The sequence below is a fragment of the Balaenoptera physalus genome (assembly GCF_965194825.1).
Source record: "Balaenoptera physalus genome assembly, chromosome: 11".
NCBI classification, from domain to species: domain Eukaryota; kingdom Metazoa; phylum Chordata; class Mammalia; order Artiodactyla; family Balaenopteridae; genus Balaenoptera; species Balaenoptera physalus.
This window is the reverse complement of record NC_138896.1, coordinates 91,967,351-92,517,393: the sequence shown is the minus strand read 5'-3', so window position 1 is coordinate 92,517,393 and position 550,043 is coordinate 91,967,351. Positions and strand designations below refer to the sequence as shown.

General features: G+C 45.9%; 3 protein-coding genes and 2 long non-coding RNA genes across 8 annotated transcripts; 2 read left to right on the top strand and 3 right to left on the bottom strand.

Annotated features, from left to right (window-relative positions):
* The first annotated feature begins 57,191 nt into the window (after positions 1-57,191).
* LOC309637596 lies at positions 57,192-68,596 on the top strand. Its single transcript, XR_014250692.1, has 3 exons — positions 57,192-58,095; positions 59,265-59,327; positions 67,900-68,596. It is a non-coding gene; the product is annotated as an uncharacterized lncRNA (long non-coding RNA).
* A 36,367-nt stretch (positions 68,597-104,963) lies between these two features.
* On the top strand, positions 104,964-515,257 carry PROK2 (prokineticin 2). Of its 4 annotated transcripts, none has more exons than XR_014250579.1 (4): positions 104,964-105,390; positions 105,975-106,134; positions 433,533-433,669; positions 503,880-503,979. XR_014250579.1 is itself a non-coding variant. In XM_082412436.1 (4 exons), exons 1-4 carry the CDS (start codon positions 500,320-500,322, stop codon positions 513,686-513,688), a joined length of 390 nt encoding a protein of 129 aa, XP_082268562.1. In that variant the 5' UTR covers positions 500,294-500,319; the 3' UTR covers positions 513,689-515,257. The 4 variants fall into 4 exon arrangements, 3 of the variants coding, with proteins under 3 accessions (XP_082268562.1, XP_082268563.1, XP_082268561.1); XM_082412436.1 differs by lacking the exons at positions 104,964-105,390; positions 105,975-106,134; positions 433,533-433,669 and adding exons at positions 500,294-500,415; positions 512,011-512,073; positions 513,584-515,257 and having other exon boundaries at positions 503,880-504,005; XM_082412437.1 differs by lacking the exons at positions 104,964-105,390; positions 105,975-106,134; positions 433,533-433,669 and adding exons at positions 500,294-500,415; positions 513,584-515,257 and having other exon boundaries at positions 503,880-504,005.
* LOC309637563 lies at positions 221,056-251,225 on the bottom strand. Its single transcript, XR_014250659.1, has 3 exons — positions 236,861-251,225; positions 232,708-236,306; positions 221,056-231,270 (listed from the first exon to the last, which is right to left on the bottom strand). It is a non-coding gene; the product is annotated as an uncharacterized lncRNA (long non-coding RNA).
* Positions 303,171-309,671, bottom strand: LOC309637517 (uncharacterized protein). Its single transcript, XM_082412407.1, has 2 exons — positions 306,104-309,671; positions 303,171-305,672 (listed from the first exon to the last, which is right to left on the bottom strand). The coding sequence occupies exon 1, from the start codon at positions 309,665-309,667 to the stop codon at positions 309,101-309,103; it is 567 nt and encodes a 188-aa protein (XP_082268533.1). The 5' UTR covers positions 309,668-309,671; the 3' UTR covers positions 303,171-305,672; positions 306,104-309,100.
* An 8,883-nt stretch (positions 515,258-524,140) lies between the features above and the next one.
* On the bottom strand, positions 524,141-526,724 carry GPR27 (G protein-coupled receptor 27). The gene has a single exon (XM_082412357.1). It carries the CDS (start codon positions 526,587-526,589, stop codon positions 525,459-525,461), a length of 1,131 nt encoding a protein of 376 aa, XP_082268483.1. The 5' UTR covers positions 526,590-526,724; the 3' UTR covers positions 524,141-525,458.
* Between the last annotated feature and the right edge of the window lie 23,319 nt (positions 526,725-550,043).

Below are 550,043 nucleotides of genomic sequence, written 5' to 3'. Positions count from 1 at the left end.
GATAGAGCCAGGGCCTTCTCTCACACATCCGCCTGAGTTCCTCTAAAAAGCCTGACACTCAACCACGTGAAAGCCGGCCCGTAACTTCCCTCTGTTCTTAGCCGGTCTCTGCCGCTGTGAAGCCATCCCCCCTCACAAAGCCCAGCACTGACTCTGCTGCTGTCTGGTGGTAAAGGACATAGTTCCAGGACAGCGGCTAGCCGATATCCTCACCCCCTTCCCCACTCCTCCCCACAAGGAAGGTTCTGGCTTCGCCTTACAATTCTCGTGGAGAACAGGCTCTCCCACTCCAGGGCCACCAGTCCTGCCGGGAGCTGGCATCCCAAGAAGCAGCAGGCCCTGGGGGAGGAGCCGGGATGGTGGCCAGCCTCCCACCGTCATGTTGAAAGACTTAACATTTTATTTCCTGAGTTTTGTTTGGATGGCTTGGCTGCTTTTCTCTTTATTTGTCGGATGTCAGCCCACCCTGGAAATGACAGTCTCATCTGGCCTCCCACTAAACCACTGCTGTGGACCATACACAAAGAGAACTGTCCTTACGTCTTGACAACCCTCACTCAGGGTCACAAAGGGCACAGCCAGCCCGAGCCCAGGCCTGTCTGATCAGAAGGGCCATAAGTGAATATAAGAGCAATAACATCTCCCAGTTATGCAGTAAAGACCCTTTATGTCCTTGAATGATGAAAGGGAGGCAAGCATCCTTGTGCTTTGCCTGATTCCTCAAGCTTTCAGCTTGGAACTTGAATGTGATGGCTGCGCCTCGGTCATCTCGGCCTATGAGGTCACCTTAAGGATGGAAGCTACACAGTAAGGATAACAAGAGCTGAAAGATAGCAGCCTGGGTGCCCTGCCCAGCTCCTGACCTCTCACAGGTGAGACATAAACTTCTCTTCTATTTAAGCCATTCTGTATTAGTTAGGGTTCTCCAGAGTAAAAGAACCAAGAGGAGATGTACAGTTGACTCTTGAACAACACGAGAGGGTTAGGGATGCAGACCTCCTCCCCATGCAGTAAAAAATCCAAGTATAACTCACAGTCGGTCCTCTGTATCTGTGGTTCTGCATCTGCAGATTCAACCGACCAGAGATTCAACCCATCGCAGATCGTGTAGTGTTGTCGTATCTATTTATTGAAAAAAATCCGCATATAAGTGCACCTGACTAGTTCAAACCGTGTTGTTCAAGGGTCAACTGTAGATAGATAGATAGATAGATAGATAGATAGATAGATAGATAGATGAGGGATATGTATATCTATATATATCTACCTATCTAGAGAGAGAGATTTTTTATAGAAATTGGCTCACATGGTTATGGAGACCAAGAAGTCCCACAATCTGCCATCTGCCAGCCGGAGAAACAGAAAAACTGGTGACTTGCTTCAGTCTGAGTCTAAAGGCCTGAGAATTCGGGGGCTGATTGTGTAGATCACCTCAGTCCTCCTCTTTCTTGCTTTACTCCCTCATTTTGGCAGAGCTCATCCTCCAGTAGCCTCCTGAGAAAGAGTGTATGTGTAGGAGGCATATTCTTTGAGTCCTTTCCAGACCAATGACATGTTTATTCTTCCTTCACACCTGCCTGGCACAATCGCTGGGTTGGAAGTCATTTTCCTTCCTCACAGCCTGGTGATCTGATGCTCATGAGAAGCCTAATAAAGCCCTCTGGTTCCTGACCTGTGCGTGGGACCGATTTTTTCTCTCCAGACACTTAAAGAACTTTTCTGTGTCCCCAGTGCGCTGATATTTCATGGCTGTGCTCTTTGGTGTGGGTCTCTTTTCACCACTCTGCCGAATGCCCAGTGGACCCTCTCAATCCCCAAATTCAAGTCATTCAGTGTTCAGAAATTTCCTTGAAATATTTTGCTTATGACTTCCGTTCATTTACTCTCCGTTTTCTTGCTGGAACTCCTGTTATTCAGATATTCAGAGAATCACCTCCTGTGATTTTCTTGTGACTTCTCTTTTGTGTTCTATCTTTTTATGTTCTTGTTTTTCTTAGAAAGAAACATCCTCATGCTATGGGTTGAATTATGTCCCCACAAAAGATGTGGATAACCCCGGTGTCTGTGAATGTGGCCTTATCTGGAAATAAGGTCTTTGCAGAGGATTGGGTTAAAATGAGGTCAGTAGGATCGGCCATAATCCAATATGACTGGTGTCTTTATAAAAGGGGAAATTTGGACATAGAGACAGACATGCACATAGGGAGAATGCCACATGGAAATGAAGGCAGAGATTGGAGTGATGCTTCTACAAGCCAAGAAATGCCAAAGGTTGCCAGCAAACCAGCAGGAGCGAGGAGGAAGGCAAGAAACAGACTCTCCCTTGACAGTCCTCAGAAAGACCCAACCCTTGCCAACGTCTTCATTTCGGACTTGCAGCCTCCAGAACTGTGAGACAATACGTTTATGTTGCTTTAAGCCACCCAGTTTGTGGTACTTTATTACAGCAGCTCCCAGAAACTAGTGCATCTCATCTTTGCCTTCCATTTCTTCTATTAAGCTCATTTCTTCTGTCATGTTTCTGATTTCCAAGAGCCTTTTGTTGTTGTTGTTTTTCTCTGTATATTTTCTTTTTGTCACATCCTCTTCTTATATCATGCCTGTAGTATATTCTCTCATCTCTCTGAGAAAATTAGTGACGATTTGAAGTTTTTTTTCCCAGAAGTAGTCTCTATTGTTAAGGTCCTTGTTTTATGCCCGGTTAAAGGCTTTCCTCAGGTGTCTCCTGTTGAAGAGGGGCGGGCTGAAAGGCTGAAACACCAAGCCGAGAGCAGAGCTTGTTATCTGTTGAGGGATGTGCTGGGGCTGCTTTTTGGGAAACGCTGAATGTAAATGTCTTTAGGTCTGCCCACCTCAGGAGTCTCAGACCCTTCCAAATTCCTGTCTGGAAGTAAAGACCGACCGGCAACAGTCTGGGGCCTCAGTCTCCATCAGGTAAAGCCGTGCATCGTCTGCTTCACCTTCTTGGGGGAGTCAACCTTCATTCTAGGGTGGAGTCGGGGAGGAACGGGCACCCTGCCTCCAGGAGTGAGAGGTGGGCCCAGCGAGCCCATCTGGGAAACCACCCACTTCTTTAACAGCTTTAACCAGTTCTCCTTATTCAGTCAGTCCTACCCTTCACCTCGACTTCTAGAGTTACATGAGGAACAAATTCCTGACCTTCTGAAAGATTTGGTTGATTGGTGGTTTTTACAGCTTGGCTTAAGATTTGGCTTTCTTAAGGCAGTGGCCATCTACCCATCTATTTCCCAGCTTAAAATCTTTTCTTACTGTTGTCTCCTCTTCATTCTCCCAGACTTGTGTTTGTTTGTTTTGTTTTTCGGGTTTTGGTTTTTGTTTTTTTGCTGAAACAAAAAACCGGCCAAACAAAAAATACCCCCCGCCCCCAAAACCCTAACCAAAACCTCGACTCTAGTTTAGATGGTACACCAAGAGGGAACAAAATGATATGTGTGTACAATGCTCCATCTTTATGCGAAAGCCTCAATGTCTCTTTTTAAAACTAACTTTTACCTTCTTGATGAAAACACTCAACAAACTAGGAAAGGAAGACAACTTCCTCAACCTGATAAGACTCAATACTGGCCAGGCAGAGAGTCTAGGGCGGTGGGTGGTACTACCCCACCTGCTACAAGGAGATTTCCAGGCATGGCTGGAGAGCAGTGAATTTGGGAAGGCTGCAAAGGGCTCATGGTGAGCAGGGAAGCTCACTGGCACAGCTAATGGTGGGGAAGGGCTGAGCCTTGGTGCTGGGGGCCTGCTCCCTACTGCACCGTTCCAGTTCTCGCTAGGAAAATGAGGCCTCTCCGGCTTCCTCGAGGCTGAGGAATGCCATGTGGTATGCATTACCTGCCAAGTAACAGGCCATTTACCTTCCCCAAGGCCAGGAGCAAACAGACCTAATTGATGTAGCCACTGGGATATTGTATGTCTCTCACTGTGGTCCCAGAACTGGAGACCCTCTTCCTTTTGCAACCAGGATAACATGTTGAAAACATGGTGGTCTTCAGTCTCAATGGAAAAAGCAACAAAACCACATTTTAGACGGTTTGGGGGGGGTTTGAAGTGGTTTCTGGTTAATCCCAGCTGCATCAGGCCATCTGAGAGGTTGGCTACAGCTGGGGGCTGCTAGAATGAGGAAACGATTTCACTAAGCTGGCCTGCGTCTGCATTCCCAAATGTGGAGTTCAAGGATTCATCTTGGAGAAAATGAAACAGAAGCTTCCAACAAAGGGTTCTTGGAAGTCGGTTTGTAATTAACCTTTCTGTGTAACGTGAGATTTCTCAACTAAATGGAGGGGAGAAAAAATAGATTCAATTTTAATAATTAACAGGTACTTGTAAACAGCAGTTCCAATGTGCTTTATAGAGTATTGATTACCGTATGCTGGGGGTACTGGTCGAGAGGCATGTCTCTGATCCAGTCTATCTCTTCCCTTTAATTCGGGTTTTCTCCTGTACTTGACAAACGGGTTGGGCCTGGCCTGGCTCTGTGTGGGAACGGCTGCACACCTTCTGGAGCCCGGGGCCCCGGTTCCAGTGTCTGCCCTCATTTAATCTGTGACCTCGCGGACTTGTCTCCAAGCCATAATTGAACTCCCATTTGATCCGTTTGACCTCAGTTCCCCCCGCCCGGAGCCAATTCCCTGGGGACCCGACAGGCTGTAGGAGTTGCCACCTGTGCCCTCCTGGGCAGAATGTGGCCTCCGGACAAGTCTTATTTGGCCACCAGGAGTTGAAAAGTGTTGTTGCATGTGCATGCCATTTGTGCCGTATTAGCTTGCTAGGGCTGCCGTAATAAAGTACCCCAGACCGGGTGGATTAACAACAGAAATCTCACAGTTCCTCGGGGTTGCAAAACCAATGTCAAGGTATTGACAGCGTTTCCTCCAAGGTCTGTGAGGGAAGGGCCTGTTCCCGGCCTGTCTCCTTGCCTTGTAGGTGGCCGTCTTCTCCCAGTGTCTCTTTGTACCATCTTCCCTCAATGTGTGTCAGTCCCTCTGTGTCCAAATTTCCCATTTTTTCTTAAAGACACCAGTCATACTGGGTTAGGACCACCCTAACAACTTCGTTTTAACTTCATCATCTGCAAGGACTCTGTCTCCTAATAAGGTCACATTCTGAGGTCCTGGGGCTACAATTCAACACATGAATTTTGAGCGGACACAGTTCAACTCCTAAGGATGCCATGGTGCTTCATTTGCCGTGATCCTGTCTATCCACTGGTGCCTCTTACTGGCTGCCACTCACTAAGTACATTCCCTCCTGGCTTCTGTACGCTTTCGGGTATTGTGCCCCTGCCGTCATTTAGAAGTTTGTTCGTTCATTCATTCATTCATTCATTCATGTGTTTAATCGAACATAACACCGCTTACTTTGAAAGATTGCTGAGGGAATTCCCTGGCAGTCCACCGGTTAGGACTTGGCGATTTCACAGCCAGGGCCTGGGTTCGATCCCTGGTCGGGGAGCTAAGATCCCACAAGCCATGTGGCGTGACCAAAAAAAAAAAAAAAAAAAAAGATTCCTGAGAAAATGAAATAACATATTTACATTTTTAGCTTCATGTCTGGCACATAGTAGGTACTCAACCGCATTGATTCATCCATGCATTTACCAATATTTATTAAGCAGCCCTAAGGCCGGAAATGGGGCTGGGCTGAGCCTGGAAAGCCGGGTAAGGTACCTGCCCCGATGAGCTTAGAGGAGGGCAGACTTGATCCAGTGGCCCCAGGAGAAGTGTGTGAACCAACGCTGGTGAGTGCTCTGTTAAGCTGGGGGTCCCAGGGAACCTGGGGCTGGAGCAGAAAGACAGGGGCAGGAAGGCACAGCTGGGCTCCCAGGGCAGGCATGCAGAGCCTGTGGCCCACGGGGAGGCAGCTGAGCTTCCTCCTGGCGTCCCGGCTGATGCTATTGGTAGATTTTCAGCAGAGGTTGACAGAATCAAAGCTGTGCTGAGGGGATCAGGTAGGACTGGGGCAAGCAGAGATTCCGGGAGAGGTCCTGGCAAGCTGCAGCAGGCGCCCCGAGGGGAGAGACGGGAGCCGGGCCTGGAGGGTGGTGGTAGAGACAGGGAGAGGCGGTCGGCTCTGAGAGGTGAGGGGTAGAGTTGGCAGGACGTGGGGATGGGTGGGTGGGCGTGGGAGGGAGGAACCAAGGATGGACTGGCTTGCAGAGCCGGCTGGAGGGGCGGAGGTGGCTTCCCTCTGAGAGAAGCAAGAGGGTCTGGTTGGTGGTGAGATGTTGCATTTGAGGCAGAGGAGTCTAGACTCGATAAAGCATGAAGTGATTGTCGACCGTGTGCTCGCTCATTCCACAGCTATTTATGGAGTGCTTGTCCACGGCAAGAACAGTGCTGGGTGTCAGGGATACCGCAGTAAACAGTGCAGAGCCTTAATCCAGTGGACGTTCTAATGGGGAGATAGACAACAAGCATGGGAGCACATAGATAATAAGGTCCTTCCAGACTGTGAGAAGGAAATGCAGCCAGGCGAGGCGATGGGAGAGGTTAGGGGCTACCTAAGTTGGAGTGGACAGGAAAGACCTCTCTGAAGAGGTGATATTTGAGCTGACGCCTGCGTGGTGAGAATGAGTCAGCTATGGAAGAACCTGGGGAAGTTCTTGGTGGGCACAGCATGTGCAAAGGCCCGGAGGAGGGAGAGGAAGCCTCAAAATGAGGTTGGAGTGAAAACCAGGGGCCAGGTCGCTCAGGGAATTACAGGCTAAAGGAAGGCACTCATAATTTCCCTGGGGCTGTGGAAAGCCAAGAAGCCTTTAAGCCAGAGAGGGCCAAATTGAAGAAAGCCAAAGAGGAATTCTAGGGACCCTGCCCCTACGTTTCTCGTTTTGCTCAACTTAGTTTGAATTGTTTTTGTCACTTGCCAAACTGTCTTGATGAACACATCTGGGAAGAAGAATCCTTCTGGGGGGGCATGTGTCAGGATCTGAGAAACACAGAATGGCAGAGCTGGATGGGGCTGCAGAGCTGGGCTGGGATAGTCGAGTGCAGACAGCTCCCCTGGAGACTGAGGGGCGCCAAGACCCAGGCCGCTATTATCTGCAACAGCTGCCCTGTCATCGGTTTTTCACGTGGGGGTCTGCGTGCTCGTTCACTCGTGCTGTCCTCACCTGAAACAGTTTGGAAACCACTGAGCCAAGTGTGTGATGGGGAAACTTTTACAGATGGGGAAACTGAGGCTCAGGGAGATTAGTGAGCGCCTGAGCGACACAGCTGGGAAGAGGTCGTTCCAAGAGTGGGAAGCAGGTATGCAGCCCCTTATTCCAGGGCTCTTTGCAGTGGAGAAGGCCGACTGCCACAGAAGCCCGGGATGGGGATTTTGCTCTGAGGACACAAGGCTATAGCTTGGAGGATGCCCTTCCTGGATGTGGCCAGCCAGGGGCTTGGAGGAGCTGCAGCTTTGGATACATCCCTCCCCAGAGAGGACCAGGACCATACACCGAGGACCAGGCAGTGCAGCCTAAAATAGGGATTTGGGGCATAAGCTTCGGAATCAGGGCTGAGTGCAAGTCCTGGAACTGCCCCTGGCCTTCTGTGGGATGTGGGCACATGACTTAAAATCTCTGAGTCTCAGTTTCCTCATCTGGGATAAAATGTGCAGCAGCCCAGCAGGATGTGGTGAGAACAAAGTGAGCCTGCACACCGAGCACGTAATATGGCGCCTGGCACCCGGCAAGCCCTGAATTAGCTCCTGCTCAGCTACCACCGCTTCACCACCTTCATCCAAGGCTCACACTGCAGGGCCGGGGACAGGAGGCCCCCAAAGGCAGAGCCTGAAGAGGGCTGGACCAAGGCTGGTCTGTCAATTGGCATGAAAATCCCACCTCACGGGAAATTTCCAATGGAAAGGAAGCGTGGGAGTTCGATGTTTTCCCACTTAAAGGAACTGTGACTTCTCCTCCTGCCGTGGCTCTTTCTCATGGATCAAAGTTGCAGCAAATGCTGTCGCTGTTCTCAAGTATTTGTTTTATTTTTATTTGTGTGATGAACGATCAAAATAAATAGACTGTGTGATTTCAAGGAACTAAAACAAAAAACAAAACAAAAAGAGAAAAACCTGCCTTGTCATGTTCTAGATTCTTCTTCTGCCAGGTTCAGGCACAGGGGCCTTCTTGTTAGGGGCACAGACATGCTTATTGCATGATGTTCCCAAGGCTCAGAGGAGCAGACTCAACCTTCAAACGCATCTTTACTCCTGTTGTAATTTAAAAATAAAGTAAATAGAAAGCTAACATTTATTGAGCTATTTCAATGCACCAGGAACTGTGTTTTATATGTATCCTCTTGATCAGCTCCCCTCCAAAGCTAAGGATTAGTCTTATTCCCTTTTACAGATTAGACAGTTAAGGCTAAGACAGAGCAAATGACTTGTCCAAGGTCATGCAGAGACCCTGGAGGGAGGGTAGGGCAGCTGCAGGGCTCCAAAAAAGATGCTGAAACTCTTTCTGGCCTTTGTGCCAGTTGAAATATGATGTTGTGTTAAAATCTGGTGGCTGTGCCTTTCTGGGTTCCCAGGGCATCTTGGCAGAATACAGACTGGCTACAGCTCAGAGTACTAAGGCCCTGAAACACTGTTTACTTCAAAGAATAGTGGTCTCCCTCAACATAAAGCCTCCTAAACTTTCAAAGTGTGATAGTCAGATTTTGCCATGATAATGCTGCATGACAAACAACTCCCTTCAAATCTCAGGCGCTTACAGCAATACCCACACGTGGGTCTTGCTCTTGGGTCTGTGGCCTTCTGGGGTAGCTCTGCTTTAGGCTTTGGGTCTATGATCAGGTATGTTCCAGGTGTTTCTTTGTTCTGGAATAAGTTGTTACCCAGAGGATGTCTCATGATAAATGGCAGAAGCACAGAAGACCAAGTGAAATGAAGCAAACACATTTAAAACCTCTACTCGCACACACTCACACTGTGCTGACCAAAGGCAGTCAAATGGCCACACGCACCATCAATGTGGGGAGATGTACAATGCACTTCTTCTACCAATCCCATCTGCCATTCAAAGGCGACTGACACCAAGGCCATCTTGCCTTGCTGCAGTGGGCAAAGGCTTTGCCTCTTCTTTCTATGAGGATAAGGCTGGAGATTTCCCAAAGGAAATTTACCAAAGACTGAAGGAGGAAACAGAGAGGCTATAGTGGATGTCTGTTGGTTCTACTTGCCAAGAATCCATTCTGCTAGTAAGTGGTTCTCGATTTCCCTTTGGTGAGTCACTTGCCTCATTCTCAGCCTCTGTGATTTGGGGGTAGGGATCCTGTCCTCACCTGCTAACTTCAGGGGTGGACACCTGATCCATTTCTGGCCAGTGGGAAAACTGCATCCCCTTAACCAAATGATTGGTTCTGGGCTGGTCATGTGACCCAAGCTGGGTCAATGAAACTAATGCTCAGGACTTGTGCCAGAACAATTAGAACAGAGTGTCATGTTTCCAGAGATTCCGTGAAGTAGAATAGAAGACTGAAGCCTTGGGTAGTCATCTTTGTACCTCTGGTACTGTAAGGTGAAGCTAACACCGAGGAAAAGAAGGCCAAAGGATGAGACAGAATTGCGAGAACCTTGTTTGAGCATCTGGATCCAGCTGTGCCTGAAAGCCCTAAACTCCACAATAAATTCTTTTGGGGAATGGAAGTGGGCTTAAGCCACTTTGAATTGGACCATTGTCCCTTGCAACTGAAAACACCTTACTAGTTCAGAACTAGAGCTAAATGTGGTAGAGTGAGATGGCTAAGACCAGCCTTGGGTTCAGATCCTAGCCTTGCCACTGAGAGCTGTGTGGCCTTGTTGAGCCTCAGCCTCCTCATCTGTAAAATGGGAATAGTAATACTCAGTTTGATGATTGTTGTGCTGCTAAACTATATAAAACAGGTTGTCTGGGTTTGGCAAGTTGTAGGTACTCAGTGAATGGTCGATGTTATTAAAACCAGAGGATTCAGAAGTAGGCTTCCTGTCCTCCCTGGGCCAGCGTCCAGCCTCACAGTTTGTTTGTCTGCAGATCCCGCAAGTCACACAACAGCCCTTCCTGTCGCCCATGGGAGGATGGGGTTGGCATGGGCTCTGAGCTCTGGCAGCTGCACCCTCTCTCCGAGAACCTCCCTCTCGCCCGTCCTCCTGGCCTGTCCTCCCAACCCATCCTCCCGACCCATCCTCCCAGTCTGTCCTCCCGGCCCGTCCTCCTGGCCCAGAGGGCTCAGCATCTTGGAAATGCTGCTGTCCCAGCCCCACAGACCCGCCCTGGCTCTGTGCCTGGGGGGAGGCCTCTCCCTCTCCAGAACCACAGGCTCTTAGAGACGGGGAACTAGGGAGCCTGGGAAGTCCTGCTTTGGTGGAGGGAAGATGGAGGCTCTCAAGGCTCTTCTAGAGCCAGGAAGCACACACCCAGAATCTGGACCCTGTTCTCCGTCACCGCCCTGCTCCCCACCCTCAGCTCCTTCCCTGAGAGGGAAGGTGTGGGACTTTGTCAGCACGTCCCCACGCAGGGGTCACTGACAGTTTTAGGGCACATGCCAGTGAAGGTGTTTAATTTTAGCAGCTTTGCATTTAGTTGGGTAATGATCCCCACCTGCCCCTTCCGCAGGAGGAAGCCAGTTCGACAGGAGAGGGGTTCCTGTCTGCTTCATCCCTACCGTGTTTCCAGAGCCTTGAGTACGGCCCAAGACATAGTCAGCGCTTCATAAATGTTTTGTTGACTGAATCAGGGAATAACAGGGTGGAGTGAATACATGGCCAGCGGTGCTGGTTCTCGCCACTCAGAGCTCACGTTCTCTCTGGAAATCCATTTGAGTAGGACAATCTTAGGTCAGTTTGAAGGTAAATATTAAGGGATGTGGAGCAAGCAGCGTGTGTGTGGAGGTGGCAGCAGCGGTCAGGTGGAGACCGGGTGCCTGGATTGAAGCAATGCCGGGTGACTCAGACCCCATGTCCCTTCTAGCAAAATACTCTGTGATTCTCTGTGGGCTGAAGCAAGAAGTGAGCCTGCCTCTCCCAGGTGTATTAGTTTCCTGTGGCTGTCTTAACCAATTAACCACAGCCTGGCTGGCTTACAGCTACCGAAATGTATTTTCTCCCAGTTCTGGGGGCTGGATATCTGAAATCAAGGTATGGGCAGGGCCACACTCCCTTCGAAGGTTCAGGGGAGGACCCTCTCTCACCTCGTTCCGCTTCTGGTGGCTCCAGGTGCTCTGGGGCGCGTGGCCCCGGCGCTCCAACCCCGGCCTCTGTCCTCACAGGGCCTTCTCCTGTGTGTGCGTGTTTTCCCCTCTGCTGTCTCTGAAAAGGTTACTTGCCGTGGGATTTAGGACCTACCCTGGTAATCTGGCGTGATCCCATCTTGAGCTCCTTCACTACGTTTGCAAACACCCTTTCCCCCGAGGTTCCGGGGGTGAGGACTGGGACCTATCGTTTTGGTGGCCACTGTTCAGCCTATGACACCTGGGGTCTGGACCCTGTTGAGCACCAACCGCAGTCCTGCAGTGTCACCTTCTCCAGGGAAGCCCAGCTATGTCCCAGAGCCTCTCGGGTGACAATCTGGGGGACATTTGGTAGGGTCTGAGTGAGGAGTAGCGGACTCCTTCCTGGGGCGGGGCTACCCGAGGGGGGCCACCATGGGGCCCCTCTTCCCTGGCGGGCAGTTCTGAAGGAGGAGGAAGGGAGTTGGGCTGGGAGGATTTAGTCCCCGGGGACTTCACTGAGGGCAGGGATCTGCCCATCCACCTCTCTGGAGTGGCCTAGTCCCTCTGCAGACGTTTGTGAATATGGCTTTCTGAATGCTTGTGGGAAGGAAGAAAGGATGGGCGCATCCTCTGCGTGACGAATGTGGCTCGGGGGTCCCACAGGCCTGGATGTAACACGTCGGTGCTGCTGTCACTCAGCAAACATTCGTAGGTCACCTACTAGGTGCCGGGCAGTGGAGAGAGAACGCTGAACCACACAGAGACAGTGCAGCCCTCGCGGGGCTGGCAGCCGGCAAAAAAGAGAGTAAAAGTGAACCTACAGATAAAACGATGACAAACTTTTATCCCTGCTAGCCAGGAAGCAGACTGAGTGTGGGGATGGAGCATAACTAGAGGGGAGGCCTTTCAGAGGAAATGGAATTTGAACTAAGACTTAAAGCTGGGAAAAAGCATTCCAGACAAGGGGACAGCATGTGCAAACGTCCTGAGATTAGAAAGAGCCTGGCACATTAGATAAACGGAAAACTGTCCGGTAGGTTGCAATGTAACCTATGGGGGCGAGAGGGGAGGAGGTTAGCAGGAGCCAAATCCTGCTGGGCCTGTGGCCTGTGGGAGGAAATTTGGATTTTATTCAAAAGATTTTAAACAGGTTGTGTCGTGACGAGTGAGCTTTCTGAAGGATCCCTCTGGGGAACGGACAGAGAATAGATAACAGGGCAGGGGTTGGTAACCTTTCTCTGTAAAGGTCCAGAGAGTAAATATTTTGGACTTTGGGGGTCATCAAATCTCTGTCGTGACTTATCAGCTCTGCTGTTGTATAGCACAAAAGCAGCGAGAAGCAACTTGTAAGCAACCAGGTGTGGCTCTGTTCCAATAAAACTTGATAGAAACGGGCAGCAGGGCTTCCCTGGTGGCGCAGTGGTTAAGAGTCCGCCTGCCAATGTGGGGGATACGGGTTCGAGCCCTGGTCCGGGAAGATCCCACATGCCGCGGGGCAACTAAGCCCGTGCGCCACAACTACTGAGCCTGCGCTCTAGAGCCCGTGACCCACAACTACTGAAGCCCATGCGCCTAGAGCCCGTGCTCCGCGACAAGAAAAGCCACTGCAATGAGGGGCCTGTGCACCACAACGAAGAGCAGGCCCCACTCACCGCAACTAGAAAAACCCCACGCGCAGCAATGAAGACCCAACACAGCCAAAAATAAATAAATAATAAATTTATTTAAAAAAAAAAAACAGGCAACAGCTGGACTGGCCTGCAGGCAGTGGTTTGCTGATTCCTGTTGCAGGGGGAGCAGCATGGAAATGAGAAGAGCACTGTGGCTCTGAGCAAGTGACTTAACCTCCCCGAGCCTTAGTTGTCTCATCTGTAGAATGGGCACACCTTACCTCAAAGAAACATTTGTGAAATATCTGAGTATTAACGGAGAGAAAGGGCTGAGCGCAGAGCCCGGGCTCGTGGTTGGAGCTGGACACACGGTGGCCACACACCAGCGGCTGCTCTCTTACCGCATGGAACCAGCGTGGTTGAATGTGTAAAGCAAAGGCTTGAAAGCATGGGGTCAGTAGCGTTAACCACCTGCTGGTCCTCGTGGTGCTTCAGTGGCTGATTGGAATGCTTGCGTATGGAATTGCATGAACCTGGCAGTGCCATAGATTAGAGCCTCTTCAGTGGGGACCACATTCCTTTTGCATGTTTTCCTCCCTTTTCCTCAGTGTGGCATCACTCACCTGCCACGGCCAGCTCCTGTCATTCTCTTCCCCCTTTGGGGAGATATCTTTGTAGCCACAGCTGCCACTATGCTGTCCCTCTGGGCTGCAGATGGGGTTTAATTACATACTCCTTGTTTATACCTTCCCTTGCCTTTTTTTTCCCCTCTCTCATCATGGGAGATTTCTAGACTTCTCTTTCTGGCAGCTTGGTTGGAAAGAAACTACGGAGAAAGGTAAGGGTCGGTTTTTCTTGAAAATCCTGGCTGGGGAAGGGGGAGGTAAGACAGAAAAGTGTTTGGGAGAGTCTGGGAGAGCCCCTTTACCTTCTCCTTCTGGCCGATCCGGGGGAACGGTTCAGGAGAGACAGGGAGGCTCATGTGGGGCCTTTTCCACCATGTTTCCCCTTGTTGTTGGGGGGTCATTACCATGGGCACTGACATCGGAGAGCAGGTACTTCAGGGGAGGGCGGGGCTCCTCCTGAGGTACTGCTGGGGGGGACCCTGTCGTGAAAATCAGAGAGGCAGAGGCGAGAAGGATGCACAGAGAGGCAGGGAATGTGGCCAGGACGTCAGGGCAGGAAAATGGGTGGTCCCCAAACCCAGAGAGAGAGAGAGAGACGACAGATGGATGAATAGAGCAATAGACAGATAGATAAGATAGGTAGCTAGATGATAGATAGGTACATCGACACGTAGGTACTTAGATATAGAGCACGTCTTCTCTATGCAATCAAGTGAGAGCCATTCATTCAACAACAAAGACGGCTGGAGCACCAGCAACGTTCCGGGCATTGTCTGGCACTGATCACACTGTGCCGGGTGAAACAGGCATGCTGCCTGCTCTCACAGTACCCTCAGTCTGTTGTGAAATCTAATGCCCTGGGCCAACAGAAACTATTTTTATTCCTCTGGTTATTTCCTAGGGTGAATCACCCAGCAGCCCACAATTACCCCATCATCAACCAGGAGAAGGCAGAGGGCAGGGCCTGATGGCCTGGTATCTACGTAAGTGAATTTTAAGAGGCTGACAGGCATCCTTGAGCCAAACCGTGAAGGTATGGGAGCCAGACCCACCTAGGTTCAGATCCCTAGCTTTGCCCCTTAGTAGCTGTGTGATTTTGGGCAAGTCACTTTACCTCTCTGAACTTCAGGTGCCCCATTTGTTTATTATTATAGGTGTTGAGGATATAGCAGTGAACAAGGCAGACAAAATCCCAGTCTTTGTGCAGTTTACATTCTTGTTGGAGGAGACAATAAACAAATACGTGAATTTCTAATACACCAGTTGGTGATGAGTGGAATGGAGAAAAGCAAGGCAGGGTAGAGGAATGAGGAGTACCAGGATGTGGGTGAGGCGTTTCATTTGAGCACTTGAAGCGGGTGCAGGAATGAGCCAAATGGCTATCTGGGGGAAAAGCATGCCACGCAATGAAAAAAGCAAGGGCAGAGGCCCTGAGGTCAAGAGAGACTTTCAAATGTGATTAACTTAATGACTTTGAGATGGGAGATTCCCCAGGTGAGTCCAATGTAATCACGAGGGTCGTCATTAAGAGGGAGGCAGGAGATTGGAGGGATAGAAGGCAGCGTGAAAAGGCAAGCAAGAGGTTCACGTGATCAAAGGAAGGGCCACAAACTGAGGAAGGTAGCTGGCCTCTAGAAACGCGAAAAGACAAAGAACCAATTTCTCCACTGAAGACTTCAGAAGGAGCTCAGTCCTGCGGACACCTTGATTTTCTTTCGACCTCAGACCTCCAGAACTGTAAGAGAATACATTTGTGTTGTTTTAAGCTATCACGTTTGTGGCAATTTCTAACAGCGTCCAGAGGAAATGAATCTAAGAAGTAGCTCCTTTCTTCTTTGGTCAAATGGAACAGTGATAGCCCCTGCCTGAGGGGCCGTAGAATAGGGGGTGTGGGGAACCCAGCAGCCCCGCCCCAGGCAGGAGAGCTGCTCAGAGGTTGCCTGTTGACCTGGCCACTGCCGAAAAGATCCCTCCCCTGGTGTTCCCGGGGGCCGGGAGTGAGGGCCTTCCTTCTGCCCGTATCCCTCCCCAGCCACAGACCTAGGGCCTCTTTTCTTGCCCCGTCCCCCTGGGACTCCAGCTCCGGCTCCACTGGCTGGTCCGGGTGGCCCCGGATGTTCTGCTCTCTCCAGCCTCCAGGCCTTTCACAGGGCTTCCCCTCTGCCGGAGCCCCCCAGCTGGCATAGCCTGTGCCTTGGGTCAGCCCTACATGTCTGTGACCCTCTAGTCCTTTCTCATTCCCTCCTCCGTTAAATGGAGGCATTTTCACCCTCCTTAACGCTTAGCACGCCCTTGGTATCTAAAGGGTTATTTCCTTCTTTGCTTTCCCCTCTAAGGGGAAGACAAACAGCCTTCATTGCGTGCAGTCAGGGTCGCTGCAAAGAGCTGCAGAGGCCGTGGCTGGTTGAGTAGGCTGTGAATAGCACCTTCTGGAGCTGTGCAAGGTGGGGGCCACTGCGCTAAGCGACCACTTACTCATCGCAGTGACCTGCAGGGTGAGGTTAAGCCCATTGTGCAGACGAGGAAGCTGGTGTGGGGGAGAAGGGACAGACTCCCGGCTCCCTCAGCCTTACATTTATAAAGCATTGATGGAGCATTTTGTCCAGTCCTCTCCATGACTCGGTGAGATGGATGCTATAGTCACCCCCATTTTAAGATGGGAATATTGAGACTCGGGAGAAGTCGCTGGCCCAAGGTCACAGGTCTAGTAACTGGCTGAGCTGCCAGATCCACATGCAGGTCTGCCCAGCTCCCGAGTCTGAGGTCTTAAGCCTCAGGAGGAAATGAATGAGGAAGGAACGAGTCAGGAGGGGACCTTCAGTTCCTTGGCTGTGACCTTGAGGCTGTTTCATCCTGGTGTGTTGGAATTCGCAGCTACAGGTGGCTCTGAAGATCCAGTGGGGCGCGTCTTGGGCAGCACTTTGAGAACAGGGCAGCAGCATGGGGGTGGGAGAGGATCTTTCTGGGTTCACACCCCGTGCTCAGCCTCCTGGCGAAATCCCGCCCCTCGGTCTGCCCTGGCTCCGAGGCGAGCCTGGCCTTTTCTCCTGGCCCTGGAGGGCCTGAGACCCTGGGCCTTTCTGGAAGAAGCCCCTGCCCTACCACGGCTACTCAAAACCCCTGGGCCCTTGGCTCTTCCCAGGGGAACCCCTGAGAATTTCCTCCTGTTTTTACCTCCCTGTCCCTCGGGAGCCAGGCCCAGTGGCTGCGGTGTCAGCAGCAGCTGGTGTCCCCAGAGAGTCTGTTGGATCCTTTGGGGGCCCAGGGGGCATCTCAGGGCCGCCAGCGAGGGCCTGGCTGGGCTCAGTCAAGGGTCTGTCGCCAGGCTGAGGGGCTGCTCCCAGCGCTTTGGGGCTGAGCTTCCCGGCTTCCCTCTAAAGATCTTCACTGATCGCAGTACCTCTCCTGTGATAGGAATGCTCATAATCCTGAAAGCTCACATTTCTCGCTTGTTTACCGCGTGCCAGGCCCTGAGCTGCAGTCTTTATCTGGATTCTTTTTTTTTTTTTCTCTCATGACAAGCTTATGGAGTAAGAGGCATGATTGATATTGTTTGCTTGGTGGGTGAGGAAGCCACATATTCAGTAAGTAGCAGAGGGCTCTGTGAGCCTGATCTCGGTTCTACCAAACGGCCTCCGACTAGAAATACCTGTTTAACAGATGAGGAGGCTGAGGCTCAGGAAGGTAGAGTGCCGAGGCTGAGGCTCAGGAAGGTAGAGTGCCTTGGCCAAGGTCATGAACTTTGCCCCCGAAAACCTGCCGTCCAGTGCCGTGCGGGAGGGTGAGAGGGGCCTGGGGCTCGCCGTTTCCCTGGGCTCCGGTGGCCCCGGGAGGGCTGTGCTCCGGGAAATGCCCCGGGCCCTGTGGGCCTCTGTTTCCTCGGCTGTAAAATGGCAGCAGTAACAGAGGTGCGTCTGGCAGACTCGCGCTCTTTCCTAAGCTTTCCCCAGCCCTGTGCTACGAGGCCTGCGTCTTCTAGGGCCGTGTCTGGCCCCCGGCCAAGCCCTGTAACCGGCAGCCCGGGGGCCCACCTGGCTTTCCTCCTTCCCCTCCCTGCACTGAGCTCCTATAATTGGCATCCTCTGTGTGGGTTATCGGCTCAGCATTTTTACAGGTTCCCCCCAGCTCCCCTGCCCCTAATAAAGGAGCTGTAAGACTCGAGCCAGAAACACAGCTCAGAGCACGTGTGCCTGTGGCCCAGCCCCTGTGAGGAAGGAGGGTAACGTGGAGAACTTTCCACCTGGGCCCAGCCCTGGGCAGGGCCTGTTCTCTTCTCCCTCTGGCGGCTCCTGCCTCCGCCTCCTGCTGTTCCGCAGAAGCCGCTGGGTCCCCTGGGCTGGGCCGGCTCCCTGTAGGGCCCCTGGTGGTTCTGGGACAAGTTGGGACTGTGTGTGCAGGCGGTCTGTCTGTCACTGTCTCCCACACAGCCAGGGCCACACAGGGAGGCAGGGCCCCTCACGACTCCAGGCACAGCTGTGCTCAGCCGCTCGCCTGGCTGGCCTCCCCCCCCCCCCCCCCGGCGGGCAGTGACTCACACACGGGCTTGGCTACACCCAGCCGCCACTGTTCACCCAGCCAATCTCAGTCGGCCAGTCAGTCGCTGCTCGTTGTACAGTCAGGGCTGCCCGGGCAGACACGGCCACTCACACTGGGGGTCACAGCCGCGGTCAGCGGGCCTCCTGCCAACCAGTCAGCCAGTCAAGGCCGGGTCGGTCAGCCCACCTCCGACAGCCCGCCGATCACCTGCGTCACCCCATCCTCTGTCTTCCAACAGCCCATCGAAGCCGGTCAGCCAGCGAGCACGTTCCCCTCAGTCAGCTGGTAGGATGTTGTCTCACGGCCAGACTCAGCTGCACAGTCGGCCAGGCAGGCGGGCATCCGTCTGTCCGGTCCGTCTCGGGCAGCCCACGGCCGCCAAGGTAGCTGGACGGTCAGTTTTCAGTGACTGAGGCAGGTAGTGGGTCCACTCAGCCAGAGCAGTCAGTGGCGCACAGTTTCTATCCATTGAACAGTGGGTCTCCGGCAGCCATCGCCCGTGGCCAGGTCACTTCCAGCCACAGGGAAACACCAGCCAGCCGGTCGGTCAGTCTCAGAGAGTCAGGGGTGCACGCAGGCACGCCAGCCAAGGCCCTGGGGTCGCAGGCAGACACCCAGTTGTCTAGTCAGTCCGAAAGAGGCGACCCCTCCCCCAGCCAGAGTCCTTCAGGCAAGGTCACCAATCAAGGCTGTTGGGCAGGGGGTCATAGTCACCCAGTCACCTAGTGAGTCTGAGTCAGCCAGCAGCCACGCTGAAGTAGTCAGCCACGGGACTCAGGCGGTCAGAAAAGAAGGTCCCGGTGAGTTCCTAGTCGTCAGCTAACCACCAGCAAGCCCACTGTCGGGGACCAGTCAGTCATGAAGCCCGTGAGTCAGCGCGCCGGCCAGCCCGTCCCTCGGCCAGTTGGGCTCCATCCATCAGCCCAGTTTCGGGCCGCCCTGTCAGCTGTAGTTCGTTGCAGGCTCCCACAGTCTGAGGCCAGGTCCATCCCAATCACAGCCAGCCGGCCACCATCGGTCAGTCACTTAACCTCGTCCACACCAAGGTGCAGGCCGGCTTCTTACAGAACCAAATGAATCACTAGCAAATCCCTGACAGAAATCCTAAATCAAACCCCAAACACGGCTTAACCCCCTTCAACAGTGTCTGGAAATAATGGTCCCAAATCAGCCTTTGTTCCTGATTTGTCAGGAAGGGGGCGGGGGTGAGGGGCAAGTAAGCTGACTTTGGACTCCAGTAGAACCCACTTGTCAGCCAGAGATGCTGAAGGCCACCGGGAAAGGGCAGGAGACCCTAGGACACGTTTCTGCCCACACCACCTCTGTGCTCTTGGGGGTTTTCTCAGAGCAGGGACCACCCCAGTGCTCTTCCCAGAGGAAGGAGGCGGGGAACAATGGGAGCAGGAGATGCCCCTGAATCCCCGGCACCCTCCTTTTCCTCGTGCCCCTCCCCACCTCTTATTCGCGCCTCCCTCCTCCATCCTCACCTCCCAGCTGCTCTGCCCAGATCAACGCCCTCCCCTCTCCCATTTTCAGATCCTGTCCTTGACATAGTGCCGCTCACCTCCCCTACACACACACACACACACACACACACACACACACACACACACACACTCCCATTTTCAGATCCTGTCCTTGACATAGTGCCGCTCACCTCCCCTACACACACACACACACACACGCACACGCACACGCACACACACACGCACACCTCTCTCCTTTGCTTGCTCCAAGCAGCCCGGGGTGGAGGACACTCAGGCCCCCTCTGCGCCCCGTCCCTCCCTTTCTGCTCTCATGGATTCTGCTGCCCAGTGATGCCCTTATGGGACCCCCTCCTGGCATGAGCATCGGGGCCAGGATGCAGCTTTTCCTGCTGCAGCGCCTCCTCCTCCCAGCTCTCCTGGAGGAGAGGGGTGACAAGGAAAAGCCCGGGAGCGTGGTGTCCCGCTCCCTGAATTCCTGTGCTGGCCCCAGGCTTTCCCTGGAGCCAGGCAGAGGTGCTCATTACCGGGCAAACGCTGGCTCCAGTCCAGCTGGGGCGTCAGCCAGGATTCCTCAGCCTGAGGGGAGGAGTGTTCACCTCGGAGGCGCTGAGGCTGCTTCCTGTTGTAGAGGAGCCTGCCCCCTGGCAGGGCGGCTCTGGACCCCTTCTCCCACCTGGGCTCGCCCACTTACTGGCTTGTGATAACACGGGGCACAGTAGTTGGTTTTCAGACTCAGATACTACCTCCTAGGGTCTGGGTGGGGATGAAATTAAGAAAACACGGAAAGGGATTAGGTCCCTGCTGACTTGGGACTAATGTTTTCCAAGCAGGCAAACTGACGGCCCAGGCCAAAGGGGCTCCTAGAAGATTCTTCCCATGGTCCTTCTCAACCTGGTTCCACATGTCACACAGTGGGCCCTGTCATCAGTTCCAGTCGCTGAGGGCTTCCTGTGTGCCCAGCGCCGCTGGATGGGCTGGCAACATTTTACTCGCAAAGTAACCCCGTGAAGGCCGTGCTTTTGCTGTGCCCATTTTACAGAAGGAGAAACTGAGTTTCCATGAGCTGGAGTAATTTGCCCAAAGCCACAGTGGTGAGCGGCAGAGCCAGGACTGTCCGACTCCTAAGGCCCAGGGCGGCGCCTTCACCTGTGCTGAAAGCCACATGCGCACCCCATGCCCTGCCCCCCAACATTTCATTCTGGTCTTTCCTCCCCGGGGAAACCTTACTGTCAGCCTCCCTTTCTTCCTGACTCCCCTTTCTGGCTCCCACTCCCCGGGGCTCCGCTCTCCGCTTGATGTTCTTCAATATTTGTTCTTCCTTTTTTAGAAATTGAACCTCCAAATATTAGGTGCGCACATGAGCCCCCGGGATCGAGATGACATTCCCCAGCTGACCTTGCAAGACAGTGTGTACGCCTATGTTAGGGCCGATAGGATGCAAAATCGGCCCGCTCTTTGACTTCAGGATGACTTTTCTGTGACTCAGAAAAAGCCTTTGGTTGTCTCAGCCTGGGCTCCGTGGCCTAGGGCTGGGCCAGTGGCTGGCTCTGTGTGGATTGGAAAGTGCAGCCCCGGGGCGGCCCGAGTGTGGACTGGGGTTTCAGTCTCCACTCCCACCGTGTAAACCAGTCCTGGCACTGGGGGGCAGCAAGGGGATCGGTCCTCAGGCCCAGCCCCCAGCCCTGCCCCAGGCGCAGTGAGGGGACTGTGGAGTGCTTGCCCCGGAGCTCTAGGGCCTGGGACTGTCCTTACTCAGCTTCCCTCCCCTGCCCCTCGGCCTTTCTTCCCCCGCCCTCTCCCCATCTCCCTTCCCTGCCTCTCAGCTCTCCCCACCTTCTCTTCCTCCTCCTCTCTGCCTGTTCCCCTCTCCCCTTCCTCCTCCCTCTCCCCTCTTCCCTCCTCCACACTCAGCCCTCCTCCTTTCTCCCCTGCCCCATCTCTTCCCCTCCTTTCTGGGGTCTCTCTCCCTCTGGAGATCCTCTGTCTCATTCCCAGGAGTCTGTCAGTTAAAGCCTCCTCTCGCCCTCTCCTTCAGTCTGTCTCTTTTTGTCTGCCTGTCGGCTTCTTCTCCCTCCCTTGCTCCCTGCACCCCCCCTTTCCTTCCTTCCTTCCCTCCTCCTCTGGTGAATTCAGGTTTGCAGGAGCCGCCCTCATGCCTGCATGTTCTGTAAGATAACCTAACCCCGACTCCAAGCCCCAGGCTGCGTGCTGGTGGGACGGGAGGATCATCTCGTCTGTCTCAGTCCCCATGGAGCCTTCCCAGCATCTTTGCTGCAGGGTTTGTCTGCACAATAGGGCCGCCTCCAGCCTTTCCCCACCCTGGCCGCCTCATCGCCAAGTCCAGCCCATCCTTTGAAGTCTCCCAGGGCTGTTCCTTCTGAGCCACACTCGGGTCTGGCATTTGTTGGTATCAGATCTGGGGGATCAGTGTCCTTAGGGATCCCACAGAGAGGCCATCATCTGCTCACTCCAGCCCCGCCCACCACCCTGGGGGTGCCCGGAGCACTTTCACATTCCCTCCCTTTCCTAGGCAGTGTTCCCCTCTCTTCCTTCAGGGGAGCCCAGCCTCATCCTCTAGATTTCACCGCAGCCAGAGGCTGTCTCCAAGCCCTGCAGTCACCCCGAAGGGCTGGCTCCCTGCTGGAGCCACCGTGCACCAGCACAAACAGCGCTCCTTCCTCCTGGTCCTGCCCCGGCAGCAGAGACAAAACAAACATACATAAACAGCGGTCTCAGTTAAACATCTCCCCACCCCCTGCCTTCTCTCTGCTCCCAAGTCCCTGTTTTGCACGCCCTTGATTTCTGTTGAGCCTTGCCCCTTGTCCGGGTGTAGGTGTGGGGGGCAGCCCCCGTGTCCCGCAGGGGATGTGCCGCGGGCCCACGTGGGAGCACCGTTCAACCAGGTTCCCGCCGGGACCACCACCCAGCCGTCTGGGCTCTCCTGACAGCCTCCGCTTGGACAGTCTCCCGGTTTAAAGACAACTCAAGCTTTTCTTAGAAAAGAGCGCTAGGGGCCTTTGCAGAGGGGTTGGGTGCTTGTTTTCCTTATCCCAGTGACCCCTCCCTCCCCGCCCCCCGCCCAGTTTCTCCTCCGTCTCGTAGTTACCCAGTAGGCTGTTTGCTGACAAGATTTGCTGACCTGGGGTGGGTGAACAGTTGAGCAGATATCAATGGAGACAGAAGGCCCTCGGGAGACTGGGAAGGGGGACATGGCAGCCCCAGGGACACTTCAGAAACTCTGGTTTGGCTGAGGAATTTGGATATGAAAGGAATGTAGGCAAAGACTGGGAGACCCAGAGAAGCTATCCTCTGGGTGTGCAGGAGGTGGTAGGAGAAAGGCTTCTGGCATCCAAATCTCCACATCATGTGAGCCTTGGTCCAGACAACAGGAATCTTAACAGCAACTCTTTACAGGCCCCAGCTTTGCAGGGGGTGAGGGTTGTGTCTTAATCTATAAACTTTCCCATTAACAATAAGGGCCTAGGATCCCACCCAGTGCCTCCTGAGATGGGGCTGCCCTGTAGGAGAGATTTCTTTAAGGGACCCTCTGATGGCCTCCCAGAAACATTGCTCCCCTTCCCCATCCCCAGCAGCTCTGTGGAGGCCTTTATTTGGATTCACGCTTGGCAGTGATGAGACTTTTTGAAGGGCCTGCTGGGTGGAAGGCAGCATCAGAAGCCCTTAATTCCGAGACGAGGGGGCTTTGTAAAGACAGTTCCTCCCCTGCTAAGTGCAAACCCACCATTCCCCTCACTTCCAGGTTCCAAGTAGGAGGGCCAGGCCACAGCGTGAAATGCTCTTAGAGGAATCCTGCTGCGGTGACAAGGCAGAAGAAAAAGGCAGAGGGCTCCCCACTGCCCTCGGGATGACATCCAAATGGCCTGCCTGCTGGATTCACAAAGGCCATCCTCATCCCGCCCCTGGGCACTGCTCCAACCTGTACCCTTGTTACGTGCAGCCTATTCCAGCCACTAGAACTTCTTCAGTCCTTGGAACAGGTCTCCTTGCGCCCCAAGCTACCCCGTCTATAGAGAACACTCTTCCCTCCCATTAGCTCTTAGCCAACTCCTATGCATCCCTTGGGACTGAGACGTCACTTCCTCCAAGAAGCATTCCCAGAATGCTTCAGGGGAGAGGCAGTAGTTTAGAACTGTTAGGAGTTCAGGCACAGTTGGGTTAGACTCCCACTTACTAGCTGTATTAGATGCCTAGGGCTGCTGTAACAAAGTACCGTAAGCTGGGTGATTCAAACAACTGAAATTTATTGTCACATAATTCTGGATGCTTGAAGTCCAAAATCAAGGCATCAGCAGAGTTGATTCTTCTGAGGGCTGGGAGGGAGAAGCTGTTCCATGCCTCTCCCCTAGCTTGTGGGAGCCTCAGGCATTCCTTGCCTTGTAAATGCCCTTCTCCCGGTGCCTTTGCACTGTCTTCCCTCTGTGTGGTCTCTGTGTGTCCAAATGTCCTGTTTTTATAAGGACAACAGTCATATTGAATTAGAGCTCACCTTAATGACCTCATCTTAGCTTAATCACCTCTGTAAAAAGCCTATTTCTAATTAAGATTGTACGTATTCTGAAGTACTGGGGCTTAGGATTTCAAGGTATCTTTTGGGGGAGACAGTTTAACCCCTAACATTACTCTGTCACCTGGGGTGTGTTACTTAATGTCTCTGAATCCTGTTTTTCCCATGTGTTAAACGAGGGTTGTGAAAGGGAAAAGCATTGCTCCAGGATGCTGGGGACTTTGGTTCAAGGCTTTATTCCACTGACCAGCTTTGTGACCTTGGGCAAGTCCCTTTACATCTCTGAGTCAGTTATCTACTGCAGCAAACAAAGCACTCCCAAGCTTAGGGGCTTACAACAACAACTATCATACGTTTTGCTCACAAATCTGCCATTTGGGCAGGGCTCGGTGGGGAGAGCTTTTCTCAGTTCCATGTGACACATGCTGAAGCGGCTTGACTGACGCTGGAGTTAAGGTGACTCATTCGTGTGCCCAGCAAGTAGATGTTGGCTGGGAGCTCAGCCAGGGCTGTGAGCCAGGGACCTTGGTTTCTCACGTGACTCTCTCCATGGGGCTGCTTGGTCTTCCTCGCAGCATGGTGACTGGCTTCCAAGAGTGTAGCTTGGTGACCAAGTCAAGCTTCCACAGACTCAGGATTCCCACAGACCTCGCTGGTGCCACTTACTTGTGTCCCCTTGGGAAAACACTTCCCCTCCCCGAGGGTTCAATTCCCTGTCTGAAAACGGAGTCTGAGAATGGAGGCTTCACTGTGGGTAGGGAAGGAGACGGTGCACGTGGAGGTCTTTGCTCAGGACCACCCCCGGCACACGTGACACCCTCTGTTAAGGTGTCTATTTTTATCCATATCCATTGCCTCCCAGGCACCTGAAATGGAAGTGGTGTCAGAGGCGGGGCCCACAGAGGGGCTCCTTGAAATCACTGTTTATGGCCATACAAAGGCAGAAATGCAAGGAGGACCTGTGACATACACGAATGAATGCATGAATGTTTTCTGCCTTATGCTGGGTCCTTTCAGAGGCAGACTCTGGCGCAAAGATTGGGGAGGACCCCCGAAAACACAGGCAGGGGTGTGGAGAAACGAGACAGGGAAGGGAAGCAGCCTAGACAGGGTACGTTAGTGAACAGGCCACTGCTGTGGGCAACTGGGACCCAGTGCCATTGGGTCCCCGGAGAATTGTCCCTCTTGAGGTGTGAGAAAGCTGGGTATTCGATCCCCACCTCCCGACTGTTTTGCTTGAGGCTGCTCCTGGGGACGTTAAGGGCATAAACTCTGCACGGCCCGGCTCACTCCGGAGGCCAGGGGCTCCCATGGACAGGGAGCCCAGGTGTTTGCCTGAGAAGCCTTTGGGTGTCAGAGCAGGGATGTAGGTGAAGCACCTACAGGTGCCGTTTGGGCTCTCAGGGCTCCCTGGTTCTGGACGTCCTTCAAAGGCAACACATGATTCTGTACATGGTCACCCTGTGGTCTTCCGCCCTCCCTTACACTCTGAATGTCCCCACAGAACGATGGGTGTCTGTCTGAGCGCGCCTCCCTCCTGCTGGCGTCTTCTCCGGCGTTTCCTCCCCATAGCCTCTGAATCAGGTCATCCCACCGGAGACTCTGCAGATTTGGGGCCGGCTGGGAAATTGGTGGACAGGTCTGGGAGGATCCGGTTTGGGCGAGAGCGTTTAAAACATTTTTGGCTAAAGGAGCAGGGAGGTTTCCTGCACGGGTGTCTGGAGGTTGGGCACGAACCACTGGTCTGTTGTTTGCGCCCCCCAGCCCCTCCCTGCAGCCCCACATGTGGCTCTGGGTCCTTTGGAGGAAGGAGCTACAAGCAGAAACTGAAGTCACCCTTCTCTGTGGGATGAGGGGACAAGCTGTCTGCTTAGCACAGGATGGGGCCTGACCTTGGCACTGCACTTGATGTCAGGCTTGGATTCTAATCCTGGCTCAGCTACCTTCTGGTCGTGACCTTGGACAAGTTACTTTCTTCTCCAGGCTCATCCTCCTGCATCTGTAAAACGGGGCCAGTTCTTCACCTCTACCCCACAGGGCTAACGTGAGCATGGCACTAGATCTGCATGCGTTTGGTAAATGATGCAGTGGGCTGAAGAGTGTCGCCCACTGCAGCCTGGAACCGAGGCTTCTAGGGGTGTGTTCTTGGAGGATCTGAGCCTTTGAGGATCCAGAAAGGCACACACGCTATTGGCCATCTTGGCAATGGGGACATGATCGAGGACCCCCTCCCGAGACTCCAGGCAATGAAGATTGATGGAGGAGGAGCTGCAGAGGAGAGGGTGTCCGTGGCAAATTCTGGAGGCAGCAGGTTCATAAGACTGTGTGAAACTCACCTTGGAAAACTCACCACGCCCAGGGAAAACAGAGCAGGGTAGGAGGGGTCCTGGGGGTGCAGTGGGGATGGAGCTACACAATGCTTGCTGTCTTTTTTTTTTTTTTTTAATTAATAGAGTAGTTTTGTTTTTTAATATCAGATTTTTTTTAAAGAAGGCATTGGGCCTTTTTTTTTTTAATTTGTTTTATTTTTGGCTGCGTTGGGTCTTTGTTGCTGTGCGCGGGCTTTCTCTAGTTGCGGCGAGCGGGGGCTACTCTTCGTTGCGGTGCGCGGGCTTGTCATTGCAGTGGCTTCTCTTGTTGCGGAGCACAGGCTCTAGGCGTGCAGGCTTCAGTAGTTGTGGCACGTGGGCTCCGTAGTTGTGGCTCGCGGGCTCTAGAGCACAGGCTCAGTAGTTGTGACACACCGGCGGCTTAGTTGCTCTGCGGCATGTGGGATCTTCCCGGACCAGGGCTTAAACCTGTGTCCCGTGCATTGGTGGGCGGATTCTAAACCAGTGCGCCACCAGGGAAGCCCTAATAGAATAGTTTTTTAAAAAATTAATTTTATTTATTTTTGGCTACATTGGGTCTTTGTTGCTGCGTGCTGGCTTCCTCTAGTTGTGGTGAGCGGGGGCTACTCTTTGTTGCGGTGCATGGGCTTCTCATTGCGGTGGCTTCTCTTGTTGTGGAGCACTGGCTCTAGATGCGCAGGCTTCAGTAGTTGTGGCACGTGGGCTTCAGTAGTTGTGGCGCACGAGCTCAGTAGTTGTGGTTCGTGGGCTCTAGAGCGCAGGCTCAGTAGTTGTGGCGCACGGGCTTAGTTGCTCCGTGGCACGCATGTGGGATCTTCCCAGACCAGGGATGGAACCCGTGTCCCCTGCCTTGGCAGGCGGATTCTTAACCACTGCGCCACCAGGGAAGTCCCAATGCTTGCTGTTTTACTCACAAAAACTAGCCTTGACTGAGTCTCTACTACGTGCTCGGCACCATGCTGAGTGCTTACCACAAAAAATCATATTTTATCCATGCAGCAGTGAAATGAGGTAGGGACTATTATTGTCTTTGTTTTATAGATGAGGAAACTGAGGCTCAGAAAGGAGAAGCAGTTTCCCGGGGGGACACACAGCTAATAAGTGGCAGAGTTTGGGCTTGAACCCATGTCTGGGGGGTGACTCTACAATATGAATCTTCTCCACAAATGCAATAAAGAGAAAGTCTTTCTATATTCTGAACAGGAGGAAAAACCAGGTGATGAACTAGTCTAGCATGCAGCTCAGAGGAATTTGCAAAGAGGGCAGGAGAATTCTCCAGCGGGACTGCTTACATAATTTGTTGGACTCCATAATTTGCAAACTGAAGATATGGGGCCCCTGGTTACAAAACGATGGAGAATTTCAAGATGGCGACAGCACAGCATTAAACTGAATGCGTGGCCCTTCTAAGTGCAGGACCTGTGTGACCACTTGGGTCACACACCCATAAGGTCGTTGGCTCTGTACCCCTGCTTTGAACAGATGGGCTTCTCTGTGGCAGGATGAGTACAGGGCAAGCTCTAGGGTCAAGTGGCCTGCGTTCAAATCCTGACTTCCCAGTTTCCTAGTTAATGACCCTGAGTAACTTCTTTAACCCCTCTGAACCTCAGTTTCCTCATCTACAAAATGGGATGTTGTTAGCTCTTATTTTCTAGGAGTATTGTGAGGTGGAAATAGTATGATGCAGGTAAAGTGTTGAGCCCGGTGCCTGGTCCACAGTTCATAGCAGCAGTACCAGGTACTAGAGTTAATCGTCCCTCCCCCACCCACCTCCCCAGGGCACAGATGCCAAGGAAATGCCAGCTCCCAGCTGTCATTCCCTCTGTGCTGCTCAGCCTGGACCAGAAGCTTGGAGGTTGCAGTTTCTCTGCTCCGGCAGCCCCTCCTCCCGTCCCCAACCCCCAGGCTTTTAATGAGTTTAGTATTTTCATCAAATCATTCTTCCTACAACACAGGGCTGGGGGAGGCTAAAAATAGCTCCCCGAGTCACATGACAGCTCCAAATGCGGAGGCTCCCAGCAAAGGTACAAGTGCGACTCCCTGTTTCCTAGGAAATGAGAGTCATTGTGATGCCTGACGCCAGGCCTCAGCCAACGCAGCCAGGGTGCTAGCAAAAGCACATTGTTTCCTGTGACATCCCCGCGTGTGACAGGCAGAGGGTGAGGGCACGGGGGAGGCAGAGCCCCTACAGCTGGCAGATCCATAGCCTGGTGCCCTCGGGTCTGAGCCAGAAGCCGCCCCTTGCCTTCAGGAGTAGGGGGACCCCAAGGCAAGAGCTTCCCCACGCGTGGACCCTCTGACCCCATCCTTCCAGCTGGGAGCAGGCAGGGAATTGCTTTGCCAGCAGGAAAGATGTTTTGTTTTTTGTTTTTTTTTCTGTTACCTACACTTTCTACCCCTTGTTCTCCTGTCAGCAACTTGCAACTAAAGGTATTCTGTTGTTTGGTAATGAAAGTGAACCTGTGGACAAACATTCTCCCATGGAAACCTTGCTGGGCTTCCCCCACCTCCGCCCCTCCTCCTCCCGGTATAACTCCCAGTCTGCTAGACCAGTCTCAAGACTCCCAAACTTGAGTGCATCACCGTCACCTGGAGGGTTTGTGAATCACTGGATGCTGGTCCCTGCCCCAGAGTTTGTCATCCAAGCTCTGGTGTGGGGTTGGAATCAAGAATTCGCATTTCTAGTTAATTCCCACAAGATGCGGGCACTGTGCTCCAGGAAGCAAACTTTGAGAACCGCTGCCCTAGATGCTGTGGCCCATATTTTCCCCCAGTCGCTCCTTCCCTTCCTTCTCCGTTCTCATCACCTCTTGTAGCAACCCTACATCACCGTTAGTCCTCAGTGCCCTGGCCCTGCCGTCGATAAGACTTTCTGGCCTGGATCTGGGTCTTGCTGCCTCGCCTCCCTCCCACTTCCACCAGTTAGCAGTGGCTAACTGCTACTCACGTTTTAAGTGTAGGTTGTAAGAATGACTGCTCATTGATCAATAACCATATAGGCCTCCCTCTTCCCAATGCTATGTGGTAAGCACTGTTATTATTTACATTCTATCCACTGTCACTATCTCACTTCTGTGAGAAGAAAACTGACACTCAGATGGCAAGTCATAACCCCAAGTCACAGAGCTAGAGAACAGCTGGGATTTAAGGTGGTCTGAATTTCAAGCCCGTAGGTAAGTCCCAGCTCACCTGACTCCCCTGGAAGCCTCCCCTAAAGGTTCCGCACTGGATTTTGTACACCTTCTTGGAGCCCTCCTACACTCCATGTGTGTCTTTATCAATGTACTGGCAGCCTTGTAGAACAGCTATCTTTTGTTGGGTCTGTCTGCTGGCTTAGAATGTTTATTGCTTAAAGGCATGGACTTTGTCCTAACTCATAGCATCGCAAGTGCCTGGAACAGGGTCTGGCATTAGTAAGTGCTCAACTAATGCTTGCTAGCTGGCTGACTGACTGAGTAATGGTTACTTAAATGTTTGTTGAGTGAATGAATAAATGGTTGTTGCCTGATCACTCTTAAGTGAATGCATAAAGAGTAGGTGCTCATTGCTGGAATAAATGAATGAGATAGTAAGTTCTCTAGACGTGTTGGTTGAATGAATGAATTGATGGTAGCTACTAATAAGTGCTTGCTGGATATATTAATGAATACATGAATGGCCAGTCGGTGCTCATTAAGTGTCTCTTGCCTGGCTGGGTGAATAAATGGCTTGGCTGGTAGATGGCAGGATGGGTTGGGCTGGTAGGTGGATGGATGGGTGATTGGATGGGAGAATGGGTGGTTGGGTAGGTTGGTGGATGGGTGAATAGATGAAGAGACGGGTGGGTGGGTGAGTACCTGGATGGATGGGTGGGCGTATAGGTGGATGAGTGGATGGATGGATGGATAGGTAGGTTGGTGTACAGTTGGATGGATGGGTGAATAGATGGAGAAATGGGTGGGTGGGCTGGTGGGTGTATGATTAGATAAGCAGCTGGGTGGGTGGGAGACAGGTCCATGACTTTGGCCTTGTTAGCATGGGCACTCTGTGTGTGACGCCACTTCTGCCAGGTAGATGACAAAGGGTGAGTTATGTACGGAACCCCAGGGCACATGGAGTCTGCAGCCAGCAGGGCAGCCTGAGGGTTCTCTGGGCCACCAGCTATGACTTGGGAAGCCAGGTGGGTGATAGATCGTGTGTCGAGAGGGGGCTGTGGAACTGTTGTAAATGTCAAGATGTCACCCAGCTGGGAGACTGGGTCTTGACGTTTGTCATGTTCCTGGAGCACTTGTTTTAATGACTAATTATTTTTCCCCTTCTGACATGGCTCCTTGAGGGAGAGCGGGGGAGCTCGGCTGGAAGCCTGGCACCTATGCTCGGCAACTGAATTCACTAACAAGCCGGAAGTGAATTGACCTCGATGTGCCAGGTGTACAGCAGAACCTGGAGGGCCCAACTCCCAGGCCCAGCCAGGTGCCACTCAGCTGCGGGGTCCTTCCAGGGCTGACAGGCACCTGCAAAGAATTCAGAACATCTTAGCCAAAACCTAGGTGGGTGCCTGAAAAATCTAGGAAAAGGCGGGTTGTTGGCTTGAAAGTTACTTGGTTTTGATCTGAATGAAATGATTAACCATGTGTTTTTTTTAAAAAGTACTTGCTATGTATGGGACCTTGTATAAATGCTTCACCTGAAATATCTCATTTCATCCTTGCGATAGCTCTTTGAGGTTGACTGGTATTACCATCATCTTCTCCACTTTACAGATGGGGAAATTGAGGGACAGAAGTTGTTAGAGTGGTTTTATTAACTTTCTTCTTTTTTTTTTTGGCTGCGTTGGGTCTTCGTTGCTGCGTGCGGGCTTTCTCTAGTTGCGGCGAGCGAGGGGTACTCTTCGTTGCGGGGCACGGGCTTCTCATTGCGGTGGCTTCTCCTGTTGCGGAGCAAGGGCTCTAGGCACATGGCCTTCAGTAGTCGTGGCATGCAGGCTCTAGAGCGTAGGCTCAGTAGTTGTGGTGCACGGGCTTAGTTGCTCCGCAGCATGTGGGATCTTCCCGGACCAGGGTTCGAACCTGTGTCCCCTGCCTTGGCAGGCGGATTCTTAACCACAGCACCACTAGGAAAGTCCTAGACTGGTTTTAAAAAATGCCTGAAAATTCTCTTGAAGTCTGATTCTCTTTCCCTTAAATATGAGCTGGGATTAGCAACTCGATTCTGAAGTGTAGAATGAGATAGAGATGGCCGATGTGACCTCTGAGACTAGATCAGGATGGTGGTACAGCTTCCTCCTGGCTCTGTCTTTCTTGAGACATGTGCCTCTGAAGCCTTGAACCTTCATTAAGGAAGTTGGGCTGCCCTGAAGCCGCCATGCTCTCTTCCGCTCACATCACCCATCTAACATGTCTGCACATCTATCTGGTGCTACTTCCTTTGGAGCCAGAAAGTCATTCCTTCTCCCTCCTTCCCATCCTGGTTCCTTCAGTCTCTTCTCAACAAAACAGCCAGAGAAATCCTGATAAAACCTGAGTCAGATCTTTCACCTCTGCCCCGGACTTTCTGGGAACAGCCCATTTCCGTCAGCCTAAACAAGTCCTTTCAATGGCCTGCACGGTGCTACGCGATCTGCGACTCCCTCATCATTACATTCCTCCCTGACGCATGTCATGAGATGCCCGCCAGGCCCAGTGTACTTGCTGCCATCACAGGAGCTCCCTGCTCTTCCTACAACAGGCCAGCACATCCTGGGCTGCTTCTCGGCTTCTGCTGTTCCCTCCGCCTGAATTGCTTTGCCTGCCGACGTCCACGTGGTTCACTTCTTCACCTCTTTCAGGCCATGGCTCAAATGTCACCTTCTTTTGGTGGGCTCTCCTCAGCACCTGTTGAAAATGACAGCCCCTGGGACTTCCCTGGCGGTCCAGTGGTTAGGGCTCCGCGCTTCCACTGCAGGGGGCTCAGCTTTGATCCCTGGTTGGGGAACGAAGATCTCACCTGCCACACGGCCAAAAACAACCACAAAAAACCAAAAAGCAGATAGAATGACAGTCCCCTTCTCTACCGTCCTCCCCCTTTTCATTCTTCTCCATAGCACCTGTCACCACAAAACACACTGATGTCTCTTTTTTCTCATTCACCTTGTTTTCTGTGTCTCTGTCCACCAGAATGTGAGCACGTGAGGACAGGGATCTTTGTCTGTTTCGGTCACTGCCCCCTGGGAGAGTGCCTGGCACACAGTAGGTGCTCAACAAATACTTGCCAAGTGATGAATGAATGGCTGTTGGCTGTTATTATCAGGGGGCCCAGGTAGAAAACTACTGAGCTATTCCAGGTGAGGACAGAGGTGAGGGCTGTGGAATCTGGTGGGGGGCGGGAAGAGTGATGATGGCTCCTGGTGTTCTGGTCCATGCGGGGAGCCTCCCATCCCTGGAGACGCAGCGGGAGGAGCTGGCTGTGGAGGGAGAGGAAGGTGCTGTGTTGGTGTGGGACAAGGTGGAGGTGCTGCTGGGGTGTCCAAGTGAGGTCTAGGTCAGTGACAGAAGTGAGGACGGGGTGTAGTGGAAAGCCCGGCATGGAAGAATCCTGGGAACCCCAGGAGGGTGGAGCCCCGAGGGATCGGACTGTGAGAACAAAAAGAGAACAGTGAGGACAGAGGCCCCCAGGAACCAGGAGGATCACATTAGGGAGGACTGGGGCCTGTAGCAAATGCAAGTGCCCGTATCCCTGCTGGAAGAAGATGGAGCCTCTCTCAGCTTCCACTGGCTCACTGCCAGGTGGGAAGACAAGTCTGGGCTTGTAAGAGCTTCTGGTTTGTTGATGGAAGCCGGAAATCTGGATTTTCATGTGAAATTGATTGTTGTTTTGAGATAGTTTATTCAAGCTTTGCAAAAGTGCTGTATGGGCCAAATAACGCATGTCTGTGAGCCAGATTCAGCCCATGGGCAATGAGCTGACATCATGAGGGAAAGGGCCTGGGGCAGAACCTGGGGGATGGAGTCACAGGGGGTGCTGTCTGGCCGAAGGCACAGGAGGCTGAGATGCTCAGCCGGCAGTGGGTTGAAGTGCTGAACGTCAGGCGAGGGCCAAGAGTCTTAGAACAGAAACCTGGCCCTCAGGGCATCACAGGAGGGTCTCACAAAGCAGCTCTGTGGAATGGTAAGGGCAGAAGCCAGATTTCGCCTTCCTGTACCGAAAGGTTTCCACCTTCCTTGCAAGGGACATCCAAGGGGAGACAGATGGCAGTGTCTTTGCTTCAGACCAGGGCGGCCTCTGGAAGAGAATGGGGCCAGGACAAAGCAGCCAGGGTGAGGCCAGTGCCCCGGCCCCCTTGCAGGGCGGCTGAACTGTTGACATCCTTCAAAGGCCTCCTGGGATACTGCACATCACATACATTTTGAAATTAAATGTTTTTTGGTTTTTTCTAAAATTTATTTTACTTATTTATTTTTGGCTGCGTTGGCTCTTTGTTGTTGCGCATGGGCTTTCTCTAGTTGCGGCGAGCGGGGGCTACTCTTCCTTGTGGTGGGAGGTCTTCTCATTGTGGTGGCTTCTCTTGTTGCGGAGCACAGCCTTTAGGCACATGGGCTTCAGTAGTTGTGTCACGCAGGCTCAGTAGTTGTGGCTCCTGGGCTCTAGAACGCAGGCTCAGTAATTGTGGCTCACGGGCTTAGTTGCTCCCCGGCATGTGGGATCTTCCCGGACCAGGGCTCAAACCCGTGTCCCCTGCATTAGCAGGCAGATTCTTAACCACTGTGCCACCAGGGAAGCCCTGAAATTAAATGTTAACCACGTTCACAACGGAAGAGTCAGGTTTGTGGCTCCCGCCCGCACTCCCGTACCAAGGGCAGCCTCGGCCGGACACCGCAATCCCTCCACTGGGAGTTACTGTGAAAGCCTGAAGCAGCACCGCCCGCTAGAACTCTCCACATCGATGGCAGTGCTCTCCATCTGGGCCGCCCAGTACAGTACCCACGGGCCACACGTGGCTATTGAGCACATGAGGCATGTTGAGTGTGGCTGGGCAGCGGGATCGTTTAGTTAATTTAATTTAAATGTAAGTGGCCTCATGGGGTTAGCAGCTGCCTGAGTGGACAGTGCAGGTCTAGAGATTTGCAAGGAACTGGCATGGTTAGAAAGACAAGAGTCTATTCTCCTCTGTCCTGGTTCCCTCCTCACGGGGCTGGATAGCCAAGCAGAGGCTGGGCTGCCCCCTTGGGGCCCCCGTGCCCACCCTGGCCTCTCTGTTTTCCGTTTCCCAGGAGCATCTCTGACATCCGGGTCTTAGCTGCCCAGCAGACAGCAGGACGTGGGGCCGGGGCTCAACAGAGAAGCCCATGGAAGTCGTGGGCCCGCGCCTATGCTCCAGCTCGGTTTCCCGGCCAAGGGCTCTGCCTGCCTGGGCACCAGCCCAGCTCATAATAAAAAAGCCACTTTTAGTTTTCTTTCCTGATCTCTCACGTGAGTCTGTCTTCCACAGGGACCCTGTGGGACAGAAGTGTGTGTGGCGGGGCGGAGTGGGTGGCTCTGGGTTGGCGGGGTCCTTGCATAGCCGAGGCTCTAAAACATGTGCATCTGAGGAGGTCGTAAGCCCCTAACAGTGGTATTTTCTAATTTTTTCTTCTGGTTTTCTAATTGCAAAAAAAGAACTCTGTATATAATATATGAACACATTCCCTGTGTAAAAGATTAAAATAATTCAGAAGGTTTTCCCCACAGGTAAAATTGCCCATGGCCTTCTTGGGCAACACATACATGCATGCACAGATACACACAGACACACACAGAAACACACACACACACAGACACACACAGATGCATACACAGACACACACAAGACACACACAGGCACAGACACAGACCACACACAGACACATACACACACATGGACACACAGACACATGCACACAGACACACACAGTTACAGACACACACACACAGACACGCACACAGACACATAGGTGGGGTGTTTTTCCCCCAGAGGGGCCATAGTAAATATGTCTTTCTGTGACTTGCTTTTCTCACTTACCATGTCTTAAGGCATCTTGCCCTGTCTGTTCGGGGAGTTAGGCCCCGTTCCTTTTGAACTGCTGCGTCGTGTTCCTCCGTATCCATGTGGTATAGTTTATTTAATCACTCCTTGTTGATGGATACTTCTGTTTCTCCAGGTGGCAATAACACAACCTGTGTTGCAGCAAAGGTTCTTGTCTGCACCTCTTTGTGCACGAGTGTGAGCAGAAGCTGACACACACACGTGACAGACAGAGTTGTATAGACCAGGTCACTGTTCAGCACGTATTCACGCCTCCCTTACTCTGAACTTTGTGACAGGAGGATGCCTCCCTGTCCTACTGACGCCAGGCTTGGCCACAGGACTTGCTTTGCCCAGTGGAGTGAGGGCAGGGATGATGGTGCCCTAAGCCTTCAGAGGCCTCGAGTGTTCCCGATCGTCCCTCTTGTCCTTCTGCCATCACCAGAAGAGGGACATTCCCCGGGCAGCTACCAATCCACGGAGATGGGAGACACGGCCTGGAGCAGCCCAGCCCCTGCTGAACTGCAGGTAAGCGAGCTGAAAAATAAATGGTTGTTTTCTGTGCAGCTGAAATTGCCAGGCTGTTACCCAGTAGAAGTTGCCTGACCCAGGAGTGAAAACTGTGAGGGCTTTGACCCTCTGTCAACGTGTTTCATGGTTTGCCCTTTGACCCAGTGTGCTACTTCCGGGAGTCCAGCCTCCCCAAACACTACACACCGAAACACACGAACAGCGATCTTTAGGTGGACAGCCAGTTGGTAAGAGCAGGTGTCCCCCCTCCCATCTGATGGATGGGGCTGCCCAGGCTTCGAGCTGTGACGTCACTTAGCAGCTCATCCTGGGAACCCACCAGAGACTGCGGAGCCCTTGGCGCTGGCTTCCCCTCAACTCAGAGCGACAGCTCCAGGGGTCAACAGCCCTCACGGCTGTGCATCTTTGGGCACCACCTGGCCTGTGGTCCGAGGCCACAGATCATGGACTGAGAGCCTTGCAGTTTTATCAGCTTGGGAGCCTTTTCCCAGCAGGAGCCGCAGCCCCTGCACAAGCAGTTCCGATCCCTAGAGGGCTGCCGGGGCCTCAAGATCGGCTGAGAAAACTCATCAGATAGAACGCCTGGGGAAAGAAGAATTTCCCATTGGATTGAAGTTGACTGTTTTCCATTCAGCCCCCCAGACAGCCAATCTTTTCACAGAAGAACTGCATTTTTCAGACTCTTTTTATCCCCCTGGTCCTCCCGCGGCCTCTTGGACAGGATCAAAGGAAAGCTTCCTTGGGGAGGGAGACGCTCAGGGCTGCAGCCGGGGGTCCGCTCCCGGGGCTCCTCCTGCTCCCTCCCTCAGCGGCTCGGCACAGGCCAAGGGGAAGGAAACTGACTCCGCCACAAGGGCCTGTGGACACTTCCGCAGAGAAGTCATCTGTTGCTGGGGGCAAGCCCAGATGGAATCTTGGAGCTGGGAGATAGATGTGTTTGCGGGCTGTCCCCACTCACCTCTCCGTCCATCTCTCACTGTTAGCTCAGAGCTGATAATTCTGTCGACTTGGAGCGCTCACCTGGCTTGGTAGCGAATGGAGTGGAGAAGGAGTTTTTCCCCAGCAGAGACTTAGCGTGTCCATGGTTATTTGTGGTGTATGCTGTAGCTGGAGTTGGGGCGAGGAGCGAGAAGGCTGGGGGGCAGGGGGCGGCGGTGGCTTCGTGTAGGGGGTTGGAGCCATCAGGATCTCCATGCCCAGCCGAGGTTATGGGCATCTGGGCATCTACCTGCAGTGCCTGCCCACAAACAGGGAAGGAATAGATGAGCTGAGAAAACCCTACTCCTCACCCATCCTGGTTGTCCGCTAGCCCATCCAGAGGGGGGCTGCTCCATCTTTCCACATCAGGTCATGGAGGAAGGTCTTGTTCCTTTTCCAACTGCTGCCTTATATTCCCTTGTGCATATGTGACGCAGCAGCTGTGATGGGGAGAAGGCAGCCACAGATTAAATCAATGTGGGCACAGGGCTGATCGTCCACAGGCTGGTCAGCGACTTAGGAGGTGCCGGGCACGAAGCCCTGCCCAGTTGGTGTCACAGCACTCACGTCCGGGCCAGATATACTCATCCCTCTGCTGGGGGAAAGGGGAGCATCTCATTCATCCTCAAAACAGCCCTGTGCGGTAGGTACCATTCTCCCATTTTACAGATGCGTAAACTGATGGCCAGAGAAGTTAATTAACAACCTTGCCCAAGATCACACAGCTGAATAGCAAAACTGGGATGCAAACCCAGCCCTGAGTGACCCCAAGGCCACCCACCCTTATAACTACCGTATCCCTAGATGGCCTGGTCCTCGCGAGACGTGCTGAGGTCATGCTGATGATGGGAAGATAGGAGAACACAGCTGTACCTTAGTCCCTGAGCCTCTTAAAGTCCCGGGTATGACAATAATCCTCCCTGCCCACACTCAACAGCTTTAAGTAGCCAGGGCGGGGCTCTGGTTTCAGTCAGCAGTCTGATCCAAAGCCCATGGTTTTTGGTTTGCTAGCTTTTGCCTAAAATAACCAGATCATGGCAGCTGAAGCAAAGCTGCTCACTCAGCTGCAGTTGCAGAAGCCAGTTGCCTCCCTCCTGGACTTGCCCCTCTCAAGGGAAGCCTTTGCTCTTCCACTGCCTACTTTGGGGTGATGGCTATCGAAGTCAGGGTCGTGGACCCCAGCATCAGCTCTTGCTCCCCTGCAGTCAGAGACCCCAGGCCTGGTGGGATTGACCCCGGGTGAGGGTACACATGTTGCCAACTGAGTTCTCCCCGGCCCTGATCTCCTGTAAGCCACCTGGAGCGCTGCAGGCTGGGGCTGGGGATAAGGGGTGGTCCCTGTGCCTGGCAGCTCCTGGCAGACGTGCTGTCTGGGCTCCTGCGCGCTCGCTCTCCTGCATCCAGCACCTCCAGCCTGGGTCAACACTAATATTTACTTTTGAAGGCAAGGCTGAAGCTCAGGGCTGCTTTCCGTCCCCATGGCTCTCCTGGGCCCAGCGGATGGAATTGCAGAGGGGGGTGCTGGGGACTACTTGTGTGGGCTGAGCGGGAGCCATGGGAGATGGTGGACAGGGAATTAGGTCCAAGGCCTCAAATAACAAAAATAACTCTAGTGATCAGAAGAGCAATTATTTATAAAGTTCTTACTCTATGTCCGATGCTGGGATAAGTCTTTCCCATGCATTTCAATTTTAGTTCTCACCCCGGTTCTTCAAGGCAGGTGTGTCATAGTTTTACAAGCTAGAAGACAGAGGCAGAGAAAAGTAAGTAGCTTGTCCAAGGTCACGCAGCTAGTAAGTGGTGGACCTGGGGGGCCAGCTGAGCACATGAGCCTTGGCGATTCTAAGGCTCCGTGTCTACAGGGAACGGGAAGGTTAATGAGCGAAGCCTGGTAAGTCTACGGCAGCTGGGAGTGGTGGGGACCGGAGCAGTGGAGAGGAAACCCCTGTCGAATCCTCAGCTCTAGCTAGTTGTTGCCACAAAGAAATGTGGACCCATTGGGGCCAGCGTGTCTGATCTTCAAGAGAAAATCTTGGCATGCTTGTTTCTAGAATCAGGGGGAATATACATATTTATACATCTACAGGTTTTTATTTGAAGTATTCCAATTTTTAAATGTTGGCAGCACATTCCTTCTCTTAAAAAATCACAGTGGCAGCCAAGTCAAACATGGCTTCGGGCAATCACTCTGCTCCCACCGCAGAGCCCAGTTTGTCTGCCCGGCCCTCTGCTTCCTCCACGCAGGGGGCAGGACTGAGAATTCAGCTCAAGGCCCACGGTCTGGATGGCCACCCCTGGGCCACTTTCGGGCTGGATGCCTGGGGACAGTGGCACCCTTCGATCCAGACAGTCAGGGCCCCCGCTGGCTCCACACTTCAGAGGGTCACCTTCTGCTGTCCCCCTGCCCACGAAGAAGAGGAGGGTTTGCTGGACCGAGGGGTCTGCCCACCCAGAGCTCACATCCTCTCTTCTAGACCAGCCTCTGGGTCCTGGCGACCCCAGAATTCCCTACCCCAAGGCCTTGAGCCTGCTTTCGGCACCAGTGTATCAGTTTTCTGTTGCTGTAAAAAGCTACCTAAACTGCATAGTGTGAAACAACAGTCATCCCTCTCTCTCTCTCTCTTTTTTTTTTTGGACGCACTGCACAGCATGTGGGATCTTAGTTCCCTGAGCAGGGATCGAACCTGTGGCCCATGCAGTGGAAGCGCGGAGTCCTAACCACTGGACCACCAGGGAAGTCCCAACAGTCATCTCATTGTTATTACCTCTCATGGCTCCGGGGCCGGTGAGGTCAGCTCAGCAGTCCTCCCGGGGGTCTCTCCTGCCGTCCAGTCAGTGGCGGCTGGGGCTGGCATTCTCCTGAGGTTCTTTCACCCACAAGTCTACGGTCGGTCTGGGTGTCAGCTGAGGCCCGGGCCGGGACGGCCAGCCAGAACATCTGCACGTGGCCTCTCTAGGGCCCCCTACTTCCTCATCGAGGGGCGACTGGCACTCAGAACAAGGGTCCCAAGACGGAGAACCAGGAGGAAGCTGAATCACCTTTACGATCTAGCCTCGAGTCACTGCCGATGTACTTATTGGTGGAGACAGAAACAAAAGTCAGGGGGACGGATGCGAACTCCACCTTGATGGTGCAGGGGCAGGATTTCACGGGAAGAAGAGCCTTCGGAGTGAGACATGCTTCCAGGGCCACTTGGGAGAGCGTTTTCTGCAACAGTCTGCACGTTTCTCTTCCCTGCAGGCCTCCTCCGAGGATGGGCTGGCAGCAGAGGAGGCCCTGGGGCGGCTGCAGGGACTGGGAGTGGCCGGACAGGGCTAAGGCTGGCTGTGCTCACGCCAGCCCCCGGGGGCCCTCTGACTCACCCGTGTCAGGGGCAGGCTGCCTGGAGGGCAGGGCAGGCCCTCTGGATGCGCCCTAAGGAGTCCCCACCGAGAGCGCCATGTGGACAAGGCAGAGGCCAGCTCCTGGGGGATCCGAGTGACGGCCGCTGCTGAGCAGGAAGGGCCGAGGGGAGGAGGAGAGAGACAGAGATAAATGACCCCCTGTGTGTCCACCGACCTCCCGGCCCAGCGTCTTGACTGAGTGTGGAAAGGAGAGTCAGCACTTGGCTTGCAGGGACCCGTGAGGGATTCTTCGTGGTGCTTCCTTGCCAGAACTTGGTTTTGCTTCGATGAGACAAAAAGACACACAAGCCAGCTATCGAATAATGCAAGTCACTGGGTAAGTTTGGGTCAAAGTGCAGGTCTTCTGTAGAAGAGAGAGGTCAGCGTCCTGGTTCTCCAGCCTACCTGCAAATCAAAATCACCTGTGGGAGCTTGATGACCTAGGGATGTCCTGGTCCCATCAGCTCAGTTCTGAAGCAGTCTGTCCCTTAGGGGCCTAAGGGTGGGGATTTATTTAAATTTATTTTTTATTGAGGTAACATTGGTTTATAACATTATAAAAGTTTCATGTGTACAGCCCGGTCACCACCAAACATTTAGTTTCCATCTGTCACCATACTGTTGGTCCCCTTCATCCATCTCACCCTCCCCCTGCCCCTTCCCCTCTGGGAACCACTACTCAGTTCTCTGTATCTGTGCTTTTGGTTTGGTTTGTTCATTTGTTTTAGTTTTTTATATTCCATGTATGAGTGAAATCACGCAGTATTTGTCTTTCTCCAACCAACTTATTCACTTAGCATAATGCCCTCCAGGTGTCGCAGGGGAATTTTTTTTTTTTAACTTTTTATTTTATATTGGAGTATAGCTGATTAACAATGTTGTGATGGTTTCAGGTGAATAGCAAAGCGACTCAGCCATACATATACAGGTATCCATTCTCCCCCAGACTCCCCTCCCATCCAGGCTGCCACATAACATTGAGCAGAGTTCCCTGTGCTATACAATGGGTCCTTGTTGGTTAACCTTTTAAAATATAGCAGCGTGTACATGTCAATCCCAAACTCTCTAACTATCCCTTCCCTTCATCCTTCCCCCCACCCCCCTCACAGGGGGATTTTTTAAAGCTACCCAGTGATTCTACTCTGCAGCCAAGTTTGAGACCCACTGAGCCAGAGGAGAAATACCTGGAGGGGAAAGCTTCCCAGGCCTTAATAAGGGAATGGCTTGAATAGTCAGGGCAAGAGAAGGCATTCCAGGTGGGCGGAATAGCAGGAGCAAAAGAGACCAGGTGAGAATGTGCTTTGCAATATTAGGAGTATCCAACATATGGATGGATCTGCTAAGGTAGCAGTTTTGGTGTTGGTAATAGTAACAAAAAAAGACTGCCATGTGTAAGACACTGTGTTATGAACTTACAGATACAATCTCATTTGGTCCTCACTACAGCTCTGTGAGGTAGGTATTTTAATTCCCGTTTTACAGATGAGAAAACTGAGGATCAGACTGCCTGTGTGATTGTCCCATAGCTAATCCAGAGCTGGGATTTGAACACCTGACTCTAATTCTCAAAGTGATGCTTAGAAGATTTGGTGCAAACGTGGGGAATTCCGGACCTGAGCTAGAGATGATAGGGTGAGGTGGTGAGCCTGGCAGGTCAGTGTGGAGGTCAGAAGGTAGGAGGGGTGTGTGTGTGCAAGAGAGGGCAAGCCAGTGAGCGAGTGAGCCAGAAGGAATGGTTGGGCAGTGTCCCGGTGGGTGGGGCAGGGTGTGTGGGTGAGAATAGCTCCAGGTCGCAGCTCTGGAGGCCGGAGCCAGCGCCTCTCCAGCTGTGGCTCCCTTTCTGCGTGGGTGGGTCAGTTGAGGCTTGGGCAGCCTTCCTGAGCATCTCAAGCCTCTTGGCCTTTGCACGTGCTGTTCTCTGCCTGGAACTGTCTTGCCCTCTTCTCCACCTGTCTGTCTGTGAATCCGTCCATGCGTAGCTGAGCTATCACCTCCTCCAACAGTCAGGCAAACTGAGTTTTGAGTTGAAACTCTTGACACGTACCAGTCCGGTGTTCTTGGGCAAGTTATTCAACCTCCTTGATTCTTAGTTTCTTCATCTGCAGAAAGAAAAGAGTAAAAATAGTCCTTGCCTCAGAGGCTTCTGGGAGGATTAAACGTTTTCATGCGTGTAAAGCTCTTAGGACAGAACCTCGCTCAGAACTAGCGCTGACAAAAGTCAGCACCCGTTTCTGCCCTGTTGCCCTCACCTCTGCGTTATGGTTGCTATTCAGCTGATTTCCCCTTGAGAATGTAAGCCCCCTGAGGGCAGAGGCTGTCCTAGCCTCCACTGGGACCCTGTGCCCACCATGATACTGGGTGTGACATGATTCTGGGAGAGTCCTTGGTACAAATGTAGAAAATTCTGGATCCGATCTAGAGGTAACCTGATGTAGGTGTGGTAGAAATTGCTAGAGGCAATCTCATCCAAGATGTTACCTCTTCTCACCTGCTTGTCGATGGCAGCACTAACGTATTCATCTAAAGGATAACACCTTCCAGACTCGGGCAGCCAGAGTGGCCACGTGATGCTGTGACCACAGACCAACCAGGCTGTCCGAGGTTGCGTTCTCAGAAGCAGACTCTTTAAGGCAAAGATTCAAGAGCCAGCAGTTTATTTGGAAGATGAATCCAGGAAGGATTTGTATGGCAGTGGAGAAATGAGACAAAGAGGAGAAGCCAAATGCAGAGTCTGTGAGTGAGCAAGGTACTGTTGGGGGCAGCTGGGGCTCTGTCCCACTGGGAGCCTCTGAGGGCGAAAAAGCTGGAGTATTTGTCCACCAACTGCTGTCTGTCATTGGTTGCGGCTGCTCCTGGGCCCCATTAAGTCTGGCACATCGGGCCTGCTCTATGTGGTGACCTGAGCAAGCTACTGGGGCCAAAGGAAAATATTTGTAGAAGTAGTTTCTGTGGCTTCACTGGAGAGTATCCAGGGGACATGGGAGGGGCAGGCACCAACAGTGTCTTTTATAGAAGTTTAAGTTGTTGCAAAGAACTTCCTGAAAAGCCCCACAAAAGGTAGGCTGACTCAGCTAAGGGCTCTTTTGCTTATGACCTTCCCACTTTCCTCTTGCTTAGAATATAGTTTTAATGGTTGGAGCTGTGGCAGCCATATTATGTCCATGAAGAAAAGAACAACAGACCAATCAAGATTTCTCACTCTTCCTACAGCTTTTAATTAGAAAATAGTTTACTGGGCTTCCCTGGTGGCACAGTGGTTAAGAATCTGCCCACCAATGCAGGGGACACGGGTTCGAGCCCTGGTCCAGGAAGATCCCACATGCCGCGGAGCAACTAAGCCCGTGTGCCACAACTAATGAGCCTGCGCTCTAGAGCCTGCAAGCCACAACTAGAGCCCACATGCCACAACTACTGAAACCCGTGCGTGTAGAGCCTGTGCTCTGCAGCGAGAAGCCACTGCAATGAGAATCCCGCGTGTCACAATGAAGAGTAGCCCCCAATTGCCACAACTAGAGAAAGCCCATGCGCAGCGACAAAGACCCAACACAGCCAAAAATAAGTAAATTCATAAAAAAAAAGAAAACAATTTACTACTAGACATAATGTCACATAAGAGAAAAAAAACCTCTTCACTTTATAGTTTCAGGCAGCCAGTGATACTTGGGTTTCATGTTACTTGCAGCCTAATCCAATCTTAGTTCAAAAAACTGTAAATGTTAAAGAATGAATGAATAAACTCTGGGCAGTGGGTGGAGGTAAGGTAGAGAGCACCTTTTGCTTACAAGGATGCCCAGCAGGTTTGACTATATTCCTAGACTGTAAGGGCTGGATAATAATTATTTTTGCTCACTATTTTATCCTCAGCCTGTGCAGAGGAGACTTGTAATAATTGTTTCCTGAATAGGTAAATGGCCAGTGATCCTGGGGGAGGAGAGGGAGCTGCAGATGCTCTGGACAAAATTTATTTGCATTTACATTTATGGAACATCTTTTCATATACCAGGCTGTACTTTTTTTTACTAAAGGGGAGGGATTGGGGAGGGAAAAGAAGGAAAAGCAGATGAGCTAGGATCAAGTACAGGCAGACCTCGAAGACATGCGGGTTCAGTTCCAAACCACCGCAGTAAAGTGCATATCACAAGAAAGTGAGTCACACAAAGTTTTCGGTTTTCCATTGCATATAAAAGTGATATTTACACTACATTATAGTCTGTTAAGTGTGCAATAGCATTATGTGTAAAAAAAATAGTTACCTTAATTTTAAAATAATTTATTGCTAAAAAATATTAACCATAATCTGAACCTTCACCAAGTTGTAATCTTTTCACTGAGGGAGGGTTTGAAATATTGCTAGAATCACCAAAATATGACACAGAGACACAAAGTAAGCAAATGCCGTTGGAAAAATCGTGCTGATAGACTTGCTTGATGCAGGGTCACCACAACCCTTCAGTTTGTAAAAAACCCAATATCTGTGAAGTACCCTAAAGCAAAGTGCAGTGAAATGAGGTGTGCCTGTATTAAAAGTCAAATAGGTTATACTTCTCTCTGAACCTCAGTCTCTTCATCTGTAAAATGGGAATGATAACCATACCATACTGAAGTGTGTTGTAAGGATTCAATGAGATAATATAAGCCCAGTGATTTGCCAAGTTCTGGAACATAGTAGGTCCTCAATAGAGGGTACTTTTATCATTGTTGTTCTTCTTGTTATTACAGATGGGCACCTCTACTAGGCCCTGTGGAAAATAAATAAGACATGGTCCTTGTCCTCAGATAGCTGATGATCTGATAGGAGGGACTCACTGTATTAGGAGGGAGGATTAGTATAATTATTCCCATTTTATGGCTGGGGAGATAGACTCTGGGGGGTTATAAAATGTACCCAAGATCAGCTGACTGGTTTGTGTTGGGGCTCTCCCTCAGCACCATGCGGGAACTTGGGAGGAACACAAGAAGTGCTACTAACTTTGGGACAAATTCAGCAGAGAAATTCTGTGACTTGGTCTTGTACGGAGGACCAACACTACACAAGGGTCCCAGTGGGCTCTGCGATGGCAGCTCCACACTCCCTCTCACTGCCCCTGGTTCCCTCCCATCCTCCAGGTCTCAGAGACCTCCAGAGACCCATTCCAGCCCTGAACTTGAAAACGCACTGATTGAAAGGAGTTGAATTGGCATGGAACACCTAAAGGAGGTGTCTTTTAGCAAAGCTATGCATGGAAATGTCTTCCAAATTAGGATGAGGTGCTTTATTTTCCAGCTTAGTCCCTGAACAAGCTTCTTCATTCTCAGGACTGTTCTGGCGCTGGCGATGGCAGAGTTGCTGTCGCCAAGACTGTAGACCACGGTGAACTGTCGGTGGCTGGTCCCGCTCACCAAGGGGAAAAGAGAAGAGTTCCCCTCATCACCTGACTGGGAGTCTTCCGCAAGTGGGTGAGGATGTTTCCAAAATATTTGTATGGTAATTGATGGAGTTATTAAGATTCACTGAGTCAATAATGTTCCCATTCAGAAGCTCGGGTGTGAAGCACATCTAACGTCCCTGTAAGTGGGCTTCCTTGTTGACTGAGCTTTAGAGCCCTATCCATTCCCACGGTCCCCATCGCAGACTCTGTGACCACCACACTGCCTCAGATAAACTGACTTTCCTAAGGATGAAGGCCTCAGAGTGGAGAAGGAAAGGGGCAGGGGGCTGAGAAGCCCTGCTTAGTCTCAACCTCAAGACGCTGGTACCGGTGCTGAAAGCTCAGCTTCTCTGTACACCGGTGCCGAATCCAATCTTGGAGACAGAGTTTTGGGTGAAGTAGAAAAGGATAGCTTTATAACTTTGCGAGGCAAAGGGGGACACAGCGGGCTCCTGCCTCGAAAAACTATGTGTCCCCACTTGGAGAAGTGAGTGAGAAGTTTTATAGTAATGGTTCCAAGAGGGTGTGATCAGCTCATGGACATTGTCCTGATGGGTTGGGGGTGAGGTAAGTAGGAGTCGGCATCATCAACCTTGAGGTCCAACGGGTCTGGGGTCTACATGCTTGTGGGCAGCATACCTTCATTAATCGCTAACTTCTCCCACCTGGAGGGGGTTTCAGTATCTGCACAATAGCTCAAAGATATCGTTGTGTGCATCCGTTGATGGGGAAACAGGACCTTGCCGCAAGGCTGCTCTTGGCTGTGTGTTTCTCCCTGGTCTCGCATCCCCTCCCTTCCCTTCCCTAATCAACAACTGCTTGAACCTGCCCAGTGGAACTCAGGGGAGGTCATGGAGGCTGAATGAAGGCTGTTTCCTGTAATCAAAGAAATGGGGGACACAGAAAGTCTTTGTGCCCAGGAGCCCCACAGGGCCCTGCTCGGTAACGGTACTAACACAGGCAATGCTGGGCTTTGGGGGTTTCTCCCAGCAGTTCGACCACTCCCTCCTTTAGCATCTTGTCACCTGAGCGATGGTTTTCCCATGTGACACATACGCGCAGGCATAGCTCTACTTTTCGTGACACAGGTAAACAAACATCATCATCCTAGTCTTGACCGAGCTACTGGATAGCACGTGGTGGGACGCGATGCGTTCTTTGCCCCTGATGTTTCTACCTTGCCGCCTCTTTCATGCTGCCCGCGGTGCACTTTGTACTTATTGCCTCCTGGAGGGGATGACTCAGCAGAAACTCTGAGGTCAAAGAGTGTCAGCTCTTGGCTTTGGAGTTCCAAAAGCTTAGGCCTCAGGGGGACACGAGGGAGTGACCGGCATAAATAATAGATGTGGGAGAAGGGTTGGGGAAGAGGGAAAATTCTCAACCTGGTGATGGAAAGGATTCCCCTGGGTGGGGGAAGGGAGAGAGATGGAGGGGATATGATAAAGGAAGGTGGACCCGGGGCCATGTGGGCAAGAGGGGACTCGGCTTCCAGATACTGCCTGGCCCCCTGGGGGAGAGCACTTGGGTCCTCGGGCAGGGATGCCCAGGGGAGCTCAGTCAGGACCTCCGGACCGTGCAGTCTCTTCTTGTGGTCATCATGCATCATCAACGCACAGGAGCTTTAAACTGTAGAGGTGGGTGGGGTCCTGGGCACCTGCAGGGGTGGTAGAGATGGTAGAGACGGAGCCCCTGATCTCTCCCAGCCCCCAACCCCAACTGGACTTGCCAAGATGTACCTGCTGAGGTGGGGCAGGGCGCACTCCCAGGGCTCTAAGAAGCTCCTTAGCTTAAGCATGGGAAGGAGGAATAAGATGGGCTGTGGGTTCACATCCGTCCCTGAGGACCAGCTCTAACTCCACCTTTTCTGTTCCTCTTTGGAAACCTTAACGGGGTGCAAATGTAAGACAGAAGCCCCCCTTCCTTCCTCCCTTGCAGAAGCTCGGGGGACTTAGTCTGTTTCCTCAGCTCGACGGTTCTCCCCCGGGGCCTCTCCTCCCCAGCCAGGCCGCCCAAGGGGTGGAGTCTCCCAACGGCCCTGCCTGGCCCTACTCCCCAACCCCCTCACGAGAGCACAGGCCTTTTTATTTAAAGAGCTCATCGCTGCAGGAAACAGATGGGAGTCACAAAAATAATAAACAGTGAGAATTTCAAAGGTTCCGGAAGCTTCGAGTCATGGTCTCAGGCCTGTAGTTAAAGACTTCCTTCTGAGATAGCTCCTGAAAATGACTGCGGCCACTGTTCCTTGAGCTCCTGGGATGGCCAGGCGGAGACTGGCAGTGTCGTGAATTGTCAGCAGCCGGACCAGTCTGTAATCCTGACCGCGGGACCTACGGAGGGAGGGAGTCGTTACTGCCGGCTTACAGATGCAAACACTGAGTTCAGAGAGCTGGCTGGGGCCACATGATCTACGGGGCCCAGTGCAGAATGAAAACGTGTTGTCCTTTTTCAGAGATGACTAAGAATTTTCAAGATGTTGGTATCAGAGCATTAAACCAAGCATGGGGAGCTTCTGAGCTTGGGGCCCTGTGTGACTGCGCGACACCGAGGTCCACGAAGCCAGACCTATCGGAGAGATGAGGCGGTACCTCAAGGACACAGCTAGCACGGGGAAGCCCAGGTTTCAGCGCAAGTCCTTGGACGGCCTTAAGCTGAATTTCGCTGTCTCCTGTCCTTCACCTTCAGGCACCCCGATTCCCTCCCTCCCACCCACCACGGCTGATGGAAGCTTGGCTCTGTCCCTGATTTCCGTGACTTAAAAAGAATAGTAAAAGGCAGAGCAGGGCTGTAAGACTCGGACACTACACAAATCCGATGTTGTTGCCATCAGCCCTTTGGCTTGTGCTGAAATGGAAGCTAAAGGGAGGCCTGGGCGTCGCCCCGTGCCTGGCCTTCCCCATTCAATTAACTTGACAAGTCAACATTTTTGAGACTGATGATTCTCGTTTCCAGTGCAGTCTGAAAGTCCCTGGGGGCAGGGAGAATATTTAGGCTTGCTTACTTCAGGAAGTGGTATCTTCGCTCCAATTTACGTGGACTTGATTTTCAGAGACTACAGCGGGCTCAACCCACGTAGATAAGTGTCCCTGACGGGACACGTATAATATAGGGTTTACAATATACATTTGATGCAACAGTTTAAAACCTGTTTATATGAGCATATATATTTGTATTTTATTTCCTTATCACAGTGATTCCCAATGGAGGGAGAGACTTTACCCTCTCCCTTCCCCTGGGGACATTTGTCCGGGGACGTTTTTGTTGTCACAGCTGGGTGGGGGGGATCTGCTACTGGCTCCTAGTGGGTAGAGGCCAGGGGTGCCTCTAAACATCCCACACTGCACAGAGTGGCCCCCACAGCAAAGAATTATCCAGCAGTCATAATTCATTTTGCTAGTTTCAAGGAATGAAATAGATCTCTAAGACTGGAAGCCCAGTTTGTGAAAATCTATCCTTAAGAAATGAAGTTTTGAGACATGCCCACTGAATTTGTGAACATGATATAAGAACTAATGGGGTCCCAAATCAAGGGTCGACTGAACCGCAGGTAATCCTCACAACAACCCCAAGGAGTCTGAACTGTTACCCCATTTTGCTGATGAGGAAACTGAGGCTCAGAGAAGACAAGTAATTGGGGAAGGACTTCCTGGAGGTGGGCTTCACCCGAAGATGCCGCCACAGAGTCAGGCACAACATGGGGGTTTTTCTGGCCCTAAGGGATCCACTTTTGTCTCTCGGCACCCCACCTGCTTTGGTGACCCCGCCCCCTGGGGGCCCCACTTCTCCGCCTCCAGCTCAGGAATTCCCCCCTCTGCGTTTGCTCACAACAGCTTCTGTTTTTTTCCATTCCACCTCTGCTTCTGAATGTGTTGTGTTCATAACTCCTGGACTTTGCTTTCAGGGAACCACCCTCCTCCTAGGAGCTTGGGATAAACTGACCCCAGACTCAGAGTGATAGCACCAGTGGATAACTTTCCTTAGACCTCAGTGATTGTTTTGGGATGACCAAGTCTGAGCCAGTGAGAAGCTCTGAGAGGTTTGCTGCCCTATGGCTACCCCGGGGGGCTCAGCCTAAGGGGCTGCCAGATGAAATACAGGAGGCTGGTTAAATTCGAATTTCAGATAAACAGTGAATAAAAAAGTTCTTTTAAAGTATGTCCCACTAAATATTTGGGACATACTACAAAAGTAATTCTTGTTTATCTTAAATTCAAATTAAACTGACATTCTGTATTTTTTTATTGAAGGATAGTTGATTTACAATATTATATTAGTTTCAGGTGTACAGCATAGTGATTCAGTATTTTTACAGATTATACAACATTAAAAGTTATTACATGATAATGGTTATAATTCCCTGTGCTATACAATATATTTTTATTGCTTATCTATTCTCTATATAGTAGTTTGTATCTCTTAAACCCATACCCCTAATTTGTTCCTCCCTCCTTCCCTCTCCCCTTTGGTAACCATAAGTTTGTTTTCTATGTCTGTGAATCTATTTTGTGTATATGTTCACTTGTATTATTTTTTAGATTCCACATATAAGTGATATCATATAGTATTTTTCTTTTTCCGTCTGATATTTCACTAAGCATAATATTCTCTAGGTCCATCCATGTTGCTACAAATGGCAGAATTTCATTCTTTTTTATATATTGTATATATATATACACCACATCTTCTTTGTCCGTTCGTCTCTTGATGGGCATTTGGGTTGCTTCCACATCTTGGTTATTGTAACTAGTGCTGCTGTGGACATTGGGGTGCATGTGTCTTTTCAGATGAGTGTTTTCATTTTGTTTTCAGCTATATACTCAGGAGTGGGATTGCTGGATCCTATGGTAGTTCTGCTTTTTGTTTTCTGACGAATCTCCATACTGTTTTCCATAGTAGCTGCACCAATTTATATTCCCATCAACAGTGTCCAAGGGTTTCCTGGCATTCTGTCTTTTTATTTGCTAAATCCGGCCACCTATCAGAGGAGGCTAAAGAGGAGATAGCTCCTGGTGACACCATCTGAGCCCTTAGTCTCTCCCTCCATTGGGAATCACTGTGATAATGAAATAAATTCAACCTTACCTAAAGCCACACTACCTAGAGACTTACAGCTGCAAAACTGCTAAGGAATTTTCTGGACCTTCTCAAAGTCTTGGCCTTGGGAAGCTTGGAAAGAAAGCCTCCTAAGCGTGTCCTGTGCTTCCTCCTGTTCTGACACCGTGCTCAGGGTCGGGGAGATAAAGGTTTATGGAACAACAAGTTTCTGGGCTTAGCTCCCTTACAATAAATTGTTTTTATTTCTTTGAGCATCTACTATTGTTACCGACCAGGGTTCTCGGCCTCTTTAATCAATAGAAATTGATCAGAGGCCAGACAGGAAATTCAGGCAAGGGGTTATTGGGGCCCCTGCTGCTGCAGGGGGGAGTGGGAACAAGCAACAGCTGCTTGTGCCCTGAGGGGGTTGCGAGCTGCTTCCTTGCAATGGGGTGAGGGTAGGGGTGTGGCCAGGGGTCTTCGAGGGTGAGGTGGGGGGTGGCTTAGGTGGTGGTGTGTGCAGGGGGCACGTGCAGTACCCTGCTTTTGCTCCCGATGCCCTGCTTTTGTTCCAGGCTCTTCAAAAGTGGCAGTTGGGTTTTTTGGTCTCTTTGTATCTTTTGTCCAGAACTTGCCCCAGTTGTCCCTGCACGCAGTTATTTTTAGTCCCATATAGTTTCTTTGTATTTTGTTGCTGGAGGAGAGGTGTGTCCAGGTGCAAGCATGGCAGCCCTGCAGCAAAGGGTCCCAGATCCCAGCCTGTCTTACTATGTGCTAGACACTGTACTGGGGATTTCACTTAAATGACTTCCCACCCTTCAAACGCCTTGGACTTAGGTAACATCACACCCATTTCACAGGTGAGAAAACAGCGGTCTGGAAAGGTGGCATCCTTGGCTTTAGAGCACAGGCTGAGAAAGTGAGAAGCGGGCAATTTTAAACCGGTCCTCGCACCTGCACAGCCGGCCCTGGTCCCTTACAGCTTGCCACCTCTTGGCTCCCACACCTTGCCTGCCGGTCAGCCCTTTGGAAGGAACCCAGTGCTATTCATGACCCTGCCTTCCTCTCTCAGCCTGCAGGGACCCCCATGAGCTCCCCACCTCCTGCTTGAAACAAGCCGCTGAACATCTGGAAGCCCCAGGAGGCCGTTTTCTTTGACAACCCTCCCTTTAAGGGCTCGTAGAAATTCTTGCCCCTACTGCTGTGCCGTGAGCAGCTCAGGTACACAGGCCTCTGGAGGCCAGAGGAGCTGGCCGCATCTGCTTCCCATCACCCTGGGGAGGGACTGCACAGCCAGCTGCGGGAAACAGGAGCCCCTGGCCTCTGATTTACAGCCCATTGGTATTGAAGCCTCGGGAGCAATTATTTGGATGGAGCCTGGCGAGGGGTAAGAGCTTTTCAGAGCCGAGAAGAGCGGATCTCGACTGGCTGGCCTCCCTCCGCAGGTGGGTGAGAATCACCTGGTGAGGACCTTCTTACTTATGCAAGTTACCAAACTCTTATGGACCTGCCCGTGTGCCCGGCACTATTTTGAGCGCTTCATGAATATTCACTCAGTGAAGTCTCCTTGGGGGGGAGATGCTATTATCATCCCATTTTACGGTTGAGAAACTGAGGTCCCCAAAGAGTACATAACACGCTGTAGTCACCTAGCTGGGAACATGGGCTCATTTATCCACGTTTCATTTATCCATTCGTCGGTTGGTGGACATTGCGTTGTTTTGGCTTATGAAGAACGCCGCTGTGAACATTCGTGTAGTTTGTGAAAACCAAGAGGAAAACTGGTAATCTGACAGGATGTTGTGTAGGAAGTAGGAATAGTGTGGCTTTGGGAGTGGGCACTTTGGCTGGAAACGTCTGGGTTGTGACTCCTTATGAGCTCTGTGACCATGAACAATTAATTTTATATTTTCTGTGCCTCTTTTTCCTCAACTGTCAAATGGAAGTAATACTGGTACCTTCTTAACTGGATGGTTATGAGGGTTGGATTAGCCAGGGTTCTTTAGACAAACAGAGCTAATAGGATATAGATGTATATATGATTTATTATAAGGAATTGGCTCGTGTGATTATGGAGGCTGAGAAGTCCTACGATTTGCCATCTGTGTGCTGGAGACCCAAGAAAGCCAGTGGTTCTAAGAACTGGGGGCGGTGGGGGGGGCCCAGTGGAGTAAGTCCCAGCTGAGGACCGGGAAGACCAATGTCTCAGCTCCGCAGTCAGGCCGAGAGAGCAAATTCCCTCTTCCTCTGCCTTTTAGTTCTTTTCAAGCCTTCAAGGGATTGAGTGAGGCCCTCCCACATTGGAGAGGGCCATCTGCTTTACAGTCCACTGATTTAAATGCTAATCTCTTCTGAAAACACCCTCACAGGGATACCCAGAAATAATGTTTAATCTGGGCATCCCAGATCCTCATTAATTAGACACGGAAAACTGTCACAAGGGTAAATCGAGATACTGTATGTTGGTTGTTTTTATGTGGATGCATATAGAGCTCAGGAGAGCAGAGGGAGCAGGGAGGGTGGACAGGTAACTAGGCTGGAAGGGAAGTGGTGGGGAGTCAGCGAGGGCTTCCTGGAGGAGGAGGCATCTAAGCTGGGGCAAGTAAGAGTCAGCTGGGGGATCATGACACCCCTCCTCCCTCACCTCCAGGTCAGGGAATCTGACAGCCAGAGGAAGGCTCCAGGCAGGCGGCCATCCCACCACCTCGGCCTCCCTGCTGGCAAGTCTGACACTGGGGGGAAGACGCCTGCGACAAGAGGTAACACAACATGGTGGTTAAGCTCAGAGCTCAGGTCAGACCGAGTCACCTGGTGTACAGATCCCCCTGGCTTCCCTACTGTCTACCTGGGTGCCCCTGGGCAACCTGCTGAACCTCTCTGAGCCTCAACATCCTTATCTCTAAATGGGGACAGTGGTGACAATACCGACAGCACAGGAGAGTCGTGAGAATTCAGTGAGGTGATGTGGGGAAGCAGTGGCCCAGGGTGACTGGTGGGTCCGTGTCAGTGGTCAGTCTTGGCCAAAACCCTCTCTATCTGCACTGTCCCGTTGCCTCCAATGTCTTCCCAGAGCAACGGCAAAGCAGGCAACTATTTTTGAACCCGGGGCTGCTGTTTAAAGAGCTTGGAGTGGAGACTGGGACAAGGGAGTCGAGTCGGGGTCAGGCCTGAACCTGCTGTGTGGTCTTGGGAAAGTGAACCACCCCTGCTGAGCCTGGGGGGAAACGGCTGACTGATGGGTGAAGGGGAAATGAGATAAAGGAGGTCAAGCCCTTGCTGTTTCCTGTCTCCCTGGGAATCCCTAAGAACATTCCCCAGCCTCCTCCTCCGCCCTCATCCCTCTCGGGGGCTTAATTGGGCAGCTGCAGTTACTCCATACTTAACCTTCTCCCCATCTGCCCTCCAGGGAAAGAATTAACGTTAATCCCCAGAGCTGCTTCCCGTGCCCTGTCAGGGAAGCCTGTGAGTGCGGGGAGCAGGGAGCCAGCCCAGCTCGGGCCTCCCAAGTAGCCCAGCCGAGCTCGGAGCCCAGCATCACGGCCCTTGGTCCTGGAGTCCTCCTGGAGTCGTGGGGGGCAGCCCTGCAGCCAGCAAGCCACCTTCCTCTTCACCCCATCTTTGTTCCTCTAGCCCAGCACTGTCCGGTGGAAGTATAATGTGAGTCACCTAAATAATTTTCAATTTTCTAGTAGCCATATTAAAAAAAATTAAAAGAAACAGATGAAATTTTAATAGCACATTCTGTTTAACCCAAAGTATTCCAAATGTGATCTTTTCAACGTAGAACCAATATGCACAATTATGAACGAGATATTTTACGTTCTTTCACGCCTAGTAAGCCTTGCAAACGTGGCGTGCATTTTACGCTTTTACAGCGCATCTCAAATCGGATGCTAAGTTTTCTTGGGAATACTTGATCTGTATTTAGATTTCACAGAATGAATCGTTGAAAGAGTAGATTCACCTACCTAAGTTGTTTCAGACCCAGAGAAAAGTTTTCCAACAACTGAACAAGTATCTTTTTCGGTTTAAATATAAATTAAAATTAAATAAGAGGAACAATTCAGCTCATTAACTGCACTAGTATCGCATTGCCAGGTCTCACGCGTGGCTGGTGGTTACCATACTGGATGGCACAGCTCTGGCCTTTGCACCCAGGTGCCCACGGCTGCTCCTCAGCTGACCTCCCAGAGAAGGCGTGGGGAGCAGTAGAGGTAGAAGAGACAGGAACTCTGCCTCCAATTTGCTGTGTGACCTTGGGTAAGTTGCTAGACCTCTCTAGGCTTTTCTTTTGCCAGCTCTCAAACCCTTTCATTCAAATAAACCGAGTGCCTACACCATGCTCTGCTGTAGGCTCTGGGAGTGACCGGGAAAGAGCACACAGTTCTCCTCCCAGAGCTTCATTCTGGCCTGGGAGATGGTAATAATAATAATGACAGCTAACACCAGGTGAGCCCTTACTATGTGCCAGCTGCTGTTGGGTGCCCTCAATGTTCCCCATCTCCTCTAACCCTCATGGTAACTAACTTTGTGGGGCAGGTGTTACGTCACCGTCTCATGTGGGAAAACTGAACCGCACAGAGCAGTTAAGAAACTTGCCCAAGGTTGCCCAGCCAGGAAGGGGCAGCGCTGGGATTTGAACCCAAGCTGTCTGGCTGTAGTGCGAATGCTTTCATCACCTCCTTTTGCCTCCAGTGAATAGAGTGGCAATGATGAGTGCTGGGAAGAGAAACAAGGCAGAAGAAAGGAAGGGTTGTTATTATAGATCAAGAGGACAGAGGCCACCCTGCTCTCCAGGCTGACCAGACGTTCCCTAACATCCCTAACATGACAGCTTGTCAAGGGCTGATCCTGACCCTGGCTTTGGAGGGCTAAGGGAGGCCCCAAGGCAGAGTGTGATGTATCCGAGTCTTTGAGGCGGCTCCTGGCTCAGATTTGCCCCGCAGCGCTGAAGGGTTGGGCTCCTGAGTTGCCAAGCACAGCCGGGCCCTGCCAGGCAGGTGTGTCACTCAGGCTGGGAGCCAGTGCCAGTAGCTGCTGGGCTGAGCCACGCTTGTGCCAGGGACCGCAGTCCAGAGAGCGGCCAGCCCCCAGCATGTACTGAGCACATTTTCTTTACCGATGTCACTTTCCTTCCCTGGTTCAGCCCTGTCTTTCCCGTTCCCCTCCCCTCTCCCTTTCTGCCCTCTCATCTCCCTCCCCTCCCCTTCTTTCTCTCCCGCTCCCTCACTCCTTACTTCCCATCCATCCATCCACCCACCCAGTGTTTACTGAGGGCCTACTATGTGCCAGATACCGTGTTAAGCTCTGGGGACACTGCCGTGACTAAGACGCTTCTGTCCTCACGGAACAGTATGAACAATTAGGGTGGCACCATAAATAAAACTGCAGTATCAGCTTAGAGAAGAGATGTGTGCTCTTCGAGAACAATACTGAGATGAATTTTGGGAATTAGATCCTCTTTGTACATGGAAAGAGACTGTAGACAAAACTAAAAGACAAGAGATTGGAAAACTCTTTGCACCCTCTGGGATGCACAGGGAGCCCGCATCTGTGTACAGAGCACGATGCTCAAGGCCTGGCCCTGAGCACCACTCCCTTCACAGCAGGGCCTGCTCTCAGTTTTTTCTTTCTCCTTTTTCTTTTCTTTTTTTATCTTTTTTTTTCTTTCTTCTGTTTCTTTCCTTTTTTTTTTTTTCTTTCTAATCTTCTATTCTACATTAAATAATAGTGCCCTGTGAGTAGGTGAGGGCATTAACTTCCTGCCCCAATGAGGTTAATCAAGAACAGGTATGTCATGGGATCAATTCACTAGCCATTCATTGACAATTTATTGAGCACCTACTACGTTCCTTAGGGTGAAGCTCCAGTGTGGAGCAAGACAGAATTCCGGACCTCAGGGGTTTAGAATTTAGTGTGGGTGGCAGACAGGACGCTAAGCAAAGGTTCTTTGGGGTGATGAGTGCGATCCAATCCAGGGATGTAGAACCCGCTGATACAGAGGGCCAACTGTATTCACCATTTTATATAAGGGACTTGAGCATCCGCGGATTTTGGTATCCACGGGGTCCTGGAACCAATCTTTCCACTGATAGGGAGGGACAGCTGTAGTTCTATCTTGCAGGAGTCTAGCAAGCGATGGGGGTGGGGAGGTAATTGGGTCAGATTACAAACGGTATAATACGCTACGCCAAGGGGGTTGGACACTATTCAAAGATCAGTGGGAAGCCTTTGAAGAATTATAAGCCAGAGAGTGGCTATCTCACATTTGTCTCTTAGAAAGATTACGTTGGCTGCGTCCTGAATAACGGAGTGGGGAAACCTGGAGATGTAGCGATCGGTTAAGGGGCTGTTGCCAAAATCCAGGCGAGAACCTATAGTGGCTTAAAATAAGGAAATGGCAGTGGGGATGGAGAGAAATGCATGGAGGTCAAGGTCAGGATCAAGGCGAATGGCCGTAGGGGCTGCTTCTTCGGGGCAGGAGGGATCCGGGAGGACCCCAGCTTCACGGCTTGAGCAGTCGCAGGGGCTGGTGGGGAACTGTTTGGGAAGAGGAGAGGTTGGATGATGAGTTTGGGATCCTTGTGAATCTCACAGTGGCGGTTTGCGCGAGGCAGTTTCATGAATCGGAAGGTGAGGGGGAGGTTTGGGCTGCAAATCTAGACCTGGGAGGTGAAGGCAGACAAACAGGGCTGGAAGCCAAGGAACGGCTGCAGTAGCTCACAGAGACTGTATCATTCAAGGAAAGAAGGCCCTGAACATTTGACACTGGGTTGGGTGTTTGGATCAAGGGCCAGGAGATTCCTGAGTTCTTGTCTGGCACTCGCTGGCTGTGTGAGTTTGGGCGGGTCACTTCTCTCTGGGCGTCAGACTCGCCATCTATAAAACACGGGACTTGGATGAGATCAGTGATCTTCCACTGTCCCTCCGAGCCCTTGGAGTTTCAGGAAGTCTTTCTGTGGCCATGGCAGCGGCTGAGGAGGTGTTGTTGGTTGGCCGTGGCTTGGGACTGTCACCTTCTCTTCAAGCACAGGAGTTCCGCCGTGATTTTTTTTGTAATTTGGCCTTCTAAGTTTTGATTTGAAGAAAGGGCTTCATGACTCAAGAGAGGTTGATGGGGAGATGACCTCTCATGTTCCATCTGGCAGAGGGTAGAGTCACACCCGGTTGGGAGATTCCCTGATGCTAGAAAGAGTGACGTCTCCATGAGTTGGAGGGAATTAACAACAACAAACCTCCCGGCACCGTTCAGTACAGGCTACAGATCCAGGGGAAACGGATGATCCCTGAACCCCAGATGTCCCTGTGGACTCGTCTGGAGGGTTAGCATCAGCAGCAAGCACTCCAGGGATAACAAATGAGATTCTGCTCTAGTGATACTTGCAGTTGATGAGAAGGTTGCCTGGAGCTGCACTGAGAAGGCTTCTGAGGCTGCGTCTCGGTGAGGAGAAAGTGCTGTGATTGATTGGCAATGTCTGCCCTGGGCAGCAGATGAGTGTAGTGGTGTATGTGCCACGTATCTGCTAGCTTTGATCTAATCTTTGCTCTTGACCAAGACATGAACTCTTTCATCCCTTTCCTAGTCCCTGGCTGCTCTATTGTGCTTTCCCTTCCTTCTCCTTCTCTTGCCATTGAGTATTTCAAAGGTTCATCCTGGCCCACTTCCCAGTGGACCAGTCACTTCAGGAAACGAATGGGCTGCTCTTTGGAGGAAGCCAGATCACTCAATGAGTTCCCATTTCTGCAGAATTAGATGGTTAGTCATGCTGACCAGGGGCAGAAGGTGGGCTCATGGCCAGAGAAGTACAATGCTTCTTTGCTGAGACCCAGGGCGTGGGCTTTCCTTCTGAAGATATTCAAGGCCATGTTCAGGAGGCTCTTGACACCGCCCTTGATCCTGCTTGCTGTGTTGTAATGGGGGCCTGCCAGCACTCATGGTGGGGGTGAAGGCAGGAGTGAAAAATGGGCACTCTATTCCACCTCAGGAAATTCAAAACCTGCCGTTATCTTTAACGTTTTAAAAAAGTAATCTTGATTACATAAGGAAACCATGCTTATTGCAGAAAGGTTGAAAAACGTGAATAAGCAGAACTACCTGTCATCCTAACACCTGGAGAAAAGCACTATTTCAGCAAGTTGGTGTTTGTCTTTCCAGACATGGGCAGCGTGGACACTAGTCCATCAGGGTAGATGATGGCTATAGCCTTGGGGAGGGTGGGGTGGGACCCCTGCTGGGCCAGGCATTAACCCTCGAGCTGCTGGATTACGGGAAGGTCTAGGGTCCTGGGGCTGGGGCCAGGACAGGTGGGGTGGCATGTGATGCGTGGAGTTAAGGCAGCAACTTTTATCACCCAGACTGGAAATAATTTAATTTTGAACAACTTGAGCTGGTCCTTTCCGGATAATGATCAGTGGTGCCCATCCTCACTCCTCTGAGGGTGTGACTGGACACACTGGCCTGGGCTTGGGAGGGTGATTGGTGGGCGGAGTTAGGAGGCCACTTCCCAGCCCGCGTTTCTATTTGCTTTTGGAGGGTTGTTGATCCTGGAGGGTGAGCTGGGCCACACATAACCCCTTATCTTTTTAAATTAATAATATTTCCCCCAACAGGAACCAAGCACTTCCCTAGAAGAGAAGAATCTAGGATTCTGGCCTTCACCTTGGGACTCAAAGGTAAAAACCTCCTTACCTTCTGGGCTCGGCTGGCTTTCATCAAGTCTAGATAGTCAGAGAGGACCACAGGATTCTAGATTCTAGATTTCCTTATAAGGGAAGGGAGAGCCTGGATAGAGCCAAGACTTAGCACTCAGGCCCAGGGAGCTGGAGGCGAGGGTTCTTCTGAGCGTGGTTTGAGGCGAATACTAGAGCCCACCCTAGCTGAGTGGGGACCCCATGGGGCAGGGGAGTACGTGAAACGTAGAGGCTCTCACTCTCTGAAGCTCGGGCAGCACTGTTGTAGGGCCCATCTCAACTGCGCGAGCCATCACACCCTGATCTGAAGGGGCAGTGAGGTCTCCCCAGATGTGCGGTCCCAGCATGATCAGCTCAGGGAGGGGCAGACCAAGGCACGGAACCAGCAGCAGCTTCAGGGTGAAGTCCCAAAGACCGGATTCCCCACCTCCACCAGGTGGCAAAGATGCTCGGGACTCATTTGCCAAGTAGTTTAACTTAGTGGTTAGGAGTGCAGATTCTGGAGCGAGACAGCTTGGGTTTAAATCCCATCTCTACTGTTTATTAGCTGTGTGACTTTGGGCAAGTGGCTTAACCTCTCTGTTCCTCAGTTTTTTCACTTGTGAAGTGGGAGACACATAGTACCTATCTTAATAGAGCTATTGTGGGGATCAAATTAATTAACATGTAACTTTTTACATAACTGGTCGTTACAATTAATTGTTGACTCACACATACATCCCTGGGTGGTTTTGAAAATGCAGCATTTGGGAAGGGAAACCCTGGGAAAAGCTGGAAATTCTTATTGATTTGGAAAGCAGGGCTTTGAGCTATTGTGTTTTAGGCAAGTGGTTCTGAAACTTGGAAGTGCGTCAGAATCATCTGGTAGGCTTGCTAAAACAGATTGCTGGACCCTATGGCCAGTAGGTCTGGGCAGGGGCTGAGAATCTGCATTTCTCACAAGCTCATAGGTGATGCCCAGGCTGGAGGTCCACGGGCGGTACTTGGAGCAGCACTGGTTTTGAAGTTGTTATAAGTGCCCTTCATTTGTTTTCCCAGGTGTGAAACCCATCGCATGCCAATTATATTATACCTCTCTTTTTACTAAAGTGAGATCTTACCTGACATTTGGTAACCAGACGGTAAACTTGACAGGGGCAGAGGCCATGACCTTACTCCCCAGTGTATATGTAACATCTGACATGTAGGAAGTGCCCAATAAATAGCTGTTGAAGGGAGGGAAGAAACACGCTGTCTGCACTCAACAATATTCTTGTGTACATTTTTCCTGTTAATAAATATTCTTCCCCAGCATTGTTTGGTTGGTTGCATAGTTTGCCCTTGTATGGGTGTAAGCGGGAGAACAGCTTGAGCTTGATGGAGCAAAAAGGGGAGATGGAGTCTAAGAGGCAGAGTGCCTCAGCGCCTAGAACCGGGGACAGGAAACCGAGACCTACGTAAAGATCTTGCCCTTCGTCTCTTCTCTGCACCTCCCTGTGATCCTTTGGTTCCTTTCCTTTGTCTTTTGCTGCACCTTTGTCCACATGACGTCCAAGATGGCTGCCTACACCTCCCAGTTCTCTTGTTACAGCTCCTGCCATGTGGCGAGTCAGTGTGTCTGTCTGCTCTTACTCTCCCTCCTAGTAACCCCAGCTGGGACTCTGGTCGGCTCTTCTGAGGTCAGGTCCTTATTCCTTATCCAATCAGGGAGAAGGGCCGCTTGGTTCCAATATGGCTGCCAGGTGCCACTGTGGTGACGGGTACAGTGAAATGGGTCTTGGTCATCCTCACATGATCCACTCCAATTGCCTGCCGTTCGTCTCTCCATCTCTCTGCTTAAACCTGATTTCAGTTTCAATCTGGTGACCAGGATTTGGTTTCTGTGGACTTTGCTGGGCTCAGAGCAGGGATTTGACTGACTTAACCCCATCTCTCATCCATTAGTCATAATGACCCATGGCAGGATCCTAGGTTTGTCTGATGTCTTTGAACATTTAATCCGTGCAACGTGTTTTTGAGGGAGGCAGGAGGTTTCACCCAACGAGGCCTGTTTAGCACCAGCAAGTCCGTTCATGATCTGAAATGCAGCTGAAAAAACAAATATAGTTAAAAAGATAGCTCAGGCCGGCGTTCCCCGAGACTGTTTTACATGGGCGCATAATGAATGCTAAGCTTAGTGCGGCAGTGCCAAAAAGCAAAATAAATTCTTGGAGTTGGTCTGTTTCCTGCCTGCAATACATTTGCTTGTTCCAAACAAATATATTTGTCAATACAACACAATTAGGAAGGCTGAGCCAATCAGACCATCAAATATCCAGAGAAGCAGATCGTGGCTTCCATAAGCCCTGCTAGATGGAGCCAAGGTCTGAGCGTATTATGACCAAATCAGTTATGGCCCGGGCAAGCCTTGCATTCTTCGCCAGGACAAGCTTTCTCATCTGTCCTGGTTACTGAGAGAATTCAACCTCTTTTTTCTTCTTTCTCAATGTTACTCATAACCCTTGAGGCAGCACCCGCCTCCCCCCCCCCACCCCAATCTTTTAAGTTAATTTGCTTCCTTTTTTTTGCCAACAGCTAGAAACAACTGCTGACATATACAGTTTTTAGAAGGAAGGCCTGCCAGAATGGGACTAATAAAGAGTTTTGATAATAATAGCTATCATTTATGGCATAGATGCCAGGCTTTTGGCATTCATGGTTTCTCCTGACCCTTACAACAACGCTGGGATAGGCATTACTAGTTCCATTTTGTAGATGAGGAAACTGAGGCTCAGGGAGGCCAAATGGCTTGCCGGAGACCACACAGCTAGTGAGTAGCTGAGCTGAGAGATTCAAACTCTAGTCTTGCTGATGCTAGAGCTTGTATCAGGACTATTGATGTTAAGAGACATAGAACCCAACTCAACTTGTTTTGACACAATAAGAGGATTGAATGGCCTTTGTGAATGTATAGCCCAGATGTGGGTTTCAGGCAAGGCTTAATCCAGCCATTTTGCCCAAGGACCTGGTTTCTCTCTGCTCTGCCTGCCTTCATTCTTAGGCTCCATGCCACTGGGTTTACAGTCCACTGCTCTGGACTCTCCCCTCGTGGAAGGAAATAGCTGTAGCAGCTACGTCCTTTGAATCCTCAGCCTGGGGAAGAAGGAACTTCCCCTCTGGGAGCTTCCATGGAAGATAGAGGAACTTCTACTCTCAAACTCTTGGTGTCCCATTTGCTTGGAATGAGCTAGGTGCCCATCCCCGAACCATCTCGCCTGGCTGCGGGACGCGACGTGCTGATTGCCGTAGGCTGCAGTGGGGGTGATGTCAATCTCACGCAGGCCACGTGGCTGAGAAGGGCAAGGGACAGCATCCTGGGTGCTGTCATCAGAACAGGGGAAATAGCCTAAGTAGTTAACCAACCAGCCCGGCACAGGCACTCACCAGTCAGAACCAGTGCGACCACAAAGACCGGTTAACCCTTTGCTACTGAAAGCAAGCTACTGGTTTAGCGGCATTGGCATAATTTGGGAGCCTGTTGGAGATGCAGAACCTTGGGACCTTCCCCTGATGTACGGAATCGGAATATGCATTTTTACAACATCTTTAAACCTTTAACAAGGTTTGGCAAGTTGGGGAACCTGCTTTAAGAGAATGGTATAGCAGGTAGGCTAGGGTTTCTGCATCAAACATGTGGGGTCCCCATCCACGCTCCATCACTTAGCTGTCACTTTGCTGGGTGACTTCAGGCATGGGGTAATGCCACCACCCTCAGCAAATTGTTGAGGGGAATAAAGGAAATAACTTTCGTAGCGTGCCTGGCATGTGGTGGGTGCTTAATAAGCATTGATCCACTTTCCCCACCCATAATGTTTATAAATGAGGAAACTGAGTCAGGTCCCCGTATGCCCAAGACACAGAACTGGACCTCGGGTGCCCTCGGCGCTAGTCTGGGGATTTGCTGTCCTTAGTACACCAGAGATTCTAAGCCTTGGCTACCCATTGGAATCATCCAGGGAGTTTAAAAAATCTCAGTGCCCAGGCATCACTCCAAATCAACTCAGAATCTCTTGGGGGAGACCCAGGCATCAGTACTTTTAGATTCCCATGGGCCATTCCTCTGGGCAGCCAAGGTAGAGAACCAGTGCCTTCCACTTTGTTGCCTCCTAAATTAATTTGACTGTAAGAAGGCTCTGCTTTGAACGCTTCTGAGTGGCTGGCTGCAAACCCACTGCTGGTGAGGGTTCCTGCCGTCGAACACTGAACATGTGCTCTGCTGGGCTCTAGGAGGGGATGCGGGGGAATATGTGCTGCCTCGTTCCAGCTCACGTGCCTCAGACATTCAGCAAAGGTTCAGCTTTTGCACCTGGGAGCCAATGGGCTCGGACCCGTGGCCTTGACTCCAAGGATTCCGTGGGGCTGGTCGGAAGCAAAGACCATCTCTCTGCACCTGAGTGAGAAGGGAATGGACCAGATATTCTATATCTTTTGTGTGTTATTGATCCCTTGGCATCTACGGAAGCCCCTGGACCCTTCTCAGAAACATGTTTTCATTTTACGCGATAGGATTAAGGAAAGCAATTGTTTGGAAATACAATTTTCAAGGTATTAAAAAGAAAAAAAGTTATGATTAAAATATATGTGCTTTATTAACATATTAAATAACAAAGATCTAGCAGTGAGTTTAGTAACTGTTGGAAGTTCAGAGTAGTGGTGAGCTACATAATATTTTAAGATGTCTGCAACAGCTGTCCTGTGATATAAAAGTATTTGTGATTCATAGTGGTGACAAAGTTGTAGGCACTGCTAATCCTACGGTGGATTCTTGCCTATATTTTACAGTGGAGGCAAGGGCAGAATTTTGGTTAGAGGTCGATGAAAATAATGATCTAATTTTTTTCCACCCGAATCTGCTGGCCCTGTGAATTCTATCCATGGACTTTTGGAGTTCCATGACCCTAGGTTATGGACCCTCAGAACAGAGGAAAAGGCTGAAGGCAGATCTCTGGCTGCAGGAGTGCTGTGGAGAGGGGTTACTCCGCTGGTAACAGCATGGTGTGTTTCCATCACAACGTCCAACCCGCTTTTCTGCTGGGTCCTGGATGCTGAGGTTCCAGTGGAAAAGATGTGTGTCCTAGAGCTGGGGGTGTGTAGGGAAAGGATTCCCAACTTCAGAGTGGAGTGTGCCAGGGTTCTCATGCCATGTCCCCTCTCCAGCTCTGTAGCCCTGCTACTTTACTTCTTTGACCTTGTTTTCTTAATCTAAAAAACAGGGGTCCTGATACTTCAGGGGTTTCTGTGATAATGAATGAAAAATGCCTAGCATAGTAACAGCGAACCTCATAGTTAAGAGTGTGCTGGCTGTGTGACCTTGGACAGGTTCCTAACCTCTCTGGGCCTCGGTTTCCATATCTGTAAAAGAGGCTGCTACTACTGCCTGCCTTACTATGAGGATGCAGTGCCTGGCACCAAGGGAGCATTTAGTCACCTTAACCTTTATGGCCGTTAGACCAGGGCGGCACACGTACAGCCCGCCATACACAGTGGCTGTCGAGCTGAGTGCCTCAGACATCCCGTGGGATCCAAACAGAGTGGCTTTGGAGCCTGCTTCTTTGGTCAGACTCCTTGGCCTGCTTCCTTGACTGGACCGTGCAGGATGCCAGTTGCAGGTGGCAGCCCTGGAGGATGCTTGGTGACCTTAACTCCTCAGGCACACCAGCCTGTCGCTGCCTGGCCTGTGGGCCCGGGGGGGCGGGGTGAGGAGGGGAGGAATTGTGTGGGAACCTCGGGGGAGGGGTGGGGAGCCTCGGCAGAAACGCCCTCCTTCCACTTCTCCCGGCAGCCAGCCCCGCTCCGAGCCTCTCCCAGTGGCGTGGCCCTGACTTAGCCGGGCCTTAGGGGCACCTGGAGGGCTGGCCATGCCAGACCTCGGCCAAAGGGACTGGGTTTCTTAGGAAAGACCCTCGGTTGCAGGCATGACCCTCGGCTGCAGGCATTAGCCTCCCAGCCTCTGTCCCTCCCAGTCTGGAGTCTCTCATTCTCACTCTGTTTCTTTCTGTCTGTTTCTGTGGTGATCCTGTGCCCCGCTCCCACTTCCTCCCTCTTGGTCTCTCTGCCTCTCTCTCTCTCCCCTTCTCGACCTCCTTCCTTCTCTTTCTGTCGCTCCTATGTCTGACTCTCTCCATCTTTCCATCTCTTTCTATTCTTATCTCTGTCTCTCTGTCCGTCCCTCTGTCTCAGTGTCCGTCTCTCCCTCTGTCCATTTCCCACTCCATCTTGCCCCACTCCCACCCCATGCATTTCCGTCGCCTCACAAAACACACAACCCTCTGGTGCATTAATGCTGAGCTCCGCTCCCTGCTCCTTTTGATACAGGGACCTGGGTGACTGTGGAGGGCAAGTGCTTCCTGAAGTTTCCATCCCCCCACCCCGACTCCACCCCCGACTCTAGAGGCAGAGTCTTGAGAGGCGTGAATAGGATAGAACCCATGGAGCGCCTGGGACGCGTGAGTGAGTGTGCAGTTAACCTTAGCTCTTGGAGCTCCTTGAGGGCAAGACTGCATCTGGACTACCTTCGAATCACCAGTATCTAGCCCAGGACCTGCTACATGCTTGATGTTCAGTACACATTTATTTACACGAATGAACGGTGAGAGCGTGAAGAAAAGCACCAAGTACTTTCTATCAGGTAAAATATACTCATGACTATTTGTGGCTACTGGTACGTCTTTATAGATTTAGAAGCTGAAAGCTCCAGTTAATTCTTTAAACCTCATTTGCTTCTTTCATTCTAACCCTTCCATTCCCCACCCCCCCGCCCCGCCCTGCCCCTTCAACTTCATGTTCCAGAATATTCCAGAATGTGCCAAGCTCTTTTTGTACTTTCGGTTCTCCCTGCTCACTCCTATTCATCCTTCACATTTCCTCTTGGATGTCCCTTTCTTCAGGAAGCTTCTGCGACTGCCGGGCTGGGGTAGGATTGCTGCTTGAGCTCTCCCGTGGTAATCTGTGTGCGCTGCTGCTTGATCCTCCTCCCCTGATGTCCCCTCTTCTGGGATGGGCAGCTGCTTGAGGGAAGGGGGCAGGCTTTCCTCACCCAATCCCGGGCCTCACACCGGGCCTGGGGGGGGCGGGTACCACGGGCATCATCCTGAGCGCGGGTGGTGATGCGGGGAGCGCCCAGCCACACAGCTGTGGTCCTGCGCCGTCTCTCTAGTTTTTAGCTGTTGCAAGACAATCCTGTCCAAGACTGAAAAGACCACACAGAATGCAGGCAGGGAAGGCCAGTCTCGGAAGTCACTCCCAGGAACTCTAAGCTGGCTGCCACCTGCGCTGAAGTACCTGGCCTTCAGCTTCCACGCTTGACATGTTGGTTCTCAGCCAGGCTGAGCCCCAGGCAGAGAAATAACTACCTGTTCAGACTGGCGGTTCGCCCGCATTCCCCCCTCCCTCTCCCCCGCCACACTGTTTCAATAGGAGGAGGGGAAGTGCATGAGTTATGAGCCCAGGGTGTCTTGTGTCACCAGCTGCTGCCCTTGAAATGTGCAATCACGGTTGCAAATGAAACTGTCCGCCCGGCCCCCAGCCCTGTGCTCTGAGGGTTTTCATCACAGCGCCTCTGGGGGCTGCCTGGAGTGGGTGCCCTGCCGGGGAGGCCCTACATTCCTCCAGAGGCCTCGCTGGGCTTGGAGCAAGTATGCTGGCAGCTGCCCCATTTTGCAGGGGCTGGGAGGGCTTGTCGGAAACGCCCATCTTCATCTGCCCACCTCCTCTCCAGCCCCCAGCGGCCTGGGAGGAGGGGCTGAGATAAAGCCGCCGGCGCAGGCAGGAGATTAAGAGCTGCTGTGTTTATCTCGGTTCGCAGGGTCTCCTGTGGCAGGGGCGTTAGATAGCAGGCGGGGCTCCGGGGGAGCGGGCGCAGGGGCCACCTGACCCTCCAGCCCGTCAGGTCCCTGCCTGGGATCACTGGGAGCAGCTGTGACAAGAAGCAAAAGGCAAAAGTGATCCTGGATTGTGGCCTGGATATCGAGCTTTGTATAGAGGCTCAAGCGTGGATGTTTAACGTTCAGGAGGATTAAATGTTTCTGTGATGACATAAGAGCGGCCAGCAGTCACTTCACTTGCTTCGTTCCTGGCCCTCAGCTAAGTACTTTTCACCTGTTGCCCTAATTATTCCTCACGGTAGAACTTGTATAGCCTGACTTGAGACTAGTGTCAGCGACAAGGGACACTGCTGTTGAGAGGCAAGCCCATGAGAGACCAGCCTGACGTGGAACCGAGGGCAGCTTCTAGCTCTGCAGGCTCCCGGCTGGGTGTCCTTGGGTGGCCCTTGTCACCCCTCAGAACCTCAATTTCCTCATCTGTGACACTGGGATAATCACACCTACCTTGCAGGCTGCTGCCGGGTTGAGAGGATATTACACATAGAAGGTGCCTGCCCTGGGCTGAGTTGCATGCCCCTCAGAAGATGTGTTGAAGTCCTTATCCAGTGCCTCAGAATGTGACTGAATTTGCAAACAGGGTCTTTGCAGATATAATTAGCTGAGGTCCTATGGAGTAGGTGGGCCCTTAATCCAGTGTAACGTGTTTTTATCAGAGGGGGAAGTTTGGACACAGAGATGGACATACAGAGCAAAGACACAGAGAAGACAACCATGCGAAGACAGAGGTAGGATTACGCCGCCAGAAGCCAAGGAACGCCAAGAACTGCGGGGAGCTTCCAGAAGCTGCGAGAAACAAGGAAAGATTCTTCCCTAGAGCCCTCAGAGGGAGCCTGGCTCAGCTGACACCGTGGTTTCTAGCTTCCAGAATTGTGAGAGAATAAATTGCCATTATTTGAAGCCACCTGGTTTTTGGTGGTGGTGACAGAAACACATAACGGTGGCTCCTCGGGACTTTGCTGGTGGTCCAGTGGTCAAGGCTCTGTGCTTGGAGTGCAGGGGCCGTGGGTTTTGTCTCTGGTCGGGGAACTAAGATCCCATATGCCGGTGTGGCCAAAAGTAAATAAATAAATAAAGGTTGGGACTGTCTTAAAAAAAAAAAAAAATACAGCGGCTCCTTCTAGCAGATGCCACCAGTGCCACCACGCTACCCTGGTGGTCACCTGCAGTTTGGTCACACAGCGAGGCTCTCACCTCCAGCACTGGTGGCTCTCTGCCTGCAGGCTTTCTCTGAACGCAGAAGCCATCCAACGCAGCTGGGCACAGAGCAGGCTGCAAGTGCCCAAGAATTAATGCCCCTGGGAGCAGCCCGTAGCCAGTGGGGGCTGGGAGTTGGCGGATAAACACCCCGGCTTCCTCAACCCTGGGTGGGACAGTTCTGAGGCAAGTGCTACACAGTCTCACAGAGCACCCACTGCCCCTGGTGGTAAGCCAGTAGCGCACCCTTTACTTAACTTCCCATCTTCTCCCCCTTCCTTACTTTCCTTTTTGGTGCTTCCTGCATCAGCTCTTCAGTAGACCACTTGTGTCCAAAGCCTCATCTCAGGTCTGCTTTGGGGAGACCCAAGAGAAAGACAGGCACGGAATGACACTCCAGTGGCAGCTGCTTTCTCCTCCTGATCACAGATGGAAGGTCAGATGTTGGCACCTTTGAGCTAAATGGACCAGTAGCTAGTCCTCAACCACATGGGAAACTTTGAAGACCATGACGGCCCACGAAGACAGGTCCAGTATCTCAGGAAGAAGATGATGACGCCGATGACCATGAAGGGGGAGAGAATAGTATTAATCAGAATTGTTGGGTGCAGGCCTGGGGAAGTCAGACAGTCTGGTGGGACTGCTCTCACAAAATAATAGGGAAGATGGAGCTGTTACTCCCTGGCTATTATTCCACCTGAGGTGTAGGGGTCCTGGGTTGGGAGACTGGGCTCTCGGAAGGAGGCAGAGGCGATGAATAAGGTGATGGGGGCCTGAGATGTGGGCACCATGATTCCCCTGGGGACTCTTCAAGTCTTCCTGAAAATTACTAAACCACAAAATCCACGCATGTAACAGAATTTCTTGTGAAAAGAGTGATGGGGCCAGGGTTCGTGGGAGTTCAGACTCTGTGACCTGGCACAGTAGGCTCAGGAGGGGAGAGGTAAGGTGGGCAATCTGCCGAAATTGTTGGGAGGGGAAGCACACAGGCCAGGCTACGGGGGTCTAAGCCACATTTACCCAAATCCCAAGGGACAGAGTAGCGTGGAACAGACGTGGTCATTTGTGGCTGCCCATCACCCAGGAGCCCTCTCCCTACATTTTGGATCATTTCCCCCCTTTTCAATCCTGCCTTAAGGAAGAAGACAGAAATTGCTGGAGTCCCTTGCTTTCTGGAGTGTTATTTGCAAGGTCCTTCAAATTCAGTGCATCTGTGGGAGCCTGGTATTCAGAACTGGGTGCCAAAGGAAGCAGCCCCACGAAGGGAACCTGACTTCTGGCCAGCATGGTGGCCTGGGAAGTCTGCCCTCCAGGAACAGTGGAGGCAGGATATTGAATATAGTTCATCCCAGGATATTGAATATAGTTCCCTGTGCTCTACAGTAGGACCTTGTTGTTTATCCATTCTATATATAGTAGTTTGCATCTGCTAATCCCAAAGTCTCATTCCTTCCCTCCCCTTCCCACCTTCCCCCTTGGAAACCAGAAGTCTGTTCTCTACATCTGTGAGTCTGTTTCTGTTTTGTAGATACGTTCATTTGTGTCATATTTTAGATTCCACATATAAGTGATATATGGTATTTGTCTTTCTGTTTCTGACTTACTTTGCTTAGTTTGGTAATCTGTAGGTCCATCTATGTTGCTGCAAATGGCATTATTTCATTTCTTTTTATGGCTGAGTAATATTCCATTGTATACATGTACCAGGTCTTCTTTATCCATTCATCTGTCGATGGACATTTAGGTTGTTTCCATGACTTGGCTATTGTAAATAGCGCTGCTATGAACATAGGGGTGCATGTATCTTTCGAATTGTAGATTTGTCTGGACATACGCCCAAGAGAAGGATTGCTGGATCATATGGCAAGTCTATTTTTAGTTTTTTAAGGAACCTCCATACTGTTCTCCATAGTGGCTGCACCAATTTATATTCCCACCAACAGCAACACTTGTGTTTTTCACCTTCTCTTGGAACCATCAGACCTATGACATCCTTCGTGGGCCATGATGGGTGGAGACCACCTATCTTACTTTGGTACAAAAGCCCAGATGGAGATTACACTTCCTCTTTTTGCCCCCCTTTGCACCGTGCCACTGCTAAATGAAAAGGAAACCTTAGTCCTGGGTTTAGTGCATCGAAAGAGGAAAGGAGGAGGGTTGGAAGTTAGGAGGGGATTGTTCTTGGAGATTCTTCATGGTTCCTACATTTGGCTAGATAGAAGTGATGTCCAATAAAGTCCTGCTGTCAAATACGAATCTCCCCTACCTGATCCACCAAACATGGGCCACAATCAATACTCTGGGGGTCGCCATAGAGTGAGCTCAAAAGTCATTGCTTTTGAACTCTTTCTGAAGGTGACAGCACTGCAAACACACTGAAGATGCTGTCAATTTTTAGACACATCGGCAATTTAATTACAGCATGCAGAGGGTACACAGAAAAATAATAGCTAACATATGTTGAGAGCTTACTATCTGCCAGGTACTACACTCAAGCTCTCTTTCATTTATTATCGAATAGCTTCAATTTTTTGGGAAATGGCAGAGCCTGGAGTGTAACCCCAGAGCCTTGCTCTGAACCGTCTCACTGGAACATCTCCTAAGAAATACCACCTTATATCCTTCCATCGATTTTAAGTCACCTTTTGATTTCTGAAATGTTACAAAATGAAGAAGCATGTGTCTCAGAGGTGAGGAAATATGGAAGCTCTCAGCATGTGGAGGAGCCCCGGGAAGGTTTCCATAACTCACTACTGACTCCCCCTCCTTCCTCCTGGGAGGAAGAAGACAAGGCTGGGACAGCTCAGGGGCTGACGGCTCCGTGGAGCCAAATCCATCTCCGTCTCCCTATGAGGCTGCCCTCTTGATGAATGCCAGTGTTAGGGGTCTTGATGGGACTGGACCCTGCTGTTCAATGGGGAACTTTTCCTGGGGTGATACCGTCCCAGGTTCTGTGCTGCATCTAAAACTCCAGAAAGCCTCTTCAAGGGGCTGAATCACCCTCCCCTTCTCTTTTAATTATTCAGGACCTGACACGCTGACTGGGAATACATCACTCAGAGTACATGGCTGGTAAGATTAAATATTAGAGGAAACTCTTTTAATTAATTTTTAATGCGTTCTTTAGAACAATTCTTCATACCTAACCACATTCTGAAACAGAGTACTTAAAAGGAAAATTAACGATCAGGATCTCAGGGACTTGTAGGTCCAGACAACCCCTGTTTTGCTTACCTCTGAGCTACATATCAGGATGTACCAGAGATGACATCCTTGGCATATTAGTGGAGTGACCGTATGTCCTGGTTTTATCGGGACAGTCCTAGTTTACACCTGTCGCCCCGGTGTACTCACGAACAGTGCCCCCTTTTACTCCCCAAAGTGTTCCAGTTTGGTTGCTAAATTATATACTACCCTACTTCAAGGCCATCACTCCATCACTCTCCCTTCCCTTGCCAGTGACAGACATCACTAGTTGATTGCAGCACCCAGTCCTCGCTGATCCTCCAAGGCATTCTCAGTAACTAACTCTCCAGCAGCCTCTCCGGTGATTAAAGTTGGCATCAAGATGGATCCTAGTTTTCCTTGCTGAGAAAGCAGTTTATATTAAGTCCTTATATATATATTTTTTAATTTTTATTTATTCATTTATTTATTTATTTATGGCTGTGTTGGGTCTTCGTTTCTGTGCGAGGGCTTTCTCCAGTTGCGGCGAGCGGGGGCCACTCCTCATCGCGGTGCACGGGCCTCTCACTATCGCGGCCTCTCCTGCTGCGGAGCACAGGCTCCAGACGCGCAGGCTCAGTAGTTGTGGCTCACGGGCCCAGTTGCTTCGTGGCATGTGGGATCTTCCCAGACCAGGGCTCGAACCCGTGTCCCCTGCATTGGCAGGCAGATTCTCAACCACTGCGCCACCAGGGAAGCCCTAAGTCCTTATATTTTTATTTCATCTTTAAGCCACTTTTCTATTCAGGCCCTTACTGTTTTTCAGTGGGAGCACTATTGTTATTTCATGTGGGGCAGTTAGTTGTGGGTGACTACCTCAGGCATTATTGGCTATTTAATACAGTTAATATCCCTGGGCCCATGGGCATTAAATGCCAATAGTACAATCTCCTCCACCCCCAGTCATTGTGACAACAAAAATATGCCCTCCAACCCCGCCAATTTCCAGAACACCCCTAGGGGAGCACTGCTGCCCTGAGTTGGAAATCAATGTAAGTATTGAGAAGTAAACTAGTCCAAAGATGTTGCTTTGGTTACCTACTGCTGTGTAATACCCCCCTTTTCTTCCTCCCTTCCAAGGATTCAGTGATTTAAAACAACAGCAGTAGTTAAAAAATATATTTTTTTAAAATTTTTATATAATTTTTAAAGGTTACTTTCCATTTATAGTTATTACAAAATATTGGCTCTATTCTCCATGTTGTACAATACAACCATGAGCCTATCTTACACCCCATAGTTTGTATCTCCCACTCCCCCACCCCTATATTGCCCCTGCCCCAATAATAACCACTAGTTTGTTCTCTATATCTGTGAGTTTGCTTCTTTTTTGTTATATTCACTAGTTTGTTGTATTTTTCAGATAAAACTGATATCTCACAGTTTTTATCTTTCTCTGTCTGACTTATTTCACTTAGCATAATGCCCTCCAAGTCCATCCATGTTGCTGCAAATGGCAAAATTTGTGGTTGAGTCGGATTTCATTGTATACTTGTATACCACAGCTTCTTTATCCATTCATCTGTTGATGGACATTTAGGTTGTTTCCATGTCTTGGATATTGTAAAGAGTGGTGCTATGAACATTGGATGCATGTATCTTTCTGAATTAGTGCTTTTGATTTTTTTGGATATATACCCAGGAGTGGAATTGCTGGGTCATATGGTATCTATTTTTAGTTTTTTGAGAAACCTCCATAATGTTTTCTACAGTGGCTGCACCAATTTACATTCCCACCAACAGTGCAGAGGGCTCCCTTTTCTCCACATCCTGGCCAATGTTTATTATTTGTGTTCTTTTTCATGATGGCCATTCTGAGTGGTGTATGGTGATATCTCACTGTGGTTTTGATTTGCATTTTTCTGATGATTAGTGATGTAGAGTATCTTATGTGTCTGTTGGCCATCTGCATTTCTTCTTTGAAAAATGTCTATTCAGTTCTTCTGCCCTTTTTTTAAATCAGGTTGTTTGTTTTTTTGATGTTGAGTTGTATGAGCTATTTATATATGTTGGATATTAACCCATTATTGGTCATATCATTTGCAAATATTTTCTCCCATTCAGTAGGTTGTCCTTTCATTTTGTCCATGGTTTCCTTTGCTGTGCAAAAAAGCTTTTAAGTTTAATTAGGTTCAATTTGTTTTTTTGTTTTTGTTTTTTAACTTTTGTTTCCTTTACTTTAGGAGACAGATCCAAAAAAATACGACTTCGATTTATGTCATAGAGTGTTCTGCCTATGTTTTCCTCTAGGAGTTTTATATCATTAGTATCTGGTCTTACATTTAGGTCTTTAATCCATTTTGAGTTTATTTTTGTGTATGGTGTTAGGGAGTGTTCTAATTTCACTTGTTTACATGTAGCTGTCTAGTTTTCCCAGCACCACTTATTGAAGACTGTCTTTTCTCCATTGTATATTCTTGCCTCCTTTGTCATAGATTGACCATAGGTGCATGGGTTTATTTCTGGGCTTTCTGTCCTCTTCCAGTGATCTGTGTGTTTGTTTATGTGCTGACACCATACTGTTTTAATGACTGCAGCTTTGTAGTGTAGTAACAGTAGTTTTTTAAAAATTTGCTCATAGTTTTGCAATTTTGGCAGGGCTTGATGGGGCAGCTCAACTGAGCAAAAGCTCTTCCAAGAAAGTTCACTCACACAGCAGACAGACTGTTTCTGGCTGTCAGCTGCAAGCCCGGCTGGGGCTCCAGCTAGTTTCAGTTCTCCTTCTTGTGGGCCTCTCCATGAGGCTGCTTGGGCTTCCTCATAACATGGAGACTGGGTTTCAAAGGGGAGGAAGTGGAAGCTGCTGGTTCTCTTAAAGGTTAGACCTGGAACTGGCATATTGTCACTTCTTCCATATTGTATTGGTGAAAGCAGGCACAGGCCCAGCCCAGACTCAGGGGATGAAGAAAACTGACCCCATTTCTCAAGGAGGCAGTGACAAAGGACTTTAATTCACCACATGTTCCTTCACATTATCTCGATCACATTGTCACGATAGTCTTAAAAAGTAGATTGGGCAGATCCCATTGAATTTTCTCACTTTGCATGTGGTGGAACTGAGGTTCAGTGGCTTGGTGTGGCTTGCCCATGGCGGATGGGTAGTTCATAAGCCATGGACTTGGAACAAAGGAAAGGTCAAGGAAAGTTCTGAAGCATCCCTATGATTTCCTTGGAACCAGTATTGTGAGAAGCAAACCAGATGGAGTCAGAGGGTGTCACTTGGGTGAGGACCCATTTCTTGGAAGGTCCACACTGACAATGATTTTGCCGTGTTAGACATGCAACCAGTGCCTGGGTTCTTGCACGGCCCCAGAGCCTCTGTCACTTACTCATGACATATTTATTGAGCATCACCAGAGGCCAGGTGCCATGCTAGACCTGGGGGATGGTGAGGTGAATGAGCTAGAAATGGTGTTGGTGTTTCCACAGTCTCCAGGGGAGATGACATGATTTAATTGCACATTCTGAGGGACAGCTACGGCTGTGAGGGGTGCTATGAAGGGAAGGTGCAGGGTGCTATGGGCATGCATAGGAGGGTCGCTGACCTGTCAGGACATCAGACAAGTGTCCCCAGGGAAGTGACACTTCAGCTAAGACCTGAAAGACGGGAAACAAATAAAGAGGCAAAGAGACAGGGGTGGGGAAGGATGTTCCAGGCTCCGCCACCCCATATGCCATAACGGGGGTCTGGAAAAAAGGGAAGAAAGCCCCGGGGTAAAACCGCAGAGAGTGGCGTGAGAGAGGGCCGTGGAGGAAGGAAGGGCCGGGAGGTGGCAGGACTTTGTGGGCCAATGAAAGATGCTCTTCTGCTTGTTATTCTCGTGTGTTATTCTGAGAACAGCGGGAAAACATCTTGTTTTGGAGAGATTGTTCCAGCTGTAGCTTAGAGAATGGATTTGGGGGTCGGGAGTGTGTTTGGGGAGAGCAGGGCCTCAGCTCCTGCTGAGAAGGTGGCCAGAGACCACGTCAGACAGGCCCACTGAGGTAGCCCTTCTGGTCCCTCTCCACGAGGACCACCCCCCGACCTCCACCTCTGCCCCCCCCATTAGGGTTATATTAATAGAGATGCTGGCTCTGCTCTGTGATGTGAGCAAGGGCTCCTCATCCACGGGGTCCAAGACACAGGGCCAGGACCAGGGTGAGGTAAGTGAGATGCCCGGGAAGCAGAACGGAGTGAGGCATTCATTCCTGTCTGGGCTGTGCACCCCTAACAGTGGGTGCCTCCTTACATTCTGTGCCCTAGACGCCCGCCTCCTTGCTTCCTGGCCAGAATGGTTTATCTCCAGCCTCATGGTGTGCGGCAGGAGGCAGGGAAGGGGAAGGGAGCATGCCCATTCCTTGAAAGAGCCTGACCTGTGGCGGACCTCTCACTCCCCACACATCCCTATGGCCAGAACGGGGTCACCGCCGCCACGGCTGGCAGGGAAGCTGTGCGTGTCGCCTTGATCCTGGGCAGCCCAGTGTCCAGCGGATGTTCTGGAGTTCTGTGACCGTAGCAGGGGAATCAGATAGCTCCGCAGCACGCTGTCAGATTAGAGAGGCTTTACGGCGCGGTGGTTCAGGAAACGAGGGGAGCTTCAAGGTTGTCCAGGCTGGATTCACTCCCCAGTTCTGCCAGCTCCTGGCTGAGTGGCCTTGGGCAAGTTATGGAAGTCCTAAGCCTCCTCTCTTCATCTGTGAAATGAGGCTTGGGATAGAATTTATTGCACAGGGTGCTAGAGAAACTGGATTCTGATTCCAGAAGCACAGGCTGAGAGACAGCCAGCGGATCATTGAGTCAGCTCCCCGACTTTCCAAGTGAGGACCCTGGGGCTAAGAGAGGGGCGGCCTTGCCACGATTGATTACCCAGTGAGTGGAGGTTGGGGGCTGGAACCCCAGCTCCAGGGGAGCCCCAGTTTCCTGACTGCCCATTCTCTTGGCCACTCCTGCATGGAGTGGCTCCGACCGACCCATCCCGAGGGACAGGGTGCCCGGGCAGAGCCACTCTTGTGCGGCATGAGTGGACTTTCATCCCGCTTAGAGCTAGGAGGGGACAGGCTGGGGAGGAGCCAGGAGGGACCCGGGAAGACTTCTAGGCTTCCGCTGAATTCAGAAGGAGCTCTTCCTCCCCCTGCTCTCCGCATCTTCCTTCCCCTTTCTTACCCCCCTGCCCCGTTTGGCCTCCTCCCTTCCTTCCTTTTTCCTTCTTTGCTTCCATCTCCCCTTCCTTTTCTCCCTGTGGCACCTCCTTTCCCATCTTCAGCATTCTCTGCTTCCCGCTGCCCTCCCCCCTCCCCCCAACTGCCCTTTTGTCCCTCCCTGGCCTGGGTGACATCTGAGGAATGGCTGATGAAGAAAAGGCCCCAGTTTGGTGGCTTAGGCACAAAGGGCCCTCTGCTGTGCCACGGTCCCTCCCTGCTGCGTGTCCCAGGCCTGGCCAGCAGGTGAAGCGCGCTGCCTCCAGGCCGGCCCTGCAGCCTAGAGGACAGGTCCTGCTGTCACAGCCCGGGCTCGGGCCTCAGGTTTCTGATGGGCCCTTCTCTGGGCAGCACCCGGCTTTTTATCCTCATCACCCCCTCCATTCCTTCCCATTCGTTCTTCTCTTTCCATCCTCTACCTCGCTGCTCCCAGCACCTCTGCTGAGAATTCCATGCAGGGAGACCCAGGATGCTGCAGAGCTGGGGAAGTTCATCCAGGCTCTATCCTGGATCCCTGTCATGTTCCTTGAGTGAATCAATACAAGAAATTCTCCTTGGCTTTTGCTTGGTATGCAGCTCCCAGGAGTGAACCATGGTTTTATAGAAATGATCCCCCTCCTTCTTATGGACATGGGTCCCCTCCTTCCTTCCTTCCTTCCTTCCTTCCTTCCTTCCTTCCTTCCTTCCATCCTTCCTTCCCTCCTTCCCGCCTTCCCTCCTTCCTTCTTTCCTTTCTCTCACTTCTACTCCCCCCACCCCCATTCTCTTCCTCACATCTGTGACCTTAGATACACTATGTAACCTTTGTCATGTGCCAGGTTTCTGAACTCAGGGAGGCGGCACGGGTTAGATGGGTGAAAAGCGTGTAGCAGGTGCTGGGTAAAATGGATAGAACGAGAGTTTGGAGATCACGATGTGAGAATGGCAGGGTGCTGAAGCAATAGATTCACCTCCTCACACTCTTACGTAGGCACCATTTCAAAGCAGCCCCGTTTGTCCCTTTCCCACTCACTCCTCTTTCCTCTTGGACAGTGAGTTACTTGCTTAAATGGCCTTGGCTGAGTGCTCACGTGACAGCATTCCATTAAAAATCTCTTTGCATCACTGTAGTGCAGTGAGAAACATTTGTGGTAGATTTGGGGGGGGGGGGCATCGATTTTGAAAGGAAAAAGAAACAAAGTCCTTTTATTCCCCATTGAATGCGAAAATACTTCCAAGACTCCGTGTCAAATCATTTCCTCACTTTTTCCCTCAGCACTTTGCCAGAGACCCTGACAATGAACTGCTCTCTTGGGGTCATTGTTGTGGCAGAGATGTTTCCTGTTTGACTTGTGTTTAAAGGATGGATCCTGTCCCGAGGAAGAACAGAGATCTGCAGAGGGTTTGTGCTTTTCTGTCTTAGAGCATCTGCTTTTGGTGAAGAGAGCAGAGTCTTCATTCCATCAAGGGTCCCCCTTGGAGACGCAGAGGCAGAGAATGGAATTCCCTCTGGCCTGGTCCTTTGGGGAAAGTGAGAGGGGCTGTTTGCTTGGAGACTTGGCTGTTTCCATCTTGACCCAGCCTGCCTTCCAGGTGGGAGAGATGGGTGTTGTTTCTGCTTCTGAAGAACCAGGAAATGGGAGACTTGTGACTTGAAACCAGCTTGGGCTGCGTCCCCTTGGCCAAGTTGCTTTCCCTCTCTGATTTCCACATCCATAAGAAAAAGTTAAGAAAAAGCGTCCCAAACTTGGAAATGAGGCAAAAGGATGACGGTGTGTCCTGTGCATGCCATACCCAACCACCAGCTGAGACGCCCGCCCAAAGGTTATCTAAGTCTTTAGGGTTCAGGCCAAATCTGACTGCCGCCTGCTTTTGTATATGAAGGTCTGCTGGAACACAGCCACGCCCATTCGGTCAGGGATCGTGACTGCTGCCTTTACAAAAGGCAGCGTCCAGTAGTTGCAACAGAGACCAGATGGCCCACAAAGCTGAAAATTATTTACTGCCTGCCCCTTTATAGAGAAGGTTTGCTGACCCCTGCTCTAGGGGAACATAGTGTTATTTGATTTACTGTTTACTACTGATTCAGGCCCAGGCTCTGGGAAGTGTGATGCTAATTTGTGGGAGATTGATAACTTGCAAATGATTTTGGTCCAGTGGTCATGAAAGTGATTTCTGTCCAGTATAAAAGATACCCCCAAAGAAAACGATTTTATTGACCTGTAGGACATCCATCATCTCCGTGTCTAGCTTGGCAATCTTTTTCCAGCATTCTCTGTCCTTCACTGACTTTGGTCCCTCCCATAAGCCTTTGAACTGGCTTTCCCATTCGGCTGGTTCCCCCATTAATAGGTTAGAGGAATCTTTGCCACGTGTGCATTTTCTGTTTGTGTGATAGTCGAGATCTTAACTTTTTGGAAATAGATCAGCAGTTAACAAACTGTGCTCTGGGGAACCCCGGGGTGTCTTCAGAAGTCCCTGAGGGTGGATGCTAAGGAGATCAGGGAGGTCAGACACCAGGGTCCCCTGCCTCTTCCCCAACCAGAAAAGCTCCATTTGTCAGTCTGCCTTGTATTTTGAGGCTTCAAACATAAAATTCCTGGAGGAAAAAGAAAAAGCATGTTGCCACCAAAATAAATAAATAAATAAATAAATAAGAGTGCTGCAGCACAGGAGGTCCTGAGAACTGTGTGTGGAGCAGACACGGCTCTGCTGGGCCCTCGTAGCTGCTGGGGGCTGTGCATTCCTCCCCGGGTCTGTAACAGGCTCCTGGTGGGTTTGTGGCCGGCAGCTGGAATGCGGGGTATTTATGCTCCTTCAGAGGAGAGCGAGGCCTCCAGAGACCCAGCTTGAATAGGAACAATTTCCCCAGGTCTTAACAAGGAAAAAAAAAAGTGTGCCTTTCCTTTCTAATTGTGTTTCTTAAACAAACCTAATTCGAGTCACACAAAGCGTGGTCTGTGGTGCCCGATTATCGACAGTTTCTCATGAGAACATTCCGGAAAGCAGCGGGTCTTCGTGCCCGGCAGAGACCTGCGGGGCTCACCAGGAGGGGTGTGTGTGTGTGTGTGTGTCTGGGACCCTGTGGGCCTGCTGGGGGTGCGACGGGGGCCGGAGGAGAGGAAACTGATCAGAGCTGCGGTATGTGTGTTTCCTCTTTTATTTTGGGGCTTACTTGTTAATTGCAGCTCTAGGGCAGGGGAGTGTCTAGGGGCTCAGTTCAGCCACGCCTTCCTGGAAGCAAGCCTGCTCTCTCCCTGGCTTGTCTGGGGCTTCCTGAGAGCGGGGGCCTGGTGGGATAACTTGGAACACCTCTCGGAGTCTGACCCATGCTTGTTGGGCTTAGCTTGGGTTAGATGAGCTTGTTGATTGGGCCTTTCCGTTCTCGCCAGATTGATCTTTCTTCTTTTATTTAATCGAGGTGAAACGCACATAATAGAAATTGGGATGAAATTCACATAATCGAAAATGAACTGTTTTAAAGTATACAGTTCATTGGCATTGAGTGCATGCACGGTGTTGTGCAGCCATCACCTCTCTCTAGTTCCAGAACATTCCCCTCACCCTAAAGGTAAATATCCATTAAGCAGTCATGCCCCATTTTCCCATCCCCCAACCCCTGGATGTTTCGTATAAATGGAATCATACAGTGTGTGACCTTTTGGTTCTAGCTTCTTTCCCTCAGCACAATGTTTTGGGAGTTCTTCTGTGTTGTAGCCTGTGGCAGTGCTTCATTCCTTTTTGTGACTGAATGATGTTGCATTGTACGGCTAGACCTCAGTGTATCGGTTCATCCGGGGATGGCGTTTTGGTGGTTTCTAGCCTCTGGCTTCTGTGACTATTGCTGCCACGTAACCCCCTCAGTCCCTCAGTAGCACAAATGCTCACACAGTGACAACTGCCACCGCAAAGTCTCCCCCAGGCATTGCTGGGTGTCCCTGGGGGGTTTCACATGACTGAAGCTCTGTTCCAGGTGCCTGTTTGCAGCCTCTGCAACCTTCTCTGGTTGCCTTGTGTGGGCGGACAGCTCGGCCGCACCCAGGCGGCACCGCTGGAGCCCCTGAGCCTCCACCCGCCGAGCTCGTCCTGTGATGCACTGGATGCAAGGTCTGTGTCGGGACAGGACCTGGGGACCCCTGGTTTCATGACAGGATGGAGACCTTGCCATATCTTGAGGGCATTTCCTTCCTCCCTCTCAGCCCGCAGGTCTTTTTGCCTGGGCTGGTCCCTTTTCCCAGAAAGGAATCTTTTGGTCTCAGAGGGATCTAAGAAGGGTGACAGGTCATCCTGGGTGATCCAGGACTGAAAGTCCATCATCCTGGGAAGCCCCCTCAGTCTCAGGCAAACCGGGATGGTGGGTCCCGTAGGTTTCAGCTTGGTTGGGGGGAGCCCCGTTGTTCGACGTGTTGGGTTTCGCCTCATCCCCCTGTTTTGAATCTGGCATTCCGTGGTGCCCCAAAGCTCCAATCCAGAGCCTATTCGCCCGTGCTTGGCTAGAGATTAAGCCTCTTTTCTTCCACTGAATTGGTTAGTCATCTCCATGTCTGAGGTTAGGAAGAAACCTGGAGATCTAAACTCTCTTTTTAAAGAATTTTTCCACCAGCCCCTTGCTTTCAGGGCTACGTGGTGCCTCCGTTCTTGATATTTTCTGGGGTCCTGGGGACACAGATCACCTGGCTTCCTATCGTTTTCCCTCAGACTTGGCTGGAGCTCTCTCAGCTCTGATACATGACTTAGCTCTTATCCACCTGCTTTTCACCACCACCCTGTTTATTTATTTATTTATTTTGACATCTCTTGCTTGTTCATCTCTCCTATTTTCTTTTTCCTGTCTGGCTTCTTTATGACTTAAAAAAAAATTTCCTTTACTCTCATGTTAGTGATTCACAGGGAGGAGCAGAGAAAAGCACATGTTTTGTCTGACATTTTTAGCAGGAAGTCTCATTTCCTCCACGTGTGAGGCCAGCTTGGGTCTCCATCGTGGCTCAGTCTCTCAGCTAAGTGGCCTTGGACAAGTACATGAGCTCTCTGAGCCCCATTTCCTTCAAAGCCTGGGTCTCCTTTAAAGTCAGAAGAGCAGAGTGGGATAATAATAAACCAAAGAACACACGGGAAGCCCCTGGGCGTGGGCCAGGCATGGGTGGCCCCATGTCTCCCAGGGATTTCCTCAGCCCCTTGTTTCCTCCCCGCCCTCTTGTAGGAGCTGAGAGTCCATTCATGTCTAAAGGGAATACACCCCTCCCATCCTCCGCCCTTCACGTTCATTTTCTCTAGGGCTTCAGATTGAAACCTTCCTCCCCCGTCTGCCAAGGGTGCCACCAGCCCATCCTTTTCTCCTCACTCCTAGTTTGGGCTCAGCTTGGACACATGTCCTCAGCTTTCCAGCCTCACCTTTGCCCCACGTAGGTACTAGTCTTTGACCTCTGTGGTCAAACTCAAAGTCATCTTCCCCCTAAATCTGATGGCTTCCACAGAGACCCCAGCCCCACACTTACATTTGGGGGCAGGCGGTGGAGCACAGAGGCTAAGAGTTTGGGCTCTCAAGGAGTTGCCCACCTGGGTTTGAGTCTCAGCTCTACCACTAACTGGCTGTGCTACCTCGGGCGAGTGACCATACTACTCTGAGCCTCAGTTTCCTCATGAGTAAAATGGGGGTGAATAATAGCGCCTAACAATCTGCATGAGACCCATCATTCCAGAGATGAAGGAATACGATGGAAGTAAAGAAAATACAGTGGCCAGTGTGTATGAGTAAATACTCAGGAAAAGTTTATTATTATTTCTGCTTCTGCGATATTTTGATTTTTGGTTTGATTTAGCTGCCAGGCTATCTCTAGGGCTGGGGACTTGTCTTCTCCCTCTTTCTCTACTTTGCAGCCTGGCCTTAGTGGCCCAGGAGGCCGTAAGAGCACTGGAGCAGGAATCCCAAGTCCTGTTTGTCCTGCATCATTGGAGGGGTAACCTTGGGCAGGTCGCATCACTTCTCTGAGTCATTGCTTTTGGAGGCAGCTGGGAGACAGAGTCCTGCTGAAGCATGCAGAAAAGCAAGTGAAAAAGAGACTGGAGCTTGTGATGTGTGTTTCTTCCCTCTTCCAGCAAGTCCATCCCCCACTGGCTCAGCCAGAGTGTTGTTCACACAGAGCTGGATGGAACCCTCTGGGTCCCTGACTTTGTCGCTCTCAGTGTCTGCTTCACAGGAGAATAAACTGGGGAGATTCCAAAAGTATTAATGCCAGGACTTGACCTTGGATGAGGGAAACTGGAATTTTGGAGGATGGGGTCTGATTAGAGAGGTTTTTAAAAGCTCCTAGATGGTAGGCATGCTTCTGGACCAGGGGCCACGTTTGAGAAGCGAGGCTCTACACAATCCTCTTGTTCTTCTGGGAAGCGTCCATCAGGCCCCTTTGTGCCAGGCAGAAGGAACCGTCTCCCTTTACAGAGCTCCGGCTTGAATTCCACAGAACCCCTCTTTTCTGCGACCCATTCCATTGTCGGACAGCAGCTCTGATGACCAGCAAGTTCTTTTCATGGAGCTGAAGATGCATCTCTGGAGAGCGCATCTCTCCATCCCCACTGAGGGTGGCTCAGCCCGACCCAGGGAGGCCACTGTGCATCTGAGCCGCCCCTCATCTGAATGGCTCTGGCAGAGGTCACTTCACGTCAGGGTCACTTAGAGAGTGGGACTCCAAGGGCCAACCTCGTGGATTTCAAAGGGCCGTGGATCCAGAAGAGATGCCATCCTCCTAACCCGGCGTTAGTCTAATGTTTTCCAAATGGGCCTTCACTAGAATTTTCTGGGCAACACGTTCCAAATGTAACCTACCGAATCGGAATCTCCAAGCGAAGGTCTAGGAATGCTGTCTATTTAATACTTGCCCCAGATGAGAGTTACGATCAAGCAGTATGGGAAACACCTTGTAAGTTGATTAGATTAGCTACTTCTGGCTACAGAAGTTTCCAGGCAACAGACTTCAAGATGGGAAAGAGCCTGGGGCTTAGCAGGGGTGAGGATGGGGGTGGGGTAGGGGTGCTGAACACGTGAAGGCAGAGGGAGTCTAGGCCTGGATGTGCTCCTCCCTGGGCCTGGGCCTTAGCCAGTTGGTCACCCTGGCACCATGTTGGTCTGTGGCTGTTGTACCAGAAGTCTTTGCTCCTTCTTTGCCCAAAGGGGTCCTTTGCTTTCATCCTCGGTTCCTGGGAAGATGGAGGAGACCATCAAGACCATTTATGCCTCGGTCATGCCTACACAGTTCTGTTCTCTGGGAAAAGATTTACTTTTTCAGGGCTCGGTTCTGTGTTTTAGTTTTTCTGTTTTTTCTCTTGGAACAAGAAAATCAATCCTTAATTAAATAATGCGGCCCTCTGTATTAGCTTGCTAGAGCTACAATAACAAAATACCCCAGACTGGGTGACTTAAACAATGGAAATTTATTTCTCACAGTTCTGGAGCCTGGGAGTCCGGGACCAAGGTGTTGGCAGGTGTGGTTTCTCCTGAGGCCTCTTTCTTTGCCTTGTAGACGGCCGCCGTCTTGCGGTGTCCTCACACGGCCTTTCCTCTGGGCATGTGCATCCCTGGTGTCTCCGTGTGTGTTCCAATTTCCTCTTCTTAGAAGGACACCAGTAACGTTAGATTAGGGCCCATCCTAAGGGCCTTATTTTAACTTAATTACTGATTTAAAGGGCCTAACTCCAAATACAGTCACATTCTGAGGTTCTGGGGTTAGGGCTTCAACAGTTGAATTTGAGGGGGACACAGTTCAGCCCACAGCATTCTCCTAGGGCTGTGTAAGTGCACTACTGGTGACAGTGTTAAAAGGAGGCCTGGGTGGAGCATTTCTTAAACTGGAGGAGAGGAGAAGCAAAGAAACAAAGGCTAGAAATCATGACCACATCAGCTATCTCATCTTGGTTACCGAACCCTTCTGCTATCCTGTTTTCAATTTTCAGATACTCTTTGTCATTTTCTGTTCATTTTTGAGAGTATCCTGTTCTTGTTTAAAGGATACATTTTCTTTCTTAGGGTGTTTTCAAGAACCTTCTTCAATTCCTTGCATCCTCTAAGTCTGAATTTTTCCCTTTGCATCTGTTTTGGTTTCTCTCTGTCAAAGTAGAAGTACTGTTGAAATGTCTAGGGTGTGCAGCTGTCTGATTGGAAAACCAGTGGGGTGGGCATTTTTTTCTAAGGACCCCAAATATCAAATTCTCTTGGTCTTGCCTTTTGGCTCAGTCAGCATCCTTGGATTAGAACCGTCTGATGATTGGTGTGTGCATGCACACGTGTGTTGGTGGTGGCAGTGGGATGCTGGACAGTAGGTATTCTGGGGCCGAGTTGGGGGAAAGGTTCTGAGCCTCACTCTTCAGTGGATGGACATTAATTCTACCTGTTTTTAGTATAGCTCCTCATTCCTACCATTGGAAGGGGCTGGTGGCCCCAAGCTAGAGTCCCTGGCGTAGCCTGTCCTGATAATCAATTTCCCATCCACAGCTGCAGAGCTGGCACCTGCCTGGCACTGTGGCCTGGGGAAGGGAGCTGGGGGGGTCTGAGCTTGCACTAACTTTCAACCCACCCTCCTGTTTCAGCGCCACCCCACTCACCTGTCTCCATAGGTACCTGGTGCCTCTTGAACTTCCAAGATTCTGCAGTGCGTCATCTCTGCTTCTTATTGCAGGCACTTAGCAGAGAGGAGGAAGCTGAGACCCAAATCTCTTGTCACTTGTCTGTCCGTTCTCCGTCTTCCTAAACTGTGCTGACATTTCCCTTTTGCTGTTGTTCCCTCTCCTGTTTGCTTTCTTCTTCTTTGTTTATAGCTTTGTTCTTCCTTCATCCTAACCCTAATGAGTTTGGGGGCCTGAGCAGAGATCAGCATCTGCTTGATTAGCTGGAAGTCGACCTCTCTGCAAAGCCTTAGTCTCCTCGTCTATAAAATGGGCTAATAATAGTTTCTGCCTCAAAGTTGGTGAGAATTAAGTGAGATAGTGCCTGTGGAATGCTTCGTATCGGGTCTGGCAAAAATATCCAGTAAATACTAGGAAAACAGCTAAGTAAAATTATTGACCTTATCCGAGGGCCCCTGGAAATCCTTGGAACTACCCAGTGGCCTGTCTGGCTTCACATTTTGTTCGCTGGCCTCTGATACTTGCCTTTTTCTTCCCATTACTGAAAAAAGAAGCAAAACTTGGCATTTACCCACAAAGAAATGTAGACTAGAGTGATGCTTCTCAAACTCTGCCATGTATACCAGTCCCCTGGGCTCTTATTAACACTCCAGTTCTGACTCTTGCTCTGGGGTAGCTGGAGACCCTGCCCTGCTGTTCCTCCTGCTGGCCCGACGACAACACTTTGCGTAGCGAGACAATAATGGTAGAAATGTACCCAGTTGGCCAGCGAGGAGCAGGGAAGGGGGAGTCGTCCTCCTGGGGCTCCTTTGGGTGGTGGCCTTTCAATGGGGCTCTTCTCCTTCAGGATCAAAACCCAGCGGGAATAGTGTGGGTTCCTCAAAGTGGCCACAAGATGTCATAATGTCATTACACGACTTTTCCCAGAAAGGTTCAAGTCTGGGTGTCAAATTACATCCTTTAAAGCAGGAAAGTGGCAGTTATCTAATCAGTGCTGCTTCAGGGACCGGCCCCAGTTAAAACTCTCCCCTGGGGTCCAGGACAGATGTCAGGCTGACAGCAGAACCTTCTTCTTACCCACCTTATTCCACTCACCTTATTCTTGGCATCACATGAGAGTCACTCGGGCGCTAGCATTGAAATCTGTCGTGAGGGGAGACTGGCCTTCTTAGAAACACAAAGTGCACTATTTCCACAGGGTGGTTCCCAGAACCACAATTTGGAGGGATGCTTTGCACAAACAGAAATTTTCCTGCACAAATCAGTTAGGGAGTGGCTTCACGCTCCATCCCCATCTGGAGTCTTCGAGAAGCCCATTAGCAAGTCAGACGCTTTGATCAGACCTGCAGAGAACCAGCCTGATAACAATAGTTCCTCTTCTGCTTCTCCAACTCCTCACACATGCTAGTAAAGCCTCAATGTAGTTCTTCAGGAAACCCAGGTTTGCGCCTTTCCTGTTGGAAATGGAGGTTGCCTTAGTGTATGTTGGGGGCCAGGCAGGGCGAAGAGAGATGCATTTGAGGTCACCAGGCTGGAATCATCAGCTCCCTCAGAGATGGTTTTGGAAGAACTGTTAAAGAAACGAAGTCAACTCTACCACGATGATGGCCTTTTATACTTTCTTCTTCATTTCACAGTCAGCTGTGTTTATTTCATCTCCCCAACCGTTACGTGGAACCACATGAAACTGCTGTTTGTGGAGGTCAGGATGGCCAAATAGCAACAATGTCACGTGGTTTTACCTAGACTGGGGGCCAAATCAGTCCCACCCCTGTTTTTGTGAATCGTGTTTTATTGGGATACAGCCCCCCTCATTCATTCACGTGTTGTCTGTGATTGTTCTCAGGCTGCGATGGCACAGTTGTGGAATCGCCACACAGGGCTTCTGGTCTGAAAGGCACAATATTTACTATCTGGCCTTTTGCCGATCAAGGTTGCTGGCCTCAGTATATAAGCGGTTAACTCCTGTGGAAGAGAATCCGTAGACGAGCCATTTTTGTACCTTCCCACCCCCTGCCCCCAACACCACAACCTGTAAATAGTAGGTGCTTAATAAATATTGGGTATGGAAAGCCGCCATGAGCCTCCTTCCTGGCGAAGGTTGCCTCCTGGTCGTTCATCTGCTTCTCCAGACCTTTGGCTTCTGTACTGTGAGTCACCCTCAGACACTGGCAGGCAAGCTCTTGCTGTTGCCAGTGAAGACAGCTTCCTCTTTCTGAGGAAAAAAAATTCTTGCAAAAGTCTCTGAGGGCCTTTGGACATCAATCAGCTAGCTCTGAGAACCGGGTAGACAAGGATATAGAAATGAAGCCAACATATGGATTATATTTCCATCAAAATACACATAGGCTCCGAAATTAAGTGGGAAAGTGCTTTGCGGGGTTACTCCATCGCTTGGCCGTCTCTGAAATTGTTTAAGGAAAGTTTGGTATGTTTGATAAACCTCACAAGCAGTGTGGAATTAACTTTTCTCTCCCCAGACTGTGCAGAAAGCTCACAGGGGCTGGTTGAGGTCCACCAAATTGAACTACTCATTTGAAAGTCTTTTTTGAGTCTGACGCAAAAAATGATTGGCAGCTGTGTATGCCCATTTGGGGGTATTTTTCAGTCCCCCTTGGAGGGGCAGAATGGAGGCAAAGGTATAATTTGCTAGGGTGGTATTTTCATTTCCTGTCTGATGTGTATGCTTGGTGTGGTGGGAAAAAAAAACCTAACTGAAAAAAAATGATTACACACCATCCATGTTCATTGTCAAGAAAACGAGAAGAGACAGATGAACACAAAGAAGAAAATAAGAACTGATCTGGTATCATTTTACTGTGATGGGATGGCTCCATGGTCCTATACATAGATATTCAAGCAGAGTTGGAAGGGAAGGCAGAGGTGGGAGAAACATTTTGGAAGAAGAATGATGTTTCTTACAATACAAGATACATTTGGAGGCTGAAAAGACAGGAGAATTCTAGGGGAGGGAGTGGGGAGCTAGGAGGGTGGGATCCGAATTTGGATCCTGTTTTCAGTTTTTCAAACTGGTTTCTGCCCTTTAGGGGCTTTTAACCTTCGCCCCAAACTTCTGTGCTATGCAGCTATGGGGCAAGCCTGGAATTTGGCTCTGAGCACCGGGAAAACATGAAATTACTGTAACTTTTTTGTAGGCCTCTTGGACTTCCAAATACTAGGTTTTTGGCAGCATACGTGAAGGGACAGGGTTGATGCCTGAATAGGGTCATTTGTTCCCTTGACCTGCAAAAGTCTCACTTGCTCCAGTAAACACAGGAAGTGGGAGGTGGCAGTGGCTGGCTTGACCCTGAGCTCTGTTGTTCATTCCTCTCTTTGCCTGTGTTATTCTTTGGTGCACCTGGAAGACCCTGCTGAATAGTTACCCTCACTCAGTTTGCAACCTCCTTTCCCTCGCTGCCTTCCTGAGTGGAGGATAGAAACCTGGATAATTCCTTTCCCTGCTTCCCTTGCAGCTAGGGCGGTTAGCTACAGTTCTAGTCTGTGAGAATCTGCTGGGCAGGGCCTCCGGGAAATCTTTCTCTTTCCTGTGTAGAAGTGAGTGATGCTATCTCTTTTTCCTATGGCCAGTTTATTTTTGACTTGAGCATGGATGAGATGTCTGGAGCTGAAGCAGCTATTTTGTGTTCACGAGAGAAAGGCCAAGAAGATAACAGAGGATGGCCCCAAACTCATTAAAATCTGTCATCAACTACCCACCTCTAGACCTTCTGTTATGTGAGGAAGTAGTCCCCTCTCTGTTTATGCCAGTGTGAATTTGGTTTTCTGTTGTTTGCAGCCAAATGGCATTTTAGCAGATGCACCATATAACCTGCTCAGCTCAGCATTGAGACTGATGCATATCATACTAACAGCATATAAACTTAGTTCTAGCAAAAGAAAACTTTACAGGATGCTTTGAATTTGGTGGCTGTGTCTGGGTCTCAGCAGGAAATTGACGATATATTCAAACAGGGTATTGAGGAGATTTTAATAAAAGGACGATTTACAAAGGTGTCCAGAGGGTTTAGGGAAACCATAAGAGATTGGTCAGTGCCCCAGAGCTACTAGCCTGGAGCTCAAAACCCTTAGGCTAAAAGAGCAAGGGAGTAAGCCATGACCTGAAGCTGGGACAGAGGGGCCAGATGGAAGAAGCTTCCTGACAGGGGTGTGACCTGGGGCAGAGGAATGCTGTTAACCTGCGGTAACCCAGCACGGGTCTGTCTCTCCTTCCACCCTCCAGTGTCCTACCAGTGCCAACAGGAAGCCAGAGGGCAAAGGAGCCTGCGGATACACTCTGTCCGGGGCAGGCTCCCAGGACACAGAGCAGAGTGGACAAACATGGCCGGTGGATCTAGAAGTCTCCAGCTCGCTGGTCCACCAGTGAAGGCTCTGGGGCCTTCCAGGGAGCTGTGCTCCCCCACTGGAGACCTACTGCTCAGGCAGGGATCCAAAAGCTCCCCTTAAACCTCAAGGGCTCTTTGATCTGTGTCTTCTCTCCAAGAAGTGGTCTCCAGGTTTTTGGCCAGTGGCCCACGGCTGTGCCTCCAGCTATGACTGGCCTCCGGGCTTGGGAGGCACTTTGTAGAAGCTGCTCATCTCTGGAGACCCCCCCTGGGCTGGCTCCCTGGCACAATTTACAATGTTAATTGGGCACTGGGAGCTGCATGGAGTGCTCTAGAATCAGACTGGTTTTAAAAATTTCTAACTCTATTTAAATGTCCCTGGGGGCTCAGAGCAACCTAGTTAAAAACAAACCTTTAGAATGACTAGAAAGGAAGGAATCCGGCCCTGCCAAGTGCTTCCCCTTCAGGGTCTGATTTCACAGACCCAGACTTGACCCAGGTGGGAAGGGAGGCACAAGAGGCTAAACAGCTTGTCCCAGGGCTCGAGGCCGGCACACGGCAGGGTAACCCAGGCTCCCCTGGTTGGCCCTGCCCCTCCCACGCCGCTGTCCTCTTTCTCACGAGAGTGCAGGGTCCAGGGCACCTACTGGGTGGCCACTGCTCTGAGTTTTCACCTCACCAGGTAGTTGCTGTAGTCTCCATTTGCCGCGGAGGCTCAGAGAGATTAAGGGACTTGCTCAAGGCCACAGAACTAAGTGGCATCTTCAGAAGGAAAACTCAGGTCTCCTGATGCCAAAGCCTGTCTTCTTAATCGGGTAGGACTAAATCCAGTTTCTTCAGGGCACCCCAGATCCGCATGCTGGAAGCACCTCTCAGTGGGGGTGCATCCTCTGGGATTTGTCTGACCTGAACTAAGGTATACTTGGCACCCAGAGAATTCAGAAGAGTCATAGTAATTGCACGTAGAGAATAGTCATTGAGAGCACTCTGAGTCGGGCGGAAGAGGATGAGTTCTTAAACCCTTTGGACCTCGGTTTTCTCACCTGTAAAATGGTGCTATAACTCTCTTAGGTTGGATTCCCCCGGAAGCTGACCTTGGGACAAGCATTCTAGCACACGTAGTTTATTGGGAAAATGACCCCAGGAGACACTAAGAGGACTGTGGAGGCAGGGATGAGACAGGGAAGGAAGGCAGCCCATACCACATCCGTTATCAAGCAAACGGCTATGCTGGGTGACCAGAGCTTCATCCTGTTGGGATTAAGCCCAACTGGGAACCGATGAAGACCACACAGTTCTCCCGCTCAAAGAGCAGAGAAGCTGGGGTACTGATCCACCAGCTCCATCCCTCATTGGCTGAGGTTTCTCTGGGGGTGGAGGATTCTTTCTCTGGCGCTTCTGGTGTGCTGGTGAGTGGGCACAGCCGGCTCGAATAGGAGGAAGCCTTCAGCAGAATGACGCAGGGCTTGGCAGATGATGTCAGCCAGAGCACGCTGTACGTAAGGGTGGAGGTGCGGGCACTAGTCTCCGCTGCCGACCCCCTCGAGTTGTGAGGAGGCCGTAAAATAACGCCTGGCACTTAGTACGTGCTCATTTAATGGCGGCCATTATTATTCCCGTCATCTTCATGACCATGGCTGTCACTGTGACTACTACCTGCTCGGAGCACATGGAGCAGCCATTGAGAGCTTATTCGTCTCCCTCGGAGGATTTTTGCCATCAGAGTGTTTTGCTTCAGCCAAACGGTTTTTATTTTCCCCAGGGACCATCCACTGGAAGGGGCTTGAGAATTCTAGCCAGGTGTGTTTCCCAAGCACAGGGAAGAATTTGCCTTGCGGGAGGAAATTGGGCCTGGCTAGGTTCACGACTCTGTTTTCTCCAACTCTTCAGAGAAAAGAAAAAAGTACCAACCCTCTGCCTTCTGTAGCCAGGCGAGCCCGTTTCCCCTCCAGCTGGCAGCCGGTGCCGTGCATGCAGCCAGGACCTGCATGCAGCTGTCTCCTCCTTGGGCCCCCTGCCCTCCTGTTGTGTCCCTGAAGGCCCAGGGACAGAGAAAGACCCTCTTTGAAGCTGTAAGAGGGTGGAGTTGCTTCCTCCAATTGCCCTCCTTCCTTCCTTCCTTTGTATTTTCTGTTGCTTCCTCTTCCGCCTCCACCCCGCTCCCCAACCCCAAACACACCGTCCTATTTCCTTGTCACCCTTTCTCCTCTGGGCTCCTTGGGGAGGGGTGGCGTTTCGGTCAGGATTACTCCCACATCTACCCCTTTAGAAGCCCTGGCTGGGTTTGGAGTGTGTTGAGGGGGGCTTTTCCCTCCTCCCCCTCCCTTTTGGGTCTGTTCCCTCTTGTGTTTGCTTTGATCTCCAACTGATGCCGACAAGTGGACAGGCCCACCCACTGATCCCATTCAGTATGGTTGAAAAGCAGTGTTTTCTCATTCTTGGGGCTGCTACCTTTGCTGCTTGCGGAAGGGAGGGATGCTGGCTGGCATGGGAGCCTCTCGAGCCCTGAAAATTGAATGAGCTGGCAGTGCCGGCTGGCTTGCTGTTAGGGCACTGATGGTTGATGCGTGGCCTTGCTGCCTACTGAAAGTTGGAAACAGGGCAGGGTGTGGGGTAGGGCAGCTGCAGATGAAATAGGACACGTCCTCAAGAAAATGCAGCGGTCTCTCTCCGGAGGGATCTCTAAGGGCTGCTATCTAGAAGCTTCTCCAGTATCTGCTACTCTGGAGGAAATGCAAATGAGAAAACAGGCCAGCGGGACACTTGGCTTCGGGTTCTGAATCTGTTAGTATCTGGCACTGGGGCCTGGGATGAAACACCCGGTCCCGTGCCAGCATTTTCTGACTCCTAAACTGGCTACAATGAAACTTACCCTGCTCTGTTTGGGAGCTCATAGGATCAGCCCTTACTGCATGAAAAGAACTTCCGCAAATTTAGTGGCTCGTAACACCCAGTGGTTTGGGCGGGGTTCAGCTAGGCGGCTCTTCAGTTTTGCCTGGACTTACTCATGCGCCTGAGGTTAGCTGCCGGGTCAACTGGGGGCTGGCGTTCTAGGCTGGCCCAGCTGAGACAGTTTGTCTCTCTCCACTGGTCTGCCATCTTCCAAGACCTGGCCCTGCTGATGTCTGGAGTCCAAGAGAGAAAGCCAAAGCGCACATGGCCTCTTGAGCCCTTGACCTAGACCAGCAACATAGTCACTGCTGCTCTATTCTTTTGGTCAAAGCAAGTCAGAGGCTAGCCCAGAGTCAAGGGGTGGAGAAACAGAGTCTGCCTCTCTGTGGGAGAGCTTGCGGAGACCCGTTTCAAAGAGGTGTGACTACACGGAGGGAAACAGTTTGGGTCATTTTTGCCAGCCATCTGCTGCCCCATGAGATAACAAATTCAGAGTTGCTTGGGAGACCATAAAGTCCCTCGTAATGTAAGATAGACAAGGGGTGGAAACTCAGCTTAACCTCACCTCCCAGTAGGATGTATTACTGATATTTGTCTGCATCATCCAGTCATTTTCTAGGCTCATGTTGTGGTGTTCTGGCTGAGTAGGAACCAGAATTTGAATGACCAGGTGAACAGAATTAGATGAGAACTCTTTTCCTGGTTGTCTGTTTGCAACCTCTGAGAAATGTAGTCCTCCTGACTCGTCCACCTTTGAGTTTGGACGTACAGTACTGATAAGACTAATAAATTTAGACAGCTTGGATGGTGGTCCAGTTTCAGGGACCCTTGTCATAGGGGATGGAGTCTAGCATGGTACCCCAGATGTCTCACAGAGCATAACATCAGAGAGAGGAGGGGTCCCGGATCCTGTATAATGGGTATCAGCACCTACCCTAACTCGTGGTGGCATGTGTGTTTTCTGGAAGAGAGGAGCCGTAGATGTCACCTGAAGAGGAGCTATCGCTAAACTCTAATGCTTTGGAGACTTAAGCCACCTTGCTGTGTGACGGTAGCACCAAGGGCGTTCCATTCATTTCTCTCCCATGATGATGGGAATTGCTGGCCACCAGGAGCTGGTGTCAGTAGAGATTTGGGGCTGTGGAGGATGGTGGATTTTCAGGCTCACCAGCACCAGCAACGAGAACCCAGGTTCACTGCCAAGAGCACAGCTGAGGCTGCAAAATGCCAGCCTCGCCAGCACCATGGTCCCTGAGTCTCGTTCACGGACACGTACAAGCAGTCCTGGAGCCCAAACTGGCTTCCAAAATGTCAGCCCCTCGTCATCCTCCGCAGCAATCTACTGGCGTGCCTATTTCTCTTCTGCTTTTGCCAGCCCTGAACATGCTCAATTAAAAAAAAAAAATCCTGCCTGGTTTTAAGTGGACTCTCTTGATGCATACATGCTTAGAAGCGGAAGCATCCAGAAGCCATTCAGACTGGGAAACCATGTGGAAGACGGATGCTGGCGGCCCCGCTGTGGGACATTGCCAACCCACTGCCATCCTGCTCAAGAGGGTCCTTCAGTCTGCACACGTTTTACTGCTCAGTGGGCAAGTCCTTTTCTCTTCCTGTCCGATTACCCTGCCTGGGTACGTGCTTCTTTTCACTCTCCAGGGCCCGTGCAACCCCAGATCGGTTACTTACTCCACGCAGGGCCTTTACCAGCAGGAGGTATGCCTGTGGCCAGCCCAGATGGGTGGCACGTCCCCACCCTCACCGGCTGCCCTGCCGGGGTTTGCTTTGTTTTGTGTATGTTGGCTCCGTTTCAGGGGAGCCTACAGATGTGGTTGAACCGGGGAGTGCGGGGAGAGGAGGTGCAAGCTAAGGGGAGAATAAAGGCACCAATCATTTCTGATATAATCCGATCTGACTGGAACTTTTGGAAGGGGGGCAGTGAGACAAGCCAGGCTCGGGCTGGGCCCCTCTTGGCCTGTCTTCTGGGTCTGTGTCTCCATCCCACCCAGAGAGTGGGACGCCCCGGGCTCTAGCAGCCCTGCACGGCTCAGTCACAGCAGCTGCAATTTCCAGGCCACGGCGGGAGGGCCTGGCTCATTTGCCTCCTCTTCTTTGGGGCTCCTTGGGACTGGCTCAGCCCTAATGAGAGGAGACAGATCAGAGAGGGAGCCAGTTTGACAAGAGAGCTGACGTCCCCTCGCCCGCCCTGACTTTTCACCTGTCGGGTGAAAAGGATGCCAATTAAGCACCTCAGCAAAGCAGAGCCCGCGGCCTCACAGCCCATCCTCTCACCTGCCTTCCAGGGCGGTGGAGGAAGAAGCAGGACCCTGGGGGCTGCAGGGCTGTGTGTGGGAGGGGTCAGTCCCTAGAAGAGGCTGCCCCTCTCTGGGGTTTCCTGGCCTGTGGTCAAACCACCCAGAAAGCACAAAGCCTTGTGACCCCTTCTGGATCACGCAGGCGGCTCCTGATCTCTGGCTCCCGCAGGCTTTGGGGGAGGGACTATAAAAGAGTTCAGAACTCCCCTCCCTCCCTCATATGCCAGCCTCCCTATTCCTGCCTCTGCTGGCTGGCTCCCATTCTTTCTGGGGTTCCCCTGGCTTTTCCACAGGGAGGCACGCAGGGCCCTGCCCCCGGCTACATCTGCCAAATGCAAATAGTTGCTAAAGTTATTTACTGTGTCCTCCTGTCTCCTTGATGTCACTGGTGTTCCCTAGGCAACCGCTGCTGGCATGCAGTCAGCTTCTAGGGGCTCTGAGCACAGGAACATGAAATGGCTCGTGCTCACTTCTCTTTTGGGGGCGTCTCGAGACGGGTCGTCCCGCTGGGCATTTCTTATTTGCAAAGAGGGCAATGAGAGAAATCTGATTCAACTGCCCCCAGAAGTCGAGGCAGTGGAAACTCCAGGTTCTCGGCTGAATCTCCCTGGGTGGGCGTGAGAAGGCATACAGAGAACGAGCACTTAATCTCTCTGGTGCTCTCCCACCAAAACCTTCCCGTAGGCGTGATCATGGCAATAGAGAAAGAGAGGATGCTCTCTTTTCTTTCTAAAGACTCTTTTCTTTGTTTTAAAGCTATGTTTTCTTTTATAAGCATGAAACTTCTTGCAAAACATTAGGAAGCATAGATACGTATAAAAAAGAGGGAAAAACTCTACCCCAATGACCCATCATCCTATCCGGCAGAAATGATGACTTATTAACATTTTGGATAGGCATATAACTGTGTACAAAACAAAAGCGCTTTTGTTTTTAAACGAAAGCGGGACTTGTGCGGTATCTTACAATTGCGTGAAAAAGGCACTATAGTATAAACCTCTTTCCTGGTCAGTCACATGCACCTACGTTGTGTCTGATACCTGCTGCTGTGTAACAACTTAACCCCAAGCCCAATGGTTTAACACAGTGGTTCTCAAACTCTTTTGGTCTCAGGACCTTTTTACACGTTTGAAATCATTAAAGACCTCAAAGAGCTTTTGTTTATGTCAGCTGTATCGATCAATACTTACTGTATTGGAAATTAAAACCGAGAACATTTTGAAATCAAGAATACATAAGCTTACATCCCACTTGCTGTCAAAGCGATGATGTCATCACACATCATGGAGCCTCTGGAAAAGTCCTCTGTACACTCACGAGAGAACGAGAGTGAAAGGGCAAATAATATCTTCCTGGTATTACAAAAAGAGTTTTGACCTTGTAGACCCTCTCGTAGGATCTCAGAGACCCCCTTGAAGTACCCCTGCCCTGGACCTCACTTTAAGGACTGCTGGATTTAAAGAATTAGTACTTACTGTTGTTTACAAGTCCTCAGGTCAACTGGATGGTTCTTCAGGGCTTGACTGGGCTTGATGTGTCTGCCATCAGCTATGGCTGGCAGGTGGACCTCCTGATCTTGGTCAGACTCTCTCTTGTGTTTGAGGGTCACCTGCTTAGAGGCTGGTCTAGGATGGCTTCAGCTGAAACAGCTAGGCTCTCCCCCCACCACGTGGTCTCTCATGCTCCAACAGGCTAGCCTGGGCATGTGCACATGGTGGTGGCAGGATTCTGAGAACGAGAGATGGAAAGAGAGCATCAGGCGGGTAGATGCAGTTACCAATCCCAGGTGAGGATTCCCACCCTGTGGAGGATGGCAAAGATCATAACAAGTCAACTGCCAGAAGTAGGAGCCTGCAGACATGGTTCCCTGCGTCTTCTCGAGTTTAGGAGTTGCCAAGGACGACTCGACACACAAGGAACTGGTTGGAACAATGTTTTATTCACAGACAGGAGAAGAAACGCAGCAAGATCAGCATCTCCAGTGTCCCAGTGCTATGGGTCCCTTGTGATAGCCAAAGCAGGATGATGGGCTGCATGCACCGTTCTCATGCTGCAGGCAAAGACCCTGTTCCCTCCCTACCAGGTATACTGGTGGGCTGACCAGCTGCCAAATGATGCACGTGCTTCCGTAGGTCCCATGATGGCTGCTTGCCCAACAGGTCCCATGAAGGCTGCTCGCCCAACAGAGAGAGAGGGGAAGGGAGGGACGCCGAGAATGTGAGAGAGAGGGAGAAAGAGGGTGGGGGGGGTGCGGAGAGCTGAAGCTCTCTTAAAACCTAAGCTCAGAACAGGTGCACTGTCACTTTGTATTCTGTTGACCAGAGTGAGTTGCGTGGTGGCCAGGAGGGTGCAAAACAGACCCCATCCCTTGATGAGAGTTGCTGGAGAGTCATGTTGCCAAGGGCACGCATAAAGGAGAACAACTGTGGCTGTCTTTGCAATCAATCTACACATACTTCCTACTTGTTTAACGGCTGCATCATTTTCTATTGAGCGGACAATGCCTATAATTTACTCCAGCCCCAACTGCTGGACATTAAGGTTGATTTTAATTTTCTCCTAATATAAACGAGGCTGGAACAAGCATCCCTCTGTATTTGTCTGACTCTTTCCTTAGGACAAATTTCTAGAAAGGGAATTGCAGCAATAAAAGTTCTGAGCATTGTTAAGGTTCTCATGCCTACCACCAAATTTCTCTCTTGAGAGTTCCCACTTGTTTACGCTTCCACCAGCAAGGAAGGTGGAGCCTGCCTGTTGAGAGACTTTTTCTGCTAGGCAGTCCGTGTGGGGAAGATTACTTATTAAACATGGTTCTCTATACCTCGTGTAGACCAGATTACTTATTAAACATGGTTCTCTATACCTCGTGTAGACCAGATTACTTATTAAACATGGTTCTCTATACCTCGTGTAGACCAGACAATCAATTACTGAGGTTGTCAGTAACTGAACTGGCTGAGCGGAGAGCTGCTCTCAGCCTTTCTCTACAGAAGTGACCACAGCTTGGAGATGATGCTGAGAGGGGTGTGGTACCCTGTTCATGGACTGCTGACTCTGACTTTACCTAAGGGCCCTGCTTTCCTTTCTAGCCCCTCACTGGTCTTAATGAGTTAGTCATTAGAGATTCAAGATGCGCCTCGTCCCAAGAAAAAAAAAATGAGTTCTTTTAGACAGTCAAGAACAGTGTAATGGGCTGTCACTCAGGAATGGAGTCCTGAGCCCTTGGGGAAACAAGCCCACCCTGGTTGCCAGGGGGCGAGGCTCTGAATATCAGCCAGGTGACTCCGGGCAAAACCCATAAACCTGAAGTTCTCTCGGGCAAGCCTTACCTCCTTTCTGCACCGTGCCCTCCATGTTCTCCTAGTGTTCCTCGGTCAGTAATCAAGCTGCTTAGTCCACAGGCCCTGTGTGAGTTTTTGCTTTGCTTCTCACCAATGCCCCACGTGCCTCCTTGACCCTATGTTTCTGCCAAACCATGTTTCCTACGGTTTCCAGAAGAAACCGTGATGAATGCCTCCAACTTCTGGGTTTCTGCTTCTGCTATTTCCTCTGTCAGAAGTTCTGTCCCCACCCTCTGTCCATCCCATTTTTCATCCAGCCAATTCATAAGTATTCTTCAAAACTCAGCCCAAGGGAATTTGAAAGGTCCACCTTTGAGTCTGGGTTGAGGCCCCAGGCCCTGAACTGATGCCTCCGGTGACAGCAGCTCAGGCTGAGATGGGGGAGCCCTGATGCTCACTGTTTTCCTAACTGTGTGACATTTGGAAAGTCAGCAGACCTCTCTGAGCTCCAGTTTTTCTCTTCTCTAAAATGAGGTTGCTGTCTGGCTTGTGTATCATTCTCGGTTGCTCTGAGGGTCAAGTGAATTCACAGAAGTCCATGCTATTTTAATTGGTACAAATGCAAAGCACTATTGTTATGAAAAAAAAAAAAAGTCCTACTTTGGGTTCCCCTAAAAAAGCAGAGGATGAGATAAGAGCTTGTGTGAAGATGGTTTATTTTGACGAAGTGGTTCTTGGGAAAGGGGGGTGGGGGGCTGGGTGGGAGTCAAGCAGGGAAGACAGGTGGGCCGGAATGCGTGGAGAGGCCCGTGCTGTGGGGACGTGACCTCTGGGAGCAGTAGAGAGCACCTCAGCACCGTGCGCTCAGGACACAGCACAGGGGAGTGTTTATTCCTGTGTTAGCTGAGGTTGCTCCTGGGGGCTGCATTTAAACGTGTGCCTGGGGCCCCATGACAGACGCCGCAGTGAAGCCCCGCAGAAGGCACACCCCCCAGTGCAGCTAAAGCGAGGCCCTCTCGCTTCAGGTGTCCAGGTGTCTGGACAGGACAAGAAGGTGGATGGTGAGAGCCTGAGACACCACGTAAAAGGTGTCCCACCCAGCCACGAAGGCTGCCTCTGACATCTCCGAATCCCCACTTGTAAGCGTGGTGCCTGGCACAGGGCAGACAGTAAACCAACGGTAAATGAGGAATGAGGAAAATGCTCCTGTTGAACTGGTTCATGGCCGTCAGCCTCTGATCACAGGGCCCGGAGGCTCTTATCCATGGTGCTTTTGTTTTTATTTTATTTATTTATCTTTAGAGCTCCTTAGTGTCTTTTAAAATTTATTTTTTATTTTTTTGGCCGCACCATGTGGCATGTGGGACCCTAGTTCCCTGACCAGGGATCGAACCCTCGCCCACTGCATTTGAAGTGCGGAATCTTAATCGCTGGACCACCAGGGAAGTCCCTCCGTGGTGCTTTTATACCTCTCTGGAGCCAGGAGGGAGAAGGTTCTCTGCTGAGTGAGTGAGGCTGGTCGAGCTAACCTTGATGAGGGGCTGGCTTAGATGAGGCTTTTCCAATTGCGTCCTCCAGGGATCTTGTGGGGAAAGTTGCCGGCAGGGGTGGGGTGGCCTGTTTGTAGCAGGACACATTCCCGCTTCCTCATTCCCAAGAACCACCTGAAACAGCAGCCATCAGCATTTGCAAAGCACAGCATTTGCAAAAATGTATGCCATGGAATTCTAGTTCCTTCTCACCTCTTCTTCATCCAGGGCACTTCCACTCTCACCTCTTTGATATTTTGAGTTCATATCTGTCTCAACTGGGATTTGGGTGCAAGCAACAGAAACCAATTTCTCTAACTAAAGAGCAAAGGAATTTATTGGAAGTGTATGCAAACCCCAGATCTCTGGGCGAAGAAGTTTGGGAAAGAGAATTGAACAAAGTAGAACAGGGCTGTAGTATTGCAGAACTTTTCAAAATATTTAGTGTGCCATTTGCAAGTCTCCGAGGGGGTGTACAGTTTGCAAAGCTCTCTGAATGTATTTCTTGGATTCCAATATGTGCTGCCTGTAAGATGGATAAGCAGTTTAATAACAGCTCTCTAGGATTCAAAACCAAAAAGGCAAACTATCAGATCGGTTGTACAAATGGATTTGAAGAAGCAGCCTGATTTCATAACCCTGTTTATTTGTTTTAAGGCAACACCTACAGAGTTCTCACTATATGCCAGGTACTATTTTAAGAGCTTTTATGTAAATTGACACACTTAATCCTACCTTTTGAGGTTGGTATGGAGCCCAGAAGGGCCTGAGAATGTGCTTCTCTTACTGCTGGGGGTGGGATTGACAGAGGGCCTCTGCTGCTGGGCTCTGAATCCACTTCCACCTTGGGCAGAGACCTCCCTTCCCATGGGCTGTTCCCAGCCAGTGACCCAGCATGTGGCGGATAAGAGGCAGGCCCCTTCCTGGGAGACGCACGATTCCTGATGGTTGACTTGGACTCAAGAACTCCTCAGAACTTTGCCAAAACTTTCTTAGAATGGCACTGCAATCTAAGACTTTTTCTTCCGCTCCTTTTTTCTTTTTTTTTTTTGGTAGGAATTCAGTCTGCATGGAGGTTTCACAGCATTTCCAGCCACCTCTGGCTTCTCCCCACACTCTCTCACAGCTGTTTCCCTCATACACATCTCATCTTGGCATCTGCTTCTTGCAGAACCTCACCTAATACAGTTGGATCTCTTACTTCATTCCCAGTTCATGGATGGCAAAGCTGAGGCTCAAGTAACTTGCCCAAGGTCACACAGCTAGGAAGGGACAGAGCTGGTAATCAAACCCAGTTGGTCAGACTTCCAAGTGTATGCTCGTAACTACTTCATTACTCAACCTCTCATTTCATTTTAATAAGTGAAAAAAAATAAGAAAGTGCATCGGAGGCATCTAGGAAATGAGGTATTGGATCACAGGACTCATTTGTTGCCGAGGGTCTTGTAGGATGAGGATTCAGGGAGCTGTGCCCTGGGAAAGGCTGGCCCAGTGCTTTGCAATGCATGTCTGTCATTAGGGACCAGCTCTCATCAACAGATGGGAAGAACAGAGGTGAGGACCAAGCCTGCGGCCCTGAAGGAGCCTTCCACGACTGTCCTGCATGGCTGTTGACTGTGGCCTTGGAGAAGTGTAGGAAAGACCCTGTCATGCACTTGGTTTCTACACGGGCCCTTAGCTTAATTCTGCTGTCCACTTGTCTCTCAGATTCTACAGAGCCCACCACATTGTGGTGGTAGGAAGGCTGTTGCCCTGGGGGAAAGGGGGCCTGAGTTTCCGACCATCACTAAGCAGCACCAGCACCCTGGCAAGTCAGTGAACTTCTCTTGCCTTGCTTTCCTCATTTGTACCAAAAGGATGGGATGAGATGGAGGGTTTTGAAATAGAGCTCTTTCAGGCCCCAGTGGACCTTTGGAGAAAACAAAGAAGTCACTGTGAGCAGGTGTGGGAGGGAGGCACCCTTGCCCACCCTCCTCCATTTCAACAGAGAATCTCCACTTTTATCCACTTTAAATATTGGAATTTAGTGAGTATCTGTAGGCATTATTGACTGCAAGCCTCAGAAAAGTGACTCTCCTAGCCAAAGAGAAAGAAAATGTATTAAAAGGAGGGACAGTTATTTAAAGATTCAATAAGAGGCCGGAAGACCAGGCTTGGGGTCAGGGGAAGGATACTGAGAGAGTTCTGAAAGGCTGCCTTGGTGGGTTTACCACCATCATGAAGACCACCTCCCCAGCCAGTGCCCCTGCCTTAGGTTTCTTGTTCGAGATCAACTCCAGGAAGAAGGCATTCAGTTGACTGAGCTTGCCTCTGAGACAGGAAGGAAAGACATCGCCTCCTGGAATTCCAAAGTGGGCAGGGGTCACTTAAGAGTCTTTCCAACCAAGACCTCACAAATTGGCACAAGGCATTTTCCAAGAGGTAAACCAAGTTCTTTAAGAAGAAGGACCAAACACCAAAGGACCGCTATGTGTATGGGATTTTGTTTGCAGAAGAGCTCCACTGTTAACCCGTTTGAAAGGCATTGGCTAAGAGCCCTTCCTGTGTGACAGTCAGAGACGTTCATTCCATCCAGCTGTCTGGGTTCCAGCTGGGAGAGGACGGAGCAGACGCTCTCTTGTTTTTGGCCACAGAACTGCCACACGTGCCACTGAAAGCCCCACTGCTCCTGACAGCTGGTGGGGAGAGGGCAGGAGAGCAACTGTCTTGGCTTGGGTTCCTCCAAGAAAGAAGAGCTAGAGATGGAAGGTTTGCACGCAGGTAGTTTAATTTGGGGATTGATCCCAGGGAGTGGGGGACAGGGAATGAGGGAAAGCAAGGCAGCCACCGCTGTGGACCATGGGCTGCTGAGGACCCCCTGAGGCGTCATTTAGAAATAGCCCCCAGAACTGTCTCGCTGAAGGACAGAAGAGGGAAGTAGTCATCGCCCGGCTGCTGCCTGTCGTTGGTCAGGGCTGCCCCCGCTGCGTTGGCGTGCTCGCGCTTCCAGGTCTGGTGAACAGCTGAATGGCTGAGCGGCTTCCCGCACGAAGAGGCAGCTGGGAATCCCCGAGGTGGAAAGTGGAGAAGTGAGGTCAGGTGCGGTCAGGTCCACCTGGGCATAGGTGATTACTGCAGCATCAGCTGGAGGCACGGGTGGCCGGGAAGGACTCAGGGAGGATGTGGGGCGGGGCACCAGAGGGCTCCCCTACCAAACTCCTTGGCACCTGTCCAAGCCTCGTCCCTCTGAGGCCGATGGGCACACGAAGTACCTGATGTCAGGGTAGCTTGGGGCCAACCCAGTGGGCTTTGCACGTTGCCAGGTAGGGGCTCCGGCCCATGAGAAGGGCCACCTTTGACTAGCTGAGCAGAGCGTATCGCACTCTTTGGCGACAGATGTTTCACTGGGGACCTCACACTGCTTTCCCAGCATCTTTACATTCTTCAAAAGGCAGCACTTTTGCAGAATGTACTCACATGACGAAATTTGCATCCCACTCACCCTGCAAGCTGACTCTGCCCCGAGGGTGAGGGTGAATGCTCTCCGGCTGGGGCCTGCGCCGGCCGGGCCAGGCCACCAAAGGCTCGCGCAGGCAGGCTTCCTGGCTTTGGCTCGGGCTGCAAAAGGGGAGAAGGCTGAGGTTGGAACCTGGTTTAGACCCCAGCCAAACGGTCCAAAGCTCTCAGGAGAGGAGGCTCCCCAGAGCTTTGTTGCTTGAACTCTGCGGTGTTTGGAGACTCCAAATGGCCTCGCTAGAGGCCTAAGATATTTTTATGGATTTTTATTTTTAAAGTCCACTGGCCTCTGGCTCTCCTCCGAGTAGAGACAAGAGGTCAGCCTCTCTCTTCCTGCACGACCGCTCTGGCCGAAGCCTGGCACTCTCACCCTGGATGGAAGAGATTGCTATTAGTACAATTCTATTTTCAGTGATCTTCATTAATAATCATTCCACTTACCAATATTTCACAGGTCCCAGGCACTGTGCTAAAAGCTCAATGTCCCTTCTCTCATTTCCCCCCTATTTAACTCCCCAGGCATCCTTTAGATCTTCATTGTCCCTTCCTTGGGGACATCTGCCTTGACTCTCCTGTGCTCCCCACCCCTCCATCAGAGGCTCTAATTGCACCGCAAACCTTCTCCTTGAGGCACTTATCGCAGCTGACATTTTGCTTTTCTTTGTGTCACTTTTTGATAAATGTTGGTCACCCACACTGGAAAGAGACCTCAACGCTCCCTGTTCACCGCCATACCCCACCCCAAGCACAGTGCCTGGCACATGGTGGGCGCTCAATAGGACGCTTACTGAATGAAGAATGATTGAGTAGCCTTGCCAGAGCCCTGCAATGTGGGTTTTACACTGAGGCTCAGAGAGGTTAAACGCTGGCTCTGGGTCACACAGCTAGAGAAAGAAGGTAGAGGAAGGATTCAAACATGGGTCCATCTGGCTGCAACACCAGACCTTCACCATCGCGCCCTGCTGCCTTCCAGCGTCCAAGTGCGTTTTCTCTCTTCCCCTGCCATGTCCCGCCTCTGAAGGGTGGGGGTTGGGGGTTCCTGTCCCCTCTCTCTGGCCCTCTTGTTTTACCTTCTGGTCCCTCTCACCTAGGGGCCTGGCAGTCAGCCCTGTGACCCCTCCAGCTGTGAATCCTGCCCTTTGCAGATGCCTTCCATACCGCTCAGCGGTCTTTTGGCTGCAGCGCTGGTGCCCATCTGCTGAGATGGCGTGGTGCCCGCTCACAAGATGGCATGCTATTTTTACCCCACTTAGGTGCCAAGCCAGCCAGATGTTTTTCAGCAGCACAGGGAAGCTGAGCATTGCTGGGGTGTGGAGGGAAGCTTTCAGATGTCAGCTGCTGGAGGTGCTCTGGGACATGGCAAAGGAAAGGCTCTGCCTTGGGGGTGGACGCTCCCAAGAAGTTTCCAGTTCCTGGTACCTGTCTGGGGCCCCAGCAGCACGCGCTGCCTTGGTTGCTGGTTATGGACACGTGCTGGGGCTGTGATGGGTCTCCTCCAGGAAGGAAATGCCCTGGGTCAGCGTTCCCAGGAAGGCATGGGCTTCCTTCTCGGGCTGGGGCCCAGGTTAGTGATGCCTGGAGGGCTTCCCTTCCATGGCTGAACTGGCTGCCTGGAAAATTCCAGGTTTGGCTGGCTGCCCAAGGAACTGGCCAGATCTGGCCGTGTCCAGGCGGTTAGCTTCAGCTTTCCCTCAGAACAGATGGATCCAGCGGTGTGGCGATCTTAAGCCCTGCTCCTTCCTTCCTGTGAGGGGGCGGCCCTCAGTTGAGGCATAGCCCCCCAAAAACAGCCAATTAGAGACGGGGTGGGGGGTGTGTGTGACCTGACCCTGCCGGCCCCGCTCCCTGTTTTCCGAGCTGCTCCACTGCTCCCCCGTGTCACCTTGAGCAAGTCCCAACCTCCCTGAGCCTCAGTTACCTCGTCTGTGGCACCTCCAAGGCCCCTCTCCCAGCTCTGGGAGCCAGAGGCGCCCATTGGCTGTAGTGAATCACAGTTTTCACCATGCTTTGCTGACCTTTTCCCAGGACCAGCCACGCTTGGAGCTGCAGCCGAAGAGCAACCGGTTCTTCAGCCGAGAGGCGTGCAAGTCTCACCCTCAGGTGTGAATCCCATTTTCTCACCCTTGGGGGACATTTCCAAACCTTCAAAGCATCTACGAGAGGCTGACTCCCAGTACAGGTTTCTGGACAGGTGGACCGCACGCCCCACGAAGGGCTTAGTTGTGGCGACTGAGCGGAGAAAAGCAGGCTTCAGGAGGGGTCCTCTCGGCCTGATTGAACACGCTCGCCCGGCGGTCCTGAGCCTGGCCTGAGAGACGGCGGCCACGCTGCGCCGCAAGGTGGGGGCTGCTCGCGCTTGAACGTGCGCCTGCGCCACCTGCGGAGCGTGTTAAAATACCGGTTCTGATTGGTCAGTGTGGAGTAGCCCCGGAGTCTGGTGGGTAGGCAGAGTCATGGTCCCTCAAACACGTTCGCGTCCGAATCCCAGGAGCCTGTGCAGGTGACGTGGCAGAGGAGAATTAAGGTTGTGGGTGGAATTAAGGCTGCTCGTCGTCTGACCTGGTGACAGAGTACGCTGGAAGGGGGCCCAGTGAAATCACAAGGGCCTTTAAATGTGAAGGGGGCGGGGCAGAAGCGGAGGTGAGAGTGAGGCAACGTCAGAAGGAATCAATCTGCTGTTTCAGGCCTTGAAAGCAGAGGCACGGAGCCACGGCCCAAGGAATGTAGGTGGCTTCCAGAAGGTGGGGAGTGTAAGGGGATGGCTTCTCTCCAGAAGGAATACCACCCCTCAGCAGCTGGATTTTCACCCAGTGAGACCTGCTTCAGACTCCTGACCTCCAGAAGGTAATAGCTTTGTGTTGTTTTGAGCTACTTAGCTTGTGCTGATTTGTTACAGCAGCAAGAGGAAACCAACGCAGTTGGCATTTCTGACAAGCTGCCGGGTGATGCTGATATTTGAGGCTTAGAGCTGGGCTGGCTGAGGACTTGGAGGTGGCAGAGAGCTGTTCAGTGGCTGTTCCTGGAAGCGTCTCATAACCTGGTTTTGCCTCTGTGCCCTTGTTCCTCCCTCGGCAGAGATTATTTGAGGTCCCTTGGGTGTCTCGGGATATGTCCCAAGTCGGAGTTTCCTGGTTTGTGGGCTACAGCCCCCTGAGAGAGAGCTGGGGGAGTTCCTGTAAAGCCCCCGCACTCTTGTGGGTGCTGTCTGGTACCCAGATACGTGATGCGACATGCAAATTAGATTTCTCAAATATTATGCAGCTGCCATGAATAGGACAGTAGTGGAGGGCGGTGATTTAGAAAAGAGGCCTGGCCCTCTGGCTAAAATCTTAACTCTATCAGGACCCAGGTGTCCCTACGTGATCTGGCCCCTCCCTCCTCCTCCAACCCCACCTTTGCTCATTTTTCCCCATCACACATTAAGTAAGTAAGCTCCAGCCCCGTTGGCTGCTTTCTCGCCCTTGAACATGGGTCTTTGTTGCTTCCGTATCCGAGGGGCTTCCTCTTTATTCTCCCTGCTTGTGTTGAAAGGCACCTTCTTGGGGGGCCCTTCCCTCATGCCCCGAGCAAGCTCACCTCTTACTCTTTCTTATTGATTTGGTGCGTTTCCTTTTAGTGGTGATTACAGTTTGTAGCTACGTATTTATTGGAAGCGTTGGCTTGTTTATCACCTGCCTTTCCGTCTGCCTTGAGTTCAGCAAGGGCGGGGCCAGGGGAGTTTGGGTTTGCCTGTGCTCAGCGCTCTCACACGTTATGTGCTTAGTACATATTTGACTAGGGAAGGAATAAATAAATGAATGGATGTACCTCTAAGCCTCCATGAGGAGAATTCTGGAGTGTGTCCACTTTCCTCAGTGCTCTGAAGCTACAACTCGGGGGTTACCACAGTCTCCTGAAGCACTGGTCCCCGAGCCCCTCCTGTGAAGTGGGAGCCACATGGCCGACAGCACTGCTCCTTGTTTTCCCTCACATTTCCTTTCTCCGTCTCCATCTCTCCTCCACACCCCCATGGTTTATCTCTGGCACGAGGAGAATGAGCTTTGCTGCTCTCCTCTATATGATTGGTTGTCTCCTAATGGGAAAAATAAGCTGCAGCCTTGGTGCCTGGCATCCTTTCTTCCATTGTAATCTCAAGTCAGTAGGGCTTTTGTATGGCATGAAGCTGAATACTAGTATTTACTTTTGTTTTATCCCAGAACTAGCGTGGTTTGTGTGAGTCCTGGCAGCTGCTGGAAATATTCCGCTTCTGGTCTTACATCTCATCCTGGCGGGGGGAGCATGGGCTGAGAACACAGGAGCTGACTTCCATTGTAAGGGGCGGGGCAGTAGGCTAGACCGCAAGGAACAGCTTCCCTTGCACAGGGTGGTATGAGGGGGACGTGTGCCCCGAGCTGCCAGGGAGCAGTTGTCTCTGGAGAAGTTCGGGGCAGAGATGACCATGTGATCTGAGGCTGATGTGAGCACTGTAGGATCTGGAGGCAGGTGATGGGCAAGATCCAGCCACAGGGACCCGGGATGACGGCTGGCTTGGGGGTTACTCTTTATCATCCACATTTCCCACCATGAGTGGGAATTGCTGAAAATCTCAAATCCTTATAGATGAGGACACCGAAACTCAGGGAGGTTAAGTAGCTCATTCAAGGTCATGCATTCAGACCATGAATTCAAGTCTACCTGACTCTAGATCTTTTGTAGTCCTACCGCCTACTGCTTTCTCCTGTGCACTTGAAAACTTCCTGCTGTGTTCTGCAGGTGTCTGCTTGTATATGTCAGTTCCTTAAGAGGGATGCTTCGTTCTGGCTTGGGGATCTGGAAGCACTTCCTGGGGGAGGCGCAGTGTTTGGATGTATGTGCAGAAGGGTGAGTGGTACACATTTGAGCATTACCTTCTCAGCGTCCATTCCTCCTGCTTCCAGCAATAATGCCTGATTTGGGGAGGAGTGGGGAGGCAGGGAGAATCTACTCATCACCAATTCTCAATTTGTATTGTTTATAGAGTCTAAGCTTAGCTCCAGGAGTGGAATATAGGGCCTGAGCCTAAGCCAATCAGTGTATCCCATCTTTCTGGCCACAGGTCAAGGATGGTCACATGTCCTAAGCAGGTTGAATCAGAGTAGAGCTAAAAATTTTTGAGGGAGCTATCAGAAAAGGTTTTGGCTCTATCTAGCTGGATTTGAACCTGAGTGGAGTTGAGGTTGATACCATGGTAACCATATTGTCACCATGAGGGGAGAGTCTGGAGTGGAAGGGTCAACTGGAAGATGGCTAGAAATTGAATCCCAAAGTATGGTTTGATCCTTGATCCAGCTGTATCTGAAGCTAAACCTACCTTTAAACTTTCCAGCTCTATGAACCAATAATTTCCCTTTTTGTTTGTTTAAGCCTGAGTCACTTTTCCCTGTCACTTGTAATGGTGACAGCCCTAGCTGATACAGGTAAGGGGGGGTGGCCAAGCGGTGCCAGCTGGAGAGAGAAGTACAGAGAGAAACATGTTGTCGGCTTGAAAGTGTGGGAATGAGGACATCTCTGTATCTCAGTAAGTTCATGATATGTATCCTATTGGAAAAATGCATAGAATATACTGTGTTAGAGCTCCCCTACACTGCCCCACAAGAGGATGAAGAAATTGAAACTGCTTGCCCAGAACATCAGTGTCCTGTAGTGTTAATAGGTGTTTCACTAGGGAAGGGATTGTGTGGGCCAACGAATTTGAGAAACACGGGAGCAAATAAAGAGATAAAGAATTCACTACCAGACCTCTTGAAGCCTTTAAAATGCTAACATGCATTGTGAGCTCCAAGGAGAAGAGAGAGTGTGTGTGTGTTTCCAGAGTTATTTTTCTTGAAGCATCTCATGGGACCAGTGTTGCAAAGAATGTTTTGGAAAACATTGGCTTAGAGAGCAGTTTCTGTGCAGGCTTTAGGGGAGCCTCTTTCCAGAATGAAAAAGCTCTGTGAAGCCAGGAGTGCTCATCTAGATGTGCTTAGGGCTGGGGCTATATATAGGCAGGGGCTATATATAGGCAGGAAAGGGAGGTAGCTCTTGATTCAAGGGCCCCAGAAATGCTTTCTATATTTAAGTTGCCCACTGACCAGCCAGCAGCAGGATTGAAATTCCTATGAGTAGGGGCAAAATTTGAGCTTGGAGGAAATCTTCAAGAAACTCCTCTTGAACTATAAATGCAGAACTGCTTGGGCGCCATCTCTAGTTTGCATTCATTCATTTATTTATTCAACACTTATTTACTGAAAACCTACCACGTGCCAGGTACTGTTCAAGGTGCTAGGGATCAATCAGTCAATCAGACAGAAATTCCTGCCTCTGTGGAGCTTAAATTCTAGCAGATGGAGACAGACAGTCAGGTAACTATATACGTAGATAGTATGTTATGAGATTAAAGAGGAACAGCAAGGAGTTTAGTGCAGCTGGATGGGGTGAGCCAGGGAGAGGGGTGGGTGATGCTGGGGGCGGTGACTGTAGAGCCCTGGAGTACCTTGGCTTTCACCTTGACGGGAATGAGCATCTACTAGCAGGTATGAGCAGAGGTGGCACGTGATCTGCCTTTCATTTGTAAAGGATGGGTCTGGCTGCTTTGTTGAAACTCAAGTGCAGGGGCCAAGGGTGAAAGCTGGGCGACCGGGGTGATGCTTTGCATTTCACCTGGGAGAGATGCTGGTGGAGTGGTCCAGCGCTATAAACAAGTGGAAGCGGGGAACAGTCGCTGGATGCCTTTTGAAGATGAAGCCAACAGGCGGTCCTGGAAGATAGGAGGTGGGGAGTGAGAAGGAGAGTTGAATGAAGGCTAACTTTTGGTCCATGGAACTGGAAGAATGAAGTTGTTATTAATGGAGATGGCTAGGCCTGCACTGTGTCTAGAAAAAAATGAAGCCAATGTTTAAAAATTAGTTTGTTTTTTTTTTTTTAATCCACATTTGTAGACACTCTTGAAAAATGAAAAGATCTGGCAAAATCAGGCCCACCTTCTACCTGGCTTCCATTGGTTCAAGCTGGCGGGCCGCTCTTCCCTTAGATGGGCAGGCACACTCTAGTTCCCTCATTTAGATCACGTGCCTGGCCCCTTAGGGATTTCAGTAGGAGACTCTAGGGATGGATAATCAGTAGCACAGTGGTCCTTAAACTTGGGTGCATGTAAGAATCGCCCAAAGGGCTTGTTAAGATAGCTCTCTGGGCCCACCTGCCGAGCGTGGGCTATGGGAGGTCTGGAGCGGGGCCTGAGAACCCGCAGTCCTTCTGATGTCCCAGGTGATGCTGGTGTCGCTGGTCCAGGGACCGCTCTTTGAGAAGCACGGGAAGGAGCACGTTCTCCCCACAGCGTCCTTTCTCACATGCTTGTGGACAAGGTTGTCAAATGTTCTGGGAGCGGCCTGTAAGGCGGATGCATTTTGGCATCCGTGGCAGCTCTGGTGGGGGCAGTCTAATCAGCCAGGAGGTCCTCTGAGGACTGGGGACACTTCAGGGTTTGTCAGGGCTGCAGACGGCACATTTGGCTTGCTTCTTTGTTTTTGGCAAAAGCTGACTCTCCTGGGTGGAGGTCACCAGCAGTTGGGACAGGGTGTCTGAGGCCCAGAGGAGAACCAGTGAGGCCCCAGCCGGAGGCGGTGTCTTCTGGAGAATCCAAAGGAAAGATGAATTCCCTGCAGCCTGCCCAAATTGCTTGCACAAGCTTTCTCCATATTTATTTCAGTTAAGGTCCGAGTTCATTATGCAGCCCCAGTGCCCGCTCTTCTGCGGGGACAAGCAGAAATCCCATTTGCATCTGCTCCTCCAGCGTTGAGAGCTCAAGGAAGAGGACAGGGGCCACTACAGTACTGGCCTCCCATTTACCCCCAAGCACATGAGGCTGGAGAAGGTTCTGGAATCTCTTGAAGCTGTTCAAGGTAAAGGATGGGAATCTGGCCTGCATTTGAGGGGCAGCAGTGTGAGAGCAGGATAAGCAACTTTTTCTTTTTCCCCTGACAAAGAAAATATCTCTTTGTGCATCTGGTTTGCGTTTTTCTTTAGGCTTCTGCCAGAAACAATTGTGAAAACAGAATGCAGTCCAGGACCAGAAGAATCTGTCCGTTCCTCTGGAATTCTCCAACTGTCTGGTTGGGCCTCATAATAAGATTTGAGGAATTCCTTAATGTGAAGTCATCAAGCTTTAAAAATACTGCAGGCAGTCTTTGGTTTGCCAGTGGTTTCTCACCTTCAAATGTTGGCCTCAGGCCCTCTGTCCCCCTAGAATGGTCTCCCCACTTCTCCCTATCATAATCCAGCCCATTCATTTATATGTCCAGTATTTATCACGCTCCTTTTCTGTGTTGGGCAGTGATAGGTCTTGGTCAGAGTGAGCAGAGCGCATAGTTGTCACCATGTTGAAATTGAGACTCTGTGGAAGGACAGGGCGATTAAAGTAGAATGATTAGCGGTGGTGTCTATGAAGCGGTCCCTCTCTAGTATCTGTAAAGGACCTGTCATTTTCCATTTGTTGTTCATCACTGACCAGTACATGGTCCTCCTGTGTGTGCATGATTGGTGTGTAGTTTGTACCATGTGACTTGGGCAATGCTTGAGCCCATCCAAAGCCTGTTTAATGAGTTGAGTCTACTGGTTGCTTGCTTGCCTGTCACAGCCGTGTCAAGCTGCAGAAGAGGTTTTCAAACACTCACATTCTATAGGTTGATATGGACACGTACAGTCTGCTCATGGCCCAGTGCTGGACTCTATTTAAAGGACAAGACAGGGCGTTAGGAGAGAGAGTAACAGGGGCCTTATTCAGTCTGGGAAACCAGCAAAGGAAGTGAGACCTGAAAGTTGAGTAGAGACAGCCAAGGGGGGGAGTGGAGGGATCATTGTTTCTGGGAAAGGAACAGCATGTGTCGAAGCCCAGAGGAGGGAAGGAGTTTAGCTTGTTGAGGAATGGAAAGACCGTGTGTGTGTGTGTGTGTGTGTGTGTGTGTGTGTGTGTGTGTGGTGTGTTAAGAACTGTGTGTTGTTCAGAAATGGAACGTGGAGCGACAGAAGGGGCAAGGCTGGGGCAGTGATCTGCTCCCATGTTCATTTTAAGAAAGTCCCTCTGGTTGTGACTGGAGCGTTCTTCATAGGTCAGGGTTTCGGGGTGAGGGATGGCACGAGTGGAAGAGGGAAGAGGTGCTAACTGCTGTTAAGATTTGGGTGTTTATTAATTTGCTAAGCCTGCTGTACCACAGAGTGGATGAAAATTTATTCCATTGTTCTGGGGGCTAGAAATCCAAAATCAAGGTGTCCGCAGGGCTGATTCCTTCTGAGGGCTGTGAGGAAGAGTCTTTTCCATGCCTCTCGCCTAGCTTCTGGTGGTTTGCTGGTATCTTTGATGGTCATTGGCTGCATCACCCCGATCTCTGCCTTCATCTTCACACAGTGTTCTTCCTGTGAGCATCTGTCTCTGTGTCCAAATATCCCCTATTTAAGGATACGTTATAAATGGCATGGGCCATACTGGATTAGGACCCACCCTAGTGACCTCATCCTAACTTGATCATCTACAAAGACCCTATTTCCAAATAAGGTCTCATTCACAGATATTGGGGTTTAGGCCTTCAACATCTTTGTGGGGACACAATTTAACCCAGAACCCAGAGAGAGTGGCTATTTATATCAGGGAGATGGTAGGAGCCATGGAGCAAGTGGAATTGTATCTAGGAGATATTTTAAAGTTGAACTCAAAGGACTGGGTGACTGGGAGTATGGAGGGAGGGAGAGACAAGGGCTTAGAGCTGTGCTTCTCATCTTCCAACATGAAATCACTTGCGGATCTTGCTCAGATGTAGATTCTGATTCAGGAGGTCCAGGCAGGACTGGAGATTCTGCACGTTTTACGAGCTCCCAGGTGATGCAAGTGCCGCTGGTCCGTGAATCTGAGGGGCGAGGACTTACAGCTTCACCCTCTAACACCGCAGTCCCTAACCACCTGCGACCACTGGGTGCTTCAATAAGCACTGAGGTGTGCTGGAGGTGTAAACACGTAGTGCGAAAAAAAGATGGTAAAACATCAAATTAGTAAATTTTTATCATTATTATTGTTATTTTAAAATTTTTTATTGGAGTATAGTTGATTTACAGTGTTGTATCTGTTTCTACTATACAGCAAAGTGAATCAGCTACACATATACATCCATTCTTTTTTAGATTCCCCATGTCTTGAGTAGAGTTCCTCATGCTATGCAGTAGGTCCTTATTAGTTATCTGTTTTATGTATAGTAGTGTGTATATGTCAATCCCAATCTATCCCTCCCCATCCTGCCTCTCCCCTGGTAACAAGTTTGTTCTCCACGTCTGTGACTCCATTTCTGTGCTGCAAATGAGTTCATTTGTACCATTCCACAAATAAGTGATATCATATGATATTTGTCTTTCTCTGTCTGACTTACTTCACTCAGTATGACAATCTCTAGGTCCATCCATGTCACTGCAAATGGCATTATTTTGTTCTTTTTTTATGGCCGAGTAATATTCCATTGTATATATGTACCACATCTTCTTTATCCATTCCTCCGTCGATGGACATTTAGGTTGCTTCCATGTCCTGGCTATTGCAAATAGTGCTGCAGTGAACACTGAGGTGCATGTATCTTTTTGAATTATGGTTTTCTCTAGATATATGCCCAGGACTGGGATTGCTGCATCATGTGGTAGCTCTATTTTTAGTTTTTTAAGGAACCTCCATACTGTTCTCCATAGTAGCTATACCAGTATACATTCCCACCAACAGTGTAGGAAGGTTCCCTTTTCTCCACACCCTCTCCAGCATTTACTGTTTGTAGATTTTTTGATGATGGCCATTCTGACCAGTGTGAGGTGGTATCTCATTGTAGTTTTGATTTGCATTTCTCTAATAATCAGTGATGTTGAGCATCTTTTCATGTGCTTTTTGGCCATCCATATGTCTTCTTTGGAGAAATGTCTACTTAGTAAATTTTTATTATTATTGAATTAATAATATTTTGAATTATGTAGGGGTCAAATAAGGTATATGATTAAAATTAATTCAGTTTGTTCTTTTTTACCCTTTTCTGTGTGGCTGGTAAAAAAATTTTAAGTTTAAAAAAGTTAGAGAAGTGGCTCACATTACAGGCATCCCTTGGAGATACTGCAGGTTTGGTGTCAGACCACCACAATACAGCGAATATCACAATACAGTGAGTCTCATGAATATGTTGATTTCCCAGTGGATTTAACAGTTATGTTTACACTATACTGTAGTCTGTTAAGTGTGCAAAAGCATTATGTCTAAGAAACCAATGTATATACCTTAATTAAAAAATACTTCATTGCTAAAAAATGCTAATCATCCTCTGACAATGCAGGGTTGTCATAAACCTTCCATTAGTAAAAAAACACCATATCTCTCAAGCGCGATAGAGCAAAACACAATAAAACAATGTGTGCCTGTGTATTTCACCACACGTGTCTTTTGGCCAGCGCTGGTTTACAGCGTTGGTCCTTGTAGTCGTGGCTCAAATAATTCCTCCTTCCCGAAGCTTCCTGACGACTTCAGCTGAAGGAGATGTTTCCAATAGGCACTCTTTAAAAGGAGGGGAACTAAGGGAAAGTGAAATAAAGCCCTCCCCATAAATGTTCCCTGTTTATGGGATCATTAACGCACTCGCCTTCTATGGAGCTCTGTCAGGCCCTCAGAGGCCCAAGGTTGTCAGCCAAATCCCAGGAAGGGGGCCAAGATGGAGCAATGAAGAGCTCTTTCCCTCCTCGGGTTTCTGTGCTTTGTGAGAGGGTGTGATTTGGAGAACTGAGAGACCATTGGGAGAGTCGAGGAGACACGGTGACTGCACCAGGCCGTGCTACTGTATAGAGGAAGGGACAAGAAGTCCCTGGGGAGAGAAGGGCCACCAGGGGTCAGAGCTAGCTTGGGAGCAGGAGATCCTCCTGGGTTTCACTGTTCTTTGAGCAGAGCTGCCAGGTCTGGCCAGTGCTCAAGACCCTGCTCTGGGCCAATGGGCAGGGACCCAGGAAAATGGGTAGAGGACAAGGAAGCAAATGTGGTGTTTATTGAGCATTTACTATGGCCAGACCTTTCCCACCCATATCTCATTAAATCCTCCAATAGTTCAGTGAAGTATTAGCAGTGGTGGCAGTGGTAGTAGTAGTAGATGAAGTAATGGTAGTAATAAAAATAGTAGCTCTCGAACTTTCGAACTTGTGTAGTAACGATGGAGCTGTCTTAAGTACTTCCCATGTTGCCAGCACTGTGCTCTTGCCCTTCACTTGCATTATTTTGTTGAACCTTCACAAGGACCCTATGAGAAGGATGCTCAGCTTTCTGAATAAGCCCAGAACAACGAATCAACATGAGTGTACCCTAGTTTCCTGTGATAGCTCCAATGTCAAAACACTTTCAAAAGGTAGAAACTGAGGCACTGAGAGGCTAAGGCACTTGCCCAGCACTCCATGGCGGAACCAGGATTTAAACCCAGGCAGTGTAAGTGCTTGCGGAGTCCTGGTCATAATCCCTCTGTTGACTGCTCTGCATTGGCACCGTGTGACGGACAGCAGGGGGACACCCGCTGGTGTGAACGGCAGCGACCCATGCAGGCCGCGTGTTCCCGCACAACGACTCTGCCCTGCCTTGGACAGCGAGCGGACAGGCAAGGCTGTGTCCAGTAAAACTTCCTTTACGAAAGCATGTGGCCGGCAGGGAGGGTTGCCAGATAAAATATTTTATTTCCTAAATCTGGCAACCTTAGTTGAGCCAGATATGACCGTGGGCCATAGTTTCCCAACTTCTAATCTCGTGAGTGCCTAATTTCAGCCCTTGACAAGCATTCCCTTAATTCCTAGAAAACACCGGTGAGGAAAGAGTTGTGATTCCCATTTGACAGACAGGGAAACTGAGGGTCAGAGGGATTAAATAACTTGACTAATGTTACACAGGTGTCAAGTACAGAGTTGGGTTTGAAATCCAGGTCTGTTTGACTCCTTAGCCTCCTTGTACCCAAAAGACTTGAGGCTCTGGAACAAAGGGGCAATGCTCCTGGCAACCTGGTGAAATTTAGGCAAAGTGGAAAGCTTTTCCTGCTTCCCCTCCCACTCTTCTGTCTCTGGGACCAGGCTGCTCTTTTGCTTGTACCTCATTTCACCTGGATTAATGGGGGAAGAGAAACAGAGGATGAGGAGTGAGTGGCAGGGAGATTTGCCGGGGGCGCCATATTTCCTGGTGACGGCTCTGAGCGCTTGGCCTAGTTGTGGCTTCCTTTTTTAGAGCCGGTGGCAGTAACTACTTATTCCTCATTTAGGCTGACTTCTCTGGCTTCACGCAAGCTAATGCACCATAAGAATGGCTTTGGGGCCCGTGAACTCTGCCATAGAGTGTAGGTCAATTTCTGACCTGCGGGCAGAGTAGATCATTTGCCAGTGGGCAATGTCTGGAGACCTTTTGGCCTGTCACAACTCGGGGGAGGGGGCGTTGTTACTGGCCTCTGGTGGGTACAGAGCAGGGTTGCTGTTCAGCATCCTATAATGCACGGGAGATCCCCCATAATAAAGAATTAGCTAACCAAAAATACCAGTAGAGCTGATATTGAGAAATCTTGGCCTGTGGTAAAGGGGCCAGTGGAATGGGTCTGCTCTGAACCTACTTGCTTGTTTCCTTTGGTTCCAGCCCCCTTGTTATCATACCCCGTCCCCACTTTTTTTTTTTTTCTTTGCAGGTGGGAGGCAGGGGGTTGACCAGTGAAGGTTCTTCAGGGTGAAGGTCTCTGCTTGTCCCCTCCTCTTCCTTGGTCTTTGCAAAGTATACCTTCCCCTCCCCACTGTAACCCTCACCCATATTTGCCAGACCTGCTGTGTTAATCAGGGTCTAAGCAGAAAGACAGAAACCCCCTCAACTATTTGCAATGAAGGGCATTGAATGCAGGGAATTGGAGGAGCTAAGAAGATAAGGGGGGTGAGCCTCCACCACCCTTAGGCTGTGGAGACAAAGGGAGGAGGTGGGGTTACAGGATCCCAGTGGCTAGGGTCATCCCTGCTGGGTCTGTCCAACGGGAGCTGGAGCGTGCAGGAGATGTTGCTGCTGGAAGGACAGGCTGGAGATGGGGAAATAACGCCAGTATTTCCAACTGGGTAAAACAGCTCAGCTAGAAGTCAGATGACCAAGCAACTTGGGAAGTGCAGCTGCGAGAGTCGGCTCCTTTAATACATGAAGCAGAGCTGGGGAACAGTGGGAGGTGGATTTGAAAACAGGCTCAGGAATGGTCTGCTTACTTCTTTTGCTAGAAGGAAGAGGTGGAGGAATTCTGGTTGTGCACAGGGATCCTGGGCTGCCGTCAGACTTTCCTGAGAGCGGGGGCTTGAATTAAGAACTGAAGGGGCTTCCCTGGTGGCGCAGTGGTTGGGAGTCTGCCTGCCGGTGCAGGGGACACGGGTTCGAGCCCTGGTCCGGGAGGATCCCACATGCCGCGGAGCGGCTGGGCCCGTGAGCCACACTACTGAGCCTGCGCGTCTGGAGCCTGTGCTCCGCAACAGGAGAGGCCACGATAGTGAGAGGCCCGCGCACTGCGATGAAGAGTGGCCCCCACTTGCCGCAACTAGAGGGGGCCCTAGCACAGAAACGAAGACCCAACATAACAATCAATCAATCAATCAATAAATAAATCTTTAAAAAAAAAAAGAACTGAAGCTACCTAGGAGTTCCTACAGGCATCTCAGGGAGGACCCAGTGTGTGAGTCTTCTGTATGTTTGGAGTCCGGAACATCCTGGAAGGTATTATAGACGCTTGAGTCAGCTTCCAGTGGAGGGTTGATTCTCAAAGCAGCAAGATCACTTGAATCAGAATCCCTTGGGGACTGTTAATAATGCCAGTTCCAGAGGCTCACCCAGAGACCTAGAATCAGAATTTCCAAAGGAAGAAGACGAGGAGACCAGGAATCAGCATTTTCAGTCAAGTTCCCCACAGTTGGAGAACCGCTGCTGAAAGGTCCCAGTCATGTTAGCACTGGTTTGGAGGCCCTTTCCACTCCAAATTTCCCACTCTGTTGATAAGCTATGAATATAACTCAAACGTTGTCATTTTCTGCTTTGCAAGTTTCCCTGGAGTATTGGAGGGTTTCCCCATGAACGTATGATATTGATGAACTAGATTCTTAAAGAGAAAAATTGGTCAGCTGTTGTTTTTCTCTTTCTGCTTGAATGAATTGTGCACTCTCTGTGTGTGTGTGTGTGTGAGTGTGTGTGTGAGAGAGAGAGAGAGAGAGAGAGAAAGTGAGGAGTAGGGGAATGGGGGATCCCAACATCCCAAGAGAGGGTTGATTTGTGATCAAAGAACATCTGTGTGTTGAAGCCACTCTTAGGTATTCCAGACCCTGAGATCCATCTCTTCTATGGGCCCGTTTCCTCTCTGAGCCCACTCCCATGATAATAAAAACCAGTTCACTTTCCTAAAAACCTATTTTGTGTGCAACACTTTGGATAGGTTATTTCAGTTTCTCACAGCAGCTCTGCCATGTAGCGATCAACTTTTCTCATCACAACAGACGAGGAAACAAAGACACAAAGAGGTAAAATCATTTGCCTGAAATTGCTGAGTCAGTGGAAACAGGATATGCAATGTACTTTCAAATAAGTCTCAGAGTACATCCCCATGTCACTCTTCCAGGAAGATTATGAGTCAAATTAATATTTAAATACTCAGCTGGGTTTGACTTCTGGCATAACAGTGTGAGAGCCTCTGCTGACCCATCCCCAGTGAAACTTGTAAAAACTATAAAAGAAAAAAAAAATTTCATCTCTGGAAATGATCCTAAGGGCACAGAGCAAATGAAAAAATATTTATTGAAGAAAATCTAATATTCAGTAAGAACTTGAATTCGGTGAGAGTCTGTGGTGTCTGAATCATGACCTGCTCCCTCTCAGCTCAGACCTGCTTCCAGACTGATAAAGCCAAGAACACAGAGCTTCCTCATGTCAGCATCTTGCAGCCTGCCTCTCACTACCTGTTGCTGGGCAAAGTTTTGGACAAGTGAGGCCAAGAGGTGGTGTAAGCAGATAGAGGAGGGGGTCCCCTGAGAAAGAGAACCAGGTATTACTTTCTTGACAGAAGAGAAGCCATTTCTGGCCTAAGCCATTTTGTGACCTAAGCCTGGCCACAGTGCTCGTCCTTGAACTGTTCTCAGTAATTAATGATCTTAAGGGAACAAAAGAATGCAACAACAGGCAAGAGAAGTAACAATTGCAAAGCTAATATATCGGTTGTAAAGACCCCCTGTTCTGTTTCAGTGGTAAAGATGAGCCTGAAGTGCTCAATGACCAGATCAACTGGAACCTAAGGGAGGATGATGTGGACCTTTTCTGACCCTCGTGACTTCAGTCAACTAAAGCTTGAACTCTGTGGACACACCCCTTTGTCAATATGCATGTACCCTTAGCTTAAAGTTTCCCCCAATTTTACTGTTTGGGGAGACACCTCTTTGGGAAAGATCCCCAGTGTTCTGCTTACTTGCTGCAAGTAATAATTAATCCTTCCTTTTCCTGATCTTTGGCTTGGTTGTGTCTTTTGACTTGACACTCACCAAGAGGCAAACCCAGTTTTCCACGTAACAGTGGGAGCTCACTTCTTTTGCCCAAACACTGCTCAAAGAATGGAGGCTCTACGTTGGACATAGCACCACTGAGACTCCTGGGGCCCTAGCCCTTAATCTGGCTCATGAGGTTGGGGTTCCATACAGACAGAGACAAGATAGGGTGACTTAGGATTGCTGGCCCTCCTTCCACTGAGTTCTGGCTCAAAGAGAAGCATTGTCATTGCCCCACGCACCAGATCCTTGGCTTAGGGATTTTTCCTGGCGGGAAAATGTGTGACATAGAATAAAGAGCTCCAGATATCTTTCTAAAGGAACTGATTTTATTTGCAGCGAAGTGGAAACGTTTAAGTCAAAGGGCCCTCTCAAGAATAGTGAGAGATTGTGGTGAAAGACAATTTGATAGATTGATAGATTCATTGAGGTACAGGTGAAACTGCAGGCAGCTAGTTTGTTGGTGAGAAACGGAGAGAGCTGGTAAGAGACCTCATGGGGTCTGAAAAAAATGTCAAACAGTGACCCTGGCAATTATTCCTTCAAAGGAAATGGAATGTGATTGGATCAATCCATGAAGTCATTTATGCCCCAGGGCATTGTTGAAAACAACAGAGCAATCAGTCAGCAATATTAATTGTTAAGTGCCACTCGGCCCTTAACATCTGGGTGTGGTCAGGGAAAGAGACACTTAAAGAGAGTCTGCCAAAACTAGTGGCATCCCAGGGTGACCATGAGCGTACGCCAAGCTGTAACCTCTGAGGAGAAACATTAGAGATTTTACAGTACAGGGTGAAATAGACTTAGCTAAGATAATCCAGCCAGTTACTAAACAAGTAAATGAGCAGATAACAGTAACAAACGCCAGAGGAGAGTGGACTAATAGCCAGAGTTGCTGCAATATATAATCTAAAATGTCCAGTTTCCAACAAAAAATACAAGACATGCAGAGAAACAGGAAAGTATGGCTCATATACCAGGGGAAGAAACGGCAAAAACACTGCCTGTGAGTGACTGGATGTAGGATTTAACAAAACTTTAAAGCAGCTATGAAAATCTATTCAGAGAACTAAAGGAAATCATGATTAAAGAAGTAAAGAAAGGTATGATGACATGTCACATCCCATAGACTATCAGTAAAGAGATAGAAATTATAAAGAAGGACAAAATGGAAATTCTGGATTTGAAAAGTACAATAATTGAAATAAAAATTTTACTAGAAAGGCTCATCTGTAGATTTGAAGTGACAGAAGAAAGAATTAGTGAATTTGAAGATGGATTAATAGAGATTATGCAAAGCAAAGAATAGAAGGGAAAAAAAAGGGAGTGAGAAAGATGAACAGAGCCTCAAGAAATTTGAGGCACTATTAAATGCACACACATATGTGTAATGGGAATACCAAAACGAGAGAAGTGAAAGGAACAAAAAAAATGTTTTTCAAAGAAATAATGTTTGAAACTTCCCAAATGTGAAGAAAACTTTATACATTCAAGAAACTCGATAAACTCATAGTAGGATAAATTCAAAGAGCTCCACAGGCACATCACAGTAAAAATGCTGAAAGCCAAAAATAAGGAGAAAATCTTGAAAGTAGCAAGAGAAAAATGACTCATCACTTATTAGGGAACCCCAACAAGATTAACAGCTAACTTTTTGTCAGAAGCAATGGATGCCAGAGGCAGTGGGATAACATTCAAAGTGCTCAAAGCAAAAACAGTCAACCTAGAATTCTTTATCCAGCAAAGCTGTCTTTCAAAAATAAAGGCAAAACAAAGACATTGCCAGAAAAACAAAAATTGAGAAATTAGTTGCTAGCAGACCCACTTTACAAACACTAAAGTTCTTCCAATGAAAGCAAGTAACTCAAGATAATAATTTGAATGCACACACACACAAAATGAAACTACTAGTAAAGTTAGCTAATTATAAGAGACAGTATAAATGCAAGTTTCTTCTCCTTTTTTCTCTTAGTTGAAAAAGTAATTGTATAAAACAGTATGTATATTATATATTGTTGGGCCTGTGAGATGTAGAAATGTGATATATTTTCCAATAATAGCTCAAAAGAGGCAGGTTAGAGCAAAGCTGTGTTGGACTAAGGAAATGATTCCAGGGGGTGATCCAACTCCACAGGAACAAATGAAGGGAACCAGAAATGATAAAAAAAGGAGACTAATATAACAAAAACTATAAATGTCTATTTACTCTCCATTCTTCTCTTAGCTTCTTTAAAAGACATAAAAAGGTATAAAATTATAAAAATTATAAAAATAATTATAACAATGCATTGTTATGCATTTCTAACATATATGGATGTAATATATATAAAATAACCCAAAAAAGGGAAAAGAAGAATGGAGCTATATATGAATAACTTTTCTGTATCTCACTGGAATTAAGTTAGTATCAAGCTGAAGCTGACTTTGATAAATTAAAAAATATGTAGTAACTTCAAGAGCAACCACTAAGGAAATAACTCCCAAAATTGAAAAAACTCATTAAAGAAATTAAAATTCTTCCTATATATATTAAGAGATTTATTGACAGGAATTGGCTTATGTGATTGTGGTTGCTGGCTGGGACTGTGGCGGATTCACAGTCCGTAAGGCAGGTCATCAGGAGGGATAAGCTGTAAACTCTTGGGCAGAAGTTGGCCCTGTAGTTACTGGTAGTATTTTTTCTTCCTCAGAGAAATCTCAGTTCTGCTCTTTAGGCCTTTCAATTGATTAGGTGGAGCCCACCAGATGATGGAGGACAATTTCCTTTATTTAAATCAACGGATTGTAGATGTTAATCACTTCTACAAAATACCTTCACAGCGACAGCTAGATTAGTGTTTCATCGAATAAGCAGGGACTGTACCCTAGTCATGCTGACCATCACACATCCCAAATAAACTCCATGTGCCTAAATGTTTGCTTTAGAGTCAGCTTTTGGAGGAACCCAAAGTAAGATACCCCCTATACCACTCTCCTGTTTGACTCAGCATGGCCCGAGATTCCCCTCCCTAAGGGAGTAAAGCTCATTTTGAACACAAGCAATTCCCGTGACAGCCCATGCTCTCAAAACCCCATGGCTCCTCGTCCAGAATGTTATGTGTTGGGAGATTGTGTCAGCTCTCTCTTGGATGCTGTTTGCTCCTGCAAGGCCAAGTTTGACACATTATCTTGGCTGCCACAGCCCTCTGTATCCGTAAGCCAGTGTTTTCTGTCATCACCTTTGCTAAGTGTCCCAGGATTCAAATAAATACAGCATGCCCCCCGAGTAGTATTTACAGCTGTCTGAAGAAGGTATTCATGGGAAGACTTCTGATTTAAAAAAATTTCTCCCCATTTCCCCTGAGCCCAGCATTGAATATTTTCACTACAAAGCTAGACTCAGGACAGAAAAACAGCAGATAAACATTGCCATATGTTTTTAAAACCATGTAGGATTTTTTTTTTTTTTTGAGTGAACTGATACTACTCTCAAAAGTTTATATGAAGATCTCTTATCATTTATAGTGATTCAAAACAGAAGGAAGCAATTGGGTTAAGGGAGGTCCCATTTTTTTCTTTCAAGTCTTTTATAATTTGTACTGGAAAAATGCAGCAGGCACCTAAAACCTTTGAGGGGTACGTGCAGGGTGGGGATTAGGAGTCAGCAAAATATTCGTTATCTCTATTTTTAATAACAAGAGCTAAGAGTTATTATCAGCTTCTCCATGCTAGGTACCATGCTAAGTGCTTTGCATGCTGAATCTCATTTGATTTTCAAAACGACTCTTTGAGATAGGTGCTATTTTAACCCCAGTTTCAAGATGAGAAAACAGAGGCCCAGACAAGCCAGATAAGCTGTGAACAGTCTCATAGGTGTAAGTGGTAAAGCTGGCCTTGAACCCTGTCGCGGTCCGATTACAGAGTGTGAGCGTGTAACCGCTGTGCCGCAGGCTGCTTCTGATTGGATGCTAATGCCACCTGCAAAACAGATGTGGGCCGTTCCTAACTCCCAGTATTCACGGAAATGCTCTTGTTGGGATTTTCGCGTCTCAGGGCTGGCGTTGAAAGCCCTCGTTGCCTGTGGCTGGGCTCATGTAGAAGAGAGTAAGATTTCGAGGGAAGGGTAAAAATGAGAATCTTCATTCCCACAAGAAAAAAAAAAGTCTCTTTCCCTGTCACTTGCAGCATGTCATCAAAGGGAAATAACCTTTGTGACACGGAAACAATGTCACTTAAGACGTGGACTTGTCTTCCTCCATTCAGTTATATGATTAATTTTCTTCGTATTAACTTGGAGTGAGCCCATTTAAAAGAGTACTTTTTTCCTTGAAAGCATTGCTCATTATGCTATCATTTTAAGTAATTAAATCAGAATAAATGGCTCTGTGAAGCTATTTTAATGTAACATCTAATTATATCTGACCTAGACTATGAACTATAATCATTAAGTACATGAACTGTGTAATGTTCTGCACGTTCTTTAATAATTTATACGGCAGAATTCGGCTGCGTGGAGTTGAAAGCAGGGACGGCGTCTTCCGTGACACCTGTTATCTGCCCGGGATTGCAGAGGTGGCCTGTGTGGCAGCTGCTGGCCCACCTCAGCATCCTTCCCTCTCTGGATGCTCAACTCCAGTGGAGGGAAACTGTCTTTGTACTTTGGATGCACATTAATTATTTTGACAAGGAACTCAGAACAAATCAATGACATGGGTAGCATTTATATACTTCTGGCAATTGAAATGTTTTCTGGGCCTGATTAAACGTGGCCTCACGAGGGAGGGCACCTTACCGGATGAGCTAATTCTGTTGCCCAGAAGGTGTCTGGACCACCAGAGTCACACGCTGGCTGTTACTGGAACCGCTGCTCTGTGTTTGCATTTGCATTCGCACTTGTAAGTCTTGAACTTGGCCATGGGAATGTGTTCTTGGCGACAGCTCAAGAGAAGACCTCTCTAAAACCAGGAGGGATGTTTCAACCAAATTTGGGAAGACACGTCACTGTGACAGCTTTTGTTCTTGAATTTGTAAGCGAGGAATTTTTTCTTTTAATCCATTGCTGTTACTAAAATTAGTTTCAATTTTGGACCTTTTTTTCCCTCCTTCTTTTGCATTTATCATTCTCATTGGGATACTGTCATAATTTTTCTTCTCTTTTTTAAATAGTTAAGCCTGTCATGCTTTGGGAAATAAAGACGTTTGTTTCCATTGCCTCTTTTGGTGGGAGGAGAGTGAGAAACAAAAGATTTTGGTCTCTGAAGTACAAATTCACTATCCCTTCTTTGCAAGTCTGAAAAATTCTGAAAACTGAAAGTTTCTTCATTGCTCATTTCATGTTGAAACCTGCACTGATCTCTGATCATTTGGCTAAACCTGACCTTTATTGACCGATGCTGTTGGTTAATCCACACGGTTGATCGCACTTCTGTAAATTTTCACACGTCCCACTGCAGAAGTATTGGTGTGTTTGATTATCAACGGCTGCCCTAGACCCACTAGGAATATCATAGAGTACACTGTATATGCCCCTTTCTAAAATCTGAAAAGTTCTGATTCCCTGAACAGTTCTGGGCCCCAAGGTCTAAGAGATGGAGACGTGAAACTTGGAATAAAGATGATATCAATAACTATCATTTATTGAACCCCACAGTGTCCCAGGCACTTTACCTGTGTTGTCGCTTTTATGGTCACTCATCGTATAGATTGTTTTCATTTAACGGATAAGAAAACTAAAGTTCAGAGAAGTGATTTGCCCAAGGACACAGAGATAACGTATTTATCAATCTTTATAAATATTCTTTCGAACAGATAAGGTATTACCATAACATTTTGTTTTCCTGGCCAGATACCCAGAATGTAGTGACTGTTCAGAATGTCTTGCAGAGAGGAGATCTTGTGTCCCATCCTGCGTGCTACAAACCTTGCCTCATTCAGCGCTCACAGCTAATGGCCAAGGAGCACTTCCTACGTGTCAAGCATGAACCATGTGCTTTTGTTCGTTTCACCATCACAACAATACTATAAGATGGGAACTGTTATCTCCTCTCCCCCACCCCATTTTACAGATGGCAACACTGAGGCTTAGGGAGGTGACTTAAGTTGTTTTGAGATCATGCTGTTGTCGAACCCAAATTTGTGTGCCCAGTGAGGCCGGCCAAACTGAAACCTTGGACTTTGGAGCAGAGAAAGGTTTGCTGCAAAGGCCAAGCAAGGAGTATGGGCAGCCCCTGCTCAGAAGACCTGAACTAACTGATGGGCTTCTGGGAAGAGTTTTTAAAGGCAAATTTTAGGGTAAGGGCTGCAGGATGTATGGCTTTCTTCTGATTGGTTGGTGGGGAGATAACAGAGTGGTGTTCCAAGAATCTCAGTCATCAGCCTTCTGGTTCCAGCCAGTCTGGGGTCCACATGCTTGTGCTCAGCCTGAAGTTACTATCCTCCACCTGGGTGGCGGCCTTGGTTCCTGTAGAAGAACTCAGAGATCTGTATCAGATTGTTATGTCCACCCTTTGAGGAGGAACTAGGACTCTGCTTTATTGCTGCACTGTTGTGTCTTGACTGCTTTTCCTTTGTTTCTGCTTTCCCTCTCTTCCCTAATAAGTAACTGCTTGAATCTGCCCTTTGGAACTCAAGGAAGGCCTACAAACAAGAAATGGGGGCCACAGAAAGGCTTTTGTACCTGTGAGGACCCCACAAGGCCCTGCTTGGTTTCAAAAGCACCCTTAAATGGCCAGGGTGAGAGCAGAGCCTGTGCTTCCTCATATCTAAGCCAAGCAGCCATCACCTTATCAACTCACTCTAAAGTTTAGAAGTGTTAAAATTCACCAAGACTCAAGAAAAGAATTCAGTCACAGCCAATGTAACTCACAGCAAAAGAAAACTTTTCAACTGCAGGCCCATAAATCGTAAAGCCTCCTAACCCAGTTTGTGGAGCCAGCACCCTAAGAGGAGACTCATTTCTTTCTGGGCTGGAGACTGAAGGCCAGCCGCAGAGGGTCCGTCTGTGTTGTCAACACAAGGTTCACGTTGGGTGTAATAAACCCATTATATATTGGGTTTCTCGTCTTCTTTCTTTTTTTAAAAAAATTATTTATTTATTTATTTTGGGCTGTGTTGGGTCTTCGTTTCTGTGCGAGGGCTTTCTCCAGTGGCGGTGAGCGGGGGCCACTCTTCATCGCGGTGCGCGGGCCTCTCACTGTCACGGCCTCTCTTGTTGCGGAGCACAAGCTCCAGACGCGCAGGCTCAGTAGTTGTGGCTCACGGGCCCAGTCGCTCTGCGGCATGTGGGATCTTCCCAGACCAGGGCTTGAACCCGTGTCCCCTGCATTGGCAGGCAGACTCTCAACCACTGCGCCACGAGGGAAGCCCTTGTCTTCTTTCTTGACTCAAAATCTCAAGTAAGTTTCTGGTTCCTATATTAAATCAAATTAAATATTGACTTGAGTTACTACCAATTATAAGGCACTTTCTTAGGGAATGGAGAAAGACCAGTGGACAAATCAAAGTCTCTGCTTTGAAGAAGCTTATGTTGTAGTGGCAAGGGGGATAGTCATTGAGAGAATAAAAATGTAGCATGTCGGTAACTGCTAATGGGCACAGGCTTCTTTCTGGTGTGATGAAAATGACCTGGAATTAGATGGTGGTGATGGTTGCACAACCTTGTGAATATAATAAAACCTCCTGAATTGCACACTTTAAATGGGTGAATTTTATGGTATGTGATTTGTATCTCAATAAGAATAATATGTCAGGATGTAATAAGAGATAAGAAAACAACAAAGCAAGGTGGAGAGCCAGAAAGTGACAAGAGATGCTGGATTAGATGAGATGGTCAGGGAGGATGCAGAAGATGCTCTTAATGTTCTCCTGTCTGCCCTCTGTCCACCGTGATTGGTGAATCATGGTGGACAGAATTCCCCATTGGGAGAATTTTGGTCCTGCCTGTAACTCCCCACCTCCAGCACCTGCATTGCTCTGATTCTATGCCCAAGTGCCTTCTTCCCCATCATGGAATTCGCCCTGTATGAGCACGTACAATCATGACAACTAAGCAAGGTGGTGGGGAGTTTTATGGGCTGAATTGTGTCTCCCCCCAGATTCATGTGTTGAAGCCCTAATCTCCGGTACCTTAGAATGTGCCTGTATTTGGAGATAGGGCCTTCTGAGAGGCTATTAAGTTAAAATGAGCCAATCCAACACAGAGAGTCACTTAGGGTTGTACATGTCCAGAAGAAAGGCCATGTGAGGACACAGGGATAAGGAGGCCATCTGCAAACCAAAGGGAGAGGCCTCAGGAGAAACCAAACCTCTGACACCTTGATCTTGGACTTCCAGCCTCCACACCTGTGAGGAAAATGAATTTCTGTTGTTTAAATCCCTCAGTCTATGGTATTTTTGTTACAGCAGCTGGAGCTGACTTCGACAGTTAACCAAACCCACAGCTCAAGCATGTAGTGTCAGACTAATATAATGTGAGGAAGGCATGACCGGCCATTGCTGGTTTGGGAGATGGAAAGGAGGCCCAAGGCAAGCAACACGAGCAGCCTCTAGAAGCTGGAAAAGGCAAGGAGACGGTTTCTCCTTTCAAGCCTCCAAAGAGGAATGCAGCCCTGCAGACCCCTTGATTTTTCACCCAGTGAGACCCATTTTAGATTTCTGACTTCCAGAACTGTAAGAGAATAAATGTGAGTTGTTTTAAGCCACTAAGTTTGTGGTAATGTGTTACAACAGCAATTGGTAACTCATACATAACAGTTTCTGTCCCATTGCTCAGCTCTGCTGTGGAAGCCTGAAAGCAGCCACAGACCACGTGTAAATGAATGGCGGTGGCTGGGTTCCAATAAAACTTTATTTGCAAACACGAGTGGTGGGGCGGATTTGTCATGCTGCCCGTAACTTGCCATCTCCTGGAATACAGAATCTCTACAAGGGAATGCAAAAGACAGAGGTGGGTCTTTATGTATTGTATTAACATGGTCCTATCTCCAAGATATTGCTAAGGGGAAAAAGAAGGGTGCAGGAGACTCTGTTTATTATCATTTGTGTTAAAAAATGTATAGGTGGAGATTTACACTACATGTGTACGAGCCTGTATATGCATATACAATTTCTGGAAGGATACACATGAAATATACTCAGTGGCTCTTCTGAAGAAGAGGACGGTGGGTCTGGGGTGGGAGAAAGGCTTGCATTGATGATTCTCTTTTTGAGCTGTTTGAATCTCTGTGTTCGAGCTGTGTGTATGTGCTTTTTCTTTCTTATTAAATGACAAAAATAAAAATGTTTACAAACCACCTATTCAAAACCAACCCAAGCATTGTGCCAGTGTCCGTTGTTGTTTTACTTGAATAGCATGTAAGAAAGTTTTTATTGAAATCTAGTGTAGGCACAGAAAATCACACATATTTCAAGTGTGCAACCTGATGAATTTGCGTAAAATCAACACACCCGTGTGCCCAGCACTGTGAGGGAGAAACAGAACACGCCAGCATCTGAGGAGCCCCTCTGCTCCCAGACTGACAGTGCCTGAGAGTCACTGCCACTCCAGACCACAACGGCAGAAGTTAGGTTTGCTTGTATTTATACTTAATGTAAATGAAATCACAGAATATCTCTTCTTCTGTGTCTTGTTTCTTTTACACAACTTTATGTTTGTGAGACTGTCTTATTTCTATGTGTGTGCAGTTATAGAGGGTCATTCTCATGTCTGTAGTGCATTTCGATGTGAGAATACACCATAATTATCTTTTCTACTGTGGATGGGCATTTGGGTAGTTTCCACGATGGGACTCTTACGCATAGTGCTACTGGCCATTTTTATCTTAGCCCCTATTTAAGTCCTGTTGAAGAATTCTGTGCCTTCTCCAAGATTCCAAAGAAATTCTCCTACTGTGTCTTCTAAAGCTTCATTGCTTTACCTTTCATATTTAGGTCTGTCATTCACTGGGAATTAAGGGATGGGTAAGACACAGTTTTCACTCATAGAAATAGCCAATTGACCTACCAGCATCCATTGAAAAGACCATTTTTTCTGACTGCATTTCAGTGTTCTGGACTGGACTTGAAAAATATTTAGGAATTTAAGTGTTTTATATCTGAAAGGGACCCAAAAATCTAGGAGACCTGACTGATAGATTTTCTAGGGGCAGAGACACAAACCTCTCTGTGTAACTAAAAATGTGTGTGTGTGAGGTATATGTATGTATATGTGTGTGTGTGTGTGTGTGTTAGGGCAGTGTGTGTGTTAGGTGTGTATGTATTAGGAGTGTGTATGCATTAGGGGTGTGTGTTAGGGATGTGTGTTTATGCATAGGTGTGTGTATCTATTGGGTGTGTGTGTATGTGTGTTAGATATGTGTGTGTGTACAGGTGTGTGTGTACAGGTGTGTATTTTTTGTGTGTGGAAGGTCTTTTAGGTATTATGTGTGTATGTATGGGGGGGTGTGTGTGTGTTAGGGTTGCGTATGTATGTGTTAGGTGTCTATTAGTGTGTATGTATTAGGGATATGTGTTTATGCATAGGTGTGTGCATGTATTAAGTATGTGTATGTATTGGGGATGTGTGTGTGTACAGGTGTGTGCATTAGGTGTGTACCTGTATTTGGTATCTGTGTGTCTGTGTTTATGGAGTCAAGGGCTCCTCTGTGGAGGTTCTACTCAGGTTCCCAGGAGAGGGTTCCTGGACCAGGGGAAGGAAGGGGCTTATCCAGCCCTAGGATAATTAGGGCAAAGGGCAGGGGCTGTGGAACTTGGGTTTTAGAACAAGGCATGTGTTCAGAGCCTGGCCGGCTGCACAAGAGAACTGATGGATTGGTTTCTTTATGTGCCTTTTGCCCCAGGCCAGACTGTTTCTTGAAACGGGGTCTCCTCTCAGAGGGATTTGAGGTGGCTGCAGCCATTGGGAGCTGAATGCTGGTGTGTGTGGGACGCAGGCAGGGCTGGTGAATCCCGTGCTTCTAGGCCGCCTGCCCCCAGGAAGAAAGACCCGCCATGGAGTCTCTCCCCATTCAATGAGCCAGGAAGTGGGCAACCAGCTCAGACTGGTCTCTCATCGCTCAACTGGGAGCCTGCTTTTAGCCCTGCAAATATATATTTGTTAGTTTCAGTGGGTGAATTTTCTCCACATCTACTTAAATAATACAAATTCTGCCACCAAATTTTCCTAAATGTCTGTCTTCTGTGTAATTTGTATGTCATGCTATCGAGACTGCTGCTTGAGATACTTCAGTGGATAAATTATTCTCTCCTCCACTTCTGCAAAAGATTACACTCTTTGATGTGAAAATTATATGCACTTAGAAATATGCTAATCCGAAAAATGATTTGAGAAGGGGAGAAGAAAGCGAGCAGCTGACTCGGACACTGCCATAGTCGTTTGCACCTGCACCAGGCGATTCCTGAAGGCGAGGGAGATCTTGCCAACTCTTCTCACTCCAAAGTGGTTTTTAGTTTCAAAAGGCATTGATTTCTCGAAATCTGATGGAGGCAATTCTAATGCAAAATATGACGATTTTAAATGTATTAAGTGGTTGGGAGGTAGCAGTGGAGATTAGCGTGGTATTAGGGAAACGTTCATTCATTCATTGATGTACGTATTCAGTGACGATTAATGGAACACCCCGTGTTAGACAGCCACAGAGAATAAACCAGATGGTGTGTCTGCCCTCTTGAAGTTGTCAGAACTTAAGATGGTCAGGGTCTGTTGGCAAAGAACGCTTGGAATCTACTCTAGATGAGACACTTGTTACTCAAGGTGTGGTCCGTGTAGCGTCCTCAGCGGGACTGTCAGAAATGCAGACGTTCCAACACTGGCTCCCCTAGACCTAGTGAATCAGAATCTGCATTTTAATAAATCCTCAGGTCACTCATATTCACGTTCATCCTTGGCTACTCATTAGAATCATCTGGGGAACTGAAAAAAGTTCTGAGGCCCAGAGTGCACTCCAGGCCAATCAAATCAGAACCTCTGGGGGTGGGACTCAGGCATAGCAGAAAACCGTTCCTCTGGATGTCCTGAGTCAGAGTTTCCGGGGGCGGTATCCAGGAACCTATTAGTAGCCAGCCATTCAGACAAAACCTGTTGGGTAAGCGCTCAGAGCTCCTTGAGAGAGGAGACTGGAAGACCTTTGCATGGTGGAAGGGGAAGGGGATAAAGCAGAAAGGAGAACTCAGTCTGGGGGTGGGGTAGGTGGGGAGAGTCCTGAACTTCACAGCTTTCTTTAACTCTTAATATTGACATACTTTCAGACTTACCGAAAAGTTGCAAGAAGAGTGCAAAGAATTTCGTTATACACTTCACCCAGACTTCCCAGCCCAAACTTTAACATATTATCACAGTCGTGGCTCTCACTTCCGGCTCTCCCACTGTGTGTTTATGTGTGTGTGTGTGTGTGTGTGTGTGTGTGTGTGTGTACACACACATATATAATTATATAATATGTACACACACACATATGCACATATATATCTACCCCCAAACCATTGAGAGTAGTTGCAAACTTGATTCCCCGTGACTTCGGTATGTATTTTCTGAAAACAAAGACATTCGCTTATATAATCACAATATATGATTAAAATCAGGCAATTAACACTGATAGAATCCATTTTCTAATCCACAGACCTTATTCAGATTTTGTCAATTGTCTCAGTACTGTCCTTTAAAATAAACGAACATGTGCTACGTTCAGTTCTCATGTCTTTGTTTTTCTTTAAGCCAGAACATGGTTTTTGGCATTTTAGTATTTCATGACACGGACATTTTTGAGGTACACAGGGTAGTCATTTTATAAAGTATCCCTCAGTTTGAGTTTGTCTGATGTCTCCTTGTGAGCATGCTCAGGTTATGCACCTTTGGCAGGGATACCACTGAAATGATCCCATGTCCGCCTCACCACATCAGATCCAGATGCCCTTGGCGTTGCCTGTTAGTGGTGATGTTAACCTTGATCACTTGGTTATGATGCTCTCTGCCAGGTTTCTCCTCTGGAAAGTTGCATTTTGCCTTTTGTAATTCATTATATTGTGATAAGAGACTTTTGAGACTTTGTAAATATTGTTCCTCCTCCAACTTTAACCCACTGGTTTCAGCATCTGATGATGATTCTTGATGGAATCAGTTACTATTACAACGTTTGCCAAATGGTCAGTTTCTAATTTTATCATCCCTCTGATGTTATTATTAGTTTTTTGGTTTTTTGTTGGTTTTTTTTTATTATTATAAGGGAGAGCTTCCCCTTCTGCTCACTTGTTTAGTCACTTACACAAGTTCATGGATTCTTGGTGTATTCTACGTGTTACACTTGTTGACTATTTAGCGCTCAAATGATCTGGGATTTGGCCAGTGCAAACTCTGTCAGCCTGGCTCCTGTGTTCTCTGGACATGTCCCCATCAATCTTTGATCACTTCCTTACTTTCTGGAACAGTAAGACATTCCAGGCTCAGATCTCTATTCAGGCTGAACTACATTGGGGCTGACACTTCCTGGGAGGGGTTTTACAGTTTAACACTGATCTGATTTCAGTGAGGAAAATTTTCGTGAATGGCATTGGTAGGACGATCTCCTCTGGATTTTTACAACCTATAAAAGTGCTAAACTTGACGTTCAACAGTGGATGTTTTCCTGAAACAGTGCACAAACGTGGAGTTGGGAGGAGGGATTCAATTCTGTTTAAAATAATGCGGTTATCTTGTCTACACCTAACTTCATAACGTTTTTAAAGCAGATTTCATTTATGAACTCTTTCCATAAGTTTCCATAAGATTTTAACTTAGTTCTCATAGAAACAGCAACTCTTACTGCCATTTCAATTTTTGAAGTGAGTCCTCACCAGTAACATTGTCCCTTTTAACAAATAACAGTGTTGTTAAAACAGGCTGCAAAAATGGGCTCAGTATTCATATCCTAAGACAGAGTGGTCTCTTCAATAGTCACTGTATATTTTCTTAATTCCAGAACTTTTCCAGATGGAAAGTTCTGAAATCAAGTGCTCAAAGACTGGTAGGGACACGTCCAAAGAACATAGGAGCCAGGTTGACAGGGTTCCCACTGGCCAAATCCGGGATCATTTGAATGTTAAATAGTAAACAAGTGTAACACATGGAATAACCTAAGAATCCGTGAACTTGTGTAAGTAAATAAATAAATGGGGACGTTCTCACTTGAGGACAGTTTTGCCCCTGGGGACAATTGATGATGTCTGGGGACATTTTTATTTGTCACAACAGGATAGGGAAGGAATTGTTACTGGGTAGAGACCAGGGATGCTGCTAAACATCCTGCAGTGCACAGCACGGCCCCACAATTAAGAATTATCCCTTCTAAAGTGTCAGTAGGGCCGACAAGACGACTCCTGCTCCAGAGGGAAGCATCCGTGGTTTCCCAAAGTGTGATGTGTAGAATACGAATCCCCCAAAGTGTAACAGAACCTCGATTCTATTTGAGGTGGTAATACACCCAACAAAAAGACAACATTCCAGTTTTGCTTACATTTAAGGGGGTGTATGTGACTATGGAAATGTTGTATAGGGCTTTGGGGAGGACTGTGAAAAAAGTTGATGCACCCGGGAGGTGGACTCCTTTGTCTTTCCCTCCTTCATCCATTGCTGGCCTGGAATACACATGTGGTGGCTGGGGATCCAGCAGCCATCTTGGGCCATGAAGTGACTCTAAGGATAAAAGCTACTCGCTTTGAGTTTAGCAAAGCAGGAAGACAGGAGCATGGGTGTCTGAAAACACTGTGGCGCCCCCATAGTAACTCTAAAGTATCTGGCCTTGGATTTCTCTTATTTATGTGTGAGAAAAAAATTCTTACTTACTGTTATTTTGGGTACATATGCCTTTTCAATTTTTAATAAATATGGTTAATAATTTTCCAACTTGGCATTTAATACAACATATATGTGTACATGCACAACAGACACCCCTTGAATTAGAAAATCTGTAGAGAACAACGTTCTCCTTTAGAAAAGCATGTGCTTTCCCCCGAAGATAATTTAATTTCAATGAATACCTTCCCACAAGAGGTATTTTGCCCCCAGCAGAGGGAGTGAGTTCTTTTGAAAATGGTACGTGCTTTGTTCTACTTACTTCTTACACATTCCAAAATAAATGAGTATTCTAATAATTTAGTGCATGCCACTTGATTTGTACCATATGCCCGTGTCAGGAATAAAGGGCTTCAGTGCGTTTTCTTATCTGAGTGTTGAATTGGGCTCCTAAACTTCCTGGCTGGCTTGCACCATCAGGCGACCATCTGACTGGGACAGAGCGGGTTGGGGCAAGCTGGGCGTTCTTCTTCCTCAGGGCAGAACCTCATAAGCATCTGCACTCAAAGAGAGACGTTTCTCCCTGTTCTAGGAGATTTCAGTTAAGGGGCCTCTGAAACACTGTAATTGATGGGTTATGGAGAAGGAAGGCGACGTGTCTGCTAAGGTAGATCTCCGTCCCGTACTCCCTTAGGATGCAGCTCTGTGATTTCAGGGTTACAATGAGTATTAGCCAGATTTTAATAATTCCCCTCCCTTCCTTCCCTCCATCTCTCCTAAGTAGTAACAATAGGTAGCATTTATTGTGCCATTTTTTATATGGTAATATGTGTTCTACATCCTCTTCTCATTTCATCGGTAGGTACCATTATTAACATCCTCAATTTGGCAAACCAAGACTTTAAAATGTTGTGTAAAATGACATCTGCAAACACCCTGTTTCCACATAAAGTCACGTGCTGAGATCCTGGGTGGATACAAATTTGGGAGGGGGTGCTCTTCCACACACTGGACTGCGCAGGTTTCTAACTCCTGCGGAATACGATCTTACGTAACAGCCTTCCCCGTGCAATGTTTAGTTTTGATTGTGTGTATGTGTGTGTCAACTCCCCGGGGGAGAAATTTCACATAGAATGCTTACTGCTTCTTCAAGTGCAAGTTCTATCCTAAGAGACCAAGATGTATTCTCTTTCACAGGCGTGAGGACAAGCCCAGCCCATTTGGCTTTTACTGGGTGTCACCGCTCCATCCATCAGACTTGCCTGTGTCTAGAAGGCTGTTTTCATGCATTTTTATGGCTGCTGGAGACTCCATTAAAGGCACGTTCAATCAGCGGCCTGACAGTGACAGAGCCCAGTTGCTCACCATTTCTCTCTCTTGAAATTTATAGAGATCATAAAAGACTTGTAGGAAATCCTTTGGCCTCCACATTTGGGTTGCAAAGTGTCTCCTTTAAAAGGCAGAATGCCACTGAAGACCATTTAGCCATTTGGTTTTTGCATTTCCTGGGTTTGGGTTCCTGAGCCGCTCTTCCCACCCAGGCCCTGGGCCTCGTGCTACAAAACCCAGACTTGGGAATGAGGGAGCCTCATTAGAAGGGGCAGAAGTAGTGCTTCTTGATTTTTTTTTCCCCCCTTTCCTACCGTCCCAGGGACCGGGAATGTATCAGCAAGGTCCTGACCTTGGCCGTAGTTTGGCATCATAGCAAACCTGCAATTCTGCTCTGTGGAAATAACCCAAGTTGGGCCGTTGGCAGTTGTGCAGCCCTGGGTACCCCTCCCCGTGGAGCAGCACGTGGTGGGCGTCTGGGTTTGCCAACCCTGCATCCACATAGGGTGAGAGTACCTTGTCTTTGCTTTGGAGGCCGTCCTGCTTCACTTAGTGACTTAGTGTCTGTGCTGCTGGCGCCCCCCGCCTCCACCCCACCACCTCACCTCCACGAGGGGTGGGGCCCGACACCCACACCCAGACACATCAGACGCCTTTCTGAGGCTTCTGTTGGAGCTATTAGGAAGCTCGCTTTCCACAAGGACTGTGCTGGGCCTTTTGCCCTCAGAGCTTGTCTCCTACTTCCTTACTTTCCCTCCACTGTTGTCTGTATTCCAGAGGGCCGGCCCCTACAGGCTGCATTTCCCCAGCAGCACCCTGGCCAGCTGGCTTCCAGCTGGGTTGGGCCAGTGGAAGGCCCTGGGGTAGACTGAGGGTGAAAGTAGGGAGAGGCCAGAGTAGTTCTCCCTGTCCCTCCCTGTCTTGGGCAGTGTCTCCAGCAGCAACTCAGCTCCTCTCTGGCTCTAGCCCCCACCAGACTGGTACCCAGCCTCTGGGCTCCAGGTACGTCATCCTGCTCTCTTTTTCTCTCTGATATGAAAGGCAGTGCCTTCCTAATGTGGCTATTCTCTGGATTAGTCAATATCCCTGGTTGTCTTTTAAGCAATTCCCTCACCTCTATAACCAGTTCCCTGCATTAATTTTTTTTCCAATGCAAATACCCCAGTGGTTTATTTTCATGTGTGGTTCAAGAGAAAAGTAATCTGGAACTGCAGCAGGCCAACGAGTGGGGAGAGTTAGACTGAGAATGAAGCTAACAGGGAGGAAAGCAGGGCTGAGAGAGAGAGAAAAAGAAGACGATAGACTGACTCAGCGTGATGTGAACTCCTGGATACAGCTATGCCTGAAGCCCCTGGGCTTTTCATTTATGTTAGCCAACAAATCCCTCTCTGTCCTCACTTTGTTTTTCCTGATCCAGTTTGAATTGAGTTCATGTCACTATAGCTGAGATGCCTGTCATAGCAATATTGAAAATAGTGAGATGCCCATTAAGCATTATTTTTTGTTGTTGGGTTTTTTTTGTTGTTGTTGTTTGTTTTATTTTCAGCAAAAGTTCTGCTTTTAAAAGGTTTTTCATTAGAGGCAGCAAATCACCTTTAGAACGGATTTTTCTTTTTTGAAAAGGTCATCAAAGATTCTCTAGTTAATCAAATGTGAGGCAAATATTCACTTCAGGTTCCCAGAGAAGACTTGAACAAAGGAGTTATTTCACCATTCTGAGCTGCACTATGTTTTTAAAAGTTCTGATTTGTAAAATATGTGTGTATCATGGATATATGCATGTATTACAACTAATCAAATTGTATACTTTGGTACAGTTTAGTCCATGTCAATTATTCTTTAATAAAGTTGGAAAATGCAAAAAAAAAAAAAAAAAGCATAGGAAAAACAAGTAGATAGGAATACTATTCAGCGCTAAAAAGGGATGAACAGCTATCATGCTGGATACATTTGATTTGACTCTGCAGATGAATCTCAGACTCATTATGCTGAGTGAAAGAAACCAGACACAAAAGGAGACATGTTATGTCATTCTACATATAGGAAACTCTACATGACACAACTCTAATCTGTAATGACAGAAAACAGGCCAGTGGTTGCCCAGGGAAAGAAGTACGGGGAATTATTTGGGATTAGAGACGCAAGGGAACTTTCAGGGATAATGGGAAGTTTCCCTGTCTTCACTGTGGTCGTAATTACACAGGGGTAAAATTTAGTCAAACTCATTGAAAGGCATAATTAGAATGGGTGCATTTTAATGCATGTCGTATGTACACTACACTCAGTAAATTCGATATTATAAAAAAGTCAGTGTGTACGTTCCATATGATAGAATTTTTCCCAAATGAAGAGCTATTATTAAATCCACAGTATGTTTTCCCATGAAATGGGAATGGAGGAAGTAAGGCAACACAAATGAAGCCGCTGCATCTCAGAGAGTGAGTGCTGTGTGCAATGGGGAGAAGGCTTGGCTGGGCCAGAGAAGGGGGTGCTGTGAGAGTTCTTTCTGGGGAGGCTCTTAGCTGGCACTTCCACTCCAATCAAAAGCCTGTTGGAAGTCAGGCAGGAGCCTCTGACAGTAACTTTAGGGTTCATGAGTTTAAAGTAGAACCATGCAAAAGCCAGGCATGGATGGATGTGGCTGATGGGAAATGCGCATTCCCAGCAGGTGGATGGTGTGGGCGCCTGAGAGCTTGGGTGAGGGCAGCTGGCGGAGCCAATTGACCGTGTCTGTGTGATTTTTATGAGCCAGATGCATCCTCACTGTCAAGATTCCTGGAAATTCTTTGGGAGTCAAGTGAATGTTAACAAAATGGGCTTGTGCAATTCACTGGATGAGCTTGGAGTCATTACAAGAACGTTAAAAGCAGGCTAACCAATTTTGGCCTCTGTCCTGATGAAGCGAGGCGTTTGGTTACAGTAAAATTTTGGAATGAGTCACGGAGCATGACGTGACCACAGCAGGAAAGTTCAAATAGTCCCTAAGGCAGGCACCGGCACAGACAAGGTTGTGCTACAGTTACTGGTGTTGCAGGGGACAGGAAAGAATCAAGAGTATGGGGTTGTGGTGTCAAGGAGGGACCCCCAGATTATGGCCAGAGGAGAGATGGTGACAGAGGGCTCTGCCCCTTTTCACTTTCTCTCCCACCTTTTCTCCTCTTTCTCCTTTATTCTGACAGGCAATGTATTGGTTATCTATTCCTGTGTATCAAACTGCCCCCCAAAAACATTTCGCACCTTAAAAATGACACTCATTTATTATGTCATAGCTTCTGGGGGTTGACAATCTGAGCATGTCTTAGCTGGAACCTCCAGCTCTGTGTCTCTGACTGTACTAAAGGTGTCGGCACAGGGTCTGTGGTCTCATCCAAAAGCTCAAATGGGGCAGGATCCACCTCCAAGTCACTCAGGGGTTTCGGTAGGATCCCTTGTGGGTTCTTGGACTGAGAGCCTCATTTCCTCATTGGCTGATGATCAGAGGCTGCCCTCCGTTCCTTGCCAGGTGGTCCTCTCCATCGGGGCAGGTGTGTGATAAGAGCCAGAGTGTGCCAGACAATAGCCACAGCCCTTTATAACCTCTCAGAAGTGACATCCATCACATTTTCCATGTTCTGTGTGTTAGAATCAAGTCCCTGGGCCCACACTCCAGGGGTGGAGATTACACAAGGGCATGAATAGCAGGAAGTAGGGTCCCTGGGAGCCATTGTGGAAGGCTGCCCCCCAGTGGGCAACAAGCATTTATTAAGCCCCTTTCTGTGCCATGTTCTGGATCAAATGCTAAGATTCATTATTCATAGCTGAACAAGAGAGGGTTTCTGGCCTCAGGGGTGTTCCATTCTAGGCGAAGAGTTGATCATGTGAGCAAGCACTTAAGACACAGAGTGGTACATTTACTGATAGAAACGTGCAGTGGAGCAGAGCAGAGAGAAGTCTGGCTTTGGAGCCAGATTACACACTTTACCACTATGGGGTGCTGGCCAACAGACCTATTGGTGAAACAGCCACAGGTGCTGCTGATAATGTTGATCATTGCCTAGATTCAAAATGGAAGGCGATGTTAAACTTCAGGTAAATGTTAATGAAAAGGACAGTGTAATTTTTATTCCCATCCAAGTTTGTACACCTCCTGAATCTTGTCCAGAGTCACGGGCACTATCCATCAGGAAGAACTCTCTGCTCTCCATGGGTAGCTTTTCTCACTCTACCGCCCTCTGGGCAATCCCAAGTGACTTTTATGAGAAGGAAGGAATAGGCCAGAGAGTCAGACAAATGTGGATAGACTCTTGGTTTAACTGCTTTGTGGCTGTGTGGCCTGGGGCAAGTCACTTCACCTCTCTGAGCTTCACTCCCTTCATACGTATTAAATGTGGATATGTAGACAACTAGGGTTGTAAGGAATACAGTGCCTGATGTCAAGACCCTGATACACAGGAAATGGTGAGTTACATGTTTTTTATTATTACTCATCATCTGAATTTTATGTATCCAAATTTCAAGAACCAAACTAATCCATATTTCCTCTAGGAGGACCCCCCAGACAATTCTATTTCACACCTCAGTTTCTTCCTTTAGAACTACTCTTTTTTTTTTTTTGGCCACACTGTGCAGCATGTGAGGTCTTAGTTCCCTGACCAGGGATCAAACCTGCACCCCCTGCAGTGGAAGCACAGAGTCTTCACTGGACCGCCAGGGAAGTCCCTAGAACGCCTCTTTATCATTCTAGTTTGGCACTTGGATGTCAACTTGTGGGTGGAATTATATGTATATTTTAATGTGCTGACGAAAATAAAATAGCTTCCATCATTTGCTAAGAGCTTAAAAATATCCAGAGAATATAGCAGGCATTGTACAGACCTTACCCCATTTAAACTTGCATTAGTCATCTTTTTAATCCTCACAGTAACCTCCCAAAGCAGGTACTGTTATCCCATTCTGCAAATAGAGAAACTGAGGCCCAGATAAGTCAAGTGATCTGTCCAAGTTTGCAGGGCTAGTTGACAGCAAAGCCAGGAGTCTAACAGAGGGCAGTCTGACTCTGGGGTTGCTGAGGACAGGAATCATGACTTCTTTCCATTTATTTTTGTTTTGTTGTTGTTGTTTCCTCTCAGCATATAGCACAGTTCCTGATATAGAGCACGCCAACAGTCTGTGCCCAGTTGCTGGGGCATAAAAAGGGAGAGAGGATGGGGCAGTGTGGCATGGTGGAGAAAGTTCTAGAATGAGGAGAGAGCCCCGATTATCATCCCAGCGCCGAGACCACCTATGGGTTTGTGCTAGGAGGGTGTTGCTTTGTCTTGTTGGAGAAAGGTCCTCAGCCTCTACCATATGAGGGTTAAATGCCTGGGCTCTGAGGTAGCAGCCTGGATTCCAGTCCCCAGCTTTTCTGTTTTTTTTTTTTTTTTGGCTCCACCCCGAGGCTTGTGGGATCTTAGGTCCCCGACCAGGGATTGAACCCGTGCCCCCTGCAGTGGAAGCACGGGGTCTTTACCACTGGACCACCGGAAAAGTCCTGTCCCCAGCTTTTCTACCTTCTTGTTGTGTGACTTTAGACACACCCAAGTGAAGCCTCAGCTTCCTAGCGTGTCAGATGGGTGGAATACTCTCCTTACTTCCGGAGAATAAAATGAGAGCAGGCACATCTGATATAGAGCCCCATATTATATATAAATAGCACTGCTTGCCCGGCACGTCCAGTGTGCCGTAGAGTGAGCGGTTGTAAGGCTGCCGGTATGGTTTGTGTTGATGGTGATGGTGGCAGAGATGCTGTCCTGAAGCTGTTTGGTAGAGAACCGGACGTGAGAGACATGGGGGACCTGAGCGCACTTGGCAAAGGGCAGGCAGGAGGTGAGGGTCTGCGCCCGGCTCCTCTGAGCTGGACAACCCAGCCCCTGGCACCCCTTCAAACCAGTGGGTCACCGTCTCCACGGCTGAGATGACTTCCCCTGCCACCGCAAGAGTAGGCTGGAAAATAAGAGCTGCAGTCAATTAGCTTTTTGTTATGTCTCCATGGTATTTGGCAGCCAGTTTGATTTTTTTTTTCTCATGGATTTGGCCATGTAAAATAACTTAGGGGAGGAGGGTACCTGAAGGCAGAGGCCACAAGGATGGCAGAGCAGAGCTGGAGAAGGACGAGCCTGGGCATTGGACCAATGTGTCTGTGAGTCCTGCTTCTTTCAGTACTAGCTGCGGGCCTTGAGGGATGTTAGTTACCAATGTTGAGCCTCAGTTTCTTTTTCTTTTCTTTTTTTTTTTTTTTTTACATCTTTATTGGAGTATAATTGCTTTACAGTGTTGTGTTAGTTTCTGCCGTTCAACAAAGTGAATCAGCTATATGTATACATATATCCCCATATCCCCTCCCTCTTGCGTCTCCCTCCCACCTTCCCTATCCCACCCCTCTAGGTGGTCACAAAGCACCGAGCTGATCTCCTTGTGCTATGCGGCTGCTTCCCAATAGATATCTATTTTACATTTGGTAGTGTACATATGTCCATGCCACTCTCTCACTTCCTCCCAGCTTACCCTTCCCCCTCCCCGTGTCCTCAAGTCCATTCTGTACGTCTGCGTCTTTATTCCTTTCCTGCCCCTGGGTTCATCAGAACCATTTTTTTTTTAGATTCCATATATATGTGTTAGCATACGGTATTTGTGTTTCTCTTTCTGACTTACTTCACTCTGTATGACAGACTCTAGGTCCATCCACCTTACTACACATAACTCAATTTCATTTCTTTTTATGGTTGAGTAATATTCCATTGTATATATGTGCCACATCTTCTTTATCCATTCGTCTGTCGATGGACACTTAGGTTGCTTCCATGACATGTACCACAATGTTCATTGGAGCCTCGGTGTCTTCATCTGCAGAATACGGGATATGGGTTCTTACCCCTCTGGCTTGAGACACTGTGCATACGGTTTGATCAAAATAAACTTTCAATAAATGGAAGCTATTAATATTGTAGTTCACAATAGCAGTAAACGATAGAGTTTCATCTTGGGTAGATATTACCCATTCTGGAAACAAATTCACCCCTTGGATTGCCAATGACATCAGCACAGTCCAACAGTAGAAACACAAGATATTTTCCTAATGTAGCATATTTCATTGTGAAAGATGTATTTTGGCTCTTCAACTGACCCGCCTTGTTATTAAAATTATAAGGTTGGTGATGCAAACCACATGATTAATCTCTTCCCCTGAAAAGGTTCAAATAATATAATCCATGCATGAAGATGTTTGAAATGATACCATTTTATCATCCAAATTAGCTTCGCATGAGTTCCTTGGAGAAACCCTACGAAAAAAGATCCCTTTATTCGTGCCAGAGAGACCAGCAGAAAACATTAGAAACGTCTCTAAATGTCCAGCAAAGCTTCATTGTGAATGGGAAACGATATGGGCGATAAATAAGCGTTATCCAAATCTTATAAAAACCGTAAAGGTAACTGGCAGAAATACTGACCTGGTCATTCACTCATAAATAAATATACGAACGTGTTAAACATCCTGGCATATCCTGTTTGGTTGATTCATGGCCATTCACCAAAGACAAGGATTCCTGCCATGGAAGATTTAACACCCTGGGCTATATGTCACTGTCTTGTTAACAGCCCTGGAGGTGGGATGAGCTCTGGTTAACTGGCCTTGCTGACACCTGTGTTTAGTTAGCAGATCGGCTAACGATGCCTGGACCTGTGTGAAAATGATCCCCCTCTCTTTATGCTTTGCTCATTCTCTGGAGAAAACCTCCTTGCCACAGGGAAGTCAATGCCCAGCAAGCAATACAGAGAAAGTGCAGAAATTGTGCTTTGGAAAGAGCCCTTCAGACCTGGATTCCATGACTAATTGCATGGTTTCATCCAGTTTTTCTTAGCACTTATGAATGGGTTCTTGTGAGCACTTGGAAGCTCAGCGATCCATCGTGGTTTCCTCCTTACTGTGTCTCTCTGGCTCCCTGTTCACCCTCCATGGCTCAGCCACTCTGGAGGGCAAGTGTTTATGGTTTGATGAAGAGGTTCCTACTTGCATGATGTTTCTGATTGGTTGGTGGTGTCTGCTGGGGTACTCTGTGGGGAAAGATTCTGCTGACTTGTCTGGGATCAGTGGGAAAGAGTGCTGTGATTGATTTGTGATGTCTGCCACAGGTATCGGACTAGACAGTAGAGGGGCACATGCCATCTATTTGCATCCTGGCCATGCATTTTAGATATGACAGGAGTATATGGTATGGTCTGCTAGTCAGCATCTGATTTTCTCCTGTTGTGCTAGTGCAGGGTAGAGATTGGGGTGGTTGGGGGATTGGGTGTTATTCAGAGGCTCTTTTAGGTGTTAAATGGGGGTGCTAACCCCTAAGATACTAGGTAGCTCCAGCTACCAGGCTACAGTGGCTTCTACTCTGAAATCTCAAGCTTGTTTTCCTAGCTTCTTTCCACTGCAAATGTCATACAATGGCCAGTAAGGAGCAGTAAGATAGTGAGGTCAATTTTGAGGATTTAAAGGGAGTGGTGACTTTGAAGATCCCAAAACGTGTGGTTCCAGATATTGAAGAGGGATCGGGGGGAAGGGCGACTATGATGACAGGCATTTTACTCACTATTTCATTCACCCTTCTTAAGGACTCTATGAGTTAGGTTTCATCAGTCTCCATTTTCCAGGTGTAAAAGCAGGAGCTCAGAGAGGTTGAGTTATATCCCTAGGTCACACAGCTGGTAGTCCGTGCTGGAGCTGGCAGTCAAACCTAGGTCTGTGTGATCCTAGATTTGGGCTCTCTCCTTTCTTTCTTTTTTTTTTTAAATTAATTAATTAATTAATTAATTAATTAATTATTTTATTTATGGCTGTGTTGGGTCTTCATTTCTGTGCGAGGGCTTTCTCTAGTTGCGGCAAGTGGGGGCCACTCTTCATCGCGGTGCGCGGGCCTCTCACTATCGCGGCCTCTCTTGTTGCGGAGCACAGGCTCCAGACGCGCAGGCTCAGCAGTTGTGGCTCACGGGCCCAGCTGCTCCGCGGCATGTGGGATCTTCCCAGACCAGGGCTCGAACCCGTGTCCCCTGCATTGGCAGACAGATTCTCAACCACTGCGCCACCAGGGAAGCCCCTCTCTCCTTTCTAAGTCACTCACTACATTAACCTCCAGGATTCCAGTCTCTAGGGAAAGGTGGCCAAGGACATCCAAGTCCCCAAAGCTGAAGAAGTCAGTAGCTGATGCTGATTTCTTCCTCTTCCAAAGCTCTTCATCTTGCCTGGTCCTGCCCAGGTCCTGGTACACCCTGCCCCTCTCAACACAAGAACATCCCTTTGCTGCGTACTGGATGGCGTGATTTCCAGGGTATAGTCCCAAGGCCGTGTTATGCAAAAGGCACCATTTTGAACTCTAATAAAGAGCTATTCAATTCAATTCAGTCCACCACATTGGGGAAGAATCACTCCAAGAATATCTGTTCCCTGCTGAGCTGATCTGAGTACGACTGACTCTCTTGCTTCGTGGAAACAAGGCTGAGGAAAGGGAGGATTTGCCGAGAGAGGAGACGATTCTCCTTCTAAAGAGGCCTCAGGGATTAAACTAGTCACTTGTGAGGTATCCTGTCGGATGAGTGATAGAATTTCATCTTCTTGTCAGTGGAGCCAGCAGAACGTGATGTGCTAGATATATGCCTGCTGTTCCCCTGCAGAGAGAAAGAGAGAATAGAATATTCCTGCTTCGTACCCTTAGGGGACCAGGGAGGGCAGGGCCAGCCCTCTGAGTCTCTTTGCTTTCTTCTGGGAGTTGTGACACAGTTGCTAAATTCTCTGACAAAGGCCCTCTGACTCTGGTTTGTTCTTTGTGGAGATGGGAGGAGAGCACAACACGCGCCCTACCCCTTACCTTTGTGTTAGTTAAGAAAGGCTCACTCCCGCAACAAATACCCCTCAACCTCGTGGTGTAACATACCAAAGGCTTATTTCTCGCTGAGGTCATAGGCCAGTGCCGGTGGAGCTGGGCAGCGGGTTGAGTCTGCTCTACCCAGTCATTCAGGGAGCCAGGCCCCCTCCACCCTTGGGTTTTTCATCCCTTAGGGTCTTGGAAGGTCACATAAGAAGTCTACTAGGGCCCAGGCCAGGAAGGGGTGTCCATCACTGCTGCCTACATTCCATGGACCAGATCTGTCACATGATCCTATCTCTCTGCAGGGGACACTGGGAAATATGGTGTAGCTGTGTCCCCAGGTAGAAAAGGAGGTGGAATTTGCTGAACTCATGGCATTGCTGTCTCAATCTCCATCTCAAATGGCCAATTCCCCATGTCAAGAGAACAAACAGGGAATTCCCTGGTGGTCCAGTGGTTAGGACTCCATGCTTCCACTGCAGGGTCATGGGTTCGATCCCTGGTCGGGGAACTAAGATCCTGTACGCCACACAGCACGGCCAAAAAAAAAAAAGAACAAACAAATCAACAACAAAAGGGTTGGCACCAGCCCAGACATATTTGCTTATTTATTCCTGAATAGGGGAATTTTCCAACTCTAGAATCTAGATCGTTGCTTCTCCAAATGAGGTACACGGTCTCCTAAAGGTGTGGGGTGGGTGCGAAAGGGCATGTGTCCTCACCAGGTCAACATGGGGCATCATATCAGTGCGGCAATTTTACCTGAAGTTTTAAGGGAATTAAAAATGTTGAATTTTTACTTCCTTTAAAGGTTTAGACACAAGCATACCTAAGGGAAACCACGAGATTTTTGATATTCCTCAAGTTAGGAGTCTTACATGTTTAAGGCTCCTTTTATGGACCTTAGGGATATTCCTCCTCTTTTCTTTACATTTAGGGGAAGTCGAGGAAACTGCTCCTGAAACATTTGACTCAAGATGTGTCTTTACCTCCTTTTCTCAGTTCTAAGTCACAGGCTTCCAAACTGAAAGGGGAAGATGAGTTGGGAGTTTACCCATGATCTAATTACACTAGAATATTTTCTGAATCAACTGTGAGTCAGACACAGTGCTACAGGCTTGCATGTGTCCTGGTTATCTATTGCTGAATAGCAAACTGTGCTAAAATTTAGTGGCTCAAACAACCATTTGATTATCTTATGATTTTGTGGGCCACGGATTTAGGCAGGGCTCAGCTGGGCCAGTCTTATGCTCTACATGGCTTCGAGATGGCTTTACTCAAATATCTGGCACTTGGGCCAGACAGCTAGAAGACTGGGTTCCAGCTGGAGCCCTTTACCCCTTATGTGGCAGCTCAGTGCCCCAAGAACAAGTGTTCTAAGAGGGCTGGGCAGAAGCTGCAAGGCTTCTTATGACCTAGCTTCGGAAGTCCTGAAACTTCCGCCATATTCTGTTGATCATGAAAACCAGCTGATTGAAGGTGAAGGGAATTAGACTCCACTTTCAATGGGAAAATTCACCAAGAGTTTGCAGCCATCTTTCATGGACCATTGTGTGCATTATCTTATTTCATCTTCCTAGCGTCACTAGGAGGTAGACATTACTTCTAGTCCCATTTTACAGTTGAATCAATTTTATTTACTTGGTCACTGATTCATAGTACCTAATAATCCACATACTCTCTAAATAGAGTTAGGGCTTTCAAAGGCTAAATCTAAGTGACTACTGAATAGGAGGGCCCCTTTGTAAAAAGTTCCTTGGCCTAAGTAACTTAGAACTTGAAATGGTGGCCCTAATATTTATGATAGCTAACTTTTTGAATACTTAAATGTGCCCCTAACCTTCGATTCCTGTAACTGTGGTGTCTTTTGTTTGGTAGATTATATTATTATTCAAAACATTGGCCCATCCTCCCCGTGGGAGGATTTTACTTGCCACCGTACTGCTTCAGTCTTGGCTGTGTGACAAGTTTGGGGCTGTGTAGCATGACTTCTAAGCAGAAGCTTTCACAGTCATTATGTAGTTCTGCCAGGGTCTCTTTTCCTCTGCCACGAGATTGGCAGTGTCCCAAATGCAGGCTGCCTGCCTGCATCACAGAATAAAGATCCCACGAAGCCAAGCCACAGCCAGCCCACGATGGACATGTGAGTCTAGGAAGCCATAAACTCTAATTGTTGCAATCCACTGCGATTTGGGGGTTGTTTGTTACTGCATCGTGATTTAGCCTAAGCTCACTGTTACTATTAGTTTTCCCATTTTATAGATGTTAAAATAAGTTGAGAAGAGCTAAATAACTTATCCAAGGTCTAGGGCTTAACCCTAGGCTGTTTGATTCCAGAGCCTTGATCTTAATCTTCTATATAACTGGTGAAAAAAAAGACTCAGACTGGAGAAGCTACAGGCTTGAGGTGCATGATGGCTGTTGTCTTAGTTTGGACTGCTACAAAAAAAATACCATAGATAGGGTGGCTTAAACACTAAACATTCGGGCTTCCCTGGTGGTGCAGTGGTTAAGAATCCGCCTGCCAATGCAGGGCACACGGGTTCGAGCCCTGGTCCAGGAAGATCCCACATGCCACGGAGCAACTAAGCCCGTGTGCCACAGCTACTGAGCCTGTGCTCTAGAGCCCGCGAGCCACAACTACTGAAGCCTGCACGCCTAGAGCCCGTGCTTCGCAAAAAGAGAAGCCACTGCAATGAGAAGCCCGCGCACTGCAACGAAGAGTAGCCCCCGCTCGCCACAACTAGAGAAAGCCCATGCGCAGCAACGAAGACCCAAAGCGGCCAAAAATAAATAAATAAATACATAAATTTATTTAAAAAGAAAATCACCTCAAAAATAAATAAATAAATAAATAAATAAACATTTATTTCTCATGGTTTTGGAGGCTGGGAAGTCCAGGATTAAGATGCTAGTAGTCTGATGTCTGGTAAGGCCCCACTTCCTGGCTTGTAGACAACTGCATTCTTGCTTATCCTCACATGGATGTGAGGTAAAGATAGAGACAGAGGTAGAAAAGAGAGAGAAAGAGAGAGAGAGATTAAAGCAAGTTCTGTCAAGTCTCTTCCTTTAAGGGCACCAATCTCATTATGAGGGTCACCCTCATGATTTTATTACCTCCCAGAGGTCCAGCCTCCAAAAGCCATCACCTTGGGAATTCAGGCTTCACCATATGAATTTGGGGGTGACACAAACATGCATACCATAACAGCTACCTAAAGTGCAGCTTGTCTGATCTTTAGCTCAATGACAACAGCTCATGTGCCAAAGGCACCTCTGACTTTCAGGAGAGAGTCACTGACATGTCTCACGGCTGGGGATGTAGCTGAGTGGTTCGTTTTATCACAAGGGGGCAAAACCGTATAAATATTTTTTGAGCCTCCTATAGTATTTCATAGTATTTACGAGGTAGACATCACTTGGGATGAGTTAGCCTTTCCTGGCCTGACATGCTTCTCTGCTCCTTTTTTCTAAATAACAAGAAAAAGAAGGAAAGCAAAATAGAGGCATGGCTGGTGCGTGAATTACAAGGTGTCAGGGGACTGTCTGGAGCTTCCTTCTTTCTCAGAATCGTGCACACGAACGCCCACTACTTCTTAGTCTCTGGCTTTGCTGGGTAACAGTGGCATGAAAAGAAGAGAGGAAGTCACAGTGTGGTTAGGATAGGGGACTTCACCTGAAATTGGAGGAGTGTCCTGGCTGGTCACCTAAGTGCTGGATTTCTGGAACCCATGCTGTTCTCAGAAGCATTTCTTCTCTGTCTTGGAGTATTTCCTTTTGCCTGCTATTCCAATGCAGTATATGATTTCAAATGATTTTGGCTGCAAGTAACATAAACCAAACTGAAAGAGGCTTTATCAGCAAGGAGTATTCTATTTTTATTTATTTTTAATTGAGACATAATTGACATATAACATTGTGTTAGTTTTAGGTGTATAACGTAATGATTTGATATATGTGTATGTTGTGAAATGACTGCCGGAGTAAGTTTAGTTACAATCCATCACCACATATAGTTATAATTTTTTTTTTTATGATGAGAACTTTTAAGGTCTACTCTCTTAGCATCTTTCAAAAACATAATACAGTATTATTAACTGGATTGACAAGGCATGCTTATTTAAAGCCAGCATAACCAGAAGCCTGGAAGTAGGACAGTCGCAGAGTGGCTTAATTTAGTGGCTCCACGACAACATTAAAGATGCAGGTTCTTATCTTTTTGCTCTGTCATCCTCAGATTGTTGACTTATCTTCCTAGGTTGGTTCCCTCGGGGCTCTGTAGTTCCCTGTGCAGAAAGCAGCATCTTCTAGTGAAAAGGGAACTTGCTTCTCCCTCGTTGACTTAGAGCAGTTCCTAAAATGGAAATCTGCATGCAGGGAGGCTATGGGTGGTTGCTCTAGGGAACAGGACCCGACGGGGAGTGACAGACAGGACTGGCCAGCAAGAGAAATTGAGCTGAGATGCAGTCTCAGCAGTGGCCTCAGGTGACCCCACAGGGCACCCTGGAGCTGGTTGGATCCTCAGAGTTTCCCAAGTTGAGGCAAGAGGCTCTACCAATGTGCTTCTCCATGGGCCAGTCACTGGATTCGGGCTTAACCTTGGCCACAGACCTCTTGGAAGGTGCAGGAGTGAGAGCTTCTGTCCTGAAGGGGGGTCTGGGTGGCGCACCAGCATCCACTACAAGTCTCTTTTCATGAGCAAAGACGTGTTTCCCACATGCCTCTTCACGTCCCCCTGGCCGGCACTGCATCTCATATCCATTTCTAAACCGTTTATTGGTAACGGCAGTGGAGATACCAGGATTGCCTTTGACTGAAAAAGAGCCACACTCTGGGGATAGCTTGGGTTTCTCCTGAAGGATAAAGCTGCTCTGAAGGAGGTATATAAAATCAGGTATGTTAGCAAGGAAGGTGGAGAGTAGGATGGCCACTCAGTGGCAACAGAATCTGGCCCATGTAATCCTGAATATTTATCTGTCTGATTGATCAGTGCTGAACACAGTGGAGGGAATCCCAGATACAATGTGTCAGAAATGTCTCCATCTCTCAGTGCTTATGGCAGGAGCATACAAGGAGGGGATAAAGGGCTACTTCCCACAGGAAGCCCCAAGCTGTGATTGCATTGGTGATGTAGGAGGATAGGTTTCTCTTCTCTATACAGTTGACCTTGAACAGTGTGAGGGTGAGGAGTGCCAGTCCTCTGCAAAGTGGAAAATCCGCCTGTAATTTTTCGTAGGCCCTCCCTATTGGTGTTTCCTCCGTATCCGTATCCGTATCCGTGGTTCTGCATCTTGGAGGGCCTCGTAATGCTGTAGTATTTACAATTGAAAAGAATCTGCATGTAAGTAGACCTGTGCAGTTCAAATCCGTGTTGTTCAAGGGTCAACTGTGTAAACTGTATTTTAAATGGTGATTGTGGAGGTTGGCTGAAGGCTCCATTGTCCTGGCTCCCAAAGAGTCCAGATGGACCTTAAAACATCAGTAAAATCTCTGCCGTGGGCAGACGCGCTTTACTTCTCGTTATGTCACCCTCCATCTTAGTTCGAGGTCCCCTGGCACAGACTCTGAGACCAAGATGCAAGTGCCAGCCATTTGTATGGGCAACGCAGTTGGGGAAGGGGGCATATGACACAGGAAAGGATGGCAGCAGGGTTGTTGGATAAAGTGCAGGACCCTGATAAAATGTGAATTTCAGATAACCAACAAGTAATTTTAAGAATATAAGCATGTCCTATGCAATATTTTTTAGATAACCATTTTTTTTTAGGGTATGTCCCAAATATTGCCTGGGGGCATACTTATACTAAAAAATAAATCAGTTTTATCTGAAATTCAGATTTAACTGGGGGGGGTCCTATAATTTTTATTTGTTGAAGCTGACAACCTGAGATGGCAGCCAATAAAGGATGCATGGTCAGGTCAGCAGCTACTGGGGTGACTGGCGCTTTATGCATTGGGGGCTCTGGGAACCAGTGTAGAACACATGGCCCAGAGTCCCTGAACCCAGGAGGCAAAGGAGCTGGGGTATTTGTATATCTGCTCCAGTAGTCTTTGGTTGAGAGCTGGGTGGGGTGGGGTGCTGGTCCTGAGGTGGTGATTTCCTGGCTTTGGTGACCTTTCATGAGCACAGACAGAGCCGCATCCCTCGTGTGGCTTCTGAGAAAGGCCTCAGGCAAAAAGATGCAGGTCTTGACAGCTTCAAGTCAGCTGACGACCATAAAGTGATAAGGCCCAAGTGATATGAGCAGGGCACCGACAGTGCCCTAGGACCTCAGTTATGAAACGGATGTCCTAGTACTGGAAGTTACTAGAAGTCAGTAGATCTGGGTTAGAATTTTGGTTCTATCAGTGAATATACGTATGACCTTGGACATACTGCTTAACTTCTTGGCCCCTTCCCTTTATCAATTAAATGGAGCTAATGATACCTACTTCATAGGGTTATTGTGAGGATTAAAAACATGAAAAAGTATATACAATGCCTGGTACCTAGTAAGTGTTCAGAAAATATCTGGTCATGAGGATGTTAAAATATACAGGCTTTGAGATCAGACCTGAGTTTGAGTCCTAACTCTACCAGCTACCAGCCTAGGGGGACTGATTCCACACTGCAAATGCCTAGGTGAGTAGTTACCATTGAGTAGTTGCATCAGAGATTGTCAGGCCCTCAAAACCCACAATATTTACTATCTGTCCCTTTACAGGAAGAGTTTGCTAACCCTTACACTAGCCTATCCTGACATGAGACACACCTTCTGCTGTATTTCAACCTGGAGTGTGTGTGGGACCTGAGATTCTGCTTTTCTAATAAGCTCCCAAGGGATATCGATGTTGCTGGTCCATGGACCATCCTTTGAGTAGCAAGACTCTAGGACAGGGTTTCTCAACCTCAGCACTGTGGATATTTGGGTCCCGATTATTCTGGATTGTGGGGAACTGTCCTGTGCATTATAGGATGTTTAACATCATCCCTGGCCTACATTCACCAGATGCCAATAGGTCTCCCTAAGGTGTGACATCCAAAAATGTCTCCAGACATCCCCTGGGAGACAAGTCACCCCTAGCTGAGAATCACTGCTCTGGGGTGTCTGGGGTGTGGCCAGAAGGCTCACAGTTCCCTGGGGTCTTGATAACCAGCTCTTGGGCAAAAGGGTTGGTCTGTCCCCTGCCTGTCTGGGCCGAAGAATGATGGAAATGGTGCAGAAGATGAACTCGTTTCAGACAGGATAAGTCAGGTACTAGGGAAATGCAGATTATGCCAGGCAGGAAGAGAGGGAAGTTACACTTTTCTGCTCTGCTTAAGAGTCAAGTAGATTTTTAAGAATGTTTCCCTGAAAAAGCTGGATAAAAGGTGGAAAAATCTGACTGATGAGAAAGTTTAGAGTCTGGGAAAAAAACAAGTCGAATCTGTGGGCTTCTTCACTAATGGCTAAAAGCCTTGCTAGGTGTATCAACTGGCCAGACATTTGAAGTTTGGTCACTCTGGCCCCTTCTGCCCATCCCCTCTCTGACCATCCATGCAGAGCAGGACTGATTGTTATCTTTACGAAGAAACCCCGTTTTAGGGGAAAGAAAGGGAAAACCACCATCCCGCCCTTTGCTGCGTGTCCCAGGGGAGTGCTGACTTAAATCTGCTGGGCGTCCCAGGGGAATGCTGACTTAAATCTGCTGCAAAAGCAAACCTCGGATGAATCAGAGGTGGGTGGCCCTGCTGCATTCATTCTCGGAGGGAAACAACCCAAGTGAGAGTGCTTTGAAATCAGGGGGAAAGAATCCTCCATACATGTCTCAGTTTTCACCATTTGCATCTGACCACAAGAAGAAACCCCTGACAATCTGTTTTCTTTTATTAATTTTTTTTGCAGGCCCTTTAACATGTAATGCGGTTTATTATTCTATTTATTTTTCTGGATTGTCTAAAATTACTAAGCCCTAAGAGAATGTTAATTTGAAACTTCAAACAGCGCAGAAATGGGTCATTAGGAGGGAAGGATGAACCCTCCAATCCTACTCCTGGGGATGAACCACGTGACTGTTTTGGTGCCACCCCCCCCACCAGATCTTTCTATATTATTTAACGCACATGTAGATTGTTTACACGTGAGAGTATAATAGTGTGTGTGGGATGATTCTGCTTTATTTGTTTTCATTGACTATCTGGGCCAGGATGAGGGTGAGTTGAGTGAGACAGCTAGGGTGCAAAATTTAAGGAGGCCCTCACCCCTAGGTGCACGCTGGTGCAGGGTCAGCAAGTGTACAACCCCGGGGGTGAGCGCCTCCTTATATTTTGCACCCCAGGCATCTCACTCTTAAACATGATTCTCAGGGCCCTGCAGGTGGGCCCGAGGCTGGCCTCACCCTAGTCTCCCTGCTTGTTATATCTTAGATATCTTTCTGTTATAGTTCAAATAGCTCTGCCTCATGTTTTTTTTCGTAGTACAGTTTACGTTTTAAAGGGAACCAGTTCTTCAGTTTCATTTCTGACTACCCAGGGAGTGTACAACAGGAACAGAACTATTTGTGTATAACTTGCCTCCACTACCTTCTAGAAACTTATTTTTTTAAAAAAAGTAATAACATCTTTTTTTTTAAATAGGCTTTTTTTAAAAAAAAATTTTATTATTCATTTTTACTTTTGGCTGCGTCAGCACACGGGATGTTTGTTGGGGCACGCGGGCACCCCCCGGCATGTGGGATCTTAGTTCCCCGACCAGGGATCGAACCTGCGACCCCTGCGGTGGAAGCCCTGAACCTTTTATTTTAAAGATTTATTTATTATTTATTAAAAAATGTTTTTTGGCTGTGTCTGGTCTTAGTTGCGGCACACGGACTCTTGGTTGAGGCCCGTGGGCTCTTCATTGCAGCGTGCAGGCTTCTCTCTCTAGTTGTGGCATGCAGGCTCCAGGGTTCGTGGGCTCCAGGGCGCATGGGCTCTGTAGTTTGCAACACGCAGTCTTTCTCGTTGAGGCACGCGAGCTCTGTAGTTGTGGTGCGCGGGCTTAGTTGCCCCACGGCATGTGCGATCTTAGTTCCCTGACCAGGGATAGAACCCGCGTCACCTGCATCGTAAGGCGGATTCTTTACCACTGGACTGCCAGGGAAGTCCCGAAACTCTCTTCCTTATAGGTGTTGACCTAAAGCAAATAGAGGGCCAGATATTTCTCCAGCAAAGATGGGTTTCTTTGGGATCAGCAGAGAATTGCAATTCGGGGTCTGCAACCATGGTGAACCACGTGTAAGTCCCTCCTCAGCCCCTTGTTGAGCTGCCCTGTTAATGAGTTGAGAGGATAATGGTGAGCAGCTGAGAGAGGCCAAGTAGATTTACATCAGAAAAGCCTCTAAGCTACTTGGGAGAAAGGGGTGCAAGACGTGAAAGAAAGGGGCATAGGAGAGGGTCTTGAGGAAAAGGCAGGACAAGGGGATTTGGGGGGAGCAGCTGCCTCTGTGAGTGAGAATTTGGGAAAAGAAATGTCTACAGAGGAAAGTTAGCACATGTGACGTAGTGTGACTCAGTCTTTGCTATCCCTTCATGTCCTCTTGGAAGAGCCTTACGTTATTCCTTCAGGTTTTCTGGAGTTGAGTTTGTGCTGTTTGGGGTGCGTCATGGCCTAGAACCCAGCCCCAAGGCCAGTTGCACATAATTGGGTTACATGTTCTTGGTGAATTTGATGTGGGATCACTGGAGCCCAGAACAGTTACTTATTTTTCAAAAAATCCGCTCTCCTACTAAAGATAGAGGGTCCTAGGCCACTTTGAGAAGTTTTGGGACGCTCTGAACCTACTCAGAATAATGCAGATGAACAAATGCACAGACAATTTGGCCAGCAGTATTCAGGGGATCCTGGAACCCCAGAGGCCCAACCTTTGACCCTCTGTCAAGAATAGAGGGGAGGGGGGACTTCCCTGGTGGCACAGTGGTTAAGAATCCGCTTGCCAATGCAGGGGACACAGGTTCGAGCCCAGGCACGGGAAGATCCCACATGCCGCGGAGCAACTAAGCCCATGCGCCACAACTACTGAGCTTGTGCTCTAGAGCCCGCGAGCCACAACTACTGAGCCTGTCTGGTGCAACTACTGAAGCCCACGCGCCTAGAGCCTGTGCTCCGCAGCAAGAGAAGCCACTGCAATGAGAAGCCTGCGCACCACAACGAAGAGTAGCCCTCGCTCGCCACAACTAGAGAAAGCCCACACGCAGCAACAAAGACCCAACGCAGCCAAAAATAAATAAATAAATAATAAATTTATATTAAAAAAAAGGAATAGAGGGGAGGGTTCTACCTAACGCTGTAGGCCCAGCCACTGCAAATCAGATCATGGTGAAATTGGGCCACATCAGTGAGCCTCTCCGTCTCCAAGAGGACCTGGTGGAGGCAGATACGAACTTGAAACCTGAGTATTTTGGAGCCTTGGTCTCTCCCGCTTGACAACAGGAGGAATATTTGGGAATTTGGCAGAAGTTTCTGACCCAGAAATCCTACAATGGGAGTTTGTCTCTGAAATCCCATTGGAGACCATTAGTGGAGCGATTTGTAGCCCCTTGTTTTTTTGGGGTGCCAAGAGCTGTTCTGTTTTTGGGAGGCAGCCATCCAGGACTGGGAAAGAGCAGGCAAGAATATTCTAAGCCCTGCTGAGTGATCCCTGGTGGAAGGTGAAGAAAAATGAGAATGTAAATCCTTAGTGGCTGAGAGAAGCCTGGAAGACTGGATGTTAGGACCAGCCTTGGAAAGAAGTAACAAAAGACTGTAAGTGGGGGAAACCCACTCCTTTTTTTCTTGTCTTCCTCCTCCTCTTTCTTTAAAAGCTATTCTATCCTCACTAGGGAGACCTAGGGACCGTTCACCTTTCTGAAGCCAAGCGGGGTGGGGGGGGGGGATTCCCAGAGAATCATGGGTTGTCTTAGTTTGAGTTTGCCTCAAAGCAGACCCTGGAAAAAGAATGTTATTGCAAGTAGTTTATTTGTAGGGAAACACTGGGAGGGGGAGGGGGAAGTGAGTCAGAGAAGGGAAGGCAGCCCCTAAAAGGGTGTGTTGTATAGTGAGATATCAGTGGAAAACGTGCCCTCAGAGATATTCCACCTAATAGGCAGGGTATTTATTCCCCAGCCCTGGAGAGCCATTGATTAGGGGCTGATCCTGGAGGGTGTTAATTCCCTGGCAATTTCGGCCTGCTGCATGCTTGGGCAGGGTGGGATCCAGTTGTCAGAGAAAGCCTGCAGGCAAAGATATTCAGGTGCTGGCAATTGGGAGTCAGGCTTGTTTGTACTAAAATAGTAACAGCTGAAGGGATCCACAGGGCGCCATGACTTCTACTCCATTTGTGATCATTAGCAGAGCCTCCAAAGAGCAGAGCGGGGCCTCGTGTTCCCCGGTTGGTTGCTTGCTTGCTTGCTGAACTGCCAAAGCTAACAGGCACTTCTGGTGGAGCCAGTGGAGAGGAGTGTGCTGAGAGTTTTTGGAAGAGCTCAGAAGTTGCGGGGTGAGCTTGAACAAGGAGCCTTGCGCCTGTTTCTGATCTAGAGATGGCCCATGACAGCAGGGATTGAAGGGACCGTGGTGTATTGAGGTTGGAAGAAGATGGGGCAACTCCAGGACAAGCTCCGTTCTTCACTGCAGTTGGAAGGCGCACACCCCAGCACTTCCTGCAGCTCCGCATGAAAAACCATGGAGGTCAGAGTCTGAGAAGGAGCTGTAGGGCTTGCCCAGGAGGCCACTGGGTCACACAGTGGGATGTCCAACATGGAAAAGTCATTGTCAACTCGAATTGCTATTGGTGCGAAAAGGAGACATGGCTACCCCTCTGGGAGAAATCATCCTCATTGGAGAGGGACCGGGGAAAGCTCAACACAGCCACCTTTGTGGTGCTCACCATGGCAACAAGGATGATCAGTGTCACATGGAGCCACCGGGACACTTCGCCAGCACTGACACGTGGATACTCAGGTAAGGAGACTCCCTGTCTCAGGCTTCAACTCTGAAGAAGCCCACAGCTACCAGGGTGGGGATGAGGTCTTTTGTTTTTCTTTCCAGTGTTATTGAGATATACTTCACATAAGACATCATAGAAGCCAAATGTGTGTTACATAATGATTTGATATATGTATGTACTGTGAAAATGATCAGCTCAATTAGTTGTTAACATCCATCCTTTCACATAGTTGCATATTTTTCTGTCCTTGTGATGAGAACTTTTAAGATAGACTCTCTTAGCCACTTTCAAATATACAAAACAGTATTGTTAGCTATAGACATGATGTTGTATATTACATCCCCAGGACTTAATGTATCTTACAACTGGAAGTTTGACCACTTTCACCCAATTCCCCAGCCCCATTCCCCATCCCCTGCCTCTGGCAACCATAAATCTGATCTCTGTTTCTATGCGTTTTTTTAAAAAAAATTGAAGTGTAGTTGATTTACAATATTGTGTTAGCGTCAGTTGTATATCAGAGTGATTCAGTTATAGATTTAGATTTAGATTTCACATATGAATGAGATCACACTGTATTTGTCTGACTTATTTCTCAGCGTAATGCCCTCAAGGTCCATCTATATTGCCCATTTTAAAATTGGATAACTTGTATTTTTGCTGCTGAGTTTGTATGAGTTCTTTATATATTTTGTGTAATAACCGTTTATCAGATCTGTGGTTTGCAAATATTGTCTTCCATTGTGTAGATGGCCGTTTTGTTTTGTTGATGGTTTCTTTTGCTGTGAAGAAGCTTTTAGTTTGATGTGCCTCCCACTTGTTTATGTATTTATTTATTTTGCTTGTGCTTTAGGTGTCATATACAGAAAAACCCCTGACAAGACCCATGTCAGGAAGCTTTTTTCCTATGCTTTCTTCTAGGAGTTTTATAGTTTCAGGTCTTACATTTAAATCTTTAATCCATTTTAAGTTAATTTTTGTGAGTGGTTTAAGGGGTCTAGTTTCATTCTTTTGCATGTGAATATCTGATTTTCCCAATGCCATTTAGTGGAGACTGTCTTTTCTCCACTGAGTATTCTTGGCTCCCTTGTCAAATATTAGCTGACCATAAATACATGAGTTTATGCTTGGGCTCTTGATTCCGTTCCATTGATCTATTTGTCTCTTTTTATGTCAGTACCATACTATTTTGATTACAATATCTTTGTAATATAGTTTGAAACCAGGAAGTGTGATGCCTGCAGCTTTGTTCTTCTTTCTCAGGATTGCTTTGGCTATTCCAAATCTCTTGTGGTTCCATGCAAATTTAAGGATTGTTTTCTCTATTTCTGTAAAAAAAAAAAATCTATATCTATATATATCTATCATTGGAATCTTACAGGGATTGCATTAAATCTACAGAAAACTTTGGGTAGTATGGACATTTTAACAGTACTCATTCTTTCAGTCCATGAACAGGGATATCATTCCATTTATTTGAGTCACCTTCAGTTTCTTTATTCAGTGTTTTATAGTGGGCAGTGTAGAGATCTTTCACCTCCTTGGTTAAATTTATTCCTAAGTATTTTTTAATGCTATTGTAAATGCGAGTGAGGTGGTCTTAAAAGAAGACTCCCCCTCCCCATTCCCAGCTTAAGGAGCTGGGGGCCACAGTGCCGGCCTGCATTGAATCTCTGAATTGTGCTTGAGAGTGAATTTTTTTAAAATCAAGAATGAGTAGAGTAGAAAAATAAAATGTAGCAGAACCGTATAGTGGAATATCATATGGCAATGAGAGTGAACAAACTGTAACAACATGCAGCAATATAAACAAAATGTTAAGTGGGTGAAGCCTGATGCATGAATATACACATTGTTGGATTCCATTCACGTGAAATTCCAAAAGCAGCAAAACAAATGTATGGTGTCAGAAGTCAAGATAGTGGCTACCTTGTGTGGAGTAGCAGTTGTAGGAAAGGAGCACAGAGAGGTTTCTAAGATTTTGGTCTTGTTTCGTTTCTTGATCTGAGTAGAGTTTACACAGATGTGTTCATTTTATGCAAATTCATTGAGCTGTACATTTGGGATCTCTGTACTTTTCTATATGTCTTTTATACTTCAATACATTTACAAAATTTTAAAAATTTTGAACAAAAATACTAAGCCTTATACCTTGGAATGAACTTTTCTGGTAACCAAAAGTAACTGAAAAGTTCTGGAACTGGACCAAGATGTCACCAAGGGAGCTATTACCTTAAAGGAAAGTGGGAACTCAGCCGAGCAGAGATGGGGGCAGTAAAATCCATACCGTGGATCCAGGACAAATAACCTTTTGCTTCAACAAAAACTTCAAGAATCAAAAGCAAAGAAAGGAGAGGGACAGGAGGAAGTCAGTTTTGCGATGACACTTCCCAAGAAGCTGTGATTTCTTGATAAATTAATGAGCAGTTGCAAATGTTTGGCAACAGCGTTGTCAAGACTGTCCTCAGAGAAAAGATTCCAGATGAGAAGGGTATTTTTCAGTAAACTCCCTTGTCTCCAGGCTCCAGGAGACCTGGCAGGCGCTGGCAGGCATGCTGTCTAACACATAAGGGGGACCCATCAGCTTCTTCAAGCTTCCCACAGAATGTTGTGATGAACCTCGATGTGGCTGCAATTAGATCAAATAAAAGCAACGTGTTAAAAGCACAGCAGTGGGAGGTCATGTGCAGAGCATCAACGAACACGTTGTAAATCTAAGTCCGTGAGCCTGATAGAGAGGTGTGGCGTGGAATGGAGATGAAGGCGGAGTCTGCTGGTTTGCAGTGTCATCCTGAGTTTGCCAGGGGTTGGGGGAGGGGTATTAGAACGATATTAAGGAAAAACAACTTGTTGTTTTCAGGGCTTCCTCTGTGCCAGATTCGGTGCTGACTGCTTTGCAGGCAATACCGGTGAAGTGGGTTGTATTAGTCCCATTTTAAGCTGAAGAAACTGAGGTCCTGAGTAGTTAGGAGAATTGATAAAGGTTAATAAACAGTTAACTAGGGCCTGTGTCTGCCAGAATCCACAGTTCACCTGCTTTTTAATTTTTACTTTTTTAAAGTATAATTTACATACAGGAAGTTACATGCATCTTAAGTGAGAGTGATGAGTTATTAGCATGCAGCCACCACCCAGATCAAAACAGGGAACGTTCCCATCATTCCAGAAAGTTCCCTCATGCCCCTTCTCAGTCATCACCCCCAAAGAAAGTACCGTTCTGATTTCTATCGTCATAGATTAGTTTTGCCTATTCTTGAACTTCATAAATGGCATCGTATCATGTGTGGCTGTGTTGTGCCTGGCTTCATTCAGTCAGCGTGAGGACTTTGAGATTGACCCCCGTGTATCCTGCTCGAGTCAGCAGTCCGTTCATTTTTCATTGCTGAGTCGTATTCCACTGTATGAATATGCTGCTCTGTGTCGATTCATTCTGTTGATAGATATTTGGGTTGTTTCCCGTTTTAAAGGCCAAGTGCTTTTAACCACAAATATTTCACTGCAGATTGATGAAGGCAGCTGGGTTACTTGTCACAGCAGGAAGGGCACTTACATGAAAAAAGAATGGGGTTTCAGAGGCTGAGACTGGGTGCAGTTAAGCTAAGGAGAAATGGAAGCCGCGCTGGACCCTCTTACCCTCGGGTTTCTGCAGAACTCACTCGCTGGCTTCCTTCACTCAGGTCTCTGCTCAAATGTCACATTCACACCCTACTTAAAAAGGCACCTCCCAACAGGTTAAATGTCAACACAGGGGTACAATCAGCAAAATCCAGACCGTGTGGAATTCCATAGGACAAATGACCTGCTCATTTCAACAGAAATCTGCAAGAAACAAAAACAAAGACAGGACTAATGGATGGGGAATCTATAGACTAAAAGATTTGTTTGAATCAGAATCTAAATTAGGTTCCTACCAGGCAAGCCAGCAAAATAATGTCAGACAGTGGAGGGATATGAAAACGGGGGGACTATTAGAGTGTGTTAAGAAATTCTTATTGAATGGTTTAAGTATGATTCTGGCATTGGGGTTATGTTTTGTATCGGTTCTTTCTCTTTTAAAGTAAGTGAAACCTCTCCACCCTCATGTTCTATCCTTCTTACCTGCCTGATGTTATTTACTAGCACTTATGGCCCCCTGACATTGATCCTTTTTGTTTTTTGAATAGAAGCTTCATGAAGGCAGAGCCTTTGTCTTGTTCATAATGCTTAGTTCCAGCGCCTGGCGCGTAGAAGGTGCTCGTTAAATTTGCGTCGAATGAACGTGCGAAGAGTTTGAGCAAGGTTCCCCTGCAAACAAAATGCCAAAGAACTGAGAAACAGAGGGGAATGATGAGCCATGGGAACATGGTTTCTGAAATCTGAGTTTCTTTCAGTGAGAGCGGCTGGCTTTGAAGGGCAGCTTTGTCAGAACTGTTTAGGGAGCTCTCTCCTGTGCTTGACCAGAGGGGAGACAAAAGTCACCCTGCCCAGAGGATCCCCACGTTTGAGCTGGACCACCATGCAGCAGGCTGGCTGTGTTTTCAGCAGCTGGGAGCCACGGGGCAAGCCTGTCACCAGGGTACGGGCTGCAGCGTTTGAAGACATGCTCCGTTACTATTTAACTACATCACTTTGGGCGCGTCTCTTAGCCTCTCTGTGCCTCAGTTTTGTCTGTTGTGAAAGGGGTTCATTCATACAGCTCTCCCACAGGGAGAAGCAAAGGAGAGTCTTCATGTGGGGTGGGGACTAAAGACAGGCATTTTAGTAGCTCCGCCCCCCTTCCCCAGTAATTCTGAGCAGGTGCCCCTGATCTAAAAATTAACTTGATACACAGAGGGGAAGGTTGTAGAGTTGTGCCTAAAACAAAAATTGCTAATAGTCAAAATTGCCTTTGGAAATTCTTCCAGGAAGGGACCTCATTGGAGAGAACAGCTTTGTCTCCACGAGTGGGACAGCTTTCTGTGTCCTCACCGAGCGCCGGATGAAGGAGGTGGACACCAGGTCCACCTCAGTACAGGGGGAGGCTGTCACTGAGGGGGGCACAGGAGAACTGGGACTCGCTGGGGTGTACCCAGCCGATGGCATGGGCGGGACCTGAACCCAGGCCATCTGGCCCTGGAGCCTGGGTCCTTAACTGCACTGCTGTGTGGCCCCAAGGGGAAGAGGGCCACCAGCATCCTCAGCTGACAAGGCAGTGCCTGGGGTAAAGCAGTGTTAGGAGCATCGGTCTGGATTTAGCACACTCGCTGGTTGAAGAGAGGGGAGATGGAGCATAGCGGAGAGGACCACAGAAATAGAGGTGGTGGGAGGTGTGAGGCCCTGGCCCAGCTTCCAACTGTCGCTGGTCCCCCAGGGCAGGGTCAGGGCAGGTCAGCCTCGATTATAAATTAGCTCAGCCACCAGCCTTGGTCTGAGCTGCTCACAAATCAGAGGGGCTGGCTGCTTTGAGTTTTCCTTTTTTTTTTTTTCTTTCTTAGTTGTAGGCGTTGAGAGGTGGTAGAACAGCCCCAAACAAGACCCGGGGATGAGTAAAGGGCCTGGATTATCCCCAACCTGGAATTCAAAGGCAGCTGCAATAGGAGGAAGGACTTGCCCAGACATGTCCACACATCCTTGAGGGCTTGGGAAGAGGATGCAGGATTCCTGGCTTCCCTCCAGGCTCTGCATCCACTTCCTCTCCTCCTGTTTTTGCACTATTGAATTTGGGTCTCTTTCCGGAATGTTCTAAGCCGTTTTAAAGGCAGCAACACACTCTGTTTCTGCTTTGGCTATTACCTCTGAGAAACCAGGAGCACATTGCCCAGCAGCTACTGGTGGCCCTCAACCTGAACTCTAGGCTGACCCCTGGCTGAGTGATGGCTATTAGGAAGAACCCTCCCTCCTAAGACCCCCAAGCTGCTTCAGACTCAGCCATAAAAGCACGTATCGGCATTTCTGCTGTCTTTTCCCCCTTTTCCCCCTTGCTCCTTGACTGTCCCATCCTGCTGGCCTCTGTCAGCACCTCTACCTGGATTTCAGTTCATTCATTCCGTGAGACTGTCCCAGGCCTTGACGGTGCCCTGCTTACATCTGCCTCAAGCACCTGCGTGGTTTCCTTCAGCCATCATTGCCTGAGGGCTTTCTCTGGCTGCCCAGGCCAGTTCAGCCCCTGGTATAGGATAGTCCAGAAGTTCCAGGGTGTCATCACCCCCCCCCCCCAAGTCCCTAGTAGCCCTCAGCCAATGCCTGGTGGGAGTTGGTGGATAAACGCCCCGGCTCCCTTGCCCCTCTGCTGGGGTAACCCTAAAGTGTTTTCTATACTGTGTGCCCTGGGGCATACGTGTGAGTATAACAATGCAATGACTAAGAAAACATGTCAGTTGTTAAGTGTTAAGCTGCTGTAAATGGCTACTTAAAATTGGGTGTTCAGGGAAATTGAGGTTTAGGCTGAGCTGTGAATTACAGGAAGAAACCAGATGGATAAAGATAAGACAGGAGGAGATCACTGGTAGAGGGGGGAAAGTAAGAGCAAAAGCATGGAGATGGGAAACTATGTCAGAGTGTTAGTAATGAGGTGGTTTCCTAGTATTAGGACAGTGACTAAGGGTAGTGCCTGGTACAGAGCGCAGGCTTGACCAGGGACACCAACATGGTCTGGGTATTAGTGCAGGCTTCTCTGAGGAAGTCAGAGGGAAACCTAAATCTGGAGAATCAGAAGGAGTAATAGAGGATTAGGAAGAAAATAGAGCCTTCCAGGCAGAAGAACATCATGTGCAAAGGCCCTGAGACTGGAGATATGATACATGCAGTATGGCTGAAGGAAATCAGGGGTAGAGAGCTCAAGATGAGGCTGGAAGGGTTGTGTGACAGATTGTGTTATAGGTGAGCAAATATTCACTCACCTCCCTGCCCCTTTTAGGCATGAGGATACTTCCCATTGACTTGAGGCTTGGCCTTGTGGCTTGCTTTAGTGAATGGACTATGAACGATTGGGACCTAAGCAGAGACCTTAAGTGTGTTTGAGCAGTTGGACTTGGCCTCTAGCATTCTTGGATGCAGGAGGCCATCAAGACATTATGTAGGAAGTCCTTCTACCTTCTACCAACCTGTTCAGTTCTATGTAGTTATCCTACAAGGTGATATGGTGAAGATGGGTGGATGATTGATGGGAAGCTCAGAAGGTGCCTTTTTGGTAAGCCGGGCTGCTGGGACTAAGCCTTCATGTGACATAAATCCTGTCCTTCCTCCTCAGACCCTGGGGAATCCAGGTGGAAGGACTGTTCTTAGTGCACGGTCTGTGATGGTGGTTTCGTGGGAGGCCGGGTCAGTCTCTCACTTCCAGGGTGGACTCCTTGCGGGAAAAGATTTAAGGGTGGACAGTTGTGAAGGTAAACATCCTGACCAATGAAGAGAAAAACAGCCAAGCCGAGCATACAAAACGTTCACCAGAACAGCGGGAGGCTGGTTCTTCCCACAGGGCCTGTTGGCTCTTGCTATGCAAGCTCCCAGCAGGGTTGGTGATCCTGGAGTGGGAGAACCTCTTCTCCAAGGCAAAACAGGAATCTTGCGTGTGGGGAAGAGCCAAGGGAAGAGAGAGTGGGTGGCTTAGGAGTGATCAGGTGGGTTATGATCTGGGAGGAGCTGCTTAAGGCCAATGTCAAAATTTCAACCTCTGTTGGGGTTGGTGGCTGGGTGGGAATGGGGGAGGGGGTTATGTGTTCATAAGCCAGGACTCCCATGAGGACATATCAGCAAAAGTTACAGTCTTTCCTCGTCAGTTCTTGGAAGAACTGGATTTCCCTCATCGTTTTAGAAAAATGCTTCTAGAGTCAACTGATATCCATTGAAATAGTGGAGGTGTTCCGTTTTTGTCAAAATTCTGCTTTCATTGCCTGAGCGTTGCCCTGAGTGTTGGGTCTAGAGCTGATTCATGGGGTTTGGGCCTTTGTAGCCAGGACAGACAGAGTGAGAGGATGAAACTGGTGGAGGATCAATCTCTCACCTCACTTGGTGGAAAAGCTCCTGCCATCGTACACAGGTACAGAAGTCTTCCCAAGGGGAGTATTGAAGCCTGACTCCCACTTCAAAAGGTCCTTCTGATTCTTCTCCTACTGCCATTTAGAACTAGAGCATGTTTTCATCTCCAAAGACTGGGCCCCCGTTTTATGTCTCCAGAGCAGCCCCCAATTCACCTTGCTAACCTTGATAATATTTGATATTATCAAATATTGGTTGATAATCTACTATGTGCCGGTCAGTGAAATTATAGAAGTTAATGCACAGTCTGATAGGCAAGCACAGTGCATCTCAACATTTTTGATGCCACAGCCCATGGTGAAAATGATAACTTTATATGACATCCCTCTGAGATGCTATCATGCTAGTTGAGACTCTTTCCTTTCTCCACTTTACCAAACATCTACTTCTATTATCCTTGTTTAGTTTGGACCATGGCCCCCCAAAGAGCATATTAATATGCTAGAACCTATAAAGGTGGTGAATAAGTAAATAGTGAAAAATTTGAAATAATCTGAATGTCCGTTTTAGCAGAAGCAGATCCAGAGACAAAGATTTGAGTGTAATTATTTTTTGAGGTCAGTGTGTGTGTGTTGGTGGGGGTATGTGGTGTGCACAACCCAGGAAGGCGATGGAGAAATGGTACAGAGAAGAGGAGAGGAGCAGGCAGCCAGTAGAAAATGTGTTATTTTTTATTTTTTATTTTTTTAATAAATTTATTTATTTTTATTTATTTATTTTTGGCTGTGTTGGGTCTTCGTTTCTGTGCAAGGGCTTTCTCTAGTTGTGGCAAGCGGGGGCCACTCTTCATCGCGGTGCGCGGGCCTCTCATTATCGTGGCCTCTCTTGTTGCGGAGCACAGGCTCCAGACGCGCAGGCTCAGTACTTGTGGCTCACGGGCCCAGCCGCTCCGCGGCATGTGGGATCTTCCCAGACCAGGGCTCGAACCCGTGCCCCCTGCATTGGCAGGCAGATTCTCAACCACTGTGCCACAGGGAAGCCCCGAAAATGTGTTATTAAGCCTAGTACCACTGTCAGCATCTGGAGCTTATTTCCATAGGGAAAGCTCTGGAACCCAAGGTAGAGAGCACTCCTTAGAGTTGCTTCATCCAATGGGTGAGGGAGCTGGGGTATTGATACACCAACTCCCCCAGTCATTGTCCGAGAGCTGCTCCTGGCAGGTGTTAATTCTCCGGCACTTGCCCCTGCTGCATTCATAGACAGCATAGCATTCTGCAGTTCTGGAACCAGACTTCCGACCCAGAGATGCAGGTGCCAACAGTGGCATTTGGCTGGGGCACACGGAAATGTTAGGGACATGGGTGGAGCACTGGCAGAGCCTGCTAGACCTACAAGAAAGGGTGGTAGAATATTTTTTAACACATGATTTCAAGCAAAGGATAAGGTAGAACTATGTTCAGCCACATGATGTCGAGTAAACAAAAGCAGCTTATAGAACATCAAGTAGAGTCAGACCCTTTGGATCAGTTATTCTTCTGTGCATGTGAATATGCCACATGTAGGGGAAGGCAAGGCTGGAACTAGGATAAGGCAAAGATACTTGCTTTGTGCACAGATTCTACAGGGGTGACAAAAAAATCAGTAATCAACACAAATAATATTTCCATGAAATATTTTTAAAATATCAAAGTTAATGCCAACAGTTCTTAAGGAACAAAGTATCAAAATTTTCAATAAAATCAGGATCTGACCTTGTCTTTGCACAACTTGGCCTCATTCCCCTCATGTTAATCCTGGCCCTGTTGGATTCTGGCCCCTTGAGGTGGAAAGTTAGGGAGATGCCCTGGCCTCTCCCCTCTTCCAGCCCTCCAGCCTCTCGCTCATGCATCCCTTGGCCGATCCCAGCTACCACCGCTGATGTCAGAGCCCCAGAAACTCCACCGGCAGGGGGCAGCTTCGCCCCCTCTGTCTTCCCCTGTCCCCCATGCTCACTCACCCCTGGATACAGAGCAGAAAAGCTGAAGGGGGACGAATGTATATGAGGACTCAAGGGCCCAGGACCAGTACCATTTCCTCAGGAACCACAATAACCTGGAGGCCAGAAGAACTGGTTCCAGAGCAGGCCCACAAAAGCCCTAGCAACCGACACTTTGGTCTTCCAGCCCTGGTCCCCCGTGAGTAGTTAACCGCACATGCTCTTTCACAGTCCTCTGGGGTGACAACCTGGGGTCAGGCTGACCTGGCCGGGCTCCGCTTGGTGTACCGAGAGCCCAGAGCCAAATGGCAAGTCATCAAAGCCAGCTTGTGGAAACCAAGCCATCCCGACCCCTCTCCCCCTGACAGCCGGGCCAGTGCCAAGAGCTCTCTGACCCCAGCTCCTCCAGTTTGTGTGCTGCAGGTGCGTGCAGCCAGCCCCTTTGCAAGAGGGCTTCTTAGTTCATTAAGCATCAAGGACCCTTTATGTTTATGTAGCTCAGTGTCGTGCTCACTACTGACACCCGTGGAAAGATGGAGCCAGGCGGGTTCTGACAGGTCTTTGCAGGGCAGTGGGCAGGGAGACCAGAGTCGCCTGGGGAGGCGTATAAACTGGAGGACAGAATGAACTGCTCTTTCATTTGACGACTTCATGGATCCTGAGCAGTGTTTTCTTTGGGAGATGTTAGCTCACGCCAGTGCGAACAAAATAATGTTTCTGTCTTGACTGAGACATTTGGCCAGAGAATTCATTTCACAGCCAATGTTCAGACTGACTGTCACACAACCTTTAGTTTTCTTCCATGGAAAACAAAAACACGACGACTTGTTTTCAGGTCCTTGGCAACTGGCAGTGCTGTGTTTTCTTTGTCGTGTCACAGTGGCTTCCATTCCCCCCCTTACCTGTACCTGTAATGAGTGCGTGGCAGTGTCTCAAAGGCAGAAGCATAGAGGAAGGAGGAGAGGGGGTTGTAATATTCCACAATGAGTGTCAGCACCTTCTTGAAAACAGAACAAATCTGGGAAATGCTCTTCCTCAGGGTGACTAAGCAATGACCCTGTAGTCCAGCGGGTAGGAGAGGGCGAAGAATCTGATCTGTAGACCTTCATCCTCCTTCACTGCCTGGCACGTTGGTAGCCATGTCAGGAACGTGGGCTCTGAGTTCCAATCCTTGGCTGCACCACTTAATTGTGCTGATTGTCTTTAGATAAATGACTTAACCTCTCCGAGCTTCGGTTTCTTCATGCATAAAATGAAATATAACAATACCTACCACATAGTGTTGTTGTGGCCACTGAATGTGACCATCCTTTTGATCACAGTATCTGATGAAGAGGAAGAGCTTAATCAATGCTGTGTTTTATTATTACTACGGAGAAAGGTCAGTCTGGAAGCTCCAAATTAAACATCTCTATTTTCTCCAGGGTTCCTCCAGCAAGCGCATAACTTTGGGTCTTGGTAAAATGCTTGCAGTCAACATTTACAAGTTTGGTAAGTGTACTGCATGTCACAACCCAAGAAGGATGGAGGGAGAGCAGAGGGGAATAATTCTTCATCTGAAATCCTGGCCTGCTTTGCTGTTCTTCACTCAGCTCAGCTCCCTGTCTTTTGCTAATCTTATCCCACCCTCTGTATATCACCAGTCCACAGAGGAAAGCACCAAATACTGTCTGGTACATAGTAGCTGTTGAATGATTGGCATCCATTTGGCTTTGGTTGGATTCCCCCCAGAGGCTGACCCTATGATAAAGCAGTGAGTGCCAGTACTTTATTTGGGAGGTGAACCCAGGAAGCACTGGTAAGAAAGTGAAGAAGTGAGGAAGAGAAAGGAAGGGATGGTGCGTCAAAGAGCAGTCACTGCTGTGGGCAACTGTGGGCTCAGTCCCACTGGTAACCTCTAGGAGGCGCTATGGAGCATGCCTCAGAGTTGTCTTACAGGAGGGGTGAGGAAGCTAGGGATGTAGCCACCAACTCCCCTCAGTCATTGGCTCAGGGCTCTCTCAGGGGCATGCTCCTGTGGCCCGAGTTGCAAGTGACGAACCCATAGAGTATAGGAAAGCTGGTTCCAAAGAGATATGGGCAGGGTGCTGGTAGCTCCAGCTACACCATCCTAGAATTGCTGAAGTTTTATATAACCCTTTGCATTTGACTCAGGATATGTATTGCATGTTTAAATAATTGCCATATCTGATGGGATGATTTTGTGTCACTGTAATGCCTCAGGGGCATGGGTCTTGGTCTCAGGGACAGTGTGATTTCTGCTACCTGGGCACAGCTGCCTGCTAACAAACCTGCCTTGAATGGTTGTCTTTTCTTTTCTTTCTTTTAAATAAATTTATTTATTTATTTATTCATTCGTTCATTCATTTATTTATTTTTGGCTGTGTTGGGTTTTTGTTGCTACACGCGGGCTTTCTCTAGTTCTGGCGAACGGGAGCTAATCTTCGTTGCGGTGCGTGGGTTTCTCATTGCAGTGGCTTCTCTTGTTGCAGAGCACACAGGCTCTAGGCGTGTGGGCTTCAGTAGTTGTGGCACGTGGGCTCAGTAGTTGTGGCTCATGGGTTCTAGAGCACGGGCTCAGTAGTTGTGGCGCACAGGCTTAGTTGCTCCATGGCATGTGAGATCCTCATGAACCAGGGCCCAAACCCGTGTCCCCTGCACTGGCAGGCGTATTCCCAACCACTGAGCTGCCAGGGAAGTCCCACTTGTCTTTTCTTGAAGGGAGCCACAGAGGCAAATTGCCAGTGCTCATTTCCTCTTTGAGCTCTCCATAGAACAAGCCAACATCTGGAGTTGAGTTTTTATGTGATGCACATGGAGCTGAGACCACCAATTAATCTCAAGAGTTCAGAAAGCACCACAGCTTGGGGTCAAGGTGACCTGATAGGGCTGGGCTGGCAACCGAAGAGTAAACTGTTGAGGTGAAGTCTGCTGGCATGGGGATACCATGACGGTACTCTGCAAGACTGTGCTCTAGGAGTTTCTGTGTTTCTTGGTTCTTCTAACTTGACAATAGCTAACATTCGTTGAGCTATTTCTATATGCCAGACACTGAGCTAAGCACTTCTCACATATATTATGTCAAGAGGCAAATGGCTAACACCATTTGTTTTACAGATGAGGAAATATAGACACAGAAGTGAACTCGCCCAAGGTCATAGACTCAGTAAGTGACAATACAGTTGAATCCGGGTCCCTCTGACTTTAGAACCCAGAGTGTTAACCACTACACTACCGCACTATATTTTATTTGTTGTATAGGTCTTTTTTTTTTTTTTTTTGACCCTGAAATGCTATTCCCAGTAGTGTGGTGGGAAGCCGGTTCTGGGGGGTGGGGTGAAGGCAGTGGGGTGAGGAGGGGTGGAGGTAGGGAGACTAGCCCTGATTTGTAGCATCTGTCAATTTTTGTGGTGTAAATACTCTCACCATGGTCAATTTCGAGCTACCAAGAGTTTAACGATAAGTTTACAAAATTCTTGAATATTTAACGATTGGCTCACACAAGCTGGTTTGAACCAACGCCAGTACACCACTGTCGATGGTACGTCTTCAGAGTTCTCAATTATCAAGGTTTCTAGAGAATATTGTTGGAATAGCTTCTTTTCTAAGCATCCCACCCCTTAAATCTTGCCCATAGCTCTATGATTATAAATGAGACACTGGTCTTCATTCATTCAACAAATCTGAAGTGTTGTAGAGGCAGGAGGGGTGTAGAGGGGATTGAGGTGCAGTCCAATCTATCGAACACTGAGTTCCCCAGAAAGACTCGGAGGCAAGGATTTGCGTGTTTTATGAGGAAGTGTTGCAGGGGAAGCTGGTAGGATGGCAGGAAGTGTGATGGGAAGGGGAAGGGTGCCAGCTAGGGTTTGCGGTCATGCCAAGTCCCGTTGAGGCTGCATTTGACTCAGTCGTGTTTGGGGAGCTCTGGAAAGAGAGGGGTACACTCAGGTGTTTTGATGGGGGCGGGCAGGACTGGAGTTTTTGAACTTGCTACCTTCACCCATTCATCATTGGTTAAGGGTTGTCTCCAGGAGGACATACATGTTCAGGCACTTCTGGCTTCCCACTGGTACAGGCAAAGCTGGTTCCAGGAGCCCCGAGCAAGAGGCACAGGTGTGGGTTGGCGGGGGCCAGAGGACATCTGGAGCTGGTGTGCCTGAAACCAGTAAAGGGATCCGAGGGTCTGGGTACAGGGCTCTCATGTCTCTGAGCAGCTCCTGTGTGCCAGGCACTGTCCCAGGTTCAGAGGACAGAGGATGAGTGCCGACAGCCGGTGTGGTGTCCCTGAGCTCATGGAGCATGTGGTCTCGGGGCAGGGCGTCTGAGCAATCCAGACCAGACATAGGTCATTACAGATTGGGATAAACGGCATAAGGAAAAGTGCAGGGTCATGGGAGAGCCTTGTCCCAGACAGATGCTGGATTTAGGCATAGGGGTGGGGTTAGGAAAGGCACGACTCAGTTTGACAGGATAATCCCTGGCTTTCACTGAGGGTCTTGAAATAGTTTGCAGGCCAGAGGCTAGTCCTTTCTTGTCTTTGAGTTTTATCCAGTACCAGAGGGCCACTTGCAAAAACGCCAACAGGTACACCAGAACCGCAGGTTACCAACGGCAATTAATGATTCATGGGGTATAAATCACCTACTCCAAATCATGTTGTAATTACTCCTAGCCAAAGCCCTGCAGATTACTCTAGTCATGTATAACTACTCATTGTGCATGTACTCACAGAAATCTTGGGACTTTCATACCTTTGACTACTATGAAGCCTGCAGACTCTACATTCAGAGTGCCTAGGTTCAAAACTTGCTGGATCATCTAATGAGCTGTGTATCCTTGGGCAAGTAGCTTAACCTCTCTGTGTCTGTTTCTTCATGTGTAGAATAGGGGAAATAGTACCTACCTCACACAAGTTCTTTTGTGAAAAGTAAAAGAAATGAGTTGATATATGCAAACTACTTAGTACCACCATCTCTGAGCACATTCTAAGTACTTTATAAAATATAGTCATTATATATATTATTGGATATTGTATTTGACATGAAAGGATTTCCTTAATACTTGTTAAGTGAAAAAGTGGGTTTATGCATCAAATAGTTTGAATAGATGTTCTCAAACTTTGGTCTCCGAACTCTTTATACCCTTAAAAACTATAGAATTCCAAAGACATTTTTCTAAATGTGGGTTTAAAATATATTTATTTGTTTATGTAAATAACAATAATAAACTCCTTACACGTTAATATATTGTCTTAGTCCATTCAGGCTGCTATAACACAGGACCATAGACTAGGTGGCTTATAAACCACAGAAATTTATTTCTCACAGTTCTGGAGGCTGGTGTTCCATGAAAAATGTGGCTAGTTGAGCTGGCAGCTCAAATATCACACACCTGCTTCTCCTTGAGCTGACCGTGATGCATCAATATGCAGAAGAGGTGCTTTGTGCATACTTCCCATTCCATCACAAAGAATATTGAAAAAACAATGTTTTCTCAAGGGTAGAGATTTAATAAAGTTAATCATCTGCAATGCTTCATCAAGGACAATCTGTAAGTGAAGTAAGTCAGAAAGAGAAAAACAAATACCGTATGCTAACACATATATATGGAATCTAAAAAAAAAAAAAAATGTTATGAAGAACCTAGGGGCAGGACAGGAATAAAGACGCAGACATAGAGAATGGACTTGAGGACGCGGGGAGGGGGAAGGGTAAGCTGGGACGAAGTGACAGAGTGGCATGGACTTATATATACTACCAAATGTAAAATAGATAGCTAGTGGGAAGCAGCCGCATAGCACAGGAAGATCAGCTCGGTGCTTTGTGACCACCTAGAGGGGTGGGATAGGGAGGGTGGAAGGGAGACACAAGAGGGAGGGGATATGGGGATATATGTACATGTATAGCTGATTCACTTTTGCTATAAAGCAGAAACTAACACACCGTTGTAATGCAATTATACTCCAATAAAGATGTTTAAAAAAAAAGACAATCTGTAGAAAATCCAGTTTCACTTGACTGCAAGTGTGTGAAGATGATACCAGTACCAGTGACTGCCGGTACACGTTGGTGTTACTGCCTTGATTTGTGCTCAGGTGCTCATTTTAGCTCCCATCACTTGTGCACCATCAATGCAAATAACACAGTGGAAAAGGCAAATCGTGTGCTAGTACTATGATGAAAATAGCTTTGACACGAGGACTCCTGGACCAGGTCTCAGGACCGTCAGGGTCTGCAAATCACAGCTGAAGAAACGCTGGCATGGAAGACTGCACACCAGACTATTGGAGCATTTACTTTGAGGAAGAGGCCATGACATGAAGGGCTTTGGAAGGGGTGATAGGTTTTTACTTTTGTGTTTGTTGCAGTTTTTACATCCATCATCTAAAAACACAACAGAAGATATTTGCATTTTACAAAAATTAGTAAAGAGACTTCCATTCTGGTCTCAGGTCTTGTTTATCCATCTGAGAAACTGCCACATCTCCCCTCCTCCTTCAGGGGGCTGTGAGAGCCTAGGTTTCCAGAGTTGGAAGGGGTTTTCGACTTGATCATCTCTTCCACGAAAGAGCTGTGGGGAAGGTCCCGGAGGATGAAGACTCAGTGCTGATAAGGATCCCCAGGTCCTTGGAGCAGCCTCTGGGGCAGACTTCCTGAGTTCGTAATCCAAGTTCCAGCCTTTCCGGCCGTGACCTTGGGAAAGTTACTTAACCATTTCGTCTGTCAGTTCTTCCTTGGCAAAAGAGAAATAATTTTAATTGTATCTTGGGAGGATCTTGTGAGGATTAACTGAGTCAGCACCCGAAACGTGCCTGACACACAGCTCATGCTGGGTAATATCACCCGTTATGAGCGTGATCACTCCACCAGCCAAGGTGGTCTTTCTTGCTGGGAGTTTCCAATATAGTCAGCAGGTCCACACTTTCCTCCCTGCTGCTGTCAAGCTAATGGAAAATATCTCTCTAGGGATGAGTCGTGCCCATTGACCCTGACCTCCCTTGTCGAAGCATCTCCTCTGGGCCTACAGGGCCTGCAGGGGTTGAGCAGAAGTGTGGTCTGTGTCCCCTTCACCTCCAAAAGCAGGCTCCAAGGACACCCCAGTTAACTGGACGCCCCACTTGGCTGCCTTTGACAGTTCAGGTCTGACTGGGGCAAAGAGAAGGCCATGGGATTTCCACGCAGCCTTAATGTCACACCAGCTCAAAGCTTCCTTCCCATAACTTCTCTCTCTTCCCCATCGTCATTTACCATTTGCCACAGGTCAGTATGAACCCACTAGGGTTCAGCTGGGCCCTTTTCCAAATGAGGTGACACTATGTTAGCTTTGGTGAGTCAATGATTTTTTTAAATTTTTACCTTTTTTTTTTTTTTTTTCCATGTAGTCTGGGTACGGCCATTGTTTCTGCATCCAACCTCTTCTAGTTTCCAGTGACCTTCTCTTCTTCCCCATGGAAGGGCGGGTGTGTTCCCATGAGTAGTTAAAGGCAAGACAGGGAACAGTGTGAAACCACCTGATAGCCCTCGGATCAGTGGCTTCTCTCCCCGCGACCTCCCACAGCTTAGACAGAAGTCACTTTCTTTTCGCCGGGATTTTGGCAGCAGCTGCCATCTGGTCTGCAGGCCTTATCCAATCCCCTCACTGCAGCCAAGGAGCAAGTCTGGAACAGTCCTGCCCCTCATACTGCTTGGGCCTAGGAGAGAGTATACATGGGGGCCCAGGCCTGCCGTGCTCCCACTGCCAGCTCCAAAGAGGATGGACCCCAACAGTCCGCAAGTCCAAGCGCCGCCCTCCCGTCCTGTACACACTCAGCCGCCTCTCAGACTAGGGCTCTGTCGCAGGGCTGTGGACAAAGCCCGCAGCAGCCTCGCTGGAAGAGGAGGGACCAGAGGCAGAGGCTTGCACAGACCTAGGGGTGGGCTTGGGGTCTTGGGAGCAGGAAATTCCGAGTTCCAGGTACCTAAAGTCTAGAAGGGGCACAGGTGCCAATGTGGTGTATCCTTTGGCCTCACAGACCTCTCGACCCATGAGAAGGGGCCAGGGGAGGCCCAGCATGGGACATGGTGAAGGGTGCCCTGAGCAAGGACCTTGGGTGCCCACATCTAAGGGTGGGGCAGTCTGGAAATCTAACATGCACGCCTGCAATGCATAACACCCTGCAGTGGCTCTCTTCCAGTCTCGGGATCAAGTCCCCGCTGCTTGATCCACCAGGCTCCTGCCTACCTTTCTCTCTTGTCCTTGACCATTTCCGGCTCTGGCCTTCCCCTTCCATTGGCAGTCCCTACATCCCGTGCTGTTTCACTGCAGGGATGCTGCAGGATGTTGCCTTCTCCGGGCTTTCCCCTGCATGATGGCTCATCTTTGCTGTTCTCTGCACAGGCATAATTCTTCCCTGATCCCCCATTCCTGTAACTCCCCAAGTCTAGGCTGCGTTTTATTCTTCAGCCTTCATAGCTTTCATCTCCTTGCTCCCTCTCTCCCCTCTCCCAAGAATTGGAGCATGACAGTTATCATTAGAGAGTGATTGCTGCATTTATGCCCATTTTACAGGTGAGAGAACTGAGGCCCAAGAGTGGAAGCTAATTTAGTCTCACGGCCAGCTAAGGACAGAGCCAGGCTCTGAGTTTAGACACCGAGCTTTTAACCACAGTGCCCATTGATTGTTGATTCTTAGGCTTTGGAGTACAACAGGATCACTGGTGGCATTGGGGGCTGGGCGAGGCGAGCTTGTTGAAAATGCAGACTCCCGGGCCCCACCACTCCAGCTATTCTGATTCCGAAGGTCAAGGGTAGGGCCCAGAATCTGCATCTTAATAAGCTCTCCAGGGGTGTCTGGTGCAGGTGCAGGTGCACTACACCTGCAGTTATGGTGAGTCACAAGGTTTACTGCCCAACTGCAAGCCCCAAATGGCAACCTGCTGAATCTAATTAGACCCTCTGGGCTCAGCAGAGCCCAGAAGGGGAGGAAGAAGATAGAGGATACTGCTTGCGTCCAGCCAGCTGTGTGCCGTCTGTGATGGTGGTGGAAGGGGGTTGGGGGGATGCCCTTCTCTGGGTGGAAGATGCAAGCCCTGTTTGTACCATACAGGCACCATACCAGACCCATGACCTAGGGTGTCTGGAAGCCATCAGACCCTCACGTCCCATCTCCTCCAGAAGGAGAGGAAGAACCACGTTTCAGTGACAGCGTTCAGCTCTGGCTGGGCCTTAGCTACCTGGAACCTGATCTGTCTGGTTGCCCCGCCCCACCATTGCACCCCACCAGCTGCTGCTGTTCATTGGAAGCCAGTGGCCAGAACAGGAGGGAGCGGAGGTTGAGAATGTAACTCCAGAGGACTCGGCCGATGGCTGTTGGAGCCCAGTTGCACCCTGTCTGCACCTCCGTCTCTTCCCTGAGACTTGAAGACACTTAGGGAGTTGAGCGGCAGCCCCACTAATTGCCATCAAGCGTGGGCATGGGAAAGGGTGGCAGCCTCACGGGGTGGGCCTCACTCAGGCATGGCAGCTCTGCCAGCAAGAAGAGGGACAAGGCCACTCCTTGGAGAGGAGATATGTCCCCAACCCAGGAGACCCCCAGGACAATCTGAGAGACACCAGGCCTTTCTTCTGTCTGATCATTCCCTGCACCACAAATGCCCTGCCCTTCGATTCCTTCGTCAGTAATTTCTTCCCTCCTCCCAGCCCACTTCCTTCTGTCCCTGGTGCTCCTGCTGAGGGATTCGTGGTCCTTGAGTTCTGCCTCCTTCTCCATAGCCTGTTGGCCAGGTTACCTGGCGTTAGGCCCAGACTGGACTCCTGCAGCTCCGTGGACTAAACCTCTAAGGTGCAGAGGCTTGGGCTGGGTTCGCCGTGTTGGAGCAGCCAACATGTTCTGCCCCCGGGTTCACATGCTGAAACCTACCCCTCCCGGTGATGATAGGAGGAGGTGGAATCTTGGGGGGGGATTAGGTCATGATGGTAGAACCCTCGTCAGTGGGATTCATGCTATTCTACAAGAGGCCCTGGGAGTTCCCGTGCCCTTGGGGGATTCTTGCCCTTGGGGCCCACGAGATAACCTAACTCCTCATAATTGCTTTCCCTCTATTTAAGTTAGCTCAAGTGAGTTTGTTTTTGCCAAGTAAATGATCCCCGGTTAAGACAGCTCTTCCGGGAGAGGTGAGGCCAGGCCTGACTCTTGTAAGTTAAGAAACACTGTCTGAGCCCTGGTGTGAGGCAGACACTAGGATAGGACAGAGTCCCGGCTCGCTCTGAGCACTGGGGCAGGAGTCAGCGGTTAGGAGAAGTCGGGAGGATGCTTCATCCCCAGGGACGGGCAGTGGGAGAAGCACAGTCCAGAGAGAGAGCGCTGGCGAGAGCCAAGCAGGGCTCATTTGAGAAGCAGGTCATCTGTATTCTCTACTCCCCACAACATAAAGCAGAAGGCTCAGGGCAGGGGCAGAATGCCAGGACTTTAAGTCAGAGATCTGCCAGGTGCTGAGTGGCCCTGGACATGTTTCTTAGACTCTTGAAACCTCACTTTTCTGAGCTGTGACCGGGACGGGAGCACTCTGAAGGGCTTGACCTTGAACAGTGCCTGACACATAGGAAGTGCTCAGTACTTGGCAGCTGTGACTGGGATTGGGAAGGGGACCGGCTAGAGCCACATTTTCCTCAGGGCCGTGTCACTGAAGGTTTGATGGACCCAGCAGAGGAGTTTGGATTTTATTCAGAAAAACTATGGGCGACTTGAGACGTTTTAAAGCAAGCAAGTGGTCTGACCTGGTGATCACAGGGGTTTTCAACCAGGGCACATCTGCACCCCCAGCACATATACACACCCAGGAGACAGGTGGCAAAGTCCGAAAATAGTGTTGGGCATGGGATGTGCTACCGGCATCTAATAGGTAGAGCCCAGGGACGCTGCTAAACAACCTACAATGCACAGGACAGCCCCCCACGGCAAAAGATTACCCACCCAAAACGTCAGTAGTGCCAAGGTTGAAGAAGCCTGGGTTAACGTAGTATAAAGAAATGAATGACTTCCCATCTCAGGGCCTTAGTTTTCCCATCTGTCAGACGACGGGCTGGGGAGTTCTTGGGAGGGTTGAGTGGTTTGTTCCTTCCGTAGGAATCTGCATATCCCGTTGCTGCGACTGAGCCTGTGGTCTGGACCCTTCTTACACCAGCCTTGTGGCCCTGGGCTGGGGCCCTCTGAGCCTCTCATTACAGGTAATCCCAATAGAGGCAGAGAGCTTATACAGAACATGAGGCTTTGGATCCAGGCCACCCATGGGATCAGACCCTGGCACCACTCCTTGCCAGCTGTGAGACCTAGAGCCATTTTCTTTGCCTCTCAGCACCTCAGTTTCTCTAAACGGGACTGATAATGATGCCTCCCTTGTGGCACATTTGTGAGGGTCTCAAGAGTCTTTGGCTCAGCACCTGGCCCATCACAGGTGCTCCATCAACATCAGATACGGGGAGGGTGCTGACTGCCCCCCACCAAGGGTGTGAGATTGATAAACACAAGGGACCTTGTGAGCAATGCACCCAGTAGACATTCAGACAGGCTCTCTCCGGAGGCCTTTGACAGCAGCCCCCATCAGTCCGAGGGCACTCCAGGAACACACAGTCCTTTGAATATTTGCTGAACTAATCGGGAAAGGAGAGCAGGAAAGGAAACAGGAATCCTCAGTGTGGTGCGGGGCTCACGAACTCAGTGCCTCAGGGCCGGGGGAGGTCACCAGACTGCAAGGTTAATCAGTAAGTTGATAGATGTCTTGACTGAATGGTACCAGAGATGTGAACACAAGAAATGCTTTTCTCAGAAAAGCAGGATGGCAGACCCAGGAGCCTGAGTGCTGGGTTCAAATTCCTGTCTGGCCACAAGCCAGCTGTGGGAACTTAGGCAAGTTGCTTGACCCCTCGTAGCCCCAATTTCCCCAGCTGTAGAAATAGAGCTATGGAGATAATAATAATACCTGCTCCAAAGGGTGGCTCTGAAAATACAATACATGCTATATATCTAAGCACAAATATCAGTGCCTGGCACAGAATTGGTGCTCGGGATGTCATCGCTTCTAGCTTCTGTTCCCATTCTTACAACACATGCGAACCATCTCCATCAGCCTCGGTGTCAAGCAGTGTAGTCCACAGACCCACAGCATCAGCAACACCCAGGAGCTCGTTAGGAATACAGATACACAGGCTTCACCCCAGACCTACCAAATCAGGAACTCTGCATTTACTGGCTGTGTGACTTCACTTGGAAAGATTAACCCCTCTAAGCTGTGGATTCCTTGTATGTAAAATAGGGATTATACTATTACCTACCCCCCTCCTCTGCTCTCAGCTCTCTAGGGTGACATTGGCCTTCTGTCAGTTTCCAGACTGTGCCAAGCTCTTTTCTGCCTCAGGACCTTTGCACATACTGTTCCTTCTGCTTGGGATGCCTAGTCCTTGGCTCTCCCTGTGGCTGACCCTTGTTATCTTTCATGCTTCAGCTTAATGTCACCTCCTCAGAGAGGCCTTTCCTCACCACGCCCATTCCATCCCTTGTAACTCCACACCTCTACACATTATATATTTCATTCCTGGTGCTAATCTCCGTCCATCATTATCTTGTTTCTGCATCTGCTTATTTGCTTCTTGTTATCTTCCCTATCAGTATGTAAGCACCAGGAGGGCAGGAATTGGGTCTCTCTATCTGCCCAATGCCTGGCACGGGGTGGGTACTCACTCCATAAACATCTGTAAAAGGAATGAATGAGTATGTCATAGAGTTAATATGGAGCACTTGTTGCAGAGCTGGGTACACGGTGAAGGCCTCATCATAAAAGTGGCGCTATAATATTATAATAAGATAGGCCACCGTGCAGCCCCAGGCTTCATGTGACCTTGGACCCTGGCCTTTGCAAATATCTACTCAGGCAATGCTGAGGCTAACAGAGGCCTTTCCATGCACGGCTCCAGCGCTCAGCAGGCGCCCGTGTGACCCTCCTGCCCAATCACGTAGCCACCCTGAAGATGGTGCCTCATTAAAATATGGAAATAGCTGTCATGTCTGTCGCTCTCATCCAGCCCAAGCCACCAAGTGCTCCAAATTGGTTTTTGCCATTTTATACAGCACAACATACATTTGTTCACTTTTCGAACAGTAAACACCACCTGCAAAATGCCTTTAATATTTAATGTGGCTGTAAATTGTTTTGAAAATAAATCCAGCCACGTGGAAAAGCGGCAGAAGGGACGGGAAACAAATCCAAGAACCTGTTCCACGGGGGGTGGGGTGGGGGCCTGGGGGGAGTGGGCAGAGCGGCCGTGGGGCTGAGACTCAAGTGGTGATTCTGAGAACCCGATTACCTGAGTACTTCAGTGCCCTGACATTTGAGCTTTGGCGGTGGACGGGAGATGTTCTTGCCCTCCAAGCCGTACTGATTTTGAACTCACGACCGAGCTTACTTGGTTCTACAGAGCAGGTGGCAATAAGTGTCTGAGGTTCACCTTGACCGGGACCATCCCAGGCGAGAGGAAATCAGCCACCACCCTGGTGGGCCAAAGTGTGATTGGCCATGAGCTCTTTTGCCCAAACCAGCTTTTAACCGTTCCCCAGCCCCACTGCCCAGTATCATGGCGTGGGCGGGGGTAGGGGTATAGGGTCTCCAGGTCTTTTTTGTCTTACTTCCTCATAAGTGAAATTAAGATGCTAATAATATCTACCTGGTTAGTTACTATAGATTTGAACGGGTGAGTGTATGTGAACCTGTGCCTGGCGTGCAGAACAATGCAGGAACTTGGGTTTGCTGCTGTGGCTGACCCACTCCTCACAGCCCTCCTCCCTCCCCTCCAGCGTCACCGACCTCTCCGTGCCTGGCGTCTTGCCTGCTCCCTCCCACCACTGGGCCTTTGCACCAGCTGTGTCCTCTGCTTGCCTCGACTTGCCTTTCTCTGTTTGCTTGGATAACGCCTGTTTCTCTCCCAGCTGTCAGCTCAATAGACCGACCTGTGGATCTTTTGGGAAAACTGTAAGCTTTCTCCTCTTGGTGTCACAGGTGTTAACTGAATCTCTGGGCCGGGGTGGGGGGAGTTCTCTGATTGGCCCACACCAGGTCATCTGCCCACTTGTGACTGGGGTCCGAGGACAAGGAACAGCAGGCCTATCACAACCCATATGCTGGGGGCGGAGGGGCTTCACCCCCGGAGAAGGCAGCTGCTGTTCTTGGCAGACAGAACTATCCTTGTCTATTACAATGAGATGTGTGTCCAAGGACAGTCACCCCAGAAGCCACATGAGGACCACCTGTGGCGGGTGACCAGTTAGGCAGCTATTACTTTGGTCAAGGCTAGAAGGATGATTTGGGAGACATTTCAAAGAGCTGAGACAGAGACAGAAAGGAGGCGAATTCTGAGGCTTCTAACTTGGTTAAAAGAGTGTGTGGCAGTATCTGGAAGGCTGAATGACAACATTCATGTGTTAACCAGGGACATCGTATCATGTCACCCAGAGAAGTGAGTGATTATGTGGAGGTCTAAGACAACAGTATTCAGCTCAGAGAGGGAGACTGCTTTGGGGGTAAAAAAAAAAAAAAAAAAAAAGCCCGAAGTCCCTCAACTTGTACCTTTTAAGTAGGTACATAAATTTAATGCTGGTACAAATTCTACTAATTAGCAAAGGGGTATTAATACCACCTGACTCATTGCTTGGCTTTTCCGGCCAAATTCGAAGCTAGTGTTCATTACGTCTCCCTGCCATCTCTTGACCGTCCTGAGAAGAGCGGGGCTCCGTGTAAGTACCACTGAATATCTGTCCCTCTGGTTGTTGACTCTCCCATTGATCACATTCGTCTACATGAGAAGGTTGAGTACCTAATGGAGCATTTTCAAAATAGCCACTGAGATCTCTGAATGGCATGAGAATCCAAATGGACTCATTTGCAGGAAAATGTTCTCTGCTCTTCTCGTCAGTGTGCTATTAGGATCCCAAAATAGCACGCCCAGAAGACTTCGTGGTTTTTCCGTCCCAAATATGATCTGCTCATCTCAGTAAATGGCACCACCGTCCACCGAGATCCTCAAGCTAAAAGCCTAGAACTGGAATGCCATCTTTCCTTTCCCCCCAGAGCCAATAAATCCTGCTGGCTCTACCTCTAAAATATATCCCAGTCTCTCCCTATCCAAAATGTATCTCTGTCTTCCCTCTAGTCCAGGGGTTGGCAAACTTTTCCTGTAATGGGCCAGATAGTAAATATTTTCAGCCTTGTGGTCTATACTATCCTGTTACAATGACTCAACTTGCCTTGGGCGCAAAAGTTGCCGTAGACACGTAAACATGAGTATGTCTGTATTCCAATAAAACTTTATTAACAAAATCAGCAGCCCACAGGCCATAGTTTGTTGACCCCTATTCAAATCTCAGCCCTCACTATGTCTTGTCTGGACCAATGCAAAACCTCCAAACTGGCCTCTCTGCTTCCACTCTGGCCACCTCGACCATGCACGATCCACCCGGCGGCCAAGGTGATCTTTAAAAAAGTAATCAGATGACGTCTCTTCCTGGTTTAAAATGGTCTGGTAGTTTTCCATTTCCCTACTCTGTCTTTGCCCTGCATGACCCGGCTCCTGCCTTCTCTCTGACCTTGCCTCCTGTCCCTCTCCTTGCCTGCAGTGTTCCACATTCACTGGTTCCCTTTCTCCTCTGCTCCCTTCACTCTTTGGCTGGAACCTTCTTCCTCTAGTCTCCTGCGGCTGCTTCCTTTTCATCATTCAGCTCCTGACTCAGTACCTCCTCCCCAAAGAGAATCCTTCTTTTTTTTTTTTTTTTTTTAATTTATTTATTTATTTATTTATGGCTGTGTTGGGTCTTCGTTTCTGTGCGAGGGCTCTCTCTAGTTGCGGCGAGCGGGGGCCACTCTTCATCGCGGTGCGCGCGGGCCTCTCACTATCGCGGCCTCTCTTGTTGCGGAGCACAGGCTCCAGACGCGCAGGCTCAGTAGTTGTGGCACACGGGCCTAGTTGCTCCGCGGCATGTGGGATCTTCCCAGACCAGGGCTCGAACCCGTGTCCCCTGCATTGGCAGGCAGATTCTCAACCACTGCGCCACCAGGGAAGCCCAGAGAATCCTTCTGATGTCTGTCTAATGCTGCTGGCCCCGTCCTCATCACCCCATTTGAAACTGTCTTATTTGTTGATTTGTTTACTGTTTGTCTTCCCAATCTGACATGGATGCTTCATGAGAGCAGGGACCCCGTTTGTCTGTTCAGCACTAATATCAGCTCCAATATGAGGGAATGAAGAGAGGCTGCTGATCTGTATTTCCAGGCAATGCCTATTCTGATGTCTGTTCACCTCCGATTTTCCCAGCTTTTACCAAGCCCTTCTTATGCTGCCCAGAAAAGGCTTGCCCAATAGCTCCCTCCGTGCATGTGAGAAAGCCAGAAAAAAAAAAAAAATGCTACTTGTCTGACTCCTTGGGCTTGTCCAGGGACCCCTGTGCAAACTTACGTGTCATCCTAAGACCAAGTTGGGAGCAGGGCTGCTCTTCTACAGCGGGCCTCCACACGGTGGCCTCTTTACCGACAGCCTGTGATGCTGTGCAGGGGCGGTAGGGATGCTTGATCCTCTGGAAGCTCCGATTCAGGAATCCTTTCTTCTGCTCCTGGTGCTTCTTGACGTATGATACAAATCTACTCAAGCTTCATTTCCTTGTTTCTCAAAATTTTCTCTCTTAGGGCGTCTCCTTCCCACCCCTTCCGCCTACTCCCCTTTTCACTAGGATGCTGGGGCAAGAGACTGCTAGTTGCCACCAAATATCCTTTCTTCCTTGGTCATAGGACCTCAGTTTTATTTGAGGTGGCATTGAAGCCAGCAAAAAGCCTACATTCGCCAGCCTGTCTTGCAGTTAGGGGTGGCCATGTGACTGTCCTGGCTAATGACAGATAAACGGAAGCACTGATGGAACTTCTGGGAAGGGTGATGAAAGGGTGCTGACTCACCTAGTGTCTTAGTCTGCTCCAGCTGCTGTAGCAAAATACCATATAGGACTGGATGGCTTAAACCACAGAAATTTATATCCTTACAGTTCTAGAGGCTGGAAGTCCAAGTACAAGGAGCCAGCCGATTCTGTGTTCTGGTGGCAACTCTTTTCCTGGCTTGCAGCCGGCCACCTTCTCACTGTGTCTTCACATGTACAGAAAGAGATCTCTCTCTCACTCTTGCTCTTGCTCTTTTCCTCTTCTTCTGAGGACAGCAATCCTCTCAGATTAGGACCCCACCCGTATGCTCTCATTTAACCTTAATTACCTCCTAAAAGCTGTATGTCCAAATACAGTCACACTGGAGATGAACACATCAACATATGCATTTGAGAGGACATAATTCAGTTGATTGCAACTAAGCATTACATCACTTGGTCCTTCCCTTCCTTCTACCTTCCTCAAAACTGGAATGCAGATATGATGGCTGGAGCTTCAGCAGCTACTTTGGACCATGTGGTAGACTTGAGAATAAGTGCCAATGGCCTAGGAATAGAAGTGTAGAATGAGGGTAAGGACCAGGGTTGACTTTGTGGAGACACTCTATCATCACTGGAATAATGTTAGAATTTGCCTTATGTTAGAGCACTGGTTCCCAACTGCAGCCCATTAGAATAACCTGGGGAGCTTTGAAAAATACTGGTGCTTGGATGTCATCCCCAGAGATGTTGATGTAATTGGCCTTTTAGGGTGCAGTCTAGGCATCATGATTTTTTTAAAGTTCCTCTGGTGATTCTGAAGTGTTAAGGTTGAGAACACTGTGTTAAAGAATAAACACTTGGGTAAGAGAATAAACTATATTTTAAACTATGGTATTTTAATTTTGTTATATGAGACTAACACAACTCCTAACAATCAGAAGTCTAATTTTAGGAGATGAATCACTTCCATCTTCTAAGATTTTCAGAGCACGAACCACCCAAAGCTGGCAGGAACCCTGCTCACATCCTACCATGTTCAAGAGCATATATGGGTACAGCTCAATTCAGGTTGAATGGTGATAGAGCTGTGAAGTATTAACCAAAATTTTCCATCCCTTTGCCCACATGAATAAAACAATGTACAACTAAAAATAAATTACTGGATTAAAATAAGCATTCAAATTAAAAATAGTCAAATGTGGCACTTTTGTCAATACATGTTTTCTTTTTCTGAGAGTGAAGCCATTGCTAGTGATCATTGGAGGCCAATGAACTCTTGCTTCTGTGCTCCAAATGCCTCTCCCTGTCCCCATCCCACGTGAGACCAGATCAAGGGTAGGAGCTCTGCCAGATGGTGAGAGAGCAGGTTTAAAATAAGCAGGTGCCTGGGTTCGAATCCCAGCTCTACCACTTAGAGGCTGAGTGCTCTTGGGCAGGTAGCTAACCTCTCTGGGCTTTACACGCACCCCTCTGCAAAATGGGGCTCAGGGTGGCACCCAGGATTGAGGTGAGGATTAAACAACAACATATGAAAAAGCACTTGGCATTCTGCCTGACATGTAGCAACTGCTCCGTAAGTGTCAGCTGTCACTCTTAGGCACTGGCCAGCTGCTCCTCCTGAACTGTGTGTCCTTCCTGTTGAGTGCGGAGGCTCTGCCCCTCCCTTTCTGGAAAACAGTGCTGAAATAGGGCTGCTTTTATGAATAGGGAGCTAAATGAGCAAACACATGTCTGGAAATAAAGGTAATTCATCCCTGGGGAGATACCATCTCCCAGGTTCAGGGGTTAATGGGCTCAGAGGGTTCATAACAAAGGTGCTCCAGACAAATTGGCTGAGCAGCTATTGTTGCCCAGACAGCTCTTCAGCTGTGTCTCATTTATTAGCATGGCTGCCCGAGAAACAAATGAAAAGGCGAGCCCCCTCCAAGACAACAGAAATCCAGCACAAGGGGCATAACGCCCTGGAAGTTGGAGCCAGCGACAGAGGCCGTGCTTCGACCCTGCTGCCAGCACTGAACTCCGGAGGAGGCTGGGAGGAAGCCAGTCCTGACGGCGAGCGCTCTCCTCGGTAAATAAGGGAGCTGCCAAGAGCCGAGCCCGTGGAAAAACACTTACAGATGAGAGGGAGACACATGGCAAGCATGACCCTCTGCAATCGTAAAATGCGTGGTGGAGGAAGATGGGAGGAAACAAATCATTCTCCTTGGGACTGTCCATCTGGAAGTGTGTGGCTGGGAGCATTATTACAAATAAATACATCCAGCCCAGCAACGTCTGGGAGTAACTGGATGTTTTCATCCTTCTGGAACCTGTGGAAAAGCTCCTCATACACACACGGGTCCCAAAAGCCACAAGAGATGCCCCCCTGCTGCCGGCCCGCTGGTTCTGCCCTTCCCTGCCCGTTTATTGGTTCAGCCCATTTTCTAGGGCAGGCCTGGGAGTGGCGAGGGCTTAAGATTCTAGAAGCTTTTGATGGGGAGCTTGAGCCTGGGAGAGAAGACAAGGAGTCCTTGCAGACCTGTGGGAAATGTCACCAGATGGAGTGTGGGCCCCCGTGGGTAATCAGCTTCTATAGGGTTTCTCAAAGTTGAACCCTGGAGCCATTTTTATTCTAGAGTACTGGCGAACAACGTGGATTCCTGGGTCCTGAACTCCAGACCTCCAGGATTCAACGTTTGGAGAGTGAGTGTTGGAATCTTGCATTTTAATACAGCTTCGTGAGAGATTCCTATGCACGCCAAAGTGGTGGTTCCTGAGCTTGAACGTGCATCAGAATCACCCAGAGAGCTCGCTGAACACAGAGAACGGGGCCTCACCTCAGCAGCCACCCCTGATTCAGTAGGTCTGCGGTGGCAACTGCAGCCTTGCATTTCTAACAAGTTCCCCAGGTGCTGCTTCGACTGCTGCTGGTCCGGGGACCACACTTTGAGTAGCACTGCATTAAAGATTGCAAACCATTGAGCTACAGGGTTTGCAGTGAGGCTGAGCAAAGTCCCATTTGTCAACAAACATATGTGGAGACCCAACTGAGTGCAGGACCTCCTTGTCCTCTGGCATCATGGAGTCTGGGGGCCACACCTTCCCTCCTGTACCGCCAAAGGAGCCTGAAGATGTGACTCGAGTTAATAATGGCTGCAGCAGGAGTTCGCGCTGGAACTTCCCTCACAGAAACCCAGGGCCTAGGCAGTGTTGTCAGCTGAGTGAGATTTTTAAAACACCCCACTGCCTGACAAGAACACTAAACCAATTAATTTAGGCTCTCTGGAGTGGGACTCGGGCACCATCAGGGTTTTCAAAGCTCCCCTGGAAAGTCCAGTGTGCAGGCGAGGCAGAAAGCCACATACAAACGTTATCAACCCTGAATACTAAATATTAGAATCACCCAGGGAGTCGGGAAAGGACACCGCTGCTGGGCTCCACCCCTCCCTGGAGATTCTGACTTCCTGGTTTGGGATGGCGCCAGGGCATTGGCATTAAAACAAAAGCCTGCAGGTGATTCCCCGTGCAACCGGGGTGCAGACCTGCTGGCCAGGTGGATAGGGACCTGGGAGGGCTGATCTTGGGAGAGGTTAATGGGTGGGAGGAGCAGGGATGGGGCCAGATCCATTCAGGTCACCACAGTCAATGACAATGGTAAAGCAAGTCACAACAGCAGAAAACGGTTTCGTGAAGTGTGATCAAGACAAATTTCTTGCCCTTATACCAGAAACAACTGCAAACTCAGACTGTCTTTTTCGCTGGCCTGAGCAGGCATTTGCTGGGGGAGGAACTCTCTCTGCAGACTTCACACCTCCCTCCCCACCCTCGGGGATGCACAGAGAGGAGGGTGTCCCCGCCAGATGCCAAGCCCCAGGCACCTGGATTTCTACTGCTTTGCAGGGGCCAAGAAGGAAGGTCTGCTAGAATTACTACCTCCTCTGGGTAATTTTTTATTCAAACAAAGATTCCCTGGGTGCTATTTCAGTGTTCTAAACCCAGGGGTAGGACCCTGGAACCTGAATTTTTTAAGCAGACATTCTGGGTGATTCTATCCTGCATTATAATCAGGGAACAACCTGCCTGAATGTTCTAGCTTCAAGGAAGGGGAAGTTTAGAGAGGCGGGGCAGAGGCGAGAAGGCATAGTTCTTTGCCATTTTTGGTTTACTTGAGGTCCCTTCTGGGCACAGGATCTCTCAGAGAAACCTTTCCCCCAAGATAAGAGCCTGACCTTTGAACAAAATTTCCATCTGGGTCCGATAAATGGAGCTGACTTTCCCCAGGAGAGCGTGGTGTCATACTCAGCTGCCTTTGTTTTGATGTGTTTTTAAGGCCTCTCTAATAGGATGGGCTAGATTGCTGGCCAAGAAATGGATTTCTTCTCTCTCTGGAGAATTCTCAATCTCCTCACTGGAGATTTAGGCTGGCTGTCCCAACAATGACGAATGTTTAATGGCCCAGCTTTGGCCACTGGTCCTGGCCTGCAGTGTCTGCTCATGACAAATGTCTCCTTGTAATCTGCTCAGACTGGGGTTTCCAAGGATTTCAAATTGGATGGAGGGTATGGAGAGGGAGGGGGAGAGAAAGAGAGAAAGGGAGAGAAGAAAATAGAGAGAAAAGGAGGGAGGGAGGAAGAAAGAAAGAGAACGGTTTAAGTCCACTATACCTTGGCATTTGCAAATTAACTCTGTAGGATCCAAAGGTCTGTGACCCCCGGCCATTTGTCATTTTGATGAGGCACAGATTTGAACAGTGCGTGTCTCTGGGCTGTTTACAGCGAGGGGACGTCCCTTAGCTGGGGCAGGGCTGGAGATGACCACCGGCATCCTAGTTTTGTGGACCTCACGATACGGGAGAAGTTTCATTTCCTGGTGAAAATGGCCATGTGGTTGGGGAGAGAATTTCAGAGAATGTGAAAATGACCATCAACTTGTGGGAAGAGAATGGGACAGGGTGCTCAAGACTCTTTGGAAGGCATGTGACTCAGGGCAGAGCCAGGAATCGGTCATCCTTTCCAGTGCTCACAATCCAGGATTCCTGGAGGTCTCAGAATCAGCCCTTCCAAATATCTGTGGTCTGCTGTGCGTTAGGTCATGGAGGAAAGGACAGTAATCAAAGATCTAATTTGAGAGCTTATTACATGCCAGGCAAAGTGCTAAGAGCTTAACACATCATCTCATGTAACCCTCACAGCAGCCCTAGAAGTGCATACTTGCAAGATCACCATTTGCTAGACGAGGCACAGAGAAGTTCTCCAGTTTCAACAAGGCCACACAGCTGGACCGTGACAGGGCTGGGATTTGAACTGACAGACTCTCTCCTTGAGCAGACTTCTTGAGTCTGTCCAGCCCAGCCTTGGCAGTGAATCCTGCTGAGTCCGTTTAGAGAGAATCCCCCGGCCCACCCTGATAGCTGGTCACCCTTAATATCGGATCAAGTTCCAACTTCATTAAGTCCTCGCCCTGCCTTCAGCAGGAATCCTGTGTGGTCTGTTTACCAAGAATCATTCCTGTCCTTAATGTCTCCTCTTCGTAATTTTCCACCCACAAACCCCTTCACTCTGTTCATTGACTGTAAATCTGAGCTAGCGCAAGGTGTATTCCACGAGAGCCCAATCTCTCTCCCCTATTGCTCTCCCGTTTTGCAATCGTCTTGAATAAACCCTTCGTTACCATTTTTAACAGGTGTCAGAATAACTTTCTCTTTAGCAGAAAATAGGCAGTTGTCCCCTGGTAACTGCATTCTGAATCTCTCCCCTGTCCCACCAGACCAGTGGTATCCACTATAAAGCAAGTCACATCAATCACTAAAATTTTCTGGTAGCTCCATTAAAAAAGAAACAGGTGAAATTAATTTAAAAAATATTTTTCTTACCGAATATATCTGAAATATCATTACAACAGGTAGCAGACACTAAAAAAAGGATTATTGGGATATTGTATGTTCTCTTTTGTCTACCAAGTCTTCGGAACCCAGTGTATATTTCACATGTCAAGCACATCAAGCATATCTCAGTTTCGAGGGGTACATTCCAAAGGCCACTCACCACTGGTGGCAAGTGGCTACAGTATGGGGTAGTGCAGTGCTGGCCAGTGCCCTGGCAGGACACTTCAGTTAGAAGATCTCTTCATGGCAGAGCCTGGGGCAGAGGGAGCGCCGAGAGGGGAGGAGAGAGGGGAATAAAGAGACAGGGGACCTGGCTGAGCAAAAGCACTGCAGACATCTCTGTGGGCAGAATCCAGGGGACCACGTGTCGGGAATCTGCTGGCTGTGAGGGGGTGGGACTGTGGCTGGTGACTGTGCCTGGGATGGAGGTTAAAAAAAAAAAAAGTGACCTGCATTAAACGTGAGAACAGGGTGGGTGGTGAGCCAGCTGGGGGAACTGGCTCTGAGGCTGGGACAGAGCAGGCCTTGGGTGGATGGGCAGGGCAGGCTGGCGATTGTTGAGGCCGGCGGCTCTTCGGCTGTAACGCGCACTGGTAGCAACTGGGATCCTGTTCAAATGCAGATTCTCACTTGGTTGGTCTGGGATGAAGACTGAGTGTCTACATTTTTTTTTTTTTCTTTTAATTAATTAATTAATTAATTTTTGGCTGTGTTGGGTCTTCGTTTCTGTGCGAGGGCTTTCTCTAGTTGTGACAAGCGGGGGCCTCTCACTGTCGCGGCCTCTCTTGTTGCGGAGCACAGGCTCCAGACGCGCAGGCTCAGTAGTTGTGGCGCACGGGCCGAGTCGCTCCGTGGCATGTGGGATCTTCCCAGCCGAGGCCTCGAACCCGTGTCCCCTGCATTGGCAGGCAGACTTTCAACCACTGCGCCACCAGGGAAGCCCTACATTTCTTTTCTTTCTTTTTTTTTTTTAATTGAAGTATAGCTGGTTTACTATGTTGTGTTAGTTTCAGGTGTACAGCAAAGTGATTCAGTTATATATATTCTTTTTCAGATTCTTTTCCCTTATAGGTTATTACAACATAATGAGGAGAGTTCCCTGTTCTGTACAGTAGGTCCTTGTTGGTTATCTATTTTATATATAATAGTGTGTATCTGTTAATCCTAAACTCCTAATTTATACACCCCCCCTTCCCCTTTGATAACCATAAGTTTGGTTTCTATGTCTGTCGGTCTATTTCTGTTTTGTAAATAAGTTCATTTGCATCATTTTTTTAGATTCCACATATAAGTGATATCATATGATACTTGTTTTTCTCTGTCTGGCTTACTTCACTTAGTATGATAATCTCTAGGTCCATCCATGTTGCTGCAAATGGCATTATTTCATTCTTTTTTATGGCTGAGTAATATTCCATTGTGTGTGTGTGTGTGTGTGTGTGTGTGTGTGTGTGTGTATATATCTATATATATATATATCTATATATACCACATCTTCTTTATCCATTCATCTGTCGATGGACATTTAGGTTGCTTTCATGTCTTGGCTATTGTAAATAGTGCTACAGTGAACATTGGGGTGCACATATCATTTTGAATTAGAGGTTTGTCTGGATATATGCCAAGGAGTGGGATCCCTGGATCATATGGCAACTCTACTTCTAGTTTTTTAAGGAGCCTGCATACTGTTCTCCATAGTTGAGGGTCTGCATTTCTAACCAATGCCGGGGTGTGGTGATGTTGCTGGTGTGTGGACCACACTGAGTAGCAAGGATCCAGGCTTTCAACGGCTGATGAGCGACAAGGAAGAGGATGATGTTGAAACTTAACCTAAGCCGTGGAGAGCTGTTGGCTTCAGTTCCCTCTAAACTGTGGCAACAATTGCAGCTCCCTCCTACTGAGGACATACTACGTGCCAGGCACTGTGTTCTGTGCTTTACGTCAGGGGTCAGCAAACTATGGAGGCCTGGCCAAATCTGGCCACTTCCTGTTTTGGTGAATAAAAGTATTATTGGAATCCAGCCACACCCATTTGTTTACATATTGTCACAGCTGCCTTCATGGTGCAGTGGCAGAGTTGAATAGTTGCCACAGAGACCAAACGGTGTGCAGAGCCTAAAATATTTACCATCTGGCCCTTTACAGAAACATTTTGCTGATCCCTCGCACGTTCTTATTTATTTCTCATCACATTACCCGGTGAGGTGAGTCCTGTTATTGTCCCCTTTTACAGATGAGCAAATAAAAGCCTAGAGGCATCGAACACTTGCCCAAGGCCTCACAGCTCGTAAAAGATGCAGAGCTGGTCCTCATACCCAGACGGACTTAGGCCAAAGAGGCCAATGTCCAGGCTCTCTGCACTAGGCTAATCTCATGGAAATAGGAGAGGCTTCTAGAAAGTAAAAAGATCTAAGTGTGAGCAGAAGTCAGAGTGGGAACAGATCATTGCTTTGTGGGAAGGGCCAGACACATGTATTGCTTGAGCGCGTACTATGTGCCAGCATAGGCTGCGGGCTTTCTGTTGTAGCTCTTGATCCGTCCCCCATCCCCTTTTGCCCACCTCTGCATTCACCTGTGTCTCCCACCTGAAACTGGCATCTCTCTGCCTGAGACCTCTCCCTCCAGTGGGGTGGCAGTTGTTAGGTAAATACCCCAACTTCCCCATCCCTCTGTGGGATGATTCGGAGGCATGGTCTCCACGCTTCTCCCAGGTGTGCTCAGTGGTCACCTGCTCACTGTTGGCATTCCCCCTTCTGTGTCCCATCACTTTCTCAGTCCCCCGACTTCTGCTTCCGGGATCACCTCCCAAATAAATTACCTGCACCCAGATCCTGTGTGAGACTCTGCTCTCAGGGGAACCCAAGCTAAGACACAGTCAGTGGTTCAGATATCACGACAACCGTGACAGTGCTGTGGGCTCACATTGTACAGGTGAGACAACTGGGACCCAGAGAAGATGGTCCAGTGACAGGGGTTCCATGCCAGATCTGTCTGACACATTTCTTCGTCTCACTGCCCATTCTGCAGTGATGATGATTAGGATGATGGCGATGATGGTGACCGAATGCTTGCTGCGAACAGATGAGGAGTCCGTGACTCAGGACAATTAGGTGACTTACCCGAGTTTTGTCCACGTGTTAGAAGGGACATTGGATCGAAGGAAGCCTGGAACGGAGAGGTGGAGACCCACCTGTGCAAGGCAGCTGTTGGCCTGGAATCGTCTCCCTGGGGGGACGCCCTGGTGTGGCCTGGTATCTCTCAGCCCTGCCCACTGGGTGGGATAAACATCTTCTTCAGTGACTGATCCCAGGACCAGTTGCCATGGTTACCACTGGGTAACCGTCTGAATAATGGAGGACCGCGATGGTAACTGCAGCTTCCATCACCCATCTGTTTGACATTCTCTCCCACCCCCCAATTCCTAGTGAAACTGGAGCTGGGGAGTGGGGGGGGGGTCGGCCTCCCTGCCATGAGAACAAAGGGGAGCAGCTCTCATGACCTCATCTCTAGAAATCCAGTGAACTTCGCCCCAGTGCCTGGGAGTTATTATTGCTCTGCTGTCTTCCCTCCCCCTCAGATCTTCCCCCAACCAGGATGTAAGCAAGAGCCTGCCTGCCAAGTGTGCGGGCCGCTGCTCACGCCCTCGCTGCTCTTTTACGCGATTATTCTCCAGCCCCGATCTTGCCCGTGTCTCTCCCTTCCTCCTCCTATTCCTCCCGCCCTCCCAGAAATGCAGTCTTATAAAGGCTGCACACCCCTCGCGGGGGAGTCATTAAGGTTGGAGAGAGGCTTACAGAGTCCTGGCTGCGTCTCCTGAGGCTCTGAGCGGTGAAGTGATTATCCAGCCTCCTCATCCGTAAAATGGGGGCAACAGCTGTTGTGAGGACAATAGCAGAAAAGTGAAGAGCCTGATTCTGGAATCGGACAGACCTGCCTTTGCATCCTGGCTCTACCGTTGTGTGTGCTGTCCTAGGCCAGTTAAATTTTTGAGCCTCTGGTTCCTCTTCTGTACGACGAGGATGATAGTTGCATCCGCCTTCCCCGGATTTAGCGTGCTAATGGTTCTGAAGCGTGGAGCGTCGGTTCCCGTTTGTTTCTCTTAGTTCCTGTGCTCCTGTCTGCCCGTGACACTCTAAGGCTTCAAGTCTGCTGAGGGCGGTTACTTGATCTCTCTTGTTCCCAACCAAGCGCAGTGACACGAGGCTGTGCCCTCCGCCGAGGGAAAACAGCTCGACTTCGCGCCGGATGCAGGAACAGGAGATAAGACACCTCTCTTTCCTCTCTTGACTCGCTGTGGCTGTCACCAGCGTCTGATAAGATAGTACCACTCGGTTGGGCCCCAGTAGCTCCAGAGGGAGGTTAAGAGCTTGAAGCTGACAGGGACGTAGAGCTTCTTGAAGCCGGTGGTGGTGGCGCACCCTTCATCACTCTGAGGCATGAGGCAAGGGTGGCAGAGGCTGAGGATGGGAAAAGGGACAGAGCTGTGAAATTCCTTTTCCCAAACAATGTTGATCCTTCCCTCCCTCCTCCCACCGGCCCTTGGGATGCTCTGAGAGCCCAGGACGGATTGGGGGGGAACAGGGATCCCTCTAAAATCCATGCTAGGCTTTGGTATGTCTTTAAATTCTGCAAGAATTTTGGGAAAAATTTGCAGATGTGCACATTTTGTTAGGGAGAGCAGGACTAGAATATTCCTCCAAATCTTGTAGGCAGGGTTCTTCAACTCTGGTCCCTGTATCGCTATGCTGGACTGGCTTGTACCCACTTGCAAGAACTGACTGTTAAATTTTCAAGGACTTTGCAAGCCAGTTGTCAAACACAAACATTAACTATTAAACGATATAAATGTACAATGAAATAAGTTAAGTTAAAAACCAAGGTAATAAATACTCAGTACTCATCACTTCCTGATTAGTTTACTTCTTGTGGCTATTCTCCCTGTTTTTGGGCTTGCGTACCTCTCGTATCTGCAGTATTGTATAGTGCTGTGCTTCTGAACATCTTTCTCAGCTCTGCATTCAGCCGTGTCACGTGGATGGCTGACACTGGCCACGGTGGGAGTATTTGTAGCACATGCTACAAACCAGCCCTCCCCCATGCCCCAAGCTCTTGTTACATAGTTACAAGCACGTGGCAGTTCCTGTACTGCCCACAACACAATTATATGAGGCGGTCGGTTACAAATACAGATCCCAGAGCCCCTGTATAGACCCAGGATTTCTAGGTAGGCGTGGAGGATCTGTGTTTTAACGGTGCTCCACAGGGGATTTATAAAAACACCATAAACAGGGAGAGACTGGAAGAGAATAAGAGAGGGAAGGAGATGAGGAGGGAAAGCAAACAGGAGGGAAAAGAAAGGGTTCCCGGGAGAATTTTTCCCGGCATCCGTCGTAGGACAACTGTAAAGTTGGGTGAAGGCTGAATTCCAGTGTCTGCCGACTTTTATTATTATTATCGTATAGAGAGAGACATCTGTTGAACACTCACTGTGGTTCAGGCACGGTACTAAGTGCCTTAAGTTCATGTTTCATCTGTAAGTCACCTTGATGTAAAAGCTATTTATTTATTGCACCCATTTTACAGGTCAGGGATCTGAGGCTCAGGCTCGACTGCCTTGCCCCAGGTCCACACCCAGTAACAGTTAGAGGTAGAATTCAAACGGCAGGAGTGAGCTGACAACAGAAATGCTGGCCTCACTCCAAGCTCAGTGGCCGGCACGCAGAAGGGCCTCAGTAAATGTAATGGATGGACTTATCCAGAAGTTGCCCTCCTGCCAGAGCAGCATTTCCTCTGGAGTGGGTTTAAGACTCAGGGTTATTTCTTGAATGCCATTTACTGTCTCACATAAGCAAGGAGAAATACGGCTCAGCCCTAGACGCAAACAATTAAGACAGAGCGCCCCCATCCAGGGGCAGGCATGGGAGGGATGGCCCACGTTATGGTTCAAAAGGAAAGGGCTGTTCACACCTGGGTCCTTACTGGCTCACCCTCCCCAGTTCCTTTGCTGGTCTGAATAACTGCACTCAGTACACGTCAGTGAGAATAAAGATGGCTGCGATCCTGGAGCTCCCAGCCTGGTCTGACTGATGCAAACCCAGTCGCATGAAAAATTAGGAACACTGCAGGAGCTAAACAAGAGAGCCAAGTCACTACCTGCTGTAACAAATTTAGTTTACAAGTGTCATTAGTTCTGGAGAGAGAATCTTGTGGGGTAGTGAGGAATGGAGGTGGAGAGTTGAGTCGATGTCCATGTGAAAGGTTGGTCAAGAATGTTGACTCTAGAAGTCAGGGAAGGATGTCGTGGTCTCTAAGAATGGGAAGAGGTTTGAAAGGGCCACCCTTGGAAGGGGACTTCAGGCCTTTGGAAGGCCCTAGGGGGCCCTGGAGGAGTTTGACTCTGTAGGCCTGGCCCTGCGGTGTCAGTTTCGTGGGCACCCTACACTCAGCATCCAGGATGCGGCCGAGAGGTCGTGGTGGGTGGGGAATGCTCCTGGCTTCCCTGGGTTTTCCAAAGACTTTAGGACAGCGTTCAGTTGAGGCCAAGAGGAACCCTTTCCTGCCTTCCTTTCCCCACCATGCAAGTGCCTAAGAGTGGTATTTCCCCCAACTGGGACATATAGAAATTCCAGAAAAAGAGTCTCATAGTCAGATGGGTTCAGGAATTGCTGTATATTATATTCTTTTCCACAGAGATGATAGTGATCACACTAAAGGCACTGAAAAGTTCTGTAGACAAGAAACATTTTTCACTCTGTAAATCATCTCGAATTGCAGGTAGCAGATGATGGCAGGCTCCATCTAGATCCCCTATTCCTGTTTCTGACCCACCCCTGCTTTCAGTGAGCTTTCACTTCTAATGGTACCTGTGGGTCTTCTGTAGAGGACTGCCCTCCAGCTACAGGACCTAACGTGTCCACAAGCAGAGCCGAAAATGCCTTGCAGTTTATTTCCCCCAGGGCAACCCCAGACCAGGGAGCAGTATGTTGTCCTAGTTGGGGCAGCTCAAGGCTATTTTAGAGCCCAGAGCTCCCCTGCAGGACCAGCCCAGAGCTGCCCCTGGGAGACTTTGTCCCAGCTCACACGTTCACACTCTTGCCTGATTCTCCATCTGTTAAGCCCCCTTACAGGTTATCCCGGGAGCAAGCACGCCTCAGATCAGTCCCTCCACTCGGGGTCCACCTCTGGGGCAGTGGACCTGAAACAATTCATGTTTCTGACATTCAGGTTGTTTGTTCCTGAAACTCTTATCAGCATGGTTTAGATCTTGAATTCTTCTTTGGCACTGACTTTGACAAACTCCTCCCTGGAGACAAGCCTCCAACCACTGCCTTGATCTTCTGGAGAGGAAGAACCCTGATCTGATTGGGGGGGGGGGGGAAAGACATCCTGTGGAGCCTCTCTCCAGCTCAGCCCCTCTCTCCAGAGCTTTTCTCTGCTGTCCTCAAACCCCAGCAGGGCTTCTGCAAGGAGTCTGCCAAGAGATTTCCTCTCTCGGTGTGACCTGGGGAATTCAGCAGATTGGGCGATGGGGATTGGATTAATCTCCATCACGGTGCCCATTTGTGTTTGGAGAACGGGGTCACCATAAACGATTCCTTTCTCACCGTCTTGAATACACCTCTCTTTGTGGCATGAGACTTGCCTGGGTCAGATAATCACAAACTCAGATGTCTGCATCAGTCAGCCAGATAATATAAATGAGTGCGTCTGACCTGGTATGAGGCAGTTGGGAGTGATGGGCACTGGGACAGAATGGGGAGCAAGCGTCCCATCTAAGGGGGCAGCTGCCAGTGGCCCTAAGCTAGTTATCACTTTGCGGGAGTCTGGTCCAGCCAGGACTTTTTCGAGAAGCCAAAGACTCAGATTTTGTTTGAAATCCCTTGACTCTCCAATTAGCAAATAGTTCCAACATTGTAAAGCCGTGTGACCAAGTAGTACAGATATGAAGGCTAGGTGAGAGATCCTAGGTTACGATCTTGGTCTTGATTGTCTACAGCAGGTCAAAGATAGACCGGGGAGAGAGACAGCCTCGGATTAAGAGGACAGCCGGTTCTCCCTCCCTCACACATGCCGTCCACCCCCTTTGCACATGCTGGTCCCTCTGCCTGCGACACTTGGCCCCCAGCTCTGCCTGGCTAATTCCTCATCCTTTAGACTTCAGCTTCCTCCTGACCCATGAGATGGCCTTGCCTTCCCCTGTGTGAGCTCCCGCTGTTCCAAGCTTCCCTCTACATCAGACTCATCCCACTTATGATGACCTGTTCGAAGTCTGTCTTCCCCACAGTTCTGCAAGCTCCTTAAAGACCAGGGCTGTGTCTACCTGTAGTCCGTTACATTCCCAGCCCCAGGCGTAAGGTCTGACACACAGTGGGGGCACAGAAGGCTTCTTTTCAATGAATTAAAGAGGAAAGCGCCCAAGAAATTTCCCTAAGGGGAAGGGAAGATTCCAGACTCGTTACAGACGATTCTGCTGTCTCCTTGAAAACCACTCCACCAGGATGGTGTTAAGCCCTCATTGGAATTGTTCCTGTTATCCTAGAATTGAGGCCCAAAGAGCAGACGGTGCTAAGCAGGGCCCCAGCTTAGGGCTGTGCATGTTGAGTTTTGTGAACAGAATCCCCTAGAGGGAAGGAGGGCAAACTGTGGCCTTGGGCCAAATCTGCTCACTGTTATCGGTTTTAATAAATAGAGTTTCATTGAAACATAGCTCTACCCATTCATTTCCTTATTGTTTGCTGCTGCTTTCGTACTACAACAGCAGAGTTGAGTATCTGAGACAGAGTCCACGTGGTCTGCACAGCTTAATATATTTACTATTTGGTTAGCTTCAGTGAAAGTTTGTAGAGCTCTGCCCTAGAGTTGTGCAGTGCTCAACGTGCACAGCGGTGCATGGCAGCCATGGTGTTTAGTCTGCCTCAGTCCAGATTCTGAAACCATCAACTACTGGGACCAGCCACTTCCCTGCAGGACTCGTAGGCAGTGACATTTTGGCAGAATCCCTACTATCATCAGCGCTCTACCATTCCTACCCATGAATAGAAAAGCAGAGTGAAGAAGATAGAAACCTTTTGGGACCAAAGAGTGGGGAACAGCAACCACCTTGCCTTTTGTTCCCTCCACGTCTTACAAGATCAACGGGATGGAAATAGTCGGGGACTGCTGATCGTCTCTTTAGCCGGAAGTTGTCAGGTTCCAGCCCAGGAGCTTCTGGGTGTGAAGAAAGGGGCAGGAAGAAGATGGCAGACAAGAGACAGTGACTGTTAGGAAAAAGATGGGGTAGCCTGCAGGCCCAGCTTTGCACCCTGCAAGGATATGTCAGTCTCCTGTGGTGCTCTGGCCTGAATGTGTCTCCCCCAAATTCATATGTTGAAATTCTACCCCCCAAGGTGATGATGGTATTAGGAGGTGGGGCCTCTGGGAGGTGATTAGGTCATGAGGGCGGAGCCTTCATGAATGAGATTAGTATTCTTGTAAAAGAGACTCCAAGAGCTCCCTCGCCCCTTCTGCCATGTGAGGGTACCATAAGATGTCTGCGACCTGGAAGAGGGTCATCACTGGACCATCCTGACACCCTGCTCTTGGACCTCCAGGCTCCAGAACTGTGAGAAATATATTTCTGTTGTTTGTAAGTCACTGAGGCTATGGGACTTTGTTATAGCAGCCCAAACGTTGTAAGCCCTATGGACCAGTGATACTAGTGAAGGTAGCTCCCTCCAGGAGGCTCACCCTCTGGGTGCGAGGATCTCACAGCAAGAAGCTGTGAAGCAGATGGACCAAAGCAGAACCTGGGGTGAGGGAAGGAGGAAATTGAGTCTGGACCGGATCGCCATCTGTGGCGGCCTCTGCATGGCAGGGAGATCTCCACTGGGCTTTCCAAAGAGTATTGCTGTGGTTTTCTAGTGTTGTGTAGAGAGCACTGGGGAGCTTAACAAAACAACAGGATTTATTTTGATCCTGAATCTGTGGTTTGTGCAGTTCTCAGCAAGGACAACTCATCTCTGATCCACTCATTCTCAGCAAGGGGGGCTCCCAGGCCGGGGCAGGCATCCGCTGAGGGGGTCCCCGGCTGACTCATCTGCCTGTGGGCCCTGGTTGCTGGCTGGGGCCTTCACGGGGCCTGTCAGCTGGTCCAGCTGCACGTGACCTTTCCAGCAGCTGCTGGCCTTCCTCACAGCATAGTCATGGGTCCCAGGACCAGTGTCCCCGAGACAGAGTCAGGTGGAGTTTGGATCCCTTTTCTACCCTAGCCCAGAAGTTACACGGCACTATTTCTGCAGCACTCTGGTCATGAGAAATAAGTCACTCAGACTGGCCTACATTTAAGTGGAAAATATAAACTAAAGAACCTGTGGGCATGTTTTAAAACGTCCACCAAGACGCTTCCCCAAGAATGAGCTTTCGGAATCGCCCTACAGAGAACCCAGAAACAACAACGAAGTAAGTGACCACAACCTCCGCCAGGCTGGGACGGGAAAGGGAGCCTGTTTCCTCCTCGCTCCCCATCACCCACAGGCTGTGTGAAAGGGGAGAACAACCTCCCTGGCCACATGCAGACCACCCTCCCCGAGACCACTCTCAGTGCCCCTGTCAAATGCCAGATCAAGCTTGACAATGAGTAGGGCTAAGCCTTACGATGCGAAGTGAGACTGATTTAATGATCAGAAGTGACGGCAAAGTTACCGAATGAGGTTAAAAGTCATTTAAGGAGTCCTTTGCCACTTGGGGCAGCAGGGCCAGCTGGGGCGTGGGTGTCCACAGAGCACAGGCAGTGGCAGCAACTGCAAAAGTAAAAACGATCCGTATTTACACCCCAAGGTGGGTAGGCGGAGACTCCTCTCGTAATGGTTTCCTTTGAAAGGTTTTCCTCAGTAGTCTGATTCCCTTGAAGTGGGCTTTCTAGACCCTATACTTGGGGGAAATTGGATAAATTGATCTCTAGGGGTCCTTCCAGGACTAACACTCCCTGGTCCTCTTGCTGACAGGGGCTGGGTGCTGACAGTTTACTTAGGAAATGGTCACTAAGAATGTTATTTATTTTATGAAAGCATCTCTCAGTAGGGAAATCATAATAGTAGCAGGAGAAATTAGCTCTGTTCTCTGATTTCACTGAAGGAGAAAGAGTTACGTATGGTCTTTCCCTCCCTCCCTCCCTCTCTCTCTCTCTCTCTCTCTCTCTCTCTCTCTCTCTGTCTCTGTCTCTGTCTCTGTCTCTTCCCCCCCCCCCCACCTCCAACCCCTCCCTGATGGCTGTCTCACACAGACCTTGAGTGGTGATTTGACAACTTTAACAAGCTTCCAGCAGGGGAACCAAACTTCTGGCCCAGACATCTTGACTACAGCGAGTCAGTTACACAGCCCCTTGTCTTGAAAGTTTTACTATTCAAAGTATGGTCAGGCAACCATCAGCATCACCTTGGGAGACTGTTAGAAATGCGGACTCCCAGGCCCTAACCCAGACCCCTTGGATCAGAATCTGCATTTTTTTTAAAAGATTCCCCAGACTATTCAAATGTGCATGAAAGTTTGAGAAGTGCTGTTTTAAGGGTCCCAGTCCCTGGGCGTTTAAAAAGTTCTTCCTCCATCTGTTTCAGGGTTCTCGGAGGTGAACCCCCTTGGCTTCTGACCCCTCAAGTCCTTGGCAACCCCCTTCGAGCTGGCTCTTCGTTGCTGGCCAGAGGGCCTAGGCAGTGCTCACCATCATTCAGTAGCTAATACGAATCAAGCCACAGTTCAAGCGCTTGAATTTAAAGTACTCTTGACTCTGCATCTGGAGAAATGGTGGGCGGAAGTACTTCCGGTAAATAGTTTATATTTAAATGGCCGTTTGTGGAAAACCGTTGTGTCGTTCCTTTTGAATCCCGTCTGATTCTGGAGCTAGTGTAGCAAGGTTTCCAAACACCCTGGAACCATTTCCAACCCCGTGTACTTCAGTCTTTAGTTAATGTCAAAAGGCTTGTCTCATTGCAAATCTCAGAAACGTTTTCTTTTGTAAGGTCACTTGCCTATAGCCATTTGTATAAAAAGCTAAATGAACATCGGGAAAGGTACAATAAAAATCCTTCTGTCCACTGGAAGTAGCACACCCTTGTGTCTGGCTGTTGTGTAGACTTCTTTGTTTCCTTCCCCCAGCCTTACGTGGAGGATGTAAAAACCTACAGGGGAAGGTTTGTGGTTTTACACACTTAGAATTCTATACCTTTTGAAGGGGAAAGATTTCTCATCTGACCTGATGAAAATACCTCAAGCTGTACCAGGCATTTCCATTTCGAACACATCTTGGCTTACCCAAGTGACAGCAGTCTGAAGGAGGACTCAGTCCGTTTTTAGGTCTGTCACTGAAAGAATATCCAGCCCTTTGGAAACCAGCCAGGTCCCTGAGATGGCTCACCTTAGAAGCAAGATTTCCCAGCCCTCCTCAGTTCTAGACCCCAGATGAATGATAATATCCATGGGTATTTTTTAATGCCTACTTGCGTTTGCTAAGCCTTCTTGTGATTTTTTTATCTTTCTAAGTAAGGGGTCCCCTGAAAGCAGAGCCTGAGGCAAGGATTTGGGTGCAGGGGATTTCTTTGAGAGGTGATCTCCAGAAGCAGGAGTGAGGATGGGATGTGGGGAGAGTGACATGGAGCAGGAGATCAAGCCAGGATAAGGGGGCTTCTCAAGTGTGCTGCTCTAAGCCCCAGAGCCAAGTTGCAGTGGGTCCTCTGAGGAGCACAGAAACACCTCCAAAACATAGCCCCTGAAAGGCAAGGAGGTTAGAGCTCTCATCCACTGCTTTTGAACTTGGTTGGTGGAAGGTTGCACCCAGGGCCATTGAGTCCTCTGCCGTTCTGGCCAAGCAAGTTCCTGCAGCATGCAAAGCCCTGGAGCCTAAAGCAGAAGGATGCTTGGCTTTGCATGAGAGGGGTGTGGGCCCTGCAGGTGGGCGAGAGCTCAGACACTACTGCTCACCATGGGTGCAGCTAGAGGCTACTGCCTTGTCTCTCACTACCTCTCTGAGGCAACTATTACCATCTCCACCTTACAGCTAAGGAAAGGGAGGCTCAGACACGTTGGATAGTTTGCCCTGCTGCGAAGCAGGGCCTCGGGGTCCCAGAACAGGCCTACTGACTCCAGAGCCTCTTTCCAGAAGCTGCCACACTGTCCTGGAAAGGACTGGAAGGAACCCAACCATCCCATTTGCCCGGGACCAGCCCAGTTTTAGCACTGAAAGTGCCACATCCTGGAAAACCCTCATCCCGGGCAAACTGGGGTGGTTGGTGGCCTTCGTGGGCTTTCTCTGCCTCTGTAGCTCCTGGCTTGCTGCCTAGGCCCCCTCTGGTAGAGCTGCACACAAATGGGTTCCAGGCCATCTTTCTCTCTTTCTTGCTCCACTGCTGCATTCCGGTGAGGTTGTTTCCAAGTAAAACCCAAATAAAATTGGATTTCATATGGTGGTTTCCCCCGAGTGAAAGTTTTTATGTAGAAGCTGGGAGATGAGAAAGTTTTGGGTTTTTTTTTTCTTCTACTTCCTTTAAATGGGGCCCATTTATTCTAATGATGCTGGGGGAGGGTGTGATGACTGTAAATGAAATTTGATTTATTTGCTAAGTGTCCATTATTGTTTCATTGTTTCACTAGGGGCTTTTTCTTTTTAATGAAAAAATGTGTGTGTGTGTGTGTGTGTGTGTGTGTGTGTGTGTGTGTGTGTGTGTGTAGGCACACACTCATAGTTAGTCTATGTATATAGTTTCCTAGGCTAATTTGCCATAACAAAGTAGCACAGAGTGGTTGCCTTAATCAGCAGAAGTTTATTGTCTCATGGTTCTGGAGGCTGGAAGTTCAAGATCAAGGTATCTACAGGGTTGGCTTTGAGGGATAGTCTGGCCCAGGCCTCTCTCCTCGGCTTATAGACGGCCATCTTCTCCCTGTGTCTCTTTCCATCTTCTTCCCTCTAGAGGTACCTCTGTGTCCACATCTTCCCCTTGGGTAAGGGCACCAGTCATATGGATTAGGCCCGCCCTCATGACCTCCTTTTGACTGGACTGCCTCTGTAAAGACCCCATCTCCAAACACGGCCACATTCTGAGGTACTGCGGGCTGGGATTTCAACATACGAATAAAGGGGGCACAACTCAATCCTTACCACTATGTTCCCCGGAATAAGTGAGAGGGTCTCAGCGAAACCGAGACACAGCCATTATGCCCTCTTCTCCCCGCATCACTTGTCACTCTAAGATGCTTTTGGGGCCGGGGGGGTGGGTGGGGTCCCACAATGTTGGCTCCAACTCCTTTCTGAATATCTCAGAAGAGGAGCATAGCGTCTTGGAGGAGTGACAGCCCTTCATTTACTCATTCCCACGTTTGCCTAACGTTTATTGAGCCCCTGCTGGGTGCCTGGCCACAGGCTAGATGCTGGGCGAGGAGCAAAGGTAAACGAGACTGAATCTCTGGCCGAACTAAGCTCCCCCAGGGGAGCGGGAAGACACTAGTCTTTCAAGTCAAATGGCCGTTGCTTCGAATTCTGCCTTTCATTGACCCCAGCTGTGTGTCACATGGCGTCTCTGAGCCTCACTTCCTCCGTCTTTGGTGTTGGGTTGATGACAGCACCCAGCCTGCAGGGCGGTTGTGAGGAATAAGGGTCTGGTTAAGAGCCCAGCCCAGCGTCGGGCACACAGTAGGCATTTGGTCAATATCTGTTCAATGAGTGAATGAAAAGTATGTGTTCAATAACAGAATCAGAGATACGTAGTGACAGCTAATGGTATAAACAGGTAAAGGAAAACACCAGGGGGCAGCAGGGCCCCCAGGCTGCAGAGGGCTGTGGCACGTGTGATTTTGGTCTGTTGAGCATGTTTCTTTGGGCATCCCCTCCCCCATGCTGTGGGTCCTCCTGGAGCTGGCCTGAAGCGCCCTGCCTCCTCAGTGCTGGGTCGGGCCTGTGACCTGGGGTGGCTGGTGAAGGAGAACTTTAATCTCCCCAGTGATGGGCAGGGGAGCGGCCGAGACAGTGATGCCTCCCTGGGAGGGACATTTGTGTGCTGAGAGAGGGCCCTGCTTTCCCCTGGGATTATGTATAGACGGCAGTCGTTGTCCCAAGCTGCAAAGAAGAGGACCTGCAGAAAAGGACAGAACTAAGAGGTGGGGAGATGTAGAGAGACGGACGGAGGAAACTAATGAAACCGACAGTATTTGTCTAAGACCCTGGATCCAGCTGTGCTTGAAGCTCATCCCACTCCTAATGTCAGATACATGAGTCGGTAAAGTTCCCCAAATCCCCTTAATTTAAGTTGGGCTTAGACATTTGCAGCTGAAGGATCCCTGCCTGTAAATGGTTATAAACACAGTTTTTGGGAACCCAGAAGACAGTCCCATTAATCCGGACGAGAGGATTCAATCTAGGTTTCTTGAAGAATGTGATACATGGCCTATCTTCAAAGATAAGTCAGTTCTCATCCAGCCAAGAAGCCCAGGGGCATTTAAGGGGGAGGTGTGTGCGCAAAGGCAGTGAGGTATGAAAGGGCAGGGTCTGTTCAGGGCCGGTGAGTAGCTGGCTCGGTCATTTTATTGGGGATGAAGGAGGTGGTAGTTTAAAAATCAGAGTCAGGGAATTCCCTGGTGGTCCAGCGGTTAGGACTTGGAGCTTTCACTGCCGGAGCCTGGGTTCGATCCCTGGTTGGGTACTAAGCTCCTGCAAGCCGTGTGGCCCAGGTTTCCTGCGTCCAAAACCCGAACAGATCCAGGGGGGCAAAGGCCCAGAAAGGGGACCTGACAGTAAGCAAAGACCTCAAAATGCTTCATCACAATTTCCTCTTCAAATGGCAAGATGGGAATATGAAAGTGCAGTTAGGTGGTGGAGTAGACAGAATAATGACCCCCAAACATGTCCCCATCAAATCCCTGGAACCCGTAGATATGTTACCTTACATGGTGAAGGGATTTTGCTGGTGTGATTAAACTAAGGCTCTTGAGATGGAGAGATTATCCTGGATTATCCCCATGGGCACACAATGTAATCACAAGAGTCCTTGTAAGAGGGAGGCAGGAGGGTCAGAGTCAGGGAAGGAGATGTGATGATGGAAGCAGAGGCCAGAGTGATTTTATTGCTGGATGGGACCACACGCCAAGGAGTGTGGACAGACTCTAGAAGCAGGAAAAGACAAGGGATGCCTCCAGAAAGAACACAGCCCTGCTGACCCTTTAATTTTAGCCCACAAGACCCATTTTTGAACCTCTGACCTGTAGAACTGTAAGATAGTAAATTAGTGTTGTGTTAAGTCCCTAAGTTTGTGGTGGTTTTTGTTACAGCAGCAATAGGAAACCAGCATAGTGCGGAAGTAACATAGACCACAATTATGAAACAGTAGAATGAAAGGTTAAGTGTGTGGGCTTCAGGGCCAACTTAATCCAGGTTTACAAACCAGCGCTGCCACTGTCCAGCTTGACAAGTTACCCAAGCTCTCTGGGCCTCAGTTTCTCCCACTGTGACATGCATTGACTAAAACCCACATCGTACAAGAGTTGGAAAAATCAAATGAGATAATGTGTACAATAATCATCACAGTGCTTTATATGTGGTAGATGCTCAAGAAATGTTAGTCATTTTCCTTTTTATTGTTTTTTCATCATTATATGCAGGAAAAATTTTTTTAAATGTGGTGTCTAGTGTTCAATGTAAAAAAAAAAAATACAGTTTTCTTCCTTTCTTTAAGATGTTTATCTTCCAAATCCTTTTCCCTGGAGTGGGTAGGGATGTCATTTGTTACATAAAACAAGAGAACTATGAAGGAAGTTTTATGAACACTTTTAATAACAGTTTTTACATTTATATGATGTTTCATGGGCTATGCCTAAATGCGTAAACCAATATGAAAAAACAATGCAAGGACAAAACAGAGTTATGTTAAGCACAACCAAACCACAACTTAATTTTTTTTTTAAGTTTTTATTGAAGTTATTACAGTATTGCTTCTGTTTTTTGTTTTGGCTTTTTTTTTGGCCACAAGGCATGTGGGATCTTAGCTCCCCGACCAGGGATCGAACCCTCACCCCCTGCATTGGAAGGCAAAGTCTTAACCACTGGACCGCCAGGGAAGTCCCACAACTTAACTTTGTAACAGATGGTTATAAAACATTTCCATCAACTGAATAAAGGTAATTGATTGTTTCAAATTATTTACCTAAGGACTGTGTTCTTCCATTTATAAAGCTCTGTGTGGTGTCCCATGTACTTTCCGAGACATGTTCCCATTTTACAGATGAGAGCACTGAGTTTTCCAGGGATCCATGTGCTTGGTTTCAGCATTGGTATGTGTTGGAGTGCCTGGAAGCCTCGTCCATAGCCCCTCCTCCGTTCCCTCTTCCCCCCTCCCCTCCTCCTCTTCCATCTGTACTTTCCATAGGTGATCTCGCCCAGTTCCATGGTTTTAAATGCCATCATGTGCTCAAGAATCCTAAAAATATATTTCTAGCACCAACCTGACTCTTGTACACCAGACTCATGAGTCACCTGCCTACCTGACATCTCCATTTGGATGCCTGCTGGGCACTGCTGACTCATCCAGAAAAGGACTTAGGATTTTTCCCTCCACTGATTTGCTCCTCCCCCAGCCAGTCCCTCCCAAATCCTGGGGCCTTTCTGAGCACTTGTCATCTTATCACACCCACATCCAGTTTATCAGAAAGTACGGTTGGCTCTATCCTCACAATATGACTTGAGTTCAACCACATCTCAGCATCTGTATTTCTACCACCTTTATCTAGGTGCCATCAGGGTCCCTTGAGGTACTGCAGTTTCCTCCTATGTGATCTCCCTGCTTTGTGCTCACCTTATTGCATGCTGTGCTACAGAATGACCAAGGTGACCTGTGAAAACCACAGATTTGATCATGCCACTCTTAGGCTTAAAATTCCATGGTGGCTTCCTGTTGTACAGTCAAACTAAACCCCTCACCATGGCCTAGGGGGCCTCCGTGAGCATGTCTTCGTAGGACATATAAAGAGCGTGTGCTAGCTGAGGTGATATGGAAGGGGAAGAGCAGAGACTGTCTTAAGGTCTGCTTTAGGGGAACCCAGACTAAGACATCTTAACCAGGCTGTATGTAAGGGGAAAATCAAGTCCCTGATAGGAAATTGCCAACGTACTCTATTCTCGTCTTAATTTCTACTCTATTCTTCTTCCTTAGTAATAGCAGCTCTGATTTGTATTGGGCACATGACTGGAGTAAAGACTAAACTTCCCAGTCTCCCTTGCCAGCAGGTATGGTTTATGTGACTAGGTTATGGACAAGGCAGTGTCAAGGTTTGTGTGTACAGTTCTAGGAAGTGTCCTTTAAAGGAGAGGGCATGATCTTTTTCAACCCTTTCCTCATTCCTGCTAGCTGCAATGCAGATGTAATGGCTGGAGCTCCAGCAGCCATTTGAACCATGAGGTGACCTCATAACAGAAACTGTGCTGTAGAACACAAGAATGAAGAAGGCTGGGTCTCTGGTAATTTGAGGCATGGTGCTATACCAACCTCAGATTGCTAATCTCCACACCTTCCTACACTTTTATTTGTAGTTTGTCTCTTAAAGCAGAAACTAATGCTAACTACTCTGGGGGAGAGGCATGACAAGCATAGGACCAGGGAAAACAGTGTGGAGATGATTGCAGCCCTCCAGGCAAAAGACCTGAGTAGGATGGTGGAGATGGAGAGGTGTGGAAAAAATTGAGGAAGGTATAGGATGTAGCAGCCTTGATACTGAGTTAGAAATGGAGCATGAGCCTGTGAATGAGGAAGGTCAAGGGTGCCTCCCAGTTTTCTGGCTTGAGCAACCATGTGGTTGCAGTGCCAGTAACTGAGTTAGGGACCCAGAGAGCACACAGTGGACATTTCTGTGAAAGAGCTTTGTTATGCTGTGTATGCCTGGCATTTTGTCATTTGAATCAGTGTATTTATGTCACAGATTTGCAATGAAATGACCCATTATTTCAATCAGTGCATACGATATTGCTACTGTATGAATTTATGCTTTTCCAAATATCTCTGTAATTTCCATTCCTCATGAAGAGAAATGCTCTAGGTAGAATCTGTTTTTAGGGGCTGATTCTCAGGTAATGATGTTATTCTCCCTTTGAGCTCTGGGTCATTATAATCTATGACACACACACACACACAAATTGAACCCTGGGCTCTTGGTGAGTAAAAGGAATGTGGTGAAAGACAGTCTCCCAGGCCGTTATCCACAGACCTTCCTTACGTTGGATTTATGATTGGGGAGGGGAGGGGTAGTTCTGAAATGTGCTTGGCGCTTTAACTCATTTGGCCTTTCCTCTTATTTGGGTTGGCAGACTCACTCATCTTCCTTATAAAAGCTTGGCACATTGAGGATGGTATTTTATATTTTTTATGTTAAGCTGGAATTTCCGGATTGGGTTCTGCAGCATATGGCTCTGTTTTTACTAGGTTCTGGTGGACTTACAAAGGAATTTTTTTCTCTTTTGTTTATTTCATGCTGGAGTTTAGGATCTGATCCCCATGGAGGAGGAGGGGGAAGAATTGGCAGGGGAGAGATGGGCTATCCAAACACAAGACTATCCAGCACGAGTCCCGTTTTGGTTCCAACCCTGGTGATCTGGTTATCCTCAGACTCCAGGCCAGAATCATAAGTGCAAGAGAAATGAACTGTACTGAGGTCCTTATTTTCACAAAACAGTTTGGCTTTGTATTAAACTGTTACCTTCAGGCATCTAGTTGTGGACCGCTTGGGTGTGGGATGGGAGTCCCTGACTCTGCTCCTCCATAGAATTGTTTATCTATCGGTCAGTTTCATAAAGACTTCAGAATTCATTGACTGCTTTAGAGGAAAATGGTCCTATATAGGCAGCCTCTGAAATAGCCCACAGCCTTTTCCACCTCCTAATATTCACATGCTTGTATAGACCTCTTCTACTTTGATAGGGCTGATCGTATCATTAGAACCAGTTGGATTCTACAGAAATGAGTAATGTAACTTCTGAAGCTAGGTCATAGAAGACATGGCAACCTCCATCATGTTGCTCTTTTCTGATCACTCAATGTGGGGCATCCAGCTGCCATGTTCTGAGAATACTCAAGCAGTCCTGTAGGGAGGTCCATGTGGTGAGGAACTGAAGCCTCCTGTCAATAGCCAAGTGACCGAGTCATCTTGGAGACCCTGATCCAGCCTTCAGATGACAGCAGCCTGTGTTGACACCTTGATGGCAACCTCTTGAGAGACCCCAAACCAGAACCATTCAAACAAGCTGCTCCCAAATTCCTGACTCATAGAAACCATGATATAGTAAATGCTTATTGTTTGAAGCCACTAAGGTTTGGGGTAATATTTTACATAGCAATAGATGACACCTGTTATAGGTGTACTTCTAAAAGACATGATGATACTTGAGAATCTTACTCAACTCGTCATTGCTGAAGTAAAGCTTCTAACAGGGAACATCTTCTGTAATATTTTTCCCTTTTTATAATCTTAAAAACATTTTTTTTGGCTATTATTGTTAATGGATGTGGTGACTGTCATCTATGGTTGCCCATCATCAATTCCTTTTACCTCATAGCAATTCAAGTTTCTATTAGAGATTTGATTTTCCCCTTATGCAGAAAGACTGGTTATGTCTTAGTTTTAAGGTTCCCTTAAAGCAGACCTTGAGACAGGAACTTGAGTGCAAGTGGTTTAATTGGGAGAAGATTCCCGGAAGCACTGAGACAATGTGGACGTGAGACCTGGAAAGGAGGAAGCTGATATCCCTCCATGGCATTAAAGCTGAGCTTATCACCGTGTGCACCTGGGCTCAGTCACACTGACCTTCTGAGAAGGAATACCCTTCAGAATTTCTTTCTGAGGGGCAAGGAGGCTAGGTTGTTGATCTTCCAAGTCCTGTCCTGCCTTGATTGATGGTGGTCCAGTAGCCAGGGAGAGGAGTAGTTCTGTATGCAGGTGAACCTGTAGGTAACTTCTGGGTTAGGCCAAAAGGGTGGAGGTGCATATTCATAGCAGCTTCTGAAGAGGGCAATTCCTGGTGACCACTTTCCACTGGGAAAGTCAGATCCTTGCGGTCTCTACTCCAGTTGGTGCAAAAAGGGATGGGGAGAGGTGGGAGAGAGAGGATAAACCTCAGCTGACTTCCCCGAGCACTTTCTCTGCACACTCCGAGTCTTAAGCAGTGTAACAGCTTAGAAGTCTCTCCTGGACTTAGAGGCATTTGGGCTAGATTATTCCAGGTTCCAGACCGTAGCTCTCCTCCCTGCTTCCTTGGCATTGTGAAAATTCCTTGGTTCCTATCCATCACAAATCTAGTCCCTATAAGTCATGCAAGTCTCCTACCAAGTCCACGAGCCCCTGACATCCTTTCAATAAGTTCCTCCTCACTTAGGTTGGCAGAGCTGGATTCTGTTGCCCTTAACAAAGAAGCTTAACTGAGATGACGGATCTTGCTGAAATTAATAGTAAAGTTCACACTTTTCCAACCCAAATCCCAGCGGGATGGGATAGATTTAAGAACTTGCTAAATGGAGTCTAAAGGTCATCTTTATGTGCAAGATATTCAAGAAGGCTTTGAAAAAGAAATGTGAGGCTACAAAGATCTGTGACAGCATTAAGTGGGAACTACAGTTTATAGAACCACTGGTTTAAAGATAAGCGGTCTCTGGCTGGCCTAATTTGGCAGACAAAAATTCCATTTTCTGGAGCACAGAAGCCTTTCCCTCTGTTGGATAAGAGGTGAGATGCTGTCTATGAAAGCTTGCTCTCGGTTTCAAAGGTCAACACTCAAATTGTACATCTACCACCCTCTTATTAAAGACCAAAGACTTGGGAGGAATGACTTGATATTTAAGCATGACCTGCCTGTCTAGACGTTTTTCATTCTTTCTCTCACATGCTTTCTGTTGTTCCCACTCATACTCCAGCACTTGTCAAGGTCACCAATTTACAAACTTTTATTAGCTGATCAGGAAGGGATGAAGAAAGGCTGCTTGGATCTGAGAATCCTTAGCAATAATGCTGATCATTTTCATCACGTGTAGACCGGCTACTGAGCTATTTTTACCACTTTATTTGGTGCCGGCGGTGGGGAAAAACAGTCTCTGAAAATAGTTTATTTTCCTGCTGAATGTTATGGACATGGTGAGGCTTGACCATCATCACAGCAGAATAGCGTAGCGGTTAAAATCAGAGTTTGTATTCAGATAGCCTGGGTTCACTTCCTGGCTTGCTGTTTTTCCAGTTGCATCATCGTCATTCCCCTAGGTCTTAGATTCATCATCTGTAAAGTGGAATTACAACTCCCACTTCATGGAATCTTTGGGGGGATTACATGACACGGTGCTTGCCGAGCTTACAGTAAATGTTTAATACAGTTCTTATTATTTATATTAGCGGGGATCACAGCAGGAAACAAATGGCAGACGAAAATTGGGTAACTTGTGGGGAGGTTAATAAAGCGACTGATTACAAAGTGTAAGCAGAGCATAGGGACACCAAAAGGGAGAGTGCAGTTACCCAGGGTGGTTACCACCCTTAGGCAGGGAAGGGGGGAGGGGAGAGAGGCTCACCAGGACCCTGAAATTGAGAAAGTTGTGTAGAGAGTCCACCTGACAAAACGGTAATGAGAAATGCTCCTTGCCCATGGCGACCATCGGGGGGAAGGTGGGGAAATAACCCTCCTAACCTCTGCCCCTTCCCTCCCCCCTCGTGTCCTCCTGTTGGTGGTCCCCACTGGTTGACCCATCATGGAGCCAGAGCACAAGAGAAACAGGGAGGAGGTAGGGACAGGGCAGCACCGTCAGTCACAGAGTGAGGTGGCAATGGTACAGCGTGGCTCTGGAGGAGACCCTCGGAAATGCCCAGGCTGCGAGTATTGCTGCAGAGTCTGGGGAACCTAAAAGAAACCTATTGGAAGGCCAGGGCTTCCAGTGAGTGTGTGGATTGAATGGCCACGGAACTGTCTTCTTCTGAAAAGTCTCTGTTAATTTAAAGCTTTTCTGTGTTCATCTGTCAGTGATTTCACAAAACGGCGTTCCTCTTTTTCCATCCTCCCAGCTTGTTTTGGAAGAAAACTCAGTTGGTTGAAGCAGCCTCTCTCCCTCTTTGCTCAGGTATTTCCAGAAGTTTCTAAATCCTGGCTCAGCTCCTGCTGCCAGCTTCCCACTGAGCCCATGGATGCGCGTTTGATTATAATGGCTGGAAGGTCAATAATTCTCTCCTAGTTACAGCTACATGAGGTGGAAGCATGGAGGCTAGACCATGGACACACGATGACGTCTTGGCTGGGTCAGCAGCAGGCAGCTTTGCTTTTGAGGGTTAGCGGACAGTTAGTAGGTATGGTTTACCTACTTGAGAAAGGTTCCCCTCCTTTTTTGTATCCTTGTGCTTTTATTATTTGATTGGATTCCCGTGTTTTTTAAATATCCCCCCTTCCCATTTGAAAATATATTGGTTTGTTTATAAGAATCAAAATACTTATATTTTGAACTTATATAATTAATTAGTGAGCTACATTTCATTTAAAACATGTATTATAATCCTCAGCTCCACCCAGATATTGGAAGACTAGGTATGTGTTATGACTTCAGCAAATTATTTCGAAATACCCACATTGATTGCCCAGTTTCAAAGATTTAGAGTGAAATGTTTACTGACAGTTAGAAAATCTGATGCTCTGCTTTTTGGAAACGGCCAGGCCATTAGAACCCGCCCCTTGTGCAGACATAGATGTGCCCCCGCCCTCAAGTGCTTTTGCTGGTGAGGTAGTCCCTTTGGGGCTGAGGGCTTTTCAGTCGACCACCAACAGCACTTCCAGTAGTTTGGACATCAAGGCCTTCCTTGAAGGGGGATCTAGGAGGAGATTGCCTGTGTCCTTCATAATGATCTTGAGGGAAGATGCGATTTTATACCCATCTTGTGCACGGGGAACCTGAGATTTCACCTGAGATCGTATAGATCCTACCATTACAAATCCACAAGCCACTATCCGGCACTCTTAGGACAAGAGTTTTATATTCATACATTTTCAATGTTAGGGAGGAAACTGAGTGCCCACACCATATATTATGCTGTATGTCTATATTAGTTTCTATCGCCACTGTAACAAATAACCACCGATGCAATGGCTTGAAACAACGCATTTATTATGTTACAGTTCTAGAGGTCAGAGGCCTACAGTCCAAGTGTTGCAGGGATGTGTTCATTCCGGAGGCTGGGAGGAGAATCTGTTTCCTTGGCTTTCCCAGCGCTCCAGGCCACCGGCATTCACTGGCTTGTGCACCTTCCTCTGTCTCCAAGCCAGTAGCACAGCATCTCCAAGTCTCCCTCTCTCCCTTTGACCTCTGCTACCACCATCACATCTCCTGTGGCTCTGACCCTTCTGCCTCCCTTCCTGGAAGGACCCATGGGATGACACTGAGCCCACCCCGACAATGCAGGGTCGCCTCCCCCCCATCGCAAGGTCCTGAACTTAATCAGATCTGCAGAGCCCATTTTGCCATATCAGGTAACATTTGCAAAATTCAGAGATTAGGACATACACATCTTTGGAGGCTGTTACGCTGTCTACCATGACCGCACAGGTGTCCCGAGAGCACTCATGATCAGAACCGCTCATATTTCTGTAGCGCAATGTATGAGCATTCATGCTAAATTGTGCGCATCGGTGGGTAGCAGGCTGCAGGTGGGCCACATCCACCTGTTTTTGTACATCAGGTTTTATTGGAATGCAGTCACGCCTATTTGTTATGGCAGCTCTCATGCTACAAGGGCAGAGTTGTGACCTGCAAAGCCTAAAATACTTACTATCTGGCCCTTTACAGAAAAAAAACTGCTGACCCTTGGTATAAATAATATCTCTGAATAGTTCAGGTCAGTTTTGCCACCAAATGAATTTTCCACAAACCTACAGAAAACCTTTTGGTTTTCAGTGTTGGTGAATTTCGGAGGTACAAGCAAGGAAGCACGGACCACTCATTAGTGACCGAGCTAGGGACTCAATCCTAGTTCACTACAAAGCCCAAGTTCTTTTTTTCTTTTTTAATTTATTTTTGACTGTGTTGGGTCTTTGTTGCTGAGCGCGGGCTTTCTCTAGTTGGGGCGAGCAGGGGGCTACTCTTCGTTGCAGTGCGTGGGCTTCTCATTGCGGTGGTTTCTCTTGTCGCGGAGCAGGGCTCCAGGCGCGTGGGCTTCAGTAGTTGTGGCTCATGGGCTCTAGAGCGCAGGCTCAGTAGTTGTGGCGCACGGGCTTAGTTGCTCCGCGGCATGTGGGATCCTCCCAGACCAGGGCTCGAACCCGTGACCCCTGCATTGGCAGGCGGATTCTTAACCACTGCGCCACCAGGGAAGCCCAAAGCCCAAGTTCTTAATCCAAATAGTCCACAATTCCATTTCCTTTGTATTTGAGCCAAGAGTATATGTATCTATATTGTACCCGTTTTAGGATTTTAGACACCCAGAGAATTAGAGCAGAATGTGGTCATCATCCAGTGCATGGGTCTAAAGATAATAGTTGGCAGGCTACACCGGATCAGAGGTGTGTTAGCTAGAACAGTGCTCTAAGAACAAGGCACATGAAAGCCTTTAGCCAGGAGCATGCACTCTGATTAGCCACAGTCACCACCATTCCCTGCCTTCCTTATTGCCTCACCTAAGCTCCTCCACACATCCACATTCCCAGCCTGGTCCCTGAAGGCTTTTAAGACTTACCTGCTGACCTAATCTCTACCCTCCCGTACTAGAGAGGAAGAAAACAAGGTCGATAGAAGCATCTCGTGGAGGTCACATAGAAGATAGGTGGCAGAGCTGAGACTAGAACTCAGGTCTCCTGCTCTCTCTGCCAATTTTCTTTTACTTCACTGTCAGGTACTTGGACTTGGCCCCTGGCCAGTTATGATTCACACACTCAGCTTTTACTGGTTGTTCTCTCTGCCCCGTCAGTCCCCCCCTCCCCCCCCCCTCTGCTCGACTTCGTTTTCCCCACAGGTCACCACTAAATCACTTGCCTAAACAATCATCACCTTCAAATGTTCAGCTGTGGTCCCAGATGTTGTAATCTCTCTTGGCATCCTTCGACACTCTGGAGAGAAATTTCCTTGGAGATCTTCCAAATTCAGGGCTGAGAATTTGTTATCACATGAATTTCAGACTATGCCAGACTTCGGCTTTCAAAATCATCACAGCACACCTTTCCTCTGCGTCAGGGTTGTATTGTAGCCTGTGGACAGAGGCCCCCAATTCTTGGCTGATCCGTTCTAGGTGGGGTGCTGGGGTCTCGTTGTTGGAAGGAAGGACTTTTGGCCCAGGGATGATGAACCACTGACATCATTCTCCCTGAAGTCATTCCTGAAGGAATTCCAGTAAAAAAAAAAAAAAAAAAAAAGCAAAAAGCATCTACCTTAATGAGAAAGGGTATAAAATCTCTTCCAGCTGTTGGACTTATGTAAGGACGATAAAGTTTCTTTTATTGAGTACCCCTTCTCTGGTTTGAGCTTAGCCACACCTCATCCATAAAGAATCCACCATTGGGATACAAATCACTTTTTAATCAGAATCCCTAACCACGGGTTCAGGGATAGGGCCAAGAACACCCTTGTATGCTCCATTACATCTTCCTTTAAGAGACATTGCAGAGAACTGGATGTTTCTAGAAGCTGGGTGTCTGCTTTCTCTGTATTTGAATGTAGGTATTATTTTCATTACTATTTAGTGCCTTCGACAAGTATATGATCACTGATGTAGACTGAAAGTTATACCTGGAAGAGTTTCAGTGAAGGGAGGAAATTTTAATTCTCCCATAATTTCCATCAACTAACCCTCCTCCAGCCACTCCAAATGAACTTACAATCTGAGTAAATGAGCTTTTCTGCAGACGCACTTCCACACCAAGACTCTAAGCCATCCCCTTTCCTTCTGCCATATTGACCCTGAGCACCTCTGGAGAGAAATTGTACAGAGCAGAGCCACTGGTTGGAATTCAAACAATCTTATTGATATGTTATTTGCTACTTGGGTTATTAGTGTGTAATCTCCAACATTCAACCAAATGACTTGTGTTTTTCTTGAATACATGTATAGATGTCTTTTCACAGGCCAAAATTGAAGGATCCCTTTAATTTCATTAGCTCCTCAAATATTTCATCCAGGCTACCCACGTTGATGGGCATTCCATTATATCAGGCCTTCATCTGGGTTAGCCCAGAGTTTCTGCAAGGCTGTTGTGAATATTACTTAATTTCTTCATTTATTATCCAAGTATGCTTGTATACCTACTAGGTGTGCTAGGTTCTGTGAGGAATGTTTTATCCCCTCTGTTGCAACTATTACTCGTATATAAAAAGCCGACCCTGGATGGCTTCCTATATACTGGGCGCTGTTTTAAGTCCTTTATATGTATTAACTCATTTAATCATCACAAGGAGCCCACAAAGCAGGTATTATTATTCACATTTTACAGAAGAGGAAACTGAATCCCAGAGAGGTTAAGTAACTTGCTGAAAGTCACACAGCTAGTATCAGCCTTAAGCAGGACCCTAAGTGGATTGGGTCCTAAGTCCATGCTTTTAACCCTTACACGATATGAAAATTAAAAGGGATTCTTTCCGCTCTTAAAATTGTTACGGGTACAGCAGGGCTGCAAACTCACATGCTGACGGGGACCAGGCAGGAAATAAACAGGAGTGAAGTAGGCCAGGTGGGCATTGAGAAGAAACAGAGAATTCCATCCCCTCGCAGGAGTCGCAGGAGTGGCTGCTGCATGGACCCAGCGATCATAGCTACTATAGTAGACAAGCCCTGTATGGCCCGGCTTGCCCCTGCTCCACGAGAAGCCAGAAAGGCAGAGTTTTGAAATCTGAAATCTCTCACTGGAAAAAAAACAAAAAAAAGAACTTTTGGGTTTAGCAAGTTTCTGCAAGCTGAGTGAAGTCTGTGGGTTGTCAGTTTGCAAACCTAAGTTACCATCTTAGCGGGGGATATAGCACATGTATGCCGGTACCTATAAAGTGAGGAGAAAGTGCTGTGTCCCATCAGAGGCATGTTAGGGAAATGCTCTGGAAATTCAGAAAAACAGAGAAAGGTGACTGCCGTATGGCACTGTGTGGGGAAAGTAGCCATTAAGATGGTCCATGAAGGAGCAGAGAGGAATGTAAAGGGCGTGTTAGGAGAATGGTAAAAGATGTTTGGCCACAGGGAGGTCAGGTAGTCATCAGGCGTGGAAATGTGCCCTATTGGTAGGTGGAGAGCCAGTGCTCCACCAGACCTTCCCCTAAACCAGAAACGAAAGGGTTAATGTCAGTCAGCATCTGTGGCTGGTCATCAAATATTTAAAGGCTGCCCTTGACCATAGTCAGGGTAATGACTGGGAATTATACTGGTCAGGAGAGCTGCGCCAGTCACGGTAACCCTGGGGGCTAAGCCCAAGTGTGTGGGCTTTGACCCTGGAGGGCCACAGGAGGTTTTGTGCCGGCACTGACCCAGCCAGAGTTCGTTCCGACGGCTCTGGGTCGGGTCACTTGAAGAGAGGAGGACACTGGAGGCAGGAGACTACTTAGGAAATGGACCAGGAGAGTCCTAGTGATGGGAACAGGGGCAGAGGCAGAGCAGTGGCAGGGCTTGGGGAGGGGGTGAACGCAGTGCACTAGCGAGAGGCCGGAGCCAAGGGCCACGTCCAGGGTCAAGCCCAGGCCAGTGGCGGTATCACTAGGCACTTGTACAAGGCAAGGGTGGGGGAGTTGGAGACAACAGGTTGAGGGGGAGGAGTATGAATAATCTTTGGCACATTTTGAATTTGAAGAACTAGTGGAACTTTGAGGCACATATATCTTATTCAGTGTCTTCAGAAACAATAACTATATATTCATCTACCTCCCCACACCCCCTCCCCCTAGAAATAATTTGTTTAAAGCAGATCAAAGATTGGAGGGAACGGAGCCTGAGACCAGTAAGTCTGACTGCAGAGGATAATAGACTAAATTTGGGAAGTTTTTGATAAAAAGCAAGTCCAGGCAGGCATTGCCTGGGGCAGCTCAGAACCGAAGGAGGTAACATTTATTGAATACCTACTATGTCCCAGAAGGTGAGCAAGGCTTTATGTTGATTATCTCATTTGATCTTCAGAACAGAACAACCCGAGGAGCTTTAATTATCCCCATTTTAAAGGTGAGGCACCTGAGGCCCAGGAATATGAAGTCATTCGTGGGAACCTTTGAAAGGAAAGACAGGGCCGTTTAAGGCAAACTTTACCCACTTTATCATGTTTTTTTACAAATGGCCCTGTTACAGGGAACACAGTCTTGAGTAGTTGCCTTTCCACCATTTCCCCATGGTGTGGATGTGACCAGATTGCAGCACTGATGGAGTCGTCTGAGAGCCTTGTTCGTACAGCAAGCACATGGCTTTTCTTAGGCTCAAGGTGCCTTCGTTCAAAATCTACATAGTCTTCAGAAAACTTCCATATTAAAGAGTACTTTTCTTTGACTGGGGTGCGAAGTCATATTGAGGTTGCCCCTTGGTGACACATGGCTTCTACAAGTGGGAAAACGTTGAAAAGCTTGGACTTCGGAGTCAGACCTGAGTTCAAATCCCAGCTCCATGATTTACTGACTGTATGACCTTGAGCAAGTCATCCAAGCTCTCTATGCCTGTTTGCTCATGTTTCATGCCAACCTCATTGGATTGCTGTGGAGGCTAAGTCATCTTCCAAGTATATACTGTTTTCTCCTCCCAGTCTCGCCTGTATTCTCTCTTTCCCCTCCAGTTGCCTTTTGGAAATAATCTAGACCAGCGTCAGCAAAGTTATTCGTAAAGAACCAGATAAGATGCATTTGAAGCTTTGTGTTTATCACACAGCCTCTGTTGCAGCTGCTCCACTCCGCTGTTGTCGAGTGAAAACAGCCACAGACAAGAATTAACAAGTGGGTGTGGTTGTGTTCCAATAAAACTTGACTTATAAAACCAGGCAGCATCTGTATTTGGTCCAGGGGCTGTAGTTTGCCAAGCCCTGGTCTAGACTCTAGCAGTTATGGCGACGTCCCGGCAGGTTTGTGGATGAGACGTGCTCTGTAAGCAGGCAGCACCAACTTCCTAATGGAACAATTCCAAAGCACTCCTTTCTTTTTTTCATTATCTTTTAAATTTTTTTATTGAAGTATAGTTGATTTACAATGCTGTGTTAATTAACTGCTATATAGCAGAGTGATTCAGATATATATATGTATCAATATTTATACATTCTGTTTTTATATATATTCTTTTCCATTATGGTTTATCGTAGGATATTGAACACAGTTCCCTGTGCTGTACAGTAGGACCTTGCTGCTTATCCATCCCACATGTAAAAGCCCACATCTGTGACCCCCAACCTCCCACTCCATCCCTCCCCCGACCCCCTCCACCTTGGCAACCCCCGGTCTGTTCTCTACATCTGTGATTCTGTTTCTGTTTCATCGATAGGTTCATTTGTGCCCTTTCTTGAATACCCCCTACTTAACCTTTAGTAAATGATGGCAACTTTTTTTCTTAGGGAATGCACAAAAAGGCTGCAGGGATTTTGGAAGTGGCTTCCAGAATATGAGCATTTAATCACTTTTAATCGTGCTGAGATTAAACTGATCAGATTTACTTTCAAATGTACACCGGTCCAAGAAGTGCTAGTTCAAACAAAACAAAAAACATAGGGGATTGGGATTCTTGCCATACTTAGAGTGTGCTCAGCTTTGTCACTTGCAGGGGACAGGGGGGAGCCCTCGCATCTAAAGAGGGCTTTTCTCACAGCCTGCCTTTCCTCCACAGAGCAGAATCCTCTGTTACAGGAACATTAATGCCATAAATTTCCATGGTGCCTGGATACTGAATCCCACTGGCTCTGGTTGTGCATTTTTTTTTTTTTTTTTTTGTAAGTCTGGATTTCATGGATGTGCTCTTATTTGAGCCCCAGACAGGCTTTCTTAGCGTCTGAGCCTCAGAAAGATGTCGCAGAGCATCTTAATTCTCTCAATGTGGGGGAGTTCTTTAATAATGTATGTAGTGGCCATGAGCGTGCCCTCTGGAAATAGGGATGGTAACTGGCCAGTGATTCCCAACTCCTGAATTCTGAGCTCTATCCTTACATTTGCACCAAAGCCACGATTCCCACAGGCTGCTTCCAGCCAGTGACCAAACAGGGATACTGGGGTAGACCCATTTCTAAGAGATGCAAACTCCTTTGATGGCTGTGGCACTAAGCCCTGCTGAAATTTCCTTAGCACACGTTCTGGGATGCTTTTTTCTACCCTCCATCCCTCTGTTCTTCACTCGGGGTCAGACTGGCATTGTGGTCTGATGGCTCTCCCAGCCTTTCCCACCCCCTTCCCTATTTTCCCTCATGAGTGTTTTCCATAATAAAAGCCTGCATATTTAACCCCATTTTGCCATCTACTCCTCAGAGGACCTGGACTAACACAATATATACTTTTAAAAATGTATGTATATGAATCCCTAACAGTAGGGTAAGAAGTACCTCTCAGGCTTCCCTGGTGGCGCAGTGGTTGAGAATCTGCCTGCCAATGCAGGGGACACGGGTTCGAGCCCTGGTCTGGGAAGATCCCACATGCCACGGAGGAGCAACTAACCCCGTGTGCCGTAGCTACTGAGCTTGCGCTCTACAGCCGTGCTCCACAACAAGGAGAAGCCCCCGCAATGAGAAGCCCGCTGCGTGCCGCAACTAGAGAAAGCCCACGCACAGCAACGAAGACCCAGCGTGGCCAAAAATAAATAAATAAATAAATTTATATTAAAAAAAAAAAAAAGGAAGTACCTCTCTATGATGGCCGGACTGAATTTTACTCCTGTCCCCATTTATATGTTGAAGCTCTAACCCTCAATGAGATGGTATTTGGAAATGCAGCCTTTGGGAGGTAATTAGGTTTAGAAAAGGACATGAGGGTGGGATCCTCGTGATAGGATTAGTGCCCTTATAAGAAGACCCACAGCTTGCTTGCCCTCCCTCTGCACTTGCACAAAGAAGAGGTCATGTAAGCACACAGAGAGATGACAGCCATCCACAAGATGGGAAGAGAGACCTCACCAGGAACCGAATCAGCCAGAACCTTGATCTTGGACTTTCTAGCTTCTAGAACTATGAGAAAATCATCTTTTGTTTAAGCCTCTCAATCTATAGTATTTTGTTATGGCAGCCTGAGCAGATGAAGACAGAGGGAAAGCTGATCTCACTCTAACTGGAAAATGAGTCTGGGAGCAGGTGGCTACGTGTCATCACCCCCACCTCTACAACCAGAGTACAGCTCTGTCTGCTCAACACAGCCACGTGGCCACGGGTAGTGGCTACGGAGGGTTTGGAACCCGGATATGTCTGCCATTGGTGTCTTAACAGAGTTGCTAAGGGTATTTGGGACGGGACAGTTCTCTGGGCGAGACGTGTATTTTAGGGTGTTTAGTAACCCTGGCCCCTGCCCACTAAATGCCAGTGGGGCCTCCCAGTCCCTGGGGCAACCAGAACAACCTCCACAAATTTCCAAACATCCCCTGGGGCAAGACGGTACTGCTCCCAAGTGCAGCCAACCGGCACCCCTAGGGTCTAAGCTTTTAATCACCTTGCTTCACTACCAGTCTAATCGCTGGCCTGTGAAAGCAGCTGCCCAGCTGTCAGAGCTGCCCAGGGAGGTGGAGGGGAGAGCATTTCATTCCTTTGGTGTTTGGTGAGAAGGTTTTCTTGTGCTGTAGGGTTTCCAGGACTAATCCAAGGTCGGTAATAGGTATCATCCCAGCTCCAGGGCCTGGAGATGCAGGATAGCGTGTGTCCAATGGGTGTGCAATCAGTACTGCATGTTGAGAAATTATTTAATTGACTTCTTGCCTCCAGACAGAATATGTTAAACTTATGGAGAGTGTCACCATTTTCCCTGGCTGACCTGCTCCCGTTTGTCTTGGTTCTTACTCTCAAAAATGCCTTCCTTAATTAGTCTTGCTGCAACTTATACCAGCTTCTACTTGCCTAGGCATCTGCATCTTATTACCCTAAGAGACCATATAACACATGGTCGTTTGGAGATTGAGCTCTGTAGTTAGATAAGCGGTTCAAATCCCACCTCTGTCCTGATTAGTTGTGTAACTATTAGTTATGTAACTAAGAACGACATTCTTTTTTTTCCGTCTATAAAACAGGGGCAGCAGGAATAGTCCCTACCTCTTTGGGTTGCTGGAGGATAAAGTGAAATTCATGGCATTCAGGGGACAAAAAAGCAACAATTGCCTATCTAAAAGTTTCCTGATACACAACACACGGTGGCTTTACCAAGGAAATTCTCAAATTTCTCCACCATTTTGGGATATTGAATTATTCAGAGCTCCAGTTTAAAATGTAAATATTGAATTATTTAAAGCTCCAGTTTAAAATGTAAATATTGAGGAACTCTTGGATTACAGAGCCTGTGGTTATTTACCTTTGTATCCCTCTCATCTAACCCACAGAAGGTGGGCACTGAATGATGGGGTTTTGTTTATTTTTACTGAAGTATAGTTGATTTACAATATATTAGCTTCAGGTGTACAGCACAGTGATTCAGTCATACATATATACTTTTTCAGATTCTTTTCCCTTAGAGGTTATTACAAAATATTGAGTACAGTTCCCTGTGCTATATGGTAGGTCCTTGCTGATTATGTAGTTTATATATAGTAGTGTGTATATGTTAATCCCAGCCTCCTAATTTATCCCTCCCCCTGGATAATCGTAGAATGAACGTGTCCAAATGCTGTACAGCAGACCTCGTTTTATTGCACTTTGCTTTATGGTGCTTCACAGATATTGCTTTTTTCTTTTTTTTTTTTTTTACAGATTGTGGTTTGTGGCAACAAAGGTTTGTGGCAACCTTGTGTCAAGCAAGTGTATGCCATTTTTTCCAGCTGCATTTTCTCATTTTGTGTCTCTGTGTCACGTATTGGTAATTCTGGCAGTGTTTCAGACTTTCGCATTATTATTATATCTGTTACCATGATCTGTGGTCTTTGATGTTACTATTGTGAAAAGATTATGGCTCTATGAAGGCTCAGATTATGGTTCGTATTTTTTTAGCAATAAAGTCTTTTAAGATATGTACATTTTTTAGACATAATGCTATTGCACACTGAGTGGACTACCGTATAGTATAAACATAACTTTTGTGTACACTGGGAAAGCAAAAAATTCATGTGACTTGCTTTATTGTGACATTTGCTTTATTGCGGTGGTCTGGAACCGAACCTGCAGTGTCTCTGAGGTCTGCCTTTATTAGGTCACTGTGATAGTAATAATAATAGCAGCTAACTGTGAACAAGTGCTTCCGAAGTGTCAGGCTATATTCTAAGTGTTTTATATATATATATTAGGCTATTTAATCCTTATAAGGTAGATAGTTTTATCATTTCCATTTTATAGTGAGGAAACGAAGGCTTCAGAGATTAATTTGCCCAAGTTCACACAGTTTGTCAATGTGACCCTGGAAGAAGACAGAGTAACTTGTGAGTTTCGGAAACCAAGCTCTGCCTGCTCCCAGCTCCCCAGGGTTGGGCGGGCTGGATCTGGAGATGGAGAGCAAAGGTGATAGTGCTGGTGGTGGGTGGTGGCTTTTCTCCAACGAGCGCTCATGCAGGATGTCATCTGTTCTCAATTTCCACTCTGGTTGTCCTCCGTGGCAGCCCTCCAGCCCAGCACATGTGCTCAGGCTGTTGGCCAGGAGCTAAATTTATTTGTAAGCCCAGGGTTCAAGGAGGTACATAAATTACACGTATACAGCCTCATTCCTCAGTTTAGCCTGATGCAGCCGAGTACCCATCGGGGTTTTCCAGGCTGCTCACTCCCAGTCCTAAGCCGTCGGCCCTTGTCGGGGTGCCTTCAGCTGCCACCTCTACCCCACACAGCAGGCACCTTATGAAGGAGACACTGGCACGTCTCTGTCCTGTCCACAGTCTTCGGTCTGGTCCCTTTGCCCAACTTAGTCCTTGCATTCCACTCTGTCATGTTCTCACCTCTTCTGACCATGTGGATCACACACCTCACAGCCCTTAATGCTTTTCCATTCCACTGAGGATGAAGTCAAACCCCTTTCAGGTGATTTACAAACCCCTTTGCACTCTGGTTCCCACCCACCTCTCCAGGCTACCTCCCAGGCCACTCCCCCCACCCCCCACTAGTACATCCCTGTCCTTCTCTTAGTTTCTTACACATGAGCAGGCTGTTTTGATGTCCTAAGGATGGGAGAGTCCTTTATTCCTTAACTGTTAGGGAACCGTCTTCCAGTGATAGAAACGGTCGTGCCCACCAGTATGATTCTTGTTTTACGAGAACTAGATAAATGCCAGCAAACTGCTCACAATTTAAATCACTGTCTTCTAAGTCTCCTCAACCCCTGAATCTTTTCTGCTTTTATGTTTACTTTAGTCGCATCGTATGTATCCTTTCAGAGGATGTGTTAAGGAGGTCCACGTGATAGAAGTTGCATAGACTCAGGCAGATTTGAGAGAAGAACTCGCCTCCCCCAGTGAAGAGATTTTTGGGGAGGTAAAAAGTCCAGTAGATGGAAAATGCCTTGAGAATAAGGCTTTATTTCGGGGTCTTCTGCAGAGTTTGCCATCTGTTGAACTGAATGCGGGAGGAGTGGAGTCTGCTTAGGACATTTTCAGGGATGAGAAAAGAAGGAGAAAATGCTGTTATTTACTGCAGACCTACCCTGCAGCAAGTGCTTTACATTACATTATATCCTTCAGTCCTCACAATAATTCTATGAAGAAATACTACTATCCCCATTTTATGAGGGGGGAAACAGAGAGGTTAAGCAAGTTGCCTACGGTCACACAGCTGGTAGTGGACAGTGGCAGTGTCATAGTTCAGGTCTCATTTTCCTTCTTCTACAAAACTGCACTCCTGATTAAAGCTGGTTAAACCATCTCTCGGCTTGAGCTCAAATAGATCTTTTTGCTTTTCCCTGTTGCCACAAGACCCTGTTTTTCAAATCTCTAGTGGGGGCCTCTTGATATCTCAAGAACCTACGACTCAATCGCATTTCAAGTTTTGTCAGAATTCAGAAGTTTTGGAAAGCTGACAGTTATGCAGATTTTAAAAGTGGAATTATAGTGTTTGTCAGTGTTTGTAATCCACTGTCTGGACATTCAGGAGAGTGTCAGAAATCTAGTTGGGTAATTTACTGAAGTTTCCTGCAAACGTGCCTGCATGATGAAATTTTTCAATTACAGGAAATTATTTGAGTTGTTGAACTGTTTCTAACAGGGAACACTTCTTTATTTTTTTAAAGGAGCTTAATTTTTTATTAAATACTGCAATCTATTTGGGGGATTGAATTGCTGTCGATATGGAAATAGGACCACTTGGGTGATGTGTTCCCCATTGCCAGTTTCTCTTACGCTTAAACAATCTGTCTCCTTTCAAAGTATGACAGTTGGCAGAAATTCTTGGGCATATGAAATTGGGATTGTTTTCAGACATCAAAAATCGGCCTTCAGATCATCCTTGCCGCGTGGTCCAGCTTCAGCCTTCGCTTACCTTTTACACGCAGCTCTATCTCCCCGGCATCATCTTGTGTGGAGTAGACCCACTTGGGTGTGCACGCCAGGGGAATTGGATTTGACGCTCCCCACCTTCGCACTGGGGTGGCTAACGGCTGCGATCCCCTCATGTAGAGGATCCATCAGCTGCCAGGAGAAGGCAGCGAAGCGTGTGAGACCCAGGAACTAACTCTATTTCCTAGCAACCGAGGAAAACCATTTCTCCTCTGTCAGCAGGAATGCTCAGATTTATGTCAGCTAGAATTGCCCGTTATCACCGTAATAAACCATATATTTGCAGGCAGTATTTACAGCCAGCTCGTCGTGGCATTCCGTCCTGGCAGCCCCCAAGCTTGTGAGTTTCCCATTTGCAGCCCCCCAAAATACGATTAGCTGGATGCTGAGTACTAATTTAGTTAACAGCAGTGCCTGACAAAGCTACTAACTGTCTAATTATGAAGGAAGATTACTGATACCATTAATTGAATGGTTGTAAAACTCCGGTAAAGTCAGATGGTAGTAAAGTCCATTTTCAATTCACTAGGCTATTAAAAGTATTTCCGGCTATAAAATAAACAGACACAAAGCATACTAAACAGGCTAATATGGAAACATAACAAAGAGAAGGGAGAAGCTTGTGATAGCAATTAGTGGTCGTGATTAGCTGCGCCACAGGCCCAGCGGTGGAAATTAAAGATTAATTTATGGCAGCGCTCTGGCAAGGGAGGTTTGCCGGTGACTGTTCTGCCTACAGGTGGGCTAGGCGCTTGTCATTTCAATTGCCAAAAAATCATCCCCAGCTTAGGCTGTGCTTCAGCCTTCCTTGGGACTGTTCTGTCTGTTCCCTGCAGCTGAAATATGCTTAATCAACACATTTCTTCATTCAGAGCCTTAGTTTCCCTACAGGGGTGAGCTGGTCTAGGGGCCTTGTAGCTCTAAGAGAACCTGAGATGATCTGTTCCAACACCACTTCGTACCAGCCTGCATCTTTGCTGACCCTTACATACAGTGTACCTGTCCATGGTTCCCATACCCTTTACCTGGATGCTCTCCTCTCCAGCCGCTCCTGGGAAACCCTTCTCGGTTTCCATATCCTGGAGAGTTCTCTTAAGAACCCGGTCTCTGTACTGCCCACTCACCATTCATCCTCACTGCCTCTTTCCTGGCTGTATTTTCAGTCCCACCAGCTGATAAGTTCCTGGGGAGCTCAATAAAGATGTGAGAATTGATTGAGGGGAAAGGCCTTCCAGGGCAGGAAGTATGCCACATCTTGGTCCGTTTCCCCAGGAAGATGTTGGAAAGTTGAGAAGATATTATCTAAGAACCTGTCACTGTACAGAAATAACAGGAACACTAGTTGGTATGGAATTTTGCTATCAAAAGGCCTTTTTGTGTTCTGATGTCCAGAAGCAGCCACGAAATAGATGAATGGGCATGTTGGCAACCTTGCCACTGAGAGGATGGAGACTTAGAGAGGAGAGCTGGCCCAGGTTCTGATGGGTTGAACTGAAGAACTCCTCTGGGTGGTTCTTAAACGCTGACTCACTGTAGTCCTCGTCTGTAGAAAGAGCAGAGCGTCCTGGGGTGGCTTTTCAGACCCCACTTGGAGAATGATCTCTCACATGTGGTTTATCAAGTAAAGACTTTATGCACCAACCGAAGCTGGGATGCATCACCTTTTTCCCATCTTCTTCTTGTCCTGGACAATTGGAGATTGCTTCACCAAATTTTAAGCCACCCCATTACCTTCCTGTTTCTTTAGCCTAGACCTGGGTTACCCCGAGTGTGGTCCCTGGACCAGAAGCAGTGGTATTCCCAGGGAGCTGGGGAGAAGTATAAATTCCTGGGCCCATCCCAGGTCGACTAAATTGGAATCTGCTGCGTAACAAGTTCCCAAGTGTTTCCTGTGCTCATTAAAGATTGAGAAATGCTGCTCTAAACAGGTTTTCCCACATTGTCCCAGGCTAAGGATCATCTCGAGTGCTTATTGAACATACAGCCTCCTCGACCCTTCTCTAGACATTCCGCACAGCACTGGGTTTAGGATGGCGCCTGGGTGTTCGTGTGGGTGACCCATGCCTACAGGGGTTTCTTTTCCTGAGGGAAGTTCAGGATTCTCTGCTCTAACCCGGTGGTTCTCGCTGCTGGGTGTACATTAGAATTACCTGGTGAGCCTTTCAAAAATACTGAAGCTAGGAATGCACTCATAACAATTCCATTCAGTCAGGTGAAGGTGGAGCCCAGGTACTTTCCTGGCGATTCTAATGTATAATCGGGGTTCACAGCCACTGTCTCAGTCAGTGGTTCTCAAAACGTGGTCCACAGACCAGTAGCACCAGCACGATCTGGGAACTTGTCAGAAATGCAGATTGGCGGGGTGTGATGGACTACCTCCCAAATCTACTGAATCAGAAATCCTTGAGGTGGGCCCAGTTATCTGTGTTTTAATAAGTTCTCCAGACAAGGCTGGCCTGTGTAATTCATGGGGCCCAGTGCCAAATGAAAACACAGGGCCCTTATTCAGAAATTATTTAGAATTCCGAGATGGTGACAGCACAGCATTGAACCACAGCTAGCGTCTTCTAAAGCATGGGGTCCTGTGTGACTGCACAGGACATACACCCATGAACCTGGCTCTGCCTGCAAGTGACTCTCGTGCCCACTGATGTTTGAGAACCCCTAGTCTGGGTTATAGCTGGTGTTTTTGCTTCTTGGCATGGTCCAAGAGTGACTCTCAGGACTTGTAAGCCACTGGCCCTGAGATGACAATAATAATAGTACCATTTGTTGATCATTTGTGATGTACCAGGCAATGGGCTTGGCACTTCCCAGGTGTTATTTTCATTCAAGGCTCACAACAACCGTAGGAGAAGTATTCTGTTGCGTTCATTCCCATTGTGCAGATGGGGAGACTGAGCACCAAGGCCATTGGCCACTGGTAGGTTGAATATTTTGAATATCAACTGTTTGCCTCCTTCTTCACTGTGCCTCCTGCTCCAGTAATTATTTGCCCTGAGATCATCCTTGCTCCTAACTCCATGTGTGAGGACTTATTGGAATAGAAGGGCCTACAGGACCTCTAATAAAGGGCCAAGTGTTTTGCTTTGGCAAGATAGAAGGGTTTATAATCATGGGTTTTCTATTTATCATTTCACCAATGAGGAGCTAGAGGCTCCGACGGGGGACAGAGCTAGCAAGTGACAGAGTTAGGGTTTGAATTCAGGAACCTCCGATCTCGAATGCTTCCCATCCTTCCAGGCTGCCATGGTCCTAAGCATTCACTTACAGGATGGATAACTTCCCTCTTCTTGTAGTTTGAAAGGGAGAGGAGGAGTAAAAAACCAAGGAAAGAAACTAAAGTCTCCAAGGATCTGGGAAGAGACCAGGGGACTGTAAATTACACTAAGCAAGAGAGGGAACGCTAAAGTGAAATTGAGCTGGTGTTCAGGCCGGACTCAGCCGCCCTTAGGCTGGATATCTCTGAGAAAATGACTTCACCTCTCTGAGTCTGATTCCTGTCCTATAAGGTAGGTATAATAATAATACCCACCTTTATTGGGTTGTTGTGAGACTTCAATGAGATAATGGTTTAAATGAGCCACAGTGCTTAATAGGACTCCTGCCACTTAGTAGGTGCTCAGTAACAGTTGCCATTGTTATTAGTATTGAGGAGGCCTTTGGCCCAGGCCAGTGGGATTTGGAGTGAAAGTCTTGGCTCTACCCCTCTCCCTTTTCTCCACTCTCCTCTGTCTGCCTCCCTCACAGTGGAGTTGGGTAAATCAGAAATTCAGGATGGAGCTGGGAGATCTGGAGTTCTGTCCCAACGCCACCACCATTTAGACCTTGGCCTTGTCTCCACCCCTTTCTAGGCCTTGGTTTCCTCATCTGACAGTCACAGGCTGGAACCAGTGGTCTGCAAGGCTCTACAGTACCCTCCTTTCCTCCTAGCATCAAAAATCCATTGGCAATTAAGTCCCATTCGTTTGCTCCTGTGCACTAGTTTCTTGAAAGACATTTGAAAAGAAATCTGACAAGGGAGAGGCTCCAGGGGCAAGCTGGCTTCAGGTTTGTGTCTGGCATCCCCCAGCTATTAACTGGAAGAAGCTTGGAAATGTGGAAATCCCTCCCTCCGTGCGCTGATCCTTGGGGGCCTGGCTTCAGGCTTTTCCTGGCATTGCCATGAAGACCATCAGGGTCCCTGACCCTCCGTGGGCCCTAGATTGACTTCTGATTGGCATAAGTTGTGCTGCAGCTCGAAGTTTCCCTGTTTTCCTTCTGCACGTTCGGTTTCCCAGGAAGCAGGCTTTGAGATGGATCTTGGTAGGCAGGAGGCAGCGTCTGTGGAAGGGAAGGGAGGGGAAGGAAGTGAATTGGGCAGAGGGAGAAGTGGGGCTGCAGTGCAGTCATAAGGGAGGCCTCAGCCAACTCTCCACAGAATTCTCTGCTGGGAGCAGCCTTCAGAGTCATCTGAGCTGGGGTGGGAGTGCAAGGTCAGGACTTTACACCCCCGTGTCAGTCCGTCATTGGATGCAGCCCCCGTGGAAGTGGGTGAGGCCTTGTTGAGGAGGCATCTCTCTTCTTCAGCCCAGACAATCCCTTTAGGACACTGACAGCTGAGGACTGTCTGCGGGCAGCTCTCCCAGCCCAGGGGCCCTCAGTGCTGGGATGCTGGGAGCTGAATACAGCACCCCTGAACCCTGCCCCGCCTCCTTATTCCTAACCAGGCAGCTTAGGAAATGCAAACCTCCTTGATCTTAGCCTTCGCAAGTGCCAATTGGGTGGGTGATACAGTCTCTTAGTTTTTCACCAGTTTGACCTTTTCCTCTTGAAACTAGATCATGCTGGAGGGTCCGAGCTGACCAAGAGGTCAAGTAGAGGTAGAGATGTGCCCTTTCCCCGTACAAATACTAAAAGCTACCAGTTGCTATCAGTTATTGAGTGCTAACTATATTCCAGGTTTACGATGTCTCCAATTTTCTTTAAAATCCTTCAGCTTATCTAATGCAATATTATGAGTTTGCTGAATCTAGGCCAGTATTGCTGAGAGCAGCCCAATCAAGGATGCGTGGTCCAGGGGAGGCCAGAGAGGCCCACTGTAGGGGAGCTGCTACAAGTTCTTTGGTTTCCCACCTCTTGAGTAACAACCAGAGCTTTGCTAATTAGCTTCCATAATGTCAGAAATGTGTGTGTTGTGTGTGTGTGTAAATATTGACCTTTGACCAGCCACGTAAATATTAGAAATGTGCTCCCTCTGATGCAATGAAAGGGATTCACCATACATGGATCGTGTATAGTGAATCTTAAATCTTTTAGAGATGGACCTCGTGTTGCATGAATAAGGTATGGGGAGGTCTGTAGACTTTACCCTGAGAAAAATCACTAGGCAGAAATCACTACATGCGCCCATGAATGATCCCTTTCATGCCAAGGAGTGGTGGCAGCAGAATCGGTCCCATGAATTGTTTTGCTGGTCACTTGTTAATAATTTAAAAGTCGATAAACCTTCTTAGGTGTGATCAAGAGCCCCTTTAGAACTTGTAAACAAACTTGTGCAGGGCAGGGCTGACCGTCAGCATCTCACACTTCTTCAGTGGCGGCTCCGTATATATATCCTGTGCGAGAACCTGGGAGCGGTCCCTCAACCACATTGTCTCCCATCCATTTGCAGCCAGGCACCATGCCAGCCGCTGCACAAATGTACTTATTTAACGTCCACAGCACCCCTAAGGGGTAGATACTACTGTTTATATCCTTTTTATTAGTGAAAAAACCCACCTCAGAGTGATTTAATAATTCCCTTTGAGGTCCTCACAGCCAGTCAAACCAGGATTTGGACCCAGGCCTGTATGTTTCCCAAACCTGCGTTCTTCACTTCTGGCCCATGCAACCTGCCAGACGGCTTCCCGGAAAGGCAGGAGAAGACGTGAAATGGGTCCAGTGCTTCTCTGTGCCCATGGTACCATTAGAACCACCACACAATTAGGAAAGTCTCTATACTTTTACATCTATGTGGCGCATCTCTGAAAGATCTCAGCCAGTCCCTGAGTCTTGAATTTCACCAAAATTTCACTTAACTTCACCAATGAGAGCTCATTTCTACTATTCATCAGGCAGGTCAACAGGCCAACTGTTTTCACCCCAATAAACACACAAATAAAAATACAACAAAACTCATTTCTTATTCTGTGGGTGTGAAGGGGTAACATCTGGCCACTGCTCTGTCGTGAGCTATCCACGCGATGCTCAGCTAGGTTCTCAAACCCCTTCAAGCTTTGCTTTCCTCTCCCCAAGTGGAAATCTTTCCTTCTACAGATTTATGTTTGTGATGTGTGTGTGTGTATGTTTCAAGAAGTCTAAAGTAGGACACCAAGATGGTGGAACTCATCACTCAAAATGGGTTGAAGTGCCCCTCAAGGAGGGGTCTCCTGCCCCGACAAGAGCATCAGGCAGTGTAGGCAGAGCTGACCTGAGCCTGGTGGGAGGAGGAACCACTCTGGAATCAGCCCATCCTGGTGTCAAGGGTGTTGGCTCCCTCACAGCTCCGTGACACTCACCACTGCTGGACGCACACACCTCTCTGGGGCTTCCTCTGGCCCCAAGAGTACCCTGAGCCCACACACAGGCCAGGCCGGACGTGCAGGGGTGGTGGGACGCCCCAAGAGCAGCCTCCCCCAAAGGCTCAGTTACGCACAGAGAGAGCCTCCTTACTCTATTGGTCTCCCTTTTTTCTGTTTCTCTTCCCCATTCCCTTCCAGAGCTCTCTGGGACCACCTCCCGAACGGACTAGTTGCACGCAGATATTTGACTCGGGGTCTGCTTCCATAGGAACGAAGCTCCCTGGTTCACATCCCTGCTCTGCTGTGGAGCAGCCGTAGGTGCCTGGGCACATCACTCCTGTCACTGGAACCTCAGCATCCTTCACCAGGAAGAGTGAGATGATAAAAGTAGAACACATCTCACAAGAGAGTTGGGAAGGTTCCAGAAATAGTCTGTGTAAATCGTTAAGAACAGCATCTGGCATACAGCAGGCGTTCAGTAAATGCTACTTAAAAAAAAAAAAAAAACCAGTTGATAGCTCCTAAAATTTCTTTGGCTGAGTCTTCACCTAATCTGAGATCTCTTTGCTCTCAAACCTTAGACTTCCTCTGGCTGAATCTCCCTGGTTATTTCAGGGAATCTAATGCCTTTACTAAGTTAACATATCTTTAGCAAATATTGACTTAACACCTATTATATTGAAGACTTGGTGCTATGGTAGATATAAAGAAGAAGATGAGGTCACTGTCTCCAGGGAGATAAGACATAGTCACACGCAGCTGTGGTCCAAGGAAAACTGTGATAAGCACGCTTCTCTACAGGCAGACCTTGTTTTCTTGCGCTTTGCTTTATTGTGCTTCGCAGATACTGCGGTTTTTTGTTTTTTTTTGTTTTTTTGTTTTTTAACAAATTGAAGGTTTGTGGCAACCCTGGGTTGTCAGAGGATAGTGAGATTTTTTTTTGCAATGTAGTATTTTTTAATTAAGGTATGTGCATTTTTTTAGATGTTAATTGTACACTTAATAGACTACAGGATAGTGTAAACATAGCTTTTATACGTACTGGGAAACCAAAAATTCGTGTGACTTACTGCAATATTTGCTTAATCTCGGTGGTCTGGAACTAAACCTGCAGTATCTCTGAGGTCTGCCTGTACGTGCCAGTAAAGTAGGAAGTGAGTTGAGCGGAGGGTAAAGATAATTGTCTCTGGCGTGGAGGAGGAAGGGGTATCGGGGGTGGGTTTTAAACATTGGGTAGAATTTCAACAGAGGAGATGGAAGGGAGGGAGTGATACCAAAGGTGGAAGGTCTGGCATTCTGCAGCGAGCTTATCCCTATCTTATGGGAGACCCAATAGATTAATGACTCTCCATTTCTAGAGCAAAGGGGATAGCAGATTCTCCAAAAAGTGTAATAACAATATATAATGTGTTATATAATAGATTATTATACCTTATACATAGTACTTACTATGTGCCAGGAGCTACTAGAGATGCACTACGTAAGTTCATTGAATCCTCAACTTCAAGGTCAGTTTGACTATTATCTCCATTTTACAGATAAGAAAACTGAGGTGCAGAGATGTTAAGCATCCTGCCCAAGCTCACTCAGGTACTGCATGGATGGCTGAAGTCGAAACGCAGGAAGTTTGCCTCCAGCGTTCCCATTCTGTACTGCCTCTCAAGAATGGCACCTTTGCAGGACTTTAGGGGAATAGGTAGCCGTGATGTTGACAAGACTCAACAGGAGAAAGAACCTCTCCCCCACCCCGCCTACCGCCCAGCCCCATAGAAGTGGTCTCCAACTGGAGCAGTGGTTCTGGAAGTTGCAGGTCACCATGACAACACACCCCTGAGCCCGGCCACGCCCCCAGGCTCAGTCTCACTGGTTTCCAACCCCTGCGCAGGGCCCCTTTCCCTGCAGGGCCTGCTGGGGAAGTATCCCTGGCTTGTGGCAGCTGTGGTTTGGCGCTCAGGACCCAGATGTAAGAGGAGCTCGGGCTGAGGCAGGGGCCTGCGCTGGTCTCCAGAAGGCAAGCCCCAGAGCGCCTCAAATAGGTGGTAACATCCCCAGTTTGATCCAAATCAAAACAAGCCTGGATTTTCCTGTTTGTTTTCTTTTCCTCCAGCAGGGAGAGGAAAGGAATGTGCAGCGGCTGCTAATTGGATAGTGGAGTGACCGATTTCTTATTTTCTTATCCATGCTGAGCAGAGCTGTAGGGAATCTCTGGGGCCAGGAAGGACACAGCGGGAGTCTCTGGGTCTCTCTGAGACGGAGTTCACAGTGGGGACCAAAGCTGCCAGCTGACATGTTTTATTTGGCCTGCCCGGTGTTTAAAAAATGTTTTAAAATAGATGCTGACATTTTTAAAAGGGGGAGATGATACATAAAATTCTGCATTCCTGGCTTGTGTTGAGACATGGAAAGATCTGGGCCCAAATCCCTGCAAGTAAACAATCAGGGGGAGCTGAGCTGAGGCTGCTCTTTTATACAGGTCACCAGAGTCCCCGCCCACCAGCTTCACTCACCTGTATTACCTTTTAGGTCCTCATCAGCATTTGAGTTTGTGACCCCACAAGACGGGAAACCCTCCCTCCTAGGACCCTCACCAATCTCAGGATGGGCACTACACTGGTGCCATGGGTCAGCAAGCAGTCCAGTAGCCAAGGTGACTGGCGAGGGGCGCTTCCAGAGTCAGTTTGATGGCAGATTAAGGTGCCCGTTGCAAAGCCATTAGAACGCAGCGTGATGCATCGCTGGGTAAAGAGAGGGGCTGAAGCTGGAGACAGGTTCCTGAAGTGCTCCATCCGATTTAATTCTTCTGTACTTTTTTGAAACCTTAGGCAGATGAGAGCAGAGGCTGTAAATCACCCTCTATACAGTGGCTCATCATAAAGGATACGGAGAGAAATTAGAGGAGGCAAGAGAAGGAAAAGCAGTGATGAACAAGGCAAGGGTTGTTAACAGTGTGATTGAAGATGGGCAGGTAGTGTGTGAGAAGCTGCTGGAAGTCCGGCTTGATTTGGGCATCCCAGACGAATGGGAAAACCCACCAGCCCAGCCTACTGCTCTGCCCCAGGGCATGTGATGGGGGGAATGTGTGTACAGAGAACTCACTGGGACTGTGCCTTACAATGTCAAACACATGGAATTTGCTTCAGTCAGTATGTCTCTTAATCTTGGCTCTGTCATTTTTTGGCTGTGTGACTTTGGGTAGGTTACTTAACCTCTCTGAGTCACATTTTCCTCCTCTGTTAAATGAAGTAATCATCATAAATGCCAAGGGTGGTGCCAGAAGTCATAGGAAGCTCTCACTAAATGATGCTTTCTTTATGTAATATTGTAAAAGATTTAAATTGAACCATCCCCAAAGGAAAGTAGATTTCACTTACTCAGGTGGCAGTTAAAAGGTGATCTCTGAAGGTTCTGTTTTGCTCCTCTTGAGAAGGGCAGGAAGACTGCCCCTCCCAGGGTCCTCTGAGTGTCCACACAGGTTTGTCTTGACACAGGACGGCAGTGTTTGAGTGGAAGAACTCAGTCCAAGAGGAGGGCAGCCTGAGGCTCACTGGGCTTGTCCACGGCTTCCCAGACTGGCTGTGAGCCACGCCTGTGGGAGGGACATGCTAGTCTCTGCCCTTCTCTCCTCTCCTCCCCGCCGCACCCCTGACTCAGTGCCCTGGGACCCGGACCCCGGCAGTGCCTCACGCACTATCTTTGTTTGGGCTTCCCCAGAAGCAGAGCCTCAGGTCAGGACTTGAGCGCTGCTGGTTTCTCGGAGGTTGTGGTGGACATGGAGATGCCCATTCAGATCCCCCTACAAGGAAAGACTGATTGCCCTGCTGTCAGCACCTTCAGGGTCTGCCCCAGCTGCAGAGAGAGCTCCACCGTGTCATCTGAGCTCATGCCTGCCCTTCCCGGGGCTACTGGCATCCTCCTGCGTACCCACATCCGGAGCCTGAGCAAGGTGGACCATTCAGCTCCACAGGGGACACCCAGGACTTGTTCCAGGCTCCTCCCAGGCAGCGCAAGGCTTTGTCAATCCTGTATCACGTCTTAGCTTATCCTTCTGTCCAAGCCTGCTTCCGCCCCCTTCCTTTCATAGGTGTTGATTCCCTAATAAAACCCAACACCCCAGATTCCGTCTCAGGGTCCACTTCCAGAGAACCCAACCAGTTGCAGAGCTCTGGAGTAAGGGGGCCGGGAAGGAGGGAAAGTCAATATAAGAGTGTGTTGTCAAAGCCAGAGACCCTGCTGGGACCTCTGAGAAGGGTCAAAGATGCCCCCTGGGAATGGTCCATTGGGTGGCCTCTGTCCATCAGCTCCCAGAACTGCCTGTGAGGGCTCGAACTGCCCCCATTCCTGGGCTTCACTTACACACTGGCTGAGAGGGTTCCCCACCTTCGGAGATGCCCTGAACAGAAGGTGGGTGCGCCGAAGGAGGGATGCCATCAGCAGGACTCTGAGCTTATGAGGGGCTTCCCCGTGGCTGAACTCGGCAGAGAGCCCGGGGACGTGGTGCGGGGCACGCCAAAGCACCTGTAGACAGCAGGTGCTTGCGCCAAGCAGAGGTACCAGCAGGAGCTGGGAGGGTGGGAGGAGAGGAAGGGGGGGTAGTTTCTGCCCTGCTCCTTCCTGCCTCCACAGCGGGGCTCAGGCAGTAGCTCTGGCTTCAGGCAGCTCTTCTTGGGTACCATCTCTCCCTGGGATCAGAAACACTGCCCCCTGCCCCTTCAGCCCGAGGATCCTGGCGTTGCTATTCTCTGGGTGTCTCTACGTTCCTTACTGGCTCTTTTCACCCCATACACACCTCTGATAATTGTCTCCTGGCCAAAGGGCCTTTGATTCAGCGCTCTGCGGGGATTCTGATGGACACAATGGGCCAGGCCACCCCTGATGCTGAAAGCCTTACCTTCCCCATTGACCCCACCTTCTCCAGCTCTTCCATCCCTCCTCCCTCCCAGCCACTCTCGGTCCCCCTACAGCTTGCTTTTGAATCTATTTCTTGTAGATAAATTTATGTACTCCTCCTTCACAGCTTTGCCTTTTGATTTGGAGGAAGAAAAAAAAAAACCCTTTCTATAAAGCTATTAAATGTTTTCCTTTCACAAACACCGGTTTTGTACGTCAGAAGCGTTGCCTTTCATGACTATTGAATTCTTGGAAATGGGCTTCAAGTGCCTATTTCGGGAATTAAAATCAGAACATCAGCTCTTTTTCCTTCTCTGCATTCCTGCCTCTAGTCCTCTCCCGGGTGATGGATCCCTCTGGCTGGGCAGAAGGAAGATCATTTAAAGGAAATGTGAAAAAGGAAGGAATAATGCTCCATTTCAGGAGATTTTTCTCCCGACAGTTATTTTCAACAGGTGAGAGCTAGTGAGGCTGGCAGCAGATTTTTCAGGGAACACACAGCTACTTTTCCACCCCCAGCCCCCAACATACACATTCTCCAGAACCTCTGGAAAACCCCTCGAGTGCATTCAGTCAACACATATTAAGTGAGCGCCCACTGCATGCCAAGTAGCTGGGTGCTGAGAACAAAAACATGTGATTCCCACCCCACGCCATGGGGTTTATAATCTATGTTGAGCATTAGAGATTAATTGGTGATTCACAGAAATGTGACATTGCAGTTTTTCCTTGGCACTTGCTGTTCCCTCTGCCTGGAATGCTTTTCCCTCAGCTGTTTACATGGCTTGCTCCATACCGCCTCCATTTATTTATTTTTTTTTGCAATCATCACTCTTCATGGAGGACGTCTATGGCCACCCATATCCCTTCTCTCTCTTTTCTTTTGTTTCCTTTTTGTGGGGCCCATCTATCCCAGAACGTAAGGTTTATGAGAATAAGGATTTTCTTCTGCTTTTTTTTTTTTTTTAATTTTTATTTATTTATTTATTTATTTATGGCAGTGTTGGGTCTTCGTTTCTGTGCGAGGGCTTTCTCTAGTTGCGGCAAGCGGGGGCCACTCTTCATTGCGGTGCGTGGGCCTCTCACTGTCGCAGCCTCTCTTCTTGCGGAGCACAAGCTCCAGACGCGCAGGCTCAGTAGTTGTGGCTCACGGGCCTAGTTGCTCCGCGGCATGTGGGATCTTCCTAGACCAGGGCTCGAACCCGTGTCCCCTGCATTGGCAGGCAGATTCTCAACCACTGTGCCACCAGGGAAGCCCCTTCTTCTTTTTTTTTAAAGTCTTTTTTGTTCTCTGCAGTATTTTCAGAGCTGAGAACAGTACATGGTACATAGTAGGTGCTCAAACAATGTTTATTAAATGAATGAACCAAACCAGGTACTAATACGCATGGAGCTGAGAAAGACTAGACACAAGGCTTCTCAGGGGAAGTGAGAGTCAGGCTGATCTAAGAAAGATGAGAAGACGTTAACTAGGCCTGAAGGAGAAGCAAATAATTCCATGCAGGAAACACTGGCATGTGCAAAAGCCCTGTGGTGAATGAGAGCATGATGGGCTTTAAGAGCTAGAAGGTGTTCAGTGAAATTCAAGCACAGGACAGGGGATGGGAGAGAGATGTTATGAAGTAATAATAACAACTGAAACTTAGAGCAGCTCAGAAGTGCTGGGAACCATAGCAAGCTTTGTACAACTCTGGGAGGAAGATACTATACTTATTCCCATTTTATAGATGAGGAAATCGAGGCCCAGGTAGTTGAGAGAACTTGTTCAAATCACAGACTTAATGAACGTCAGAATTAGAATTAAACTGCAGTACTCTGACTGCAGAGCCTGTGGCCTTAACCCCTATGTCTTTCAGTCTTTAGTAGGAAGGGAAGGATAGGCCAGCACCTGTGGGGACTTGGAGTGGCATAGAATCCCCACTGGGGGCCAGGCAGGAGCAGGCAGATACAGGCTGGTTATCTCCTGCGGAGATTCTCACAGATCTCCCAGCTCTGCGCTCCCCACCCGACTTGGCTCTCTGCAGCCGCACCTACGCTGGTTGGATTGACCGTCAAAAACGCGTTTCCACCATTTCTAGTCTGGATGGGCAAAATCAGTCCAAACTCCCTAAAGGTTTGGCCCTGTACCAAGAAGATACCTTCAGAGATTATTCTGAAGCTAGCGCTCTGTTCTCTGGGATGATGGTTATTTTAAAAAGCATTAAGTAGGTCATTTGCAGTGCAGTGTGGCGCCTCCAACCTTGGCTGTCCACTAGAATCCCCAGGGGAGGCTTTTAAACGTCTCCATGACCAGGCCACACCCTGACCAATTATGTCAGAATCTCTAGAGGTCAGACCCAGGCATCAGTAATTTTTAAAGCTCCCCAGAGGAGCCCAAGAAGCCGTCAGGTTTGAGAATCACAGCCCCTCGTTACTCACAGAGTGGACCAGGGGCCAGCACCATCAGCGTCCCTGGGAGGCTGTTAGAAACGCAGAATCTCAGGCCCCGCCCCAGACCTACTGAGTCAGAATCTGCATTTTAATAAGGTTGATTCCTGTCTGCCTTAAGGTTTGAAAGGCATGGTTCCAGAATCACACTGTCTGAATCTTTGGCCACTAACCACGTGTGGCTATTTCGATTAAAATGAAGTTAAAAATTCAGCTCCTCGGACACACCGGCCACATTTCAAGTGCTCATTTGCCGTGTGTAGCTAGTGGCCACCATATTGAACAGCACAGAGAAAGATCTTTTGGATCATTGCAGAAAGTTCTGTTGGACTGCAGTGCTCTAGAACATACTGGAAAGAGGTGGTAATCAGCCACAGTCTTTTTCCTTTGGATGCCATAGGCATACAGATAGACAGACAACGCTACCCCCTTGGAAGGGACAAAATTGAGATATATTCAACACTGCATAAGAGGGGACACAGGTATCCCGCACTTTTCAAAAGTTCGTTTTATACTACTTTTACAAAAGACCTACATTAGTACCTGTTTTTGGTAACTGAAAGAAATCCGAAGAGGACTTCTGCTTTAACCAAAAAAGGCTAACCGTCAAAATAGCATTCAGCCTTGGTTTGGCATCGAGCTGACATAGAGGCAGCGTGATGGATACCGCCCATTTCCTTCCAGGAACCACATTCAGCATCTCTCAGCATCAAGCTGCCGTAGCTTTGAACTACATCCGTGAGCATCTGTGCTTTATCTTGACTTATTTTGTGCATCCTTTAGCAAGATGTGTCCTGAGGTAATTGCTTCTTTACAACCATTTCAGCTTACGAAAGGTTTGCTCTACGTTCAGTTAGCGGGGGAAACCAGTAAATATAGGTGATTTAGTTTCTGTTCATTTTAAGTAAATCAAGAACATAGCCTCATCTTCCCAAGCCCTGGGTAAGTGCAGTTTATGGGGATGGGGAACAGATGAAAGGGGGAGAGAGGAGAAATGTGAGAAGCAAGATCGATGTGAAGTGTAGAACAGAATGCGGGACGGCTAGCCCTGATCCCCGCCCTCCCGTGCCTGTCGCCGTCAAGGCAGCAGGAACACACGCCCTGATTGTCACGGTGTGGAAAAGTACTCGGCAACCAGATGTGACTGATTTCTGACTCCAGGTACAAATATGAAAAGCAGGCATTCTGTCAGCTAACTAATAGCCGGGTTACAGTGTGACGTGGCTGGGGGCTTAGTTTGTTTTTCTTTGAGGGGTGTTTTCTTTGCAGGAGGAAATTCAGTCCCTTTAGCGAAATCCTTCCTTTTGGGGGGAAAGGCCAGTGATGTTTCTCCATGTAGACTGTTGGGTCGCCGACAGCAGGATGCGTAGTGCAGCGAGAGCTGAACAGTGTGATGATGACGGAGCGCTCCAGCAGTGGAGAGTGATGCGACTTTTCCTGGGAGAAAGTTGCTCTCCGTTTAGACGGATGCTCTGCCAGCTGACAGGAGGTCAGGGGCCAGGTCGCCCAGCAAGCCGACCGTTTGTTTGCTCACACATTCCTTTGGCTGCTCTCCTCCCGAATTACCGTGGGGAAGAAGTGGGTGAAAAGGGCGAAAAAGCAGAAGGAGAGAATGCACCAACGAAATGCATCCGACTACATAGCACCCTGTGCCGCGGCGCACTGTTTAAATCTTTACACAATTCTAGCTGTCTCAGTTGATACTGTCACATAGTAATACTTTGCATTTTGAGGTGTTTCGTGCTTGTTTTATGAAATTGGTCCTCATGATAACCTGAGGAAGAAGTCAGAGCAAGTTTCACCATCCCCTTTAAAGGGAATACAGCCCAGAGTAGTTGAGTGATCTTGCCAAGGTCACACAGCTACTAGTGAAATGAAGACTCAAAGCGATAGTTCATGTATTCATTTATTCATAACTCTTTATTGAGAATCCTACCAAGTGTCTGCCTCTGGAGATGCTTCTGTGTCGTCTCTGTTTTCATGTTAGAGTCTAGAGAAGCTGATAGAAAGAAAAAAAAAAGAAGCAAATTAACAAATTAAATGATTACAGATTGAAAATCACACACCATCACTTCCACCATCTTCTGTTGTCCACACAGGCCAGTCCTAATCAAATGTGGGAAGGCACAAATACCAGGAGGTGAGGATCTCTGAGGGCCATCTTAGTTTTTCAGGACCATGCAATCTTAGCAGAGATGATATCACCCTCAAGCAGGCAACGATTTGCTCTTGGAATGGGTGAAAACAATCTTTTTTTATGTATAAAGCACAGATATACATATAGTACATAAGCAGTATATCTGTGTACTAAAATTTCATGGTGAGGGAAACAGGCAATAGAAAAAAATTATCTAGAAAGTCTGCTTAGGGGGATGATGATAAAAAAAAAAAGGGTTTAGAAACACTGGCTAAAAGTTTTTTTGGCCGCAAGCACTGGAACACAATTTAAGCTGACTTAAGCAAAAAACGAAGCCGAGGAGTGTAGGCTTATGTATGGCTAGATCCAGAGGTTCAAATACTATCACCTGGGCTTTCCCCTCCATATTATATGTATTCAATAGATTGTCTCTAAGCAGACTTCCATTAGCATCTCTGTGAGTGCCATTCACATCCTACTATCAGCTAAGCTGTCTGCCGCCTACTACCCACCCCACCAGGAAAGGTGCTTCAATCTTTTTAGTTCTAGCAGAAAAGCCCTAGAAAGTACCCACATTGGTGCATCCTTGGACGTATGTGCATCTATGATTCTGGGACCAGTTCCAATGTGTGGGCTTTTTTTCCCACACTGCCAAGCATTTGTCCAACGCCAGCTGAATGTCCTACAATTCAACTCAATTCTAATGCTGTCTACCTGGAGATAGCATCAGATTCCACAGGTTAAGGGCTCATTCTTACAAGATTGCCCCTACAGGTTCAGGTTGTCACCTGTGCTTCTGCCCGACCTGCTACAGATTGGAGATCCCAATGACCCCCTCCTCCAGTTTGATTAATTTGCTGGTGTGGCTTACAGAACTCAGAGAAACTGTTTGCTTACTAGATTACCAGTTTATTATAAAAGGATGTAACTCAGGAACAGCCAGATGGAAGAGATGCATAGTGCAAAATATGGAGAAAGGGCACGGAGAGTCCATGCTCTCTCCAAGCGTGCCACTCTCTGCAAATCTCCACGTGTCCAACAGACCCATAAGTTCTTTAAACCCTATCCTTTTGGGTTTTTATGGAGACTTCATTACATAGACATGATTGATTAAATCATGGGCTACTGGCAATTGAACTCCATCTCTAACCCCTCTCCCTTCCCTGGAGGTGGGATTAGGGGAGGGTATTGAAAATTCCAGCCTTCTGATCACATGGTTGCTTCTCCTGGCAACCAGCCACCCTCCTTAGGTGCTCTCCAAAAGTCACATCATTAACATAACAAAAGACACCTTTATACCTTTCCTCGCTTAGGAAATTCCAATGGTTTTAGCTAGAGCTCTGTGCCAGAAATGGGATGAGGACCAAATATATATTTCTTTTTATAACTCACAATATCACAGCATCCCTTGAGGAAGAGGGGGGAGGTGGCCCTGAGTTAACTCCTGAACCACAGAAAAGCTGAGTTGATATCAGAAGAAGGGGAAAAGACCACCAAAAGGCAGAAATAACTGATGCCCATTTGGGAGGATTGTGAAATACTGCCCACATGCCTAGATTAGACAGCAGTGTGGACACTGAGACTGCTAGGTATATGGAGAGAGAAGAAGAAGGTAAAAGACCTTCAGTCGTTTCGTTGTGCTGTCCAGGGGGAGTCCTGTTTCTCTTGAAAAGGTGGGCTAGCAAGAAAGACAGGGCTTCGTAATCTGAGAGGTGTAAACTCTACCAATTACTAGCTCTGAACCTCTCAGACTTTCAGTTTTTCCGTCTGTAAAATGGGAGTAATGCTACTCACCCCATGGGATTGTCACCAGGATTAGTTGAGATTGTGCATGTAAAGTATCCAACAGAACACTGGCATATGTCACTAAAAGATGAGAGTAGGAGGAGGAGTGTAAGGGGAGAGGGGATACCTATTCCCTATTTCCAGAGAGGGGAGGACACCTCCCCACCCCAAATGTTTTCTGCTCTTGTATCACTTTACTCAAGGTGAAAATCCCTAGGAGGGAGATTCGGGTTGGTCAAGCTTGGATGATGGAGAAGGCCAGGTGAGGTCAACACACCTTGCTTAACTGACTCACCAAGACTGCCCCAAATGGAGGTGAAGTGGCTTCCCAGAGGGAAAATGGGGTGCTGTTAGGGGAAGAAGGGAATCAGACACTGGCGAGAAAAAGTACAGAGATCCACTACAGACATCCTCCAGTGCAGAGTTCCAGGGAGCCCTGACCGATGCTTTGGCTCCCACCTGCCTGCTTGTGTCAGTTTTCTCCACTGATGGCACCCAGAGAGAAGGAGTGCGTGATTATGGCTGACACTGTTGGTTACCTCCCCTAAGGACTTTTCTCCACCTTCCTCATAGCCGGCACAGCCCTGGCTAAATTCAAGAGTGCACTCCCCACGTTAGATGGGGAACTTTGCTTGGTCTTGAATAATCATGGTAATTCCACTACCCTTGCCAGCAACTCTAAGCATGTGACTGTTACGGCCAATGGGATTTAACCAGGGTATCAGCTGGGGGCCTCTGGGAGAAATGTTCCTCCCGAATAAAAAGAGGCACATAGAAGAAATCCCCCCCTCCTCTTCTTCAGGCAGACGTTATTGGGTTCACACTTGACACCAGGCCCTGTGGCCGCCATCTTAGAACAATGAAGAAGCAACAAAGTCAACATGATGAGGGTGGTGAGGCAGAAAGATGGCAAGAGCCTGATTCTTGATCAAGTCAGTCAATTGATGATCTACCCACGGAAACTCCTACCTCTAGACTTCTTGTAATGCCTTATTGCCTAAACTACCTTTAGGCGGGTTTTCTGTTACTTGTACCCAAAGCATCTGAATGATGTGTGCTCATTCACCTCTAAATCTCCAACAGTAAGGAAGACTGTTAGATCAGTGGTTCTCAAAGTGTAGTCCCTGGACCAGCGGCTTCAACATCACCTGGAAACTTATTAGGAATGCAAATTCTCAGGCCCCATCCTGGTCTTCCTGGATCGGAAAGGAGGACTAGGGGCCACAGCAACCTGTGTTATTAACAAGCCCTCCAGGTGGTTGTGATGCGTGCTGAAGTTTGAGAACCCCTGCTTCGTATATTACTCTGTTATCACACATTAGAACTGCTGGTAGTGTCAGGGTGTCGGTCATTACTCCTTCTAATTTACCCTTTCCTATCAGTGCTTGTTTCAATTCTGCTATCCCTAAACCTCCAGGGGAAGAAAAAAGAAAAGATTTTAAAACTATTGGCTAAATAAACTTCTGCCCTTGAGTTTCAGTTTACTTACTTTGGGTCATCATTGCTTTCCAGACAGGATGCTGGATTTCTGGGGAAGCCTGTAATAGTTAGGATGCAGCAGACATTTCCAAAACGTTTAGAAACACTAATAATCTTTGTGATTAATAATGATCTGTGGGAATCATCCTTGAGCTTTGGGAAGCAAAGCAAGTGAGGAACATTGGGGGTTTGTGCACCGACCAGTGTAAGGGAAGAGAAACGAGCGGAACAAAGGAGTCTGAGAATAATAGAAGAGGAAAGGAATGGAGACAATCACTGCCCAAGAAAAAGAAACCCATTGTGGTTAGGGAAGGAGGGGAAGATGGATTAGTTTTCTGGGACTCAGTGCATTTAAACAAACAAGCGGAACTGAGGAGGTGATCCAGGTGGGGAGTGGTGTGAGCCAGGTGTCAAGGAAGGAGGGCATGAGATGCGTCTGGAAAACTGGCGGCTGTGGATAAAGGAGAGGACAGGCCCCAGGAGGCAGGGCTGTGGGGGACACAGCATCACAGCAGGACTGGACTTGGGCACCACTTCCTACTAACTGTGCTCCTGGACTGATTTCCTCGCTTCCATAAGCCTCAGTTTCCTCAACAGTCAGTGGGCTCAGTAATCCTTATCCCAGTATCCAACATGCTATGGACTGAATTGCGTCCCCGCCAAGTTCATGTATCGAAACCCTACCCCCCGACCCCCACTGTGATGATATTTGGAGGTGGCACCTTTGGGAGATAATTCAGGTTAGATGAAGTCGTCAAGGTAGGGCCCCCAAGATGGGATTGGTGGTTTTGTAAGAAGACGAAGAGACAGAGATTTCTCTCTCCACCACGTGAGGACACAGGGAGAAGGTGGTGGTCTGCAAGCCAGGAAGAGAAGTCTCACCCAAAACTGAAGTAGTCCCCACCTTGATCTTGGATTTCCAACCTCCAGAACCATGAGAAATAACTTTCATTTGGGTAAGCCACCTAGTCTATGGTATTTGTTATGGCAGCCTGAGTAGACTAATACGCAACGTACGTTGGGAAACTTGCGTAGTCCTGGGTCCACGATAAGTAAGTGAGTAATAAATGAGATTTATAACAATAAATACATAGGCAGTAAGTTTGGGAGATGAGATTCCTCAGGTCCTTGAATGACTAAGCTGAGTGTATAATTTATTATGTAGACAATGGAGAGCTTGTGAGCAGAAAGCAAAAAGAAGCAGCACACATGTGGAGCATTCTGAGATCAGCATGACAATACAGTATTATATACATGAGGGTTCAGCAACCTTGAGCCTCAGAATCACCTGGAGAGCGTGTTAAAACACAGGTTGCTGCTGCCCCCCCCCACCGCCCGCCCCCCGTTCTCTTTTGGCTTCAGTAGGTCTGGGATGGAGTCCAAGAATTTGCATTCCAAATATATTCCCAGGTGATGCAGATGTTGCTGGCCCGGGGGTTACACTTCCGGGGAGGGAGGAGAAGAGAGAAGAAGGACTAGCGTGACCTTTGGCTGATGACTCAGTGCTGGGATGGGCAGCAGACTGCTCACTCTGAGAATGTTCAGGCCACACCGTGGTAGACGGTGGATAACGTAGATGGTATGTGGAACTGCCAGAAGAAATTGCTCCACGAATGGAAAGCAATTTATGGTGTTGGGTTTCTGTGTTTCTTTTCAGGGTAAACCACTGTAATTAGACAACTTGCCAAACCTTGACTTACAAAGTGAGTGGATGTTGGAATTAGTGAATCAGCTTTCCCACCTCCTCCAGGTTGTGGATTTCTGTTCAGGGATGACTGTTTGGGGCCAGTGGCTAAAATGACCCAGACGAGTTGCAAAGCTATATCATAAACAATGCTGGTAAAATCACCTGAACCTGCCGGTTCATTAAGTTGTTGGGTTGAGTCTAGGATGGTGGGAGTGAGACAGTTTGTCTTCCATGTCATTTTTCTTAGGACTCCGATGTGAACAGTTGTTGTTTCTTCCACTTAGCGGTCCTTCCTCCTTTATATTTGTACGTGCACTCTTCCATCATCTTTCTTTGGGAAATTCCTTGTCACTGTACAATTTCATATGGTAATTGTCAGGCTGACAGCCTCCTTAGTTCTCCTTTGTGGCCTCAGGGGTGGGCATGGGATCGAGGTCTGGCCAATCACAGTGTCCCATCTCTGCAGGCCCCGTCATTGGGCTGAGGAGTCACGTGACTCAGCACAGCCTATCCGAGTCCTTCTCTGGGATTCATCTCTGGCTCTCAGGAGAGAGAACTTTTTTTCCTCTGAAGATACTAAGATGTGATAATATAAGTGAAGCGTGCAGCTCATCCAACCCCCAGACATGGATGAAGCCCTCTTGTCACAGGAGGAAATGAACCCAACCCAAAGAGAAGGGAGAGGCTGAGTTTTGGAGAGGAAGGGATGCAGAGAGAGAGAGAGATCCTTATCATTTGTATCACTAGAATCCAAAGGCCAATACTGTCTGCAGATTTTCATTTGCATGAGTCAAAAAAAATTTCCCCTCTTTACTTAAGCTTGGAGCGGATTTCTGGCAATTTTAACTAAAAGAATCTGAACAGTGAAGTCCATTTATCCACCTGTAACCTTCTAACTTCTAGAAATCGACTGGTGCCTGGGGAGATTGCTAATCACATACTCAAATGCCTCCATCAGTGCTGGGAGGAGCTCTCTGGAGATGTCTGAAATTTCAGGGTATCGTCCTTAGAGGAAACATCGAGCATTCACATTCAGTTTGGAAAAGCTAAAGAGAGAGAGAGAGGGAGAGAGAAAAGGCTTAACCATTCTTCAAAAGCCTGAGTCAGTCTGTTTAGGAGAGGAAAAGGAAGGAAAAGTGATAGAAGACGCTGGTCATGTTTTTAGTGGATGAGATAAGGCAGGGTCTCTCCGTTATCAGGTAGTGAAAACCATGATGGTTCCCGCTGGTCGGGGAATTTTCCTCTACAAAGCCCACTAGGACCTGGCATTTGTAGGAGGCGCTAACCATCCTGGGGGAGCTGATCAGGGTGAAGTTACGTAACCTACACATTTGACTACAGTGAACTCACCTCCACGCCCTCTGCCCAAACAGCGAGAAAAGGGAAGCACCACTTCAAGGGTGCAGCTGCTCCCTCCGCCCACCCCACCCAGCGGGCACATGAGAGTGACTTCCTCTGCACATCTCGCTGGGTTCGTGGGCATCAGAAGGGATTTTCCAAGAGCCATTTTGATTGTACATCCTTTTCATCTTTGTGAAAATTTAGAACCCACCTCCCTGAGTAAGACGAGACACCCACCACCACGAGCCCCAAAGTTTGTACCAAAGCAGGTTCAGAGGGCTTGAGTAGGGGGTGAGGCTGGGGTGGTCCTCAAAAAATATCTGGTGATCACGCGAGGCTCAGTATTAATGAGCCACGGATAACTGGGTTCCATAGTATTTGAAATCACAGTCACTTTTGGACTCCTTTACTTCTCTGGGCTGCTGTAAATAATCAGCACATCAAAATGCCTTGTGATGTGTGGGGGAAAAATCCTCTCAGCCCCATTTACCAGACAATTTTATGCCACTGAAACAACTCGAGGCTTCAAGGCGGTGACTCTGCCATCAACAGCACGTAGGAAGGGCTGAACTTGGTGGTTGGTCTGTTTTGTGTGAGGTGGGCACTTGCTGTTCTTCTTGCCCAGCGGGGCTTTTTAAGTGGGATGATTTCTATTTGGTCTGACTTCCTGAAATAGAATCCATCGCCTGCTAACTCCAGAACGTCTGTCAGCACGGTTTGCCCCGGGTTCTTGGCTCGGCTGTTTGGGGAAGAGACACAGCTGGGGAGCAGTGGGAGTGGGGCGAGGGGCAGCGTATTCACATCTGATATTGAAACAGTCTGTGTGTGTTTAGGGAATCACTACAACATCTGACACGCCATCCCCACCCAAACCCCAAACCCCACATCCCAAACCGGTTCCGCTCCAATAGCCAGCCTCCAGTCTGTGGTTTCAAAGCCTCTTCTGAATGCTTTATTTCTTCCTATTTACAAAGGGAGCTGTTTTTGAAAGGGACATCAGTTTCTATTCATGTCTAGGACCCTGAGTGGGTCTTTGCTTCTTATTTGTCCGGCTTTGTTTAGGCCAAAGAGCACTTAGAGCCCGTAACCATGGACCTGCGACAGGCACCATCACCTGACATGATTTAGGCGCAGGGAGGGAAGGAGCGATCACAATGTAAATGAGGCTCATCAAGCTGTGTTGTTGTGCAAGTTCCAAACCCACACACGAACCTCCCCCTCAGCGTGTTCTCATTTCCATTGAGGAAAAAGCAAAGGGGAAAAGGCTTGTTGGGAGCCTGACACTGGCGCATAGAACTTAGCAAATGCTGTGTGACTTGTGTGCCCAGCAGAATTCTTTTCAGAGGAAGGATGACCAGGAAGCAACATGGTTCCTACAAATTAAGGGACTTGTTGCATGACTCTCAGCGTGAGTTTTCTGTCTCATTTGGACCCACTTTGGATTTCTGGCCTTACTTTCTGTTGGTGGACTATTCTCCTTCATTGTAATTTCACTGCTTAATTGCCCTGGCCCCAGGCTTCCCAGACAACATGCCAAGAAGATCGAGTTTACTTTCAAAGTCTATCACCTCTCCTTCCTTCATTCCCCACCTCTTCTTGCTTTCCTCCTCACCCCTCCCACAAAAGACTCTGAAACATTTACTACCCCCATGTGGTACTCCTTTTGTAACCCACCCAAGCCTGTCTTCTTTTTTTTTTTTTTTCAGCTTCTGCTTATTTTCTACTCTGTGCCAGTGGTCAGCAAACTTTGTTCTGTAAAGGGCCACAGTAAATAGTTTCAGCTTTGCAGGCCATACTGTCTCTGTTGCAACTCCTCCGATCTGTTGCTGTATCATGAAAGCAGCCATCAGTGGTACATAAACAAACAGGGGTACCTGCGCTCCAATGAAACTTTATATAACAAGAAAAAAAAAAAAAAAAAAGGTAATGGGCTGGATTTAGCCTGAAGGCCAAATGGAATAAATCCCTGTGACAAACACAGGAGATCTGCAAGACTTTTTTTTTTTTTTTTTTAATTATTTATTTATTTATTTATGGTTGGGTCTTCGTTTCTGTGTGAGGGCTTTCTCCAGTTGTGGCATGTGGGGGCCACTCTTCATTGCGGTGCGCGGGCCTCTCACTATCGCGGCCTCTCTCGTTGCGAAGCACAGGCTCCAGACGCGCAGGCTCAGTAGTTGTGGCTCTCGGGCCCAGCTGCTCTGCGGCACGTGGGATCCTCCCAGACCAGGCCCCGAACCCGTGTCCCCCGCATTGGCAGGCAGACTCTCAACCACTGCGCCACCAGGGAAGCCCCTGCAAGACTTTTGAGAATGTTATCTCACCTGAAACACTGCCAGCTTGGACTGAAAGTGACAGAGAGAACAAAATGCAAGAAGGCTGTCAGACTCCCCAAATTCTCCAGACAGGAGACAGGCTGATGAAACTACACAGCTGCCCACAAGTGCTACCCCTCATGAAAAAGGAAGGATGACTTTTTTTTTTTATTTAAAGTATTCATAATATTTCACTCAATGATACTTAGTTCTTTTTTTTTTTTTTTTAATTAAGTTATTTATTTATTTTTGGCCGTGTTGAGTCTTCGTTTCTGTGCGAGGGCTTTCTCCAGTTGTGGCAAGCGGGGGCCACTCTTCATCGCGGTGCGCGGGTCTCTCACTATCGCGGCCTCTCTTGTTGCGGAGCACAGGCTCCAGACGCGCAGGCTCAGTAGTTGTGGCTCACGGGCCCAGTTGCTCCGCGGCATGTGGGATCCTCCCAGACCAGGGCTCGAACCCGTGTCCCCTGCATTGGCAGGCAGATTCTCAACCACTGCGCCACCAGGGAAGCCCTAAGGAAGGATGACTTTGAGAGCAGAGCCATGAGCCCAGAACAGAGCTGGGGGCCAGGCCTTGGTAGCTAATGGAGTTTGCCTGGTTGGATTTAGAAACTGTTTGGGACCAGAGACCTTTTTTCCTTTCATTTTTCTCCCTTTTTAGAGTGAGAATGTCTAACTATTATCCTGATGGGGTCTGTCCCATGAGGGACAAAACTATCTGTTAGCTAGTTTCACAGGTCTGTATACAGAGAGAAGTTGTAGCCCTGGATGGTTCCTATCAGGAGCCTCCGCATACCTCGTTTAGATAGTGTGGGTGATGAGATCTGAGACTTCCGAGCTGATGAGGGTTTGGACTTGAGTTGATGTAGTGACGGGTGGAGAGTTTGGGGGACGTTGGAATGGGGTCAGCACCTGTGAGATAGACATGAATCTTTGGGGACAGAGAGTGGATTGCTGTATGTTGAATAATAAAGATATCCACTCACAGAACCTGTGAGTATGTTACCTTACATGGTAAAAGGGACTTTGCAGGTGTGATTAAGTTAAGGATCTTGAGATGGGGACTTGATCCTGGTGAGTCCAGTGTAATTACAAGGGTCCTTGTAAGAGGGAGGCAGGAGCATCAGAATCAGAGAGAGATGATTTAAGGATGGAATCTGACGGAGGGAGGATGGCTGTACTGATGAGTTTAAAAATGGAGGAAGGGACTGCATGCCAAGGAATATAGGTGGTCTTTAATACAGGTGGACACAGCAAGGAAGCAGATCTCCCCCTAGGGCCTCCAGAAGGAACGCAGGCCTGCCCTTAGCCTAGTGTTTTCACCTCCAGAGCTATAAAATAATAAATTTGTATTGTTTTAAGCCCACTAAGTTTGTGGTCGTTTATTATAGCAACAAAGAAAACGAATACAGATTTTGTCAACCCTGTCTCACCATACACTTTGTAAGGGGGCTTCATGGATTACCTTCTTCATCCCTCATGACAACCCTTTGAGATGAGTATTATTATTATCCCCCTTCCAAGTGAAAAATGCTGCTTGGAGAGTTTGACCCAATAGTCTAGTCTTTTGAACTCCATGGTGCCTGTTTCTGTGACATATTGCCCTGCTCAGGCAGACTTCTGTTTTCCTCATTTTAGAGTGCCTCACCAGTCCTCATTAAACTTTACCTGAGTCCCGATTTCTTGGAACTTTTTCTCTGCTCCTATGAATATGTGTTTTTTTTTTAATGGAATTTTTAAAATGAATTTATTTTATTTATTTATTTTTGGCTGCGTTGGGTCTTCGTTGCCGCGTGTGGGCTTTCTCTAGTTGCGGTGAGTGGGAGCTACTCTTCGTTGCGGTGCGCGGGCTTCTCATTGCCGTGGCTTCTCTTGTTGTGCAGCACGGGCTCTAGGCGCGCGGGCTTCAGTAGTTGTTGCACGTGGGCTCAGTAGTTGTGGCTCACAGGCTCTAGAGCACAGGCTCAGTAGTTGTGGCGCACGGGCTTAGTTGCTCCGTGGCATGTGGGATCTTCCAGGACCAGGGCTCGAACCTGGGGATTCTTAACCACTGCGCCACCAGGGAAGCCCCCTGTGAATATGTTTTTCATTCACTCTGCCTACAGTTTCGGAGACTTACCAAGTGCCAAGCCTTGGTTTAAACTTTAGGAGAGGTATATAAAACAGATGTCCACTCCGGAATAGTCATCATCCCTCGCTCTAAAAAAACATCAGTCCTCTTCTTTCACTAAATACACAGCTTCATCTGTACCATGGAGTGAATTTGTCCTGTCAGAATTCATATGTTGAAGCCCTACCCCCTAATGTGATGGTATTTGGAGATGGCCTTTGGGAGATAATTTCGTTTAGGTCATGAGGGTGGAATGCCCAGGATGGGATTATTGTCCTTATAAAAAAAAAGACACTAGAGAGTCCTTTCTCTCTGTACGTCTGTCTCTGTCTCTGCTACGTGAGGACATAGTGAGAAGGCAGCCATCTGCAATCCAGTTCTGTCACCAGAACCGAATCACCTGGCACCTTGATCTTAGAATTCCCAGCCTTCAGAACTGTGAGAAATCTATGTCTGTTGTTTAAGCCACCAAGTCTATGACATTCTGTTACAGCAGCCTGAGCAGACTAAGATAACCTTCAAAGCAGAACAAAAGAAAACAAACGAACAAACAAACACAAAACAGCACTTGGGCTAGCAGCCGAAACAGTCTTACAAATTTGTGATGCACTGGTTAAGCGCAGAGAGGCAGGCTGAGTCTAAAATGGCCTTGGTGATCCCTGCCTCCTAGTATTTATGTACCTCTGTAATCCCTTCTCCCTGGATGTGGGTTGGCCTAGCAGCTTGCTTCTAACCAATAGAATAGAACAAAGGTGATGATACGTCTTCCCATGATTACCTGACATAAGATCATAACATCCACCTTGCTAACTGTTGACTGTCTCCTTTGCTGGCTTTGCCAAAGCAAGTTTCACATTGTGAACAATGCTACAGTGAGGCCCATGTGGCAGGGAACTGAGGGTGGCCTCCAGCTGATAGCAAGCAGGGAACTGAGGCTCTCTGTTTGACAGCCTTCCAAGAACTGGGTCCTGCCATCAGCCATGTGAGTTTGAAAGTGGATCTTTTCCCAGTTGAGCATTCAGCTGAGACCCTTGTTGTGGCCAAAACCTTGATTGCAATCTTACAGAGAACCCCACTAAGCCATTTCCAGACTCCTTACCCACAGAAACTGTCAGTTGACAGTTGTGTGCTATTTTAAGTGGCAAAGTTGTGATAATTTGTTACACAGCTGCAGATAACTAATACAGGTTGAAAGCATGGATTTATCATGGGTTCAAATCTTGCCTCTACTCTACACTCCTGTAATCTTGGACATACCGTGTATGTACTCAGAGCTTTAATTTTCTCATGTTCAGAGTGAGACAATAGCAGATCCCACAGCATAACAAGTATTCAGTTATTCTTAGCTGTTATTATTTTTTAAGTGCTAATGAATCAAAAAAGAGGGTAATTTCATTTTCCCTGGAATCAGGGAAAAATAATTATAGCTAACACTTATACTGAGCTCTCAAATTTATGGGCTCACATAGAAATTATTGAATTTGATCCTTACTGCAGTGATTCTCAGCTATAAATGATTTTGTCCCCCAGGGAATATCTGGATATATTTTTGGTTGTCACAGCTGGTAGAGGGAGCTCCTGGCATCTAGTAGGCAGAGGCCAGGGATACTGCTAAACATTCTGCAGTGCCCAGGACAGCCCCTCACAATAAAGAATTACAGAACCGGAAGATCAGTAGTGCTGAGGTTGAGAAGCCATGCCCTAGCAATCCTGTGAAGGGGCGTGTGGTTATCATGCATGGTTCATGAATGAGAAAACAAGCCAAGAGAGGCTGAATTACAGAAGCGGTAGGAGACCACATAGGTGGTATCTACCAGAGCTGGGACAGAAGTCTTTATCTCCAGTTCCCAAATTCATTCCTTTTTCTTCTCCCCCACTTTACCTACCTATCCTGTCTGGAGGCCCATCGATTTCAGCCTGGAGTCAAGAGTCAGGGTGCTTTGGCCCAAAGAAGGGACTGTAATGGTGGAGATTTCAGGCACTGTAGCTGGGGAAGGGGAACCAGAATTCTTTCCAGAACAGATCATTTCAATCCCACTTGGGAGGGGATGGGAGCAGCGCTGATTGATAGGCCCGTCCCACCAGAATCCAGAGATATTCTTGCCTAAGTATAAACTTGAGCTTTGTATTCTCTTCCAACTCTTGAGAACATTTCGGGCTAACATGGACACTCCCTTAAGCAACATTTCTGGTCACTGTTTGTGCTGAGACCTATATCATGAAGACCCCTCAGTGTCTATCCATGTCCCCATTTGACAGATGAGGAAACTGTGCCTCAGAAAGGAATGCAGTGGCTTGTCAAAGGGTACATGGGTTGCAAAGGGCAGAGCTGGGATTCGAACCCAGGCCCTTCAACTTCAAGTCCAGATTAATTTCCACAATACAACTGAGCCCCCTATACACACGGCTCTGTTTGGAGTATTTGTGTGTGTGTGGTAGAAGGTGTAAAATGTTTCCTGCTTCCAAGCAATTTGCTGCCTAGAGGAGGAGACGGAATTATAAGCAGATGACTAAACTCGGAGTGGAAATAAGAACGTGTGCTTCAAATGGGTGCAAACCCCACACTCCTGGGAACGCAGGGAAGAGACAGAGAGAATGCTTCTTGGGGGTGAGGCTGAGAGACCTGTAGAAAGTCTACAGAGAAGAGATGGCACTTGAGCTGAAGCTTAAATTGCAGGCAGAACAAAAGGCCAGTGCCCCAAACCAAACAGCAGATTCACATGCTAAAAGCGGTTTCTGCCTCGAGATGCTTTAAAAAATAGTTCCTCATTCAACTTTCAGCCAGTCCTCCGTGACGGAGCTCTGGGATTCCACACATGTTCTGATGATTGCTCTTTTTTTTTCCCTTTCATAATTGCACAGCCAAGCAGCCCGAGTTCTCTAGGCTTCTGTTCAGGCCTGAAGATTTGCCGTATTTGGCATTCCTTGTGGTTTCCGTCATCCTTGTGATTATACTAAGTTTATGAGAGAAGCCTCTTATCACTGCTATCAGCACTTTTGTTTTCCCATTTTCTGCTCATTTTCCCTAAATAATCAGAGCTAAGAACTCTTAAAATAGTCAACTAATCACACTAACAGTCACTCACTAACACACTAAGTGATGTGGAAAATGGAACCACGGACGGACGAGAAGACCCCGTGCTCTCATCACTTGGACCATCCGTTCAACTGCTCGTGAACAGAAATCTGATTTGTGTGTGTGAAGGATGATTTGAGGGCTCTCAAAGCAGAAAGCGTGAATATGCAGATGATATAAGTTCATTTGTTTCTTCATTCGCTCTATAAATATTTATTAGATACCCACTCTATGCCAGGCTCTGTTTCAGGGACTGGAGATGCAGCCACAAACTACCTACCAGGTCGCTGCCTTCATGGAGCTTCCAGACTAGATGGGGGAGACAGACCATAAGTAAGTGAGCAAATCCATGAACAAGCTAAATTCAAATTGTGACAAGTAGGATTGCCAGGTCAAATATAGGTGGTCCAGTGAAATTTAAATTTTGGATAAAAAACCACTTTTTTTTAGTGGATGTATTTCCCAAAATTGCATTCTCTACTTCTGTTTCTTAAGTCAGGCACCACTAGTGCTAGGGAAATAAATGGAGTGACTGGGATGGTGTATCATTCAGGGTTCCGTCAGAGGAAGAGAACCAGTAGTTTACCTATATTTAGAGATTTATTGCAAGGAATTGGCTTAAACAATCATAGGGGCTGGATAGGCAAGTTCAAAATCCATAGGGCAGGCCATCAGGAAGGGCGGACTGGACCTCTTGGGCACAAGCTGAAGCTGCTGTCCACAGGCAGAATTTCTTCTTCTTCAGGGAAACCTCGCCTCTCCTTTGTAGGCCTTCAACTGATTGGATCAGGCCCACCCAGATTATGGAAGATAACCTTTCTTATTTAAAGTAAACTGATCATAGACTCTAATCACATCTACCAAATATCTTCCCATCAACACCTAGATTAGTGTTTTATTGAATAACTGGGGAATACAGCCTACCCAAGTTGACACACAAAACTGACCATTACAGATAGCAAGGGGACAGGGGTGTCCACAGCCAGCAGGGAAGTCTTCTGTGAGGTGGGGACACTTGACTTGAGACGTGAACTTTGAGACACTGAACACTGAACTGCATGATAAGAACTGGGAGATCAAAACATTACAGATGAAAAAAACAGCAGGTGCAAAGGCCCTGGGGTAGGGAAGACCCTCTCTCGTTTTCGGAACCCAAAAAAAGTCAGTGCAGCTGTGGGTGGAGTGATCGTCAAGGGGAGAGCAGTATCTGGTTGGGTGGAAGAAGAAGACTATAAAGTTTATAAAACTCTAGGACTATTTGTAAAAAGATGTTGATAGGTAGAGAAAAGAGTAGGCTCTTAAAAAAGGCTTTTTCCTGAAGAATTTCTGGGTATCTGGTTGGTTCTAAACCTGTTCGCTTACTCAGAAAAATTGCTGGGGGTCATTTAAGGCATGGGACTCTACCAAACTGAAATCATTAGGACTCCATGAAGTAAAATTCTTGCTGTTTCCGAAAAGGAATCTTTTTAAGAGCTAAAGAAAATGCTCAATAGATGGGCAGCCACTGTGGGGCATCTCCAGTTTAGAGCTTTTTCTTCAACCAGTCTTTGCGTTCAGTAACCTTCCTCTGAAGACTAGAATTGTCAGATGGCAAGCCAATTGTTCGCAAGAAATAGCTGAATATCAGTCAACATCTACTCTCTATCTGTGTTTGGGGATTCACGGTTTAAGGAAAGATTCCAACAAATTTCAGTAAACAAAAAAACAAATCAGTTTTACATGTTGATCCTGTGTTAGAATTCCACAGGCAGCTTTGTCTCCTAGAAATCGTAAATAGATTTGTGAATCCTCAGTGCTGTTGCAGGAAAAACTACTACCTGAACCCGGTAGAGATTCCTGGTATCTGTAGCTTCTCACAACTTGCCTGTTGCCTCCAAGTCAGACCAGGATTCCTCCAAAATTGATATAATAACTTCGCGAAAATCACCTAATCTCTCTAGACCTGGGTTTCGTTATCTATTTGTTTTTTTAATGAGGATTTCAACTCTGAAGTGTCGTTCAGCCCAAACATTCAGGTTCCATGAGAATTCTCTTAATTGTCAACTGTCCCAATGTGGTACCTTGATTTGGGAGACAGTATAGGCAGGAGATGTTGATCTCTGTTGTGTATCGTGTACTAGAGCCGTTTCACTCCCTCAAGATCCTGATGATGAATCTTTCCTGTTCTATCTCCCCACCCCCACTAACCATCAAATGGTATGTAGTTGTATTTGTTATCTGTCGCCATGTGACACGTTACCCCTGAAATTCAGTGGCTTGAAACAACAGACATTTACTATCTCACGATTTCTGTGGGTCAGGGATCGGGAGTGACTTAGCTGGGTTTTGGCTCAGGGTCTCATAGCTATGGTCACGATGTCCACTGGGGCTGTCTTCATCGGAAGGCTTGGCTGGGGCTGGGAGAGAACATGGTTGTTGGCTGGAGGCCTCAGTCCCTCACCCTGTGGGCCTGTCCGTTGACTGTTTGATGTGTCCTCATAACAGGGCAGCTGGCTCCCGAGAGAATGAGTGACCCTGGAGAGAAACGAGGAAGCCGTAATGCCTTTCACGACCTAGTCTTGGAAGTCATACATCATCAATCCCACCATATCTATTTGTTAAAACTAGGTCACTAAGTGCAGCCCCACAATCAGGGGGAGGGGAATTCGGTTCTAGCTTTCAAGGGAAGAGTGTCAAAATTTGTAGACATGTTTTAACTAACACAGTTGTGTCGTGTGTGTCTGTGCGTGTGTGCTAGAGAAATTTTACTCCCTAAGATCTTGATGATGTTATTCTTCCAGCTCTATCCCTCCAATCTTACCCCACTGGTAATTAAATAGTATATAGCCTATAACTTAACTATCCTTCTGTCTTCTGTAACTTATTACGAGCACAGTGTGACCTGGCTTCAGAAAGCCTGAACATCACAAAGATTGTTGCTTTGCTGCTTTCCTGTTTTCAAGTATTCCTTAACTATTAAGGCAGTAATTGGCAAATTTTCCCTCCTGCATCTCTTGTGTAGTCCACTGCTTGGGAACAGAGAGAAGGGAACATGGAGGGTAAAGCAAGAGGGTGTTTTGTTTTCTTTAACTTCCTTAGATGGATGAGCCATTTATGCACCATTGCATCCCATGCAAAGTTTTGCAGAAATATTCTAGAGCCAAGCTTGGTGGAGGATGGTCTTCTCAAGTGGCTGCCAGCTTGCCTGATCAGAGAGTGTACAGCTGGGACACCAGACGTTCACTGCCCATGGGCGACTTTTCCCAAAGGCTGGGTCCTCCTAGAAGTAGAGCTGGGACGGAGATCTGTGTGCAAGTTGTTCATTTGGAAGATCCCGGAAACACTGGTAGGCAGTGGAGAAGTGAGATGAGAAGGGGAGGCAGGTGAAAGGAGTGAGTTATCAAGCCACTTACTCTCTGGAGGACTGGAGCTTAGTGCCACTGGGGAAACTCTGGGAAAATGTATAGAACTCACACCTCTGAGTTTCCCGAACTAAGGGAAGCAAGAGACGTGGGTTATTGATCTACCACCTCCCATCAGACTTTGACTGAGAGCTGCTCCTGGTTATTTCTATAGGAGGTTGCTAGATCTGTGTAACAAATTGCGTGGCTGAAAACAACAGAAATGTGTTTCCTCACAGCTCTGGAGGCTGAAAGTTTGCAATCGAGGTGTTACCAGGGCCAGGCTCCCTCTGAAGTTGCTAGGGAAGGGACTGTTGCGTGCATGTCTTAACCTTTGGTAGCCTCGGGCGTTCCTTGGCTTGTAGAGGCACGCCTGCAGTCCTGTCCTCACGTGGCATTCTCCCCGTGCGTCATCACGTCGTCTTCCCTCTGTGTATGTCTGTCTCTGTGTCCGAATGTCCCCTTTTTACAAGGATATCTGCCATACTGGATTAGGGTCCACCCTAATAATCCATTTGGTTACTTCTGCAAAGAACCTGTTTCTAAATAAGGTCACATTCTGAGGTTCTGGGAGTTAGGACTTACGTATAACTTTTTTGGGGGGACACAAACCCGTAAGACTCTGTCTATTCGGCGCTGGTGTCTGTTGTTGGGAGCAAGAAGGTGTATCCAGCAGGGATCCTGGCTCTGGATCTTTGGGGTTGGCTTCTAGGTTTGGGGCTCTCTTGGGTTCCTGCTGGAAGAGCCAAGGCTCCAAGTGTAGCCATACACAGCATAGAAGGAGAGCCCGGGTGGGTGAATCCTCACCGTCCAGATGCTCAGGCTGCAAACCTCGGAGTCATCCCTGGTTCCTCTTTTCCTTTGTTGACTACTTGCAATCCACTGCAGATATATCAGTTCTAGAAAAAAATTTTCTTATCTGGAATCCATCCATTGCTCCCCATCAGGACCGACATCATCCAAACTCTAGGCCATCTTCATCTCTCCCCTGATTTACTGCTGCAGCCTCCGACCTGGTCTCATCACATCTGATTAGACCTGCCCAGGAATAATCCAGTATCCTCTTACTAGGTGTTATGGGTTGAATTATCTCCCCCACAACCCCACAAAGTCATATGTTGAAACCCTGCCTCATCCCCTTTTAAAGGAGTGCACCAAATTTGCTGTCAGTCTTCAGTTCAATTTTACCTTCTCTTTCTCTTGTCTTTCCCTCCCACTCCTTTTCCCTCTTTCTCTCTCCCTCTTCTCTCCCCCCACTCCTCCCCTTTCCCACTTCCTCTGAATGCATAGCACTCTGAAAAAGTTGAAATGCCATAGGCATGGAGTATTTTCACAGGGTAATATTAATAGAAATATTCTCGAAAAAAAGCTCACCCAAACACAGACCCATCTAGGTTGATTTTGGCAAAATGAGGTCTAAACTTTCTAAACTTTCATACCCTCTCCTCCTGCTGGGCTTCTCTCTCACTGCCAAGGCACATGTTTCTCCTGTCTGTGACCTTGCCCCCATTATGTCCCTTCCAAAACCATATGTAAAATATATAATACATATATGTGTGTATATCTATAAATACGGGTGTGTGTGTATATATATATGGTGGGTATGTGTAAATAGTTAGATAGGTGGATAGATACATAGATAAATGATAGAAACTTTTTCCACCCTACTTCTCCCGGGGGTAGATTATTTTCCCCAAAAGTTGTGTCTGCCCCAAAACAGAGATACAAAGAAACTGATTGAAGTTGGGGTGTTTGAGCTGGAGCGTGTGTCTGCCAGGCCGGGCTTGACCTGTCAAGCTGGAAAATACAGGATAGGAGAGGGACAGGATCCCAACATTCTCATAGAGCCTGACTTCACCGCTGTGCCTCCCAACCAGCCAATAGCAACCAACAGAGAGGGATTAGGAGCCATGCATTTCCAGGGATCTATCTGAAGGCACCAGTGTGTCAGGGTCTGGACCAAGTTACCGAATGGGGTAAACTGCCTGTGACTCAGTCCATTCCAGCTTTTTAATACGAGTGCTACCTAGTTTAAAATGAGCACCAGAAATGACTTTTAAAAGAATTTAAAAGCTAGGTATCGAAGGGTAAGAGATAGTTCATTCCCACTTGACTTGGTAACGCTGAGGAGTCCATGGGTCTAGTCCACTGTGGCAGACACTGGCAAGCCTCACCTAGACACCCCCTTCCCTTCCCTGACTTGACTTCTGATCGCCAGCACCCCTATTTCTTTGCCTGGGAGCTTTCTCTTGCTGTTGGAACCCTCTGTGAGCAGCCCTCAACTAATTCCTGATAGGACTTGCTGTATAAAAATCCCAGCTCCCCTACCCCTGGGCCAGGGTAGCTCAGAGGCACGTGCTCTACCCTAGCTCCTCGAGTTTCTTCAATGGGACTCAGCTCTAGGCGCCCACAGGGGTAGCTGGCTTGAAAATCTACCCTTTATTGACGGCTATCGCTTCCCTCTCTTGATCCCCACTTGCCTGTGGTGTTTCCATCCTTCTCAAATAAACTGCCTGCACTCTGATCCTGTCTGTGGGAGGAAGTAAGTGCTCTCTACCACCACACACACACATACGCTAAAACAATTTGACTTAGAACATGGCTATAGAGCATGGGCTTTCCAATCAGGTAGACCCAGGGTTGAATTCTCACTCCACCAGAAACGGGCTGTGTGTGGACAGTCATCTCTGAATCTTATCTGTAAGACGGGTGTAGTAATACATCAGGCTCCTAAAGTGGATGAGGATTCAGTGAGTTTATGCATGAGAAGTGCTGAACGTGGAGGCTGGCTCATAGTAAGTGCTCAATAAATGGTAGCCAAGTTTTGTTTCGTTTGTTGCCGTTGTTAAATTTCCACCCTCTTGGCTTTCTGCAGCCTGGGACAGTAGCAGAGAATGCAGGTGTCATTTACACTGGGCAGCGGCGCAAGGTTCAGTAGTTGGACAAGGGAATCCAGGCAACAAGGGAGCCCAAGATTAAAGTGAAAGTCAAATGCCATCAGGAGGGGCAGGGAAAGAGAGGGGGGCCTAGGGCAGTACCTCTTAAACTTCACTCTGCGTACAAATTATTTGGGAAACTTGTTGAAATGCAGATTCTGATCCAGTGGGTCAGGGCTTCAGCCTGAGATTCTGCATTTCTAACAAGCTTCCGGGTGATGTCATGCTGCTGACATCATGTAGCCCATGTGTGGAGTAACAAGGAGCTAAGGCTTGGAGAGCAAATGTCAAGCCCAGGAGAAAAGAAGGACTGGAAGTGAGAGTGCAAAACCCAAGTGTGGTCAAGGACGGCCAATCGTCTGCTTTGAGTTACATTTTCTATCACGCATCTGGAGCTGTGCTCTCCAGTATGGTGCAACCAGCCCCATGTGGCTATTGGCACTTCATCCTGATTGGGATGTGCTGTGCATGTAACAATCACACTGGATTTTAGGTACAAAGGAAAGAATGTAAAATAGTTCAATACTTTAAATAATAGTAGTTACGTGTTTAAATGATAATGCTTGGGATCTATTATGTTAAATACAGTATATCATTAAATTTAATTCCACCTGTTTCTTTTTACTTTTTTTTTTAATTGTGGCTGCTAGCAAATTTTGAGTTACATTTGTGGCTTACATTAAATTTCTGTTGGCCGTCACTGGTCTAGAAAGGGCCTCTTTCTTCCCCTCTCTCTGCGCTGCTGCCTAAGAATCCATCGTCAGCAATTCCTGAGGTGCCCTGGGGAAAATTCGCAACTAGAGAGGCTCATTGCTCTGAAGGGGAGACAGGCAGGCCCGCAAAAGGGAGCTGTTTGGGAAGGAACCAGGCAGAAACATGCCAAGTCATTCTCCACAACAGCAGAGCTATTGCCATGGGGCCGACTGGGCGGCCTGGATCCCGGAGAGGCCAGCCTGCCACGCTCCAGTGCCTTCAGTCTGGGCCTCTTCAGTCCTTTCGCAAGTTTTCCTCCTCATCCTGGGCGACAGGTAATTAGCAGGGCCAGCTGGCAGCCTCCACCGGGTACTGTCGCCAGAGAGCCGGCAGCCGGCCTGCAATTACTGTAATCCTGGCTTGGCCTTCCAAAGAGAGCTCTATTCAGCTCTCCCTCTGCAAGTTGGCTCTGGGTGAGGGGGCTCGTAACCTCTACATTCTCAGGGTGTCTCTTGGCAATGAAAGACCCACAGAAGAAAGTCCCCAGTGTGCAGACCTGCCACAGACTTCCCATGGTAAATAACCGGGCAGTTGGGCATAAGTCACTGCTTGTCAGAGGCCGGGGGTATTGGAAATGTCTCGCCCGAGTCATCTATTCCTCAGACAGTTGCTTTTACGTGTTCCCAGTAACTCCTCTTTCGGAAGCTTGTCCAGGGCAGATCCCAGGCGCCTCAGAAACACATTAAGAAGGACGCTTGAAAATCTATGAATCTTAGCTTCCGCGAAGCTAGAAGGATACGAGAAGAAAGGCTGTTTTATCAAGTGGGGACTGTAGGCAAAGCCGGGTCTGCAAAGAGGCAGCAGAAAGATCTTCATAGTCATTGGGCTAATTTTTTAAGTTCTCAAGCCTCAGTCTCCTCATATGAAAAATGGGCATAGGAACAGCATGGACCTACTAGGGCCGTCATGGGGATGAATGAGACATTCTGTGTGACAGGTTCAGCATGGCAAGCACGTGAACGTGAACATTAAAAACTAAGTACAATAATAGGGAATGAACTCTAAGAAGCAAGACAGATGGAATGCGTGTAGGTTGAATCCATCAGAATGTTCCAAATTGGAGCACTGAGGTTTAAATGGCAGGGGCTCCTTTTAATGCCCAGTCACCAGGAAAGTCTGCCCTGTGTTATCTGTGAGGTCTGGTACAACATGAAAATGCAGGGCCCCTTGTTCAAAATTCAAGAAAAAGGTGCAATTGAAGGTACTAATATAGGAAACTTCTTTCATTCTTCCGTGGTCTATCTCTGTCTTTGTATCTCTCTCTGACTCTCTTCCCCAGCATTTCTATTTCCTATTTAATGTCCCACTTCCTTGGGCAGGGCGATACGCACCTGGTCATGCAGACCATCACAGGTACCTGGGATGTGTCACTCAGCACATGTAAGCATTTACCCCCATTCCCCTCCCCTCCATCCCAGGATCCCCCTCCCAGCAGCCACGAGACCTGCCATCTGTGCCCCAGCCAGGGTCAAAGAAGTCAGTCCCCAACCTACAGGGGACAGGCACCCGCATGCTGGGACACATCCATTGTGCATTGGGGTGGGTAAGAGACTGGGCCCTGCCAAGCTGCCTATCAGACATGCCCTGGACTGCCGCGTCTTGCCCTGCCCCTAGATGCCACCCAATCTTGACTCTTCCTGTTACCCAGAAACTGAGTTCACCTCTTGGTGGATGTCGAGCCAAAAGACACAGCCAAGCCAAAGAGCGGGAGAAGGAAGAATTTATTACTTGCAGCAAGTAAGGAGACTCCCAGGGATCTCTCCCAAAGCAGTGCCTCCCCAAATAGCAAAATTGGGGAAGTTTTAACCTAAGGGTACATGCATATTCATGCAGGGGCTTGGGCGGTAGACAGAGTCCAAGCTTTAGTTGATTGAAGTCATGAGGGTCAGAAAAGGACAACATCATCTCCCCTTAGATTCCAGTTGATCTGGTGGTTGAGCGCTTTGGGCTCATCTTTACCATTGAAACAGAACAGGCAGCGTTTGCAACCGATGTGTTACCTTTGCTATTGTTATTTCTCTCACAGCCAATGTTTCTACATTCTTTTGTTCCCTTAAAATCATTAATTACTGACACCTGCTCAAGGATGAGCACTGTGGCCAGGTTTAGGTCACAGAATGGCTTAGACCAGAAATGACTTCTCTTCTGTCAAGAAAGCCATGCCTGCTTCTCTTTCTCCGGGGACCCCCCTCCATCTGCTTACGTTCTCCTGCCGACCCCTTAGCCTCTGTCCGGGGCGAGAGCAGCGTGGATTGCTGGATGGGGCCCAGGGGCCAGGTGCTGGGGTGGCTGCAGCCGCTGGGCAGTGGTGGGGAGGTGAAGGGTGAGCAGGGTCTGGGATATCACAGGGTGCAGGAGCAGGCAACAGAGGACCCATCCTGGGGAGACACAGAGGTGGAGAGGTAGCAGCAGGCAGGACTGCACACGCCCCACGGTCCCATCAGAACTGACGCACTAAACCCTGTATCACACGTACAGTTATCAGCACTTTCAAGATGGTGACTGTAGAGCATTAGCCCACCAAGGGCAGTGCCCCTCTGAGCGTGGGACCTGTGTGACTGCCCTTGAAGTGACTGCACTTGAATGCCCTCGAAGCCAGCCCTGGATGAGATGGCTGTCACGGAATAACTAGACATCATGTTTCCTGTCCCAGGCAGAGCCTGGGATTCAGATCCCACCTCTACCTCTCACTAGTTCTGTGACCTTGGGCAAGTCCTTTAACCTGTCTAAGCCTCAGTGTCTGCATCTGTAAAATGGGAAAAATGATAAAGTTTTGCAAAGATTAAAGGAGATGATGCAAGTTGGGTTTAGCTTGGTGCTGGATGTAAAGCAAAACCTTAAAAACCGTTAGCTATCGCTCGAAAAGTGACTTTGAAAGAGAAGCATCCTTTTCCCCATTTATCTCTTGGAGAAGCAATCCTTCACACTTTTCCAAAGCTCCGGGATCCTCTGTTTCCTTTCCTCACAGCACTTGGTGAGTGGCTGAATGAAACAAACCAATGGGCAGGGTTCTACTGACATAAATAAGAAAGTGGACGAGCTTAGCGTCACCCAGGCTTATGTGCTGGCAAGCATTGCTCCTATCACAGATTCAACCTGGGCCCAGTCTGCCAAGAGAAGCTGGAAGGCAGCAATGTGGCTTCTGTCTAGCCTGATCTATCCCTTCTCAAAAGCTGATTTCACTCCCTGTTTTCGTAAGAAGCTCTACTCTAAACTCCCTGAGAGGACTCACACTCTGTCACCATCTGCATGACCTTGAATGAACCACATCCAGTGGATTCTCTTCTGTGTTTAGTGACATTCTCTTTACTAGAAGGTCAGCTCCCCGAGGACAAAGTCTGGGTCTGGTTTTGCCTAGTGTTGGATCCCTAGTGCCTAACATGATCCCTGACTTGTGGGAGACACTCAACAAATGTTTGTCAAATTAATGAAAGGATGGATGGATGGATGGATGGTTGGGTGGATGGATGGATGGTTGGATGGGTGGTTGGATAGATGGGTAGATGAATAGATGGAAGGAAGAGATGGCTATATTTTGTGAACGCTGAGCTCATTCCCAGCTCTGACAATCTATTATGCTCTAAGTCCACTTCATTGTTTCTGCTTCTTCCCTTGAAGGATGAAGTTGGAAACTTCAGGACCTCCTCTTCCATGATGGGCCCTGCAGGAGGAAAGCAAATCAAAAGTGTCGGGTGGGTTGGTTGGATGTCCCTGACTTGGTGAGGGATTGAGAACTGGATCTGCTAGTGCCATCTTGGTCCTAGTGGAGCTTTTCTTCCAGGTCACATTACCCCTTATGTATCTAGGGCCCCCACTCCATTCTCAGGGGACTGGGGCTCCCCAAGGGTCATAGGTAATCAGTTGGAGACTGAGGCAAATTCTCTGGTCAAAGAAGAGCTATCTTCCTCCTGTACGATTGGCTGGCAAAATGTCCATGAGTGTGTCCCAAGCAGAGGGCCGGGAGAAGGGCAACTGACTGGGCTGCCATGTGGCTCCCTGGCACTGGACTGGACGGCATTGCTCCCAGAGACCCAAAGTTTCCTGATCTCACTTAGCTGCTGTCTCCATGGTCCCTCTTCTCCTTCTTTCCTCCAGGGGTGGAATCTTTTAATTTATCTGGCACTGGGGGAAAAAATGTGTTCTGTAAGTATGCATGCAAATATTTCTGCCTTGCATTTAAACTAGTGGTTGTTTTTAACTCAGTAGTCAGGAATTTGCAATCCCACTTCTTGCTTTATTTTCTGATTCCATAGTGATTGCTTCTTCCCAAAGCAGTGGGTGTCTCAGTCCAGCTGTCTGGGCTAGGGAGAAAGATCCCTAGGCTAGGGAGAAAGATCCCTAGGCTAGGAATCGCTCTCAGACTTGAATGTGCCATATCAATCGCCTGGGGATCTTGTTCACCTGCAGTTTCTGATTCAGTAGGTCTGTGGCACGTCTGAGATGACCTTTCTAACAAACATCGAAGGTAATGCCAATAGTTAAGGCACAAGAAGGTCACTTCGAGTAGCAAGGCTCTATGGGTAAAAAAGCAAAGAAAAGTCCTAAGAGGGATGAGCAGGGAAGAATAGGCACATCCATCTAATAGGATATTAGACGATTCTAATATTTCAAAACATTCTTGTATCTCACACAGAGTTGAGTTCTAGGAACAAGTGTGAGGAAGAGGGAGAGATGTGTGTAGCCTACTGGTCTACTCCTCTGCTTTTGCTCCAAATGGGGCTGAAAATCAGATGGTGAAGAATTGTTGTCAACTGTCTGTTTGCCCAGCCTGGGGAGGTCATAGGGTCTAAGGAGGGAAACTGAGGTACTGTTGCAGTGAAGCATTTTCTCATGGCCCCCAGAGATTACCCTTCAGAGACAGGATGGGAGCTGCCCGAGTTCCCTACCGTAGGCTCTTCTTTAGATTAAAAACAAAGGCTGGCCCTCTTCCTGTCCATCTGCCCGCCAGCTGGACAGCACTTTGCTTGCCCTGCTGCTCTCACACACAGCTTCCCAAACGCTCTGGGCTAATTGGAGCTGAGACAGGGAGATGGCTTCGGGCTTGAAGTGGCATTGTCCTCCCGCTTCTTGGCAAGGATCCAGGGCGAAGGACAACAGAAGAGAGAGGCGTGAGGGCCCTTGAGCAGCCAGCACTCACAATTCAGTGTCTAGTGGGCTTGGACTTTGGGGCCACCAGAGGGACGGATGGCATCTTTCTCAGGCTTCGTGTTGTCGTTTATTTTATAAATCGGGGAGGCAGTGACAGCCACAAATGGATTAGATGCTCAAGAGCACTTCTGAGCCACTTCTCCTGCATCCGTTGGGATCTTCAGTTCAAAGGCCCACAAGAGTCCTTGCACGTTTCCTTTCAAGCCAAACTCCAGCCAGCCCTCTAAATCCTTCCAAAGAAAAATTAAGTAGGGCTTAGGAGAAGACTGTATCCGCTCAGCTAATGAATGAGGATCTTGGCTTGCTTTCGTAAGTGAAGGTCAGAATTGAGGTTTTGCACTACTCTCCAGCTAATCAATCTCAGGTCAGAGATTGCAAATCCAAATGCCTACGGGGGCTGGGCAGGAAGTGTAAAGGAGCCAAGAGGACTGCATCCGAGAAGACCAGGAGTCGTAGAGTAAAGGGGGCAGTTTCGGCTGGTGGTTGCCATGTGGGTCTGTGGCCCAGCTTTCCCAGGTCCTGGGCTTTTGGGGGAGATTCTAGAAATCTTTATTTTTTTAAAATAGTAGTAACAACAGGATTGATAAAATATGTACAATGTGCCAGGCACTGCTCTTAGCACTTTAGATATTTTACGTTATTTGGTTCTCACTATGGAGTTATGAGGAAGATACTATTATTACCCCCATTCCACAGATGAAGAAACCGAGGCCCAGGGAGACTGAATAACTTGCTCAAGTTCTTTCTGCTGGGGAAGTGGCAGAGCTGGGATTTTAACCTAGGCAGTGTGGCTCCAAGTTGAAATTCATGTCCCTAACCACCATGCTGTATGGCTGGCCAGAAAAGAAATTGCTAGATTCTTTATGTTCATACTTGTATTAGTTTTCTGTTGCTGTGTAGCAAACTACTGCAAACTTAGGGGCTTAAAACAGCACCCATTTATTAGTTCACAGTTGTATAGGTCACAAGTTGGTGTGGACTTAATCAGGCTCTTTGCTTAGGGTCTTGCAAAACCAAAATTAAGGTGTCATACAGGCTGGGCTCTTATCTCGAGGCTCCAGGGAAGAATCAGCTTCCAAGCTCATTCACATTGTTGGCAGAATTTGGTTCCTTGTGGGTGTACGGCTGGGTGCCCCTTTCCCTGCTGGCTATAGGCTCAGGGTTTTCTCAGCCTCTGGAGGCTGTTCTTGGTCCTTGAACATGACCCAGTCCATCTTCAAAGCGAACAACAGCCTGTCGACTCCTTCTTGTGCTTTGAATCTCTCCTGCTTCCCTTCTGCTACTGCCAGGGACAACTCTCGGCTTTTAAAGGACTCACTTGATTGGGTTGGGCCCACCAAGGTAAGCTCCTTAATTAGGCCCACTGACTTAGGACTTTAATTCCATCTGCAAAGTCCCTTCAGGGCAGTGCCCAGATTCCTGTTTGATTGAATAACAGGGAATGGGAGTTTTGGGGGCAGCGCCATGTTTAGATCTCTGCTTACCATAGCACTTAACTTTAAAAAGTATTAAAATCTTGTTTATGACAAACAAAACATCTACGGGAAAGGGGTTGGGGGCTTCTCACCTTTGGTCCTTTCTTTTGTTTATTCAACAAATCTCTGTTGACTGCTCACTAGGTGCCAGCCCTACACTGTGCGCTGGGACTACCGCAGCAAACAAGATAGACAACCCTGCCCTTGATGCCCCAGATACCATGTCACGAGGGCATCCATGGCAGTCCGCTTGGTCAAGTGGCAGTCACCATCTCTGGGCTGCATTCCTGTTACTCTGCTGAAGTATTTATTTGTCTTCAGTTACATGCCCCACAAACCCTGTTTGTTTTTTCTCTCTGCCCTGAATATTCATGAGCACGAACCGCTCAGATTCCCTAATCAGTCTCCCATGTGAGCCACATTCAAACAGGGACCACATCTAACACCTCTGTTCTGATGTCTTGGCCAAAGCAAATAGAATTACGAATGAACGGGAGCCTGCTGAATTCCCGGTCCCGTGAGACAGCTGCTCTAGACAGGACAACTGAAGTCCTAGGAGCAGGACACCAGATGCTGGCTGGCACTGGGAGGGCTGGAAAAGATGGGGTAGTTTCCCAACTGCCAATTTCTGTGAGCCCTGTGGTTTGAGATATCAGTAGCTCCTAAAGGGAGGGAATTTCTCCCTCCATTTTGGGCTTAATGTTCCAAAGATCTTGAGCTGTTACCTGCTGCTAAAATATGATTATGCACAGCCAAATGGTCTGATCCAGTATGCACAGCCTTGTGGTTTAATATTCTCATTAGTTTGATTTCATCCGTATTTACAAAGCCGCTTGCATTAGACGCCTTAGGAATTTAAGTTGGTTCCTCACCTGACATCCCCCTGCCTTTCTCTGCACACATTCTGCCTTCACGTCACTTCCTGTACAGCCCAGGAACGCATCTATACATTTTAAACATATATCCATGTGCCAGCGTCCCTCTGAGTGTGACATGCAGGAAGAAAGAGAACAATGTAGATGTGGTCTAAGCAGTGACCTTCTCTGCTGGAATGAATCTGTCTTTCCTTCCTACACACTCCTCTTAACACTGACTCCCCGGTGTTGGGATCATCGGGATCATTGTGGGGATAAAGCCAGACCTCAAAGGGCAGTTGCACTTGACGGAGATTATCTCCCCTCTCTTGATTCCTGGAAAAATGTGGCCAGGCTTCCTGTAGGGTCCCCCTTTTGACTCCAGGGTGCCAGGGGAATCACAGACAGGCCACCAGGGTTTTATTTGCACAAAGATTTAACAGACCTATTAGGAGAATCGATTACCAGCACTGAGTGAGACTCATAGGACTAAAATTGGAAGAAAGAAAAGAGTAGGGGGTTGCAGCCCACCCCTTAACCCCGGAAGACAGAGCTCTGCATGCACTGTGCAGCAGGTGGGCCTATATTTTCTCACTGAATCCTCACAATCACCCCAAGAGGTGGGTCCTTTGAATACCAGCACTTTAAAGATGAAGATCCAAGGCTCAAAGGAATTAGGCATCTGCCCAAGGAAATACAGGGAGCAATCCGCAGTGTCCGGGTGGGAGAGAATCAAGACCCTCCCAAGACGGTCTGGGGACATCGCTTTCTATCAGCAGGGAGAGATCATCCACGGAGAACACAGAGCAGGAGTGTTTGTCTCCTTCCCCAACCCATCCTGCCAGTCTCAGGAGAGCAGGAGGGGACTCTCCAATACTGAAACAAACAAACAAACCAACAAGTAAATAAGGCTTTTAAAAAACCTTTAATATCAGCATTGAAGGGGCTGGCTGGGAACAGACAGAGAAATGAGTCCTGGGCCTCTCCCAGGAGAGAGTGCTCATGCTTTTACTTTGTTTTAATTTTCTCTCCTGATGAAAAATTTGCCATGGTTAGAGAGGCACAGAGTAAACAGAACTGTGACTGATGTTTTCCAGTTTCCCTAGCAGATCCCACATACATATTTTTAGAGTTCATCCATATTTCAACAGTTTCAACATGGCTGCCCCTCTGGGAGGCTGAGGTGAAGGTCGGGACCCCTGACATCTCCCTTCCCCCACACAGCCAATGCTGGGCTTCTGTGTAGGGCCCAGAGGGTCAGGAATTTTGGAGGGAAGGGGGCAGGCAGCATTGGGCTCCCACCAGATGCTGTCGGCACTCATGTCCACCTGTGAAGGCGGCTACTGCATGCTGCTGGGACTCTGCTTCTGTGCGTTCTCCTTTTAGGACAGAGATTCTGGGTAGCACAGCGAGTGAAGGCTTCGGAGGGAGTCTATTATGGACCGAATGTTTGTGTCCCCCTAAAATTCATATGTTGGAATCCTAACTCCCAAGGTGATGGTTTCAGGAGGTGAGAGCCTCTGGGAGATGATTAGGCCATGAGGGTGCAGCCCTCATGAATGAGATTAGTGCCCTTATGAAAGAGACCCTGCAGACCTCCCTGGTCCCTTCCGCCATGGGAGGACACAGTGAGAAACCTCTGTGTGTGGCCCAGGAAGTGGGCTCTCACCAGATACTGAATCTTCTAGTACCTTGATCTTGGACTTCCCAGCCTCCAAAACCATGAGGAATAATTTTCTGTTGTTTATTAACCACCCATTCTATGGTATCTTTGATAATAGCAGCCCAAACAGACTAAGACACACCCTCCACCAATGTGGATAGATAGAACACATCCAGCCCTGCACACTGGGGTGGGAGAACTCGAGGCGTGATCTCCACCATCTCCCAGGGTTACCCCAAAGAATGAGCCCCAACAGGAGCTTGCTTGCTAATGTTCCCTACGGGCTCCTTTCCCCTCCCCCACTTACTGTCCCACCCCCTCACCCTAGTGCTTCCTCCCCAAAAAATATTTGCCTCAGGGTCTGCTTCTAGGGCAAGGGGTCCACGCCAGAGAGGACCACCAGGGAAATCCAAATTAAGAGGAAGAATCAGAAACCTAGCAAAGAGTAGCCCCAATAACATTACAGACGGAAGGTTCAGGAAAGACCCACCCAGAAACGCCAAGCCAGAGGAGGCCTGATTCAGAGTGCCCGTGTCTGCCAGAATGAATGTCCCTGTTCTTGTACTATGACAGGCTTGAAGGCCCTTCTCAGAAGTACACCCACCATCTGCCTTTGTCCTACTGGCCTTTTCTCTAGTGGGTGGGCAACATGCCAGAAGCCGGGCTGGGCTAAGGTTGAGATCCCCGTAGCCCGTGTGTGTTTGTGCGTGTTTGCAGGGGTGGGGGCTGACTTGACACAAGAAAAACTCCAAGGATGAGCCTCAGCCTCCCCCAGGCGGGGCACAAATGGGGTAGCATGGGCAAGTAGCCCATCCTGGTAGCAGAGCCAGATGCGGAGTTTGCGGAGAGTGGCTGGCAAGATTCTCCCACTTGCTCTCGCTTGATGTAGCGTATGCAAAGCCCCGGTCCTATTATTCCTTTCCTCCTGAGTCAGAATATGCCAGAGTCACTGCTGTGACCTGGGCCTTTTTCCCCTCCACTCACAGACTGAGGCTCCCCCATCCCTCCAACTCTGTTCCCTCTGCACCCCATCTTTCTGCTTTTCTCCCTAAAGATCCCTCTGGGATGGAGCAATACACAGAAAGGTTCTCTGCGATCATGGTCTAGACTTACCAAGCGGCAGGCCCTGTGCTAAATGATTTAAATGAGGATCAAATTAAATTCTGTTTAAAATCCTGTTTGGCTCCACTTTTCAGATGAGAACACTAAGAGCCCAGAAAGGTTGAGTAAGAGGCCCAGCGTCACACAGCTAGTGTGGCCCATTTGGGATTTGATGTCAGGGCTGGTTGCCTCTGAAACTTGGCTTCTTACCTGCTCTGCTCTTTTGTGTCCTGGAGGTTTGCTCACTTACAGGTATAAATATCTGAAGTAGGTGGCAATTCTCATTGGACCTTGGATTTTTAGAGCACTTTGCAGTTGACAGAGCCCGTAAATCTATGTGATGACTCTGCGTCATTTGGACAAGAATGATGAGGATACGGTGCTCGGGGCAGTGCGGAAACGGTAGCCACTGGGAGTAGTAACAGTACCGCTCTCCTCTTACAAGTGAGGAGACCAAGCCTCAGTTCAAGCCTCTGTTCTAGACAGAGACACCCAGTAAGTGAGGAGCGACATGTCGGGACCCTCACGTAGCTTGCCCTGTCGCTCTGTCTCTTTCTACGTCCAGTGACCAGTCTGGTACATTCTACCAGCAAGTCCCTGGAGCCCTGCTTTCTTCTTCAGAGCCTCTTTGGCTGATTTTCAGAGGAATGCACAGGGCTTTCAAAGAAGTGTTTATTCCCTGCTCTCAGCCCAGCACGGAATTCAGAAACAGAATGTCAAAAACACAAAGGGTTCAGGTTGCACTGCTCCTGGAATGCAAAGTCAGGAAACTTTCCCTCCTTCTCTTGAGAGGTCGTAATGGGATGGCTGGAGATTAACTTGGACTTTTCTGGGGCATGGGAAAGAGGAGACAGAAGTACAGAAACAGTTCATCGAGGCCTGCTCTGATTGGAAAGCTGGTTCTGCGCCGAATGATGCTATTGTGGATGTGTGCCTTTCCCTCACGTATCGGCTGGGGAGCCCACAGAGGTGAGGAGGGAGAAAAGAAAAGGCTTGATGATGTTATGGTCCACATTTCCCATCTTTACAATGGAAGAGCTTGATTATACCCAGCAGTGGTTCTTCCCTGAAGGTGACTTTGCCCCCCAGGGGACATTTTTCGTTGTCACAAGTAGGACGAGGGGGCCGTGCAGAATACTACTCGCGTCTAGTGGATAGAGGCCAGAGATGCTGCTGGACATCCTTCAATGCAAGGACATGTCATCCGACCAAATGTCAGTAGTGCCCAGGCATCTTGAACATTCCTCCTGAATTAAGCCCATCAGCAGAGAGCAGTAGAAAGAGAAAACATATGCTGTGTTTTGAGGGTGCAAAGGTGACGTTTCTTGGAAATGTTTTATCTGAAAATTGCAGAATATTACTGTGATGTTGTATTTTATATTAAGAAATATACATTTGGTTTTCATCCCTTTTCCTATCACAGAGCTCCTAAAACTCTTGGAGCTTCCTGTGCCGAGAGCTACAAAGCTGTCTATTTTTAGGTTAATTAGGTGACTTTGGGAGGTGCCTAAGAATGGGTGGGTGAGGAGCTGATTGCCAGTGGAGTCAAGCAGGTGATTAGAGGGTTGGAACTTTGAGGCTTTCCACCCCCCACTTCCAGGGAGGGGAGAGGGGCTGGAGGTTGAGTTCAATCACCAATGGCCAGTGACTTAATCAAGCATGTCTGTGTAATGAAGGCACCATAAAAACCCGGGAAGGACTGGATTTGGAGAGTTTCTGGGTTGATGAACACATGGAGGTGCTGGGAGGGTGGCATACTCAGCGAGCCTGGAAGCTCTGCGCCCTTTCCTGCGTGCCTTGCCCTACAGAACCTTTCCAAAATGTTTCTCTGAGTTATGTGAGCCCCTTTAGCAAATTAATGGAGCCCAAGGATGAGGTCATTGGAATCTCTAATCTGTAGAAGTAGAGGATGGTTGGAACGTCTCGTCTTTAGCTGCTTGGTCAGAAGCCCAGATGACAGCCTGGACTTGTGATTGACGTCTGAAGTGGGGGGCAGGGGGGGCAGTCGTGTGGGACTGAATCCTTAACCTATGGGATCTGACGCTCTCTCCAGGTAGCGTCAGAGTTGAGTTGAATTGTAGGACAGCAGAGAATTGTCTGGTGGTGTTGGGAAAACCCATGAATCGAAATGGTTGTAAGAATCTTAATTGCATTATACCCTGATCCACAATACATTTATTTATTTGTTCATTCATTTAGCTAAGATTTACTGAGCACCTACTATGTGCCATGCCCATGGTACCCGAAAACTGAGTTCACCTCTTGGTGGGTGTTGAGCCAAAAGACACAACCAAGCCAAAGATCGGGAGAAGGAAGGAGTTATTACTTGCAGCAAGTAAGGAGAACACTGGCGATTTTTCCAGAAGCAGTTTCTCCCCTAAGAGCAAAACTGGAGAAGTTTAAGCTACGGGTATATGCATATTCAGGAAGGGGTCTTAGCAGAGGAGAATTCAGCATAGAATTGGGGCAGAGGTTGACAGAGTCCAAGCTTTAGTTGATTGAAGCCATGAGGGTTAGAGAAGGTCAACATCATCATCCCATCCTCCACCTGGGTGAGGGCCTTAGTTCCTGCAGAACTCAAAGATATGTGTCAGATTGTTATGTATGTCCCTTGAAGACTGTTTTATTGCCCAACTGTTGTTTCTTGACTGCTTTTCCTTTGTTCCTCCATTCCCTCACTTCCCTTAAGACCATTAAGATCACAGAATGACTTAGGCCACAAATGGCTTCTCTTATGTCAAGAAAGCCATGCCTGGTTCTCTTTCTCTGGGGACCCCCTACCCTATCTGCTGACACCCATTCTGGGCTCTTCTTTTGTTTTGCTGTAGTATGACCCTCTCACTTTTCTGGTCTGAGCTCACACAGCACCTTCTCAGAGAGCTTTCCCATCCCGTCTAAAGCATTTCACCACCTACTTGTCATTCTCATTGTCCCCATTTTACAGGTGAGAAAAATGAGGCACAGTTTATTCACTTATTTGCTAAATGAATGAAGAACATTGCCCCCCCCCCCCCGCCTAATGTGCTGTGTTTATGCTATAGCTTAGCATATACTTGCTAATGTCATGCTCCTGGGGGTACTGACCCTATTTGAGAGGTTTAGGGAAATGTGTACACTACATAGGATCTGGTGCGGGCCTGTAACTTCCTCACAAGGTCTTTGATCTTGGGTATGTCAAGTCCTCATTCTGAGCTTCAAGTGGTGTTTTTTCTTTTTTTTTTTTTTGGTTTTGGGTTTTTCTGTTTTTTTGGTCAAAAAAGAAGAACAAAACAGGATTGGAGTAGGTCTGTTTTCTCAAATTATACCCCTTAGAACATTGACTCCAGGAAACATTACTAGATTTTCATCCCCCTACATTGGAGGGTCTCTAGTCAAATATATGTGGGATATGTTTTAAATTATGATTTTTTTTTTAATGCAGGACCTATCAGAGCCCCTCATATGTTATTGTTTGGTGTGAATGCCCAGGAGGCATATGTCTTTTTCATTGTTTCCCAAACATATCTGTTTAAGGAGACCAGTTTCTGAGAAGCACATTGCAGGACTTGAATCCCTCAACATACACCTCGGGCAATGTTGGACTGCGCAATAGCTAGGCCTCTCATCACTCTTACATTCAAAATCTGTGTGGTGAATACAGGGTAGTGAGTATCAGTTATTCTCGGCTGTGCTGCTCCCCAGTACCTGAGGTCTCCTCTCCTGCCTTGGCACTTTGTAGGACCACATTTCTCACCCTTCTTATCTCTAGAGGCAGGGTCTGTGTCTTGTCCTGGTCAACAGAGTGAGAGAAAGAGGCTGGCCCCTATGAACCATCCCCGCCTCACTCCCAGGGCCTCTACCCTCTTTCCCCTCAACTCCCAGCCAGATGCTAGGATCCAACGAGGCATCTCAAAGCCCTAGGAAAGAGTGGAGCCACCAGATGGAAAGCATCCAGGCTTCTAAAAGCTGTGTGACCCAGAGACGCGTGAGACGTTAACCCACTGTTGTCTGAAGTCACTGAAATCCAGGACTTATTTGTTACAGCACTTAGCCTAGGCTGACGGACCGTAGTCACTCAGAGAGAACATTCCTGTTTAGCTCATACCACGAATGGGGATGAAGAGGTGCCCTCTCCTTTCTCACACCTCGTGTCTCCGACCACAGGCCACTGCTGACATTAACAGGTGCCTTGTGTTTCCGGGTGTCGGTAACCAGAGGCAAGGAAAGACACCCGAGGAGAATGTAACGCTGTCCCCCAGGCGGCAAAGCCTTTAATAATGAGGGCTGCTGCTCACAGGGACCCTCTCCCCTCCTTTCTTCCTTTAGTTTGGAACCAAAAACAGAATGAAAAAAGGAAAAAATCCCCAGAAATCTGTGAGCTGTTGTCAAGCAACCCAAGTTTCTTTTCGGCTGTTGTCAGTTTCCCGAGGGTAAAGCGAGTCCCTCTTGACACCTGTCAAGACACTGGCGCTTCCCACCTGCCTGTGGTTAAGATGCTGACAGCTCTTGCTGGCCAGGTGTGAGAGCAGCGAACTGCACAGGGAGCAGGTCTGTGCCGTGTGCCGGGCCCTGGGATGCCTGGGGCTGCTGGGCACCCGAGGGCTCTGTGCCCAGTCACAGGGGGAGGCAGGGTCCGTGTTGCAGGACCTTCGCAGCAGCCTGCACGTCTGGGATTTAGCACTGGGCACCCATGGGGAGAGGAGGCTCGGCTGGGCTCAGCTCCATCTGTCTCTGGCTTCTGTTTGGCCTCTTGGCTGTGGGCTAGGAGCCCTCTGCAGTCCCCTGCTTCTCTCAGCAGCTGCTCAACACGGGACAGGAAAACTGCCCTCCCTCCGGTGGACTGGTCTGGGGGGAGCCTTCTCGGGGAATCCGTGGGCCAGAAGCCATCCAGGGTGGCCAAGATCTAGAGACCAGACCAGGCAGGCGTCTGAATCTTCACACTGAATCTTGTCTTTATTCCTTCCCTACCCTGCATGGCTGCTCCAGGCTGAGATACTAGCCCAGATAAACTCAACATGAAAATCATAATCCAGCAAGTCATGGCCGTTCTTGTCAATTCTGTTAAAGGTTAATCTGCTTTTCTCCTTATTAATGAGGGGCCTCGGAAATGCAGCCGGGCCTCTCCCGTGTTTTGGTAGATTTAGGCTAATAGGCTGTTTTATTTCCATGGTAACAGCTTCCAGTGTTACAAGAAGATAATTTTCCAGACAAAAGATTTGTGGGTCTTATAGTTCTGCAGGCATCTGACTGTGAGACTGGGCAAGTGGGTTCAAGGGCTGCCCAGGATTGCACATTGGATCCATTCTGGGGCACCTGTTTGCTTCGGGCTTCTGGGTCTCAAGGCTTTGTTAGGGGGACTCATTGTAGAAAATTGGCAGGGACTGAATAAAGGTATTCTTTGAAAGACAATGCCCTAAATTCGTTCTCTTATGATTCCATGGGATTTGAGTGAGAAGTGGCTTGTGTTTATAGTCAGTGCTGCCACAACAGTGGCCTCTGCCCTGTGGGGTGAGCTGGGAGCCGGCCTGCTTAGAGTGAGGGTCTCCTGGCAAGAAGCCCCCAGGCCGAGCCTTCATCCTCCTCATCTCCCAGTCTCAGAGCAGACGGGCAGAATCTCCTCCTCCCCTGCATTCAGCACATACTTCCTAACTACCAGGGGTGGGTAACAGGCAAGTCACAGGGAGACAAAAGAAGGACAAAACAGGCATGGCTCTTGCTTTGAAGGAGCTTCCAGTTTATTGGTGTGTTAGCGGATGGGTGGGTTGAATAGAGACAGGTAACCAGGCGATGGCAGTAGTGTGTGGTATGTGTTATAACAGGCGTGTCCGGGATGCTAGGGGCAAACATTGTAGGTCAGGAAAGACATGCAGGGAAAGAGCTCTTTTAGACGGACTTAAGAGCGGACTTAAGAGCTGTGTAGGAGTGAACGCTGCTCAGACATTAACTAATTGTCTGTTGTGAGCCAAGCATAACCCTAGGTTCTCGAGATCCAGACGTGAACAAAACCAGACAGGTTCTTTATTGGCACCCTGGTGAGGTAAAGAGATATTAATCAACCTTGTAATTTGTGATGACAGCTGCGGTCACTGCTACCAAGGGGAAGTTCTTAGTGCAGTGAGAAGTAGTGAGATGGGAATTTGACCAAGACAGGCATCAGGACGCTCATGTATGGTTGGGCAGGCTGTGCACTGCACAACTCTACAAGGAGCTGGCCGCAACATAGGCATTGTAGATTTGGATATCTGCCGTGGTAGTTTTCTGGAAGACGCCATCCAACGTGTCTTAAGAAAGGGGTGCCATTCCCAAATTGCACGAAATTAATTCTATGGCCTAGTGGAGCTCCTGCCAGGAGAAAAAGAAAAGTCTTCTCCAAGTAAGTGGTAGTCTCCAGGATCTGGACAGTGGGTGGGAGCTCAGTGGGTGAAGAGAGGGAAGGAGGGGGTCCCAGATGCAGGAACAGCAGGTGCTTGTTCGGGTAGTTGTATTCCATAGACTGAAAAGAGGCCAGGAGGCTGGAGGAAATGCAGTAAGGGGCAAGGTGGTGCAGGATAAGGGTGGAAAAGGAGGCAGGAGACACATCGCATGGGGCTAGGTCCAAACTTCACTTTCCTGCCTGGAGTTTTCAGCGATCCTGAGCACCCGGGGACTTGGGCCTTAAATGAGAGTGTGTGAAGTAGATGCAGCTGTGGGAAGGGACCATTTGTTAGTTATGGAAACAAGGCAGATTTGGTGGCCCACAGTCAGACCAGTGACTCTGAGAGTTTGGTCCAGGGATCACTCGGGATGTATGTTGCATATACAGCCTGCTAAGTCCCACCGAAAACCTACCAAAGCAGAATCTCTGGGGCAAGGGCAAGGAATCTGCATTTTATCCAGTAAGTCATGTCATTTTGTTGCAACCTAGGTTTGAGAATGGCACAGTTACCCTAGTGCCTGTGACAGCTGCATTCTTTCTTTTTTTTAATTGGAGTATAATTGCTTTACAGTGTTGTGTTAGTTTCTGCTGTACAGTGAAGTGAACCAGCTATATGTATACATATATTCCCTCCCTCTTGGACCTCCCTCCCCCCCCCCGCCCCATCCCACCCATCTAGGTCATCACAGAGCACCGAGCTGATCTCCCTGTGCTATACAGCAGGTTCCCACTAGCTATCTATTTTACACATAGTAGTGTATTTATGTCAGACCTAATCTCCCACTTCATCCCACCCTCCCTTTCCCCCCTACAGAATAAGGATGAGAAGGCAGCTGTCCATTCATCTGTCGATGGACACTTAGGTTGCTTCCATGTCCTGGCTATTGTAAATAGTGCTGCAGTGAACACTGGGGTACACGTGTCTTTTTGAATTATGGTTTTCTCTGGGTATATGCCCAGTAGTGGGATTGCTGGGTCATATGGTAGTTCTATTTTTTGTTTTGTAAGGAACCTCCATACTGTTCTCCATGGTGGCTATATGGACAGCTGCCTTCTCATCCTTATTCTGCCCTAGCTGATGGTGAGACCTTAAGCAAGTTCAAAGCTTCCCTTGGATTTGTTTCTGTATTGATCCAGTGAGTTCCATAATATCTGCCCTTTCTTCCTAGAGGATGGTTTGTTCATTCTGCCCCAGTGTTCATTAAGAAACTACTATATCAAGGAAGCAAAAAAGTTTTATCTCATACACTAGATCCAGTTCCTTAGGAGCAGCTGCGGGGAGAACAGTGTTGAGAAGGAGTCTGAAGCTGTATACTGATTGGTAAGGCGTCTGTTACAAGCACTGAAAGGGAGATGGTGGTACGTCAAGTCTCAAGCCAGAACTTTCTTAGATGAGACGTCATACCCTCAGAGTAGCCTTCCCAGACCACCTAAAGCAGCACAGCGCACCTCCCTCCTGTCACTGACTAACGTATCTCCATGTAATTTCCATCCGAGCCTTCACTATAATCTGTATCTGTCTTGTTTGTTTAATAGCTCACTTGTTTTTTCTCTGGTCTTTTTTGCCTCACTGCCTGTAAGCCCCCTGAAGGCACGACTGTGTCTCCTGGTTTACCACTACTGTCTTCCTGGCTCTTGGCACAAAGTAAGTGCTCAATGAGCAAGTATTGAATGCATGAACAGAGGCATCGGGGATAGCCTTCCCAGAACTCTATGTGAGGCACTACACGAAGCACAGAAGATATAGTGCCACTTGGCAGAGAGCAACATTCAGATAAGGAGATTAAGACTTGCTCAGAAGGAGTAATAAACTTGAACTAAATGATAGAAGCCAAGTGTAATGTGACCACAGGGGGAAAAAAAAATATTCCTTCACTGAGAATGTTGTGAAGATATAATGACATGAACAACGTCAGCTTGCTCTGAATGGTTGAAGATGCTTTATGAATACCAGGGGTAGTAATTCAACATTAGGGAGGGCCAACAGCGAGGAGGTCATATCAATGAAGGTATAGACATGGATGAGCTAAAGTACAAATTACATACAGGTCTCAGGGCATCTGTCCCAGAGAAGTGAAAACTTAGGTTCACACAAAAACCTAGACACAAACGTTTGTAATAGCTGTATTCATAGTAGCCAAAACCTGGAAACAACCCTGATGTCCTTCACCGAGTAAATAGTTAACAAACTGGTCCATCCATACCATTGAATACTACTCAGTTATAAGAAGAAACAAACTATTGATGCGGGCAACAATTGGACGAATCCCCAGAGAATTACACTGAGGGAAAAGACCAATCCAAATGGAGCATAATACTACTGAAATGACAACATTATAGCAGTGGAGAACAGGTTAGTGGTTGCCAGGGGTTAGGGAGGAGGGAGAATGAGTTAGTTTGGAGGAAAATGGATGGGGTTATAAAAAAGCAACTGGATGGATCTTTGTGGGGTTGGAATTATTCTTTACTCGGCTTTGGTGGTGGATATGCTAACCTACATGTGTGATAAAATTGCATAGAATTGAATACACAGAGACACATACAAATGAGTCCAAGTAAAACTGGGGCAATTGCAGTAAACACTGGGATGGCATCGATGTCAAGAGCCTGGTTGTGAAATTCCACTAGAGTTTTGTAAAATGTTCCATTGCGGAAAAGCATACAGGGGATCTCTCTCTCTATTACATCTTACAATTTCATATGAAACCAATTATCTGAACATAAAAAAGTTAATTAGAAAAAACAGCTTTCACGTCTTCCAACTTGGTTGGAAGTTGGAAGATGACCAAGGTGCATTCCTTGCCATTTCCCGCCACCCCTACTCCCACCATGGGACCAAGTTTTTCACCATCCATTTTCCCAGAGACTCCTGGCATCTCGCGTAAACTGCACAATCTGTTACAGACTGTAGCTCCAGCAAAGCTTTCTGGAAGACATCACTGCAACTCTTGAGTGTTCACCGTGGACACAGAGCCAGTTTACTAGCTTCCAGACTGGCCGAATCTGAGGACATTTGCATATCCAAATGGCAGCCTATGAAATCACATGTGAAGGAGACTGCTCCTTTTGCAACCTGTACCGCCATCCTGATAACGTTCATGTCCTCGATTCTAACTGCTTGCTCCCCACCCAGCGTCCTTGCTAGAGTGCAAGCACCGTGAGGACAGGGAGATGGTGGCGTGTTCCTGCTGTTACCCTGGCCCACAGTGCCTGTCACACAGATGTCCCCATAGTGGCCATTTGTGATTTCTGTCTGTCCAGCCTCCAGTTGTCCTTCTGACAAGAGCATCTTTTTTTTCCTTTGAGGAACCACCCATCCCCCATTACAGACAGTCCTGTGGGAGTTTGAATCAAGGTGCCCTGGCCCTGGTTCCTACTGTGGCTAACGGGAGGCAGGAGACCCAAGCCAGGGCAATCAGACTTGGTGAGCGATGAGCCCCAGATTTTCATGAAAAATATTTTAAAAGACATGCTCTTTCTTTCCCGCATGGTTATTGTTCTGATAGAATATCAGCGGAGAGCTACTGGGAGCCTTCTTACTACCTTCCCTTGGAATAGTTGGTCTGCAGTGAAGCCAACACAGTAGAAAGCAGCGCTGAGAAATGGTGAGATAGCAACTCCTAATGCATCATTTGAGCACCTGGATCTAGACATGCCTGAAGCTATTACAGCCTTGAACTCTTCAACCATGTGGGTTACTCTAGTGCTGTTTTTGCTTATGCCACTTCGATTTGGCTTTCTGTCCCTTGCAGTCAAGACTCCTAAATCATCCAAGTACTTAGTAGGTATTCAGCAAATGAATGAATGCGTGAACAAATGCAATGATACAAACATTTATTATCTCCTATGTGGCAGGTACTATTTTAAGGCCCAATGAAAGAAGCAGAGGAGCCGCAGAAATGACTGCTTCCCTTGAAAGCCAAGTCTGTGGCCTGACAACCTAGAATTTGGGTCAATCCATCAATTATGGTTGCTGCTCAGAAATATCCCTTTTCCTCCCAGCCTCACTCTTTTCTTCTCCCACCATCGTAACTACAGCTCACGCCAGTACTAAGGCACGGCCCCCGGACCCACTAACACCAATGCTCGTATTTACTCCTGAGGCCAACTGACTTGGTCGTGTCTGGTTATCAGATGCAAACTTTGTCACAGCAGGGATTTAGGCTAGACGTTAGGGGAATATTGTGGTACCAGATGGTGTTTCTGAAGAAGGTTGTCCTATTTTTTCAGTTTTAGGATTTGACAATAAATCAGCCTGGCAGGCCTCGGATGTGATTTGGCCTCAAAATCATCTCTGTTAATCCTTGATGCTGTGTGTATCCAACCAGGTCCAACCAGGAAAACAGAACCCGCTCTCAGTATGTGAACAAAGGGAGTATAACGCAAGGAACTGATTACACAGATGAAGGAAAGGGCTTGAGAAGCAAGAAACAGGGAACTGAGAGGCAACCCAGGGATTGGCAAGGGCTGGATGACAACTATGACGAGCCTAGAGAGACAAAGGGAGCAGGTGGAGGTACCTAGGTCCAGGGCTGGAGTCACCCAGTGGAGGCTGGAGCTACCCAGTGGAGGCTGGAGCTATGGCAGGTCTGTCCCGTGGAAGCTGGTGCCAAGATAGACATACGGTCCATGTGAGAGAGGCCACCAGAGACAGGAGGAGGAGAAGGATTCTACCTTTCCCTTCCTCCCGCTTTCCAAACTCACAGCAGCTCCTGTTGGCCACACCCAAGCCAGCACCTCCCATTGGCCACACACAAGCCAGCACCTCCCATTGGCCACACCCACCAACCCGACACCTCCCATTGGCCACACCCAAGTCAGCAACTCTCATTGGCCACACCCAAGCCAGCATCTCCCATTGGCCACACCCACCAACCGGGCACCTCCCATTGGCCACACCCAAGTCAGCACCTCCCATTGGCCACACCCAACCCCAGCACCTCCCAGTGGCCACACCCAACCAGGAGCCTTGAGCCAAGGGGCCTGTGAAGCAGCCTGCAGGGTCAGCCTCCTGTGACAGAGAGCAAAACAGAAGTTGATGAGAATGGATCAGAGAACCATCAGACCCTTTTCTGGTTCCCGCCTGCAACACTCCCCTTCTCACCTGGGAAGAAATGGACCTTTGGGATCCAAAGATGTCATCACCAAGTGTGTCAGAAATGGGGATCAAGTTCCAAGACTCATGTGCTGCTGGTAGGAGCATAACGTGGAGCAGCCACCTCAGAGGACTGTTTAGCAGTTTCTGATAAATTAAGCATATATCTACCCTATGACCCAACAATTCTGCTCTTAGAGACTTACTCAAGAGCTGTGAAAATACTGTACCCAAAGAATTATAGAAGAATGTTTATAGCATTATTTTCCTAATAGCCAAAAATTGGAAATGACTGAAATGTACACTGCAGGAAAATAGATGAACACAATTATGATAGAGTCAGACAATGGAACACTACTCAGTGATAAAATAAATACACGACTGCTACACAAAACCGTGTGAATGGATCTGAAAACATAAGTGAAGAAGCCAGACACATACTATCTCATTCCATTTACGTGAATCCACGAAGAGACAAAAATCTAATCCATGGTGATAGAAATCAGATAGTGGTGGTGGGGATGGAAACTGACTCGGAAGGGACATGAGGGCACTTTCTGGTGTGATGAAAATCTCCTATGTCTTGTTTTGGGTATCAAACCTCGTTAAACTGAAAACCTAAGACTAGTGGATCTCATTTGTTATTTGTATGTCAAATTAGTCATAAAAATAAAAAACAACAAAGAATCCGTTTTCAAGGTAAAGGACAAATTTCGTGCTTTTCTGTTTGGTCTGTACCACCAAGCAGAACAGCATTATTATTTCCTGGCAGATTCCTTATTCTTCCATTTTGTGAGATATAACCCAAGAGTAGGTCAAGTGCACTTGTCTTCTTGGCCTAATTAAATCCGATAGGCAGCCCTAATGCCCCTGCCAACCACATGACTCATGGGCGTGAGGTTGATGGGTGTTTTACATTAAACTAAGTGACCATAAATATTTACTTACATGACCACTATTTTAAAATACGACTGCACATTCCTTTTGGAAATGGTGCTCACCTGGCTTCATCCAGAGAGCCAATAAGGATCCCTGGGAAAAGATACTAAGGCAAGAAATGTAATAACCACACAGCAAATCTTGCTTCCCCAGCATTCATTTCCTATTTCCCAAGCCCCACTCCCAGTTTGCATTTAGGGGGCCATGTAGTTCTAGGGAAGCTAACCCTCCACACCCGCCTGTCTGTACCTGCCAGTTCTAGGTTGGTAGCCCTTGACCAAGGCTAAGCCCATCATTGCATCCCACCCCCAGCCCCCCAGAGAGATTGGGTGAAGGCGGACATGTGACCTAAACTGGTCCAATCATACTGAATCTCAGAACCTTGGCTTAAAAAGACTCTCTTTCTCAGGACAGCTGTGGTTTGGTGGAAGTCAAAGGCCAGGCACTGCAGTAGCCATTTCTCTTCCATGAGGAGAGCCATGACAGGGACACAGCAGAAAGGAGAGATGAGAGAACCGCAAAAAGCAGGGCTTAGCCTGCTGGCATCATGATAATATGTCTGAGGTCAGCCCTCTCTCTCTACGTTTTGGTTACATGAGCCAAGAAACCCTCCATATTGTTTAGGCCAGTTTGAGTTGGGTTTTATATTATTTGCAGCCAATGGCGTCCTAACTATTAGGTGATAACCAGAATGCTAGGTTAGTTTGGACAGCAGGCCAAAGTCTGAAAAAGGGTAGGATTAGGAATCAGAAGCCCTGAGTTCTAGTGCTGGCTGGGTCGTGATGGAGCTATATGACCCCAGGGAAATCATTTAACATGGCAGGGTCTTAGTTTAGTCTTCTGCATAGTAGGGAATTAGAAAGCAGGATCTCTAAGTTCTGTTGCATTAATAGCAGTGAAAACGATGATGATGATGATTTATTAAGTTCTTGCCATGTGCCTGTGCTGTGCTAATTGCTTTAGATCCATTATTTCATTGGATTCGTGTATCTCTTGGAGTTTAATCAGGAAAGCAGAAACACTGTGAATATTATGGAATAAGGGATTTATTTTAAGAAGAAGACCCTAAACAACTGTGGGAGAAGTTAAGGATCCAAAAGAGGGAGTTGGAGGATCAGAGTAAAGTCAGCAACCAGGCCAGCAACCTCTCCTCCTGAAGCACTGGTGTTGGTAGAGAGTAGGAGCTTGCAAGGGAGTACGGGAGGGCAGGCACATCCCGCTGCCATGGTGGCTCAGCAAAGGAGAGCCTGGGATGGCATGTACCAGCATCTGGTGGGGCGCCTGGGGTCTGTGTTGGTGAGCTGGGCTGGCAGTCAGGAAGAAGAGCTAGAAGTGGGGTGGGAGAAAGTGGAGACAAGCTGGAACTGCTGTACCTACCTCCCCGTCTGGCCTTCACTGCTTCAAGCATAATGACTTTCAGAGGTTAAAGGCTGCTGCTTCACTTCTGCCTGCCAAACTTCATGAAAAAATTTTTATACATGGGGAAGGGGATCCTGGGAATTGCAGTTCCAGCATATCCAGGTCTACAAACCATCTGAAGAAAGCAAGATAAACGTTCCCCCCAAAGTTTAAGGAAGCTAGAAAACTTGTGCAAAGTCATGCATCCGGCTGGTACTAGAACCAGGACTAAGATGGAGGACTTCTTACTTCTACTTAGTCCATTTTCTATAGTATTTGATCACTTGTTCCCAAATTTAGCTTTGTTTCTAATAGAAAATGCAGTTGATTTTATTCATTGCCCTTTTGTCATTTTCCTCCTCAACAATCAGTGTTATCCATGACCCTGTCTCCGGCTCCTTCCTTTTCACTGTCCTTAGATCCTTAGCCTCATGGCCTCATGTCCACAAAATAGCTGCTGCAGTGCCAGGCAACACAGGGGACAAGACTGTATCCAGATGAAGGAGAGACAGGGTTCTTCTTCTCTTGAGATTGTTGGAACCTCTTTCCCAAAAGCCCGCATTCCTAGGGACTGGGTCATATACTTAATGCTCTAGATGCGAAGGAGGCTGGGAAAACAAGTTTCCAGATTTTGTTTGGCCTCCTTTTGGGGAGGTAACTTTGCCAGCAAGGAAAAGAGAGGAGGGAATGCTCTTGGGCAGGCATTCAACTGTTTCCGACATACTGTACCCTCTGCAGATCCTTTTTTCTAACCTTATCCTTTAGTCAGCAAAAGTAAATGGTTTTGTCTATGTTTGATTTACACAGTGAGTAGAAAGATCTGTTTTCTACCTGGGAATCCCTAAAATTGCCCACATTCACTATGCAAAGGCCCTGAAAGCAAATGGGCCCCACAGCGCAATGCCCTCTAAGAAAGGAGGATTAACAGTACGCCAAACAAATAGATTAGGGTTTCTCACCATTTTTACCATCTCCTCCAAAAAACCTTTTTAGACATTTTTTCCTGATCAGCCTCCCATGAAATTTTAAAACCACAAATGTGTGTCTGTTTGTGTGCCATATGTGTATCTGCAATTTACACATAGAAAGAGGAAGGTTTTTTTTTTTTACACCCAAGACTCAATTTTCTCCACCTTGGCTGTGATGTGGTCCCCGTTGAAAAAGCAAGATCTAGATCCCATTTTGAACTCCTTCAGACGTATGAAAAAGATATCCATATTTTCCAATGTTGTGGATATTAGCATTTGTTCAGTCATAATATTCAGATGTGTCAACCCATCCCTGAGGAGGGGATGAATATTTGCCTCCATTTCTGACTTTCCATCTCTGTTTTCCCCAAGACTGATTCATTTACCTTAGTTTACAAACTTTCACATGTGGAGCTTATAATATTAAAACGGAATTGCAAGTTCAAGAAAGGGGCCTGGGCAAAATGAAGAAAACCTGGAGAGAGCATAGTTATTCATTGGGACTCTTTGTTTGCAAGTAATAGAAAGAGTTACTTTGAGGGGAGTAGTCACTGATGGAATATTGTCTTAGTTTGCTAGGGCTGCCATAACAAAGTACCCCAGGCTGGGTGGCTTAATCAACAGAAATGTACTGTCTCATAGTTCTGGAGACTGTTAAATCCAAAATCAAGGTGTCAACAGGGTTGGTTTCTTCTGAGGCCTCTCTCCTTGGCTTGCAGGCAGCCGCCTTCTTGCTGTGTCCCCATATGGCCTTTCCTCTGTGCATGTGCATCCTTGGTGTTTCATCCTGTTCTTTTAAGGACTCAGTCATGTTGGATTAGGACCCACTCTCATGACCTCATATAACCTTCATAACCTCTTTAAAGACCCTGTCTCTAAGTACAGTCACATTCTGGGGTATTAGGACTTCAACACACAAACTTGAAGGGGACATAATTCAGCCCATAACAGATACAGGCTACCTCATGGACTCCATCAATAGGATGATGGCTATAGCAGAGCAGATGCCAGAGCTGCTCCAACTGGTATTTGAGATTTTTCCTTCTAGAGCAGGAATCTCAAACTATAATGCTTCCAAGCCCTAGGAGGTAGGATAAATGAAGGCAGCCATAACACATGGTAGGACAGGGATTTGGGCAACTGGAGAGCAGATGCCCCGTCTAAAGGGGGCGCTACTCAGCTCCAGCTGATGGCATGCCTTCTAGGAACAGAGGCCCAATGTAGCCAGATCGTTCAATATTCTAAGAGAAACAAAAAAATCTGGGTTTTTTTGTTTTGTTTTGGTGGTGGTGGTAGTTTTTGTTTTTTTCTTTGGTGAAGTTTCCAATTAAAAAAAAAAAAAGCTGTGCAGGCCAAAGAAAATGTCTGCCAGTTGGATCTGTCCCGTTTGTGATTCCTTCTTTAGCACTTTTCGGCGATGTGACTCAGCTGCCTTCTGTATGGCTTGGTTCTAAGAGGACAGGATCTGATTGGCTGAGCTGAAGCCAGATGGTCCTGGGAAGGATAACTCAGCAGAACGATGGCTACTGGGTGGGCAGAGAGGCAGACAGGGTGGTCCATGAAGAGGAGGGTCTCAGCAGAAACTGGAAACCCCCCTGCAGGGGAGGGGGCAAGGTAGAGCTGTTTATGGCTTTTCAGTGTCAGTGGGAGTTGGATCATCATGGAGAGCAACTCTCCACAGCTTCCGGAAAAGAAAGATTGAGATGAAATAGGCTTACACCAAAACACAAGGAATTTAAATCAGACATTTGGAAAAACTTCCAAGGGGAGTTGTAAAGCTCTGAGAATCTACCATGGGGTATCAGGTCCTATTAGATTGAGTCAAAACAGATCGTCATTTCTGGGCACCAGGAAGACCCTGTCAGCCATCCATCTTTGTCCCTGCCCCCTCTCCCCAGCCCCCAAATCCCATTCGCTGCCATCCCACAGAACAGCGAGGGCCATTTCTTCTCTTACCAGCTTGCAGATCAAAGGTTGATTTGGGCACTGGGAGTCAATCCCACCTGCCTCCCCTTGTCTGCCTGTTAAACCACTGAAACCCCATCATACCCTTTGATGTTGCTGCTTCTGTGTTTAGATGATGTCTTTATTTGAGAAAAAAATCTCATGGTGATGGAAGGACACCAGTGGGAAAACTGGCTTGTCAACTGTTGTTAAGGAAGAGGATGTGTGGAGGGTGACGATAAATTTTGTGCATAATTAGTTATGAAGAAACAGGTTGGCATTGCTCTTCATCTGCTTTGACATGCCTCCCCCCATCTATTAACTTGTGGCTCTTTGAAGGTTACATGTGCAAACAGAGCCAGAGTTATCTGTGGGGGGCACAGCCGTTCGGGGGAAACAACATTAAATCACATCCATGGAATGTTTAAATCCATTCAAGACCAGTGAGGGTTCTTTCTTTCTTAGTCAGTCAAACCAAGCTCAGGCTCCAGAGTTCTGTCCAAAACTCAGAGGGCAGCAGCGGCAGAAGGGGAAATTATAGCATCATAAACTTCCCAGCTGCTAACCTCTGTGCAGATCTGCTTCCGATGACTTTTGTATCTTTTGGCATTTTGATAATTAATTTGTATAATGCTTTACGGTCAACACAGTTGACAGGGTGTTTTTCCAACCTTTCATTAGTTAGAATAGGCTTCCAGGGTGCCTGTCATGTGCCAGGTTCCCTGGTGGTGGCAAGAGGGAGAGGCGGAAAAGCAAGTGCGGAGAGAAAAGATGATGGATGGTCAGGTGTGGGCGTCAGAGGCGGGACCTGAATGATTAGAAGGAGCTGTGTCTGGGAAGATGTCGGGGCATATGTTCTAGAAACAGTGGTTTTCAACCAGGGGTGATTCTGTCCCCAGGGGCATTAGGCAATGTCTGGAGAGATTTTGGGCTGTCACAACTGGGGACCAGGAGGGGTAGCTACAGGCATCTAGTGGGTACAGGTTAGGGATACTGCTCAACATCCTACAATGCACAGGGCAGCCCCCATAGCGAATATCCAGCTCCGAATGTCAGTAGTGCCAGGTTGAGAAACTCTGTTCCAGACAAAGAGAATAGCTTCACACAGAGGGAACAGCCAGAGAATTGCAGGTAACAAAAAGAAAAGTGAGGGCCTGAGTGTATTAATTAGCTCTTGCTGCAATAATGGTACAATGCCGCCACAAAACTCGGTGGCTTAGAACAGCGGGCACTAATTTTTGTTGCCACAGTCCTGGGGTCTTCTGGGATGGCTCTGCTTCTGGCCACTGCTAACCCGGGCGTGGCTCCAGGCTATAGGTTGGACTCAGATGTGCTGCACATCTTCCCTCTCTCTCCTTGGACACGCGGTTACCTGGGGCACGTTCTTCTCTTGGCGGATCATGGAAGCATAAAAGGCTGCGCCGAACTGCACCCAAGATTTCAGGGCTCTGCCCACATCGTAACCACTCACATGCCACTGGCCAAAGCTAATTTCCAAGCCCCTAGTCCAGGGATGGGCAAGTTCACTCTACCATGTACATCCATGGCTGGGCTGTTACAGAAGGCTGAGAATAGAGTACCCTGCACTTCTCCATCTCTCTGGGCATGGCGGAGAGGGGGGTGGGACTGGAGAAACAGGCTGGGGCAAGATCAGAGAGGCATGGGCTGTGGGTTTTATCCTAAATGCCCTGCGAAGCTATTGGATGGGTTTACTCTAAGGAGTAACACATAATCAAATTACATTGAGCAGTGATGAATGTCTCTTTTGTGAAGAATGGATTGTAGGAAGCAAGAGGAAGAAGGCAGGGGGCCCAGGGAGGGTGCCATTGCAGTAGACCAGGGAAGATAGGGTAGTGTCTTCATCTAAGATGATGGCAATGGAGAGAAACCTAAGCGCACACATTCAGGATGTATTTCAGAAACAGAATCATCTGGGCTTATTGATGGATCTGTGATCCAAGGAAAGGAAAAAAATCAGGGATGACTCTCAGAGCTTTTGTCTTAAGCCACTACCCTAGATGGGAGGTGGTACCATTTATGGAGATGGAAAACTAGGGGTTGAACAGGTTTGGGCAAAAATCAGTCTTTATCTCATTTAATGTAATGGTCTCAACAACCCTATCTAGAGGTATTTTATTATCTCCTTTTCCTAGAAGAGGAGACAGGGACCCAGAAAAGTAGAGTAACCTGTCCCAGACCACAGCGCTGGTCAGCGTCAGACCCAGAATTTGAACATACAGGCAGACCTCAGGGGTACTGCGTGTTTGGTTCCAGAACACCCCAATAAGGCAAATACCACAATCAAGCGAATCACACCAATTTTTGGTTTCCCAATGCATATAAAAGTTACATTCATTCTGTAATGTAGTATATTAAGTGTGCAATAGCATTATGTCTAAAAAGGAATGTACATATCTTAACTTAAGATGCTTTATTGCTAAAAAAAATACTAACCACCACCTGAGCCTTCAGTGAGTTGTAATCTTTTTGCAATAGTCACATGAATGATCACAGATCCCTGTTACAAATATAATACTAATGGAAAGTTTGAAATACTGTGAGAATTACCAATATATGACACAGAGACACAAAGTGAGTAAACACTGTTGGAAAAATGGCACTGATAGACTTGAACGACACAGGGTTGCCACCAACCTTCAACTTGTAAAAAATGCCCTGTCTGCAAAGTGCAATAAAACGAGGTCTGCTTATAGTTAGTCTCTGCCCAGGCTACACACTGTGCAAGGTTGTTTCACTACTTCTCTGCCCTGGTAGGAGATGCCGTGGTTTGAGGCTGCTGAAAAGCTGGCCTGCTTCTGAATATATTTTCCCTAGACCGTACGTCCTAGAATGAGTCATTTATGTGTTAGGGCAGTAGGATGCAGACACTATATTGAAAGCGGAGGGGCCTGGACTAAGCTTCTATAAAAAGAATGCAGCTTGTTGGAATCATGAGGACCAAACACCTTTCCATGCCCTCGAGTGATCTGACCCTGCCTTCCTACAGCCACATTAACCCCATCATCCATCCCTCACCTGGTTGCAGACACTGGCCTCCTCTCAGTTCCTAGGACAGGCAGAGTGCTTTTCCACCCACAGCCTTTGTCTCTGCCGCTCCCTCAATCTGGTTCCTCACTCAGGACTCCTTCAGCATTTATATTATTTCCTCCATAGCACTTAGCACTGTCGGTTTTTCCAGATGGTACCTTTTCCCTTTTCCCTGCTGGAAGAATGGGGGATTTTTCTCCTACTTTCACTGTGAGAACCTGGCGGGGCTCTTGGAGATAAAGCTCACACTAGTGTGGGGAGCCCACTGGAATCTCTAACTCTCAAGCTAGTCCATGCTGAGCCTCCAGCAACTCATCATTTATAATATAAGGTGTTCCTACCTGTACTGGCTCCAGTCCAGGGCTTTCTGCCCTCAGGAAGCTGTGATTCTCTGTATCCACCTGTCTGTCTCTCCAGTTTTCCAGGCAGCAATTTGCCTTGTGATCTCAGTTCTCCAGTGGATCTTAGAATTGCTTACTTTCATTTTGTTTAGACTCTTTCTTGTTGTAAGGATGCAAGGGACAACTTTCCAGCTCTTTATATATTGCAGGAGAAACCAGCGATTTTGAAAAAAAAATTTTTGTTTGCCTCCCTGAGTTGGTAGAGACCTTCTCCATTATTTCCTTGAGATTCTGGAGCTCAGCTTCGCACATAAATGTGCTCAATAGTCTGGGCTCATGGGTGAATGTTAGAACCTGGGTTCATCACTTCATGTCACGTTTTTTAGCTAGAAGTTGAATTACATAATCTCCCAAAGATCCCTTCTAATACATAAATGCTATGATAATGAAACATGGGGATTTTCTTGCAAAATGTGACCTGAAGGATAATTCACCAAGCAGTGAAGACTATTTAATATAAGTGAAATGGACTGATTTGCTATCCATTCTCCTTTTGGAATTCCATAAAGGCAGGAGGACGGACCTCAGCCACCAAATGAAGGGGTCTTCCAGCTCCTAGGGACTAAAAACGACAGAAAGGAGTAGAAACCCTTTTTAATATTTCCAAGAACCATTGGAAGTGATATGTTTTCCTATTATTAAGAACATGAACTCAATAATGCCGTTTATTAATTTTTAAAATGTGAGGATGAATTAATTACTACTGAATGCATGCTGTTTTGTTTGGATGACATGGTATTTCAATACACAAAACACAGGGTTATTAAGAAGAAGAAACTTATCAAGGAAGAAAATTATCAAGGGGTGGAGCCAGTTTGGGAAACTCAGAAGATGATATTTCAGTTTCCTTCAGCCTTAATCTCCTGCAACTCTCCCCACCAAGTTTAGAACCTATAGCATGTTTCTCTGAACTGTGTTTGTCCCTGTTTGGGGACCCACATGCCAATGGACTCTTAGTGATCTGACCTGCTAACGAGCCCTTCAGTACTGACCCGGTAGTAGCATCATGATTATTCATAAGGGATCCATCCCTCTTCCTCCCCCAGACCATGAGGATTGAATGGAATTAGCTCTAGCTTCTCAGCTTCACGGTGTGTAGGTGGCCAGACCTGTCCAATGGGTATATTTCAAGCCAGGGACGGAAATGTGGCCAATCCTGTACCATGAGAGTCAGGCGTAGGTTTTTAAATAGAAGTGTTTGGAAGAAAGTTCTCTCTCCACTGGGTCAGACAGTGGCAGGGTGCAAGCCTGCAACTGTTTGCAGCCATCTTGCCACCATATAGCCAGGGTATCTTAGGCTGGGGTCCTCAAGAGGAAGACTCTGAGGCAAAGGTGTATGTGCGTGAGGTTTATTTCAGAGGTGATCCCAGAAGGCATGGGTAGGAGAGTAAGGAAATGAGACAGGAAAGCCAAGGAAGCCAAAGTAGAGAGCATTCGTGAGCTGGTTGCTACTCTGAGCACCTGGGGCTTAGCCCTGTTGGAAACACCCGGAGAAAAGTATACCCCAGAGTTGTCCCACCCAAAGAACCCACCATTTTTGAATCTACTAACTCTGTCCTTCACTGGCTGACGGCTGCTCCTGAGGCTGTTGACTTCCTGGCACATTTGCCTGCCTGCCGCAGCCTGAACCAGTTCCCGTGGCCAGAGAAACCCCCAGGCTGAGCATCACAGGAGCTGCCACTGGGCACCATCGGTGTGTACACGGGAACGCTAAGTGCGGGAGAGTTGTGCGCGGGGTACCCGTAGGATCTGCTGCAGAGACCTTCCCTGAGAACAGAGCCAGCACAGATCAAGCAGAGCAGAGATGGAGAGGGACTGAGTCCTGACCCCACTGTCTGGCCCCTGCATCTAGCCATGTCTCAGCTAGCCCTGTCCCTGGACTTCCCTTTATATGGACCAGTACCTCTCCTCCTTCTCGAAGATTATTTGAGACTGGTTTCTCTCCCTTGTCCTGAAGAGCTCCTGTTGGATGCACAGCTTTTTGTCCCGTCTTATAAATATTTGAACACTTATCCTCCTGTATCTCCCTTAGAGGGTAGAACCTATAATGACTTTACTCTGGAATCTTCCATAACTCCTGTCACAAGGTTTGTAGAGTCTTCGAGAAATACTCGTTAAATGAATGAGTGAGTACTGAAAAGGTCCATCAAAATCAAATGCAAATCCGTATACAGTAGAAGCCCATTGTCAGGCCCATGGCAGTGGGGAAGCAACATAGGGAGAAAGCAGCTGGAGCTGATTCATCCTGACGGCGGCACCTGCTGGAGGAGGGAGGACAGTAGGTCCCATTGGGATACCCACGTGAAAATGTCCTCCTGTGAGTTCCTGTTACACAGAAACCTAGGGCTTCCCTGCTTCTAGTTTTTTTCCACAGCCCCATTTTCTGGTTCTCCCTTCAATCTCGAGGGCTGTACCATAGCTTCCGATCAGTTCTTTATTCTTCCTTACTTTGGCCGGCTTCTGTGACTCAGTGTCTGTCACTGGCCACCCCAGAACCCTAACCAGCAGGGAAAATACAAACCATCCCTGCACAAACCAGAGCCCTCTCGTCTCAGTCCCCGATCCTTTCCCCAGTGGTGGCAACACAGGAGATTGTGTCATCAAGCCTGCTTCCCTGTAAGATGCTGCCTTTAACAGATTAGAAGTGTTCCCGGCACATCCCACGCTTCCGCTAATAAATGGTTCCATATCTATCACGAATGTATTTTTCAAGTCTTCCATAACGGGGCTGTGTACCTACTCACAAAGTACATTTCCAGGCGATTTTGTCTGAATTATACAGTTAATTGCCTCATATTTCCAGCTCATGTTACAGGCCCTCTGAGTTAGAATGCAAGAGAGAAGTACCATGTATCATTTCCTACACAGGGGACAGATTCACGGATAGAGCAAGGCATATATTGATGGTGAATGCTAATTTGTTTCTGGCTTCCAAGTAGAACTGAGTTCAAAAGAGCCAAAAGATTGAGGGGTAGAAAAGTCAGCGAGTTATCCAGAGAGACGTTTTAGCTTCCAAATTTTATAGTCGTTCATTCATTAATTTGCTCATCAAAACGAGCACATGTGCAAGGCACTGTGCTCGGAACGGTGAAGGGTAAATACACAGATGTGCCCTCATGTTGCATTCTAACTGAGGCTGTGATATGCGCACCCATGAAGAAATAGGAAGAAGAGCAAGGGTCGAACAATAAAGTTATAATACAGAGAAAAGATGAGATAAATCTCTTCCAGAAGTTTAGGCAATAAATCCTATGGGAGTCCATAGGAAGGTAAGGTGAGTTATGGAAGGTGAGATTCACAGTCAGAGTTTTTCCTAAAGGCAGGACCTGGATGGACCTTAGAGGAGCAGGTGAGCATTCCTTGGGTGAGACAGAGGGTGACATCATTCCAGGATGATGAACTTTCCTGGCACAAAGGAAGCTGGGGAGGTGTGCATTGCCGGTCTCACTCGTGAGTGGAACTCCCCAGTGTAAATGTCTTGTTGACTCTGCTCCTGGGCTGTAAATCCCCAGCTGTCTCACTGTATTTGGAGTGGAGTTGAGGCTGATCTCTCTCCCCTAGTGCAGTAGCCTTGACACCATAGGCCTGAATAAAGATGGCCGTTGTCCACATTGGTTGTGTGACCTTCCCCACCCTCTGCTCAGGGGAACCTAGGGTCACATCAGAGGAGGAGGCTGCAGCAGGAAGCAGAGGGCACCCGCAAAGTGGAAGCTGGAGGAGAGTGTAATCAGGGGCCTTTTTGTAAAGCTGTGGGCGGGAGGGATGCAACAGGTGTGGTGCAGCATGGGAGTGAGGGATGGTTGAGCTGGTAACTGAGGGGTTGCCATCACCTCTAAGCCTGAAAGGGTGAGGCAGTGAGGGGGCAGATTTCAGAACCTGGAGGCACAAGAGATCACCTTACACGGGGCCACTGTGATATACACCTCCCAGATCTCATTCAAAGAAGGACTAGCTACCCAGCCGCTGGCAGTGCCATCTTGCCAAGGTCACGCCCCTTCCTGGTACAGCCTGCATCCAGTGACTGACAGACATGGGAGTCCAAGGGCCTGACCTTCTTGGCCCAGTGCTGGACGATTCTGGAGCGCCATTCCAGCTCCAGGTCTCCCAGTGGGGCCGGCCGAGACTGTCATTGGGTCTGCATCCGGGGAGTCACCGGGGCCTAAGGCAGCTCTGCCTGGGCCCAGCTCTCATGAAGTCTTTCTGAGCAGTTCAGTGACATCAGTTCTTTCTTCGCCCTCCTCTCTGAATCGGGGGATTCAGAGGTGGTCCAGGCAGTCGGTTATGGGCAGTGGCCATTCCACCTCCTTCCGTCCACCTCCTTTCTCCTCCCAGTTCTAGTTGATTCTGTAAATATATTTGAAGTGTCGGATGTGGGCCAAAGACTCTGTCAGGCACTGAGATTCAAGGGTGAGCAAAAACAGGCCCCATCTGTGCCCTTCTAGAATCTACAGTGTAACGGAAGAGACACGTTATTCAAATAGTCACACAAATAATGCAAATTGCAGCTGTGATGAGTAGGATGATGGAGAGTTTATCTGATGCTCCCCAATGATGTGATTGTGAGGTGCGCTAGGCAGAGATGTCAGGGAGGCCCCTTCTTCGCTTACCCCCAGGAAACCAGTTCACATGTAAGGAGAGACCCAAAGGATGATCAGGAATGAAATAACTGAGACAGAGTTCCAGGCTGAGAGAGCTGCACATGCACAGGCCTCAGGTGGGAAAGGGCCAAGGGATGGGAAGGAGGCCAGGGGCATAGGTGGTCCAGTGGCTTGGTAGAAGAATAAGAGGGTAAAATGAAGCTAGAGTTACAAGCAATGTGATAAACGAGAAATGAACAACTGGAAACAGTTTGGTAAAGGTAATTCCCACTACATTCATTCACCTTTCTGAAGACTCCCCATTCACACGTGGTCTGGTATACCAGTGGCAAAGGCTCTCTCCGTGAGAAAACTTGAGTTAGGCTCTTCTGAGCCCTCTTTTCGACTAGACCTTGTCTGTGGGCCCTGCGTTTGAGCTACCGAGTCCAGTATTAGCAAGAAAGCTAGTAAGTCAGCTTAGAGAGATAAATCATTGATATCTGATCACCTCGGCCTGCCTTCAGCAAGAACCCTATTAAGTCAGTTTAGCAAAAATCCCCCTACTCTTGATGTCTCCTCTTAGTAATTTTCCATCCACTGACACCCCTGCCCTCATTTCTCCCCTACTGCAGTAGTGTTGACACCTGTGGCAACAGTCCTGAATAAAGTTTTCCTTGCCCTTTTAGCAAGTGTCAGAATAAATTTTTTAACACCATGCAGTGCTGTGATGCATTTGTATTTCATCAGATCCAGATGTCAAGTTATCATAAGTCTCGTGTGTTTGAAACACTGAATTTCATACATTGAGGCATTCTTTGTTTTTGGCATCCATTTGTCTTATTGAATGGATATCTACTCACAACTTTTAAAAAGTACAGCCAGTACCATTTGGTACTTAACAGCTTAGAAGTAAAATTTGAAGTACTGAAAAGAGATGGGTCATTCAAAGGGAATTGTAGAAAGATCAAATGAGAAGACCAAAGCCCAAGACTTGGAGAATGCCCATGGTTAAGTTCAGCACAGAATACTCAAGGTTAGGAGAAAAAAGCACTTCAGGAGGAACAGACTGTGTCCAGATGTCAAATCTAGGAGGAGGTCAGTGACTGAGATGGCTATATTAATCAGCATTCTTTTTTTTTTGTTGTTGCAAGTAACAGCAACCCAAGTACAACTGGCTTAAGCAAAAGAGTTCATTCATTTACGTAATAGAAACTTCCAATGGGTTCTCTTCAAGTATGATGGAGCCAGGGTCTCAACATATGCCATGAGGACTAGAGCTTCCTACATCTCTTGTCTCTACTTCCCTTTGTACAAAATCAGGGTTTTGCGAACATGGCAAATGTTTGGGAAATGGTTGTTGTACTAGAAGCCAACAATTCACTAAGACTAATAAACCCCCCTACTTTGATGTATTCTCTCTTCATATCAGGGCCCCCAGCAACTCTAGACTTGCATCCTCCCAAGCCCAAGTCAAGCAGAAAACAGAGCCTCTGTCTGTGCTGCTGTTCTGAGAAAAGTCTGGTAATGGGCTACATTGGATGACTTTGGTCATCCTACCATTTATGAACCAGTCGCAGCGGACAAGGGAATACAGTGCTCCAATTACCAGCCTGCCTAACACGTATTCCCTAAAGAGAAATGTGGTGTTAGTCTCTGCACGGACTGAGGCCTCAGGAGGGCTGGTTTCCGAAGGGAAATATGGATTCTGTCACCGAAATTTGAGGAATTGTATGTTGGACAGAGGAAAAATCATAACTGTCTTCTGTAAAGATGGAACAGCCAGATGTCTAATTTTGGAGCATCCTTCATGAAACGCTGTGATAAAACATACTTAAATATACAGGTAAAACATCTGGATGACTGAGTCAGTTGTGTCCCTCTCCTCCAGATGTCTTGTCATCATGGAATCTCACCTTTTATTATCCCACTAATTCGGTTCATTCTGAGTTCTAGAAATCATGTCAACAGATCCACAGTTGTCGAGCGTTGGGAGAGGTAAAGAATCCCCTTCCCACACACATGCAGTGCTATTCTTGGAACAGCGATGGTGAGGATTAAAAATGAATCATTTTGGCAAAGGCGGGTGGATGAGTACAATACAAATGATTTTCAGGACAATAGCACCTCCTCCCCCAAGTGGCTGTGGTGGAGATGGAATGTTCTGTGCTCCGAGTCTCCCAAGTGATTCAAGCACTCACGGAACCCAAGAGCCATGCAACTGACTCATGAGCAAGGAGAGCACCTACGGCATGTTTCATAGACTTTATTCTAGAGGAGAAAGGAGAGGGAGAAGGTGGGAGGAAGCTGTGGTACATTGAAAACGCCAAAAGGAATCCCTTCTCTCTTTTTAAAGCTGGGCTTGCTCATTTCTCTTGATGGATAACCTGGTAAGGATTGATGGGCATTTACTCGTCTCAGGAACCTGCTGTTGCCCCACCAGCACCCATTCGCTGCCTTGCCCTGTTCGCAGCACCCTGATTCTGTACAGGTATGAGGCAGCCATAGCTTCAGGGGGCCGGGTCCTCCTCGGTGCTGTGCTGGAGTCATAGTGTGGCATATAAACTGTTGGGGGCCAGTATCCATAGAGGATTCCCCTACCCCATCCTTTTCTGTAGTAGTAGAAATCCCAGTGTTTAGCTGGGCCCATAGCGGTGCAGAGTAAAGACTTTTCTCAGATTCTTTCACAGCTAAGTAAGGCCACGTGACTGAGTTTTGCCTAGTGGGATTAAGCAGATGTGGTGTGTACAGTTTCTAGAAGTGTCCTTTGTAGAAAGGGATTTTGTCTTTCTCCTCTCTTGTTCCATTCCTCCATGCTGGAATGAGGACTAGAGGACTGGAGCTGATGCAGCCATCTTGGGCTATGAAGCAACTTGGAGTGGAAACATGCACTGAGAAGTGTAAGATGAGGACAAGCCTGGGTTCCTGAAGCTGGAGCTGCCAGAGAGTTCTGGGCAGAGTAGCCAGGCTTCCAAATATGAAAGTCAACTTCTGTCTAATGTACCCACAGTTATATGAGATTTCACATTTCTTTTGGCCAAGTGTAATTCTTACTTATATACATGCTAATTCGATACTCCTCTGAAAAGATGGATTCAGCATTTGACATGTAAATTTATTCTGAACAACGAGATATGAGGGGACATCTGATGGGACCCTAGGAATTTCTTTCTCATGCTTAAAGAATGAGACAAAACAGAGCCCCTTTCTTTTCCTGTCTTGTCTTTTGTTTGCATACGATGCTTAAACTGTGAAAGCGATCTTGGGATGCTGAGTGGACACAGTCCAAGGCTGGGTGGAGGCTGGCAGAGCAGCTAGTGGGAAAAAACCTGCATCCTGATGACATCATCGAGCCATCTGATGAACCCCTGCCCCTGGGGAGCTATCTCACAACCAGACTTCCTGTTTCAGGAGATTATATCTTTTCTTTACTTAAAAAAGCAAACAAAAAAACCCAACTTTCCCCTGTGTTTTCTTTCTCTGGAAGCTGGAAGCATTCTAACAGCTACGTAAGTCCATTTCCTTCTTTGTAAATCCAGGCCAGTGAGTCAGTGAGTCAAATAATAACAACAACAACACTAGTAGTAACAGCTGACAGTGATGGTGCACTTAGCGGGACAGTCCTGTGCACACACTTTATCTAGTTTCCTTCCCATGAGGTCCTCCTAGCCTTTCATTTGCCAGATGAGAAAAGGGGAGGCTAGAAAGAGTAAGTAGCCCACGTTCTCTGAGCTACCAAGTGGCAGGGTTGGGATCAGAGGCAGGGAGACAGGGGGCGCAGGGCTAAGGCGTGGGCTGAGGGTTCAGCAAACCGAAGTGTCTGCCCATCTCGGGCATCTCAGGGCTTTAGATGTGTAGGAGGGGATCAGATCTCAGGCCCTTCAAGGCCCCTTTCAGGTCTGGCCATTGGCCTGTAGGGGGCGCTCAGGGCTCCTCCCTTCGCCGTCCACTTGCTCCTCAAATCTTTTTGGGGTGGGGTGGTAACTTTTTTTTTTTTTTTTTTTTTAATTTATTTATTTTATTTATGGCTGTGTTAGGTCTTCGTTTCTGTGCGAGGGCTTTCTCTAGTTGCGGCAAGCGGGGACCACTCTTTATCGCGGTGCGCGGGCCTTTCACTGTCACGGCCTCTCTTGTTGCGGAGCACAGGCTCCAGACGCGCAGGTTCAGTAGTTGTGGCTCACGGGCCTAGTTGCTCCGCGGCATGTGGGATCCTCCCAGACCAGGGCTCGAACCCGTGTCCCCTGCATTGGCAGGCAGACTCTCAACCACTGCGCCACCAGGGAAGCCCGGGGTGGTAACTTTTTATTTTGAAACAACTTCAGATTTATAGGAAACCTCTAGGAATAATACCAATATATATATATATATCCTTCACCCAGATTCCCCATTGCTGGATTTTACCACCGTTGCTTCAGAGAGGCAGCGAGGAGGGGGACAGAGCAGGGGAGGAGAGGGAGGGAGGAAGGGAGATGGGGTAAGAATGGGGAGAAGGGAAAGGGGGAGGGGGGCGAGATGGGGAGGAGAGAGAGAGAGGGAGGGAATGAGAAGGGAGGGGGAGGGAAAGCGGGGAGGGGAAGAGAAGGGAGAGAGGAAGAGGAGGGGAGGGAGAGAGAGAGAAAGAATGTTCCTTTATCCCTAAATATTTGTGTTTATTTCCTAAGAACAATCTCCTTATTAAAAGATGATACAATTTCCAAAATCAGAAAATTAACATTGAGACACAGGCCACCATCCCATCCGGCCCCCTTTCACATGTACTTATTGCCTCAATATTGTCCGTTATAAACCTCCTTTCCTGTCTGGTCTCGGATCAAATCCAAGGTCCCACATTGCTTTGGGTTGCCATGCCTTCATTCCCCTTCATCTGGGAAGAGTTCCTCAGTGTTCCCGTAACTTTCATGACCCTGACATTTCTCAGGAGAACAGGCCCGTTATGTTATGTTGTAGAAAGTCCCTCAATTTGGCTTTGTCTGATGTTTCCTTATGATTAGATTCAGGTTGTACCTTTTTGGAACAAATGTCACAGAAGTGATGTGTTTTTCTCAGTGCATGCTATCAGAAGGCACACAAGGTCAATCTGTCTCATAGCTGGTGACATTGAGTTTGCTAGCTTTGATTAAGGGGGAGTCTGCTAGGTTTCTCCACCTTAAATGACCATTTTCCTCGTTATATGTAATACACTTTCTGTGGGAAGAGACTCTGAGAGCACATGAATACCGGAATTTGAGATGATGTGACTAGCTCTTGCTCAGCAAACTTTTACCCAGTTGTTTCAGCAGCAGTTGATGATTCCTGAAGTGGGCAGACATCACTTAGTTTGATGCTGGCCAGATGCTTTCTTCCTTGACTCCTGAGCGTTGAGAGAGAGTTATTCCACCCATAAAGGAGTGCTACTCTTCTGAGCGGGCCACATTCCCCAGACAGGTCCCTCTGCCTGGGTAGAGAGGGTCTCGGACATGTGGCCATGGCCCCCTCCTTGCTCAAGGCACCCAGACCCCCTTCATTCTCTGGGCATCCTTGGAAATGTGCTCCTTTCCCCGCTGCTGGAAGCAGGGCTTGGGATCAGCCTCCTCCTGTGTAGAGTGATGAAGTCTCAGCTGTGGGTTTAGGCGTGGAGGGAAAGTAGAGCAGAGCTGTAGGGCTCCCGGATCTGGGGCTCGTTACTGACAGCACCACCCTGGGCTCTTAACTGCATCCCACTGTCGTTCCCCACACAGACCTCCTGCACCTGTGACTCTCAGGCTGTCCGGCTCTCCTCCAGGCCTCTCTTCCCCCTTTTCTCTAGGTGGTAGGATATTTTGAGATAGAAACCGATGCTACTGCTCTGTAGTATTTCCTGAGACTGCCCACCGTTCCCCCACTTTGGACAGCGGGGCCGCCTGCTTTTTTTGTCTCAGGGAAAGCTTATGTGGAGGACAAGGCAGGTAATTCTGAGAATTTTGTGTTTCAAAAGCCATACATTTTTAAAAAGTTAGAATAATATAAAGTAAGAGAGAGGTTGTCTTGTGGTTTTTGTACCCCTGCCCCTTAAAAAGTTCCTACAGCTTGGGTGTGTGAGAACCAGAGGGGAAGAGAGGGAGGCTCAGATGGTGGGCATTCCTGACCACCCCCCAGAGAGCAGTGAGGAGATGGCATTGATTTAGGAGATTTGAAAAGAGGATTGTACCTCATTCTGGGGAGAATCCAGGTATGTGGCAAGGGCCCAAAGAGTGCCACGGGCCTGAGTAATTTGGGGAAGGGGCACAGCTGGAGCACAGGGGGCGGGCAGTCCCGGGGGAGGACATAGAGTGGTCGGCAGGACACTCCACCCGAGACCAGGTGGAACGGGGCGTGTCAGCAGATGCTGGGTTGGAGTTGGAGAGAGGACAGCATCTCATTCTACACCCAGACCTCAGCCTGGGAGACCTAGAGGCAATTCTGTACGAAGAAGGGGCAGGCTCTGAAGTGACAGAAATTAAATTTCTGTCACCACATGGGACAGGAGCTCCCAATAACATTTAAGTTGTTAATCTGGAACAAAGAAAAGTATGTTTCTGGTTTTGCAGTCTGAGACTCATACTCCATATGTCTTGTCTTCGTCTTCTCCTTCTACTTTCCTATTTCTGTCACCCGCTTTTTTTCATTTTCACTTCCTGGATTAGTTTGGTTTAGGTTAGTTGCATATAACAAAAAAAGCCTCAAAACATCAGTGGCAAAAACAAGAAAGAAATCAGTTTCTCTCTTATGCAGAGGGATCTTGAGGTAGCAATCCGGGGCTAGCAACCTTGTCATCAGGAACCCAGATTTTTTCTATCTTCCTGCTCCATCATCCTCAGCACTGGCTTCCATCCTCTTGGTCAACTCACCATTCAGGATGGCTGCTGGAGCTCCGGCTGTCACAACCAAATTCCAGGAAAAAGCAGGGGAGAACAAAACAGCCTCAGATGAGTCAGCATCCTTTAAGGGACTCTCCTGAAAGTCCCACTTAAAACTTCCACTCTTTAGTTCATTGACCAGAATGAAGGCCACACCCAACTGCATGGGAAGTTTGGTAATGTGATCCTTCCACTGTACTCAAAATTGGGTCTGTTACTAAGCAGGAAGGGGAAATGGATATTGGGTGGTACCTAGCACTTTCTTCTGAGCCACCCCTTTTCTGACCTTACATTTTCTTTCTCTCTCCTTTGTGCCTCTCTGGGTCACATTTTCTTTCTCTCTCCTTTGTGCCTCTCTGGGTCTCATCTTTTCTTTTCTTGCTCTGAGTCCTAACCACAGAGTACAGCAGCTGAAAGAGCCGCCAGCCTCCCAGCCCTGGTGTACATACCTGACTCCACACAAAGGGGCATTGTTTCCATCGTGTTAGTTGGAATTGGCAGAACACTCCAGTGCCGTCATGCTTGCCTTGCCCACACGTTTTCAGTTTCATGTGGTTGCAATGGATATGCTTCCTTCCCGACGCCGATTAAAGTTTCATCCCATCTCCTTTTGCCCATTGTGTGTGGTCGTGTGTGTGTGTGGACACATGCCAAGGAAGTCATTCCAGAACCTCCAGGAGAGTGACCAGATGGCCCTGTGAGCTGGAGCTGACAATGACATTGATACAGAAAGCTTGCAGTGCAGGTGCCCCGGAAACACTGGAGGGTCTCCCCTTTGCTACGGGAACGGGAGGAGAGAGCAAGGAACTGACATTTATTGACTATCATGTACCAAGTCATCTTGTGATTCTCAAATGTGATCCCATGTGTTTTTCTCTTCTGCCAAAATGCTGAAGTAGGTAGGTACTTCTTTTAGTTTGGGTTCTACTTAAAGTTGACCTTAGACCAGGACTTGGGGGCAGGCATTTAATCGGGCAGAAGTGCCAGGAAGAACACGTGAGGAAGTGGTGTGCTGGTAAATGTTTAACAACCAGCTCTCCAGCAAAAACAACAACCACCTGATTTGTAGCACTGGGTGATCTCCATGGTGTAAATATGCCACCAGGGCCAATTTCATGTCGCCATGATGACATCACTAAACACAGAGTTTGGAGGAGATACACCCTTGGCTCTCATAAACCAGTACAAGCTGGCTCCAGCAAATCAGAAGTGAGATAAAGAAGGGATAAAAGCAATGAAGGATGCTGTAAGAACAGGTCTCTGCTGTTGACCACAGGAACTCAATCGCATGGGAGTGTTCTGGGAATCCACCCACAGGGACTCTGAAACATTTGTCGGACTCCCTCCTCTATTTGTTATGGTCACCCCTGGGCATTAATCCTCCTCCACCTCCAGTTAGGTGTTCAGGCCCTGATCAAGCTCTCATGGTGCCTACAAAGGCCTTCAGGCAGAGAAGGGGGAGCCCAGGTACTTGAGGTGGGAAGATGTCAGCGTGCTGGGAAAATCTTTTGCCTGCAGCTGCTGGTTAACTCAGGTGGGCCAAGGGTACAAGGGATGGGGTAACACCAGAAACAGCGTCTACAGCAGAAGGAGCCAGCACACTTTTTCTGTAAAGAACCAGATAGTAGATATTTTACTGTCTGGCTTTGCATGCCGCATATGTCTCTCTCACATATTCTTCTTCGTTTGTTTGAGGACACTTTAAAAATATGGAAAACATCCTTAGCTGTGGGCTGAACAAAATTGGGCTAAAGGCCATAGATTGCCAACCCCTGTCCTTCACAGTAGCAGTCGCAGGACCTGGGAGTTGTCAGAAATGCAGACTCTCAGGCACCACCCCCCTACTAAATCACAGCCACATTCTAACAGGGTGGGCACAGTAAAGTTGAAGTACTATGCTACTGTATTACTATTTCCATTATCCAGATGAGGAAACCTACCTTTCAGAGAGGTTGAGTCACTTAATAAAGGTCACACAGAGCCAGGACTCAAACCCAGGTCTGATTGATCCCAAGGACATTTTCTTTATAGGTTTAAGTATAATTGTAAACAAGCCATAAACTAGTATTTTCAAATAACCATAGTTAAAGTAAGCTGGCTTGTTCAGAACAATATCTAAGAGATTTAGCACTGACGCCATTGAGGGAAAGTTGGAGGTGGGGAAATGAGTCTTTTTAGCTGTCACTTTGCAAAAAGACAAGCAAGTAGAGAGAAGCAAGAAAAGGGTATTCCAAGGTTTGTGAGGACCATCTTCCTTATACAGGATTTCAGGTATCTTAGGTGTATATCAAGTCCCTCAATAGATTGGAACTTCTTCGAGAGCAGGAACAGAGTATTCTGGGAGGTCATCAGACCTCCCAGAGGATCAGTAAATTGATTCTACAGTGGAATAGAGACTGAAAGTGCACAGACTCCCACTGCTGGATTGACCTCAGTTACACCCTTTGCCAGGTTAGAGGTCAGTTTAAGAGGTGCAGCCTTGAGACTCATTCTTTACAAGGCACCAGCCTGACTGGCATCCTACCCCATTGTGTAGGACAGTGTCCATTCTGCTGCAGGTGAGTCTTGGTGTAGAGATAAGACCATAATTCGGGTCTTCATGACTTCCAGACAGTCTGATCTCTTCTTTCCATCTAGGTCTTCTATTACATGTGTGTTGGATTTTATGGATTTATTATTTTTAGTTCTCTTCTTTTCCCCATCATTCTACGATTTTAATCTTTTCTGCAGAATGTTTAAAGAAGTTCTTAAGCATGTTTATCTGTTCTTAGTTTTCTGTAGTAACCCAGGAAAGACACTGCTTCTGGTGTGTGTGTGTGTGTGTGTGTGTGTAACAGCTTTATTGAAATATCTTTGACATATTGTTTTTTTTAATGCGATACCAGTAATTTTCATCTCCATTCAGTCTTTATCAGATGCTGAATTATGTTTTTTCTTCATGACTATCTGCCCTCATTTCATAGATATGATGTGCCCTTGAGTCCTGTTCAAAATACTAACAGAAAATTACCTAGTTTTCACATGTTAATTTTTCATAAGAAGACATTTGCTTATTTTTTCAGGTTGGTCCTCTTTCCACTGCCACAAGTATTAATTTCTGTTTGCTTGCTTTCTTATCCTTACGGAGAATAGTCTCTCTTCATGAATTATGGGGAGTCAGGTTGGGTTCTTTCAGAGATTGTGTTCATCCATGTCTAAATCACTGACACGCAGATGAAGGGGAAGGAGAATGCGATGTGGTAGCGTTAGCAGGCTGGGCTCTGATGCTAAGTGCCTGGCTTCAAGTCCCAACTCTGCCACTCCCGACTTGTGTGATTTTGGGTAATTCACTAACAGCTCCAAACCTCAGTTTCTTCTTCTGTTAGCTGGGGATAATAATAATACTGGCCTCCTGGGTATGTCATGAAGATTAAATGAACCCAGACATATGGTGCTCAGAAGAGTGCTTAGTACAGGGTAAGCTCTGAGAAAGTGTTAGCCATGATGTTGATGGGGATAGTCGTGGTCATGGTGATGGTGGTGGTGATGATGATGATGATGATGGGGATAGTGGTCATGGTGATGGTGATGATGATGGTGGTGATGATGATGATGATGATGGGGATAGTGGTCATGGTGATGGTGATGATGATGGTGATGATGATGATGATGGGGATAGTGGTCATGGTGATGGTGATGATGTTGGTGGTGATGATGATGATGATGATGGGGATAGTGGTCATGGTGATGGTGATGATGATGGTGGTGATGATGATGATGATGGGGATAGTGTTCATGGTGATGATGATGGTGGTGATGATGATGATGATGGTGATGATGATGATGAGGATGGGGATAGTGGTCATGGTGATGGTGATGATGATGGTGATGATGATGATGATGGGGATAGTGCTCATGGTGATGGTGATGATGATGGTGATGGTGATGATGATGATGATGGGGATAGTGGTCATGGTGATGGTGATGATGATGGTGGTGATGATGATGATGATGATGATGGGGATAGTGCTCATGGTGATGGTGATGATGATGATGATGATGGGGATAGTGCTCATGGTGATGATGATGGTGGTGATGATGATGATGATGGTGATGATGATGATGAGGATGGGGATAGTGGTCATGGTGATGGTGATGATGATGGTGATGATGATGATGATGATGGGGATAGTGCTCATGGTGATGGTGAGGATGATGGTGGTGATGATGATGATGATGATGATGATGATGGGGATAGTGGTCATGGTGATGGTGATGATGATGGTGCTGATGATGATGATGATGATGATGGGGATAGTGGTCATGGTGATGGTGATGAGGATCATGATGATGATGGTGATCGTGATGATAATGATGATGGTGGCGACGACAATGACGAGAATGGTGGTCATGATCATACTTCATTCTTGCAGACTCTTTGCCTTCCTTTCCAAGTTCATTGTTTCTTTGCACTTGGGTCAAGTCAGTCTTTGAATCTTCTCTTGTATCATCACATTTTGCCGGAGTTCTTCAAGGTTTCAGGCACATAGATATGGACTCCTTCCTTGGTATAATAATGTGGTAAATTTATTATTTTCTTCAGAACAAAATCTGCCCGGGTACCCAAGAAAGACCTATTTTTCTTAGGAGGTATTTTAGTCCACGGTCCATAGAAAATAGAGCCTGAGACCATGCTTATCTGACAGTACTTATTGGGGGATGCAATCCCATATCGCAAGAGTGAGGGGGAAAACTGCAAATTGCTGAACCAGCAACAGGTTCACGGTGAGACCTAACAGGTTGGTCACGCGGGGCACTGCAGAGAGGTGATATTGGATCCTTGGGCCTCAAAGTAGTCCATCAGGAGAACAATGGACAGAAGTTTGACTGCTGGCTCCTTCACATCCGTGTCTCTCATTTGGTCAGTGATAGCCCCATGGTGCATTGACTTACTGTGTTTCTGGGTTGTGTTATCCCATCCAAGTAGCTGCTGAGGAAGTCAAATTCCACCCCCCAAAGTGTGCTGCTTCTCCTGGGCCTGGAAATAGTGGGAGGGGCCACCCCCCAAAGTGTGCTGCTTCTCCTGGGCCTGGAAATAGAGGGAGGGGCCAGAGCCTCGATGGGTCAGGTCAGTCCTGGACCCCGGAGCAGGTATGATGGAGACTGTGTGAAAGATTTGCTTTTTGTCCAGGGGAGACTGGGGCTGCTGCATGGATGAAGATCAGGGGGCCTGGCATGTGGGTGTGGGCCCGTTAGTGATAGAATATTGAGAGGAAGGTTTTATTTTCTCCAGTACAGGATATGCCCAACCACCTAGGAAATATCTTTTTATTGGGAGATGTTTTGGCTCAGGTTGCCTGAAGAATGAAGTTTAGAATCGTGAAGCTGAGTACATATAGGGAGGCCCATAAACTGGGTCCTACTCGGCTTGAATATCTAAGGATATTAGGAAACAACACATGTTCATTGAACTGCTTTTTAAAAGGCTAGATTCAGGGCTCTTGTCTGTTGAGTGGGGAATGTGACCTGAGGGCCAGAGCGGAACTGTACAGAATGTTGGGGGGTCAGGGGAGATGGGACAGCCAACTCCTTAAGAGAAACCTAGGGGGAAGACAGAGGAGCTTTCCCAGGAGTCTTATAGAGTTCTGTCTGTGCTATAAGCGTTCTTTCCCACTTTCCTTGAGACCCTCAGCAACATCTACATTGTCTCCTAGTACATCGCAAAATGGATTTATTTGGGGCAGAGGCATTTGTCAAAGTGCTCAGTCTAACCTCCAAGTAGGCACGGGGAGAGCTGCCATTGCACTGAGGTGTCTACTTTACCTGGTTTTCACCAGGTACCCACTTTTCCCCTGAATCAGTCAGATTCTTGATTTCAAACAACAGAAATGAACTCTGGCTCGCTTCAATGAAAAAGGAATCTGGAAGGACTGCAGGGGGACTGGAGGATTGGATATTAGAAAATGGGCAGAAACCAAGGCAGTTCCAGTATGTCAGTCAACAGGAAGATGCACAATGGAATTTAACAGGAAGCATCTCTCTGGGACACCACCACTCCGCTGCCAGGAATGAACCAACCACTCTGTGACTCTCTGCCTCACACCCTGCTGAGCTGGAGTCCAACTAGCTCAGCCAGATCAGACACATAACGCATCCTGCTCGTCGAGGGAGGGCAGGGAGGAACCATGTCCCAGCTCATGCTACATGGGGGGAGGTGTGTTGCAGATCCTGCCTGTAATTCCACTTGAAGAGACAGGAGAACACAGTCATTAAAGCAGCGAGCCCTGGGATCAGATGTCCTGGATTTGAAGCCAAGTTCTGCCATTTCCTTGCTAAGTGTACTTGGGAAAGTCGCTTAAACTCTGTTTCTGTTTCCTTGTCTGTGAAATGGGGCTATGTTAATCCTTAGTTTAAAGTATCATTATGAAGATGAACTGGTTAGAGCCCTCATCTGTAGGGCCAGAAGTTGTTTAGCAACTTGTATTTGTTCCTTGTGGCTGCCATGCCCAATGACCACAAAAGGGGTGACTTAAAACAACAGAAATTTATTAACTCACTGCCTGGCAGCCGGAAGTTTGAGATCAACGTGCCAGCAGGGCAGCACTCCCTGTGAGGGATTCCGTTTCTTGTCTCTCCCAGCTTCCGGCAGATCCTGCCATTGCTTGGGCTGTGGCCACATCACTCCACTCGCCTCCCATTTTCACATGACCTCCTCCTCTGTCTTCTTCTCTTCGGTCTTTTAAAAAATATTGTCCTTCAATTTAGGGCTCACCCAGAAAATCCAGGATGATCTCGTTTTGAGCTCCGAACTGAATTATATCTGCAGGGACCCTTTCTCCAAAGAAAGTCACATACACAGGTTCAGGGTGGACATTTTTCTAGAGGGTCACCATTTAACCCACGTATAAACTCCTTTTGTTTTTCCCCCCAAATTGAAAAAGAGGTTGAAGCCCGGAGACCATTTATTTGTGTGTTGATCATCCCAGTGTGGGCTGGGAGTTGGGGAGGGGGGGTACCTTGTATAACCTGAGTCAGGCATATGAACCTGTAGTGTCCATATCATTTTGATGAGAGTCCTGAAGGGTATTTTTGGAGCTCATGTGAGAAAGACCTCAGAAGAATAAACATGATGAAATGACAGATCATTCCCCAAATACACTGTTTCCTGCCTTCAGACCTGAGCTCTCAGCTGTATCAGCAGCTGATGATTGAAGGCTTTTCACCCTGAGCTAAGATGACTGAAGGACTTGAAGCTGGAACTTCTGAGGTAATCTCACTGGTAAAACATCAGTACCCACCAGCTCTCCCATGCTGCAATAAACTCTGCTTTCGCGCAAAGCCAGCTTTGTGTGCTGGAAGATTATGATTTTCGTGGAAGAACCTGAGAGGAGGGAAGGAATGGTTCAGAGGCCCAGATTTGGTTCTGTTTGTACCCTCCTAGGTGATGGCAGAAGAGAGAGAATCTGAGATCATGCAATAAAAGTTCAGGCATAGTAAGATGTGGCTGCCTGAGCTTTGTACCATCAGGGCTCATCCTACCGTGTGAAGTCCAGAATACACCACTGTGACATAAAAATTATTTGAGCAGAAGGCATTTGAGTTCCTGAATTTTCTTACTGCCTAAAAGCAGAGTCTCCCCCAAATACACAAAAGTTGTCATAAATCCCCTCCCCAGGAGCTACCAGAGGAGATTGACTCTTATCACTGGGGATAGAAGTTTCCACACCACCTCGAAAAGGCATTGTCACAAAATGATCCTATCTCCCATCTATTCTCCTAGTGACCCATTTGGCTTTCTGCAAAGTCATTTGTTCTCCAGTCAGTGCCCTGTTCTGCCTCCTCTTTCCCTATTAAGATGGTATATAAGCCTCGAATTCTAACCACACTGCGTCGAGTCACATTTTTCTGTGAATTTCTGTCTGTCCGCGATTAAGTCTGTCTTTTTCCTTGCTAATCTATCTGTTGTCAGCTTAATTTGCAAGCCCCCAAGGACAAAAGCTAAGAGGGTAGAGTAAATGTTTTTCCTCCCTGACACTTTCATACACAGTTCAGCACAGTTCTACATTCAGCAAATAGTCTTGGTATTTTTTCTCTCTCTTTGTGTGTGTGTGTGTGTGTGTGTTTTCTCTTTAAGAATATTATAAATTCTTCTGGAATAAGGAACCACTTCTCCCACGGGGGCTGTCTTACACACACGTACACACATACTACTCCCCGAAACAGATTCTTAGAGAAGGATTTAAGGACAAGTTGTTTCTTTGGGAGATGGTCCCACTAGGGGAATGGGCAAATGAGACAGGGAAGAAAGGAAGCCATCCCGTGTGTTGCTGAGCATCCTATCGCTGTGGCCAACTGGGTCTCAATCCTGCTGGGGCTTTGAGAAAACTGTGTAGAACACGCCTCAGAGTTAAGCCACCTAAGGGGCGAGGAGCTGGGTATTTTTCCTCCAACTCTAAGTCATCATTAGCTGACGGCTGCTCTTAGGCGTATCAGCTCCTTGGTACAGCCCAAGCTGTGTGCTGGGAGAGAAGTCCCTTAGGCAGAATCACAAGTGCTCACAGACGACACCACAGGCATGAATAGACCGTAGGAACCAACAGGATGTGGGCGGGCTCAGTGCCTGTGACTGTGGGCTTTACAAAGTTGCAGAGTCCTGGATCCAAAGCCTGATTCAGCTAACTGTGAGATTCTGGCAAGTTCCTTATCTCTCTCAACCTTGTTTTCCTCCTTTGTAAATTGAGGGTAATAATTATTTCACAAGGTTTTGATTCAAAATGAAGCACTTCTGTGAAATGTTTAGAACGTGCCTGGCATAGGGGAAGCACAGCACTGACTCGAAAGATACCATCTGAATGGACTTTGAAATCCCAGAGAATCTGGCAAAAGACATTAAGTGGTGCACGCATTTTGATACTTCATGGTTTAAATGAGTCCTGGAATATAATTACATACATGCGCATCAGATTGGGGGTGCAAAGAAAAAGTCCATTCTTCTGCGTACTGAATAATTCTGACATCAGATGTGTGAGTTTTTCCTCACACCAACTAATTCTCCAGCATCTTCTGGTGTCTTACGGTTCCATTCAATTCTGACACTATCTCCTTGGAGTTGGCATCAAATCCCATATTTGAAGGGCTCCATCCCACAAGGCTGTCTTCTGCCTCTAATGCCAATTGCAAGTAGTAGGTCCCCAGGGTACCCGTGTTTCCATCCGACTTGGCTTCAAATCAGAGGTTCCACGACCCCTTTCTGACGTTCAATAAGTTGCTATAATGGCTCAGAGAACTCAAAGAAACACTTATGTTCACCAATTTGTTATAAATAAAGTCTGTGATAAAGGATGCAGATGAATAGCCAGGTGAAGAGGCAGACAGGGCAAGGGCTAGAAGAGTCCAAGCACAGGAGCTTCTGTCCCCGTGGAATTGGGGTTACACCACCCTCTGAGCATGTGGAATATTCACCAACCCAGAAGCTCTCCAAACACTGTGCTTTAGGGATTTTTATGGAGGCTTCATCACATAGGCATGACCGATTATTAACTCCATTTCCAGCCTGCTCCCCTCCCCAGAGGACACGGGATGGAGCTGAAAGTTCCAAGGCTCTAAGCCTGGCTTGGAGTTTCTGGTGACCAGCCCCCATCCGGAAGCTATCCAAGAGCCCATCAAGAATCGCCTTGTGAAAACAAAAGATGCACTCAGGAAATTCCAAGGGATTTAGGAGTGCTGGGTCACGAAGTAGAGTCAGAGATCAAATATTAGAACAAAAGATGGTCCTAGCATCTTTATTGCTTAGGAAATTACAAAGGTTTGAGGGGCTCTGGCCAGGAGCCAGGAATGAAGAGCAGAATACTTGTATCTTATTGTATCACAGTATCACAGCGTGTGTGTACATAACCCCTTCCCTTTCTGGGTCCTGGTTCACAGCAAGCAAGGACAAAGTGGGGAGGTATTCAGCTATTCAGAGGGATTAAGAGAGCAAGGAGAATGAAAGAGAGGACGACCACAGAGGAGATCATCCTTTGTGGCCATCAGGACAGCCCATTGGCATAGATGGATGGTTACCGTGGAGACAGAGCCTGCATCATCCTGTGGCCGTTCATGGTGTGTTTGGCTACCTAGAAGTCAGACTGTTCAGGACAAGGACTCTATATTCCCAACCTTCTGAATATTAAGAGCCCAAGAGAGGGGCTGTATTTGAAAGGCTTCTTAAACAGAGCCAGCCTCAAGCATGGTCTGCCTATCAATCCTAACTTAATCCTGCTTCACCTAAGTTTCTATTGAACAAGGTGTTCAAACATGTTATTCTTCGAACCCCAGTCTCCTGTGGGAAATGTGCTGCTAGCTGTCTTCGCCCAGATTCTCCAGAAAACAGAGCCTGAGGCAAATAATTATATGCTAATATTTTATTGGGAAGTGCTATCCCAGGGACGCTGGAGGGAGGGGAAGGGGGAACGAGAATGGGAACAGATGACAGCGGATGGGGAAGGTGCGAACCAACTTGGCACAAAGAGCAACCAGTTGGTCTCTGTCCGGTCAGTGTCTTCAGAGAGACCAAGTGAACGTCTCAAGTCGGGGTGCTGGTCAAGGGGATGCGAGAAGAATCCCCATACAGGAGTGAGACCCTGTCTCTCACTCAGCAAAGCGTCGCTCCATAGCGTGCTCCAGCACCCCCATACACACTTCCAGGGCTGTTGCGTAGGTTGGGGTGCAGGAGCACGTCGCATCTCAGCAGCAGCAGGGATGCCCTGGGGTGAGAGGGGACGGGAGAGCTGTGTGGTCAAGCGCAGGCACTGTCAGATCACGCGCCAGTGGGTGGTGACGAAGATGATCTCTGACCAAACTCTAGCCACGCTCTTCTGAGCGTATTTTTCAAGTAGGCCCTGTCCTTGGGCATGTCCCCAAAAGCCGAAGTTTAGCGGGAATCCTGCTAAGTCAATTTAGGTAGAATCCCTCATCCCCAAACCACCCCCCGGGTGATACGTGGTCACTCTCGCCTGCTCTCAGCAAGAATCCTGTTAGGTCAGTTTAGCAAAGAATGTCCCTGCCCTCTTAGTAATTTTCCATCCCATGACATCCTTCACCCTGCTCCTTGGCTAGAAATCCTCACTTTCTCTTGTTGTATTCAGAATGGAACCCAGCCTCTCTCCCCTACTGCAAAGCCCCAGTGTTGTAGTCTCCCTGAATGAAGTCTTTCTTAACACCCTTAACAAGTGTCAGAATAATTTTTTTCTTTAACAGCGGTCATACCACAAAGTGATGGTCTGCCCCTGTGAGTTCAAAATCCATACAAGGTGCCCGATATACCATTTCTGTAGGAAAGAATGGACTCTAAATTTTTTGAGCATTTACTCAGCACTAGACCCTCTTATAAGCTCTTTATGCTGTTCATTATTTGGTACCATTTTTTAAGCCATTTTTCAGGATAGGAAATGCGGACACCAAGAGTTCTAATCAACAGAGTCAAGATCACTCAGCTAGTAACTTACAGAGCCTGACTCTGAACCCAGGTACACTAGTTCCACAGGCTGCTTTCTTACATGTTTCAGTTCGACACAAAACACCGTTACAATATACAGAAGGGTACACTGCTTCTATCCCTGTCAGCTGTGGGACCTAGGACGAGGAAGGCCATCCCTGAGGCTCTAGTTTGTTCATCTGTGTGATGCACGTGAGCATTCCCTGGGGTTTTATGAGAACAAACAGTTTGAAATAAGTCACAGAGTTTCATCTCAGCCCCCAACTCCAAATAAACACATACTCCATTTTATGTGTTATTATCATTATTATCAAATAACTTTTAAGTGTTTTATTTTTACCTGAAACAGTGCTCGTTGAATGTAATGCTTTTTTTTTTTTTTTTTTTTTTTGGCACAAAGAATCATAAGCTTCTTTCAAGTTTTAATTTTGATCACCTCTACCTCCCCGAAGTGTGCAGTGTCCATAGCTACGGAGTGTTGGAGAGATTAGTGACTGAACATGCAGTGACCTCCGTTTACTTTCTGTGAAATCCAAATTGAGTGAGCTGACACACCACAGGGACAGAGGAGAGCTGTTTGGATAATTGCTGATCATCCATGGAGATCAAATAAACCTTTGCAGGAGACCTCATCCATATACTGGATTATTATAATGCTTCAGCCAGATCTTTGACTTTCGAAATGTCTTATAAATTTGGTTTGAACGCTTGTATTAGGTTTAATACCATCTTATTTTTCTGTTTTATGAATCACGTCAGTTTTTCTCTGGAGCTTGAAAGAGACGCTATCCATTAGCAGAAGGGAAAGTCCTTAAGTGACTCATCCTGTCACAGGGAGATGCTCTATCGCACGTTTGTTTTATGTGCTCATTTGGGTGTGGGACACAGAGACACTAATCCCACAGCTGACCCTCCGCCCCGCTCCCTCTTGAAATCCTCCTGAGGCTATTTCCAGGCTATTCCTTATCAGCATACACATCACACACCCCTGACTGGTTTTGCATAAACAACCACACGGAATAGTTCATTGATCCACTGAGTAGAAGAAGGAAGGGCTCCCCAAAAGTAAATTGTTCAACTAAATGAAGCTTATCCTTGCAAGCAACACATTTAAAATGTTTAATCATATTTGAAAGAAATGTTTCCAAGAGGTATGTGTCCTAGGCAGAAATAATTTGGTAGCAAGTGACAAAAGCCTACTCAGACTAGCTTAAGCAAAATGGAGAATTTATGGAACAGGTACCAGATGTCTCTTGGAATCTAAGGGCAAAAATGATCAAGGTTTCCTAAGGGACAAATCATCGCTAAGTCAGTGGCCCAAGTCATACTCTCAAGGAACATGTAGCCACTCATCTCTGATTCTCAATAACAAACTATAATGGACAAGATTGTGATTACTCACTGAGGAGAGGGGAGCTGGGTTTGGGTACCAGCTCTGCCTCTAACCAACACTGTAAAGTTAAACATTTGCCAGTGGTTCTTAAGCAAGGAGGGGCATAGCTCCCCTCCACCTCGCAGGAGTATGAGGAAATAGATTAGGGCGTTATTGATTGTCACAGTGAATCTGTGAAGGGCACTGCTGGCATTTAGAGAGCAGACATCAGGGGTCCTCCAATGCACACAAGAGTCCCATAATGAACAACTAGTCTCACTTCATACCACTCCCTCCCTCAAGCCACCAAATCCAGGGATACTGAGAAGCATGCACTCCCTGTACATCTTGATTTCATTTTCTCAAAACAAGCTCTGGGGTTTATACACTTTTTAAATTCTGTGACCTAGCCGTGACTATGAGATGTCTTAGTACAGACAGACCCTTTGGTAGTGATTCATGCTGTTAGACAAACATTCTGGTCATCCCCATTCTGGGCACATGGAAGGGTGGGGTCTTGTGACTGTTGCTGGCCAATGAGCTGTGAGCCAGAAAGCATGTCACTTCCGGCATGAACAATTAGTTGTCAATGAGCCATCCAGGAAGGTGCTCATTTCCCTTTGCTATGGCAATAGACATTGTAACAGCTGGTGGCTACTCCGTGAGCCTGGGTCCTAGAATGAAGATAGTCATGATGCAGAGTAGAATCTCCTGCCTATCGATGATGGACATGAGTATGAGTGAAAAATAAGTCTTCATTATTTTAAGTCACTGAGATTTGGGGGACTGTTTGTTACTGCAGCAAACCCAGCCAATCCTGACTGATACAGGCTCTCAGAATTGCTGTACCAAGAACTCTTCTTAAGTACTTTACAAATATTAACTCATTTAATTCTTACAACAACCTTATCAAGTAGCCCAACCTTATTATCCTCATTTTATAGACAAGGAAAGTGAGTCACAGAAAGGCTGAGCAGCTTGTCCAAGTGACAGGAAGTAACAGAGCTGCAGGTCCAACCCAGGCAGTCTGGCTCCAGAATCCATCTCTTAACTACGGTGCTATACAGCCTCTCATCTCTTATGCAGCAGTTACCCCTACACTAAATGGACTTAAACCAGGGTGCTTCACTTATCTAATTTCTGCTTTCAATGTTTTTAAAATTATGACTCTTTATTCCTGTTAGTTATCAGTTTTTTGCTGTTACCTGCCTGTAGCAATAACCCCTCCTTTTTTCTCTTCTAGTATGGTGTTTCTAATCCATTATGGACTAGGAAACCAGATAATTAAGCTTGTTATGCTTGTTCTAATTGTGACTAATTGAGACTGGCCACCTTGATAGTCAGCCTTGCTCTCTTCCACCCCCACTCACCTTGCACACTGTCTTGTAGTTGTGTGATTGCTGGCTCTTGTATCTATTTCCCCCTCTAGACAGCATGGTCTTTTGAGAGAAGGTAATGAGCTTAATTCACCTTTGTGTCTCTCTGTCCCCTTCTTCTAACACCTAGCACAGTGCTTTGCATATGTTAGGTGACTAATAAATATCTGCTAAGACTATTAAGTAATTAGGTTCTGAGTAATGGCCTAAGAGCTTGCCTGTAAGTTAATTAGATGGGCTTTGTTACTAGCCTTTGGGACATCCGTTTTAGCTGTCTAGAGGCCTTTGGGACTTTCTCAGTGTGTCTTGGATGCTTAAGATTATGGGTCAAAGAGATCAATAAATTCCTTCATTTAGTCCCTTAGTAGATAGTTATTGAGTTTCTACCATAATATTAAAATACTAGCAGCTTACCATGTATAAGGTAATATTTGAAACACTTTGTAAGCATTCATTCATTTTAGACTCACATCAACCCAACAAGGTAGGTACAATTATCATTGTCCCTAAAGAAATTGAGGCCCTGAGAGCAATTTTCCCAAAGCCTCATGGCTAGCAAGAAGTGGAGTTAGACTAACTAGGTACTGGGGATATAGGTGGACAAGAAAGAGAAGGTGCATGCCCTGATGAGGTTAACATTCTAGTGAGAAAGCCAGATAAAAAGCAAACAAGCATATAAATCCACAAAATAATTGCAGATTGTGATCAGTGTTTAGAAAGAAATAAACAGAGTGCTGAAATAAAAAATAAAGCAACATCATAGGGGTGTGATCCAGGAGGGCATCTATGATGGGGTGTTTAATTCACCTATTACTGCATTAAAACTTACCCCCAAATGGGTGCTTAAAATAATAAACATTTATTTATCATCCCACAGTTTCTTCGGGTCAGGAATTTGGGAGTGGCTTAGTTGGGCGGTTCTGGCTCAGTTTCTCAAGAGGTTTTAGTTGAGATGTTGGGTGGGGCTGCAGTCATCCGAAGGCTTGACTGGGGCTGGCAGAACAGTTTCCAAGATGGTGCAGTGTACCTGACAGAGCTCCACCAGACAAGCAGGGTAGAGATCTATCAGGGAGTGTTGGGGGCTGGTTATCAGGCTCTCCTCACGTCTGATACCAGAGCCTAAAATCCAAAGAGTAGCAGTCAAGGTGCAAAGACCAAAAGCAGGCTGAAACCCCACGAGCACAAGCTAGAACCCCACAAGGACAGACTAAAACTTGTCTTCATCCTTGATGATGAGGACTTCCTGCAGAAGCCATGACGACCCTTTGAGATACATCTAAACACACACACCTGACGTAGCCCCTGCATCACATTAACAGGGTGAGTCAGCAGACCGACAACAGAGCATATGTGGTGCAACATTGCTGCTGCCCGCCTTCTACCCTCCAAGTCTCAGAGAATTTCCCCTGTGGCCAGCCCTACCTGGAAATATACAACAAGGGGGATTCTCTAGTTCAACCGGGTCAAGTTGACACACTGCAAAGCCATCACACCATCCCACTCACTCCTGTGGCTGTTGGAAGACCACATTGGTTGTTGACAGGCGGCCTTAGTCCCTCATTGTGTGGGCCTCTCATTAGGGATGCTTGAGCATCCTCATGTCATGGCCACTGGCTGCCCCCAGAGTGAGTGATCCAGAGAGAGAATAAGGAGGAAGCTGCAGTGTCCTTTATGGTCTAGTCTTATCACACACCATCACATCTGCCATATTTGGTTTATTACAAGTAGGTCACTGAGTCCAGAACACATTCAGAAGGAGGAGCGTTAGGCTCCACCTTTTGAAGAGAGGAGTATAGAAGAATTTGTGGACATGTTTTAAAAGGCAGCAACTCAGAGAGCCAAAGCCGAGTGTTGCAGGCAAGGGTTGACAGCAAGAGGCCCTGAGGAGCTTGATGTGTGCAGGACCCTTCCTGAGGGTCAGAGTGGCCAGAGCTTCATGGACAAGCCCTGGGAAAGAGCAGCCTAGCATGAGGCTGGGCCTCCCCATCATGACAGGGAGTTTGCTTTTTATTCTAAGTGCCATAAGGACCCATGGTGAGGTCTCCAGAAGAGCGATACAGTCTGATTTGCATTGTGAAGTGTTGCTGGGTGTACCATGTGGGGCGTGCATTGGAGGGGGCCAGAGTAGAAGCAAGGAGCCTGCAGAGGCATTGAAACACTTAATTTGTTCTCATTCTAGCTCTGCCATCTATCTGATCCATTCACTTAACCTTTCTGTTCCTCATCTGTTAAACAAGGTGACTATTCCCTGCACATCTCCCAGCATGACTGCAGGACACACAGAGAGAATGCACATTGAGACACTTTGTAAAGTGCAAGACGCTGCAGGTGCAGTCGAGGCACTTTTGCTGGGTTTGCTCTGGCTTAACACCATTTCCAGAGTTGAAGGATTTTAATTCCAGAAGAACACCGGGGTCACGAGAAGACTATTTTAGCTTCAATATAACTGCACAATTGCTACTTACCGTCTTAAGTGAGTTAATACCCACTGTGATGGTTAATTTTATGTTAACTTGACTGGGTCATGGGTGCCCATATTGGATGAAACATTGCTCTGGGAGTGTTTGTGAGGGCGTTTCCCCATGAGATTAGCATTTGAACTGGTAAATTGAGTAAAGCAGATGGACCTCCCCAGGGAGGCCCTCATCCAATCTGTTGAGGGCTTGAATAGAACAAAAAGGTGGAGGAAGGGAGAATTCTCTTTCTGCCTGACTGTTTGAGCTGAGACATCCATCTCTTCCTGGCCTCAAACTGGGACTTACACCATTAGTGCTCTGGGTTCTCAGGCTTTCAAACCCAGACTGGAACTACACTGCTGAATTTCCTGTGTCTGTAGCTTGCAGAAGGCAGATTGTGGGACTTATTAGCCTTTTAAATCATGTGATCCAATTCTGATTCTCTGGAGAACTCTAATACACCCACCAAAGTATTTAAATGATCAAGAACCATGACGTTGTGTGCAAGGCCTCGAGATCACGGTGACACCCCTGCAGCCATCGGTGGTGACTCACTCCATCCTGGAAACATGGCATCAACTCTCTTAGTTCAGTGCCCTTGAAGCGGAGCCTAAGGCGGGGAGTTTGGAGCCAGTGATACGTGCGTGGAAGCAGTGCTCTCAGAAGAAACCTGGGAGGGAGGGAAGCAGGATACCGCAGGCAGTGCGCAGGCAAATGTGGTTTCAGAGGTCGGACCTGTGCGCGATCCCATGGGGAGCTCTGGAGCGTGGATTGTACCACAGATGACGCTGCTGCCCAGAGGCAAGCAGGCTTGGTTGGTATATCACAGCCGTGCCGCCCTCGAGTGATCGATTATTATGTAACACGTCACCCCAACACTTAGTGGCTTAAAGCAGTCATCTCTTTGCACACCTGCGTTCACACAGCATCATTCACCACAGGCAAAAGGTGGAAGCTACCCAAGTGTCCATTGATGGGTGAATGGATAAGCAAAATGTGGTATACACATACAATGGAATATTTTTCAGCCTTAAAAAGGAAGTTCATCAAAACTTGGATGCGGGCTTCCCTGGTGGCGCAGTGGTTGAGAATCTGCCTGCCAATGCAGGGGACACGGGTTCGAGCCCTGGTCTGGGAAGATCCCACATGCCACGGAGCAACTAGGCCCATGAGCCACAACTACTGAGCCTGCGCGTCTGGAGCCCGTGCTCCGCCACAAGAGAGGCCGCGATAGTGAGAGGCCCGCGCACCGCGATGAAGAGTGGCCCCTGCTCGCCGCAACTAGAGAAAGCCCTCACACAGAAACGAAGACCCAACACAGCCAAAAATAAATAAATTAAAACAAAAAAAACTTGGATGAATTTAGAAGGCATCATGCTAAGTGAAATAAGCCAGACGTACAAAAAACAAGTACTGTGTGATTCCATTTATAGGAGGTACTTTGAGTAGTCAAATTCATAGTGACAGATAGTAGAATGGTGCTTTCTAGGGACTGGGGTGAGGGAAAATGAGGAGTTGTTGTTTAATGGGTATAAAGCCTCGGTTTGGCAAGATGAAAAAGGTCCGAAGATTCAATGTGTTGGCTGCGCTGTACCAGCTGGGTGATGGGCACTCTGGCCCGGTACTGCAGACCTGGGGCGGCACCGACAACAGCTGCTACGGGGGCATGACCACCAGCTCTTTGCAGACTGGATCAGCCGTCACATGACCTGCTACAGCAAACTCTTCTTCAATTATAAAAATGGCACAGCCTTTGAAATGGAAGAACGTTTAAAAATTTTCTTTTAAAACAACTACATTTTTGATGCTGTTTTAGAAACCCAACCAATAATACTCTCCCAATTAGAGCATTAACAGTGGGTCAGATACTGCCCTAAGGACTTTTTAGATATTAACAGATATAACTTCACAACCATGAGAGGTCAGTATCACTATTATCCCCATTTTACAGATGAGGAAACTGAGGTCCAAAGAGGCTAAGTAACTTGTCCAAGTTCATATGGCTGATAAGTGGTAGAGGTGAAGTTTGAAGTTCAGCATCTGGATCCATATTCGATGCTCTTCGACATATTACCATACTGCTATTCTGTAATAGAACTGATAAAAACAAAACAAAATAAAAAAGCTTGATCTTCTACTACATAATCATTTAGATTTATGATTGAGTTTAAACATAGCTCCAAGAAGTTAAGGACCAAACAGATCTATGACCACCTTCCCGAAAAACTCCATGTACTCGGGCATGACCCCTCAATGAGCACTTTTTCCAGAAGCAAAAATCTGGATAAGCCAAACCCAAGGCCACGCAGAACAAGGCAGAGGTGTCCTGGGAGAGCACATCTAATTGAGGCTCCACATTCCAGCTTTAGCAAACCCTTCAGTTGTAACTAATCTCCAGCAGAGAAGCCATGTAGTGAAGTGGGTATTTTGCAAGCCGATGCTGTCTCCTGGTAGTCAGATGAGGAAATCAGTCACTGATTTCCCCAGTGAGATATGTTTTCTGTTGAGCTCGTGCTTTCAATTATCCAGATGAAGAAAAATGCCGTTTGGGCGCTCTTATCCAGATCTTGATTTTCTTGCTTATTCCCAGCTCCTGAACACTTCCTCTTCCTTAGCTACTTTGAAACAGAGATTCTGAGCTTTCTGCTTAGTGGATTGTGTGCGTGCATGCGTGTGTGTGTGTGCGTGTTTTGTTAGGGGGAGGGGCAGGCAGGGGTGGGACAGCACTGTGAACAGTCATGAACTACCAGATAAAATGCCCTTGATCTTATAGGTTTGCTTCAAACCATCAAACGGCATCACTTGACAACCCAGCAGCCTCCAGCTGATGGATTTGCAGAAGTGCTCAAGGATAATTGGCATTTTAATGGGAAAATGCCATGTTCCCAAGTGTCAGAATAGCAATAAGATATCCCAAGGGCCATTAACACAGTTCTTGGGTAATTAAAGTTGCTCACCCATCAGTCTTGGTCTCAGAACCTCTCCTATGCTTGTAGCAGGGCTTCTGGGGTTGCCCAATTCTCACAAACCACTAAAGTGGAACTGTAGTGATCAAATATCTCTTCCCATTCCAACATATGCGTATGAAAGACACCTAGGAGCAGCTGTACCTCTCTCATTGCCTTTCTTCTGTCTTATCTTTGGTCCTGGTTGGGCCCAGGTAAGAACTCTGAGAGCCATGTGTGATAGAAGGGATAATCCTTTTCTCTGTAAATGTTCTGCTGTCAACTCACTAAGGTCATATTACAAGAGGGCATTTTGAGCCACCATTTAGTGGGAGTTTCCAGGTGCCTGGGACAGTGTGCACGGTCCCCCTTGGCTTGGTGAGTAGGGCTGGGGTGACATTTTAACCTTCACTCACCCTCTTGGATGGCACTCTGGTGTCTGCTCAGTTGTATGTGCTGGTCCTTGCTAATGTTCAATGAGCATTTGCTGTGTGCCCAAGCATTACCTCACTTCATCTTTATAACTATTGTTATCTGTACAGATGAGGAAGAGGAGGTCGAGAGAGGGAGAGTGGCTTGTCCAAGGCCACACAGGATATTGGAAATAATGGTCAAACTGTCTGACTCCAGAGCTCAAGGTTCTAACCACTATGTTACCCTTCTCTCATTCACTTTTCAAAATTTGGAGGCTTCTCATGTCTGTACCTGTTTTGGAAGTATGTCCTCCTAGGAATGAGGTGTTTTTTTTTTTGGCTGCGCCATGCGGCATACAGGATCTTAGTTCCCCAACCAGGGATTGAACCCGTGCCCCCTGCAGTGGAAGCGCGGAGTCTTAACCACTGGACCGCCAGGGAAGTCCCGGGAATGATTCTTAATTCTCAGTTTGTCTACCACTATCTTGGGAGTGTGGAATAGGGTGCGGGGTAAAGTGTAAGGACCTTGTGAGGGCTTTGAGACGAGCCTCGTGTTGTAGCCCATTCAGGCTGCTATAAAAAAACCCACCGTAGACTGGGTGGCTTAAACAACAAACATTCACCTCTCACGGTTCTGGAGGCTGGGAAGTCCAAGATCAGGGTGCCGGCAGATTCACTGTCTGATGGGAGCCCGCTTCCTGGTTGATAGACGGCCGTCTTCTCACTGTGTCCTCACGTGGCAGAAGTTCAGAGGAGTCTCTTTTGTAAAGGCACTAATGCCACTCATGAGGGCTCTGCCCTCATGACCTAAGGGGATACCTCCCAATACCGTCACCTCAGGGGTCAGAATTTCAACATGAGAATTCTGGGGGGACGCAAACAGTTAGTCCATAACAGCTGGTGTGGTAGAGTGGTGCCTTCTTTCCCCTGACAAGGACAGTCTTCAGTAAGAGATATAAGAGTCATCGTTCTGACGGGAAACAGATGACTTACTCACAAGGGATAGTTTGTGGATTGTTTAATGCAGGGAGCCTACAAAGCTGAGGGCAGGATTTGAGTCAGCCAGGAATAGGTGGGAGAAAATTCCAAGGCAGACGAAAGTCAGAGCTGTTACCTCCTGTAGCTGTGAAGGGAAAGACGGCCAGTGGTTTCAGGTCCCCAGAGAAGGTGGCTCATAGAGATGGCTGCCTGATGGGAGCCGTGCCCTTTGGTAAAGGGACACAGCCAAGCCTCAGTGAACTGGTGTGGGGAGGCCAGGGGATAAACCCCCAGCCTCATTCTCCTCCCATCTTTCACTCTCCTGCCAGTGCCTGCCATTGGGCAAAGCCGAGCAAAATCCAAAGGGCACAGGAGCCCCATTCACGGGGTGCACTTCTGGGGGCAGCCTCCCCAGGCACACAGCAGGCGAGCCAGGGTGGAGACGCGTCTCAAGCGGGAAGCAAAGATATCCAACAGCACAGAGTGATGGAATAGAAATGTGTACAGCAGGAGGCCAAGTGGGACTAACTTGTTTCCTAAGAGGTAGCTGTTGGGGAAAATACTTATTCCCCTACGTGTGTGTTTTTGTTTGGCTGGTCATTTTTTTTTTTAATAAATTTATTTATTTATATTTATTTTTGGCTGCATTGGATCTTCGTTGCTGCACGCGGGCTTTCTCTAGTTGTGGCGAGGGGGGGCTGCTCTTCGTTGCGGTGTGCGGGCTTCTCATTGTGGTGGCTTCTCTTGTCGCAGAGCACGGGCTCTAGGCGCGCAGGCTTCAGTAGTTGTGGCGCACGGGCTCTAGGCGCGCAGGCTTCAGTAGTTGTGGCACACGGGCTTGGTTGCTCCGCGGCATGTGGGATCTTCCCGGACCAGGGATCGAACCCGTGTCCCCTGCATTGGCAGACGGATTCTTAACCACTGCGCCACCAGGGAAGTCCCTGGCTGGTCATTTTTTATTTGTTGTTGTTTTTAATGAAGAGAGTCTTGACTTCCTTCTGCCCCTTCATTTATTCAGTAGAAGAGGAAGAATTAATTGAGTGACAAGCTTGGGACAGACCAGGTGTGGTAGCCCAGTCGCTTCCCTGTCTGTCCCTCTTGGGGACCCGCCTGCCTACACAAAGTACGTATTCGGGTCCTCTCTCAGCTGTGCGGGTATCTTAGCAGTAAATCCTGCCTCTGAGGAGAAGGACCAATGAGTTTCCAGGGTTGCCCAAGACTGGCGAGGTAAATACATCAAATTCTGGGATGCAGTATTAGCAAGTCCTCTGGCCAGATCTAAACACATTGTCTGCTCTAGTTTTATCAGAAATACAACTGATACTTTGATCTCCACCTGCCTTACACCTTTGTCATTGCTCAGTTTGCAGCCTAAAGTGGGAAAGAAAAAGCTATATTTATTTAACCTCACAATTAACAACTGGGACCCAAAGTTGAAGGCAAAGAAGTATCAAAGAGGTTACTAAACTCACTTGCCTCCGGGGCTCATGAAGAAGCAGGTGAACTGGTTTGCCACTGGGCAGCAGCCCCACTGCCTCTACCCCCTCATCAGCCAGACGTATTTGGAGTTATCTCTTACTGGTGGGAACCCAGGGGTAGCGTGGCTTCATCTCCCATCCCTCCGCATGGAGGACAGAAGGGGTAGTGCTTCATCCCAAAGCCGATGAAAGGAGTTCCAAAAGAGTCACCCCAGAATTGGGCAGGGGGAGAAGAATCAGAGAGAGATGGGAAGAGAAAGAAAACCACAGAGCAGCTGTGAGTCGTGTAGACACCAAGAGATGTGGCTTGATTTGGACCATCTTGCAACTAACCCACCCAAGGGATTACTCCAGCACCAAGGACAGGAGCTATGGGGTCGCTCTGGTTACTTATTCCTGTGTAACAAGCCACCCCAAAGTGCAATGGCTAAAAAAATAACCATTTTTTATATGTCATGAGTTTGAGTTTGTGGGTCAGGAATTCGGGCAGGGCTGTGCTGAGAATTCCTCTGTCCTGTGTGGCATCGCCTGAGGTCCTCGGTTGTGTGCAGCTGGCAGATGGGCTGGGCTGTTGACTTGGTGGGATGGCTGGAAGGCTGGGCTCAGCGGGGACTATCGATCAGAGTGCCTGTAAGTCACGCTGCCAGCACAGCCATCTCAGAATAGTCAGACTTCTGTCGTGGTGGCTCGGGTTTCCCAGGGAACGTTCCAAGAGATCCTGGTGGCAGCTGCAAGGTTTCTTATGACCTAGGCCGAGAAGTCCCAGAGAGTGTCCCTTCTGTTGCATTCTGCCAGCCCAGGTTCAAGGTCTCTGAGAGGAAAGAGATTCCTCATCTGCTGGAAGTTGAGGCAAAGACTCTGCAACCATCTTTATCTACCCCGGAGGCGTCTGGCAGATGTCTAGCCAGAAGGTATGGTTCAGGACAGGGAAATGAGGGTGGGAGGCCCCTCTCCCAGGGCTTCCGGTACAACTTAGTTATCTGCCCCAGGAGAAAGCGTGTGCTGGCTGCCAGCCCAGCAGAAGGCATTGCCAGAGAAGCCGGGAGAGCCTCAAATAGGAAGAACAGCACCAGTTTAGAAACATTTATCTCTTCTTCCCCAGCCTGCCTCTCAACCCTTAACACGGGAGAGGAGGAAGGCTGAGAGGTGGAGGGGAAGGAGCCTGAAGGAGGGACCACTCCCCTTCCCTCCAAGACCCCAGGGGTCAAAGCCAGGCATTTTCTGGGGGCTGGGAGATGAGAGTGCACTGGGATGGGCGATCGAAACTTGAAACAAGCCTGGACTGGACTTTTAAACCTGAAAACGAATAGAGTTAGGGAATTTGTTTCATTAAGAGAGATTAGACAGAGCACGCTTGAAGGCAGCAGTTGGAGAAGATATAACAGTCATTTGTAGCCTTACAGAACCCAGACTGTTCAGTCAACCGGTAACGTCTGCCTCATAACACATGGGTGTTAGGCAGCTCACAAGAGACAGGTGTGTATGAGTTGAAGCTGCTCCTTTCTGTAGGAAGTGCAGGACTTAGAGCTCTCTCAGATGACCCACCAGAGGGGCCCACCGTCCTTGCTCCGAGATGGAGCCAGGACACGGGGGAGGTGGGAGTTGAGAAAGACAAGGGCAATGGGCAGGGGAGGGAGAGAAGCTGGCGGGACACCAGAGGAGGGACTCCTGGACACCTGAGGCAGGGTGCCTGGGGGAAGAAAAAAAAAGCATCATATTTTACATCATTCCGTGGACGTTGTGTATGTTTTGGTCAGCCGTGAACAGGAGTGTTACCTTCCAGGGTAGGATGTTGGTTTCATGCCCGCGAAGGAGTCACCGCTAAGGTGAAACAGGTGCAAAGGTTCTGACTCTGTTTCCGCGAGGCTCAGAGGAGCATCGCTCACTTAGGAATAGAAATGAACACATAAGAGTGAGTATTAAAAATAGCAATCACTGTGTCAGGGTCGCGACAGGATACAGATGGCATTCTTGGTGTGGGTAACTGGAGGAGTGTTTAGTAAAGGAACTATAATATTTACAAAGGAGTGGGTGGGTGTAGGGACATATGTTGCTGTGGATAATCAACCACGCAGGGCTAGGAACACGGGGCTAGGACCACGCTGAAGGCCTGAAGGGACGGGGGAAGGGCAGTTATAGGACCTGGAGGTGGCAATGGCTGCCTGGCAGGAGCTGTGCCCTTTGCTGGATTCTGCCCACCCAAGACAACTCCAGAGAGGGGAAGAGGGCTTGGATCGGTAGCAGCCAACCAGAAGTCAGAGGACAAGGAGGTCAGCTTCCTGGGGCACAGAGCAGCGGGGAGACTTGTAGAGAGTGACTGAGGGCAGAAAGTGGAAAACATCTTTCATCGTGACAATAAAATATTGAATATCATCTCAACAGTAGTGACCAAACAGGCATTCATTTAATTCCAGGCCCCGTGCTGAGCATTTCACAGATCTTCACAGATTTAATCCTTATGACTTCTTCAGTACAGTTTCTATGAATAGTGCCCAGAGGGCAGATGAAACCAGGTCTCAGAGACATTGGGTAAATTGTCCAGAGTCACACAGCCAGGAAGTGGTAGCACTGGATCCAAAGCAGGTATTTGGGCTCCAAAGCCTGTGCCTTTGACTCTGGACTGTACTGCTTCTCCTACATAGGGAAGCAAGGAGTCCTAGGCATAGCAGGGAGTCCTGGGACATAGCAAAGCCTCGGTACTCTTAGAGATCTAACGTTAGCTCCCAAGGGGAGAAGAAATTGGGAGCCGTTGCCTCTTCCACTGTTGTCAGGACTCCCAAAGGGAGAGACTGGTCAGCCGGTTGCAGGACTGGGATGAATGGGGTGGGAGTACGTGCAGGGGGACCATGTTAAAGGGAAATATTTCTTGAAAGGTAAAATCATGCCACCTTTTGAAAGGTAAAATTATGCTTATACACATAAAGGGAACACAGGTCCAAGATTTTATTTAACTTGTTAAGCAATGGAAAACAAATCAGTTATTTCAACAACCTCAAAGAAGAATGAAAAAAAGCAGACACATATATAGGTAGTCAGAAACGCCAGAATGGGCTTGCTAGTAGATGCGAAACTGTCCTGTTCCAAAGGTAGGTGGGGATCAATTGCACCTCCCCTGGACAAAATTTATTTGCTTTATAATCAGTTTCCTATGTCTACAAAAAAATTAATCAGTCCATCTAAGAAATAAATGGAAAATTGTATTCGAACCAAACTGAGGATTATAACCCGGGAATAGACTCTCAGAGAGCTCCGAGAACTGTTCCCCCCATTAGAGGTCAAAGCACAATTATATAAGTTTTTGTGACAGAGGGGGGCTGTACATTAAATGACATATTATTGACAGTTTATACAGTCTAGCAAGTAGTGGGTCATGGGTAATGGTGGCCTTTTACAAGATCAAGAAGGAATGTTATCTTTTAAGGATTTGTCTTGTTGATGCTTGGAGAACATTGCTGTTTATGGTTGAGCTGGCATTTCTGGCATTTGTTGATGTATAATGCAGATCCACAGTGCACAGTAAAAGGGAGAGAGGAGGCCAAAGGGCAGAGAAAATTTTTATGTTTAATTTTTCCTTGTGTTGCCATAAAACGTGCATTTGATTTCACACAACATACAGAGTTTTGAAGTGGCTCATGAAAAACACTGCCTGAGTTCCAGGTTTCACACCACCTGTCAGCTAATCTACAGGATGCCTTTCCTCAGTTATCTCCTCCTTTGCTTTACTGAGCCTCTAATTTTGAAAGCTGTCTGAGATCATGGAGCAGGAAATGGAAGCAGAAAGTTCCAGAACTCCTGATATCCAAATCAAAATGCATGGGACCCAGACTGTCCAAGCTAGATCTTAGCTCTCTCAAATGCTCTCAGACAAGGAAGATCCAAGTTTCATGAGACCTGAGGCTTATCAGTTGGTGGCGGAGGTGGTGGAAGGAGGGTCCTTTAAGAAAAAAAATGAGAAAGCTAGGTGTGAAAGTTTATATAGAATGTAAAAAGGAGTTGTGGAGCTGCAGACCCCTTCTTCTGAGATCTTATTAGGCAACTTCCCGGGAATGCTTACATGGAAGTGTTTGCATACAAATGCTTACTGGTTACAACCTGGCCTCCACTCCACTCTGAGTTCAGTGGACCAGCATCAAGGGCATCACCTGGGAGCCTGTTAGAAATGCAGCATCGCCAGCCTCCCCCTTAGACCTACTGAATTAGAATCTACCTTTCACAGAGTCCTGGGAGATTGATTCATATGCACATTAAGGGTGGGCTGACCCTGATTTAGAGCCCTATAGCACCCCATCAACTCCCAGGACCTCCCAGGGCCCCGTGAACCCAAGGAGCCCAGGAGGCTGACATTTCCTTAGCTTCTGGGTGAGTCCTCCTCTGCTGCCCGGACTCTTTGATTGGACCTGCTGCTGGCTAATGCTGCAGTGGCATCTGAGGGACCAAGAAACTGGAGCTCTGGCTGAGGCACTGCCGATATCTACTTGTCCTCCATTAAGGGACCGTGGTGCATCCCTTCACAATCAAAAAGGGAGCTGTGGTCCTCAAATAGAGCATGAACGACCATGCTAGGACTTCTGACATCCTCGGGGCTGTGGGGTGAGGGGATAGTGGATGCTGTCTGGCCCTGTAGCCCGCTGGCCAGCACGTGCTCAGCTCTGCAGCTGGAGCCCCTCTGCTAAGAAGGCAGCCTGCAGTTCCAGAGAACGCGTGCCCAGCATCTCCCTGTCCAGCCTCCCTCCGCAGGTGACTGATGAGCGTGGGAGGACAGATGTCCGGCTCTGTCACCTCTTCCGTCGGGGTAACTCTGAAGTGTGTGTTCCACCCCTGGGTGCAGACTCCCCAGCAGGATCACAGTCTCATTGACCACCATGGGAACTTACTTGAGCGCACACCCTTCCCTGTCTCTCTCCCACTCCCCTGGGAGTGTTTCCTGGGCTTCCTTTCCAGATCAACTACTTATGCTCCAATCCTTGTCTCAGGGTCCACTACTGGGCAAACCCAGCATAGCACAGGGGAAGAAAGGGGTTGCAATGAAGTTGTTCCGGGGCTGATTTTCCTTCTTCTGTGGACCATGACAGCATCTGCAAAACCAGACCCGTTGCTGGGGGACAGTTCAGGTGTGCCTGGAATAGAAGCTGTGGACATAAGTGGAATGTGGGCCTCCTACCCACTGAGCAGTCAGCGCTGAAAATCACTATTGGGTTCACTCAGGGGTCCTCAACATGGGCATTTTGCACTAGAGAATTCTTTGCCTGGAGTGGGGTGTGTGTGTGGGGGGGTGTTCTGTGCATTATGGGATGATTGTAGTGAGCAGAATTCCTGGCCTCTACCCACTAGATGCAAGTAACACCACCAGCACCACCACCCCGGTTGTGACAATCAGATATGTCTCCAGACACCGCTAAATGTTCCTGCGAGCAGAAACAAAAATAACCCCAAGTTGAGAACCACTGAGTTAACCAAACCCTTTTTCTTCTGAGCATTGGCAAGCAGAAGTCAGGCTCGCTCTCTTCCACCTGCAGTACAGCTTAAAGCCTTTTGGTTCGCTTCTGCCCTCTGCCCTCTGCCCTACCTCGCCCCGAGCCCATTTCTAAAACCCGTTTGTCATCGCTGCCTTTTCGAGGATGGATTTCCAGATGGTCTGCTAATGCTAACTGGGATCCCGTTTCCGGTAAAAAGGCCCAACAAATCAGATCCCTCCTGGTCTCAGGGTTCCAGAGTGCCCTCCAGTGGCGAGAAGCCGCCATTCCCTCTGGCTCCCCTCCAAATCCCAGGCCACTCTGGAAAGAACTGTGGGAGGGCAGGGTGGGAAAGGCAAGGACTTTCCCTTTGCTGGTTTCTTCTGTGAGAAAATCCACTTTCTTGCGATGTTGTTTTGAAAATTCAGCAGTGTCTTCTCCAGGCTGCTTCGACTTGGAGCGTGTTTGGGGGTGCACCCCTGAAAGATTTATCCTGCGACTTGTGTTGTGTGTATTCTCGGGCATTGTACTTTCACAGTCTGGTCAGTAAGGGAGGAATGCAGATGGAATAAATAAGCAATGAGAGCAGGGGTGCATAAATCAGCCAGGGTGCTTGCGAAGGGCAGCCAGGCCCCTGTCAAGCTGTCGGGACCAGCTGGGCTGCAGGGGAGGGCTGGGACCCAGGCAGGGGCTGCTCTGCTCACTGCAGACCTTATTCCCCGGTCTTCTTGAGGTGCACATCCCACGGACTCTGTGTTCTCTCTCCAGCCACCAGCTTTAGCACATAGCGGCTGCCAGAAAGAAAGCAGATCCAGTTCTCGAGTTTTCCAGGCCTCCCCAGGAAAGAAGCTTTAAGGGTTAAGGGGTGGCGGCATGCCCAGTGGGAGAGCCCGTACAATCCAGTTTGTAGAAAGCAGGCAAGTATACACAGAGCAAAGATTCAAAACCAGGGAGCTGGTCAGGTGGGAAGAGGAAGGGCTTGGGCACAGCGTGGAATCCCAGCCTGCCTGTCACTCCCTGCAGGACTAGGTGGGGACCACTCTGTTCTATGTGTTTTAAAACCTCTACAGCGTGGAGGACTCAGAGAGGATTTATTTTTTTTACCTACATGAATTCCACTCGATGCTAACTCTGTGTGGGCATCCGGCCTTTCCCCTCATCACGTTCCTGTAATTGCACAAGTTCTGCTGAAGGCTCAGGGGAAACCTCGGGCACCCGTGTCATTCATCGCCGAGCCCCGATGCGCTCACAGGTCTGGCCAGTGAAGGTGCATCGTCATTGTCTGTTGAATGAACGTATAAGTCAGGGAGAAGTAAGATTTTAAAATACACGTGGGAAAGGAGAGGGAGTTCGGGATAAGGAAACAGCACGAGGGAAAACAGACGAGTGCAGTCTGTTTGGAGAACAGTGAGAAGGCTCGGTTTGACTAGAGAAAAGGGCTCAGGTAATGAAATAGCAGGAACTGATGCTGGAAGGTTGCCAAGGGTATCAAGGGTCAGAGGACAACTGATCTTAATTTCTTAAGTCATTAAACTATTCTCTAGCAGTAGTCCGAAAAGTCTCACCTTCTTTTTCTTAACAGTTATTTTGTAATGTCCCTTTATCACCCTGAGATGAAATTCACTTTTTAAACATAACCTGCTTACTCACATAATTTTCAAAAAATAAGTATAACAGCCTAACTCTAATATAAAGGAGAGATAAAAGAAATGCTATTTATAATATCACACATTTCAATACGTAAATGAAGAAGTCAGATGGTTGCAACTTACAGAAAAGTTTGGATGAAAGACAATATTCAGCTGAATATTCAAATTTATAAGGAATCACCGTGGATGCAGCATCTACAAACATAGACTATTAAGGTGTCTCCTTTGGTGACTCAGATACCTTGAGGGGCCTTGCTGTTGGTGATGTTAATTTTCAAGTGGAGAACAACTTTGCATAAAGGTTCAAGCAAAGCAAAGTACAACTATCTCCTGATTTACACATTCGTTGCGTTCCTAGAAACCTTAATATATGTTAAAACCATGCAAAAAATTTTTTTGCTGGTGTGTAGGTGGAGTTACGTTATTGACTCATGTATTATCTCCTGCTACATGACTTTATTACCAATACTTAGTGGCTGAAAACAGTAATAATCATTTATTATCTCTCATAGTTTCACAGGGCCAGGAATTCAGACAGGGCATAGAGGGGCCAGCTTGTCTCTCCTCCATATTGTCTGGGGCCTCAGCTGGCAGACTTGAGGGCTGAGGTCTAAAGTCATCTGGAGGCTTGACTGGGACTGCAAGGTCCACTTCCTAGGTGGCTCACCCACAAGACCGGCAAGCTGGTGCTGGCTGTCGGCAGGAGGCGTCTCCCTGTGCACACTTCCACACACAGGGCTGCTTGAGTGTTATCACAACATGGCAGCTGGCTTCCCCCCAGTGAGTGATCCAAGGGACAGAGGGAAAGACAGAAGCTATGCTTTTAATAACCCACCTCAGAAGTCACATAGCATCCCTTCTCCCACATTCTTTTCTGTAGAAGAAAGTCACTAAGTCTGGCCCACGTTCAAAGGAAGGGGGATTAGGCTCCATGCTTTGAAGGGAGGAGTGGCAATACATTTGCAGATACGTATTAAAACCACGACAGCTCAGATAACTCAAAACTGGTTTTTCACCTACACATGAAGTCCCCTCAAAAATTGTGTGATATGTAGTGTAACCATCCATTATGTGGAATAATTCTACATATGATAGGATGTCTGACACCTCATCACCCCACCCCTACTCCACCAAACGCCAGTAACACTCCTCTATCACTGTGACAACCAAACACATCCCCTGCTTTTCCATAATTCCCTCACCTTGAAAACCACTGTAATGGGTAACGGAGAGCGGCAGAAATTATGGGGCAAGGAAGCCACACAATCGGACCCTGGCATTATGAGGGTTCTAACATAGTGTGCAGGAAAATCTCCCCATTGCTTTTAAGGTATGTGAGTCACACTCTGCCACTCCACCAGCCTCGCTCCTCTGCTGCCCTCCCCTCCCCTGGCCCTCTGCCCTCCACTCACACCAGCTTCCTTTTGGCTCATCAGACATGGTAAGCTCCCTCATGCCTCAGGGCCTTTGCATCTACTGTTCCTCTTCTCTAGAACATTTTTCTCTTCCTTTCTTATACCCACTCCTCTTCACCTCGTTCTCAGCGTTTCCTCAAATCCATCTCCCTTTTTCCCTCTAAAGATAGCCGATTCCCCTGGAAGCATGGTTTGCTCAATTTGATTTTAGTTACGGATTTGTGTGATTATGTGTTCCATTTCTGTCTCCCCTGTACAAATGCACACAACAGTCCCAACAACATATACCAAACATTTAAAAATTTTTTTAATTTAATATTTTTGCAGTTTAATTTGACTTTCTTTCCTTTGCAATTAAAGACTCGTGATAAATCACATAGGTTATCTCCTTTAATCCTCCCAACAAGTTTTGAAGTAGGCACTCTTAGCCCCATTTTGTAAATAAGGAAACTGAGGCTCAGAGAGGTTAAGTGGGGGGTCTCCATGGGCTCTATGGTACCTTGTGTGAATTAGAAAAAGGAGCCTCATCTTGGAGGATAGGTTTCAAAATGGCACTCACTCAGCAGGTGATTACAAAAGGGCGTGCCTTCCTCTGGACTGTTGGAGCCCCAGAGCCGGAGAGCTCCGCTTGGTGAGCAGGATGGGGACTGATTTCAGTCCCCACACACCCTCCAGGTCAGGTAAAAACGATGGGACAAAACCTGCCCAAATGTCCATTGCAGCCCTAGGTAAGGGTCTCACCCAAGGTCACACAGTTCTAAGTGGAAGGGCTGCTCTCTCTCATTTTTTAACAACTGTACCGTGTTGCTGGATGATGCTTTAAATTGTCACTTAGCATTTGTGCTGTTGCTTAATGTTTAATGTCTATGTGTGTGTGTTTATGAATATCTCTTCTTAGGGCCTGCTTGCTATTACACCTACACTTAGTAACTACTCAGCGCTTACAGAATAAATGAATGAATGTTCTGTTTCCTTGAATAGATTGTAAACACATGACAGGTAGGGACTATGGTTTATATCACTTTGACACCTCTATGCCTGGCACTAAGCATTTTATATAATATAAATATAAATATAATAAAGAGCTCTTGTTAATGGCGAGGATGATTGTGCACTGTAAGTGCGAGCTGCATCTGTGCTGTGGTGTCATGAGGTTCACTTGAGAAAGTTCCATAGAGGATGTGGGTGCTGACTGAGCTTCGAAGAATAAGATTTCTGAAGAAAAATGGGAAGGGGAGGCCACGTTGAAGGAATGGCCTGGACGAGAGTGAGAATGAAGGATCGGCGTGATAGGTTTAGAAGTAGCAGTAAGATCAGCCCAAATAAGAGAGCTGATGCGTGTCGGGGGAGTGGTTAGAAATAAAATGGGCTGAAATTAATCCCAATCCCACTTCCAGCTCCACCATATGCAATTAACCCAGACCTCTGTTTACAGGAGGAATTCGAAGCAAAGGCCACAAAACCAATACATCACAGTTCCCCAGGGACTCCAGCCACAACCCGTGACACGAACCACCATCCGTGTTCTTCAGCTCTAAGAACTCGGAGAGGCCAATAGCCATAAAAGACATCCTGTAATTAAAACCGTCAACCACTATCCATCTAACGTTTCAGGCAGGCTCTGTGGGAGAGTGTGGGGAGGTGGGGAGGGGAAAGTAAGGAGGGAATGCATGATGTATGTTTGTTTGTATGACTGGTTTTACAAACTCTAACCAGCCTCTGGCCATATATTATACCTCTGATACTAACGGCCTTGTCCTTTGTCATATAAATTTGTCATGATATAAATATGGGTGATAAGATTAGATAAATTGGTTAGGCCCCTAACTGCCAAAATAAAAAGCATTTGGAAATCAGTTTAGGTCTTGAAGAAAGCAAATTGCCAATAAATCCAAGGAGCTCATCTTCCCAGTGAGTAAATTCTGTGGTTCGGTGCCCCAGATTGCATGCTTCAGTGTCACTCATGACGGTCCTCAATTTGCCTGTCTGTGAAACGGAGGAAAAAACACGCTTACTCTAAATGAGGTCAGTAGTGTAAGTCTCCAAAGATAGTTCCTGTCTCCAAGTGACGATTCTGGAGTGGCCGTAAGTGGCTGTCCTTTTCTCACCTTCCCTTCGTTAGCACTGCCGTCTGGCCGTCTCCTGGCTAAGAACCTGTAAACGGTTGGTAACATTGGGGAGCAGCTAGGGATAAGGACCAAGCTGTGGAAATAGAAGTCGGGCGTTGCACATCTGTGCTTCGGGAATGTTCTGTGTTCTCTGTTCTGTGGTACTTCTGCCCATCTTCACACTATCTGTCTCAGTCCACTCCTTACCCTTTTCCTGCTCAATTCCGTATCTCAGGGAGGCTGCCACTCAGAGGACTGTGTTTCTCAGGCTCCCGTTTTGGCTGATTTCCACCTAAAAGTTATTTGGAGGTGCTGGTGGGGTAATAGAGAGCAGAGGGGAGGGAAAGCCAGGGTATTTATCGCTGCTCTCTGCTCTGGTGACATCTTTTTGCATCTCTCCCTGCTCCCTCCATGGCTTCAGCTCCCACCAGCAGACCTGCCGTGATTCCAACTTCCGTTAGGTGATCCCAGTACCTGGGCCGCATCAATCCCTCTCCCCCTGTTGCCCCTCCAGCCTCGGAGGGCTTCCTGCCCTGGCTCGTCTCTGGGGTTGCCTCACTAATCCCTGATTGCCTTCTCCTCCTCTTTCATCTCCTGTGGTTCAAGTCCTCATACTAAATTGCCTCTGTTGTAAATACCTAGAGTGGAACCCTGACCGGGACAGCCCCAATGGGAAGCTTTTTGTTCAGTGTCTTTTTCTTTTAATTGAAGTATCCTTAATTTACAATATTATGTTAGTTTCAAGTGTACAGCAAAGTGATTCAGTTTTTTGTTTTTTGGGTTTTTTGTGTGTGTGTTTTTTTTGGTGAGAATCATTAATTTTCAGAAGTGATTCAGTTTTATACACACACATATACATACACACACACAAATATATACATACATATATTTACACATATACATAAATATATGCTCTTTTTCAGATTCTTTTCCATTATAGGTTATTACAAGATATTGAGTATAGTTCCCTGTGCTATACAGTAGGTCCTTGTTGTTTGCCTATTTTATATATAGTAGTGTATATCTGTTAACCCCACATTCCCAGTGTATCCCTCCCCACCTTCCCCCTTTGGTAACCATAGTTTGTTTTCTATGTCTGTGAATCTATTTCTGTCTTGTAAATAAGTTCATTTGTATCATTTTCTTTAGATTCCACATATAAGTGATATCATATGATATTTGTCTTTCTCTGTCTGACTGACCTCACTCAGTATGATAATTTCTATGTTCATCCATGTTGCTGCAAATGGCATTATTTCATTCTTTTTTATGGCTGAGTAATATTCCATTGTATATATGTACCACATCTTTATCCATTCACCTATCAATAGACATTTAGGTTGCTTCCGTGTCTTGGCTATTATAAATAGTGCTGCTATGAACATTGGGGTGTGTGTATCTTTTCACATTAGAGTTTTCTCCAGATATATGCCCAGGAGTGGGATTGCAGGAGTGCAGTATGTTTATCAGGACCTTCTGGTTGCAAGGGTAACCAATATGAATCCGTACCACAATTCTCAGGTTAAGAAATGTCACGTTTCTTTATGTTTCTCTGATCAACTTAAAACTGGCTCAATCCCCCACCTGCCTGGTGGGCTGGATGTCCCTTGTCAGACATCACTGGGACTCATCCCCATACTGTGTATAAGAATCTCAGGTTCACCCTGTCTTTAGGGAATGGACAGGGATCTGGTCCTTGATTCACCAGGTTCCCTACTGTTACCATCACTTTTTCTGCTTCATGACCCCACTGTCAAGTTCAGGTTCTCCATCACCGATCAGACTGCTTTTCTGGGTGGGTGTTTTCACAGAAACGCCCCTCCCAGTAGTCTTCTCCACCTATGACAGCCTCGGCCACATGGGACCCTTGACGAAACGATCAAGACTATCATGTCTGGTGTCCAGCCTCCCTGGCACCCCCTTCAGAGTAGCAGCCCCTTCTGGGTTGCTGCATAGGACCACCCCAGCTTGCTGGAAGCCGCTAGCCTGCATCAGTCTCCCTGGGTCAGGCCACACCTCCTCCTGCTTGACCCCAGGCACGCCACCTGACACACTGTCCAACTCCATCCGCCCTAGGGGCCTGGAACACTGGCCTCAAGCTGGAGGGGTGCAGTCTGGGCAGCGCCCACAGCTGTGTTCTGTTTGGCACTCAGAATGTTTTTAACATTTTAAAAATTTGCAACAGTTTAAAATTGATCCATTTTACATAAAAATCTGAACTTCCCTCTTTTCTTGTAAAATCAGAAAAATCCAGCCACAGTGACCGCACAAAGCCTGATGCCAAGAATCACGGAGAGCTGAATAGCCGGTGTCCCTTCAGAGGGGCCCTCTCTTCTGGCTCATTTCTTTCATGGAGTGTGACCTGCCTAGCCCCAGGCACCAGATGGGCCAGCTCCAGGTCAGCCCTTCAGAGCAAGGCCTGTACATTCTTTCCTGGTGCAGCGCTCCACAACCCAAAAGCTTGGGTGGTGCTGGGGAGGACAAGCACCTCTCATTGTGTGAGTGCGTGTGTGTATGTGTGTGTGTGTGTGTGTGTGTGATTAGTTTATTACTACAGTTAACTTTTTTTTTTTAAATCAAGATGTTACACCGTCTCAAACTGGTTAGTTTATTATGAAAGTAACAAAAAAGCCAACTCATACTAGTTTAGGCAGAAAATGTGAATTTATAAGGGTTATAGGGGTATCTCTGAGAACTCAGAGGTGAAAACACACATGGGTCTCGGGAAGGAACTAGCACTGACTGACCTTTAAAAGTCTGGACTGTCTGTCTCTCCACCTCTCATCCCTGCCTCTACATCTCTGCTTCATTCTTTCCTTCTCTCTCCAGAAAATTCTCTCCTGCTTCTCTGTGAAAGATGCCCTGCTAACAACTGCCCGGAGTGTACCTTAAAGATCCAGGCACCCCAAGAGAATGACTCTCTTTCACTGGGTCCCACTTCAAAATTCCCAAGGCAGGGACTTTGATGGGCCCAACAAGAGTCAAGCCCCAGAGGCAGACCAATCACTGAGAGCGTGGGAGGGGCCACGCGTTTCCACGTGTTACAGAGCAGCGCTGAACTAAGGGGGTGTGGCTGCTTAGGGGAGATGGTTGTGAACGGGGCAGACCCTCAGAAGGTGTCCCACCCTCCACGCTACCTCGTCCCTCACAGCACTTAATGCCAATGAGGGGCATTTGCTTTCGAAGTTTCCGTGGTCTGGGTCTCTGGCACAAAAAATGGCACCAAGAGCGAGCCGTGAAAGATTCATTAAATGCCTGCCTCTCTGTGAGGGAAGCGATGCCAAACCTCGTTCGTGCTCATCATTAATTCAGTACCAGGCTGGACTCTTTGGCTCGGAGCTTTCAGCTTAAAACAAATGAGCTTGGATGTACAGTCAGCCCGTGGTTGTCTGCAGGTGATCTATGATGACACCGGCTTCTCTCTGGCACACCTTCCTTTCAAAGGTATTGCCAATTAACAGATTCTACATAGCCCTAACGGCCCCTTGGAGGACATTTGGGGCTCCAGATTTGTAGTTAGCACCTTTCTTTGCTTAATTACAGTGTTATGGATATCTCTACACCCTCTGTTTACTCTGCCTGCTGAGATGCTTGCTGACAGCCAAGTGCCACCTGCCTGGCTCCAGGGAAGGTTAATGATGAGCCCTTTCATCAGGCAGAGGATAAGCTTCTACCCCCAGGGAGAAGTGGCTGGGAGGAGAGAGCAGGGCAAGCACCAGGTGGGAAAATTGCTTCTTGGTTCCCTGCCTCTCCAGAGTCAGGTCTTTACCGAGGAGTTTTCTTTTGTTCTTAGAATGAACATAGTAGCTCACATTACTGAGCTCTTACTATGTGCCTGTTGCTTGGTTTGGTGGCCATTCTCCAAGATAGCCCCCCGTGTCCTTGCTTCCTGGTACCCATACCCTTGGGTAGTCCCGTCACATGATGAACCAGAGCTGACCCATGGGACCAACAGCATAGCACAGAAGGGACAATATGTGACTGTGGAGGGCAGCTTCTGTCTTGGCCTCTTGGATAGCTTGCTCTGGGGGAAGCCAGCCACCATGTTGTGAGGTCACTCAGGCAGTCCTCTGGAAAGACCCATGTGCAGAGGAACTGAGGGCTTCCACCTACAGCCAGCACCAACTTGCCAGCCATGTGTGTGAGCCTTCTTGGAAATGGATGCTTCAGCCCTGGTGAAGCTTTCAAAAGATCCTAGCTCCCAGATTAAGTCTTCTGAGGCCCCAGACATTGTGAAACAGAGATAAGCTGTCCCAATTGTGATCCACCTGAATTGTCCCCACAAACTGTATGATAGAATAAATGATTATTGTCGTTTTAAGTCATTAAGTTTTGGGGTGGTTTGTCATATGGTAATAGACCACTAAAAAGCTCTATTTGTACGCTGCAGCATTATTTCATGTCATCACACAATAGCCTATCAGATGGATGTCAGTCATTTCACAAGTCAAGGAACTGAGGCATAGGAAGTTTTCTCACTTGCCTAGTCCACATCGCTAAATACCAGTTTGGTTGGTGTCCTGTCCATATGCCCTTAGTCCTTGCTACGTCCTTCTGCAAGTACCTGCAACTCTCCATCTGAAAGTTTTCTCTCCACCCCGACATGGGGCAGGTCAGAATTGCCAGAAGTTAATGCTTCCATGAGCAACCCTCAGCTACTACACATATGACATAGAGGATTAAACCCCCAGCTTCCTTACCCTGTAGGTAGGATCACTCTTAGTCATGTTTTACAAAGTCTCCCAGATTCCTTAATGGGATAGAGCCTCAGTTGTCCATAGTGGAAATTGATTGGTAATACAGCTTTTATCTGCCACCTTTCTTTCTCTGTTTCACTCCCTACTCCCCAACAGTACTGTTGGTCACCTCCCAAATTAACTACTTGCATTCAGATCCTTGTCTCAGGGTCAGCTTCTGGAAGGACCCAGAAGACAGCTAGGAAGTGGCAGTGCTGGCTCCCAAGCTAGCTCTCTGAACCGTGACACCATTGAGCCTCACACAAGTCAAACTCCTCAGCGTCAGAGATTCTAATTTTCAAATGCAAATAGACCCCACACCTAATAAGACTTTGCAATTATCTGCTGTTTGGGATTAGCCACATTTGTGATCTCTCCATTCATGTAAATTATTGAGAATTCACCAAGTAGATATGAGGCAGGGGTATATTATTCAGTGTTGGTTTGTGTTTTACTCCCTAGTATCAGATAGTCAAGCTTGTCCTTGAACTCTGGCTTCATGTTTTCAGGGCCAAAGGGATGGAGTTAGCCCGGAGAGTAGAGCTGCTGCCTCTGAGTGTCAGCCAGGGATTCTTCCCATCTTAGAGGGTTGTGAGCTGGAGCAGCCCAAAGCCCTGGAGAGCAGTGATGAGCAGTTGCCACATCAGTCAGCTGGAACAGAACTGCCTTGGCTCATTTTTCTCCTTCTCATTTGCTCTTTTGAAAGCATCAGTGCCTTTGGCAGCCTCAGTGGGGTTGACCAGAAAGCCAGAGGCTCTGAAGAAAAAAAAAAAAAAAAAAATACACTTGGCTCTGGAAAAAGCCCCAAACACTGTATCTTCCTCTCCCCAGAGCCCTCAGCGCTCAAGCCGCCTGTCCTCCTGCCGACCCGCTTCCCCCAGCTGAGCTCAGGCCTCCCCTCCCTATTCAGGAACAGTCTCTCAGAGATACCATGTCTCTGCCACGGCTCTCCCTGCCAGTGAGGTGCAGAGGATCACAGTCTTCCTGTCCATCACCTCCTCCTGATGCCACTCCCAGAGCCTCCCCAGGAGTGCCTTTGCCTTTTTCTTAAAAATGGAAAGAAGTGAGTAGAAAGGGTAGTGGCAGTGGAAGATGTGTCTGTCTAATTGACCTGTCATCTAAGTTAGTTTCTCCAGTACCATCTTCCACAGGCCCCTAGTGCCTGGAGACACGGTAATAGGTGTTTTACAGTCAAATAAGTTTGAGAAACACTGCACATGAAACCTCTTCTTGAAGGTTAACAATGCACATTAGCGTATTAAAGGCTCAGGTTTGTCCTGTAGTTAAGAATTTTAACCCAGTATTTTCCAAAAATGTATAACTGCACATTACTCCCAGTTCTAAAAACTGAAGACCTATTAATACCTGGTCAAGCGCCCACGTTCCACGAAATAGCTTAGCAATCATTATCCTAAATCTTACAATTATTGCCTGCAAGAGGATTTTCCTAATCCCCATTCATGCTGGGCTTCTTCTGTTTGTGAGATAATAAAACAGACAAGGCTATTGTTCTCCAAGTATCTGCCAACCTTTCCAGATTGCTGAGAAGATTAATGAACATATGAGCGTTTAAGGTAGAGTCTGAAGTATCACAGATGTCTGTGATTATTACTGCTTGTAAACTCCCGACTGTAGTTTTGTCTATAAGGATTGCTAATAAGGGAACTTCTAACAACTGTGGCAGGTTGAGTACCAGAAAGGAGGCGCTGAGGTGCAGGATGTGCCAGATGTGTATTAGGGAGTGGTCTTGGTGTCAATACCTGAGGAAAAGAGAAGGAAACAGGATGGGGCAGAGGGAGAAGTTGGGTTACAGTGCATCCCAGTGATGGTTTAAGCCAACCCCAAAGGGCATGCCAGAGCTGGGCTGGCCATTCAAAGTTGACCTTAGTTGGGGTGAGCAGGGGGAGGACTTTCCATTGATCAGTCACTGGATATCCCCACATCCGGAGGGTGACTGGGCAACTCCTGCATTGGGCCACCAGCAGTTGTGGGAGTAAATTGTTCATTCCTGAAGGGGGACCTGGGTAGCGCATCATCGTGTCCACTCGGTAACCTTCCATGTGCTTCAAGGAGATTAGTGTTCCATGCCTGACCCCCTTTTAGAATTTCAGTTGGCAGTCCCATCCCTGACCCTTTATTGATTTGGAGAGTTGATTAATGTCTTGCCTTTTGGAACTGACCTTTCGGTATTGAACAGGCAAATTTGCAGAGAGACTCCAGATCAAAACCTCACCTTGATGTATGATCATTAGGGAATGCTAGATCACCCCTGTCAATGGAGCCATTTCCCTCTCTCAACTGGCTAAGGGCTTCTTGGGGTTTTTCTTCCCTCCAGTGGGAAGAATGTCCCCTTCTTTGTAGGTAGGTGTGCTGGGAACTCTGCAATTTTGTCCACTCTGTTCTGGACCTCCGTGGACTGCTACAATGGGCTCCCTTGCCATCTAGCTTCTATTTGGTTCAGCCCATGGGAAGCTCCAGTAGGAGAATGGTGGAGTGGGGGGAGCCTAGAGAGGTTGGGGTGCTTCCTCTTCTCAGCTCCCTCTGTCCCTAGCCAAGGGTGCTGCCTCTGTTCCTTTATCCCAGGCCGCATCTCCTATCAGCTTTCTCTCTTGGAGCTACAGCTCTTGTTAGTTCATGTAACTCCTCCTTCCACTCCCTGTTCAGGCCTGGGTAGGCGTGAAGGGAAGTCGCCTCCCTCCGCTGTTAGCCGGGATGTGCTTCATTGTTCTTTCCTGGCTTGTCTTAAACCTCCCTTTGTAAATTGTACTTTCACAAAAGTCTCCCTATTCACCCCTATTGAGGTTTTTTTTTCCTTGCCAGAACCCTGACTCTCTAAATAATCCCATTAGTGTTTCTTGTACATCCCTACCTGTTGTCCAGAGATGAAGTGGCTTCAGCCAGGCTCTCAGAAGACTCCTAAAAGACCAGGAACCAGAGAGGATCTGTATATCCTGGTTCTTGGAGGCAGACATTGAGGTCCCTGAAACTCAGTGCTCCAGACTTTTCTCCACTTTCTCTGTTTTATCTTGAATCATTAGCATTCCCGAACCAAACTTGAGTCTGCTCGCCCATGCACGGTAAAGTCAGTCTACTGACACCAGGTTGTGGTGAAGGAAAGTACAGTGTTGATTGCAGGGCACCAAGCAAGGAGAATGGACAGCTCATGCTCAGAAGACCCGAACTCCCCAATCCCTTTCAGGGAAGGGGTTTTAAAAGCAGTGTGAGGGAGGGCGCTGCAGGATGCATGATCAGCTTGTGCAAAATTCTCGGATTGGTTGGCATCAAGGTGAAGTTTCAAGCATCATCATCCTTCTGGTTTCAACCAGTCTAGGGTCTCTATTCTCGTGGTCAGCAGTTTTCGTCTGGTGAGGGTCAGCTTCCTGTAAAAACAACTTAGGAATGTGGGTCAGGCCTTTCTCTATATCTTTCGGGGAACTGGGAGTTTGGTGATTCTGCAGTGTGGCGGATTTGTAGTCTAAATTGTTACCAGTTTCCCAGCCCAACAGTTATTCTTTGTTCCTACATCTTCACATTTCCTGATAGTTAACTCTTGAGTCAGCCCGGGAGGCCTCGGAGACTAAAGCAAAAGCCTTATACTTCAAAGGACAGGGACACAGGAGCTTGTACATGGTTTCATCAGGACAGTGTTTCTCAACCATTTTAAAAGGCATGATGTCCGTTAATAATCATTAAAGCTCTGCTTTACATGCATCTCCTTGGCCCTTCCATCATGTTATTCTCAACAAATGTTTGTGGAAAGAACAAATGTCTCTGAGCTCATATCCCTCACTTCCAAAATGAGGGTAATAACCCTCCTAAAAAGTTCCTGAAGTAGGTGTCATCATTACTACAATTTCACAGGGGTGGAAATTAAGGCTCAGAGAGGCTGAGGAACTTGCTCAAGGTCACAGAGCTAGGAAAGAGCAAGGTGGGAACAGTCTGGGATTCTTGATGACTGTACCACTGTCCCCTACCTTTCCAGAGGAATGCAAAGAAACCAATGCACCCTTGAAAAGTGGGGAATTGAGATTTCTAAGGCCAGAAAGATACAGATTTTTTTTTCTTGTTAACTGTCCTCTGAAAATCCACAGCAGAAGTCTGCCCTTAAGTTCCTCTAGGGTCTGGGTAGAAACATTCCCCTTCTCATTCCCATCATGGCCCCAGAAGTCCATTATCATGTGGACCCTTGGCCTGTCATTGCAGTGATTCTGAGGCCAAACCTTACCTCCCTGTAGCTTTGATTTAAATGGTGAGTCCCTGGGCTACTGAGAGGTGACAGAACATATGTGGCTTGTAATTTGAGCTACCCCACTTAAAAGGGGCACATTTCTAAACCTCTCAGAGCTTCAGTTTCCTCACTGTAACATGGGAAAAAAAATTTACTTCACAAGGTGACAGTAGAGTCAACTGAAAAAAAAAAAACAAACAAACCAGAAAACCCAAATACAGTGTCTGGTGCAGAGGAGCTGCTCAGTGTATATTGAATTCCATCCACCCACCTCCCAGGAGATCCCCACTGCTTCCCAGGGGTCAGCAAAGGCATCACCATCCTGGGTGGGGTACCAGGAGGGAAGCGGTGTCCTGCTGCTGATTTATAACCTGGCTGTGCATGTTGCATTACATATCAGCTAAGGTGTGGAAGGCAGCTGTGTCAGGCCCTGTTCCCTGGGGCACATTCCAGCAGGTCAGGACGCTGTCAGCAGAGCTTCAGGAATCCAAGTGCACAGTTCCACAGCATCCTGTCAAACCTGACAGCCACCATCTGATGCAAATTACCTCCAGAGCCACAAGAACGAAACCATTCACAGGAAGTCATTCTGCAAGGGAGTCAGAAATGGAAATGATAGGGAGGAGAAAAGCCCAGCCTTTGGGGGGATTTAATACAACGAATGCCAAGCATTTCCTGGTTCACAAGCATTTCCTTGTCAGGCTCCGTGGGTGGAGGTGGAGGGGTTTAGAAATTGTTTAGTTACAAATGATGATATCCTGCGAACATTGGCTGCTTGTAAGGCAATACGAGACCACCAGACTTATGAGGAGGTGGGAAGCAGGCACCTCTGAGAACAAAAGTCTACAGAGTCTTAACATTTGCTGTTAAAGTAACTAAACTTCCAACTTTCTCATCTCTGTTTCTTGGTTCAAAGAGAGAGAAATATTTCAATGGCACGAAGCCAGGCAATGTTCACTCCTGGTCTAGTCAGGGGTGGGCTTACATAGGTCCACTGTGACCACAGGATCTTCCTTCTCCTGAGACTGAAGGAAGCCAATTCTCAGAGAAGGGTGTAGATGAATTGGCCAGAATTTCAAGACCTGTCTACAACAATAAGCAAATTCTTCAGCCTTTCCCATTTACATCTGGCTCCTTTTCTGTTTCAAGTTTGTGAAGTACTTCACAACTTGCAAGGAGTTTTTTAGAAACTCTTTTAGTTTCCTGACTGTGCCAAGTTCAGTCCTGTCTTGGGGCTTTTGAACATTATGCCCCTTCTGCCTGGAAAGCCCCTTTTAGCCCTTGACCCCCTTTTTGGCCAGGTTTCCCTCTTCATCTTCGCATCTCAATGTCATATCTTCAGTCAAGTCTTCACAGACCCTCCACTAGCTCACCCACACTCATCAGTGTCACCCTCTGGTGTTATTTTATGCTTCTCCTTCGCGGAGTTCATGGCAAATGGAATGGCCAAGTCATTTGTGGAATTATTTAACATCTGTCCCTTTGACTAAACCTAACCTCTGCAAGGGCAAGGGTTGAGTCTTCTCATTCACCACTTCATCTCCGCTGTCCATCAAATTGCCCAGAACAGGTAGGAGCTTGCTATGTGTTTTGGTTGTTGTTCTGTTGAGCTCATTAATCCTCCAGATAACCTTCATCTTTAGTATCTTCATCTTCCCGGTAAAGATATAGGCTCAGAGACTGCAAGTGACAAGCCTGAAGCCGCACAGCTGGGAAGCTGCAGGGCCAGGCAGGGCATCTATTAGACACGGAAGCCTGCACCCTTTCACTACCCAATGCTGCCTCTTGGATAGACCCGCGACACCTCATTTCCAGATCCGAATCCCCACGAGTGGTCAGGATGTCCACACACGCATGTGACATTTTTGCTCAGAATTCCAAGGCCCTTAGGAGCGAAGGTTCTCAGTCTTAATCTGCTAACCTGCAGACTGGTTCCAGGCACCCCAAACCCAGGCACCTAGGGGGTGTTAAAAGCCCAAAGGGCCAGTCCCATTTCCAAGGATTTTACTCGGTAGGGGTGGGTGAGGCTCCAGGTCCTTTCATTTTGACAGGCACCCCCAGGTGATTCTGATGCATAGCCAAGATGCAAAACCAGTGCCCTAGGGAATGTGGTACCTGGCTGATTTTTCCGTTTGTTTTTTTTTTCTTTCTCTGTTTTGATGACCGACCTTTTTTTTTTTTTTTTTTTTTAATTTTTATTTATTTATTTTTGGCTGTGTGGGGTCTTCGTTTCTGTGCAAGGGCTTTCTCCAGCTGCGGCAAGCGGGGGCCACTCTTCATCGCTGTGCGCGGACCTCTCACTATTGCGGCCTCTCCCGCTGTGGAGCACAGGCTCCAGACGTGCAGGCTCAGCAATTGTGGCTCACGGGCCCAGTTGCTCCGCGGCATGTGGGATCTTCCCAGACCAGGGCTCGAACCCGTGTCCCCTGCATTGGCAGGCAGACTCTCTACCACTGCGCCACCAGGGAAGCCCGATGACCGACCTTTTTATTCCAAGGGAAATGCGTCCTTCTCCAGGAAGACAGCAGGAGGGTGTCAATTGTTTGAGTTGCTGGGATGAGAACAGGTTCTTCCTCGCTTGCTTTGGCTGCCTGCTCCTACGGTACCTCAGAACAGGTGGACCTCACAAGGAGACTTATGGGCTCCAGCACCAGCTTGTAAATAAGTCATACGGCACAGCTGGGTCTCTGGCCTCATAAATATTGACCAGCTGTGATTAAACCATCCACTCCGTCACCTTATGCAGTGTGAAAGCCCCTTTATTAGGGTATTAAATAACCATGAGGCCATGCCTGTTCTGTACAACCACGTTCCTCGTGAAGTACAAGGCTCCAGCCAGGTGACACTGAGCCAGGCAGGTAAAAGAGAACCATCAGTTCCATTAAACACGTTATTCACTGAGCACTGGCTACATGCCAGCCATTAAGCTAGGTGTTGATGTACTACGGTGAAAACGAGATGTTTTAATTAGTCAGAAAATATATTAAAAATAAATGCACCTCTCTAAAACTACCAGAAATGAAGTCAGAGAAGGGTATGGAAGAGAAGGATAAGCCTTCATTGGAAGATGCTGGGTATATTCATTTCCCAGGTGCAGAAATTCGTGACGACTACTTAAATGGGAACAAGCAGAGTGTGATCTAGAAAAGGAGTCAGCCCCCATCACTTGCAGAGACTCAAAGATGGGTAGAGGAGAAATTTCCGCTAGCTTTCTAGTGGAAAAAAGAGAAGCCTTCACATATGTCCTGACTGGAGGCTAGTGGCATAGGCAAGCTATTGATGGGTTAATTAGAAACGGGGCATCCTATGTGATCGGTTAGGGTACATATTTGACTTTCTCTGGTTTGTTTTTCTAAGTTGGAAGCAGGGGCACAAATTAGGGACGCTGCCACTTATTAATCAGGTCCTGGTCATTTGGGGCCAGTTGTTACACGAGGTTTTTTTGGCTTCCCGGACTAGTTGCTACAGCTAAGAGTCAAACCTTCTGGAGTAGTTCCTGTGGATGGTAGGTTGGCTTCCTGGCCTGCTTGCTTCAGGCTGTGGGTCAGAGTTATACTTGAATATAATAGTCTGGTCATTGTCCTTTTGTATTAAGTCTCTCCTAGGGCCGCCATAACGAAGTACCAAAAGCTCGGTGGCTTGACAGCACAGAAACGTGTACTCTCACAGTTCTGGAGACTAAGATCCAAAATCAGCGTGTCAGCAAGAGCCTCTCAGTTAGCTTTTGGTTGTTGCCAGCAATCCTTCATGCTCCTTGGCTTGCAGCCGTGAGACTTCAGTCTCTGTCCCCATGGTCCCATGGCCATCTTGCCTCTGTGCATCTGTGTCTTCACTCGGCATTCTTCTCCGTGTGTCTGTCTCTGTGTCTCCTCCTCTTCTTAAAGGGACATCAGTCATATTGGATTAAGAAGCCACCGTAGTCTCGTCTGACCTCTTCTTAACTTGATTGTATCTACAAAGACCCTATTTCCACATAAGGTCCATTTACAAGTATTAGGGGTTAGAACTTCAACATCTATTTTGGGGGAAACACTTCAACCCATAATATAGGGGATAAGGAAATAATACAGGGTTGTAAATGCTGTGATGGGAGGTGAGGGAAGACCTTGGGAGTACCATGAAGAAGGGCTTGACCTGAGTTTAAAGGAACCTAATAGACTTCCTGGAGAAGATGACATCAAAGCAGAGACCCCATGGATGGGTAGAAATTAGCTCAGCAAAATGAGTCCCAAGTAGAGGAACAGCATATACACAGACCAGGAGGCAGGAAAGAGCGTGGCATCTTTAGGAAATTATAGGTGGTTCAGCCTGGCTGGAGCATAAAGAATGAGAGGATAATGGTGAGAGAGGAGCTTGATGATGAAGAAATGGGACTGTACAAATTGCAAGTTTCTTGAACACCAGGGAAACAAGAGGAGTACACCAAAGAATCTTTATTTGTAGGAATCTTTTTCTTTAGCTGAAATATCTAAGCTTCATCATTTATATGTACAGTGCATACTGCTAAGCTTGGTGATCTAAAAAGAAGGACCTGGTGGCAAGCTTCTAGAACCGATATAAAATGAGAGGGTGATTATTCAGTTCATTTTTGTGTACCTACTATACACTGGCCATATAGCAGGAAGCAGAAATCCACAATGCACCTGCCCTGTAGGCTGTTATAATCTAACGTGGGGGAAAGACATTAATCAAATAATTCCTGAAATAAAAGTTTGATTACAGATTTACATAGGGAAATATCTGTAAGATTAGATACTAAGGATTTTTCCCTTTAAAAAAATTCACAGTGCTTTAAACACATTAACAGTTTTTTTTTTTTTCTCCCATAAATAAAATCCAGAGGTACCTGGTGAAGTCTCTCTATAGTCATGAGAGACACAACCCCTTTCTGTCCTTCTGGTCTACAACCCTCACCATAGCATCTTATGGTCCAAGTTGGCTGCAGAAGCTCCAGCCATCAGGTTCACATTCCAGGAAGGATGAAGAACAAAAGGACATAACCCTTTAAAGAGCTTTCCTCGAAGTATCAAACAACCAAGTTCTGTTTACATATCCTCCATCAGAACCCAGTCACATGGCCACACATCCAGAAAGGCTGGAAAATACAGACTTTTAGTTGGAGTCATTGTCACCCGAAAATAAAATCACAGTTCTGGAACCAAGGAAAAAGGCAGAAAGGATATCGGGTGGGCAGCCAGCTGTCTCTACCACATGGGCTATGAAGCAAAGAAACATCATTCTATGAGAAAGTGATGCTGATGTTGAGAGATGCAGGATTAGGGGGCATTAACCAGGTTAAAGGGGGAGGGAATGTGGGGCTCCCCGTAAACCAAACAAGGGCTATTGTATTTGGACCACAAATGGGAGGGTCAAGTTCTGGGAGCTAGAAAAGGAGAGGTAGGCAGAGGCCTAATGATGTAGGGCCTTGTTAAAGATTTAGGCCTTTATCCTAGCATCCTGGAGCTTCTAAAATGTTTTCAGCCGGGAATGGGGTTGCCCGATCAAATACATGTGTTTTGAGCATGTATGTTGTACATGGTGCCAGGTGCTGGTGATCCAGAAGTGTGGCATCATTGTGCTGGTGGAGTCTCGTTTTACAGGAGGGCAGCCTCATCCTGGGTTAGAGCTTACAGATCCATGTACCCAGCTGTGTGCAGGCAAGTACGGGTGTCAGGGAAGGGTTAACAGCAGAAACGACTCTTGAGGGTTAAGTATAGTTTCAGCAGGATAAACGGGAGGCCAAGGGCATTGCAGTCAGAGTTGGGACAAAGGCTGGAAGTGTCCAGTGTGGCGGATCTGCCGATAAGGCTTATTCCCGGAGGCAAGTCAGGAGATGACACTTAAGGCTGGGCAGAGGTCAGATCATCAAAGGCCTTACGTATCGGCCTAAGGAGCTGACTGCTGGGGGGTTATGGAAACGTGTTCTGTCAGGGGTGACACTACACGAGCTGAGGTCTCGAACATCAGTTCTGACATCGGCATGCTGGAACGCAGCAGGCATAATTGCCTGGTTTCTTTTTTTTTTTTAATAGAATTGGAAATTGATTTTAGTCTTTTTTTTTTTAAATGTGTTGCTATTTTTTTTTTAATTTTATTTATTTATTTATTTATTTATTTTTGGCTGTGTTGGGTCTTCGTTTCTGTGCGAGGGCTTTCTCCAGTTGCGGCAAGCGGGGGCCACTCTTCATCGCGGTGCGCGGGCCTCTCACTATCGTGGCCTCTCTTGTTGCGGAGCACAGGCTCCAGACGCGCAGGCTCAGTAATTGTGGCTCACGGGCCTAGCTGCTCCGCGGCATGTGGGATCTTCCCAGACCAGGGCTCGAACCCGTGTCCCCTGCGTTGGCAGGCAGATTCTCAACCACTGCACCACCAGGGAAGCCCTGCATAGTTTCTTAAGGAGGAAACTCCTTTTTATGCGCTTGAACTTCTGTCTGTTGGGATCGTGACTAGTTTTATCACTGTAGGCAGGTACCTACTCTACTCCTCCTCCACCCTGTGAAATAGTAAAATTCAAGTCTGCAGTCCTGTATCTGACTTTCCGAAGTCCAGAAAACTCTGGAACTGAACTTTTGTTTTTTTTTTTTGGTAACTCATTTGAGGGCCAGACTTGAACCTGACGTAAACTTCCAGAGTTGACCTCATCTGGTATGAGGTGATTAATGGTCTGTTTAGCCCACTTAGTGTGAATATTTACGTGTTTCTATGTAGAAATATTAATGGCTTTGATGACAGGTGTTAAATAATAGATGGTATATATGTAATTATAATATTTCTAACATCAAAAAATTCAAAATCCTACCATACAACTGGCACAAGAGTTTTAGCTAAGGGATTGGATATAGTCCCTGTGTACAAGCAAGAACACTGCAGGAAAATTTGCTCTAACTAGGGGGTTGCACTTAGAGATTGTTTTAGCAGATGAAAGGAAAATCTACTAGATGCAGGAGACACTGAACTATGGAACCCATATTTCATTGGGTCATAGAAGCTATAAAATCAATAGGCTCAAAGAGAGTTTTCCTACCTTTATGGATGATAAATCAATAGGGGTTAATGAGGAAGGCTTGTGGCTACCCAGGACAGATCCATTCATTATGTGAAGTTAACAGCGTGGCGAACAACTAGCGTCTACTTCCACAAGGCCAATGGCATTATTGTTATTAATAATAACAATTTATATGTATAAATACTTGAGAGCGTATCAAGTGTTTTTGGAAATGCTTTTTCCTTTCATTCTTGTAAACCATGATGGATGGATATATTGGCATTTCCCAGTCTACAGCCAAGGACCACAAGCTCAGAGGAGGTAGGTGACTCGTTCAAGGTCATTCAGGCAACATTTACACACAGGGCCCAGACTAAGTCCCTGTGATTCTGAAATCTGTGGTCTTAAGTTCAACAAGCAATAACATTCTTAGCTGAAGGGTGACAACCTTAAAAAAAAAATTAGAAGGGTCTGTCTTCTCCCAGGGGCCAGCCCAGTAGATGTCATCTCACAAGCCCACTCCAACTCAGTGGTTGTAGGTGAAAGATACAGCCAGTTGCAGATTTCGAGGCTGATTGTAGATCTCATGAGGACTGTGGATTCCATGAGAGGTGAAAAACACAGGGATCTTTTTTAAAAACACAGATCCCTGGGCTGCATTCCCTAAGGACTCTGGTTTGGTAGATCGGGAGCCACGCTTGGGAATCTGTGTTGTTTAAACTTAGTAATGAAAATATCCAAATAGTCAAGAGTAAGGAGGACAGTGACCCTCCCCCCACCACTCCCCACCACCTACAGCATTTTCTTGTGTTTTTGTTTCCTCTCTCGGATGCAAGATCTGCTCCATTTGCCCCTCCAGCCTTTAGAAAGGGTGAATTCAACAGCTGTGTTCACAGGGTTCCCTTGCCCTTTGGCTCCCAGTATGTTCTAGCAGGGACAAGAAAGTCAGAGGAGAGCAAGATTGGCCTGTGCATTTTCCTGGCTGCCTCCTGGCAGGTTGACAATGACTGTGTTCCTCCCCTCCAGTTACAGCTCATGGCAGCCAGCCTTCTCTGACCCTGCACCTCTGTCTACAGGTCCTTAAGCATTCCTGTCCTTTGCCACTTCAAGCCAGGAAGTTTTCCTATCATTGCTTGCTGCATCCCTCAGTGATTTCCCTAGACCTTGCCCACATCCTTATCAACAGTAAATGCTCCCCAATGACCTTCCTTGCATGTGCCACTACAGTAAGTCCCCTATATACGAACCTTCAAGTTGCAGACTTTCAAAGATGCGAACATGAGTTCCATCAGCGTCAGGCGTGAGTGGAATTGCAGCTTGCCCTCCGTCTCCTATTGCTGACGACCCTTCAGCTCTACCATCTCCCACCTCCTCTCCCTCCTTCAGTCAGTAACTCTTCTTGCCTGTTCACTCGATGCCAATGCCTGTATGCCAGCTGTTGTACTGTACTACTGTACTTTTCAAGGTACTGTAGTGTAAGATTAAAAATGTTTTATTTTTTGTGTTTGTTTTTTATGTATTATTTGTGTGAAAAGTATTATAAACCTATTACGGTACAGTACCATATAGCCAACTGTGTTACTTGGGTGCCTAGACTAACATTGTTGGATTTACGAACAAATTGGATTTACGAACACGCTGTCGGAATGGAACTCATTCATATGTAGGGGACTTAACTGTATTTCCTGTGGAGACCCTGCCTGATAGATACCAATCCCTCTTTTTATTTATGCCTGAATATTCTCAAGCAAATCATTATGCATCTCAAACACCACTATCATACTCAGCAAAACAATAACTCCCTAATATCGCCTACTAGCAGGCATCTGTATGTTCTAAACGCCCCATTGGTGTCTCTCATCAGTTAGGTTTGGAAATCACTAGCGTAGCTCACTTTGGAGGGGTCTTTCCAACTCAAATAATCTTCCTCTTGCCTGTGCAAAGAATATTCCAGTTTATAGATTTTGAGTCAGTCTCCACCTGGTGGCAGGAAATCTTGCCTGGACTGTGGGCTGGCAAATTAGAACCTGGACCTCAGTGAGGTGACATTGCCATGGAAACTGCTTTAGAACATTTAGGACGTGGTTTGTGCACCTAGATGTATCTATAGCAATAGATCGGCAGAAAAATCAGTTGGATGCTGAACCAAAGGGTCTACTCAAGTGCATATCTTCTTTGTTTTTTTTAAAATTTTTATTTATTTATTTATTTATTTTTGGCTGCGAGGTCTTCATTTCCGTGCGAGGGCTTTCTCTAGTTGCGGCGAGCGGGGGCCACTCTTCATCGCGGTGCGCGGGCCTCTCACTATCGTGGCCTCTCCTGTTGCGGAGCACAGGCTCCAGACGCGCATGCTCAGTAGTTGTGGCTCACAGGCCTAGTTGCTCCGCGGCATGTGGGATCTTCCCAGACCAGGGCTCGAACCCGTGTCCCCTGCATTAGCAGGCAGATTCTCAACCACTGCGCCACCAGGGAAGCCCGAGTGCATATCTTCTTTCCTCTGGGGATGGGGTGGCCGACCATAGGACCAAAAAGACAAGTGATTATTCTACCCGAGCCCGGGAGCATGCCCTCTCCCAAGTCTCTCAAAAGAAATCTCTCCCAATACTTATCATAGGGAGTCATGTACCTTTCCTGAGTCTTACCGTAGACCAAACTTGTAATTACATGTTTTAGTCTTTGAACATTGGATTGACTTTTTCAGGTTTAAGATCAAAAACATCCATGAACCACTCCTTGGGCCCTCTCCCAGAAAGAGGCAAGCTGTGGAATCTGGCCAGTTGGAAAGGCAGCGGGTTGGCAAGATGGGACGTCTGAACCCAGCACTGCACCTAAGTGCCTGTGTGTGTGCGCAGGTTACTGCCTGTCGCTGGGACAAAGCTGCACCTCTGCCCTTATTCTTGGGACTTCAGTCTCAGTGAGTTTGAAGAAACCGTTTCATCCTCACTGTACTAAATTCCAATCCTGAATGAAGAGCTTGTCCAGCAAAATTCCACACAAACTTAGAGCCGCAGAAGTTGGCTGGGGATCAAAGCGCCTCGTTTTTTTTTTTTTTTTTTTTTTTTTTTTCTCGCCTCGTTTTTTTTAAAGACAGTCACCTGGGGCATCCGACTGGGTATTTGGTGGGTTGGTTCCAGGCAATGATTTCCATGTTGGCTTCTACATGAAAGAACTTTCCACTGAGGCAGATAATTTATATTATTCTAGTTTTCAAAGCAAACCCTTCAGTGACGAGGCTGCTACAACGTAACCTTCAAAGGCTTCACTGGTCACCCAGCTGCCCCACCGTGCACTTACCAGTAAAGAGCAACCTGGGATGTACGTAGATACAGATTTCTGCACGTGGGCACTTGAGCAAGGAAATCAGGCAGGACTCGAGCTGTAGAGAGCATTTTGGTGGAAGGAGAAAGGATCACCTATCAATTAAAAGCCCACCTGGCTGTTACCTTCCCCATCCTTAGTTCTTTTTTCTTTTTTTTTCAGTTTTAATGTTTTTTTTATTGAAGTATAGTTGATTTACAATGCTGTGTTAATTTCTGCTGTACAGCAAAGTCAGTTATGTATATATACACACATTCTTTGTTTTCATATTCTTTTCCATTATGGTTTATCGTAGGATATTGAATATAGTTCTCTGTGCTATAGAGTAGAACCTTGTTGGTTAATTCGTCCCCTTAGTTCTTGATCAGCAGCTTTGCTTTCTCCCGTCACTTCTCCCTGAGCCGCCACTGGTTACTTGAGCTGATGAACAGTAGCAGACTTGGGAGACAGGAAAGCTTTGTGCCAAGACCTGCAGTCCTGCGAGAGATCTCGTACTTCTGACCTGTGCACACAGGCTCCTTTCCCTTTCACATGATGTGCAGAAGGCCATGTAGCCACAGTTATTTCAGTAGTCCCCCTCCTGCAGAAGCAGGGACTGAGCCAGTTGCCTGCTCCAGGCTGATGGCTAGGGGGAGCTTATACAGTGTGGATTCCAGACGTCACAGCCAGAGATCCTGGAGCCTGGCGGAGCCTAGGGAATCTGCATTTTTAATAACTCCCTCTCCTGTGACCAGCAGTTGCAGGAAAGCAGCTTGAGGCCTTCCGTCCTCACCTGGTGATCTGCCTTCCGTTCAGAAGTGAGGCATGTGTCTGTGACTAGAAGCCTCTGCATTTGCTGAGCAGGTCAAAATGATTTACAAGGAGGAAGTTGGTTTTATACCCTTAGATTGTGCCATCGAGGCATCAGACATCTGGCTCAATTAGGAAAAGTGATTGCTTTACTTTAAGGTAACAGAAGGCCCCCATTAAAATGCAAACTAATGAGCCATTAGTGGTGCTCGCAGTCCGGAGGATGTAGTCAGAAGCAGGGAGGGGCAAACGCTTCACGGTCAGGGATGCTGTCTCTGCCGGGTTGGAGTCTTGGCTCCGCCACTTAACTGGCTGTGAGATGCTCAGGCGAGTTATCTAACTTGGGTTGTTCATCTGTAAAATGGGGATAATAATAACAACCTCACAGGGATGGTGTGAGGATTTTTTTTTTTTTGAAAGGTGGTGCATGTCAAGCAATTAGCTCTGTCTGTATCCCAGGCAATGACCTGGGTAAATGATATCTGTTCTTCTTGTTGTTGGGTATTGGCAGAGGAGATCCAGGTAACAGAGGATTTATTAATAAATACGTTAGTAGATCCTCCATAGCCCGGCTCCCTACCCACCTGTCAATCCATCCTTCACACAGCCCCCCTGAGACAGCTCCCTGAATTCACATCTCATCCTGGTCCACCCACCTCACAGTTCTATTGCCTTCGTATTAAAATCCTACAAGGTCCTACATGCTTTCGTCTCTGATCACCTGTTTAGCTCACCAGTCAGAACCTCTGAAATTGAATATTCCAGTGTCATTTCCAAACCTCTCAACTCCCTCCCACCTTTTTTCCTTCTTTCCTCTGCCTGAAGTCCTCACCCCACCCCACCCCAGCCCTTTCCTCTTCTGGGTTACTCGACCTACTCCTACTCATCCTTAAAAACCGTCCAGAGGTTGCCTTCCTTGACCTTGACCTCCCCGTTCACCCGGGCTGGGAGAGGGCCCGCCGAAGTGCCCCTGGGAGGCCTGTCTCTTGGTGTGCTCGCCTTACGTTGAGGCTGCGCGTCAATCCCAGCTCTACAGCAGGGGTTCACACTTTCCTGCCCGTTAGAATCACCTGGAATCTCTTTACAGTCCCAGTGCCTTGGCCTCGCCTCCGACCAGTGAAATCGCAACAGGACTTCTTAAAACTCTCCCGGTGATTCCAGTGTGCAGAGCTGGAATCTGGGCTTGGAAAGCAGAGCTCCAGATCTGAGCCCCTTAAAGAGTATGAAAAGCATGTGCAGAAATGCCGACCTACGACGCTTAGCACGGTGACTCCCTCACTGTGATCTCCAATAGACATCTCAGTACGTGTCGGAAGCGGGGTGATTGTAGTCAGGAACTTCCAGAGCTGTGTCGCCATCTGGGAGAATAGGCTCTGCAGGCATGCTGGGAAGGGAGACTCTGAGAGGTTGAGGGGACCGTGGAAGGCGTGGAGATCAGAGTGGGAGGCTGCAGTGTGAGGGTGGAGAACACACTGCGGCCACTGCCAGAGGTCTGCCCGGGGCCGTCCTGGGGGGGTGAAAGGCAGGGGAGCATGAGTCCACTTGGCTGTAACCCCATCCAGTTCATTCAGACACACTTGAACCTCGCCAGCCAGGAACGCTTCAGAAGGAAACGTGTCGTATGTGACTGATGGCTCTGACAGGCTTTGAGGCTCTGCTTCTGCTCTCCCAGAGAGGGCTGGAGGGTCTTCAAGTCCTGGCGGCTGGAGACTGTTCCCAGAGCCCGCTGTCCTGGCCACACCCTCTAGACTTTCTTCTCCACTGTGGGAGGTGGCAAGTGAGTTCTGTGCCCACAAGGACATCCAAGGCCTCCAAGAGCCCTGCGTGATCAGTCCTTCTCAAACTGGCTTTCTTCTTGAGGCCTTAATCATGGAATCTTCTTTCTTGGCAAGAAAATCTGAAAATTAACCGAGAAATCAACCGACCTATTTTCCTATTGGCCTAGCCCAGAAGAATACGCTATTTTATCCCTCTCCTTCTCTGAAGAGGACAAGCGTGTTTTTGTGACATGGAACCTCAGGTTTCCCTTGTTCCAGGGGATTGGTTAAAAAGCAAAACAAACAAACAAAAACTCCTTCAGAGGTGGTGAGCTAGGCTTTAGTTGGCAAAGGGCTGGGCTAGCTCAATGGGGAACATCTGAGGGGTGTGGGGAGTTTGGCTTTTCTGAGTCAGGGGAACTGGAGGTGTAGGTTCAGTGAGCTGTGGGCATCTCTGCCTGGTCCCCCACTGGAGCCCTGGGAGGGGCAGGAACCCTGCTGGATGCACTGGGGTCGGGGATGGGGGCGAAGGGCAAATGCTCTCCCCATCCCCACCTGAGCACTTTATTCACAAGTGGTGGCTTTTGAACCTTTTGAATCATTTTAGATGTTCAGTTGGTTGATTTTAAGATAATGGAGAAAAGACCCTGGAGGGGGATGTGGGGTGGGGAAATCTTTAATTCTATTTTGTGCATATCTATTAGATACTCTGGGGGAGAGATGAAGTGACTACAATTGGCGACCCTTGCTTTATGCTTACGGTGTAGGTGCTTTCCATATACAGTCGTCCCTCGGTGTCTGTGGGCGATTGGTTCCAGGAGTCCCATGGGTAGCAAAATCCACAGATGCTCAAGTCCTTTATGTAATAAGGCGTAGCATTTGCATATAACCTATGCACATCCTTCCTTTAAATCTTCTCTAAATTACTTATAATACCAAATACCATGTAAATGATATCTAAATAATTTCCTGTGTGTGGCAAATTCAAGTTTTGCTTTTTGGAACACCCGGGAATTTTCTTTTCAAGTATTTTCCATCCACCATTGGTTGAATCTGTGAATGCAGAACCCATGGATCTGGTGGGTTCACTGTATTAAGTCATTTCATCCTCACTAGAGTCCTATGAAGTCAGTGCTTCTCGCTCCTTTTCAAATTTAAGGAAACTGAAGCACAGAAAGTTTAAATACGTGTTCAAGGTAGCATAACTAATAAAAGGCAAGTCACCATTTGGTTGTATAATCCTGGAGACTTTTCTTTTCTTTTTTCCTTTTTTTTTTTTTTTGGTGGTAGTAGTGGTAGAGCCATGGGGGTGGGAGGGATGCTATTTAGAGCCATTGGTCCAGATAATATTCTCTGGAGAAAGGCTATGGATTGAGGAAAGGAAAGGGTCTGGAGCAAGCCTTAGGGACTCCCCAGTTTAGAAATGAGAATATAGAGGCGTAGGGGCTAGCCACGGGAACTTGAGGAGGGACAGTCAGTACAGGAGAAGGAAATACCAGGCAGCATGGCGTTGTGGGTGTGAAGAATAGCATGTGTGTCCAAGAGGAGAGAGTGGCCAGTTGTGTCTGAAGCTTCCAGACTGCCCAGTAGATGAGGCCTGAGGAGGGATTGGCTGTCAAGGAGGACATTGTGTCCTTGACAAGAGCAGCCTCAGAGGAGGAGAAGGGGACACAGACCAGTTGGGGCGAGTAGGCGGTGAGAAAATAGTGTCAGGGAGGTGACTTCCTTCCAAAGAAGACCCAGTGACTGGGCTGTGAGGGTCCCACATCGCCTGACATTCTCACCAACCCTCTCCACACAGCAACTTAATTTTTTTCCCATAGAGGCTGTAGAGCATCTTCTTTGGCCCACAAAGAGGGTTGTGTCCCACTGGGTCAATGACCGTGATACAACGCAAAAAAACCCAAGGAAGTGAAAGCAGGAAGTGAAGTATAAAAAATAATAATAATAAAATGACAAGAACAGGATTGACACACAGCAAAGATCAATGAAGCCACAACTGTCTGGGAAAATGTGTCTTCTGGTGAATGTGAGTCTTCAAGGAATCAATCAGCAGCTCTTGAAAAATTGTATCTCCTGTAAAAGTGTCATCGAGCTTTCACAGTGTCACAATGCAGGTGCCGATGGCTAGGCCCAGAATGGATGGCCCATTAATACTCATTGATGGTTTTATTGATTGTTGTGTCTGGTAAAATTAGCCCCAAAGATCCTCAATCAATACAGCACAGGGGGGTGGTGAAGCCAGTGTATCCAGGACAGAGGATGGAGGGCCAGGCTTGGTCCTGAGGGTCACTGGCTCGCTGTATGGCCTGGATATACCCTTGGACTCCTCAGAGGCTCAGTTTCTTTGCCTATAAGATGGGAAGATAATAGTTCAGTGTTTCCCAAAGTGATTTCCAGCAAACTTTAGTTCTTTGGAATGTTAGTGGGTTTTTGTTTTGTTTTGTTTTGGGTTTTTTGGGTTTTTTCAACCAAAAGTGTTTAAGCGGTCATATTTGGGCAATACTGATTTTAAACAACTTAAGCAAGATTCTCAGAGCCTGTGGTATCTGGGCATTGTGAATTGCTAAGAAGCAGGATACTATAGTGTATACTTATTTATTCATTTGATCTACATTATTAAGCACAGAGCCTATGCCAGGCACTGTTCTAGGTGCTGGAGACATAGCAGTGAACAAAAGACCTAAGTCCTTCTGCCAAAGTGTTTGCATCCTAGTGAGGGAACACAGAGATAATCAATCAATCAACAAAGATAGGTAATATGGTTAATGGTGTTAAATCCTATACCAAAAAAACCCCCAAAAACCCCTGACAGAAGACTAATGGAGTATAGGGGATGGAAGGCAGTACTATCTTATACAGAGAGAAGATAGGACTTTCCTCCTTGATGAGGGGTTGTTTCGAGCAGAGACGTGAAGGAAATAAAGGAGGGGAGTATAGCCAATGAGGGAAGAGAAGTGATGGGAACTAGCCAAAGGTCAAGTCCAACCTCGACATAGGAGCCTTCCCTCTTCATATCTACACAGCCTCTGAGTTTGGATAACCAGAGTTCAGATGACAAGTCCTAACTGCTTTAGAGGTATATTGTGTCTTCCAAACTCATCTCATCAGCAGGTAACCACCTTCTCCTCCACCACTTCCCCCTCCCCTCCCTCCTCCTTATTATTATTATTTGATGTGATTCTCAAGACTATGTCCCCCCGGAATAGATCATTTGGAAGTACAACACTAATGATATGACATGGGATGACACGGTATAATATTCTAAACTGGCCAAGGGGGAAAAATGAAAAGTATAAATTATAAAATCCTTTTAGAGAAATATTATTTTACTGCTTTTTTAAAAGACCAGATTGTGGTTTATTTAGGAATGAGTTCTCAAAGTCAGAAGATCATGGGCTGGCAGCAGTTGACTGTTTGTGTAATGTTGGGCAATTAGTTGGATTCTCCGTACCTTGGCTTCCTCATCTGCAAAACAGGAATGACGATGTTTCCTACCTCCACGGCCAACGCAGGGATTAATCGATATAATACAGATAAAGTGCTTAGTGCAGTGCCAGGCGTACAGTAAGTGCTCAGAAAATGTTACCTGCTGTGATAATCAATGTTGAATAACTGAAGGAAGTCCTGAGTGGTGCTGACCAAAGAACCCCCTTTATACATGGAAAAGGATGACGCAAGAGAACATCAAATGCCGGGATTCCTGAGTGCTTTCAAAGGGCTGGGTGCTGTGCTTCACGCCTGTACTGTATTTTCCACATTCTTTGGTTGCCCTTCTGGCTGCCTCCAGAGCACCTGTTCCTCTGCTCTCACAGGCTGTAGCAGCCACGTTCCTTGGCACGTTCCACGCCAGTTACTTGTAGGGGTGGGGCTGGCCATCCAATCAGACTGAAGCTCAAGACCCAGCAGGACGGCTGGGAAAAAGGAAGCCATCTTGTTTTCCACACGTGGAAGGGAAACCATGAAGCCCAGGAACTGCACGGTGTCATCTCTCTACAGTGAAGGCAGCCAGCCTGGGCACGAGGCCAACACCCAGAGGAAGGCAGAGCCAAGAGAATCCCTGAGAAACGAAGCCCTGCCCTGTCTCCCCACCTACATCTGGATCAGTTCAATCCTGAAATACCCCCACTGTGGACTTTCCAGGTCCAGGAATCAATAAATTGCTTTATTTTAAAGCCACAATAAATTGCTTTATTTTAAAGCCATGGTAAACTGGATTTGTCTGTGACTTTACAGCCCAAAGCATCTTAATTGATACCTATAACTTATCTCATCAGATCTCCATGACAACCCTGTTATAAGATGCTTTTATTCCCATTTTACAAATGGAGACACACTCAGAGAGGATGGCTGACCTGCTGATGACTGTTGAGGAACAAAATCTGGTAGAGTAGACTTGGGATTCAAAGATGTGGGTTCCCATCTTAGGTCCATTGTGTATTGGTTGTTTCCTCATCTGTAAAGTAAATATAGTTCTTATTTTAAAGATATTTTTTCCCAAGGTTGACATGGGGAACTAAATCCAGTAAGATTCCTTAGGAGGAAGCTCTTTGCAACTGTAAAGTGCTGTACAAATGTTTGCTATTCCTATGCCTGGGGCACACAGCTCCAACCTAGAAGTTCAAGGTCTTTGTATTGGCATGTTGCTGGCTTAATGGGCCCAGGCTCCAGCTTGTTCTTTGATGCAGGTAAATATTCTGGTTTCCTTTTCTATACTGATAATTTGCTTAACAAATCCTTCCTTCACAACTAGTAAAGATCTAAAGTCAAACCTAGCCCCTGACCCCACGTGTGATAAATGGGAGCTCAGTTGTATGCCCAGTATAGACTTTATTTATTAATTGGTCAACCCCTAACACCCAGACATGCATGCACACCCCCAAGACTCCAGCAGTCTTGGGCCCAGAGGCCTGTACTATTTTCTATGTCCTGTTAGTATCCCAGATGTATATTTTGTATCTTCTGCCTTCAGGGATTAAAAAGAGAAACACATTTCATTGTGCAATTTTCTCTTGTTAGGAATAAGTTTGAGGTAAAAGTCCCTGTAGCTATTTAGGGTAAAGACAGTGAAGACTGTTTATAATTCAGTTCAGAGGGTGAAAATCTGTTCTTTCCATGAATATACTGTAATGATTTTGCCTAAATGATTCAGAGTTGATTTCCCAAATATATTAATCATGAACAAGAAGAATTGTATTAATCTTTGGACTGTTTATAATACTGGAATAAAGTGCTTGTCAAGTAAGGCCCTAGGTTGATAAGCACAGTATACAAGGAAAAAAAAATGAAATAGATTTATTCTTGCTATTTGGGGAATATGTGCTTTATTGTACACACTTTGCTTCTGGCGATGGAGAAAATAATTTATTGGCAAGTCTTTTCCTTTCATTTGCCTTGAATATAAAGATTAACTGATGGTTTAACAATCTTGTTCAGGCTATATTTATGAAGGATAGCGTTTCTCACTCAAGTAACTCCCAATATTTTAAGTTGTGGCATTATTCATACAAATACGATGGGAAGAACTTCAGTCATAAAAGTTGAGATGTATCTCATATTAACAACTTGAAAAGAATGTGAGCTGGAATTTCGTTTGTATTAATTTACATGGAAGGGGAAAGTGACAACAGCCAAGAAGTGAAAAAATGAATTTTAGCAATCAGGTTGACTTAATTTGAGCTCATCAGATGCCTGAGGCAATAAAGGTATGTTTAGAGTGACAGACCGTGGCTGCCTGTGGCCACCCTCCAGGGGAAAACCGAGCAGTGGATGTGACATTGAGTAGTTAGCTTGTTTTCTTTGCCTTTGATCAAAGGCCCTTAAAGTATATTCACGGTTGGCAGAAATGTCCTTGCAGTCGAAGGTGACCTGTTTTTATATTGTCTTCATCAATGTCAACTGCTGGGTTCCAAGGAAGAGGAGATAAAATCCAGGTTCAAGGACAACAACCATTGAGAAATGCCTTCATCTCTGAAAGAAAACCAAAGCATCTCTCAGTTTTGTTTATGAAATGCTTAGGTAATTTTCCTCTGCTGCTGAAAAAAAACACACCCCACAGCTGGAACCACTTACAACTTAGGTTTGATTGGTTTTTTGCAAATTGAACGATTAATTCAGGCAAACAGCCAAAGATTTAATTTAATTTTAAACTGAAAGGGATGGACAGTCATACTGGCTGAATTCCTAGCTTGGCAGACTTTGGGGTCCCGGCAATTAGTTTAGACAATATTGTGACTCCAGCAAGTCCATACTGGGAGGCAGACCAAGTTTTTAAAAAATGTTTCGGTACCACTGGCCTGACTCTCTCCTTTTTTTTTTTTTTTTTTAAAACATCTTTATTGGAGTATAATTGCTTTACAATGGTGTGTTAGTTTCTGCTTTATAACAAAGTGAATCAGCTATACATATACATATATCCCCATATCTCCTCCCTCTTGCGTCTCCCTCCCACCCTCCCTATCCCACCCCTCTAGGTGGTCACAAAGCACCAAGCTGATCTCCCTGTGCTATGCAGCTGCTTCCCACTAGCTATCTATTTTACATTTGGTAGTGTATATATGTCCATGCCACTCTCTCACTTTGTCCCAGCTTACCCTTCCCCCTCCCCGTGTCCTCAAGTCCATCCTCTACATCTGCGTCTTTATTCCTGTCCTGCCCCTAGGTTCTTCAGAACCTTTTTTTTTTTTTTAGATTCCATATATATATATATATATATATGTGTGTGTGTGTGTGTGTGTGTGTGTGTGTGTGTGTGTGTGTGTGTTAGCATATGGTATTTGTTTTTCTCTTTCTGACTTACTTCACTCTGTATGACAGACTCTAGGTCCATCCACCTCACTACAAATAGCTCAATTTCATTCCTTTTTATGGCTGAGTAATATTCCATTGTATATATGTACCACAACTTCTTTATCCATTCATCTGTCGATGGACACTTAGGTTGCTTCCATGTCCTGGCTATTGTAGACAGTGCTGCAATGAACATTGTGGTACATGACTCTTTTTGAATTACGGTTTTCTCAGGGTATATGCCTAGTAGTGGGATTGCTGGGTCATATGGTAGTTCTATTTTTAGGAACCTCCATACTGTTCTCCATAGTGGCTGTATCAATTTACATTCCCACCAACAGTGCAAGAGGGTTCCCTTTTCTCCACACCCTCTCCAGCATTTATTGTTTGTAGATTTTTTGATGATAGCCATTCTGACCGGTGTGAGGTGATACCTCATTGTAGTTTTGATTTGCATTTCTCTAATGATTAGTGATGTTGAGCATCCTTTCATGTGTTTGTTGGTAATCTGTGTATCTTCTTTGGAGAAATGTCTGTTTAGGTCTTCTGCCCATTTTTGGATTGGATAGTTTGTTTTTTGATATTGAGCTGCATGAGCTGCTTGTATATTTTGGAGATTAATCCTTTGTTGGTTGCTTCATTTGCAAATATTTTCTCCCATTCTGAGGGTTGTCCTTTTGTCTTGTTTATGGTTTCCTTTGGTGTGCAAAAGCTTTTAAGTTTCATTAGGCCCCATTTGTTTATTTTTGTTTTTATTTCCATTTCTCTAGGAGGTGGGTCAAAAAGGATCTTGCTGTGATTCATGTCATAGAGTATTCTGCCTCTGTTTTCTTCTAAGAGTTTTAGAGTGTCTGGCCTTACCTTTGGGTCTTTAATCGATTTTGAGTTTATTTTTGTGTATGGTGTTAGGAAGTGTTCTAATTTCATTCTTTTACATGTAGCTGTCCAGTTTTCCCAGCATCACTTATTGAAGAGGCTGTTTTTTCTCCATTGTATATTCTGGCCTGGCCTCCTTTATCAAAAATAAGGTGACCATATGTGCGTGGGTTTATCTCTGGGCTTTCTATCCTGTTCCATTGATCTATATTTCTCTTTTTGTGCCAGTACCATACTGACTTGATTACTGTAGATTTGTAGTATAGTCTGAAGTCAGGGAGCCTGATTCCTCCATCTCCGTTTTTCTTTCTCAAGATTGCTTTGGCTATTCGGGGTCTTGTGTGTTTCCATACAAATTGTGCAATTTTTTGTTCTAGTTCTGTGAAAAATGCCATTGGTAGTTTGATAGGGATTGCATTGAATCTGTAGATTGCTTTGGGTAATATAGTCATTTTCACAATGTTGACTCTTCCAATCCAAGAACATGGTATATCTCTCCATCTGTTGTATCATCTTTAATTTCTTTCATCAGTGTCTTACAGTTTTCTGCATACAGGTCTTTTGTCTCCTTGGGTAGGTTTATACCTAGGCATTTTATTCTTGTTGTTGCAATGGTAAATGGGAGTGTTTCCTTAATTTCTCTTTCAGATTTTTCATCATTAGTGTATAGGAATGCAAGAGATTTCTGTGCATTAATTTTATATCCTGCTACTTTACCAAATTCATTGATTTCTGGTAGCATCTTTAGGATTCTCTATGTATAGTATCATGTCATCTGCAAACAGGGACAGTTTTACTTCTTCTTTTCTGATTTGGATTCCTTTTATTTCTTTTTCTCCTCTGATTGCTGTGGCTAAAACTTCCAAAACTATGTTGAATAATAGTGGTGAGAGTGGGCAATCTTGTCTTGTTCCTGATCTTAGAGGAAATGGTTTCAGTTTTTCACCATTGAGAATGATGTTGGCTGTGGGTTTGTCACATATGGCCTTTATTATGTTGAGGTAAGTTCCCTCTGTGCCTACTTTCTGGATAGTTTTTATCATAAATGGGTGTTGAATTTTGTCAAAAACTTTTTCTACATCTATTGACATTATCATATGGTTTTTATCCTTCAGTTTGTTAATATGCTCTATCACATAGATTGATTTGCATATATTGAAGAATCCTTGCATTCCTGGGATAAAGCCCACTTGATCATGGTGTATGATCCTTTTAATGTGCTGCTGGTTTCTGTTTGCTAGTATTTTGTAGAGGATTTTTGCATCTAGGTTCATCAGAGAGAGTGGCCTGTAGTTTTCTTTTTTTGTGACATCTTTGTCTGGTTTTGGTATCAGGGTGATGGTGGCCTCTTGGAATGAGTTTGGGAGTGTTCCTCCCTCTGCTATATTTTGGAAGAGTTTGAGAAGGATAGGTGTTAGCTCTTTTCTAAATGTTTGATAGAATTCGCCTGTGAAGCCATCTGGTCCTGGGCTTTCGTTTGTTGGAAGATTTTTAATCCCAGTTTCAATTTCAGTGCTTGTGATTGGTCTGTTTATATTTTCTGTTTCTTCCTGGTTCAGTCTCAGAAGGTTGTGCTTTTCTAAGAATTTGTCCCTTTCTTCCGGATTGTCCATTTTATTGGCATATCGTTGCTTGTAGTAATCTCTCATGATCCTTTGTATTTCTGCAGTGTCAGTTGTTACTTCTCCTTTTTCTTTTCTAATTCTGTTGACTTGAGTCTTCTCCCTTTTTTTCTTGATGAGTCTGGCTAATGGTTTATCAATTTTGTTTATCTTCTCAAAGAACCAGCTTTTACTTTTATTCATCTTTGCTATCTTTTACTTCATTTCTTTGTCATTTATTTCTGATCTGATCTTTATGATTTCTTTCCTTCTGCTAACTTTGGGTTTTTTTTTGTTCTTCTTTCTCTAATTGCTTTAGGTGTAAGGTTAGGTTGTTTATTTGAGATGTTTCTTGTTTTTTGAGGTAGGATTGTATTGCTATAAACTCCCCTCTTAGAACTGCTTTTGCTGCATCCCATAGGTTTTGGGCCATTGTGTTTTCATTGTCATTTGTTTCTAGGTATTTTTTTGATTTCCTCTTTAATTTGTTCAATGATCTGTTGGTTATTTAGTAGTGTACTGTTTAGCCTCCTTGTGTTTGTATTTTTTCTAGTTTTTTTTTCTATAATTGATATCTAGTCTCATAGCGTTGTGGTTGGAAAAGATACTTGATACGATTTCAATTTTCTTAAATTTACCAAGGCTTGATTTGTGACCGAAGATATGAACTCTCCTGGAGAATGTCCCATGAGCACTTGAGAAGAAAGTGCATTCTGTGGTTTTTGGATGGAATATCCTATAAATATCAATTAAGTCCGTCTGGTCTAATGTGTCATTTAAAGCTTCTGTTTCCTTATTTATTTTCATTTTGGATGATCTGTCCATTGGTGAAAATGCAGTGTTAAAGTCCCCTACTATGATTGTGTTACTGTCGATTTCCCCTTTTATGGCATTTTCCTTATATATTGAGGTGCTCCTATGTTGGGTGCATAAATATTGACAATTGTTATATCTTCTTCTTGGATTGATTCCTTGATCATTATGTAGTGTCCTTCTTTGTCTCTTGTAATAGTCTTTATTTTAAAGTCCATTTTGTCTGATATGAGAATTGCTACTCCAGCTTTCTTTTGATTTCCATTTGCATGGAATATCTTTTTCCATCCCCTCCCTTTCAGTCTGTATGTGTCCCTAGGTCTGAAGTGGGTCTCTTGCAGACTGCATATATATGGGTGTTGTTTTTGTATTCATTCAGCCAGTCTATGTCTTTTGGTTGGAGCATTTAATCCATTTACATTTAAGGTAATTATCGATATGTATGTTCCTATTACCATTTTCTTAATTGTTTTGGGTTTGTTATTGTAGGTCTTTTCCTTCTCTTGTGTTTCCTGCCTAGAGAAGTTCCTTTAGCATTTGTTGTAAAGCTGGTTTGGTGGTGCTGAATTCTCTTAGCTTTTGCTTGTCTGTAGAAGTTTTAATTTCTCTGTTGAATCTGAATGAGATCCTTGCTGGATAGAGTAATCTGGGTTGTAGGTTTTTCCCTTTCATCACTTTAAATATGTCCTGCCACTCCCTTCTGGCTTGCAGAGTTTCTGCTGAAAGATCAGCTGTTAACCTTATGGGAATTCCCTTGTATGTTATTTGTTGCTTTTCCCTTGCTGCCTTTAATATTTTTTCTTTGTATTTAATTTTTGATAGTTTGATTAATATGTGTCTTGGCATGTTTCTCCTTGGATTTATCCCATATGGGACTCTCTGCATTTCTTGGACTTGATTGACTATTTCCTTTCCCATATTAGGGAAGTTTTCAAATATAATCTCTTCAAATATTTTCTCAGTCCCTCTCTTTTTCTCTTCTTCTTCTGGGACCCCTATAATTCGAATGTTAGTGTGTTTAATGTTGTCCCAGAGGTCTCTGAGACGCTCCTCAATTCTTTTCATTCTTTTTTCTTTATTCTGCTCTGAGGTAGTTATTTTCCACTATTTTATCTTCCACGTCACTTTTCCGTTCTTCTGCCTCAGTTATTCTGCTATTGATTCCTTCTAGAGAATTGTTAATTTCATTTATTGTGTTGTTCATCATTGTTTGTTTGCTCTTTAATTCTTCTAGGTCCTTGTTAAACGTTTCTTGTATTTTCTCCATTCTATTTCCAAGATTTTGGATCATCTTTACTATCATTACTCTATGATCTTTTTCAGGTAGACTGTCTATTTCCTCTTCATTTGTTTGGTCTGGTGGGTGTTTACCTTGCTCCTTCCTCTGCTGTGTATTTCTGTCTTCTCATTTTGCTTAACTTACTGCGTTTGGGGTCTCCTTTTAGCAGGCTGCAGGTTCGTAGTTCCCGTTGTTTTTGGTGTCTGCCCCCAGTGGGTAAGGTTGGTTCAGTGGGTTGTGTAGGCTTCCTGGTGGAGGGGACTGGTGCCTGTGTTCTGGTGGGTGGGGCTGGATCTTGTCTTTCTGGTGGGCAGGACCGTGTCTGGTGGTGTGTTTTGGGGTGTCTTTGAACTTAGTATGATTTTAGGCAGCCTCTCTGCTAATGGATGGGGTTGTATTCCTGTCTTGCTAGTTGTTTGGCATGGGGTGTCCAGCACTAGAGTTTGCTGGTTGTTGAGTGGAGCTGGGTCTTAGTGTTGAGACGGAGATCTCTGGGAGGGCTCTCGCTGATTGCTATTACATGGGACTGGGAGGTCTCTGGTGGTCCAATGTCCTGAACTCAGCTCTCCCACCTCCAAGGCTCAGGCCTGACACCCGGCCGGAGCACCAAGACCCTTTTGGGAAGTCTGAGGTCTTCTGACAGTGTTCAGTAGGTGTTCTGTAGGAGTTGTTCCACATGTATTTGTATTTTTGATGTATTTGTGGGCAGGAAGGTGCCATCTTATTCCTCTGCCATCTTGAAGGTCCTTCTGGCCTGACTCTCTTTTTTATCATTGTTTTCTCGCTTTAAAATAGAGTACTTGGGGGATAATCGCAATCCAATTCCTCTACGCAAGTGCTCTGTGAATTTGTAATTGCATTTCACTCCTGCCCCAGGATAAATAAAGTGATCAAACATTGCCAGTAACCACAGACAGGAATTCTTATGACTTGAGTTATACCTTCTACAGTTTGGCCAAGTGTATACGCGCAACCGGCTTGGTCACCTCTTTTCCTGCCTGCACACACTTTGGAGGCAAAGCTGGACTTTTCATGAGCTGTTGGAAGGCCAAGCTAACTAGAAACTTTACCCTGAACCACCCCAAAGATCAAGCTAAGGATGACCCAGGTCGTGAAGTCAAACATGTGCTACCATCTTTATCCAGCAGCTCTTTGTAGAGGATGCCACAGTTCCAGGCTGCAGAATGTTCTGAAAGATGCTTTTATCTGATGATGAAGTCTGACTAAACAATGAGGCAGAGAGCAGAATTATCAAGGAAAAGACAATACAGCTGACCCTTGAACAACATGGTCCACTTACTTGTGAATTTTTTTCAATAGTAAATACTACAGTAGAACATGGCCCACAGTCAGTTGAATCCACAGATGAGGCACCGTGGTTATGGAGGGTTGACTGTAAATTATACTTGGATTTTCGACTGTGCAAAGCCCAGCACCCCTAACTCTCTCCTTTTTCAAGGTTCAGCTGTACTATTAAGGCTGCTCTGAGACTTTCTTTCGGGGGAAAGAACTGAATTGCATAGTATCCAGGGTATTCTAGAACTTTCAGCACTTTTCTTTATTTCTTAACAGGTCTGGTTGCTTAAAATGGCACTGGGGTTTCACCTTTTGGCTTTGTTTTTTTTTCTCTCCCTCCCTCCCTCCTCCTCCCTTCCTTCCTTTCCTAACTTTCCTCCTTGCTTCCTTTTTTTCCTTCCTTCTTTTTTTCTTTGTAAAATAAATCTTCTCTGATACTGACATCTGACTATAGTTTTCTCAAAGGAATAGATTCAAAATAAATACATGTTCCTTAATGAATATACTTTTAAAAACTGAAACCTAGGCAATACTGGACTTGGCATAATGCCATTCTCTGAATTTCCACATCATCTCCTTGCCCAGGCACGTCACATCCAAACTTCCAGCTCCAAATCAGAGAACCTTTCCACGAACTCTCTGCCTTCATTTTGTCACACTGTGATGATGACTCCCTCCTCTGGATATCCATGCCACCTGCAGACAATTCCTTGTATACTCCCTGTTGGCAATTTTTTACGCCAAAATTTTGTTTTATTATACAAGTAATACGGGATAACATCCTTACTGAATAATAATGTAACAGTGCAGAAGCAAACAAACCATAATGGCCAAAGACCCCTCCACTCCCAGAAGAAACAACTTAAGAGCTCTGGATGTATCTTCCCAAGCTTTCTTCTAGGAATATATACCCAAATTCATGCATATCTATCTACATATGTATAGGTGGGTTGTTTATATGTATGTGAAATCATACTTTTATATATTTTAACAGCTTTCTTGAAATATAATCATGTACCATCCTTTTTTTAAAAAAAATCTTATGAGGATATTCCACATCCTAGTCAACATTTCTTACTATGTATCTCTTTGATTATAGTCATCTTAAGGGGTGTGAAGTGGTATCTTATTGTGGTTTAGATTTGCATTTTCCTAATGGTCAATGATATTGAGCTTCCTTTCATGTGCTTATTAGCCATTTACATATTTTCTTTGGATCCTTTGTCCCTTTTTACACTGGGTTGTCTTTTTATTATTGAGTTGTAAGGATTCCTTACATATTCGGGATTCAAGTCTCTTATTAGATAGCAAATATTTTCTTCAATTTTGTGAATTACCTTTTTATTTACTTGATGGTGTCCTTCGAAGCACAAAAGTTCTTAATTTTGGTGGAGTCCACTTCATCTTTTTTCTTTTGTCACTTATGCTTTTGCTGTCATATCTAAGGGGGCTTTGCCTAAGGCTAGGTCATGAAGGTTTCCTCCAAAACTTTCTTCTAAGAGTTTTGTAGCTTTGGCTCTTACATTTAGGTCTGTAATCCATTCATGGTCAACTTTTGTGTATATTGTAATGAAAAAGTCCAACTCCATTCTTTCTCCTGCAGTTATCTAGTTGTCCCAATACTATTTGTTATTGAGACTATTCTTTTCCCCTATGATTATCTTGGTACCTTTGTTAAAAACGAATTGACCATAAATGTAAGGGTTTATTTTTGGACTCTCTATTCTGTTCCGTTGGTCTATATGTCTTTCTTATGCCACTACCAAACTGTCTTGATTACTGTAACTTTGTAATAAGTTTTGAGATTGGTGAGCATGCATCCTCCAACTTTACTTTTCTTTTTCAAAGGTGTTTTGTCTATTCTGAGTGCCTTTCATTTCCCATATGAATATTAGGATCAGCTTGTCATTTTCTGCAAAAAAAAACGACAGGAGGGATTTTGATAAGGATCTACATAATTTTTTTATCACTTGCTTTTCATACAACTTGATGATTTTTTTTTAACATGTGTATATACCCTATGACCATCACCCAGATTGAGATATGGAGTATCTGCAGTACCTTAGAAGGCTTCCTAATGCCCCTTTCTAATCCCTACTTTTCTATAAAAGTAGCCACTATTCTGACATCTATCACCATTGAGCAATTTGCCTTTTCTTATACTTCTAATAAATGGAACCATTTAGTATGTACTCTGTAGTGAGTGACTTCTTTCACTTAAAAATTGTTTGGGAGGTTTATCCATGTTGTTGTTTGTCTCCTTAGTTTTTTTCAATTTTAATGCTAAGTAGTACTCTGTTGTATTTCATTGCTTATTCATTCCCACTTGAAAGACAATTGTTCTGTTTACATTGGGGTCTTATAAATCTGCTGTGAACATTCTTGAGCATGTCACTGAGTGGACATAAGCACTCATTTCTTTTTTTTTTTTTCTTTAATTTATTTATTTTATTTATTTATTTTTGGCTGCGTTAGGTCTTTGTTGCTGCACGCAGGCTTTCTCTAGTTGCATCGAGCGGAGGCTGCTCTTTGTTGAGGTGAGCGGGCTTCTCACTGCAGTGGCTTCTCCTGTTGTGAAGCACGGGCTCTAGGCACGTGGGCTTCAGTAGTTGCAGCATGTGGGCTCAGTATTTGTGGCTCGCGGGCTCTAGAGCACAGGCTCAGTAGTTGTGGCGCACGGGCTTAGTTGCTCCGCGGCATGTGGGATCTTCCCGGACCAGGGCTTAAACCCGTGTCCCCTGCATTGGCAGGTGGATTCTTAACCACTGTGCCACCAGGGAAGCCCAAGCACTCATTTCTGATAGGCGTATATCTAAGAAAGAAATTGCTGGGTCATAGGTAGATGTATGTTTGGCCTTGGAAGATAACGTAAACAGATTTTCAAAGTGACCGCGCCAGTTTACATTTCTACCGGCAGAGTATGGGAGTACCAATTGCTTACAGCCTTACCAGCACTTGCTATTAATTGTTTGGCATTCTGGACTGTGGGTGGTGTTATCTCACTGTGCTTACAGTTTGCATTTCCCTGATGACTAAAGATGTTTAGCATTTTTTAATAAGGTTTGGCCATTTCTGTAAACACTTTTGGGAAGTGCCTGTTAAAGTCTTTTGCTAATTGTTCTAAATCGGGTTGTCTTTTCTTTTTGGTTTGTATGAGCCCTTTATATATTCTTGATATGAGTCCTTTGTCAGGTGTATATATTTTAACTATTTTCTCACAGTCTGGGGTTTGCCTTTTGACTCTCTTGATGTTGTTTTTTTTAAGGCAATTTTCAAAATTAAGATATAGTTCATGTACCGTAAAATTCATGTATTTAAAGTATACAATTCAGTGGTTTTCACCATATTCACAAAGTTTTGCAACCATCACCACTATTTAATTCCAGAATATTTTCACTACCCCAGGATGAAATCCCATATCTATTACTCCCTCTTCGTCCCTCCCCCTAGGCCCTAGCAACCACTGATCTAATTTTGTCTTATCTTAATAGATTTGCCTGTACTGGGCATTTCATATAAATGGAATCATACAATATGTGACCTTTTGTGACAGGCTTCTTTTACTTAGCATATGTTTTCAAGGTTCATCCATGTTGTAGCATGTATCAGAATTTCATTCTTTTCTTTTTTAATTAACTTTTTTTTTGTCTGCGTTGGGTCTTTGTTGCTGCATGCGGGCTTTCTCTAGTTGTGGCGAGCAAGGGCTAGTCTTCGTTGCAGTGCGCGGGCTTCTCATTGCAGTGGCTTCTCTTGTTGTGGAGCACGGGCTCTAGGCGCACAGGCTTCAGTAGTTGTAGCATGCAGGCTCAGTAGTTGCAGCATGCAGGCTCTAGAGCTCAGGCTCAGTAGTTGTGGTGCATGGGTTTAGTTGCTCCTCGGAATGTGGGACCTTCCCGGACCAGGGCTAGAACCCACGTCCCCTGCGTTGGCAGGCAGATTCTTAACCACTGTGCCACCAGGGAAGTCCCTCATTCATTTTTTTATTGCTGAATAATATTCCATTGTATGGATATAAAACATTTGTTGATTCACTCATCATTTGATGGACTCGTGGGTTCTTTTAATGTTTTTTTGATGAACAGAAGTTGTTAATTTTAATGAAGTTCAATTTATCAATTTTTTTTTTAATGGACTGTGCTTCATTGTGACCTATTTAAGAAATCTTTGTCTACTTCAGTGACTTACTATTTAAACACCTTCATTGTCCTGGAAATCTTCCCACGTTGGGATATGGATGGAGGTTTACCTCCTTCTTTCTACTGACTCCTTGTAGCCACTTCTCCATTGCTGGAGAGTGAGTGATTTTCAGTGTGTTACAATTAAAAACAATGCTGAAACAAAAATTCTCACCTACTGACTTTGTGCATGTATGCAAGGATGCCTTAACTCCTAGAAATAAAACTGCTAGATCAAAAGTTTGTATGTTTTCATTTTTGATAGAGCCCACCAAATTGCCTTCCAAAAAAGTCTTCACCAAATGTATGTGCTCATCAAGAGGTTGAAAAGTGCCCTTGTGCCACATCTATGCCATTATTTGTTATTATTGGTCTTTAAAAATGTTTGTCATTCTTAAGAGCATACTGATATTTTCTTTAGTACATTCTTGCTTTTACAATCCTTGGTGGGTAGGGATTCCTTTTACATTTATCCCTTTAAGTAAGTATCCCTTAAGTTTTGAGGTTAGCACTGCAACATTGTCAGGAAGGAAAAAGTTTTCTCCACCCTCTTATGTTTATTACCTGGGGGCCTGTGAATTAAACTAACAAAAGACAGATTAACACGAGAAAAGGCACATAATTTGTATTAATGTTTATGTGCACAGGAGTTCACAGAAAAGAAGTGAAACTCAAAACAGTGATTAGAGTCTGGGGGCTCATATACTATTGTGTCAAAGGAAAGAGGTTCAGGTTTCAAAGGATGACAAATTGTGGGCCAGTGAGGCAAAATATCTTCCATTAATTTTCCCTATGAGAGTTATTTTGGTAAGGTCTGTTGATGCCAGCTCATCTCAGTGTCAACTCCTAGTCTCTGGGGACCATTTGTTCTTCCCTTTTTGGCACTGGGGAGGCACCTTCACAAAGGGAAATCTCTGCCCTGCTTTTAGGCAGATAAGGGGAACGCAGAGAAATCCTCTTCTGCATCTGTTACCTCTCAGTTGCCTTCAGCTCAAAATAACCTTTATGCCAAAATGGCATATTTTGGCGTGGCATATTCTGGACCCCCTTTAGCACGAAAATGAACATGTATTGCTTAACTGTTAATTTAACAGAGGAGAATAATTCAGAGTTAGACTTGATTTAAATCTTTAACTTTGAGATAAACGTGTATGTTGCTTAGCTTTTCTCTGCTGAGGGCGGAGTTTCCAGAGTCCTTTCTCACAGGCTGCTCAGCCTTGGTCGGGGCCTCAGCGTCCATCTGTCTGAGGGAAGCCTCTGCAGGCGCTCAACCCGAGTATTTACACTAGGGAGAAGATTGTCTACACTAGGGCTGAGCTCACACCTCTTCCAGCGTTAAATAGTGGACATCGTCTGGCTCACAAAGCAACCGTTCACGTGGTTTGCATTTAGCGAGTTTAAAATGGACAAAGGGACGCATTGGGCCATCTGGCTGTCCCCTCTCCCTACACAGCTTAGAGAAAAAGTTGTTAATTCCAGTGGACTAATTCATTTGGAAACCCTAAGACCCCTCTGATTTCAGACAGGTATCCTGTCTTGGGTTTTAGTTTTCATCTGCTCTTCTGCCGTTTATCTTTGGCAAAGAGGCAATGTAGGGAGATGATAGCACAGCGTTCCCCAACCCCTGGGCCGTGGACCGGTGCTGGTCCACGGCCTGTTAGGAACCTGGCCGCACAGCAGGAAGTGAGCGGTGGACACGGGAGCGAAGCTTCATCTGCCCTCTCCATCGCTCACGTTACCCCCTGACCATCCCCCCACCCCACCCCATCCATAAAAAATTGTCTTCCATGAAACCCGTCCCTGGTGCCAAAAAGACTGGAGACCGCTGACGTAACATATTTATTAATCTGATGGCTCTGGACTGAACGTGAAGCCAAGAAGACTAATTGGTGACTTCATGAATCAAGGTTCAATTGACACTTCGCTTGTAAAGGAAGCTCTTTGTTAGTTTAAGACTTAAGAGTTAATTACTGGCTTCAGTTCTTCAAACCAAAGGCGGAATCTGAGTGTTTTCACTCTAAAGTTAGGTCATGAAATCAACACACTTAACTCACATGTGGCTTTAATTCACCAGGCACCTCAGTTGATATAAATGATGAGCCTTCACAGTAGAAATGCAAAGAAGATGCTCATTCCTTTGCTTGCTAAATACTCTCTCCTTTTCCCTCTCTTCCTCTTATTCCAAAACGCATAATGAACACAACACGCGCACTCAGCTCAGTGAGGTGCTCACACTCAGCGGACTTCACTGACCCACGGAGGGACAGGCAGGGTCACGGGTCCCACTAAGCACTCAGGCCAGGGCACATGCGCAGAAGGGTGACGTCAGCAGCAGCGTTTAATTCTCTTTTTGTGTTTGGCTGAGACCGTGCAGTTGTATTTCTTTTTTGTTTTTTAATAAATTTATTTATTTATTTATTTTGGACTGTGTTGGGTTTTCGTTGCTGCGTGTGGGCTCTCTCTAGTTGCGTCCAGCGAGGGCTACTCTTCGTTGCGGTGCACGGACTTCTCATTGCGGTGGCTTCTCTTGTTGTGGAGCACAGGCTCTAGGTGTGCAGACCTCAGTAGTTGTGGCACACGGGCTCAGTAGTTGTGGCACATGGGCTTACTTGCTCCGCGGCATGTGGGATCTTCCCGGACCAGGGCTCGAACCCGTGTCCCCTGCATTGGCAGGAGGATTCTTAACCACTGCGCCACCAGGGAAGTCCCCGTGCAGTTGTATTTCTGTGAGTCAGTGTTGCTCTCCCAGATCACTGCTAGAGTTCCGTTAGGGCTCTTTGGGTTGTTGAGAACAGAGACTACTTCTAGTAAACGTTACCCATTCTAACTTACGGAAACATATTTCAAAGCTAGAAGCGAAATTTAGGCATGCCGCAGGGGAGCAGAACTATAGGACTGGGTCTAAAGTTTTCAAAATTAAGTTAGGTCATTCTCTCCCTCCTTCCTTCCCTGCGTCGCACTCGCTTGCTCTCCCTTTCTCTGTCTCTCTCTGTGTCTCTCTCTCAGCCTTTCTCCTTCACTCTGAGCCTCTCTTCTGTCCTCTTCCTTTCTTCAGCCCATTACAGGTTTTATTGCTGCACTTACACTTACTACTAGAATTCCTAAGATAGTCCGATTGGCCCACTTTCCCCTTCACCACACATCGTGACAGCAGCCACCCAGAGTCCCACCACATCCTTAGAACAGGTAGGCAGGAAAGGAATTGGCATCTCTTCAGCATCGTCTCCCTGCCCACCCCACCTTTCCCCCCAGGTAGTGTTCCCTACACTCTCCTCTGGCCTCATAAAGCCATTGTTGTACCTGGTAACCTGGGTGCTAAGTGTTTGCTAACCTGTCTCTCTCCCCTGCCAGTCTTGAACTCATTACTTTCTCAACTGTCCTATCTCGCTATAGTCCCTAGAACACGAGGGGGATCAAGAAATGCTTGCGCAGGTAGATGAATCTATATAGCTCCTCACCTGAGAAATACTGTGAATGTCTGTGTGTCTTGGTCGGTTCAGGATGCTGTAACAAAATGTCAGAGACTGGGTGGCTTAAATGGCAAACATTTATTTCTCATAGTTCTGGAGGGTTGGAGGTCCAAGATCAAGTTGCTGGTTGCTGCAGTTCCTGGTGAAAGCTCTCTTCATGGTTTGCAGATGGCCGCCTTCCTGCTGTGTCCCCACAAGGCAGAGAGAGAAGGCTCTAGTCTCTTCCTCTTTTTATAAGACCCTCATCCTATCATGAGGCTCCCACCCTCATGACCTACCTCATAACTCAGTTACCTCGCAAAGCCCCCAGCTCCTAACACTATCACGTTAGGGATCAGGGTTTCAGCCTATGAATTTGAGAGGCACACATTCAGCCCATAACAATGTGCTAGACAACATTGTTCTTTTTTTCTTTTTTTTTTAATGCAGCTGAAATCAATGCTGTAAAATAGGATTTCCCAGGCTCTGGCTGCACTCCTCCAAAAGCTGAATGAATACAACAGCATGGTACTGGGGGGCCAGGTCTTACTCTTGGACAGCCTCATTTCCCACGTGTGCCTCTTGCACCCATGGGGCGGCAGCAGCCCAGGAGGCCGGATCTCTGCCAAACCCAGGCACCCAGATGCCTTCACCTGGACGCTCCGCGTGCTGTTCCCAGGATTGCGCCCAGGTGGTCTGCCTGCTCCCAGCATGGAGACACTTTATGCCTGGTCTCTGGCCCCGCCATCAGTTTGCTGTCAGCTTCGCCATTGATTTTAAATTTTATTATCGGCTTTTAGAGCACTAGAGGACCCGTGGCTTTCGTTCACTATCGATTCGCTTGTTCCCAGTCAAGGGAATGAGCTTTACCATCTTCATCCCCTGGCCGGTGACCAGCCCCTCTGTCTTGCACTTGGAGATATCCTTGGCTTGCTCTGGGTCAAGCCTTCGAGACTGGGCTCGCTTCCCTAGATATCTGTGGTGCAGAGACACCTTGTTCCAAGCCAAATTGAAAGCTCTGTCTGTTCACCGTGACTGAGTAACAAGAGCTCACTTGTACTGAGTGCACAGCCTTTGTCAGCTACCACGCTAACCCCTTGACACACCACATCTCATTTCATCTTCCCAAAGTCCTTAGGACGTAGGTAATTTATCACCAGTTTACAAACGGGAAAACTGACGCTCATAAGGGCACAGCAACCTAGTGACCGTAGAGGTATATTAATAACCTCCTCAACAGTGCTTGTCACACTCACTGCCCAGGACGTTGTGTGACTGTGCATGAGTAATTCACAGCTCAGGCCATGGGCAACTCGCCCCACAAGTTCAAGTTCAACACCCAAACTGGTCTAATGCCACGATCAGTGAGACACGTCAGCAATCATACGCTGGGATATCTCCACAGCGTTAGATCACCCTAAAAGTTTCTAATCATGCTTTCTCAGTTCTGTACTTACCTTATCACCAACTGGTACCCAAGGAATCTCAGACGTGCTCCAGCCAGCAGCCCATACTTGCATAGCTCTGCTCCCATGGACCTGGAGCATCTCTTCCTGAGATATGGCCCTGTAGGAATTGTTTCTGTAGCCAAAGGTGGGAAAGGGTGGGGTCAGCCTTGTGTGGAATTCTGGCTTTTTCCTGCCCTACCAGCTCCACTTCCTTTTGCTCCCATCACAGCCCTTGCAGGAGTGAGCTGTGTCTGTAAGCTCACTGCCCTCCTTTGACCACAGAGGAGATAGCCACCCTGAAACTCTGGGCCATAAACTCTAGGCCAGCTCAGTGGTTCCTACTTTTAAAGGCTCAGGGATGGAGCAGAATCTTTTACAGCCTTTGCCTTCTGATCTGTTCTTCCTCCCCTTCCCTCCCCCCTTCCCCTCCCTCCCCCCTCCCCTCCCTTCCCCTTCCCTTCCCTCCTTTCCTCTCCCCTCCCTTCCCTCTCCCCTGTGCTCTCTCTCTTCTTCCCCATTGTGTAGTGGCCTATATTTTTCTCCACGAAACACATGTCTGTCAGTGTGAGATCCCAGGGCAGTTATGGGAGCCAACACACCAGAGCACAATAAATCCTGTGACTGGGTACCTGGGCAGGTGGCATGTGCCAGCAGCCTGGAGCTAAAAACACAGCCAACTCTTCTCGGGGAGTGGGTTCTTTTCATGGCCTTGCCAGCATCCCTGGCAGGCTGGGAGCACCGCTAATAGACCTCTGTGTGAGTGCTAACAGAATAGAAAGGGAGGAAACCTTTTGAAGGCTAACATTTTTCATAGGGCAGTAATCACAGGGAGCTTGTCATTCCCCCAGGCGGGAGGCATGTGTTTAATTTATACACCCTGGCCATCGGGTTTTGGAGTTCGCATCGGCTCTCAGCGTGCCTTCTGGAGCGCAGACGATCAGGTGGGTGCCACCGCAGTGGGCATAGTCAGGTGGGCCCAGGGCCACTCAGGTGCAACACACAGAGGTCCTCAGCAGTCCCTTCCCACCACTCCCCTTTCCTAGTAAGTAAGTTAACCTCCTAAACCTGATTTTCTTATATGTCTAATGGGGATGATAAAAATAACTACTTCTCAGGGATTTGGTAAGGATTCAAGGAGGTAATCCACATGAAAGAGCCCAGGGCCTAACACACGGTAAGGACATGATAAATGTTAGCTATTTTTTTGCTGTCATCATCATTGTCTATCATTTACAGATGAGGTCTAGAAAAATTCATCAAACTGCCCAAAGTCACATGACCAGTAAGAAGTAAAGCCAGGATTTGAACCCAGACATTCTGACTGCCAAGCCTAGACTCTTAGCCACTGTGCTTTACTACTATTTAAAGTATAGACTGTGTTATAGAATAGTTGGTCATGAATCTGTGAATCCATCAAGGACCAGAGTCATGTCTTTTTTTTTGTCAAAGTACAATTGAATGTCAATATTGTGTTAGTTTCAGGTGTACATCATAGTGATCCAGTATTTTTGCAGATTATGTTCCATCATAGGTTATTATGAGATAATGGGTATAATTCCCTGTGCTATACAGTATATCCTTATTGCTTATCTGTTCTATATATAGTAGGTTGTATCTGTTGATGCCATACCCCGAATTTGTCCCTTCCCCCTTTCCCTCTTCTCTTTTTTTTTTTTTAAAGACACCAATTGTACTTGAACATTTGTGGGTTTTTTTGTTTTTAAATTTATTTATTTATTATTTTTGGCTGTGTTGGGTCTCCGTTTCTATGCGAGGGCTTTCTCCAGTTGCGGCAAGCGGGGGCCACTCTTCATCGCGGTGCGTGGGCCTCTCACTATCGCGGCCTCTCTTGTTGCGGAGCACAGGCTCCAGACGCGCAGGCTCAGCAGCTGTGGCTCACGGACCCAGTTGCTCCGCGGCATGTGGGATCTTCCCAGACCAGGGCTCGAACCCGCGCCCCCTGCATTAGCAGGCAGACCCTCAACCACTGCGCCACCAGGAAAGCCCCCTCTTCTCTTTTGATAATCACAAGTTTGTTTTCCATATCTGTGAGTCTGTTTCTGTTTTGCATATACATTCATTTGTATTATATTTTTAGATTTCATATATAAGTGATATTGACTTATTTCACCAAGCATAATATTCTCCAGGTCCATCCATGTTGCTGCAAATGGCAGTATTTCATTCTTTTTTTATGGCTGAATAATATTCTCTTGTAAAGATACACTACCTCTCCTTAATCCAGTTGTCTGTTGATGGTCACTTGGGTTGCTTCTGTGTCTTGGCTATTGTAAATAGTGCTGCTGTGAGCGTTGGGGTGCATGTATCTTTTCGAATTAGTTTTCATATTTTCCAGATATATACCCAGGAGTGGAATTGATGGATCATATGGTAGTTCTATTTTTAGTTTTTTTAAAGAAACCTCCGTACTGTTTTTCATAGTGGCTGCATAGGATCATGTCTTTTTCATCTGTGCATCCCCATTGCCTGTCACAGTATCTGGCACATGGGAGGAACTCATAAATACTGACTCAATGAATGACCAAATCAGAAAGAACACAGGTTCTGGAGGAATAAATTGGGTTGATTAAGTCAGGGAAGGATGTGGAAAGGTAGGGAACCATAGAGTGTATTACTTAGTAATGTATTTACTAGTACCAGTAGATGATTGACTCAGAAGCCAACAGCATGGTTACCCTAATGCTAAACCAACCTAATTTTGTATCTAAGGACTGCTGTGCTTCCTAGGCTAGGAATTATCTAGTCCTAAGCCTGCCATATCCTTACACAAAGCTGAGGTTGAGCGGTGGGGCTGAAGGAAGTAGAGATCGGGGCCAAAATTAGAACGTGTAATTCTAAACCAGGAATTCAGAACTTTCTCAAATTGTAAAACCACTGGCTTTATACTTCTTTTGAATGCCAGCCAGGACCAGCCAGCCAGCAAATCCACATTGATCCTCCTTGAGAAGGATACCTGGTTCAGAGATGCAGCAAGATTTTTCTTTTTTTCTTCTGAAGAATAATTGTCTTATGTTTTATTTTAATTGATAATTATAGAAAATTTGGAAAACATAGAGTAGAAGAAATTTTTGGACCAACTCCAGTCCCCAAATTCTAAAATAACTACTAAACGCATTTGGCTATATTTCTTTCTGTAAAAGAATCACTTTAGGGACTTCCCTGGTGGCGCAGTGGTTAAGAATCCGCCTGCCAATGCAGGGGACACGGGTTTGAGCCCTGGTCCGGGAAGATCCCACATGCCACAGAACAACTAAGCCCGTGCGCCACAACTACTGAGCCCATGTGCCACAACTACTGAAGCCCGCGCGCTCTAGGGCCCGTGCTCCGCAACAAAGAGAAGCCACTGCAATGAGAACCCGCGCACTGCAACAAACCACAGCCCCCGCTCGCCACAACTAGAGAAAGCCCGCGCGCAGCAGTGAAGACCCAACACAGCCAAAAATAAGTAAATAAATAAATAAATAAATTTATTTTTTTTAAAAAAGAATTACTTTAACTAGAGTTCACTGAGCAGTTGATGCTTTTTAGTTCCTAAAGATCTGGTGAAGCCTTCAAGGTTTCTTTTGGAAGAAAATAAATTCTAGGCTTCTATAAAAGATATGATGGAGTAATAGGAAAGACCCTCAATAGGAAGTCTGGTAACATTGAGTCTAGTCTGCCACCACCTCCACGTGTGACCTCTGCCATGACATTCACCTTGTAGATTTCAGCTTATCCTTGCTTCTCACACTTCACAGCCATCTTTCTTTCTCAACAACCTGCCCTGCAGACTTGAGGTTCCTGTACCAGACACAGAAAAGCAGCCTCACACAGACTGTTGATCCAGCTCTTCCAGTTGCAAAAGGTCAAATCCCTATAATAAATCCCTGATCATATGTATCTTCTAAAGGTTCTGCTTTTCAGAGCAAACCCTGATTGATAGAGCAGGAAAGGTGACCACCAGCATAAAGGCTCACCTGTACAAACTTACCACTGAAAGAGTCTTTTATGACCCTTAAGATCCTAATGTAGGTCTCATGATTATTATCTGCCCTCCTCTCTCCAAGAATATAGACTCCCTAAGGCTGGGGTTGTTGAGAAACCCCAAAGCATGGGGTTGTATTGGTTTCTTGGGGCTATCATAACAAAATACCACAAACCGGGTGGCTTAGAACAACAGAAATCTATCCTCTCACAGTTCTGGAGGCTGGAAGTCTGAAATCAAGGTGTTGGAGGATCCCGCCTTGCCTCTTTGCTTCTGGTAACCTCAGACATTCCTTGACTTGTGGCAGCATAACTCCAGTCTCTGCCTCTGTCTTCACATGGCCTTCTCCCTGGGTTTCTGTGTCTTCACATGGCCATTTTTCCTATGTGTCTCTCCCTCTTTCTTATAAGGACACCAGTCATATTGGATTAAGAGCCCACCCCTCTTCAGTATGATGTCTTTTTAACTGATACATGTGTAATGACCCTACATCCAAATAAGATCACATTCTGAGTTACTAGAATAGCTTCACTACTTCAATATATCTTTTTGGGAGGACTCAGTTTAGCCCATAGAAATGGTTGTGATGGTTAATTTTATGTGTCAACTTGGCTGGGCCACGGTGCCCAGATATTTGGTCAAACATTATTCAGGATGTTTCTTTGAAAGTGTTTTTTGGATGAGATTAACATTTAAATTGGTAGACTTTGAATAAAACGGTTTTCCCTCTGTAATGTGGGTGAGCCTCGTCCAGTTAGTTGAAGGCTTTAATAGAACAAAGATGGACCTCTCCCAGGCAAGAAGGAATTCTGCCAGCAGACTACTTTTGGACATGAACCACAACTCTTCCATGTATTTCTAGCCTGCTGGACTACGTGCAGGTGTCACAATTGTACCTCCACAACCACATGGACCAGTTCCTTAAAATCAATCTGTCTCTATAAGTATACATATATCCTGTTGGTTCCATTTCTCTGGAGAACCTCGACAAATTCAATGGTTAGGAACATGGATTCTGGAGTCATACTGTTGGAAGTCAAATCTCTTTTTCTCCCCTTTACTGCCTGTATAACCTTGGGCACATTAACTTCTCAGAGCCTCAGTTTCTTCATCTTTAGATTGGGATAGTATTCGAACCTACTTTACAGGGTACTGTGGGGATTAAGTGGAGTCAATATATATAAAACACTGAGAATCATACGTGGCCCATTATAAGCACTGTGCTAAGCATTAGCTGCCCGGTCAGGGCTCTGTCTCCAGCATCTAGAACTAGGAGCACACATAATAGGAGCTGAATAAGTATTTGTTGACTGATTTGACTCCTTCTAACGCTCTTCATTAAGTTTCAGGCCAAACATGTTTAGCTCTAAAAATCTTAGACACCTCTAACTCCCTAGTCCTCTTGCACAGTTCCCACCATAAGCAGCTGAACCCAGAGTCCTGGAGTATTACCTAATTTTAGGCACACTTAACAGAGCTACTTCGGCAATCCAAGCTGTGCTCAAATGCCACACCTGGATACGTGCCATATTCTCTCCTCCTCTCCGCTCTCCCCACTCCCCTCTCCCCCTCCCACAAGTAGTTAACACGATATCCAAAATGGCAGCCGTATCCAGCACAAGTGGTGACAGAATAGGTTTAGGTAGATCTTTGCATCTAGAAACATAAAGGGGGCAGGTAGACTACCTCTCCCTAAATACAATTAACTGTGGTCTTTAAACCCTCTCAGAAAGCTTCCCCTTGACCAGGGGCTATGTGGCTTAATTCCACTCCACTAATATTCAACAGTGAAAACTAAACCAATAAACTATTACCAAACTTGCTTAATGCCCACTTGAAGGTGAAAAGTTAGCCCTCCTACCTGTGCTTCTACAGAACATTACCTACAGGGTGTTTCAGAGCTAATGAGAGCTTAAGGGGAAAAAATGGAATTTGGAAGTCATCATACAATAAGGAGCCCCAGTCCCATAAGTTATCTCCATGGGTGGCTTGCTTAGGAAGCTGCATAGGAGTTTCTAATTAAAGGAATATTAGAAGAATACATCCATAAATTTCAGAGCCAGGCTTAATTTTCTTGTTTGAAAACTGCCAGGGAAGAGAGTGGATTGCAAATACATGAAATATGACAAAATGAGACTTAATGAATTCTAAGTTTATTCACTGAAGTATTTAACTATCCAAGCCATCAAGTGGGGATAATAAATTTGAGTGTGTCATAAGACTGGCCCACTTTAATTCACATTTGTAAAATGAGCTATAAATAAAGGGCCAGTGCTTAAGTTTTAGAGATCCATTAACACATAATTCCTGTGTCTCCATGATGCCAGTCACTGGAAGGAAATGAAAGAGCCTTCAGGGATCTGGAGGGAGGTAACGGTCCTGATGCTTGGACCAAAGGGCAGAGGACTAGCCCTTGATAATTCAGCATCTCTCATTGGGACACTTACCTCTTCCTTTGTCCCGAAAGTCAAGTTAAAACCTGAGTTAAGCACCTGGGAGGGAAGAGATGGCCCGTTTGTCGGGGTCATGAAGGAGAGTTTAATGAAGAAGACACCATTTACAAAGATGAGGGCAGGGCTAAAGGAAATCAACGAAGGATGGTGAAGCACCTGGGGCCCATTTCCCACTGCTAGATCTGAAGGAAACTACTAGAACCACTCTGCTATGGGGTCTCTCAACAACGCACCCTTAGGGAATGTACATGCTTGCGGAGTCAGAGGTCAATAAACTCAGACACATGCAATATATTTTCAGATATTGATAAGGGCAGTGACGAAAAATAAAGTAGAAAAGGGGGTATAAACAAGTGGTGGAAAGGTAGGGAGAGACCTCCCGAGCGAGGTAGATGGCGAGAGCTTCTCGGGAGTGGTGACATGTGATGTGAGGCCCAAGTCAGAAGGAGCCAGCCAGGAGAGGGCGGAGCATTCCCTGTGCTGAGAACCTTAAGGGGGACCAGCTGGGCATGCTTGAGGATCAGAGAGAAGCCCCAAGAGGCTGGAATGTGATGAATGAGGAAGTGAAGAGGGAGATAAAGCCTTGTAGACCCTGAGAGGTGTTGGGTTGTATTCTTGCTGCCATGAAGCATAATTGGCGGGATTTAAGCAAGGGAGGGTAGTGATCTGATTGACATTTTAAGTGACACTCTGGCTCCTGTGAAGGGGATACACGAAACTAGAAGTAACAAGACAGGTTACAAAGCAACTGAGCTGCCTGGTAAGAGATGAAGGCGGCTTGTACCAGGGCAGTAGGACCAGAGACAAAGAGTGATGATGGGTGTGAGGTCCATCCCATCCATCCACTCTTAGTGCAGTTAGTGGACAAGGGGCTTCCCAAGCTTGAGAAAGTCACTACCTGAGAATAAAAGTAGTTTAAAAAAGTTGGCGGGGAGCATGGTATCCTAAAGATACTGTATGCTGCATTTACTAGTTTTGAAATTGGAAGAAGATAAGTTTAAGAAAATTTAAAACATTCACTGAAGGAATGAACTGGGGTGGCGTAGGGGAGCAGTTGGCTTTAACACATACATACAGAAGAAGAAAAATCTATAGGGACTTTGGTAGATCATAGGCTCAACGTGTAGTGGGAGGTGGCTTTCCCAAAAAGTAATGGAATTTTTGGTTGCACGATTAGAAAAATGGTATCTAGAATGAGGAGGGTGATTCTTTGTGCACTTTGAGAGAATGACTATATCTTATCCATGTGTTTGTCCTCCATTCGTAGGTGCACACTGCCTGGTACCTAAAAAGCTTGGAAAGTATGATGTTGTGCTATGATAAGAAATATATTTTTCCCTTGGTTCTTGACACAGAGCTCCTAAATGCCTTGAAATTTCCTGGTGATAGGAACCTCTTTTATCTAATGAGCTGACTCTTGGTGGGCTCCCAGATGGGGGCTGGTCACCAGAAAGACTAAGCCATGATAAGAAGGTTAGTACTTTCGGACCATATACTCCATCTTCCAGGAAACGGAAAGGGGCTAGAGATTGAGTTCATAATCTATCGTGACTCCGTGATGAAGCCTCAATAAAAATCCCCGAACTAGGGGGCTCAGAGGGCTTCCAGGCTGGCGAACACATTCGCATGCCGAGAAGGTATGCACCACAACTCCATGGGAACAAAACGTTCCTCTGATCAAAACCCTCACAGTTTCACCCAGTGTACCTCTTTATCTGGCTGTTCATTTAGATCCTTTAAAATAAACCATATAAGTATTTCCCTGAGTTCTATGAGCCATTATAGCAAATTTTTGAACCTGCGGAGGGGTCATGAGAATCCTTGATTTGTAGCCAGGTCGGACAGTAGCATGGGTGAGCTGACAGCCTGCTACCTGCTACTGGTGTCTGAAGTTGGGGGCTGTGTTGTGGGACTGAGCCCTAAACCTGTGGGTTTGTGCTAACTCCGGGTAGTCAGGGTCAGCATTGTATTGAATTACTGGACACCTCATTGGTGTCTACGGAGAACTGGAGAAGTGTTTGGTGCAGAAGACGTACACATTTGGTGTTAGAAGTGTTGTGAATAGAGAAACGGTTTTCATTTTTCATTTAGAAGAAGGAGAAGGAAATAATTTTTTTTCAGAACCTAATTTTTTTAAAGCCTGTTCTTAGGGGTGAAGTTGAAAGTCTGTGTAGGTGATATTCTAAGAGGTCATCCATAACTGGGACAATAAGGCGATATGGTAATACAGTCACAAAAAGCACAGAGTATTTTGAAAATGGAACATGGTCCAAACAACCATCTAAGGAAAGACGACTCCAAATCTCATGACATTCACAAGTACTTTGTCCACTTTTGGAGAATAAGGGTTTACCACGCTTGCTCAGAGCCTGGGTAAAATCTCCCTCAGCCTGTCCCATGTTCTTCAAAAAAGCATTCTGAATCTTCATTCGATATCCCAGGTGAACTATCTCTGGGAAAGATGTATCTTTGGTGAGGGGCGCAAAGATTCCAGTTGCTGGAAAAATATATCCCCTCTTCGTAAATTAATTTACACTGGTTTATTTATCAGTCTCTTGAGGGAATGGTAAGGAGGTCAGACCCCCACTTCCAAAGCTGATGAGGTGAAGTCTTTTGACCTGCAAAACCAAGAATGAAAGTTTGAAGTATGGGGGTTCCCCACCTATGAGGTTCTGTCTGGGCATCCCTTTGGCTTCCCACCATGTGTCAAGCTGCCTCCTACAAAGGTTACACCTGCCGCTTGGTAGTATGTTAATAGCAAACATTAATCATGTTTTGTACATAAGCCTTTTTGCCAGTTCTTAGCAAATTCTTTACCCATCAAAATTGAAAATGCTCTGTATTAGTCATTCCCTATTATCCAAGAGGTTTTAGTTTGTTCCTAATTGCCATGACAAAGTTAGGGTCTTCACTGGAATTCTATTACAACTCCTGAACCAATTACTGTTGGAAGCTGAACTAGATACTTATATTGGTCAGGCTACTTTCTTTTCAGAGACAGACACACAGTTTAAACCAGCATAAGCTAAGTGGTTCACACAACTAGAAATTCTAGAGATAGTTATAGCTTCAGGCCTGGCTGGATCCAGAGGCTCAAATGGTATCATCAGGGCTTTTCCTCTCTCCCCGTTTCTTAAATGGTTCTCATCATACAGCTGGTGTAGTAAATTTGTTCTGTCGGCTTAGCTAAGCTGGAACTACATTTCCCAGAATTCACTTCTCTGCATAGTTCCTGGTTAGTATGAACCACATAGACTTTTTATATGACATTTGGATGTGGAACTAGAGCAGCATTCGTATTTCTTTTTATGCTTGGAAGGCCAGTGCAGGTTGCGAGGCGCTGCCATGGCTTGCTCATGCTGTCTCTTACCTGTTCACTCACCTTGTGGGGTTGGGCTCATACAACATGTCCAACCTCTGCTGGATCTTCTTTCACCTTCTGTTCTTACTCCTGGGCCAAGTGCTTGTTCAGCTCGATGAAGGATGCCAGCTTCTCCTCCAGCTTACTTCCATCATTGAAGTGGTTCGCTTGGAGGTGGGGTGAGACCAGTGTGTACTCTAGTCTCATGACCACATGAATTCCTGCCCATCTTCGCAGAATTCAGTTTATCTTTGCTTCCCCTGCTTCCCGTCCTTCTTCCCTTCTCAACAGCCTGCCCTGCAGACCTCAGCTTCCCGACTCAACACAGAAAGAACACCCTCCTGTAGACTGTTTAAGCACCTTACAATTACAAAAGGCCAAATCACTGTAACAAATCCCCCATGGTATGCGTGTTCTACAGGTTCTGCTTTTCTGAGCAAACTCTGATACAGCAGGAAAGGCAGCCGCCATATGCATAAAGTCCTCAGCCGTACAAATTTAGCACTGAACGAATCTATTATGCTATCTCCAACCAGAAGAAAGTTCCAGGGAGGACTCAGAATAGAGACGTTTTGACTTATGTATCCATTCCTGTACCTACCGTTGTAGTTCGGGCACGGTGGGAGGTTCAGCAAAGGCTAAGACTCGTTCCCACCTTGGCGGCTGAAGAGAAAAGAAGGCAGTAGACCTCACCCAACACATGTAAAAGGTTATCACTGGGGAATAAAGAATGGGGTCCTTGGAAGGAGGCGGAAAGGGTGATGGGCAGGCAAAAGCACATGTCCACAACACCCTTCCTGCCTTCTTGTTTTGGGTGGTGCTTCATTTACTTGGAGAAGAAGAAATGAGATATAATTAATTGACAAGCCTAGGTACTGTGCCCAGGCAGTGAGCTTAGCACTTCCTATATATTATCTCCTTTTCATCCCCATAGTAACTTTATGAGGAAACCGAAGCTCAGAGAGGTACAACAACCTGCCCGAGGTCTCCCAGCTGAGGAGGAGAGGGCCTAGAACTTGAACTTGGGTCTGTCTGTCTGCGTTCTTAGCTTTTCCCGCGTTCTGCCCATACACCAAGAAGTTGCATTGCTTGTAATGATAAACACATTCTCTCCCTGTTACGTTTGTCTAACCTTGGTGATTTTGTATGAAGTAGTCAGCCAGCTGAAAAAAAACAAAAACAAGTGCTTCTTCTTCCCTCGCTGCAGAAGTAAACAATGCTGTCTGTGGGAAATAGATGGTTCGCTGCTGTGTAATTCTCAACAGTGCTTGGCAAGACAATTCACGTGTTAGAAACTTTTAGGGGGATGGGCAGAGGGAAGAGTCTTCATTTTAACAACCCAGAAAGGTTGGGACATTTTTAGATGCTGGCAAAGAAAGTTGCCGCTACCTGAATGCAGTTGTAGCATCACTGTATTATTAAGTGTTTAAGATATGCAACTTTTTGTGACAATGGAGAAAACTTTCAGATTGTTAGTTCATTAGCGGATTTTGAGATGAAGTGGAGAAGAACAGAGGTTTAAGTTCTAACACTATGTGTATTCTGTGGAGTAGAATTGAGTAAGAGCTCAGAGGTGAAGTGGGCAGTCTGTATGTTTGAGGAATGGCAGAGGGTGGTTTCTGCTTCTCTGGACCACTGAAGGTACCAGAGGACTCGGTCCTTTCTAGGAAGCTTAAGATCCGGTCCCTTTGCGTAACAAAGGGGCAGAGGTGCTTATAACCCAAAGTTCTTTTCCGCATAACCAAGAATATTAGTTGAACACCTCACCTGAAAGATGTTCGGAATTATTTAATGCACCAAATAGATGTCTGACTATACGTCTCAGCTGGGATTTGCAACTCTTTCAACCTGAGGAAGTTGAATTGGAAAGGTCCAGACAGAAAGTCCTGGAAGGTTAGGGGGCCTTTCCTTCTCTACTCAGTTCTCCTCTGCACATTTAGCTGGAGAAGCCAGGCAGACCTGGGCTGAGGCTTCGTTGCAGCTATTTGAGCAACAAAATGATGCCACACTCTTACAAGTGCCCTGTAATCTAAAACAAGTTCTGCGTGACTGTGGTGTTTTCCTGTCTTGGGTCATAACCTTCTCTGGGAACATAAACTCCGAGTTATAGATCAAGCACTCTTTAGCTGCTTCACACACTCACCAGGGTTTTGGAGCCCCTCAACTCCTTTTGTGTTTACTGGAGAGAAATTGTCATTGAGAGCATGCAGTTATTTGGGTTTAGGCTAATCTAAAAAAAAAAAAAAGAGGAGGAGCTTGAGAAATCGCATGTTACAGAATATTCTTTTACACACGAAGGCAGAACAGAAGAGCAGACGGGAAGCACTGCTCCTAGGTCCTGCGTCCCCACAGGGGCCTAGATCCACAGTGTGATCTTCTCAGTTCCTGTTGGCCCAGGAGCAGACTTGAGACAACAATCTGAATGCAAGGAGTTGATTTGGGAGATGGTTTCAGGAAGCACTGATTGGCGAGCCAAGGAGTAAGCCTGGGAAAGGAAGGAAGCCGATAAAGGGTGTGTTAGCAAGGAAGCATCTGGGTCAGGGAGCTGAATTCCCCCTGGGACATGGGGTACCCGTGGAGAGCACCTCGTGTCCCTCCATCACTCACTGGTTGAGGGCTGCTCCCGATATTTTTTTTGGCACTTCTGGCCTGCCACGGGCCAACTCAAGACCTTGGTGCTAGAAAATCTCTCAAACAAGAAAATGCAAATGGTGGCAATGGGTGGCCTGCAAGGTACCCTGCGTTGGTCAGGTGTAGGGCCATGGTGGCCATGGCAGTGACCACTGCTGAGACTGCCGTTGCGGGGAGGAGGGGAGCCTCCATCTTGCTCACCCACCTCTTCTGTGGCCATCGCGCTGGCCCCTCATTCCTCTCTTGGCCATAGACAGAGGCTGATTCTGCCCGAACCCTACAGAGACCCTCTGAGAAGTTCTCTTTCCGAGCCTCGCTGGGGACAGACAATTGATTATTCACCAACAACTTAGTTCTGCTGATAACGGTCTCCTTGGCAACCTAAGGCCGTGTGCAACAGAAACAAAATACACTGAAAAAATATATGGGTATGAAGAAACATGTAAAGGCTCTTCCTTAACCTTTTCCAAAAAAATGCCTTTAAGTTATATATGGTTTTTGAACAGTAATTAAACATAACAGATTTTCCAGCCATGTATCAAGAAGTCCTTACCAAATCCATCCCTTGTAGCTCTAGATCCATCTCAGGGATGCGTGTTTCTAGGAGACAGCCACAGATGCTTCCTTCCTACTGAGGTGCCTGCTTCTTTTTATAACAAATGATGCACTGCCACGTGATGGCCCCCAAAGAGCCCTGCACTGCTAATGACAAGCCTTGACTACCTTCAGCAACAGTACACACTTGCTGTGTGACCTTGGGCATGTCATTTACCCTCTCTGGACCGCAGTGGTCTCATCTTTGAAAACCATAAACTGATGCCATGCTCTTACAGGTGTCTCTCTAATCTAAAATAAATTCTGCGTGACTGTGGTGTTTTTCTGCCTTGGGTCAGACCCTTCTCTGGGAATGTTTACTGGGGGGATACTGTCATTCTTTCTCCTTCCCCCACCCACACTTCCTTCTGCTGCAGTGCCGTGAAGAGAGCAAGGTTCCAAGCCCAGCTCTTCCCCTCTGCTGGCTGTGTGATTTGGACAAGTCAGCTAACCTCCCAGAACCTCTGTTTCCGCATCTGAAAGATGGGGTGGACAATTGTACTGACATCTTAGAGTTATTGGAAACATTTAAAGGAGATAATCTTTGTAAAGCTACTCAGAAAATACTGCTTTCAAGAGAAAGAAAAGGATTTTAGTTTCTCGGGATTCTCTCCTTTTTGCCTCTCTCCTCTGTCTCCCCACACGGCTCTCAGGAGTCAGTCTCCTGGGATTCCAGGAATTTTTAAAATCTCCTCTAGTGATTCTCAAACCTCTGGAGTTCAATTTGAGGATATTATTACAGTTATTTTTTGTTTCTCATTACCAAAGGAAGACAGGCTCACTATAGAAGGGAGAAAGTGAAAAAACAAAGACAAAAAGGTATAGAGATAAGGAGGTGAAGGGCACATAATCCTACAGCCCAAAGACAACCATAGTGAGTAGGCATATTTTTCTGTTTATCATTTTTCAGAGGGATGGCGGTACATGGTTAAGCCCACATAGCATATAGATTTCTGTGTCCTGCCTCTCACCTTTAACCTTATCATGTAGCCATCTTACTCTCTGTCATAAAAACTTCTTGATGGTGGTCTATTATGAGAAGGTGTTATAATTTACTTAACCATTGCTCCATTGTTGGATATTTAAAATGTTTCTGTATTTTCCCTATTAAAAATAACCCATGGGACTCATCACAAATCTCCCAGCTTGCTCTCTTTTTTTGGTCCCCTTCAAGCCGTCCGTGGCAACCATGTCACAGGCATTTCTATGAAGAAATCTCCCCCAAACCCAGCACAGTTGTAGAAGCAAATTCACTGCATCTGCTTCGCTGCTGCCTCTGCTGTGCCCTGCGGCAGGTTCCCTCGGCTCTGGGCAAGCTCACCTGCCCCTGCCAGTGGACTACTCGTAGCTTTTGCTTCTTTCCTGTCCAGCAAGTATTGGCAATGCCCTTCTGGAATTCAGCACAACTGCCTGGGCCAGAGGTGGGCATATGAGTCAGGCCTGGCCCATCCTGGTACCTCATCCAGCCAGCAAAGGTGATTGGTCCAAGGAGTAGTGGCGGCAACTTGGAGGCCCAATCAGCATCCTCCCCTGAGATAAACGACGGATGCTGTGAGGTAAAGACGACAAGGGGCAGCTGTGTCAGCCGGGAGCAGCAGTGCCCTCTTCCCACTGCATGGAGGAGGCCTTGTGAAACGGCAGCCTGAGAGAGCGCAGAAAGCACAGGCAGCCAGCGAGAGAGAGGGGGCAGGGCGCACCAGCTCTAACCATGAGTCCTCCCTGTGGCACACGTGCCTTAGGTGTGGGTGCCGATCACCGGGTCCTTCCCTGCTGCCTGAGCCAACGCCTTCCCTCGTTGCTTACAGAAATTTGAGTTAGGGTTCGGCTCCTTACTCAAGGAGTCCTGACTGCTACACCCCTCACAGCAGCCCTCCTAGAGGTTATTAAATAGACACTGTGACATCTTTCAGGAGAGTTCAAACTCAGGTGTCCATAGGACTTGGCAACAGCTGCCCATTCCTCTTTCTGGACTTCCTCAGGAGAAAAAAAAAAAAAGAGGAAACTACATAAATGAATCAGGAACCCCAGAATTCCCCTGCACCAAACCAAACGTCTCCCCATCAACACAGGCTTATGGTGACAGGGTGTTTCAGCCACAGTGAAGAATGGTGCCCCAGACAATAGACAAGATGGGCCCAGAAAACGTGAGCCTGACTTCAGAGAACTCACTGAAATACCGGAGAGAGGAGAGAAGGCAATCAGAAGCAGAGATTTTTTTTTTTTTTTCCATATACGCATCCTCATTTTTAAAGTGTGAGTTTCTCAACCCTTTGCTTTTAGACTGCTGTTAACCTTTTTCGTCACTGGATAAGAAGGAAATAAAGGGCTATTTTTGGAGGCATGATGCATAGGAAAATTCTCTGAAACTGTTTCTCATCCTCTCCATTCAAAATGAGGCATGTGGCTCTGAAAGGTTACTTGGGGTGTGAGAAACTGGCTTTGCAAGAGCTGGGCTGACATCAAGAAATGCTTCACATGTGTGAAAAACTTTTGGGAAATCGCTTTTGTTTTTGTTTTGCCAAGTGGATTCATGCAGGAAAGACCGGTTCAAACAGAAATCCCCTCAGCGGGACCTGTCTTATGTCTGGGAAGCGTAGGGGACATTCTAGACATACTGTGCATCAAAATCCCTGCAGGTGTTGGAATACAGTTCAGCTTTCTTGCCCGCCCCACTGGGCTCTCTGGATGATTCTGAAAAGGCTTATCCACAGTCTGCACACCAGCCATGTAGTGTGGCGTGAAGGCCTCCAGAGGGTCCCCTTCTTCCCATATGATCCCATCTACCTTCCAGCATTGAAAATTTCAACCAAGTTAATCCTTATCTACTGCCTGCAAATACCTAACCTATAAAGATCTCTCATGAACTCTTTTTAAAACGCAAATGTTTTAGGGGAGGAAAAGCATGTTTTGACTAGTCACAAAATCCTTAGAGTCAGGAAACCCAAACCTCGTTGAGTCCCGCCTGTGAGGTTTTTCATATATCACACCCCTTAGTGCCATCTTGCATTGTCCCCAGCTGGCAGAGGTCAAAACCCATGCCCAGTGACGTGAAATGACTTGCCTGAAGTCTCAGAGCTTGGGAAGTGGCCCAGGTGTGATTTGGGTGTAGGACCACCTGACCCCAAAGCTCTTTTCTTTGCAGACTGACAGCTGGTCCCTGCAGAAGGGGGGACAGAACTGGCCAGTGTTGCCGTGCGGGATTACGAGGAGGTGGGTTCTAAGTAGAGGGTGATGCCTGGGTCAGGCAGGCCTGGGAAAGGGAGGAGGCCAGGAGAACTGGGCGTGTGCTGAGCCCCCCTGAGCAAGGGGGAGATGGAGAGCCAGGCCCCCTGCCTTCGCTCCTTGGCCCTGGGCCACTGTGGGTTGGCCAAGACACAAGCCTGGCTGTTGTACCCAGAGCTATCACAGCCCTGGTAGCATTGGGCGCCCAGTGATGGCCCGCTGCTGTTGGCAAGAGCATAGCTGTGTTTTACGTTTTATTGCTCTTCTCCCATTGGCACATGCTAGACTCTCTTTTTCTTTTCCCTTAATCAGAGAGAGCTCCTGTTCACGAAACCCTCTGCCTGAGGCACCCTGCTAGCTGGACTATTGCTTTTTTTGGCTTCTAGGTACTGGCAGGGACCCAAAATGGCATATTTCTGGTTGAGTAGTTAGAAAGACCTACCTCTCGTTTAGCACGGGCATGCTAGTATCCGCCTCATAATGTTGTGTCGTGAGAGTTACGTGCAGCACACAAGCCCTCATGCGTGGTGTGAATGTTTGCTGGCGTGATGACATTGTCTTGTTGGTAACCAGAAACGGGCATTTTCTCAGGGACCTCTGGCTCTTCCCCAGTCAGCTGAGTAAGGAACTCCCCTCTCTGGATCATAGTTAAAGTGGTTGCCCTTCCCTGACTGGCATCCGGGAATTCTAGGAAGTGTGGCTGCTTATTTATTTGTCTGAGTTGTTGAAACTGAAATGATAGAAGAAATCACACAAACTCTTGAAGTCTCAGGGCCACTTCTGCAGGCGTATTCTCAGTCCCCGAGAGCACTTTTTCTCTCCATTCATTTGACCTCTCCTTCTTTCCTCAACCCACTTTTCCCAAAGGGCTCTGAACTGTGGCATGGAGCATGATGACGGAACTGGCCGTGACCCAGAAATACAGCTCACTCATAAATGTTTCACCAGGGGAAGAGGGGCAAATGGAAGGCTCTTCACATCATTCTGGAAGCACCACAAACACTCATTCTCAGCTGCAATGCACAGCAACAGAAAGCTGCCTTTCCCAACCACAGCTCACAACATCTTCTCTTATTGTTTTAATCAGACCACCAATCCATGCGTGTATTCTCCCAGTAAATAAAAACGAAACTGTCCAGATAAAGCTAGTATCTCTTTGACCAGTCCTTATAAAAAACAAAGCAAAACAAAACAGACCCACACCACCCCTGAGGTTACCACCATTATTTTTGTCTGCATCTTTTATATGCTTTTCTGTGTCTTGCTATACATATATGTGGAGACATTGAAAATACGTAGATTGCTGTGTCTATTATTTATCTATTTATGCAACCAATTATCCCAAACTTAGCAGTTAAAACAACAAGCGTTATTATCTCCCAGTTTCTGGGTCAGGAAGATGGGGAGGAGCTTAGCTGGGTATTTCTGGCTCCGAGTGTCTCATTAAGTGGCAGTCAAGCTTGTTGGCAGTCAGGTTGGGTTTATCTGAGGGTCAGACTTGGACAGAAGACCGACATTCAAGCCCACTCACATGGTTGTTGGCAGGCGCCATTCCTCTGCTACCAAGGCTTCCTCACAGGGCTGCCTTATGACCTGGGAGCTGGATTCCCCCAGGATGAGAAATCCAAGAGAGAATGAAGCGAGCATCCAAGATGGAAGCCCAGTCTTTTGTAAACTAATCTCAGAAATGATATCTCATCACTTCCCCCATACTCTATTCAATAAACAAGTCCGTAAATCCAAGGGGAAGAGGTTCTTTTTGAGGGGGAGAGATTGTCAGGAGGTGGAGATCACTGGGGGCCGTTTTTGAGGCTGCCTACCACTGTACGCTTACTTAAAATGTATCACATTGTACCTGACTCTATATATGTTAGTACATATGTCTCAACTCTATTTAAAGATAGCATAGTTCATGGCGTAGATCAGTGTTTCTCAACCCTGAATTTGTTTTTTTTAAACAATACTGATGCACATATTACAGACTCCATACCTGGCAATAAGGATTCTACTGTTTCTCAGTTGAGAATCACCATAAATCTTCTTAAAAGCTTTCCAGATGTTTTTAGGGTACAGTCAAGGTTGAGAATTAGTGGTATAGATATACTACAGCTTATTTATCTTTTTTTTTTTTTTTTTACCCATATTGATGGCCATCTGGGTTTTTTTTTTTTCTCTTTTTCTGCTATTGCAAGGAAGGCCCATTTTTCTTTCCCTTGAAGACAGTGTGGATCAAATCATTCATCCCACACATGTTTACTGAGCTCCTCTTATGAGCCAAGTGCTGTTCTAGACAGATCCCTGCCCTCAGCGAGCTGATATTCTTATGGGAAGAGACATTCAATGCACAATAAATTGAATGCATAAATTAATTATAAACCATGTTAGAAGGTGATAATCAAAATGGAAGAAAGATAAAGCAAATCATGGTAAGGGAGTTTGAGGGTGTGAGAGCCGGTAAGGGGGCAAGATATAGCACCGAACAGAGGTCTCTGGGGACTTCTCGCTAAGAAGGCATTTTTGGTTGAATTCTGCCACCCTCACACCCGAGAGAGATATGTGGAAATCCTAGTCACCGGTACCTCAGACTTTGACCTTCACAGAGGTCATCTAGTTAAAATGAAATCATTAGCGTGAGGTTTAATCCAATATGACTGGTGTCCTTATAAAAAGGAGAAATTTGGGCACAGAGACATCACCCAGAGGGAAGATCAGATGAAGAGAGACACAGGGAGAAGATGGCCGTCTACAAGCCAAGGGATGCCCGAGGGTACCAGAACCTAAGAGACGGATCTGGAGCAGATACCTCCCTAGCATCTTCAGAGGGAGCCTGGCCCCACCAACACCTTGATTTCGGACTTCTGGCTTCCAGAGCTGTGAGACCATACATTTGTATTGTTCTAAGCCACCCAGTTTGTTGTACTTTGTTATGGCCGCCCTAAGAAACTGATGCAAAAGGTGAGCGCTGAGCTAAGCCTTGAGTGAGTGAGCCACGTAGATTCACCTGCCCCTAGAATTTATGGGACCCGAGGCAAGAGTTCAGGTGGAGGCCCACATACCATATATCCAAATACTTCAAAGTTATAAATGGAGCTTATAATCTATTAACTAAACAAGGTTTTATCTTTCTACCTTAAAATTTACTTTCATGTTGACCAAAAGACTTTCCAGACTGCTCAGAATTCTACAGCTGTAGAAGAGGCCCAGGTACATGCAAGCAGAAGAGGCCCAGGCCCATGGCTCTGTCTGCTTCTCTTCCTACCACAGCTCACCACAAACAGGTGCCCTTTGTGGCCTAGAGGCTCACGTGGCGGCCAGGGTGGATCTGGGGAAGAGGCCTGCACAGGCCCTGGATGTGGCCTTGGAGTCATCCAGCGGCGACCCCAGAGTCCAAGCTACCCAGAGCATGATCTCCAGGGGTTCCCGCCTCCAGGTGGGCACCATTCCTGACACTGCAGGGTCCTCACTCCATGGCAGAGCTCCCCCGCGTAGTGCAGGAACCAGTGCCACGACATGTGAAAGGAACTGAGAGTAAACACTGAGAGATTTGCATAGCAGTGTGACTTGCTGTGACAGTCAAGTGTTTACAGGCACTGAAATTTGAATTTCATATCTCATATTTTCACATATCACAGATATTCTTTTTTTTTTTTTTAAGCTTTGTTCCCCAACGATTAAAAAAATGTAAAAACCATTCTTACCTTGTGGTCCATAGCAAAACAGAGGCGAGCTGGATCACCCACCTCTGGTGCAGGAGATAGAGGGGAGGGTTGCTGGAGAAATGTCCTCGAATAGGGGAGAGGAGATGGAACCCAGTGTGCCTATGGAGGGACTGGTTTATACTGGAGCATGGACTGTTTATCTGTGATAGCAGGAAAAGGAAGTGGAAAAAAATAGGACTTTGGTGACTGAAATATTTTGGTTCGAATCCTCTTTTGAACTTTTAAAGCTGTTTTTTTCAGAAAAGCACATACATTCTCCAAGCTGAAATCCTTTCTGTAAAAGAGGTGCATAATATTTATCCTGTAGACTAGGAGACTGAGAAAATATACACTCAATATGTTCATTTTTCTTCTCACTCTTAGCTTCAGTGATGCAATGATCCAATTCAATGATTAAATATTTTTTGTTGCTTCTAAATTTTTGAAAGAGAAATGCCTCTTTTATAACAATGGATTTTACTCTTGCTGTGGACCTTACTCTCCCCTCTCCCCATGCACAAACACACAATAATCCTAAGGACCCTCCTCTTGGGAAAATACATGTATGTATGTTCCCCAAGCCATTTCAGGCAACTCACTGATGCCCTCAAAGCCTAGGTTGAGTTCAAACCCCAAGTTAAGGAATCCTGACTTACAAGCTAACCAAGGTTCTGGAAGTCATGTTTTTCTTTCAACATTGCCCTTGAGTTCCTTTGGAAGAAAAGAGCTATGTGCATGCAAAATGATTATTGTAATCACACATACTGTTACACTGATTCCAAACAGCACACCATGGAGTTCTGTTCAGAAGACTAGAGAAAAGGGCAGAGAAGCTCCAAGGAATAAGGGAGAGGGTGGGTGTCACTCAACTCCATGCCTTTCAAAGCCATTCTACTGGGGATCCACTCCCATTTCTAGTCCTCTCTGTGACCCAGCTACACTATCTTCCAGTGAAAAAGAAGAGTAGATAATGCTTTGTGGAAATCCACCAGTTCTTTGATTATATACCCTTTGGGGGTTACACCATGAATAGAAACTTCTAGTAAAAAATTGTATCTTTTCTACAACCAACAAAGCTTCCTTTCCATTGGCCCAGCAATATCAGTATCTAGCACCCAAAATGTGATTCTCCTAAATCTCCTGCACAGCACTTATAAAACATGCAAATAAATATCAAGACATAAGTCAGAAGAGAAAATATGAGGTGTTTCCTCAAACAGACACTGAAAGTGAAGGACAAGTCATATTCTAAAAAATCTTAATTTTCTTTCAAATATTTACATTAGCAGGGAAGACACTTTGTCAATTCTAATCCTTTCATAAACTGTAAGTTGGAATATTTCTTAATGGAATGTCACCACAGGAGGCCAGCTCAGGTCTTGGCTGGAAGACTTTCCTGGAATATTTTATTTCCCTTGGAATTTACAGTACTGTCTGGTTGAATCTAACATGACATTCTAACAATTGGAGCATTGTATTAGGTACAGTGAAGCAGAAAATTCACCCTGTTCTGCTTCCCATTCCTCCCTCCTTTGCCCTTGTGAAAATTCCCACTGTCTTATCCCACTGAAGCAAAGTGTTCGGGAGAAGACCAATGTCACATCTAATTCAGTCAACAGTCCCATAAAAGGTAGGTCTTTAATACCTAGAATAAGTCTTCCATTCATTCAACAAATAGTTTCTTTCAGCAGTAGCTCCAGGGTTTAAAATCTGCATTGTTGACTTATCACAGTTTAGCTTCAAATAACATTATACCACTTCTCATACAGTGTAAAAGCATCACAACATTATATGTATGTTTCCCCCTCCTAACCTTTGTGCTATTGTCATACATTCTACATACACATATGTTATAACATCCATGATATTTTGTTCTTTTTGCTGGTCAGTTATGTTTTAAAGAAGTTAGAAATGAAGGCAGAAGGTTTATTTAATGTTTTTTTTTTTTTAATTTTATTTATTTATTTATTTACGGCTGTGTTGGGTCTTCGTTTCCGTGCGAGGGCTTTCTCTAGTTGTGGCAAGCGCGGGCCACTCCTCATCGCGGTGCACGGGCCTCTCACCGTCGCGGCCTCTCTTGTTGCGGAGCACAGGCTCCAGACGCGCAGGCTCAGCAATTGTGGCTCACGGGCCCAGTCGCTCCGCGGCATGTGGGATCCTCCCAGACCAGGGCTCGAACCCGTGTCCCCTGCATTGGCAGGCGGACTCTCAACCACTGCGCCACCAGGGAAGCCCTATTTAATGGTATTTATCATTTTAAATGTTCTTGATTTCTTTGTGTAGATTTAGATTTTCATTTGTTATTTTTCTTCTCTTAAAGAACTTCTGTTAATATGTCTTGTGAAGTTCTGCTGGTGATGAATTTTGTTAGCTCTGTTAGTCTGATAATGAGTTTGTTTCTCCAGTTTTGAAGGATATTTTCACTGGACATAGAATTCTAGTTCAGTACTTTAAAGACGCCATTCCAATATTTTGGCCCACATTGGGTTTTTTGGTTTTTTTTTTTTTTTGACAAGTCAGCCATAATTTGTATGATTGTTTTTCTGTATATAAATTGTCTTTTTTCTTTGACTGCTTCTAAAATTTTATTTTCATCATTGTTTTACAGCAAATTTCTCATGATACGCCTTAGTGTGTATTTCTTTTTGTTTATCCCACCTGAGATTTGTTGAGCTTCTTGAATCTATGAGTTTATATCTTTCATCTAATTTGTAAAGATTTTGCCTTACATTTCTTAAAATACTTTTTCTGCCCATCTGTCACTATCTTCTCCTTCAGGAACCAAGAAATAAATGTTAGACTTGGTATCATCCTACAGGTCATTAAAGCTCTGTTCAGTTACTTTTTCAGCTTCTTTCTCCATATGCTTCAGTTTTATTAGTTTCTTTGAGTTTCCTGATATTTTCTTCCATAGTGTCTCATCTGTGAATGCCATCCAGTGAATTTTTCATGTTGAATACTGTATTTTTCAGTTTTTAGATATTATCTTAGTTCTTTTTTATAGCTTCTATTTCTGTATTAAGACTCACTATCTATTCCTTCATAATGTTTATATTTTCCTTTAATATCCTTGACTGCATTTATAATCGTGGTTTTTAAAAGTCTTGTCTCCTGATTCCATCACCTCTATCTTTTCTAGCCTATTTCAATTATTGACTGATTTTTCTTCCTTCACATTTTCCTGCTTCTTCATGTGTCTAATAATATTTTATCATGTGCTAGACATTGTGGATGATACAGTGTTGAATGTCTGGATTTTGTGGTCTTCCTTTAAATAACGTTGCATTTTGTCTGGAAGGCAGTTAACTTCCTTATGGATCAGCTTGATCCTTTGACTCTTGTTTTTAATATTTGTTAGGGAAGGTCTAGTATATTCTTAATTCTGAATGATAGTAACCCTTCCCCTGATGCATGGTCTTTCTTGTGTGTCAACTGAGTGCCCAGAATTTTCAAAGTGATTTCTCCACTTACACTTAAAAAACTATCTCTCAGTTCTGTTCAAGCTCCAGAATCTCAATTCAACTCATAGGTACGCAGTATTTGTTCTTTGTCTTCTCTCAAGGATGCTTGTCCTGTACACAGGCCACTTGGTATTCACCCAAAGATTCTAGGCGATCCTTGTGCAGATTTCTGAAGCTCCTTTGTATTACTTCCATCTCTCTACAACTCTGCCCTGTCAGTTCTGGCCATGTTATCGGCCCTAACTCCAGTCTGCTTGGTGAAATTGACATTCTCTGCTTCAGTTTTCCCTCCCTGCACCAAGATCTGGAAAGAGTTTCAAAGCAAAAAACCTGGGCAAGTGAGAGGGATCACCTCATGCATTTGAAAGACAGGTTATAATGTAACCAAGTCTCCAACCAAGTTGTGCCATACACATTAGACATATTATTTAAATATTTATTAACAAGCAGGCCTGAAAGTGTTTATACAAAAATTTTTTGCAAGCTGGATGAGTCGTCAGTCTCTGCCCTTTTAACCTCACCTTTCTTGGAAGGTTCACATGAAGCAGGTGTGATGCTAATCTAGAGACAGCATGAAGAGACCAAGCCTCTGGTATCATGCTAAGTGTACACACTACAGGGCTTACTGGACTTTACACCCTGTCCACCTAAGGACAGACGGCTGTGTCTCCAGGCCCCGGCCCAGCCACGTATCTTGAATACCACTGATTTACTTAATGAGAACCCATGTATCATATCTAATACGTTAATTTAACACCCCTAATTTTACCAACGAAAATACATTTCTCATGTTCTTTTTATTAATTATCAAAGACTTTTCCATTTAAGGATTGTCAGTGCCTGGAATTGGGCCTTTGTGACTTAAAGCAAGCTGAATGCCCCCTGGTGTATAAATGCCTCATTTTGGCAGCAGTCTTCCCTAGCACGTGGCTTAAGCCAACACAGAGTATCTCACTGTCTGTGCTAAAGTGTTGAAACGTCCCATAATCCTGTCCATAACAAAGAGCTGTCATGAGAAAAAACTAAAATCTGTGCCCTCTAGGGTCAGATGCTTTTGGACTGAAGGGGAACGTAAGAATCTGGGAAATCTTCTCTCACAGGGATAATCTGGCTTCAAAGGCTGTTTTTCCCTTCAAAATCTGATTTTTCATATTAGAGACCAGCATTACTGCAGTGCTTCTCTGTCTGTTCTAAGCGGACTAGCACAGAGGTCTCAGGGCTGCATTCCAGGGGATTAAGGCCTCCATGTTCTCTGGGTCAGAGCCTGTTACAAGGCCAGCACAGATTCAAAAGGTGGGGAAGTCAATTTGATAGGAAGAGCTTCAGAGACTTTTTGGACATGTTTCAGCTACCACAAGATAAGTGCTGTGAAGACAAGGAGCAGGGTTTTATGCAAGTGTCAGAGGAATCAGCAGAATCTCATTTGACTGAAGGCTGAGCTCTACCTGCCCACCCACCCCCAAACTGATGTCTGAGGTGAGATCTCAAGAGTGAAGAGGCATTAACTAGGAGGAGGATGGAGTGTAGACAGCAGGACCATTGTGTATAAAGACCTGTGGCAGGTGATACATTCCATCAATGTGAAGAATGCAAAAAAACCTTCATTTGCAAGGGGATGAGTCTGGAAATCTCATGGAATTGTGAAAGGATAATTCTTTGTCAAAAAGTGTGGTGAAAAGAGCACTGAACTCAACCTTCAGGCAACCAGGAGTCCCTTCCAAATCAGGAACTCAGTGGCTGCATCCTCTAATGGGAAAATGGTAGACTAAAAGGGCCGCAGAATCATCTAGTGCTACGTTTCCAAAAAGTTTTCTGAACACTGTCAATGAAGTGATCCTTTGGTCTAAAATGTTTGGGAAACACACAATTAAATGAGTTGATTGCTGGACTTCTTGGAGACTTTAGTAAGCTCATAGGTATTAGGACCAGCGTGTGCTGATACATGTTTAACAACAAGCTCTCTGAGAAAAAAATACAGCCCTGATTTTGAGCATTTGCCAATTTCTGGAGTATAAATACTCCTGCTCTGACTGATGTGATGCTACCACCATGACATCACTGAATGCATAGCTGGCTCACAGAATTCCTGAAAATTTAACCATCAGCTAGCCCAAGCCAGCTCCAGTACACCTCTGCTGGGACTCTCAGAGGCAGAGAGGATGGAGGTTTGCCCAAGACTTCATGGCTACAACACCCTTTTCATGGGATATCTAAAAGGATGAATACTTTGTAGACACATGTTAGGAAATTCTGGTTTGGTTATTTTCTAAGTAGGGAAACTGAGAAGCTAAGTGTCTTGCCCAAGAACTCAGATCCAAACACAAATTAAGCTCTTCTGAGCCTCAGTTCTGTAGCAAAAGTTTAATGTTCCTCCTTCTTTAAAAGCTGTTCTAGGTTCAAAACTGCCGTTTTCTCACCATGTACCGTGGCAGGTACTCTGTTAAACAATTAACAAGTGTCATCACATCTGACGCTTCCAACACCCTGTGAGATGTGTAATTTTATTATCCCCATTTTACAGATGAAACAACTGGGGTGCAGAGATGTTAGATAACTCTACCAAATGAAGCAAAGACATGGTTTGCTGCGAGATACCTTGCTCCCATTTAGAGACCTTGGTGCCATACTGCTCTATACCATGGTCAGGTACAATAGAGCAAGAATAAGGCTTGTAATCTTCCTTTTCAACAAGAACAGTGTCAGTCAGCCCTTCCTTGTTCTGATCCTTAAGCCAAAACATCTCCATGGGCCAGCTTTAGGTAGCGTGCAAGCCAGCAGCCCAATCACCCCACCGCCATTTACTGATGGGTGATGTTATAAACTCAATGTACGTGTTCCCACAGAATTAATACGCTTAAGCCCTAACCCCCAATGTGATGGTATTTGGGGATAAGACTTTGGGAAGTAATTAGGTATAGATGATGTCATGAGGGTGGGGCTATCATGATGGGATTAGTGCCCTTCTCAGAAAAGACACCAGAAAGCTCACTCACTCTGTGCACGCATGAAGAGGAGGTCACGTAAGCACATGGCAAGATGATGGCTGAGTACAAGTCAAGAGAAGAAGCCTCGGAATGAAATGTCCCTTGCCAGGACCTTGACGTTGGACATCACAGCCTCCAGAAGTATAAGAAATAAATTTCCATTGCTTAAGCCACCCAATCTATGGTATTCTGTTATAGCAGCCTGGGCAGACAAATGCAGGTCAGATGTTGAGTCTGAGGGCTGGAGGAGGGAGAAAATTAGTTCAGTGGTCATAGAATTCATGACCCCACTTCTCAGGACTCCACTTGGTAGGGGTAGTAATAATAGCTTTCTACTTGAAATCTTTCACATCCATAATGCCATCTGATCCTTAAAAGACTCTGTTAATGTTTCCTGTTTCAGAGAGGTTTGACTTTGTCCAAGGTCAGTTAGCACTGAATCATCTTCTGTCCCTGTGTCCTTCCCAGTATATCAAGCTGCTTTTTGCTAAACTACAGGGTACAGATTAGGTATGGTTCTCCCTGAAAGCAAATGGGAATGACGTTTGAGAGGCCTGTTCAGGATTTCAGGAAATGTGGCGTGCGTACCTTCAAATGCAAGTTTGAGTAAAGGAATAACATTCAGTAATATGGCACACTTGCAGGAGCTGAGAATTAAGGCCAACCTGGCAATTCATACAGTTCACCGTTGTAGAGCGCTTCCTAGATGTTGGTCACTATTGCAGAGTTTTACATGTATTAACTCGCTTAATCCTCACAATAATAACCCTAAGACATGGCTACTATTTTTTGGTTTTTGGTCTTTTGTTTTTTGAATTAATTAATTAATTAATTTTATTTTTGGCTGCATTGGGTCTTCGTTGCTGTGTGCAGGCTTTCTGTAGTTGCGGCGAGCGGGGGCTACTGTTCGTTGTGGTGCGCAGGCTTCTCACTGTTGTGGCTTCTCTTGTTGTGGAGCACGGGCTCTAGGCCCACGGGCTTCAGTAGCTGTGGCACTCAGTCTCAGTAGTTGTGGCTCGCGGGCTCTAGAGCGCAGGCTCAGTAGTTGTGGCGCACGGGCTTAGTTGCTCCGCGGCATGTGGGATCTTCCCGGACCAGGGCTCGAACCCGTGTCCCCTGCATTGGCAGGCGGAGTCTTAACCACTGTGCCACCAGGGAAGTCCAGGACATAGCTACTATTGATATTATTGTTATCATGTCATTTTATACCTTAGGAGATAAAGGTATAGAGAAAGAAAATACAGCTCTGACTTCAGATGTCTCTAGATATTTGATGTGTGTGTTTATATAAAAGGTACAGGAGAGGAGTGAGGGATTCCAGATCACAATGTGTCATAGCCTCTTTCCCAGTTTCCCTTAGGATCAGGACCACAATACTCCTTTGCTGTACATTTACACCAGCCGCCTGCTTTCTACTTGAAACCCCCTCCATTCATCACTCTTTCAACTCAAGGTGTTGAAACATTTTTTTAAAATGCAAATCTTACCCGGAAGGGAGAAACACATTAAACCACTCTTTTCGATTTCAACTTTTTTCTGAATTCATCTCATCTTCTTGATTGGTTTTTGAGTCTTTGAAAAAGCCCACCCAGGGTGCAGAACTAAAGGATTTCTGTTGCTGTTGCTGTTGTTTGGGGGGATTGGAAAGCGCCAGGCATGAGGCTGTGTCCTGAGGAAGCATGACCGTAGCTAATAGCATTCACTGAGTGTGAACCCCATGTCAGGCGCTGTACTGTGGTCGCTAAAGTTCACAAGAGCCGTACTCTTCAAGCCGTACTCTGTCATTATCTCCCATTTTACAGATGGGAAAACTGAGGCTTGGGGAGGTTAACTGGAGGCTTACACTCATAAATGCCGAGGAGAGCCCAGACACAGCATGACAGCTCTGAGCAGTCTGGCAAGCTGGAAAACACCAGGAAAGCCCTGACCATTTAGTGTGTGTGTGAGTGTGAGGCAGGAAAGGCGGAAGGGAGTTACTGTGAGACGAGGACGTTCAAAGACGCATAAGCAGACTAGAAATGGAATATTTCCTGCCACATCAGTAAACAAAGGATGTCACGGTCATCGGCAGTTGCAGCCACCACCAATGGTGAGCTGGTGAGCCCTGAGGGAACTCAGGAAGGAAAGAATACCTGCCATCTAGCAGCCATCAGACTGCAGCCAGTCCCTCCGGTGAGCTCTGAAGAAACTCAGGATGTGAAAACACAGGATACAGGCCCCAGATAGCTGAGGTGCATGGCAAAGGAATGATTTCAGTGAGCCCAGACTCTTGCATCTTCCCATACATAGAAAAGCCCTAAATTCCTTAACTTGAGATTTCTAGTTTTCTTTAATTAACATAGTCTTTTGACGTTCAGATGACCTGCCCTTTGTTGCCGAACTCGTATATATATCCTAGCTTCCCCCTCGCCTCCTCGGAGCAGTTCTCTCAGGGTTTCTTGAGATGCTGCCTCCCGGGCTTGAAGTCCTAAAAACTCCCGCCAAATAAAACATAACTCTCAACTTTTAGGTTGTGAATATTTTTTTAGTCGACTCGGAGATCGACAGGAAGGGGAGGAGCTCTGGCCGCCCTTTCCCTCTGGCTCTGAGTCCGCACTCTGTTCCGCGAGGGGCCTGGCAGAGCTGGCAGGCATCCACCCGTCTCCCAGTGGTCTGTGCAGCTGCCCTAGAGACCCCCCGGCCTCCATGGCGTCCCCGCAGTTCACTGGGATCGGTGTCTCCCAGGAGGCCACAGCCGGTCTCTGACCCCGCTTCCCACAGTGCTACTGGTCTAGGCCTGTGTCTCTTTCAGTGTCATTATGTCACCTTCCTGCTGAACATGCAGACAGGCGGAAGGCTGGCAGCAGGCCGGGTGGGGAGGAAGCAACCTCTCTAAGCCCTGGCAGCCTTGCATCCTGGCTCCTCGCCATCTGAGGGGGGCTTTCTCTCCAGCCTCCCCTGGGGTGGCCCCTGGACAAGACAAGACCCCTCTCTTGATCACCTTCCTTCTCAAAGCCAAGGAAGGATTGAGGTTCTGCCTCTGACGGCTCAGTGATGCTGAGCAAATTGCTCAGAGCCCTTGTGCGAAATGGGGATGATGAGTATACTTGCCTGGGCAGGTGGCTGTGAGGATTAAGTGAGTTAATCCACAGAAGGTGCTGAGCCCAGGGCCTGGCATATAGTAAATGCCCATCGATGTTCTCTGCTCTTGCCGGGGGTGTTATTATCCATAAAGGAGGAGTAATACCAGTCACAGTAATCTCGGGCTACACGTAGTATTTTAACCACTTTGCTTTTCTTCACACACACACACACACACACACACACACACACACACACACACACTTCAGGGCAGTGGGTGCACAGGCAGAGCCAACAGGTAGGAGCTCTGTTCAGCTCTGGGCTGTGCTCAGCTCTCTGGGGCAGCCCTGGGCAAGTTCCTCCTCCTCTCTGGGCGCTGGGGAGGACTTGGAATTTATGTGGAAATCGCTACCGTGAACTGTCAGGGGTCACCACCTGGAGGCCAAATCCAGGTAGCAGACAAGTTCTTGGGGCAGCACTGTGCTTTGAAAAGCAGGTGGTGTCATGTCAAAGTCAGGATAGCTGGCTTGTCCCAGCCGTTGGGGTGAGTACGCCGCTGATCTCTGGAAGCCAGGAAGGGCTTTGGAAGGTGTGTACTACCGCCCGGGCCGGGAGGCTTTTGACTTTGCAAACCTCTGAGCCCATGAATTCTCAAGTCTCTTCCAGCTCTAAAATGCAGCAGCTGAAACCTCAGGTTTGTCTTGCAGGGCTAGAAGGATTGTCTCCCTGCCACAGGGGGTTAAGTGGCTGCTTTTGAAAGGACAGAGCAAGAGATGATGCGATAAGATAAGGGGCTCTGTTTTCAGAGACACTCCTCGGAAAGAACAGGCTTTCATTGTGATCCAGAGGATAAGAGTCTGAGCCTCACATCCATCAGTCCCTCCCTCCTCCCCTCATGCACGCGCTCAGGCCACCGTGGGATGTGTCTGCCACTGCTGCCATCTGCTGGAGCGCCAAGGCTCTGCAGCCTGCCCACCTGAGGATGGCATTGAGGGCGTTTGCAAAGACTCCAAGCCCTGAATTACAGCTCTTGTCCCAGTGGACACAGTGGGTTTCACCCCTGCAATGACTAGTATTTATTGAGCACCTGCTAAGAGCCTAAACTATGCTTAGTACTTCCATGAGTTGTCTCCCTGAATCCATTCACTAGAAGAAGCCCATGTGAGCAGGAATTTTTGTCTCTTTTCTTCATGGTAGTATCTCCAGTGCCTAGGACAGTGCCTGGAACAGAGTAGGGACTTGGTAAATAGGGGTTGCTTGAGGGCTTCCCTGGTGGCGCAGTGGTTGAGAATCTGCCTGCCAATGCAGGGGACACGGGTTCGAGCCCTGGTCTGGGAAGATCCCACATGCTGTGGAGCGGCTGGGCCCGTGAGCCACAATTACTGAGCCTGCGTGTCTGCAGCCTGTGCTCCGCAACAGGAGAGCCTGCGATAGTGAGAGGCCCGCGCACCGTGATGAAGAGTGGCCCCCACTTGCCACAACTAGAGAAAGCCCTCGCACAGAAACGAAGACCCAACACAGCCATAAATAAATAAATTAATTAATTAATTTTAAAAAAAAAAGAGTTCTCATCACAAAGGAAAAAACTTTAAAAAAAAAAAAATAGGGGTTGCTTGAGAACATCTGTAAAGATGGATTCTATCATCACCCCAGTGTTAGGAATAAGGAAGCTGTCGCTCAGAGAGACAAAGACTCAAAGTATTGCGGGTAAACCTGTGAGGGAAGCTGGAAAGATTCTTGACACAGGCAGTTTGTGTGTTACCCCCGGTGGTTCCGAAGGCGGCAAAGTCAGACAACACATAGGAATGAACGCCTCCGGCCGCTAGGGTCCCTTGGAGCTCAGGAAATTCAGGGCTACAAACCATTAGGGAAATAAACGATGTCAGCAAAATGTTGCAGGGGGGCCTTGGGAGTTCAAGGAGAGTGCAGGGCTCTGGTCACGGTAAGAGGTCCCTGACACATGATTTGTACGTTTTAAAAAATTGTTATTATTATTACTAAACTTAGTTTTTTGAGCAGTTTTAGGTTTACAGAATAATTGAGCAGAAAGTACAGAGAGTTCCCACATACTCTCTCACACCCATACCCCCTCCTCCATTTTCCCCTATTATTAATGTCTTGCATTAGTGTGGTACAGTTGTTACAATGGATGGGCCGATATTGACAGGTTATTATTAACCTATCCATAGTTTATTGATAAACCTATCAAAACCTGTCAAAAGTCCATAGTTTCCGTTAGAGTTCTCTCTTGGTGTCATGTGTTCTAAGACATGTATCCAACATTATAGAATCATACAGAATAGTTTTACTGCCCTAAAAAATCCTTGATGCTCTATCTACTCATCCCTCCCCCACCTCGCCCGACTCCCTGAACCCCTGGTAATCACTCATCTTTTTTCTGTCTCCATAGTTTTGTCTTTTCCAGACTGTTCTATAGTTGGAATCATAGAGTATGTAGCCTTTTCAGGTTGGCTTCTGTCCTTAGCAGTAAGCATTTAAGGCTCCCCTATGTCTTCTCAACGCTTGAGAGCTCATTTCTTTTGTCACTGAATAATGTTCTGTTGAATGGATATACCACAATTTGTTTATCCATTCACCTATTAAAGGGCATTTTGGTTGCTTCAGAGTTTTGGCAATTGTGAATAAAGCTGGTGTAAACATTTGTGTGCATGCTTTTGTGTGGACATAACTTATCAGCTTCTTGGGTAAATACCAAGGAATGCAATTGCTAGATCGTGTGGCAAGTTTTGTAAGAAACTACCAAACTTTGCCTTCCAAAGTGGCCATTCCTGTTTTGTACTTTTGAGCATCACTTTCAGTAACAGTCTTGCCGGCCTGGACCCGTTCTCTAGGTTGCCGGCTGAGAGAGAACAGGCCTGCGATTCCTCCCTTTCTGTCTGTATCTGGCTCCCTTGCTAAGGGAATGAAAACAGAGGTTCTTCCACTTGCCCTGCTGAAAGAATGAAAACAGAGGATCTTTTCTTCCCACCGAAGCTGTGATGCTGAGGCAACTCTGGTCATTTGAAATCCCCAAGTCACCTCCTTGGGTAGGGGGAATGGGCCCACCGCCCTGGAAGGTCAACCTGTACCTTGTGGTTAAAAATTCTTGGCTTGGGCTCAAGCACATGGGCTGGAGAAAGCAGCCGCTGTTTTGATGTGTGGAGCTGTCGGGTCCTACGTCCTTGAAGCCCCTGTGAAAGTGATGCCACTGGGATTCGAACACCCAGCTCCTCTTCACGTCCCACTCTTGTAAAATGTTGACAAGTGAGATAGCACCTTAATTTGCATCATTCCCAAACGGAGGACACTTCACATGTTCTGGAGATACTGGCACCACATATAAGCAAGTGAGGAGTTTATTTCACTTATGTTCTTTTTGTTCTTTTCTCTTTTTAAAAACATCATGAAAAATGAGATAGGGCCCTTCACAATGACTTTTCAAAACAAACTTTTTAAAGTTAAGCTAACATCAAACTCCAACTGGAGGAAAAAGAGAGGGACCTTTTTAGTTGTGTTTTTGACGTTATTTCCCAGAATCCAAAACGCCCCGTTTGGTTGCGTTTATGCATTTATTTGCATCTCCTCTCCCTGCCAAAAACAAGCAAACAAACAAAAATCTTCATGTTCCACCAAAAACTTTTGCAGCAAGTCGTTTCATGGCGGGTTCATTTCTTAAAGCTCTTGCTCTTTGGTGACTGTGTAGGAAAACTCAAGAGAATCTCATGCGAATGGCTTCAATCTAGGAAGAGGGAAAAAGGCTTTAGTTCTGATGGTAGGAGGAGGGTTTATTTATGTGTCTCAATTTACAAGCCTAAGCACTGCAAATGTAAACTCTCGGAAGGAAAATTTTGTCCTAATTACTTAACTGAATCCAGAAACATCTGTTTTGAGTTACTGGAGCAAGTCCAGTTTGCTCTTCATATGACATTTTAAAGCAGGCAGAGGTAACTTCGCGACTCGTACCTTTTCTGGTCCAGCCAAGTATTTCTCAGAGAGTGGGGACGAGGCAAGGTCCAGAATAAACAATGTTGACAAATCCTCCAGATGATTCTTACAGAGACTTAACTTTGAGAATCACTGCTCAAGCCAAAACTTACTTTTCTTTTTTAGGTGTTTTTTTTTTTTTTTTTCCTCCTTGTCATCTTTACCTACAAAACAGCACATCTGAATAACTGGCTTCTTCCTTTTATGTTTGGTTGGTTCATTGAAAACATTTTAACTCGTTTTTAGAATTTCTTAAAATTTTACTTTTTAAATGAACGCACAGTAAAACTGACCTTTTGCATATGTGTACATTCCAATGAACTTTGACCCTTGTATAGATTCATGTAAACCACAACTACCATCAGAATACACCCTCTCCTACAACCCTAATCTCCGGCAACCACAGATCTATTTTCTACCCCCAAGGTTTGGTCTTTCTTGGAAGGTCCCATAAGTGGATTCAAACAGTGTATCACCTTTTGTGACTGGCTTCTTTCACTCAGCCTAATACCTTTGAGATTCGTCCAAGTTGTTGCCTGTATCCACAGTCCATTTCTTATTGCTGAGCATAATTCCATTGTATGAATGGAACCCAGTTTGTTTGTTCACCTGTTGAAGAACATTTGGTTGTTTCCAATTTGGGGCATTAAATCCAAGTTTCTGATGTTATTGTTTAGTCTTTTATATTCTTTTTTTCTGTCTACTAGTCTATCAGTTACTGAGAGAAGAGTGTTGAATTTTCAAGCTATAATTTTGGATTTATCTGTTTTTAGTTCTCTCAGTTTTTGCTTTGTGTGTTTTTAAAACTCTATGTTAGATGTATACACATTTATCATTGTTATTTCTTCTTGTTGTATTAATCTTTTTACCGTATGTAATATTCCTTTTTATCCTTGGTAATTTCCTTTGCTTCGATGTGTACTTTATCTGGCATTACTGTAGCCACTCAAGGTTACTTTTCTTTAGTTTTTACATGGTATATCTTTTCCATCTGTTTTACTTTAACCTACTTGTATCACTATATTTAAGATGAGTTTCATATAAGCAGCATACAGTTGGGTCATGTTTTTTAATCCGTTCTGATAATCTCTGTCTTTGAAAATTGGTGTGTTTGAATCATGTACATTTTAATGCAGTTTTTGATATGCTTGAATTTAGTCAACCATTTTATTTGCTTTCTGTTTGTTTCCTCTATTTTCATTCCTGTTTCCCCTTTCCTACCTTTTTGGGGGGTTATTTGAACATATTTTTTAGTAGTCCCATTTTTATTTACCTATTCTGTTCTTCTGAGATTTTTCAGCTACTTCTCTGTTATTGATTTCTAATTTAACTCCATTGTGGTCTGAGAGCATACTTTGTATGTATGTATTCTGTTTTTGTGTCTAGATCTCTTTATATAGTATTTTTAGCAATTGCTGTAGGGATTACAATTTACATAACTTTTCACTTTTCACTTTTAAATATTTTAGCATTTCAGGTTGAATATTGAAACCTTACCAGTAGATGTACCAGGTGTTTTTGTACATCGACAGGGAAAACTCCAGGCAGTGTTACAATTTTTGCTTTTAACCATCAATCATATTTTAAGAAACTCAGTAGGAGAAGAGTAGCCTATTATATTTACTTAGAAATTTGCCACTTTGGTTTCTCTTTCCTCATACTTGACATTCTGAGTTTCCTTCTGGTATCATTTCCCTCTGCCCGGAGAACATCTTTGGAAATTCTTTTAGAGCAGGTCTGCTGGTAATTCTCTTAATTTTCCTTCACCTGAGAATGTCCTTACTTCAACTCATCCCTGAAGGATATTTTCATTAGACTAGAATTCTGGCTTGACACTGTTTTCTTCCTACACTTTAAGTATATGGTTATACTTCATACCAGATCTGTGGTTTCCCATGAGAAATCTGCAGTCACTTCAGTTGTCGTCCTCCTGTAAATAATGTGTCGATTGTTCCTAGGTGCTTTCAAGTTTTTTTTTCTTTTCCTTTAGTTTTCAGCAGTTTTATTATTATGTTATTGGACATGGACTTATTTAGGTTTTTATTATCTGGGGCTTGCTAAGCTTCTTGACTCTTCAGGTTTACACCTTTTGCCAAATTTGGGAGGTTCTCAAATTGTTATCTCTTCAAATATGTTTTCTGTGCTTTTCTCTACCCCTTCTCAAACTCCAAGATAGGAATGTTAAACCTTCTGGTATTGTCTCCCAGATCTTGAAGGATCTTTTAATCTTTCTTTTCTGTGTTGCTCAGGTTGTGTTCTTCCTATTAATCTATCTTCAAGTTCACTGACTCTTTCCTCTTTCATCTCTGTTCTGCTGATGAGCCCATCCAGTGAGTTTTTCATTTCGGTTAATTGTATTTTTCTGTTCTAAAATGTTTATTTGATTCTTTATATCTTCTTTTCCTTTGCTGAGACTTTCTATTTTTCCATTTATGTCAAGATTCTTCCAGATTTCTTATTGGAGTATTTCTTTAATAGCTGCTTTAAAGCCTTTGTAATTGCAATATCTGTGTTATCTCAGCGTTGACATCTTTTACTATGTGAGCTGAGATTTCCCTGGTTCTTCATGTGCTGGATAATTTTGATTTATATCCTGGATGTTTTAAATATTACATTATGAGACTCTGAGTCTTACTGAAATCCCATGGAGAACATTGATATTTTTGTTTTAGTGGTTAATTAGCCCAAGGGGGGTTCAGTGCTCAATTTCTAACCAGCTTTCTGTGGTCTGTGGTTTCAGGGTCAGTTCAGTTTTCAAATCCTTTGTGGTGCTGTTTAGATCTGTTCCAGATCTTCACCACCCAGGGCCCTGCCAGGAAGTTGGGCATAGTCTATTCGGTACTCAGTTCTAAGGGCTGTGTATGTTGTTTAGAGCCAGCTCCAGGAATGAGTAATTCACAGGTGAGCCCCTGTGGAGAGAAGAGAAGAGAAGAAAGCCAGAGAAACTGGCTTTCCCAAAAGATGGAATGTTTAACTCCTTGAGTAACTGAAAGTTTCAGTGTCTTTGTTTTGGCTTGTCTGTACTTTCTCCTTTTTGAAATAACAGTTCTGTTTTAATGTTGTCGTGGGCATCTGTTGGGCTTCTCTGGGTAATATCCCTTGTCCTTCTAACCCTGAAGTTCCTTCAGGGAACCACTGCTGACGCACTTCCAGGCTGTACAGTGTGCATATTCTGTATGCCCTGACTGTAGTTGTCACTTCAGGAACGAAAGCCAAGCCCAAGATTTTGCATGGAAATCTTGGGAAAGAGCATCTCTCTTTCTGCTGTTGTTACTAAGTGAGGGGAATGTAAATCTGAAGGTGCATCTTCCCATTGCTTTCAAAGAGCTTACTGAATAGTAACAACAGTCAAGAGAAAAGCATAGCTGAACAACGGAGGTAAACAGATTTTTGATAATATTGATACGGGTCCACCACTGCCTGGAGACCTTCCGCTTCTTGTAGGACTTCAGTTACACAAACCAGTCAATTTCTATTTTTCTCAAGCCACTCTATGTTAGTTTTCTGTCCCTTGCAGCCAAAAGTGTCCTCACTAATGCATAAATGAACCTTTGTCTATTATACTTTATTGTGGCCTGAATCTTGAGTTGATTATGTTTAATCAACAGCCATGGCAATTTGTATTGGAGTCATTTGTCAAAACCCATTGGAAGGAATTGTAACTCGCGGGGTGAATTTTATCCATCTGTACCCTCTTCTTGTTACTGTTTTTGTCTGTAATATCTGTTCTGTGTTTTTAGGGTACCGCTCATTTTGAGTTTTTCTCAGAAGCAGACCCTGGGTAGAGAATTTGAGTACTAATGGCTTGTTTCAAAGGTGATCCCAAGAGTATTAGCAAGAGATTGGGGGAATAAAAGTGGGAAAACGAGGGTGAGTTATTGAGAAGTTTTCCATATAGAGCCCCTTGGGCTCATTCCTGCAGACAAGTGTAGAAAGAGCCCCAGAATTACCCAGCCAAGAAGTGAGGAAGTGGGGGAAATTCATCATCCAACTCACATCCATCATTGCTAAGGGCTGTTTCCATGGTTTTAGTTCCCCGGCACTTCTGGCCTGTGCTGCTTGGGAGCTGAGAGCAAGCCTTTAGGGGAAGTTGTAGGTACCTGTAACAGGACATAGTAGGCATGTGCTTGGGAGACCCCAGGAATTCACAGGGACATGGGAGGGGCACAGCCAGCATCTGCCACCAGACCTGTGAATATTCTTGTGTTCAATTCCTAGAGTTTCAGCTTAGCCTCTTCACACAGAGTAAGAAGGTGTATTGATTGCATGTGTATCGATTCATAAGTAATGACTCTTCACAAACACAGTAGCTTTGAAACTTATCAAGCTTTCTCTGTGTTTGGGAAGATGAGATTGAGGTCAAAAGTGTGATGCTTTCTAGGTGATTTCAATCATTCTTTCATTCATTCATTTATTCATTCACACAGCAAATGCTTTGGGGGAATGGAAATCAATAAGCAAAAGTCCCTGTCCTTGGAAAGCCCACAAGCTGATGGCAGGCAGGCAGAAGTGTAATCACTGGTGGATTAAAATGATACTTGCTTTAATAGAGGTGGATATAAATTGTTATTAGTGCACAGGGCTAGAGTCACAAAGAAGACAGTACTTGTGTCTTAGAAGATGAGAAGGAAGGAAGAAAGGGAGGAAGGGTGTTTATTCTCCTTGCTATTACTGTGTAGCAAATTTCCACAAACTTACAGCATAAAATAGCAACCATTTTATCACGCTTATGATTTTGTGGGTCAGGAATTTGAAAGGGAGCACAGAGGGGTCAGCTTGTCTCTACACCATAATGTCTGGAACCCAGCTAGGAAGACTCGAAGGCTGGAGGTGACTCTGTGGGTGGGGTGTGGCATCATCTGAAGGCTCACTCACTTGCTTATCTGGCAGTCAGTGCTGACATTTGCAGAGACTTCAGGGAAATTGCCGACTAGTACACCTACACTTGACCTCTTCATGTGGCTGCTTGGGCTTCCTCACAGCATGGTGGCTGGGTTCCAGGAACAAGTGCTCCAAGGCAACCAGGTAGAAGCTGTATTGCCTTTTATGGCCAAGCCTTGGAAGTCACCTTCACGGTGATCACAAGCCTGCCCAAACTCAACAGGAGGAAATTTGAACCCATCTATCAGTGAGGGGAGTGTCAGAGTCATACCACGAGTAGAAAGGGAGAGATTGTTACAAGCAGTCTTAGAAAATAGCATTGACCACAGCATTGAAGTGATAAAATCATTTTTTCCCTCTGGTATTTAGTAATATCTTTCCTGGCCTGCATTATTTTCTGGTAGATAGCCCTTTAAATTACTTGACTGTCAGTTTGACTCATAAAGGTATGGTGAGAGAGATATATTATTTGATGCATTTGTCACACCTCTTCTGTCCATACAGTCTTTCTCTCTGGCCCACACTTTGAGAATCAATGCCATAGAGCCTGGGCAGAATGGGGGAAGAGGGTGTCAGAATTAGCTCTCTTTGGAGGTCAGACAAAGGCAAAGACTGTGAATATTCTTATCTTCATATTAAAGTTGATTATAAATATACATATATATGCTAATTTATTTTCTCAGTGGATCTAATTCTTGGGTGTATTAAAAAAAAAACCTTGGATTCACGTGGTGTGTGGCATTATTACCCTCCAAAAGAACATGCTATTTATGCTACTTTTAGAGTAACTATCATAAGACTCAGGGCTGGTTGAGAAAGTCTCTTTTGTCCATTACTTGGATTTTTGTCTTTAAAGCTGAAACTTAATACAGATGGTCCCTGACTTACAATGGTTTGACTTAGGATTTTTCAACGTGACGATGGTGTGAAAGTGACATGCATTTGGTTGAAACCATACTTCAAGTTTTGAATTCTGAATTTTGATCTTTCCCTGGGCTAGAGATCTGTGGTACAGTACTCTCTGGTGATGCTGGGCAGAGGCGGGGGCCGCAGCTCCCAGTCAGCCACGTGACCAGCAGGGCAAACAACCCAAGTACTTACAACCATGCTGTACCCAGACAGTCATTATGTTTTTCACTTTCAGTACCGTCTTCGATAAACTACATGAGATATTCAACCCTGTATTGTAGAACAGATTTTGTGTTAGAATGTTTTGCCCACCTGCAGGCTCGTGTGACCCTTCTGAGCACGTGTAAGGTGGACAAGGCTAAGCTATGGTGTTTGGTAAATTAAGTGTATTAAATGCATCTTCGACTTAAGATATTTTCAACTTAGGATGGGTTTATCGAGATGTAATGCCATCATAAGTCAAGGAAGATCTGTTGTTTGCATTTTTAAAGCCATATTTTAAAAATCTTCACAATGGGTATCTCATAATCAGGCTATGTAGCACATGGAGACATTTTGGCCCTTAGCTGCATGCAGGAGCTAGGAGGTGGTGTTGCACTGTAGTCTGACAGTTGAGGGATTGAATCCCAAACGTGCCACTTACTGTTCTGTGATATGGGGGCAACTTACTCAGCTTCTCGGAGTCTTGGTTTCTTGATCTGTAGATTAGGGATAATGATACCTAGTTTTTAGTATTGCACCGCAGATAAAATAAGACAATTAAAGTGCCTGATACCTATGAGATAATAAATTGAATATTGGGGAATTCTAAGAGAAATTGAATGACTTGCTCACTAAGTTGTCTCTGGAGTGAGATGGCAGGTCAGTAGCCACATAATCAGTCTTTAGATTTTTATGTCCTTTTCCTGCCTGTAAGGGCTGGAAAAAGGCATAGAACAGCTGAAGCCTTCTTATTACATGTATGTGTGCATGTGTGCATGTGTGTGCGTGTGTTGGAATCTTGGCTGTAAAGAGTATTTCCTTTATCAACCTCTTCCTCCCCCGTCACCTCCATTCCCCTCTCTGTTTCCATTTCGTGAGACTGGAAGCTTTACAGCCGTTTCCTGATTATTTCTCGGTGACATATATTAATTGAGGAGAAAGCAAAGCCTCGTAGCGGAAAGGCAGCTCAAGGCCAAAGCCCCTACTTGGTGCAGCCTTCCAGCTCCTGAGTAGCCTCACTGCCCTTTCCTTGCAATCTGATTTGGAGCCAGGTCTGTGGTGTCACTCCAGGGCCGGCGATGGAGTTGTCACGAAGGACAGAGCCGTCATCTGCCCTGCCTTGTAATTAAAGACCTCCAGCACCTGGAGGAGGTCCTCCACCATCCCCCCTGACCATGTTGCCATGAGGCACCAGGTTTACTGGGTGCCCCTGGAAATGGCAAGAGAATCACAGTATGACCTGATATTCTTCTTGCTTTCTTTCTTTTTTTTTGTTTTAAAGTTAGAAAGCCACAGAGCCACAGTGAAATCACTGAAAATGTCAACCCAGAACTGCCCATTTTGTTTGGCCGTTGTGTAGATGTGCGGTGTTTTTTATCTTAATTATTACATTGATGCCACTCCACCTTTCTAATTAAATCCCTTTCCTCATTATCCTGGTTTGCCATGATTGTTGTCTGAGTTGAAATGGATTTCACGACAGCTCTGAAAAACCAGAGTTGGCTAAATTTAGCTTTAATTAGGCAGCGTCGTAACCCCGTGATTATTTCCTCATTTCGTTTGGATTCCACTCACGGGAATGCTAAGCGAGGGTCTGGCACAGTGTTCGTGCCCTTCTCACAGAATTCTCTGCCATGTTTCTTGCGATCAGGGTGACTGTTTTGTGCCACAGTTGGTTGCTGCAGAAAGAACTTTAATCCTCTTGTATAACTCAGGGTTTGCTGGGGTTAGTCAGGCTATGCTCCACAGCTGGCACATACTGGGAGGAAAACCCCAAACACAATGTGAGGGCATCTCCACCTATTACCGAAGGGTGAGGGGTCAAATGGGATGGTGGGGCTGCCCAGTGGTTAGAACAGCACGCAATCTCTATGACACTTAAGGAGAAAAGGGGGAAGGGCAGTGCTGCTGGAGTCCAGGGCCATCTGGTGTGAGCTAGAGACATGGTGGGTCTGAGCAGGAGCTAGGACCGTAAAAGGAGGGGCCCCAGAGAGACGCCGCCACTGTCCTTGACACCCCCTGAAGCAGAGTGAGAGAAGGATAAATACCTTGGCCTCTTTTACTTCCTGTCCTTTAATCTTCTGTCAGTGCCTCCAATTGGCAGAATCTACCTGGGAACCAGCAGGCGATAGCATTCTCTGTGATGCAGAGCAGAAATCTGAGAGCCAATAGGCAAAGGACGGGTCCAGGAACCATCTCTCCCATAGGATTTGGATGGGGCTGACCTTGACCTTTGGCTCCAGGGGTGGGCATATGACCTAGTCGTGGCCAATGAGTGTTTTCTACCCTATGGACTATACTGATTAGTTCAACAATAAGAACGTGACCCAAGTTAATCCAATGAGAGTGAACCCTGGAAATTTTAGGAAACAGGAGACTTCTTTCTGGTAGAGTTGCCAGGCTTACAGAATATAAACGTGGAGTTGCTAACGATTGACTTGTTACCATAGAGAAAATAATGGCTTGGAATGAAGCCAGGGTAAAGGAAAGCAGAACAATGAGAATGGGAAAAGATTACCAACAACCATGTTTGAAGACCTGGATCCAGCCATCACTGTGCCTAGATTTCTCAGTTATGTGAGCCAGTAATGTCCTCCCCTCGTGTGTGTGTGTGTGTGTGTGTGTGTGTGTGTGTGTGTATTTCTGTCACTTGCAACCAAATGACTTCTAACACACAGCAAGCCTCAGAGAGAACTGGGCTACTAAGACACAACAATAAGAACTTGTGACCAGTGACTGAGAGGGAAGTCCGTCAGAGGGAGGCCAGTCATGAGGTGGACAACTTTATATGAGTCAGAATCTCAGAGATCAATAGAAAGACCCCCCCATCCGGGTTGGGCTAGCGGTATCGGTGATCCCTCTGGTCCCTGCTTACCCAAAATGAATTCTGGACACTCTACTTCTTATGCGGATCTAGCTCTAATAAATTTCTTACCAATTCCTCAGCTTCATTTTTGCTCTCCTTGAGCTCCAGGCTGTCACACTTGCCATTCCTTCAATGTTGAGAAATATTTCTTACTCCCATCGTTAAAAATTATTCTCCTTACGAAGCCTTCTTATGTGTCAGTTACTCTGCTAGTGAACTTTATATATATCCTACTTAATCTTTACCTCTGAGGACAGTTACTTACGAGGTAAGAATTATTATTACTATTCCCATTTTTAAAATGTGGAAACTGAGGCTGAGATGGGTTAATCGACTTGCCTAGGATTTGAACCCTAGGCCATCAGATCCTAGATCCCACCATTCTAACCATTGTGACATGGAGCCGCCCTCTTCCCTGAGGGTCTTTATTCATCCTTCGGGTCTCAGCTCAGATCTACCCCCAAATTAGGTTCAGTCCCCCTGCTGTGCACTTCCCAAGCTGTGTGTAGTCTCTCCTCATAGTCGTCAACACACTGCGCTGCAGTCACTGGTTTAACTATCTGTGTTGCCCACCAGACTGTGGGCCCCCAAAATGTGTAGGTTGTATCTGCCTTGGGATCCATGCTCTCCTCAATGTCCAGACCCTTTTTTAACTAAAAAAAAGAATGAATTTTGAACCATCGGTGGTTGGTTTTAAGGGATCCTGCCTTTCATTCAGGATTAACCTGAAAATAGAGTGAGAAGTGACTGTTTTCACTTAAGAATCAAGGAGCTGGGCTTTAAGGAGCCAAGGACTGCTTCAGATACAGCTTGATCCAGCCCCAGAGTCTGAGACATTCCAAGCCCCATAGTCAGATAAGGAGGGACTGTTAGGCAAGGGGAGTCTTGCCACACCTCCAAGTCGTATCATAAACATCCACCCTGCTTACCCCACAACCAAGATTCCCCCTTGATTTCTCCAGCAGGCTGTGAGCTTTCAGAAGCAAGAATTCTGTATCTCAGCTCTCTTTCCTGGCCCTCAACCTGGTGCCTCGTACTCTGTGGGCCTTTCCTGGATGCTGCTTGGCTAGTCATTGGTGGAATGCTTCCTCCCAAGACTACCTTCATTGCTCTCCTGGGCTGAAGTATGATGGAGTAGGTTCACGCTAAGTCTTGAGTGGTTGTCTGCTCCCTGCAGCCTTACTATATACTACCTCCAAAATAAAGATGAAGTGGAAGGTGGCAGTGACCTTGAGATTTCAGACAAGTGCCGTAGAAGATCAGGGGGACTACTTTCAGCCATGGGACTGCTGACCACTTCTGGAAAGTGGAAGCCATGTGGGTCTCCATGTAGATCTCTCTAATACCCTACCCTGGGTGAAAACTGGATTCATTGCAACCTAAGGTGCTCATGAACCCCAGCATGAAATCATGAAGTATTTGGAATTAAATTTCCATTTGTATAAGATGGTCCATGTGTGGCAGTCACAGCCTTTGGGGCTTTGCCACTTTGCCTTGCCTGACACCAAGCATCTGTGTGGCTGTGTGTTCCATATGGAATGGAGTTCTAAGAGCTGGCAGAGGCAGAGGTTAAACTTTTTTTTTTTTAAGTTAAAAACTGTCATTTTGGGACTTCCCTGGTGACGCAGTGGTTAGGAATCCGCCTGCCAATGCAGGGGACACGGGTTCGAGCCCTGGTCCGGGAAGATCCCACGTGCTGCAGAGCAACTAAGCCCATGCGCCACAACTATTGAGCCTGCACTCTAGAGCCCGCGAGCCACAGCTGCTGAGCCCGCATGCCACACCTACTGAATCCCATGTGCCTAGAGCCCTTGCTCCGCAACAAGAGAAGCCACTGCTATGAGAAGCCCGCACACCGCAACGAAGAGTAGCTCCCACTCGCCGCAACTAGAGAAAGCCCACACGCAGCAACCGAAGACCAAACGCAGCCAAAAATAAGTAAATAAATAATAAATTTATTTTAAAAAAGAAACAACTGTCACTTTTAAGATTTCAAAATGTTTGCTCTCTAGGGTAGAGATTATCTTGGGACCAAAGTCAGCCTTTGTTCTAGGAGATCCCCTCTGGTGGGCAGTGCTAGAGACTTGTGAGTCAATATCTAAATCTGGGAAGTCACCCAAAGGCAGACATTGCAGCCGGTCTGTGTTCTGTTTAGTCCTGTAAAGTGAGAGTGTGTCAGAACGGGGTGAGAAAATTTCTTTCTCTGAAAGCTAGACAGAAGCTATCCTACATCTGAAAAATTTATCAGAGCTATTTACATGTTTCTTATAGAGATTGTGTGTGTTGGCCAAGGCGGATTTCCTTCACATCAGGTTAGAGGAAAGACTAGGTCGGACGTGGTAGAGAGCTCCCCACTGACTGATGGCTTCACACACAGTGAGCAGCCCCAGCTGGGGAACTGGGACTGGTTCGCTGTGATGGTCGGGTCCTGGCCATTTGGGTGGGTGTATGTTGGGTGAGGTAGTGAGGTGCTGGGCTTTCCTTTAAGCAAATGGACGTTACCACTGTTGGTCACCCTTGGGACCTCACAGGTACCCCGGGAACTATACTCAGCTAGGGAAAACTTTTCTCCCCCTTCAGGGAGATGTTGATTCCTTGGTGGGGGGCTTCAGTTGATCCCTGACTTATAGACGGTCTCCTGGGAAGCATTTAAGATAAGTTCTTAACCACTTAACTCATCCTCAGAATGAGTTCAGGACTACAGACACTGGAAGTAACTACTCTTGGAGCAGATGTGAGTTCTCCTCTGTGGAGTATTTCTATAATTCCCAACATTTCAGTGAATTCTTATTAAAAGAGAAAAAAATTAGAATTTACAAGGGTAAATGTTGGCCTCATCCAGGTTTATATCCTTTCATTTCCGAGCTGTGCACTTGTCAGCTTACTTAACCTCTCTAAGCCTGTGATTCCTTATTTGTAAAATGGCTAAAAATTGTACCTAACCCATAGTATTATTGCGTACTGGCTGAAAATGTATAGAAGTAAATTAGAACCTTACTGCTGTTTTGGTGTCTCCATGACTAATTTCCCATAGGCAGGCTGGCTATACACTAAAGAGAATTATCATATCAAAGCAACATATTTATACTTTGTTTTAAAATGCCTTTCCCCAGAGAAGTTCTAATTAGATGTTGATGGGATAGAGTATTTTCATTTTTTTTTCCTTTTTCTTTCTTTAGCAAGGATGTAGAAAAGCATTAGTGCCTGTTAATGAGATGATCATGACAAAGGTGCTGTGAAGGAATGGGGTGAAAATGAATCTTTAACGATAACATCACTTTGGTTAAACTTACTTCTTATTAAGCATATTTAAAAAGAAAAATGGGTAGTAATTGAATTCAATTTATAACACTTTAATGGAATCATTTTAATTAAATGGTAAAGAGTGCATATTTTGACACATGCTGTTCATATTTGTCTGGGAGGGGAAATTTCATTGCGTCGGGAGCGAGAGAAAGATGAACAGAATTCCCCCTCAACCAACAAGGCATTTTCCTGGAAATCTGGTCTTCCTTATCCCATACGTTCAGTCGTTCAGCTACTCTGCTAATTATTTCAACTAGCAGTTTTCAAAGAAATTAACATGAAGAATTCTGCAAAGTGAAATTGAGCATTCGATTATAAAATCTGGTGTGAAGTCATTATGGTACACTATTGGGAGGATATCAGCACAGCTTCTAACTTCCTGAGCCGTTAACAAAGCGTAGATTCTAAATACACAGACATATTTCTTGACTAAGCGTAATGTTACAGGTGATTTTCTGGCTGCTTTCGATTAAGTGCCTATACTTTTAATTATATTTAAATCGCCAAGAATTTTTAAGCCATTTGGAGCTTGGATTCTGGACTCAAACTGCTAAGGTTGAAATTCCAGCACTACCACTCACTAACTCTGTGACCAGCTTACCTAGGCTCATTGAAGCCTTAGCTCCTTTTTAAGTCTTTAAAATGGGACTAAGAATACTTATCTCAAGGCTTGAAGTGAGGATTTAGTGAAGTAACATGTAAAGTGCCTAGCACAATTCTCAAAAATCTTTGGTATTATTTTTTTGTTGTTAATATTGCACTTGCAAATGATAGAAACCTAGCTCAAATAAGTTTTCAAAAATAATAATGATAGCATATATTGGGACTTCTTGTGTGCCACTCACTAGGATAACCACTTCATGTTCATTGTTTTATTTCATTAAAAGGACTTCTAAAAATTATGTAAGTGAAAAAACCTAGGTTTGGTCTGGTTCCAGGTAAGGCTGGACCCAGGAGCCCAAATGAGGCCCTCAGATGTCTGTCCCTTTCTACCTTTCAATTCTCTCCTCCATGATGGCATCAGTCTCAGCCAGATTCTCTCCATGAGAGAGCCAGTAGCTTCTAGCAATTCCAGGCTTTTATTCGTTCAGCTCCTCTAGCTCAGTCATTCCAGCATAAGTCCCAGATGGCTTTTGATTAGATAGAGTTGAGTTAGTGTCCTTTCCTGACCAAAACCCATGATCAGGAAGATGAACCTTCCGATTAACCTGACCTGGATCACTTGCCCAACCCTTGTTTGGATTGAGGATTGAGTATAGGGATTGAAGGCAGCCCAGTTTGTAATCTTTCTGCTTCATTTTCTGAAAAGCAAGGAGAGCATCAGGGATAAGAAAAATCAAAACTCATTTACAACATCTTCAGCAATACTAAGAGGCAGAGAAAACCCCAGACCCAGAGGTAGCAGAACTGGTGTGAAATCAACACTGGTGCAACAGGAAGGAAGGGAGATTCTGAAACGTGTTATAAGCTGCAAATCCGCCAGATGGTCGAACACAGAAGAGGGTTGCATCTTGAGTGAGAAGTGCTGCGAGCAGATTTGAGAACAAAGAACAAAAGTGGGGGTCGGAGAAAGGGAAGAGGACGTGTACGCTCAAATCACATCTCTATAAATGGAATGGTGCAAGCATTGTACCTCAGGATCGATTGTCACCCAGATTGTGCACGTCAGTACATCGCCAGGACTCCTAAGAGATATGGCTGGTTCTAGGTCTGGGGCAGGGAAGATGCAGGATGAACTTGAGATAGGTTATTCTGACAGAAGGAAAGGAAGCTTTCGAAGGTTAATAGACTTGTATCAAAATGACATAGAAGGTGGTCTGAAAGGGCTCCCAATGGCCAAAGTTGGGACAGTTGGGGCATCGGAAAGAATGATGATTATAGATATAGATAAAATGTGTTTAATGTATAAAACTCATGACTTCATAAAGGCACTCAAAAAAGAGAAAGCCAGAAAAGTGTAGTATGAGATGGCCATTAAACAACTCCTTACTTTTAAATTGATAATTAAAGGAAAAAACTAAATATTTATCCTGCCTTTCCAGGGGAAACTGTATGACAGAATAACCAATTAGCCCAATTGATGAAGAGAAGCTGTACTTTACAAAAGAATGCCAGTTAATAAATGCAGAAGGAATGATAGAAGTTGAAAACATAATTTTACAAAACCTAATGAAATTATGGATTTAGGCAAGATTTATATATTAGGTGAGTGGCTAAAAAAATTTAAAAATCTAGTGGCTAAAAATAATAATCATTTATTATTTTTCATTACTCTATTACTCTATGAGTCAGCTTGTTGGTTCTTATGTCTGGAGCAGCTTTACTGGTCTCTGTGTTCAGCTGATGGCTCACCTGGGGCCGATGGGTCTCAGGGGGGCCTCACTCATATGTCAGGCGCTTGACAGGGATGGCTGGATGGCTGAGGTCTCCCTCTGTACTGTCTCTCAAGATGGCCTAGGATGGCTTTATTCACATCTCTGGGACCTCAGCTGGAATAGCTCTGGTCACTGTCCTTGGGGTAACTTATCCTGCAGTAGAACAGTCCAAGCTTCTTTTTTTTTTTTAAATAAATTTATTTATTTATTTATTTATTCATTTATTTGGCTGTGTTGGGTCTTCGTTTCTGTGCGAGGGCTTTCTCTAGTTGCGGCAAGCGGGGGCCACTCTTCATCGCGGCCTCTCTTGTTGCGGAGCACAGGCTCCAGATGTGCAGGCTGAGTAGTTGTGGCTCATGGGCCCAGTTGCTCCGTGGCATGTGGGATCTTCCCAGACCAGGGCTCGAACCCGTGTCCCCTGCATTGGCAGGCAGATTCTCAACCACTGCGCCACCAGGGAAGCCCCCCAAGCTTCTTTACATGGCAGTCTCAAGGGTTCAGCAGCCAAAGGGGGCAACCGCTGGTACGCAAACAATCTCCAAGCCTCTGTTTGCATCACGTTTACTAGTATCTGATTGACCCAAGCCCAGACTCAAGCAGTGAAGAAATAGACTCAATCTCTAGCTAGCAAGTCTGGTAGAACTTTCTGCAATGAGGGAAGTTTTCCATATCTGTACTGTCCAAAGGGCAGTGCAACTGAGGAACTTAATTTTCAGTTTTAATTAATTGAAGCTAAAACGTAAATGACTACATATATGGCTGGAAGCTACCACATTGGACAGTGCAGTTCTAGATACAGAATCCCCTATGGTGTTTGTCCCCCACATGCCACAGAGCAACTAAGCTCGTGCGCCACAACTACTGAGCCTGCGCTCTAGAGCCCGTGAGCCATAACTACTGAAGCCCGCACACCTAGAGCCCGTGCTCCACAACAAGAGAAGCCACCACAATGAGCAGCCCGCACACTGCAATGAAGACCCAAAGCAGCCAAAAATAAATAAAAGCCAGTGTCATGAAAAGGGGATCCTGACAGACAGAAGAGAAATAAGGGCTATAACAGCCAGAGAGCTTTCTTCATAGGATTCCTGGATAGGACTAAACAGTTGTAAGAATTGTTTTAGCTTAAGTGAGGAAATTTGAATATGGTTTGGATCTTCAGTGACATAGAAAATGTACTGAAGCGGTAAGGGCAAGGTTCATTGACCAAAAAAGGTTAAGTGTTAGAACAGTATGTAGAATATAATCTCCTTCTGGGAAAGAAAAATACGCATAAATGTGTGTGTATATATAGATACAAATATACATGCAAACATATAAAGATCCAGAAGCATATGCACTAAAAGGTAAGACATGGTGATTCTGGGTGACAGGAAGGTGAAGTTTTGTTTGCTTGATTGTCTGTGTTTTGTAATTTTTTATAAATGTAAATGTGCTGCCTCTAAAATAGTAAAGGGGTTATTAAAAATACAAGAGAAAGTCGCTACTAAGTGGGAGGTGCCAAAGATAAGCAGCCATTATACTGTGTGTGTGTGCGTGTGTGTGTGTGCGTGTGCGTGTGTGTGTTTTCAGGAAACGCTTCATCACGATAAAGTATTGCAAATACTTCCTGCAGACAAGGGAAGGTGACAGGGCTCTGCAGCTGCAGAAAGGACTTAGCTAATCTGAAGGATCTGGTAAATGGATCCCTTCCTTCTGACACCACAGCAGCTTCAGCCATCAAGTTGGATTAGACGATCAGCCTTTCCCATTGAGTGGCATGTTCTAGAGTGTTCTAGTATGAATCATTTATGTAGGCTTCTCGTTATATTGCTCGGTTTCCCTCAGAAATAATGGCCCCAGGGACTGAATGTCGTGTAACAGAGAAAGTGAATAAATTGGTGCCGGCCCTGCCAGGTGTCAAACAAACAGGAATATATTGCAGGAAAAGTGCTCCATCTATAATTAATGACAGCATTTTAAAGTTTTACCAGAAATTGATAATACAGTGCTTGCTTTTATTGAGGCTTTCCCTTTAGGGATGTGTACATATTTTAAAGTAGGTCTACTATGAAATATACATTAAACTCTTCTTAGAAACATAATCGCCGAGTAGAAAAATATCTTTATAAATGTCTCATTGTCACCCCTTTTTGCAGTGATTCACTCTCAGTGTTCAAAGTAGAAGTTCCAAGAACATAGTGTTTGTATCAGAAAGCGTATTCGAGAATACCAAGTAAAAAGCGAATTTGCCAAATTTTTTACAGCTTTTTATATAATTGCCAAATTGCCATTGTCATAATAAAAATCTAGATTGACACTAGTTTGTCTTGGAATTACATGAGTATCTTTTTAAATAAACATGTATTAACATTTCTGAGTTACAAGCCCATTTGGGTAGATAAATCTTTCTAGCAGTCAACTGAATAATTAAATAGCAAGTCCAGAGCTTTTATTATCCCCCAAATCTGCAGTTGAACATTTATGATAGAACAAATGGATACATTTCTCTTTGGGCCCCATTAGGGAGAAAGGAGAATTTTTAAGCTCCTATAGTTTAGCAACAGCGCTTCTTCAAGTGGTAAGTTCTATCAAATAAAATTAAGTGAAATCAAATTCTCTTCCCATCTGTATACTTTATGGCTTTGCTGAAATTACTTATTCTGAGACACAATAGGCTGTCACACCTCTCCCCTAAATTTCCAAAGCATTAAGTCACTGTCTGACTTCTGTTAGCGCTGCATGCATTTCCCCTTAAATTTGCGAGTAACCACAAGCTTTAACAAGTTCACAGATGGGACTTCCCTGGTGGCGCAGTGGTTAGGAATCCACCTGCCAATGCAGGGGACACGGGTTCGAGCCCAGGCCCGGGAAGATCCCACATGCCGCGGAGCAACTAAACCCCTGCACCACAACTACTGAGCCTGCGCTCTAGAGCCCGTGAGCCATAACTACTGAAGCCTGCACGCCTAGAGCCCGTGCTCCACAACAAGAGAAGCCACCACAATGAGCAGCCCGCACACTGCAATGAAGACCCAAAGCAGCCAAAAATAAATAAAAATAAATAAATAAATGTAAAAAAAGAAAAAGATCTAGCAGTAATTTAAGCAAAAAACCAAGTTCACAGAATCATCTTATTTTCTATAGTCTCCTACTGCCAGCATTGTTATCAAATCTCTGAAAATCTTACTGTTTCATTACATATAATTTGCAAATGACACACAATGTGATGTTTTGATTATAGATAAAGAATGATAATGATTTTGTAGCATTTTGTTCTTTATATTTACACAGAGCCCTCTCATAATTGCTTGTCCGGGGATCCATCCACAATGTTTGTTGAGCACAGTTGTTTACAAAGTATTTCATCTAAATGAAGAGCATGGAAGCCATCACGGGAGGAGAAATCAAAGCCTTCAGAGCTGGAAAGTGTAAGTTGTGTATATTCATTCTTTTATACGTATTGAGCGCTGGTAGTATGCTAAGCGTCATGCTAGGTGTCAGGGATACACAGGTGAGTAGTATAGTCACTCATGTAACATACAGCCTGCTGGGAGAAGCAGAAATTTAAAATGGAATTAATCAGTTAATGCAATTAATCAATAAATTACCTGAGATCATGAGAAGTGGTATGAAGGAGAAAAACAGGCTAGAAGAATATGTAACAGGGCACCTGACCTGTCAGGGCACAGGGAATGGAGGCTGGGTAAGGGGGAATCAGTTAGAAAGGGCTGAACTAAATGCCATTCCAACTGAGGGAGGAAGAGGAGTTAGTAAGTGAAGAACAGAGAGAAATATTACAGACAAAGGGGGGGCACAGCACGTGCAAAAGCCCTGAGGTGGAAGGGACTTGACAAATTCAAGAACTCATAGAAGGCAAATATGGCTGACTTGGAGAGAACCCAGGGAGAATGGCATGGTATGGCCAGAAAGGGCCAGGGGCCAGCGAGATGGTACAGATACCACAGAAGGCATCAAGTAGGTTTACGTATCTGGGGTTAAGTTTGGGTAAAAAAGAAAGATTGGGCCAAATCTTTTGGCTTTAATATAATATACAGCAGTGCACCAGTTGAGCAAAAGAGAGAAATAACCTTCTGTCAGTGGTGTTTGAATGGTAGTACACAGCCAAGATGGCGCCAGGGTGGGACTGAGACAGGGCTCCCAGCACGGAGGATTCACGGAGCTCTGCCCATTGGACTCATGATTGTGGATGTGGGGGGAGAAAAGGACGTGTGTAGATGAGACCCGGTAGAGGGGTAAGAACTCATCGGCTTTGGTGAGAGAATGGATGAGAAGACTGAAGGAGAAAGAAGAACTGAAAATAAGGCTCATGCTGATGGCATTGATTAACTGATACCTGGTGGGAGATTGTGGATAAATACTCCAGCTTTTGTGGGTGTGCTCTACACTGCCCCCCCGAGAGGTCCCCAGAGGGGATGAGCCACAGTTGCCCGCGTTGCTCACCTGCTTGATGACATACCTTTTATCAGCTTCCTTCCCTCCTCCATCTCACTTCCTGGTTCCCCCACTTCCTGAAACCATCTCCTGGATGAACTACTTGACCTCACATTTTTGTCTCAGGGAACAAAAACTAAGACAGTATGAGTGCAGGGCAGAAGGTGAAACACACACACACAAGCACACACACACAGACACACACTTTGTTTCAAAGCTTCAACGAGGTCAAAATTTGGCATATAATTTTGGGTACAGTTTCCATGCGCCTGATAACTTAATTCCACAAGAGGCTGAGTTTCTTATTTATTTATTTATATTTATTTATTTTTGGCTGTGTTGGGTCTTCGTTTCTGTGCGAGGGCTTTCTCTAGTTGTGGCAAGCGGGGGCCACTCTTCATCGCGGTGCGTGGGCCTCTCACTATCGCGGCCTCTCTTGTTGCGGAGCACAGGCTCCAGACGCGCAGGCTCAGTAGTTGTGGCTCACGGGCCCAGTTGCTCCGCGGCATGTGGGATTCTCCCAGACCAGGGCTCGAACCCGTGTCCCCTGCATTGGCAGGCGGATTCTCAACCACTGCACCACCAGGGAAGCCCGAGGCTGAGTTTCTTACAGAGAACATGGAGGCTCAGACACTGTCGGGGCTACGGGAAGACAAGCTTAATGTGGTGGGAAGGGTGTTGTTATGAGTAAGAGTGACAAAGTTTGCCTTGGTAGTCTTTAACATAGAAAGTTTTCAGTGTAGCCGCTCTGAAATTTGGAAGAGAGTTTACACATTTGAGAGAACTGTGCACAAGCAGCCCAAGCGGTATATGAAAAGCTTCTGGGTTTGTGTAATGTTTTGGTCATTAATTTATATAGTAATATGTTACCTCAGTAAGAGGTCACATAATTTATTTAATGTAATAGGTTAAAAAAAAACCCACCTCTAATTAGTATATATATTATAAGATTCTCTTGAGGATACTTCTAGATGAATTTATTTCCGAAGTTTATTTTTTATAGAGATTAACTAAGCCAATAAGAAAAATGCTACATATAATATTGCCTTATACTTGCCTAGCCCATTGTTCTTCCAAATATTTCACAACTATTTTCATCACTTTAATCACTTACCAAATATTAGTTAGGAAATGCATTATTAGTCTTATTGTCTAGATTTGGAATTGACACAGAGAAGAAATGTGACTCATCTCGTTACTAGTTACTTCTACAATTAATGATGAATCCGAGATTACAACCCAGAGCACTTGACTTCCTGTGTTTCTCTAGTTTGAATTTAATTAGACATTAATGTAACTTAATAGTTTCGTTTCATGGTTGGATATTTGATGACAGTTTATGAAGGAAATGCTCCTGAAGCAATCATTTGGAAATAAGAGGGTGTGTTTTGTTCTTTTTCCCGAAAGCTGTTTATATAATATAGTTCAGTGGGTTTATGATATAGATTTGTCTTTCTTGTGGTTCACCTGGCCCAGCAATAGGGAAAGGTCTCATTAGATGAAAGACTTAACCCCCAAAAACAACAGGATCAGGGGCTCAGTGGGGGACACCATTCTGAAGAAACTTGGTCAAATGGAGTTCATTCTTCTTATTTTTAAAGGTCTTTTAGATCTAAGTGAGTAAATCTAAAAACAGAATATTTTCCAGTTTTTTTCTTTTTCTTCTTAAGCGGTTACTTTTCTCTTCTACTTAAAGATGCTCATTAAGATTGACCTTCAGAGAGTATATTTCTTTGCTAGGGCTGCTGTTGAACCCAAGTTCGTGTGCCTGATACACAGTAAACCCAAACGAAACAAAGCATCAGAGTTTGGAGCAGGGAAAGGTTTATTGCAAGGGCCGAGCAAGGAGAATGGGCAGCTCATGCTCAAAAGACCAGAACCCTCCAATAGCTTTCAGGGAAGGGTTTTTAAAGGCAACATTGGGGTAAGGGCTAAAGGATGCAGGACTTTCTTCTGAATGGTTGGTGGTAAGGTAACAGGGTGATGTTTCAGGATCTCAATCATCAACCTTCCGGTTTCAACCAGTCTGGGGTCTAAGTGCTTGTGCTCAACACGCAGTCACCATCCTCTACCTGGGTGGGGGTCTTAGTTCCTACAGAACAACTCGAAGTTATGCAGCAGATTGTTAGGTATATCCCTTGAGGAGGAATTAGGACTCTGCTTTTTCACTGCACTATTGTTTCTTGACTACTTTTCCTTTGTTTCTGCATTTCCTCTCTTCCCTAATTATCAGTAGTAACTGCTTGAATCTGCCCTTTGAACTCAAGGCAGGCCTGGGAGATTAAAGCCTTTTTCTACACACAAGGAATGGGGGACACAGAGGGGCTTTTGTACCCGAGAGGACCCCACAGGGTCCTGCTCGTTTTCACTGCCATAACAAAATATCACAGGCTAAGTGGCTTCAACAAGAGAAATTTATTTCTCACAGTTCTGGAAGCAGGAAGTTCAGGATCAAGGTGCGAGCAGGGTTGCTTTCATTCTGAGGCCTCTCTCTTTGGCTTGTAGATGGCCACCTTCTCGCCATGTCCTCACATGACCTTTTCTTCGTGCATGTGCATCCCTGGTGTCTATTTGCAAGTCCAAATTTCCTCTTCTTATAAGGACATCGGTCAGATTGCGTTAGGGTCCACCCTAAGGGCCTCATTTTAACTTAATCACCTCTTTGAAGGTTCTGTCTCCAAAAACAGTCGTGTGGGTGAGGACCCATTCATAATGACCTCATTTAATTTTAATTACCTCTTTACAGGCCCAATCTCCAAATACACTCATATTCTGAGGTACTGGTCATTGACAATGACTCCTTAACCAAACTTTAGTCAGGCTGCTCTAAGCTCTCAAAGCCCTGACCCTGGGTTTTGTCCTTGGCCTACTTAGTATAATTTTAGCAAGAATCCTGCTGGGTCAATTTAACAAAAGTCTCTCACCCTGGATAGCTGATCAGTTTCCTCATTGCCAACCCTGGCTGCCTTAGCACCGGTCCTGTCTTTGGCAAGATTCCTGTTGAGTGGGTCTACCAAAAATCCCCATAGCCTTTTAGTAATCTTCTGTCTGCTGACACCCCTCCACACACCCCCGCCCTCACCTCCCTACCCCCTACCCCCCTCCTTGTCTATAAATCTCCACGTGTCCTTGTTATATTTATTTTGGGGCTGATCTCTTTCCCCCACTGCAAACCCCTCGTTGCATAAAGTTGCCCTCACCACCTTGAACAAGTATCATGAATCATTTTTTTCTTTAAGAGGATTAGGGTTTCAACATATGAATTGAGGTTGGCGGGGGACCCAGTTCAGCCCATACTAGGGAGGATGAGCGAATGTACGTCTGCAGATCTTTCAGAAATGAGAAGAGAATTTCCTTCTTTCTCAAAGGTAGAATTGACCTCTTTGGTCCTTGAATATTTTCTGGTCAGAACCTTTCTGGAGCATGGAGAGGCAAGAACTAACCCTCACTCGGTCATATAGCAGTCAAGAAGACATCCCTTAGCCAAGCCGATGGCTGTGTCGCATCCCTCCAACCCTAATTATTTTGGCACATGCAATTGGAGAGAAGCAGTGTTTGGATGTGTGCTCTTGAACCATCAGACATGGATTTGAATTCCGCCTCTATCAGCTATAAGATCTTGGACAAGGAACTTTCACTCTCTCAACCTCAGTTTCCCCATCTGTAAAATGAGGGTAACACAATGGTTTGGAATAAGAATTTAAAAAGACAATGCACGCAAGGTACTCGGCATTTAGTTGGCACTCAATAAATGTTAACTCTTACCATCATTAAAGATCATCTGAGCCGGTGCCTGAAAATGTTAGATGAGGAATCCAAAGATTGATGTTTGCCTCTGCTCTGCTGACATTCTTTCCAAAACCCTTCCTCATTTCAAGCGGCTTTTCATTTGTCTGAAATCTAAGGGCCAACAGTGGTCTACAGATTCACCTTGAAGCCATGGCCTGTATTTGAGGGGCTCCTACGTGCACAGTCCATCTGACTTTATCTAAAAGAAAACGTATAGCAGTAAAACTAAAAGGAAAAGTATTCCTGTTTCTCCTTACTTTACCAAAGATGGTAGTTACAGTTGATGAGTAGCACCCGCAGAGGTACTCAGCATGGGTTACAGCTCATTTAAAAATGAATAAGGGGCTTCCCTGGTGGCGCAGTGGTTGAGAATCTGCCTGCCAATGCAGGGGACACGGGTTCAAGCCCTGGTCTGGGAAGATCCCACATGCCACGGAGTAACTAAGCCCATGAGCCACAATTACTGAGCCTGCGCGACTGGAGCCTGTGCTCCGCAACAAGAGAGGCCACGATAGTGAGAGGCCCACGCACCGCGATGAAGAGTGGCCCCCACTTGCCGCGACTAGAGAAAGCCCTCGCACAGAAACGAAGACCCAACACAGCCAAAAATAAATAAATAAAAATTTAAAAAAAAAAACTGCTAAAATTCCCACTGTCCTAAAGCAATAAAAACCCATATATATATATATGTGTGTGTGTATATATATATATATATATATATATATATATATATGTATGTATATATATATATATATATATATATATATATATATTTTTGTGGAATCAGATGGTAAATTTCCTTAGGATATATTTCTAAAACAAAACAAAACAAAAAAAATGAATAAGAACTCAAATTCAAACATTAATGGGGTGATTTTTTTTTCCTTTTTTTCTCATTGCTATTTTTTTTAACATCTTTATTGGAGTATAATTGCTTTACAATGTTGTGTTAGTTTCTGCTGTATAACAAAGTGAATCAGCTATATGTATACATATATCCCCATATCCCCTCCCTCTTGCGTCTCCCTCCCACCCTCCCAATCCCAGCCCTCTAGGTGGTCACAAAGCACTGAGCTGATCTCCCTGTGCTATGCGGCTGCTTCCCACTAGCTCTCTATTTTACATTTGGTAGTGTATATATGTCAATGCTACTCTCTCACTTCGTCCCAGCTTATCCTTCCCCCTCCCTGTGTCCTCAAGTCCATTCTCTATGTCTGCGTCTTTATTCCTGTCCTGCCCCTAAGTTTGTCAGAACCGTTTGTTTTTTTTTTAGTTTCCATTTTTATGCATTAGCATACGGTACTTGTTTTTCTCTTTCTGACTTACTTCACTCTGTATGACAGACCCTAGGTCCATCCACCTCACTACAAATAACTCAATTTCGTTGCTTCTGATGGCTGAGTAATATTCCATTGTATATATGTGCCACATCTTCTTTATCCATTCATCTGTCAGTGGACACTTAGGTTGCTTCCATGTCCTGGCTATTGTAAATAGAGCTGCAGTGAACATTGTGGTACATGACTCCTTTTGAATCATGGTTTTCTCAGGGTATATGCCCAGTAGTGGGATTGCTGGGTCGTATAGTAGTTCTATTTTTAGTTTTTTAAGGAACTCCATACTGTTCTCCATAGTGGCTATATCAATTTACATTCCCACCAACAGTGCAAGAAGATTTCCTTTTCTCCACATAATGGGGTGATTTTTGACTTGGTATTCTTTCCAACATGTAACCACTTTTCTCTTTTTAAATTCAAGGCTGGTTGCTTTATTCCCTTAGGCCTTCATTTAGAAATGAGTTGCTCATTAATTATCTTCTTGACTGCAGAAGAGATGATGCTTCATTTCATTTTCACATTGGATGAGTCAACTAAAAGAGGTCTCGTTGCTAAAAACCATGGATCACAATTTCTTCTTTGTTTCGCCTCTCCTGGGAGTGGCTCACATCCACCCCCTCCGAAGAATCGTACCAGTTCTCCCCATTGCATTGAACTTGTTTGTTAATTCTCATAAATTTGGTACAGTGAGATGATTGGATACAATTTCATCAGAAATATCATCTCCATTCTTTGCCATAACATATGCATAATGCCAGGGTAACTATGCATTGGACACCCATCAAATTACATAGTTTATGAAAAGTATTGACTCCATTCTTTTTTCCATGCAGATATTTACAACTGGAAACAACTTTCCAAATAAAAATGACTATGAAATCTGCCCTTATTCTTAGGTATCACAAGAAAGCAATTGGGGACTTCCCTGGTGGCACAGTGGTTAAGAATCCGCCTGCCAATGCAGGGGACACGGGTTCGATCCCTGGTCCGGGAAGATCCCACATGCCACGGAGCAACTAAGCCCGTGCGCCACAACTACTGAGCCTGTGCTCTAGAGCCCACGAGCCACAACTACTGAGCCCATGTGCCACAACTACTGAAACCCGCGGGCCTAGAGCCTGTGCTCCGTGACAAGAGAAGCCACTGCAATGAGAAGCGTGTGCACCACAATGAAGAGTAGCCCCAGCTCTCCGCAACGAGAGAAAGCCCATGTGCAGGAATGAAGACCCAACGCAGCCAAAAATAAAAATTAATTAATTAATTAATTAATTAAAAGACTTTTAAAAAAACATTAATTTTAAAAAAAAGAAGAAAGCAATTGGTAAATATTTTCTGGAATAAAAAGTTTCAGGCACAGTTACTTGATGTGCAAATTACACATAACTGAACTTTTTCTGTTTTTCCTTAGTTTTTGGAGTTTTAAAAGCTGATTCATAGGATTATTTTAAAAAGTATAGCTAATTAATAGGATGACCTCTATAAATGCTGCAAAACACAGGGAAAAAAGCCCAACCTCTGTTCTTTTTCTTAAGACCAAAACCTATTTTCTTGACTTCCAGTACCTTCTTTTAAATGAGGAAATGACGCATTCTCTGTGTTGGAGGTATGATTGTTTACCATTTATTTCATCTCTCCCTAAAATGCTTTTGTTCTCTTTTGTATAATCGCTATGGGTTTTTAAAGGTGTTATCTGAACAGAGTTGGCGTAGTTTTTCTCCTCACTTTAACAAAAGCTGTATCTTCAGCTTTCTTTTGCTCTTTTTCCCTCCTTTCAATAGAACCAGTTCACATTAGCGGCAAAAGGAGAGTAATTTATTTATAGGGTACACACCTTTGAGTGAATTACCCCCCAGTCCCACACAATTATAAAACAGAAGCTCTTAAATGAGTTCAGTATAATAAAACAGAGTGAACCAATCAAAGAAGAATAACCAAACAGTGGGACTAGATTAACTGTTTAAAGTATGGATGAGAAAACCCATTTCTAAATGGCTTTTGAATATGGGATTAGACAGGATCAAATGGTCAGTCCAAGGAAGCATTTCATTACAGCAAGGGGCAGTTTTTCAATGGATGGTATATTTGAGAATATTTTTGCATTTGTAGGGAAGCACCCCTCAAACAAACAAACACAAAATCCTCCAAAGGATGAACAGAGAACTCTGGAGAAAATAAACTCTGACTGGGTGTGGCGTGGAAGCCCTCAAAGAATGAGGACTGATGGAAAGAACAAACAAAGAAGCGGAGTGGAGAAAGCAGGATGCACCTGACTCCTAGTAATTCTTCCCCTGAGTTTTCACTCTCCCCTTGGAGGTCTCACTTTCACCTCGTGGCCTTCTGCAAATGATGCGCAGAATTTGGGCACGTGCAGATCGCTCTACAGGGCCTCAGAGAAGAAGGAGGTAGCATAGAGGACCATAGGGCTAGAATTCCTCTCAGGATTTAAAGACCAGTCCTACCTTCATAGCCACATCACCCACCAAGGCCAAGCTGATAGCCTCTGGGTCTTTGTTTTCTCACTTGTGAGATGGAAATATCAGTACCCACCTCCTAGAGTTGTTTTATTTTTTTTTAATTGATGTATAGTTGATTTACAATGTTTCCGGTGTATAGCAAAGTGATTCAGTTTTGTGTATATGTATGTGTGTGTGTGTGTGTATGTGTGTACGTGTATATATATTCTTTTTCAGATTCTTTTCCATTATAAGTTATTACAAGATATTGAATATAGTTCCCTGTACTATACAATAGGTTCTTGTTGTTTATCTATATATAGTAGTGTGTATCTTTGTTTTTTTTTTTTACATCTTTACTGGAGTATAATTACTTTACAGTGTTGTGAGTAGTGTGTATCTGTTAATCCCACATTTCTAATTTATCCGCCCCGTCTTTCCCCTTTGGTAACCACAAATTTGTTTTCCATGTCTGTGAATCTATTTCTGTTTTGTAAATGAGTTCATTTGTATCATTTTTTTAAATTCCACATATAAATATCATATGATATTTGTCTCTGTCTTTCTCCGTCTGACTGACTTCACTTAGCATGATAATCTTTAGGTCCATCCATGTTGCTTCAAATAGCATTATTTCATTCTTTTTTTATGGCTGAGTAATATTCCATTATATATATACCACATCTTCTTTATCCTTTCATCTGTCAGTAGACATTTAGGTTGTTTCTATATCTTGGCTATTGTAAATAGTGCTGCTGTGAACACTGGGGTACATGTATCTTTTTGAATTAGTTTTTGTCTTTTCTGGATATATGCCCAGGAGTAGGATTGCTGGATCATGTGGTAACTCTATTTTTAGTTTTTTAAGGAACCTCCGTACTGTTCTCCATAGTGGCTTCACCAATTTACATTCCCACCAGCCGTGTAGGAGGGTTCCCATAGAGTTTTGTATGTAAAGCATTTTACACACCCAGCACTCAAAATAATACTTCTGATCAAGTCATCATAGCCACTCGACCAGCAGAAAGCCTGTGGGGGACTGGCTTCACAGGATGAGGCAAAAGGAAGTTTGCTAATGCACAAAAACAAGAAATGCCCTTTGGCAATCATCTGAAGATGGCAGGAATGTGACACATGGGATAACGTGAATGAGATAGAATTAATTAGCTTTGCTATATTGTGATAGTTACATAAAGGTTTTACAGTTTCAAAAACTGAAAAAAGTAGATCAGTATGAATTTTTCTTACCCCTCTTCCCTCCCCCAAGCAACCAACTGGGCCAAGTTTTTCTCATTTTTAATATGAAAGACCTCAGACCAACCTTTGTTGAATGTTTGTATTGATACTGGAGGACATTCCTTACACTCTGGAAGTTCTATTTCATGTTGATTTCAGTCTTTGGGTTTTGCTGTAGGACTAGTTTTCGATTGCCCCACAGCTGCCAGAATGATCATGTTGTCACCTAAAAGTGTTCCCTCCAGCAAGGGTGTCCAGGTTTTGCACATAAAACGCAAGATACCCGATTAACTTTGAATTTTAGATTAACAGTGAATAATTTTTTAGCATAATTTTATCACAGATGTTTCCTGGGACATACTTATACTAAAAAAAATTTGTTGGTGTTGCTCTAAAATTCAAATGTAACTGGGTGACCTGCATTTAATCTGGCAGTCCTATCTCAGGAGCTGGGCCTGGCCTGGAGAGCACTTCTGCAACCTCAGGAAGAAGCTCCAAGTTTTATTCCAAGCCAAGAAACTGAGGGGAAAAGGAGAGGCCCCAGATCTTCTTGGGAGGGGGAGAGAACTTGACGGTCTCCAGGCAAAGGTTGGGGGTTGGTCACGTGGGACTCTGCATCCTGCGCCCTCTGCAAGACACCATCCAAGCAGGACTGCATTCTCGTCTGAGGACTTAACTCTGATTTAGTCCAAATCACAGATCTGGCTAGAAGAAGCCAACTGTCTATATGTTAATGTTTCATATGCTTATACATTTAAAATTGATGAGCAGCAAATAGTAGTCAAACACAACCTCTCCTTCCGTGGGGTCCATTTGTGATCATCTGAGAAGAAAAATTTTCCTTTCGGGTTATGTAACTTTAGATGGGTTGATTTATTCCATAGCTCTTTGAAATCAAATAAAGCTGATGTTTGAATGGGATAAATGTGCTCTGTTTTTCTTTCATATTTTTCCGGTTTTTTTTCTGTCTCTACTAATCTCTGATTTTAATTCTGTGTTGTTTTTAGGATAAGAAGTAATAAGCTCCATATAGTTCATGAGTGCATTGTTCTGTTCATTTTTCAGTTAAGTCCTATCTAAATTCTTGTCGTCAAAATAATGGTTGTTATTTTCGTCACGATTTGTATCCGATATATTTTGATTTGGCCTCCATATAATTTGAAGAGTCTGTTGAAAATTGAGGCTATAATGTTATAAACAATGCCATTTCAAAGATGAATTATTAAATGTTATATGGAAAAAATGTTTTGAGCGAATTATCAGTTTATTCCATTTGCCAAATATCAATTTAGGATCATAAACATGATGATGCAGAGGAAAGAATTTTAAGAACTCCTCTTGTGATACTGATTATCTGACAGATAACAAAGCTACCTCTAGAGCACATTTGCAAAGAAAATTACAAATATTATTGGTTGTTAAGCAGGAATAATACTATTTTTTTAATAAAATTTGGGTATGACAAAATAATGTTTTTTTATTGTCAGAGACACTGTGTGAAAGTTCTCCTGTAACATTATGCTAAAGTCATCGAATGGCTATGTGATCCCACTTCAAAGCTATCTCAAGTTCTATTTAGATGTTTTAAATTAAAATTAATAAATGTTTAATATTATAAGCATATTGGGTAGCGTTAAAAAAAAACAAAATTCAGCCAAGTAAATTTGAAGATCTAATTGGTTTTATTAATGATTCATGAATCAGGTAACATCCCATCTAATAAATATAAGGATGCTCTGAGGGGTTGTACAAAATAGAAGGTTTTTATAGGCAGAAGGAGGGTGGGACAAGGAAGCTATTACAAAAGAGAAGGATTGTTTCAGGCCAGGTCACCTTTCAGGGGAAGGGTGAGGGTCCATAATACTGATTACCTCTTCTTCCTTTGGGGGATGGAGAGAGCCCACATGACAGATTAACTCACCGGTGCTGACCAGAAAATTCCAGACTGGACAATTAAAATTACATTGCTAGGTTTCATTTTTTTAATGGCTGAGTAATATTCCATTACACACACACACGTATATACCATATCTTCTTTATCTATATGTCTACTGACCGACTGTTAGGTTGCTTTTATACCTTGACTATTGTAAATAATGCTGCAATGGACATTGGAGCGCAAACATCTTTTCCAATTAGTGTTTTCGTTTTCTTCAGGTAAATATCCAGAAGTTAAAATTCTGGATCATATGGCAGTTCTACTCTTAATTTTTTTAGTAACCTTCATTTAAGATTATATCCCTTTATCCTCCTGTTCTCCATAGTGGCTGCACCAATTTACATTCCCACCAACTTTGCTAAAGGGTTCCCTTTTCTCCACATCCTCACCAACTTGTTATTTGTCCTCTTTTGATGATAGCCATTCTGATGGGTGTGAGGTGGTATCTCATTGTGGCTTTAATTTGCATTTCCCTGACGATTAGTGATGTTGAGCATCTTTTCATGTGTCTGTTGGCTATCTGTGTGTCCTCTTTGGAAGAATATCTATTCATGTCCTCTGCCCATTTTTTCATCAGGTTGGGTTTGTTTTTTTGTTTGTTTGTTTTGATATTGAGCGGTATGAGTTATTTGTATACTTTGGGTGTAAACCCCTTGTCAGATATATCATTTGCAAATATCTTCTCCCATTCAGTCGGTGACCTTTTCATTTTGTTGATCGTTTCCTTCGATGTGCAAAAGATCTTTCGTTTGAGACAATGTGGATAGTTTAAAGGGCACTATGCTAAGTGAAATGAGTCAGACAGAGAAAGACAAATACCATATGATCTCACTTATATGTGGAATCTAAAAACCAAGCAAGCAGGCAAACAAACAAACGAAACAAAACATACTCATAGATACAGAGAACAGATGGGTGGTTGCTTGATTTGAAGATGGTGAGAAGATGGGTGAAATAAGTGAGGGGATGAAGACGTACAAACCTCCAGTTATAAAATAAGTAAGTCACAGGGATGTAATATACAGCATAAGGAATATGGTCAATAATATTGTAATAACTTTTTTTTTCACAAACACACACTGTATTTTATTTTTACAAGAGATAAATAAACTGACACCAAACATTGTAAATGGATGACCACAACAAAAGCAACAATGACTGCAATTACCAAACACGAAACACACCCATACTATGTCATAATATTGACATTCAGTCCAGTAATCCTCCACTGTAACAGCTCCTTTACTTTGCAGTGAAAATTGATTTGTATATTTTTTGCCTCTGAGTCCTTATGGGATTTTTTTTTTTAATTCAAACAGAAAGTCACAAAAATTATACTCATCCTCATCAGTTCACTCAGTCCCATGTAATTAATTTTTTTTATCTTGATCTTTTGTTAGCACTTTTATGAGTTCGTCAGTTTTTCATCAGAGTTCTGAAAATGCTTATTCATTCAGTTCAGCAGTACAGTCAGTTACCAGAAACCTGTACTTGTCAGAGTCTTTTCCATGAATTTCTTGAAGATGAAACCCTTTTATAGGAACATATTTGCAAAAGCATCAGAGTACGCCCAGAACTGTCTGTAAATGACAAAAGACTTAAAAATGACCACGGTAAAAGATTTGATGAAAGTTCATAATAATGCAGTTGACAAGAAAATTAGTTATTTCTGAGATACACATTTTAAAGTAATAACTAGGATTATGACTTATAACATTATACCAGAACATATAAGATTTTTAGAAATTTCATGTAATGTCTGAAACATTTATATTAACATATTTCCATACAAATAACCCAATGAAAGTTTAATATTAGTTGTTTTGTTTGTTTGGTTTTTTATACTGCAGGTTCTTATTAGTCATCAATTTTATACACATCAGTGTATACATGTCAATCCCAATCGCCCAATTCAGCACACCACCATCCCCACCCCATTGCAGTTTTCCCCCCTTGGTGTCCATACGTTTGTTCTCTACATGTGTGTCTCAACTTCTGCCCTGCAAACTGGTTCATCTGTACTATTTTTCTAGGTTCCACATACATATGTTAATATACGATATTTGTTTTTCTCTTTCTGACTTACTTCACTCTGTAGGACACTCTCTAGGTCCATCCACGTCTCAACAAATGACTCAGTTTCGTTCCTTTTTATGACTGAGTAATATTCCATTGTATATATGTACCACATCTTCTTTATCCATTCGTCTGTCGTTGGGCATTTAGGTTGCTTTCATGACCTGGCTATTGTAAATAGTGCTGCAATGAACATTGGGGTGCATGTGTCTTTTTGAATTATGGTTTTCTCTGGGTATATGCCCAGTAGTGGGATTGCTGGATCATATGGTAGTTCTATTTTTAGTTTTTTAAGGAACCTCCATACTGTTCTCCATAGTGGCTGTATCAATTTACATTCCCACCAACAGTGCAAGAGGGTTCCCTTTTCTCCACACCCTCGCCAGCATTTGTTGTTTGTAGATTTTCTGATGATGCCCATTCTAACTGGTGTGAGGTGATACCTCATTGTAGTTTTGATTTGCATTTCTCTAATAATTAGTGATGTTGAGCAGCTTTTCATGTGCTTCTTGGCTATCTGTATGTCTTCTTTAGAGAAATGTCTATTTAGGTCTTCTGCCCATTTTTGGATTGGGTTGTTTGTTTCTTTAATATTGAGCTGCATGAGCTGTTTATATATTTTGGAGGTTAATCCTTTGTCCGTTGATTCGTTTGTAAATATTTTCTCCCATTCTGAGGGTTGTCTTTTCATCTTGTTTATGGTTTCCTTTGATGTGCAAAAGCTTTGAAGTTTCATTAGGTCCCATTTGTTTATTTTTGTTTTTATTTCCATTACTCTAGGAGGTGGATCAAAAAAGATCTTGCTGTGACTTATGCCAAAGAGTGTTCTTCCTATGTTTTTCTCTAAGACTTTTATAGTATCTGGCCTTACGTTTAGGTCTCTAATCCATTTTGAGTTTATTTTTGTGTTTGGTGTTAGGGAGTGTTCTAATTTCATTCTTTTACATGTAACTGTCCAGTTTTCCCAGCACCACTTATTGAAGAGACTGTCTTCTCTCCATTGTATATCTTTGCCTCCTTTGTCATAGATTAGTTGTCCATAGGTGTGTGGGTTTATCTCTGGGCTTTCTATCTTGTTCCATTGATCTATGTTTCTGTTTTTGTGCCAGTACCATATTGTCTTGATTACTGTAGCTTTGTAATATAGTCTGAAGTCAGGGAGTCTGATTCCTCCAGCTCCGTTTTTTTCCCTCAAGACTGCTTTGGCTCTTCGGGGTCTTTTGTGTCTCCATACAAATTTTAAAATGATTTGTTCTAGCTCCATAAAAAATGTCATTGGTAATTTGATAGGGATTGCACTGAATCTGTAGATTGCTTTGGGTAGTATAGTCATTTTCACAATACTGATTCTTCCAATCCAAGAACATGGTATATCTCTCCATCTGTTGGTATCATCTTTAATTTCTTTCATCAGTGTCTTATAGTCTTCTGCATGCAGGTCTTTTGTCTCCTTAGGTAGGTTTATTACCAGGTATTTTATTCTTTTTGTTGCAATGGTAAATGGGAGTGTTTCCTTAATTTCTCTTTCAGATTTTTCATCATTAGTGTATAGGAATGCAAGAGATCTCTGTGCATTAATTTTGTATCCTGCAACTTTACCAAATTCATTGATTAGCTCTAGTAGTTTTCTGGTGGCATTTTTAGGATTCTCTATGTATAGTATCATGTCATCTGCAAACAGTGAGAGTTTTACTTCTTCTTTTCCAATTTGTATTCCTTTTAATTCTTTTTCTTCTCTGATTGCCGTGGCTAGGACTTCCAAATCTATGTTGAGTAATAGTGGTGAGAGTGGACATCCTTGTCTCGTTCCTGATCTTAGAGGAAATGCTTTCAGTTTTTCACCATTGAGAATGATGTTTGCTGGGGGTTTGTCATATATGGCCTTTATTATGTTGAGGTAGGTTCCCTCTAGGCTCACTTTCTGGATAGTTTTTATCATAAATGGGTGTTGAATGTTGTCAGAAGCTTTTTCTGCATCTATTGAGATGATCATATGGTTTTTATTCTTCAAGTTGTTAATATGGTGTATCACATTGATTGATTTGCGTATATTGAAGAATCCTTGCATCCCTGGGATAAATCCCACTTGATCATTGTGTATGATCCTTTTAATGTGTTGCTGGATTCTGTTTGCTAGTATTTTGTTGAGGATTTTTGCATCTATATTTATCAGTGATATTGGTCTGTAATTTTCTTTTTTTGTAGTATCTTTGTCTGGTTTTGGTATCAGGGTGATGGTGGCCTCATAGAATGAGTTTGGGAGTGTTCCTTCCTCTGCAATTTTTTGACAGAGTTTGAGAAGGATGGGCGTTAGCTCCTCTCTAAATGTTTGATAGAATTCACCTGTGAAGCCATCTGGTCCTGGACTTTCGTTTGTTGGAAGATTTTTAATAATCACAGTTTCAATTTCATTGCTTGTGATTGGTCTGTTCATATTTTCTGTTTCTTCCTGGTCCAGTCTTGTAAGGTTATACCTTTCTAAGAATTTGTCCATTTCTTCCAGGTTGTCCATTTTATTGGCATAGAGTTGCTTGTAGTCGTCTCTTAGGATGCTTTGTATTTCTGGGGTGTCTGTTGTAACTTCTCCTTTTTCATTTCTGATTTTATTGATTTGAGTCCTCTTCCTCTTTTTCTTGATGAGTCTGGCTAAAGGTTTATCAATTTTGTTTATCTTCTCAAAGAACCAGCTTTTAGTTTTATTGATCTTTGCTGTTGTTTTCTTTGTTTCTATTTCATTTATTTCTGCTCTGATCTTTATGATTTCTTTCCTTGTGCTAACTTTGGGTTTTGTTTTTTCTTCTTTCTCTAGTTCCTTTAGGTATAAGGTTAGATTGTTTACTTGAGATTTTTCTTGTTTCTTGAGGTAGGCTTGTATAGCTATAAACTTCCCTCTTAGAACTGCTTTTGCTGCATCCCATAGGTTTTGGATCGTCGTGTTTTCATTGTCATTTGTCTCTAGGTATTTTTTGATTCCCTCTTTGATTTCTTCAGTGATCTCTTGGTTATTTAGTAACGTATTGTTTAGCCTCCATGTGTTTGTGTTTTTTACGTTTTTTCCCTGTAATTGATTTCTAATCTCGTAGCGTTGTGGTCAGAAAAGATGCTTGATATGATTTCAATTTTCTTAAATTTACTGAGGCTTGATTTGTGACCCAAGATGTGATCAATCCTGGAGAATGTACCATGCGCACTTGAGAAGAAAGTGTAGTCTGCTGTTTTTGGATGGAATGTCCTATAAATATCAATTAAATCTATCTGGTCTGTTATGTCATTTCAAGCTTGTGTTTCCTTATTTATTTTCTGTTTGGATGGTATGTCCATTGGTGTAAGTGAGGTGTTAAAGTCTCTCACTATTATTGTGTTATTGTTGATTTCCTCTTTTATAGCTGTTAGCAGTTGCCTTATGTATTGAGGTGCTCCCGTGTTGGGTGCATATATATTTATAATTGTTATATCTTCTTCTTGGATTGATCCCTTGATCATTATGTAGTTTCCTTCCTTGTCTCTTGTAACATTCTTTATTTTAAAGTCTATTTTATCTGATATGAGTATAGCTACTCCAGCTTTCTTTTGATTTCCATTTTCATGGAATATCTTTTTCCATCCCCTCACTTTCAGTCTGTATGTGTCCCTAGGTCTGAAGTGGGTCTCCTGTAGACAGCGTATATATGGGTATTGTTTTTGTATCCATTCAGTAAGCCTGTGTCTTTTGGTTGGAGCATTTAATCCATTCACGTTTAAGGTAATTATCGATATGTATGTTCCTATGACCATTTTCTTAATTGTTCTGGGTTTGTTTTTGTAGGTTCTTCTCTTCTCTTGTGTTTCCCACTTAGAGAAGTTCCTTTAGCATTTGTTGTAGAGCTGGTTTGGTGGTGCTGAATTCTCTTAGCTTTTGCTTGTCTGTAAAGCTTTTGATTTCTCCATCGAATCTGAATGAGATCCTTGCCGGGTAGAGTAATCTTGGTTGTAGGTTCTTCCCTTTCATCACTTTAAGTATATCATGCCACTCCTTTCTAGCTTGTAGAGTTTCTGTTGAGAAATCAGCTGTTAACCTTATGGCAGTTCCCTTGTATGTTATTTGTCATTTTTCCCTTGCTGCTTTCAATAATTTTTCTTTGTCTTTAACTTTTGCCAATTTGATTACTATGTGTCTCGGCGTGTTTCTCCTTGGGTTTATCCTGTATGGGACTCGTTGTGCTTCCTGGACTTGGGTGGCTATTTCCTTTCCCATGTTAGGGAAGTTTTCGACTGTAATCTCTTCAAATATTTTCTCGGGTCCTTTCTCTCTCTCTTCTCCTTCTGGGACCCCTATAACGCGAATGTTGTTGTGTTTAATGTTGTCCCAGCGGTCTCTTAGGCTGTCTTCCTTTCTTTTCATTCTTTTTTCTTTAGTCTGTTCCACAGCAGTGAATTCCACCATTCTGTCTTCCAGGTCACTTATCCATTCTTCTGCCTCAGTTATTCTGCTATTGATTCCTTCTAGTGTAGTTTTCATTTCAGTTATTGTATTGTTCATCTCTGTTTGTTTGTTCTTTTATTCTTCTAGGTCTTTGTTGAACATTTCTTGCATCTTCTCGATCTTTGCCTCCATTCTTTTTCCGAGGTCCTGGATCATCTTCACTATCATTATTCTGAATTCTTTTTCTGGAAGGTTGCCTATCTCCACTTCATTTAGTTGTTTTTCTGGGGTTTTATCTGTTCCTTCATCTGGTATATAGCCCTCTGCCTTTTCATCTTGTGTATCTTTCTGTGAATGTGGTTTTTGTTCCACAGGCTGCAGGATTGTAGTTCTTCTTGCTTCTGCTGTCTGCCCTGTGGTGGATAAGGCTATCTAAGAGGCTTGGGACTGGTGGTGGGTAGATCTGACTGTTGCTCTGGTGGGCAGAGTTCAGTAAAACCTTAATCCACTTGACTGTTGATGGGTGGGGCTGGGTTCCCTCCCTGTTGGTTGTTTTGCCTGAGGCAACCCAACACTGGAGCCTACCTGGGCTCTTTGGTGAGGCTAATGGCAGACTCTGGGAGGGCTCATGCCAAGGAGTACTTCCCAGAACTTATGCTGCCAGTGTCTTTGTCCCCATGGTGAAACAGAGCCACCCCCGCCTCTGCAGGAGACCCTCGAACACTAGGAGGTAGGTCTGGTTCAGTCTCCCCCAAGGTCACTGCTCCTTCCCCTGGGTCCCGATGCACACACTACTTTGAGTGTGCCCTCCAAGAGTGGAGTCTCTGTTTCCCCCAGTCTTGTCGAAGTCCCGCAATCAATCCTCACTAGGCTTCAAAGTCTGATTCTCTAGGAATTTCCCCTCCCATTGCCGGACCCCCAGGTTGGGAAGCCTGACGTGGGGCTCAGAACCTTCACTCCAGTGGGTGGACTCCTGTGGTATAAGTGTTCTCCAGTCTGTGAGTCACCCACCCAGCAGTTATGGGATTTGATTTTGCTGTGATTGCGCCCCTCCTACCGTCTCATTGTGGCTTCTCCTTTGTCTTTGGATGTGGGGTATCTTTTTTGGTGAGTTCCAGCATCTTCCTGTCGATGACTGTCCAGCAGCTAGTTGTGATTCTGGTGTTCTCGCAAGAGGGAGTGAGAGCACGTCCTTCTACTCCGCCATCTTGGTTCTTCCTCGCAGCTAAATAATCTGTAATAACTTTTATGGGGACAGATGGTTGCTAGACTTGCCATGGTGATCATTTCATAACATATGCAAATGTCAAATCATTATGTAGTACATCTGAAACTAACATAATACTATACATCAACTATATTTCAATAAAATGTAATTATAAAATAAAAAATTAAAATTAAAAAAATTTAAATAAAAAATTATATTCCTGGGGAAGGTCAAAACTGCAGTTAGGTCAGGTATTAAATCTAGGTTTGGTATCATGGGCTTTAGCACAAGTGATGCCATTTTGGGGCCTGTGGTTTAATCTGTAACAGTAGGAACACATGGTATAAGCAAAGTTCATTGGTACTTTACATATATTCTTTCTAATTCTCCTGGCAACGTTGCAAGATAGGTATTACTGTTTCATTTTACACATGAAGATAGGTATTACTGTTTCATTTTACACATGAAGAGGTTCAAAGATGTTAAGTAAGTTGTTCAAGGGCATGGTACTAGTAAGGGGCAGAGCTAAGGTTTGAACCCTGATCTGGTTGGCACAAAACCTATGTACTTTCCCTACACGAAATTGTTGTTGGTGGGAAGAACACTGGGCCAAGATGATTTGATAATAGACGATTTATAAAACTTCTTCCTTTCAAAAAAGGAATAAAGGCAATATAGCATGATATAAAAACAAGACAGTTAAAAAAGAAAACAGAACAAAAGATAGTTTAGCATATGTTACATTGGAGTGACAAATTACTTTATGTGAGTCTTGAATTTAGCTGTGAGTGTCCTAGCAGCCAGGTAAAAGGAGTTGAATTACATAATGCTTTCTGTCTTAACAAAGGCAGTGAATGAGCTCGTTTGCAAAGACAAATTTTTCCCTTCCATGATTTTTTAAAATTTATTTTATTGAAGTATAGTTGATTTACAACATTAATTTCTGCTGTACAGGAAAGCGATTCAGTTATACATATATATACATTCTTTCTCATATTTTTTTCCATTATGGTTTATCACAGGATATTGAATATAATTCCCTGTGTGATATCGTAGGACCTTGTTGTTTATCCATTCCATATATAATAGTTTGTATCTACTAATCCCAAACTCCCTGTCCTTCCCTCTCCACCCCCCAACCCCCTTGGCAACCACAAGTCTGTTCTCTGTGTCTGTGAGTCTGCTTCTGTTTTCCCTTTCATGATTTTATGGAGGAACTTTTGACCTGAGTTCTTTACTAAGAGATGCTCAGTAACCTAATGGTTACTGTGTTCCTTAATCTTTGGTTTTATAGAAATCCAATTAGTTTCATGGAAACTTTGAGGTTGAACTGCATTTGAAGTTGGAAAATATATCATCATTTTAAAAGGTGTTTTATATAGAGAGGATCTGATGGGCATGACTGTTTATTATATAAATCATCTTTATATGCAGCAGGATTAGCATTAAATTGCAGTGTATATGTATAGCTGATTCACTTTGTTATAAAGCAGAAACTAACACACCATTGTAAAGCAATTATACTCCAATGAAGATGTTTAAAAAACCAAACACATAAATAAATTGCAATTCATTAAGGACATTTAGGCAAAAGGCTGACATAGTATGATGGAGACAGTGCTATTTGGTGATCTAATACAGAGGTTGGCAAACTTTTCCTCTCAAGGACCAGGTAGTAAATATTTGAAGCTTTGTGAGCTATATGGTGACTATTGCAGCTACTCTGTTGTTGTAGAATGAAAGCATCCATAGACGGTACATAAGTAAGTGTGGGTGTACTCCAATAAAAGTTTATTTACAAAACCTGGCTGCTGTGGTTTATGGACTTTTGTTTGTTGATCGCTGCTATAACATAATAAAAGATAGAGCTTTAAGATTTAATTTAGTTTAAGATTATATCCCTTTATCCTTGTGTCTCAAATACTAGAATGTCCAAATAAGCTTTGTGTCACAAATAATTCAAGGAGGAATTTTACAGCATGAATGCATATTCTCTATTATTGCTTCATTAAAGTTTAATTCTGTGGCCAGACAGCAAGAAGCAGAGTTTATGTTGTGAAGACGTGGGGCTATAGCACACAGCTGCCCAGCCTGTACCCCCCCCCAGCGGCTTTCAGCAATGGGAGCTCGGGGCTGTGGAAATCCAGCTAATGCTTCTCTGCGTCCACCCAGAGGAGGATCCTTTTTCTAATGTGTCTTTTTCCAATTTGTTATCCACCCAGAGGAGGGATGTCTTTTTGTAATTCCTGTAAGGGCATGATATGTGCTAACAGAGACCTTGTGAAAACCTACAATCTGACTCACATCCTTCCCGTTTCTGTGGGCTGCCACTTAAAAAGCAATCTTGGCATGGCTCTTTATTGTATTTTAAACATCTTTATTGGAGTATAATTGCTTTACAATGGTGTGTTAGTTTTGCTGTATAACAAAGTGAGTCAGCTATACGTATACATATATCCCCATATCCCCTCCCTCTTGGGTCTCCCTCCCACCCTCCCTATCCCACCCCTCTAGGTGGTCACAAAGCACGGAGCTGATCTCCCTGTGCTCTGCGGCTGCTTCCCACTAGCTATCTATTTTCCATTTGGTAGTGTATATATGTCCATGCCACTCTCTCACTTCGTCCCAGCTTACCCTTCCCCCTCCCCGTGTCCTCAAGTCCATTCTCTATGTCTGCATCTTTATTCCTGTCCTGCCCCTAGGTTCTTCAGAACCTTTTTTTTTTTTTTTTTTTAGATTCCATATATATGTGTTAGCATATGGTATTTGTTTTTCTCTTTCTGACTTACTTCACTCTGTATGACAGTCTCTCGGTCCATCCACCTCACTACAAGTCATGGCTCTTTAATAAGAATTAATTTGAAGCCATAGGGTTTGGCGCCGTATCCCAGGAAGAAGATGCTTTAGGCCTGAAAAAGATTAAGGGAAGCTGTTAACAATTGACTGTTCCAACCGGAACATCTTAAGATGGTGTTTACCCTCTCTGATTTTGGTTTTAGTAAGCCATCGTGAACTTTTTAAAGTTCCTCACCCCCTGGAACGTCTAGGGAAATTACATAATTTATATAATGGGCCATCACTCTCGCAGGGATCCAATGCTGACTTTGGATGACAGATGGTGTGAAGAGTCTTGGATTGTTTAGACTTGTTTTCTGATGAGATTTACCGTTAAACTGGGATCGGTTGTGTAATAATTGTGTTTAAAACTTACTTGTTCTTCATATGACATCAGTGAATCCTGTGTTGCAATTCGTGAAGAATGCCAGCAGAGACTTGTTTTGTTTATTTAGTGGGGTTAATTTAATTATTTTTATTATAAAAATAACCTCAGAGAAATTAAAACAATACTGAAATATGTAGAGGAAAACACCAAAGTCCCTTGTGCTTTCTGGCCTTTATGCAATGCTGAGAAAGAAGTATCCTAAATCAGTGTTGTAAAAAAATGTGTCCTTGTATATTTCCTTCTAATAGTGTTTTGTTCTATTTTTGTATTTACATCTTTAATCTGAGCGGAAGATAGTTTTGAGTGTGCTGCGAGGTAGGGATTTGACTTTTCCAACGAAGGAGTAACCAGTTTTCAATCAAATATTGACTATTCCATTATAAGCAGACGTGCTTTAGGGGCATATCTCATTGTGTCATACAGATGATTAAAAAGTTTAACCTCAAGGGTGGAGATTGAATCAAATCTGTAATTTTTACTGCTTCATCAAGGACATTCATAAGCCCAACTTACATGTTTGTAACTGAAAGTGCATGAGGGTGGTGAATACAATGACTTCTCCTGCAGTTCAGCATCGCCGCCTGGTTTTGTATCAGGATATCCAAAGTTACACTCACCATTGTCTGTGTCATTGGTGTAAATGTCAGCACAATAAATATGGGGAAAAGACGAGTAGTGTTTTAGTATTATTATGAAGATAATTTTGAGTTTTCAGACCTTCCCGAAACAGTCTCAGGGACCACTGCAATAGCTTATACGTTCCATGAGAATAACAATTCTGTCCATCTTGCTTGTCATTGCATCCCCTGGACCTAGCACATGGTAACACCTTGATGAATATTTATTAAGTGAGTACTTGTTAACCACCTGTATCAATTAGCTTTTTTTGCAATAATTCTGTGTGGTGGATAAGCACAAAATCTCAGTGACGTTATAACAGTAAGCATTTTCTACTCATACATCTGTGGTTTGGCTAGGGTTCTTCTGATCTCAACTGGGCTCATCTGGGCAAAGCTGCTTCTCACTGCAGGTCTGTGTGTCAGCTGGCGTGGCCGTGTTCCACCTGTCTCTGACCCTCCTTGGGCTAGTGGGCTAGTCAGGGCCGAGTGCAGAGCATTTGTGTGGCAGAGATGGAAGAAAGGAACCAAAAATACCCAAGACCCCTCAAACCTATTATTTAGACTCATATATTTTTGCCAAAACAAGTCACTTGGCCAAGCCCCAAGTCAAGGGACAGGGAGGTGTTATTGTCCACAGTGAGGTCGTGGCAAAAATGTGGATGCTGAGGGATAGGGATAAAGAACTGAGGCCAGACTCCTCATGGGGGCACCCGTTCATCCCACTTTGCTGGGATTTTCCCAGTTTTAGCACCGGAAGTCCCACATCGCAGGAACCCTTCAGTCCCTGGCACACTGGAACACAGCTGTCACCCTAACTATTCCCTGGTACACTTTGAGCTGTAATCAGGTTGAGAATTGTATGGTATGGGAGTTGTTCCCATTAAAAAAATTTTTCTCCTTTCTCAAACACTATAATTTTAGGTGTAAATAAATATTCAATAGAAAGCTTTTGGTTATAATTGGGGGGGTTCGTGGTAGCAAAAATAAATCTTTCACAATTATTTTAACCCTCCTGGAAAGAAGATATACTCCATGTGTACGTAATCCTCAGGTCACACATTAATATAACGATTTTTCCAGAACACATTTTTAATCTACCTACTAAGAAAATTCAATTTTAAATATATACGTACTTTATCATTTATATGTGATAAACGATGGTAGCAATCTCTTATATTTTGCAAATATCTTTTAACATTTTCTTCAATTCAGTTCATTTTTATATCCTTAATCATAAAACTATAAAAACAAGATGATATTGTTACTGGCACCATGTAATTATGTAACAACTCATTGGGCAAGAAAGAGCACATTTAAAGGAGTGATGTAAGCAAAGGATATATGGGGGGTATTAACGACCTTGGGTATGGAAACTGAGAGGCTGAAACAAATTTATGGGGTTACATTGCATCTTTAGTAGTTAAAAGGCAAGAGGGAAATAATAAATCAGCTGAATTGTTGCAAGAAAATTGAATATTGTGTAGAGAGGTTAACAGAACTACACAGAAATTGAGAGACGTGTATGCCTGTTGCTAGAAATGGTAATGAGAATATCGGAAATGAATAGTCCTGCATCGTCCTTGAAATATCATTACCTGTTGTTCAAAAAGCCCTTTCCCATTTGTATTTTTCCTTAATGAAATACATTTGTTTGCATCCTTGTTCGGGGAAATTGTCTGAAATATGTCAGAAATGTTCTCTAATTCCAGTTGAAAATAACAAGTTTCCAGGAGCTCAAAGAGAGACTTTTAAAAATCACTGGTGCTTAAAAATATGCCCTGTTTAAAATGTAGTATTGGAAACCAATGAATCCACTCTTGCTCTCAAAGGAAGATGAATATTTATTAAAAAGATTAACTATCACTACAAAAGGCATCAACGGAAATGTATCAAGAATGAAATAACAGTTAAATATACATTGTATTTTGAGAGTATTTTCATTCAGTTTCATTCTTAGCACAGGCGAGATTAAATATTTAATGCAGGAGAATAAAGACTTATAACTCCAGCGCCACTAAGATCTCTGTGTAATGAAGTGAAGTCAGCTGGCAATGTCCCGTTTTGAGGGGCAACTTGAAGACATCCACTGAAAATATGTGGATCGTTACAGTGTTTACCATCGTCATAGCCCTAGAAAGTTGACATAACTATCCTCATTTTACAGATAAAGAAATGGGTTCAGGGTGGTTAGCGATTAGTTAATCACACAGCTGGTAAGTGTCAACATGGGCATCGTTACCATAATCTCCTGGTTCCAAACCCAGTGTTTTTGCATCTGTATCTCAGTGGGCTCTAAAGGGGGCCAAAAATATACGTCTCTTATAGGCTTCTTCTAGTGCCCTTCTGTTATATATTGATATATCTCTTGTTTCTGTCTGCTCAGTATTCTTCTGATGAGAAACTCCTCTCTTTTCCGTGTCATTGTGGTAAGGCTGGCAACTGTAGTGCCGCACCCACAGACAGACACACTCCCATTACTCTGTTCTACCTCAAGAAGGATTATACTATCACTGTGTCGGGCGACTCGTAATGCTTGTTATTATTCCAGGTGGCATCATTTCCATGAATTTTCCAAATTGGGATAAGACAGGTTACTTTCTCTCTCTCTCTCTCTCTCAACAATTCAGCTGTCATTTTCCAACCAGCCCCCACTCCCAACTTCCCAACACTGCCCCTTAAAAAGAGCCTCTTTGCATACAAAGAATCAGTCTAACACACAAAGAGAAACAAAGATGAGAGGAGAATGGAAAAAGAGAAACTCCAGAAGGTTCTGTACAAGCCCCGGATCCAGCCATGCTGTACCTTCAGTTGACATGAGTCAAGAAATCTCTTTGATTAAATTTGAGTTGGGTTTCTACCATTTTCAACTGAAAGTCTCTTGAATACTGTAACTCCCCCTTCTGTGGTCCCATGGCCCTCAGACTTTGTCTTTATTGTATGATGTGTGTTCATACGTGCGTTGTTCTTCCCCATGAAACTGAGAAGTTTTCCGGGATGGAGACCATGCTTATTTGTTTTGTATTCCCAGCCCCTAGCCTCGTGCCTGAACAAAGTGCTTATTCATGATTAGATTCCAGTCAAACAAATCCACAGGAAGCAGATAAACACCCCAATCTGAATATAGCCAATGACATCTTCAGGCACAGAGGAGTCCTGAAAAAATGTTCAACCCCACTAGTGTCCAAGAAATGCAACTTAAAACCACAGAAATGTCACAGCCATTAAGATGGGTAAAATGTGTAATTCAGACAATGACAGGTATTGGTGAAGATGTGGGGAAATACAATCACAGGCTCTTTGTGTTGAGTGAAATCTGGTGTAACCATTTGGAGAACAATTGGGCAAAACCTAGTAAAATTTAAAGTATGCCTATGGTTCGATTCTATATTCCACTCTCAAGGAACCCTCATGCACGCAAGGAAATGTGTACAAGGGTCCTCACTGCGGCCTTGTCGGAAAAATGGGAAGTCACGTAATATTCCACCATCAGAGGGATGAGAAGTAAGTTGTAGCTGTTCCTAGAATGGGATTTTCCAGAGCTGTTAAAATGCATGAAATAGATCTCCATCTATCAACCTGGATCCACCTCAGTAACATGATGAGGCATGGAAAACCAAACTGCAAGAGGATTTATGGAAAATGATACCATTTACTCAGATTTTAAAAAACCCCAGAGTTCCTGCCATTCCCTCTAATTTTCTTTATGTTTAAAATGTTCCGTAATAAAGTTTTAGAAGATACTTTATATTGCTTACTGTCACACAGGATGTAGTAAAAGATTTTTAAAAACCCAAAAAACAAATCAGAGTATCTGCTTCATTGTACCTCTGAGGAAGGAGGGAGAAGAGTGTAAAAGAAACTTCTATTGAATCTGTAATTTTTATTTCTTTGGGAAAAAATTCATCTGAAGCAAATATAGCAAAACATTAAGAGTTATTACATGGAGGAGGTAGGTAGATATTTTCCTGTATGTTAGAAAAAAATGTTTTTAAAGAATGAAGATTAGAAAAATCAAACATTAAAATGCAAAAAAATTATTTTAATTAGTAATCAGTGTTCAATCAATTCAGTGGTTTTTGAGGGATTCTTCACCCCAGTGTCCTTTAGCTGCTCCTGGGGAGGAAATGTCTTTCTGTCTGCAAGCATAATGGTCATGGGAGAGAGAGAGGAAGATATAAAACTCGTCTGACCATTTATGATGAATTGCAACCTTAGTTGTAGTGTAGCAATTGAATACAACAGAAAAGGGCATCTGAATTTCTGCTCTGCAGGTTGTGCGAAAGCCACAAGAGCTTTATTTTTATTTATTTTTTTAACCTTCACCAGTACACCTACAAAATCCCATTCACTAGAGCCAGGATTCCATATATACCAGCTGCCTCCTGGGAGACTGGTCATCAGCTGACCTGTTTAGCCTGAGAATCTGAAAGCAGCAGGTTAGTGGGGTTTTACAAAGAAAGGCCTTTCTGAGGGCAGGATACTACTTACATATTCCGTGTTAGGGAAGGGAATTCGGTATCTATAAGTACCGACCTTGATGGTCAAAACGCTTCCCGCTTTGCGAGCAATGGATTCAGTGACAATCAGGTCTATAACCTGGTGGTCTCCACCTGGGCCAGGCACAGCCAACGTCCCTGACAACGTGCATTTGCTGCCGGAGCCTGGGATCAGGCCCCGCCCCGGAGGAGGGAACAGTCTCCCATCTGTGGAAGGTCAGGATGTCAGGAGCCTCAGCACACAGTCCAGAGTCAGAGCAAGGCAAGCAGAGTGGATGCTCTCGGAATAATTGGGGGCTGATCATGCCCCTCCCCCGTCAGGCAGGGGTAGTGAGGGGTACCACCTTTGGGGTGCTTGTCTGTGCCTCTCACCCACCCATATAGCAGGGCAGGGTACGGAGAAGCCCATGATAGCTCAATAGAAAGACTGTGACCCTTTCAGCCGACAGAGGTTGCTCAGAAGAGTGTTACTAGGTGCTTTGGGGTAGCTTCCTTTCCTCTTCTGCCAAGGGAAAAGAAGAGAAAGGGAATCTTATGTCCACACAGGGAGAAGCAGCCAATCAGTGGAATGGCGTGGCCACAGCGGGCTGGGTGAATTGGCAGCAGAAAATCACCGTGTTGGCTCCTGGGTTGACGATGACAATAGTCCAGCAAGAGGGGCCTTGAGATCCTTGGAGTGACACGATCTGAGGCCTGGCTTCGGAAAATCAGCAAGAGAAGCAAAGAACCCAGCGCAGAGAGTGTGAGGGTGAGGGCCAGAGGGGTGGCAGTGCCAACCAGAGTTCATGGAAGGAGATACTCTGAATCCAGCCGGAGTGTGAATGCAGGAGACGACTTGACCTTCCGTCTACACTAATTAACTGGCCACTTTTACTTGAGGCTACTGCCATTGGTCACCAAGAACCCCAACTTCCTGTGTCTGGTTCATCATTAAATTAACAGAAGCAAGGGAGGAGTGGACCTTGATTTGTAATTACCTGGACATCTTGCTGCTTTAATTTTTGTTTCACATAAGAAAAAAAGGAATCCCAGGGTTCCTGCTCCATCTTGGATAACCAGAATGAGGTCTTTCAGGTCCAATTCTTCAGAGCAAAGCCTCCTCCAAGCAAACAAACTTTTAACTCACTAACAAATGACTGCCTCCTGAGGTTTAGTATCAACTTCTTGTGTCTTTACCCTGTCCCATCAAAATCCACTTTCCAAGAAAAGATGTTGGGGAGAAGAAAAGGAGAAGAGGGAAGAAAGCTCATCCAGTCACATCTTTACAGCACGCAGACAGAGGCAGTTATACTAGACAGCAAAGTGGTGACTGCCCATGGCTCTCATGAGCAAAGTGTCACTAGAATAGGGACTTTCAAATGTCTGTGATAGCGACCACAGTGAGAAAAACATTCAACCCTGAGATCAGTACACATGCACGTGTGCACGTACACACACCTATATTTATGAAACGATAATTACAATTATTACTCTAAATCTGATGTTTTCCATTCTATTCTATTTAATTTTAAAAATGCCAATCTTGATCTCTAACTTTACTTCATAACCCAGTGGATCACAGACCACAGTTTAAAAACCTTTGGTCTAGACCCAAGTCCTTGAACTAGAATGTCATGTGCACTTTTGCAGCCGCTCAGATAAGAGTGAAATAGTCACTATCTGTCGACACTTTCCTGCTTCATAAATACATGCGTGGTTTGAGGAACGAATATGATATAAATATGAATGTATTTCTAAGACCTTTTATTTCCAGGAGAGAGATGTTACACTGCACATTATGAGATATTTTCGTAGAATAATTAAAAATAATTATGCTACCAGGTAAAACGTTAAATGTATGGCATATCCCTTCAACATATGAGCAGTTTCCAAAGCCTGCACTCTTGTAAACATGTTACTGGATGCCTTTCACTCCATACTAAGTGAATTTACTGAATGCATGATTCCTTTCTCTCTGTCTCATGCACACACACACACACGCACACGCACACACACACATGCACACATCTTGTCTACCCCAGCTCTCAGAACTCAGGCACTACATTGCAATAGTACTTGCTATGATACTTTGTAAATTAAATGCCAATCCCTGTAACAGTGAATTACCTACTGAAAAAGTGGTGATACCGACTGACAAAAATGCTCTAGAGTTGGGGAGCTTTTGACAAGTTTACAAATTTCATATCAGATCGTGCAGACAAAACCCGGTGCCTTTGAAAGGCTGCAGCCTGGCTTGAGGGGGGCTTTCTCTCAAGGGTCCTCCTGATTCTAGAACCACCACATCATTTGCATATGCTGGCTCAGCCCATCCTTATATGGATGTCTGAAGGAAGGAGGACAGACGTTGTGATTCTCAACGTGCAATTGTGGAAACTGGGCAGCAAAGGAGTTAGTCAATCTGGGTGAAACATCCTGTTTTCCATTTCCAGTTGCAGGAAGGAATCTAGCCTCGGTGCTGTGTGTGCAGTGACACTGATTGCATCATGGTTTGGACTGGAAATAAGGTGGGGTCAATCTGGAGGGAAATGGTTGAACAAATATTCGTGCCTATACTATCTGTACTATAAAATATTATGTAACTATTTTAAATCTGAACGGTGGCTTAGGTGTAAAGTTACTCACAAAAAAACGCTGAAGAAAAATTTGTTTAATATAATCCCATTTTTTAATTTAAAAAGAAAGGAGTACAGTGTATTGGGGTAAAATTACTTGCAGGTGTTCACAGGAGGCTGGTTAAAAATAAAGACAGATATATACGAAATGGTGAATATTAGTTATTTGAAGAGGGATGGGCTGTAGGGATGGTCAAGGAGATGTAGGGGTGAATAATTGTTTTGTTGTATAATTTCATTTCTTTCAAAGAGCACTACTTTTAGAATTTGAAAAATCTGACAAAGAATATTTAAAACAATGAAAGAAAATTATCTTTCATCTAGTTCTATTTTAGGTAAAGTGACCTTACCAAGGTCACCTAGGTTGAAAGGGGCAGCCTGAGGACTAGAGCACATGTTTTTTAATCCAGTGCTGTACCCTCAATGCTCCAGCTGTCTCTCGGAAATCAAGTGTGTGTAAAAGTTTAATCAAGTGTGTGTAAAACTTTATCCCCTTAAAACTGGTGTTGGGGGACTTCCCTGGTGGCGCAGTGGTTAAGAATCTGCCTGCCAATGCAGGGGGACATGGGTTCGAGCCCTGGTCCGTGAGGATCCCACACGCCGCGGAGCAGCTAAGCCCGTGCGCCACAACTGCTGAGCCTGCGCTCTAGAGCCCGTGAGCCACAACTACTGAAGCCCGTGGGCCTAGAGCCCATGCTCCACAACAAGAGAAGCCACCCCGATGAGAAGCCCGTGCACTGCAGCGAAGAGTAGCTCCCACTCGCCGCAACTAGAGAAAGCCTGCATGCAGCTATGAAGACCCAACGCAGCCAATAAATAAATAAATTAAATAAATAAATTAAACAAACAAACAAACAAACAAAAACTAGTGTTGGGTGAATACACAGAGTAAAGCACAGAATAATGCCCTATAAGAAAACACGGCCCAAATTGTTGTTGTTACCACACAGTGTTTAATGCAATGTAAGCATGCGAGTCAGGTATCACAGTAGCTCTTGAAGAAATGTAGTGCTGACAGTATTTGGCAATAAAATAATAATCACTGTGTGTATCTCTGATGAAATGAGATTTAATCCATTTGAGCTCCTAATTGTCTGCCACACTACATTAAAGATGGATACAAACATTGTCTCCACTGCTCAGAAATATGAAATTCAAAGCAATATGCGCAATGTCTTGGAATCAGCTAGCTTAATGAAGCAGCAAATTAGACCTTTCTATCTCTTTATTTAACATCCAGTTCCATGAATTTATCAGAGTTCATTACAGAGGTGCAAAATTTAAAGAAATGCCGCGAAATTCATTTATGATTAGAACTAATGACTTTGAAAAAGGCTTCTCATATTTTTAGAGAGCCATTATTTATTATTGAATTTATATGGCTTTGGGTAATAAATGTTCAGTCTTCTCACTTCTGTTATTTATAGTTTGGATTTTATAATACAGCCACACACACAAAAATCTCATATAAAGAAATCAACCTTTTCCCCCAAACACAGCAGTGACATTCAGAAGAGCAATGGCAAAACCTTCTTGTTGACCTGTTAGTGGTTTTCATTTCTGCGGGGAGGGATTGCCCCTGGGGTACGTTTGGCAATGTCTGGAGACATTTTTGGTTGTCACAACTCGGGGAAGGTGCTACTTGCATCTAGTGGATAGAGACCAGGGAGGCTGCTAAACATCCCATAATGCACAGACAGCCCCACAGCAAAGACTTACCCAGACCCAAATGTCAGTAGTGCCAAGACTGAGAAATCCTAACCTATATCATTGTGTTTCATTAAATAATGCCCCATTTAATCCAATTTTTCTTTTTTTTAAATTTTATTTATTTATTTATTTATTTTTGGCTGCGTTGGGTCTTCGTTGCTGCGCGCAGGCTTTCTCTGGTTGCGGCGAGCAGGGGTTACTCTTCGTTGTGGTGCGTGGGCTTCTCATTGCAGTGGCTTCTCTTGTTGCAGAGCATGGGCTCTAGGCATGTGGGCTTCAGTAGTTGTGGCTCACGGGCTCTAGAGCGCAGGCTCAGTAGTTGTGGCGCACGGGCTTAGTTGCTCCACGGCATGTGGGATCTTCCCGGACCAGGGCTCGAACCATGTCCCCTGCATTGGCAGGCGGATTCTTAACCACTGCGCCACCAGGGAAGTCCCTAATCCAATGTTTTCTTAAAAGATATCACTTTCCATCTTGTCCCATAGATTGAGAGCAAGACCAATGGAAAGCATGAATCTGGCTCACATGATTTGTTCCCTGATAGTTATATTAATAATGACTTTAGCATCTGTAATAAAGATGATAGAGTTGAAGGCTAAAATGGGACCCTTGCAGATAGATTAAGGAAATTAATTTGCACAAGCATTTATATTATTTTCAAGCAGATATCTTTTCCACTTTAAACCAAAAGCATCTGATTATCTAATAGCTTTTCAAGAGGTTAGCAGTTTGGTTCAAAGTGTTTAAAAGAAATCTGCTTGGGATTCTGACTTAGATAAGAAGAGTCTATTTCCAGAGTAAAAACGATGGCAAACAGCAGGAAGATCTAAGGGTCTGATTCACTGTAACATGCATTTGCCTAGGACATTATTTATGGTCAGGTTCAAGGTAGAAATTCCACACTTTTGATAGAGATAGTTTTGATTTCAATATTGCTGAATTTCTTTTTTAATATTAGACTTACCTCTTGTTTTAATCTGTCTCTCGTATGCATGCATGGGGAAATCTGGTTAATTGAATGTAACTTGGTACTTTTATAATCCCTATGATAACAGTCATCAAAGTTTTTATGGGTCTTATTTATTTAAAGGAAAATCTAATCAATTATGAAGTGACCCAAAGAAGAAGAATGAAACTGAAATTCTTCTCATCCAAAGAAAATGACAATTAAATACCAAAAAACCCAAGAAGATTAGAATCTCAATTTGCTAAACTTCTTGAGAACTAGGGTGTTCTGAAGGAAACGTTTAATATCTAACATATTCACTCTACTTAATGAGATCGAAGAATAAGTGAACATATAATCGAAGCATTCATAATTTAAGGATTGTGTAATGCAGTATTTCTTATGGTGAGAGGACTGGTTTAGTGGTTATGTGTTTATTGTCATTTATTTTTAGGAAAACAAATGTTACTAGCATACCAAATGCATGATTTCACTAATATTACTGCTCTCAAAAATAATGAAGTAGTTCTAGGTGTTAGGCCCAACTAGATTTAAAGACAAATATTGAGACTTCCCTGATGGCACAGTGGTTAAGAATCCGCCCGCCAATGCAGGGGACACGGGTTCGAGCCCTGGTCCGGGAAGATCCCACATGCCACGGAACAGCGAAGCCCGCGAGCCACAACTACTGAAGTCCAGGCGCCTAGAGCGCGTGTTCCACAACAAGAGAAGACACGACAATGAGAAGCCCGCGCATCACAACAAAGAGTAGCCCCAGCTCGCCGCATCTAGAGAAAGCCCGCATGCAGCAACAAAGACCCAACGCAGCCAAAAAATAAATAAATTTATTTTTTAAAAAAAGACAAATATTAAGTAAATAACAGTATAGATGGTACTCAGATGTGGTAAAAATTGTGATGGGTATGCACATGAATGTAATCCTGGGACAGTATTTCAAAGTCATCATTCTGAACATTTATTGTATCGCATATTGGGTGAACAGAGAAATAAGGGTGGAGGCATAATGACCTCAACATACGTCATTACATTGGCTTTTACAATTAACACTTAATGTTGATTGGGCCCTTGTGATCAAGCCCCGTAACATTTATATAGTGCTTACTACATGCCACGACGTTACTTACTTGTTTGTTTGTTTTTTTTAATTCATTTAATCCACGTAACAATTCCATCAATTCAGTTACAGCTAGTACATGGTAGAACTGAGATTTGCACCCAAGTGCCTGCCTCTAAAATGTGTACTCTTAACATATATGCAATACTGCGTCTCTCGTGACCAAAACAAGTGCCACACGCTGTGTCAAGGGCTTTCACGTATTATCTCATTTAATCCTCACTGTTTTCTTCTGCCGAGCCCCATTATCTTATTGGATACATGAGGCTGGTGGGGAGAGCCGACTCTTTTCTTACTAAGTTGTGCAGATGGATAAATTTCCAATTACCTGAGATTCTTAAGTCAGTGAAAACCAAAGTGGGGAGGATACAAGACAAGCCACTGAGATGTGAGAAGGAAAAAAAAAGGTAGAATTTAGTTAACATTTATTTCTTATATCACTCGTTTAAAGTTCATTCTTTGTGATGGTTATAATGTCTTTATCCATCAATGCAATAGCGTGCAGCGTAATTTATAAATAGGTATACATATATTAGGAATGCTTGAGCAAAAATTTTATACTGATGAGTAAATATTTTTCAGTAATTCCAGATTTTCTCCCTACCTGGGCCATTCCCTTGGCATACACAAGTCCACTTGGAAACTTACACGGTCTCCTTAAAGCCTATATGTATGTATGAGTTCACTTACTCTGCACATTTAAATTCATTTACTCAGCACATTGTCACTAATTGCTGGGGATTATCTCAGGCATGAAAGAATATGTCATTTTAAGCTTTCATCCAAAAGACAAAACCAAGCAAAATAACTAATCAGTTCAGAGAAAATATCCTATTGCCTAAAGGAATCCAAGAGGGTAGATGAATGAGCCATTTGGGTATCTGTTGAACAAATATTCATATAGACTTGTGCTAGATGTGGTGGGTGCCACACCCATGTGGCTCTGTTCTCATGTGGCTGATAGTCTAGCCCAGCCATTAAGAGCTCAAATTCCTGGCTCTTTGACCTTGGGCAGGTTACACAGCCTCTCTCTGTTCAGGCATTCTCATTTGTACAATGGATATAATAACAGTACCCACCTCAAAGGATTGTGGTGAAGGAGTAACTAAATTAATATGCTTCAAATACTTACCAAAGTGGCATCCACAAGGCACCATATTCTCGTTACTGTGTGCGGTGGCTCATTTTATGTGTCAACTTGGCTAAGCCCTGGTGCCCAGATTATTTGGTCCAACATTATTCTAGATGTGAAGGTATTTTTGCTGAGATTAACATTTAAATCAATAGACCTTGAGTAAAGTAGATTATTCACAATGTGGATGAGTCTCACCCAATCATGTAAAAGCCTCAGTAGAGAAAGACTGACCTCCCGCAGGGAGGAGGAATTCTGCCAGCAGATTGCCTTTGGTCTCTAACTGCAGCTCTTCCCTGGATCTCCAGCCTGCTGTTCTACCCTACCGATTTTGGATTTGCCAGCTTCCGCCATCATGTAAGCCAATTCCTTAAAATCAATCGCACAATCAACATACATACACGATATATACATGCATATACATACAACATATACATACATTCCGTTGGCTCTGTTTCTCTGGAGACCCTGGCTAATACACCATGGGATAATGGTAGCTACCATTTATTAAGCCCTTCCTACATATTATTCAGCACTTCAAATATGATCTCACTTAATTCTTCATAAAAGCCGTATGACCCCCACTTTACAAACGAGAAAACAGCCTAAGAGAGGGAAGTGTCTTGCCCAAGGTCATCCCAGCGAATCTGTGACAGAGGCAGAATTCATTGCCCTCCCCAACTCCTCTCCTCAAGTAAATGCCATCAGAGTTTAATTTAGGATTAAAAGGTTAGGACAGCTGGTTCTGGGTGGAGTGATTTGTCTTCAGCCTGCCCACAAGGCTGGGTGACAGGAATAATTACATGGCTGTTTTACAATACTTTTCAAGCTATTGAGAGATACTAAATGCCCAATAATAAATGCAAAATGATTTTTGCCCGTCACTAATTGTAATTCTTGCCAGAATTGAACTGCGGAGCTACTTTAGCGAAGGCATTCACGATACCATAGAAGCCAACTAGACCTCAAAGAACATGGAGAGCATCAAATCCCCGTATTACGAGGGCTGCCTAGCAGAGGGGAGGAATGTTAGCATCTTAAGTGAAATTACACAAGGTTTTAAGAAGACCAACTGTGGTTTTCGAGGGGAAGAAATACCTTTTTTGAGTTAGACAACACCTCCCCTCCACATCAGTGGAGCACATTATGGATTTAGCAAATCCAATCAGGCCTCTCCAGTAAGTAAGTCTGATTATTGAATGAAGCTTATCAGAGGGTTCACCAAGAGCATTTAAACCAGTGCCAGTACCATCAGGCAAAACCAAATTAGCTAGCATTCACAAACAATTTCCTTTTATGTGCAAAGCTGTTTCTAAAAAGAAACTTCAGAGTTCAAAAGAGCTGTGAGGGAATATTTTTACAATCTGTTCCACTGGGTAACAGATTGAATTTAGCCTCAGCTGGTGATTTTGGTCTCCTTAATTATTGGCAATAACAACACTTTAAATTGATATGGTGCTTTTAGCTTTGCAAAAGATGGTCAGGTTCATTTATCAACTGATCTACTTTATTGTCCTGTGCTATAATTTTCAACTGATAGTCCAAGACTGCAGGCTAACACATTATAAAAAAGGCCATGCTAAGAAGTGTTGTTAGTGTCTCTTTTTTTCTAAGCATAATTTAGGTGATGATGACATGATCTAAAGAAAATGTTGGAGGACTTCTCTGGTGATTCAGCATTTAAGACTCCATGCTCCCAATGTAGGGGACCTGGGTTCAATCCCTGGTCAGGGAACTAGATCCCACATGTCACAACTAAAAGATCCCACATGCCACAACTGAGACACAGCATAGCCAAATAAATAAATAAATAGATAGATATTAAAAAAGAAAAAGAAAATGTTGGTATCTGGTACAACTTATCTAGTCCCCAGTGACATAAAATATGAAAGTAAATGAATATAGTATACTTGATAATGTAATAAAAATTTTTTTTAAATTTCACAGCACTTTCTAAGTATAAAAATGAAAACCAAAGCCAACTAGGAATGACTGAGGTACTTTCTTTGCTGTACATTTCTCTCTGAGTCTAAAGAATTGAGAATTTACTGTACTCTACCGCTTCCCTAAAATACTAGAACAGGATTAAGAGCAAGGGGCTTAAAATTGGCTTTTGAAAGGTTCAGGCTGTGCCTGGGTATAGAAGCATCTTTGGTTTATAAAAAATATTCATATACTCACCATAATAAGAAAGTGATAGTTAGGTCTGCAAACCCTGCAACTATAAAACTTGCTAAATGGTGTTTAAAACCGCAGGAGAGCCTTTGTCTATGTATCTTGTATTACTGGGGTTTTTTTAAAAATTTTTTTTATTATTATTATTTTTTTAATTTTTTACTTTATTTTATTTATTTATTTTTGGCTGTGTTGGGTCTTCATTTCTGTGCGAGGGCTTTCTCTAGTTGCGGCAAGCGGGGGCCACTCTTCATCGCGGTGCACGGGCCTCTCACTGTCTCGGCCTCTCCCGTTGAGGAGCACAGGCTCCAGACGCGCAGGCTCAGTAATTGTGGCTCACGGGCCCAGTTGCTCCGCGGCATGTGGGGTCTTCCCAGACCAGGGCTTGGACCCGTGTCCCCTGCATTGGCAGGCAGGTTCTCAACCACTGCGCCACCAGGGAAGCCCTTGTATTACTGTTTTGAATTGTATGAGATAAGATTATATGGCATAGTTCTAAATTATGTGACAAAAGAAGGCAAAAATTCTTAAAATATATGAGGCTCTGAACTTATATTTAGATATTTCACTATATAAAAAGACAAGTTTGCAAAATGAAATTAGTAGAGATATGCTTATGCAATTTTTAAAGGTAAATCAAGGAACTAAGGCTATGTGATGTGGATTTCCTATCAGGAATAAGACATGAAGATAAATTAGTCCATGAAAGGTACCTGTATACATAAAATATGTACTGGATTATATCCTTTCATGTTTGAAAAGAAAAAGGCATTATCAAATAACTATAAATGACATACGGCTACGTCAGAATCAATTTTTATAGTACAAAATTTTATACCAAAATTGCAAAACCGTCTCTCTGTCTATAATTACTGGTTTTGTGTAGTCCACTTAGCAAGAGAAAGAATCTCTGAGAAAGGGGTATAGATCAAGCAGAAGGTTGGCTACTGAGTTATCTGTGGTCACATAGATAATATTGGATTTGTCAGGAGAGTTTATATTTTCTAAGAACATTTCCATTATGTAGGAGTCATTGACCCTAAGATACTTACTCTTTCATAATAGTAAACATGTCTTCATGAGTAGATTTTATTATTTATTTTAACATATCAGCTTCCCCTCTGTGTGAGTGAATTACAGTTTCCTGCCCCATTGAAGCCAAGCGTGGTCCTGTGGCTTGCCTTAGCCAATAAAATGCTGGTGAAAATGATGGCTCTTACTTCTGAGCAGAATCTCTGAGTCATCATGTACTTTTCCCCATTGCTCTTTTCTTTCTGCCATCATAGAAGCTGCATTTTAGATAGGTCTTCCTGTAGCTTAGGTTACAGAGTGACGAGCCAGAACCAGATGTGATCATCTCTGCCATCTGAAGGGACTGTTTATCCATTAATATTTAATGTAGTTATCCACATGATTTCATTTAGTTATAGCATCTTATTATTTTTTTTCTGTTTTCCCCTCTGCCTTCTGTTCCTCTTTTTCTCTTTCCTGCCTTCTTTCTGGTTATGTTGTGGAAGCTCTTGATTCTCTCATATTCTTACAAAGAGTGCTGATGATTTTGTTTTAGCAGGCAGTGAACTTGGACAGACTCAGACTCTGAACTGTGTGTTGCCTGTGAAGGACAGAAGCTCAGATTTCAATTTTCTTCTCTTAGCCGTCCTCCTAGCTATTTTGAGTCTGCCCCATGCGTACATTGTTCAGAGCTCAGAGACTGGGCCAAAGTTTATGCAGAGAATTTGAGGCTCCTTTGCTCTGGCTCTCTCTTTTCTGGGATTCCCTCCTCACTCTCCAGCGCCAGAACCTTTGGTTCTTCAGGCCAGAAAGACAGCAGATTTTCTAGTGAAGCTAAATTTAGGCCACCTGTGCTGTGACTGCAGCCTGTTGTCAGATGAAGCCATAAAAAGGGGAAACTCGTGCTCTGATGGTGCCTCTTCCAAATTTTGACTCCTTTCGAAATCTGCCTGCTTTGCTCACTCTCCACGTAGTTGCTTTTTTATGTATCTTGTTCAGGCTTCAGCCTTGTTATCTGTGGGAAGAGCAGTCAATTAGGAACCTACTCTGCCGTCCTGGAGATAGAATTCTCTAAAGCCTGTTCTGAGATAGGTATATAATGAGAATTAGAATTAAGCTTTTCTGATTGAAAGCTATTGAGATTTGAGGGTATATTTGTTTCTTCAACGTAAGTTACCCTAAACAGACTAATTAGCCAGCTAGGGCAATCTGGAATATTACCAGCCATTTCACACTTGTAAAATCTATTCAGGGACAAATGAATTTCCCCAAATCATTCTGACTTTATGAGTTCTGCTTTTTACTTATACTGTAAAGATATTTTAAGTGGAACTCTTTCCTTCTTAATTTCCTCTGTAGTCATGAAGAATAACGTCCATAATATTTGAAAGACATTCTGTATCCCACTTCTCTGCACTCCATCCTTATCACTGTAATCACAGGGTTTGGAAACCAGGATTCAGTATCTAACTTGAATGCATATCTACCATATCGAGTCACTCACTGGTAGAATTGGGCCTGGTAAAATTATGAAATATTTCATTTAAAATTATTGTATAATTAATTGATTTCTGCTAAAACATCTAACATAAAGAAAGCTGTAGAAAGCAGAGATACAAGCAAATTAGGCAAAGGAAAGTGCTTTTCTTGGGATTGCCATTTCAATGTTTGTCTCCCCTAAAAATGATTCAGTAGAAAGTAGGTCTTTCTTCCTACAATGAAGCCAAACATGTCTTTGGCATAGATGTTGTATATTATATATGATAGTACCTTCAGTAAAAATGCAAGCTTCTGTTATACAAGCTTCAAAGTTAGACATACTTCTCTCTCTTACTTGATTAAAACCATGAAGAAAAAATATATGTACCCATACATACACACAAACACACACATACATTTATTTATATTTTTCCCTAAGCTGATTACTTTGCAGTGTAGGATCTAATTGGTAATAAAATTTCTTCATAAAAGTCTATAGGAGAGCTGTAGATTAGAAAAGTCTTTTTGAAATGCGTCACAGTCTCTGAGCATTGTCGATTTCCATTTAAATTACAAGTCTGGGAGGCTGACCACAGGAGATGTCTTATAGTCATCCTTACAACTTGCTTCGTATTTGAACCCTCATCTATAATTATTTTGTAACTAGTCTGAACTCATGTCCCTGCAGCTCAATGTACTATTTCTATTTTATTATTTTTCCTTTACATATTTTCATCAGATTCTTTCAACCCTTTATTCAACCAATATTTTTTGAATGGCAACTTTGTGCCAAGCTCTGAAAATGCAGGAATGAACAAGACAAAGTTTCAGCCTTCATGGTGCGTCCATTCTGGAGGGGAGACAGATGACAAATAAGCACACAAATTACATCATTTCAAGTTTGCAAAAGATCCTGTAAAGAAACGTAAAGCAGAGTAAAACCCACTGGAACTCTCCTTTGCCCTATAATTTCTTTATCTTTGCATCATCACTAATCACAGTGACTTTCTGAATTGTAAGTAACCCCTGCACAAGAGATTGGTGGTTTACCCACAGTTTGCTTCTACACACCCCAAACCCAACCAGCTCCATGGACATGGATCTCCACAGGGACACCGAAAACCTTGTTTTTAAATCCATTGAACACTTCATGCTCATTTTCTGAGTTGACTGCTCTGCAGCCTGTGACACTGTTCCCCCTTTCCTTAGAAAGCCCTCCTGCCCTGGGGGCGTCTCTGATCATGCTTTCTCAGCTTTCTTTGGAGACTCCTGTTGTCTGGCCAGCCAGTCATTATACACTGGCACCACATTTAGATTCTCCCATGGGGCAGGCACTGTGTTTTCCCCTATGAAAGTGCTTGTCACGCAGCATGGTGATTGCTGTTTGTCTGTCTTTCCCACTAGACAGGAAGTTATTCACTCTTGTATCTCCAGCACCGGGCACATGGCTGACACAAAAGGGTCCAATAAATATTTGATGAATGATTGAGTAAATGAATACATGTTTTCAAAAGGGGATGATTTTATGAAACAGTGTACACCAGCAATAAAATTGTGCTAGTGTTCAAATATTTCCTAAGAAAGATTTAGTATATATATATATTTTTTAAAAACTGAAGCATGTTCCATTCTGTTTTTTTTCTCTTCATTGTGAACCTTCATAGCAATAAATACTATATAGTTTAATGGTTAGGTTTTATGGCTAGGCATAATTTTGGCTCCAGAGCCAGACTGCCTGTGTTTAAATCCCAGCTCTCCCATTGACCTGTTTTGGAGTGTTGTGTGTGTGTGTAACTTTGACATGTACCTGGACATCGGTTTCCTCATCTGAAAAATGAGGTTAATAATACTCTCTACCTCATAAGATTGTTAAGAAGAATAAATAAGTAGAATAATTCAAGGTATTGGTACAAGGTTTGACACACAGTGGTGAGTAATCGTTGCCACTGTTACCATTATTATTTGAAGAAGGCACTTTTAGTATCACCTCCTAAATAATTTTGTAGTCCATTAGGTAGGATGTTTCTGGCTTCAGGGCAGCAAGAAGTCCATCCTAAATGACTTAAACAATAAGGAAATATATTATCTGACATTAGAGGAAGGGGTGGAACCATCAGTAGTTCAAAGATACCGGGACGGATGGCATGTGATTGGCTCAAATGGCTCAGGATTCACTCTCAGAGCCTAGTCTTGGGTTACATTCCCCTAAGTCAGGGGACATGTAGGATGGTGAATACTTGACCGGAATGTGGCTTCTGTTAGGAAGAAACATAAGAGGGAATAGAGGCTAATTGGACAACCATCTATGTTTACCACATGTACTACTGCTGTCAGAAAATATGGAGATGCCCTATTAATCAAGAGGATTAATTCTAACATGTGGCATTGTGCTTAGAAATTAAGTTTCCAGATGTAAAAAACAACAACAACAAAAAAAAACAAGTGAAAGTATATATATATTTGTAACTATAATTTATTGAGAGATTATTTTGCACCAGACACTATGTTAAGTTCTTTACATTCACGGTTTCTTTCAACCTTCACCAACACCCTCACTCATTTAATCAGCAAATATTGAGCACTAGCTGTAATCGAGGCACTGTCTAGTCACTGGGAATATAGTAATGGTCAAAAAAAGACCAAGACCTGGCCTTCAAATGCCCCACAGTCTATAAACAGGAAAGTGCAACCAAAAAGGATTGAGTGAATTGCCGTGGATCACAGAGCTTGAATGTGGCAGAGCTGGGATTTGAATGTAAGGAGTTCAACGCCAAAGCCAAGAATGGCTTGTGGCAGGAAAATATTTACTTGGCCCTAAGGGGAAATAATATAAACGTGAGGTAAGAGGTTAACTGAAATTCAGACACAGTACTTAGCCCGTGCTGGGCTCCCTTCTTTAAGCCTGTGCTTCTGAGGGAGGGCTTTCTGTGGCTTCGAGGAGATTTGGTGGAGGAGGCAGGCGCCATGACCTGAAGCAGCATGACCACGGACGAGTACCCAGAACGACGAAGGGCAGACAGCAGGCCGGGGGCGGGCCCGCCCACACCAGGGCTTATGTACGGGAGCAGACCCCATGAGCCCTGAGGCCCTGAGAGCTCTGCGCGGGAAATGAAGGCGCCCCGTAGGGGCTCATCCTTCTTCCCTGACCCCCAGCTCTCACGTGTAGTAACTTCAGTCAACCTTCCCTGGAGCTTTGCTCTGTGATAACCGGTGCAGCCAGCCTGCTTACAAAAGAGAGAGTTTTGTGGCATCTTGGTAGGGTGAGACTTCCGGACTTCTGAGTGGGAACTTAAACTAATGGAAGAATGATACACATTTTAAAAACTTCGTCTTTCTCATAGCATATTGATCCATGCCCTCAAATTTAAGTGAGAATTGTGATAACCAACTTCGGTCATTATTTTCAATTTGTTTCACGCCACAGAATCAAACCTCCACAGAGATGAGATGCTAATTGTTACTGACTCATATGAACTTGACTGAATTCAAATGTGTCTTTTCTCTAGGACTGGTGGCTTGATCAAGTTTAATGCTGTATTTTTATTTATTTATTTATTTATTTATTTATTTATTTATTTTTGGCTGTGTTGGGTTTTCGTTTCTGTGCGAGGGCTTTCTCTAGTTGCAGCAAGCGGGGGCCACTCTTCATCGTGGTGCGCGGGCCTCTCACTATCGCGGCCTCTCTTGTTGGGAGCACAGGCTCCAGACGCGCAGGCTCAGTAGTCGTGGCTCACGGGCCCAGTTGCTCCACGGCACGTGGGATCTTCCCAGACCAGGGCTCGAACCCGTGTCCCCTGCATTGGCAGGCAGATTCTCAACCACTGCGCCACCACGGAAGCCCAATGCTGTATTTTTTTAACCAGTCCTGCAGAGGTTGTCAAGTACCCACTATATGTCAGGCACTGTTCTAGGTGCCAGGTGAATAAAAGCAACATGGTTTGTTCCTCAGAAGGGGACTCTGAGACCAAAAGCCTTGTGGAAATGACTTCCTAAGGCAGTGTTCCCAGGAGAGAGGGGTGAGGAAGGGAGGGGTGTGTGGGGCTAGAGCAATGAAAGGAAGGAGGCAAGCCAGGTGGTGCCGTCAGGCAAAGCCCCGCCTCAACCTGCCCCTGCAGGGTGCTCTGGAGTATAAAGGGCACCTCTGAGTTTTTCCTGACTCAAGGTAAGGGAGCTGGGCTTTCATAGTCCTGCGTTAGCAGGTCATTGGCTCCAGGTCACCCCAAGGGGAAGGAGACATTCCGGCACTCCTGGCTCCATGCACAGGTAGAACTCCCTTCCAGGAGCCTGAGAGCAGCTCCACCGTTCACAGCAAAGGGAGGAGAGCACAGAAACGGTACAAGTGATGCCAGGGTGGGTGGGCAGAGCCTCAGCAAGGCGGCTACCTTCTCCTTACAAAGTGTATCATCTAGTGGGGGGCTGAGACAGACCGAGAGCAGGAAACCAGATAAAAATTGTTGTCAAACATGATAAGTGCTGCATAGGAAATGAACAGAGTGCTATATTAGAGACTAACGGATGAGTACCTAGTTGGGCTGGTTACCAGAGGCGGACATTCTCAACCTGTCGGCACTCTTTACCCTTGGCTCTCCCCGCCTCTCCCCGGGCTGTTGGTGGAGCAGCCATCCTGCCACCACGCGGGGACATGCATGAGGACCACGGTGCTAAGGATAACTGAGCGGAAGGGGGGAGGAAGCCCCCGTCTCTGATGGCATCATGGATCCAGCCCACCAGCCCTGGACAGCCATCTCCGCACTTCTTTTAAGTGAGGAGAACAAGACCCCCACTGGTGAAGCCAGAGGAAGTTGGATTTTTCTGTTATATGCAGCTGAATTTAGTCCTAAGCAGCTTTCAAGCCTTGGCGGAGAGTTGACCTCAGAGAGGTGAAGTGCAATTTCACAGGAAGGAAGAAACAGAGAATAAGTACAAAAGGGGGTCAAAAGTCTTCTCAAACAGATACAGGGTTCCTATGACACTTGGACACAGCGCCAACAAAATAAGTAAAAAAACAGGGTTTATTATCTTTGCAGAAGTCTTTACCTGCAGTAATGGGTTCATTTAAATCAGGGTTTCTCAACCTCGGCATTATTCACATTTGGGGCTGGATCATTCTTTGCTGCGGGGGCTGTCTTGTGTGTTGTAGGACTTTTTTTTATATGTATATAAATTTATTTATTTATTTTTGGCTGCATTGGGTCTTCGTTGCTGCGTGCGGGGTTTCTCTAGCTGCAGCGAGCGGGGGCTACCCTTCGTTGTGGTGAGTGGGCTTCTCATGGCGGTGGCTTCTCTTGTTGCAGAGCACGGGCTCTAGGCGCGTGGGCTTCAGTAGTTGTGGCTTGCGGGCTGTAGAGCGCAGGCTCAGTAGTTGTGGCGCACAGGCTTAGTTGCTTCAGGGCATGTGGGATCTTCCAGGACCAGGGCTCGCACCCATGTCCCCTGCATTGGCAGGTGCATTGTCAACCACTGTGCCACCAGGGAAGTCCTGTTGTAAGACGTTTACCAGCATCCCTGACCTCTACCAACTAGAGGCCAGGTGCACCCCCTCCCCCAAGTTCTGGCAACAAAAATATCTCCAGACATTGCTAAATATCTCCTGCGGGGCAAAATCGCCCCCGGTTGCAAAGCACTGGTGATGTGACCTTTTTCATTCAAAAAGCCATTTTTAAATCTATAAGTTTTATCTTAATTATCTACCAAGTTTATAATTAATGATAAATTATATCCAAACTACAAGAGAGTGGTGAAGAAAATAATCTTCTTTTGGTCCTGTAGACCGACCTTCTTTTAAGTAAACATTGAAAACAAAATCTGCAATTACATATACACACACACACACACATACACACACATACATATGTACATACATATCAATATATACAAACATATACATACATATGTAATCTATACAGATATACACATATATATATACACACATGTATATATACACACGTATATGTGTACATATATATGTACAAATCACAGAAGAAACTTGCTCTAAGTGTACTTTAGGTAAGTCATTTCTCACTGTATATATCTCAGTTTCCACATCTACAAATGGAGAAACTTATGTAAGATAAGTCATGTAAGATATCTTATGCAGTAAGCTTGTGCAAGATAGCTCAGAAGTATTTTTCTCTTTTAAAATTAGAATTATTCCATGATTCACTGAAAAAATTTCTGAGTTACCCTGGACCTTAACCAGTGATTCAGTTTACAAAAGTGGGATTTGCTTGCAAATTTTAGGTAAATAGGTCTATAGAATGAAGCATACTGTTTTTCTTTCCAAAAGTCTTGTTGAGGAATGTAATTATTTGAAGGTAGAAGAATCGTCGTTGATGTATGTATTTTAAAATTCTGCAAAGTGATTGTGCCATCATTGATTCAAGGTCAGGCTGGACATCGTTATCTTCTGGAAGCATTCATGATCAGGTTCTTTGCATTCTTTTACAACTGGCCACAGTCAAAGGGAATATGTCAAGAAAAGGTCAGAAAATGCTGAGGTGAATCCATTTGCAGAGAAGAAAGAAACGGAGGGGGCTACTTCCATGGCTTCTAAGAGAAACAAAGAGAAAAATGTGAAAAATGAAAACTAGTTCGCAGTGGCAAACAAAATGAACTAGTCTATAAATATTTCATAATTTTAGCCCCATAAAGTCTCATTGTTTGGTGGTTATCTTTATTATGAGTAATCATGGGTTGCTTTGTGTTTGTTTCTAGCTTTTTCTGCTGATCTCTGTACCATCCGTCTCTGAAATAGCACCCACCAATTTCTTTTTCATTTACCTCATTCTGGTATAGAGAGAATATATGTAGTCATCAAGTAGGAAGTTAGAGACATTCTATCCAATTTAAAGGTATAAAGTACATTTTTAGAGTCAAAGAGTATGGTCTATAAAAATGAAAAGCCAAAGATAAAGACTTTGGTAATGTCTTCCTTTAGAAATAGAATAATTTTGGAGATAGCGTCTGTTTTCCCAAGAGGTCGAGAAGGTTCTCATAGGAGCAGTTACGTTGCTTCCTGTGTCTTGGGAAGGTGCGTATAGCTCATCAGTAGCTGAGATGTGTACAAAGTATTCCTCTTGGCTCAGAAGTGGGGCACCCGTCTCTTGCCTTTACCTGTGCATATCCATCCTCTCTTCCTTTGTTACCATCACCTTTATCTTACTTAGGAGAACCACCTGTTTCTCACCTTAAGTTCAAGTGGTCTGGTGGGACTACTCTCACACGTGTACCATCATCACCCCACCACCCCCATATCACAAGCCTGTGCAACAATGCAGTCCGTCCCTGTGGCTATAGTGATGGGTTCAGAGCTGAACACCTAACCCAGAATGGTCCACCGAGACTCAATCCTGGGATCTCTGTTGGAATTATTGGAGAGGAAGGTTTAGCCCCTGCTTTCGGTAAATGAGAAACAGAGACGGTGTCAGCCTGGAGCTGCAGGGGCCACCTCGTTCAAGAGAGCCCGACAGAGGAGACCAACTCAACCCAAAACATGATGAAGACCAGCCTGGACCCACCCCTGGTCCTTCCACTTTCTAGAGTACATAAAATCTTTCTCTTTGCTTAAGCCAGCATGAATGGGGTTTCATTAGTACTTGCAACTTAAAGCTTCCTGAGGAATTCACAAGTCAAGTTCTGTAGAACCTGGAACTGAATAAGGACTGAGAGATGCTTGTGAGATGAAGTGGAAGAAGAGCCCGTGTTTGTTTAGGGATCTGTACATCACTGGCAGAACTACAAAACACAAGCTAGGAAGTGGTAAACAAAAAAATCAGGGTGTGTATTTGGGGAGGGACACACAGGGGCTTCAGAAGCACATGCGGTGTTCAAATGCTGAAGCTGAATGATGGCCACACAGGCCCTTGGTTTATTAGTATTTTTTAATGTACATATATATTTTATACTTTTATGTTTAGATTCTATGTTTCCATTTTTCTGAAGTTAAGAAACTTGCACAAAGCCACAGGGCTTACAAGTGGGGTAATATTACTCCTTAGCTCGCAGGGTTGGGAGGATTAAATGAGACAAAGCAAGTAAGGCTTTAGAATCACGCATGACACATGAGAAGCGCTCGAGATGTTAGATGTTGGTCTAATAATAACTGTTTGGGGATGTTGGGAGGATTATAGAAGGTAATACATACTAAACACTTAGCACAATCTCTGGCATCTAGTAAGTGCTTATTTTAATATTTGCTATTATCACTTTTATCAGAGCTGGTTCATATGTTTTCCTGACAGACACATCTTCCATAGAAGTGGGTCATCCATGGTATTTGTGGGCTCTGTATTTTTCTTCTGCCATCAGGCTCTCGTAGCTTAAGACATTTTGCTCGAAAAGGATATGGGTAGAGATATTGGTACATTTGTTGAATTCTTGTCCAGCCTTATGTTTCAAACATCTTCACAGCAGTGTAGAAAAATTTTAATTTGTGTCTGTATCATACGAAACAGTAGTCACGAGCCACGTGTGGCTATTTAAATTTAAGTTAAATTGAAAATTTCATTCCTCAGTTGCACCAGCCACATTTCAAGTGCTCTGTAAGCATATGTGACTAGTCGTACTGTCCTGGACTGCATGGATATGGGATATTTCCATCATTGGGGAAAGCTCTATTGGACCGCACTCTGCTGTATCGGGAGTGATTAAAACCAGAACTGGAAAAGCCCCAAAGCCTCCATTTGCAGAACTGGGAGGGGAGGCATTTTGGGGGGAAGTCTTCCTGGCTGTGTCCCAAAAGAGGTCACAAGTTGACCTCACCTTGATTCAGTGATGATCGTCCAAGGTCTCCCTGAACCTTGCAGACTCAGAGCCTGACCTATCCGCACCTCCAGAGAGGGAGCAGGGCACTTGTGATAACCAGGTCTCCTTGGTATGGGTCATGAAGTCAGAATGCCAATCTGTTGATGTAGGATGTAAACCCTCACTGCCCAAGGACCAGCGCTCAGGCCCTCTGGCTCCGAGTCTCTCTTCCCCTGTTCAAGCAGAGGGCTGCAGGAATCCAGAGTGAGAGCAAGGGCAGTGGCTTGTGTGGTCTGAATGTGCTATTTGCCAAGGTTAAGGGAGACCTGCCTGTCACTGGAGACAGACAGGCACATTCTCAGGCCGGGCGCCCTCAGGAATGATGATGGTCAGCATTGCTGAACTGTACTCTGGGGCTGTTCCTTTTCTTTTTTCCTTCCTTCCTCCCTTCCTCCCTTCCTCCCTCCCTTCCTTCCTTCCTTCCTTCCTTCCTTCCTTCCTCCCTCCCTCCCTCCCTTCCTTTTCTTCTTTCTTTTTTCTTTTAACACCTTGTTTTGAAGTAATTTTAGAATCATAAGACATTGCAAAAATAATGCAAAGGGTTCCCTACCACCCTTCACCCACTTCCCCCAACAATAGCATCTTAAGTAATCGGAGTCCATTGTCGAGACCAGGACACTGAGACTGGCGTGTTACCCTTTGCTTCTGATAATAGCAAATGTTTTATTGGGTCCTTGCAGCGCATCCGGCATATGGTTTATTTCTCATAACCACCGTCTACTGCAAGTATTATTATTATTAGCTTCATTTTATTGATAAGAGGACTGAAGCTCTGAGAACTTCACTATCTTTCCCAAGGCTAGTCAGGTCGGAAGTGGCAGAGCTGGGACTGGACTTCATCAAGTCTGACTGCAGAGCAAACGCTCTTTAAATACAAATCAATGTTAAAAAACTTGAACAAGCAGGCCTCAAAGGTCAGACCGGAAAGCCTTTTTACCTTTCACAGCCTACATCTCTGAGCTGATTCAGTATCTGTTAAATCTGCCCTGCCTCAGGAGGGGAAAAGGGGAGCTGTTGACTAGAGCCCCCACATTTTGACAGCACATTACTAAACCCAAAATTTGCCCCAACTTTTAATAAATGTATAATGATATTTAATAAAAGTAAATAATAGCATTCAAAATATAAAGTGTACTGCAGGGTAGTTGTACATTTCAGGCTCTTTGACTTCACAAGCTCACCAGTTGATATTCCATGACTCATTATAATTGGGACATACATTCAAAAGTTAAAAAAAACCAAAACACTAGAGGCCTAACACTAGAGGAAAACAGAAAAATTCCAAACACATTTAGTAAATAGGTAAATAATAATACAGAAGGATATGCAATGGTAATAGCTGACATTTTCAAAGACTCTTATATATGCCAGGCACTGTGCTAGGCACATAGATATTTAGATATGTCACTTCCTTTTTTTCTTACTCTATGACATTAGCATCATTATCATCTTTGTAATATAATAGCTAACAAACAAAGATTGGGGGCGTACTGTATGCCACGCAATCTGCTAAACACTTTACATGGTCTCACTTAATACTTTCAGTTCTTCTTGTTACTACCTACCAGTCATTTCCTACCTATTAGGTAGGTATAAGGATGCTCATAGCTTACATTTATTGAGCTCTTACAGTGATGCAGTTGATGGATCACATGTATTCCTTATTTCATTTAATTCTCATAGCAAGCCTCTGAGGAGGGAGCCATCATTATCCCCATTTTACAGATGAGGAAGCTGAGGCTCAGAGCCATGAAGTAAAAGAGAGCAGGTGAAGGAGCCCTGATTCAGATGTAGACGTGTCTCTCAAGTGGTCGGGGGCTACACTCCACACGCTCTCAGATTTTAGAAGAGAAAGTTAAATGTTGACTGCCGTCTTTTGGAAGGGAGACCATGCACAGCTTTGACCTTGAAGAGTGAATAAGTAGCAAGACAAGAGAGGGACCACCCTGCAGGAGTGAAGGCGGAAGCAGGGATGCTGATGGATGCTCCTGGCTTGTGTGACTCCAGGAAAGAAACCTGCTTGCTTAGAATTCAAAGGTGAGACTACTGAACAGGAAGGCTGGGTTCAAATCACAGGGAATCTTCCATGCTTTTCAGAGGAGTGTGGACTTAATGAGATGAGCTCTTCGTTTAGGAAACAGTTTAGGGCTTTGAACATGGTAGTGGTGAAACTGTGGCTCCACAGAGAACCATCTGGTAGCAACATGCAGTGGTTGCTGGTTCTCACTGCACTTTTCTCCCTACAGGCATATAGCAGGGTCTCTGGTGAACAAAATTGCCTCTGCTTTCTCTTCACAGTTCCCACTGCCCTCTCTGCGTATAAAAGAAAGGAAATCAGGAAGAATTTCATCTGACAGGATTCTGATCAAAACTTGGCTGTTCCACTAGAAAAAAAAATTGAAACCTACTCTTTTACACAAACAGTGTATCGGAGATCAATGTACAAATCAGACCGGCAATTAATTTATTTAAAAATAACAGCTGGAAGCACTTGGTGCTGGGATAAAATTTGGGGCTTTTCATCAGCTTTGAGAACTGTGAGCCCCTCAGACAAGGCGGGGTTCTGGAGCCCCACCCACTGTACAAGGAAAACGCTTTGAAGCACCCATAACTCATCTGACCACACTCCCTGTCTGCTCCTCCATCTCCACCTGTTATGATGGCGGTCTGTTAAACAGCCCAACCCAGGAGAAAATGGGGGGGAGATTGCTGTAATGAGATCATAAAAGCGCCATTACTATGGATCACTGGCTATGGCTTGGAAATACTTTCGTTATGGTGAATTGCACCTATCAACTCAAAAACATTTTAGAAGTAAACAAGTGAGTTACCAATTTACCACCTAGGATTCTCCAAGTGAGAGTTTATCCCACCAAAAGTAATTTTCCAACAAACACCCTCCCCCCCACCAGCCCATGCTATCCTTTTTGCAGATTCATGGACCAAATGTTGATGACACTTATGTATACATTTAGCAAACCCAAACTCTGCCAAACTGGGTGAAGGGCAAATGACACCAGTGGATAGAGAACCAGGGTGCTTTAACATGAATGCACAATTTGCTGGCCATCTCTCTTACTGTAGGAACGATAGTACCAATGACTGCCATGACTCAACCTACAGGGCAGGAATATCTACAACATAGTCTCCTGTTTTTGGAAAATGTGTTTATAACTGCTTTGTCGATGGGTACCCATACCTCAAAGAGGTGCATGTGTAGTCAAAAAACGAAATAAAACAAAACAAAGCACCCTGAACTAGGAAGCAAGAGAAGCATGCCCTACTCCCAGCTCTGTCTCCTTTTTCCTATGAGATGAAATCTTTTGGATTCTCAGTTTCCTCATCTATAAAGCAAGTTAGATGAATCAGAGTAACTGAACATTCCTTGTATTTGATTGATGAGCTCATCTAAGACTGTCTACATATTCAAAACACTTATTCTAAAGTTAGTGGATTTTTTGTTAAGGCTGGCATGTGGTCAAGATAGGGGATTTAGATTTCCCTAAAATTTTATCTCTGATACGTGGGAAAAGGGCTCTATCCCCACATGTTTTGGAAATGCTCTGTTGCACCATGTTGGGTTGGTATCTTCTTGCAGGACTTCTCAGGGCCTTTAATGTGTTGATATGAATTGTGAGTCCTTCAGAAGTCTCCAAAATCATTTGATCATAAAGCTCAGTATTTTTCTAAGAAGGAACACTCACAGGCAAATGCTGTGTTAGAGCCCTCAGCCTCCAACCTTAAGCTCACTCTGCTGACCTTTCTGCCTAAAAATACAAGCAGGATGCCTTTGATAGGCTACCTGTGAGACCAGAGGTACCAGTCTTGTCTTAGAACTCTGACAAATGAAACTGCAGAACAGAAATGTTGATTGCCTCTTTCCTTTTTAAAAAAAAAATAATAGCTCTTCTGAATCTGTTTTTTAGGGAACCCTCTGGAAAAATTCCCCCTAAACACAAAGTCCAGAATTGTACCTGTTATCTGCCATTTTGTTTTGAAGTCTTGATCTCTTATTTGAGAGAGAAGAGGTTTTAAGATGAGTTTGAGGAAAATTCATAGCATAGTGATTGCTTCTTCTGGTTATTGGTACCTAAATTTTTTATGGCAATATTTAAGTAAAGCATATAAATGGGAAGGGAAGCTATAATATTGAAGTTTTGGGCATCAAACCAACTTGGGTTGAAACCCAGCTCTACTACTTAGAAGTTACTGTGATTCCGTGTAACATAATTATTGTCTCCAAATCTCACTTCCCTTGTCTGTAAAATGGGGATTGTGATAGCTGCCCCATAGGGTAACTGCAGCTATTATAGAAGATGTATTGAGAATTACTGAGTGCCATCCATATGCAAAGCATAGAGAGAGCTGGCTTTACGTTTAGGAATGAAGACTGTTAAACTGGTTTGTGCCTAAAACTCCTCTACCTAAGATTGGTTCAAGATGGCAGAGTAGAAGGACGTGTGCTCCCTCTTGCAAGAGCACCGGAATCACAACTAACTGCTGAACAATCATCGACAGGAAGACACTGGAACTCACCAGAAAAGATACTCCACATCCAAAGACAAAGGAGAGGCCGCAATGAGATGGTAGGAGGGGCGCAATCACAATAAAATCAAATCCTGTTAACTGCTAGGTGGGTGACTCACAAACTGGAGAACACTTAGATCACAGAAGTCCACCCGCTGGAGTGAAGGTTCTGAGCTCCACATCAGGCTTCCTAACCTGGGGGCCGGCAATGGGAGGAGGAATTCCCAGAGAATCAGACTTTGAAGGCTAGCAGGATTTGACTGCAGGACTTTGACAGGACTAGGGGAAACAGAGACTCCAGTCTTGAAGGGCACACACAAAGTAGTGTGTGCATCAGGACCCAGGGGGGAGGAGCAGTGACCCCATAGGAGACTGAACCAGACCTACCTGCTGGTGTTGGAGGGTCTCCTGCAGAGGCAGGGGGTGGCTGTGGCTCACCATGGGGACAAGGACACTGGCAGCAGAAGCTCTGGGAAGTACTCCTTGGCATGAGCCCCCTGGCGTCCACCATTAGCCCCACCAAAGATCCTCTAGGCCCCAGTGCTGGGTTGCCTCAGGCCAAACAACCAACAGGGAGAGAACCCAGCCCCACCCATCAACAGACAAGTGGATTAAAGTTTTACTGAGCTCTTCCCACCAGAGCAACACCCAGCTCTACCCACCACAAGTCCCTCCCATCAGGGAGCTTGCACAAGCCTCTTAGATAGCCTCATCTAACAGAGGACAGACAGCAGAAACAAGAAGAACTACAGTCCTTCAGCCTGTGGAATGAAAACCACATTCACAGAAAGATAGACAAAATGAAAAGGCAGAGGACTACGTACCAGATGAAGGAACAAGATAAAACCCCAGAAAAACAAGGAAATGAAGTGGAGATAGGCAACCTTCCAGAAAAAGAATTCAGAATAAGGATAGTGAAGATGATCCAGGACCTTGGAAAAAGAATGGAGGCAAAGATCGAGAAGATGCAAGAAATGTTTCACAAAGACCTAGAAAAATTAAAGAACAAGCACCTAGAAGAATTAAAGAACAAACAAACAGAGATGAACAATCCCATAACTGAAATGAAAATACACTAGAAGGAATCAATAGCAGAATAACTGAGGCAGAAGAACAGATAAATGACCTGGAAGACAGAATGGTGGAAATCACTGCCACAGAACAGAGTAAAGAAAAAAGAATGAAAAGAAATGAAGACAGTCTAAGAGACTTCTGGGACAACATTAAATGCAACAACATTCACATTATAGGGGTCCCAGAAGGAGAAGAGAGAGAGAAAGGACCCAAAAAATTATTTGAAATGATTATAGTTGAAAACTTCCCTAATATGGGAAAGGAAATAGCCACCCAAGTCCAGGAAGCACAGAGAATCCCATACAGAATAAACCCAAGGAGAAACACGCCGAGACACATAGTAATCAAAGTGGCAAAAATTAAAGACAAAGAAAAATTATTAAAAGCAACAAGGGAAAAATGACAACACACAAGGGAACTCCCATAAGGTTAATAGCTGATTTCTCAGCAGAAACTCTACAAGCCAGAAGGGAGTGGCACGATATATTTAAAGTGATGAAAGGGCAGAATCTACAACCAAGATTACTCTTGGTTGCAAGGATCTCATTCAGATTTGACGGAGAAATGAAAAGCTTTAAAGACAAGCAAAAGCTAAGAGAATCCAACACCACCAAACCAGCTCTACAACAAATGCTAAAGGAACTTCTCTAAGTGGGAAACACAAGAGAAGAAAAGGACCTACAAAAAAAACCCCGAAACAGTTAAGAAAACGGTAATAGGAACATACGTATTAATAATTACCATAAATGTCCAACTAAAAGACACAGGCTTGCTGAATGGATACAAAAACAAGACCCATATATATGCTGTCTACAAGAGACCCACTTCAGACCTAGGGACACATACAGACTGAAAGTGAGGAGATGGAAAAAGATATTCCATGCAAATGGAAATCAAAAGAAAGCTGGAGTAGCTATACTCATATCAGATAAAAGAGACTTTAAAATAAAGAACATTACAAGAGACAAGGAAGGACACTACATAATGAACAAAAGATCAATTCAAGAAGAAGATGTAACAATTATAAATATATATGCACCCACCATAGGAGCACCTCAATACATAAGGCAAATGCTAACAGCTATCAAAGAGGAAATCGACAGTAACACAATAATAGTGGGGGACTTTAACATCTCACTTACACCAATGGACAGATCATCCAGACAGAAAATTAATAAGGAAACACAAGCTTGAAATGACACAATAGACCAGATACATTTAATTGATATTTATAGGACATTCCATCCAAAAACAGCAGATTACATTTTCTTTTCAAGTGCACACGGAACATTCTCCAGGATAGATCACATCTTGGGTCACAAATCAATTTTGTGACCTTCAGTAAATTTAAGAAAATTGGAATCATATCAAGCATCTTTTCTGACCACAACGTTATGAAATTAGAAATAAATCACAGGGAAAAAAACGTAAAAAACACAAATGCATGGAGGCTAAACAATACGTTACCAAATAACCAAGAGATCACTGAAGAAATCAAAGAGAAAATCAAAAAATACCTAGAGACAAATGACAACAAAAACACGACGATCCAAAACCTATGGGATGCAGCAAAAGCAGTTCTAAGAGGGAAGTTTATAGCTATACAAGCCTACCTCAAGAAACAAGAAAAGTCTCAAGTAAACAATCTAACCTTACACCTAAAGGAACTAGAGAAAGAAGAACAAACAAAACCCAAAGTTAGCACAAGGAAAGAAATCATAAAGATCAGAGCAGAAATAAACAGAAACAAAGAAAACAATAGCAAAGATCAATAAAACTAAAAGCTGGTTCTTTGAGAAGATAAACAAAATTGATAAACCTTTAGCCAGACTCATCAAGAAAAAGAGGGAGAGGACTCAAATCAATAAAATCAGAAATGAAAAAGGAGAAGTTACAACAGACACCGCAGAAATACAAAGCATCCTAAGAGACTACTACAAGCAACTCTGTGCCAATAAAATGGAGAACCTGGAAGAAATGGACAAATTCTTAGAAAGGTATAACCTTCCAAGACTGAACCAGGAAGGATCAGAAAATATAAACAGACCAGTCACAAGCACTGAAATTGAAACTGTGATTAAAAATCTTCCAACAAACAAAAGTCCAGGACCAGATGGCTTCACAGGTGAATTCTGTCAAACATTTAGAAAGGAGCTAACACCCATCCTTCTCAAACTCCGTCAAAAAATTGCAGAGGAAGGAACACTCCCAAACTCATTCTATGAGGTGACCATCACCCTGATACCAAAACCAGACAAAGATACTACAAAAAAAGAAAATTACAGACCAATATCACTCATGAATATAGATGCAGAAATCCTCAACAAAATACTAGCAAACAGAATCCAACAACACATTAAAAGGATCATACACCATGATCAAGTGGGATTTATCCCAGGGATGCAAGGGTTCTTCAATATACGCAAATCAATCAATGTAATACACCGTATTAACAAACTGAAGAATAAAAACCATATGATCATCTCAATAGATACAGAAAAATCTTTTGACAACATTCAACGCCCATTTATGATAAAAACTCTCCAGAAAGTGGGCATAGAGGGAACCTACCTCAACATAATAAAGGCCATATATGACAAACCCCCAGCAAACATCATTCTTAATGGTGAAAAAATGAAAGCATTTCCTCTAAGATCAGGAAGAAGACAAGGGTGTCCGCTCTCGCCACTATTATTCAACATAGTTTTGGAAGTCCTGGCCACGGCAATCAGAGAAGGAAAAGAAATAAAAGGAATACAAATTGGAAAAGAAGAAGTAAAACTGTCACTATTTGCAGATGACATGATACTATACATAGAGAATCCTAAAGATGCAATCAGAAAACTACTAGAGCTAATCAATGAACTTGGCAAAGTTGCAGGATACAAAATTAATGCACAGAAATCTCTGGCATTCTTATACACTAACAACGAAAGATCAGAAAGAGAAATTAAGGAAATAATTCCATTCACCACGGCAAAAAAAGAATAAAATACCCAGGAAGAAACCTACCTAAGGAGGTAAAAGACCTGTACTCAGAAAACTATAAGACACTGATGAAAGAAATCAAAGATGACACAAACAGATGGAGAGATACACCATGTTCTTGGATTAGAAGAATCAGTATTGTGAAAATGACTACCCTACCCAAAGCAATCTACAAATTCAGTGCAATCCCTATCAAATTACCAATGGCATTTTTTACAGAACGAGAACAAAAAATCTCAAAATTTGTATGCAGACACAAAAGACCCTGAATAGCCAAATAATCTTGAGGGAAAGTGGAGCTGGAGGAATCAGACTCCCTGACTTCAGACTATCCTACAAAACTACAGTAATGAAGACAATATGGTACTCACAGAAAAACAGATATAGATCAATGGAACAGGATAGAAAGCCCAGAGATAAACCCACACACCTGTGGTCAACTAATCTATGACAAAGGAGACAAGGATATACAATGGAGAAAAGACCGTCTCTTTAGTAAGTGGTGCTGGGAGAACTGGACAGTTACATGTAAAAGAATGAAATTAGAATACTCCCTAACACCATACACAAAAATAAACTCAAAATGGATTAAAGAACTAAATGTAAGACCAGACACTATAAAACTCTTAGAGGAAAACATAGGAAGAACACTCTTTGACATAAATCACATCAAGATCTTTTTTGACCCACCTCCTAGAGAAATGGAAATAAAAACAAAAATAAACAAATGGGACCTAATGAAAGTTAAAAGGTTTTGCCTAGCAAAGGAAACTGTAAAGAAGACAAAAAGACAACCCTCAGAATGGAGAAAATATTTGCAAACGAATCAACAGACAAAGGATTACTCTCCAAAATATATAGACAGCTCATGCAGCTCAATATTAAAAAAACAAACAACCCAATCAAATAATGGCCAGAAGACCTAAACAGACATTTCTCCAAAGAAGATATACAGATTGCCAAGAGGCACATGAAAAGCTGCTCAACATCACTAATTATTAGAGAAATGCAAATCAAAACTACAATGAGGTATCACCTCACACCAGTTAGAACGGACATCATCAGAAAATCTACAAACAACAAATGCTGGAGAAGGTGTGGAGAAAAGGGAACCCTCTTGCACTGTTGGTGAGAATGTACATTGATACAGCCACTATGGAGAACAGTATAGAGGTTCCTTAAAAAACTAAAAATAGAATTACCATATGATCCAGCAATCCCACTCCTGGGCATATGCCCAGAGAAACCATAATTCAAAAAGACACATGCACCCCAATATTCGTTGCAGCACTATTTACAATAGCCAGGTTATGGAAGCAGCCTAAATGACCATCAACAGACGAATGGATAAAGAAGATGTGGTACATGTATACAATGGAATATTACTAAGCCATAAAAAGGAATGAAACTGAGTCATTTGTAGACATGTGGATGGACCTAGAGACTGTCCTACAGAGTGAAGTAAGTCAGAAAGAGAAAAACAAATATTGTATATTAACGCATATATGTGGAATCTACAAAAATGGTAGAGATGAACCAGTTTGCAAGCAGAAATAGAGACACAGATGTAGAGAACAAACCTATGGACACCAAGGAGGGAAGTGGGGGTGGATAAATTAGGAGATTGGGATTGACATGTATACACTAATATGTATAAAATAGATAAGCAATAAGAAACTGCTGTATAAAAAATAAATAAAATTCAAAAAAAATTTCCTCTACCCAGATGCCTTATTATTTCACATCCTTTCCCTCAGAAGAAAAATAAATATGATTCACATTTAGGGGAGAAAAACAAATTGCTAAATGAAATTTACTGTGGGATAACGAATAAATGTTGATCTAGAATAATAAAGAAGTAATGACCTAGCTCTGTCTTTTATCTTTAAAAAAAAACTCTTTACTGTATGAGACTTTCTCTTTCACTCTGGAAAGTTACCAAATATGCTACAGATGTGCATAACGATCCCTCCCTTTTGATGAAATACATGATATATAAGCTTTAGCCTTAGGCCCCTCTTCAAGCTAAAAACGAATTTTAAAGACATTCAGCATCGTAATGAATAAAACCTAAATCTTTTAGAAGCAAATGATCATCCTGACCCCTCATATTATTTCAAATGTATTCTATACTAATTGTTTTAAGAAAACTCTTTCTCCTGGATTAATATTTCAACTATTTAAAAATAGGTAAACTTTATTGTACATTATCACTTGAATAGACCAAATAATTTTAGTGCCTCCGTAGACAATTGGCTTTCAAATTGAAGCATAGTGATTTATTTTTAAAAATAAAGAGAAATCATCAGCATTGAAATAGATTAAAATAGATGTCTTACTTAGAATTGTAAAAGCAATTCCATTTTTCTTATGTCACATTTAAAGCATGGTTATTATTTTTTTAAGATATTTCAGACTGATATTATGGGTTTATTAACAAGAAAAGCCACCGTGTAATAGTACAATGATAAAGGATGAAGGGTGAAAAAACAAGCAGAATACCTATTTTACTTTTTTTGAATGCATCTCAATGAAAATCATTTACACAAAGAAAAATGGGAACAGCTATTAAATTATCAGGCCCACCTATTATTCTGTGATAATTAGAAGTCATACGAAGATGATACACAAAAAAAGTAAGTTGTCAAGCAAGTTGGAATCACTTTTAAAAGTAGAACTTCATGTACAAGAGTAATGAAAGTGCTCTTCATTTATATACATGAGAAAAGGTTTCAGGCTCCCAGTTCAAGATGGCAGACCAAACACACATTTATTGCCCTTCTACCTCAAGTTCTACCGACAAATATATATTGAGCACCTACTACGTAACAGGCAACTGAGATGAAATTACATCTAACAAGGTGAACATGGTAGGGGTCCATCAGGAAGCTAGCACTTGGGGAAAATTCCCAAACTCAGGAAGCAGATGAATTAAACTGAAAAACCAGAGAGATCATCAAAAGTACAGCCCATAACAAGCCCAGGACAATATGGTGGTAATGAATTTGCCCTAAAATAAAAGAAAAAGGAAAAGAAATAAATTTGCCCTGAGGACCCATAGAGAAACTCCAGACTCCTCTTCTTTATCACCTAAAGCAGGAGTCAGCAGAATCTATAAAGGACCAGATAATAAATGTTTTTAGCTTTGTGGGCCATACAATCTTCCTCTCAAAAGCACTCCACTCTTCCCTTGTAGTCTAAAAGCAGTCACAGACAACACAAAATCGTGGTGTAGCTGTGTTCCAATAAAACATTATTTACGAAAACAGGTAGTAGATCACAGTTTGCCAACCCCTGGCTATATTGTATGAAATGGACAAATAAAAAATAATTTAAAGGGAATATATCTGGCCAGAATTTTATCTCCAGCCCAGCCTCTTCTCTGCACCCCAGGCCTGTCTGGCTGCCCTTCGCCACATCCAGGTAATTTCCGGCACCCCAGCATACCTGTCGTTGATCAGGTATACAAGATGAATCCTGGTGGTGAATCTTGACCTTTCCTTTTCCACTGTTTATCTCGATCAATAGGAGGCTCTGCCCGTTCACTGCTTGAGTGAATCAGTTCACTTCTCTCCCTCTTTCCTGCCAATAACAGTAGCAGAAGCCCCTTGGACCACTACCGTAGCCTCCCATCAGATGCATCTTCTTCTACCCATCCATCCATCCGTCCATCCATCTACCCGCCCACCCACCCGTCCATCCAATCTCTTCTCCACATTTTCAGTAATTTGTTCACCAAATGTTTATCGAGTGCCTGCCATGTGCCAGCCACTCTTCCAGGCACTGGACTTAAATTGGTGAACAAAAGATATTTTTTAAAAATCCCCAATTTTGTGGAGCTTCTCTTCCGGTAATGTGTGAGGGGGGCGGAGCAAGACAGTAAATATAGTATATAAGTAAATAACAGCGCCAGAAGGTGTTAAGTGCCAGAGGAGAAAGCAAAATGTGAAAAGGAGTAGAGTGAGGGGCATCTGGGGAGCTGGGGCAGTTGCACGTTTATCAGGGTTGTTGGGAGAAGCCTCTGAGGTCAGGGTGGAAGGAGGGAAGGATTCAGTCATGTTCCTATCTATTGTGGGGAAGAGCAGTCCTGACAAAGAGAAGTTTCAGAACAAAGTTCCCCGTGTGGGGGCCTGCCTTTGTGTTTTGGAGCCTCCAGGAGGCTGGTATGGCTGGAGTGGAAGAGCTGAGGCAGCTGGAGGGATGCTAGGATGTAGAGGGCAAGGGTGAGACCAGGGGGCCAGTAAGGAGGCGATGCTAGTAATCCAGGCTGGAGATGATCATGGCTTCAAATGAGAAGAGTGGCCCTGACAGAGGGAAAAGTGGTCGGATTCCAGATGGATTGGACAGGGGGTGTGGGAGAAAGAGAAGGTCAAGGGTGGCTCCAAGGTCATCCTCAGAAGGTTGGAGTTGCCTTCACCCAAAGAGGTTCGGGGTAGGGGCACGAGGAGTTTGGTACTGGAAAAGGGTCTCCTTTTCAAAAGCTACTTGCATCCTGCCTGGTCCATCCTTATGTTTTCTCTCTTCTCCAGCCATAGTAAGACTAAGATCCTCAGCGTGCCCTACAAAAGGCTCTGTATTGGGTCCCTACCACTGCTCTGGCTTCACATTTGTACCAGACTTCCCTTTAGACTCATTCTTTGGGCAACACTGGCCTCTCTTCAGCTCCTTGAACATGGATGCTCTTTCCAGTCTCCAGTACAAGCAATTCCCCTGCCTGGAATAATGCCCAGCCACCCCGCATTCCTGCTGCCCTCATTTAATCTCAGTTAAATCCTGTTCAAGCTTCAGATCTCAGCTTTGACACCATTACCTTAAGGAAACCTCCAGGTCTCCCCATATGCTCTCTCCTAGTGCTCTACATGTTTCCTATAATTACATAATTGTATGATTATTTGATTCATGTCCTTCTTCCCACTAGACTATAAAATCCCAGGGGGCTGGATTCACATGCTTTGCTCACCACTGTATGTCCAGTGCCTTACACAATATCTGCGTATAGTAAGTACTTAGTAGATGTCTGTTGAATAAATGAATTTCAGTTTACCACCCACCTAAAAGAAAATCGTTTTTACATTTACTTTTTTTTCAGTCTTTGTACAATTCTAGTATAGGGAATACCGAACTGGAAAAAAAACAAAGGAAATAATACATTATCATTTATAATAATTACTAGTATCCTTCAAAGTTCATTATGCTTATTACCAAGTCCAAAGTTGTACTGCTCGCCGCACAACAGGTCAATAAATCAAGAGACGCGTTGTTAGGGCAAGGAACAGTGACTTTATTTAGAAAGCCAGCAAACCGCGAAGATGGTGGACTTGTATCCCAAAGAACCCTCTTGCCTGAGTTAGAATTCAGGCTTCTTTTATACTGAAAGGGGAAGGAGTAAAGTCAAAGGTTTCCTGGTTCCGGGCAGCCTCCAGAGGGGATGTATTAATTTCTTCCTCCCTGCAGTCATTCACGGGTGGGCCTGGTCAGGATGTTCCCTGAGAGCTAAACAAAGGTATTTCAGCTTAATGCTCATTACCTGGCAGGCAGGGTTCCCAGAGAAGGGCCATCATGGATAATTTAAGCTTATAGGCAACATCCCTTTAGTGATGAACTTGTAATAGAATACAAAGGTTCTTCCCTATTACGTGCTCATTAAGGAGTCCAAGCCATGCATGACTCCTTTCCTGTAAAATATGGTGCTGCTCCCCAGATTTCTGGTTCTCCTCAGAAACCAGAGTGTATTACAGACTTGCATTGTCTGTCACCTTGAAGACAGACTAAGTCCTTTGACTTCTTCTTGGCCATTAAAACGTGAGCAGAAGTGACAGGTGTCAATTCCAGGCAGAGGCATTCGAGAGCTGGTGTGCAACCCTCCAGCTCCATTCACCTGGATTAGTTTCCTGTGGCTGCCATGAGAAATTACCACCACTGGGGGGCTTAAAACAACAAAAACTTAGTCTTTCACAGTTTTGGAGGCTAAACGTCCAAAATCAAGGTGTCAACAAGCCATGCTTCTTCTGCTTCTTCGGAAGGCTCTAGGGAAGAAACTTTCCTTGACTCTTCCACGTTCTGGTGGTTGTTGGCAATCCTTGGGGCTCCTTGGCTTGTAGATGCATCACTCCAATCTCTGCCTCTATCTTCACTTAGCGTTCTCTTTGTGTGTCTTTGTGTCCAAGTATCCCTCTTCTTTCTCTTATAAGGACACCAGTCATTGGATTTAGGCCCACCCTAATTGGGTAGGACCTCGTCTTAAACTGATTACATCTGCAAAGACCCTACTTCCAAATAGGGTCATATTTACAGGTACTGTGGGGTAAGAACTTGAAAACAGCTTTCAGTGGGGACATAATTTAACCCATTAACACCACCCTACACTGGCAATCATGAAGCACATGTTGAGATGGAGGCTTCGTCAGCCTGAGTCCCAGAGTGACTGTAATGAGAGGTTTGTATCTCCTAGTTCACCTCATTTCAGTCACATGTCCCCTGAGTAGAGTGGCAGGCTGAATCAACGGCCCCAGGTAAAGCATGTATCCCTCTAGCTTTTTGATGACTGTATTTAATTGATTCATGTAAATTAAATGTGTCCACACTGTATATCTCTTTCTTGTAACCCGTCTCCAGACTATCCTCCATGGGATATATTCTCAGTGATCATCAGTTCCTGAGGGCCTGCCACATGCCTATGTGCCAGGAGGGGTGTGTGCTAAATTAGACACGAGGGTCCTTATCCCAATGAGTGTATAATCTAGTCTGGTGAGCAAGACAGAAAAAACTATCAGTGTTGGCTGACATTATCAGAGGACACCAAAGGAAGAGACTTAATAAGAGACAGTGCTTAACAGGGCTCCCCGTATGTTTTAAGGACGGTGCTAAGTACTTTAAGGTATTATAATCTTTAAACCCCGTGGAGGTTGTATACCTTGAGGTTGGTATTTTTTATCCATTTCACAACTAAGAAAACAGAGGCTTAAAAAGATTAAAGCAACTTGTCCGCTGGTCACTGAGAATTCCAATCCAGGTCAGTCTGATTCACAAACCTGGGGTCTGTGGACTTTCCTGTACTGCCCCTTTCAATTCAGCTGAGCCTTGATGGTCTGCTAGAACATGGGAGGCTACACTCTGAACTACACAAAGTTTGCTTCTCCTTCTATAGTTATCCCAGGGCTGCATTGATCATGTGGCACAATTAACAGTAAGGAAGAGAACAGAATAGTTAAACTACTCATCAATTTCTATTTCAGTAATGGCCTTCCTAGCTGATATTTGTGAACTAATTAAACTCAACCTTTCATCTTTCTAAGATGGTACTAATTTTCAGACTTCAATTTTCTAACTTGGCCATGGATGCAAAGATCTGTCATATCAGAGGCCTTCATTTCTCCTCTAAAGCATTAAAACAATTAAAAGAAACAGCAGGATCAAAAGAATCAATATGAAACCAAACCAACCCTATTGTTAAGTGTTTCCAACCTTGTTTCAAAACAGCCTTATGAGGATTGTTTTCCAAACAGCAGTGTATGAAGCCATCTACTTTTGAAAACTGATTTTCCTATGAATACGTATCCGGTTTTCTACGCTTGGAGAAGCAGGGAATACCCAAGCTGGCGTTCAGTAGTAACAAATATGAAATAGACCATTAAAAAAAAAAGTTGTAGGAATGTTAAAATCCATGTTGACTGGTTTTTACGTTTACCCGGCAGCATTCCAATGCTAGCATTGGCATGGAGACTGGAAAAGGAAACTTTCCACCAATCTGTCACTTGCTACTGTTCCCACTTATTTTACCATGGATCCAATTTTAACAGTTTTTTAAAACATAAAAAAAAAAAGTTTGATGCTTTTTTGCTTTCTCTTTCAAGACATTTCTCAAACTTAAAAACACGCATGAAAAAGCTTTTTAAAATCAAAGATCTAGTTTTCCAAATACTCAGCTGTTTTCATTCGGATAATTGCCTGTTTTTTTTGTTTGTTTGTTTTGTTTTGTTTTTCCACGTTTAGTCTGAATGCTTTGCCATGGGGGAGCCCCACAGTCTGAAAGTAACTTTGTCCCCACTCTCCTCACTGCATTTATTACAGAGACTGGAAGACGCATCTGCTTTTCAACAGTTTGTGGTCCTTTCGAGACCAGGGAAAGCTGAGGTTTCAGGAAGAAAGTTGGGCTTCCCAAAACTTCGGTGGCAGCAAGTTTGGTGTGGTCACACCTAGGTATTCTTGAAATCAATTTCGTTGAGGAAGAACAGTCTGAGATTCTTGGAGCTAGGCTCGAGGTCACAGGTGGAAGGCAAATCTGTCACTGGTCCTCTCGTAGGTGGCCTAGAACCCAGTAGGCACTCAAGTCATGTTGACACGAATGAACGAATCCCAGTACCGCCGTATTGCATCTTATAAAGACTGAAGGGTGATTATCTTGGGCTAGAAAGTAAAAGAGAGAGCTGCCTACCTAGAGCTTAAGGGGCCTCAGGCTGGCATCCGAAGCCTGGCGATCTCATTCCGCTTTGGCATCATTCTGAACTGCTCTGCCTGAAGCTGGCGCGATGTTAAAGAGAGGAAATGCATGCGAGGAAAATCAGAGAGCAGAGGGTCGGGAACAGATGTGAGCAGAAAGGAACAGCATTTGAAATGAAAGAAAGAACTTGGCCTCCCACACCCTTTGTTCTTCCCTCCCCCCCCCCCCCCCCCCCCGCCTTCCATGTTCCCAGGGTGTTTGTTTGATGTCTTTTTCTGTTCGGTTACTGGACCCTAAGGACGGACCCAGGGGCAGTAGGTGACATACAAAAATGAACGAATTGAGCGGCTCTTATCACCTCCCTTGCTCCCCCCGTGTGTCCACAGCGCCTAGCACGTAGTAGGCGCTCCCTAAACATCTGGAGAGCAAATGAGCTGCAAGTTTGCGGCGCTGAGCACGTGGAACTGGGGAAACCAGGACAGCAGAGGAGGGTGTCCCCGACCACAAAAGCCATGCGGGCGCGTGCGGAAGGCAGCGGCGGGCGCTGCCTGCGTGGCGCCCGGGGCGGGGGCCCGCGGCAGCATGTGCGCGGGGTGGGGGGGACGCGGGCCGGGTCGGGCCGGGTGGGCGCGGGAGCTGCGCCCGCGCCGTGGCCCCCGCGCGTGCGGCTGCCCGGGCGGCGGCGTGAGTCACGGCGGGGCTCTCGCCTTTATAGCCGCCGGCAGGCTCGCGCGAGACGCCCGCCCGCCCGCCGCTCCGCGCTCCAGCCCGCGCGCCCCCAACGGCCCCCCAACCGCCGCCCAGGCCCGAGGGCGCCATGAGTAGCCCGCGCTGCGCCCCGCTGCTGCTCCTGCTGCTTCTGCCGCCGCTGCTGCCCAAGCCCCCCGCGGGGGACGCCGCCGTCATCACCGGGGTAAGCGGCCCCCGGTGCACCTGTCCGCCCGGGATGCGCGCCCCGCCTCGCGCGCGCCCGAGAGGCACCGGGTGGGGGGCGGGGGGGGGGCGACCGCCACGGGGAGGCGGGGGCCACCGGGAGGGTCATCCCGGGCGGGGACTCCTGCTCCAGTCGCCCTTTGGCGCACTTGGAAAAGTGCCCTGCTCCCAAAGCCGCGGACGGCCGGGACATCGGGCGCTCCCTGGAAGAAAAAGTGACCACAGTCTCACCTCACCACCTTCATCACCACCTTCTCCCGCTTGCTTCCCCCTCTCTCCTCGTGTTTGGTCTGTTTTTCTCTTAAGCTGAAAGAAGTTTCCTTTCGCGGTTTTCTCAAGCACTTTCCCCAGACATTCCAGCCCCTGTCCTTAAAATTTTAGTGTCCTGAAATGCAGAGGGGCAAGCCTAGTACCCCGAAATCCCGGGAGCCTTAATTCTGTAGTCAAGGAGTTTGCTCCCCGAAGCATCCTCCGCCAAAACGCTTGGAAGTAACTTGGTCCGAGGACATATGTGCACTTTGAAAAGCAATGTGGACGCTGCCTTCTGGGTTCCAGGTTTTTTGATTTGTTTGTTTTTGTTTTTCCAGCGTCCCGAGGTTCTCCCTGTAAAAGTTTTCCACTTCCAGTTATTGACAAAGCACCTCCAGTGCTCCGGCTTAATTATGGAATAGGTTGCCATGTAGATGTTGCAGTTTAGAGAGATGTCTTCATCATTTGTAGAAGTAGGAACTAGTTCAGTTCTCTTCTGCGTCCACCAACAATTTTCTTTGTGTGGATCCGAAGGATGAGTTTACAGCACCAGATAAAAATGTCTAGTCTACGTCAACAATGCAAAATCGCTACCATTTCCTGATTGTTAAATGCTTTACTTTTCTTTTTTAAGTCTGAAATTATTTTACACCTCCATTAAATTATTTCAAATATCTAAGTGCACACAATAGGGTTTAAATAAAACTTCTGTGTTTGAAATGATGATATACAGATAATGAAATAACATTTAAATTTAAGGGAAATGTCATTGTCTTGAGAAAATTAAGCTCTATTGTCTCCATGTTAGTTAATAGGCTTATAGCACATTGAAAGTCCTCATACTAGAACAGTCTTTGGTTACAGCCAATAGAGAGTTGGGTTACAGCCAAGAGATGCTTAATTATAAGCATTGTGATATTTATTAGAATGGTTTGTAGAGATTTTTACAAATGTATTTGAATAGCTTTGTCAGTCCCTGTGGTTGAAAAAAGTTTTCACAGGTCTTTCTAATACATGAGAATTGAAACCTGATGAGTTTTTTTTCCCCCTCTTCCCCTGCTGGCTCATTTTAAATTTCTCCTAATCCTCTGAGTCCCAGATTCCTTTGTGATATAAGTATCTTTTTGTTCCATTCACAAGACAACAACACTATTTGAATAGATCAGCAGTGGGTTAAATATGAAGGGCATTAGGAAACAGCTGTCTAATTAAAAATATATAAACCTATGCAATTCTTTGTATTTCTGAGAACTGAAGCTTTTTGTGTTACACAATGAAATTTTATCACATTGAATGTTTATCTGTTAAGGTTTAGACTGGGCTTATTATATAATTATGTGTGCTGTTTTTCTTGTTGTTTTAAATCAGTGCTACAAAAAAAAAAAAAGAATTTAAAAAATTTCTCTAAAACAGCATGGCAATAAAGAAATGTAGTTATGTTTCCATGACAGGAACCATCTGGAGTCAAATAAAAAACTCAATAACTTATCTAGATACGTCATCTCTAGGATGTTAAACATCCAAGTGATTGATTGAATTTTAAGAGATTTTGGCTGAATTTTGATTGTCTTATTAAAAGAGCTAGAGGGGCTTCAGAATTCCTGCTCTTGACAAGTCACATCTGTTGAAATAAAATATTGCCTGAAACCTCCACCTTAAATATTTACTTTTTGGGGGGTAGTATATGTAGTTCTTTTTAAATTGATTTATATGGCCACATGAATTTGTTAAAACAGTATTGGAAAAGATTGTGTATTGAACGTCTCATTTATGGAATGTAATGGCTACCTATGTGTGATTTCTGGCATTCAAATAAAAATTGGAAAAGTGGGAATGTTTATATATTTTCCTATAAATGTTCAAACACCCCAAGATGAAAGCTGTAGTTTAAATCCAGATATTTGTTTTAAATGGCTCGAGAAAAAATTCTTATGGAGGAAGGAAAACCAATTCTAAAGCAAGATAGTTGATCACTTTTAATGAAAAAATAGTGAATAAGAGTGTGCCCATATATTTCCATTTTGAGAAGTTATAGCTGTCCCCCAAACCAAGAACTCTGAAGAAGTGTTTTAGTTGTTTCCATTAAATCTACATTTAAAATTTGTGTCTAAATTATACACTTTTTAGCTTCATACGTATATAGTACAGGATGCTTTTACCTTATCACTAGCGAAACATTACTGCACACCGTTCAAACCAAGCATCCTATTTATGGTTGGTTCTAGGAAAGAAGAATAGTTCTTCAGATCTATTTTCATGCAAATAAGTTTAGACTTCATTATTTACTTCTATTTAGTCAAGTATGGAAACTCTTCCATAGTTAATTCTTTGATTATATGTATTTACAATTTTTTATATCAGGAACAACGGTCTTGAGTAATCACTGTTGATAATTGCATCTGTCGCTTGCATTTCTAAATCTGATGGATCTTATAGGATAGCTCAGGTAACTTTGTAATGCACACATATGTATATCCTAAGCCAATAATTTCCTTTTTGCAGGTTACTCACCCGGAAAAGAGTAATATAAGGCAAAAAGTCTTGGTCTGTCCATTCTCAACCTGTGAGATTTCTTTCTTTCAAAAGGAAATGGTGCAAATCAAGTCAATGGTGTGAGAAACATCAAATCTCGTGAACCAAAATGCAAATATTTGAAGGAAAATGAGCAGTATTTTAAAAATCTACATCAGTGCCTTTATGGGTCTGGAGCATTTCATGCCAGATTTAGAGACCATTTAAATCCTTTTTAAAATTGGGCCCAATGTGTTCTGCAGTTAATAGTCATAAAATCTTGTGATTCAATTTATGTAGTTCCTAATGGCCATGTATGGTAAAAGACTAATATAGACACGTTCTTCAAATTCAAAGCCGATTCATCCATAAAGCACAAGAAAAAGAGAGCTGATTTTGTTTTTTTAAAATCTTGTGGTTTAAGATTTTCATCATGTGTGAGCCATTATTTAGGCGATTTTTTTTTTTTTTTTACCCAAGTGGGAAAATCACTTCTGATCAGATTTTGTTGTAAATATGTTCAAGCAAATGAAGATAACAGTTCTTTTTTATATGTAAGATTATTAAAATCATAGCGGTTGGATATTAAAAGGGCATTTTTTTTTTTTTACTGCTAATTTTAGATCCCCTTAGCCTGAGTCATTCCTGTTATCTGTATTTATCTGTGTGCTTATTACATTTCAGGCCTGCGACAAGGACCCCCAGTGTGGTGGAGCCATGTGCTGTGCTGTTAGTATCTGGGTTAAGAGCATACGGATTTGCACACCGATGGGCAAAGTGGGAGACAGCTGCCATCCGCTGACTCGTAAAGTTAGTATATATGTTTGTGTTCTTGGTGGTTCTCTTACATTGCAGTAACTCAACTCTGAGCAAGGCCTGTGTGACATGAAACCCAGGGTAATGTGCTAGAAGTTGGGAATCAGAGAAGTTGAAGTGGAAAACCACTTCCTCACTCCTTTCCCTTTCCATTTGAGAGAATTGTATCCTTTACCATCCTTATTCTATTAATCATTTACATATCATGCTTCTCGTGGCATTAGAAACATTTCATGAAAATAATTTCAAACACTTAAATTTGCTTAAAAAATTTTAGGATATATATATATATATATATATATATATATATGTGTGTGTGTGTGTGTGTGTGTACTGTGTATGCTTCTTTGCAGAAATCAGAGTATGAAAGCTCTTGAAAAGACTTTTAACGTCAGACCTACCGAAAAGGCAGAAGTAAATAAGTTTGTGTTTTGGTTTTTGCAGAAACTCATCCATGATGCAATCACTCTTGTATCTTAACTTGAAAGTCCTATATTTTGACTCTCTCCACAGGATGCATTGTTCACAACCATGGAGGTTCACGATATTTAACTTGCCAATTTATTATCTAACAGCTCAATATCACAATGCCCTGAACACCACTTTTGAAAAGTTATTGCCAAGAAGTGGCAGGACCAGTGGCAGGGCTAGACAGCGCTTTAGAGGTTGTGTCCCCAGGGGTTGCAGACTCTCCTGACTGCAGGGGTCGGGCAGCTGTACGTGACTTCTGGAAGGGGGTGGGTGGCAGGCAGGAGAGAGCAGAGAAGTTTGTGGAGCCTGGAGAATCCTTGCCCTTCAGATTCAAAACGTTTGAAATACAGTATGAGTACAGCCAGATCCCCCAGGGATGCCAGCTTGCAGGTGCCTTGCTCTTCTAGTGGTACATCTTTATTTACCCAGCAGTTACGTGGGGTGCAGGGGCAGGGATGTCTGCTGAAGGACAAGTCCCAGGCCTGGTGGCTTGTTGGCGAGTTCAGTCCCCTGCAGTGTTCTCTCTACACGTGGTATCCTCTCGTCTTAAAATAGGTTGAACGTTTTCAAAGCAAGCTGGATTCCACCTTCTGCTTTTTTTTTTTTTTTTCCACACGTGGCTTAGGGTTTAAAACTGTAGTAGTGCCAAACATCTTTCCCGTCCTCCAGAGTTACAGATAACAGCTAATATTTTGACTCTCTTGGAATGAAATAAGGAAGGACGTATATTGGCTTGGGTTTCGCTCTGTGCGCTGTAATGGGGACCCTGGTTGATTGGACCCACCTGAAGACGGCATTGGGCTCTCCTGTGGTTTCCTTGAGAAACACTTCCTGTTGTGTTTAGACCTTTCCTCCCCGTGAGCCGGTCTTGTTGTTTGTAAGCATGATATGCACCTTTTATTCTTGGCCATTTTGAGACAGGAAATGTTTTAAACCGTTAGTTGTCTGGCTCCGTGCCAGACTCCACCCCTTCCCACCCTGGGTGGGTGGCAGGGGGGAGGGGAGGGGTGGTGAAGCTGGCCCAGCCGCCTTTGACCTTGATCTCAGTTTTTATCATCAGCCTTATCCAACGAGAGTCATCTTTTGTCCATTGGAGTCGCTGTCGCTGAAAAGTTGACTCTTAACTCACCCTCCTTTAAAACTTAACGTTGTCTTCGTACAGGATTAGTATAACCTCACGTGCCCCGGGTACTAGAATCTCGGGGCCAGTTTGCTAGAGCGAGTGAAGAGTGACACATTCTGGGGAACTATTTTCGTATGAATCGCAGTACTAGTTGCCACTCGTTGGATGCAGTCTTGTACCAGACGCTGGATACTAAGTGTTGTGGATGTGTTTCTCATGTAATGCTCCCAAGAAGCCTGTGAAGTAAGATTTAGTTTTGTCCTATTTTCCGTGCAACAACATTCAGCCTCAGAGGGGCTCAGTAAGTGGCTGAGGTCCCAAGGTGATAGGTCAGAGGGCATGCTCTGGATTTCACTTCTGTCTGATGCTCCATTGTCTGTGTCGTCTTAACCACTATATTCTCCGACTTCCGTGAAAGCTGTCGTCATGTTTAATTTGAACATGTTTTTCAGCGCAATTAACCCAAACTGGTTTGTGTGGGGAAGATGCTCACGGAGATGAGGGATGATGGTCCAGAGTTGGCACCTGTCTCGTCCTGTAGTTCCAATGAGTTTTCCAGATCTGAGATATTTTGACAAGAGAACCAGATTCTGCCTCCCCGGTTCCTCTAGTTTCTAGTTGAGGTTTAGTGCAACGTCAGTCCTGAAAGGAAACAAAGTCATTCTCCTGCCGTAAACCCAGGTACATCTCTGTGCTGTGTTTTTATCACACTTAATAACAAAGTCTATAATAACAGACTAGGGTTTTCCTAATAGAATTAAGTGATAAAAGAAGTGAAGTACTGAAAAAATAAGATTTTAATGTCAGATCTGAACTTACCCCCTATTCAGATGCCCACTTGAAATGTGTTTCTAGACCTCAATGTTACAGCTTTTCATACTGGTTATTTTTCTGTCTTGAAAACACATTTTCATAGGTCATTTCAATGACTGAGTTCTAGTCCCAGAGTTGTTACTTGTCTTGGGCGAAATTAATTTATCCCGATGAAAATCTAGTTCTTCCAGAGTATCTTTCAATTATATTCTATTCAAAACAACTCAAGAAAAAAAAATTTTTAATAAACATATCCTGGTGAAACTCCACTCTGAAGTTTTACAGCTCATTAGTAGATGGTAAAAATGTAGACAGAAAATTCTTTTTAATGCGATGTGTTTATTCCTTTTACCTCCCTGTTTTCTTTATGTTTGGTTAAAAAAAAAAAAGTGGATTAACTCTGACTGTGGTCCCAGGTATTGGTGCTTTAAAAACACAGGCTACGAATAGGTGAGGACTATACCTGCTCAAGTTTTAAACTTTCCATTCTGGTTTGGTCTTGACATTAGCCACAGATGTTTGTTTATTTTGATAAAGTGAACAGTATTTGATGAATAAAACTGAGACCTGTAAGTAGAAACTGGTGGCCCCTGAGTTTATTTTACTGTTTTGTTTCAGATGTATCAATTAACTTGTAGAGTTTACAGTCACTGCTAGGCTACGACTTTGTAAAGTTTTTAACTTCACATTTGATAATTCAAAAATAGAATAAAATATGTCTACTTAAAAAGAATAAGATGCACATCAGATGAATGGATAAAGAAGATGTGGCACATATATACAATGGAATATTACTCAGCCATAAAACGAAATGAAATTGAGTTATTTGTAGTGAGGTGGATGGACCTAGAGACTGTCATACAGAGTGAAGTAAATCAGAAAGAGAAAAATAAATACCGTATGCTAACACATATATATGGAACCTAAAGAAAAAAAAAGTTTCTGAAGAACCTAGGGGCAGGACAGGAATAAAGACGCAGATGTAGAGAATGGACTTGAAGACGGGGTGGGGGAAGGGTAAGCTGGGACAAAGTGGGAGAGTGGCATGAACATATATACACTACCAAATGTAAAATAGCTAGTGGGAAGCAGCCGCATAGCACAGGGAGATCAGCTCTGTGCTTTGTGACCACCTAGAGGGGTGGGATAGGGAGGATGGGAGGGAGGGAGACGCAAGAGGGAAGAGATATGGGAACATATGTATATGTATAACTGATTCACTTTGTTATAAAGCAGAAAGTAACACACCATTGTAAAGCAATTATACTGCAATAAAGATGTTAAAAAAAAAATAGGATGCATGTTTTCTAAACACATTTTTAGGCAAATAATAGTTTTAACATGTATTGATTTTTAACAATTAGTTTTTTAACAATTAAGAATGCATTACTAAATCATATGTCTACTGGGAATACTTTGCTGTTTAAGAAACATTCATTTCTATTAATACCCACACTTTTAGAGTTTATAAAGATTAGCCATGTCCATCCCATTCTGATTACCCATTGGCTTTGGAAGTTTAGAATTATGTGACTAGTACTTTTATTCTTATTGCTTATTATTTTATCAAAAAATTTTAAATTTAAACAACTATGTTTCCTTCAAAAAATTAATCTTGTTTTTAAATTTCATTCCATTTTTTATGTTAACATTTTTAGCCCTCATTTTGGTTTTCTATTTTTATTTTTGAGCTGCACTTTAAAACTTGACTAATACATTTTCCTTTCCTGAAGCAAAAAATTTCTGATTAAAACCTGGGTCTTGTTCATGTAAAAAAAAAAAAAAAAAGAGGAAGAATTAAAAAGTTATTAGCTGTTTCTATTTCAGAACCAACTTATGGTGAAACATTATAGCCCTAATTTCCAAATAGAGTATAAAATTTTTTAAAATACTGACTGAAATATAACTAATATAAGTGCAAAATTTAGCAAAAGATGGGTGGAAGAATACAAAGTATGCTCATTTGCTGTCACAGATGTCAAGAGGCACTGTCTGCATTTGCTCTCTCAGGGCAGCTTCATGGCCATGATTACAGGTTCAGATTGGCAGAGAGACTCACAAGACATGAATATGCTTTAGGTTAATACGGGGTTTCTCAACCTGGGCTCTTTTGACATTTTAGGCTGGATGACTCTTTGTTGTAGGAGCCGCCGTGTGCATTGTAGGATGTTTATTAGCAGCATCTCTGACCTCTACCCCCTAGATGACAGTAGCACCCCGTCCCAGTTGTGCCCGCCGAAAGTGCCGCCAGACGTCGCCACATGTTCCCTGGGCGGGGAGGACGGGGGAGTGGGAGGGGGCTGGAATCACGCCGGTTGAGCAGCCCTGTCTGGTACTTCATTCGCTGCGCCCTACAGGACACAGCGTAGGAGGTACAGCGTCTTCGCCTCCCTGGGAACTCATCAGCTCCCCGAGCACACAGCTTCTTTTGCCCACTCGTCCACACAGGTGCTGTGGCTGCCATACATGATTGCCAGGGTGTGTGTGTGTGTGTGTGTGTGTGTGTGTGTCGGGGGGTCCCCTTGACTCATAGAAACTACCACTCATTTCCTGCAAATCTTTCATAAGCCCCCTAGTCCCAGAGGCTCAAGGCTCCCCCAGCTCAAGTGCAGTTTCACCCAACCAATGAGGCTGACCCACCATTCCCTGCTTTTCTTTACTTCCTCTTGGGACACACTGCAGTGGGAGGCCCAGGTCCGTGTCAGGTCGACCTCCATCAACCCAGGCCCCAGGTTACCCCTCTCCTCACAGGATGGGAGCAGATAAAGTACTGCATGATTTCGGGTTATGTGAGTATATACCTACTCCAAAAAAATTAGAAGAAACAATTAGAACTTTACCAAATTAAGATACAGTGGCACTCTTCATAGCTATTAAAACCAGAAGCTGTGGGACTTGTCATTTTAATTTTATGCACTGTTATACCATTTGAATTTTTTGGAGCTATGTACTTCTATTGAAAAAGTTGTAACAAGCCTGGTTTTATTAAGATTAAAATTATAAGAGAGCCAGTGCTTTTTATGTCGCTTGACTAGGCTTTTCTGCACGTATCCCATTATGTTTCCTTCTTTAACACAATTGACTCTGTTTTGAGAGACAGCACGAATAATACTTCTGTTTCGTATCAGGACTGTTTTCTCTTTAAAGGTGCTGCGAATGTATTGGGAATCATGCCTTCTCAAGAGTGCTGAAGGTTCTGCCTCGGTAACTTCTAGAATTTGCTGGTTGGAAACCTAGACTATTAGAAACATTGGCTTGAGTGTGTAGTTAATTCTAAAGTAAACCATCACGTTGGTACTGAGTGATGAGCTCCTTGGCTCTATTTGTACATCTGAAGATGCATCTTCCATGAACACTTGCTCATGCATGTGTGACTGTCAGACACCTATTAGGTTTGTCATACAGTGAATGTAGAACTAGCAGTGAATGGACCCGTCAAGAAACGGGCAAGTTATCTATGGGGTGTATCGTGTCAGAAATCGTGGTCTGTGTGGTTAAGAGCTCATAGATGGAGGAGAAAACTGCTACAGGCTGGTCCAGTGAAGAAAGGCTCAGAGGAAGGAGGGAGAAACACAGACTGGATCTTGAAAAAGCATAAAAATAGGAAAAGGGCATTCAGGTATAAAGGGACCTGCAGGACAGTCTAATCATTATGTTAATAAGTTCAGTTGGAGGAGATCTAGGTTGACGCTTCCACAATCTTGGTGCTCTCAGTAAGAAAAAGAATAACACAAAGATATTTTTGAAGGTTTCACAAAAACATACGACCTAGTGAGCACGTTGCCAGGGCCCCTCCTAGACCCTGGAGGGACCCTATGTAAGCGAGAGCCTTTGGCTTCCGAGTTTGGTGGCATTGATCAGTGCCAGACAGGGGGGCTCGGGGCAAAGGGGGAGCTCCAGGACCTGAGAAGTTCACCCCTTTACCTGCAGGGAGGTCACAGCCTATGGTGGGCGCAGGAGATAGGACACACTCGAGAAAATATTTGTTAAATGCCTATGTGCCAGGCAGAGTGCTGTGTCCTCATAAACAAGAGTCCCTTTCTTCCCAGAGCCTGGAGTCTGGGCCTGGTGGTATTTGGAAGAAGATGGAGCTGGGTTTGACTGTGACACGTTCCTTTTCTAGCTGGGTGACCTCAGTCAGGTGCGTTACTTCACCTCAAGAGGAGGCCACTTGGCTTGTGTCAAAACGAGGCAGAAATCTGGCTCCCGCTTTGGTGTGACATTCATACATGATGCCTTGATGTGGCCCGTGGCAGGCCGCCAGCGTTATTTCTTTTTTCTGCTGCTTTTGCTGAGGACGACCCCCGTGACAGGCCAAAGAGTGACCATGGTGTCGAGATGCACAGAGCACCGCACTGAAACCATGAGGGCACTTCTTAGTACCTGAAACTGTCTTACTGGGTATCTGTCATTAAAATTTAAGTTCCATGAAGGGCAGAGGCCTTTCCTGTTTGGTTCGTCACTGTATCTGCAGCACCTAAAATAGGGTCTGATATGCTGGTGACACTCGGTAAATGCCTGTTGAATGAATGAATAACAGACACATGCTCGGTGTTCTCCATGTATACAGTTTGACACCCTTATTACAGTTGGAGCTCACTTGTTCCAGGCTCCTTGGATATCGCTGTCTGTGTTCATTTTTCTCAACCTCAGCACCGTTGACATTTTTTTAGACCAGATAATTCTTTGCTGTGGATACTGTCCCCTGAGTTGTGGGATGTTTAGCAACATCCTTGGCCTGTACCCACTGGCTGCCGGTAGTGCTGCCTCCTCCCCTCATTTGTGACACACAAAAATGTCTCTGGACCTTACCAGATGTCCCCTGGGGGGCTGGGGGCAGAATCACCCCAAATTGAGAACCATTGGTTCGTGTAGTAGTCTGGGGCTCAGTGAAAGGAATCTCTTAGATCTCAGGGTCAAGAAAGGATCATAAAGGTCATGAGTTATAACGTCTCATACCATCCACTTGTAATTGTCCAGGCCATTCCTGCTGCCTCCACCTCCTGTGACATAGTCTCGGTGGCAACAAATGAGCCAGCTATCCGTGGGCCTTTTTTTTTTTTATAAATTTATTTATTTATTTATTTTTGGCTGTGTTGGGTCTTCGTTTCTGTGCGAGGGCTTTCTCCAGTTGCGGTGAGCGGGGGCCACTCTTCATCGCGGTGTGTGGGCCTCTCACTGTCGCAGCCTCTCTTGTTGCGGAGCACAGGCTCCAGACACGCAGGCTCAGTAGTTGTGTCTCACGGGCTTAGTTGCTCCGCGGCATGTGGGATCTTCCCAGACCAGGGCTCGAACCCATGTCCCCTGCATTGACAGGAAGATTCTTAACCACTGCGCCACCAGGGAAGCCCTCCGTGGGCCTTTTGACACACACAGTGACAGAACCATTCTAGCATACGTCTGCATGGAGCCGATGGCCAAGGTGCCCCCGAGTAGACACAGTCATTAGAGCCTTGAAAATAATGCTCTTGCAGAAAGACAAAGGAACTGGAATGGCTCTGCCTGTTCACCACATACCTCCCCTGCCGTCCTACTGCTTCCCTTTCTTCCCTTTGTATTTATTGATCTCAACCATCTCCCTGGCCCTTCCAGAACCATTTTGGAAATGGAAGGCAGGAAAGAAGAAAGAGGAAGAGAAGAAAAAGGAAAAAGGAGGTAAGAAGAACACGAGCATGGGAGCGCCCAAAGATAATGCCCAGAGTAATTGGCCTTGACCGTTGTTGGACACCCATAGAATTGGGTCCATCCAGTCAGTTCAACCTAAAAATAAGGTTAGAACGGTTCTGCCACTGTCTGCAGACAGCCTTTTGTTTGATGTATAAGGAAACGATTTAGAAGGCATCTGGAAGATGCATCTCAGATTTTCTCCTAAGGACAGATCACTGGTGTGGGGCGGCCTCTTTTGGTGGAAAGAATAGGAAATATGGCTAGAATGATACCGAAAGAAGCATTTGAGTTGGGAGGCAGGAAGGATGCATTCCCACGCCTTGCGGAAACTGTAGAAGGATCCCGGAGGCATGAGTCTGTAAGAGCTGGCCTCTCTCCTATTACCCTGGATCGGGTAATTTGCCATCCCATTTCATTGAATATCGATCGCCTCCAGGCCTGGGGTTAAACTTTCTCCCTGTCACTTGCAAAGCATGCAGGTTCTCAAGAGGGCACCACTCCTACAGGGGGAAGAATGGTTTTTGCTCTTTGCCTCTAGAAAGCATACGTGTTTTGAGGGTCCTCCACTTGCCGCGGCACAGAGAACCACCACACCAGTTGCTGGTTGAGCCTCCTCAACCCAGCTTCACCCAAGACATGAGCAGAGCTCTTAGAAATAGCCATGGAACGGCTCTTGGAATGAAGCTGACCTTTCACTGCTGGTTCTGCCTAAGCCCAGGTTTGCTTTATTGCATTTCTGCAAATCGAGCTTGCCTCCTTCCCTAATTTTCCTCTTAGTACTCCCCTTGCCCCACCCAGAATTTTGACTTCATCTCACATCTTTTTTTTGGAGGGGGGAGGAATGGTTTCTGGGGGTTTTTTTATAGTTTTTTTTTTTTTTTTTTTTTTTGGCCGCGTTGCGCGGCTTGCAGAATCTCAGTTCCCTGAGCAGGGATTGAACCCAGGCCACAGCAGTGAAAGCACCAAATCCTAAGCACTAGACCACCAGGGAACTCCCTCACATATTTGCACAAATGTATGAATTTATATATTTCTCATTATCAGTGAATTTTTATTTGCTCACTGTATACATGTGGTCGTGCCCATAACGTTATGTTCTCCTCAAGGAGCTTCAGTCACAGGACGCTCTAAAAAGAATTAAAATGAGAACAAGTAGAAGGCAGTGTAGCTTGCTGGTTAAAAGCTTGGTCCCTCAGGTCCACCTGCCAGCCAGGCTTCAAGTTCTGGATATGTGACCTTGGGCAAGCTCCTAATCTCTCTGTGCCTCAGTCTCTCGTCTGTAAAATGGGTAAATTAAAGTATTTGCCATCTTCACAGAGTGGTCGTAAGGATGGAAAAGGATAATACATTAAAAAAGTGTTGAGCCTGTCGTTCGATGAATAGTTAATACTCAATAAACACTAGCTATTATTATTCAAAGAGATTTCTCAACCAAGTTTTTTTTGTTTTTGTTTTTTTAACATTTCCTGCTCTGACTCAGTTTTCTTTTTTATTTTAGGTTCCATTTTTTGGACGGAGAATGCATCACACGTGTCCATGCATGCCCGGCTTAGCCTGTTCACGGACTTCGTTTAACCGATATACTTGTTTAGTCCGAAAGTAACCACTTTAGAGGAGAAACTTTAAATGTGAACAGCCACACAATGTCCGTAAAGTCTGTTTACCTGTGATTGTACCAAACAAATAATATGCCAGAAAGAAATGCTATTGCTTCCTCAACTTTCCAAGTAACATTTTCCTCTTTGATTTTTAAGTGATGTGTTTTTTCTTTTTTTTTTAATCGAAAGCGGACTTATGTTTTGAATAGAAATGTAAAGTGCAAGGCATTATGGAACCAGTTTCACTTCCCTGTTTGTGTTTTGGTTTGGCTTTTTTTTAATGCCAGTAACTTGTCCATTTTCACAAAAGTGCGGAGAATAGGAATTTGATATTTTGTTACAGAAACTTTTTTTTTCTTAAAACACCCCCTGCCCCACTGCGTGTGCACGCATGCACGCGCACACACACACACACACACACACACACACACACACACACACACACACACACACACACACACCTTGGTCTCTTTCCCTCACTCCTCAGTGAGTTTTAAGACTCTCATTTTATTGTTTGGCATTTTCCTCTGACCCTCTAGCATTTTAAAGTGGGGATCCACATCCTTGAGCTTGCTGGCAGAATCACTGATGAGAATCAAGCTTTTTGCCTGATGCTTAAACAGTGAAAAGAATGTGTAGTTGAACTAGACCCCAAACTTCTCTTATATGGAGTGGAGGCAGGGGTGCTTCTGAACTTTAACTGAACCTGTTATGCAAGTGGGTTTCAGGTCTGTGGTTTGACTAGTATGAGGACAGAAAGAATGGGAAGTCAAAGTAATTTAGTCCAGATTTCTAGATTTGGGATTTTTTAAAAAGACTTTTCCAGTACAATATTACATTTATTTCTTTTCCTTTTTATAAAGTTTTTTTTTTTTTTTAACGAAAGTCTCCTAGTTAGAGATGTTCTAGAAAATGTCACTTGAAGAGGAAGTATTGATTTTAATCTGGCATAACACTAGTTATCATTTTTAAATCGGTATTAAGTTGTCATTTAAACTTTATTTGTAACCCAAAGGTCTGTTGTAATGGATTGCCTGACATCCCGTCATTTGTACCTGTATCAATATTGCTGTGTAAAAATTCTGTATCAGAATAATGACGGTAGTATATATCATTTGATTTATTTTTAATATCATATCCTTATTTTTGTCACAGCTGTCAGTTTTTATTACAAGCGGATTTCTATATAGCCCACGTTCTAAAATGGGTAAAGACTCCAAAGTTGGTAATATAGCACTAACAGTGTGTAAGTTTTCATTTTATGGACAGAAAAGTTCTGTTTGCATGAGTTTTAAGGTAGTATGAAAATAATGTGTTAAATCATTGAGGTTTTGGAGCATGAAGGAAAATCATGACATGCAAAACTGACTGTTATCAGGAATGGACTCACGGGATTTCACTGTCTTGATTCAGCAAATAGTAGCAGGGTGTTGATCACGGGTGGTTAGGCAGGGTGCTAGGTGCTGGCCGTACAGCGATGCCAATGTAGCCTGGCCTTGAAAAACCCACCAAGTGTTGTAAATGGATTCAACGTTGCAAATAAACAACTTCTGGAATGTGTTTAACTGACTAAAGTGGCCGTGCTAACCCACTAAGAGCTGCAAAAAAAAATTGTCCATTTTGTAGTTATTTATTCAGCCAGGGCTTACAAATGCACATTATGTGTAACTTTACCTCTGGAGTAATGTGTCCCATAAGTGTATGGGATTTTGCTGTACTAAGTACCATACTTGGTCATAGAAGGATTATTTTTGGTTCAGTTTAGTTTGGGTTCAAGAAACATTCCTTGGTCAGTTTGTTGGAAAAGAAAAATAGACTTCAAGTGGAATTATGGGTAATTTTGCTCAATGCTCTTTTTATATAATGTTCAACATGTCCTTTTTCATAAGTGGTGAAAACTTGATTGGGTCCATCATTCGTTTCCCCCCAGGATAAAAGACATAAAACTTTTATAAAATTTTGCTTTTACATATACCAACTTAGTATTTTAAATCACTACCTAAAAACTTAGACTACATGTACACAGCCAAGAGAACAAATGTGGAGCTTGTGTAGAAAACTTAGAACTGTACCTACTGACTCACTACGATCCAAAGAAAAACAGAACTTTGTCATTTGTTACCTCTCTCCTTCGTTATTATTTTTATTGAGTGTACCCTTCTATTTGATTATTATTTTTTAACTTGTTACCAGAGTTAGCACCTATCAAACCATTGTTTCAAAACCCTTGTGATCATGCTTCATGGCAAGTCTTTAAAATAATTCTGTGCAAAGCACACAAAGTCTTGGGCCATAAAGATGGTGGTGCTGTTTCTTCCAGTCTCTAGGACAATCTCTCACTGAAGCTGGAACTTCGTAGGCTGGAATTTCTAAAAGTAAGGTAAAGTGAGAATTTATGCAAGAAAACTTAAGTCAACTATCTAGTCTGATATAAATATTGTGAATGGATTCCATCCTTTCTAAGGTAGAAATAGACCTTATGCCAGAAGCTACTGACCAAACTCAAATGGACCTTTGGATTTCTTGGCAAACATTGATTTTCATGAAAACTGTCATGTCTGACTTGAGCCTTTTTTTAAGAGCAGCATTTTTTTTAACTGTAGAAAAGTGTGTGCCAAAACTGTGCCCTTACAAACCCGGTTATCTAACTGAAGACCTTCATCCGTCCCAGCGTATCCCTGTAGTCTTTTGTTGGAGCTTTACCAAACCAGACCAGTGATAGATGAAACACATAGACAGACTTTACTCATCATTGGTTCTCTCATCAGAAATCTCACCCCACTCTTCTCTCACTTCATTTTTCAGAAGATTATAAAGTCAGGGACCATTTTAATGGTTTTCACAAGTGGCGTTTTCTCACGTGACTGGGAACAGGCCTGTCCCCTAGAGACAGTACTGAGGCTGGCATGAGTGTGTGTGGTTCATTCTCCAAAGCAAACAAGCAAAACAGTAACTTCTTCTTATGGAAATTTTTAAACATCAACAAAACTAAACAAAATTGTATGAGGAAGCCTCTGTCTCCATCATGCAGCATCTTATCAATAATGATCATCTCAATGCCAGTCTTGTTCCTCCTCTACCCACCTCCCACCCCATCCTCAAACCTTCAGCTCTCCTGTCTTGTCTCGAATCAAATCAGTTTGGTCCCTTCTCCATAGGGTCCACTGTGAGATGGACAGGCACAGCCTTGTGTGTTGGTAGTAACATCAATCCTTCTTTTATGATGGCTCTCTGCTTAGATGTTGCCAAGGACCTTTCACTGATCAGTCTGTCCTCCTAAACATTTCCTCTTAAGACATATTTTTGAAATCCCAAGTTGGAGTTCAAAATGGAGGAGCGAAATATTTTCAGACCCAGGATGTGCGTATATGAATGAATATTTATTCTTGTATAAAATTTTAAAAGAAAATATTTGCTGCTCAAAGTAAGAAATTTTCACAATAATATTGCTAACTATGTATTGTGATTGGGTTCTGGGAGTTAAATGTAGTCTGCTATCGTTAGTCCATTGGACAACTGATGTTAAATATTCTCTGTTAATTCTCCTGGATTCGGTTAAGGAGGGGGAAAATCCCTGAATGGAAGGTATGGCTGGTAGACTCCAATTGTCTTCCACAATTCATTCATTCATTCTCAAATTCTCTCTCTCTCCCCGCCCCTCCCCCGTCCCTCTCTCTTTTCTCTCTTTCCTCCCTCCCCCCTCCTCCCTCTTTTCTCCCTTCTTTCTCTCCCTCCCCTTGCCCCTCCCCCAAAAGGTTTTACCTGGGTACCTGGTCACTCATCCAGACATCTAGAGACTGCATTTACCAGCAACCCTTAGCCAGATGTGACTTAGCAGTGGAGCGTGGGCAGAAGTGATATGCCTCACTGCCTTAAAAGTAAATTGCACTCCCCTTCCTCTCCAGCAGGGAGATGCAGCAATGAATCTGGCTCCTTTGGACCCAGAGAGCGAAGGTAGGGCTAACCCACCAGTGGGTCACTGAACGACTTCCTGAAGCAGTCACCCAGCAGCCCAGAGAAGCAGTTCAGCCACTCCGATTCGAGGGCTCTGTTAAAACACTTCCGCTTCTCCCCTAATCAATACGAATGGAATCATTCTTTTCAAAAGTGCATCATTTGGTTAATACTTCTTTCTGTGATCTTAAAAACTTTGTCTTGGTGTTCTTGCACAGTGGTTGCCCTGCAGAAGGTGAACTCAACCCCCAATCCCCCAAATTGGTTTGGATGTTGGGACAGATGCTGCCACACACACTGGGAAGACGTGACAACATGGATGACTCACGTCGTGGGATTTTCTGGTGAGAACAGAGCAGGTGCGCGTCAGCCCAAAGTGGCAACAGCGAGGCAGTTTGGTTGGTTTTAGTTTTTAGTATGGTCAGGAGGCAGGGCTGGGTGAGAATTCCTACCTGCTGGGGCTGTGGGGAGGAACAGAGAAGAGAGTGTGAGGCTGGAGCGTGGTCAGTGCTCAAACATCCAGAATGGAGTTTTCATCTTTATTGCAGTCCTGAAAAAATATCATAATGAGAAACTGATAACCAAATGGAAGAAGAATCTTCAAATCAGAAATGGTTAAATTCACATTCTTTGGTTACAAGAGCGTTCCTGTTCCATACACTAGGAAAACGTGTAAATGTTTTTTTAATTTATTTATTTTGGCTGCGTTGGGTCTTTGTTGCGGAGCGCGGGCTTTCTCTAGTTGTGGCGAGCGGGGGCTACTCTTCGTTGCGGTGCGCGGTGCAGTGGCTTCTCTTGTTGCGGAGCACGGGCTCCAGGCATGTGGGCTTCAGTAGTTGTGGCGCACGGGCTCAGTAGTTGTGGCGCGCGGGCTCAAGAGCACAGGCTCAGTAGTTGTGGCGTACGGGCTTAATTGCTCCGCGGCATGCGGGTTCTTCCCGGACCAGGGATCAAACCCGTGTCCCTTGCCTTGGCAGGCGGATTCCCAACCATTGCACCACGAGGGAAGTCGCTAAATGTATTTCTTGCTTCTACTGTTTCAAACTCAAATATGTCATCTACCCACGAATTAAGAAATTTGGGAGACAGGGAGAGTCACTGAGGCTCATTACAACCGCACGTTTTCTTATGACGTTTAAATGAATTTTAATCTCATCAAGAGGTGCTAGAAAAAAAAGAATAAACTTCAAAAGACAGACTTTCAGTGAACGAAGGTGTTTTTCCAACTAGCAAAAAGTAAAGTAACATGCCGTTAGCAGAAGACTAATCACGCCTTTGTATAATTGTGTTCCTTTTAATAGAGGCAGGTATTAAATATATATCTAAAGGTGTTTAATTCTAATATCTTTATAAAACTTATACAGTAACTTACAAATTAAAAAAAAATCTTTTGTCAGACCACATGTCACCCTACTCATAAAGGATTAGAAAAATTATGCAAATCAAATTCTAGAAATAGCTTTGGTATCCCATAATTCCTCAAGATAGATATGCAAATGAACTGGATCGTGCCTGTGAGTTAAAAGAATTACACACTATACAGTTAAACTCTTTAGTATGTCACTCTCCAGAATGAATACCTGTGACAGGGGTTCTTTCCTATCTGTTCTGCCTTTTTTCTTCTACTAAGCACATTGCAATGCAAATTGGTCAGGACTCAGGGACTATAGGGGGAAAATATAACGGGGTGGTGGGGTAAAAGGAAAAAAATAAATATGTTAAATGAAAAAGGCGAGGACAAGTTTCATCCCCTCATGCATTTTAAATTTTATGATCTCTAGAGAATATTTTAATAAGGCATGTATTAAGTCAGCGTTGCAACTTTAATAAGTTTTCAAAGCCTTTCAAAATTACAGCACATCTACGTATCTTCAAGAAAGTGAAACCATTTATTGCACCCTCCAGGTTCCAACACAGATTCTAACCGAAAAACAGTGTGTGCTTCTCAGATATCACATCCTGGCAGAAAGCAAGATTTCCATCCCAGAAAGCTATGCAGACTGGCATAACTCAGGTAATAAAAATATCTCGAGTGATGTTTTCAAATATACACTTTCCTACCAGTTTACATCTTCTCTACCGTAGACTAGGCTGGCCAGTTAAAACTTCATTTGTAAATGACTAAATTACTCCTCCTAGAAGCCAAGTGGTAAAATAGCTTTAATTTACCTGTCTCCTTAATGTTACTGAGAAATAAGACAGTTGCCTTTATGCCTTGACATTGCAGCTTAAAACATTTGTGCATGTTTTCTCTGTGTAATTTGAAGTGACTTTGAGTCTTCAGGCTTTCAGATATAAATTTCAAGCTATTTATTTATCTTAAATGCCTGCAACCAGTATATAGGGTGAATCGAATACTTACTAAGACTTTTCTTCTCCTTTTCCCTTGAACAAAGCACAAAATACCTTTTTCTGTAGCGTTAAGCCTGCTACTCCTCCTTTCTTTGAAAAGCGAGGAGAGTGGTCTCCTGGAGAGCTACCTGTTTGATTTCTGTTCGGTTCTGACATTTCTAATCTGATTTGCTGGCTCTCCCTGCAAAAAGATTTTAGGTAACAAACTTTCTCCATTAAAACGACCATATCCCTTACTGGCACTTGAGCATTCTCATAGAGTTGGAACAGAAAACTTTGAAGAGAGAATTATGTGGTTTTATTTCCCTTAGAAACACTTACTTTGAAAATGGACCCCAGAGTGAGGAGAATGTGGGAATCAGAAAGATGGGGAAGATGGAAACTGGACAATTTTTTGTTCCGTCTTCTGGTTTTTCCTGCTTCCCTCAGTAGGGCAACCAGAGATAGTCTGCCTAAGGGCCCTTTCTGGGCAATCGGCTGTGAGGTCTGTTCTCCTCATTATCCCGAGCTCTTTTTCTCAATCTCTCTTCTGGCGTATCTCATGTTCTGCCTTGATTTATGGTTTGGGGCACATTTGCCAGGTTTCTCCAATTACCTTGCTAACTCATCAGCAAGAGAACTGGACCTTTCTTATCCTCTGTGTTCCCCTGCACTTCCCAACATAGAAACTGGCTTCTTATTCACTTAAATACCTATGGATTAGATGCATTCATTCAAGTGGTTTTCCAGATTCCTATAACTAAATTTATCATACTAAAAGCTTAAAAATACACTGATCATGATAACAGTTTTTATAAAGTGCAATTAAATAGAACCAGCCTTGTAATAGTTATTTTTTAAAATCTTCTAGATTTATTTCAATCTAAGAAATCAAGTCAAATTTATTTTATTATTTTTTTCCAGAGCCAGGTTAATCTAACAGTTAACAGCAGGCTGAATGATCTGATAACTGGAAATGTGAATTGAATTAAATAAGCCTAATTTTTAAAAATTTGTGACTACAGTTCCAGGATATCAGGCATATCTGTCAAGGGAGTGGAGAGGATGGAATTGTTTTAAGTATTGTTGCAGTTAATTGTTGCTTCAAATAACAGGCTTTCTGAAAATATTAGTGGCTGAAGCAATAGCAGTTTTTATTTCAAGACCAGAAATCTAAAATCTAGAGATATGAGGTTGCATATTTGGGTAAGTAGATCAACAATGTTAAAACAGATGTCTGCTCTTTTTATCTTTCTGGTCTGCTATTTTCACCACGTTGACAGTATCTCTTCTCATGGTTGCAAGATGGCTGCTGTGGCTCCAAGCATTACAACCTCATCAAAAATATCCCAAAAGGAAGGAAAAGGGAGGGCAAGAGGGCTCTGTTCTTAGGCTGAGGTAGATCCCAAAAGTCTTGTCCAAGTTGGAGAAAAAGCATAAAGAACCCCGTGGACTCAGATCAAGTTTGCTTTTAATTTTTGTTTACTCCAGAAACAGCTAATAAACAATGCAAAGGATAACGATATGGGTCTAGAATACGGATGGGTGGAGACAGTTTCCCATTACCTCCTTTGCCCCTCACAGAGGGGGTCTTGAAGTCCAGTGGTCTTGGAGGGTCACACAGAGTGGCACGTCTACCAGGTGAATGGAGAACAGTGTTTTGAGTCCACTGCATTCTACAACCTCAGCCATCTCAATTCACGGACAACTTGAAATGCCAGTAAGCCGGCTACTCAGCCCACCGTGGCACTCAGATCTAATGACTGTGTTTGGAGACTTGGAAAATTTTCAGGACCTGCACGGGGACAATCTCCCCTTCTCTGTAGAGGTTAATTCACCCTTTATGTCTAAGAGTTCAGCCTGTATGTTTGAAAGCTTAACAGCAGTTGAGTTGGGAAAAGAGGAAGTAAGGACTTTGGACGCAAGAAACAACGCAGCAAAGGCATGTTGGTGTGACCCAGTATGGTCTGTTCAGGGCACTGCCAGTGACTTGGAGTGGCTGGAGCACAGAGCCTGAGTAGGGAGAGGGAGGATGTGAGACCAGCGGGGGAGCCAGGAGCCCAGGTGTGCACCATGAGAGCCCAGCAGAGGGGTGACTGGGCCAAGAAGGCCTTCCAGAAGTCCTGGATCTGAGTCCAGCACAAACCTGATGTTCAGCCAAGACCCAGGGGTATGGCTGTACAGGTTAGTTATGCCCGTGCCATCCCAGTTATTACATATTGTGAATATTGCCTCTGCTCTAGAGGAGCTGGTGAGGGATTCCCCAGGCAGAGGAGGGGGACGGGCTTTCCAGGGAGAGCTTATACAAAGGTAACCAGAGAAGGGAGAGATGGAAATACAAGGGGAAGATGAGGCCAGGGTGGTGGAGGGGCCGGACCATAAAAGGCCTTCTGTGGCAAACCAGAAATTTGCACTTGTATGGGTCATGGAAAGACAGTGAAGGGTAGAACCAATCCTGCCAACCCAGTGATCCATCCTGACTCAGCCCCAGGACCTGGGACCCTGTTAACCTCTTAGGGGCAGGGCATTTGAAAATGTAGATGGCTGATGGTGAGCCCAAAGCCTTGGCAGAAATGATTGTGTTGTATTTTCTTTCTTTCAAAAAGAGGAAGAAAGAAAGGAAGAAAGAGAAAGGGAAGGAAGAAAATAAAGAGAAGGAGGGAAGGAGGGAGAGAAGGAATAAGAGAGGGAGGAAGGGAAGAAAGAAGAGGAAAAAGGGAAGAAAGGAAAAGGAAAGAAAAGAGGAAAGGTAGAAACCAATATGGCAAGACTGACAAGATCTGGCAAGGCTGAATGGTGCATATGGAGGTTATTCTTCATCATTATGGTTATTGATTTGTTATTTGCTTCCCCACTTTGAGATATTTCAATTTGTAAAAAATGAACATGGTCAGGTGGAAATCTAAAAGTAGATATGTCTTTCTGCAAAGCGATTTAACATATGGTGTCAAAAGACCTAAAAATGCTCATTTTTCACCCAATAATTCCATGCCAGGACATGCAGAGATTTATAGACAAGCAATCTATTTTCTTTTGCTTCAAGTATAGACATAACCCATTTATTTCACCTGGGGAGGAGCGGCGGGGAAGTTGTGCTAAATTAACTTTTCAATGACAGAAAATGAGCTATTTTAATGGAAGTCTTCCCCAAATACATTGTTCCTGTCCTGGTACAAGGAGTAGAGTATTCTGAAATACAAGTAACCTTCTCTTGATGATTCTTTATTAATATAATTAACAATCAAAGTACAGGCTAATAAATTCAGTGATGAAAGTAGCTGTTGAGGTGCAAGGGGAGTTTTGCTCCTGCACAGTATTCCTCTGGACAGCTAGTTCCTCTGCATCTCTTGGTTCTTCTTTTTCCTTTACAGTTGGCCGTCACTTCTCATTACTTGTCACTTGAATTCTCATTAGAAATCTCCCATCCAGTCAGAACAAAGCAAAACAAAAAACAGGAGTTAGCCCTGACAGCCTAGTTCCTATGCCATGGCAGGTGCTAAAAATTCTGCTGATCACATAGGCTTAGTGACTTCTATTTTTTGAACTTCGATCACTTGTGGCCGGTGGGGGGATGTTGGATGAGGAGAGATTTACTTCCTGGGCCTGTCTTTAGATAAGATAAGATTTCTGATGGGTGGCCCTTGGATAATTAATGTCTACCCGGTCCTATGATCTGGGAAGAAACAGGCTGATAGTTACTCGTATTTTCCAAATAGGAGACTGTCTGCATAGACAGATTGACATTTATGGACAAAATAAAATAATGCTGACCATTCACCTGTGATAAATTGGCCACACCCTCTTATTATGACTTATCCATCTTGGACTGAATATTTAATAGTTTATATTATGCGCAACTCAAACTTCAATATATTTACTGTACCCACTTTAATTATTATTTTATCAAAATGGTTACTTTGCTTACATTCATGTTTTATGTGGTCATAAAAAAGTTTTGAAGCAGTATATATATATATATATACTGCTTCTTCCCTTGAAGAGAAGATCTGCAGATTTTTTATCTTGCATTTTAAGTTAACAAGCCTCCAAATGTCTTAGAAATTATGGTCAGCTAAACAGCATGCACTAAAAGGATAATAAAAACATGAGTACCTTACTTAGACGCATATTACCACCTGTCACAGCCTCAAACAACAGGAACAAAAACCCACTCCAGAATGAAAATACTGGTATATTTATATAATGCAAAGAGAAATACAGATATAAATCCTCAAAACGGAAGATACGTTAATAAAAATGTAGCATTATAAGCGAAAAAATACAGTACTTGCAGAATTTAGTCTTTCAACTTAAGGTTACAATGCGTCTAACAAAGAAATAGTATTTAAAATTATAGTTCTCATTATTAATTTAAAATAACCATCAGGAGAACAGCACAGCTTAACCTAGCAAACATTTTAAGGAAATGCTTTGTCTCATAGAAGTAGAGTATCATTATATTCCATCCATTTATACCATGAACAAAAGAAAAACAATTTTCAAAGTGGCAATTAGTTTCATAAGACAGAATAAAACTGGGCTCTTCAAAGCACAAACTGTTCCCCTAAAATTATTTTAATTTTTATTGGCAAAAAATACCTAAACAGTTTTGATTTAGTACTCTGCTCGTCTCCGAGCCCTCCCAATCCGTGAACCACCACAATACGAAAGCATGCAATACTGTATCTTCTCCACACCATTACTAACCAAAACACTTTTTACTCTTTTGAAAGGTAGGTACAGTTTTACAGAAATGTTTCCACTCAAGATTGGTATGATACAAAGAGCAGTTGTTGCTGACGGGCATTTCCTAGTAGTATGAAGCAAGGTAGGAAACAAATCTTGTGTTACTTGTTACTGACTAAAAATGACTGCCTTGCTACTCGTTCCCATTTCTGCTCTTTAAATTCAATATCAATACTGAACAAAATTCTCAGCGCCTTCAAAGAACCAGAGCAGTCCAACTGACCCCGCCGATGGCAATTCAGAGGGAACTTGAGACAACTTTCCCTCTTTCTCCTGCTGCCAACAGAAGACCCTCAAGAAATCGAACTTGTGAAGTCCCCCTGGGTTCCTCTACCTCACTGCAAAATGTAATGCCACTTGAGGTTGTCAAAAATAGCTTCTGTAGAAAACTGGCCATGGTCTTTAGGAAAGGTTGCATGAAGAAAATTAGTTTAGCCTTTATTGGAAAAAAAAAAAAAAAAAGTAACTCATGGAATAAAAGACATCAGTGCCAGTACCAAGACTCCAGGGCCTACTGTCAGGATGAAAATATATTTAGGAGGACAATCGCAAGGAGCGGGGGTGGGGCTGGGACTTCAAAACCCTCCCCAAAAGGGGTCTGTACAATCCTAGTGATGATGCACTTCGAGAGCCGTTCTGAAGGCAGCTCAGAAAATTAAACAGGGGGCAGAAGGGGGAGAAAAGACGTCACTGTCCAAGCCAAAGGGAGAGGCCGGGTTGGGGTGCAGGTGGCGGGAGAGCCACTTACAAACCGATGCCTTTCAAGTCGCAGGGGAGGGTGGCCTGGGTGGCCTGGGGGCTCTGGCAGCAGGGGAACTGGGCCCGGAAGCAGTCCCTGAGCTCTCTGTTGAAGAGGAAGCACACGACGGGGTTGATGCCGGCCTGCGCGAAGGTCAGCCACACGGAGGCCGTCAGGTAGGCCTGGGGGACAGCGCCGGGCCGCACCAGGACCCGCAGGTAACTGGCCACGACGTAGGGCCCCCAGAGGAGCAGGAAGAGCAGCGTGATGGCATAGAACATCTTGCACAGCCTCTTCTCTGTCTTGAACTCCTCGAGCACGAGGAGGCGGCGCGCGCCGCGGCCGGGCCCGGCCGGCCGGATGCCCACGAGCGCGGGCGGCGTGGGCCCGCGGCCGAAGCCCGCCGTCCAGTTGGCGGCCGCCTGGCCGGTGGCGCCGGGGCCGTGGAAGGTCCAGTCGTGGCTGACGGCGGGCACGAGGCGCGCGGGCCGCATCTTGCGGCGATCGTGGATGAAGAAGAGCAGGCGGAGGTAGACGAGGTGCGTGGCGCCCACCACCACGGCCAGCAGCAGCAGGAAGCCCAGCGCGCCGGGGGCGCCGTCGGGCCGCTGCTCCAGGGCGCACGGCGCGTCCTCGTCGTCGCCGCCGCCGCCGCCGTCCAGCACGGGCGGGAAGGCCGCGGCCAGCGCCAGCGCCCAGGCGGCGCACACCAGCATGGCGGCGCACGGCCAGCCGGCCAGGCGCTCGGCGTAGAAGCGGTGGTGCGCTATGGCCAGGTAGCGGGTGACGCCCACGCCGAGCAGCAGGAAGGCGGCGTGGAAGCAGAAGAGCGCGGCCAGGAAGGCGAGCAGCTTGCAGCCCAGCGCGCCCGGCGGCGCCCCCGCGGCGGCCGCTGCCCGCCGCGCCGCCAGCATGACGGCCGGGAGGCAGGCGAGCGCGCGCAGCCCGTCGGCCAGGCACAGGTCGAGCAGCAGGTAGTAAGGGGCGCGGTGCAGGCTGCGCTCCCGCACGATCAGCAGCGCGAACAGCACGTTGCCCGCGAGGCTCACGCACAGCAGCAGGCTGAGCGTGGCCAGCTTGAGGCCCAGGGCGGCCGCCTCGCCGCCGCCGCCGCCCGGCTCGCTCGCGTTCGCCATCGCGGCCTCCCCGAGCCGGGCGCCGCGCTCCGCTCCGGGGCCGCCCCCGGCCTCGCCGCTCCGCAGGCCTGCCGGCCGGCTGGAACCCCACCAAACGCGCGGGTCCCCGGCGAGCTCCCGGGCCGGCGGGGCTCAGCCCGCGCCCGGCTGACCCCTCCTCGGCTCCCCGAGCTGCCGCCGCGTCGCCGCCATCTCAGGAATGGTGCGCGCAGGAGGCGACGGCCACTCCCTGCGCCTCGGGCGCCGCGGGCTTCACTGCGGACCGGGCCGCGCCGCCGCCCGCAGCTCCTGCATCCTCCTCCTCCTCCTCTTCCTCCGCCGCCGCCGCGCCTCTGGGCTCTGCCCCACGCCGGGCCAGCCGCCGCCGCCGCCGCCGCTGCCGCCGCCGCCGCCGCCGCGGAGCCCCCTCCCCTCCGCCGGAGCGCGCCGCGTGGCCGCCGCCGCCAGCCCCGCCGAGGCATCCCGCGCCGCCCGGGCCGGGCTGGGCTGGGGGCGCCGCCGCCGCATCTGCGGGGCCGGGAGGCGGCCGGGAGGGAGGCAGGGCCCAGGACGCGAGGTGGCGGCAGGTCGCGTTTGGCCCCAGGTAACGGGGGTCCGGCGGCGGTGCCCGGCGCCCGCCCTGGGGTCACTGAGGTGGCCGTGCGCGGGGGGAGGTTGCCTGGGATGGCAGGGTCGGGAGGCCTAGGGGCGTGGGGGCGGGGTGTGGGACCGGAGGATCTGGGATGAGCCCTCTGCCCGCAAGCTCATAGTAATTCACAGTCATCGTCGTGATCACAGCCTCGTAACCTCTAGTATTCAGGTCAGCACTGATGTGGGTGGCAGTGTTCTGCGGAGCTTTACGCCCTCAGCGTTCACAGTAATGACAAAGTTGGTTCTATGCTTAAACCCGCTTTATATCTGAGGAAGCAGAGGCTTGGAGGTCAGGGGAGTTGAGAGCCGGTAAGTGGTAGAGCTGAGATTCAAATTTCACTCGGTCTGATTTCCACGGCTGGACTCACAGCGACCCTGAAGCATACCCTGCTCTCTGCCTCATTCGTGGTCCCAGTGAAGGCATCTGTCAGGGAGAAGAAATTCAGCATTTTCCCTTGATTTCGAAGGTGAATCCCATGTCACCTTCCTCCCAGGCTGTCAATCTTCTGGGTAAGCCCGAAAGGGCAGCCCCTGTTCTGAACTTCAGACGCACCAAGTTCTCTCTAGGCTTTGAGCGGGCTGTTCCCTCTGCCTGGACCAGCCCTTCAGCAGGCTCCACAGCCTCTGGGCCACTCTTCTGACCAGTCTAGCTGACTCTGTACCATTGCCCATTCGTTTCCTTCTTAGCACTTAATATTTACTATTATGTATTTTTATTGCTTTTGGAGATCCTGTCCTTTCAACTGATCTCTAAGCTCCAGGAAGGCAAGGGACTGTGTCTGGTTTTTCCTAACACTGTATCCCCAATGCCTAGGATGGAGAAGCCAGACTTAAGAAATATGTTCTTTCTCAGGTACACTCATTTTTTGCTTTGTTTTATGCAGAATATTATTTATTGGCATGGCAGGCCCTTTGATGGGCATTTTTAGGATGACACAAGATCATAGACTTGTCAGGCTGAGGAGTCTAAACTTTAGTCTATAGGCAGTCAGGAGCCCTTGGAGGTTTCTGAGGAAAGTGCTGTGATTAGAAAACTACTGATGTGCGTCAGGAAGATTATTTTGACAGTAGTGCTTAAGAGGAATGACAGAGCAGAGTCTGGAAGTCTAGTCCAGAGCCTTAGCCTTTAATGTGCACAGAAATCACTGGGGATCCTGATTCAGTAGGTCTGGATGTGGCCGGAGATGCTGGCTTTCTAATAATTTCCTAGGTGACACTAATGCCTCTGGTCTATAGACCACACTTGGAATAGCAAGGACCTTGAGGGCATTTGGACATTTTGTAAAACTCTAAGTGATGGCCAATGAGGGCCTGACTTAGGGCCCCTAAGTGGCCAGGGACAAGTGGCTGACCAGGCAAGTCTACAGATATTTGTTGACAGATAAGAGAAGTAGATTTTGGAGAGTATTTTGGTCAGGAATTGCATTTTGATAATAGTAGCTCAAAAATGTACATGAGTTTATTTTCTTCATAAAACAAGAAGTCTGGAGGTTAATGACATTGAGTTATTGGCTGAAAGTCTGAGTCTCTGAAAATCTTTTAGCCCTTTCCTCGTGATCAGTAGTAGGCTGCTGACACCCCAGCCATTCCCTCAGCATTCCAGGCAGAAAGAAGGAAAAGAAAAGAAGAGCAAAAGTGTCCTTGCCATCTAAGTGGGCCTCCTCTGAGGAGTTTTCTAGAAGGCCTACATGATAACAGACACATATTCATTGGGCACCACTATCAGCAAAGGATATTGGGGAGTGATTTCTTAATTTGATATTTTAGAGTCAGGTACATAGCCACAGACAGTGAGTTCCAGCCTTGATGTGGACCTTAGCACTTGGGCTGCTGCCCAGAGGAAGGGATGCCTTCTTTTAACGCACACAGAGACACCAACTCTGGTTCCTTTATGACACTGTTAAGGGTAGCCTGTGTTCGCTCAGCACTTGCTATGTGCCAGGCGGTGTGCTGAATACTTGACATGTGTTATCTCATTTCATCATTCTAAGGGCCTTAATGGGGTGGGTATTGTTACAATTTCCATTTTGCAGATGAGGCAGAGAGGTTAATTTGTTCAGGCTTTCACCACAAGTAAGTGTGAGAGCTGGGATTACAAGGCGGAAAGTCTGACTCTAGAGCCCACGCTCATAACCACCATACGTATTGCCCCTTCACCATAACTGCAAAAAAAGGTGCTACCTTTCTAAAAACAAACGACCAAACACTACTGATGTCCACAGAATTAAAGCTGCTTCAAAGAGGGGAGAGATTTTCAAAGCCATCTCATCCAGTGCTTTCATTTTGTGAACTCATACATGGCTGAGCGGGCAGTAGAATCCAGGTCTTCTCACTCCTAGGTCAGTACCCTTCCCACTTAGATGAAACCTTCATATTATTTGTTCTAATGACCACTTGACATTTCGCTTAACCTCTTGGAATCTCAAATGTTCCCATTTACAAAAGGAGAAAGTGGACCAAATGATCTCAGAGGGTCCTCACCTCTGAGGTTCAGTTTGTAAGTGAGAAAATGAAAGGTAAATGGTTATACAGTCCCGAATGGAGAGAGATTTATTCTGCATAAAAGGACCCAAAAGGAGAGACATTAGTTCCTTATGATTTAGGTTTCTCTATGTTTTCTACTTCTCTCCATCGCTCAGTATGCTTCTCTTTGGGATTTGGGATTTGGTTTAGTCATCTCCTCAGGATCAAATAGCAGAAGCAGCAATAGAAAATATATAAATCATGGCTCTCACAGCAGTTCTATGCCTGCTTCTTTAATTGTCACCATTTGTTCAGAAGATTAATACTTAAGGAAAAACTATTAACATTTCATTGCCAGAATCAACTTATTTTCCCTTTATTGTTTCTAGGAAGCTTCACTGAAGAATTTGAAATAGTTTCTTAGGCACCAATTTGAGTGCTAGCGTCTCAAAGCATAACAGCTCCATGGGAGTCTTCCCTCTAAGAAAAATTGCTTCCTTTTGCACATAGATAGAAAAGTTGGGGTTTCCACCCCAAATTAGTTCTGTTACTTCTTTGCTGCACATGTAGGTGATGTGAACGGTAATGGAAGTCTGCTGTTTGGAAGACCGGTTTACAGACCTTGACCTTGACTGACGGATTCAGTCAAGGGCACAGTCCCCATAATCACGGGAGCCAGTTTGGCTGATGTCTCCTGTCCGGCCTCAGGCTTCTGGCTAGTCATCTGTCAATGGGCATGTTGAGCATCAAGTTAGAGAAGGTTGGTTTCACTTAGTCTCATCCCAACTCTTAGAAAACATGAGCCAAAATCTATGTCCAATGGATGCTGAGTTAGCCAAGGATATTACTCAGATTGGCCTCTCCATGGGAGGGAGTCATAACTTCAGGACTGCAAATGGACTTGGAGTTAAATATACCTTAGTTCATATCCAAGTCCCATCAATTACTAACATGTATCCTTAGCCAAGTCCTTTACCTCCTCTGAACCTCTGAACCTCAAAGGCCTTTTGCGAGGAAGATTCCATTAAATTCAATCCATTTACAAAAAAGAGTGTAACACAAGGTGTGCACCCAGGTGGTGTGTAATAAATGGTAAATACATTTTTTGCTCTTACTAGGCTATAAATACCTTGGCTAACCATGGCTTGATTGACTTTTATATTCTCAACCTAGCCTAGGAGGATGCCATACACACACACACACACACACACACACACATATATGTGTATATATTTATATGTCTCAATATTTGTGTGGCAGGTGTGAATGTCAGTCTATAAAATCAAGGGTGCCAGAAATATAACTGCTTCGTAGAAACTTAATTTCTGACTGAGTTGCCATTTTGCATGGATGGTGAAGAAAAACATGTAACCTTGGTGCTTCTGGGGTTTCATCATGGACCTTTGCTTCTTTGGGATGTGCCGTAATTCCAGGCCAGTGCCCAGATTGCCCAGCACACAGTCATTCAGGGTAGTGTGTGCATGTGTATGGGAGGTCAGTGATGTTTGGTCAGTTGTTGCCATGTTGTTTCTGTCCTTATAAGCCATTGTGGTTTGGTGATTCTTAGCTGCCTCATGCCAGACTTGGGGTGTGAGAATCGGGGCTGAGGATGTGTATCGTATTACATGCTTCTCAGCACTATGTCTGGGAAGCCCGGTGCAGATCCCCTCTCTCTCAGTACCCTCTCACTCCCCCCTTCTGCCTTCATCTCTGGGGACTGCCTGTCTACTCCGGCATTGGGGAATACCGTTCTTTCTTGTTCTTCTGGATAGTGTAATTGGTCAGTTCTCCTGGGAATCGGTGGTCCCAGAATTTAGGTGTTTGGGAGAACAAAAGTCAGGAAGCTGCCTTCTGTAAACCTCTGCTTGGCGAGGAAGCCTGGACCCTGCCATCTGCTTCAGTGTGGGGAAGGAAAGGGAAAAACAGGGAGAAAAATTATCAGGTCATGTCTCAAAATATTGTCCTTGCTGTATATATTTATTGAATGAATGACTGAATATGTCATTTATGTGTACATGCATGGCATACTGTCACACTTCTAATAAGCAAAATATGGTTTAATGAAAACTCTTTTAACAGTTTTCTCCATGTGCAAAAAAATGAAGTTGGACCCTTACCTCACAAATATAATATACAAAAATTAACTCAAAATGGATCATAGACATAAATGTAAGGGCTAAAACTGTAAAACTTAGAAGAAAACAAAGTGAATTTTCATAACTTTAGATTAGGCAATCGTTTCTTAGATATGACACCAAAAGGATGAGCAAAAAATGGAAAAGATAGATAAATTGGATTTTATTAAATTTTTAAAGTTTGCACTTCAAAGAACACCTTCAAGAAAGTGAAAAGACAACCTACAGAATGCGAGAAGATATTTTCAAGTTATATATCTGATGAGGGAATTGTATCCAGAATATATAAAGAATGCCTATGAATCAACAGTAAAAAGCCAAACAGTCCAATTTAAAATTGGGCAGGGCTTCCCTGGTGGCGCAGTGGTTGAGAATCTGCCTGCCAATGCAGGGGACACGGGTTCGAGCCCTGGTCTGGGAAGATCCCACATGCCGCGGAGCAACTAGGCCCGTGAGCCACAACTACTGAGCCTGCGCGTCTGGAGCCTGTGCTCCGCAACAAGAGAGGCCATGATAGTGAGAGGCCCGCGCACCGCGATGAAGAGTGGCCCCCACTTGCCGCAACTAGAGAAAGCCCTAGCACAGAAACGAAGACCCAACATAACAATCAATCAATCAATAAATAAATAAATCTTTAAAAAATAAATAAATAAATAAAAAAATAAAATAAAATTGGGCAAAGGATTTGAATAGGCATTTCTTCAAAAAGATATATATGGCCAATAAATACATGGAAAAATGCTTACCATCGTTAATCATTAGAAAGATGCAAATCAAAACCATAGTGAGATACCACTTCACACCTAGTGGGATGGCTGTTATCCAAAAAATAGACAATAGCAAGTGTTGACGATGATGTGGAGAAATTAGAACCTCATACAATGCTGGTGTATAAATATAAAACGATGCAGCTGTTTTGGAAAACAGTTAGGAAATTTCTCATAAGTTAAACATACAGTTACCTATGACCCAGCACTATATACCAGCACTATATACCACTCCTAAGTATATACCAAGAGAAATAAAAACATGTCCACACAAAATTTGTACACATTTGTATATAGCAGCATTTCTCATACTAGCCAAGGGGGGAACAATCCAATTGTCTGTCAGTGGATGAGTGGATAAACAAAATGTGAATTCTCCACGTAGTGGAATATTACACACTCATAAAAGGGGATGAAGTATTGACATATGCTGCGACATGGACGAACCTTGAAAACATTATGCTAAGTGGAAGAAGTCAAATGCAAAAGGCCATGTATTGTACGCTTCCATTTCTATAAAATGACCAGAGTTGGCAAATCTATGGAGACAGAAAGCAGATTAGTAGTTGCCAGGGACTTGGGGGTAGAGGGGATTGAAGAGTGACTGCAAATGAGCATTTGTTTTGGGGGTGATGAAGTTGTTCTAAAATTAGGTAGTGATGATAGTTGCCCAACTCTGAATGTCCTAAGCAAATAACATAATTGTGGAAAAACACCCCATATTTCATATTAAAGTCAGGTCACCTCTGTAACCTTAGGAAGTATCCTTATCAAAAGAGTGCTGCCGGCCTAGAAGGTGACATGGACTCCTCATTGCTTCCTGAGTGAATGTAAGCCTTTAAGGTGTGAACTCTCGGGCCCTTCCCTGGGTTTGGTCACAGAAATCAGTATGTCTTGCCATATGGTTATGTGTACAAGGGTTGTGTCTTTGGTTTGCTTCAGTATTTACATGCTTTGATGCCAAAATGAACCTGGGAGGAGGGATTAAGAAATTCTTATTCAGTCAGTAGCTTTACAGTACAGTGTCTACCCATTGGGAAAGATGGTTTTTTTTTTTTAGATCCATTAGTACACCAAGGTGTTTTGCATACACTGTCTAATTTACTTCTACAAAACGCTGTACCCCCATTTTACAGATGGGGAACCTTGAGTCTTATGTTAATTACAGCAGTTAATTACATAGTCTATAGTGGTAAAGCAAGGTTAAAGTCTGGTCTACCTGGCCTGAAAGCCTGAATTCTTAATAAGTACACATACAGGGCTGTGTTGACTAATACATAATTGAGGGGAAAAAAACCTATCAATATCTTATAAATAAATACTAAACTGAAGGTTGTATTACTTGGTACAGAATTGAGAAAAACCATTATGCTATAGGCGGTATTTTAATCATTTGAAAATGAACACTTCTAACATTTAGAAGAAACAAAAATATACACTTGTCACCACTTAAAATCTCATTTTTGATATTTTGGTAGTATATTTTTTTCAAAGAGTTATAGCCATGGCTCCAAGTGAGAAAAAAGCCTTCTTTTATGTGGCCCCTCTCTTTTCTATTATATAATATTTAATAGCCGCTTCAACTCCCTCTAGGGTTAAATCATGTTGTGATCCTAAATTTTGCTTTCGAAAGATGGAATGCCAAGTATCAGGACAAGGGTGCTACTGTGGGTGCCAAAGATGATAGGATCAACCCTGCTGCTTAAATGTCCTCTTCCTGTGTATGGAATCATGATATAATTAGTATATATCAGAGCTACTACTTCTATAATCCTCTCCTCCCCCTCCTCTCTTATTTACTCAAAAATCAAATAGTGCATTGATTGTTGTTATTTTCTATTCTAGAGAATTATAGAGACTATAATTTTTAAGATACAGATGTTTGGAGCACATCCTTATATAATGGTCTAAGCTATGGTACTGAGGCCCATAAGACACACCTTTAGGGATGTACCTACTCTTTCTTGATTTTCTGTTTTACCAGTTATCCAATAACTTTCTTGTAATGAAAAATGAAAGTTTAACTCTTTAAAATACCCACCCTCTATACACGTTCGCATCCACACACATAAATTCTTCCTCCGCCCGCCCCAAGCTTTGCACTGGGTTTTGATTTAGATGAAGTATAGAATCTTTCACTGGCCAGAATTCTTACCACTGTTAGGGAGAGTATCTGCAAAAATAAAAGGTGGGCTTACCTCAGAGGCAAGGCAGACCGATTTTGATGGTGAAACAAGCCACATAAAAGGTATGACTTTGGCACATTTCTCCTTAGACTTCCATGTGATTTTAAGAAGGTCTGATTTCAGTGTCACAGACATTATGAGTAAACAGCTACATTTCTCAGAACCACCCCACTCCCCTGCTGCTACCCTTCTGCCACTCTCCTAACAGGCATAGAACTCGAATGAATACAAGTTAGTTAGAGTCAGCTTGGCATCAGTGAGCTGTGGAATTGTAGAATTCCATCCTGTGTAGTATAGTTCACAGCTGAATCAGACATGATAACTACATTTTGTGAATTGTACACCTTTTTTGTTTTCCTTAGAGCTAATGATTGTGGTTTTTCCTCCCCGTAAAGTGATGTGTGCCTGTAACCCACTCAAACTTTTTGACAGAACCATACAGTTTCACTCACTACAGCCAAACTCATCATCCAATCAAGTGGTTGTATTTTTGTCCTTGGAGACATCTCTCCTGGAACCTTCATTCTCTTCAATCTGATCTGAACAGCCGTCTGCACGACTGTTGGCCTGGCTCTTCCCTTCAACATCATGTTTGTCTCTTCCCTACTCTCCTATGTCAGAGCTCCTGTTTCCTGTAGCCCACATCTTTTTCTTCTTCTTTCCTTCTCTTTCTTTCTTTTTTCATTTCTTTTTATGTGGTGTATATATCTCAGTAAGATTTTACATATCTGAAAATGCACTTCTTTCACCTTCATGCTTGATTGATAGTTTGGCTGGGAATAGAATTCTCCTAGGTTGGAAATAATGGCTAATGATGTTGAGCATCTTCTCCTGTGCTTATCTGCCATCTCTGTATCTTCTTTGCCGATAAATCTGTTCAATTTTTTGCCCTTTTTTCAGGATACCATTTGTATATATTTTTATTATTGATTTTTGAAAGTTTTAAGAATATATTCTGGAGCCAAGTTCTTTTTCAGATATATGATTCACAGATATTTTCTCTTGGTCTGTGGCTTCTCTTTTTATTCTTTTAATAGTGTCTTTTGACAAGCACAAGATTTTGATTTTCACCAAGTCCAGTTTATCATTTTGAATTATTTTATGAATCTGATTTTGCTGTCATATCTAAGAAATCCTTGCCTAAATCAGGGTCACAAAGATTTTCTTCTGCGTTTTCTTCTAGAGGTTTTATTTTCTTAAAATTTTATGTTTAGTTTTATGTTTCATATTAAGCTAAGTCTTATAAATGGTATGAGGTACGGGAGGTATGGATTGAAGTTCTTTTTTTTTTTTGCGTATGGATAGCCAATTGTTCCATCCCTCTCTGTTGAAAAACTACTATTGTTCACTCAATTGCCTTTGCATTTTTGTCAAAAATCAATTGTTCATATATATGTGTGTCTATTTCTGGACTCGCTATTCTGTTCAGTTTATCTACGTCTATCTTGAGGGCAATACTACACTGTATTGATTAATGTGGCTTTTCAATAAGCTTTTAAAATCAGGGAGTGTTATTTCTCCAAATTTGTTCTTCTTTTTCAGAATGTTTTGGCTATTCTGAGTTATTAGCATTTATATATAGATCTTAGAATCAGTTTGTCAAATTCTACAAAAAAGCCTGTTGGGATTCAATTTGGGGAGAATTGAAATCTTAACAATACTCCATCTTCCTATACATGATCAAGGTATATTTCTCCATTTATTTAGGTCTTTAATTTCTTTCAACAATATTTTGTAGTTATCAGTGTACAGTTTTTACACATCTTTCATCACATTTATCCATAAGTATTTCATATTTTTGATACTATTATAAATGGCATTTTAAAAAACTTCCATTTCTCATTCTTCAGTCCTAGTATATAAATATGTTATTGAGTTTTGTATTGATCTTGTATCCTGAGATTTTGCTAAACTCACTTGTTAATTCTAGTAGCTTTTTGGGGTAAATTCCATCAGGTTTTGTACATAGATGATTGTGTTGTCTGTGAATAAGGACAGTTTTACTTTTTCTTTTCCAATGCTTTTTATTTCTTTTTCTTGCCTTATTGCACTGGCTAGAACCTCAGTACAATGTTAAATAGAAGTGATGCGAATGGTCATCATTAGTCTCTTCCCCCATATTAAAGGAAAAGCATTCAGTTTTTCACCATTAAGCATGATATTAGCTGTAGGTTTTTGTAGATGCCTGTAGATGAGGAAGTTCCCTTCTATCCGTACTTCCCTGAGAGTTTTTTTTTTTTTTTAAATCAGGAATGAATGTTGGATTGGCAAATGCTTTTTCTGCGTCTTTTGAGATGATTTACTATTTCAGTTTGTTAAATGATGAATTACATTAATTGACTCCCAAATGTTAAACCAATCTGCATTCCTGTGAGAACCTCTAGTTAGTCATGATGTATTATCCTTTTTATGTTTTCTTATATTCTACTTGCTAAAATTTTGTTTGAGATTTTTGCATCTATATTCATGAAGGTTACTGGTCTCTAATTTTCTCCTCTTGTACTGGTTTTTCTGTTTTTTGTTTCAGAGTGGGGCTTGCCGAATAGAATGAGTTGGAAAGTATTCTCTCCTTTCCAGTTTTTTTTTTGTGTAGTTTGTGTAGAAGAAGAATTTATGTAGTTGGTATTATTTTTTCCTTAAATGTTTGGTAGAATTCATGAGTGAAGCCATTTGAGCCTTGAATTTCCTTTGTGGGAAGGTATTTAACTACATATTACATTTCTTTTATAGATATATGGCTATTCAGGTTAGTATCTATTTCTTGAGTAAACTTTGGTAGTTTGTCTTTCAAGGAATTTTTCCATCTCATTAGTGTTAATTCATTTTCAGAGACTTATTAATCAGCCCTTTGTTTTCTTTAGAATTCCCTTGCTATTTGTAGAGTCTGCTTGATACCATCTATCTCATTCCTGATTTTGGTAGTTTGTTTCTTCTCAATTTTTTCCTGAACAGTCTGGCTAGAGGTTTGTCAGTTTTTTAAAATCTCAAAGAACTATATTTTTGTTTCATTAATTTTCTCTGTTGTTTTTCTGTTTTCCACTTTATTGGTTTCTACTCTGATCTTTATTATTTCCTTTCTTTTACTTCATTTGAGTCCAGTTTTCTCTTCCCAGTTTCTTAACACGAAGCTGAGTTCATTGATTTGAGACCACTATTCTAAGCATTCTTATTATAAAGTTTTCCCTCAGTACTATTTTAGCAGCCTCCCACAAATTTGATGTGTGTGTTTTCATATTTATTCATTTGAAAATACTTTCTAATTTCCCTTTTGATTGCTTTTTTGAACCATGGGTTATATAGAAGTGTGTTATTTAGCTTATATATATTTAGAGATTCTCAGGGATATTGCTGTTATTAATTTTTAATTTAATTCCATTGTATCAGAGAACATACTCGTGTGACTTGAATTCTATTAAATTTATTGCGAGTTTTTTTATGGCCCAGAATATGGTCTGTCTTACTTAAATGCTCCATGTGTACTTGAAAAGAATGTGTATTGTGTGGTTGTTAAATAGAATGTTCTATAAATGTCCGGCCAGGTCAGTCGATAACGTTGTTGAAATATTTTATACTCTTAGTGATTTTCCGTCTACTTGTTCTATCAGTTATTGAGAGAGGGGTGTTGAAATCTCAGACTCTAATTATGGATTTTCCTATTTCTCTTAGCACTTCTAACGGTTTTTTCTTCGTGTATTTTGGAGTTCTGTTATTGTCAGGAGCAACATGTTTAGAATTGCTGTGTCCTCTCTATGAAGTAACTCCTTTATATTATTCATTGACCTTTGTCATTCCTGGTAATATTCTTTGCTCTGAAATTTAATTAGTGTGATAATAATATAGCCACTCCAGTTTTCTTTTGATTAGAAGTGGCACAGTATATCTTTTATCTACTCTTATTTTTTTATTTAAAAAATTATTTCATGGTAGGATATGCTCATAAAATCAAGCTAAGGATCAATGTAATGTCTAATTTTGCTTACAGTCTATGCCTGGGATTTCAGGATGTCTGCTTGTATGTTTGTGTTTGCGTGTGTACATGGGTGTGTGGTTTTGAATGAATTCTTGAAGTTCTTTTGTTTTCTTAACAGTTTTTCTCATATAGTCTTGGTTCATGGGAGGTGCTCAGTAAATATTTGTTAAATTGAAAGTTTTTGTGTATTACCTGCAGAAAGAAAAATAGACTTTCTATCCTTTTTACTTTTAACCTGCTTCTGTCCTGTTGCCTTTCTGCTCTTTTTTTTGTTGTTGTTGTTGTTAAGGTTTGTTTTATGTCCAGGATGTAATCTATATTAGTGAACATTATAGAGCATTTGAAAAAAATGTGTATTCTGCTAAAGTGCGGTATATCTCAGTTAGATATTGTTGACTGATTTTGTTGTTCATTTCTTCTTTACCCTTGCTGATGTTCTGTCTCATAGTTCTATCAATTGCTGAGAGTGGAGTGTTGAAGTCTTCAACTATAATTGTGGATTGCCTTTCTCCTTTCTGCTCTTCCAGGGTCTGCTTTGTGTATTTTAAGGCTCTTTTGTTTGGTGCACACATATTTGGAGTCATTACGTCCACCTGGTGGGTTGATCCTTTCATCCTTAGGTAATGTCGTCTGTCTCTAGTAAACTTTGCTCTGAAATCTATTTTATCTCATATTAGGAGAGCCACTTTTACTTTTTTTTTTAGATTAATATTTACATGGTATATCTTTTTCCATCCTTTTCCTTTCAATTTAACCATGTTGTATTTGAAGTGAGTTTTTTGTATATAGGATATTGTAGGATCACGGGGTTTTTGCTTGTGTCATTGTTTGTTTATTTGATCCACTCTGCCTGGTAAAGGTAGAAGACTAAGCTCCCCTCTTGGCCTTGCTGGCTTGGGTAGAGGTAGGGTCATGCAAATGTCTTTCCCATGGTGTTTGATTGGTGTAGAGTAGTTCTTGTCTGAAAGTTTTTATCTTGCTTGGCTACTCCTTTCCGTGTCCTTTGGTTAGGGAGAAAGGCTTTTGTTGGGGCTTTTCTTGTCTGTACCCATTGTCATTTCCAGGTTGTCAGCTTTTCCAGCTCCAAATCTGGGATGTACGTGGCAAAAAAAAAAAAAAAAAAAAAAAAAAGAAGAAGAAAAAAAATCCCAGGGAACTCGCCATCATGTCATTCCTTGGGTCCCAAGGTGCCTAGCTGGTGTGCCACCTTCTTTAAACCTTCTGTTTGTTTCATATATAATGTTTAGGATTTTTCACTGTACTCCGTGAGAAAAACTGAGAAAAGCATTTCTACTCCATTTTGCTGGAAGCATATTTCTTCTCCATTGTCTCTGAAAAGATGTGTTACTGGACATAGAATTCTAAGATGGCATTTTTTAATTTCAGCACTTTGAAGAGATTGCTCCATTATCCTCTTGCTTGTATTATTTCCCGTGAAAAATCTTCTCTAATCCTTATTTTTTTTTCTCTGTTCATAGCGTATCTTTTTCCTGGTATTGAACAATTTGATTATGCTCTGCTTTGGTGTGATTTTCTTCATGTTTTTGGTGTTTGAAGTTCATTGAGATTCTTGGATCTGTTGGTTTATATCTCGTAAACAGTCCCTCTCTAGAAGCAGATGGTTCAACCAGACTTACAGCAAATGCTAAAACAGCTGTTAATTTGTAGTTGAACTCTGATGTTTACTAGTCCCATATTGTTTATTTAATAAGCATATATAGTCTTTGTACACTTTTTCCACAGTGTTCTGTTTTTAGCATTTGGGAGCATAATTCGAATCCTTCCCTAAGTCAAAGGCCGAGCTCATTTTTCATATGACAGAGAGACGTCTTCAGGGAGGTGAAACTTGTCCTCAAGTGAAGAGTTTGTACATGTTAGGAGCACAGGCTTGGAACCAGACTGACTTGGGTTTCAACTCTGTATGTCTTGCTGTGTAATTGTGGGAATGTTCTTTAACCATTTTGAGCCTCCAGTGTGTAAAACGGGGATGATAATTGTATCTACCTCATCGGGTTGATATGTGGAATAGCTGAGATAAGTAAATGTGGAACATAGTTAAGCAGTCATGAAATTGTAGCTATTATTGCTGTTGGTATTTTTTTTTAAGTAGTCTGTATTTTTTAGTGCAGCTTTAGGTTGACAGTAAAATTGAGAAGAAAGTACAGAGACTTCCATTACTCTTATTACCCCTACATATGCACTTCCTCCCCCACTGTCAAAATCCCACCCAGAGAGGTCCATTTGTTACAATCCATGAACCTACATTGACACATCATTGTCATCCAAAGTCTGTAGTTTACATTAGGATTCAGTCTTGGTGCTGTACATTCATTGGGTTTGGACAAATGTATAATGACATGTATCTACCATTAGAGTACCGTACAGAGTAGTTTCACTGCCCTAAAATTCCTCTTTTCTTTGTCTATTCCTCCCTCCCTCCCCGCTAACTCCTGGCAAATACTGATCCTTTTACCGTCTCCACGTTTTTCCCTTTTCCAGAGTGTCATATAGTCGGAATCATATAGGACGTAGCCTTTTCAGATTGACTTCTGTCACTTAGTAATATGCACTTAAGCTTCCTCATGTCTTTTCATGGCTTGATAGTTCATTTCTTTTTATCCTTGAATAATATTCCAGTTAATGGATGTACCACAGTTTATTTATCCATTCACCTGCTGAAGGACATCTTGGGTGCTTCCAGGTTTTGGCAATTATGAATCAAGTTGCTATAAACATTTATCTGCAGATTTTTGTGTGAACATATTTTCAACTACAATACTTTGGCTAAATATCATATAATATGATTGCTGGATCGTATGGTAAGAGTACGTTTAGTTTTGTAAGAAATCGCCACTGTCTTCCAAAATGGCTGTACCATTTGCATTCCCAGCAGCAATGAATGAGAGTTCCTGTTGCTCCACATCTTCATCAGCATTTGGTGTTGTCAGTGTTTTGGATTTTGGCCATTCTAATCAGTGTGTACTCGTATCTTGTTGTTGTTTTGATTCGTAATTCCCTCATGACACGTGATGTTGAGCATATTTTCATACGCTTATTTGCCATCTGTATATTTTCTTTGGTGAGTTGTCTGTTCAGGTCTTTGCCCATTTTTAAATCAGGTTGTTCATTCTCTTATTGTTGAGTTTTAAGAGTTCTTTGTATATTTTGGAACTGTTGGCATTTTAATTTGAATGATCATCGTCTTAAGTGCTTGGACAAAGGCTTTGTTGAGACCTCAGCATTCTAGGCTGCAAAACATGAAAAATCTTTTTTTTCATCTTTTGGAAGGAGGTAGAGAAATTATCTTCACCTGAAAAAAATTACAAGATGTTCCCAAAGGAACATCTTGATCCAAAAAGAATTTTCAGCTACCTCTTGGATGTACTGTGACTTCATGGGCCTTCCATGCTGTGAATCTTTCCCCAGAAAATTAGCTTGTACCATGTGTTTCTTGATGATTGCCTTACTAAGTAGTGGGAAATGACTGCTCATCACAGCCTTGCCTTTCTTCTGTGTCTTTCTTACATGCGTGTCAACAAGGGCCTGTGCTGTAATCAGCAGCAGTGACAGTACACCTGTTAACAAATCACCCCAACTTCCAGAGAACTGGCCTAGATCATTCTGTAAAAAATAGTCACTAATGCTATAGAAGAAAAATATGTCCTATTGTTAATGAAGGTGGTATTATATTGTCTGATTTCCATCCTTCACCCCTTCACTGTGCGTCAATAGATTTATATCATGGGATTCATTTTCATTTTATGCCTTTTATTTATGCCCCAGTTCTTTTGAAAGTAATTTTAATTCTCCCTTTTATGAGAGTGAGGCTCTGTGTCTTTGTAGTTCTATATAAAATAAAGGGAATGATTGTTTTTAATGCAGATTTGAAAGAAATATAATGGATTTCAGCTACAACAATTTCTCCCCATTTAGAGGAGATGAACACCTAGTTAGATGAAGAACGTCATTCCTAGTATAATTTGAATACATCCTGTTTCCATGACAACATGTACTTACCAGCTTGCCTGCAGAAGAAGTGTTTGAATTCTTTCTTTGATAAAAGATTTGACCAAGCACTGGGGTTCCATTTTTTAAAATTCCAATAATTTCATTCCAGTTTGGGGCTTATTTTTTTTTTTTTGATATGGGCTGCTTCTGAGGGAAAGAAACCTAAAGACCATTTTGGAGGTAACTTCACCTTCAGAATAAAAGGAAGGGGATTCACAGGGCAAATGTTAATGAGCATGGGAAATGAAGATATTTTTGCAGGTCATAATCATTTTCTCCTCTCTTCCAGTTAAATTAAATCAACAGAGATGATGCAACAACTTATTAAGATGCTATTTGATTTGACAGAGAATGATTCAGTTATTCATTTCCATCTGGACATTATAATCATTAGGCTTGTTTCCTTACTGCTAATGTATGTCTTGCCTTTATGGATGGTTTGTGCCCTCTTACTGCTAAATTTCGATTCTTGCAAAGAGTATGGTCTTATTAATGGTTTTCCCTCAGAATGAAAGATAGGAGATTATTTGCATCATTGACTATGCTTTTGCCACATATGAAAGAAATGACACTGTATTTTATTGACAAGATTATGTTTCATACAATATAAAAGATGACCCTTGGGTATTTTAGGAATGATAGAGAATCAACTCAAAGTTAGGATAATTCAGAGTTTAGTTCTGAGGGATCTAGAAGGTTTTGAAAGGACAAAAATGATTCTTAATTATCTCCAAGATCATTGTCAACATAGTAAATATTTATGACATAAGACACACGTGCAAGGTGATCTGTGGGCTACCATGTTGCTCATAACTCCCACTAGGGACCACATTTTGTAACACACTTTGTGTAAGTAATATGTGCATATCCTTCGCTTCCCAGAAAAAGGCACCATCTTACCATAAAAACCAAGAAACTTTTAAAGAAATACCATAACGTGCAAATTAACATTATCTACAGAATATGTAACAAATGAAAATCAACAGGAAAGAAGTAAAAAACTGACAATATCTTTCTTTATTGGGAGCATGCAGTTCCTGCTGACGGTAAGAGATTAAGTGACTGCAAGGTTTCATTGGCCTAAAATGCTGTTTGAAAGCATCTTCGTGATTCCTAATTTAGCACTTTGCACACGGTAGTTATTCTAAGAGTTTTATACAATTACAGGTTTTTTTTTTTAGAAAACAAGTAATGTGGTTTCATTTCAAAAATTGCTTATTTTCCTTTTCTAATCGCCCATCAGTTGATAATAGCCTTTCAAATTTTAGACTACTCAGCTCTTAAGAAGTAAATGACTTACAAAACATTTCATGAATGTTTTAATCACACAGGGATTCGTCATCCCAATATTTATTGAGTATCCGCTGCACGAGCCATCTGTCCTGTGGAGACCACAAAAGTAGGCTTCCCACCCTCAAGGAACTTGGGCTGATGTGGAAAATAAGGTACAGGTGGTCATTTCGTAACATGGTTCATCACCTCCTAACAGTCTGCCGAGGAAGTTGGTATGCTCTATATCAGGATTTCTTAAGCCATAGAATGATGTGATTATTTAAGCTCAAACATAAAGCTGGGGAAAGCACGAGGCCCTTCCTCAGAATACTGGCTTGCAGAATGCTCCCCTTAGTGATATCTGAGCCCTAACTGACAGCGCAAAACGAAATCGTATCCGTAAAGCAGTGAGCTTCTTAGCCGTGAAGAAGTGACCGGCTGGTTGCTGGTCACTCTACCAGCAATACACTCCCACCATACCAGCAGTTTTCAGCCGCTGTGGGGACTGGAGGCCTCCATGATGGACGTGGCAAGCCACGTGCAACAGCCCGTGCTCCGGGGACGTGCTCCTAGCACGACCAACCGCCCCGGTTCGCCGAGGACCGAGGAGGAGTTTTCCAGGACTTTCCGTGCCCCAGTCCTGACCGTCTCAGGCAAACCAGGACAGTCAGTTGCTCTACACATTCTTCTCTAAATCTCCAGAGTGCAAAGGAGCACACCCGTGTTCAAACCAGCACAGGAGGTGTGCGGCTCTCCCCGCCAGGAGCGGTCATCAGGAAACAGCGCCCGGCACTCGGGGGGCATTTTAAGGGCTCCCGCAGAGCCTCGCCTCCAGACAGCTCTGTGAGGCAGGGACTAGCGGGGCACTCACTGTTCTAATGAGAAAAAGGGAGATGCAAAGGGCTTGACTCAGTTTTCCAAAATCACCCAGCTGTTAAGTGTGGGCAGCTCACCTTGCCTCTCTACTGTCCATCTTTTCCTCTCCTTTAAAAACTTCCGAAGACCATGTGGAAGCCCGCTGGCCTTCCTCTTCAGGTCCAGTTTCTTATCTGAGTCATCCTCAGCTCTCTGGTTGATTGATTGGCCTGGGGGAGCATTAGTAACTACTCTTTGATAAGGAGTCAGTGGTTTGCAGAGTATACTTATTGCAGGGAGGGGAGGGCACATAGTGGAGACAGACCTTGGTAACAATTTAAATGCCCAACAGTAGGAGTTGCTTTTTAGGAAGACTAACGTGCCATCCCCACAAAGGATACACTGACCCGGGAGAAAGTCTAGAAACTGGGAGATGAATGCACAGACTGTTCCCTTCAATCAGTAGCTGTTGCGTACCCAATTCATTTACTGAACAGATCCTGGTGATGTGTCATACACATGGCCGGCCGTGGGCACAGCAGAGCAGAACAGGGGCCTGGCCCTCTGGGACCGGATGTTCTGGTGTGGGATGCGCTAGGTCAGTGCGGCTGGGACACGTGCTGGGAAGGAAGTGATCAGGGGTGGAGGCGACTTGCTGTAGAGCGGGAGGCTGCCCAGGAGGCCTGCATGGGAGAAGGGGCAGCTGTGCAGAACAGAGGGGCTGGAGGTTCGGGAGAGGAACCAACAGGGGCCGATGCCTCGACGCTGCCACGGACTTGGAAGGATCCAGAAGATGCTGAGCCCTGGTGGCCACCGGAAAGAGTCTGAGCTCTCTCCCAAGAGCTGTAAGAAGCCAGTGGAGCCCTTGAGACATGGGCAAATGGGTGTTTGGGGACAATTGCTCAGGCTGCTGTCCCACAGCGGGTTGGAGGGGCCCTGGTGCCGGAAGCAGGGAGACTAGTGTGCTTGGCTGGACCTCAGCAGGTGAGGTCCGGGAGTGGGTGCTACCCCTGGGAGTAAAGAGGAAGACCAGTGCAAGGGCAGGAAGAACAGGGCAAGGACTCTGGGGCTGATGGGTGGACAGGAAGGTGGAAGGTGGGACGATCGAACCTCAATGCCACAATTTCCAAGCCCAGTGACAGGGAGGACCGCCATCTCCTCATCGCAAGGGCTTTAATAAGTGCTCTTTCCCTTACCCCTCTCTCTTCCACTTGCAACCCTGAACCAGACCTTCAGGGGTCTTTTAGATTCTGTAACATTGCTTGAGCTTTTTCGATGTGCAGCTTGCAAGGTGCCTTAGACATGTTTTCTCATGCATGCCTCAAAGCAGCAACAAGAGGGAGCTCTTGTTATTTTTGTTCCACAGGAGAAATCTGGAGCTCAGCAAGGTGAATAAAACTTCCCCGGGTCACACAGCTTACCTGGGGCAAGGTCTTGGTTAAGGCAGGATTCAGTCTCACTAAAGCAATCACTCTTACACCACACTGCAGTCTCCCCTTACACCCCCAGTGTCCCAGAGGCATTTCTAGTCTCCCCCACCCCTCCTAGCCTTGCCCTGGGACGGACCAACTGCAGCCCTTGCCTTTGCTGGAAATGTCTGTCGGGGTCTGTGCCCCTGGCCCGTGCCTCCAGGCCCAGTATCTGGGGAGACAGGTCTGCCATCTAGTGGCCACTGCCTTCCTTTTTCCTCCGAGCTTTTAAAAGAAAGGAAAATGACGGGAGTTTCCACATACAAGACAGGCCTGCATATTTATAGCATCACACCCTGTAAACAGGAAACTTCTCAGTCTTAGAGAAGGAGCCCAGGAACATAAACATAGCATATTGCCAATGAGTTTCTCCACCCATTCAACAAACACTTAAATAGATATATGTATTTTGTGTGTGTGTGTGTGTGTGTGTGTGTGTGTGTGTGTGTGTGTGTGTATCAAATATTCATTCCACTGGAGAGTGTGCTTCCTGAAATAGGGATTTCTTTTGTCTGTATTGCTCGCTAATGAATCTCAAGAGCCTAGAACAGTGGCATTTACATAGCAGACATGCAACAAATATTTACTGAAAGTGGAATAAATGACTACTTAACATTTACTACATCTTTACTGTATACCAGGCACTTGATGTGTACGTTTTCTCATTTAATCCTAATGACATCTCGAGAGGTAGGGACTATCAGGATGCCCATTTCTTAGATGTGGAGACAGAGGTGCAGAGGGATAAGAAGCTTTCCAGGTTTGGGGAGAAGTGGCTTTTGACTCAGGTGTTCTGACTTTAGAGACCCTGTGTTTCATACTGTGCGGAGTGCCCCTTGTGTGCCAGGCCTCGTGTGCAGAATTGCCACCGTTTAGACAAGCGGTAGAAATACCTCCTGGGGACCACGTGCCATTCCCCTGCCACGTTTTGTCTTTACTGAGTGAAGCTTCCCTTTCCACAGTGCTGTGACAGCAATAAATGGAGTGAATTCAGGAAAGACTGGCTGACCAACGAGTCCCTGTCACTAGCTAGCTCTGTGGCTGTGTCACCTTGTACAGTGTCCCCGAACCTCAGTCAAAGGAGGAGACTGAGTTCGGATCCCTGCCTTCCCTTCCAGCTCCAACATTCTACTGTTCCTGTGACTCCCAGGGAGCCGGATGTGAGTGGAAGACAGAGGACCACTTGTTACTAGGCAACCAGTACCCACCTCACCCATGTTGCCATGGTGATGATGAAAGTCGGGCCGATGGGATTACCAGCTCCTGTTAATTGCATATGAAAGCTGAAGGTCTCTGTCTCTTTCTTGCTTGCTCTCTCCATCTTACTTTCTTGTTCTTCTAGGAACTGTGGAGAGATCTCCTCTCCTCCATCTGCAGTGTCCCTGAGGCAGCCGTAGTGCAATGGAAAGCAACTAGAAATGGAGACTGGCTGTGCCTCTGAGTAGCTGTGTGACCTTGGGCAGGTTACTCGGCTTCTCTGGGCCTCCATTTACCCATTTGGAAAATGAAGGTGTTGGAGTAGTGGTCCCTGTCTAAGGCTCTTCCCGGCTCTCAAATCCTTTTTGATGTCTAGGGAGCATGTTAGGGGAGTAACAGTGTGGTTACTAGGCAACCAGCAGGCACCCTGCCCAAGTTGCCTTGGTGACTGGATGCTGGAAGGGAGGGGAGTAGCTGCTGCAGCTAATTGCTTAATTATTTATGAGTGCCTCAAGTCTTTTTTGTTGCTTTCATTGCTAGGGGCTGTGGGGTCACCTTCTCTTCCTCCCTCCTGCCGCCCCAAGCTGTCTGAGTTGCGTGTTATGCAGTGGGAGAGCACATTGGCCTGGATCTCAAGCTACCCACGTTCTAGTCCTGCCTGTGTTATTTCCTAGAGCTGTGGCCTCGGGTAAGTCACCTCACCTCTCTGGGCCTCAGTTTCTCCTTTTGTAATATGATGGGTGTGCGTAGGTAATCTCCAAGTTCCCTTTCTACCCCGAAATTATTGGAATTCCTGCTGCCCAGTTGCAAAGTGGGAAAGATGAGGGGAATTTTCCTCATTTATTATCTTCTAAGGATGATTCTGAAGAGTGATAACAAGAGTTAAGTCTCTTACACATTTCAAACGGGAAGGGAACGAAAGTCATGCCCATTGTTCCCTCCTTGCTTCTCACCTTAGTCATGTTGCCTGAATTCTTTTATTAATCTTAAGGTGATTTAAATTTTATATTTTTTGTATATTACCTGCTTCCAAAATAGATTTGAGGGGTTCACGGTATAAGATGCACACGTGCAATTGGATCATTAACATAAAAATAGGAATATATTAACATAAAAATAGTGATGCTTCTTCATTGGTTAATATTGATGTTGTGATTGAACAGCAGATGTAATTTCGAGCATCCTGGAAGCCAAAGCAAAAAGAGAGGGAGGTACATAATTGATATTCAATAAAGACAAATTGCCAGACTGTTCCTAGTTCTAAATGCTGAAAGTAATTTATCATGTGGTGCATACTCTCTTTTAGAAACTGCAGATAAAACTTTTAAAATATCCCTTTCTTGCTGAGAGTATTATCACAGAACATAAGAAGCTAAACTTGACAGTTTGACTAGTTCTAATCAATAGAAAGCAAAAACTCCCTTTCTACCAATGCCTTAGAATTTTATATAAAGATTAAAGATGTCACTAAGTAAATATAAAATTTCAGAATCAGCCATTATTTATAAATCAATTATATATAAATGTATGTAACCATTTGCATGGTAATTTAGCAATGTAATTTAGCAATTTTAGACACAGGCAAAAATTCTTCTTCTCCAAACTTATTCTGAAATAAACTTGTGCAGATGAGGAAAGACATTAAATATAAAAATGCTTATGGTAGCATTATTTATCAAAGAAAATGACTGCAAACCAAATAAATCTTGAGGGCTATTGAATTAAATTACATTACTTCTTTAGAATGGATTACTTTGCAGTCCTTAAAATGAAGTAGATTTATATGTTTTGATATGAAAGTCTTCAAATATATAATGTCAATTAAGATAAGGAGGTGCAGCAATGGTATAAAATGCTTCTATTTCCTTATAAAAGATATAGGTAGGTATACAATTTATATATGTAGATATATGCCTTTACAGGCATACTTGCACTTTTCTGGAAGGAAACTGTTTCTTTCTTCTTGCCCAGTGGTTTCCTCTGGGCAAGAAGATTGATAGCCTTGGGAGGGAAGGAGACTTACTATTCATTTTCTTATTTTTACTATGTGGACCTACTATTTCTTTATTTTTACTATGTGGACCTGTTAGTTTTCCAGTTAGAGAGGCAGTAGAGACTGGCAGTTAGAAGCCTAGACTCTGGAGCCTGAATACGTATGTTCAGATCCTGGCTCTCTCACTAACTGGGTGACCTTGGGGTTAATTTAACTTCTCCACTTCTCATCTATTAAATGTGCTAATAACAGTATCTTCCTCATTGGATTTTGTGAGGATTAAATGAGTTAATAAGGATAAAGTGCTCAGAATAGCTTGAACACTGCCATATATGCATTTTCTGGAAAAAATAAAAGGAGAAATTAACCAACCCCCAAAATGCATCTAACCGAAAGCGCCCCTTGTACCTCAGAGGTGGAAGGGCTTTTAAATATGTCACTGCTTCCAGCATCATACGTTGTATAAAAATTATGTTCGAAGCAGGGATAGCAAAGCAGCGGTTGTGTTT

Bases quoted from the DNA above. Each gene is read 5' to 3' on its own strand.
- GPR27 (XM_082412357.1), bottom strand. From the start codon at position 526,589: ATGGCGAACGCGAGCGAGCCGGGCGGCGGCGGCGGCGAGGCGGCCGCC.
- PROK2 (XM_082412435.1), top strand. From the start codon at position 500,320: ATGAGTAGCCCGCGCTGCGCCCCGCTGCTGCTCCTGCTGCTTCTGCCG. The intron at 500,416-503,879 runs GTAAGCGGCCCC...ATTACATTTCAG, and splicing joins ACGCCGCCGTCATCACCGGG to GCCTGCGACAAGGACCCCCA. The intron at 504,006-512,010 runs GTTAGTATATAT...TGGCCCTTCCAG, and splicing joins GCCATCCGCTGACTCGTAAA to AACCATTTTGGAAATGGAAG.
- LOC309637517 (XM_082412407.1), bottom strand. From the start codon at position 309,667: ATGAGCACTATCCCCATCATCATCATCATCATCATCACCACCATCATC.